The sequence below is a fragment of the Cupressus sempervirens genome, chromosome 1 (assembly GCF_028749045.1).
Source record: "Cupressus sempervirens isolate cs-2001-9-10 chromosome 1, ASM2874904v1, whole genome shotgun sequence".
NCBI lineage: Eukaryota > Viridiplantae > Streptophyta > Pinopsida > Cupressales > Cupressaceae > Cupressus > Cupressus sempervirens.
In genome coordinates this window covers 107,306,999-107,883,714 of record NC_143118.1, presented here as the reverse complement: position 1 = coordinate 107,883,714, position 576,716 = coordinate 107,306,999, and the positions used below count along the sequence as shown (strand labels likewise).

Genomic DNA, 576,716 nt, shown 5'->3' with positions numbered 1-576,716 from the left:
TCAAGTACTTTGAGCAATTACTAAAATCACCAAGGGCTAGTAATGACACTTTAGGACTTGGTTACACCACCACTGAGCAAGGAGAATCATCCAAGACTACAGAAGAGAGGAGTAACAAAGGTAAGAACACTAAACTTATTGTCATTTCTATGGTAAAAAGGGACATACCTCTAATATGTCTAGAAGCAAGAATAATCATTAGCATGATAAGCCTACCAATGCAAGCTTTTGTCACAAGTGCAAAAAACAAGGACATCAAGCACATGAATGTAGAACCAAGACTATGAGGACACCAAGATTTGAAGGACACTATTACAATTGCAAAAAATATGGACATAGAGCATTTGAATGTTGATCAAAGCCTATGTCGACACTTAATCAGCTTGTAAGAGGAAATAACTATGGCCATCATTACAACTGGAATTACAATACAAGGTATAGCTATCACTATTGTTAGGAGTATGGACACATCCCTAAGAATTGCATAAGAACACATTTTAAAGGAAGCTACAGTAGATGGTTAAGCCAAACTACATGTTTCAGTTGCTTGAAGACTGGTCATATTAGCAGGAATTGCCCTACAAAGTCAAAAGCACCCAAGATAGAAGTCAACAAAGGAAAAGAGAAGGTTGATGTTGAACAAATAAGAGGGAAAATGAACAAGACTTGGAAGAAGAAAGGTGAGTGCAACACATCAAATGGAGAGATCACTTCACCCAAAAGGTCAAGTGATTACTCTTCATCCAAATTAGAAAAATAAAGATGTATGGGATTGATATACAAAGCTATATCATACATCAGTCCCAAAGAACAAAGGAGTACTATAGAGAAGAAATTAACATGGGAAAAGATGTCAAGAAAAACTTTGAAGAAGCTACCAAGTTACCCTTAGATGCTGAGTGAAGCTCCAATGGATGCCAAGTTTCCAATAGCTGTCGAGCTGATAGTTGAAGCTGAGTGAAGTAGAAGCCTAGTGAAAGCTGAGTAAATGAATTACAATGGGAGTTGAGTTATACTGAATCCTTCAAGTGCTGAGTTTTACAGCTGTAAGCATGAAGCATTTAATGCTAGGTTCTTGATAGGTATAAGGTCAAATTTTGTTCATTTTCATGTCATTGAAACGCAGAGAAAAGAGGCAATCAAGAAACTACCTTATAGTTATTTGCATTGATTTTAATAGAGATTCAGCATGAACTCATCGATTCAAAGGTATTTATCAAGTGCTAGGCTATGCAGAGTTACAATTTTTAATACATTTTAAAGTCCTAGTTCAATAAAATGGCCTCTAGCTCTAGAAACCCTATGGCTAAGGAATATCATGAGATTCAACTTGTTAGAAATGAAGTCAAATAGCTCGAATTAAGGCCAATCCCTAAAGTTGGCTATAAAAATGAGTCGGCTGGCACATTATTTGTCATTCCACCCAAATCTGTCATGGTCCAAGATGCAAGAAAGTGCTACAATTGCAAAATTTGTGCCATAGGTGACTTAGAAATCTTCAATGCCTATGATAAGTTGTGTGACAATGGAATACTAAAAAAAAAGTTCCAAATTATTGAGAAGAACGGTCTAACCAAAACCCTAGTTTTTCTTACAATGTTCAAAATAGAATGGATTTGCATTATTCTAAGTAGAATTCAAGATGGATGTCTATGGCTAGAGATGAGACCAATCAAGATTACCAAAATAATTGTGCATAGGGTTGCTGGTCTCCCAACCCTAGATTGGCCAAAGACTTTGAGAAGCAACAAGAAGGAGGTAATTGAGAAGAACACAGGTGCAAAATGGAACAATAGGGGAATGACTATTGACACTGTGAATGAACCACTACTTGACTTTGTTGTGAGGACAATTTCACATAAATTCTATCAATCTAGTAGGTTGAAGAACGTACCCTGCATAGTTGTTGATGTGGCATATAATTTGGTAAAGAAAGACCATACCTATGATCTGGTTGAACTCATGTTGCAACAAATCAATGAGAACCTAGGAGCTATAAGGAGATCAAAATGGTGCTCAATACCAATTTGGCTTAGCTCTCATGTGCATATTCTTTTATGTGATGGAAGAATTCCCTTCAATTGGGAAGGCGAACTATAATTCTAACAAGTTAGCAGTCACCCAAATTAATGAATTCATTGATCAAATGGGAGATAATTTTGAAGCCCAGATGACTAGCTATTTTGAACACTTTAAGAAGTCTATGAAGAAAAGAATGAGAATACTAGTCTCACTAGTTGAGGAGCTTGTCAATGACATATGTTTCTTGGTTGATATTGACTATACCTATATCCAAGAAATAATAGCAAGGGTAAGATGGCTAAGGCCATTAGGATATGAATTGGATGTTGATGAAGCCTCAATAGCAATCACAACACTGCTAGCAGAAGAAATTGATAAGGCAGCTCCTCACTTTGGGACATATGACATTGTCAAGTCCAAAGTTGAGACTAAATTGAAAACTACTTCAGTCATTAAGAAGAAAGATAAAATGGTGAAAAAGATAAAGTAGACATTCGGGGAAAATATTGAAGGTGAGGCAAGTGAAGAAGTAGAAGAAGTGGAAGAAGATAGTGAAGAAGAAGGTGAGCAAGGACAAGAGCCAGAAGAGTTGACACAAGGCCAATGAGAAGACAAAGAGGAATTTTTTGAGGGAGAAGAAGTCAAGGAAGTACCTACACCTATTGAGCAAAAAAAGAGAAAGGAAAAAACACAACCTACAGTTCAGCCAAAGCCTAAGAAGGTCACAAAGCAAGCTCAAAAAAAGCTAGCTCCAGCTAAGCTAGCAACAACAAGGGCCACAACAAGAGCATCAACTCAAAAGACCAAAGAGGCAGTAAATGAAAAGAAGAAAGCTACTACATAGCTAGCTGAAGAGTCCAAGAAAATAAGAAGATATGTGGCTCAACTAGATACAGATGATGAAAGGACAGAATCTGAGGATATAAGCCAATTTAAAGTGGTAAGTCATCCTCCTAAATCTGCAATTGACAAACTTTGCAATAAGATTGAAAATTTAGATTTAAATGATTTAAAGTCTTTAAAATTTAATAATATCAATAGGGAAGAGTAGAATAAAATAGAGGAGTCTGTGTATCTCATGATGGCAAAATTTAAGAACACACCTCTAGAGCTTGATAACACTATGCCAAAGGAACTATATGAGATAGTTGAGCATACGTGGCATTATTGCCTAAAGATGGAAAGGGAGATTAGAGAATCTACCCTAGCTCAAGTGAAGCCTAATATGAAAAAGGCTCAAATAACCAAGGAAAATAAGAAACATAATGGGAAATTTGCACACAAATACAGAGCCTTTTGCATTTTTCAAAACAAAGTTGAAGATGTTGTAAATAAATCTACACAGATATGGAAAACAATATACAAGATAATTGATGATAAGGTAGAAGATCCAAATAAGGTAGAAACCAATGCCCAAAAAAAGGATCTCTTAGAGATCCTTCACCAATCTACTCTATAGGCATAGTTGTGTACAAGCCCTATATTGGTGAGTGTACATGAACTACAAAGAGTAGTAGAAACACCACAATGAGAAAAGGTGAAGCCAAAGGAACAACATTTTCCTTACACTGCTACTAGGACTAAAGTTCTAATGCTTCCACCACTACCTCCACCAAGTGCAACCAATGAAAATGATCAGATGCCAAGTGCAAAAGAGAGGAAATTAGATGAAAAAGAAGATGTAGCAAAAGAAAAGGAGCAGGCCACAATTTAGACATTGGTAGAATTACCAAAGACTGGCACTCCTACTAAGACCATTCAGAAGCTAAGCACTGATGCTATCCCCTTGCAATTTTCAATACTAGGCTCAAGTTCAACAAGAGTGGCTAGGGTACTTCATTATGGAGACCTTGAACTAGATGAAGAAATTGTGATACCCTCCTATGATTCCAAAACTATCACAATGACACAAATGACTAAAATGAAAAATGCATTAGATAGAAGGATGGGGCAGGAGATACTGAGAAAGGATTTCAAACATAAGCAAGCACTTCATGACATAAAGGACATCTTCATGGATGCTTTTAGCTTGCAGTTAGTAGATGAAGGAAAGCCAATAATTTAACAATTATTAGACATAGTTGACCAAGTGATAGATGAAGACTAGGACACCAATGTCAAACTCATGGAATAATCAGAGAGAAAGTTTCAAGAAAAGGTTAATGAAAAGATATCAAGTGGAATTGCACTTGAATAAGCAGAGTTGGCCAAGATAATAGATAAGGCCAAAATTGTTCTTCAAACATTTTTTCATTGTATAGGAAGTTGTGTGATTTTTCAAATTTCACACAAGAAACTAATCAAAGAATAATGAGCTTGGAAACGAACTTGAAAATCTCTAGTATGCAATTACCTAGAGATCTAGCTCAAAGTGAGAAGCATTTTGCACAATCGCTTCACACTCAAAGGGAGTTATCTATACATACAATAGATGAGGCTGATATTAAGGCTAAACTATTGCAAATCTAGTCCTCCACAACCCCTCATTTAGAAGTCCTCCACAAGGAGCAAGTGTATGCTGAAACAGTTTTGAAGAAAGATCCAAATCTTTCTACTCTTGATGGACTTGTACACCTTGCTATAGAGACTGCCATCTAACACAAGTCATTGAACATATCTTTGGAGAATTGGGATGCAAATTTAAAAATAATGATGGAGGTAAATAGTAATTTTTTGGCTAAATATGGTATTATTCCTTAGAACCCTTTGACATTAGTGTCAAAAAGAGGGAGATAATAATATAGAGGGAGAAATAATAATAAGGAAAGGGGGAGAATACCATAAATTTTTGATAGCAGAGAAGGGGAGATACAAAACTTTGGCAATCATATGGATAGTAGCTCTGGTACAAAGTGCAAATATTCCATAAGATCTAATAGACCAGATACAAAATAAAGGTACAAGGTAGAAGGATCAGGCACATTCAATACAAAATTTTGATTGCAAAAATGACAAGGCATAAGTCAGCTCAGGGGGAGTTAAGGTATTTTGAACAAACTTTGAAATTTTTTTGAAAATTTGAAAATCAGGTACTCATAAGGACATACTAGTAATGTCTAGTTAAGTGTTTTTGACACTCATGTCAAAGGGGGAGATTGTTAGTCCTTAGATAGTTTTGAAATTTGAGTGTCAACACACTTAATCACTTTTTGTATTGAAGTTGAGTCATAGTGTGTGGTGAGCTAGTATTTCAATAGGTTTCGAGTAGCATTTAAGTGCCAAGTTGTTAGATTGTGGTGATTGATCAGGAAAGTACTGTACATACTTCATAAGCAGTAGCCGACATGGTAGCCGACATATTATGGTTGACATATGGCCGACATGTTATAACCCTAAAGCGGTTTAATACTTGTATAAAAAGGGCTCAGGGTTGGCTATTTTTCATAATGTTGTGATACGAAATTGGTTCTTGTGGCGGTATTGAGCTGTAAGGGATTATGGATTGTAATCAGGTTGTAATCACTGGATTGTAATAAGATCAGACTTGCTATTTGGTGGACGTAGCCCAGGGATTGGGTGAACCATGTTAAATCTTGGTGCCTTGTGTTCATTTTTGTGTGTTCTATTATTTTCTATTATTGGTTATATTTGCATGTAATTTTTATTTCTATCTGTGGTTTATCCTAACAAGTGGTATCAGAGCCTGGTTTTGGCTTGGTCATGGGTTCAAATCTCCCCGGTGCCTTCCCAACCCGCGTAAGCACCTGGTATGCGCATTGAGGGGGAGATTGTTGGGTGATGTGATGCGCTCCCCTGCCCACAGGTGGTTAATTATGTGGTGTTCCATGTTCACTAATAGTCATGGCTTTTGGTGCAACGGCAAATGGGCCCCACAAGTGGTATCAGAGCCTAGTTTTGGCTTGGTCATGGGTTCAAATCTCCTCGGTGCCTTCCTGACTCATGTAAGCACCTGGTATGCGCGTCGAGGGGGAGATTTTTGGGTGATGCGATGCGCTCCCCTGCCCACAGGTGGTTAATTATGTGGTGTTCCATGTTCACTAACAGTCATGACTTTTGGTGCAACGGCAAATGGGCCCTACAAGTGGTTTTATGGGACTTGCTACTATATAAGTAGCCGCAAGGGTAGTTGTTGTAGAGTGAGAGAGAGAGAGTGACAAGGAGAAGACAAAAGGCAAGAGTCAAGCAGGACAAGGCTTGACAGGTTAGCCAAGGGAGCATTTGTGAAGGTTGAAAGCATGGCATGGGATGTGTGGATTCATGCTTGTTCACATAGTTTGCTCGGTTGTGGCTATGGCCATGAAGGCTTCCATGGTTGTATGGCAATGGTATTTTTGCTGAATAATACATGGTGATGGATTCTTTTGGAGGCTGGGTTTTTCCCTCAATGAGGGTTTCCAGGGTATATCTTGTGTCACATTTTATGGGTATGTTGTCTATTCTCTTGCATGTGGATTTTAATTTTGTGTTTATTTCAAATCTATTATGGGTTATGTGGAGATGGTTATATTCTTTATTGCCAAGTAGGTTGTCTTTCAGTTATCCTCTGTAGGAAAGTCTCATGATTAAGTGGGAGTCTCATAGTTGAGTGGGAGCGATGGCAGATGAGGGTAAGTTGAGGGTTGACAGGTTTAATGGGTAGAACTTCCAGTTATGGAAGATGCAAATGGAAGACTATTTATATCAGAAGGATTTATGGAAGCCGTTGGAAGGAAAAGCCAAGAATCAGGGAACTATGTCAGAGGCTGAATGGGATCTTTTGGACAGAAAGGCACTCGGAAGCATTTGGTTATGTTTGGCACCATCGGTGGCATTTAATATTACAAAAGCAAAGTCGACAGAAGATTTGATGAAAACCCTAGCGATATTGTATGAAAAGCCCTCCACTTCAAATAAGGTATTTCTCATGAAGTGTTTATTTAATATGAAAATGGAAGAAGGTGGATCTGTTGCAGATCATTTAAATGAGTGTAATACTATTACTAGTCAATTATCTTCTGTGGGTATCAATTTTGATGAAGAAATTAGGGCTCTCTTGATTTTGTGTTCTTTGCCTGAAAGCTGGAATGGCTTGGTAATGGAGGTGAGTAATTCTGTTCCTGGATCTAGTACCCTAAAATATGATGATGTGATCAGTGTTATTTTAAGTGAGGAAACTCGTAGAAAATCCTCAAGTGGATCTACATCAGGAAGTGCTTTAAATGCACAAAGCAGGGGCAGAATGACTGAAAGAGGAAGTAACTCTGGAAATCGTGGGAAATCAAGAGGAAAGTCAAAGGGGAGGAGGTCTCAATCGAGAGGACCAAATAATTGCTGGTACTGTGGGAAACCAGGGCATAAAAAGAAAGATTGTTGGAATCGAAAGAAAAATGAAGGAGATAAATTAGATGGAGACAAGGAGGCAAATGTGGTAAGTAACAAATCCGAAGAGGATGCTTTGCTTCTGTCTTTAGAGATTGTTGATGATTCATGGGTTTTAGATTCTGGTGCTTCATTTCATGCTACACCTCATAGAGGTTATTTCATTGATTATGTCCAAGGGGATTTTGGGCTTGTTTATTTGGGGGATAATGAACCCTGTCAGATTGTTGGAAAGGGAAAAATTAAGATTAAGTTGCAGAATGGGAATCATTGGCTACTACATGAGGTAAGACATGTTCCAAAACTAAGTAGAAATTTAATTTCAATAGGGCAAGTCAGTGATGAGGGTTGTGTAGTTACTTTTAATGATAAAAATTGGAAGGTTTCAAAAGGTTCCCTTGTAGTAGCAAAAGGTGTGAAAGTAGGCACCTTATATCTTTGTACAAGTCATATTGTTCCTTCTACTTTGATTGTTTTAGAGAAAAATGAATATTCAGGAACAATTACTACAGTTGAGCAGGGAGAACAAATAGCTACTGTAGATTCTGATACAGTGCTGTGGCACAATAGACTTGGGCACATGAGTGAGAAAGGTATGAAAGTACTTCATTCAAGGAAAGTTTTACCAGGTCTAAAATGTGTGAATATGGATTTTTGTGAAAGTTGTGTGTATGAAAAACAAAAGAGAGTGAGTTTTGTAAAGACAGGGAAGGAAAACAAAAAGGAGAAATTAGAGCTTGTGCATACAGATGTATGGGGACCAGCCCAGGTATCTTCCCTTGGTGGCTCTCATTATTATGTTACATTTATTGATGACTCAACTAGAAAAGTATGGGTTTATTTCCTTAGACAGAAATTTGATGTATTTCAAACTTTTAAGAAATGGAAATGCTTGGTTGAAAATGAGACTGGTAAGAAATTAAAATGTCTCAGATCTGATAATGGTGGTGAGTATTGCAGTCATGAATTTGAAGATTATTGCTCCACTAATGGTATTCATAGACAAAAAACTGTTCCAAGGACTCCACAGGAAAATGGAGTGGCTGAACGCATGAACAGGACTATAATGGAGCACACAAGGAGCATGAGGTTGCATGTTGGGTTGCCCTTACACATGTGGGCGGAGGCTATCAATACTGCATTATATTTGATTAATAGAGGTCCCTCTACTACTTTGGGCTGTGGTATTCCAGAGGAAGCATGGACTGGTAAGAAGGTGAGTTATTCTTTTCTCAAGACCTTCGGTTGTGAAGCTTTTGCTCATATAGACTCTAAAAATAGAACCAAGCTAGAAGCTAAATCAAAGAAATGTGTCTTTTTTGGATATGGCATTAATAAATTTGGTTATAGGCTTTGGGATTTTGAAAATCTTAAAATTATTAGAAGTTGGGATGTCATATTCAATGAGAAAGTGTTGTACAAAGATCTGTTGCAGCAACATGAGAAGAAAGAAGATGATTATGTAGTGTTGGATGATACTCCAAAAGCTGATGTTCTAGCCATTCTTCATGATGTGCAACAACTGCAACAACAAATACCACACACACCAGTGAATGTTAGACAGTCAACAAGGAAAATTAGACCTCCACAAAGGTTTTCTCCCTCTTTGTATTCTATTTTACTTACTGATGCTGGTGAACCTGAAAGTTATGATGAAGCTGTGCAGGTGGATACTAAGATTTAGTGGGAGTCTGCAATGAAAGATGAAATGGACTCTTTGCTGAAAAATAAGACATGGGATTTGTGCAAGTTGCCTGCAGGTAAAAAGGCTTTACAGAATAAATGGGTTTACAGGTTGAAAGAAGAGGAAGGAGGTAAGAAAAGATTTAACGCCAGGTTAGTTGTAAAAGGATTTGCACAGAAAAAGGGAATTGATTTTGATGAGATATTTTCTCTTGTTGTTAAAATGACTTCTATTCGTACTATTTTAAGTCTTGTGGCTAATGAAGATTTGCATTTAGAGCAGATGGATGTTAAAACAACCTTTCTTCATGGTGATTTGGATGAAGAAATATATATGGCTCAGCCATAGGGTTTTGAGGTCAAAGGTAAGGAGAACTTAGTGTGCAAATTGAAGAAAAGTTTATATGGCTTGAAGCAAGCACCTCGGCAATGGTATTTGAAATTTGACAGTTTTATGCATGAGCATAGATTTCATAGGTGTCATTCAGATTACTGTGTTTATTTTAAGAGGTTGGATGATGATAGCTACATTATTTTATGTTTATATGTTGATGATATGCTTGTAGCTGGGTCTAACATGGATCATATTAAGGGGCTGAAACGCCAATTAGCACATGCATTTGCTATGAAGGATTTGGGGGCAGCAAAAAAAATCCTTTGTATGAAGATTTGTAGAGATAGGAAGAAAAGAACATTGATGCTATCTCAAGCTGATTATGTTGAGAAGTTGTTGCAACGTTTCTCTATGGAGAATGCTAAAGCTGTCAGCACAACTTTACCTAGTCATTTGAAATTGACTAAGGAGATGTGTCCCAAGACACAGGAAGAGGAGGATAAGATGTCCAAGGTACCCTATGCTTCAGCTGTAGGAAGTTTTATGTATGCTATGGTATGCACTAGGCCAGATATTGCACATGCAGTGGGAGTCGTTAGCAGGTATATGAGTCATCCAGGATTTGAGCATTGGAATGTTGTCAAGTGGATTCTCAGATATTTGAGAGGAACATCCAATAAGTATTTACACTTTGGGGGCTCTACTACTGATTTATAGGGCTATATTGACTCAGATTTGGCTGGGGATATTGATACCAGGTAGAGTACTACAGTTTATGTCTTTATTGTTGGTGGGGCAGCCGTGAGCTGGGTTTCTAGGTTACAGAAGATTAATGCTCTCTCCACTATAGAGGCCGAGTATGTTGCTTCTACAGAGGCAGACAAAGAGATGATATGGCTTCAGTTCTTCTTGGAAGAATTGGGACATCCTCAGAAGGATAATTATTTGTTCACAGATAGTCAGAGTGCCATTCATCTTGTTAAGAATTCAGCTCTGCATTCTAAGACCAAACACATACAGTTGCGGTACCATTTCATTCGGTTAGTTTTGGAGGATGGACAGTTAAAGCTAGAGAAGATACATACCAATGACAATCCATCAAATATGTTGACAAAGGTTGTAACAAGGGAGAAGCTGAACTCCTCTTCAGCTTCGGTTGGTCTTTTAGACTGAACATGAATAAAAGAACAGTAGAGTCCAGGATGGTTTGATCCAGTGGGAGCCCGATGTGGTAGTGGTATTGCTACAGGATCAGTCTCCAAGTGGGAGATTTTTGTTTAGTGTGGAGCCTGATCAGTCCCCAAGTGGGAGATTGTTAGATTGTGGTGACTAATCAGGAAAGTACTGTACATACTTCATAAGCAGTAGCTAACATGGTAGCCGACATATTAAGGCCGACATATGGCCGACATGTTATAACCCTAAAGTGGTTTAATACTTATATAAAAAGGGCTTAGGGTTGGGTATTTTTCATAATGTTGTGATACAAAATTGGTTCTTGCAGCGGTATTGAGCTATAAGGGATTATGGATTGTAATCAGGTTGTAATCACTGGATTATAATAAGATCAAACTTGCTGTTTGGTGGACGTAGCCCAGGGATTGGGTGAACCACATTAAATCTTGGTGCCTTGTGTTCATTTCTGTGTGTTCTATTATTTTCTATTATTGGTTATATTTGCATGTAATTTTTATTTCTTTCTGTGGTTTATCCTAACACAAGTGATATACGATTGCCAAGTCACACTTGATCTCGAGCAAGCCAAAATGTAGTATATGCTGAGTGAGCTAGAATCATAGATGTGTCGAGCAATCTAGAATAGTGTGTGCCAAGCACCAGTAGTCTATTATGTGTCGAGTAACATAGAATCAACATATGAGTTTGTGCCTTCACAAACTTAGATGTAAACCATTTTTGGAGCTAACATAGAGAGATTTTGAAAAGGAAAAAGGATAAGGATGAACCATTTACATTCCCTATGTGATCTGCATGTAGCCAATTAGAAAAATGGAGGAGGCATGCAACCAATGAGAAAAATGCAAGGTATGAGTGGGAATTTAAGATTCAATATGGATCATAGATCTATACCTAACCCTAAGTCTTTGCAATCTTTAAAAGGAGGTCAAATACTCCATTGTATGTGTGGATGAGAATAGTATATGGGAGATTATAGAAAAATTTTAGTGTGAAGAAGAAAAGACTTAGAGGAATAGTGCAACAATTAAATATCTAGTTGATCAGAATAGTATAAGGGACAAGGGACATGACTAGATATCAGATCTTAGAGGATCAAGATCAGAGAGAGCAAATCAAGTGCCTGAAATCCAACAATTAAGATTGTATACTATTAGGTTTACTGTTCTAATACTTTCTTGCCATTGTATTAGAAGTTGGAAATCCTATATTGATAGGTTAGCTTAAAAACTAGGTAGGAGAACCTTTGGAGAAGGTGATGGAAAATACTATGTATTAGGTGGATTTAATAGCTTATTGTAAATCCTTTAACAGGGTGACACTTCATGTAAAGTGTTTGTAAATCCTCTAACCAGGTCACTATTGGCATAGTGTAAAGCCTTTAATAGGGCAGGCCTTTCATAAGGCAGACCATCAGAAGTGGTTGAACATATATTGCTATAGTGATTTTTGTGGGTATCATCCCCACCCTAGTTTTACTTTCTTATTCCTAGAGGGTTTTTGGGTTATCAATTCTGGTGTTATGTGTTATTGCATGTGTTTACTTTATGTTCATGTATATGCTTACTTGCATGCAATTTTCTTTTTAGTTATGTGTCTAAATTGTTCAAAAGAGTTAAAAGTGTGATACTTCTAATTCAACCCCCCCCCCCCCCCCCACCTCAGAAGTAATCTTCCCATTTTGAACATTCCAATAGCCTCGCATGTTATTGGTTGATTGGACATCACCAGATTATATCTTTGCTAGATGATATAATAAGCTTATCAAAAACTACTTTCCATGCACTCTATCTATAAACTAGTATCTTTAAATCACATGTAGAATTCGTACATCTTTGACTTAGACTCTTCACATTTAACCTTGTCATCAGGACACAAGGTACAACATGTCCTTAAATATGCTTCACTTGTGCATCAAAAATCTATTCGTACAAGTATGATCTATGTCTTCTATTGTACCAGTCTTCATAGACTTATTGCTATGTTGATATTAATGAAAAAAATAGTCATGAATGCAACATGTCAATACTCTCCAATGCTTAGGATACTCCCCCAAATGAATACCATCAACATTCATGCTAATAGGACCCATTGTCAAAATAGCTTCTGGGGCAAGACCAATGAACCCACTGTCCAAATGTTCTTTGTATTATTCCTTTCAAAATAATATAATAAATTGTACTTTATTTCCTCTTCCTCTATCCTATCAACTAGAATTTTTCTCTTTCTTATCTTGATACTAGATCACAAACTTTGCATCGAATAGTCCATTTTATTTCTTACTCGCATTTACCAAACACTATGCTCATGTTTGCACATTTTACTCTTGATTCGCATCACAATCACACTTTATAATTTAGGAAAATAATTTCCTTTATACCAAGTCCTCAAAACAATTCCTTGAGTTAGCCTCGAGGGCTTTCCAATTAATTATAATAGGACTATGATAAGATAATTAATTATTTTATAATCACATAACACTGTTGGCTCATAGTCTATACAACTTCTCAAATGTGTGATTTGAGGACTTGCACACTCACTAATGTTATGATTAGACTATCTTCTAGCACTAGATAATTTTACATATAATGATTCTATATATTTTAGAAGGTACAATCTAATCATTAGAAACTTCTTATCAAGTACTCTATCTCTGCACTACTTTCTATAAATCTTGCATATCTTCTCAATGACTTCAAATTATGTTACACACACTTACCCTCATTATCAAGACATAGTGTGGAACATATCCTTAAGTACACATCATATGAACATTAAAAATCTATCCGTATGACCATGATCTCTATTTTCTACTATACTAGTCTTCATAGAGTTATTGCTATATTAACATCAATGATGAACAAGGTCATGAATGTAACATGTCAATACTGCTACATGATAGTTGATGTAGGAGCATCTTGGGTGTAAGAACAATCTTGCATCACCCAAAAATATTTTATTTTTTGTCTTTTCTATTTTAATAAGGACTAGTAAATAAGGTGATTACTATTTATGGGAGCTTTCTATTTTTAGTAAGTTTGTCATTTTAGCTTGGAATGTTCTCATTTTATACAATAAGGTTAATTTTAGAGTTGTAAGCCTACTATAAAAATCTCATTACTCAAGCATAAGTTTCAGAGAAGTTATTGCAGATTTTTGGTGAAAAATTTTGCAAAAAAATCTTTAGGTTGGCTATTGGAGGCCTTAGAGTGCCTGGATGAGGTCTGAAAACTTGAGGGAAGGGCACTGGCAAAATTTTGAGCCTATAGATTAGGAGCTGGCATTTCTAAAAAGTGGTTACAATAGCCAATTAGAGGAATGGTTTGAGAGTTATGGCCTTCCAAAGTTGGGCTATCCAAAATATCTAAAATAATTGTTAAAGATGTATTTGGCTGACTCTATATGTATTGTTATAGTTTATCAACCCTAGGTATTAAGTTTCATTATCTAGAACTTTTTTGAGCGGCATAAAATTGTCTATTTAAGAAAGGCCTGAACATTGTCTACGACAGCTCTGGGTAGAAGTTCGCAGCTTAGTCTTGCAAATTACTTTAATGAAGGCAACCATGTGAGTTAGCATAATTTACTTATGAATTATGTAAATTCGCATTTGTGGCATAAATAAGAAGTCATATTTTGTTCTGGAATTTTCTATTATTTCTTTGTTTCTGTTACGAGTTTATGGTTTTAAGGGGAGCACCCTTCATCACTCTCCAATGCTTAGGATACTCCCCCAAAGGAATACAAACAAAATCCATGCTAATAGATAATTATTGTTTGTTGTGTTCATGGTAGAGTTTTTCATTGATGTCAACATATTGGTTATTTTGTGAAGATTGGCAGAGTAGAAAATATCGATTTTCTTTGTACGATTTTAGGATTAATGATCAACTTATCCACACTAGGGATTATGTTCTAGAGTATGTATAGATATTACAATTAAGATCATGTATGGATATATGAATACTAGACACAACTATGAAGATTTTGGTGAAGGAAGATTTTAGACAATATATCTAGAAAGTGGTAGTGATCTTTGAATTTTATCTCATAACATAGATGGAATCTAGTTGAGCAGGCTAAGATAGATGTTGAAAACATGTTGAATATTCCCTACTTAAATATGAATACTCAAATGATAAAATAGTATGAATTTGTGAAGAATGTGAGCTAACAAGTTACTTGTAATTGTGAAAAGATATAATGTTGTAATGAAATAGGTATTGTAATATCTTAAGTGTGACCATATGTATATAGATATATACATGTGTGTGTGTGTGTGTGCGAGCGCGCGCGTGCGTGTGTGTGTGCGTCTCTCTCTCTCTCTATATATATATATATATCTATATATATATATATATCTATATATATATATATATATATATATATATATATATATATATATATATATATATATATATATATATATAGAGAGAGAGAGAGAGAGAGAGAGAGAGAGAGAGAGAGAGAGAGAGAGTTATGAATATACGGATGATGATTATGATGCAAGAATGCAAGAAATATTGAAATAGACATTTATTGTGCTCTCTTGATGTAGGGAATTTCAGAACAATTTGGCTAATGGCTAAGATCAAAACTCAATGGTTTAATCTCCTACTCTTTAGGACCTACAAAACCTAGGCAGGTGTACCTTCACAATGATGCAAACTTTTTGAATGATACTTTTGAGACGGAAAGTAATTCTTAAGGAGAAATCACAAACATAAATTGAATGGTTATTGGAATGCTTTCATGGATGTTTGGAATATGAATTAGGGTAGATGAATGAAATATAGATGAATCAAGCAAGAACCACATAAATATTAATTATATGTTGACTTTGAATGAACCAAAAAAGACCAATCCTTAATCCAATTTGAAAAATGGAGCAAACCTTGCAAGAACTTATCATCAAACATTTTTTGAGATGGTTGATTTGTTACAAGCTAGGATTTCCATTGCACCAAACAATTGACTTGTCAATTCCTGATACAACTACTAGACTTGTAGAACGTAGGTGGTGGTTAAGCCATGGCATGAATCCCAAAGGGGAATTTTGGAATTTAGTCCAAAAATCTCCCCCTTAGTGTTGTCCAAGGAGATCAAAACCTATGATCAAGCTCTAGTACCACTGTTACAAGCTAGTATTATTGTTGCACCAAAACATCAAAGTGTCAATGCCCAATACAACCACTAGACTTATAGAACACAAGAGAGGGTTATGCCATGCCATGAATTCTAAAGGGGAACATTGGTAGTTAGTCCAACATGATCACACCATAACTACCAAAAAGAGAATTAAAAATATGAACCACTAGTCTAGATGAATTTAACTCCAAATAAAAGAGGCCAATTAGACAAACATCACATTGCCAATAATATTTGATAATCGAGAGTGTTCACAAAGTTCAATCTATTTGACAATAATTCTAGATCCAAGAGGCCAATATAATATGAAAGTATTAAAAAACTAATTGATCTAGATTGAGACAAGAAACAATATCTTTCATTGATTTAGAAAGAAGAAGTACAATTGAGTCGTGTTCAATTCCATTACCTAATCATACTACAATGATCATCATCCAATATCTCATGATATGTATAATATTTTTTATTTTCTATACAACTATATCTACTGCAAATGATCCTAGTATCCATGAAAGGATGCATACAAGCTTTAAATCATTGCAACACTTCCTAACTAAAACCTAAAATGCATATGAATACTTATTAATTATATTATAAAATCTTTAATAAAATAATTAATCAGTGAGCTTTTCTCCATTTTCATCATCTTCTCAATATCTCTTGGTTAAAAGAAAATGATTAATTCTTCACAATGTGTAATATTTCTCTTTAATTTCATTTGACTAATGTTTCCAAGCTCTTGATTTGATAAATTAATCTCTTGCATATCCTACAGAAAAATAATATAATTACTTTTATATTTTTAATCAAAAGGAGTACAATCTTACGTAAACAAGTTTTGTAAAATTTTCTAATAACCCTACACAAAATAAATCATATTTGGGTTTTTTAAAATGTCAAAAGGAGAGACATTAATCCTTTAGGAAAATAATAGTTTAATCCTCAAGATATATAGTAAGTTTTCCCTAATAATACTTTTGAATAATGCTTTATAGCTATTTCTAATAATATTTCAGAATAATGAAAGAGTAATAGTCTTTTGACTATGCACATAGGTATTCCAAGTTTTGTTTTGAAAATAATAAGATTGTATCCTCATTAAACAAAATTTAATATTTTCTCATAAATTGAGACATTTTCCCTTAACATTACATAAAACAAGATTCAATAAATAAGGGAACATATAAATACAAAAGAAATAAAATATCTCGCTAATGTAAGTAAAGGACATACAAAATAATTGGTAAATGTTACCTTTTATTTTGGAGCATTTTCATATAAAAAAATTAAAGCATATCATTTCCACTCATTCTAATAAGGAAATCATATTATAATAATAATTTGAATAATTTCTCTCTCAAGCTCAAAAATTAAAATTATAGGGAAATGAATAATCATCATTATAAAATCTCACTATCCCCTTGAGCCAACTGCCAACCACAAGGACTTTTGGGGTTTTGATGATAAAGACTCTCCCTCGACTGGCACTCCTCTTGCTAAGGACTTTATTTATTCTATTATTGTTTTTGTTTAATGAATAGTTTTCTTATCTAGCTACGTGCCAAGTGAACTTGCATGGTAATCTTGTATCCCTTGCCCCCTTTTTTTTATGGATATTTATCTTTAATATTTAATTAATAGGAAAGGTTTATTCATCAAAAAGTATAAAGTAAATAAGTAATAAAGTACTTCTCACCTATTTATTGTCTCTTAGCAATCTCACAGAGGTAAAAATACCTACCTTGAGATGTTGCAAAGTTTTCAGGACCCCTCTTGAATTAATATGCTCTCCGATTTGGCAAGAGAAGAATTTAGGTTTAGGATTTGTAGAATATAGGTTTGCAAAAGTGTAAAGAATGCCCTTGTAAAATTGATGCCACATCAACAATCTTGATAAAATGTGGAAGTCAAAGAGATTCAAAGTTCTTTGAATATTGACTAGTAAACATTAATTCTCAATTATTATTAAATTTTAAAGAAATACATATACTAGATACAAAGATGGCATGAATAGAATGATCAACCTAAAAGGAGCTCCATAACTTGTCTAGGAAAAAAAGGGCAAAAATATTGTATGAGTTCTTTACCAGCCTACCATGAAGTTGTTAAGCTTTCCTAGAATCTTTCCTGACATGGAAGATACCCAACCCAACATTGAGGAAGTCTAAACAAGAAAAACTAAGATGAGGGCAATGGAGTATCTTCTACATGATACATTCACATTCTATCATCAATATAACATATTGAAGTCTTCAATTACATGTCTTGTAAATCTAAGGTTGTTCCATACATAGAAAAATTAATGCAAAGATTTTCACTCAATGCTTCACTCATCATGATCTAAATTTGGATTCTTCACTTATTTAAAATTGAACAAGATTCTTGATGGACTATCTACACATAGTCATACATTTTATTACATGCTTACTAATATTATGAACATTTATTAGAGACAAATGAATGTATTTAAACAATAGGTATTATTGCATACAAACTTACACATGGACATACACATTATGACTCAGTCGCTAAGAACAATTATATTATTTTCTCTTTGCCATGCTTATATCTTTTTCTAATATGTATACAAATATCAATCTTTGTATCCACAGATGACCAATTAGAAGGCACATGTCTAAAGAAAGAAGTAACTTCTTCATAATTCACCATTCTATTGTTACATAAGCTAAAGCTTTATGTAATCATTATTTCAATTACATTTCATTACAAATTTTGTATAGATAAAATATACTGACTGTATCTACATAACACTTTTGCACATGACACCTTATTCAAGCATAGATTTCCATAGTGGGATAGTAATGATTGGTTATTGTCAACCATTTTCAAAATAAAATTAATCAATTAAACATTAATCACAATTCTTAACAATTTCTTTCATGTAGACACAGTAAAACATCACGCTATAGATACACGACTAATAAAATGATTTGCAATACTAATTGAATCATTGATTCTATTTCAAATTAAAAATTTAAACATAATAAGATCAAAATATCACCAAATCCACAGTACAAGAGTGTAAGAAGAGAATCGTTGAGAGTAGATTGTTTCTCAAAAACAAATTGTTGAGAGTGTAATGAGTCATAATTGTAGATTATACATGACTGGAATGCTCAAACTTCACAACTTCCTAAAGTATAGTAGCATCAAAATATGAAATTTGTACATAACAAAAATGAATTGACAACACAAGATACAAGAATCTTAACAGGATAAGGAACTCCTTTGGCCTAAGCTATTTTTGGACCAAGAAAGCAGAGGATCTCTAAAGTGATTTAATAGATTGCAATGATTCTTTTGTTTGGCTAATAATGCAACAATGTCATCATCTGTTTAGGATATAGGTAAACTATTTATCTCTTACCCTATGATATGGCATTAAATTAGAGGCAAAAGTGTACTCATCTTATAGTGATGATACTTGCCAAGGATCTAGTAAGACTAGAAAGTTGTAATCTCAAGCACCTACACCAATTTTGATTAAACTCATGGCTAATTACTACATGAGATGAATATGACAAGGGAGTAATTTCATATACCCAAATCATAATTTTAGTGTGTAGAGTCATTTAATAGCGCACAAACTTAGGAAGCACCATATAAAGAAAATGGGAATAAGTTGGCAATAAAAAGATGTCATTGGTGTTCACATTCTACCCAACTTACATGGCACACAAGGTACACATGATCAAAGACAAATACCCATACACTTTTAAAGAAAAGTATTTCATAAATTATGTACATTCTGTTCATTTCTACCCCCAATTTGAAGATTTGTTCATGCCCATCAGTAAGTTGGAATAGTTTTTAGAATGCCAGGAACTCAAGAATTCAATCACATGGAAAAGGATTGCAAAAAGATCTTAGATGAATCTTTCTGCTGCCACACGTATTGGTTGAAGATGGAACCTCAACGAAAGACCAATAAAAAAATCAAAGTACAGAATTCTCAAGTTTGAGCAAATGAATTTAGAAAGAGAATATGGAACATGAACTACTTGAAGAGACAACTTTGAGTGAAGATGTGACACAAGTTATGGCCAAGGAAGTTTGTGACAAGAAAGAAGATCAACAACGTAAGCACCCAAGATCTAGGCTTAGTCCACATGGTAGGATGATGATAGAATACAAAGTGGTTAAAGTTTCAATCCTTAGTAAAATAGCAGAGTCATAATGCCTGGCAAACTTCCAATTTGTGAAATGGTTACAAGCATTCTGTTTGAGGCATAATGCATAGAGGAGCTACCATTCATTTAGGTGTGGTTCATAAAGACAAAATAATTGACTTTTAAATTTGCAAATAAGAGTTAACTTTTTATGGTAAAACCTCTTCTAAACTAACACAGCCAAGTAATAGAGAAGTGATGAAACCCACCATAAGGATGATGTTTCCATGTACTTCCAAAGGAGCACATAGATGTCCAAATCTCAGACTCAAACAGTGTGTCTTTGTACCATCTATTTAAGAGCTAATTTTAATAAATAGAACCATTTCAAGATTTTGTTACCCTATACAAGCAATGACATAATCAAGATCCATTAATGCAAGTTTCATAGATTACTTCTACAAATCCACAGAGTTCACAATCATAAAAATCTAGACACATGGTTATGCAAGGCTGCAAAACATAGAAACAACCTTGATGTATAATAGCTCTGTTCTTCCAATTCAGCTTCTCCCTGCTTCCTTCCAGCTACCTCATGATATTTCCTTCTCCTTCCCCCACCCCTTCTCCAAGAATCATTTTATCCAAGGTTTAAAATCTTCCCCTCACGCAGCTGAAATCGTCACTCTTTTAATTTCCTTTCTGGTTTGACCAATTTCTTAGTTGAGTTTGTTATTATTTTCTTTTCAATTTACCAATACCATCTCAAAGATTAAAATATGATTCTCTTTTTGGTGAAATTGACAAAGAGAAATTGTCGATATTCTTCACATTCTAGTTCTATTTGTAAAATCCACAGATTGTATTTAGTTTAATTTATATTTTATTCATCAATTTTAATTAAAACACAAATAAATAATGTGGTTATCGTTCCACGTGGAAAAAAAGTAGGTTTTTCTTTTCAAGTAAAGTAAAGTAGAGTGTGACAAAAATATTACAACATGAAATATCTTGCTTTATCTTTATTTGCATGGGATCATTATCTTCATTCCATCATCTCATGCATATGAATTGTATACCTAATCCTGATTTAAGTCCTCCAATAGTGATCAAAATCTGCGTGATTGTAATGTCAAACTCTATGCTATCTTGACACTTTGTCAATGGCAGTTTTCTTAAAATTCGGAGATCAATTATACAAGAAAAGAAATGGAGCACCTCAGTATGTTGATTTGTGTTGCAATTGAGATCAATCATGAATGCATTCATATTCTTTGTGCGAGTGAAGGATGGTTAAAGATATAGTGAAAAATAACTCTGCTGCATTGTACCCTTGGTTTGGGCATCCAGGAGATAAGAATCAACGTGCCAATGATATCATACGCACTATTGAGAGATCGTCTCATACGAAGAATTCAAAAATTTATCCATATTTTATATACAAATTTATTAGAGTGCTCCTATTGTTTTGCCAATCTCTCATGCTCTTAAGAATCAACCCAACTTTTCCCATGAGTATTTCATATATAACTTATAAACCACTTCCTTTCTCTTAGATTGCTATTTCTCATTCATCTAGGAAATAGCCTTGTAAAGTAGCAATTATCTTTTATCATCTATTTGGTTGCAGGTATATGAATTGAGAATATGAATGCATATTGAGAATAGGAATAAATATTTCAATAACAACTATTATTTGGAATGGACATAAGCTCATTTTAGGGAAAAAATGAGAATATATACCCTATTCCTTATTCCAATTGACACACCAAATAGCAAATGGAAAACATATTCGTAATTTCTTATTCCTATTTCAGCAACTAAACAAGCCCTTTGATTTAGGGTGACACCCTCTAAATATCATTCATTGCCCAAAGATTTGGATTCTAGAAGTGGAATTCATATTTATAGAAATTTATTTTCCTCTAATAATTATTATTATTTAGAAATATTTTGAAAAGAACATATTATTCTAATTCAATTTCTCTGAATTCTCTTAAGGTACAATTATTTACATATTTAGTACATACTGAAAGAGCACTCACAATGCATTATTTAAGAAGATATTATATTCTCAAATGCAGATAGGAGTAAAATGATATATTTATATTAGAATAATATGACTTTGGAGAACATATGAAGACTCAAGAATAAATAATTAAAGAATTAAATGTCCTCGTTTTAAAACACTTCTTCAAACAAAATGAAAAGATTTAAGAATTTTAACTTAACAACTTCATGAAAATGCATTAATAATGTTCTCTTTGTAAAAAGAATCGATATGAATCATGTATTGGAAATACTTGAGTGTAAATCAACTATATATACATACCTAAGGCAATTTTAAGATTTTTGAAATACATACATACCTAGAGATCAACTATCCTTGAATGCATCTAACATTAGTAAATTTGCACTTTTTTTTTTACCAAAATTTTTGACCAAAGATATGATTTCATCTTTTTTTTGTTTTCATCCCTACATTGGTCAACATTTTGACCAAATGAGAGTTTTATACCCGAGTTGGTCGAAATTTTGACCAACTTATACTTTCCCAAGTTGGTTGAAATTTTGACCAACTCAGGTCATAACAAGTAAAGAAAAATGTTTATGAATTATATTATGTCATATGTTATATTTTGAGTGGCAACAACAAAATTGGGGCTTCATTCGCGCGTTGGGTAACATTGACAAATTCACGGGTAATATTGGGGCTTTTCCCATTTTTGCTTTGCACAGATTAGCTAACATACATTGAGTGGAACTCCTTGAACCTGGGCATGGAGCTAGAGGAATTCCATTGTTTTAGGTTCTTCTTCTCTTCATTTGTGCTTTTAGATCTTAAGCTTTGGAGTTTTTCAATTGATTCAAAGTGTTTTGGTTTCATGTAGGTTGGATTGGGAATGAGCAAAGGCAACAGCGAGGGATGACCATGGTGACACCTCCTCTTAATCCAAGCACAACAAGATGATCCAATTTCTCTTTCATCTCAAATTTTTTGAAATTCACCTACCATTTTCAGTAACTTTTCCTAGTTTTATCACTATTGTGAGGAATTGTGTGATAATGTAACTAGCTATTGGTAGTAGTTTTCTTTTAGGTTTTATTCCTGAGGCCCAACCTATTTTGAAGGTTGTGAAATATTAAAACCATTCATGGTGTTGTTTAATTTTCTTCTAAAAACCATGGTGAATTTTTATACCCATGCTTGCTTTAACTTTTCAAATGGCTCTCCATTCATAAGACTTGGATTTTTTCTATTATGGAGAAGACTGGCTTGAACAATGTATATGCAATCTTGACCTTGAATGTGGAGGACACTACTAACAATTTGTCTCATGTAAAAGAATTGATTTCAGAAAGTTGGATAAATGTTCTAAAAGAAAGAGGCAATAAGACTTGTACAAGTAACTAAGAATGGAGAAGTGGTAGATGGAATGGAGGAACAACTAGTTGGAGAGTGCATAATCAACCATGCTAGCCCCACCACTATGAGATCTGCAAGTGAAGTAGTGAGAACCTAGCTAGGAAGTGATGACATTGCAAAGATTGTTTTCCTTACCAATTCTCACTATCTCTACATGCCATAAAAGCATGCCTCTTAGAAGTCATTTTTGTGAAGCTTCTTAATCAATAAATGTTTGAAAACTCCTCACCATCAATTCCTCTCATTTATAAATGAAAAGGATTCAACATTCCTTCCAAATATCTTCTAGAATTGGTCAAACATCATTATTTCTATTTGTTACTGCTCCAATAGTACAATCACATTGCTAATAAATTCATAGCAATGCTATTCCATATTTTTTTAATATTGAGTACTTCATCATAGCATTCCAAAACCATTATTTTCATTTCTCTTTCTCTACTTGAGTGTGCCTTATTCCTCTTATTCATCTAATTCAATCTTGAGGAAACCATCAAATCTTTAATTAAAAGGAAATGTCTTTTCAAGTGTACTTTACCTTCCTTCATTAATGCTTTCAAAGATTCTCTTTGTCCCTTAGCATTCTCTCTTCTCGTCATGTTTCTCACTTCATTTCTTCATCTTTTTCCAACTCCATTTCTTTTCAATAATGCTTTTTACACACTGCCCATCTCTTTTTCTATAGTTGACAATTGACATCTTACTACCCCTCTTATTTCTTGTTAGACGCATTGTGTTGATCTTGATTTTGGAACTCAATTTGATGGGTCAGATTTATTTTAAATTAGGTTTATTGTTCACATTATCAAACTCAACCAAGCCAAAGGCATATTCACATAATATCTCACAGCTTGATTTCCATGTATTCATTGAAGAGCATACATATTATCTACTTGACTATATGTAATACTGATACAAGTAATAGTGGAGATGATACTTGTTTGTTAATACAAAAACTCTCAAACTAGGCTAGGCTTCTTCCAAGCCCACCTAAGCATAACATATGTTATCCCCTTCAATTCTCTAAGGTTAGACACAAGGTGAATGGTGTATTCCTTGTGCCACTTTCACCTATTCCAGTTGTCTCTATCTATACCTTCAAAAAAAATCAAACAACAACCTCTCACACCTCACCACAAAATACCTCCATCACCTTGCACCTCTGGGATCTTGATCAACACCATATCCCTATAAGCTTCCAAAGGAATTAACTCATTGCATATATAGTACCTTCACTATTCATAAGGTTCTAGACACCTTAGATGCTTCAGAACACCAATACAAATTTCCCTCCATTGGAAGGTAGATTAAGAACTCAAATTCTCCAAAAAAACTCTCAACCTAAAGGAAAATTGAGATATCTCTTACTAATATTGACATAATTCAAAGACTATGGATTCCCACTATTTAGTCAAATAAATAATCTATAGGTTGAGTGTAAACAAAGAAGCCTAACAACACATCTATTCTTTCTAACTTTACTTACTCTCCAAAAAAAACAACACAAAAACTTCCAAATAACATTACCTTGTCAAAGTCAATGTCAAGCTTTTGACTTTCAGGCTTTCACTCATTGGTAGATGACAAAATTCACAAACCCATGTAATTGTGAAGATTTATTTATTAAATAAGGTAACTTCCCCCACGACTCCATTTCTTTTCTTCTCTACTCTCCTCAAGGTTCCTCTGTACTCTATGAATGTATAGTAGTCTTCATATGGACAACTCCAACCAACACACTATTACAATTTTTTTTGCAGAATGTTGATTCACAATCTTTTATTGCATATGACAATAATTAATATGTTGATTCATGGCTTAAGGAATCAGTATAAGGTGTCTGCTTAATGGGAGGGAAATCTAAAACATCCACATGCCTTTTAAGTTCTCCCAAACTTTATATAATAAAAGTATGCAACTATTGTGATTAACAATTCTAAAAACTACAAATAATCTATTGCTCAACCCATAAATACAAAGAACCATATTACTAACTCATGATATGTTGCATTCATATTGATCCAAGCCTTCAATAACCTTCACAAGGAAGTTTAAAATCACTAAAACCATGAGAAAGTAAGGAAGAACATAATGTTGTAAACAAATATCAGAATATGCAGATTTCCAAAAAAAAAATGAAGGCTTGTATTATACAAAGTTATCTGTCATAATCTACATGTTTCTACTCCACATATCTTCTTCTTCTCTATACCATTTTTCCAAATGAAATTACATTTCTTTGTATCAAAAAATAAGACCTTTCACCTCCCTAAGAATTTTGAACAAGATGAATGACTATTCACCTTCTAGACTTTGTTAATTTTGCAAAGAAAATGCTGACAACATTTCTTGGCAATTTTTACATATTTTCACATTTTGCATTTTATGTTCTAATATACTTTCCTAGGTACCTTAAAAGGTTTATCATCATCTTATGATGTCTTGACACTATCATATATTCCATTTATGGCTTTGCATGGCATTTTCCCACTTTTTACTCAGAATGACTCATAATACTTAAAACACAAAATTGGTCAACCCATGAGAGATGGTCAGAGTGCCCTACACCAAATATGCTAGACATTACAAGGCTCAATTTTTTCTTTGGTGCATGAATAGTAACATATACTTCTGCAATGAGATCAATCCCTTGATTCTAGTACAATTTAACTTGTCATTTTCTCACTCAAATAAACTTTAAATACAACCACTGAAACTTATATAGCTAAAGCAACATGAAATGAAAGTTCTCATCATGTAGATGGTGTAGACACATCAAACACAATTTCATAGTTACTTACATTGCATTCCATATATGCAATCCATTAATAATACCAAGTTTACTACCAATCCATCCAAGAATTACATAATATATTAATCCTTCAAGATAAGGAACATAAAGTGCACATGTTTCAATCAATAGGCTAAGTATATCCTCCTAATTAAACATTGATGCTATCAACAAGGTTGTACATGGGTGAGTGTTACATTTGGGTAATTTGAGACCCGATCCCAAGTAGAAAGGACTACCTTCAACAAAAGAACCTGAATGGGAATGTAACATGATCCCTACACTACTTGGGAATGAGTTAGCAATTAATCTTCAGATGATTATACTTATTTTTTACTATCCCCTTGATGGGTTTCTTGATTGAATTAGTGATGGTATGAATCAGTTATGTTGACATGGATTACTTTTGTTGGACCAAGGAAACCATCAAGGTCTACAAATCCCAATTAAAAAATGTCTAGTTAGACTACTCAACTCTTGCTAAATATGAATCTAGTTTTTCCATGTTTAAAAGGAATCTAATTCTTCCATGTTAGGATAGCTAAAGCTAAAGCTTTTTTACGACAAAAAATTCTAACATTACATTTTGGATTTGCTATAGGGTATATGCACCGCACACATTAGATTTCAGATTTTCTATAGGGTATATGCAATGCAAACAAGTAATATGTTTCATGATCTAAATATTCTCATACTAATATCTTATAATTTGGTTTTATAGCGTGGCTAAGTAAAAATTTTCAACAATAGTTTATCCTTTGCTCTGTTCTAGGTTATACAAGATAAAAAGAACACTTAATTTAATTTTTTCTTTCATTGCTTATGATTTATTTCTATTGTCACAGAATCCCTCTTTGGTCTTTAGGGCCTATTTGTCCTGGTTCATGTTGCATTGGATCTTTTCTGGTTAAGTACAATTTTTTTATAATCCTTTATCCTTTACTCTATTTTATTATTTAAGTTATGCAAGATAAGAGACCCCTTTATTACTTTTCAATCATATTTTCCAAGCTATCTTATGCATTTTCTTTTATGCATTGCATTGTTTTGGAAGGGATCTTACTTAGTGATTCCTTTTTGCTCTTGAAGCTAATAAATAGTTGATCATTGGGAGGGATCAAGTAGTGAACTAACATGTGAAAAGGAATGATTGCATCGAGCATGGGTGCCATTTTAGGTAAGAAGCAACCATTTTCCATCGAGTTGCCTTTCATGCATTTGTTGTTTATTGTATTTCAAGTTGCCTTAGGTGCCTTTGTTGTTTATGTTTTCATTTCTTGTGTGGTTTACAAGTTGATCAAGTTGCCATCATAGATGTTTGACAAGTTTTAATTTCCATTGCAGATGTTTGATAGGTTTTGAGTTTCCATTATAGATGATTGAAAGGTTTTGAGTTGCCATCGCTAAGTGGTAGAAATCTACAACTTTTCTTATCACATAATGTATTTTCCAAGGGTTTCATCAAATCAATAAGTATTTTTTTTCCAAAGTGTGTATTTGGTAATGGTTTCATCAAAATGATATCATGTTATTTATAATTGGTTGTCTTCTTAATAATTGCACACAATCCAACTAAGTGTAATGCATGAAGCCTATGTCATATCACTATCTACTCAATTTAAAGATTTTTAAGTTATGCATTGTTGAATGTATGCACTATTGGATGTTCTTTTATCGGTAGTAATATAGCCATGACTTCATACATTGACTCCTCTCCTCTCTTCATGGTCATGCTTTTACAACATTGACAATCCTGTTTAATGCATGCACAACATTATTGTAGTTGATTCCAATGTTATAAGAAGCAACTTGAACATGTTTGAATAAAAAGATTAGAAATTGAGTCTACATTGATAATTTTATTTTTTTTAATGGTCATATGCATTTTTCTTTTTCATTTTGTTAATTTCAATTATTTGCTTTGTTTTGTACTTAAAGAAATGCTATGTTGGTTTTGTTTAGAGTCTAGATAAGACAATGTTGCTTGATAAGCATCGAAAAATTTGTCATAATTTGAGTATTCATTGAAAATATATTCTTAAAGAATTGGGGCTCCTATTTTTATATGTAGAAATAGTCCCCCTCCAATTTGACTAAAGCTACAAATCACTAACAGATTTAATAACCCACCTCCTTTAATACAATAACTATTGTGTAATTGAGTCACCTCTCTTCATCTGCATCCTCTAGGATCTTAAGTCACCATACACCTTAACATCTCATTCTCTAACCTTTTGCAAGGTTTATTAGCCAACTAACAGGTCTAGCCCTTCCCAATATTCCAAATTCAAAAGTTGCACTAGGAGGCCTAAAAGGGGCTCATTCCTAGTAGCCCTATTTTTGCCAAATTTACTCTAAACTTCACAAATTTCAACAAAACCACCAAAAATATTTACAAAATCTCTTAGTAGGTGTAAAACCATATCTAAATATATAATGTTGGTTTAAGATCACAAGTTTTCAGCTCTTTTCTACTGAGCCCTAGTTCCTAGGCTTTTTGGGCTTAAAAATGTTGTTTGGCCTTATAGGCTCATTCCCACGAAACCCATGCAGAAAAATCTTCCACAAAAATCATTGGTATGGTATTTCCATTCTTTCCATTTCTTAGAACACCTTTTGTGTTGTGATCCTTAGCAATCAACATGTTAAACTTGCAGTCATAGTCATGAAATTTAGTGTTGCATCTCCATCTAACAAAAAGTCCCAATATCCTCATCCTGCATACTATCTCCACCTTCCAATACAACTATCCATTGGGTATCAACAAGTTTGGATTATGATAATGAAAGAAAACAAAAATTTACCTCTAAACCCTCAATCCAAACTTATGGTAAACAACAAGTATAACATAGTGGAGGTTGATGGTGCTATTTATGGATGGATAAAAGCTCTTAGTCTAAGAATAATCTTCTATCCAAAAGATCTATGTTACAAACTAAATCATGTAGAGGGAAAGGGTTGAATTCTAATGCGAGCACCAATCCATCAAAACATATGAATAGAAGGTTTACAAATTTTGAACAAGTATGAATAAACTAGGACTTTAATGAGAACAATTGAACTCTTGATGGCACCAAAATTTTCTTTCAAAGCCATATGTGTAGATATATAGGGTTCTTAGTTCGGGGTTCTCACAGATGGGAGGTATTAGTACCCCAATCCCTACCCTAACCCACACCTAAATTTTATGGGGTACAAGATGTCCAATTTTTTTGCAGATATACACATTAGTTACACCAAATATTTCTTTTGCACTAGTACATTTAAGCTCTTTTTTTGACCATTATTGGTCAAAATTTTGACTTGGGTTGGTCAAAATTTGGACCGACCAATTGGTTGAAATTTTTTATGTTGAAATTTTGACCAACATACTGGTTGGTCAAAATTTCAACCAATCTATTGGTCAAAAAGCTTCCAGAGCCATTGTGCAAGTTCTATGAGGCAATGGTCAAAATTTTGACCAATGATGGTAGAAAACACCCAGGCATTGGTCAAAATTTTGAGCAAAGAAGGTAGAAATTTTGACCAATGAAGTTTAAAAACACCTAGGCATTATTCAAAATTTTGACCAAAGAAGGTAGAAAATTTTGACTAATGAAGGTAGAAAACACCTAGGCATTATTCAAAATTTTGACCAATGAAGGTAGAAATTTTGACCAATGAAGGTGGAAATTTTGACCAATGAAGGTAGAAAACACCTAGGCGTTGGTCAAAATTTTGACCAATGAAAATTTTGACCAACACCTCGGTGTAATTTTTTTTTAGGAATTCTATAAAATAGTTCACATGCCTTGCATATGAGATCACATTTTGCATGCATCTTGCACTCTCTCATCCGGCTGCTGATGGATTATGGAGAGTGATTTGAAGTGATGATGCTAAAAGACACACACAATCAAATCCAAAATGAACTTGCATTACAAATGGATTGTGGAAATCTGATATTGTTAGTTTTGCATGCATGTCTACCAGGACAATCACAACTTAAACATATATGTATACGTTGTGATTGTCCTGGTAGACATAAATGCAAAACTAACAATATCAGATTTCCACAATCCATTTGTAATGCAAGTTCATTTTGGATTTGATTGCGTGTGTTTTTTAGCATCATCATTTCAGATCACTCTTTGTAATCCATCATTAGCCAGATGAGAGAGTGCAGGATGCATGAAAAATGTCAAATCATACACAAGGCATGTGAACTATTTTATAGAATGCCTAAAAAACATCAACAATAACTAATCAAACTATCTTAAACACTAATAGTAACTAATATGCTTCTTCATTAATATGCCTGATACAATAAGCAAACTTGGTAACTATGCACAACAAGTTATATGCTAAAAGGAAATCATTTAGGAGATATAGAATTTGAACAACCATATGTTAAGATTCTACATTTTGTATCACTTCCTTGAGTCTCACAGTTGAGAATAAGTTTTTCATCCTCCTTGCAGTATGTTCCGATGGCCTGCACATCCACAAAAGTTCCAAGATCTCAAATTTGTAGAATATGAATTGTTTGGTAGTGAATGGACATGATTGACGATAAATCATCGTATAGAAAGACTCCCATGTTGTGACCTAGATGAATAAATTCATTGCAAAAAGTTCATACATCTATGACTTCCCCATCTATCAACCTTCAAACAACACCAAAGTAGGTTAGTATGAATTTTCCTAGACTGTAATAGGAAACTTCAATCATGGTTATTATGACTAAATTAGTCATCTTTCACAAGCATATAAATAACCTTTTAGTTCAATTACAACTTATTAGTATTGTACATTAGATGCTACAATCACATTGAGAAGGGCAAGCCAAATGGCGAGGGACACCAACTGCAACCTCTATGTTTATTGGAAATGCTTGTCCTGCAAATTATTGTCTATGCACTAGATACATCTCCCATGGAAAGTATTTCAAGAGCCTCTTTATGTTGTGACTTTTCAATTAAATGTTGACCTTTTACATGAAGCATTAGTCCCATCATAATAGCCCTGTTCAGGGAAAAGCATCCTTTAATTCAATATGGTTCACAAGAAAAGACTTATACAAGTTTATACAATTAGGATGAAAAACATTAGTAAGGGACATTGATTGCAAGCACAAAAAATATATTTTTCATAGAAATGGCAGTGAAACTAACATTTGTGTTTGTGCCAAGTACAATTAATTATGTTATGTATCACCACATGGGTATCATATGCAAAAGAAACATTAAAAGCCATCATAAAATAGTACCTTTCATTAGTCTTTGAAACAGATGACATCTTTTCCCCATGCTGATTCTCGAGTTTGATGCAAGGCTAGTGATTCAATGCAAGGCAGACACACACTATTGTATCCACAATGCATACAGATACAACAAAATAAACATTAGCATACGTAGATTTGTATCGGTTTCATAGAGGAAAATAATAGGGTAACCAAATCATCTAGTAATTCAGTAAAAGAAAAGTACCAACCTTTTAATTTCATGAAGGGTAAAATTATCCTAACAATTTATCTTGGTGAGCTTCCTAACAATTTGCAAGCAACTAGTTGCCTGTAATATTATGATAGATATTGGTATTCATTCAATTTCAATATGATACAGTATAATCCCTACCTACGTACAATACACATAATAATTCAGAAAGGGTAGAGGGCCTAAGACAATTGGCATCACATCCAACTTAGGCTTGCATTTTCCTTCTTTCTTTATAACAAGGGCACTATGCAAATACATAGTCAATGAACATCCTGATAAACCATATTTGTAAGGACTTAAATGACACTAATTTGCATTCATTTCACCAATTAGGAAATTGAAAAAATAAAAATAAATTACATCAAATGAATATACCATCTTACCTTAGTTGGATCAATAATTCCTGCACGATGATCATAATCAAACATCTATGAAAAAACAACCATCGGTGAAAACATATTAACTCAATGGATTAGATAAGGTAGATATTTGTGATAGGGTTCCTTGGGTAATCATGAAAAGAGAAATATTGATTGGAAGAAATCAAAGAAAAGGAAAATACCATCAATAATAAAAAAGAACTAACCAAAGAAACACCTATCATATCACATGCTTTATATCACAAACTCAAAAATTATAACAAATGAAGGGCAAAGTCCAACTTTACAAGCAGACAAGAGATGCACATAACTAAAGATGAGGATTGTGAAATATGCTAAAAATATATATTAAAAATAGTATTTTAATTGCTACAAGTGATTATAATCAAATAATGCATTTGTGAAGTAGAATCGAGAATTGTTTAGTCATATTAGGGTTCTCAAAAATTATAATCTGACCTGGGTGGTGTTATGGTAGGAAAGTTTTCTAATATTTACCTTGCCGAAGAAAAGTAATAAGAGTTTTTATCACACACTTTGGTATTTAAATAAATCTAGAAGTGCACTATATCCATTTACAAGTGGCTCAACAATAAATATATTGTGTGGCATTTCCTATACTGAGAAAACCACAACAATCAAAGTACACTAGAAAACCATAAGTAAATTAGAAAATTAAGTATTTGTATCACAAATAAATTGTTTGGAGAATAGATCAAAAATAATTTTGGAAATAGGAGAGAGACATTACAATTTATAAGAATTACTAGTCAAGACTTTATCATTGAAAAAATGTATCTATTACTCAGAGAAGTATTTAACAGTGAAACACTATAGAAGACTAGAGACATTTCAATAACTTCACCTGTATAACTACAACTCCTCGAGATAGTTTAGCAATCCTAAATCATTCAATTTTTCTTTCTCATAATCTTGTTTAGAAACTTGGAAATAAAGAAAATATTCAATTGTCAAATACATTCTACAAGCTAGGTTGACAATAGCACAATTCTTTAATGAGTTCTTGTTTGCCAATATATTGATATGCTCAAAAAAAGACAGAGTGTTAACCGTGATGAGATACTAGGGGTAGAAAAAGGAGAAATAACATAAAGAATAAAACTAAAGTGCTCTAATTACAAAGCATAAGACTAATAGTCCATGTTAAGACCCGAAGAAACACACACAGAGACAAGAATGCATACCTCAATCATGCTCCTAATTTGATTAACTCTTCTCTCAACAGGTTCCTAAGTCATTCCAACACTAACTATTGTTGTTGAATCTTTTTTCAACACTATCTTGGCAGCAGTTCCCAGAACCTCACTCCCAATAGTGTCAAGGGCTAGCCCCACTTCATCTCTAATGACAGTGCCTACATTAGAATACATGGTTCAGATGTCTATAGTTGTCTATATTATTGAATAACATATTAGGAGAATGAACTATGAAATGACATAATCCTAAGCTAACAACTTACTTTTTGTACTAAATTTAAACTCTTGTTCAAAATATTAAAAAGACTACTTCATTATGGCCTGTGACAAACTGACTAACATAATTAATATTGGATAGAAAACTGCCATGATAAATGATTAAGAGACAAAAATTCAGGGTTCACTTGATAATCATACTACAAAATAATACCTCTAGTCAACATGGAAATGTCATCCAAATATTGACTTTTTGTTTCTCCAAATCTAGGAGCTTTTAAAGAAGCAATCTTTAGTGCACCTTGAAGCCTATTGATGACAAGGGTAGCCATGGCTTCTTGCTCAATGTCTTCATCAATTATTAAGATAGGATAACCACCATGAATTGCATCTTCCAATATGCAAATCATATCTCTTGTGTTTATTATTTTCTTATCAACCAACAAGAGCTATAGGTTGTAAAGAAAAATAAATTCATTTCTACGTAAAGTTGCTTGATTCCTAATACATGTCCAACCACTCTCTTACAATAGCTAAATGATAAGTGCTCATTTTCAAAATAGGCTAAAAATGGCAAAAATGATTTCGATCCATATATTAGTTACCTTACAATTCTCATACTTTCTTGTCATCTTCTCACTGTCTATCACAAAATATGGGGGAATATATCCACAGTCAAATTGCATTCCCTCTACAATGTATAAATTATTTTTTGCACTTTTTCCTTCTTCAAGGGTTACTATACCCTTCCTACAAACTTTACTCAAGGCCTCTACAATCATATTTCCAGCTTCATAATTGTTCCCAGCACTTTTTATGAAAATACAATTAAGGAAAGATCATTACTGACTAGGCATGCAATGGTAAAAAAAAAAAATCCATTAAAAATGGGAAAAGCATTTTACTTTGGCAAGTTTCAAGAATGGCAAAAAATAAATCTATATCCAAGAATATATCTCAAACATGAAAATACATATCTCACATACAACCATTGCAACCACTGATAAGCAACAAGATCAAAATTATATCTAAGCCAAATCAAAAGGAATAACTAAGGAATGTTTTCTTCCAGAAATGCATAAGATAAAACATATTGGAGCACTCAAATAGCTTGCTCTAATTTTGATGAAATTTATAACATAATTCAATAAAATTTACAAGAAAATAAACATAGGTTTTAAATTCTAACCTTGTTCATAATATGAAGAATCTCTTCATAAATTAACATAGATGTAAATGATCATAGGTAAAGGAAGGCATGTTCTTTTACCTTAATGCCTTTCTTGGCCTTTGGCTCCTTGTCACTTTCTTCTAAGCTCTCATCCTCTACAAAGCTACTCCCCTCAACTTTTTTTGTTGATTGCTGCATTTTAGTGAACTAAAAATATAAAGCACCATAATAATTATCAGGATTATGAAACATACAAGAATATATATAGAGAAAAAAAAAAGCTTTACCTTTCAAATATTTTCCATGTGAGATTATAGTCTATAAATCCAATGATCAGAAATGTGAAATATGCAGTGAGGCAATTACATGTAAGATAAACTAAATTGTAATTAATAGAATAATAGAAGTCCAAATACACAAGAATTTATATACACAAAAGAAAAATCTTTACCTTTCACATTTAATCCTTATGAACTTATTGTTTGGAGAAGCTAGAGCAGTTATAACTACGTGCGGTTCAAAACAGACAACTAATATTATAAAGTTCAATTCAAATTTGAAGGTGATGCATGTGTCTCATATGATATAAATTTCCATTTTTATGATATTGAGTATGTGAGATGAAAATTTGAGAAATAACAGTTTAGTGTTCAAAAAGATTAAAAATTGCAGGCACATGAATGTAGATTTCCAAGAGAACTTGTTACATAATGTTGTGTGTAAAATATAGAAGATCAAAATTCTAAAGAGTGTTTGAGAAATACGATGCATATGTGTTAGGTGTAAGATCAAAAAACAAAAGAATTTTTAAAGGAAAAATAGAGCAATGTTATTATGTCACTGGAATGATTGAATTGAAGGAGAGAATGATCGCAGGTTTTCATAGCCTTTAGCATAGTTAACAAAAATATATAGGTCTAGTGACATTAGTGGTATCAGTCATAGTAATTCTTTCTTTGTTATGTTTTATGAAAAAATTTGATAATTCTGCAATCAAGTTTATGGATTATACAATTCTTTAAATCTTTCAATTTCTCTAAAGATATGTTGCATGACTAATTAACATTATAAAAGATAGTGATTTGATAGTGATGTTATGAAAGGATTGAGTTTGGTTTACAAGGATTAAAATATAAGTTTAAAGTAAGTTATATTTGTTGATGATTCAAAGGAAAATTTAATGAAGAGATAGAAGACTTACATGAGATGGAAGTTGAGCTGTCATATCGTTATATGAGATAGGTGGAATATCACTTGGTTCTAGCATTTAACTTAAAAGATAATACATGGTATTAGCTTGGATAGATGACTTAGGCCATAGGTTGAAACATGATTGCAAACTTGAGGGTGATACCATTTCACATCACGGGATGATTAGTTACTCTCCCAGGACACCACCACTTGTGATATATGCAAATGAAGAGGTAGACTAAGAGTGCATCATGCTTTTTATGGTGCTTTGGAAATTAGTTTCTTCATGTGATGCATTGGTCTTGGGCCGATCAATTTGAGTTGGGTGTCAATGTTGGGATTTCTCAACAAGAAGTAATGGAACTAGTTGGGATTCATTGGAGTGACCTTGGAAGATATAAGGATTAAAGTTTTAGATGTTTAGGTGTTATTCACCATTTTACCAGTCACTTTGTGTCCTCATTTCATCTAGAGATTTATTGGGACAAGATTCTCAATAAGGATTGGAGCATTGATTAAATTGGTACACTTGAGATTGCTGCTTGGAAATCCTTGGAAAAGGAAGGATCATTCCTTTAATTGTGAACTTATTGGTTGGTTTCAGACTAGCCACACCACTCTATGGTTTGCCTAATACTAGAGATTTGGCAAGTTCTTCTTGGCCAAGGTAGGGAGAGTTCATAGTCCCAGACTTGTGCAGGCTTCTTCCAGCCACTTTTGAGGCAATCTGGACTGACACACTACTCAAAATTCATGCTAAGACTATAGGCTACTCCTATGCTTCAAATAGAGTGTTGAAATTGGTGATCTCAGAATGTATTTCAAAAATTCATGTTATGGGCAGCACTAGTCCTAGATCATTTTAGACCTACCACATGCAAAGTGTCCATTTTATGTTAGTTTGAGCTTCACTTGGTTTCAAGAATACTATAATATTATCTACTTAACAAGGCCAACCACATGAAGGTGGAAGCTCACATAGCCTCACCCCCTCCCCCTAGCATCAATATAAATTACCCATTATCATCTAATTAAATACTTCATTCATTCATTCATCCATTTATGAACTATAACATTTAATCAATACAATCACATAACATTCATTAATATGATATAAAATTCATTAATACACAATACTAATTAAGAATTCATTAGCACATAACAATATTCATTAACATAATATAAAAATCAGTATTAATATGCATCATTCATAGATAATTACTTAAAACAAAGTTCTTTCATTATCCAACAGGGTTTATCAAAGAGCATTTTTAAAACATCATTTTTTTTCCCTTAGCTCTCTTAAGGAAAGCGCTCATAGGAGCATCCATATCTGTGTCATTCTCCTCCTCTTTTGGCATGTGTAATGTGAAATTACGATGGCTCCTTCTCTTTGGAGGAGTAGGAGGTTGCTGCACTAAAGGGGGCTCTATTGCAAAAACAAGTAAACAGGATAAATTGGCTTACTCTTTTTCTTTTCTTAACTGTTACAAGTCTATAATTAAGTACTAGTACAATATAACATGCATTTTTATTACCTAAAAATGACACATCATGTACATTAATATTTTGATCCACTGCCATGTCAACATGTTGAACACTTGGAACATGCTCCACTCCTTTAGCATGATGTTCAACATCCTCTAAAATATTCAAAAAAATGATACACATCAAATTGCAATTGAAGATATTAAATTGTATTCATAATTGCATAATAAATTTCCAATAGAAAATTAATACCTCCACCACTATAATGCACATCATGGCCTTCGTCATGAGTAGATTCTATGGTAGGATATGAAGGTTGCAGTAAAATGTTATGCATGTTGTTATGCAGTCAATTTACGTTCAAAACTAATACCAAAAAAGAATTTTATCAACTATTCAATTTTATTTACTTTTCTTCTAACCAAGTTACATGTGAGATATCATTTGGTACACTAGATTCTTGGGCAAGGCTTTCAGATTCTTTGCATAGGCATGCAACCACAACTTTGTAGCCTTCCTTCAAGGAAATTTTTCTATCTTCATCTGTGAGCTCCACATTGAAGTCTGTGCCCTACATTTTTTGCTTAATATCATTGATTTTCCATGTATGGTTTCAATAAATTTTTTTTTTGCAACATTATATAAAAAAAAAATGAAATTTCATTGCTCCTACCTACAAGTTGAGACTGGAGATTCATATAGCCACCAGAGCCAAGTTTGTGTTTGCCAAACTTTTCTAGTCTCGCTTTTGTAGCCACAGATGTGTCCTATAATCTATGAACATTTTCAAAAATCTTATATTATATATTTAAAAATATCAATAATTAGTGTATGATTACAATGTACTTAATACTATCATGACATACCATTTTTTGGTCTGTCTTGCTTCATTTACTCTATTTTCACATAGCCTTTTCTCCTTTGCATCTTCTATTATTTCATTCCACTCCATCGGTGGAATCATAGGAGGATGGTCATACTTTGGGTTATCCTTAAGAGCCCTTCTATATTGATCCCTCATAGTCTTTATATGCTTTGATGATCTTTTGAGAAGTAGGCTAGTGTCAAAAATGTTTTTTCCAAATTTCTCCTCAAAAGATGCAATCAACTAATTTTTTAATTCCATGTCTTGTAAATTTCACCTTTAAAAAAAAAAAAGATTGTTAGATCAATAACTTTAATATATTACAATAAATGGAAGAAAAGAAAAATTGTGTACTATGAAACTATGTACCTTTTACATATGGTGGGTCCAAATAGTCTCAATGTCATATGAAAAAGATGATCAAAGAAAGCATTATTACCTACAAAAACATAAATGGTTTATCAATCCAAAACAAGTAATGTAAAAGTAAAATAAATTTACACTTTAAATAATAACAATTTCTAAGCACCTAGAAGCTTTTGTTCTTTTAATAGAAACATAGTTTTCTTGTTCAGCAACAATATCCCTTCATATGAAATAGTACTAATCACACGGATTACTCTAGGAAATGGATCAGCTTTAGAAGTACTATTCTCTATTGCTCTATCAATTGAAACATCATGACAATTAAAGTAGACACCAAATGAAATGAAAGACAAAGAGATGCCACCAGTAACACTTGTATCAAAATTACAATCTAGATGTACCACATGATGAATTTTATTTTTTATTGTATTCATAGTAGAAAAGAACATCTATTGAGCAATAGAGAACACCTATGTGAAAGAAAGGAAATAACATCACAACAATAATAATCAACATCTATGTCATGGAAAGAATCATAAGTTTAGTACAACAATTAATGTTCAACATTCACAACAATAATGAATACAAGTAAAAACAAACCTATGCAATGAATATCATGAAATTGAATGGGGCTACTAATGTTCATTTTGATTGTGAGGCCTAAGTTTCAAAGTTTTAGGAGACTTTATTTTCAATGTTTTATTCATATAATTTGTTAATCACAACTAGTATAGTTAGGGAATTTTTTAATAAGGAGAGCAATGAAAAAAAGAGCCTCAAGGAGGATATTCATATTCATTTTTCTAAGCAATCCTCCATGCACCCTAATAGTACTCTTGTTCATTTTAACATTGAGGACATCAAGGAATCCACAAAGATTTTTCATAGAGATAATATTATTGGTTTTGGGGGGTATGGGAATGCTTACAAGGGGGTTTTTTCAGATGGATTAGTTGTTGCTGTGAAGAGATTCAAGAATTGTACTCCAACGGGTGATGCAAGTTTTGTGCATGAGGTACAAGTGATTTCTAGTATTTGGCATCATAATTTGGTGGCACTGAAGGGTTTTTACATGGCCCTTGTTTCTCTAGAGGGATACCAAAGAATCATAGTATATGAATACATGTCTAATGGTATAGATATAGTTAACTAGAATTAATCTAAATAGATACAGTCAACTAGCATTAAAATGAAAGTAGATATGGTCAAACTATTGTAGCGATTCATTTTAGATGGAATATTTGGCATAGAGTGGATCAAAACTTGGAAGGGCCATCTTCTATATATTAATTTTCTAGAGTCTGAGTGGAGCAGAAGAGAGAGGGTGACATATGTTGCCTTATGCAGATACAATGAATATTGTGTCCTCTCATTGAGCCTTTTAGGATGTCCTTGGATTGTGAGATCTTCTTCTTTTTATTATTAATTGTCATAGAATTCTCTGCACCATTCTTGCTTTAATCATAAAATTCCTTTGGGGTTATCATTCAAGTTTGAGACTCATAATTCAAAAGGTTTGATTGGTTGGAGTTTAATGGGTATGGCCTGTCTCATTTGTGTCTATTTGTCAAGATATGACTAGGAATAGATGCTTTACATCGATCTTATTTTAATCATAAAATGCCTTTGGGTTATCATTCAAGTTTGAGACTCATAATTCAAAAGGTGTGATTGGTTGGAGTTGAATGGGTATGGCCTATCTCATCTATGTCTCTCTATCAAAATATGACTAGGAATAGATTTTATCATAGCCACCTTGTCTTGAAACTGCTAGTGTCATGTTCATGATTTGGCTAGGAAAATAAATGCCATTTAAGGAAGAGGATAAAGTTAATTATGGAGCTAAAAATAGAGGTGTTAGAAAGGAGTTGTGTCAAAAGGGAGAGTAGCCACCAGTTATCATTTGAAAAGTTGCTAGGAGAGTATCCAATAATCATCTAGAATATTTTGAATCAATAGTTTGCAACCCAAAGAAAGAACAAGGCTCAAATATTCAACATGAGTTTTTTAAACATCTTTCCACATGACCTCTAGGAGAAACATCCAAGAGAAATAGGGTAGGAAAATGGTAAGTCAAGGAACATAAAAGACATACAGGCTAACAAAATCAAGAAGAAATGGAAAATTTGTTAGAAATTTATCTTTAGGTGTAAAATTTTGTAGGAGTCATGGAATGCTTTATGTCAACTCTGTAGGTAGAAGAAAATGTGGCGTAAGTCTTGTAGCACATATTTCAAAAATTTAGGAAATGGAAGTCCATGTTTGGCAACATCTGATATATGCATTCAAGTTGCCTCTATTCCTATGTGTTTGGCATGCATGCTTCTATAAACATCATTTAAGCATTGATATGCTAGTTCATCGTTCATCAACTTGTAGAAATACCTCTCTACCTATCTCTATGTCTCTCTATGTGTGTGTGTGTGTGTGTGTGTACAATGTGTATATGCATGTGTTTGTGTGTATGCAAGCTTCTATAGACATCATTTAAGCACTGATATGCTACTTCAATGTTCATCAGCTTGTAGAAATACATTACAAAATATAGAAAAACAAGGTTTTACTAGTTCTAGTGGGCATAGACGATGATGTTTGCATGGTCCTTGTTGCTGACAATGCATAAGGCAATACTGGACCGCCAACCGAAGGAGGAGTGCACACTTCATCATGAGCTAAAGAATACAATATTGTTAGCAAAGATATTTGCAATGGATAAAGATCAAATGGGATACTAGCTAGAAGCATCCACCAAAGAAAACGTAAGTGTTATAATGTTGATGAAAAAAAACAAAGAAAGTGTTACTTGCACAAAGGTTGTGCACGACAACCCTCACCATATTCACCATGTGATGTTGCAATTGCCACATATGTCTATACAAGAACACATAAAATTAGAGATCATGATCCATAAGATACTATAAAATATTAACATCTATTGAAATTCTATTATTGCTTTAGTTGAATTATTGCTTACCTTCAAAGATTGGATTCTACGGTCCAATTCTTTTCTCAGTGCCTCTTTCTCCTTGCTTCTGTCACCCTCAATGATAATGTTAACAATTTCATTAGTGTATCTTTGCTTAATTTTTTGGGTGATGAACACAAGGTCAACACTAAGGGTGATGTCATGTAGAAATGATGCCCGTATTTTAGATCGCATTTGATGAGCAATCATTCTATCTTTTTCCTATCATTTGTGACATTAAATATTAGTAAAATTTCATCAAAATAAATCCAAATCCATAAAGAAAAGAACATAGTAATATGAAATTTGTTTCTATATTAACATTAAAATTTATAATAATTAATGTTTACCTATGCTGAAGGTGTCTGAGATGGTGCATCCATGTCGCCCTCTGAAAAAAATTAGTAAGTCTTAGAAATCAGCAGCAAAATTAAAGTAATAGACTTACCAAAAAAAATATTAATAATAAAGTAGATTGTATATGTAAATCATTTGTCTTAAGTTAGCCAAAAATTTGGTGTAACTAATGCATATATCTAAAAAAATATTTGACATGTTCTACTTAATGTTTATATCTCCACATATGGTTTGGAAAGAAAAATTTGGTCGTACATGACCCCATCATAGTTGACATTGATCCTACCTAGACATTTCATTGATCATCATGATCTTCATCCATGTCATCATCATCACCATCATCGTACTGGTCACTTTGATCATCACTGTCACTACCACTATCTTCATCGCCATCAGCATTATCTTCATCACCATCATCATCATGAGTATCATCACCATGATCATCACCATCTTCATCACCATGATCATGATCATCATCAGCATCATCATCATCATTATCACCATTATCATTAGCATGATGAAAATCATCACCATCTTCTTCTTCTTCATTAATGGGTAACTATTGTTCTTGATAATCATTTACTTCCTCTTGTGCTTCTTCAATATCTTCTTCTTCCATCACATTATACTTTACCAGCCTTCCTCTTGGGTCATGTCTAACAAAAAATGACCAACATGGTTTGTGTGGAACACCAAAGTAAAAAACTTTCTTGCATTGGCTTGGAAGAACATAGGGCTCATCTCTGACTTGCTCAAATGACCTTGTATTAATCATAGTAAATCCACTATCATGTTCAATAACAGTCCTATCAGGATCATTTTGATTCAGTCATAACCTGAACCATTTGACAATAAATAGAACTATTTTGAATGAATTAAAGTTTCACTCTAGTATATCATCCAAAATGCCATAGTATTGATTTTTAGATTATTGAGGATGTATGTCAGTTCTAGATGAAATATTGGTGACCGCAAAGACAACACTTATCCCAAAATCATACATTTTCTTCGTTTCATCTAACTTTTTTGTGAAAAATTTATAGCCATGGTAGTACATAGCTTTGTGCTGTTTGACTTGCAATTATTCAAACATGTCAAGATTATTTGCATCGATTTGTGAGTTCATAAAAACTTATGTCTCATTATTAGTAATCTTATGTGTACCTTTATATCTCTTAAGCCATATATTAGATCAAGTACCATTGGCATAAGATTGGGACCTCCATTACGATGAGCTTCTTTAATCAATGATGCAACACCATGCGATGTTAATGAGCGACCATTTTCTTGAGACTATTCAATCCATACCGTCATCCAAACAAGATTGTTTGCAATATACAAATGTAGTGAATCCCACTCATGACCAACTGTAAAGAAGACAATTACACTAGTTAGAAACAAATTATATATATTGATGATGGATAATAATTATTAAACTATTAAAAAAATAACTTATAATTACCTCTCACCCTCCTTAATTTACCTTTCCCCCTCAGGTACTCCCCTTCAAATTTGTCATTAGAGTTGGGATCCCAAATGCAATCTACATGGATATCTATTGCAAACTTTGGAAGATATTCACTAATGTACACCATGGTCTAGTATACCATATATCCCTCTATCATAGAACCCTCAAGACGTGCTCTTTGTCTAACCAAGCCCTTCATAAATTTCAAGTTCCTCTCAACCATCCACATTGACCTAGTTTGTATAGGTCCACACAATTCAATCTCCTCAACTTGATGTATGAGGTAGTGTTCTTGAGCATTGAAAAAGGTTGGAGGTAAACACTTTTTCATTTTACACATAAGTTGTGGAATTTTTCTCTTCCAATATTTTATATCTTTTTTTATCAATTTCTTTAGATGATAACCACCTAAAAGAGATTCAACATGCAAAAACACATAAAAAAGATTTTAAATAAAATTATACAATAGATTTCAGATAAAAAGCTACAAATCTAAGAAAAAACACTTTTAACCTCATATATATAACTTCTTTAATATTGTTGTTAAACTGGTGTGGAAGGGATAGAGGTAGGATGTACTGCAATCATTAAACAATGATCATTTCAATATATTATTAAATAATGCAATAGGTAGTACATTCAATTTTACAAATATACTACAAATAGAGAACATGGCTTACCTTGACGAAGGTATGCCAATTATGTATTTTCAACCCTGGCCCAAAATCACCTTTCTTTGATAGAATAGTGCTTATATTTACAGCAAATATAAACACTCTTCTATGAAAGAAAGGTGATTTTGGGCCAGGGAGAAGAGTTCTTATATTTGCAACAAATCCTATTGAAAATTTTTCTTTTTTTATGGCTTCTTTTAATGCATCACTTTGTTGCTCCATTAATCACCAAGGAAGGACACTTGTATTTATGTAGTCTCCATTGGTATTTGATTCAATGAAATCTTTTAGTGCATGATTGGATTCATGAATGTCAGTACAAATTTTGGCAATTTGTTCTCTATCATGCCTTCCATCTAATATTTTCCCTAGTGTCTCTATTACATTCTTTATAATATGCATAGCATCAAAGAAATGCATGACTTGGAGATCCTTGTAGTATAGTAACCTACTAAATTAAGTAGGATAACTTTTCATTCCTCTAGGAAGTTGGTCATTGATATCTTGATGACCTTCACGAGCATCAATTATAGCATTAGTAAATATAAGACAATATCAAAATACAAATTTTAAACTTTGTATGACAAATTAGACATTAACTCAATGATTTAGTTGATCGTATTCCAACTTCCATAGACAAGGTGTCATTCTTCATGGCCTTGATGATGTCACTTCTTTCGCATTGAAAAGATTTTTTTTGGAAATTCAATACCTATGATTATTGTGGAGAAAGTGCCTAAACTCATCGAACACCTGCTTTCCTAAACTTCTTGAATGACAAGATTTCATCTTCGGACCACAAACTAGACATGCTAATTTTCCCTTTGTCTAAACACCTAAAAGATCATGTGTAATTGGATCATGTAAAATTATCATGTGCAACTTAAGAATATGATAGTAATATGTAAGCACTATGACAGACCAAAAATATGTGATCCTAACAATATAACATACTGTAAAAATGAGTTAGCCCAGGGGTATCATGTATTGTCCATACAAGCATTGCATGGAATTGAAATTGTCGATGTCCTATCAATCTAGAGATATCATGCATAGTGACATCATTCCATAATGTCAACAACTCATCAATTAGGGGCTCAATATACATGTTCATATCTTTAACTTGGTACTTACCTAGTAATTGAATGAACATAAATATTACATAATTATTATGACCATTTTCATGCACTATTTATAAATTAATTTAGATAACTATAAAATGACAAAATAATTGGCATAATCATTGACAACATTATGTGCTCCCTCCTTATGGACATCCAAGGAGGAATGTTATTGTTAATAACAAAAGTGTTGTAAATGATTGAAATGATCATAAGAAGAGTTGTTGGAATAATATATGGAACTGGTAAAGAATGTCCTCAATCATTGTTTTGTCATTGATGTCAAACTTGCTACATGTAGGAATGACAATTACTTTAGTGATCCAAATACTATCAATTAGTTGATTGTCAAGGAGGAGGCAATCAATAAGATGTAACTAGAAAACCTAGAGAAAGGTTGACATTATGATGTTGTAATGAAGTACAAGGATCAGCTAAGCCATTGATGAAAAAGTGTATTTGATGGAATACTATAAGATACAAAGAAAGGGCATACTAAAACATATCAAAGATTTAAGGTTTTAGCTAAGTCTTTTGTAAAGCTCAAACTTAGATCATTAGAGAGAAGGAGCTGAGAAAGCTAGTAAGAGCTGAGAAAATTCCTAGTTAATGCCGAGTAAACTTCAGATGCTGAGTGACACAGAGTTAATCAAGTGCTAAGCAGAACTAAGTACCAAGCAGAATCAAGTGCCAAGCAGAATCAAGTGCTGAGTAGAACCAACTACCGAGCAGAACCAAGTGCCAAGCAGAACCAAGTGTCAAGCAGGTATAGGTGCCGAGCAACACAAAGGTGCTGAGCACTAGTGACTCAATATTGCCAAGCTGCTGCATTATTTTGGAAATCGAAGATTTGCTAGATCTAAGCCGACAAGGTTGTTATCTAGAAATTTGTGAATTAAAAGGTAGATAAGAATGATGAGCTGGTGGCACAGAACACCATGTAGAACATTTTTCTTTTAAGGATACAACTGGTGAAGTTTCTAGAAGAGAACGAGATATGGGGTAGATACATTGTATCCTACCTAACCCATTTTGAAGCCCTAAAAATTGGAGAGGGAGAATTGAGCAAAAAAGGAAAATTAGACTCCTATTTAAGAAGACATAAGTTAATGAAGAAAGGGGGGACAGTGAGAAAGAGGTGGTTGAGCATAAAAGCATGAAGTGTTGTAGAATGTGCTAAGGAGAAGAAATCACTGGAATGCAGTTTGAATAGATGACCACAAGGATGATTGCATTGGCAAAATGAGTAAGAAAACTCAAGGAGATGAAGCTTGAGAGGGAGACAAGCAGTCAGAGCTAAAGTGATTGAAGCCAAGCATAAGGATTGAATTGAAAGTGAGATCTAAAATCTTTAAAGTATGTTGTAAGTTATATCAGATCAAAAGACCATTATCATTACTTTCTAGAAATTGTAAGAGTAAGTTTAAATCCTATGGACTTAGGTTGGTTTAATAGCCATTAGATAAATCCTTTAACAGGGTGACATTCTAAGTGAATCTTCTAAAGACCTTTAACCAAGCCCATTCCTAACAGTTTGGTGAATTCCTCTAACAAGGTCACATTTAACAGTGTGTTGTAAGCCTTTAACAGGGCAGGCTTTTAATAGGGCATCATTTTAGAAGAGTGAAAATCAAGTAGCATGTTATTAGTGGTTTTTCCCAAATTGGGTTTCCACGTAAATCATTGTGTCATGTGTTGATTTTGGATATTTTGTCATTGCATATTGATTTACAATAACTTGCTTATATGATTGATTTAAGTATTGGATGGATGAAAAGTATATGGATTCATTAAAAGTAGTAAAAAGGTATTAATAGGGAATTTTGGACCTTGAATAACTAATTCTCCCCCCCCCCCCCTCTCAGTGATTCTAAAGAAATTCTAACAATTGTTATCAGAGCTAACTGCTGATTCAGTTTAAAGGGACTACAAGCAGAAAAGATCAAAATGGCAAAGAGAGAAGTTCCCAAGCTCAACAAAGACAACTTTGTTGCATGGAAAAGTTTGATGAAGCTACATCTTGGATCCATAGGAGATTATGCCCAAAATTCAATTGTTACTAAACATGTAGATCCAATAGGTGCTCCTACTACAGAAGACATGAAAAATAAGCAAGTACATAACCAAACAATGCTAGAAATTGCCTCTGCACTCAACTATGCTGAATTTGATGATATCAAAGGATGTGACATTGCATACAAAATGTGGAAAGCCCTATCAGACATCTATGGAGGAGATCAAAATGTACAAAGAGCAAAAAGAGAAAGTCTCAGAGGAAAGTTTGATGACATGAAAATGGAAGAAAATGAGAATGCTGCTCAGTATGGTGCAAGAATAAAGGAAGTGGTAAGTGTAATACGATGCTTAAGTGGTCAACTGGATGAAGATACTATTAATAGTAATTTCTTAAGAACCTTGCTCCCTATCTATGCTATTAGATTATCAGCAATACAAGAGCTAAGATGTATACCAGGAAATAATCTAAGTTTTGAAGGTATAATAGGTAGACTCACTGCATTTGAATTATCCAACTTTGACAACTACAAACCTAAAAATGTTGAATCTACTTTTAAGGCCAAGTTATCACTGAAAGATGTTGAATAGGTGAAATCAAAGAAAGGAAGAAAAATAAAGTATGTATCTAGTGGCAGTAGCACTGATGAGGAAGATGTGGAACAATTGGAAGCACTTCTTGCTAGAAGATTGCATAGGGGGAAAGGAAAATTCAAAGGTAAGATGCCTATCATTTGTTTCAATTGCAATGAAGTAGGTCATATTGCTGCAAGATGTCCACAGAAAAAGGATTCCAAGGAAGGAAACAAATACAAGAATAGAAGAGATGATGACAGGAGAGATTACAAAAAAAAAGGTAAGAAGTGTTATATTGTTGAAGAAAATTTTGATGATAATGATGATGAAGTTGTTTATGTAGCCATGAAGGACCAATTTGATGAAGAAGAGACCACAACACTAGTAGCATGTATAAACAAGAATGACAGATGGATCATAGATAGTGTATGCTCACATCACATGACAGGAGACAAAAATAAGTTTATTAACTTTACTCAGTATGATGGAAACAGTGTTAGATTTGGTAATGATGCTCCATGTCAAATCAAAGGAAAATATTCCATTAAGATCACAGAAAAAATTTCATTTGACAATGCATACTATGTTGAAGGATTAAACTACAATTTACTAAGTATCTCACAGTTAGGCAATATAGGTTGCAAAGTGAAATTTGGAAACAAAACTGCAGAAAATCTATAATACTAATGGTAAACTGATAGGAAAAGGAGACCAAACAAAGAGTAATTTGTTTTACCTTGATATGGATGATGTTTCTTGTTTATTTGCAAAATTTGATGATGAATGGTTATGGCATAGAAGATTATGTCATGTCAACTTTGACAATCTAGTCAACATTAGTAAAATGAAGAAAGCCAGAGGTTTACCAAAATTGAAGAAGCCTGATAATATCATGTGCAAACAATGTCAGCTAGGAAAGATGACAAAAATCAAGTTTCAAAAGAAAAAACTATACATCTAAAGAGATACTTGAGTTAGTTCACACTGACTTATGTGGTCCAATGGAAATACAAAGCTATAGAGGAGATAAATACATAATGCTATTGGTTGATGACTATTCCAGGATGATGACTATTATGTTCTTAAAAGAAAAATCTGATGCTTTTCAAATGTTTAAGTTGTATGTGGGTAGAGTTGAAAAGGAAATTGGAAAAATCTTGAAATGCCTAAGATCAGATAGAGGTGGTGAATTTACATCAAAGGAATTCGAGATATTCTGTAATGACAAAGGAATCAAAAGAAAAATGTCAGCTCCTAGAACTCCCCCACAGAATGGAATTGCTGAAAGAAAAAATAGATCTATGATTGACTATGCCAGAACATTAATGATGGAAAAGAATGTTGCTCTAAAATATTGGAGAGAAGCAGTAAGTGTAGCTGTTCATACACTGAACCAAGTACAAGTCAAGAAAGGTACAAATACAACATATTTTTAATTATGGTATGGTTACTCACCCAATGTAAAATATTTCAAAGTGTTTGGTTGCAAATGCTTTATCCTTAAAGATGTTAGAAATGGAAAATTTGATGCAAAAAGTGATGAAGGCATATTTCTTGGTTACTCCACTAGAAGTAAGGCATATAAGTGTTTGAATATTAACACTAACAAAATTGTGGAAAGTGCAAATGTAAATTTTGATGAGCACACAGAAGTACAAGCTAAAAAACCAAAGAAAATGGAAGAGTACAGAACCTTTGTGTATTCTTATGAAGGAATGACTATTGATGAAAATGATGTCAATCAAATTGGAAATCAAAAACAGGTATCAATTTTAGCCAATTCACAACCAGTGAATGCCGAGTTGCATTCAGAAGCTGAGTTGCAAAATGAAGAAAATGCACAATCTGATTCTGAAGACAACATACATGATGAAGAACAACCTGACAACGAAGTGCATAGTGATCCTGAATCCAAAAGATCAAATATGGAAACAAGCACAGAGCCAAGATTATCCAAATATGTAAAAAGACATCACCCTACTGAACAGATAATTGGTGACAAAGATTCAAGACCAATGACAAGGAATAGACTAAGATATGAATAATGTCTGATCAAAAAATTTGAACCCAAGATAGTATATGGTGCATTACAAGATGATGACTGGTATAAAGCTATGGAAGAAGAAATTGATCAAATAAGAAAAAAGAAAACTTGGAGTTTGGTTCTCAGACCAACTAACAAGAGTGTGATTGGCACCAAATGGGTATTCAAAAATAAATTGATGAGAATGGTGAGATTACCAGAAATAAAGCTAGAGTGGTATGTAAGGGTTATGCTCAAGAAGAAGGAATAGACTATGGAGAAACATTTGCTCTTGTTGCTAGAATGGAAGGAGTAAGAACTTTATTTGCATATGCTGCTAACAAAGATTTTAAAGTCTATCAGATGGATGTAAAATCTACTTTCTTAAATGGCATACTAGAAGAAGTCATCTACATTGAACAACCAGAAGGATTTGTTGATGAAAACAATAGGGATATGGTGTGTAAGTTACATAAAGCACTCTATGGTTTGAAACAAGCACCTAGAGCATGGTATGAGAGACTTCACAAGTATCTAGTGCAAATTGGATTTGAAAGAACTGATGATAATAACAACATGTACATCAAAGCTAAAGAAGGTAAAGATATTATTGTTTCTAAAATCTTTGTGGATGACATAGTGTTTGGGGGTAAGGAAGTACTTTGCAAAGGCTTTGCTGAAAAAATGAAACATGAATTTGAGATGTCTATGTTTGGAGAAATCAAAATTTTTGTTGGATTGCAAGTACATCAACTCAAACATGGAATATTTGTTACACAATCAAAATACATCAAAGAAATTCTTAAAACATTTGAATTGAAGGAATCCAAACCAGTCAGCACACCAATGGCCATAGGAAATAAGCTGTCCAAAAATGATGAGTCAGTTGAAGTTAGTCAAACAATGTACAGATCCATGATTGGAAAACTACAATATGTTGTACATAGTAGAATAGACATAGCATTAGCAGTTGGAATAGTGGCTAGGTTCTCTGCTAATCCTAAAGAAAATCATCTCATAGCAGTAAAAATAATAATGAGATATCTCAAAGGAACTAATGACTTTGGTCTATACTACAAAAAGAATGGAAAATTTGAGCTCAATGCTTATACAGATGCAAACTGGGGAGGAAACATTGATGACAGAAAAAGCACAAGTGGAGGTGCATTATTTCTAGGCAAAAGGCTGGTTACCTAGACTAGCAAGAAACAAACATGTACATCACAGTCCACTACAGAGTCAAAATATGTGGCAGCTGTAGTCAATTGTACAAACATTGTATGGCTCACATATCTACTGAATGGAATGAAAGAAGAAGTAACAAAACCTATGATATTGTATTGTGATAATAAAAGTGCTATAAAAATATCCAAAAATCCAGTGATGCATGCAAAAACCAAGCATATTGCAATCAAGTATCATTATGTAAGAGAATTGGTAGAAGACAAACAAGTGAAGTTGGAATACATTCACACAAAGGAACAAACTGCAGATATCTTCACCAAACCATTGCCCAAGGATGCCTATGAATATCTTAGAGGCAAGTTGGGGGTCATACCCCTAACTCAAGCTATTTAAGGAAACAAGTAAGCTGCCTTGCATCAATAGGAATAAATCATTGAAATATTAACAGGTTGATGCAAAGGATGACAACAGGAACATAAACTCCAAATCAGTCACAAGCATGGTGACAGAGGGAGAAAAACAAAAAAGAAGCCAAAGCTTATATTTTGCATGATAAAGATGCTACATCTTTGGCATTTATGTCAAAGAGGGAGAAATATGCAGAAAACTGATCAATACAAAGAAAGAGGGAGATATATGAGATCAGTAGTGAAAATGAAGGAAGAAAATGTATACAATCTTGGTGGTAACTGAATTGATTACTTGATCAGTTTGGTTTGCCATCAATGCTAAAGAGGGAGATTGTTGGAAATGATTGAAATGATCATAAGAAGAGTTGGAATAATATATGGAACTGGTAAAGAATGTCCTCAATCATTTTTTTATCATTGATGTCAAACTTGCTACTTGCAGGAATGACAATTGCTTTAGTGATCCAAATACTATCAATTAGTTGATTGTCAAGAAGGAGGCAATCAATAAGATGTAACTAGAACACCTAGAGAAAGGTTAAAGTTATGATGTTTTAATGAAGTACAAGGATCAACTAAGCCATTGATGAAAAAGTGTATTTGATGGAATACTATAAGATACAAAGAAAGGGCACACTAAAACATATCAAAGATTTAAGGTTTTAGCTAAGTCTTTTGTAAAGCTCAAACTTAGATCATTAGAGAGGAGCCGAGAAAGCTAGTAAGAGCTGAGCAAATTCTTAGTTAATGCCGAGTAAACTTTAGATGCCAAGTGACATAGAGTTAATCAAGTGCCGAGCAGAACTAAGTATCGAGCAGAATCAAGTGTTTCTCAGAATCAAGTGTCGAGCAGAACCAAGTATCGAGTAGAATCAAGTGCCGAGCAGAACCAAGTACCGAGCAGAACCAAGTGCTAAGCAGAACCAAGTGCCGAGCAGGTATAGGTGTTGAGCAACACAGAGGTGCCGAGCACCAGTAACTCAATAATGCCAAGCTGCTGCATTATTTTGGAAATCAAAGATTCGCCAAATCTAAGCCGACAAGGTTGTTATCTAAAAATTTGTGAATTAGAAGGTAGATAAGAATGATGAGCTGGTGGCATAGAACACCATGTAGAACATTTTTCTTTTAAAGATACAACTAGCAAAGTTTCTAGAAGAGAACAAGATATGGGGTAGATACATTGTATCCTACCTAACCCATTTTGAATCCCTAAAAATTGGAGAGGGAGAATTGAGCAGCAAAGGCAAATCAAACTCCTATTTAAGAAGACATAAGTTAATGAAGAAAGGGGGGATAGTGAGAAAGAGGTGGTCGAGCATAAAAGCATGAAGTGTTGTAGAATGTGCTAAAGAGAAGAAAGCACTAGAACACAGTTTGAATAGACGACTACAAGGATGATTGCATTGGTAGAATGAGTAAGAAAACTCAAGGAGATGAAGCTTGAGAGGGAGACAAGCAATCAGAGCTGAAATGATTGAAGCCAAGCATAAGGATTGAATTGAAAGTGTGATATGAAATCTGCAAAGTATGTTGTAAGTTATATCAGATCAAAAGACCATTATCATTACTTTCTAGCAATTGTAATAGTAAGTTTAAATCCTATGGACTTAGGTTGGTTTAATAGCCATTAGATAAATCCTTTAACAGGGTGACATTCCAAGTGAATCTTCTAAAGACCTTTAACTAGGGCCATTCCTAATAGTTTGGTGAAATCCTCTAACAAGGTCACATTTAACAGTGTGTTGTAAGCCTTTAACAGGGCAAGCTTTTAACAGGGCATCACTTCAGAAGAGTGAAAATCAAGTAGCATGTTACTAGTGGTTTTTCCCAAATTGGGTTTCCACGTAAATCATTGTGTCATGTGTTGATTTTGGATGTTTTGTCATTGCATATTGATTTATAGTAACTTTCTTATCTGATTGATTTAAGTATTGGATGGATGAAAAGTATATGGATTCATTAAAAGTAGTAAAAAGGTATTAATAGGGAATTTTGGACCTTGAATAACTAATTTATAACCACCCCCCCCTCTCAGTTATTCTAAAGAATTCTAACAAAAATTAGGCCACACTAAGTAAACAAATATCATATCTCCATATGGATTGACACCATCCGCTGCCAATGAAAGCTTCAGATTGTGAGGTTCTTCTTTAAAGTGTGACCATGTTTCTTCTATATCTTTAAATGAAGAACCATTAGTAGGCATTCACATAATGTCATCTTGACTTCTATTGCATGCATGGTAATCCATAAATCATGCCAAGCTAACGCACCTGAATAATCATTGAAGACATGGAATAATGAGAATGTACTGAAGAACCTTGTGAGGAACCTTTTTTGTTATTTGATCTGACTGTTATCTACTAGTATGGCAATTAAGGCATTTTGTTGCAAATTCATGTTGTTTATGATATAGAATGTGATCATTAGGACATGCATGTATTGTCTGAAACTTCATTCCAATCTAATTCATAATGTTAGAAATTCTTGGTATGAATGAGGCAAAATGTTTGATGGTTGTGTTGGTCTGACTTTTTGATTGATAGAAATCTCTTGTCCAATTGTAGGAAAGTCAGATCTTCATTCTAATGGATAGCAGGGTTTCTAAGTAATTCATTCATTTATTGGCCTTTGCAAAAAACTTTGTAAAAACCCTATGCTTCTTTCTATTCGTAAATTGTCAGGCACAAAATATTTGAATTTTCAAATAAGGCAAATATTTTGCTGTCTTTTATCTTTCGTGCCCCCAAGATACCTTTCCTCTCATATTCCCCAACCCTTCGATCTAAGTAGATCCACCATTGTCATTACCTCACTATGAAGACATGGGTATTTTTTATGTATGGCGAGGTAGGGAGTGCTGAAAAGTTTATAAAATGAGACCACAGAATGAAGATACGATGGTCGAAGCTTTGTTTTTTGGCTGATTTATTAGTCAATTACATAGTGTAATTACTATCAAAATGGGAAAGGGAACCTAGCAGAAGCAGTCTGAAGTCGGTGCTAAAATGATGATTTTTTTGACGTTTTTCTACCTCGCTATCGAAAAAATTTAACATCTCGCCATTAGTGAAGTAGCAAGGGCCTGTGCAATTGAAGAGTCGGTAACATTGAAATTCATTAGTACCATGACTAGTCCAGGTGGCATGATAAGTAATAACTGCCTTTGTCAGAAGCAGTTAATAGCAGCAGTAGTAATCTGATGGACCGTTGTATTTAACAGTACCAAAAATCTATTAAAGTTGTTAGAGCTCGCTACCTCACTATCAAAAAAATTTGACATCTCATCGTTCATGAAGTAGCGAGGCCTCGTGAAATCAAGAGCTGGTGGGACCTTTGGTAACGTGGAATGATGACTGAGAGTAAAGTTAGATCTTAAAGGATGCCAACTATGCAGAGTTCCATACTTCATCAATGCCCTTCTAATTAGGTGTGCAAGAGATCCTGAGTGTTAGATTAAAATAGAATCAATAGTCCTCACTACCTCGCATTGAAAAGTTGCATGTTTTTTAAGCTATGCGAAGTAGCGAGTATAAGTCAAAAAACTGTGTGTAGTTTCCTCGCCTTTGATTAGGTCTCTGATCAATGGCTATCATCTTCTCACTATGAAGAGTTGTTAGGGAGATATGTATAGCAACATAGCGAATAAGGGCCCACCGCCATTTTTTGAGCAAGCCTAGTAACATATCATCTGCCAGATTCAAATTAGATCAATGGTTGTCACTACTTCGCTATGGAAAGGTGCTCGTTCTTTATACATAATGAAGTAGCGACCTACTAACACGTGTCTTCAGTTGCCAGTGGGTTCGAACATAAGCGCCATTAAGGAAAGAGTTATGTACGTGTTAAATTTTCATTGGATGAATTGACCAACATGTCAAGTGCAATGCCTAGTTGTTCTCTTTGTATCGCATGATCATAGGATTTTTGAAGATCGACGACGCAGCCTTAAACACAGAATGTGGTGCCACTCTCTGTATTAATTAGACATGAAAGCATTGTTCATGAGAAAAATAGAGTATAATACAGAAAAATTTTGTCAGTTTCATCTTATGCGAGCAAAGATTTTGAGCCATTCTTGTGCAGAAGTAATAACTGAAGGAAAGCATGTTGAAGTCTAGCAAAATTTGTGAAATTGTCTACTCGCAAAAAGTTTGCAAGAATACAGAGGAAAACAAAGATATAATTCAAGTAAGTAGTACTACCATAATCTCTGTAGGCTTTTCAGTTCTGTAAAAAATATTTCAAGATGCCTCCGAAGAAGGGATTTTTAGGTCAAATAAACTATTTGGATAGAAATGTGCATGATGACTTACTTGAGTTGCTCCCAGAGTCTACTATAGAGACAGTGCAAGTTAAAAGGTTAATCTCATTGAATCCTAGGCTAAGGATAGTTGATGGATTGTATGATAAGGGTAATTGGGTCTAGGATGCTCAAACTTCTCAAACTAGTTTGAGTTTGTTCAAGAAATGGTTTGCAAAAAGGAAATTATATGCCCCTCATGCCAATATATGAAATTTTGATCTGGGAAAGCTAGTTGTTCCCAGTGTGTTTATGGATTATGAACTTCTTGAGGCCGTGGTGAAAAGTTATGATCAAGCCACTAGGGTAGTGAGAAGAATGGATGGTGAGGTTTTAATTACCATCAGTCCAGAAGAGATTAGGGAAGTTTTCAGTCTGGGACCTCTCACTAGGTATCATGTGCCCATTGATTTGATAGAGTTAGAAAAAGAATATATGTCAAAAAGGGATGTAGTTAGACAAGGTGCACTGAAGGCCCACATAGGCAAAATTGGGAACCTACCAGCAATAACATCATCTTCTAAAGAACCTTTCAAGAAATCATGCTTTAATGCCAAGGCAGTAGAGATATATAGGACCCTGTGTAGAGTCTTCGAAGAGGGTGAAGAAGATTTTATTCCTATGAGCTTCATGTATATGATCACCCAAATCTCCTCTTTCGGTGTAGAAATAATTTTTGATTTTACATCTTACTTGGCTAATGAGATTCATAGTGGATTGGTGGGGATTGCAAAGGGCAAGGTGGAAAAGGTTTGGGGTTAGTACTCCCTATTTATGCATATGTTTCTATTTAAAGGGGTTACATATTTTGGTAAAGAAATGGTTCTAAATAGGGAACAAGAAGGGGAAGCACTACCAGTTTAGTTATGGAGTGCAGACATGACTGGGGAAGCAGAAAATGCTAGTTTTGTTATATTTGATAGGCACTTTGCTTCTAAACTAAGGTGCCTCATATTGAGTGACAATCTTAGAATTCCTAAGGCACTAATGCACCTTGTTAGGCCTATGGACAAACCCCATAGTCTAAAAGTTTCACATAATTGGGGGGATATCATCTCATATCCAGTCTCAACTATCATTAGAGTTTATGGATTCAAAGGGACACCCCATGTACTACCCTATCAGGTGCCTTTAAAGGTAGGAGTAGCTAAATTTTTATGGCAGTTGGGAGGAGTGGAGGAGACCTTTTTGCACAAAAGGGGAACAAGATCAATTTTTCCTACTTGCACTATAGCTCACCAATTTGTAATAACTAAAGAGGGGTGGATCTTCCTCTACAAATTTTTGGATTAGTATAAGATGGCAGTATCTCACTCTCATTTTTGTGATGCAGAAGATTTCTTTAATTCTTCTCTTAGACATAGGATCAAGCTTCGTCCAAGTCAACATGAATTCTATTTCCCTAAAGATGTAATAAGGAATGAATTTTCTATCTAGGAACAAGAAACAAAGAAAGAGAAATGGAGAGTCTATTCAAAAGTTTTGGAGTTTATTAATTGTTTTGACAAAGATTATAGTCCTCTTAGTAATGTTGCAACTGATGCAACTAGAATAAATAAGCTCATGAGTACTTTCCCTGAAATAATGGAGGTAGTGAATGAGAAGAAACAACATTTTATTGATTCTTTTCCAGATAAAGCCAGGGAAGTAATGAGGAAATTGGGTTTCACCCCTAACATAGGGGTAGGTCCACTAGTTGTGCGAAAGAGGATAGGATATACTATCATTCAGGATCAGATGCCCACTGTAAACAAAGGAAAATAGATAATTGAATCTACTAGTACTATCTTTGAAGAAAGACCCCTTGAACCCTCTCCCAAAAGAAGAAAAATAATTAGGGAAGAGGAATCACATGATGAAGGTTACTCACCTTCCCAAACTCCAATGAGAATTGAGGAGGAGCAGCTCACCAATGAGAAAATTGAACAAATGGGATTACAAGGAGGAGTTTTTGTTACTCAAGCAGAAATTAATGAAGGGAACCCCCAAGAGCCTCCTATGCCAAGTTTTGAATTAACTATAGCAAATTTTAGGGGAAGGGAATTAGACCCTATTTTAGAACAAGCCAGTCAGCAATTTTTGTCTGATAATAGTTTTGTAAAATCTAGGGCTTTCCATTAATTCGCATGGAGGGCAAACATGCACATTTTTGAGAAAAGGTGTAGGAATATGAAAATAAAGCATCTAGAAATGGATGAAGCCTCTATTCAAAATCAAATAAAGGAACAACTGATACAAGAGTTCCAGAATATAACCCCTAAAGAGGGTAGACGGATGGTGAAAGATGCAAATATTTTATTATTGCCCAATTGGGATATTGCTGATGCCTTAATTTTTAATTTTGTGTCAAATAATTTATGATTACAGGATCTAGATAAAGAGGAATTCTTGGGAATAGCATTCAGTAATGACCAAGCTGCTCTTGTTATCTGGTCATTAAGAAGAGGATCTAGGACTACTCCATCATAGCCAGATGATTCAAGACTAATAGGGAGTATCATTGTGAGGAGGGTCACTGATACTTCACATGTACAGGTAGCCCACATGAATGTGGACTATTCTAAATTTTCCTTGCCCACTGCAGAAAAAGAAGAAAAGGAAATGATTAATCTGCAGAGTAAGTATGAAATAGTGGTGGATGCCTACAATAAAGAAGTAAAAAAGAGAATTGAGCTTGAGAACAAGCTATTAGGAAAAACCACTAGGCCAAAAATAACATACCCTCGCCCCCCAATTGAACCTTTTAAATCCACCCCTCTCATAGAAATACCAGATACACCCCAAAGGCCACAATACTACACTACTGAGGACTTTGAAGAAGAAGAAAACAAACTGTGGGCTTTACATGTAGAATTGGAATCCAAATATGAAGATAAATTGAGAAAAGCTCTCACATATTGGGGGACAAGATTGAATGGCCGCTAATTTATGATCAGTTGGCCAGGGTGATCAGTATCTTGGAGGATTTGAAGTCTAATGATGAGGCTCTAATGCCTATTTTGAATAAATGGGTGACAAGGGAGAAAGAGATAACACTTTTGTGTTTCTCTATCATAGATGATTCTTTTGATCAAATTGAAAAAAAATTTGATATTGTTTCTGATCTTACTTATTTTAGTAATAAAAGGATTTGTTTACAAAAAGTAGTAGTAGGCTACTTTAAGAAATCTAAGAGCCAGAAATTCAATTTGTTTCCTCATGCCCTAGACAAAAAGAATAATTTGAAAGGAAAATATGAATGGGCAAAGGAACTTAATGATTTATTCTATTTAAGAATGAATCAAGTCATTAATGAATCAGGGCATGCATGGTGGGCCGCCACAACAGAAGAAATGGTGAAGGCCCAAATATTTTTTGATTCTTTAAAACAAGAATTTGTTACCATTAACAAGGATGCTGAATATGTGCTAAAAAGACAGAGGGATATTTTACAGTTCAATTGGCCAGATGCTACATTATTTGACAAATGGATGGCAGATATGGCTCCCGTTGAGCAGTTTCATGAAGATGAAGATGAAGATGATAGTGATGAAATGCAAGGTGAGGAGATCCAAATCACTAACCCTGTCACTTCTCAGATCCAATCAGAAGAAGAAGACAAGGATAATCTGTTACCTTCAGTTACAGACCTGGGACCATAGGATGTTGATACAACTAAAGAAAGGGAAAAGGTAGAAGTTATTTTCGCCATACAGGATAAAGATGGTGAAAGTGGATGTTGACATGCCATCATCAGAAAAAACTTCATCATTGGATAATTTGGCTATTTCATACGAGGAAGGATCAGAATAACAACCAACTTAGCACACAGGAGCGTGTAACAAGAGGGCCCACAAAAGGAATGTTTGATGTAAAATTTTTGTTGTTACTCACATTTTTGTCATCTTGTTACAAGTATATGTAAGTGTCTTTTAAAGGACACATATCATTTTGTCTTTAGCCTAAAGCTTGTTGCATCTCACATTATTTAAGTGAGATCCCAAGGCTAAAGAATGGTTCGAATTCTATTTCTCTAAGTAATAAGCTTAGTATATTTTTGGTCCAAATTTTGAAAGCAAGTTTATGATGTATTTTCTCTGTCAACTATCTGAGAATACATGAATATAGAATGAGCTCTGTTTCTTTTTGAAGGTCATTCTGAGTCTATTGTAAATGAAATACCATTTCCAAAGAAGATGAATAAAAGATTGTGAACTATCCCCATACTAGTTCTTTCTGAATCTTGTCTCCTTTCAATTACTTGGTTGTCTTGATATTGTATAAGTAAAGGATTGTGAAATTTAATGCAATCTAGTTAGGTTGTATATCTGTTTATCATTGTTGTTAATTCAGTGGATTAAATAAAAGCTTTGGTGAACATGATAAGGCTTCTTTAAGTGGTGGGAAGGATTTTGAATGATGAATTCTGATAAGAATTGCTGATAGCATTTTTTGTAAGGCAACAAACTAGATCTAAGAACTTACTATAGACTCTGAACCCCAATGGATTAGGCACTGATCAAATTGATTCAGCTGAAGGAGAAATATATCATAAATGGTTATCAAAATGCAACATTATTAAATCAAACTTTACTTTTATTTCCTGTAGATCTTCAAAGTTGGCCAGCACTTGTCTGCATGGAATGTTTTAGCTTTAGTTAGCCACTATTGTTAAGAACATTTGCAGATCTATAGAAGAATTCTTGGCCATATCTGTTTTATGGGATGAGTTTACCAAGTTGGTAAGAATTATGTATACATCTAAGGATTTTGAAATGAGAATCAGAATGAAACTAAGAATAATCCTCATACAGTTGCTCCAGTTTTAAATCATCCCTGGGTATACCCACCCTAGTTTTGTAGAGCCAAAATAGTAGAAAACCATCTATGGTTTTGTCGAATTTGGGTCCAAATACTTTGCACATACAATTGTTGATAAGAATTTGCTAGTCTTTAGATTGTGTTTGTACTATTATTTTGGTATTAAGCATTTTGTCGCTTAGTAGTTTTAGTGCATTTTAAAACCCCAACAGGTTGTAAGAAAAACTCACTAATCAACCTACAACAAAAAATATGCATTGTTAATATAATGAATATTAATTGCATGCTAACATTAAAGATGACAAAAATGACATACCTTAGTATACGTGACATTGCTACATTGGATATACCATTCATAACCTTTAATTTCACCAACAACACTATAGCTAAGAGTAGAGTTGTTTGGGAGCCTTTGTATAAAGGGCTTGTGTGCCTTCTCAAGTAAAGGTATATCAGGACCATCTTCATCATCATTATCAGATTCACTAGTACCATCATTGTGAGCCTCTTCATCACTTGACCCAATACCATCTTCTTCAATCATGTCCTCTGGCACATTATCATCTTCTTACATGGGAATGTTATCCTCAGCTTGGATATTCACACCTCCATGTTCCTCCAGTAGGAAATCCACATTCAACAATGGAAAAAAATTGTGGCCCCCTTCAACATGACCATGTTGCCTACAATGACTCTAGGATGTTGTAATTAGAATTCTTTGATTCTTTAAGCCCTTACGCTTTTTGCAAAGACAATAACATTTATCAAGTTTTCTTCAAAACTGAGCCCACAATGCATCCATTGTCTCATTATTTTGTTCTAGGTTCATATTGCAAGGTGTGGTCTTTCTTCACAGGAAAATATATTTGCAAATAAATTGGACATGTTGTAGTTAATGTTTATATCTACACATATGGAAATTATTGATTAATATTTTCAAATGTAACTAAAATGATCCTATAATTTTTAGAAGGCCTAGATGTTTGCAAAATGTGGAGTTATAGACAATGTATCTTAATCCCTCTACAAAAATAGCTGGTGGTTTTGATCATCCCATAGGAATAAAGGACCCAAGATGTCAGTATGTAGAAAAAGTATGAAATAATCCCAATAGCATTTCTTTAGTTCGAAGAAAATTAAATTTGGGTTGAGAAATCTACCTAGCCCTTGTGTCAATATGACAAAACCTGTAGCCATCCTTTGAGAGGCCTTGTGAGGAAAAATACTTTCAACTATCATTCATATGTAAGTGGTAACATATGTGCTCCTCATAGTTGCAAGATCAAGGTCTCTTCGAAACACAATATCTACAACCCTCCTAAAAAGAGATGCTTCAAATCATTGTGTAAGCAACACTTGTAAATAATTAAAATTTAATTTATTTGCTTGGTCATCGTACTTGGGTAAAAGAGACTATGTTCATGACAATGCAGGAAGGACCTCTCAGCTTACACTAAAGTTTTCTTTCAAGAGTTTGGAGATAGAGTGAAACACAGGATCACTTTAAATGAACCTTATGCCTACGTGGCTATGGAAACATTGAAACCATAGGAACCATTGAAACCATTAAAGTTTGATAGTGACTTATACTATTTAAACGATACTATATAAGCATAAATCAATACAAAGTCACATTCAGCAAACATTATTGGTAATAAGTATTAACTCTTGGGAAGGTAAAAGCTAATTTACATAATATATCTTCTATTTAAAAAAAAGAGACAAGAGCATATTTAATGATCCCTAGAGAGGTGTAATAGAAACGGATTAGGTTTAACTAGCTCACTAAAGTTAGGCATAGTTCAAGAGGTAGTTACAATATTCCTCTAGTTTGATTCTTCCTACTTTCAAATGCATTGCATGGGATGAATTTTAGAGACTTGCATTTATATGTTTCAGTTGCTTTGCTATCTGATAGCATACCTATGTAGATGACTAGTATCAATAGGTTAGGAAATTTGGCAGGCTGTAATGATAAATTATAGAACATATGGTAGGTTATAACAATAAAATATATCCATCCCATGACAATTCATGTCAAATGGGATCAATTAAATCACATTTCAAGCTTTGAGTTGACTATATAATAATGCAACACTCAAATATGAAAGAAGAATCTTAGTATTGGACCAACCTACATCACAAATCCACAAATCCACCACCACTATTCCTTGAACAATACAATTATATAGACATGATTCTATGAAAGTTGTGAAACTTAATTGAATAGTATCATAAGTGTACAACAACAAGCCAAAACTAAGCCAAGTAGGCATATATACCTTAGATGTCTTAGGTTTAGCATCACAGGAAAATCCCCTTGTACCCCACCCACCCTCTAGTTGCACAAATTCCTCCTAAATTTTGTTTTAACCATAACCTAAAAAGATCAAAAGGATGATTCACAATCCACAATCTTAACAAAACTAAGATCTTGGGAGAAATAGCCCATATTATCTACATGAATGGTAGTTTTCTTTATCATCCCTGTATACTATGTGAACCCACAACTACCTTAATAACTACAATCTAAATCAATCAAGGATGACCTCCATCAAGCACACTATAAAAATTTCTTCAGTCAAAGCCATACCTTTTGCTATATCAATGGAAAAAATTCTCCAATCATCCACCTTGATTGAATTGGTTCCATAAATAGTTGTGTTCCTACATGTTATTCTTTTGAAATATTAGAGCACTCAAATATAGCAGCTTAAACCCATACATACATCACATAGAACAATTTTGATCAATCAAGGGTGACTCTCAAAATCAAACACATCAAAATTTCATCAAGAGATCCCCCATCTATTTGTTCAACTCATCTTTGTCTAAGTTTCTTGACATTCACTTTATCTTGGGAGCTTAAGTTCCTTTACAAGAAACCTTGTAGAGCGTGTTGCATTAACCTTTAAATAGATATGTGTAGTGTAGCCTTTACCTTCCCACTTTAATCCTTAAATTAACCAATATCCTATTTTCTAAAGAAAGAACTTTCTTCAAAGTAGTGGGTTAAGGATTTTACTGATGATAGTCTAAATGTAACAAAAATCAATTTAGATTAAACCACTTAAGTCCCATAGCAACATGGGCAATACAGTAGAGGATCTGGCATGCCTTTCCCTCAAATCTGAAAAACAATAATTATCTCATAATGGAAACATTTATGCCAACTTGGTTTGTATCTCAATTACAAGGAAACCATCCAACATTCTTTCTAATGGTTGTCTTTGATAGTATCAAGGGCATAATGAAGCACTTTGCAGCAATCACAAAGGAAATCTTCTAGTTTGCCATATACCAGTTCAAACTTAGATATATCTTACTGATTTAAAAACATCCCATCATTAAAAGTGCTAGAAAGAAAAGAATATGCAAACATTTGTAGATCAGTATAAGATCCATAATATCAAAATGTACTTATAATATGCACTTGGGGATGATGCATAGAACCTCTATCTGCAAGAGTCATTCTATGAAAATTCATACAAAAATAACAAAGTTTCAGATACAAACAAAAAATAATGTGCTACTCATCTTCCATCCTATGCCTTCCCACACCTAAGATATTAATATCTTTAATTTATGAAATAGTAAATGTTGCCACTAGAATCTCTTCAAATTCTCAAGCTACCAACAAGCAGTTTCTATAATATTTTTGCACTTCTATTCTCATTCAGCCACCTCAAGCTACAAGAGCCTCTTCTCATATAAAAAGAATGTTACCTTTAAAAAATTAAGTTATGCCTCTCAGAGCTTGATTCTATTCCAGCCTATGGCAGCCTCATGATATTATATCATAGAGATGTGTTAAGGAGACATCATACCAAGGTAGCTCTATAGTCTACTACTCAAACCCTAGTAAGCTCTCAGAAACAAAAGATTAGACTTCACTATCAGAGACTAAAATTTTGTAGTAGAAAATCTGACAATTATACTTATAGTTTAATATTAGGATGAGCCAATGCCACCTAAGTATCCACCACCCATGCCACAACTCAAATACAAAGATGAGTAAGAACCTCCACCAATCTGAATACAATAGGAACTAGTTAATATTGTTACAAAATTAAACAAATCAAAATAGAAAGATATCAAGTTACATACATTAGCACCGCTAGATGACAAATAGTCATTGCTAGAAATGCCTTAATCTTGAGGCATAAAACCCAGCCACACCAAAAAATATCTCTTTTTATTAAATAGAAGAAGTTTGAGTACAATGTTTTCAATTGAATGCATGATTATCACATATACAATGTTATCAAATAAATACATGAGTACCATTTTATTAAAAAGCTTATTCTAGAGCCAAACTCTTTCCTTACCTAATAGTTTGATCTTCATGTTTTCATATTTTTCCTTTTCTTGGCATTATGAAGCCAATGTTCCAAACACATTTGCTTTGTGAGACTCTTATGCCTATAATTGTATGCATTCAAATTATTTGAAATGGTGTAGAATTGGCAACATCAAGCCAACTCTCTAAAAAGCATATAGAAGGATAGCAATATAGAGTCTCCCCATATTACTACTTCTATTGCAACATTTGAAGGATTATATAAAGTTACTCATAAATTTAGTGTATTTTTCAGCTAGTAAACCAAACAAACCTTACTTGTGCAACTGTTTTTGTGACAATAAAGAGATTTTAAATGATAAGCCAACAATGAGTTATGTTTTGTAATAAAGTGTCAACTAGAAGCTCAAGGTCAATGGCATCCTACACACTCCATTTAAGAAACTTGGTATATTAGTGGAAAGGTTATAATATCATATTGCAAACTCAATAATTTGGTCCTTGAAGCATCAATTGCTCATCTATTCGATCACTATGCAGAATATAAACTAGAAGATATTGAGAAGTGCCTCAAAATTATCAGACGATGGGATGATGTTTCATTTGCTTGGAACTATAAAAAAAAATAAAATATCTTAAAAATTATAGGTAGTGTCCAATAGATCAATGAGAAGCTCCATCCAGATGAGCATAAGTCCTTTTCCTTATGTTTCCAGAATATTTGGCCATGATTTCATTATGGACATTGATTTTCAATGTGGTCATGTGCACTATTCAATGAAGTACTATTTCTAGGCATGCATAAGGCATGTATCCTACTTTATGATGGTAGATGCTTCCCTAGGTGTGTCATCTCTTACACTGCATTTCTTGGCATGACAATGCAAAAAAGGCATTGGCATGACCAGGCTCCAGGATCTCTTAGCTTCCCTTCAACACACCTCCACAAGCTTTCCCTTTCACACATACCACTTGATACCTCCCAGTATACTTCACTTTCCCTCACACCCTACCATCTACATGTTTGACCATGGTCAAACACATCACAACCTCTATTTTGACACTCAGAAGATGCAACATAGGAGATGAAAAAATAAAGAAATTAAGTCAATATTTATCTTCATCAAGCAATAGGCATATACATGATAGTTTCTAAACTATAAATTTTGTTGTCTTTAATCAGAGGTTGATGTGGATTTTGTTTATGGATGCATAAAAATCATTACAAATACAACAAGAGGAAAGGAGGAGCTCAAGTAGTTCATATATAGGCTTTCACAGAAAAAGTTCAGCATTAGATCCTTAGAGAGAAATATTAATTGAAAACAAATGGTAAATGATTGAGCTTTTTAAGAAAGAATCCAACTTTGAAATCAAGATCCAATCCTAGACACAATGAAGCAAAAAAAAAGGGACCGAATGAATTTTTTGCAAAAGAAAACCCTTAATTATGGCAACGAAGCCAAGGGTGTGCTACTTTCATGGTCAAAAGAAGATCAATTAAAATTTTAAAAACAAAAGCACAACTTCAAAATATCAATCTCCCGAGCATGATTTTAGGGTTCAAATCCCCAAGTTATTATGGTAGCATCCTCCATGAATAAAGGTTGATTGCATCATGTGATCAAAAGATAAGTACATTTCCAGCTAGTTCATTTTAGCTCTCACGAGATGATTATGTTGCTTTTCTTGTCTATTTTGAAAACCTCATATTTTAGTTCTCTAGAGGCAATTAAATTGATCCTCCCTATTCTAAACTAGTTCACTTTCTCATTCCACTCATTGCTCTGTATCATCTTCTGTTGTAATACTTTGTTTCTTGTTGAAATTATATGAATACAAGCTAGGAAAAATTACCATGTCTTCATTCTTGTAATCTGGTATTTCTTTGAAATGAGTAGCTAAGAGTTACAAGCTTCTTCACACACATTTGTTATGTTTATATTATTATTCTATATTATTTTCTAACAAATAATACTAATCATTTGTGGATAAAAATAGGAAATATAGGTGTTGCAAGTGGATTTTTTAGTAGGATGCAATTTGTGTATGCCATTTACTAGTTGTGTCATTGTAAGTCCAAAAACAAAACCAAAGGCTTAAGACCACTTGAAATATTTTTTTATTATATGAATACTCACCAATTCATCTCTAAAACATTCCCCTCAACCCATACATAGCTTCTATGGAAAATCTTAGTGTTGTAATTTATCCTTAATTATTGTACCTTTTCACCACACATATAAAAGTCACAAGGGGAACCAGTCGTGCTTGTAATTTCACAAGCCTCATCATAACATATGAATATTTCTATTTGTTTTATTCTCTGATTTAAGTACATAAGCACTTTGACCAATGTATCACAATGGGTTACCTGCCTTGGGCTTGTAGATTCTATGATGTCCCCATACTTAAACCAATCATACTAAAGCAATTGTGCACTTTCTGATCAAGGGGTGGTAATTCTTGAACAACAATAGTAGTAGAAGTTAGAATAATTAAAAGAATTTTCACATATATGTTAGTAGAAGAATAAGACGTGGAATGTCATGAAGTCTTAAAAATAAGATAGTTTCCCTAATTTCATTAGGAAGAATGATGGTTAGTTCCATTTGATGATCCCTGAACTACCTTACAATAGGTGTATCATAGTCATGTACTAGGCCTCGCTTAGGAATAATATATTCAAACTAAGGACTATTTTCCCCACCATGAGGTGCATTTAATCTTATCAACCTAGGGATGTATACTTGAAATGGTCGGCACAGTCATGTGCACTAGGTCTCTTAATGAGTCACTAAGCTTATGTTGCAAGAAAGTAAAAATGCAAGGGAAAGAACTTACACTACTGTTGCAGGAAGGTAAAAAACTTAACTCTATGAATACTGGAAATATAATGGAAAAGATAACAGATATCCCAGCTTGGCTCATCCACTAAAATTGTTCTCACATATGTTGCAGGAACATTCACAGAGTGCAATGCTATAGGAAGGAACTTACTACTTCTACTTAAGATACTACTAATTCTTGAAAATAAATCTGTTCTATCCTAATCTAATCCACCTCTCAAGTGGGCCCCCTTGGTTGGCTTCTGTAAACTATTAACATAGGATAGAAGCCAAAGAAAACTATTTCATTCCATTTAGATATTCATTACATAACATAGAACTATAAAACGCATCTGTAAAAGTTAATAGTCTACTCTCAAAACTTTTCTTCTTATTCCTAAAAAAACTTAGCACAATGGGGTTCATTCCTACATATATAGGAGATCAACACTTTACTCCATAACAGAAAAGTAAATGTCCTAGCTTTAAATTTGTAGGAGAGAAAATAGGATGAACAACTGAAGGCGAGAAGAAGAAATAATGGTGTAAGGTGGGAATAATAAAGTCTTAACATCCACTTTCCATAGAGTAAATGCAGAGAAGGCAATGAATATTCATAGCTCCTCCTTACTCGCTGCTGTGTTTTCTAGAACCGTTACAAGTTTCTCCACCATGGTTGCTCCTTAGCACTAGCTTCTCCTTGAATTTTGTTGACACCTAACTTTTGAATCCCTCCAATCATCTTTCAATCTTCATTAACAAGTTGGTTATGACACAAATCATGTTTGCAAATAAACATTTATCAAATTAAATTCAAACATAAGAACACACATTTTGATAACTATATGAAATATTGCATACTAGATATAATATGAGCAAAAGATGACATAGTTTCTACCCCTTAGGTTCATCAAAGGTTTGGTAAACATAGGTCCATAAGTGTTTTAATAAAGACAAATAGAGTATCAACAAATGATGACAGGCCACACCACCCGTGCCAACTCATAACCAAAAATGCAACAATATGGAGACAAAGAGATGACAAAAATGCTTCATAAAGCATCCATTAATATTTGAAATTCATTAGAAGAGATTACATTTGAAGAGCTTACAACTCAAAAACTTCTATTTCTCGAACTTCCTTTAGAAGAGCTTCCATTTCTTGAACTTGATTACAAATGATAATAAGCCTTGCTTAAATAGGCACTTCTAACCCAAGACATTACAAACACAACCAATGTGGGATAAAAGGTAAATACAAATACCTTTAAATAAATATTAAATTCCCACCCAAATACAACTAAGCACCCAACAAATATTAAATACATGATTTAAGGATCTTTCCACAAACTTCTAAAATGCCACCTACACACCTCGATTAATGGAATGACAACTATTTTTATTATTTTCTATTTATGCCACCCATGCACCTTGAAAATAGAAATTCCTCTTTTCTCCATTTTTCCTATTTTTCTATTTTTTATTATTTTCCTTCCATTTTTGTCACTTTCTCTCTCCTCCACAATTTTTTTTTTAAAAAAATTTTTCCTTCTTTTTTTTTTCCTCTTTTTTTTTTTTCCTAATAATTTAATTTTCCCATGCAAGATGCTCCTGCATCAACAAAGTATCTTAAACACCACAAAATAAAGGAAAATTTTAGTCTCATCATCTGCCCCCTGCCAAACTAATGCTTGTCCTCAAACATTACACTTCCTTGTTAGAGACTTGAACTCTCCAATTTCTATCCTCCCCTTTTTGTTGCTCTTAAAAGTGTAGTAAAATCCTCTGGTTCTCTCCCACACTTCTCTCCAATGATCTTCCTGCAACTTATCAAGTCTATCAACATTGATATCATACAAGGGCCATAGGAACATTGGAGGTTACATTGTTAAAGGACACCACAACTCTAGTCTTGGCTGCTTTCCTAGTTCTAAATATTTTGGAAATTTATGTAGTGTGGCTTCCAAGTTAATAGGGTTGTGTGGTTCTAATTTCTTAAGAGATTTAGGTAGTCTTGCCCACCTACTCCTTACACTGCTCATGGCTCTCTAAAATGCAAAGTAGGGAAAATTTTCATATTTAGCATAAACCTTAGTTCTAGCAGAAAATATCTTCTCCCTTACTATTGGATTCTTGATTCCATAGGTCAATGTAAACCAATCCCGAAGCATCTCCTCTAGCTTACTACTTTCTACTCTCAAAGGTTAAGGTTTTGCTCTCTCCTCATCTCTATAGTCATTCAACTGCCTATCATAATTTTCTTCATTGGACATCCATAACATGAGAGATTTTAAATGTACATCTCCTATATAAGGCAAAGGATTCCACTTAGTCTCTATAGGAATAACAAAGTTATGAGCATATAATTCACACAATAAGTTCTACTGCCATGGTGGTAAAGTTTGATACATCCCATAAAATTCTTGTGCTAACTTAAACTTTTCATTCACATTCTTGAGAGTTAACATTAACATAAAAAAAAGAAATTGGTCTTCCAAGGAGAGAGCATGGACTCTAGGTGGAGGCCTACAAGAAAGGGCTTGGTCAGCTAGCTTAAGGGCATGGTCCATGCACTATTTTTGGCTTTCTAGCTATTCTTTCAATTCTACAATTTCCTCATTTTTTGATACTAAAATCTTATTCATCTTCTTCTTTTCTTATTTCCACAATGCTTCAGCAAACAAATACTGTCCATAAAATTGAAAAAGGAGCTTCTATAGGGTGACAACACTATTGTCTTCTCCTTCATGATCCCTTTTCCTCCTTCTTTGTTCTCACCATAGATGCTCTACCAAACTATTGATCCATGTTGATCTATGTATAACCAAGGTAGTATTCAGATCAACATACTCAGGAACTATTTCATCCCTATGGCTAGAAGTGTCTGGTAAATTTGCTGCAGTATCATCTATACTTTCTTTAATTTCTTTTCCACACTCTATAATAAGATTATCAGGAGTATTTTTATCTTAGGATGAGGGGGGATTGATCAGAAACAATTTTCATGAGAGATTCCTTGGTGGATGTTTTGGACAACATAGGATCCTTAGAAACTTGACCTCTCATTCTAGGGCTTCTTCGTATAGGGATCTCTTCTTGTGTTACAACCTTTTGCCTACTTTTGTGCTTTAGTGTCACTGTTATAAGATCAATTTTTGTAGGACCCTTCTTTGTTCTCTTTTATTTTACAATTCTAGGACTTGGTTCTTTCTGAACTAAAGTTTCTTTTGGTAATTTTTTGTTTCCTCTTAGCTTTGCTGGTAGCAGGTTTAGGGATTTCTTGTGCAGGTGGAGGCACATTTTCTTGAATAGGGGTAGTTTCTTGTTCATTTCCTTGAGCCTTTTTAGTTTCAGCTCCTTGAATGTTTTGTTTTGCGGGCTCACTACTGGGAGCTATGTTTTCCTCACTATGCTATTCACTAGGGCCAGCTTGGGGTTGCAGGGTTTTAAGTTGCACAAACTCATCCCATGTTAAAGGGGATACATCCCTAAGAGACTTCTCTATTAACAACTTAATTAAAGCATGGTGAGTAAAAAAATTCTCTTTCCCTTTCTGAGTCTCCTCCGCACTAATGCAAAGCATATTATACAAGAAATTTAGAATATTCATAGCAATATTATGCCTCACTTAGCTAAGTAGCTTGAAATGATGTGCATGCAAGTGAGAAAATCTTCCTTCACAAGTAAAATACCTGATAATGTGCATCACTAATTTCGGGTATGATGTTGGCAATGACAACCTCTTACATCCTTGTTTCATGACATCTAATTGAGGGTCATGTGGTCCAGTAAATTGGGCCCTCGTTGACCTAGTGTCATGTGTGCTTGGGTAGTGCTCTCCAACCATAGGTAACCCTGTTACTTTTGTAATGCGCTCCTCTATTGCAACTACTGTCAAGCCCCAAATAGAATCTTCACCCTTGTTGAATGGTCTAGTAAATTTGATAGCCACCTCTTCATCATATGCCATTAAACTTAAACAATAACCTAGCCACCCATAAGAATTGAATCTTCTCATAGCTTCTACGTCAGATTTGCAAATTCCCACCCATTTCTCAACACTTTCTCTGTTACTTTATTTTCTCCCCTTTTTCTGAATTCAAGTTTCAAACTTTGTGTTATTCCTCAAACTCATCACATTGCTTTACTTTAGGAAGCAATTAATTGCCATAACAAATTGTTATGTACAATAACTATGCTTTGAATGAAGGTAAATCATAAGTTTGTGTGGAAATCATCTAAAAATAGGGTTCAAATGACAAAAAAAAAAAAAAAAGGTCACATAATAGCTTGACACAAAAAATCATTCAAAAATAGGGAGTACAACACCTTACTTTACATACTTATGGCAAAAAAATTTCATTAATAAGGGGTAATGCAAAGATTTAGAAAATCATCAAGGATAATCAGACATGTCATTGGATAGAATGACCTTCCCCTACCCCTTGCTAACAAGTTTCCTCACTTGTTAGATCAGTACAAGTGAGGGACTAGCATATGTCGCCATTATATATTTCATGCAGTATTAACTATAACTGACAAAATCTGTGGACTTATAAATGAAAGATAATTTGAAAATGTTATACCTATTGAGTTAATTGTCACATGTACCAAAAAGGTGTTGGAAATAATCAAGACTAACAAGGTTACTGAGAGGGGAGGGGTGAATCAGTAACTCTAAAACTTTAATTCAATTCTGCATAATAATATTTTTACCATTCATCCATCTAATCTATTGTATGCATGAAAAGATAAACATTTGTAACACATTAACACACAGATTTGGTGACCCAAAAACCTTCCAATTAGAAAGTAAAATTGGGGTCGGGATGATACCCACAAAACTTCAATACTGCAGTATAAATTTGGCTAATTAAGGCTTACAATGATCACTTCTGATGATCTACCTTGTTAGGAGCAAGTAGGATTGCTAGATCCACCGTGTTAAAGGATTTACAAACATACAATAAAGTATGCACTCTATTAGGAGATTTACAAAAGACTGTCAAGTCTACCCTATTAAAGGATTTACAAACTGATTCACCTGTTAGGATGAAATAGTGGATCTAGTTACAACTAATTGTTGATAAGATCCTTTGTGCTCTGATCACCTGATGTGATGGATATAGCTTTTTTGTATCAATGTTGACCTTGCTGTATTCCTCTATTCTGCTGGTGATTTGCTTTCCCTCTTCTCAAAATATTGCAATACAATACAACCAATGATATTCAACATCTCATTATTTCAAATGATATATACCATTCCAATATTTACACTGGCAAGGTCAGCCAATCACAAGTGAACAAACATTACTAAGTCGGCCAGATGGTAGAAAACTTGAGTTCCGCAAATCGACTCGGTGACCTTCTGATACTTGGCATCCACTATAATACTCTGCATTGTCATGCACTTGATAAGAGTAGAGGCATGGTCCATACTAATCATTCTGAGTAGCTTGGAACTTGGTAACCATTGGTGACTCGGTGAATATTGTGTCACTTGGTAAAAATTGAATCCATTGATAACCTTCTTCACTTGGTAAACACTGATTCCTTCATTTACCTTGTTTACTCAGTAAATACTGATTCCTTCATTTACCTTGTTTACACAGTAAACATTGATTCCTTCATTTACCTTGTTTACATGGTAAACACTGATTCCTTCATTTACCTTGTTTACACGGTAAACACTGATTCCTTCATTTATCTTGTTTACATGGTAAACATTGATTCCTTCATTTACCTTGTTTACACGGTAAACACTAAGTTCTTTGATTTCCTTGATCACTCGGTAAACACTAAGTTCTTTGTTTACCTTGATCACTCGGTAAACACTAAGTTCTACTAATGACTCGGTGAGCACTGACTGCTTGGTAAATACTATGAAGCTCGGTAACCACTAACTGCTTGGAGAACATTGTTCTGCTCAGTAACCATTATGAACTCGGTAAATACTACTAAACTGCCCATATGATTGATTTCCAAAGGAATGCTCAGTATCAACTGTTTACCTGCGAAATTTATAAGGTAACTGCTGAATGCTCGGTGTGAACTGTAGACTAGGTGATGAGCTCAATAAGCATTCAGAATCAAATAAGTGTTGTGACTAATGACAAATATATCATAATTCCAACAATCTCCCCCTTTGGCATTAGTGACAAAAACACTTATGAGCCAAAACTTGTATACAATATCTGACATACTGACATATGATTCTGCTAAATATTCATGGCTTCCTTACATATGAATCCCCCATACAATATACACAAGGTATTTATATGAGTTATATGACTTTTATTTATAGTATCTTTTCTTTTGTACATTTATCTCACCAATAACTCTTTATGAGTATCTCTTTCTCCCCCTTTTTGACAATAATGCCAAAGAATAAAAAATAATGTATTTACATAGAAACACCAAAATGTGAGACAAACTCTGAATGTACCTAAAGAATGAGTTGTAGAGTCTTATCCCAATTCTCTTGCAGGATTTTGCATGTGGATAGAGCTATTTGAACTTCTATAGAGAGTTCAATCACATGGTCTGCAACGGAGAAATTGTTGTCATGGATCAATGTTTTTGAATGGGCAATGTGCTTTTGCATTGTGTCCATGATGGGAAGGATCATATTCTGAATATCTAACAATCTAGATTGGATCCTTTACTCTTCTCTCAGCAATTCTGCTTGCTTTTCTGACAAAAATTTGATCCTAAGATGATGAGATGAGGTTGAACTGGGGTCAAGCTTCAGGTTTTGTGCACTTGCCTTCAGATCCTCATCTATCTTATTCAATTGGTCTCTTATTTCCTTAGTATACTCAGTAACATCACAAAGCTTAGCAAAAAGAGATGTTACATTATTAAAAGAATTTTCAATATTGGCCAAAACTGTGGTTAATTCAACCTATTTTATTGCTATGTGCTGAGCAATGTGCTCAAGCACCTTATTATCAAACTTCTTTTCTACCTTCTCCATCAACTTTTCTTGACTGGAGGTATCCTCATTGAATTTATTTACAGCCTCTTCTAACTGGATCAAAATGTGTTGAGTAGAATCTACATAAACACCTATAGCCTCTATAATTATATTCTAGGCATTCTCAATTATTTTATATTCCTTATCCCTTTCAGACCTTAGCTATTTCTGCGTACCCTTCATCTCAATTAGTTGACTAGCATACCTCATTTCTTCAATGGTAGCATTTTCATAGTCAATCTTTGGAATTACTATCTCAGTGTCTAGGTGAATGTCTTCAGGAATTTCCTTTCTAGTGATCATAAGTCTTAATGGTTGCTTTTTTTTGACTTCTGTGATGACTGATTTGACCTTGGGAATAGACAAAATAGTAGAGATGGAAGGGCTAGCAGTGAAAATTGGGATGCTTGGGGGTTGAGTGCCAATATGAATATATACCAGGTCAAAAACTGAAGTACTAGCCAAAAATGGTGATACACTTGGTAATGCAGTATCTGAACTAGCTGGGTTTGAAGTAGATGCAGATAATGCTGACAAAATTGTAGAACAAATTGGAATTGACAAAATTGCGAAACTTATTGCTATTTCGATTGGTGATGATGGAGCTGAGAAGGCTTGCTCGGTAGCTGAAGAAGAGGAATGTAGCTTGGTAGATGAAGTGGTAGACACTTCCATTAATGATACCTAGAGCTGAGATGTGGCAGGTACAGATGATATATCTGATGTAGATGTGACCAAACCTACTGAAGCTGACTCCAACCTTAATGATGTCACAGTTTTAGGTGGAGAGGAAGGGATGCAATAAATGCTATTGCAATTTTCATCGGATCATCTTCCTCCTTATCTGCCTCTTCAACTTCTTCCTCCTTGTCTTCTTCCTCTTTATCTTCCATCAGTGCATGTAGCTCTCCTAGTGAGACTGTGATGTATGGAGTGCTATCAAGCTCATCATCATTGTTGTTGTCATCATCTTTGATTTCTACTAGTGTCATGCCCGAAATTTATGAGATAAAACACAAGAATTTTTTTTTCTTTTTGTTGATTTTCAACAAATAAATTATTAATTAAGATAAACCAATAATTATATATATTTATACTCCAAATAAATTTAACCCCATATATAAATCAATTCTCCTAGTCACCCTCTAATCCCTTAGTACATGATTAAATAAATATAGTTCAATAACCCGATGTAAGTTCCAACAATTAAAAATGTGAACTAATTATAAACTTTTTGTTGACTGTTCCACTCATGTTATGTCTTATCTGAGAGTCATATTGATTTGTTAGATAAGATGATCATAGAGTTTTCCATAGAGAATTACACTACTAGCATCAACTCTGACCAAACACTCTCTTTTCGGAATTCAAGATTATGAATGCCTTCTAATAAGAGGGTAAAACATTATCTCTTCACTGATTCCTCATACAATCGAATGTTGGTTTGACATAAAATAATTAATCTAATCATGCTCACGTAATAATTGGATTATATATATATATATATATATATTAGTAATTTCAAAATTACTTAAAGCATTTGCCAATATCTCCCTTTAATAGTGCTAGTTGTCAGTTTACCAATCTCCCAAGCGAATCCTTTCATTTGTTTGGGTGGTTTTCACTTGTCTTAAGATTGATTACAATTGTGTTATTTTAAAAAAATCAACATTCGATTTTATATGGGTATAATCATTCCCTTAATGATCTTTAATTACTATAATTATCATTTTATTGAAATTTATATCTTTTATTTATTTATTTATTATTATTTTATTAAATTTATGAATTTACCTATAAACAATGATGTATATTAATTTAACTCATGTCCTTAAATTAGGCTAACCTATCATACTAAGAGAAATTTAAATTCTAACATCTTTACCAATAATAAGCATCCTTTAATACTAGTATTCTAACTTATATCTATAATTTTCCCTTAACCACTAGCTATCTACTCCAGCCTAAGATTCACACAATGATTTTACCCTCCTTAACTAAGTTTTCAACCAATTTATATTAATGATATTCTTCCCCACGTATTTACCACTAGGAAACACCATCATGGCTCAAGGACCTAAGGTGGGTATCCACTATCCCATTCTTCAAGGCATGATGGCGATGTGAGGGAAAGGGATGCATTTACTAGTTGTTTCCAAACTTTAAAAAGAAATAGATCTTATCATTTCCCAAGAGATGGCATCTAAGGGGATAGTGGGGCCATGTTTTTGGCAAACATGTTTGACTTCCTTAGCTTCAAAGGATAATAGGTGCCAAACTTAGCCCTTGCAGTATGGCATCAAGTTCTTATAACCATTTCTAGCCATGGACACATCACATATACATCTTGTTTTGGGTGCCATGTAGTCTTAATTTCTTGTCTGAATGCTCCCCTTCTTATATTGGCACCAAGAGTGTTTAAAGGTTGCCTAGGGATTAGTCCCTGACATGGGGCAGTAACATGTCACTTTCAAACAGAAGCATGATTTCCCTCATTTACTTTAAATTTTATTAGCCTTCCCTCTACTCATCGTTCAAGACTCTAGGAGAACACTTTTGTGTTGGCCCAAGGTGAGGCACTTGGGATTTGGGGCTATCTTTTATGTCAGTGATGTATTTTTTTTTTGGTATTTTATATTTGTGTGAGATTTTTCTTTCATAGGTCACCTCTTTGTTTAATTATTAGCTATGTCTAGACTTCTTATTATAGCCTCTAAATTATTATGTGTATTTTATTTTGTCACATTTTCTTAAAGATTAACACAAGGGTCATGGGTATAATGAGAAGCTCTCTTAAATGATTAAGAGCTAGCTAGTGTGGGGATTTCCCCTAAGTCAAGTTATTGATTTGAGCATATGATCTTAGGAATATTCTTTTCATTATAATATTGCTCTATATTTTTGGAAAGGAATTTCTTTCCTTTCCATAAATTTTCTAGAGAACTAAAGTGCATCTACAGCCAACCTTTCTTATAGAATTTTAAGCTAAGTACAAAAAGGAGGTACTTCCTTCTATGTCATCAAGGTGATGAATCAATGAGTTTTCTTTTATCTATGTAGACTAGGGTTTCCTTGTTTTAGATTACTTAAATGCACCCAAAAGTCTATATTCCATTACTAATCTTCCAATGGATAAACACATTCTCAAGATAGGTTAACTTTCTATTAAGCAAGATACATCTCCATCTAAGCATATATATAAACTATTCATAACTTGATACTTCCATTGCATCACAATACCATAAATCGAATGCATTTTAAATCTAATATTCAAAATATAATAATGATTGTTTCTAAACAAGAAACTCTCTCATATATGACTGAGAAGATAATCAAGTATTCTAATTGAAACTAAGAACATAAAGATAGAGATTTATAATGCAAATAGTTATGAGAACCTTCAAATTACTTTCTTTTCTCCCATGAACTCATACCCCATAGTAGTACATACAAAATGGAGATTTTCTTTTATAGCCCAATACAAAAAAAAAAAGAATAGAAACTATACTTTTACAAATACAATATTTGATGCCATGAAAGACAATATCTCCTTCCAGAAAAATTACATATCCCTTCTTCTCTACTATGCAATCATTCATTGCAACCATATGAACAATATGGAGAGTTCTCCATTACAGTTACAAGCAAATTGACAAGTTTTATCTTCATGAAACGTCCATAAGATGATCATACCAAGATTTTTTCCATTGCTCCCTTGAGCACAAAATCTGCATATGTAACACACACAAAAAAAAAAATGACAACGACCATGGGTGCTTTCCACCCAACCATAGGCCTCCAAAGAGACCACCCCTGCGCTAGGGGAACAAGGCTCAAACCGGGTTACATACATCACAAAATTTTGCATGAAGACACAACACAAAACACAATCAACACCCTTCCATGGCTTGCACAATGATTCACCATTGGAATCATAAAATGTTGGGTGAAGGTGGGCTCTTCAAGGAGGAGAAATTCATAAATATCATATTGCCAATACATTTTGCCTCTCAAGGCCACCACAACATAAACAACATATTACCACTGCATTGCCTCTCAACACCTTCAAAACAACCATCTTCTCCTCATCCACCAAACCTCCTTGTACCTCCAAAACAACAAGATTCATGGCCATGAAGGAGCCCATGCTCCATAATAACAACCTCATCATGAGGTAAAAACAAAATTTTCTTTCTCACCTGCAATGTCAAGCCCAACTTATGCCCTTCACCCAAGGCTTCTCTGCCCTCCCCAGGGTGAGTGAAGCCTTCACACCCATAATCACAATCAACACTCACATTCAAACAAGAATAACAGAAAAAAAAATGAAGAACAACAAAACAAAACCAAGAAAGGATCTCCAAAAGCACAAAACACATTCACTTTCCATTCCAACAAAAATAAAACCAAGACGGTGAACCAAGAAATTTACAAGAACATCACACATTCTCACATTTTCACAATACATAATCAATGCTCATAATGCAACAAGAACACAACACTTTCACACAGTATTCAAAAATCCATATCAATAGATTTACAATGCAAATGCATACTCTATTAATGAACTCTCACACTTGCAAATTTGTTTAACCATGCTAAAAGAAAGAAATGAGAAAGAAACAAGCTTTGAGACACCAACCTTGGTCCAAGCTATGGTAAGGATAGTTGTAGTAGAGCTCCCTTAATCTCCCTCCAAAACCTAACAGTCTCTAAAATTAGAGAGTGGGTAGACACCCCACTAGTTTGGCCAAGACCCTCTAATAAATCCTTCTCACTAACTTATTTTAGAAAAAGCACTAAGCCACTACTTCTTACAAACTTGTCTCCTCTAACTTTTCTATTTTTGACTAAGTAGGAACATGGATATGACAACTCCAAATTCGAATTGATGGAAGAATGCATGGGTAAAGGGGCCCTCTAGGCTGTCTAGGCACTCACATGGTCAAAAATAGGTTCATAACTTGATATACTATCACATGGCTATCTTATTCTCACATAAAAGACACTTTGGGACCATCTAATGACCTCCAAAAACCCTAGCCAAGTCCAAATTCGAATTTCCTTTGATTGGGACTCCTCATGGCATTTTTTTCTATGTGAGGTTAACTTGGGTACAACATTGGGGTTAGGTTTGGGTTAGGATACTTCTTGCCAAACCTTGAATGACATGGCATCTCTACATGGACGACACAAGTGTCAAATGACACACACAAAACAACACATTACATTAAAAGTGACTTAACTCCAATAATACATGAACTAAGCTATTATACACATATAAAATTCACATATATGAAATAAAACACATTACAATGAGGTTTGAATCTTTTCCACTGATTCAACCTTGGCTAAGTCATGTTTGTAGTAGTTTGAACCTTAATTCACTTTTAAACCCATGGTCAAATTCCTGCACACTAAACTCAAGCATCAGTAGTCCAAGAAAATCATGTAAATAATAAGTACATAAGTGAAATAATCATTATCTCATTCAACATTAGACTTGCATATATTTCATCATCTCAATTTAACTTTCCCTTTCTCAATCATTTCAAATATAACCTTCAAAATATTAAAATATCAAAACTTACATATCACATTTTGACATTTGAGTTCCATACCTCATTCTTTTTAATTAAATTACTTTTTCTAATAATTTCCATGTAAAATGCTCAAAATACTATAACATCAAACTTTACTTATCAACATAACATGGTCAATTTAATATTTTGAATAACTTCATCATCTTTTTTTTTTATCATTGCAACAAGATGCTAAATTTCACAACTATTGAATCCCTAGGTATGCGGGTTAGGTCTCAATGTATAACAAAATTTATCTTTTAACTCTAATTTCCACTTTAACCATTACATTCTTACATTACAAGCATTTCTAACTTCAATTTCTATTAAAGCAATGCCAATAGCTTAAAACATGAATATAATCATTAAATGCATCAATTAGGTCATAATATGCAGAGGTAATTGCGGATCATCAAAATGAAGATATCTAAATGACATAACCCTACAGTCTCAAAAGTGTATAAATACATAGGATTAAAATCACTGTAATGCAATTATCTCATTGGTACTATGACGGATCGGGTGAGGCTTCACAACTAGGTCTACACTGGGCTTATGTAGATGATAGATGTTTTTCCACATGTTTGTAGCATCATTTACAACATGTTCAATGTATTTAATCAAAATCAAACAAGTGTGGAATCTGATCATCATTTTACCTTCATGGATTTTCATTTCAGCTTTTACTTCTACTCTAGTGAGACTTGGTTGGAGATTCTTCAAAGATTTCTCATAAATATCTTTTACCATTTGGGTGGCTGACTCCCATCTCGATTGCAATCTCTCTAGTAGTTCTTTTGAGATTTGAGGGGTAATCTAGTCTGGGGAGTATTTCCATTTACCCATCTTGCTAGGTACCAGTTCCTGAATCTGCATTTTTTTAGCATTAGTTCTAGTTTCAAATTTCAATGCTTTGAAATTTGTGATGCCAGCTCCTTACTCCAATTGTTTGAGCCTTTTCTCAAATGTGGGTGTAGGCCTAACTAGTATAGGTTCCTGCTTACCTTTCCTGGTTCTTCTGGTAAACACTACAGTAGGCTTCTTCTTAGGTTTGGTGATGATTACATTGCCTTTCTTCTTTGGCTATTCCTCTGTAGATTATTCTTCTCCTTCTTCTTCTTCTCCTCCTCCTTCTTCTTCACCTTCTTCATCTTCACCTTTTCCCTCAGTGAGCATAAGAGGACCGGTAGAAGTTTTCAATTTGGCTATTTTCCTCTTACCCTTACTTATGGCCTGTCGTAGCTTGATTTCAAGCTCAATTCTGGCCTTAGCTTCATCATAGGTTCCAAAAATTTGTTACTTAAGGTCTACTAGCTCATTTACCAGTGCTTCTATAATATCTCTGGCTTCATCAGTATTTACCTCATAAGGAAGAGGTTTCACCCATGCAACTCGAGGTCTAACTGCTTGAATGTATACCTTGTCACAGTCAACCATGAAGCAAACATCATCTTTGTAGTCCTCAACAAGCTTAGGAGGGATTTTGAATCTGTTATTCATCCTTTCTTTAAAGTCTTCAAAAGAATTATCCATAGTACTATCAAAATTTTCACCCATCTCTACTATAAACTCATTTATTTGATACAAAACTGGAATATCTTTTCTCCATACAACTGTACCTTTTGAAGGGAAAAACTTTTGTACATAGAAAAATAAACAAACTAACAAAGAAACAAATTTACAAGAGTTGGTTTTTGAGGCCCTTATACTATCCATTTTTTTATTAAGTTGTTTCAACAGTACATCTGCTAAGTCAAACTCCATATTTTTCTTCACAACCTTATAGGCTAAATCTACAGCCTCACAGGGCACGCTATTCAATCTATTGGAACTATACATCTTATATGAAATTAAATAAATTCTGAATCTTAGCTCTATATTAGATACATTGTTAGGTTTTAATCCTCTGCCATCCCATTAAGCTAGGGTTAACTTCTGAAGTTCATCCTGACTTAGGGTTTTGGTGGTTTTTGATTTGCTTAACATTGGTAAACCTGTGATCTTATGAATCATCTTCTTCGTTATTAGGATGGGTTGCTCTAACCACATTTGACCATTATGCATATAGCTTAAAATGTATCTTATCCATTTCATTTGAAAGTTCCTTGGCAGATATGGGATATGAGTCAAACCTTTGGTTTCCAGATGTTTGAACTCGAGTTTGAGGGTTCCATCCACACATAACTCAGCTAGGGCATTATCCATATCTAGTGCCCCTATCTCTTGAACAGTGCATTTGAAATGAGTACGAATGTCATTTATAAGTAGTACCTTTGGTGGAATTTTTGATTAGGCTCCATGTGGGTAGAGCGATTCAGCTATGGTGAGAACGAGCTTGAAAGAAGGTGCTTTCCATTCTACTCCCTTCACAAGTATTTTAGAGCCTCTGTTTTCCTTGCTACTACTGGTGTTTGCAGATGCCATTGCATTTTGGTGAGTGAATGATTTTTTAAAACAAATTCTTCACTAGAGAATCACTTCAAATCGCTTGAACTCACTTTCGCACTCTTGGAAACTTCTTCGCTCTGTCTATTCTAAATTTGCAGTGAAAAATGAGATCAAATTTTTCCTTTTTGATGAAAAATTTGCCATTAATGCTCAGATATGAAGGTAGCTAAGATGACCTAGGGTTTGTCAAATGGTCACTGACTTACTCAATAAACCTTGCAACTTGGTAAATAAACAATACCTTTCACATTACCGACCTAGCGCAGTTAAGTCTGAAACCAACCTTGCTCGGTAGATGCACAACTATGAACTATGTCTTGTATCTAAAATAATAATTTGTCATTTGCACTTCTACATTTTGGAACTACTTAGGATATTTCTTGAAGATGTAGTCCCTAGTCCTTCTTGATGAGTCTAATTAGAAATTGTGGAGTCACCCATTTCTTGAGTAACATTACCATCATTTGAATTTTTTGGCTCAGTAGACTTAGAAATCCACTGTTGTCTCATCTGTTTTCAAATGTTGTTAGCTTTGGCTTTCTTTTCATCTTCAACTCTTCCTATATTCATGCAATTTTTGGATATATGACCAAGTTCAGAACATGTATAACATCTTATAGTATTATCTTTCTTCCTTAGGTGATGCCTTGCACAGTTTATTCCAATGTGTCCATATTCTCCACAATAGTGACATCTGCACCAAGTATTGTAGTCCCAACCAAATAATGCATTGACAATTTGTTCTACTGGATTGAATGATTTAGATCTACATTCAGATTCCTTGTGACCTTGTTTCTTGCATTTGTGATATTTTCCTTCAAACTTTGGTTTTTCTTTGCATTCATTTTCTTTGTAACCATGTTGATTGCAATTGTAGCATTTACCATTGAATTTTCCTTTATCATTGCTCCAACATTTGTTAGATGTATGTCCTAACTTACCATAGTGATTGCAAGTAGGTTTTTGATTCTTTTGGGTACCTTGTTTGGAATATTCACCTTCTTCATTGTATTTAAGACATGCTTTACCTTTTCTTCTATGAAGATTCTGGTCATTTTGCTGATTCAATTGATCCATATCTGCTTGAGATTTTATCATCTTTTCATTGACTTATTTTGCAACATTTAAGTCAGTTTCCAAACTTTCATTGATTTGTCTTTCAGATCTCATATCACTTTGTAAGCTTGCATTCATTTTTCTTTCAGTTATTAAATCATTTCTCAAACTTTCATTCTTAGATCTTAGATTCATAATTTCTTCATTTGCATCAGATAGTTGACCTACAAGATCTTAATACTGAAGGTATTGATTATTTCTTACCTCTAAGTCTTCATTTGCCTTGTTTATCTATTCCAAAATTTCACATAGCCTAATGGATTGGGTTTCTTGTTCTCTTTTGAGCTTTCTTACTTCTTCCTGTAGAGAACCATTCTTTGCTAAGAGTTCCTTGATTGCTTCATTAGCTTCATTTGAACTGCTTGATGGTAAAAGGTCTTCATTCCTTTCTTCAATATACTGATGATAATTCATTTGTCTTGCAAGTTCCTTCTTCTTTTCAAAGATTGAGAAAGACGCTCCTTTGCTTCTTTGAGTTGATTCATGGCTATTTCTAGATCTAGATTTTCATTCTCAATAGATTTGTCAAGTCTGAATATCTCTATTGTCCTTGATCTTTGCTCAAGCTGTCAAACTTTATCCTGAGAACCACAAAGCTCTGATACCAATTGTTGGAAATAATCAAGACTAACAAGGTTACTGAAATGTCCCTTTTCTAATTTTGCATGATATTTTCAACCTTTAATCAGATCTTTAAGATCAAACAACTAATATCACAAAGATCCTCCAAATTTCTCAAGAAACCCCAAATCGGGTATGCCAGAAATGGTGCCAAAAGCTTCACAGCTTCACCTATTATTAATAAATCTGAAAATGGACATTTTTACAGAAATTTCAGTAGCATAATGGCCTACAAAATGAAATTTCCAGATCTGTATAGCCTTTACACAATAGCTCACAAATGTAGGACAAAAACTATGCTCATCGAGCTCCCGAAATTAACACAAAAATGCCCGAAAACACCACAAAAACACTAATAAACTATCTCAAAAGTTTAATCACATCTCAATACATATATTAAGCTCTATTTTAACATATTAAAGTCTAAAATACAGCAGCAACCCAAACTGATATGAAATACTCAACTGAAAACACCAAACTCATACCAAAAAACAACCCTGAAAACTCACAAATCTGCACTATTCAGCACAAAGGCAAACTCTGTATGAGCATACACATGGAATGGCTTCAAATTCCCATCCTTAGCCTTCCTAGAAACCTAAAAAATCCCATTCTTGGGTCTCCCTAGAAACTTGCAAACTCCCGTTCTTGGGTCTCCTTCTCCACAGGTTTGGCAGCCTCTGAAGAATAACAAAGAAATGAGCAAAATCAAGTTTTGGAATCAGCCCAAAATGCCTCCAAACCTCTTAAAAGAGGGCATAACCATAACTCACATCCAAGAGAGGTTAATGAAACATATTTTAATAATAATTTTTATTTATTAGTCCAACGGTTTCCAAAGATTAACCCCCTTTTTCCAAAACTTCACTTTCTTGGGCCTGTCGGCCTTAGCAAAGATTATTATTTTTTAATTATTTGAAAAGGGGACATGAAAGTTACTGAGAGGGGAGGGGTAAATTAGTAACTCTAAAACTTTAATTCAATTCTACATAATAATATTTTTACCATTCATCCATCTAATCTACTGTATGCATGAAAAGATAAACATTTGTAACACATGAACACACAGATTTGGTGACCCAGAAACCTTCCAATTAGAAAGTAAAACTAGGGTGGGGATGATACCCACAAAACTTCAATACTGTAGTATAAATTTGGCCAGTTAAGGCTTACAATGATCACTTCTGATGATTTTCCCTATTAGGAGCAAGTAGGATTGCTAGATCCACCTTGTTAAAGGATTTACAAACATACAATAAAGTATGCACTCTATTAGGAGATTTACAAAAGACTTTCAAGTCTACCATGTTAAAGGATTTACAAATTGATTCACCTATTAGGATGAAGTAGTGGATCTAGTTACAACTGATTGTTGATAAGATCCTTTTTGCTCTGATCACCTGATGTGATGGGTATAGCTTGTCTGTATCAATGTTGACCTTGATGTATTCCTCTGTTCTACTGGTGATTCACTTTCCCTCTTCTCAAAATATTGCAATACAATACAACCAATGATATTCAACATCTCATTATTTCAAATGATATATACCATTCCAATATTTACACTAGCAAGGTCAGCCAATCACAAGTGAACAAACATTATTGAGTCGGCCAGATGGTAGAAAACTCGGGTTCCACAAATTGAATCGGTGACCTTCTGATACTCGGCATCCACTATAATACTCTGCATCATCATGCACTTGGTAAGAGTAGAGGCATGGTCCATACTAATCATTCTGAGTAGCTTGGAACTCGATAACCATTGGTGACTCGGTGAATATTGTGTCACTTGGTAAAAATTGAATCCATTGATAACCTTCTTCACTTGGTAAACACTAATTCCTTCATTTACCTTGTTTACTCGGTAAACACTGATTCCTTCATTTACCTTGTTTACATGGTAAACACTGATTCCTTCATTTACCTTGTTTACATGGTAAACATTGACTCCTTCATTTACCTTGTTTACATGGTAAACACTAAGTTCTTTGATTGCCTTGATCACTTGATAAACACTAAGTTCTTTGTTTACCTTGATCACTCGATAAACACTAAGTTCTACTAATGACTCGGTGAGCACTAACTACTTGCTAAACACTACGAAGCTCGGTAACCACTAACTACTTGGAGAACACTATTCTACTCAGTAATCATTATGAGCTTGATAAATACTGCTGAATTGCCCATATTCTCAATTTCCAAAGGAATGCTCGGTATCAACTGTTTACCTACAAAATTTATAAGGTAACTATTGAATGCTCGGTGTGAACTGTAGACTAGGTGATGAGCTCGGTAAGCATTCAGAATCAAATAAGTGTTGTGACTAATGAAAAATATATCATAATTCCAACAAAAGCTGGCAGAAATAATGTAAGTGGTAGCATCCATCAACATTTGCAAATTTTATTGAAAACATGGAAAATTTGATGATGTGGAAAGTGGGTGGATGGAAGATTAAGAAATGAGATGAGGTGGATGGGTGGAAGATAAAGATATGAGATGGAAAGAAAAAATGAATAGAAGGTTAACTCTATGCAAACATAAAGTTAGTTATTATTATGAGCATTCAAACTAAAAACTAATGTTGAAGAACAATAGTCAAAAGGTTGACACATTCAGCTACATGAAGAGTTGCTTGAGTCGTATTTGAATCCAATTATTGGAACTACTACAGGAAATTGGATTTTGTTTGTGGCCTTTTGTGTAACTTGAGTTAATGACCATTGACTAACAATTTGGAAGGCACTTGATCAATTGTGGTTTGTTGCACAACTTCGTTCTCAAAGATATGACTGATTTCATATGGTCCTAACCATTGTGTCTACAGCTTCCTTGGCATATCCTTGAAGTGGGAGTCATATAATAATGCCCAATCACCAACTTGAAATTGTTTACTAATAATATGAGAATCATGCCATTGTTTCCTTTGTTTTTGTACCAATTCAGTATGTTCTGAAGCACTTTTACGCATCTCATCCAAAGAGTTAAGATGCAAAAGACATTCTCTGTGTGCTACAGGAAGGTCAATATCCAATTCCAAGGCTGGCCTTAGAGTTTTATGTTCAAATTCAATTGGAAGCATTGCCACCTTTCCATATAGTAGCTCAAATGGTGTGAATCTTGTAGTAGTCTTCTAGGTTGTTCTATAAGCGCAAATAGCTTCTTGTAATCTACTGGTCAATTCTTGACGATGCAAATGGATTGTTTTTGTTAGAATATTTTCCAGCTCATAGTTTGTAACCTTTGCTTGTCCATTAGCTTGTGGATGATAAGGACTAGATTTTCGGTGCCTAATGTTATACTGTTTCATCAATTCTAAGATCAAGTTGGAAGTAAATTGTGCATCTTGGTCAGTAACTAGCTCTTTGGGTACACCATAGCGAGTAAAAATCTTTTCATACAAGAATTTAGCAACTTTTTCATCACAGGCATGCTTCATAGCCTTAACTTCAATCCATTTTGTTAGGTAGTCAGTGCATACCAGAATATAGTACTTCCCATTACATGGAGGATCAATTGGACCAATGAAGTCCATTCGCCATTTGTCAAATGGTGTGAATGCCATTTGAGGATTAAGAGGCATTTCATCCATTCTTGTTGGTCGACCTATCCTTTGACATTGGTTGCACTTCCTTGTATAGTTGACTGCATCCTTATGAATTGTAGGCCAATAATAACCAGTTGTCAGGATTTTGAAAGTTGTCCTTTTGGCTGCAAAATATCCTTTGCATGGTTCATTATGGCATGCATGTAGAATGTCTTATGTCTCATCTTCTCTCACACATCTTCTCATAACTTGATCAGGTCTAGTATAGAATAAAAGATTATCTATCCAAGAGAAATGGAAACTTTTCTCTACAATCAACTTTCTTTCCTTATAAGAAAAATGTGCTGGTATCTTATTGGCTACAATATAGTTAGCAATATTTGCATACCATGGAATTTGAATAGCAATATGAACTCATCCAAAAATGCATCATCTACCAGAGTAGTTTTAGTATCATCATGATGGATTTTTGATAAATAATCAGCTACAACATTGGCTTTCCTAGGCTTATCAACTATGGTTATGTTAAATTCTTATAACAATAGTAATCATCTTGCTAACCTACCTATTATAGCAGGTTTGTTCATGAGATATTTGATTGTTGCATGATCAATATGAACATAGATGGAATAGCCAGTTATGTAATACCAAAATTTGTTCAAAGCATAAACTACTACTAGCAAATTTTTTCAGTCAAATGTAGTTCAGCTCTGGGCCATGAAGACTCTTACTAATACAATAGATGGCATTTTCAAGATTTTGTGTTTTCTGTGCTAGGACTACACCTATGGCATAATCAGAGGCATCTGTATATATGTGAAAAGGTAAATTCCAATCAAGGTCTTGTAAAATTGGTGCTATGGTGAAAAGTTTCTTAAGCTGCAGGAAGGCTTCATCACATTCAGATGTCCAACCAAATTTAGCTTCTTTTGTAAGTAACTTATACAAAGGACTAGCTATTTTACTAAAATCTTTTATAAAATGCCTATAATATCTAGCATGTCCTAGAAAGGATCTTACATATTTTGATTTTGTAGGTATGGACAATGTTTGAATTACCTCTATCTTAGTTGGGTCCGCTTGTATTCCTACAGTAAATATGAAATGACAAAGTACTATGCCCTCATGCATGAGCATGAAACACTTTTCACTGTTTAGTGCCAAATTATGTTCTTGACATCTCATCAAAACCTTTTCAAGATTCATCATTGCTTCTTCAAAAGTAACTCCAAGTGTTATGAAGTCATCCATGTAGATTTCCATATAATCATGTGATATATCAACAAAGATACTGATAACTACTCATTGAAATGTTATAGGAGCATTACATAGACCAAATGGTAAAACATAATATACAAAATTACCCCATGGACATGTAAATGTGGTTTTATCTTAATCTTCAGGATCAATACTGATTTGATTATAACCACTATACCCATCTAGAAAGGACAAATACTTCTTTCTAGCTAGTGTATCTAGAACTTGGTCTATGAAGGGTAAAGGAAAATGATCCTTTTTAGTAGCCTTATTCAATTCTCTATAATCTACACAAATTCTCCATTTCCCTTCTTTCTTAGGCACTATAACCAGAGGTGATACTCATTTACTATCAGATATAGGATAAATGAAACTGACATCAAGTAATTTCTACAATTTAGTTTTAACTATTTCTCTAAGGTTTGGATTTATCCTTCTCTAGGGTTGACAGAGTCGTATACAACCTTCATTAATGTATATTCTATGAGTACACAATGTAGGGCTCAATCCTTTCATATCACCATAGTCACATGCAAAAACCTTCTCATGCCTCTGAAGCAATCCTTTTAACTATTCCATTTGTCTAGATGTTAATTTGGGATTAACACGTAGTTTATGCCTTCACTCAATTCAATAGTAGTAGTGGATTCTATCATAGAAACTTTAGAGATTAGACTTTCTTCTAATTCACAAGGGAGGAGTGAACAAAAAAATTTAGGTTCTTTAAGCATAGTACAATTCTTATGACATTCCTCATATGTGATTAATTCTAACATAGAGCTTTCAGATACATCTTTCTCTACCACACAAATGTTAATGAGGATACTCTAGAGTATTGAATCTTCTTTTTGCAATTTTAGAAAAGACTATCTATGCAACATCATGAGTTGTACTATAGAATTTAACTCTTCTTCTTCATCTCCCAAATCTGGCCAAACAGATCTACTCAAATCTGGTAATGGTTGGGCTGGAGGATATAAATCAAATTGCTTTGTTGCTTGGCCATTTGATATGGTCATGTTCCTTGATTTGCAACTTATATTTTCATTTGCTATGGCTAACCATGGTCTACTTAAGATGATAGGATAACTAGATAGATTGACATTAGGTGACAAAATCATAAAGTCTACAGGATACTCTAGAGAATCTAAGGTTACAACAATATTCTCTATCATCCCATTAGGAGTGATAGTGGAACTATCTACAAGCTACATAATGGTTGGTGTAGGCCTTAATCCTTCTATTTGCAACTTCTTCATAGTATCCTTGGTCATCACATTTATAGTAGCTCTAAGATCTATTAAAGCATTTCTAACAAACTAGCCATTTATACTAACATTCACTACTGGACTTCCTAGATTAGAATATTTTGGTGTAATCATTTTCCCTAGCATGATATTATCCAATTTTCCCACAACATGGACTATGGTGGGGTCCTTTCTCTTGCTTCTAAGTTTCTTTAAGCAGGCTTCCCTGATAGCTTTTCCATAGACTGGAATGTCCTTAATAGCTTGAAATAGTGATATTTGGACATGTATATTTTTCAATTAATCAACAATGTCAAAAGGCTCTTCCTTGGTTTGTTCAGGTTTCTTTTGTATCAATTGTTCTGGAAAAGGAGGTTCTAATGTTGGTTGAACTAGCATTGTCAAGGTAACATTAGTTGAGTCAATAGGTTCAGCAACCAAAGGTTCTGATGCTACAAGAGAGTTTGGTATTTCAATTATAAGAAGTGGTTTAGGTGTTGGTAAAGTCATTCCAGATCTCAAATGTATATCTGCAACACCTAAAGCATAAGCAAGATACTACTGGGTATTAGAACTATACATGGGCTACTGTGGTTGTTGGCTATTTAGATTTGGTTGAGGTTGTGTGGGTAACTGTGTTTGCTTTTGAGGTCCAAGATTTGCAAGTGGTGGCATTAAAGTGGGTTGTTGAACTGGAGGGGGTAATTGTGGAGCACTAGTATTTTGGTTAGGCCATTATTGAGATCCCTTCCATTGGTTCATAGATTGTCAATTCCCTTGGGGTGGTTGCCATTGGTTCTACTAATTTTTCCATTAGTTTTGTTGGTTCTATTGGTTCTGTGGCCATTGGTTTTTTTTTTTATTAGGCCAGGGTTTTTGTGAATTTTGAGGCCATTGGGATTGTTGTGGGTTATTTTTCCCAGCATTGTTCCAATTAGATTGATTTTGTGGAGGACCTTGGGTATTACAGGTTTTCCATTGACTACCATATGAATTTGAACATTGCAAGGGGTCCTAAGGCATACCTTGACATTGGGCCCATGGTTGGTGTTGAGAAACAAAGAATACTTGCTCATCATCTCCATATATCTTGACATATTTAGTTGGAAGATGTTGGTTCTCCATGCTTGCAACTAATTTACATTGGCAATCCTTGTTTTGCTTTCAACAATGAGGATAGTACTCAACTAGTTGTAATTTGGCTTCTACTTGCTTCTTCTTTGTAGTCATCATGTCTAGCTATATGGCGACATCATTAATAATGTCTAGCTTGAAATCTAACAATAGATTGGATATCTCAAGCTTTGAAATGCCTTGACTAATCCCTTTAGTGACTGTAGAACGCGGTCCTCGACCTTTCTTCATAGTTGACCTTGAATAGTTCTAAGAGATCTTTTTGAGGTCATCCCAAGAAGCTTGATATACATCACCACCATCCATCAAGTCCAATGCTTCCAAATAGTCATAATTCACACCTCTCAAAAAGACTAGCTTTTGTGAGTCTTTGGACAACTTGTGCTGACGATTCTTTTGCAATGTATATAGAAAACATGAAACATAGTCTTCCAATGTCTCCTCCTCCTTCTATGATATCCTGAAGATATCATCCCCTCTTGTACTAGATGCTTTGTAATATTCTTTATACTTCTCTAGGAACAAAGCTTGCATTTCATCCCAAGTTGTGGTTGCATTGGCTCCTAAGCCCATGAACCATCATAGAGCTGATTCTTTCAATGTTTATAGAAATAATTTAAGCTTATGGGCATCAGTGTTGAGTCAAAACTATGACAAAGTATGTCAAACTCAAACAAGAAAGTATCAGGGTCTTCGATTGCAAGGCCATAGAACTTTGGAAGAGTAGTGGGAGTTATATTCTTGAGATTAGCATTGGTTACAAGACTTGGAAGTGGAAATGGAAAAGTAGGTTGTGCCATGATTGGTGGTAATGGATTTTGAGGTTACTACTGAAAAGGAACATTGGGCATTAGATGATTAACAACTAGTGGATTCAAGGTAGTGTTATCAAGGAAACTAGCCAATACTTTAGTGAAAGGTTGGAGACCAAATATATCTATGGGTTCAACTCTTGATGATGATGTTGTGGAAAAAATAGGACTTCCATCTTCAAAAGGTAACTCAACTTCTTCTTCTTCAACTTCTTCATTCAAATTAATAGATCCTCATGAAAGAAATCTTCCATGTTCATCTTGTCATCTTCCTCTTTGATGCATGCAATTAAGCTTTTCACACTGCTAAAAAGAACTCAAACTAAAAAATATGACTTAAAAATGCTCCTAGCTTGACACCATCCCCGACAACGGTGCCAAAAATGAACCACCTCACAATAGGTGTATCATAGTCATGCACTAGGACTTTCTTAGGAATAATATATTCAAACTAAGGACTATTTTCCCCACCATGAGGTGCATTTAATCTTATCAACCTAGGGATGTATACTTGAAATGGTCAGCACAGTAAATGCACTAGATCTCTTAATGAGTCACTAAGCTTATGCTGAAGGAAAGCAAAAATGCAAGGAAAAGAACTTACACTACTACTACAGGAAGGTTAAACACTTAACTCTACGAATACTAGAAATACAATGGAAAAGATAATAGCTATTCCAACTTGGCTCATCCACTAAAATTGTTCTCACATATGCTACAGGAACATTCACAGAGTGTGATGCTATAGGAAGGAACTTACTACTTCTACTTAAGATACTACTAATACTTGAAAATAAATCTATTCTATCCTAATCTAATCCACCTCCCAAGTGGGCCCCCTTGGTTGGCTTCTCTAAACTATTAAGATAGGATAGAAGCCAAAGAAAACTATTTCATTCCATTTCGATATTCATTAGATAACATAGAAATATAAAACACAACTATAAAAGTTAACAGTTTTCTCTTAGAACTTTTCTTCTTACTCCTAAAAAAAATTAACACATTGGGGTCAATTCCTACATATATAGGAGATCAACACTTTATTACATAATAGAAAACTAGATGTCCTAGCTTTAAATCTACAGGAGAGAAAATAGGAAGAACAACTGAAGGCAGGAAGAAGAAATAACAACTTAATGTGGGAATAATAAAGTCTTAACATCTTCTTGGCACAAAGTAAATGTAGAGAAGGCAATGAATCTTCATATCTCCTCCTTACTTGCTGCCATGTTTTGTGGAACCGTTACAACTTTTTCCATCGTGGTTGCTCCTTAGCACTCACTTCTCCTTGAATGTTGTTGACGCCTAACTTTTGAATCCCTCCAATCATCTTTTAGTCTTCATTAAGAGTTCAGTTATGACACAAATCATGTTTGCAAATGAACATTTATCAAATTGAATTCAAACATAAGAACACACATTTTGATAACTATATGAAATACTACATACTAGATATAATATGAGCAAAAGATGACATAGTTTCTACCCCATAGGTTCATCAAAGGTTCGATAAACATAGGTCCATAAGTGTTTTAACCAAGATAAAGAGAATATCAACAAAGTATCTTAAACACTAGAAAATAAATTCAAATTTTAGTCTCATCAATCCCGTTCAAGAAGGATGGTGAACATTCTATACATCTTCTTTTCATCAGCATCAGACACTCTATGTTGTATGGGTAAACCATTGAAAAGGACAGTTAGCATGACATCTTCAAACTAGTCATCATGTAAACTATAAAACGATAACCATCACAAGATTATCCATGATCAAATGGCAAAGGATCCTCAGCATGACATCTAGTATTGAGCAATGATTCCTAGATGAAGGAAAGTACTCACATTAGAGAATCACAACTATGGATAAGTTTTCATTTAGAAGTATTTTCACTAGTAGCTAAGATATCAAACTACATCATACATGGAAGAAGTTGAAGAGTGGTCAATCAGGAAACTCTGATATAAAAGTAGGTATATTTGCACCAATCAAGAACTAGAAAAATGGTAGATAATTTTGTTCATGGTCTCAAGGAAAACAAAGACTAGTTGACAATAGCAAGAAACAACACAGATGACTTAGAAATAGTCTATCACAATGAAAAACATATTTTTCCCATCATAACACTAGTAGTGCTCTAGTGTCTCATTTTTTGTAATAGAGACCAGCACAAACATCAATATGAACCCGAGGTTTATAATGAACAAATGCAAGGTATGTAGTGAACTCTAGCCAAAGTGCACTCAAATATTTAGACTTCCTTGGTATGTAATGATTAATTTATTTTTATTTTTTGATTTTTTTTTTATTTGTTAGAGGATTTATGTGTAGGAATATATATAATAAAATATGCAGGTTTCTATGCCAAACTAACTCCAATGTGGACAAATATCTAATAATTGGGATTTAAACTAAGCAAGAAGATAACTGAGATAAAGAAGAAAATATATTGGCCTGACATTTATTTATTGTAGCACAAATAAATTCTTTACAAGCATCCACAAGTCTAAAACTAGCTCAAAGATTCAACAATTACACTGATAAGAATATGAAATATGGAAACATTTTGTGTTGTCCAATTATTGGTTGATGGAAAAGACCACAATACACCTATAGAGGGACCAAAATAGACCAAGCATAGTAGGGAGAGGTCTTATTTCTCCTCTCAATAACTTGGCCAACACAAATAAAGAGGTTCAACCATCATAGAAGTCAAGGTGGCTGATGCAAGGAAGAACCATTGATTATCCTCAAACTCCACATTAATAAAGTAATCTCTAGTAGTTAATCATCCAAATTTGAGTCCCTAGCCTCAAGGCCTATCAAAGAAGTTCTTATGCACTCAAATAAGGATATCATTTTAATCCAAGAGCAATTGGAGTCTTGCCTATTACAGAAAAAGAGAAAGTTCCATCTTTTATGTTATTTGATGGATCTTGTTGAAGTGTAGGTTAGGTCTAAGGATTTTCTTCATTGTGTATGATGAAATCTATTTCTAATTTTTGTTTTAAATTGGTGCAGACATTCCTCATACATAGACTAATGATTCCAAGAAAAAGTCTTAACACAAACTACATTGTTATGGAATTTAGAGAGCCTATTTTCTACATACATTCAGTGGAGTTCTAATAGATACCCATCAAAGTCTGAAAAAAAATACATCTAAACCTGTGGAATTAACATATATGTTGATATTAACATAATTTCCTAACAAATTTGCAAATACTTACATGTGTCACATTTTAATATTACTTGAGAACATAATAATTCCCATCAAAATAATCAATACAATTTTTCACATACACTTGCACAGGCTTAAAGGTGGCAAATGGGTCAAACTCTATGCTCATCCACCACTAATTAATTCCTCTCATGCTTTGATCCTTCTTTCTATTCTTGTCAAAGTCCAAGATCCTATGATACTCTACATTTATCATCACTACACAACCTACCCACTTACAAAAAGCTTCAACCTCTATAATGTTTACATCCACAACTCCTCAACCACTTATGTTTAATGCTTGGTTGACTTAGAGTCATGAGCATAATGCTCAATTTCTACCAAAGATTATGTCTCTAAATAGATAAATCCATTAATAGTGAAGTCTAGGTAATGCTTCATCAAAATAGGACTCAGAACTACAAGAAATGGCTCAAAATACTTTTTTTTTTAAATGTTAGGCTTTCACTATCCCATATGAGAGTAGATAAATCAGATGGATGTTTCCCTAAAGTGACATCTCTAGTTTGAATGGATATGTCTGGTTTGGAAATATTGTGGAAACACTTCTGTTTAACCCTTGTTTTCAAACACTTGGCGTGCACCCTTAAATTCCCCACATTTTGGGTACACGTCAATGAGAGTACTCCCTAAATAATCTTCAAAATCAAACCCATTCTTTACTATGCAATCAAGAACTTTCTTACTATGGAAAAGAAAACCTAGATTTGCAAAAATCTTGAGAACGGGGGTGAATGTAAAAACATTTGGGAAAACCCTTGTCCTATACATTTGGTAATAGATTATAAGGACATAATTGCAAATCACATTAATAATACAAGACCTTATTATAACATTCTATGGCACAATAATAGATGAATGAATTTTTTTAAACAATTCGAGTGTATCCTTGAAACTACCACACTTTGAATACATGCTCAGAAGTTTAGGATCTACAAAGTTTTTATTTACTTGAAAAAAAATTAATTGCATCTCAAAATGTAGAGTCTTACCTCTTTTAATGGATTTGGCTATGTTAGATGCATAAAAGTAACATGAATAAATATTAGATTTCAATGAATTGTCATGCTTATCTAGATCCTGCAAGATTGGCATAGCCTCCTCCAATTGGGTCTCTCTGTAAAGTGTTTCAATACTATAGCTATATATTTTGGTAATTATATTCATTGTGCTTAATTATACCAAAAATATTTTTATCTAAAATAGATGATCTGATTTATTAGATGGACTATCCATGCTGCTCAAAATAGAGTGCTTGATGATTGACATAATAATGTGCATATGTTGTGTTTTGTTTCCTTTTTTTTGTTACCATTAATTGTAAGCTATTGCTCTTATCCCCCTAGCACACCCCATTCCCCTAATTTCTAAGGACTAGATTTATATGTAACATAGGGGAACTCTTATTCATGTATATGTTTAGCATAATCGTAATTTGAAGTGATGTAAACTACAAAATCAAAGAAACCAAAATAGCACACATACATGTAAATGCTTGGCCTTACCAAATGGATTGTCTTAACCTCAACTTAATGTATAATGTTGCCTTTGGCACAGAGTGTAAGAGCATCCATTAATCTTCTTTTGTAGAGACTCTAAGCATAAAAAAGAGGTAAATATAGATACCAAGTAGATAATTATAAAATATGATAAAAAAATGTGTACCAAAAGATAATTTGATGACAATAATTGTAGATTGTTGTATTCAAATTTCATTTTACATTGATATTGAGTGTAGGGCTGTTTTCAATGTTGCTTCTAGTGTGAACCTAAATCCACTTTGTTTGGTTCACAAGACCACGTCTATGACTTGTTTGGTCTATGGTATTTATAATATAAGTTTTCATGAAATTAATTTTCTTAGTGTTGTATTTGTTGATGTTGGACATGCCAACATGCAAGTCTATGCAGTAGCCTTCAAGAAGGGAGAAGTGAAGATCTTAGCTCATGCCTTTAACCACTCTCTATGTGGAAGAGATTTTGATGACATCATTTTCAAGAATTTTGCAAGTTTTTTTTTCAAAATTGATATCAAATTGATGTTCCTAGTAATGTATGTACCATGTGGTTGTGGGCTACATGTGAGAAGCTCAAAAAGGTTTTAACTATCAATCTTGAGGTGTAGGGGGTTGTGTTTGTGCTGCAACTTAGTGCTATCAGGAAACCATCCCAAAAAAATTGGTGCTACTACTCAAATGTGACAAGGGTTACAATATTCTCTATGTGTAATTCATGGTGTTTTTGCACAAGGTTTTTGTGGTTTCAAGATGTACGCATACTATTTCTGCACAGATTTTCTTTCAAGACTGATAAGTAGGGTTTGATTGTGTGAGAAGAAGGAATGAAGCTGAAAAAAGTATAAAAACACTTGAATATCCTTGTGGAGATGTCAAAGCCACGATGATATACTACACACAGAGGTATATTATAATTTAGAGGCAAATATGAAAATAACATTTTTTCCAATTCAGAGACATGCAATTTTATAGCAAGATAAAAACCTACATAATGTTGATTTTTAGAGAAAAAGACATATTTCATCCAAAGGTGATAGAAAATTGAATGCAAGAAGAGAGATTAGAAATCCTTCATTTTGTGCTAATAGATGCCCAACTACATGAAAAATATAGCAAAGTTGGGAGAAAAAGTCTTCTTTTCTTAAATGCCAAGAAACCTACAAAGACAAAAATGACATGAGAAGTGAGAAGCCATGGTGCCCAAACACCAAAGATAGAAGAAAGAGATACCAGTTAAGCTTCCTTCAACCTCACAACCTCCACACTTTCCTCAACTTGTCTATGGGCTTTATATGAAAAAAATAATTAGGGGAAAAGAAATTCTCATACAAAGAAACCCAATTCAGACCATATAAAAATGTGGGAAAAAATAATTCAAAAATCATGAACACCCAGGGTGTAGCTATAGCAAAAAAGAAGGTGTGTAGTGATATCATTTTTTTTTTTAGAGTGGTCTAAATCATGAAATATAGAATACCCATATTAGCCATGGGAAAAGATAGAGCTTAACATTTGAGAAGGTCTAGAACAAATGACTTCAAAGCCATGAAAAAAAACAATTGTTTCACTTCAAACCCTAGCCAAAAAAATGGTTTTAGTACTTACCCTCTATGATCCATTATATTCAAATTGAAGAATCACATGCTTAGCAACCAATCCTCATCTATGACAAGGTCATCACCTACTCTCCCTGCTTGGGGTTCATATCATATCAAGAGGATTTGCAAGACAAAGAAATGCAAAGGAGATTTATCGATAATAGTGTAGTTTTACCAAGAATAGCATAGTTTTATCGAGCTTGTCTTTGATCTATTATTGGTTGATCATTTCCTTGCTCTACAATAGCATGAATTTCATATTTTTACTGAGCTTGTCTTCTACTATTAGTTGATTATTTCCTTGCTCTGCAATAGCATGAATTTCTTTCAGAATTGAGAAAACCCTTGACTCTCCCATGCCTACGTTTTCAAGAATACAATGATAATGGGCTGAAATTGCCCTTTTTACACATTAAGCTCATTTTGGTAAAAATTTTGACCAACACAAGCATGTATTTAAAAAAATAAGATATGTTTCCTTGCATATTTCTAACCAATTTGAGCCCATTTTATTAGATGATCAAAAAAATTGGTCTAAAACTGGGGTCAAATGTACTAGTGTTCAAAACCATATGTGCAGACATAAACATTAAGTACAACATGTCCAATTTTTTTGTAGATATACACATTAGTTACATGAAATATTTCTTTCAAAACCATATGTATAGATATAAACATTAAGTATGACATGCCCAAATTTTTTGCAAATAATATACGCATTAGTTAGATCAAATTTCTCTTTCAAAACTATATGTGCAGATATATTTTCCTATGAAGAAATACCACACTTGAAAATATGAACCTAGAACAAAATAACAAGAAAATGACTACATTTTGGTCTCAGTTCAAAAGAAAAGATGATAAATGTAATTTTCCTTGCAAAAAGTGTAAGGGCTTAAAGAATTGAAGAATTCTAATCACAATAGCCTAGAGTCATTGTAGGAAACATGGTCAGGTTGAAGGGCGGCACGATTCTCATCCATTGCTGAATGTGGATTTCCTATTGGAGAAACATGGAGGTGTGAATATCCAAGCTAAGGATAACACTCCCATGGAAGAAGATGATAATGTGCCAGAGGACATGATTGAAGAAGATGGTATTGGAGCAAGTGATGAAGAGGCTCACAATGATGGTACTGGTGCATCTGATAATGATGATGAAGATGGTCTTGATGTACCTTTACTTGAGAAGGCACACAAGCCCCTATACCAAGGCTCTGAGGGTAAAAGCACAAACCTGTGTCACCCTTTTGTAAAGGAAACAACTAACAAAAGTATAACTATTCACCTTCAATGACATAAAATTTGTACTATTATTTTGAATTTGAAAATGAAATAAAATAATGAAGTGTGTAGAAATGGATGAAGTTTAGGATTATAATTTTTATTAATTATTTAGAATAAGAATTGATATATTTTCCTAATTTTTATAGATAATTTTTTAGCTACTGAAAATTAGGGGTCTTATTCCCACCACATAATTATATGGAAATATAATTATTTCCCTTTGATCCCAGAATGTGTTATAGATAACATATATTGCTAGAAAAATCAAAAATAAAAATTGGCTTTAGACTTATATTTTCTCTTTTATAATGATTCAAATTTCAACTCATCTAAAATCGATAGTTTTCTTTTGCCACCACACTTTTCAAAACAAATCTATTCTAACCATTAGAAAAATTATACATTCTAGAAGAGACTCTCTCCTCTAGAACATCATATAATTTTAAAATTTTTGGATATTATTTAATATTTTTTTCTTTCTCAAAACTAACATATTTTTTAGTGTTAAAATATGTGCTTGTAGAATTTTTTAATTATAATATACTATATTTAATTAAAATACTATAAACTCTATATGAGAATATTGTTGAATTTGAGCTCTATAAAATGGTATTTATATGTTATAAAAAAAAATATCATAAAAAATAGTAACAATTATTTTATTTTATTTTTTAAAGGAAAAGTGGCAAGCCACTATAATATTTTATTAAATTGATTCAAGAGGTCAACTGGGAAAGAATCAGTAAGAAAACCTAGTCTCATCCCTATTATACATAAAGTAAATATTTGGAGAAAATGTTACAAAGGATGAGATTATTATCTCTCACCCGTACATCAGGATCAGGATATGAATCCATATAAAATTTTGACAAGTCATTACATACAAAAGGACTATCATATCCAAGTAATATTTGTAGCTAAAAGGAATAAAAAACAGAGATACATATTCACAAAATTATTCTAAAAAGTCATCAAAACCTCAAAGAAATTTACTATCAAAATCATTAAGTCCCTCCTAAACCTCCAAGTTGCCACCGTCAGAAGAACCATGTCCACCAAGATGCCGCCCCCAACTAGAACATGTGTCTAAAGTGTCGTTGGACCAACCCAAATTAGTATTAGCTTTAAATACTAATTTCCAAATATTCTGGTCATGTGGCTGCAAGTTAATAGTACCTGCATTTAAACCCATGGAGCTTGAAAAATTAGAAATCCTTTGAATATCAATAAGGGCATGTCCCACCTTCTTGATTCTTTCCACTAGTTGGAAACCCATTGATCATGAGGTAGATTGCAATACATTTTTTAGATAAATGAAGTTGTGGTTGTCTATTGACTTCTCAATGGCATCAAAAACAACAAAGAACTTGTGTTTTTGTAGAAGTTGATTATGTGAAAACAAGCTGCCAACTAGTGCCATTCCATTCCATAAATTATACTATTGCATGGCCAATATCAATTTATTACTAGCAAGGAAATGTGGATGAATTGCCTTTTGGGCCAAAGCATGAAGCATCTCCAGAGACTACATGAGATCCATAGCATTTGAGAGAAAAATAGAGATAAGTTGTGATGGGTAGAAAATAAGAGGCACCAAGGGACATAAGAGCTCATCACCAATGATGTGTCAAATAGCTCTTTGAACTGTGGGTGACTGTACTATGAACATTTGATCAAACACTGCATCTGTGATATCTCTAGGCAACATAACTTCCTCCAATGTCAATGGTAACTAGATATGAAATTATTTTGGTACAATGACATGGTGTTGTTTGTGACACAAATCATAAGTTGAAGCAATGTCCCACCCATGATTCATCTTGATTCACAGTCACAAGGCACAAAATTAGATTTTTGCATATGAATGCAATTAGAGGATGGGATAAATATAAGTGTTATTCCATATCTAATAAATTGCAGTGAGAAAAATGTCGTAAGCCATGTGAAAGATCATGTATTAAGTCCTTGCATAAGCTAGAACTAGTACTTTTAACACCACACCTTAATGACTTAGATTTAGCCACATGAAGGGAATCAATACAAAATACAAAAATTGAGTATCGTCAGTACAATAAGAAGGTTTTGAAGTGACCCAATCATACTTCTCAATTCCTATCAACATAAGTTTCATGCGAAATAAATTTTCATGAATAAAGAGTACTCAAAGAATGTACTAAAGCATATCAAATCATAAATGTATATTTAAGCATTTGTGATTGTAATGTCCAATACCAACTCCACCTTTATACTGATAATTGAATCATAATCCAAGTAGATACAAAGTTAATTTAGATGGCAAACAAGTGATGGTTGCCAAGAAAATGGTCGTGTGCTACATAGAAATGTAACATGTACCAAAGAATCATAGGAATGAAACATTTGCTGAGTCATATATGCCAAGAACACCATTTTTACCGAGTCTGAACCATATATGCCAAGAACACTATGTATTTCAAGCAAGTATTAATAATTACCGAGTGAAGTAGAAGGTGCTGAGCCAAATGTGTATTAGTGGTTGCCGAGTCACATACCAAGTGACTAAAGGTTTTGAACAAGTAATGATTACCAAGCACTTATGCTAGTGTCGAGTAGTATAGGACGAACTACTCATTTGCTAACTAGGAAGTTCTGTCATGTGAAAGTAACATGCTCTGAGCAACATAGGAATGAAACATGTGCTGAGCCATATATGCTGAGAACACCATGTTTACCGAGCCCAAACCATATATGCTTGGAACACTATGTATGCTGAGAAAGTATTAATAATTACCAAGTCAAGTAGAAGGTGTCGAGCCAAATGTGTATTAGTGGTTGCTGAGTCACATACCAAGTGACTAGAGGTGTCGAACAAGTAATGATTATCGAGCAATTATGCTGGTGCCAAGCAGTACAGGAAGAACTACTCATTTGCCGAGAAATTGACTAGGAAGTTATGCCCTAACTACTAGTGACTACTGAGTCAGTGTACAACACAGAGTAATTTTTATGATCAAGGTTTAGCTGCCATATCAGTTTGGATAAGAATTTTTAGAACAATATGCTTCTCAATTATGGGTGATGGATGAAGTCATGAAACAACAAGTTTGATAGATAATCTGCAACTTGATTCCCTTCATGATAAGTATGTGAGATACAAACATCCTTACATTCATCAAGAAGTCTCCAAATTTGGTTAAGTATATATTTTAATCTCCAAGATATGATGTGCCTATAGATACAAGCATCGACAATGACAGAAGAATCTCCTTCTATATGCAACCGATGGAAGTTACCTTGCTTTGCTAATATAAGACCAGCCAATAGGGCATGTGGCTCAGCCATGTTATTTGTATTAGAAGGCAAGGGAAATACTATGATTGCCACAACCTCACTAATGGAGTTCCTAATGCACACACCAAAACCCGAAGGACCAAGATTTCCTCTAGATGCTCCATCAAAATTCAACTTCCAAAACCCATGAGCTAGGGGTCTCCAAGTATTTTTATGAGTTAAGGAAGAGGTGGATGATGTACTAATTTTTCACCCATATGGTATGAATAAATATTTCCATTTTTGGACTATTTGAGAATCCTAATGAGTAACTATCGAATTGAATTTAGTCACTTTTAAACTGAAATTAGTCACCTCCAAGATTGATCTTTCAATACCATCCAAAATAGTGTCTAATGGATGAGACTCCTTTCTAAAAATATGTTTATTTTCTTCCCACCAAATAGCCCAAACAACCAAATCTGGGATACATTTCTAGAGGTTTGCAAACAATGAGTTTTGATAAAGAACTGGCCTGGCTTGAAAGAGATCCCAAATATTGTTTTGTAAAGGAGTAGAATAGTTTAGTTTACTGAAAACAAAACACTAGTAGTGATAAGAAAATATGCATGTGACAAAAATATGATCTATAGTCTCTTCATGTTCCTCACAAAGAACACATTTAAAAGGGGGAGCAATATGCAATTTATTTAATCTATCACTAGTTAGAATATTGTGTTTTAGTGCTAACCATGAGAAACAACCTGCTTTAGGGAGTACAACAAAATTCCAATAGAATGAAAATGCCCTAGAAGTAGATTTATTCAAATCATTTTGTTGCAAAATTTTATACCCCTCTTTAATTGAATAGTTGCCATCCTTGGCTGGTGCCCAAAAGATCCTATCTTGGGTTCCAGAAAAGAAGACTTGCCTAGATTTCACAATTTCTTGAAATTGATAGATTTCCTGAGGTGAAAGTGGTAAAATAGTTGGATCCTTCCAAAATACTTTCCTTGAAAATTCAAAAACATATGCCACATATTGATTAAGTTGGGTTCCCCAATGGTGTTTAGATACTTCAATAATATTCAATGAGATCCTAGTATTAGAAAGGGAAATTTGACCATTCCAAGAATCTTTCCAAAAATTAGTGTGAGAGCCATTGTTGACTTGCTAGGAGATGTAGTCTACTATAATTTTATGGGAAGCTATCATGAAATCCCAAATAACCGAACCTTTTGGAAGATTTAAAATAGTGAGAATTCTAGAAGGACCATTATTATCTAGGTATTTTTGCTGCATAATTTTGCACCACATGGACTGAGGTTTACTATACATGTGCCAAATCAATTTCCCACCAAATGCGTCATTTCTTTTGGAAAGGTCATGTACTCCTGCCCCTCCAACTTTTGGAGTCTATGACATATCCTGCAAGGAAATAAGTGGGATCTTACGAGATTCATCCATATTGCCTAACCAAAGGAAACCCTTTGTTGGTGTGATTTTTCATAGTATAGAAAATTTTTGATATTTGAATGGAAAAATCAGTTCTTAGTAAAAATATCAGAAGATGATGAGGAGGAAGATGCAAAGGTAAAAGTTACCCTCATAGTTAGTAATGAAGACATGGAAAATCCCCAAATCAAAGTAAGTTTGTAGGTAGTGGAAGATGATACGTCACTTTTCAACCTTATGACCACTTACTCCAAGGATGAAGAATAAATGAAGAATCAGATCATATTTTCTTGTCTCAACATTTGAGAAGCATAACAGAAAGGGACCCACCAGGAATGTTTGATGTAATAGCCTTTCTGTTATTTTCTTTTTTCTTTTATGACAGATGTATGTCAGTATCTTTTAGAAGACACCTATCACTTTCTTTTATCTTGAAGCTTGTTGCATCTCACACTATTTAAGTGAGATTCCAAGGCAAAAGAATGGTCTGAATTCTAATTTTCTAAGTGATATGCTTAGTCTGTCTTTGGTCGAAATTTTTGAAAGAAAATTCATGATGTATTTTTTCTGTAAATTCTTTGAGGATACATGAATATAGAGTGAGATGTGTTTCTTTTTTAAGGTCATTCTGAGTCTATTGTAAATGGTATACAATTTTCAAAGAAAATAAATACAAATTGTGAACTATCCCTATATCATTCTTTTTTGAATCTTGTCTCCTTTTTATTACTGAGTTATCTTGATATTGTATAAGTAAAGGCTTGTGCAATTGAATGCAATCCTGTTAGGTTGTATATTTGTTTATCATTATTGTTAATTCAATGGATTAAATAAAAGCTTTAGTAAATATGGTAATGTTTCTTCAGTAATGGAAAGGGTTTTGAATGATAAATTTTGATAAGAATTGCTGATAGAATTTTTTGTAAAGCAACAAACTAGATCCGAGAATTTGCTATAGACTCTGAACCCCAATGGATTAGGCACTAATAAAATTGATTCAGCTGAAGGAGAAATATATCATAAATGATCATCAAAATGAAGCATCAAATCAAATTTTACTTTTATTTCCTGTAGATCTTCAAAGCTGGCCAACACTTGTATGCATGGAATGTTTTAGCTTTAGTTAGCCACTATTGTTAAGAACATCTGCAGATCTACAGAAGAATTCTTAGCCATATCTATTTTATGGGATGTGTTTATCAAGTTAGTAAGAATTATGTATATGTTTAAGGATTTTGAAATGAGAATCAGAATGAAACTAAGAATAATCCTTATATAGTTGTTCCAATTTTGAATCATCGCTGGATATACCCACCCTAGTTTTGCAGAGCCAAAAGAGTAGAAAACCACCTTTGGTTTTGTAGAAGTTGGATCCAAATGTTTTATACATGTAATTGTTAACAAGGATTGGCTAAGCTTTAGATTGTATGAGTATTATCATCTTGGTATTAGGCATTTTGTTGCTTAGTAGTTTTAGTCCTTTTTAAAAAAACTCCAACAAAATGGCAACTTCACTGGGGACTTGTCGAACACATCTATGAAAAGTACTGCAATTTCTTTGGTCCTGCTGTGTATGTGTTTGTCATGCCCATGGTTATAATGGAATCTTTTAGTGACAAACCTTGAGAATTTAAAGAAAATAAAGCCCAAGTACCGTAGTTGCACATTGACGTATCCAGCTTATCCAAGTGTCTTATCTAACAAGCAAGAGTTGCAGTCTTACGACATCAGTGATTGGTCTGTGTATGCCAGATATTTTTATTTGTACTTGTGTATTGTTTTCCTTGAATCAAAAATAAGTGTCATTGCATATTTTCTCAAAATAGGGTGGCGACTCAGTCAAGGTTTTGAAGCTAGTGCTTATTGTAACAAAAGGTGAATATGGATGACAAGAGAAAGAACACAAGAGCTTACATAAGAGCCAATCCTGCTATATCAATGTATACTAATCTACCTCAAGGTGGTAGGAAGAACCAAAATAAGAAGAAGAGAGATCCAAATCCCACTTGGAAACCTAGAGGTAATGCATCCATCAATTCCCATTATCAACCAGTAGTAGGAAGAGAGTCTTCTTCACTTAGTTCTGAATCCAAAACTACAAGACTCTTAGGAGGCATTTTCAGTACCCCATTACCAGATGAGAGAGTCTTTCAAGACAAAGACATGTCTACAATAGGAGTTGCTTCATCAAGGCTAGATCTTGTAGCAGATATGAACTATAGGCTAGGATTTAGGAGTTCATTTGATAATCCTTTTAATCCCAGAGAAGCCCCATACTAGAACCAAACCTTATAGATCTGGATGATCCAACTGATTCAAAAGCTACTTCTTCTAATCCTAAAGAAGTGCACTCTGAGATAGAATTTTTGAAGAAATAGATTGTTGAGGAAGAAGCTAAATTAATTCGTCTTGAAAAAGAGAAAGAGCAAGCAGCTTTGGATGCCATAATAGAGAGGGATGCTTTGCTAAGAAGGATGGTCACTTTGAAGGAGCAGAATAAAAAGTTAGAAGAAAATACCACAACTCTCCATATTGATGTATTTGGAGATCTAGAAAATTTGTGAGCTAAAGTTCAAGAACAAGAGAAATGCCTAAATCAAAGGCAAGAACTAGTTATTGCTCAAATCCAAGCCTATAAACCTGTTCAAGTGGATCCTGTAGAGCCCACTACAAAAGCATCAGATAAAGGGAAGGGAAAAGCTGTAGGAATCCAAATAAATGAACCTCAAGCTATACCAAGCAAACCCATACAACCCTCCATGTCAAAATTAGATCTAGATCTAGAGAGGGCTCGAAAAGAGAGGGAAGATATTGCAAAAGAACTTGAGAAGGTTGAGAATGAATCTCAAGCTGCAGAAACTAGGAGAAAAATTCAATTCATAAAATCTAATTCTGCATTGTCTTCATGGCCCAACTTTTCTATCCCACCTGCAATTCCTGCACTAGCTAGTGGTCCAATAATCTCAACTCAATGAGTACCCCAATCTGCTCCTACCTCATCTTCCACTATTGGCACCCAAGTCCCATTTGTCCCACCTCAACAATCCCAAGCTACTCCTCTGAGTCAAGCTAATATAGCTAGAACCTCAAATGTTCCTACTTTCTAGAAGAAGCCTATATGTCTAGAAAAGTATAGACAAATATCATTTGCTTGTATTCCTGGTGCTCCACATCCCATATCGTTTGATTTAAGAGATAAAGTAGTTAAGTTCTCTAGGAATAATGTTGTTACTAGTGAAGAACATTTGAGAATTTTCATTAATATGTTGAATGATTATGAAGTTGAACATGAAGATATGGTAATGAAATTGTTTGTGCATTCACTAATAAAGGATGCAAGGGATTGGTTTAGGAGGTTGCCTGATGATAGTATTACCTCATGGAGTGACTTGGAGAAATTATTCAAAGAGCAATATGGAGACAACACTAATGCAGGATTCATGTTAAATGAATTCAAAAAAATCAAGAAGAATCCCAATGAATCCACATTCAATTTCAATGTAAGATTTCAGAAAGGTATGTACAGACTTTTTCAAGTTATGAGGTTAAATGAGGATGTCTGTCTTACAACGTATTTCATTGCTTTTGATAGAAAAATGGCTTATCAATTGAGGGATAAGGATCCCAAAACTTTAAGGGATGCCTATAAAATTGCAGTAAATATAGAGAATAATAGGAAGGCATCCGGTAAACTAGGTAGGAGGGATGACCCAAAGCTTTTTAATCCTAAGAACAATAATAAAAGGGAGGGTGACAAAACTCCTATAGGAAAGAAGCTCGAAGAACCTACTATAGCCCAGGTTTTGAAATTGCTCAAGAAGATGAATCCCACTAATTTCACTAAGCCAAATGTTGCTGAAAGACCCCCTGTGAATAACAACAATTTCAATAGGCAGCCTAGAATGCAAAATTATCCTTACACCACCCAGTGGAAAGATGGTAAGCTAGTTCCCAACCAGACCAACAATGTGAAGGATAAGGGTACTCCAGATCCCCTACAAAGGAACACTATAAATATGAATGATGATGTAGCATGGTGTATTATATGTCAATCACCTCATTCTACTGATTATTGTGTTGTTGCTCAGTCATTTGCCCATGGTCAAGGAGTTCAACCTGAAGAAGAAAGTGAAGAAAAAATCCATGATGATATAAGTTGCAATATGGTAAGCATGTGTGATGATTTGATAGATTCTGATTCAGAAGAGCCTGAAAATGATATTACCAGTCAGAGAATTGCTTATCATTTACATCATCAACAAGTGCTTTCAGATGATGAAGGGTATGATACAGATAAGGTATGTAGTACATTTTATGATGTAGGTCTCACAAGCTTAAGAATGCCCTCCAAAGAGGAGATTGAGAGAATTACAGTAGAAATGATTTCACAAGTCCATAGTAACTACAATTTGAGAAATAGAGCAGTAAGTAATGATGTAGGAAAGCCATCTAGTGTATTCATCAAAGATATCACTCATAAGATGAATGATCAAAACAAAAAAGTCAATGTAGATGTACCTAAGATCAAGGAAAATAAGGGTAAGAAATGGGAACCAAAAAAGAAGGTTCAATTTCAGATAAGTGAAGCAACAAAACCAGTTGTGCAACCAAAGAAATCAGAACCTGATACTATCAAGAAAATAGTGGTACCTACTGCTCAAAAGATTCCAACTCTAGGTACTCTTGTAAAACCCACTATTGTTGAACCTATTGATATGATATCTATGTTATCTCAAAGTACTATAAAAGTGCCCTTGTTTTATCTTCTTAGAGTTGAAGAACATAAGAACAAGGCTTTGTCATGGTTGGGTGGAATAGGAAACAATAATATTGTTGTAGAGAAAACTGTGTCCCAACAAACCCCATTAGTAATAGAGGATAGTGGTGTCATATCCCAGATTCTTCAAATGTTTTTAGATGATTCATCAGTGGCATTTATAGAAGACATTGATCCTTTCTTCCTCAGTCTAATCATAAAAGGGAAGACCTTAAAAAATTTCATGATAGACTCAGGATCTTCCAACACTATAATGCCTTTCAAAGTAATGGAAGCCTTAGGTTTGAAGGTGGATACCAAGCAGGGCAGATGCTGAGGAATGGATGCTAGGGAAGTCCCAGTCATAGGTACCATAAATGCCTTACCATTCAAATTGGCTACATATCTTGAAGTAGAATTAACCATGTCTGTCCTTATGGTAGATATACCTCCACACTATGGAATGTTACTCTCTAGAAAATGGAGTGCTGCCATGGGGGGAAGCTTGGAATATGATTTTTCTTATGCCACCTTTCACATAGGGGACAAAGCTATCAGGGTAAATAGAGAGCCAAGGGTTAATCACATTTTAGGGGAAGAAATTGACAAAGATGCCACTTGTTTCTTAGATACTGGGATCAATGCTTTCAGGGTTGAATTAATTATTCAAGATGTTAAAAATTTACTTTCTATCATTGAACATGAAGTTGAATGTTGCATGAACTCACCAAAATTATGCACAATGTTCTTTGATGGGGCTGGTTCTAAAGAGGGTGCAGGGGCAGGTGTAGTTTTTCTGTCCCCTGAAAATAACACTTTTAGGTATTCATTCACTTTGAAGTTTTCCTACACAAATAATATTGCATAATATGAAGCATTGTTGCTAGGACTGAAAGTTGCCACACATCATAGAATTAAGAAGTTATGTGTCATAGGGGATTTTGAACTAATTATCTCTTAGATCAAAGGAACCTACTCATTCAAGAATAAGAGATTGAAGCAATATAGAAATGTAGTTTGGGATCATATAGAATTCTTTCATGCATTTAGGATCTCATGGAGAGATAGGACTCAAAATAAGATCGCTGATTTTTTAGTGAATGTAGCAATCAAGCCAAAAGAGATATCATTTGTAGAAATCTCTCAGATTGAGGTACAAAATAGAACTTCCATACCTGATAACATTGAAAATTGGCAGGTCTTTGAAGATGACAAAGATATTAAATTTTTTTTGTTAAATGAAGACAAGTACCACAATCAGGAAATGGATTGCAGTGAACTGATTGAAACCATAAATGGAAAGGAAACCATTTTTGGTCAAGAGATTATGCAATTGAAAACAAATAAGGTGCTGAAGGGGTTAGTAGTCTTGGAAAATATTTTTGATAACTAGGAAAGAGTAAAATTAGGAGTTAATGACCCCAAACCTCAAGAGTTAGAAGAGATAAACTTGGGTACTAATGAAGTTCTCAAAAGGGTTTATATTGGCCAAAATCTGCCTGTCAAAATTAGGAAAACATTGATTGACCTATTTAGAAAATACAGACATATTTTTTCTTGGTCATATGATGACCTTAAGGCTTATAGGGAGGATCTGTTCCAGCATGTCATACCATTAAAAGACAATGTAAAACCTTTCAGGCAAAAACAGAGACTAGTGAATCCTACCCTGGCCCCAAAAATGCAAGAAGAGCTGATGAAACTGAGGGATGGCAGGATAATCAAACCAATCAGGCATTCCACCTAGGTGTCAAACTTGGCTCCTGTCAGGAAGAAGAATGGCGATATTAGGCTATGCATGGATTTTAGAAATTTAAACATTGCATCTCTGAAAGACAATTATGGGTTACCAAATATGGAAGCCATGTTGCAACAAGTGACTGGCTCTGAGTTAATGTCAATGATAGATGGTTTCTCTAGATATAATCAAGTTCTAGTAAAGGAAAGTGAACAGTTCAAGACAGCCTTCACAACCCCATGGGGAACATATGTATATGTGAGGATGCCATTTGGCCTAATTAATGCAGGAGCTACTTTCCAAAGAGCCATGGATGTAGTATTTCATGATTATATTGATAAATTTATGGTTGTGTACCAGGATGATCTTATAGCGTACTCAAATAAGGTTGAGGATCACTGCAAACATTTGGAAAAAATCTTTATCAAAGCTCTGGAATATGGAGTATCTTTAAAACCAAAGAAATGTACATTCGGGGTCACAAAAGGCAAATTACTAGGACATATAGTGTCTAAGGATTGGGTGAAAATAGATCTTGAAAGAGTAGCAACTATAGATAAAGTCCCCGATAAAAAAAATGTAAAAGGAATTCAATCCTTCTTTGGCCAAGTCAATTTTCTTAGGAGGTTTGTTACCAATTTTGCTGAAATTAGTAGACCTATCTCAAAGATGCTCAAGAAGGGAGCCACTATAGATTGGAATGGTGAGCCTTCAAAACAATTCCATGATATTAAAATTGCAAAAAAAAATGCTCCAGTACTGAGAACCCAAGATTATTCGAAACCCATGCATTTCTTTTCTTTTGCATCCTTCCACACTGTAGCTGCAGTCTTATTGCAGAAAAATCAAGAAGGATATGAGCAGCCTATTGCCTTTTTCAGTAAGTCACTATAGCCTACTAAACTGAAGTATGAAATAAATGAAAAGCAAGGATATGCTTTAGTAAATGTTGTAAAATCTTTCAAATGTTACCTGGTAGGTGCTACTATTATTGATTTTGTACCTAGTGCTATAGTCAAGGATATATTTTCTCAATAGGAAGTATCAGACAGAAGGTGTAGATGGATCAATAGAATCCAAGAATTCAACATTGATATATAGATAACTAAGTTAGTAAGGGGTCAAGGTTTGGCCAAACTTATGGTTGAAGCTAATCTAGAGGCTAATTAGATGAATCTAGTAAATGATGATCTTAGAGCTGACTTATGTGACATGGATTAGTGTGATTGGTACACCAATGTCATATATTACTTGCAACACATGGAAGCTCCTCCCCATTTGCCTAAAAATGAAAAGAAGAATACTAAATTGCAAGCCATCAAGTATGTGATTTTCCAAAGCAACCTATGGTAGAGAAATTTTGAGGGAGTATTGTTGAAATGTGTTGATAAAGAAAATGCAAAAGAGGTCTTGAAAGAAATGCATGCTGGAGTGTGTGGGGGACACTATATGGCCAAGACTACTGCACATAAGATAATGAGGGCTAGATTTTGGTGGCCTTCCCTTTTCAAGGATGCCCAAGTTATGGTTAGGAAGTGTGACCCCTGTCAGAGGTTTGCTGGAAAACTAAAGTTCTCAAGAAATACTCGATTGAAGCTAGTGGAGATTCAAGCACCTTTTCAACAATGGGGTCTGGATTTCATAGGAGAGATTTTCCCCAAGTCTAGCACTGGCTATTTTTGGATTCTGGTGGATACTAACTACTTTAAAAAGTGGGTAGAGGCTATCCCCACAAGAAATGCAACAAGTAAAGTTGTCAATAATTTCCTACTAAATAATATTATTTCTAGATTTGGTTGTCCATGAAAAATTGTAACAGACAATGCTATGTGCTTTAGGTCTAAGGAATTTATTAAATTTTGTGATAAATATAAAATAACTAGGTCATCATCTTCTCCATATCATCCACAAGGGAATGGACAAGCTGAGTCCACAAATAAAAGCCTATTGAAGGTCATTAAGAGAACCTTGGATGATAATAAAAAGGCATGGGATTCCAAGTTATAGTTGGCAATATGGGCTGACAGAGTAACTGTAAAGAAAGTCATTGGTGTAGCTCCATTTGATATAGTGTATGGAATTCAAGCCAAAATGCCTCAGAACAACTTGATGGGACTCTAAAATTATATCCAGTTGTATGATGAAGATACTACAGATGAAATGTAAGAAAGAATGGATGAATTGGTAGGACTGACAAAAACCAAAAGAGAATCATCTCTAAAGAACCAAAATTTGCAACTACAAGTTAAGACACTCTATGATAAAAGAACTGTAAGCAAAAAGTTTGAAGATGGAGATTTAGTCTTAATGTGGAATGCTAGAATTGAGGATAAAGGAAAACATGGAAAATTTGATTCTATTTGGTTAGGCCCATATCTAATTGAAAATACTTGGGGTGAGGATTCTTATATGCTCAAAGATGTATTTGGTAGTATTCTTGAATTTCCAGTTCATGGACAGTTCTTGAAGAGGTATTTTTCTTGAAAGATACTTATTTTCTCCATGAACAGTAGTTTTAGGGCTTTCTGGTGGTTTGTACATTCTGTATATTCTGTAAATCTTTGTTAGTATCCTTGTGCAGTCTGGTTCCTTATTTCTGTGTGTTGCTCAGTTCTCTCTGAAGAAGTTGTCATTTTACCAAATATGTGGTCTGCTCTCTCGGAGATTCTAAATTCTTGCATAGACTCAAGTAGTCTATCATCCCCAAACAGAGCCACTTTTGGTGTGATTTTTCACGGCATAGAAAAATTCTAATATTTGAATGGAAAAATTAGTTCTTAGTACAAATATCAGAAGATGATGAGGAGGAAGATGCAAAGGTAAAAGTTACCCTCATAGTTAGTAATGAAGACATGGAAAATCCCCAAATCAAACTAAGTTTGCAGGTAGTGGAAGATGATACATCACTTTTCAACCTTATGGCCACTTACTTTGAGGATGAAGAATAAATGAAGAATCAGATCATATTTTCTTGTCTCAACATTTGAGAAGCATAACAAAAAGGGACCCACCAAGGAATGTTTGATGTAATAGCCTTTATGTTACTTGATTTTGTCTTTTATGATAGATGTATGTCAGTATCTTTTAGAAGACACGTGTCACTTTCTTTTAGCCTAAAGCTTGTTACATCTCACACTATTTAAGTGAGATTCCAAGGCAAAAGAATGGTCCAAATTCTAATTTTCTAAGTGATATGCTTAGTCTGTCTTTGGTCCAAATTTTTGAAAGCAAATTCATGATGTATTTTCTCTGTAAATTCTCTGAAGATTCATGAATATAGAGTGAGCTATGTTTCTTTTTGAAGGTCATTCTGAGTCTATTGTAAATGGTATACAATTTTCAAAGAAAATAAATACAAATTGTGAACTGTCCCCATATCTTTCTTTTCTGAATCTTGTCTCCTTTTTATTATTGAGTTATCTTGATATTGTATAAGTAAAGGCTTGTGCAATTGAATGCAATCTAGTTAGGTTGTATATATGTTTATCATTGTTGTTAATTCAATGGATTAAATAAAAGCTTTGGTAAATATGGCAAGGTTTCTTCAATAATGGAAAGGGTTTTGAATGATAAATTCTGATAAGAATTGCTGATAGAATTTTTTGTAAAGCAACAAACTAGATCTGAGAATTTTCTATAGACTATGAACCCCAATGGATTAGGCACTGATCAAATTGATTTAGCTGAAGGAGAAATATATCATAAATGATTATCAAAATGCAGTATCAAATCAAATTTTACTTGTATTTCATGTAGATCTTCAAAGCTAGCCAGCACTTGTCTACATGGAATGTTTTAGCTTTAGTTAGCCACTATTGTTAAGAACATTTGCAAATCTATAGAAGAATTCTTGGCCATATCTGTTTTATGGGATGTGTTTATCAAGTTAGTAAGAATTATGTATATGTTTGAGGATTTTGAAATGAGTATCAAAATGAAACTAAGAATAATCCTTATACAGTTGTTCCAGTTTTGAATCATCCCTAGGTATACCCACCCTAGTTTTGCAAAGACAAAAGAGTAGAAAACCACCTTTGGTTTTGTAGAAGTTGGATCCAAATGTTTTATACATGCAATTGTTAACAAGGATTGGCTAACCTTTAGATTGTATGAGTATTATCATCTTGGTATTAAGCATTTTGTTGCTTAGTAGTTTTAGTCCTTTTTAAAAAAAACTCCAACACCCTTGATCATTTTTTGAATTGTAGCCAATACTCAAGGTGGGGCTTTAAGGATAGCAATAACATAATTTGGAATTGTAGCTAATACTGATTTGATCAACAATATTCTTCCAGCCGGTGATAGGCATCTAACTTTCAAGGATGGAATTCTACTCTGAATACATTGTATGACTGAAGACCAATATGAACATTTATTTGAACCCATAGAAAAAGGAATGCCCAAGTATACAGAGGCTAAGATTTCTTATGAGGAACCCATAATCTATTTGATTTTATTTGAAACCATTTTCTTAGTATTGAAAAAATAGATCTTGGATTTCTGAGCATTAATGGCTTACCCAAACACTGTTGAGTATAGATTGAGAGTATTGAGTATATGATGAGCCTCCTAAACATTTGAAAAGCCAAACAAAAGTGTATCATCTACAAAAAGAGAATGTGTGATAGATATATTGGTACCTAAAATAAGAGCTCCTTGCCATTTATTTAGCATATTTTGATGCGAAATGGTTTTGCTAAAGGCTTCAGCCATAATAATAAATAAAGTTGGAGATAGAGGATCCCCTTGTCAAATCCATTGTGTATAAGGAAAGAAACCCACAGGTTTACCATTAATAATCATTGAAAACCAAGCTCCTGATATACATGCCTTGATCCATTTACACCAATTTTTAGAAAATCCCATTTTGGAAAGCACTTGAAACAAAAATTTCTAGTTGACTCTATCATATGCTTTCATCATATCCAGCTTAATAACAAAGTTTGAAGAGTGGTTTGTGTTTATAGAGTGGAGAACTTCATGTGCTACTAAAGCCCCTTCCATATTTTTCCTTCCCAAAAAAAATCCACCTTTTTCTTGTGAAATAATACATGGGATAAGATGCTGCATGCAAAGATATATGGCTTTAGTTATAATCTTGTAGGATAAGTTACATAAAGAGATTGCCCTAAAATCTACAAAAGTTTGGGGATCCTTAATTTTAGGGATGATAGAGATATTGGTAGTGTTAAAATACTTAAGCATGCTTTTAGATCTTCTAGATTCTTCAATAGCTACCAATAAATCCCATCCAATAATATTCTACCAACTTTGATAAAACAAAGCAGTAAAACCATCTAGGCCTGGAGCTCTATCTGGTGGGAAAGAAAAAACAACCTTACAAATTTCTTGAATAGTAAAAGGTGCCATCAAAATATCATTTTCCTGAGATGTTATCATTTTTGGAATAGAGACAAGGAGTTCATCAACTTGTGAGGTGGTAGGAGAGGGCAAGATATCAGGTGCAAGAAGACTTTTGAAGAATTTGATGCCTTCATTCTTGATATGATTTTCATTGGTAAAGGGATCGCCTAAGATAGCATCTTTGATATGAAATATTGTGTTATTAACTCTTTTTTGCTTTGCTGAAGCATGGAATTTTTTTGTGTTTCTATCCCCTTCCTGAAGCCATAGTTCTCGAGACTTTTGTCTCCAGTACATTTCTTCTCTAGCACACAATTCCTCCCATTCTAATTGTAGATTTTTCTGATAAGAATATGTTTCTTCATTCATTCCCTTTTGAATTATCTGATTATGTACTTCTTCTAGCTATTATTTGACTACCACCTTTTGATGGAACACATTTTTAAAGACCTGCTGATTCCAAATTCTAATTTGAGATTTGACATATTTTAATTTCATCACAAATTGATGCATTTTAAGCCCCTCCACTGGGGCTCCATTCCACCACTATTGAATATTGTGTAATTTTTTTGGATGCCTTAGCCACATAATTTCAAATTTAAATGATGAATACAAATGCTAATCACTACATTTGTCTTTGAAAATGATGTTTAAGGATATAGGAAAATGATCAGATCCTGGTGATGTGACAATTTCTAAAGAAATATCTGAATAGCTCAGCTTCCAGTCAAGAGATAAAAGAAATCTATCTAGACGAGCAACAATATGTGCAAACCCAGATCTCTTATTTGTCCAAGTAAATAATCCATTAGATGGATGAATATCCATAAGATTATTATTATCCACAAAACAATTAAAGTCTTGTAGAGTTTTAGGGGGGGGGGGAATGATACCTCTATTTTCTTTGATTGTGATAATAAAGCATTAAAATCACCTCCAATAACAACTTGTTGCTGGTCTTGATCCTAAAGAGATTGAGTGATAGATTCCCATAAACATACTTTGTCCAAAGATGAAGTGGACCCATATACATTTATCAGAACAAAAGATATATCAAATGTGATTATATGTATCATCTACCAATTATTATCTTGTCAGAGGAGCTATGAATTAACTATATAACTTGGATTCCAAAGAACTACTAGACCCCCTGAAGCACCCATTCCCTGAACATGATGAGAATTCCATTTTTTTGACTTAGCAACTATTTTATCAAAATTACTTTGGGATAATTTGGTTTCCTACAATAAAATAATATCTGCTTGAAAAAAATCAATAACTTGTTTGATTCTTTTCCTTTTGTTAGAGGCATTGACACCCCTGACATTCCATGAAATGATTTTCATTGTGGACAAGGAGAACACCTTGTTCTCCTTGTCAATATTTTGGTGATAGTAAAACTATTATCCAATGTTGTTTGAATACCTGCTACAATTTTTGTTTTAGTTTTGGTGCCCTTTGGTCTACCTCTCACCTTAGGTGTTTTAGCATTAGGAACTATTATGGATGGAGTTTGTAGGATTGATAAAGTTTGAACCTTCAAATTATATTGCTCTTCAATAGTGACTCCCTCATCCTGCGAAGATTGAATTTGACCAAGTTGAAAATGGGACTCTTGAGTAATTAAATCAGTAGATTTTTGCACTTACTGATATATATTTGTCTCTAACCCCATAGGATCTTCTACCATTAACTCTTCATTTGGTGCACCCATGATTTGAGGAAACTGGTTAAAATATCTCTTACTATCAGATGTCTAATTTGGTATCAAATTATTCCAAAATTGAAACTCTTGAAGCAATTTATCAATCACAAGTGAATTATAGTCTGAATCTTGCATACCTTCTTCTTTTGCAATACCAAAATAATAGAGGTTGCAATTTCAAATACAATTTGATCATAGATAAAAGTCAATACAATAGGAGAAGGTTGTATAGTTAGGCGCCACATAGGCCATTTTGATAATGATAGCGAGAAACTTCTATTTTGGAGAGTGATCAAATTTAATGATTTTGGAATTGCAAGTTGATGAGTATCTTTCAAAGTAGATGATTTTGAAATCACATATATAAAGGAATCCAATGGAGATGAGGAAGCGTCCAACAAAAAAGCTTTATTTGTCAAGCACACCCACTAAAAGAAAGCCACAATCCAAAACATTTGTTGCAGATAAAGCATGTTCATATGATTGAATGTAATCGGATTTTGCATTATTTGGCCAGTATGCATGCATGTATATTCATGCTCATCTAACTTTGTGTGTTCATTGTTCAAGTAAGCTTGTGTATAGTCTTGATCCCTTGTTTTATAGTCTTGATCTCCTGATATGGAGTATAAATTGTTGGATTTGAAAGTGCTACAATACAGAAAATTAATTTTCTAAGAACAAATATTTGGGTCAATACAATGATATAATTTTCTAAGAACAAATATTTGGGTCAATACAATGATCTAGACATACTTGTAAAGCACCCTCTTGACCAGTTTGACACATACTGCTGAAATGACCAAGATTAGCTTGAAATTTATTGACCACAGATGCATCCTAAATCTTGACTGATTGTAACCATTTACCCCATTTAGATATGAGAGATATAGAAGTAGGAAAGTCTTTGTGCATATCAAGTAGTATGCAAACCCTAACTTCCATGTGAGGGAATTCATACATAATCAAATCATGTTTCACGAAAATACCCAACTTGTTAGCTATAATTTTCACTATCTCAGGATAACAACATTCCAGTGGCAGATGAGGAAAAGAAACCCAATACGGAAAAAAATGAATATTAATATCTCTAGGATTGAAATTTGGGATCTACAACATGGTATATAGCCCCACTCCATGAAAAAACCAAAACTTCTTCTTATGAACAACATCTCTTTCTTCTTTGGTGTCAAATATAGCAATAAAGAAATTAGATTCTGAATTAGTGTAAAAAATATCTTTAAGGCTAGGCTAGGAATTGAAAGCCCAGTTCTTAATATCCAAGAATGATAAAGATGAAAGAGAAAAATTACCTATGAGGGCTAATTATCAAATAGTATCAATCAAGTTCTAGAAAATTTGATTAGGAAAGGTGACATGCAACTGATGTTCATGAGTATTGTTTTGAGGAACTTGATCCACATCATTCTAAACTTTGTTCCACCAAGTGACATGCAATTGTTGATCATGTATAAGGTTCTGAGGAACTTGAACTACATTACTCTAAACTTTCTTTCAGAAAATCTTTTTTTGAATGAAGGGGGATCTAGAAGGACCATTTGGAAACACAAGCGGCCACGAATCCTTCTTCTCTTGGATCAAATTATTTTGCATTTGAGTGGGCGAACCAGGAGGAGCTCCCTCATAGATATCAAATGCAAGCTATTTTTTAAAAACCCTATGATTACTCCTTCTATGTGTGAAAGATTTATGGTTTTTTGTAGTTTTGAACCTCATATTTTTAGATTGGTATCCCTTTACCTTAAGATGCAGGTTCTCTCGCGCTATGTTATTTTGAAATAATTTTTCCCACTCAAAAATTTTCAAAGACTGGGGTCATTGATTTTGGTAAGAAGATTCACCCTCTTCAAAATATGGTGAATTAGCCCAAGTCTTTGCATATACAACATCTAAAGCTTGAGATTTCCATCCTGATTATTGATCATGGAAGCAAGGGTTAAGGAAAAAAGGCTTTGTAGGCTGAACAATTGCTTTCCCTTTGAAGATTGATTTATCAATATCACTCTGATTTTGATCATAATTTACATCTCTAAATGTGCACCTCTAAAACAAAAAAGGGTTTGAAGCAAAACCAACTAGTTGAACCACTTGAGTTGAAGAAAAAATCTACATGAAATCATGATCTTGTGTTGGTTGAACAATTGGTGTAGTGGAGAAAATGGAAGAAAAACCTTGAGGGACAGGGTCAAAACTAGATTGCTTGACCTCATTTTGTCGCATACCTCAATGAAAATACCCCCTACATCTTTGTTGCCACTGCTTTGCCATCCTCCTCCTTAAACATTAAAATAGTAATGATTATTGAAATGCCACTTTTCTAATATTTTTAAATTTCTTTAGTAATCAAATACAAAGTAGCATAAAACATGCATTTAATAGACATTTCCAATTGTAAAAGTGTGAGACCATGTATAACTTAGATAGAATGAATTTATATGGATCATATGTTTGAAAAAACTTAATTTTTAGATAGAAATATTCAAATTTAGTCATTCTGATAAGTCAGCCTAAAAGGTGACACAACTTTGTACTTGTACCCCCAAATAACTCTTCTCTTAGCTATAGTGTTGTTGGTGAACTTAAAGGTTATGAATGGTTTATCTAGTTTAGCAATGTCACATATGCTAAGGTATGCCATTTTTTTCATCTTCAATGTTAGAACACAATTACTATTCATCATATTACCAATGCATATTTGTTGTTGTAGGTTGATAGGAAAGTTTTTGTTACCACAATCAAACATTCTACCTCATACATACTAAGAATTATCTACCATTATGAATCAGATTGGAATGAAGTATTAGACAATACATGCATGTCTCAATGATCACATTCTATATTATAAACAACATGAATTTGAAACAAAATGCCCTAATTGTCATATTAGTAGATATCAATTAGATCAAATAACAAAAAAGGTGCCTCACAAGGTTTTTTGGTACATTCTCACTATTCCACATCTTCAACGATTATTCAGGTGCACTAGCTTGTTACTTTTATAGATTACTATGCATGCAACAGAAGTTAAGATGACATTATGTGAATGCCTACAGACAGTTTTGCGTTCAAAGAGATACAAGAAACATGGTCACACTTTTAAAGAAGAACCTCATAATCTAAAGCTTTCATTGGCATCAAATAGTATCAATCCATTTGGAGATATAGATCTGTTTACTTAGTGTGGCCTATTTTTGTTATTAACAATAACATTCCTCCTTAGATGTCTATAAAGAGGGAGCACATAATGTTGTCAATGATTGTGCTAGGTATTTTTTCATTTAATAGTTATGTAAATTAATTTATAAATAGTGCATGGAAATGGTCATAATAATTATGTAATTTTTATGTTCATTCAATTAGTAGGTAATTACCAAGTTAAAGATATGCACGTGTATATTGAACCCCTAATTGATGAGTTGTTGAAGTTATGGAATGGCATCACTGTCTATGACATATCTAGACCAATAGGACATTGAAAATTTCAATTCCATACAATGCTTGTATGAACAATGCATGATGCCCCTGGATTAACTCATTTTTACAGTATGCTAGATTGTTAAGATCACATATTTTTGGTCTATTATAGTGCTTACAAATTACTGTTGCATGCTTAAGTTGCACATGATAATTGTACATGATCCAATTGTACATGATCTTTTAGCTCTTTAGACAAAGGGAAAATTGGTATGTCTAGTTTATGGTCCGAAGATGAAATCTCGTCATTCAAGAAGTTTAAGAAAGTGGGTGTTCAATGAGTTTAGGGAATTTCTCCACAATAATCATAAGTATTGAATTACCAAAAAATATCTTTTTTAATGGGAAAGAAGAGATATCATCAAGGCCATGAAAAATGACACCTCATCTATAGAAGTTGGAATATGATCAACTAAATCATGGAGGTAATGTCTAGTTTGTCGTTTGAAGTTTGAAATTTATATTTTAATATTGTCTTATATTTAGTAATGATGTAATTGATGCTCATGAAGTTTTTCAAGGCATCAATGACCAACTTCCTGGAGGAATGAAAAGTTATCCTAATCAATTTAGTAGGTTACCATACTACAAAGATCTCCCATTTGTCCATTTGTTTCATACTATGCATGTTGGAAAGAATGTAATAGAGACACTATGGAAAATATTAGATGGAAGGCATGATAGAGAAAAAATTGCCAAAATTTTTATTGACAGTCTTGAATACAATCATGCACTAAAATTTTTTATTGAATCAAAGAGCAATGGAGATTGCATAAATATGAGTGTCCTTATTTGGTTATTAATAGAGAAACAAAGTGATTCATTAAAAGAAGTTATTAAAAAAAAAAAAAAATTCCATAGGATTTGCTACAAATATAATCACTCTTCTATCAAAGAAAGGTGATTTTGGGCTAGGTTTGAAAATGCATAATCGGAATACTTTCGTCAATGTAAGTCATGTTCTCTATTTATAATATATTAATAATATTGAATGTACTACCTATTGTATTATTTAATAATATATTGAAACAAACAACTTTTTAATGATTGCAATATGTCCTACCTCTATCCCTCCCACACTAGTTTGACAACAATATTAAACAAGTTATATATGATCTTGAAAAATACACGAGGCTAGAATTGTTTTTCTTAGATTTGTATAATTTTATCTAAAATCTCATTTGAATGTTCTTGCATTTTGAATCTATTTTAGGTGGTTATCAACTAAAGAAATTGATAAAAAAGATATAAAATAGTGGAAGATAAAAATTCCACAACTTATGTGTGAAATGAAAAAGTGTCTACCTTCAACCTTTTTCAATGCTCAAGAATACTACCTCATACGTCAAGTTGAGGAGATTGAATTGTGTGGACCTTTAAAAACTAGGTCAAGGTGGATGGTTGAGAGGCACTTTAAATTTATGAAGGGCTTGGTTCAACAAAGAGCACATCCTAAGGGTTCTATGTTAGAGGGATATATGGTATACTAGACCATGGTGTACATTAGTGAATATCTTCCAAATTTTCTAGTAAATATATATGTAGATTGCATTTGGGATCCCAACTCTATTGACAAATTCAAAGGTAAGTATTGATAGGGAAAGGTAGATTGACAAGAGTGAGAGGTAATTATAAGTTTCTTTTTGTAGTTAATTAATTCTTATCCATCATCAATATAAGTTGTTTCTAACTAGTCTAATTGTTTCCTTTATAGTTGGTTGTGAGTGGGATGCACTACATTTGTATATTGAAAACAATCTTGATTAGATGATAGTATGGATTGAATAGTCTCAAGAAAATGGTCGCTTATTAACATGGGATAGTATTGCATTTTTGGTTAAAGAAGCTCATCGTAATGGAGATCCCAATGTTACGCCAATGGCACTTGATCTAGTATATGAATTAAGAGATACAAAGGTATGTGGAAGATTACTAATCATTAGCCATAATTTTAATATCAACTCATAGATTGATGCAAATAATCTTGACATGTTTGAATAATTGTAGGTCAAACATCAAAAACATATGTACTACCATGGTCGTAAATTTTACATAAAAAAGTTAGACAAAATGAAGAAAACATGTGATTCTAGGATAAGTGCTATCTTCACAATCACCAATAGTTCATCTAGAATTGACATACTTCCTCAACAATCTAAAAATTGATACTATCTAATTTTGGATGATATACTTGAGTGTGACTTTAATTCATTCAAGTTAGTTCTATTTGTCATCAAATGGTATAGGTTACAATTGAATTGAAATGATCCTAATAGGACTATTATTGAATATGATAGTGGATTTACAATGATTAATACAAGGTCATTTGATCAGTTGGAGATGAGCCATATGTTCTTCTAAGCCAATGCAAGCAAGTGTTTTACTTTGGCATTCCACACAAACCAGGTTGGTCATTTTTTATTAGACATGATCCAAGAGGAAGGATAGTAAAGTATAATGTGATGGAAGAAGAAGATATTAAAGAATCAAAAAACAAAGTAAATGATGATCACAAATACTATTACCCAATGATGATGATGAAGAAGAAGAAGAAGATGATGATTCTAGTCATGCTGATGATACTAGTGATCATGATCATGATCATGCTAATAAAGATAGTAATGATCATGGTGATGATGGTCATGATAATGGTGATGAAGCTGATGATAATGATGATAAAGATGGTGGTGGTGATGATGATGATCAAAGTGATAAGTGCGATGATGGTGATGATGAAGACATGGATGAAGATGATGACCAATGACATGATCAATGAAATGTCTATCAAGGTATGATCAATATCAAGTATGATGGGGTCATGATTTTTTATTTATAGAATTTTTTTTATTTTTTATGAATGCATCATGTAACTTTTGTCTTCTATGTAATTTTTAGTTTATAGAGCATTCTAAGTAGACAATTTTTCATTTATAATAATATGGGTGAATTTGATAAGCAAGGTGACCAACTTTTTCTTTCAAAACCATATGTGCAGATATAAACATTAAGTAGAACATGTCAAAAATATTTTTAGATATACACATTAGTTACACCAAATTTTTGGCTAACTTTAGATAAATGATTTACATATGTAGGCTATTCAATGCCTTTGACCAGGATCTTGCATAGTCACATGGATCAACAATTATATTTCAATAGACCCTATAGATACAATTTTTTATTTGCATATCTTCTCTTCACCTTCAACATAAACTTTTGTCCTAGTGTGTCTCTCATTTATGGATTGAAAATATCACTAAAATAGGTATTTGTCTAATTTGTCTTCCTTGAGTGAGGAAAATGTGGAAATAGAAGACAAAAGTGAGACATCTAGTAGGTCTAAAATAGGGAGATCAACTAGAGGTCAAAAGATTAGGAGAAAATTCAAAAAATGAATGTAATTTTTTCTTGCTATGGGGGGGGGGGGGGGGGTCATGTTCTTATGATAATGGGAGTGAAGGTGATTGGGAGGTTCCCTTAAGGTACACACATCTTCAAAACAAATGGCTACCCAAGGAACTACCTCTAGTTAACACTGATTCTTCTATTAATGAAAGGATATATCGTATAGCTCCATCTTCATTACATGGTTTGGACCTATTTTCTATGGATGGTATAAAGGTCTATTACAATAAAGTTGTTGAATGGATCAAGTATGTGGGACCTTGTTACAATTACAATAATTGGATGTGGATTATGCAATATAAAAAAGAGCATGCATAGGTATGCATTGTCACAAAATTATATACAATGCAAAGAAAATGATCAAAGTAAAATGTTCATTATGGATATTGATAGAAGGCCAAAAGCAATAGGGAATACTACAGGATTTATAAATAGTTCTTGACATGTGTCAACTAATAAGTTGGTGAATTGTATATTTGAGGAATGTGAAGGAAATCATGTTTTTGTATGTGTGATAAGATAAATAAGTCCAAAGGAAGAGCTTTTAATAGATTATAATTTGAATCGTGTAGATAAATTTTTTTCCCTATTATGGGACTACTAATTATAACATTTAAACCAATTGCCTCCAATTAATATTGAATCCAATATACAATCTACTTTATTATTAATAAATATTTTTTTGGTAAGTATGTTACTTTCATTTTTTTGTTGATTGCTAAGAATTACTAATCTGTTTCATAGGGCAACATGGATAGACCACCACACATAGGTGGGGATGCACCATCTCACATACCTTCTTCAATGGAGGTAAAGCTTAATTATTGTAATTGTTCAAATTATAAATAAACAAATGTCTTATTATTATGTTCTTTTCATTATGGCTTTGGAGTTATTATGATGGAATTTTATTGATATTGAGCTTTGTAGATAAGAACATTAGTTATGTACACCAAAATTTTATTTGAAAACAATAAGTGCAAATATAAACATTAAGTACTACATGTCAAATGCTAATACTTATTCATCTTTTTCATAGGGTGACATGTATAGACCACCATGTCACATAGGTAGGAATGCACCATATCATGCACTTTTTTTAGTAGAAGTAAACCTTAATTATTATAATTTTTCAAATTATATATAAACAAATATCTTATTATTATGTTCTTTTCATTATGGCTTTGGAGTTATTTTGATAGAATTTTACTAATATTGAATTTTGTAGATATACACATTAGTTACACCAAGATTTTCTTTGGAAGCCATATGTGAAGATATAAACATTAAGTACAACATGTCAAATACTTTTATTTTTCTTTTGATTCCTAAGAATTACTCATCTTTTTCACAAAGCGAAATGGGTAGACCACCACACATAGGCAGGGATGCACCATCTCACACACCTTCAGTAGAGGTAAACCTTAATGATTGTAATTGTTCAAATTATATAGAAACAAATGTCATATTATTAAGTTCTTTTCTTTATTTCTTTGGAGTTCTTTTGATGAAATTTTACTAATATTGATGTCATAGATGATACAGAAAAACTAGAATGACAATAGATCAAATATGATCTAAAATACAAGTGTGATTTCTACATGACATCACCCTTAGTGCTGACCCTATTAATGGCCTAACAACTCAATGATGTAGCAGAAGGTAGGAGAATCCCCAAAGGAGATATTCTAGCCCCAGCAATACAACCATGTTGTAGAAACACAACAAGAAGAAGCAACAATGCAAGATCTAATACCAAATCACAACTCTTTATTCATAGATATAACTGATTACATGCAATGTGCCAGGTTGTAAGGCCTTCCCAGTTATGACCAAATACAATAGCAATTACAATAATAGTTCTGCAAGATCCCTCAACATCTAATCCAAACCCTAGCTAGTCCAAATCTACACTCTAGTAGAAACCCCCAAGGAAGATCTCAACTTTTGTTCGCAAGGCCACCAAACAATCTCCTTGTTTTCCAAGCCACAGCTACTAACTCTTCTCCATATTCGCTCTTCAAGCTCCTCCTCTTCTCCATGATGGATGAATCATGACTAAAGAATTCCCCAAATACTCTAATTATACCAATATAAGCCACAAGTTGTCCCAAAACACAAATTAAATATAAATACATAAATTAAATGCAACAAATCAACCTGCAACAACAATTAAATGCCCAAAATTGATGTCTTAGTAAAATTGTCATATCTCCTAGCTCCAAAAGAATTATAATTCTTGCTTCAAATTATAGGTAGAAATGTAGGCACTCTTACATTATTGAAATTTTCATCCTCTAACTCATTAAAAAATATTAGTTATATAGTCTACAATAGGCACCAAATTCCTAAGCAAGGCTGAGCTCCTCCCAAACCATGTCGAGCAACCCAAAGACCATGTTGATTCCCAAGACCATGCTAAGCAACCATAGAAAATGTTGATCAACCAAAGACCATGCCAAGTTCCCAAACCATGCTAAGCAACTATAGACCATGCCAAGTTCCTAGACCATGTCAAGCAACTATAGACCATGCCGAGTTCCTAGACCATGCCAAGCAACTATAGACCATGTTGAGCAACCAAGACCATGCCGAGTTCCCAAACCATGCCAAGAAACCATAGACCATCTCAAGCTCCTAGTGTATGCCAAACACCCGTATTTTCCAAGCTCCACAACACTTAACAAAAATCCCTCCAAACAAGCAGGATTGCAAGTGAACCCAAGATGCTCCTACAATAGACAACCCAGGTTCAAAAAGATGTTCTAGTAACTAGAAGAACATCTTTTGGGATTCAAAACATAAATCCAAAACTATTTCTTCACATACATGTCCTCTGAGTCTTCAACTTTTACACTCTTTCCCTTGTTTTTTTTCTTATTCACATCCACCACAGGTGTTCCATAGGTCTAATTTCCATGTTGATCCCCAACCTTCTCAAAATCTACCAACTCAACTCAGCTACCAATACTTGGGTTCCTCCTACCGAGATCTTCATTCTATAAAGGAATCAGGAAAAAATTCCTACCACCTTTCTCAATAGTAAACACATTCCTGAAACAAGCATGCATAGTCTTGCAATCATACTACCAAGGTCTACCAAGAAACACATGACAATTGTTCATATCCACAATATCACAGAACACTTGATCCTTATACTACCCAATCTGGAAATCAACAAGGCATTTCTCCCTCACTTCCAAAGCATGCTCACCTTGCAACCAACGAATCCTATAAGGATAAGGATGTCTCATTCTCTTTAAACCAAGTTTCTGAACCATCTCTTCAACAACAAGGTTACTAATACTAGCACCATCCACAATCACTTTGTAGAAATTACCACCAGACTTACAATGAGTTTTGAACCAAAAAAGTCCTCTGACAAGAATCCAATGTCCTCTCACCAACTAGTAGCCATCAAGCCAACAAAATTTCTCCTTGCTCAGCCTGACTATTTTGGACTTCAACCTCATCCACAATAGTAGTTGTCCTACCAATTAGACATTCAAAAGATCTATGCCCCTCTTGACCACACTAGAAGCAATTACCTCTAAACCCACCTCCACTTGTCCTTCTTCTTTGCTCAACAGGTTTTGGTTCACCATATGCTTTTTGTTTAGCTTGTGTTGAACTATCTTACTTTTCCTTCCCTCAAGAACTACCTTGATTCTTCCTCTTTAGCTTCTCCTCTACTCTCAAAGCATACCAATAAGCATCCTCAACTAAATAAATATTTAGCATACCACCCTCATCCTAAATATTTAATCTCAAACCATTAATATATTATGCTACCTTTTGCTTTGACAATTCTCTATGACCAGACTGAATAGTCAACTTGTAGAATTCCTCTATATAATCTTTCACAGTCATATCCTTCTACTATAGATTATGCAACCTCTTAAAAAAATCAAGTTCATAATTAGTAGGAATGAATTTAGCCTTCAACTTAGTCACCATCAACCTCCATCTAGTGATCTTCATTTCACCTTCCTCTTCTCTATCCCTTTGTAGTTCTTTCCACCAAAGAGTAGCATGTCCCTTTAGCTTAGTTTGTGCCAACCTTACTCTGAGTGGATCCTCAATATCCTCAAGCTCAATGTAGTCTTCCAATTCACCAATCTAATCAATTAGGTCTTCAAGATTCAAAGTACCTAAAAAATTAGAAACCTCCATCTTATGCTTTAGCTTCAACTAAGATCTAGGTTGAGCAAACTGACTAGCCAATAGGTTCCTCCACATGATCAAATCTATCCTCACCACTACATCCAACAACTTCAAAGTCTTTAGCAACTTCCTCATAACTACCTTCAGTACCCACATGCCTAGGTACACCACCTAAATCACTCACAATTTCAGCTATCATGTCACTCTTCATTGATGCTATCTAAGATCTAAACTCTACTCTACCATCCTCAAACTCAGATCTAAAATCTACTTTAACCTTCTCTAAAATCAATTCTTCCAAAACATCGGTAAGATCAAAAATTTCCCTAGGGTCCAATATTTTTGGAGGCATCTTCAAAAATTTTAGCAAACCCTAAAATTCATAGACCAAAATATCAATTAGCTACAAGATCAACCTTCAACATGAGTCCTAGTGCAAACTACCTCAACTTCGATGATCTGTCTACACACTTAGGAACAACCTTTGCTCTAATACCACTTGACACAATAGAAGGAAGAAAAATCCCCAAAGGAGATGTGCTAGCCCCAAAAATACAACCATGCAGTGGAAACACAACAAGAAGAAACAACAATGCACGATTTGATACCAAATCACAACTCTTTATTCATAGATATAACTGCTTACATGTAATGTGTTGAGTTGTAAGGCCTTCCCAGTTATGGCCAAATATAATAGAAATTACAAGGATAGTTTTTCAAGATCCCTCAAGATCTAATCCAAACCCTAGTAATTCTAGATCCACACTCTGATAGAAACTCCAAAGGTAGATCTCAACATGTGCTCGCAAGCCCACAAGCAATCTCCTTTTTTTCCAAGCTGCAACTACTAGCTCTTCTCCAAATTTTCTCTTCAAGCTCCTCATCTTCTCCATGATGGATGAATCATGACTAAATACTTTCCCACAACCCCTACTTTTACCAATCTAAGCCACAAGTCAGCCTAGAACAAAAATTAAATACAAATACATAAATTAAATGCCACAAGTCGGCCTACAACAATAATTAAATGCCCAAAATTGATGTCTTAGTAATATTATGATATCTCCTAGATCCTAATGAATTAGAACTCGTGCTTCAAACCATAGTTATATATCTAGACCTTCTTTAATTTGTGAAATTTTTATCCTCTAAATCATTATATAAAATTAGTTATATGGTCTACAACATGAACCAAATTACTAAGCAAGGCCAAGCTCCTCCCAAACCATGTCGAGCAACCCAAAGACCATGCTGAGTCCCAAGACCATGCTAAGAAACCAAGACCATGACAAGTTCCCAGACCATGTCAAGCAACTATAGACCATGCTGAATTCCTAGATCATGCCAAGCAACTATATACCATGTCGAGTTCCCAAACCATGCCAAGCAACTGCAAACCATGCCGAGCAACCAAGACCATGCTGAGTTCCCAAACCATGCTGAGCAACCATAGACCATGTCAAGATCCAAATGTATGTTGAACACCAGTATCTACCAAGCTCCACAACACTTAAACACAAATCCCTCCAAACATGTAGGATTGCAAGTGAACCCAAGATGCTCCAACATCACTCAAACAAAGATACAATGATGAAATTGTTAACATTATCAATGATTGTGACACAAGTGAGGAGAAAGAGGCACTGAAAAAACAATTGGACTGTAGTGTCAAATCTTTGAAGGTAAGAAGTAATTAATCTAAAGAAATAATATAAATTCAATAGATCTTTATATTTTATAGTATCTTATGGATCATGATCTAAAATATTATGTTTTCTTCTACATATTTATGTGACACTTGTGAAACTACATGGTGAACATGGTGAGGGTTGTAGCGCACAACATTCATGTAAGTAACACTTTCTTTGTTTTTTTTCATCAACATTATAACACTTAACTTTTATTTTTGGATGCTTATAGCTAGTATCCCATTTGATCATTATCCATTGCAAATGTCTTTGTTAACAATATTGTATTCTTTAGCTCATGATGAAGTATGGACACCTCCTTTTATTGATGGCATGATATTTCCTTGAGCATTATCAGCAACAAGGAGCATGTAAACATCCTCATCTATCCCCACTACAACTGGTAAAACCTTATTTTTCTATATTTTATAATGTTCTAATGATGCATTTTTTTTTATTGGGTGGATTTTGTACTCATGTACCTATTTTGTACACTAATAGATATACTTTCAATTGATAGAGCAATAGAGACCAATACTACTAAAGCTAATCCATTTCTTGGAGTAGTCTGTGTGACTAGTACTAGTTTTTTTGTAGGCATATTATTGTTAAACAAGAAAACTATGTTTTAGTTAAAATTACAAAAGATTCTAGGTGCTTTAAAATTGTTATTAATTAAAGTGTAATTTTAGTTTACTTATAAATAACTCATTTTGGTCTTAAAGTCCCTTATGTTTTTGTACGTAATAATATTTTCTTTGATCATTTTTTTGATATGGCATTGAGGCTATTTGGACCCATCATACATAAAAGGTATGTAGTTTCATATCATTGCTATAAAAAAATTCTTTTCTTCCATTTATTGTACTATATTAAAGTTATTGATCTAAAAATCTTTTTTTTTTTTTAAGGTGGAATGAACAAGCTTCTGAATTAAAAAATTAGCTAATTACATCTTTTGAGGACCTATCTAGAAAAAAACATTTTTGACACCACCTTACTTCTAAAAAGAGCATCAAGGCATATAAAGATTGTGAAGGATCAATATAGAAGGGGTCTAAAGGAGAACCCAAAGTATGATTGTCCTCCTATGATCCCACCAATGGAGTGAAATGAGATAATAGGAGATGTAAAGGAGAAAATACTATGTGAAAATAGAGGAAATGAACCAGCATAGGGAAAAAGAAGGTATGTCATGATATTATTAAGTAAAATGTAATCATGCACTAATTAGTGATCTTTGTAAATATATAATCTAACATGTTTGAAACTATTCATAGACTACAAGACACATCCGTGCCTACAAAAGCAAGACTAGAAAAGGTTGGCCGACACAAACTTGGCTCTAGTAGCTATATGAATCTCTAGTCTCATCTTGTAAGTAGCAGCAATGGAATTTCATATAATTATTTTATATAATTTTGCAAACAATTTCTTTTAATGAAACCATACATGCAAAATTGACGATATTAAGCAAAAAATATAGAGCACAATATTCAATGTGGAGCTCATAGATGAAGATAAAAAAATTCCCTTGAAGGAAGGCTATAAAGTCATGGTTGCACTCCTATGGCAAGAATCTAAAAGCATTTCCCAAGAATCTAGTGCACTAAATGAGATCTCACAGTTATATTGGTTAGATGAAAAGTAAATCAAATAGAATAGTTGAGAAATTTCTTGTTTGGTGTTAGTTTTGAACATAAATTGACTACATAACAATGTGCATAACATTTCACTATAGCCTTCATATCCTATCATAGAAACTACTTGTAATGAAGGTCTTGATGTGCTTTATAGTGGTGGAGGTATTAATTTTATATTGGAAATTAATTATGCAATTATGAATACAATTTAACATGTTCAATTGAAATTTGATCTGTATCCTTTTTTTGAATATTTTAGAGCATGTTCCAAGTGTTTAGCATGTTGATGTGGTGGCAGATCAAAATATTAATCTACATGATGTGGCATTGTCAAGTAAGAAAAATGCATGGTATTTTTGTACTACTTAATAAAATAGTTGTAACAATTAAAAAAAGAAAAAGAGTATGCCAATTAAACTCATTTACTTGTTCTTGCAACAGAGCCCCCTTTAGTGTAGCAACCTCCTACTCCTCCAAATAGGAGGAGGCATCATAATTTGACATTACATGTGCCACAAGAGGACGATAATGAGGAAGATATCAATGCTCCTATTAGCCTTTTTCTTAATAGAGGTAAGGAAAACAAAAAAAAGAAATGATGTTTCAAAAATTCTCTTTGATAAACCTTGTTGGATAATGAAAGAAATTTGTTTTAAGTAATTATCTATGAATTTTGTGTATTAATATTGAGTTTTATTTTATGTTAATAAATATTGTTATGTGTTAATGAAGTCTTGAATAGTATTGTGTATTAATGAATTTTATATCATATTAATGAATGTTATGTGATTGTATTGATTGAATGTTATAGTTCATAAATGGATGAATAAATGAATGTAGTATGTAATTAGATGATAATGTCTAATTTACATTGATGTTAGTGGGAGGGGGTGAGGCCAAATGAGCTTCCACCTTCACATGGTTAGCTTTGTTAAATATAGAATATTATAATGTTCTTGAAACCAAGTGAAGCTCAAACTAACATAACATGGAATCTTAAATCCAATCCATCTATCTCTCATCTTCTCATCCTATTAAGTCATCTTTTTGCCACTTTTTTCATATTCAATATTCTATTATTCACAATCTCGATAATGGTAGCCTCCATCTAGTCTGTAAGTTGTTCCCATATGACAATAGATGGTGTTACAGTCCACAAGCCACCATACAAATAGTCCTTATTTTGAATAGATGTTTGTCTTTGGTATTAGCTATTTTCTAATTAGGTAATTATAGCCCTCCTTAGTGTTCTAGTTTCTAGTAGTCATTTGACAGTTTCTCTAAACAACCTCAACCCCATAAGAAATCCACAAACCATAGTCAATAAGGACTACTAGAGAAACCTTCATTACTACATCCAAACCAAGGTAACCCATTTACTTTTCATTTGTATACCATGGAAAGACTTGTAAACTTATATCCATATTCCAACTTTATTAAACTAATTTCTTCTATTTCTCTTTTGGAGCTCAGAATTGGTATTACTATTCAAAGATAGTAGCAAAGAAATTAGTGTGTGAGTATGTAATGTTTAAAGGTAGCATTAATTTGATCACATTTTAAGTTGTTTTTAATTTGAATAATGAGCATATTTACCCATAATTGGGTGACAAAATATTTATTAATGTTCTTCACTGCATTTACAAGTCAATGTGTTTGTAAAATGAATGAAAATGAAGATCACATCACATTTTAGCAGTTTATTCATCCTTTACATGTTTGGAAGAGTAGAAAAAGCTCATAATATGTATGGATGGTCTAAATTTAGATCCTTGTCGAACTTAAGATTAATCAATATGCATTCATGTTTCATTGTGTCTAACATGGAAATGAATTAGTGTAGTGTAAAAATATATTCTAATCACACAAGGAAGATCCAACATAGAAGTTCAACGAGTTTAATAGTATTTGATAAAAATGTTTATATATTTCTATTCTCTAAAAAATATATCAATTCATCATAAGCTGATATGATTTTACACCTTTTTCCTTTACAAAAATGGCATTTGATAGAAAATATGAATACTTATTTGATGTAATCATTGGAATGACAATGGTCATGGCAGCTAGAACTAGCATTTCCATTGGTGGAGATCATGTAGATGGTATGCAACCATCTTATTTTGGTTTTTACTTTGCTTATTATTATATTTCACATGTTACCAACACTTTACCTTTGAGCAGAATTTCTACTATGCAATCTATTTGTATGTTGGATAATGTTGAGCTTCTTCTCACACAAAATTTATATTGCTCCTTTTTATTTCATGCTACATTTAAATGTTGAAATCTGTGAAGTTCTCAGTATTATGAAAAAATAGAGGTGTTTGGCATCTGGGTCTTTTCTATTCTCACTTTGCATGTGTAAAGTGGAGTAGGCCAAATGAATTAGTAGCAAGTTGTCAACAATTCAAACAATAAAAATACAATTTCAAACAATACAAGTCGTCCTCCTATTTCTCTTCACACCATCCTCCACCAATAAGCTATATTTTGTTTCAAATACACAATTCAAAATTAAATACATAGTGAATGACTTTTGAATACCATCACATAATAATATATTGCATGAAATATGAACTAGATCACTCATAGCGACTAGAAGATTGCATGAAATATGAACTAGGCCACTTATACCTACTTATGAGTTTAAGTTGAGGTTCCAAATTTGAGATCATTCTTATGCCTCCCCATAATTGAGTGAGATCAATCTAAAGTCACATAGAAGTGTTTTGGAGGAGTAAATAAACAACATAACACAAAGTAGAAACCATACCATATAATGCAAATGAATTGAAGATAAATAAATGACCATTTGTATATGGCATCAAAAAAATTCTAGAACCATGTGTCATAGGAAAATGTTAGAAATGCTTTAGAATAACTAAGATGGGGGGTGAATCAGTTATTCAAGGTCCAAATGTCCAATTAAAACTTTTTCATCAAGTAAAGTGAGCTCATTGAACTATTCATCCATCTAAGCTTAAACTTTCCTACTTAGCAAGTTACTGAAAATCAATATGCAAAAATAACACTTGAAGAATCAACACATAACACAATGATTTATGTGGAAAACCAATTTGGGAAAAACCACCAGTAACATGCTACTCAATTCTCACTCTTTTGAAGTGATGCCCTGTAAAAGGCCTACCTTGTTAAAGGCTACAACATACTGTTATATGTGACCTAGTTAAAGAATTTAACCACCCTAATAGAAGTGGGCCTGGTTAGAGGACTTTAGAACATTTTCTTGGAAAGCTACCCTATTAAAGGATTTACAAATGGCTCTTAAACCAACCTAAGTCCATAGAATTTTTACCCTAGCTGACACAATTATTAGAGAGTAACAACAAGGGCTTCTGACCTGATACAACACACAACTTAACTTGCAGATTTCAGATCTCTATTCAGCTCACAAATTGCCTAGCTTTCAGTCTCTGCACCTTTGATAGCTTGTTCTCCTTTCAAGCTTTGTCTCCTTGAGTCTCCATGTGCTTGATATACCAGTGAAATCTTCTATATGGATGCTTATTGAAGCAAAGCCTTTGTGCTCTATTCTTCCTTCTTCTCAATGTCTTCTCCTTGACACCCTTCAGCCACTTCAACCTAGCAACTCTAACTTCTTGGCCCATAACTCCTTAAATAGAAGTCTAGAATCCTTTTTCCTACTTGATTCTTCCCTCTTTCGATTTTAGTTTGAATGGATTAGGTAGGATTCAATGAATCTATTCCATATCTTGTTACTTCTAGAAACATCATGAAGAATCGTCCTAAATTTTCCGAAAAATGGTTTACCTAAAAATTTTTGCCAGTAGCTCATCATCCTTATCCTCCATCTAGGTCACAAAATTCAAGCTAACAAACTTGTCAACTCAGATTCGGTGAATCTTTGACTTTTCAATAATGCAACAACTCAGTACTATTAAAATTCTAGTGCTCGACACATACCATGTTACTCGGCACCAACTATGTTTCACTGATGCTCGGCACCTACTATGGATTCACTTTGAATCCACCAAGTTTTTTTAATTCTTGGCACCTATTACTTTCTTAGCTCCTTCTGTATCACTTAGCACACACTAGATTTTGCATTTGCTCAGCACTAACTAAAATTCTGCTTGGCAAGAACTAGCTTGCTCAGTACTCACTAATGAACTTAGTCAAGCTTTGCAGATAGCCTTGTTACAACTTATACTTCTAAAGTTTCTAAGCGTGGCCAACCTCTATATCTTCAAGTGTATTATCAATACATCATTTTATCATTGTCTTAACTGATCCTTGTACTTCATTACAAAATCATAACTCGACCTTTGTATTAGGTACTTTTTTTACATCTTGTTGATTAAATCCTCTTCATCAATTAACTAAGTGATGGTACTTGGATCTTATAAGCAATTGTCATTCTAGAAAATAGTAGGTTTTACATCAGTGACAAAACAATGATTGAAAACATTCTTTATCAACAATCTCCCTCTTTGCAAACAATCTTCTTTGTTCTTCAACAATGATCTTTTCAATTAGATTTCCAACAATCTCCCTCTTTGGCATTGATGGCAAACCAAACTGATCAACCAAGTTATCAAATGCCAAAATAAAATTGTGTTACCATCAGTTTTCACATATCCCTCTCTGATCTGCTATCCTAATTTCTTTGTTTTTGCTTCTCCCTCTTAGCTATTGTTTCCTTTTCTTTCCTTTCTACAAACAATCTTCTACATGTCTGATTATTTCCTATGTGACTCCCTCCTTTTTGTAGCTTACTACTTTTCTCTTCTTAACTATGATTTCTCCTTCTTACATTTTGTTCCTTTAAATGTGCTTGTTCCATTTCTCCCTCTGCACAATATTTCTTCCTCTATATGAATTGATCAGTTTCTACTATTTCTCAATTTCTGCTATTTCTCCCTTTTTCTATTTTATTCTATAGATTTGATCAATTTTTTTTATTTCTCCCTCTTTGACAATAATGCAAAATACATACTATTTCAGCATCTTAACTATTGGAATATTCAAATGGGAAGAATGCTTCTAAGGGGCAGGGGGGGTGTGAATCAGGAGTATTACACTTTATCCATTAAAACTTTTAACTGAAAGTAAATTGCATGCATGTAAACATATGAAATAAACATGAAGTAAACACATGCATCAACAACACATAACACTAGATTTTGGTAACCCAGAGAACCTCCAGGAATAAGAAGGTAAAACTGGGGTGGGGATGACACCCACAAAATCACTACAGCTATAATTGTTTTGACCACTTCTGATGGTCTACCCTATTAAAGGCTTTACACTGTATCAATAGTGACCTGGTTAAAGGATTTACAAACACTTTTCATTAAGTGTCACCCTGTTAAAGGATTTAATCACCTCTTTGAAGGATCAATAACCTAGCTATTAAACTAACCTATCAACATAGGATTTCCTTTCTAATACAATTTCTAGAGAGTATTAGGTATAATAAACCTAATAGCTTACAATCCTTGATTTCTGAATTCAAGCACTTGATCTGCTCTCTCTAATCTTAATTCTTTGAAATCTGATATCTATTCATATCCCTTGCTTTGTTCTAATCAACTAAATATCTAATTGCTTCACTCTAAATTTTACTATACTCTCCTCATACACTTCTTTACTCACATGCACAATGAGATTTCATCTTTCTTATAAAGACTTTCGAAGACTTAAGGTTAGGTATGGATCTATGATCCATATTAAATCTTTATTTCCCTCTCTTTCCTTGCACTTTTATTATTGGTTGCATGCCTTCTCCATTTTTATTATTGGCTACATGCAAATTGTATAGGAAGTACAAAATATTTAATCTTATCACTTAGATCCTTCGAGATTCATCATATGTCGGCCATAAAAATGGTTTACATCTGAGTTTGTGCCTTCTCAAATTCATATGTACATTCTGTGTTACTCAACACTTTCTAATTCTTGATGCTCGACACATATAAGAAAACTAGCTCGCTTAGCTCCTGTAGTGATTCTATCCTTCTCGGCATCATCTGTGACTTGACATCATCTGTGACTCAGCACCTATATATTACTCAGCACTTTCATCATGCTTAGTACCTAAATTCACTTAGCACTTGATCTTCACTCAGTACCTAAAGATTTCTTGGCACCTAAAGATCACTCAGCACCTATTGGAATTCTGACTCGGCATACATAGTGTACTCAGCTTCAATGTAGAAAGTGGTTAAGTGTGTTGGCACTCAAATGTCAAAACCATTCTGAGACTAACAATCTCCCCCTTTGACATGAGTGTCAAAAACACTTAACTAAGCATTATTTATCTGACCTTATGAGTACATCATTCATTTTATTTAGCATATGCACAAAATCTCAAAACTTGTTCAAAATTTTGGCAAGGAACAATATACCTTAAAATTCTTATAACTCCCCCTAAGTTGATTGTTTTATCCATTCCTATAACCAAAATTCTAATATATCTGATACTCTTTAGCTATGCCCTATTTTTGTACTCTATATCTATGTTATATAATGTATCTCCCCCTTTGTTATATCTCCCTTATTATATTTCTTCTTATTATATCTCCCCCTTTTTAAATTTATCTCCCGCTTTTTGACACAAAGGGTACTAAGGGTTAAGACCATATTTCACAAAAAATGCACCATTTACCTTCATAATCATCTTGAGAGCTGCATCCAAATTATGCAAAGCAATTTCCAATGACTTCTGCTAGATGACAGTCTCTGCAGCAAGGTGAACAAGCCCATCTAAAGTAGAAAGATTAGGATCTTTCTTCAGAACAGTTTCAGCATAGGCTTGTTCTTTATGGAGTACTTCCAAATGTGGGGTAATGGAGGGTTGTAGCTACATCAATTTGGCCTTGATGGTGGCCTCTTCTATTGCCAACACAATTACTTCCTTTTGGGTGTGAAGTGTTTGATTAAAGTGCTTCTCACTTTGAGTTGGATCTTTTGGTAGTTGCATGCTTGAAATCTTCAGATTCCTCTCCAGGCTCATTATTCTTTGGCTTGTTTCCTATGTGAGGTATGAAAAGTCACATAGCTTTTTGTATAATGAGAATATATTCTCAAGTACCTTTTTCACTTTGTCAATCATCTTTTCCAATTCAACCTAGGAAAGTGCAATTTCACTAGATATTTTCTCATTTACTTTCCCTTGGAATTTCCTTTTAGACCATTCCATAAGTTTTACATTAGTTTCTTGGTCTTCATTTGTCACTTGGTTAACAATATCTGACAATTGTTCCATTATATGCTTTGTCTCATCTAGTGACTGCAAGCTGAAGGAATCCATAAAGATGTCCTTAATGTCGTGTAATACTTGCTTTTGTTTATACTCATTCCTGAGTATTTCTTGCCTCTCTCTTCTATTCAATGCTTCCTGCACCTCAGTGATTTGATCAATGCTTATTGTTTTTGAGTCATAAATAGGTATGACTATCTCCTCATCAAATTTAGGGTCTCCATAGTGAAGCACCCTTGCAAATTTTGTTGTACTTGATCCTAGTGCTAACATTTACAGTGGCATTGCCTTATTGCTTGGCTGTTTCAGAGGAGTCCACAAGGTAGGCAAATTTATCAATGTTTATATTGCCTCTTGCTCTTTAGAGGTTTTATTTGCTTCCTTCTCCACCTATTTGCTACCTTGGTCAATTATAAAAATGTGAGGAGATGCACCTTGTGTTTGTGTTGTAGGATCAGATGCAACAGTCTATCCTATTTGTTTTATACCTTTATCTCCTTCTATACTTAGCTTCTGCACTATGGTGTCAATTGTTCCTGATGTAACAATTGTTTGCATTTGAATTTGACCACTAGTAGCTATAGAGATGATGGAAGGTGGTTCTTATGGATTCACCTTATCTTTAATTGTGTTAGCTACTACCTTTTTTAATTCATCCATATTGACCAATATTGGATTTGTACATAATTTTTCTTGTTGTGTGGATTGGTCAAGAATCTTTTTGAGATCATCAGCAATTAAAGGATTGATGTTCTGATAAAAAGTGTCAGGAACATCCTTTACATTTATAGTGTCTTTAGGTGTGATGGTTAGATGAGGAGGGATAGGAGGTGGCAATTTTGTGTCTTGCACACACTAGTCTTGTTGCTACTCCTACTTAGCTTTTGCTATTTCATTTTGTTTTTGTATCTCCTCCTCCTCACCTTTTTCGTTCTCCTCTTCATCTTTCTTTTCTTCTTCCTTCTTCTCTTCTTCTCCTTTTTCTGTAACCTTTTCTTCTACCTTCTCTTTTTCACTAGGCTCTGCCTTATCTTCTTGTTTATTATTTTGTCCCTTAAGGGGATCTTCTTCTCCATCCTTGATAGTAGTCAAAACATATATCAACTTCCATATTTTTGTTGACTTACTAACAATATCTTCAATCTTGTTTTGTAGGATGCTAAAGGCTCTACACTTTGGTGTGAACTTGCCACTATGTTTCTTATTAGCCTTTATTATTTGACCTCTTGTTAGGCCAGACATCACTTATGCTAAGGTAGATTCTCTTATCTCCTTTTCAATTTTCAGACAATAATGCCATTTTTTTTCAATTATCTCATATAATTCCCTAGGCATGGTATTGTCTAGCTCTAGAGGTGTATACTTAAATTCAACCATCATGGCATATACTGATTCCTCTATTTTGTCTTGCTCTTCTCTACTTAGCTTGTTGAAATCAATACTTTTCAAATCAATAAAATCTGCATTCTTAATATTTTCACAAATTTTATCTATGGCTGATTTGGGAGGATGACTTACCACTCTGAATTGGCTATTATCTTTTGACTCTGTTCTCTCCTTCTCATTGAAATCTGGTTGTGCTACATATTTTCTTCTTTTCTTCTACACTTCACCAATATGTTCAATGGCCTTCTTCTTCTCTTTAATTTGTTCCTTGGCCTTTTGTGAAGATTCCCTTGTGATAGCCCTGGTGACTGGTATTTGTGGCTTGGCTTGGGTTGGCTTAGCAACCTTCGTTGCTTTAGGCTAGGCTGGAGGCTATACTGTTGCCTTTCTTTTCTTTGGCTTAGCTTGGGTTGGTGCTTCCTTAGCTTCTTCTTCCTCAACACCTTCCTCCTTATCTTCACCTAGTCCTTAAGTCAATTCCATTGGGTCTTTCCCTTGTTCATCCTCATCATCATCATCATCATCATCTTCTTCTTCTTCTTCTTCTTCTTCTTCTGTTGCCGCCTCAATTCCTTTACCAAATTTCTTCTTTATTTTGTTCACCAATTTATCTTTCTTCTTAATTATAGAGGCAATCTTCAACTCTGTTTCAACTTTGGATTTAACAATATCATATGTTCCAAAAGGCTTGGCAGACTTGTCTATTTCTTTTGCAAGCAATGTAGTGATTTTTGTTGATGCTTCATCCACATCTAGTTCATAACCCAATGGCCTTAGCCATCTCACCCTTGGAACTGCTACTTGGATATAGGTGAAATCAATATCAACTAAGAAACATATGTCATTGATATGTTTTTCCACTAAGGAAACTAGTATTCTTACCCTTTGCTTCATGGATTTCTTGAAATCCTCAAAATAGCTTGTCATATGTGCTTCAAAGTTGTCACCCATCTGATCAATGAACTCATTGATTTTTGTAATTGTAGTTTTGTTAGGATTCCAATTCACCTTTCCTATAGAAGGAAACTCTTCTATAACTTAAAAGAATATACACATAAGAACTAAACCAAATTTGCATTGAGCACCTTTTGATCTCCTTATTGCTCCTAGGTTTTCATTTATCTACTGCAACAAAAGTTCTGACAGATCATATGTGTGATCTCTCTTTACCAGTTTGTAGGCTACATCAATAGCTATGCATGGCACACTATTCAATATGATTGATAGAATTTGTGGGATATTATTCTCATTGCAAAATCTAGAAGAGGATCAGTGATAGTATCAATAGTCATACCCCTCTTATTCCATTTTGCACATGTATTCTTTTCAATGATCTCTTTGGAATCACTATGCAGGGTCTTAAGCTGATCTAGGGTTGGAAAACTTGTAACCCTATGCACTATCCTTTTTGTAATCTTTACTAGACCTTTCTCTAGCCAAAAACATCCATCGTGAATTCCGCTTAAAACAATCCATATCCATTCCGTTTTGCATCCTATAGAGTAAACTAGGGCATTGGTCAAACCCTTTCTCTTGAGTATCTAGAATTAGTCCTTCACAATCTTGTTCTCACATAGTTTTTCATAGGCTTGGAATATTTCAAGATCACCTATGGCACCAATTTTGCATTTATAACACTTTCTTACATCCTACACCATGACTACTTCGGGTTGGATAATGGATAATGCACCAGTAGGGTCATTTTTGTAGGTGACTTTTGGAATTGGCCTAAATTCAGGTTGTTTAACCTCATTACTGACCAACTGAACCTCATGACCTTCATTTCCCTTGGGGTTCTTGGAACTAGAAACCATTATACCAATCTAGGGTTTTAAAAGATTAAAACTTTAACACTGCATAGCTTGGCACTTGATAAATACTTTTGATCAGTGAAATTTATGTTGAATCACTGTTGAAATCTATGCAAATGGCTTTAATGCAGCTCTTTGATCTCTCCTATGCTCTTCTTATCTTTGCTCTGCATTTGAATGGTAAGAAATGATCAAAAATTGACCTTATACCCTCCAAAACATAGAATTAAATGCTTGGTGCCTATACAAATATAAACTCGTCACTTGAAGGTTTCAACATGAATCGACTTCAATTGACATTTCTCAACTTAGAATCAACCATCAAATCAATCACTATTAGCAACTTAACATGCATTGGAGCTTTACTCTGCATCTGAGGATGACTCGACAATATTTGCAAGAGCTTCAATTTTTGACTTTGAATCTTTGCTTATGCTGATTTCTTCTTTGCAATACTTCTTTGTCTTGGGATTGATGTATGATATAAATTTTTATATCAGTCCCATACACCTATTCATGCTTAGTTTGATGAAGTGTGATCACTTGACCCATTGTGTGAAGTGATCCCTTCACTTGACGTGTTGCACTCATTTTTCTTCTTCCATGTTTTATTCATCTCTCCTCTGATGTGTTCAACACCTGCCTTTGCCTTCTCTTTGTTGAACTCAAAACTTGGTACCTTGGACCTTATTGGGAAATTCCTACTGATATGACCAATCTTCAAGAAACTAAAACATGTGATTTGACTCAACCATCTATTGTAGTTTCCTTTGAAATGTGTCCTTGTGCAATTTTTAGGAACATGTCCATATTCCTAATAGTAATGATAGCTATACGTAGTGTTCTAATCCCAATAGTAATGATTTCCATTTCCTTTTATATTTTCTAGTTGATTTGATGTCCACATGGGCTTTGATCTACATTCAAAGGCTCTATGTCCATACTTCTTGCAATTATAGCAGCGACCTTCAAATCTTGGTGTCTTGATAGTCCTAGTTCTGCATTCATGTGCTTGATGTCCTTGCTTCTTGCACTTATGACAATAGCTTGCACTCTTAGGCTTATTATGCTGATGGGAATTATTTTCCCTAAACACATTAGAAGTGTGTCCTTTCTTACCACAGAAATGATAAGTAGGTTTGGTGTTATTACCTTTTTCGTTCCTTTCTTCTATAGTCTTGGATGACTCTCCTTCTTTAGTGCTAGTATATCCTAATCTTTGAGTGTCATTGCTGGACCTTGGAGATTTTAGTAACTGCTCAAAGTACTTGATGGCTTTGTTGGGTTTGTCAAAACTCTCTAAAATTTCCTTTTCTCTTCTCAAGTCATTTTGCAATTGTTCATTTTGCATCTTCAGTGTAGAGATCTCAATATCTTTCATATTCAGCTCATGATGTGCATTCATCATCTGGCTTAAGGTTTCTAGCTACATGTTTGAGATTCTTTCAAACTCAATTGTCTTTTCCAACAATCTATTTGTAAGATTTCTCTTGTCATCTTCTATCATGGCTTTTTCTTCAATAGCTCTTTTCTTTTGTTCAGTCACTTCACAAAGCATTATGGCTTGTGATTCTTGTTCAATCTTCAAGGTTCTAATTTTTTCTGGTTGAGATCTATTCTTTTCCATCAGTTTTGTTATTGCTGCATCAAACTCTTTAGTATCACCATTGGCAAACACTTTTATGGTATCAATCTCCTTGTAGTTTATACCATTTTCAGCTATGGCTATATCCTTCCTTCTTTTCAAAGATTTTTGTAATTTTTCTCTGGCTTCCTCCAAATTGTGTAGAGTGAGTTGAACATCAATCACTTGATTTTCTATTATCTTTCCAAGTTTGAAGACCTCCATCTTCTAACCTTTTTCTCCAAGCTATTAGGCTTCTCCTTGTGAGAACCTATGGCTCTAATACCAATTGTTAGAATATTCAAATTTGAAGAATTCTTTTGAGAGGGGGGTGAATCAAAAGTATTACACTTTATCCATTAAAACTTTTAACTGAAAGTAAATTGCATGCATGTAAACATATGAAATCAACATGAAGTGAACACATGCATCAATAACACATAACACTAAATTTTGGTAACCCAAAAACCCTCCAAGAATAAGAAGGTAAAACTAAGGTGGGGATGATACCCACAAAATCATTGCAGCAATAATTGTTTTGACCACTTTTGATGGTCTACCCTATGAAAGGCCTACCTTATTAAAGGTTTTACACTGTATCAATAGTGACTTGGTTAAAGGATTTACAAACACTTTTCATTAAGTGTCACCCTATTAAAGGATTTAGTCACCTCTTCAAAGGATCAACAACCTACCTATTAAGCTAACCTATCAACATAGGATTTCCTTTCTAATACAATTGCTAGAGAGTATTAGGTATAATAAACTTGATAGCTTACAATCCTTGATTGCTTAATTTAGGCACTTGATCTACTCTCTCTGATCTTAATTCTATAAAATCTAATATCTATTTATATCCCTTGCTTTGTTTTGATCAACTGAATATCTAATTGCTACTCTCTTCCTCTAAGTCCTTTCACTCTTCACTCTAAATTTTACTATACTTTCCTCATACACTTCTTTTCTCACATGCACAATGAGATTTCATCTTCCTTATAAAGAATTTTGAAGACATAAGGTTAGGTATGGATCTACGATCCAGATTGAATCTTTATTTCTTGCTCTTTCCTTGCACTTTTATTATTGGTTGCATGCCTTCTCCATTTTTCTTATTGGCTACATGCAGATTGCATAGGAAGTACAAAAGATTTGATCTTATCACTTAGATCCTTCGAGATTCATCATATGTCATCCATAAAAATGGTTTACATGTAATTTTGTGCCTTCTCAAATTCATATGTGCTTTCTATGTTACTCAACACTTTCTAATTCTTGATGCTAGACACATATAAGAAAACTAGCTCACTCGACTGTTGTAGTGATTCTATCCTACTTGGCATCATCTGTGACTTAGCATCATCTATGACTTGGCACCTATATATTATTTGACACTTGTATCATGCTCAACACCTGAAGTCACTTGGCACTTGATCTTCACTCAGCACCTAAAGATTGCTTGGCACCTAAAGATCACTCAGCACCTATTGGAATTCTGACTAGACATACATAGTGTACTCAGCTTCAACGTAGAAAGTGATTAAGTGTGTTGGCACTCAAATGTCAAAACCATTATGAGACTAACACTTAACATGAAAGTGTAACATTTGTAGGTACTCCAATTTCTCCCTCTATCACCTTGCTTGTGACTTGTTTGGAATTTTAGTACTTTGATTACTTCAGGAAAAATCCTAAAGTAAGTATCCTCTACATCAATTTGTAATATTTCATCATTCAACTCTTTTGATGTAGGGTAGTCTTGTTGTTTCTCAAACAACCTTGGATAGGGGTATCACCCCTAACTTACCTTTAAGATAATCAAATGCATCTTTAGGTAGTGCTTTTGTGAAGATGTCAAAAATTTGTTCCTTTTAGCTAACATATTCCATCCTCACTTTCTTGTCTTCTGCCAATTCCCTTACATAGTGGTACTTAATCGCAATATGCTTTGTTTTGGAATGCATCATAGGATTCTTTGATATGTTGATGGCAGTTGTGTTATCATAATAGAGTATCACAAGTTTAGTTACTTCTTCCTTCATACCTTGTAGCAAATGTTTGATCCATACAATATTGGTGTAGTTGATAGCAGTAGCAACATACTCAGCTTCTACTATGGACTATGATGTACAACTTTTCTTTTTTCTGGTCCAAGTAACCAATATTTTACCTAAGAAAAGTGCTCCTCCACTAGTGTTCTTTCTATCATCAATATTACCTCTACAGTCTACATCAGTGTTGGCTTTCAACTCAAACTTTTCACTCCTCTTGTAGTATAATCCAAATTCATTTGTTCCTTTTAGGTACCTCAATATTATTTTTACTCCCATCAGATGATTTTCTCTTAGGTTTGCAGAAAATCTAGCCACTATTCCAATAGCTAATGCAATGTTTGGTCTACTATGCACAACATACTATAACTTTCCAATCATTGATCTATACGTTGTCTAATTTAATTCAGCTGACTCATCATTCTTGGATAACTTATGTCCTATTACCATTAGTGTACTAACTAGTTTTGAATCTTCGAAACCAAATGTCTTGAGTATCTCCTTGATATATTTTGATTGGGTCACAAATATGCCATGCTTGAATTGATGCACTTGCAATCCAACAAAGAATTTGATTTCTCCAAACATTGACATCTCAAACTCATGTTTCATTTGATCAGAAAAATCTTTGCATTGAATATCTTTTCCTCCAAATATTATATCATCAACAAAGATTTCAAATATCAAAATGTCTTTACCTTTTTCTGCTTTGATATATAGGTTTCTATTGTCATTTATTCTCTTAAATCCTATCCTCACAAGATATTTGTGCAGTCTCTCATACCATGTGCTATATGCTTTCTCCAAACCACATAGTGCTTTATGTAGTTTAAAAACCATATCCTTGTTGTTGTCATCAAAAAATCCCTTTGGTTGTTCTATGTAGACTTCCTCTTCTAGTATACCATTCAGAAAAGCTAACTTTACATCTATTTGATAGACTTTGAAAATTTTATAAGTAGCATATGCAAGTAGTGTTCTTACTCCTTCCATTCTTGAAATAGGGGAAAATGTTTCCCCATAATACAATCCTTCTTCTTGTGCATAACCTTAGTAGACTAGTCTAACCTTATTTCTTGTGATCTCACCATTCTCATCAAGCTTGTTCCTAAATACCCATTGGGTACCAATCACATTTTTATCAGCTAGTCTTGAAACTAAGGTCCAAGTTTTATTCTTCTCTATTTGGTCTATCTCTTTTTCCATAGCTTTATGCTAATTATCATCTTGCAGTGCATCTTTCACTATTTTGGGCTCTATCTTGTTTAGTACACATTATTCATTCCTTAGTCTATTCCTTTTCATTGGTCTAGCTTCCTTGTCACCAATGATTTTTTTTGTAGGGTGATGTCTTCTCACATACTTGGATAGTCTTGGTTCTATCCTTCTTTCTATGTTTGATCTTTCAGCTTTAGAGTCACTATGCACATCCCTGTCTAGTATTTCATCATCTCTCTCATGTGTACTGATCTCAAAATTAGAATGTGCATTTTCTTCATTCTACAACTTAGCTTCTAAATGCAGCTCAACATTCACTAGTTGTGACTTAACTAATAGTGAAACTTGTTGCTAATTCACAACTTGATTGGCATCTTCATCTTTAGTAGACATTCCTTCATAGAAGTATAAAAAAGATCTATAATCTTTTGGTTTCTTGGATTCATCAACTTAGACTTATGCATGCTCATCAAAATTTACATTTGCACTCTCCACAATCTTGTTTGTTCAAACACTTATATGTTTTACTTCTAGTGGAGTATCAAAGGAATATGTCTTCATTACTTTTTACATCAAACTTGACATTTCTAGAATCTTTGAGAATATAGCATTTACAACCAAATACTTTGAAATGTTTTACATTATTTGAGTGACCATACCATAATTCAAAAGGTGTTGCATTTGTACCTTTCTTGACTTGCACTCGATTCAGGGTGTAGATAGTTGTACTTACAACTTCTCTCTAGTACTTCAAAGCAACATTTTTTTCCATCATTAGTGTTCTGGCACAGTCTATCAATGATCTATTCCTTCTCTTTGCAATGCCATTTTGATGTGGAGTTCTTGGTGCTAATGTTTATCTTTTAATTCCCTTGTCATTACAAAATATCTCAAACTCTTTTGATGTAAACTCTCCTCCTCTATCTAATCTTAGACACTTCAGACTCTTTCCTATTTCTTTCTCAATCCTAACCAAATACCACTTAAACATTTGAAATGCATCAAACTTTTGTTTTAGGAACATGGCAGTCATCATCCTAGAGTAGTCATCCACAAACAACATTATGTATATGTCTCCTTGGTATCTTTGTACTTCTATTGGGCCACATAAGTCTATATGGACTAACTCTACTACTTCTTTCAAAGTGTAGGTTTTGCCTTTGAAACTTGATTTGGTCATCTTTCCTAGCTGACATTGTTTGCACATTGTATTTTTAGGCTTTTTTAGCTTAGGAAAACCTCTAACTTTCTTCATTTTTCTAATGCTAATCAAATTATCAAAGTTAACATGACATAACCTTTTATGTCATAACCACACATCATCAAATCTAACAAGAAGACAAGTTCCATATCTAGGTAAAACAAATTACTCCTAGTTTGTTCTCCTTTTCCTATTAGATTTCCATCAGTGTCATAGATTTTGGTAGTCTTGTTTCCAAATTCTACTTTGAAACCTACATTGCCTAATTGTGATACACTCAGAAAATTGTAGTTCAATCCTTCAACATAGTATGCATTATCACATGAAATTTTCTCTATAAGTTTAATAGAACCATTTCCTTTGATTTGACATGGAGCATCATTTCCAAACCTAATACTATTTCCATCATATTGAGTAAACGTAATAAACTTATTTTTATCTCTTCTCATGTGATGCGAACATCCACTATCTATGATCCATTTGTCATTTTTGTTCACGCAGGTTACTAGTGTTGTTTCCTCATCTTCATCTAACTCATCCTTTATGGCTACATAGACTACCTCATCATCATTTTCATCAAAATCTTCTTCTTCAACAATGTAGCACTTTTTTCCATTGTCTTTGTAATCTCTGCTATCATCCTCTCTTATGTTCTTGTTCTTGTTGCCTTCTCTATAGTTCTTCTTCTATGTGCATCTTGTAGCAATATGTCCTACTTCATTGCAATTAAAAATAATAATAGGAAGCTTACCTTTGAATTTACCTTTCCCTATGTGAAATATTCTAGCCAGTAGTGCTTACAATTATTCCACATCTTCTTCATCTATGTTGCTATCACTAGATGCATACTTTACCTTTTTCTTCTTCTTCTTTGGTTTCACCTCCTTAATGTCTTTCAATGATAGCTTGGCCTTGAAAGAAAATTCAAGTTTCTAAGGTCTATAGTTATCAAAGTTGGACAACTCAGATGCATTGAATCTTCCTACTATACCTTCAAAGGTTAGCTAGTTTCTTGGTACACACCTTAACTCTTGGATGGCTAAAACTCTAATAGCATAGATGGGAAGCAAGGTTCTTAAGTATTTTCTATTAATAGTATTATCTTCTAAATGACAACCCAAACTTCTTATTGCGCTTACTATTTCTTTCATTCTAGAGGCATATTGAGCAACATTCTCACCTTCTTCCATTTTCATGTCATCAAAATTTTCTCTAAGGTTTTCTCTTTTTTCTCTTTGAACATTCTGATCTCCTCCATAGATATCAGTTGGGGCTTTCCACATCTTGAATGCAAAGTTACATCCCTTGATGTCATTAAATTTAGCATAATTAAGAGCAGAGGCAATCTCTAGCATTGGTTGATTGTCCTCCTTTTTCTTCATATCTTCTGCAATGGGTATAGTTGTATCAACATGTTCTACTTCAATTGAGGTTTTTGCATGATCACTTATTGATCCAAGATGCAACTTTCATCAACTTTTTCCATGCAGTGAATTTATCTCTATTGAGCTTGGGAACTTCTCTCTTGAACATCTTTGATCTTCCTACTTCTAGTACGTTTAAACTAAATCAGTAGATGGCTTTGATACCAATTGTTAGAAATACTTTAGAATAACTGAGAGGGGGGGTGAATTAATTATTTAAGGTCCAAATGTCCAATTAAAATTTTTTCATCAAGTAAAGTGAGTTCATTAAACTATTCAACCATCCAAGCTTAAACTTTCCTACTTAGCAAGTTATTGAAAATCAATATGCAAAAAGAACACATGAAGAATCAACACATAACATAGTGATTTATGTGGAAACCTAATTTTGTAAAAACCATCAATAACATGCTACTCAATTCTTACTCTTCTGAAGTGATGCCCTGTGAAAGGCATGTCTTGTTAATGGCCACAACACACTATTAAATGTGACCTAGTTAAAGGATTTAATCGCCCTGTTAGAAGTGGGCCTAGTTGAAGGACTTTAGAACATTCACTTGAAATGCCACACTACTAAAGGATTTAAAAATGGCTGTTAAACCAACCTAAGTCCATAGGATTTTTACCCTAGCTGACACAATTGTAAGAGAGTAACAACAAGGGCTTTTAACCTGATACAAATCACAACTTAACTTGTAGATTTTAGATCTCTATTCAACTCACAATTTTTTTGGCTTTCAGTCTCTATAGCTCTGATAGCTTGTTCTCTTTTTTAGCTTTGTCTCCTTGAATCTCCATGTTTGATGTACTAGTTTAATCTTCTATATGGCCACTTATCAAACTAGATTCTCTGTGCTCTATTCTTCCTTCTTCTTGATGTCTTCTCCTTGACACCCTTCAACCACTTCAACCCAGCAACTCTAACTTCTTGGCCTATGACTCCTTAAATAGAAGTCTAGAATCATTTTTCCCACTTGATTCTTCCCTCTTTCAATTTCAGATTGAATGGATTAGGTAGGATTCAATGAATCTACCCCATATCTTGTTTCTTTTAGAAACATCATAAAGAATCCTCTTGAATTCACCCAAAAATGGTTTACCTCAAATTCTATGCCACCAGCTCATCATCCTTATCCTCCATTTGGTTCATAAAATTTAAGGAAACAAACTTGTTAGCTCAGATTTGGTGAATCTTTGAATTTTCAAATAATGCAATAGCTTGGCACTATTGAAAATATGGTGCTTAGCACATACTGTGTTACTTGGTACCAACTACATTTTACTAATGGTCAACACCTACTATGGATTCACTTGGCATCCACTACATTTTTCTAATGCTTAGCACCTATTACTTGCTTAACTCCTTTTGTATCACTCAGCACACACTAGATTTTGCATTTGCTCATCATTAACTAAAATTCTGCTCGACATGAACTAGCTTGCTTAACACTCACTAATGAACTTAGTCAAGCTTTGCACATAGCCTTGTTACAACTTATACTTCTTAATTTTTTAAGTGTGACCAACCTCTATATCTTCAAGTGTATTATGAATAAATCATTTTATCATTATCTTAACTAATCCCTATACTTCATTACAAAACCATAACTCAACCTTTCCCTTGGGTACTTTTGTAAAATGGGATCAACTTTATGTCCTTTTTGAGGAAATATAAAGAGAATATAAGTGTTCCTAGTAAGGAAGATGGGTAAGGGTTAGGACCTTATAACCGTAGGTTAAGTTCCTAGGAGTCTGGTGAACCCAAAGTGACGAAAAAGCATCTAGGTACCTAGGCAATCATGCATGGCCCAAAAATAGTGACCATTCAACTTTTTATGTTTTTACTCTAATTTAGTATATGTTTTTAGGTTTTATTTTGTCCATTTCTAATTTCTAGCTTATTGGTTGTGATAGTTACTTCTTATGGATCACATGCTAACTTGACCATTAGAATTCTTGTGGAAGTTCACTCTAGACAGTAATTGGTGCTTCATGTGTTAGACTAGGGCCCTTGCCCTTCTCTGAAGTTATCATTTTTTTTCTTTAAATAGTGTTGTCTTGTGTGAAACCACCACTAAGGATGTGACATTTAGTTTTTTGTGTCCTGAGATATCCCTAAGGCTTGCATCATGGATCTTTTGTTCATTACATGCTAGACTAGCTAACCTATTCACATGGAGATTTTAGACATTTCTATAATATTAGCTAAAGCCCACATGACTAACCTTTCTTCTTTTTATGTTGTGTACTTCAAGTGAGAAGCTAGGCTTTTTTGTTTGTGGGTTTGACTAGCAAGTACCCATGAAAGATGTTTACCTTGTTTTCTATTCCTCGTGAGATTATGGGTGGAGCCTTTGATAGCTATTAGTAGATTAGTTTTTTTGGGTGCATGCCCACTATAAAAATAAACATATTAAGATTGCAAGAGGTTAAGGGGGGTCAAGGGAGCAAAGGAAATCAAACACTTTCTTGCCTCAATTGTAATATTTCTTGATCCATTAATTATGATTTGAATGCTATGACCACACTACATTTGTAATCTATTTTCTAAGAAGCTATTATGGTTGGCTACCATGCACTAGAAAGGATGAAAAAGGTTACACATGTTCACTATCCATAAGAAAAAGAGAAGGCTCCTTCTATAGGGTGAAACAAATTTTCTACTTTTAGATGGTTTTGGAAGATGAAAGACATATAGGAGAAAGAAGCTCCAAATATGATAATGTATTTTCAGGTGGAAAAGTTAAGGTAGGCCTTCATATTCATGTAATTTGTTTTTTGCATTCTCTCACAAATCAATGTGATGTACCCTATTCAAACATTAAATCCAGATGCTCTGCTCTCACCATAAGAACCATGTCTATGGCTTGGAAGCATGGGCAGATTGGATGTAGAAATATGAACAATAGATATTTTCTCCCACATAGAAAATGCCATCAAATTTCATTTATGTCAATCATAAAATTAAATTAAATTAAATTATAGAATAACAGATGGAATAAATACTATCATAAAATAAATTTTTAATTAAAGTTTATATCGAGCAAGAGGAATTTGGGTCCTTTGGACAAAAGACCTATTTAAGAGAGGCCAAACAAGGAGAAGGGGGTGAATGAAAAAATAATATAAACCTTTGATTATTGCTCCGTGTGGACCAAGAACTAAATGTCAAATAGCATGAGTATGAATCCCTCTAGGTTAGAAATTAGAGGAGGAAATCCCCCTAAACTTGTTCCAAAATTAGTAGACATAAACCCCTAATTCTATCAGATTTAGAAGGATTTCAAAGGTATTCCATTAAAGATAATGAAGCTAAGGTTTGATGGAATAGGGCTTCATCAATGATAGAACTATAACTGATCAATTTTTTAAGGAATATTTTATAGTTGATAGTCCCATGAATTTTGTACTCTTTGCTAATAATTTAAGCTCAAAATTTTAGGGAAGCTAGTGATCCCATGAGATCATATCTTTGTTTTCTATAATCTGTGCATAATTAAAATATGTTACGAAAAATATAAAGAAAATCTACATTTACATGTTTGACAAGTAGCTCATAACATTCCTAAGCTAGTGGGGCAATTTCTAGCCCCACCCCATTTTCACCTACTTCAATATGCAAGCCTAAAATATAGGAGCTTCTATTTTTGGGGAAAAGATACCAAATAATCCCTTAGCAAACCTTTTTTTCCTCCATGGGACCACCTCTTCATAAAAAATAAATATTAAGCCTCCCTCCATAGGAATCCACCTAATAGAAGAAAGGCACTATTTTACCGACTACTAGAATATAATAATTTAGTTATTTTATTTTATTTGTAGCATAAAATATGATTTTATGAAACAAGATATTAGAAGAGATTTCTCAATCATGGGGATTTTATATCTATACTAGTTGCACAATCGATTAGATTGTGATGACTAATTAGGAAATTACTATACATACTTCATAAAAAATTTTGGGTCCTATTTTATCAAGATTTTGGGTTGACATGTAATTATTAATTATAACCCTAGAGTATTAAAAATAATTGTATAAAAGAGCTTAAGGTTAGGGATTGTTTCATAGTGGTGATGTAAAAATTGATTCCTGTGGTGGTATTGAGTTGTAAGGGATTACAGATTGTAATCATTGGATTGTAATAATATGGGACTTGTTGTTTGGTGGACATAGCCCAAGATTGGGTGAACCACATTAAATCTTGGTGTCTTGTGTTCTTTTCCATGTGATCTATTATTTTCTAATATTGGTTATATTTGCATGTAATTTTTATTTTTTTCTATGGTTTAATGCTAACAAGTGGTATCAGAGCGAGTTTTTTTAATTATTATTATTATTTGCAGAAAAGTCTCACGGTTGAGTGGGAGTCTCATGGTTGAGTGGGAGAAATGGTAGATGAGGGTAAGCTAAGAGTTGATAGGTTTAATGGGTAAAACTTTCAATTATGGAAGATGCAAATGGAAGACTATCTTTATTAGAAGGATTTATGGAAGTCATTGGAAGGCAAAACCAAGAATAAGAGATCTATGTCAAATGATGATTGGGATCTTTTGGACAAAAAGGCACTTGGAAGAATTTGATTATGCCTGGAACCATTGATGGCATTTAACATTACAAAAGTGAAGACAATAGAAGAGTTGATGCAAACCCTAGTGAAACTATATGAAATGCCCTCCACTTCAAACAAGGTATTTCTCATGAAGTGTTTATTTAATATGAAAATGACAGAAGGTGGATCTATTGTAGATCATTTAAATGAGTTTAATACAATTAGTAGTTAGTTATTTTCTGCGGGTATCAATTTTGATGAATAAATTAGGGCTCTCCCGATTTTGTGTTCTTTGCCTGAAAGTTGGAATGACTTAGTAATGGCTATGAATAATTCTATTCTTGGATCTGGTACCCTAAAATACAATGATGTGATTGGTGTTATTTTGAGTGAGGAAACTCATAGGAAATCCTTAGGTGAATCTACATTAGGAAGTGCTTTGAATGCACAAAGTAGAGGTAGAATGACCAACAGAGGAGGTAATTCCTAGAAATTGTGGAAAATCAAGAGGAAAGTGAAAGGGACAGAGGTTTCAATCAAGAGGATTGAATGACTACTGGTACTATGGAAAACTAGGGCATAAAAAGAAAGATTGTTGAAATCGAAAGAAAAATGGAGATAAACTAAATGAAGACAAGGAAGCAAATGTGGTATGTAACAAATCTGAAGAGGATGCTTTGCTTCTATCTTTAGAAAGTGTTGATGATTCATGGATTTTAGATTTTGGTGCTTCATTTCATGCTACACCTCATAGAGGTTATTTTATTGATTATGTTTAAGGGGATTTTGGACTTGTTTATTTGAGGGATAATGAAACCTGTCAGATTATTGGAAAGGGAAAAATTAAGATTAAGTTGCAAAATGGGAATCATTGGCTACTACATGAGGTAAGAAATGTTCCAAGGCTGAGTGGGAATTTAATTTCAGTAGGGCAACTCGGTGATGAGGGTTGTGTAGTCACTTTTAATTATAAAAATTTGAAGGTTTCAAAAGGTTCCCTTGTAGTAGAAAAAGGTGTGAAAATAGGCACCTTATATCTATGTATAGGTCATATTGTTCCTTCTAATTTAATTTTTTTTAGAGAAAAATGAATGTTTAGGAACAGTTATTGCAATTGAGCAGGGAGAACGAATAGCTGATGTAAATTCCTATACAATGTTGTGGCACAAAAAACTTGGGCATATGAGTGAGAAAGGTATGAAATTACTTCATTCAAAGAATGTTTTACCAGGTCTAAAATGTGTTAACATGAATTTATGTGAAAGTTGTGTGTATGAAAAATAAGAGAGAGTGAGTTTTATGAAGACTAGGAAAGAAAACAAAAAGGAAAAATTAGAGCTTGTGCATACTAATGTATGGGGACCGGCTTGGGTATCTTCCCTTGGTGGCTATCATTACTATATTACATTCATTGATGATGCAACTAGAAGAGTATGGGTTTATTTCCTTAGAAAAAAATCTAATGTATTTCAAATTTTTAAGAAATAGAAATGCTTGGTTGAAAATGAGACTGGTAAGAAATTAAAATGTTTTAGATGTGATAATGGTGGTGAGTATTGTAGTCATGAATTTGAAGATTATTTCTCCACTAATGGTATTCGTAGACAAAAAATTGTTCCGAGGACTCCAGAGGAAAATGGAGTGTGCAAGGAGAATTAGGTTGCATGTTGGGTTGCCCTTACACATGTGGGTGGAGGCTATCAATACTATTGTTTATTTGATTAATACAAGTCCCTCTACTCCTTTGGATTATGGTATTCTAGAGGAAGCATGAATTGGTAAGAAGGTGAGTTATTCTTTTCTTAAAACCTTCAGTTGTAAAGCATTTGCTCACATAGATTCTGAAAAAAGAACCAAGTTGGAAGCTAAGTCAAATAAATTTTTATTTACTAGATATTGCATTAATGAATTTGGTTATACGCTTTGGGATTTTGAAAATCATAAAATTGTAAGAAGCAGGGATATCATATTCAATGAGAAAGTGTTGTAAAAAGATCTGTTAAAGTGACATGAGATGAAAGAAGATGATTATGTAGTGCTAGATGATACTCCAAAAGATGATTTTCCAACCATTCCTCATGATGTGCAACAACTACAACAAAAAATACCACACACACCAGTGAATGTTAGATGGTCAACAAGGAAAATTAGACCTCCAAAAAGATTTTCTCACTCTTCATGTTCAATTTTACTTACTGATGTTGGTGAACCTAAATTTAATGATGAAGTTGTGTAGGTGGATACTAAGATTTAGTGGAAATCTGCAATGAAAGATGAAATGGACTCTTTATTGAAGAATAAGACATGGGATTTATGCAAGTTGCCTATAGGTAAAATAGCTTTACAAAATAAGTGGGTTTATAGGTTAAAAGAGAAGGATGGAGGTAAGAAAATATTTAAAGTTAGGTTAGTTGTAAAAGGATTTGCATAGAAAAAGGGCATTGATTTTGATGAGGTATTTTCTCCTATTGTTAAAATGACTTCTATCTATATTGTTTTAAGTATTGTGGCTATTGAAGATTTTCATTTAGAGAAGTTTGATGTTAAAAAATCCTTTCTTCTTGGTGACTTGGATGAAGAGATATATATGGCTCAGCCATGGGGATTTGAGGTAAAAGGTAAGGACAACTTAGTGTGCAAATTGAAGAAAAGTTTATATGGCTTGAAGCAAACACCTTGGCAATGGTATCTAAAATTTGATGGTTTTATGCATGAGCATACATACAATAGGTGTCATTCAAATCATTGTGTTTATTTTTAGAGGTTGGATGATCACAACCACATTATTTTATGTTTATATGTTGATGATATGCTTATAGTTGGGTTTAACATGGATCATCTTAAGGGGCTGAAATTCCAGTTAGCACATGCATTTGCTATGAAGGATTTGGGGGTAGTAAAACAAATCCTTGGTATGAAGATTTGCAGAGATAGGAAGAATAGAAAATTGATGCTATCTCAGGATGATTATGTTGAGAAGGTGTTTCAAAATTTTGTTATGGAGAATGCTAAAGCTATCAACACACCTTTACCTAGTCATTTGAAGTTGACTAAGGAGATGTGTCCCAAGACATAAGAAGAGGACAATAAGATGTCAAAGGTACCCTATGCTTTAGTTGTAGGAAGCTTGATGTATGTTATGGTATATACAAGGCCAGATATTGCACATATAGTGGGAGTCATTAGAAGGTTTATGAGTCATCCAAGAATTGAGCATTGGAATGTAGTCAAATGGATTCTCAAATATTTGAGAGGAACATGCAATAAGTGTTTACACTTTGGGGGCTCTACTACTGATTTACAAGGCTATGTTGATCAAATTTGGTAAGAGATATTGACACCAGGTAGAGTACTATAGGTTATGTCTTTACTATCGGTGGAGAAACTATGAGCTAGGTTTCTGGATTATAGAAGGTTAATTCTTTATCCACTATAGAGGTAGAGTATGTAGCTTCTATAGAAGTAGCCAAGGAGATGATATGGCTTTAGTACTTCTTGGAAGAATTGGAACACCCTCAGAAGGATAATTATTTGTTTATAGATAGTTAGAGTGTCATTCATCTTGCAAAGAATTTAGCTCTACTTTCAAAGACCAAACACATACAGTTACAGTACCATTTCATTCAGTTAGTTTTGGAGGATGGACAATTAAAACTAGACAAGATATATATAGATGGCAATCCAGCAAATATGTTTACAAAGGTAGTAACAAGGGAGAAGTTGAACTCCTCTTTAGCTTCAGTTGGTCTTCTAGACTAAAAATGAATAAAAGAACAGTAGAGTCTAGGATGGTTTGATCTAGTGGGAGCCTCATGGTGTAGTGGCATAGCTACAGGATTAGTCTCCAAGTGGGAGATTGTTGTTTAGTGTGGAGCCTATTCAGTGCCCAAGCGGGAGATTGTTAGATTGTGGTGACTAATCAAAAAAGTATTGTGCATACTTCATAAATTATTTGAAAAAAAAAAATTTGGCCCTATTTTATTGGGATTTTGGGCCGACATTTAATTATTAATTATAACCCTAAAATTGTAAAAATGCTTGTATAAAAGAGCTTAGGGTTAGGGATTATTTCATAATGGTGATGCAAAAATTGGTTCTTGTGGCAGTATTGAGTTGTAAGGGATTATAGATTGTAATCAAGTTATAATCATTGGAATGTAATAATATCGGGCTTGCTATTTGGTGGACATAGCCCAAGGATTAGGTGAACCACATTAAATCTTGGTGTCTTGTTTTCTTTTCTATGTGATCTATTATTTTCTGATATTGGTTATATTGCATGTAATTGTTATTTCTATCTGTGGTTTAATCCTAACACAAGCTATTGTAATTGTGAAGTAGGGTTTATTATACTTAATACTATGATAGAAAAAATAGAAAATAAAATATGCAGACTAATACAGTCATTTTGGGGCTTTGTCAAGATATCCTTATTCTTCTTGTCTTCTTTACTATGATTAAGCTAGTTTTATCTTATATTTTTCTTCAGGATTGTTTTAGCCTAGGGGGCTAGACTACTTTAAAATATAGATTTGATTTGAGATGGAATGTTGATCTCTTGAAAATTGTAACAATTTATCTTGCCTCTATTTTTCTTCAGTTCCTCAATTTTGAATTTCTATGGTTTTACCATTTTGGATTGTATACAAGATAAATTGGGTGTATGGAAGTTGCTTGTGAATTTTATGGTGTTTAATACCCTATTACATTTTCATTCTTGGAAGAAATTATTTGAGAATTGGTTATGAGATGAGTATACATTTCACCATATTGTTTCTCTTGTTAGCCTCATCTTGCTTATGTCTTGTGTCCTTCATTCCTTGTTCTTGTGTGATTCTCATGAGCTTAAAGAAAAGGGTACTCCTCTTCACCCAATTTCTAGAATTAAAGTTGAAGAAAAATCTGTAAATATTGAAGAGAGTGTGAGTAGTATAAATCTAGATGGAATTTCATTCATGATTTATGCTGTGGAAAAAGATCATAGTCTAGGAATTGGGCATGATAATCTTCCTACAACCCCTTAGTGCTCAATATTGTACTATTTTTCATATGTTTCTTCTCAATTACATTATAGTACTTTGTGTTCCTCCTAGTGTTTTTCTATGTATCCAACTAATTTGTGGACATCATGTATTTAATTTAGATATGTCATCTATTACATGCTAATCTAATCCAAAATGTCTCCTTCCACGACACCTTCCATTTGGTGGTTTTAGCCATAGGGACTACATAAATAAATGTTTATTTTGTTTGTAGTGCTTCTTGATTAAATGTTATTCAACATTTAGTTTTTGGATAAATGGAAGGAATTTTTGTTTGATATTTGACAAGTAATATAATTTAGAGTTTATTGGGTAGTTAGAACATTTAACAATTGACAACTTACATTTACTCTTTCAAATATGCCATGATTTTTATATAACCCAAAAGAATATTATATTTTCTATCTATCTATATAGATATAGAGAGATCATTAATCTTTTTCCAATAACTAACTCAATATGTAAAACATTTTAATGTATACAATAATCCCAAGTGAAAAATCTAATATTTTTTTTTTATGTAAATGATGTTCTTCTATAGTTAATATTATTGAAATCCTATGTACTCAATATGGGCAGCCGCGAGAATGGTATTTTTTATGTGAATTTTTCCATTATAATGGTATATAATTTGATTGATTGGAATATTTTCTCTTCAAATATTGATTTGTTCCATTATAATCATTTCCACATTTCTCTGAAACAAGTGACAATTTCTACACTTCATTGATTATAGTATTAGAACCATAATTGGTTTCTTATTAGCTATCACTATTGTTTGAAATATCACCATTCCATATAGAGTTTGCATACTCACACATATCCCCAGAGAGATAATTGGCTATGTAATGATAAGGAATTAATTTTTGTAGAAGGCATCTTTATACTAAAGTTCAATGATTTGGTCTAGTGAGGAATAGACAGTATGTCAATTATATTTATAGCTGAATACTTTGAATAGACCTGATGCTTATTAGATTTTAGTTGATATATTTTTGAAACTATATACATACTTCATCTATTTTATGCTCCATTAATCCTGACTGATACCTGGCAACAAAACTATCACTATTGTTTAATTGTGTCTTTTGTTGCTGAAGGCTCTACTTATATGGCTAAGTTTCTAGATACACTCGTCTTTGAATTCATGCCTTCTTGAGACCATCATGTCTTTTATAATTGATATCAGTCTTCAAGATATCCGTTTTGATAGATCAGACCTATTAGATTAAGAGGCACATAATATCTCATAAAGTCTGCCATGAGAATGCATACTCTCATCTCTATATGGTTGTTTATGTCCTTTCAACATATTAATTCTCTGTATATGTCAATGTTTCATGTAAATTTCACATCTGTGTAGTGTTCAAATAGGAATCCATAAAAAAGCTCTTGTTTGAGTAGTGATCTAAAGAAAAGACATTGATCTCCAACATTTCTTCATAAATGGAGACTCTAAATTTGATGAAAATCCAGGCTTCATCAAGTTGGATTTACTAATTCTAGTTTTCAATCTTAAAGTAATTAAACACATTACTTTTCTATCTCTTGTTAGTTATATACTATGAATATAATTATTAGATGTTTCTAGTACCTACTCACCTTGACTTTCATATAATGCATGTTTGAAGGAAGCATTAGATCCTAATGTCAAGAAAATGGTATGAGGAATTGTCACAACTTCTCTAGCACTGCGTGTGTGGACTACACATCCAACTGTTGTGGTAAGACATTGAATTTCAAACTAGATTTTCTTTTAAGAGCATCCACCCTATATTACACTATTCAAAGATGATTTGAGAAGTATGGAACTCATAACTGAGTACTATGATGCTAGGGGCATCTATCAATATAGGCCAGGGGATCAATACATTAAACTTGGCACTTATATATAAACCAATTTCTTTAAAAAGTAATTAAGAAGTTTATAACATCAAAAAATAAAAATAAATGGTTCAAACCAACTTTAAGATGGAGCAAATTTGAACAAGATTTTAGTATTTTAGTAAATGCAACAGATATGACATCTGCATGTGATGGTCTAATTTTCAATTGAACAATGATTGAACATTTCAAATTGAAAAATTAGATGCAAAAGTTTTCTTGCCTACTAGGTTATTATCTCTCTATAAAATTGTTTTGATGAGTGACTCATAGTTTATGGTTGATAGTGATGGAAAGAGAAGTTCTTTGTCAATGTTGATATAGATTGTGGCCTCACTATTGTAGGATTCTATTATGCATGTGTCTTATGATTGAAGAATATCTAAGAACTCTAGTCTCATGATTTTGGTCAATGTTTGTAGATGGGACTAATGATTGTTCACAGATATTGATATGGGTGGTAAATAACTCATTTTTTATGTGAGAAACATACAAGAATTGGTGGAAGAGTAATGTGAGATGGATGTTGATTGACAAAGGATTGCTAAGTGTATTTGTATTATAGGATAAGGATAGGGTATGGATAATGTGAATATATTTATGTTATGTGTAGGAAAATATGAAAATACTAATACATGAGGATGATGATAAAAGTTTAATTGTTGCTAATAATATGTGTGTATACAAGTAGATCATATTTATTGAATGGATTTTGGTTAAAAATCTAATGAATGGACACTAATTGATATGACATTACCTTAATAGATGTTGATTAATTGTTTTTTGATTATTGAATCCCAAGAAAGATGATTAGCAAGTAGATTTATTGTTGATGAAAATTGCCTCTAATGTATTGTCAATGTGATGAAATGAAACTTGGATCAGATATATCCTAAAAAATTGAAGGATTTTGCTAGACACTATTGGTGTTATGAAACAACATGGTTTCAAATTAACCTGATGACAACAAGATACATCTAGGGGATGCTACTTCCCATCCTTAACATATCCTTTCAGATGTTGGGCCAACTATAAGGCTAGACCCTTCTTCTACTTTGGGCTCTGAAAAACCTAGGTAGGTGTACCTTAAATTCATTTGTATGGTACTAGTGCTAAAACATATTCTTGAATCTTGACAAAGTAGATAATAACCTATAATCTTCTAACACTTATGTAGAGATCTCAGACATGAAATAACTAGTAACATGACCAAAGAAACTGATAAGCTAAGTGAGGGAATCCTTTTTAGTTCTTCAACATTTAAAGGGAAAAACATTTGATTAATGATGTAAATTTTCAGAAAAACCCCAAATATGTAGCAGTAAGAACAAGTTGATCCTATAGCTGATCAATATGTTATCTATTGGGTAATTCTACAAATGAATCACATACATCTATGATACCAATGACATATTTCATACATCACAATATCAAATCTATCTTATCACTTTGTGAATTAGGTATTAGTTTTTATAAAGACCTCATTCTCATGAAATATCCTTCTCAAACTAACTAGCAACCCTATCAAACACATCAAGCATTTACTTGGCCCTTTGTTCCAATAGTGAGATATATTAGACATACAACATTAAGGGGATGTATATGGGCCTTAGTTCTTTGTCCCTAAACACCATAGGATTTGAAATTATAGAGGTAGGAGATGAGAATCATAATGAAACTAATAAATTCCTAATCCTTTATATTCATTTCTTTGAAATTATACATTCAGATGCATGTAAAACAACTCATAAAATCACTAAAAATATTAGAACTAGCTATATTATCTTAACTACTACTATTCATACAAGAGAAATATGTTGAAGAATATGGTTGAATCACAATTATAGAACCAACAATGTGGTCTCACACTAAAAATTTCCAACTAGGTATCATAGCAATGAGAAATTTTCTCCAAAACTGGAACTAATAATGTGGTATCATATTGAAAATTGCCAACTAGGCATCACAATAGTGAGAAATCTTCTCCAAAACTAGAACCCTTGCAATGGATGAGAAAGAGAAAGATATGGAAGAAGAATGGAATCCTAGATATGATCTAGAAATGACATGTATCCACTTGAATATCCATTCCTTACTATTGCAAAACCTCTCTCATCTTTCTACCCATGAAATTTGATTTGGTTTTCATTATTGTTTTTGTAACAAACTTGAAACATCTCTTCTTCAATGATGAAAACTCTTGTATTACCAAAATATCTAAAGTGCATCATAAAATGCTAATGATACCTTGATTCAACTAATTTGGATATAACAAAACTTACCTATAATTGCATTAATGTTTCCTTTTATGTTCATTTAGTTCATCATTTCATTAGAAATCAGATCTGAACTACCTCAACTAAATGAAACTAGAAATCGAGTGCTTGGGACAAAAACTTGAATAGACTTGAACCAGTGGCATCCTATGAAAAAACAAAATCCATAAATGGAAAGTTCATTCTCTCCTAATTTTGGTGATATATAATAATGCCATATTCACTTATCGGGAACTCCCAGAATCTTAATTTGAAAAATAGGCTACAATCAAGACTTTGAAATTGTATATTTGTAAATATTTAAATTTTCCTAAAGTTTTAACTATAGGATATAACAAAATTTATTTAAAACTCTAGATGCACGTTCAGGGAAAATAATAAAATATTATTATTTTTTAATCTTAATTTACCCTCTACCACATGTCATCACTAGATTGGCCCATTTCTTGCTTAGTCACCTAACAACCTCCACCTGGGTGCCATGTGGCATTATCTCATTGGTCTCTCATCTGGCCATGTCATCAAGCCACATCACTGCTACATCATCACCATGTCATCGGTTGTTATGTTTCTATCCCAATTAGCATTTTACCACATCATCATGGCATAGTGACCATGTGACATGTGTCATTTTCCACCATGTTAGCACCGAATCAGTATTGCATGTCACTATTCTATCATCATGCCACCTTAGCTTACCACATCACCACCACATTAGCTAGTCACCATATCACATGGTTATCTTCTTTGCACCTTTCCTTTGGCAACATGATGAACACTGTCTGATCTGCCACGTGTTAATTTTCAATTTATCTAAAGCGTCTAGCCAACTAGCACATTTTGCTGATGTTGGGGCACTTCAAAATTTCTTCTAAGCACCTAGTTGATTGGTATCCACCATAGATCACTTTATGGCTTATAAAAGCCTGTGCCTTTCAAGACACTCACTACCCTAGTGCTGGAGCTTATAAATAGCTAAAGAGCTCATCACCACATGAATGTGGGATAATGGTCTAGATAAGACCTTTAGCTAAATGATTATTGCCTTCTAGCAAAGAAATCCTTATTCTTTAAAATTGTCTCATATCTAGTTTTTATTCACAGCAGAAAGCATATTTCTCCCTTTCCTATTTTGTGTGGGATGTGTGAGCAAATGGTGGGATAAGCATTCAATTTTAACTACTATGTCATCACAGGGTCATTGTAACACTACCACTAATGAAAACAAATAACTTGAAACAAAGAACAAGAACAAAGAATGAACAATGACACAATAATTTTTTTTTTATAAATTCAACTTATTACAAATACAAGTACAAGGATTGAACCATTCTCAATCTAAAAATCTCAAAAGATAAGTACACATCATCCAAATATGATTCCATTAAGATTCTAATACATATTGAGTTTAGTACAATAAGGAAGTACAATTTCATTCTTGAACACCTATGCCCAACATATGGACCCTACAAGTAATTATATGCCGATTCAAGAAGAACTTCAATAAACATCCTTAGCTACTTGAAAACTCGAAGCACCTAAAAAACACACATAAGGCAACACAACACAAAAAGGAGGCTCAATACACACTGAGTTGAAAAAAGCATAATCCACCTGCATACATGTTAAAATAAACATATACCTAACCATAATGCAAATATCTTATCTACTTAACATAGTGCAATTCTGAAATTAATATGCAAGAAGTAAACATTTACTTAACAATGCAAAATTAAACTCGCACTAAGAATAACCCATTAATTAATCATATATATACTGAGGTGTCATCGTTATGGCACTAAGATTATGCATCCATGTATGGTATGCTCATAGTCAACACATAATGGTAATCTCTATTATACTTTTCAATGAAAAAATAGAGATATGCCTTGTTCTCCGTACTTAACCATATAGATTTAAGTCATAGGTAAGGCCAATTATCTTTTAATAAGTAATTAACCCACCCAATTCATTTTAAATTATCACTGAATTAATTAACTAAATAGGACAAATCGATATTCAGCCACCTCGATATATGATCATTATAGATATCCTTAAAATACACATCAAACAGATATTCTAAAAATGCACAAGTAACAAATAACAAATCAATTTACTCATGATAATTACAATCTTCATCTTTTGAAAATCTCATCTTTTACTGACAAAATTCAAAAGTAAACTTAGACTATTTTAACAATAGAAATAAATACTTACAATATTATGTTCTCATAAATATAATTGAAACCGATACAACAATTCAATGATATTTACCAGTCATAGTACTATACTACATATTCCTACCGCTATAATAAACTAAACTTATCTTTCAAAATGACCAAGATAATAAAACAATGCTCATATGATAATCTTTCTTTAATTGATACATTATCAAACATTTATCATAAATCTGCCTCATACACAAAATAACTTTCCTTTTCGATTATGAATTGAAATACATCTTTACAATAAACAAGTTATGTTTCAAACATCTTATGTCAATATGACTCGTAAATGCTATTTAAGCACTTCATAATCAAAATTAAACATAATAGAAACTAAGTATAGCCAATGCTTAACACATGACCATTAACGAGGTTATTAAAAAGTAAGTGTCTATTTAAGTCTTACCTCTATTTGACAATAAGCCATCACTCAACTATAAATATAACAGCATATAAAATCATAATATCTGAAACAATATAAAATGCAATTCATAGAATTAGCATTGTAACTTCATCATGCCAACAACTAAAATAATTAGGATGTAATCTTTCCTATACTATAGGATGTAAACTAGTTGTTCACACTATGACCACATTGACGTTGAAACAATAGCATTTCCCTATATCTTTGTTTATCAAATAATTTCATATATTGTTGAGAACTATTTCTCAAAACATCAGTTAATAATAACTTAATTTCCATCAGATTATAATGGACAAATGATACTATCTCCATGTTATCATTGTAATTACGAGTTTCACATTAAAATTTCTCATAACGCTACCTTTGAAAACTAACAAAAATCTTAACCATCCAACATCTAAATCACAATTAAATATTAACTCATAATTTTCTTAGCAAAACAATTTCCATAAATATTTAAAAAGTGATTTATAACGTTTGCATAGAACTTCTACTTGTTTCCAATTTACCTCCTAACTGTTTGACCAAATGCCACCCTTAGTATAATGTATGTGTTCGATGGTTTACCTATGTTTTAAGTTCATACAATTTCACATACCAAAATAAACTTTGAAAATACTGATGTTTAAAAACAAACACTATGGATCGGACTAAGTCTCATACTCATATGCAACTATAAAATTCAAAAGACAAACTCGGGTTTTTTTATACCCCAATTCTTTGTACAAAATAGAGGTACATCCACTCTAATATTCACAAAGATGACTAAGTATGGCGTTTGCAAAAACTTTCCAAATTAAACTTATACCTTAACTTCCTGCAAACCATATGACAAAATGCCTCGGCTTTTACTATATAGTTCTACAATGTTCAATTTCAAACAACAGTCGAAAGCATGTTTTCAAACACAATACAACCCAATGGAAAACATGAATAGATTTATATACATATATACAAACTATTTGCCCAAAATCAAGTCAACTAAAAACCCAACCTAAATCTTGCTAAAGTTCCAATAGAATAGTCATATCAAGAATGCATGCAAACTGTTTCTATCAAAATGTTCATTAACAAAATGCATCGAAGTTTCAAACACATAGAGCATGACTGAAAGAAAATTGAAAACATCACTATAACACTTATTACCATAACCCATAACAAATACACTACAGCATGGCTATGTTACCATAGCAATCTCACCATACCCACATCCAAATGTGGAAATAAACAGAGTCCAACAAATTAATTGCTGACCCTGCATACTTCCACCCTTGGGTGTCGATATGCGAAACCCTAAACAAACCATTTTAAACCAATCTAGTTAACAATTTTAAATGAAACACACACAACTGATTCCAATCACAATAGACTCCAAAATGCTCGATGCAAAAGCTTCTACAAATAACTCGTTGCCAAAGCCCCAAAACAAAAAAAACACTCCAAAACTGGACACACTGATATGCAAAAGAAGGATAATGATTGATAGGGAGATCCCAAACTAAGCCCAGCTTCATAAACATGAATGCTCTGCCCACTAATTCCTCCATATTGTTGTTTCTTAGAAACCATCAACCCAGATGCATAACAGAACAAAGTTGTGAGGCCAAATTTCTGGCCCATTTCAACAAGAAAATCCCAAATTGCATATAGATAAGGTCGGCCAAACTTCAATGCCATAAAAACTCATAAATATACATTGAATACAATTGTAACACAATCACTATATCAAGTACACATAATAGATATTTGCCACCACCATATATGGCTTTTTAAAACAATAAACATAATACCTTATGCAAAACACTCAACACCCATCTAGGGTTACTTGCCAATAAGATGTAATTAAACCTACTTAGGGTGATGAGCAATAATCCAATACCTTCTTAGTCACACAAATGTGGATATAATAACAGGTTCCAACACATACAACATAAAGCATACAAATTTAAAGCTTTCTTTCCAATATAATTAAAACACAAAATACTGTTTACGTCCAGTCTGAAACATAACAAACATGACCAATACCCAAATAGCATGAAATTATAGTTTTCAAATCATAATATTATAAATAATCTTCAAAACTAAACAATAGTTTTGAACATAAAATACGTTCATCATAAGTCTCAAATTCCAAAAGATACAAAAATATAACCAAGTACTGTAGTGAAATACAAAATATCAACTAAAATGATCACCAAATTGTAAAGTCTAAAAATACTGAAGAACAGAAGTAGTGGTTAGGCATGATAGTCATGCCCACCCCTTTCAATGGAGTGTTCAATAAAAAAACCATCCCATTTTTTGGCTGTAGCTCTTTTGAAAGTGACCAAGCCTTCTTAAATTTTCTCCTACCATTTTAGTTTCCACATATTGCAACATGGGAAGACCAAGGAATGGCAGACAACTCATTTCCTTCTTCATAGAAGTCTTCTCATTCAATACCATGGGCTATTCTATAATTAACCTCAGTGATCTCAACGATGTTACTACCATATCCCTTAGAACATCATAGATTTTCACTTCCTACATGTGAAGCCTACATTACTCTTTCTTCTCAATATGAACCAAACATTAGTTCTCCAAGATCTTAAGACAATGGTGTCCATCTTCTCCACTTTTAACCAATCCCTTTGCCAACCACAATTGATCTGCATTGATTTCCTCATCTTCTCTATAAGCCACCATGTATAGGAAGCAATGCCTAAGATGATATATTTCTAGAGCATCATAGCTGCACTTTAGCAGGCTAAATAAATCCCTTAGAATCTCTTCATGAATGTGATAAAATTTAGGGTCAATCACCTTTAGCTTCTTTAGAATGAATTCCCTTATATTAGACACATGGTAGAATTTTATTGAACTCAAAATGACACCATGCCATTTACTTTTCATTAGGAATCTTAAAATAATGACATTTCAGGACACATGAAGTATAACACTTGTGGGCATTTGAAAACACTAGTTTACTCATGTTATTTGGGTCATTTAGAAAACCTTTAAATGGCTAGGATTCATCTCCCATGCATTTTTCTTTCTATTTGAATGTGTGAAACATTCTCTATATTCTTTTAGCTATGTCATTTGTTTGGCTATTGAGCTTCCACATTGTGTAATGGATAGGGATTGTAATACTTTTTATTTCATGGCCTTGTGCATATGATTTTGATGTCATTCCTCTTTCCTATCAACTTCCATAGCTATGATTCATTGATGCACATTTACTTATATTATTCATTTTGTATCCCAATGTGTGAGTAGTCCCTTTCTTTTAGTGGACTTACAATGCTATATGTATATTGAAAAATATACGATGACTTAAAACATTTAGCATTACCCTTTTTGAAAACTCCTCTAATCCCAGGTCCATATTTCTACAATCAGATGAAATTAGTCAAGCCCCAAACTAGGTCCAAGTAAAAATATTTTCATTTCCAAATGATTGATCTATCAAATTGATCTACTAAATAGATTGGAATCAATCTACGCCATTGCTCCAACTTTTAAAACTCACTTTACCCTTTCTTCCCAACTATCAATTTAGTGCCAAGGGGTCTTTTGACTAGATTTTAAAACTGACAAAAATACTTGACTAGGATCTAAAATAAATAATGTTAATTCTCTTTTCTACATTCTTGTACCATTTCAAATCTCATCTCATGATGAATTCTTAGTCAAATGATATTGAATTTCAAAGTTTCCCTCTTAGAACTGCCTACAAGCAAACAAGTCAGAAAACCATAAAACACATTTGGATTTGGTTTTGAAACTAGGGAAAACTAACACTTGAGGAAATGAAAAATGGGGAGTTGATTAACTACCATGAAGAGAGTATAACTATGTGATTAGGCCTCATGAAAAATAACATGGAAAATTTGGCAAGTGGTCAAAGTGGGCTATTCAGATTTGTAGACTAGAAACACTAGCAGAAAAGCATTTTTCTCAAATGCAATGGACCTAGGAAAGTGTGCAGACGGATTCATCAAGATTTGAAAATTGGAAAACTTAAATTATTTTCAAAGGAGAATACAATGGTACAATCCATTTGACCTCACCTATCATGGAATCAGAGATATAACATCACAAACAGGGGTATCAACCAATCTGCACTTCTTGACACTAGTAAAAGTTCACAAATTGCATTTGGAATCACGTTAAAAAACTAATCAAACAAATTTTTCATAAGCTAAAAATTGAAACATAGCAAGTCACTCACCTCTAGAATGCAATGCAAAAGGAATTTTCTCATTTTTCTCAATTGGCTCAATGTAATAACAAGTCAAATAGGGCCTCCTAGATTTTTGAATAATTTGCGTTAGTATGATAATAATAAATGACCAACTTTGAGGGATTCAAAACCTAATCAAAACATATCAAAACAACTCAAAATATGAAACATAGGTTCTCTAGTATGGATAATAAACACTCTCAAAGCAGTAAGTCATGAAACATTACTACATGCAAGATATTCAATTACAAACAAGGCCTCTTGTCGCTATTTGACACAAGCAGAAATGTAGATTTGGGCATTGCTCAAAATAGAACTTCACATAATGACAAATTATCTTCATGGGACACATAGAGTAATAAATTCAAGGTGTTAGAAACATTAAACACCTATTAGGTCTCAAAAGGATAGCCGAGTACACATGCATCAAAAAGTGCTTATATGGCTTTATTTTTTGGATGGTACTCAAAATCGGGGCTTCAATTTTGAGTCCCAATAGACACTCTACATCGCATGCATTATATGGTATTGATGGCATTGCAAATTCTAGTGGAAAAATTATACAGTTTCGAAAATAAAAATTTTAGTTCTTGAACTATAAGGCATATATATAATTTCCTTAAGTCTTTAGCCTTCGGAAGCTCAACTTGAATGATCCACAAATGGATGTCAACTAGAAATAAGAAAATATATTTGATGATGATTGGAATGATCTTCAATCCACTTTTAATATTATATGATAGGAATGGATGAGTGGAATCACTTTGTAAAGAGAACAACACAATACTTCATGCTTCTCCAAATCGATTCAAAAACATTTTAAAGATATGCATATTATGAAATTTGTAGTAGTTCAGCACCAGCTTTATAGATTTCTCAAAAGCTATTGTGATCATCTAAGGGGGTATTTGTTCTAAGGTATATCCATCCAATCAATGATTACAGTTATCCTTACTACACTAAAAAATGGATAGTAAGCTTGAATCTCGGTTATAGTGTGTTTTAGATTTCAGTTTCATGAGTTCTCACAGCAAGTTTGGGACCCTAATATTATTTGCTCCTACATAAATATGCAATGAAATTCAAGCTTTTACTAAATGAATTTTGTCCCAATTTATAAGAAGACATATGTAAAATATTAATGATATTGAACCTTTTGAAGTCAAAATAGATAATATAAAGAGAAAAACTAGTGTAATTAGTCCAAGAGAGGCATTTTGTAGCCACTCAAAGAGCACTATTTTGTGCATACCTTAATAGAGGGCACATGGTGTAGTGTGTTTTCCTTCTTACATTATCTTCATGCATCATGTTGAGATAGCACCTATAGTTGTATTTCCTCATTTTTCCATAGGATTGTATATGGGTTGCTCCACATTTTTCAAATCTCTCAAATGAGAATGATGGTTATAGACATAATCCATCTAAGGTCTTTACTCTGGATAAAGCTGTAAGTGTAAATCCTTGTCTTTTAGTACTGCCAATGTCAACTATTGCTTTATCAAGGGTTAATCCCTTAGATTTGTGTATGGTAATCGCCCAAGCCATTGTAATTAGTATTTGCCTTCTGCTACCTAAACATGATTGGATTATTGGTACCAATTTAGGGTCTTTCTCATTCAATGGTGGCACTATGTAGTTGTCTATTTGTGTTATTATATATAGTAGTACCTCTAGTGGCTTTGATCCAATACTATAAATTATATCTACTATCTCACCCAATGCACCATTAATAAGTGTTACCTATGTCTAGATGTTTGATGTAAGCATCATCCATTGGCCTTGGCAGAGTAATACTTGAGCATTGAGTTGTTCCTCATCTATTACCATATGTGTACCTCTTGGGGCTATAGATCTAGTTGCTATGCTTAGTTCAATTGGCCTATTAAGGCTTTTAAGCATGTTCATATTATGTAGATTGACTTAGATGTTGGTGGAGAAAAGGTGGGTTGCATTGTCAAACACCTCTTGTTTATCTGGTGTTATGAAGCTGGATGTGCATGTCATTAGTAGCTCCCAGTTTGACTATGTTGGCTCAAAATTATGTTTGTTGTGTAGAGCTTGGTGAAACAATCATTGTGGTGTCAAGTCTCCTTGATGTCAAAACAATGTGTCTAAACTAATTACTATTGTAAACTTCTCCCATAGTAGCTTTGTTATGGTATGCACTATGTAGATAGGTTTATCCATTATTGGTAGTAACTATGTGAGGTGACCAACCAAGATTATAGAGATTCCTCTGAAACATAGGTGTTGGTTGTATAGGAATGCCTAGCAAAGCTTGCTGTCTATTTTAAGTAGCACTTTTGGTCCAATGAAGCTCATTTAATCAATGAGGACATATTTGGTGTTCTTTAATTCCTCTTGAAATTTATTAATTCCTGAGCATGTAATGGTTTCAATTCTTTGATTGGTGGTTGGAATGCTAAGTATATTGTTGTAGCATGGATGTTAAATGTAGCTATGCCTACCAGGGCTAGTGCAAGTAGTTTTGATGTATGTTGTGAATTGTTGTTGTTGAGAGCATCTCAAATGCAATTGATCAGATATGATTTCCCAATGCTTGTTGCTCCTTGGATAATCATGTATAATGGTGAGTAGTTGGTGATTTTACTATGATAGATAACTGTATGTAAAATCAATTCTTTTTGTTCTGATAACATATATTTAGGGCTATTATATAGTGGTTTGTGTTCATCCCATGTAGCTCTTTTCTAAATATCCACAAAACTAGTCACTATTGGGGTATTGTATTTTGGTCCCATGTTGTGTTGTTGTTGAAATCATGTTTTATGAGCATGTTAAGTTCATTTGTACTGGCACTATCTTTTGGTCCCATTTGTGATAAGATCTGCCATTCACTATTTTGTTGTGTGCTTTCACTATCATTAATGTCATCTTCTTCATCACTTTCTAATGTTGAGAGTCTTGGTGTGAAGCGTTCAATGTGCCAAACATTGTATTTTGCAACATTAATTTCTTTCCAATTTGCTTTACTTGTATTCTTTGTCAGACCTATATATTCTTCAATGCTTCAGACTTTAGAGGATTCCTTTGGTATACTAATGAAATGAGGACATACATTGACTATAGCATCCACTAGTCATTGCTTCCACTTGCTTTGTTTTTGCTTTCCAAAGTAGGAATATGATTTGGCTGATTCCAATAATGTAATGATATCAAGTTCCCATGGCTGTTTTGTGTATGTATAAATGCACATGTCCTTTATGTTGCTCTCATAAGTTTCCCTTCCAATTCTTTGTAGTACCTTATGAACTACATTTAGTGATGTGAAAGAGTGACTGCAATCTACAAGAGGCAATTTTAGTAGTAGGTGGCATGTTTCTTGTGCTCCTATTTCATGCTTTGCAATCATCTCTATCATGAATTTTCTATACACTACAATTTTTGGATTACTTGCTTCTTGACTTAAGCATATTCTTTTTATTATATTATTGCATGTCTCTGATTTCATCTCTACTTTAGCTACATATTTTTCTATTTACTTAAGGACATGCATGCATGATATAATAGGTTGGCAATCAATGTTAGCTCTCCAAATCTATAGCATACCATGGTGATGAATGTTTAGTTGGTCATCATTCCTTCTAGTTGCATACTTCTTGTTTCCTTTGTCATTGCATGTTAGCAAAGATTCTTATTGCTCTTTCCATGGTGCTTTGTAATGATATTCCATTTTTCTTCCTTTTCATTGTAGGCATGTTCCTTCTCGGCATTTTTTGTGCCTCTAGATATGATTCACAATTTCTCCATAGTATAAGGAGGGATCTATTGCAAATATTTCATTTGTGTCTAGAAGGCATGGATCATCATTTACTAATCAAAATATAGAGTTGTTGCATTTGTTGGATGCCCTAGGATTCCAAGCAGTGACCAATGTATCATAGAATGCTCTTGCTACTGCAAGCTCATGTATTTTGTCCCAATCAAGTTTGTCAACATTCACTGCATTTGGAAGCCAAAATGACCCCATGTATGTGGTCGATACCCCTGCTCTACCACTTGATTCTGCACTAGTAGTCTTTTGCATTGAGTAGTTTTTTAATGATTTCTTTCTTGAAGATAGTGAACCTTTATTGTAGGTATAGGGTTGTTGTATGTGGTTTTCTGAAAATATTCTATAATCTCTCTCTACTTGTTTGTATCCTACTAGGTACTCCTCTTGTTAGAATGTGTTGTAGGTCTGAACATTTTGTATCTACTGTGATAAGAGTAAAGAATAGCATTGGTGGGCCTAGTTGGATTACCAAATTCTTTAGTTCTAAGAAAAATTTGATCCAATATGGTCTTGTACCTCTAATCATAGCCCCAAAAAGCATGCATTATTCTGCAAGTTGAGCATTTGGAAGATCTTGAAGGTGTGTTCACAGGTTTACAATCATCTTTGGTATGTTGTCCTCTAGATTTTTCTACATGAAAATGGTGGAAAGTTTTTGTGTATGATGTCATAGCATAAGATTATTAACAAAGTACTAGAAGTGAGGGTGCCTTCCAAATCTTTGGTCATGAAACTTTAGCAAGTGTGAGATGTACTCATGAAACTACACATTTCATAGCTATGGTTGCATGTTTTTTGCTTGTCCATTAGGGAATAGTGTAGGAAATGCCATATCTAGTAGCCCCTCTATGTTGTATTCATTGATTGGCAACAATTTCATCCACGACCATTCGATGGTTCCTTTTAGACTAGCATCTAGTTGTAAGGCATCCCTTATCTTTTCAAGTTTGCAAGTTCTATTTGGTAGTTTAGAGATGAATGACAATGTCTAGGGTCCACCATCTTCATCATAGTGTTCGTCATCATCTACCTCATAATCATCTATTTCCATTTTCTCTTTTATCTCCATGGTGTTTAGCATTGCAGAGACATTTGTTCTTTGTTTTGGTAGCTCCTATAAACATGAGTCATCTAAGTACATCTGAATAGTATGGGTCATGTCAAATTTTTTACTCTAGAGCATCTCTTATATGTATTTGGCTTACATAGCAATCATAGTGTTGAAATTGATTATGTACCCATCTTATAATGAGAACATCCAGTTCTATTATCTTATGTGGGAGAGCTTTAGCAACACTTTTGATGTCTTGAGAAAAGCTTATGGTGTGGTTGTGGTATTTATATTGTCCACCAAATACTTGGGTAACTTGGATTATTGGGTTCACCCTAGCAATGATCATTTCCTCAACTTTTTTTAACCAATTTAGAACATGTGGTTGTTCTCCTAGATCTATGTTATTTTTTTTTAGAACTATGGTATGTCTTTTTCATTGGAGCATCTTCTACACTTTTTCTATATGGAAAATTTCAGTAGTAACATACCCTAGAACCATTCTTTACAAATTGTGCATATTTGTGGATTCGACAATTTATCAATCCTTTGTCAAAATCTTCTTGCTACTGCCATGGTAGCCATAGTGCATTCCTTGAGTTGTATTATTGGTACATGTGGAAAATTGTTTTAGGTCAAACCTATTAATTGGGTTTGTTTGTTAGACTCTATTTGATCTTTATGGGATGCATATAGTTCTCAACGTCTCCTTTGTCTTTTGGCAGCTTCTTGTTCTCTTTTTTTTGGATGAGTTTGAAATTGGTTTTCTCTCTTAGTATGTGTTTGAGCCAAGATTTGACCTCTATGATGCACATAGTACTCATGATCGATCCTTTGTTTATTTTCTCATGCAAGGGCATCTTGATTACATGCCTCACCTTGAGCATTCATCACATCGATTTTTTGCAACTACAAGTAAGTAGGCATTTTCTTTATTAGTAATCATAAAATTACAAAGTACACCAATTTGTAAAACTTAAATACAACAATATATTTTCTGCCTAGTGCTGAAATTATATAATACAATAAGCTATGATTCTATTTCTTTTTAGATAGGCTGCAAATGCTCCAATCAATAATTTGAATCTTATTGGTCTATTCCTCAATTTTATATTTGAAATGACTCTCATCTTCTACTTATACTACAAGTGTATATGTATGTTAGTCAAATTCCAATCCTCTTATTGAATTTACTTTTGTTTCAGTGAACCCTAAATTTGTGGGTGTTATAAATATATGAATTTAGAGAAAAAAAAAAAAATAGAGTACAGGATGCATTTCAAACAATTTTTTTTCTAATTATTCAAAATAGACTGGCCTAATGTTTTATATTTTATAAACGATCAAATTTGGTAAACAAGCTATAGTAGGACTAACAAAATCAAAATCAAAATTGGTAACTAGGCTGTAGCAAGTCTAAGAAAATCAAATGGAAAAATTCAAATAGCCATTATAGGCTTAAATAAGCTAGAGACACACCTATAAGCCTACTTGTTTTGTTTCATTTTTTCATGGTAGACAGCTCTAGATGTGACAAGCTACAAAATCACTAGCACCTATAAGCATGCATCACTATAGATTATAAATTTGGATACCATTCTTCACCTTTAAATCATATTGCATCTATTCATACACATACCCAAAGATTGAATTAACATATTTTAACAGAATATAGTTTGGTAGGTGTTGGTGTTTGAAAATGCTATCAGTTTCAAAATACCCTGATGAGAAACAAACACATCTAGGGGTAGCTAACTCCCATCCTTAACACATCTTTTCAGACACCAGGCCAGCTATAAGGCTAGACCCTTCTTATACTTTAGGCTCTACAAAACCTAGGTAGGTGGACCTTAGATTCAATCAATATGGTACAAGTGCAAAAACATACTCTTGAATCTATCAAAATAGATTTAACCCTTATTTCTCCTAATCACTCGTGCAATAACACAACTCTATAGTAGCTAAATGCAAATCTATGAAATTCATAAGTTGAGTGAGGGTTAGACTTTTTAGCTCCTCGACATGAAAGGGGGAAAAGCATTTGATTAATAATGTTGAATTCAACAACACCCAAAATATGTAGCAATATGACCTAATGATCATGTAGTTGATCAATGCCTTATCTATTGGGAAATTCCATGAATCAGTTATACACATACGGATACTTGAGACATATTAGTATCTTCAGATATTTGATCTATCCATTCACCTTGTAAATAGACATGTATGTTCAATCTAAATCTCATTCTTACCTGATATCCTCCTCAATAAACTTGCAACCGTATTGATTTCCCTAAAGCATTTACATAACCCCTTGAGTTATAAGCAACAATAAAATAACATACAACCTTAAGGGGCTGCAACTATGAGCCAGGCTCTTTGTTCAAAGATAACAAAACATTGAAGGTTATTGATAAAGGAGATAAGATTTAAGATGAAACTCAACACCTGCTATTCTTTGTATTGATTTCTTTGAAATAATACATTCATATGCCTAAAATTAAAACATAAAAACATGTAAAAGATCTCAACTATCTATGTTGTCTTCATTACTACTATTCATAAAAGAGAAATTGTTGAAGAAAATGTGGTGTCACAGTATTGGGAATACATCAAAACTAGAACCAAAACATGTTATCACAATAATGAGTGGTTTTTCTCCAAAAATTGGAACCAACCCCTATAATAGATGAGAGAAAGAAAGATATAGGAGAAGAGTGAATTCTCAGATCTATTGTGAAGAAAACATGTGTCCACTTGAAAAACCTCTCTTAACAGTGAAAAGAATATCTCTAATCTTTCTCTGCAATTGCATATCAAATCTTTAATTATTTTGTCATTCCAAATGCAAAAATATCTCAGTTATTTGATTGAACAAATAACTAATTTCAATGCCAAACCTGAACCCAAGGCAACAACAAAAATCAATTAAAATTGAATTCTAAAGGGATGAAAACCTTTCTAGAATTTTCTTAGGCTTCAATAGACTTCAACGTTTGTTCCCCAACTAATTTTGATGCTTCATGATGAATTCTACCCATTCCACTAAGAATGCCTTGAAAAACACAAAATTTCTTATAGAGCAAACTGGTGAAGACCTGCTCAAAATCTGACCCCATATCTAGAAAATTCACTTCTTTCCAGTTCCAACGGTATATTATTCTACCTATTTTGGACAAAAAATGCCCCTCTAGTAGCAGTTTGAAAAATTCAGGCCTGGGCTAAGAACAAAGCATTAAATTTCAAAAATTCAAAAATTTAAAAATTTAAAAAATTACATAGTATAAACTATATAAATCATTTAAATTTATTCATATCCTTCATTTGAAAAAAAAAAAAAAAAATCATTCATTGATTCATCTCTGAATTTGAATTTGATTTTATATTTATTTCAAACAACTCCCAATCCACTAATGCCACATGGCAGATTCCCATTTGTTGTGCAATATTTGAAACATTTTTAATTAATTAATTAATATATTAATTAATCCTTTTAGTTCCATCATCCATCTTATGCTTCTATGCTGGGACTTCATGGGACTTCATCTTTACGTTTATATGCTTGAATTTTTTTTAATTAATTAATTAATACATTAATTAATTCCTCCAAATTTGGCCTCCAGTAGCACTGTGAGCATGCAAATTTTTCAAATTTTTTAGCACCATAATGTCTAAGGCTTTATCTTTACATTATTACATAGAAGACTTCTTTCCTGTAGCATCGTAATGAACAAGCTTCATTACCATGGGCCCCATGTGCATGAGTGCTCAACTTCCAAAAGTCATGTTTCTTTAAGACACCATGCATATTGTGTGTTGTTGTATTTAAATAATGAAAGAGACCCCCATACAGTGAATGTGGGACAAAACCTTTTTACAGTTTTTATACACTTTCCTCTGCTCGAAACTACTTGCTATGCTCTGAAGGAATTTTATGGCCCTCTAAGTGCAAATTTCTTGTCCAAATGAGTTTGGTAGTGATGGTTCCTACTTGCAAAGAAAGGAACAATGATTCATCAAGTGACTAGTAAATAAAGATTAAGACATTGAAAAAGGGGTTTAAAAATGGATGAAAACTTCTCTTCTTAGCCTCATGTCGCTTACATGTTATCGACTTCCCACTCATCCCTTATTACTCAAATATGTTGGAGCTCCTTCATTGGATGTGTGAGTTTTGTTTACATTACTACAATCTCTCCTTCTAGCATGGACTACTCCCTTCTATGCAACAATCTGCTCTCTTACATGGGCATTCTAACACCTTTGTTCATGAATACTCTCCCTCCTTTATTTATTTGCAATTTTTTTCTCTCACTTTGCAAATGTATCAGTTCCCTTACCAATAGTTATATTCTCTTTATGCTTTCTTGTCACATGAGTAGACTCCTCCAACATTAGCAGTGTCGTCCCTTCCTTCCATGTCGAGCTCCTTGCTGCGTTTTATCTCTAGATGTGGGTGGTTCCTTTTATTGCTGCTCATGATGTCTCTACCCTTCCACATGGGCTCCCCTGGGCTCCCTTGCTTCTGCATGAATGCCCTTTATTTCTTACATGTCTTGGCTCCACTTTGATCTTGTCTGCTCGTCTATTCTCCCCATGTGTCATGCCTTCAACTCTCCTATGAATACCTTGCCTCTATCTCTTCACATGCAAGTATATTTCATCTTGGCCCAGCCTTGATAGATTGCTTCAAAGCATTCCATGTATCCATAGTGAAGGCATGGACTTCAGGATCAGTACTAGGAGCAGTGGAAACATCTTGAACATATTTAGACAAGTATGCTACAATATCTTTTCCAAGGGGCATTGTAGAATCACACAAGTACATAAGTTCCCATGCCTTTAACAAATAAAGCCTGCTAGGATTATTGTGGGTTTGTTTTGATATCTAAGAAAAAAGCTCATCTTGAAGCTTAGCATGTTTCAATGTATGCTTATAGAGTTTTGTAACAAGTTCTATCTGATCTTGCATAGTTAAAGGATTTTCCCTATCAGATGCATCAACTTTCGTGTACTTCAAAACAACTTGGAACAATATCACTGCATGACTTATAATGTCACTATTGATTCTCAATAATGATGTTGGAATAGGTTCTTTTTTGGAAGCAAAGCATATCCTCCAATGTGAATTTCTCTCAACCCTATGGCATTATTGTCGTAATCTTTGCCATTTGGAGCAACTGCCACAATAAAAAATGAATTCAAACACAAAATCCACCAAAAGGCTTCTCTTCACTTTTATTTCTCGGTTAAGTCTCTGCCTTCCCCATTTCATTTCTTGAGATTCTTTCTTTGAAAATTCCTTTTGAGCATTGATGTATTACATTTCTTTTTGTTTTTCTTCCCAAAACACTCTCTCTCTCTCTTACCTGGTAATTTCTCCCGAACTCCTAAAAAGTTTATACAGGCCCAAGAGTTCACAGTTCCTCTTGCTTAGAATATTTTATTCTTCAATATATCTTATCAGTCTGATGTAATTAGTCAGGCCCCAAGTGGATCCAACTAAAAAAAAAAATTTGTTTCCGAACAACTGAGCTGACAAATTGATCAACTGAACATTTGATACAAATATGAATCAAAAACCATCACTGAGTTGCCAATTTAAAACTCATTTTATCACTTTAGTACAACTTCTCAACTTTGTGCTAGGAGGTCCTTTGACCAGCTTTTAAAATTGACCTAAACCTCTAATCGGGCTCTGAAATCAAACATACTAATTCTTTGTTCTACAATCTCTTACCCTATCGAATCTCATCTCATGAAAAATTCTCAATCAAAAGATATTGACTATCAAAGTTGCCCTCCCAGAATTACCTGCAAGTAAACATGTCAAAAAACACTAAATCATGTTAGGATTTGGCTTTGAAATAGGGCAAACCAACACTTGGGGAGACAAAAACTAGGGCATTAGTTCACTATCACAAGGAGAGTATAAATCTATGATTTGGGCTCATGAAAAAAAAAGATGCAAATAGCAAGCGGTCAAAGTGGGCTACTCAGAATTTGCTAACTAGAATCAATTCCAGAAAAATGGTTTTTGCAAATGGAAATGACCTGGGAAAGTGTGCAGATGGATTCGTCAACACATGCAAACTGGAAAACTTAAATTATTTTCAAAATACAACATAGTGGTACAATCCATTTGATCTCACCTATCATGGATTTTAAGTTATTACATCCCAAACAAGGGTACTGATCAATCTACTCCTTTTGACACTAGTAAAAAGTTAGAAATTGCATTTGGAATTACATTTGAAAACTAATCAAACGTATTCATCATAAGCTCAAAATTGAAACATAGCAAGTCTATGACCTCTAAAATGAAAAAAAATAGGAATTTTCTCATTTTAGTCAACTGGGTCAAAGTTATAATAGGTCAAATAGGGCTTCCTAGAATTCAAAATAATTCACTTCAGCATGACAATAGCAAATGACCAACTTTGAGGGATTTGAAACCTAGTCAAATGAATTCGAAATGACTTGAAATATGAAACATAGGCTCTTTGGTATGGGCACTAGATATTCCCAAAGTGAAAAGTCATGAAACATTATTGGGTGCAAGATATTTAGTTGTAAACACAACCTCCTGTCATTGTTTGACAATTTAACAATTGACAATTGCTCAAAACAAGACTTCACGAAATGACTTATAATGACAATTTAACTTCATATGACACATAGACATACTAAATGGAAGGTTCTAGAAGCATTAAACACCTCTTAGGCCTCAAATGGATAGCAGGGTACACATGCATCAAAAGCATTTATAAGACTCGATTTTCTCAATGGTACTCAAAATTGGGGCTTCAATTTTGAGTCCCACAATGCTCTATCTGGGGATGCATGTCCCTTGTGGGCATGGAAAGGGTTTAGATCTCTGAAAGAAGTAGACCACACACCTGAGTTCAAAAACTTCTCTCCTGAACTGCTTTATTGAAAGCAAAAACAACTACTCCTACTATGTACAAACGATGGCCATGGGCCACCGAGCTTCAACAAAAACTTTTACCTTTGTCATATACCTGATTCTCATCGACACCTTCTTGAGGTAAACTAAAACTTTCATTTCTATCAATTTCACCACATACATCAGATCTTCTCATCAGCAAATTAGGTGAAACAAAATCATTCTCATAGTAAATATAAAACCTTGAATTACTTTCTTTGTCTTGTTCACTATGAAAATATTGTTACAGTAATTAGTTGTTTTCACTTATTAATTAAATCACTTTGATTTAATTAATTAAGTTTCCTATTACTCTAGTTTGCTTAAGCTTCTTGTAGGTACATATAATTAATATTTTATTAATTATAATGTGTAACCCTAGCTTTTTTAGGCTTTAGGTTACCCTTTTTAGGTTTCAATCTCCTTTTATAAGGATTGATCTCTTTGTATTTTTTTATGAAGAATCTGTTGAATATTATTTTTCTTCATTGTCTGAGTTTTTCAGATCAAACCCTTGCCTCTTCTTGTCTTTTTCTTCTCTATGATAGGTTTTCTGCATGCAGGTTTTCTTGAGCTTCGTGGATTTGTTGTGCGCTTTTGCTCAAATCCTGCATTGTATTGAGCCAGATCTTCTATAGCTTATTCAGTTTTTCAAGAAAAGGGAGAACAAAGGTTTGGTGCATTAGATCTAGTGTTTTTTTGAGTTTTTCTGAGAAAATAGGGGGGTCACTCATTTTTGGAGCACGTTGGGCCCAAACGGATGCTTCCATTGGATCTAGAAGGCCGTTTACAGTCAAGATTCATATATAAAAAAAAAATTTGGCTTCTGTAGTGTCAGGAAAAGCACAAGCATCCTTGGATAGATTAGCATACCTTTCAAAATCATGAGCCAACAAATCAAAAATCTCATCAACACCTAACAAGACTTCATTACTAGTTTCATTTCCTTCGTTGTGATTACTATTTGGATAGCTTGACACATTTATAATAGTAAACTCATTAGTAATACATTCTGAAAAATTAGAACTCTGATCATCACATACATCTTCTTCTTTAGACAACACCTCAACAACTGGTATCTTAGCATATTTACACCCATCACTAGAAGAAAATTTCTTACTATGATTACACTTTTCCTCTTCTTTACAATCATCATAACAAGATGAATCCACATTATCCATGTCATCAAATTGCTGATTACTGTCCTCTAATTCATAAAAATAAGACTCTTCATATTCAATATTACTTTCAATGGACTCATTGCATTCACTATTATTTGCAGCATATTCATTTCTACTATCATTAGATTCATTAGAATTCAAAGCATTTTCAATTTCTATAATTAAATCTTAGAATTCAATAATCTTTTTTGACCTTGACTTGGCTGGCCAATCAACTGAATATGGCACAAAAACTTCTAAGAGTACCACTGGTGATGAAGACTTCTTAGGTCTAAAGGACTCATCAAGATTCATAACTACTAATTTAAATTTCATGTAAGTTTGAAATCCATTAAGACCCTTAATATTACCAATTGTATGTCTTATGCCAATGATAGTCTTATTATGAATTTCTCTTTTTAGCTTAGTAATACTTGCACAAATACTTTCAAAAGTTGGTACTATATTTTCAAACCTAGACTCTGAATCCATCTTTCAAAATTTTAAAACTCCTACCTCTATTTTCTGAGTTCTGAAACCACTAGATGAAGGCAACCATTTTTTTCATTCAATTTTCACGAGAGACAAATATATGAAAATTGAAAATACCTTTATGTGTTGCTATTTGAAACCTCTAATCTACTAATTGGCATAAGTGTAAACATGAAATCCTTCACACCATAGATAGAATCCTTGTAGAGCTTCCACCTCCTTGAAAAGGAAAATGAAATCACAATAGTGATTCACCCTTTGAGATCGACTACTTCAATAGATATGAACAACCACATAAACCATTAACCAACAACTTATACTTCCTTTTTTCAAACAAACTAGATCTTCCCATACATACTGAAAGCCTCTGATATTACAATAAACCATGCACTGGCACAAATATTTAGACTAGAGCCACCACTCACACTTAGTGAGAAAAGATTTGAAATAATTTACCACTAATAAATCTTAGATTCACAACTTGCAGTAGATCTATACAACCTTCTACCAAATAAATCTCTTCAAATACACTTCACAAATCTTATACAACAAGCTAAAACTCAATACTATGAAGTGAATGAAACTTATCAAACTATTCTCCTCCTCTTAGTGCTGAAATCCACTTGATGGAGAATGCTACCTCTTTAACAACCAATTTTCATGAAAAGATAATACATGAAAATAAAAATATCTCAAGATCCAGATGGTTGAAAGTTCTCTATCCACTACTTACAATAGTAGACCCAAAATCTTATCAATTCTTTACTGAACTGTTTGAAAAACACATCACAAATCTTACCAACCTTTTGAATGTTTTGACCTCTTTGAATCTACTCTTCTCCTACATCAACTAGTCACGATTCATGTATATAACTACATTGGTACAAAGATTAACTTCAAGTCACCACTCACATTAAGTGAGACATGAATTGAATTAGCCCTAAAGATACCAAAAAATGATTTGATAAAATTGCAGATAGAAGACACATTTTTAGATTTATCTTGAATTTGAAACCTCTACACAAAGCTAAAACATAACTTTCTCGACTCTGAAATTACAACAGAAAATCACACCAAATTGAACTGATTGAAGGCATACTCATTTCTCAACACAATTTACATCCAATTTAAGAACTACTATTGTAAGAGAATAAAGCTTACTGGGGAACATGAAACTTCAACAAGAATATGAATAGAACACCATAATTCCTCACTTCTATAGCAAATTCTTCCTACTATATTGAATCCTTTTCAAATTCTCAAGGTTTTTCTATCATTTAGATTCAATACAACTCCCCAACAGAGTTACCATTTTGATGGTGTTTGAAAATGCTACCGGTTTCAAAATACCCTGATGAGAAACAAACACATCTAGGGGCAGCTAACTCCCATCCTTAACACATCTTTTTACACACTAGGCCAACTATAAGGCTAGACCCTTCTTCTACTTTAGGCTTTGCAAAACCTAGGCAAGTGGACCTCAGATTCAATCAATATGGTACTAGTGCAAAAACATACTCCTAAATCTATCAAAATAGATTTAACCCTTATTTCTCTTAATAACTCATGCAATAACATAGCTCTATAGTAGCTAAATGAAAATATATGAAATTCATAAGATGAGTGAGGGTTAGAAATTTCAGCTCTTCAACATGAAAGGGGGAAAAACGTTTGATTAATAGCATTTGATTAATAATGTTGAATTCAACAACACCCCAAATATGCAATAGTAAGACCTAATGATCTTGTAGCTTATCAGTGCCTTATATATTGGGCAATTCCATGAATCAATTATACACAAATGGATACCTAAGACATAGTTGTATCTTTAGATATTTGATCTATCCATTCACCTTGTAAATAGACATCTATGTTTAATATAAATCTCATTCTTGCCTGATATCCTCCTTAATAAAATTGCAACCCTATTGATTTCCCTAATGCATTTACATAACCCCTTGAGTTATAAGCAGCAATGAAATAACATAGAACCTTAAGGGACTGCAACTACAACCTAGGCTCTTTGTTCAAATATCATAAAACATTGAAGGTTATTGATAAAGGAGACAAGATTTAAGATGAAACTCAACACCTGTTATTCTTTGTATTGATTTCCTTGAAATAATACATTCATATGCCTAAAATTAAAACATAGAAACACCTAAAAGATCTAAACTATCTATGTTCTCTTCATTACTATTGTTCATACAAGAGAAATTTTTGAAGAAAATGTGGTGTCACAGTATTGGGAATACATCAAAACTGGAACCAAAACATGGTATCATAGAAGTGAGTGGTTTTTCTCCAAAAATTAGAACTGACCCCTAGAATAGATGAGAGAAAGAAAGATATAGGAGAAGAGTGAATTCCAAATTTTTTGTGAAGACAACATGTGTCCACTTGAAAAACCTCTCCTAATAGTGAAAAGGATCTCTCTAATCTCTCTCTGCAATTGCATATCAAATCTTTATTTATTTTGTCATTCCAAATGCAAAAATATCTCAGATATTTGATTGAACAAAAAATTGATTTTAATGTTGGATCTAAACCCAAGGCAAAAACAAAAATTAGTTAAAATTGAATTCTAAAGGGATGGAAACTTTTTCAAATTTTGTTTAGTCTTCAACTGACTTCAATATTTGTTCCCCAACTGATTTTGATGCTCCATGATGAATTATGTCTATTCTACTAAGAATGCCCCAGAAAACACAAAATTTCTTATAGAGCAAACTAATGAAGACCTTCTCAAAATCTGACCCCATATCTAGAAAATTCACTTCTTCCCAGTTCTAACAGTATATTATACTACCTATTTTGGACAAAAATTGCCCCTTTGGTAGCAGTTTGAAAAATTTAGGCCTAGTCTAAGAATAGAGCATTAAAATTCAAAAATTTACATAGTATAAACTATATAAATCATTTAAATTTTTTCATATCCTTCATTTGAAAAAAATAAAAATTTAAATCATTCTTTGATTCATCTCTGAATTTGAAATTGATTTTATATTTATTTCTCCCAACTCCCAGTCCATTGATGCCACATGGCAGATTCCCATTTGTTGTGCAATATTTGAAACATTTTTAATTAATCCTTTTAATTCCATCATCCATCTTATGCTTCTACACTGGGACTTCATGGGACTTCATCTTTACATTCATACACCTAAAATGTTTTTAATTAATTAATTAATACATTAATTAATTCCTTTAATTCCTCCAAATTTGGCCTCCTGTAGCATTGTGAGCATGCAAATTTTTCTTCCCGACCATATAGGGTCTTCAAATTTCATAGCACCATAATGTCTAAGGCTTTATCATTTCATTCTTACATTGAAGAACTCTTTCCCATAGCATCATAATGACCAAGCTTTATCCTTACACTCTTACGCTTCATCGTAAGAGCATAAGGTCTTTACATTCACTTCTTGGGCATACGATGAACTCCTAGAATTTGCCACGTGTCCTCCTTTATGCTCAAGTTTGGTCAAAATTTCCCCACCTTACATGTTGACCATAGGCCCCATGCGCATGAGTGCTCAACTTCTAAAAGTTGTGTGTCTTTAAGACACCATGCACATTGTGTGTAGTTGTATTTAAATAATGAAAGAGACCCCCATACAGTGAATGTGGGACAAAACATTTTTACAATTTTTATACTGTTTCCTCTACCCAAAACTACCTATGGTGCTCTGAAGGAATTTTATGGCCTACTAAGCACATATTTCTTGTCCAAATGAGTTTGCAAATGATGGATCCTAGTTGCGAAGAAAGGAACAACAATTCATCAACTAACTAGTAAATAAAGCTTAAGACATTGAAAAGGAGGTTTCAAAATGGATAAAAATTGGTCTTCTCTTCTCAGCCTACTATTGCTTACATGCTATTGACTTCCCACTCATCCCCTGCTCCTCAAAGATGTTGGAGCTCCTTCATTGGATGCGTGGATTTTTTCTACAATGCTGCAATCTCTCCTTCCAGCATGGACTGCTCCCTTCTACATAGTGATCTGCTCTCTTGCATGGGCATTCTAATGCCTATGCTCGAATACTCTCACTCCTTTATTTATTTGCAATTTTTGCCTCTTGCTTTGCAAATGTATTAGTTCCCTTAACAATAATTATGTTCTTTTTATGCTTGTTTATCATGTGAGTAGACTCCTCCAACATTAGCCAATGTCATCCCTTCCTTCCATGTTGAGCTCCTTACTGCATTTTATCTCTGGACATGGGTGGTTCCTTTTATTGTTTCTCATGATACATCTGCCCTTCCATACAGGCTCCCCTAGGCTTCCCTACTTCTGCATGGATGCCCTTTATTTCTTACATGTCATAGCTCCACTTTGATTTCGTTTGCTCATCCATTATGCCCATGTGTTGTGCCCTCAACTCTCCAGCAAATTCCTTGCTTTTATCTCTTCATGTGAAAGTATATTTCATCTTGGCCCAACCTTGACAAATCACTTCAAAGTGTTCCATGTATCCATAGCTAGGGCATGGATTTTAGGATCAGTACTAGGAGTAGTGGCAACATCATGAACATATTCAAACAAGTATGTTGTAATATCTTTTCCAAGGGGCATTACAGAAGCACACAAGTACATAAGTTCCCATGCCTTTAGCAAATAAAGCCTACTAGGATTATTGCGGGTTTTTTTTGATATCTGAGAAAAAAGCTCATCTTGAAGCTTAGCATGTTTCAATGTATGTTTATAGAGTTTTGTAACAAGTTCTATCTGATCTTGCATAGTTAAAGGATTTTCCCTATTAGATGCATCAACTTCCATGTACTTCAAAACAACCTAGAACAATTTCACTGCATGACTTATAAGGTCATTGTTGATTCTCAATAATGATGTTGGAATAGGTTCTTTTTTGGAAGCAAAGCATATCCTCCAATGTGAATTTCTCTCAACCCTGTGGCATCATTGTCATAATCTTCGCCATTTGGAGCAACTTCCACAATACAAAACAAATTCAAACACAAAATCCACCACAAGGCTTCTCTTCACTTGTATTTCTCAATTAAGTCTCTAGCTTCCCCATTTCATTTCTTGAGATTCTTTCTCTGACAATTCCTTTTGAGCATTGATGTACTGCATTTCTTTTTTTTTTTCTTCCCAAAACACTCTCTCTCTTGCTTGGTAATTTCTCTCTAACTCTTGAAAAGTTTACACAGGCCCAAGAGTTCACAATTCCTCCTACTTAGGATATTTTATTCTCCAATATATCTTATTAGTCTTATGTAATTAGTTTGGCCCCAAGTGGGTCTGACTAAAAAAATTTTTGTTTCTGAACAACTGAACTGGTAAATTGATCAACTGAACATTTGATACAAATTTGAATCAGAAAACATCACTGAATTGTCAATTTAAAACTCATTTTATCACTTTAGTACAACATTTCAACTTTGTGCCAAGAGGTCCTTTGACTGGCTTTTAAAACTAACCCAAACCTCTGATCAGGCTTTGAAATCAAACATATTGGTTCTTTGTTCCACAATCTCTTACCCTATCAAATATGGTCTCATGAAGAATTCTCAGTCAAAAGATATTGACTATCAAAGTTGCCCTCCCAGAATTACTTGCAAGTAAACATGTCAGAAAACACTAAATTGCATTCAGATTTTGTTTTGAAAATAGGGCAAACTGACACTTGGGGAGATGAAAATTGGGGCATTGGTTCACTATCACGAGGAGAGTATAAATATATGATTTGGGCTCATGATTAATAATAGGATTCAAATATCAAGTGGTCAAAGTGGCTACTCATAATTTGCTAACTGGAATCAATGTTAGAAAAATAGTTTTTGCAAATAGAAATGAGCTGGGAAAGTGTGCAGATGGATTCGTCAAGACTTGCAAATTGACATACTTAAACTATTTTCAGATTATAACATAGTGGTATAATCCATTCAATCTCACCTATCATGGATTTCAAGTTATAACATCCTAAACAATGGTATTGATCAATCTACTCCTTTTGACACTAGTAAAAAGTTCAAAATTGCATTTGGAATCATGTTTGAAAACTAATCAAACGAATTAGGCATAAGCTCAAAATTGAAACATAATAAGTCTCTAACCTCTAAAATGAAACAAAATAGGAATTTTATCATTTTCATCAATTGGGTCAATGTTATAACAGGTCAAATAGGGCTTCCCAGAATTCAAAACAATTCACATGTGCACTACAACAGCAAATGGCCAACTTTGAGGGATTTGAAACCTAGTTAAACAGACTTGAAATGACTTGAAATCTAAAACATAGGCTCTCTAGTATGGACACTAGATATTCCCAAAGATGAAGTTTATGAAACATTACTGGGTGCAAGATATTTTGTTGCAAACACAACCTCCTGTCACTATTTGACACTTAGGTAAAAATGTAGAATTAACAATTGATCAAAATGGGACTTCACGAAATGACTCGAAATGGAAATTTAACTTCATGGGACACATAGAAATATTGAATGGAAGGTTCTAGAAGCAGTAAACACCTCTTAGTCCTCAAATGGATAGCCGGCTACTCATGCATCAAAAGCATTTATAGGACTTGATTTTCTCAATGGTACTCAAAATTGGGGCTTCAATTTTGAGTCCCAATAGTAGGTAGACATATGTTCAAACTCCACTCAAGAGCCACCTTATTCGTTATAAATTTATACCAATAAATGAATAGTGTTAGTGGTTTCTAATGACTAATATAATAAATATTTTACTTTTATTTTCACATGTTCTAAGACTCTTTCATATACTACCAAGGCACAACTTCGTATACAAGCATATCCTCTCTGCATGCTTGTATTTATTTTCAAACATCAAACGATTCACTCATACAACAATGATGGTCAAACTAAGTGAACTTCAATATTTTTTCACCCATTCATTTGATTTACAGATACAAAAACCGTTCATTTCCCATATAGGAGAAATTTTGTATCGCAGCCTTAATGTGAAGCTATTCGTTGCACCTATTGTTTGATCAAATAACTAATCTGATTTAGACTTAATTAATGATTAACCATTCTTTACAAAGTGATTTATGATCTAGTCTCTTGCTGATTAAAACCAAATAATCATTATTTTAAAAGTGATGATAATAAATGGATATTATAGTAATTATGATGATTATTCTACCTTAATATATAGTCCACCAAGTATTCTCCATGCTTAAAGTAATCATTAATAATATCTGATACTATTCAAAATTATGTTCACTAATCATCGTTAAAGTAATATTTTAAATCTGCATCATACTTCTTTCAATACCATATTTATCTTTAGAATATTAATGAAAGGAAATTTATGATCAATATGTGGAATTCCATATAATGGACATGTCAAAACATGAAATCTTTGTTTATTATATGAACCTTACTGGTTCAATTTAATCAAGGGAAATATCATGATCTTCATATTGATTAGGTTGGTGACTAATAAGATCATTGAACTTAGATCATACTTTGGATAAGCTTAAGTATAGATTTTTCACTAGCACCACTTGGGGGCCACTTCTTGAGATTTAGGACCTAGTCATCTCAAATTCTAGTAAGCTCTTTGTTCGTTCATTGGCATCATTTCAAAGTTTAATGTGTTTTTTATTCCTATAAAGGAGATGATTGGAGAAGTAGTTTCATAGGTGAAATTACACCCCCCTAGTCTTCTAGTTTCTCCAATAAAATGAAATCACTTTGCAGCTTTATTGGACTAATCAAAATTAATTCCCATCTTGCAGACCCATATCTCTCACATCTGAGGGATATTGTTCTATAAACATAAAAAAAAAATGCAACAACTAATCTTCAATAGTGATATTGAAGGGTCTCAACATTACAAATCATTCTTAGAGAAACATACATTGCAAAAGTTGGAGTATTATGATGTGATTGTGCAAGGCATATGCCCAGCTCTACTATGAATAGGTCATGCATTGTTTAGAATTCAGAAAAATGCTACTTTAACCCACACTTGTTGGCTATTCATGGTCGTACATCAACTCTTGGAAATGTATTGGTAATGTTGATCCTACTTGGAGTTGGCTATACCCAAGGAAAAGGTGGATACATATGTATATGTGTGCATAAGGTGTCTAACAATAATATCAAAGTATCTGATGACATAGAATCACAATAGTGATTTCCTTGCATGCATGACTGCAAGTCAAGTTTAGAATCGACCAAGCAATAATATCTATGATTCAGGGTGATCAATTAAAAATCTGCACACATCAATCACTATCCATAGTAGGATACATAAATTTAGGTGACTATTAAGCTAGGGATATAGTTGTACAACTATAAACATACTTTCAACCACTTTGGCAATTTGAAGGCTTTTTTGATCTACATTATACATATGTTGGACTCAACACCATCATAGTACTTGGAAGCACAATCATATTTGGGAATGGTGGCCTATTGGAGACTACTTAATATATATCTTAGTGTCATCATACAAAGGATCATCCTTGATCATTCTGATAGGATACAAAATACATTATCAAATTGGGTATTATCAATGACATACTATAATAAATTATTGGGGTGATTGTGTATACTATCATATTAGTTCCACAAAAATAACATTATCTCTATTTATTATTTTACATCTAAGCTCATCTGAATATTGCTTGATATCGTCTTTTTCTCTATATTCATAAGGCTATTTACCATTGTGATTTTGTGTCATTTGATGTTTGGTACATTACATTTTGTTATCAAAACATTGCAAGATGAGAAACATAATGAGCAACAATAGCTTCAATATTAATAGGCTTCCTTATTGACCCCACATCAAAACCTATTTATCAAAGATTTGTTTTTCCATCATCACCTTGAAATTCTCCTTGATAGTAACAACATCAATAACCAAAGAATTTTCCTTTGCTTGAACATTTGAACTAATTGACAATCAATCATCTGCATTTCAACCTTTAGCTGATTGTAGCCTTTCTAAAATTTAGTTTTCTCTAAAACATCCTATTTGAGTCCAAGCATCTTCCATACTATACTTGTTTTACCACATGTGGCATATGTTCTCATTGGCATTCAAAAAAACTTTTCAGCAACATGTGTATCATTACTTGTTGTAGTCATTTCTTTGAGGTCTTTATGAACTTTAATTCATATAGACTCCTTTTTATTTGTTCTATTTAATATTGATAATATCAATTTCATTGTATATCTTTTTGCTTCCCCAATAAATTTAAGGCTATTTGTTATTATTTCTTTGATCATTTTGCTAATTTACCATAAGACTATTATTTGTATATATTTCCATTAATATCCTTATTTCTCTTTGAATTGAGGTCAAAACAATTATCTACTATGCTCAATGGTTGATTTGAACTATTTATCATAGATTTGAGAGAAGAAATCAAGACTCTTACATGTTCTTTAAGTTGATCTTTAGTATGTTTATTTTTCTTAATTTGTACTACTAGTTTAGTTGTTGAAACTTGGAAATTGTGAATATCCCCTTCATGTGAAGAAGGATTGAGATCAACTTTGGTGATATTTGAAATGTCTAAGAAGCAATCCCTCCCATTTTCTAAAAGCACAAAAAATGAGGTTAAAGTGAACTCCAACAAACTTTAGAAAATAGTCTATTTTATCTAGCAAAAAATAGTCAAACCCTTTAGTGAGCAGCTGGCATGAAGTTTCAGACAATCAACCCAAAAATTAAACCCCCTATTTTTTGGGCAAAAATTAGATTAAAAAAATTACAGATGCTTCCATGAAAAAAATCTGCCAAAACCATGGTTCCAAAGGGCTTGGGAGATGGGGGGACATAGGGATGGGAGAGCCTAGGGATTTAATTTATTGATGGTGAGAGGACAGTGAGGAGATGGCATAGGAGCAATGATGGATGGGGTTGTACAATATACAAATTGAATTGAACTAAAATTTTCAAAGTACAATCTATAATATGACATCTCTGCAATGCCTAGCAAAAGACAAACTAATTTTCTGATGTTAAAGGCTACCTTTAGTATGTAATGGCATGTTGCATATAGAAATTGACTTTGGGGGTGTTAATGGATGTGGTAGAGGTGGTGATTTTGCACTTATTTATCATTCTAAAATAACCATCTTCACATTTCCATGAGTGTTGGAATGAGAGAGTAGTAATATCTTTTTCTTTAAAAAAAATATAGAAAAAAACTAAAATATATAGATTTGTTAACAAACCTGAAGGATGACCAACACAAGTATGAATATCCAAAGTCCTCTATGTGAATGGACATTAGGATTTAATTTATTGTACAATGCTACTCCAAGAACTACACCTACCACCCCAAAGATGAATCCAAAGACCTAAATACCAACATGCCGATAGTACCAAGTTGGATTCCACTATCAAAAGTAACATGCTATGATTGCACACACAAATAATTCCATTTATGCTAAAACCTTATTTTCATGGAAGTTCTTCATGTGCATCCTCATGTGGTTGATTCTTTGAAGGGCCTCCCTAATAATATCAAACTTGATGTCCCTAATAGTTTGTGGATTCAAACTCTACTCTTAATGATTCATTTGTAGTTGGTGATGGTGCTAATAGCTATACTCTATCTAACTAGGCTCACACAATAGAAGGTCCCCTATTCACTTGTACAAACATCTAAAGTGCTAGATGCAATCTCCACCCTTACCATTTCTTTCTAGATCACCACAATGATACACTGGAACAACAATTACTGTCAAACCACACTCCCAAATTTGTTCCAATGGAGTGAGAAAGAAAAGCATAATTAGGGAGTCATGTATAGCAAACAAGGTACTACTTCATTCAGCTCTTATAGATCTAATGTCATTGATTTCATTTGGAATCTGGCACTACATTCATCCTTTTCTCATTCTTGTAAATGGCTCCCTTGTCACTTGTGATAAGCAACACAATTGCTAAACAATAGCTCACCCTTTAGATTGCTTTCCAAGAAACCATAATGACAACTGTTATCAAACCATTTTGCAAATTGTGTTAATGAAGTTACATAGAGACAAATTTGAGGAGCCCTTGCATAGTAATTGGGATGCTTCATGGCCCTCCAATAGAAAGGATTTTAATTCCAATATTCAAAATCCAGAGAATCTATCTTCCTTGAACACCAACACTGATTCTATTGGAGGGTCACTGGGTGCTTTCATTATCAAATCTCCCATTAGTCATGATAGGTTCATAACAAATTTCTAGAGCACCAGGTATCCACCTAATTCTAGATGAGGGCTCACCATTAGATCAACTTCAAAATTGCTAAACAAATGCACTATAGAATGGCAACCGTTGCCAAGCCCTTCAAAAATTGCACTAGTCCAAGAAGATGATCTAAGAGAGAGTCCATGGGTAGGCATTGGTTGGGGGATTCATCTTCTCTATTTTTTTTTTTAAACCTTATAGTTTGGTTAAAATTTTGACCCTCTCCTCATGTTTTTCCACCAACAATTGGTCAAAATTTCAACCAATCTTTTGGTCATGACCATGGCATTATGGTTGTGGGCTAGGCTAGAATTGGTTGAAATTTCAACCAATTCTTGAAAGTTTTCCACAAGAAATTGGTTGAAATTTTAACCAAACTATTGGTAGTAACCATGGTATCTTGGTCATGGGATGGGCTAGAATTGGTTGAAATTTTGACCAATTCTTGAAAGTTTTTTCCTAAGAATTGGTGGAAATTTTGACCAATTCATGATAGTTTTCTACTAAGAATTGGTCGAAATTTCCACCAATTCTTGAAAGTTTTCAACTGAAAATTGGTGGAAATTTTGACCAATTCTTGAAATTTTTCCACCAAGAATTGGTCGACATTTTGACAAATCCTTGAAAATTTTCTACCAATATTTGATCAAAATTTTGACCAATTTTTGAAAGTTTTCCACCAAGAATTGGTCAAAATTTTGACCAATTCTTAAAAAATTTCTACCAATATTTGGTCAAAAAAATTTCCAATTCTTGAAAGTTTTCCACCAAGAATTGATCAAAATTTTGACCAATTCTTGAAATTTTGTGACCAATATTTGGTCAAATTTTTGACCAAAAATAGAAAATTAGAGTGAGTAGAGACAAAGAATTTTTGACGAATGTATTCATTGAAATTTGAACCAACCTACAAGTTGGATAAAATTTTGATGAGAAAAATATTGACGAACATCTTGGTCAAAATTTGGACCAACCTGGGTCAAAATTTTAACCAAAATTCATCAATAATTGAGTTCAAATTTACTAGTGTAACCTAACATCTGGGAGAGGAACATTGGTCTTTAAAGTTATTAACAACAACATATTAAATGCTAAATGCATTTATCTATTCTTATCTTAGGATGGAAAAATTATTAGGAAATGGGATGATTTACTTTCACCTTTTAGCTCTATTCCTAATAAAAGCCTAAAATCTCCACTAGATCATTCATCAATTAAATGGATTCCCCCTTCTACTAATTTTGTTAAGATTAACTTCAATGGTGCATCCAATGGTAATATGGGTAAATCTAGCATTGGCATTTGCATAAAGGATCATGGTGGTATAGTGTAAGAAATTAAAGTTGATCTAATTCCCTCGACTACTAACAACATCATTAAAGCTCAAGCTTTGTTCATTGGGTTGGTGTTGGCTAAGTGAAGAAAATTTAATAAAATCCATGTTGAAGTTCATTCCATACTTATAATTAATGCATGCATGAAGAGATCACTCTTGAACTGGAAACTAATGTATATTATGAGTCAAATTTGGAATCTTTTAAACTCTTTCGATGATCATTGTATCTCACATACTTACTAAGAAGGTAATAGAGTGACAAATTTTCTTGCTAATTTGGGTTGTGATGACATTAATTTTGAAGATTTAAGACCTTATACTCACTTACTTGAATGGAAGCAATTATAGGAGCATATTGAGAATGAGAAGTCTTGACATTCAAGTCAACATTTTCTCACAAATGTGTTAATCTTAGATTGATTTTGACAAGGTAGTCAGAAAATACTTAGTCATTCTCTGTTAGTATTATAGTGCAAGCCAAGTGATCAAAGAGAGCTAAGCAATTGGTGTGAGCCAAGTGATCAAAGCATGTTGAGCATTAGTTGTTAGCCAATACATGCCGAGCAATATACCTAGTTAGTTCCAAGTACCAGTATGTGCTAAAGTAGAAGGTATATGGTGAGTCACTCATGAGCTAAGTAGTCAATACATACCAAGTGATTTAGGAGCCAAGTAAATAGATAGTGTTGAGCCATTCAAAAGTTGAGTTATAACATAATGAGCATAATGAATGTTGAGCATCAGAGTCTTTAGATGTCAAGTGAACAGTTTTTGACATAGTTGTTTGTAATGGCACAAACTTTTGTGTAAACCATTTTTGGGCTAACATAATCATATTTTACCATTCTATGAGATACATATGGAGGTGTATTATGAATCCCTATGCATTACATGAAACCAATTAGAAAAAGGGAAGCTTTAAGCGGCAATATGGATAAACTACAACCATTGATTCTTACCTAACCCATTTAACCTATGTTTATTTAACAAGGAAAACCCTAAAGTGTTTGTGAGTGTGAAAGGAGACAAATGCTAAGCACAAAGAGATCATTCATGGTGGCTATGGAGGTTATGATAGTTTTCTGAATTGCAAAATTAGTTAGAGAGAATATAGAAAAGAAGAGATAGGATAGAGGAAACATATCTGATCCAAAGAATCAAGGATTTATGAACAAATAGAAGATCCAACATCTAACAAAAATGTGCTAATTGAAGGATCATGGTGTTGAATTATTCTAACAAGTGATACAGAGGAAATCTCCTAACTGAGTAGTCGTAATAGGCCTAAAGTCTTCACAGGATTTTTCCAAATCTCTTAACTAAGTGCTTTCTTTATTGTAAGTTTAAATTCTCTAACAAGATGAGACCTAGTAGTCTTTGTAAGCATTTAATAGGGCATGCCCTTCACAAGGTAGATCATAGTTTATAGTCCAACTCATTGTAATCATAATTGGCTTTACTTTATAGCTGTAGTAGTAAATATTTGTGGGTGTCATCCCCACCCCAATTTTACCTTCTCATTAGAGGGTTTCTAGGTAACCAAATAGATTGTATCATGTGTTATTTGTTTCATGATATGGATACAAATGTGTAGTTAGCTATTTCAGTTTATATGCTAAACCATGAGATGCACATGTGGTGAATGTTTTATGATTAAAGTTTTGAAGTGTTAATTCACCATCCCCCCCACCCTAGTTTAATTTTCCATTATTATTTCCAACAATTGGTATAAGAGCTTTGTTCTCTAGAAAGGAAAGTCTTATAGCTTTGGATGTAAGATCTTGAAGATGGAAGTCTACAAGTTGGGAAGGACTATTGAAAACTAGAAGATTGAAGTACAAATTTCCTTGCATCAACTCAAGGAGGAAAGAGATGAAATGTAACATTCATTGTAGAGAAGAAAGGAAATAGCTATTTAGAAAAATGACACTCAATAACAAGAATAAGATACTATTGGATTGTTTGAGAATGAAAACTCATTTGAATTTGATGCAGTACTTCTAGATCTTATGGAAAAGAGCACTACCCTAATTGAAGAGGTTAGAAATCTTAAGATAATATAAGAAGTCCAATCAATATTTCTATGTGATGTGACTTAACAGGAAAAGAAATTTAAAGAGGAAAAAGTTGTGATTGAAGATGAAAAAAGGATACTAACCAACAGACTTGAAGAGAAGACACCAGATGTGCAAAATCTTACTAACATGCAATTTTATATAATGAATCAATTGATGATTACAAACCATGGATTGAATGGAAATGACATTGAGATCATAACCCAAAATGATTAACTAAGGAATGAATTAAGGGAAAAAAGGTAATTCATTGAAATATTCAACAAAACAAGTGAAACCATCAAATACTTTGATAAATTGATGAAATCTCCAACACCTAATAATGATAATGTTGGATTGGGATACTCCAATACTAAGGAAAGAGAATAATCTAAAAGTGGTCAACTATTGAGGAATGATACTGTTGGAGTGGGATACTCCAATACTGAGGAATGATATTGCTGGATTGGATACTCCAATACTACAAAATCATTTGTCTTAATTCTGGAAAGCTAAGTCATACAACAAATTTTTGTAGGACCAACAATGGAAATCAAAACCCTAAGAAGAAATTCAAGGGTTACTATCATAATTGCAATAAAAAAGGACATCAGGCACATGAATGTAGGACCAAGACCATAAGCACTTAGAGATTTCAAGGATACTACCACAATTTTTAAAAGTATGGATACAAAACATATGAATGCAAATCCAAGACCAAGTGGACATAAAAAAAGTAGACGAAGGTACAACAAAATGGAAAATCCTATGGTTGGGATTACAACACAAAGTATAGTTTTCACTATTTCAAGAATAAAAACATGTTCCTAAGAATTGCTTAAGAACACATTTCAGAGGCAACTAAAATAGATGGTTGAGTGAAACTACATGCTTTAGTTGTCTCAAGACTGGTCATATCAGCATAAACTATCCAACTAGGTCACCAATGTTGAGTAATGAAACTAGAAAAGGAAAAGAAAAGAATAATGTTGAGAAGGTATGTAAATGAACAAGACATGGAAGAAGAAGTAAGATTGTAGCACATAAAGCTTAGATGAGTTCACTTAATCCAATGGGTTAGGTGGTCACATCACCTCCAACTAAGAAATCAAGTGGTATGTAAGGGACTGATATTTGAAAAGTAATATTATGCATCAGTTCCAAGAATCTAAGATCTAAAAAGACCATGTATACATGAATGAAGATGCAATGTAGTGATTAGAACCTATAGGAAATCTATATTTTTGTTATTTTCTATGTTTCTTCCAAGCATGGAAATTTTTATAGTTTCTATCAAGAATGAATGATATTATAGTTACGGTAAAGCATATTGGAGATCATGTGTTAGCCAAGTGAGTTGCAAATCCTATGATAGTTGAGCTTACAACTGTGTAAGCATTGGGCATCTAATGTCAAATATGAATGGTTATTTAGTCAATTTTTGACTCATTTTCATGTACCAATGTTTATTGAGTGCACGAAGAGCATGAAAGAAAGTTTAGAAAGAAGATTGAATTGTTTGTGAGCTGGATCCAACTACTACTTGTCATCAATCATTAGATTCAAAATGTATTATAGCTATTGTCGAGTTACACTATTTCATTTCACACAAACCCTAAGTAGTCAAATAGCATCTAGCTCTTCTATAAATGTTAAGAAAGGGGGGAGGGAAGTTTTCAATGTTCAATTGATAAGTAATGATGTTAGGAAGCCCCCTTTCCAAGCTATTCCTAAGATATCATATAAAGGAGACCTATCTAGTGTGTTATCTATGATAGCACCAAAATAATTGATGATCCAAAATGTTAGATGCTACTATATGGGAAATATTGGAGAAGTGGGAGATATGGAGATAAAAGATGCCTATAGAAAACTATGTGATAATTATAAAGAAACTTGCAACAAAGAATATAACCTTTTTCACATAACCTATAATAGATCTAAAATAAATATGTACTTAAAATCCACATGCAAGAGAATAGACAACATACCCACAAAAATTGTGACAAAAGATATACCCTGGGAAACCCTCATTGATGGAAAAACCTAGCCTCCAAAAGCATCCATCACCATGTATTATTTAGCAAAGAAATCATGTAACCATTATAAGTCATAGCCACTACAAAGAAATCCATGTGACTAAGCATGAATCCACACATCCCATGCCATGCTTCCAACCTTCACAAATGCTCCCTTGGCTAACCTATAAAGCCTTGTCTTGCTTGACTCTTGCCTTTTGCACTTCTATCTTCTCACTCCTCTACAACAACTACCCTTGTGGCTACTTATATAGTATCAAGTCTCACAAAACCACAAAGTGGTATTACATAAACCATGTGCTACCTAACCCATTGATCCCACATTTAATATTGGAAATTTAATTATTTTCCCCAATATTAAATAATTATGTGAAATATTATTACAATGTTATGATACAATTCATCAAGTTTATCTCATGGGAATCTTTACATGTTGCATGTCCATCTAGGTGCAACATTACATACTAAAATAAAATAACATAATATAACAATATTATGCAATGTGTGCAACACCTATTATCTCAATAATCTCTCACTTGTTGTATACATTGCATATGGTCAATATGTAGCCACATAAATGAACAAGGGAACAATCCCTTCTAGCACATCCACCATTATGGATCAAAGTACATGAAGTGCTCCATCTTGGTACCTACAACAAAATAAAAGTATCTAGAATCTCAAACAAAAATGATCTCACCTCCTATTATGCCACTACCATCAAACGTATATAGAAGCCATCAAAAGAGAAAGCCACCCAACCTATCACATTAAAAGATCATAAAATATTGTGCTAACTAAAATGATAATCATAAAAACTTGATCCAAAGGTAATCACATGTATCCATAGTTGTCAAAATATACATATCTGAAATAACACCCACATCAAGTGCCAAACCCATCCAACTATCTAGCCCTCCAAAGGTATACCAAGTGAATCTCACATCATTAAAATATCCATTCTATAACTTGCAATCACAAGCCTCAAGAGTAATACTTTCTACATATATTCCAAGAAGCTCCCACTACAAAAGATAATGTCAAATCTATAACCAATCCAATCACAACATCTCAAAGAAGTGAATCCATGTAGTCTCAAGGACATCCACAATACATAAATCAATAATCTACTAGAACAACTCTTATAACAAGTCTCTAATGCTCTCCCAAATTATCCACAATCAAAAGAGGAAAGAGGTAAATGAATAACCATGTCATCTCTAACATGACATACATGAGCACAAACTAGTGATCACAATCTCTAACCAATCTCAAATCCAATGTAAGTGAAACCGAACATTTGAGAAGATAACCAAGACCAAAGACAAACCATGCAAATCATAACTTGTATTATGTCCTTCTACACACACCTCTAGATGTAAATTGTACAAGTATGATCTCCTCCATAAAACCCCAACAAGAAGCCATAGAAACACCCAAACCATACCATATAACTAATCATGGATGTAAGCCTCTCACAAGAAGATCAAACTCATAAACCATTCCTAATCTAGGGAATATGCCCAATATAATGTTGATCAAATAAATAAGATTGAAAAATGAGTGTCAACACACTTAACCATTTTCACATACATGCCAAGTATACAATGGAAGCCAAGCCAAAACTCTAAGAGATGCCAAGTTATAGATAGTGTCGAGTAGACTAGAAGATAGTATGTGCCGAGTAACTTAGGATCCAATAGGAGCTGAGCATTGCGAAGTTAATAGGAGCCGAGTGATTCAGGAATCAGTAGGAGCCAAGCAATGTGGAAAACTAACAGGTGCTGAGTAACATAGTTATTCTATAGGAGCTGAGTAATGTAGGAAACACAATGGATGCTGAGCAATCTAGAATAGATGGTGTCGAGGATCAGTATTACATCATGTGCTAAGTAATGCAAGATTAGCATGAAAGTTTGCGCAATTGCAAACAAAGATGTAAAATGGTTATGCATGACTCATAGCAGGATAAGGAGATAAGATCAAATCCTCCCATCCACCTATGTCATCCTCATGTAGCCAATCAAAAAATTGGAGATTGCATGTAGCCAATGGGTGAATTTCAAGGGTTTGAGCAGGAATACTTTATCCAAGGATGCATAACGAACCACTAATCTTTATAAGGGAGTCTTGATGCCATTGAACAAGTAGTTGGAGAGAAGAAGGAAAGGTAGAACCTATTATTAAGATCGTTGTAGAACATTGGTGTCAAAAATTTAGTGGAAAGGATGACATTTACACATCTAGTTGATCAGAACAGAATAAGGAACATAATCAGTAGATCAGATCTAGCAGAGATCAGAGATAGAAGAGAAGATCAAGAGCCTGAGATCAACATCAAAGATTGCATTAGATCAAGTATATTATTTTAATACTCTCTCACAATTGTATTAGGAATTTGGAAATCCTATTGAGTTAGGTAGGTCTAATAGCCTTATGTAAATCCTTTAATAGGGTGGCATTCTAAGTTGAATGTTCTTAAGTCCTCTAACAAGGCACACACCTAACAGGGTGTATAAATCCTTTAATAGGGTCACATTTAACAGTGTGTTGTATCCTTTAACAGGGCAGGCCTTTAATAGGGCAAACCATCAAAAGTGGTTGAAATCAATTGCTGCAGTAATTTTGTGGGTATCATCCCCACTCCAGTTTTACCTTCATATTCTTGGAGGGTTTTTGGGTCACCAAAATCTCAAGTGTTATGTGGTGATGCATTTTTTTTTCTCATGATTGTTTAATGTTTATATGCATGCATGTTAATTTGAATTATATGTTATTAAGGATTTAAAAGTGGTTAAAAAGGTCAGTACTTCTGATTCACCCCCCCCTCTCAAAAGCACTCTTCCCATTAAGACATTCCAAAAATTGGTATCAGAGCTCAGTTCTCTCAAGAAGAAGCCTAACAACTTGAGGAAAATATCTAAAGATGGAAGTCTTGAAACTTGGGAAGATCATTAAGAACTAGGTGATAGATGTGCATCTCACTTTACACAAGGGAGAGGAATTAAGAAAATCCTTAAAGAGAAGGAAGGAAATAGCTACTAAAAATGATATTCACTACAAGGAGATTGACATCACACAAGTATTTTCCAAAGGAGATTCCAAAGAATTTGATGCAGCAATAAAAAAACTGATGTACAAAAACATAGTTCAAGCAGAAGAGATAAGAACTCTTAAGATAGAGCATGAATCATAGGCCATGATGCTATGTGAAATCACTAAACAAAAGAAAAGAGTAGTTGAGGATAGACTCATGATGGAAGATGACAAAATAAATCTTGCAAACAGACTTGAAGAAAAATGTACTCAATTAACAAGGTTCTCAAACATGCAGATGGATACACTTGCCGAACTAATGAATCTTCATCATGAACACAATATGAGAGATATTGAGATCTCTACTTTGAGGATGCATAATGAATTGAATAGAGAAAAAGAAACAACAAAAAATCTCAACAAGTTAAGTGAAGCTATCAAGTACTTTGAACAGTTGTTGAAATCCCCAAGATCAACCCATGATACATTAGGACTTGGATACATCAGCATTGAAGTTGGCGAATCATCAAAGAGTGCTGAGCAAAGAAGTGACAAAGGTAAGGATTCTAAACTCACTTTTCATTACTATAATAAAAAGGGGCATATTGCTAATGTTTGCAGGAGTAGAAAGATCAATCATCCAAACACACCCAAAAGCAAGGGTTACTATCACAAGTGTAATAAGCAAGGACATATGACATAAGATTGCAGGTCTAAAGTCACAAGGACACAAAGATTTTATGGACATTGCCACAATTGCAAAAAGTATGGACATAGAGCCTTTGAATGTAGATCAAAGTCTATGTGGACACCAAATCAACATGTAAGGAGGCACAACTATGTACACCATTAAATCGGGGCTAGAATACAAGACAAAGTTGTCACTATTGTCAAGAGTATGGACATATACCCCAGAACTACATAAGAACACACTTCAAGGGGAACTATAAAAGATGGTTGAACCAAACTACTTGTTTCAGTTGCTTGAAAATTGGACATGTCAGTAGGAATTGTCCAATAAAGGCCAAGGCACCCAAGACTAAAGTAAATAAGGGCAAAGAAAAGGTTAATGAGGAGGCACACATTAGAACAGAGGTAAAGAAGACATGACAATAAAAGGATGGACCAAGTACATCCAATGGAAGCATCACTTCACCCAAGAGGTCAAGTGATCATATCTCATCCAACTAATCACAAGATGAGCCTATGGGGCTGATACATATAAGAAAGTATCATAAATCAGCCCTAAACCGTGATGAAGAACTCTTCCCATTAAGACATTCCAACAATTGGTATCAGAGCTACAACAAGGGCCTCCAACACAGAATGCAAAAGAGGATGCCAGAAAGAAGAAGAAGACAACCAAGAAGGCACAGGAAGAGCCAAGGGAAAGGAAAAGATATGTGGCTCAACCTGATATTGATGAGGAAGATCAAATTGAAAAGGTAAGTCATCCTCCTAAGTCTTTAGTTGATACATTATGTGAAAAGATTAGGAATGGAGACTTAAGTGAAATGAAAAAGATTGATTTCAATAAGTTCACCAAAGAGGAACAAAATAGAATAGAAGAATCAGTCTATGCAATGATGGCACAATTCAAGTACACACCTCTTGAACTAGATGGACAATTGCCAAAGGAATTGTCTAAAACTGTAGAAGACAGATGGCATTTCTATTTGAAAATGGAGAAGCAGATGAGGGAATCAACCCTAGCAAGTATACTGCCCAATTTGACAATGGAACAAATAACTCAAGTAGTCAAAAGGCATAAGACTAGGTTTACACCTAAGTATAGGGCATTCTCCATTCTCGAAAACAAAATTGAAGAAGTTGTACAGAGAACCACAAGAGCGTGGAAGAATTTATATAAGAAAACTGAAAATGTCCTTGAAGAGGAATACAAAGAAGAAGCTACTGCTAAACCTAAAGAGAGAAGAAAGAGGAGAGAAGAGAAGACAAAAGTAGAGAAAAAGGTTGAAGAGGAGGAAGGAAAAGATGAAGACAAGGGTACTGATGAGTAGCAAAGTATGCAAGGCACACAACTTCCACCTACTAGTCCTCCTCACTCTACTACCACACCTACAAAAATCATAAAGATTAAGGATGTTGTTGACACTTCAAGTCAAAACATCAATCCTCTAACTATAGAGGATGTCACTAAGATCCTTGACCAAACAACTCTTCAAGCACAATTGTTGCAAATCCTATATTGGTCAATGTAGATGAGCTCCAAAAGTCAGTAGATAACCTCAAAGAAGCCAAGCTATCACCACAAGAACCACCTAATCACTCAAACTACTGGACTTCCATTTCTACCACCACCATCACCACCAAGAATTACCATGCAAGCTCATCAAGAGCCGAGTGCAATAGTAGGGGAAGTCATAGGTACATTAGTATAGATAACAAGTACACCCCCAAAAGTAGTGACACAAGAAGAGGATAAAGAAGAAACACAGGATAAGGAGGAGTCTGTAATACAAACTTTGGTTGAATTGGAAAAACTAGGAACTCCTACTAAACCTGCTCAGTAACTGAGTACTGACAAGTTGACCTTACAAATCAGTACACCAAGCTCAAGTTCTACTAGGGTAGCTAGGACCATTCATTATGGTATTCCTAAGCTTGACGAAGAAATCCAAATACCCTATTATGATTCAAGCACTCTAACTGAGGAAAAGATGAATGAAATATAGAGTGCATTGGATAAAAGAAGGAGGCAAGAGGCAATTAGGAAAGACTTCAAATACAAGTAGGCAATGAATGAGATCAAAGATATATTCATGGATGCCTTCAGTCTACAACCTCCAAATGCAAACAAGCCAATCCTTAAGAAACTAACTAATATAGTTGACCAAGTGAATAATGAAGACCATGATACAAATGTAAAACTAATGGAATGGTTAGAAAAGAAGTTTATAGGCAAGTTCAACCAAAAGATAGCTAATAACATTATTTTGGGATAGGTTGACCTAGCTAAGAAATTAGATAATATAAATATTGTGTTAGGGAACATCTTTTCCCTTTATAGCAAATTGTGTGATTTTTCCAGGTTCACACAAGAAATAAATTCAAAAATTTTGAACCTTGAGAGAAAACTCAAGCTCTGTAGTATGCAACTGCCCTCAAATCCTACACAAAGTGAAAAGAAATTTTCTCAAACACTTACCACTCAGAGGGAATTAGTTGTATTATTATTAGAAGAGGCCACTATTAAAGAAAAGCTAATGCAAATACAAGCCTCTATCACTCCTCACTTGGAGATATTACATAAGGAACAAATGTATGTTGAAACAGTCCTAAAGAAGGATCCAAATATTTCTACATATGAAAAACTTGTTGATCTAGTAGTAGAGCTTGAAATCCAACACAAGTCATTGGATATTTCATTGAATAACTGGGATGGAGCTCTCAAAATTCTCCTTGAGGTAAATAAGACATTTTTGGCCAAGCATGGCATTACCATTTAGAATCCTTTGACATAAGTGCCAAAAAGGGGGAGATAATATTCTATGGGGGAGATAATATTCTAAGGGGAGAGATATATTAAAGGAGGAGAAATGCATATAGCAAGAAGATAAGAAGATAACAGGATCAAAAAACAAGAACATGACAAGAACAAAGAACATTAGGCACAATGGCACAAGATATCAAAATTCATGACATGATAAGGCATAATCAACTCAGGGGGAGTCATAAGGTATATTGTTTTTCACAATATCTTTTTGAAATTTTGTAAGTGAAGAATGGACACATAAGGTTTAGATCATGAATGATCAGTTAAGTGTTTTTGACACTCATGTCAAAGGGGGAGATTTTTGATCAAATAAATAAGATTGACAAATGAGTGTCAACACACTTAACCATTTTCACTATACATGTCGAGTATACAATGGAAGCTGAGCCATAACTCTAACACATGTCAAGTTATAGATAGTGCCAAGTAGACCAGAAGATAGTATGTGTCAAGTAACTTAGGATCCAACAGGAGTTGAGCATTGTGAAGTTAATAGGAGCCAAGTGATTCAAGAATTAGCAGGAGCCGAGCAATGCAAAAAACTAATAGGTGCCAAGTAATGCAATAATTCTAAAGGAGCCAAATAACACAAGAAACATAGTGGATGCCAAGCAATCCAAAATAGATGGTGCTGAGCATCAGTATTACTTCATGTTCTAAGAAATGCAAGATCAGCATGAAAGTTTTTGCAATTGCAAATAAATATGTAAAACGATTATGCATGACTCATAGTAGGATAAGGAGATAGGATCAAATCCTCCCATCCACCTATGCAATCCTCATGCAGCCAATTAGAAAATTGGAGATTGCATGCAACCAATGGGTGAATTTCAAGGGTTTGAGTGGGAACACTTTATCCAAGGATGCATAACGAACCACTAATCTTTATAAGGGAGTCCTGATGCCATTGAACAAGTAGTTGGAGAAAAGAAGGAAAGGCAAAGCCTATTATTAAGATCATTGCAGAACATTGGTGTCAAAGATTTAGTGGAAAGGATGGCATTTACACATCTAGTTGATCATAATAGAACAAGGAACATAATCAGTAGATTAGATCTAGTAGAGATCAGAGATACAAGAGTAGATCAAGAGCCTGAGATTAGCCTTAGAGATTGCATTAGATTAGGCGTATTATTCTAATACTCTCTCACAATTGTATTAGGAATTTGGAAATCCTATTGAGTTAGGTGGGTCTAATAGCCTTATGTAAATCCTTTAATAGGGTGGCATTCTGAGTTGAATGTTCTTAAGTCCTCTAACAAGGCATACTCCTAACAGGGTGTAGAAATCCTTTAACAGGGTCACATTTAAAAGTGTGTTGTAGCCTTTAATAGGGTAGGCCTTTAACAGGGAAAACCATCAGAAGTGGTTGAAATCAATTGATGTAGTAATTTAGTGGGTATCATCCCCACCCTAGTTTTACCTTCTTATTCCTAGAGGGTTTCTGGGTCACCAAAATCTCAAGTGTTATGTGGTGATGCATGTTTGTTTCTCATGATTGTTTAATGTTTATATGCATACATGTTAATTTGAGTTATATGTTATTAAGGATTTAAAATTGGTTAAAAAGGCTCGTACTTCAGATTCATCCCCTATTTCAGAAGGACTCTTCCCATTAAGACATTCCAACATATAAAACCATCTCCTAAACTCAACCAACATAACAACATATGAAAATTGAGATAACCAATGTTAAAACATCTCTCAAATGAACCCTCCAAAACTAACTTATGTACCATAGCTCAAGATCCATATCCATGAAACAAAAGAATAAATAAAATACACCTAAGAGAAACAATGGGCTATACCTCTCAATTACTAAACCATCAAGTAGAAAAAGAGTGGGGAATGAGAATGTACATCAAGTTATCCAAGTTTCCAAGAAAGACTCATCTAAGAACAATCTCCTCTCAAGTCCATATTAGGTGAATGCCCCTCAGACTTCCTGCTAAAACCAAACAAATGTCTCAACAAATAATTTTCTAATCCAAGAGAAATCAGCATCACTGCCATCTCTAAATATCTATGAGAACCTATAACCAATCAATCCATGCCAACTCCAAATGCAACATAGCAATATCAAAAAGTATCCAGCTTATGATCATTTTACTCAATACCAAGAAACTAAACCAAGATCATTGTCAAAGTTCTAAGAATGGCCTCAAGAACATAAACATGACAACATGATCTTACCATTTCAACCAAAGAGATAACATTCTCCATATAAAATTACTATAACATGTCAAAAATCTAAACACGTATCAAGAGTATACCATGACATAATAATGAAACCATCCTCACACCAAGGATAACATGTCAAATGAAATCATAAACCATACCTTTACCAAAAACCTTGTGAGTTCTCAAGATGCAACCATCTCCACACACCATGAAGATAACCAAGAATGTCATGAGTCCTCAAGATCTAACCATCTTCATACACCATGAAGATAATGAAGTGCACTATGCAAATGTTAAAGATGCTTCTATAGCAACAGGATCTAAGACAAACCTCCAACATCGAAAATCACTCAATAAATACATCAATGCCAAAAAACTCTCACTAAATAGTGGTACCAAGTCACCTATGGCATCATAAAATCCATCTCTTACATGAAGATCCCCCAAGTCTATACACAAAACCAAAGTGTCAATACCAAGTGAAACTAATATCTCCAAACCAAGAAGATACAAATGAAACTAGGAACTAATCCTACACTATCACCTCGTCACTATCACAAGCTCCCACTAAAACATCTATCCAAGCTATCAATGACATCATGATGAAAAAATCCTATCATCTAACCATTAGAATCAACAAAGGCATCAAACCATCAAAGAACTCAAAGTGCATGTCATGAGCTCTACAAAGAAAACCAAATAACCATGATCCTCAAATAAGGAGATATACCACCATAACTAAATCAAGAATCCAAACCAATGAACATCAAGGATGTACTTATATATCTAATCATGTCATGCCGAAATCCATGGCACCATGATTACATCCATGAACTGAGCATTTGCCTTGTAAAGTGTCCAACATATCAACATAAAATAGTCAACCACAATCCTCCACCATGACTATACCTAATAGCAATATCTCATCCCTTCTACATAAACAAAAGTTAGCAAATCATGTGACTTAAGGCATAGACAACCCAAATGAAAGCCACCAATCTTAATATGCATCAATAATGAAAGATCAATGGGTAAAGACAACCCATAACCAAGCTATAAATGCAACCTATAAGTATAGACTACTTACAACACTACATAACTTGAAGACCCATCAAGTCAAAATACATATCCAAACTAAATACTAATAACTATATCATCATGAGACTAATATGAAATTTGAACAGAATTATAATGACATCAAATCTTAAATCTCCAAACATATAATGTCATAAGATCACAATGCTACCATAGACAATATATACTATAAACTATTTAGATTGATATATCACCAAATAAATCATGTCAAACCTACACCAAATTTGAACCAATGTGTAGATCTCTCTAAGAAATTTTCATTGACTACTTGAAGTCCAAAATCTAGCTCTGTATGCCAAAGTTATTCCCTAATCTATGTTCAAAATAAATAACATCTAACTTTTGAGCTATTTAAACCTAACAAAATTTAAAAATCATAGAACCAAACCAACACCAAGTTGTAGAGCTCTAAATTAGCTTTCCAATGTCTATAAGAAATTTGAAATTTGATATCCTAAGAGAAAGTTGCGGTCATTTTACTAAGACTGTCTTTTTACCATTTTCACTACAATTTATTTTTTAAAAATTTGTCTAACAAAAATTCTAATGGGATTAAATTTGATAGCCATCATGCGCCAAAACTAAAAAATTCTTTTATTTGCTTTGAACATGACCAAACTAGGGCATATTATATATCAAAATTTATGGAAACATCGACTCAGATCCAATGGTGAGGTATTTTTTTGTCTAGGAGTTCATTACCACAAGCCACCCACTAAAAACCTTATTTAAATGAAACATACAAAAAACTCTTTTGTCCAATAATTTTACATGCCCAAGATCTACCAATATTCCATCATAATAGCAAACCCAAAACCCTCAGATCTTTAATAAGTAAATCATATATTTGGCCCTTTATTTTATCTTCTCGTGCATTCCCATGGATTCAATCTAGGGTTACAATAATAAAACCATAGCTCTGATACCACTTGTACAAACACATCAATGAAGAATATAACTATTTCCACATAACCCACAATAGATCCAAAATAAAGATGTACTTGAAATCCACATGCAAGAGAATAGACAACATACCCACAAAAATTATGACACAAGATATACCCTACGAAACCCTCATTGAGGGAAAAAGTCAGCCTCCAAAAGCATCCATAACCATGTATTATTCAAAAAAAACACCATTGCAATACAACCATGGAAGCCTTCAAAGCCATAGCCACTACCAAGCAATCCATGTGAACAAGCCTAAATCCACACATCCCATGCCATGCTTCCAACCTTTACAAATGCTCCCTTGGCTAACTTGTCAAACCTTGCCTTGCTTGACTCTTGCCTTTTGCCCTACTATCTTCTCAGTCCTCTACAACAACTACCCTCATGGCTACTTATATAGTATCAAGTCCCACAAAACCACCAAGTGGTGTTAGATAAACCATGTGCTACCTGACCAAGTGACCCTATATTTAATATTAAAATTTTAATTCTTTTCTCCAATATTAAATAATTACATGAAATATTATCACAATGTTATAATAAAACTCATCACGTTTATCCCATGGGAATATTTACATGTTGTATGTCAATCTAGGTACAAAATTACATAATAAAATAAAATAATACAATATAACAATATTATGCAATATATGAAACACCTTTTATCTCAACAATAATGGATTCTTGAAGGAAGAATATAAAATTGTTGAAAGAAAATGGTTAAACTATGCCCTAGATTTTCCCCAAGTGTTGAGGATAGAAAGAATATAAATTATTTTGAGCCAAATACATGATAACTATATGTGGTTGGAAGGTAGACCAATTAAGCTCACTATAAGGATTATTAGCTGAGTATTATTGTATTCTACCCTTGATCGATCCAAGAGCATGAGAAGTGATGCGAAGGAAACTATTGAAAAGAATATAGGTGCAGTATGGAACAAAAGAGGGATGTCTATTGACACAATTTCAAATCCCCTAATTGTCTTTTAAGTAAGAGTTATTACTCACAAGTTTTTTTAGTCTAGCTAACTAAACAATGTATCATGTATGATTGTTGATTTTGGATTTAAGATAGTAAAGAGAGACAATTCCTATGACCTTGCTAAGTCACAACTATAGCAACTATTAGAAAACCTAGAGGCCATCAAGAAAGAAAAAAGTACATCATGAAAGTTTGTTTCTTTACTTATTTGAATATTCTTTTATGTGCAAAAGACATTCCCCACCTTTGGTCAAGTTGCCTGGAAGACCAGCAGGCCAATTGCACAATAAATTTTAAAATTTATTGAGAAACTAGGAGATAATTTTGAGTTAGTGATGACTAGCTATTTTGAGGATTTTAATAAATACATGAAATAGAGGTTAAGGATACCTATATCCCTAGTGGAAAAACATTATGATGATTTTTTTTCCTAGTGGATGTAGACCATACATATGTCCAAGTAGCAATACCGAGAATCAAATGGCTAAAACCCTTTCTATATGAGATCAATGTAGATTAGGTCTTTGTAGCTATTACAACTCTAGAAAGAAAAAAAAAAAACTAGTAAAAAATTTGAAGTAGAGATTTGGTGAAGGAGGTGAAGAAGATGAAGAATAAGAATAAGAAGAACAAGAACAACAACAACAACAAGAATAAGGCCATGCCTCACTAGAATTAACTCAAGGCCTAGCTAAGGATCGAGAAGAAGAAGCCAAAGGTTTTGAGGGAGAAGAAGCCTAGGAAGCACCCAAGGTCACTAAGGCCTATGAAAATTGGATAAATGTTGTGATTTAATTGATGTCATTAATGGAAACACATGATCTACATGTTGTAGAAAACCTCAGTAATAAAGATAATTAGCTTTTGGTACTTAGAAAATTGTCTAAGTATGAAACTAGTTTACAACAATGTATTGTTTTGATGTATAAGTTATTTATATGATGTTATCTATAAGAGAGAGGATAGATGGAAATAGTATACATATTGATGATGATTTGTATAACCTTGGACATTAGTATAGATAGTACAAAAAAAAGATATTCACAATTTACCAATGAATAGAACAACATATTTAAAGGTAAAGGAATTATTTTGTTTAAAAAATAATTACTTGACAAATTAGGGTGAACATTCTAGATGTTTACTCTAAGTTGGAAAAGTATATTGTGGTCTTATTTGACGTAAAAGCAATTTTTGATAAAGGTGTTGTATTTATAAAAAGGATATCTTGCAAGATTAAGTGTACATTGTGATGTGAAAAGAGATATGATAACCTTTTGTGATTTGATATATGCAAAGTTTTTGAGAACCATATTTTGTGATCTAAGGTTAGAGATCAATTGAAAAGAAGGTATTTCATCTATATACTTGAAGATTAATTAATTGTTTGGGCAATGAGCTCTTCTTGCATCCATTGTACTACAACTCCTAATAGGGCTAGACTCTCTTAATAAGGATTCAAAGTCTCTTAATAGGGACTCGTTTGTAATGAATGCTTTTATAGACTCCTAACAAGGTCCATCCTATAACAAGGAACATTTATATTAGTACATCATCTATTAGGTATCATCCACACTAGGGTTTTCCCTTGCCTAGGGTTTCCTTAGTTAAGAAAATATGGTGTTATGAGTTCTCTTTATGCATGGTTATTATTACTATTCAACATTACTTGTTTACTTTCTTATGCATGGTTCAAAGCAATAATTAATATCCAGTTGGTGAAAAAAGTTTGTAGAATACTGACTCATCCCCCTTACCTTTTAGTATTCCCTATTTCTAACAATTGGTATTAGAGCATAGTTACTCAAAAGAGGCTTAATAACTTGAGTAAGATCCCTAAGAATATGGAACAATTGATTAAGAACCTTGAAGAGGCACTTGAACAAATTGATCTCCTTACTAAAGAAAGACATAAGTTGAAAGATAGATATGAAGACTCCAAAGCATACATTGGACAATTGAAGAACAATATTGAACATCTCAAATCCAGGACTGAATCTCCTAAATATAAAACTAGTGATGATGAATATTCAAAACTAAAAATAGAGTACAAGATCTTGGAGCATGAATTGATGATTACCAAGCTAAAGTTGAGTTTGAAGAATAATCCTAGCAAAGTTGAATCTAATTTGAAGACTGAAAATTTAGATCTTGGAGTGAATCTAGCAAAGAAGACATCTAAATTTGAAATATTAAAAGAAGAGCATGAAGAACTTCATAAGTACAAAACTATTGTGAAAGGTGAATTAACTCAATGCAAGCTACAACTTGAAAATCTTTATATTAGCAGAGAAAATCTTGATGAATCAATGTCAATAAAAAGACTTACCTATGATAAGATTGGTCTTGGTTATCTATTTAACATTTCTAAAAAGAAACCTAAAAGTATATCACATCTAAAAGAGAAAGATAAATCTGATGATAATATTGAATCTAGTCAATCTTTTGATAAATCCAAAGAAGTTGGACAAGAGAAGGAAATTGAGAAATTGGATGAACCTAAGGAAGTAGACTCTCCTAAGGAAACCAAGTATGAATTTAGAGGTAAGTGTTTTTCATGTAATGAAATAGGTCATATGAAAAGAGACTATGCAAATAAGTCATTTAATCATGTTATAAAAATTTTCTATCATAATTGTCATGGTATTGGTCATAATGCAATTGATTGTAGGAAACCTAAATATGATAAACATAGAAGAAATAGTAGAATATCTAGGAACACAAACCCTATAGATAGAAGAATATCTAGTGAAAGGACATCAAGAGAAAGAAGACCTTATGAAAAAAGAAAGTAGATGATGGGTTATACATGTAACAACTTTGGATACATAACCTAAAATTTCCAAGCAGAGATTGATTAGTAGAATTCTAGGAGCAAAACCCCAATATGTCATTTAAGCAACAACTTCTAGCATACAACAAAGTATCATAGAATAGATAGAAGGAAAAATGGAAGGAACTTTTTAAATGATAGAAGGAATCATGAAAGAAACTTTAGAAACATAAGCAAAAATGGAAGGAACTTTAGAAATGATAGAAGGAATCATGAAATTAACTACAGAGCTAAGAAAGTCAATGAAGATCAAACAAATGTAGTTAGCAAACTTCAAGAAGAACTTAATGAGGCATTTTTAAAGGGATTATATATTTTCGAGGAAAAGTTGGATGATGCTAAGATAGGAAAATTGAAGTTAGCAATCGAGTTTGACTCAACCAAGTTGAATTAAGCTTTTTCACAGTACTAGAATTCGAAACTTCATTTAGAGATCAAGCTATGAGTAGTGAGGTTAAGAGAAGATGTATCTTGATTGAAGCTAATCTTGCTTGCAATTTGGAGCTTATTGAAACAAGGTATGAAGAAAATAAAAGTTACTGGTACAATAGAGAAAGTTCATTATGTGATAGAAGATAAAATCTATGTTTCTATAGAAAATTTTGTGGAGTGAAGTTTAGTGGAGTATTGTCATTATGAAAGGAAGCTATGGTGAATCTTAGATAGTATTTAAATGTTAGACAAGAGATCTTGAGAAGATATTTGATTTTAGAGTGAAATTAATAGCTTTTTTGAGTTAGCAAAATACACAATTAATGCAAGTTCAAGTTGAATAATTAGAGTAAAAACTTCATTTTGATCATCTCAGAAGCTTAGAGAACCTAGAAGAAAATTGGAAAAGTGGTTTTGAGAAAACCCTACTTCAAAAAAAAAGGTATTTTATCATTTTTTGCACATAAATTCTTTGATAAAATTCTATTTGGTGTAATTATGGATAGATCTATAGTTCAGAATGTTGAGAATGTTGAAAGACCCAAATTAAAGGTTGTTCCTATGAAAACCCTAGAGAAAAACCCTAGCTTTATCAATTACTCCAAACAATGTATTTTACTTGGAAGACATAGGAAGCTACTTGTGTAGTAAGTTTGAAACTATTGGAAGTGAGTGTATGAACAAAGATATGGATATTCTTTTAATTCATGATATGACTATTAATCATGGATATGAGCATCTAAAGGATTTAGACTTAGATAGATATCACTTTTACCTTGAACTTGATACTAAAGAGTGGACTCTAATTATATTAAGCAGAATTCATTATGGAAAGATTTTGAAGGGAGAAGATGTAGTTGACATCTCTACCAACCTTATTCATGAGGTCACTAGTCTTTGCAAACAAGGCAATGTACCTACTAGTGAGAAACTAGTTAAGGAAAAGGTTGAAAGTTATACTAAGGTAATTTATAACTATAAGGCAATGGTGATCAGCACCATCAAACAACATGATGTGAGATTCTTGACCAAAATCATTGCATATTCTATTTGTGCAAGTTCTAAGAGTGATGATTTGTTAGCAAGTTTTATCTATGCAACTTATAAGATTTTCATTGAGAAGGAGAAAGTAAATTTAAGTGAGATTATGAGAGTACAACTCCTTGAGAATTTGGAGAAGATTAAGAGAATTAAGAATGGTGTATTGATATTCTAGTCTCAAATTAATCACATTTTCTTTCATATCCTTAAGAAATTTCCATTTTTATCAGTTTCTAACATTATAAGCAGTGAAAGATGCACTATTGACAAGATAACAGATGTGTGTGGAAGGCATCCTATAGATAAAATCTTGGACAATAGAAATTTGATTATGAGGAAATTTTAAAATGAGATGAAATAGAGATTTAGAATTGCCCTTAAAATTGTTGACAGATTTAAGAATGATGTATGTTTTATGGTGGATACAGACCTAACTTATATTGAAGCACTAGAACCTCAAGAAAAAATTCTTGAGCCCTTAGGTTATGAGTTAAGTGATGAAGTAGTCATTGGTTATATTGATTTAATTTTTAAATCCAAAATAGATCGAGCATCATACAAATTTGGAACATATGAGGAAATAATTCACTTAGCTTACTAGGCATCATTAGAGAAAGAATCACATAAGAAGATTGAAACTATAATGAAGAAAGCACTATTTGAGGCCAAAATATCAGAAGAAGAATTAGAGGTAGTTAGACAAACAATATTTGGACTAGAACAAACTAGTGAACAAGATGTAATGTATGTGACACCTCTGTCGGTTGGCCAAGCATCCAATGTATCCATTGTAGAAACTCCTATAGAAAAAAAGCATCCCATATGTTTTTGTATCAGCTGAGTAACCAAGTGGATCTAAAAGGTGGTGAAAAAGAGTTAAGCAACTAGCCACTAGACCAGAGAAAAGAAAGAAGACAATGTTGATAATTGAAGACTCCATTGGAGAAGAAGAAGTGGAGGAACAAGAAACCAAAGACAATTATTGTTTCCAAGTAGCCAGTAGGTTAAACAAGGCAACCCTAGAAACCAAAGTTAGAGAAGATTAACACAACCATTGTTAATAAAGGGAACTTTGTGTAGATGAATAAGTTTTATGATTTGTATAGTAATATTGAGAAAGAAAAAATTGATATATCTACTATGAGATATATAATTCTTAATAACTTGAATTTTCAAGACATTAAAGGTTTTATCAATTAGAAAGTCTATGAAAAATATATAGTAAAGAAGGCACCAGTTTGGAAAGAAGATATGGAACTTTGGAAATCAATGATAAGAACTATTTTGAGTTACATAGGATCCAAGTAAATAGTGTATGTTGAGCATTAGAGACTTTAGATGCTGAATAAGATAGTTTTGAAATATTTGTCTGTAAAGGCACAAACAACTATGTAAACCATTTTTGAGCCAACTTAAGATAGAATTTTGATAATTTGGAGATAAGGACAAATCTCAAGTTGGATTCCCTAAGAAATTACATGCAACCAATCAGAAAATGGGAAGGATTAAGAAGAAAAATGGATGAATCTTAGCCGTAGATTCATACCTAACCCTAAGTCACTAAGTCTTCTTTAGGAGGAAAAACCATGAACTCTTTACAGAGAGAGATCAGTGAGGGTGTAAGGAATTGAAGGAGCAAAGAGAGAAGTTTGCATGCACAAATAGAACATTCATGGTGGCTTAGAAGTTATGAAGTGAATGAACATTGCATAATCAATTAGAGAAAAAAAAAGGATAGAGAAGAGGATATAACAAAGAGACATGTGATAAAGAAGGATCAAGAAGACATTTTTTAGAGGTGATCTGTATCAAGCAAGCAAGTGCTAATTGCATGATCAAAGCTAAGACATTATAATAGGTGATTTTAGTTAGAATCTCTTCAGAGAGTAGTCCTAATAGGCTGTATGAAATCCTTTAATAGGGTCCTTACTTAGTTGTGAGTTAAAGTCCTTTAGCAAGGCACACTTCTAACAAGGTGTTGAAATCCTCTAACAAGGGGAGACCTATTAGTTTTTTTAAGCCTTTAACAAGGTAGACCTTTCACAAGGTAGATCATGTTTCATGGTCAAAACATTGTAACCTTTATTGCATACACTTTATTACTATAGTAGTGAAGACTTGTGGGTGTCATCCCCACCCAATTTTACCTTCTCATTGGAGGGTTTCTAGGTGATCATATCTAGTTTCATATGTGTATAATTTCTTATGTGTTTACATGATTTAGATGTATATGCTTTACATGTTATTTTAGTTTACTTATTGAATGTATGAGATGGATGTATAGTGAAAGTTTTATGGGTCCAAGTTTAAACTACTGATTCACCCCCTCTCAAAAGTTTACTTTTCCTATTGTAATTCCAATAATTGGTATCAGAGCTTTGCTATCGAAAAGAGAAGCTTTGTAGCTTTGAGGAAAATATCTTGAAAAAAAGGTCTACAAATTGGGAAAGACTATTGAGAATCAGGGAATTGAAATACAACTCATTCTACATCAACTAAATGAAGCAAGAGAAGAACTAAAGAAATCTTTGAAGAGAAGGAAGGAAATTGCTATTGCAAAGAGTGACACACAATACAAGGAGATAGACACTACTAAGCTATTTGTGAATGGAGACTCCAATGAATTTGATATAGTAGTTGTAGATCTAATGGAAAAGAATAGAGCCCAAGTTGAGGAAATTAGAAATGTCAAGTTAGAGAAAGAATCACAAGCTATACTTCTATGTGAGGTGATTGACCAAAAGAAGAAATCCATAGAAGAGAAAGCCATGATTGAAGAGGATAACAAAATTTTGGCCAACAAACTGGAAGAGAAGTCAACAGAGCTAACCAATATTTCCAACATGCAATTGGATACTCTAAGTCAAATCAAGAATTCCAACTATGAATTGAACATCAAGGATATTGAGATAACTACATTGAAATTGTAGAATGAACAATTTCAGAGTGACCTAAAGGAATTTGCTAAAAGTTTCAACAAGCCAAATGAATCCATCAAATACTTTGAGAAACTATTGAGATCCCCTAGATCTAATAATGATACATCTAGACTAAGATACACAAGCATTGAAGAAGGAGAGCCATCCAAAAGTGTATATGAAAGAAACAAAAAGGGTAAGAACTTCAAACCTACTTGTCTTAATTGTGGCAATATAGGACATACTACTAATGTGTGTAGGAGGAGGATATTAAATTACAATGTCAAGCCTAAGAACATGGTTCACTATCATAAGTGCAACAAGAAAGGTCATCAAGCACATGAATGCACAACCAAGACCATGCATACAAAAATATTTTAAGGATATTGTTACAAGTATCAGAAGTATGGACATAGAGATTTTTAATGTAGATCTAGACCCATGTGGTCATCAAATAGGCAAGCGAAGGTAAGGAACAATGGCAACTCTTATAACTAGGATTATAATACAAGATATAGCTATCATTATTGTCAAGAATATGGATATGTTCTTGAGAATTGTATTAGAACACACTTTAGTGGTAACTAAAAAAGGTGGTTAAGTCAAACCACATGTTTTAGTTATTTGAAGATTGGTCACATCAATAGATTTTTTCCAACTAGGTCAAAGGCACCAAGTTGTGAATTTGATAAAGGAAAATGCAAGGCAAATGTTGAACACATCAAAGATGAGATGAGCAAGAAATGGAAGAGAAAGGATGATTGTAGTACATCAAATGGAGAATGGATCACTTCACCCAATGGGTCAGGTGATCACACCTCATCAAACTAGGCAATAAAGAGGTATGTTGGATTGATATATAAAGGCTATATCATACATCAGTTCCAAAGGAATCTGGTACTAAATTTATATTACATTAGCATGAATAAAGATGTAAGATTTTATTAGAAATTGAAGATAAATCTTTAAGTTTTTCATGTTTTTGTTGAGCATAAAATATTTCCTATGTGTGCTAAGTGAAATACTAGAAGATGTTGAACTCATAGTGGTTATGGAGTAATTGAAATGTCAATGGATGTTGAGTGAGCCTGAAATTAGTTGTTGCTAAGCTTATAGCTGTGTGAGCACTCAGCATTATTTGCAAGGTTTTTAAAGGGTATTTGATTGATTTTAGCTCATTTTTCATCACTTCAAATTCGAGAAAGAGTGAGTAGAGTAGAAGGTAGTTTTGAAATCCATTCCAAGTAGTTGCAAAAGATTTGAGTATTGATTGTTCACCATTTCATCAGATCACATAAGATATTTATCAAGAGTCGAGCTACATAATTTAAATTTCATAAACCCTAGTTTTACATTATGGTGTCTAGTTTGGAGAATGTAGAAGGGAAGGAAGTTTTGAACATTTAGTTAGTAAGTAATGAGGTCAAGAAACCCATTTTCAAATATATTCCTAATATTGCATACAAGAAGGACGCTTTTGGGGCATTGTCAATGATTCCAACAAATGTGATAATGGTGAAAGATGTAAGAAAATGCTACAACTATAAGATAGGAAGCATTGGTGATACAAAGATCAATGAGGTATACAACAAAATCTATGATAATGGTGTTTTAAGGGAAGAGTTCAAAATCATTTAGAGAGAGGGATTAACACGAGCCCTAGATTTTTTGAATGTATTCAAGGGAGTGTAGTTAAGGATAATGCTTAGCCAAAATCATGATGGTTCATTTTGGATGGACAATGGACCTATCAAAATTACTAAGACAAAAATTCATAGGGTTATTGGTTACCCAACCCTAGATCGGCCTAAGACACTAAGAAGTGATTCTAACAAAGTGATTGAGAAGAATCATGGAGCTATCTGGAACAAGAGAGACATGAAAATTGATACAATTATTGATCCTCTAATAAACTTTGCTATAAGGGTTATTTCACACAAGTTTTACCAATCTAGTAGATTGAATAATGTGTCCTATATAACCATGGATATGGGATACAAAATTATAAAGAAAAATTACACATATGATCTAGCAGACCTACAATTACAACAATTAATAGAGAACCTTGAAGTAATTAGAAAGATAAAGAGTGCACAATGTAAATTTGGTTCCATACTGATTTGTATATTCTTTTATGTGCAAAACACATTCCCCTTATTTGGTACTGTTGGATGGAAAACCAATAGATTAGTAGTAGTACAGATTGGTGAGTAAATTGAGCAATTAGGAGAAAATTTTGAATCTTTGATGACAAGTTATTTTGAAGACTTCTAGAAGTCAATGAAGGAAAGATTGAGAATACCAGTATCCTTAGTTGAGAAACACTATGATGATGTATGTTTTCTTTTGGATGCTAATTATACATTTTTACAAGCTGCTACACAAAGGGTGAGATGTTTGAGAACCTTAGGTTATGAAATTAATGTGGATGAAGCATCTATAGCTATAACAACTTTACTGGCAGAAGAGGTAGATAAAAGTAAAAAAGGTATTTTGAAACTATGAGATGGTAAGGTCCAAAATTACCATGGAATTGAAGACTACCTTTACCATGAAGAAAAAGGAGAAGATAGTGAAGAAACTAAAAGCCAAGTTTGGAGAGGATGTTGAAGAAGAAGAAGAAGAAGAAGAGGATGAAGAGGAAGAAGAAACCCAAACACAAGCACCACTTACATTAACTTAGGGTATGGGAGAAGACCAAGAAGAGGAGGAGACTGAAGGTGCCAAGGGAGTTGAAGCCAAGGAAGCACCTACTCTTGCTAAGCCAAAGAAGAGGAAGGCTAAGTCTCAACCAGTGACTAAAGCTAAGAAGGTAGCTGTTGGTCTGACTTTTTGTGTAGTAGAAGTTTTCTGTTAAATCATAGAAAAGTCAAATGTTCTATTCCTAAGTGAAGCATAGGGTTTTGGATAATCCATCCATAAGAAATAATCATCATGTATGCCCTATATCATCTCTATTCATAAATTGTCGGGCGCAAAATTTTGAATTTTCAAAAGAGACGAATATGCTGTCATATTCCTTTTCCTTTCTCCCGGGTTACCTTTCTTCCTATTTGTCCTAACCGTCAGATCTGACTAGATCTACCATTTTTGTTACCTCGCTATGACAAGTTGCATGCTTATTAAGTATGGTGAGGTAACGAGTGTTGAGTATTTTAAGAGGTGGGACCGTAAAGTGAAGATACCACGATCGAAGATTTGCTTATTAAATGATTTATTGTGCAGGTACACTTTGCAAGTTACCGTCCAAAAAGGATAGGGACCCACTAGAATATCTGACATCAGAGCCAGAATGATGGTTTTTTCGGACGTTCTGCCATCTCGCTATCGGAAAAATCAGGCACTTCACCATTAGCAAAGTAGCGAGGCCACGTGAAAATCTGAAGATGATGAAATTGCATCTTACTTGTATCATAATTACACCAGGTGGCATGACTAGTCATAAATACCGTTGTCAGAATCAGTTTTAATTGACAGAAGTGATTACTGGGTAACCCTTGCATTTTCTGGCACAGAATCCTTTTAAGTGCCGGAGCTCGCTACCTCACTATCAGAAAATTTAGGTGCTTCACCATTAGCGAGTTAGCGAGGCCCCGTAAAATGGTAAAAGATCAGCAAGATCTTTGGTGACGTGGAATGATAAATGACTATGGTAAATTTTGACATGTGCCAACTATGCAGAGATCCGATTCTCATTAATGCCTATCTGACTGAATGTACAAAAAATCTTGAACGTCAGCTTGAAGTGGATCAACGGAGCTCGCTACCTCGCTATGACAAGTTGCATGCTTGTTAAGCCATGCGACATAGCAAATATAAATTAGGAGATCCTGTGCTTTTCCCTCACCTTTGATTTGGTAAGTGATCAACGACTGTCGTCTCCTCACTATGAAGAGTTGCAAGGGAGATAATTATAGTGACATAGCGAGTTGGGCCCGCCACCTTCCTTCTTAAGAAGCCCTGTAGCATATCTTTCGATAATTTCTGGATCAGATCAATGATTTTCGCCGCTTCGCTATGGCAAGGTGCTCGTTCTTTATGCATAACAAAGTAGCGATATGCTGACACATGTTCTCAGTCATCAGTGGGTCCAAATATAAATGCCATCAAAGAAAGAATTCTATACATGGCAAGTTCTCATTGGGTAAAATAACTGACATGGCAAATACAACTCCTAGTTGTTCTCTCTGCGCCACATGATCGTAGGATCTTTGAAGATCGACGAAGCAGTTTTAAATGAAAAATGTAGTGCCACTCTCTGTATTAATTAGACAAGAAAGCTTTGTCTGTGAGGAAAAATAGAGTATAATACAGAGAGATTTCATCAGTTTCATCTCATGCGAGCAAAGATTTGGAGCCATTCTTGTGCAGAAGCCATTACTGAAAGAAAAGCGTGCCAAGGTCTGATAAAAATTGTCAAGTTGTCTGTTCGCGGAAAATTTGTAAGAATACAGAGGAAAAAAGAGATAGAATTCAAGTAAGTAATACTACCATAATCTTTGTAAGCTTTTAAGTTCTAAAAAGATAGCCCAAGATGCCTCCGAAGAAGGGATTTTCAGGTGCAATAAACTACTTGGATAGAAATGTCCATGATGATTTCCTTGAGTTGCTTCCTGAGTCTACTATAGAAACAGTGCAAGTTAAGAGGTTAACCCCACTGAACCCTAGGCTAAGGATAGCTGATGGATTGTATGATAAGGGTAATTGGGTTCAGGATGCTCAAACTTCTCAAACTGGTTTGAGTTTATTCAAAAAATGGTTTGCAGAAAGGAAGTTATATGCCCCTCATGCCAATAAATGGAATTTTGATCTTGGAAAGCTTGTTGTCCCCAGTGTGTTTATGGATTTTGACCTGCTTGAAGCTATAGCAAAAAATTATGACCAAGCCACTAAGGTAGTGAGAAGAATGGATGGTGAGGCTTTAGTTACCATCAGTCCCGAGGAGATTAGGAAGGTTTTCAGTCTGGGACCTCTCACTATGTATCATGTGCCCATTAATTTGATAGAGTTAGAAAAAGAATATATGTCCAAAAGGGATGTAGTTAGGCAAGGTGCACTAAGAGCCCACATAGGCCGGATTGGAGGCCTCCCAACCATAACATCGTCTTCTAAAGAGCCATTCAAGAAATCATGCTTTAATGCCAGGGCAGTAGAGATATATAGGACCCTGTGCAGAGTCTTCGGAGAGGGCGAAGAAGATTTTATTCTTGTGAGCTTCATGTATATGATCACCCAAATCTCCTCTTTTGGTGTGGAAATAATTTTTGATTTTGCATCTTACTTGGCTAATGAGATTCACCAGGGATTGGTGGGGATTGCAAAGGGCAAGGTGGAAAAGGTTTGGGGTCAGTACTCCCTATTGATGCATATGTTTCTTTTTAAAGGGGCCACTTATTTTGGTAAAGAAATGGTTTTAAATAGGGAACAAGAGGGGGAGGCACTGCCAATCCAATTATGGAGTGCAGACATGACTTGGGAAGCAAAAAATTCTAGCTTTGTTAGATTTGATAGGCACTTTGCCTCCAAACAAAGATGCCTCATATTGAGTGATAATCCCTGAATTCCTAAGGCACTAATGCATCTTGTTAGGCCTATGGACAAACCCCATAGTCTAAAAGTTTCACATAATTGGGGAGATATTATCCCATATTCAGTCTCAACTATCATTAGGGTCTATGGATTCAAAGGAGCACCCCATGTAATACCCTATCAGGTACCTTTAAAGGTAGGGATAGCTGAATTTTTTTGGTAGTTGGGAGGAGTGGAGGAGGCCTTTTTGCACAAAAGGGGAACAGGATCAATTTTTCCTACTTGCACTATAGTCCACCAATTTGTGATAACTAAAGAAGGGTGGGTCTTTCTCCACAAAATTTTGGATCAATATAAGATGGCAGTGTCTCATGCTCATTTTTGTGATACAAAAGGTTTCTTTAACTCTGCTCTTAGACTTAGAATCAAGCTTTGTCCAGTTCAACATGAATTCTATTTTCCTGAAGATATAATAAGAAATGAATATTCTCTCCATGAGCAAGAAATAAAGAAAGAAAAATGGAGAGTCTATTCAAAAGTTTTGGAGTTTATTAATTGTTTTGACAAAGATTACAGTCCTCTTAGTAATGTTGCAACCAATGCAGATAAGATAAATAAGCTCATGAGTACTTTCTCTTAGATAATGGAAGTAATGAATGAGAAGAAATATCATTTTATTGATTCTTTTCCAGATAAAGCTAGAGAGGTTATGAGAAAATTGGGTTTCACCCCCAACATTGGAATGGGTCCACTGGTGGTATGAAAGAAGACAGGATATACTATTGTTCGGCAGCAGATGCCCATTGTACACAAAGAAAAATAGGTAGTTGAATCTACTAGTACTGTCCTGGAAGAAAGACCCCCTGAACCTTCTCCCAAAAGAAGAAAAATAATAAGGGAAGAAGAATCCCCTGATGAAGGTTACTCACCTTCTCAAACTCCAATGAGTATTGACAAAGAGCAGCTCACCAATGAGCAATTTGAACAAATGGGGTCACAAGGAGAAATTTTTGTTACACAAGCATAAATTGATGAAGGGAACCCCCAGGAACCTCCTGTGCCAAGTTTTGAATTAACTGTAGCAAATTTCAGAGGAAGGGAATTGGACCCTATTTTGGAACAAGCTAGTCAGCATTTTTTGTCTGATAACAGTTTTGTAAGATCTAGGGCTTTCCATCAATTTGCATGGAGGGTAAACATGCACATTTTTGAGCAAAGGTGTAAGAATATGAAAACAGAGCATCCAGAAATGGATGAGGCCTCCATTCAAAATCAAATAAAGGAAAAAATGATGCAAGAGTTCCAGAATATAACCCCTGATGAGGGTAGACAGATGGTAAAAAATGCAAATATTTTATTATTTCTCAATTGGGATATTGTTGATGCATTAATTTTTAATTCTGTATCAAATAATTTAGGACTACAGGACCCAAATAAAGAGGGATTCTTGGGTACAACATTCAACAATGATCAAGTTGCCCTTGTTATGTGGTCCCTGAGAAGAGGATCCAGGACTACTTCATCACAGCCTGATGATTCAGGACTAACAGGGAGTATCATTGTAAGGAGAGTTGTTGATACTTCAAATGTACAGGCAGCCCACATGAATGTGGATTATTCTAAATTTGCCTCGGCCACTGCAGAAAGAGAAGAGAAGGAAATGATTGATATGCACAGTAAATATGAAATAGTGGTGGATGCTTATAATCAAGAGGTAAAAAGGAGAATTGAGCTGGAAAACAGGGTATCTCAATTGGAGAAGATACTTGGAAAAAGGAAAGTGGGAGAATCTAGTACACTGAGAATTGCATATCCTCCACAGTCATCTATTGGATTAACCCTTATCATTGAAATACCTGACACCCCTGAAAGACCCCAATTCTATACTGTAGAGGAATTTGAAGCAGAAAAAACCAAATTACATGAGTGGCAGATAGAATTTAGAAATCAGCAGGAAGAAAAATGGAAGCAAGGTGTGACATATTTGAGGGATAAAATACAATGGTCAACTTTTTATGATCAGTTGACCAGGATTGTAACCCTCATGGATGAGTTGAATAAAGAAAAGGATGGACTAAATTCTCTTACATAGAAATGGAGACAGAGAAATAATGATATTACAATTATATGTATATCTACAGTCCAAATGCCTTATCATCAAGTTGAAAAGATTTTTGATTTATTGAATAAGTTAGAAAACTTTGAGAATGAAAGAGATTCTTTACACAGAAGATTGATACTCTGTTTTTCAAAATATCTTGCTGAAAAATTCACCCTATTTCCTTGTGCTTTAGAATCTATTGATACAGTAAAGGAAAAAGAAAAATGGAAAAAGGAAATGGATAAATTATTCGATAACAGAATAATAAACATCATCAGTGAGACTAGCCATTGGTTTTGGGCAAAGACAAACGAGGAGCTAGTAAAAGTACAATTGTATTATACTGCTATGAGAAAAGAATTTGATGATTGAAAATGTAAATTCTTTAATAAAGATACAAAGAGAAACTCTAATTTTTGATTGGCCAGATGATGATACTTTTAATAAGTGGAAAAATCAGTTTAGTGAACAGATGTCAGGAGACAATGAGGAAGAAGATGCAAAAGTAATAGTTACCCTTGTAACCAGCAATGATGACATGGAAAATCCCCAGGTTAAAGTGAGTTTGCAGGTAACAAAAGATAATACATCACTTACAAACCTCATGGGTATGTACTCCGAAAGTGAAGAATGATTGTAAGGTCAAATCGTGCTCTTGTCTCAACAATTCAGAAGCATAACAGAAAGGGACCCGCCAAGAAATGTTGTTAATCTTTCTGTTATTTTGTTTTTGTCTTTCTTTTGAAAGGACACCTGTCACCTTCTTTAGCCTGAAGCTTGTTGCATCTCACACTATTTAAGTGAGATCCCAAGGCTAAAGATGGTCCGAATTCTATTTTTACTAAGTATTGTGCTTAGTCCTAGTTTTGGTCCAAACATTTAGAAAGCAAGTTTGTAGTATACTTTTCTGTCAAAATTTCTGAGAATACATGAATGTAGAAAGAACTGTGCTTCTTTTTTGAAGGTCTTTTTGGGTCTATTGTAAAGGATATACCATTTTCAAAGGAATTGAATACAAATTATGAACTGTCCCCATATTAGTTCTTTCTGAATTTTGTCTCCTTTTAAATACTTAGCTACCTTGATGTTGTGTGAGTAAAAGCTTATGCAATTGATTGCAATATAGTAGGGTTGTACATCCATTTGTTATTGCTATTAATTCAATGGATTAAATAAGGGCTTTGATGAATGTGATGAGATTGCTTAGGTATTGAAAAGGATTTTTGAATGATAAATTCTAATAAGAATTGCTAATAAGAATTTGTTGCAAAGCAACAAATTAGATCTAAGAATTTACTATAGACTCTAAACCCCAATGGATTAGGCACTGATCGAAAGTATTTCAGCCAAAAGAGAAGTATATTATGACTGGTTTTTTCAAAATGCATCATAAAATCAAATTTTACTTTTATTTCCTGTAAGATATTCAAAGTTGGCCAGCACTTGCCTGCATGGAATGTTTTAGCTTCATTTAGCCATTGCTGTTGAAAACATCTGCAAATCTATAGAAGATTTATTGGCCATATCTGTTCAAGGGATGTGTTTACCAATTTGGTAAGAGTTATGTATATGTTTGAGGATTTAGAAATGAGAATCAAAATGAAACTAAGAATAATTCTCATACAATTGTTCCATTTTTGAACCATCCCTGGGTACACCCGCCCTAGTTTTTACACAGCCAAAAGAGTAGAAAACCGTCTGAGGTTTTGTTGAAGTTGGGTCCTAGTACTTTGCATATGCAAGTGACAATGAGAATTGGCTATTCTTTAGGTTGTGTATGTACTGATATCTAGGTATTAAGCCTTTTGTTGCTTAGTAGTTTTAGCACTGTTTTAACATCTAAAAAAACACCAATAGTAGCTATGCTAAGTTAGCCCAAGCCTACTGCATCTACTACAAGAGCTAGTACATGTACAATAGCTCAAAAGACTAAGTAACAGACAAAATAGGTAGAGCAATGAGGCCAATAGAAGAAGAGACCAAGAAGAAAGTATGTGGCACAAGTAGATTCCAATGAAGAGAAAATAGAATCAAATGAGAACAAAAAATTTAAGGTGGTGAGTCATAACCCTTTATCAGATTTTAAAATTTATGTGAAAATGTTAAGAAAAGTGTAGACCTATTAGGATTTACACATGAAGGTTTTGATAATTTGGGTAAAGTAGAGAAAAATCAAGTGGAGGAGCCCATTTATGCCATGATGGAAAAATTCAAGACAACTCCACTAGTACTTGCCAATTAATGCCAAAGAGTCTATATGATAGAGTTGAGAAAAAATGACACTATTGTCTAGACTTGGAGAAACAAACTAGAGAAACATCTCTAGCCCAAGTGATGCCTAAAATAACTAATGCATAGTAAAGAAATATGCAGTTACGTTCATACCTAAATATAGACCCTTTAGCATCTTGCAAAAAAATATTGAGGATGTTCTTAAAAGGTCCACACAGATGTGGAAGCTCACTTATGGGTTGACTACAGTTAAAGAAGGAGAACCAACACCCATTGAAGTGAAGAATGATAAAGAAGATGATGACAAAGTTGACACTATTAGAGGAGGAATATAAAAGCAAGAAGATGACAAGGCAATAGCTAAGGAACAGTAGCAAGAAGAACAAAATGTTAAAGACACACAACTATTGAGTGTCAGTCCTCCACATGTAACAAGTGAAACTACTGAAATAGTAATTGTCAAGGATGTTTTTAATCTATCAGCTCAGAACATCAATCCCCTTACTAAAGATAATTTGAAGAAGATATTATATTAGTCTACACTACAAACCAAACTTTGTAATAATCCTATTTTGGTCAATATGGATGAGTTACAAAATTCAATGACTAATGTTACAAGGGAATAGGTGAGTCCACAAAAACCACCTTCTATCATCCCTCTAGTCACTAATGTACAACCTTTGGTCTAAATGCTAGGAGATACATCTAACAAGGTTGATACAATTGCCAAAATTGATACAATAGAGAAGAGCATAGTGGAAACACAAGTTGGTACTATAGAAATAGGCTAGACAAACTTATCTACACCTACAACACAAGGAAAAGGTGCAAGTCAGATCATTGTGGCAAAACAAGGTGAGCCTAAAGAGAGTGAGATGAAACCACAAATAAAGGAGAAGACTTCCATCCAAGCCCTAGTAAACTTACTAGTATCTGGCACTCCATCAAGTCATACTCTTTAGAAGCCAAGCACGAATGCTACACCACTATAGATCTTCGTGTCGAGCCTAAGTTCATCAAAGGTAGAAGAAGTGATCCAAGAATGAGATGTGAGCCTTGATGAAGAGATCATTTTTCCTAAGTATGATTATGATACCATAACTATATAAAAATGGGCATATTACAGCAAGCCCTAGTAAAGAAAAAGCATCAAGAAATTCTTAGAAGAGAGCATAGGAAAAGGCAAGTCCTACAAGATATTAAAGACATCTTTTTAGATGCATTTGGTTTTCCAACTCCAAATGAGACCAAGCCACTAATGGAACAACTTATAGATATAGTGGAGAAGGTTAGCAATGAAGACCTAGATACTAATGCAAAATTGTTAGAATGGTCAGAAAAGAAGTTCCAAAACAAAGTGAAAAAAAAAAATTAGGTGATATAGATCTAACACAAGTTGCATTGGCAACTAAGGTTGAGGATGTGAAGAAAGTACTTGAGAACATATTCTCATTGTACACTAACTTATGCAATCCATGACTCTTCACCCAAGAGACTAGAAGTCACATTCTAAGTCTGGAGAGCCTAATTAATACATTAGGTGCAAAACTACCAATGAATCTAGCTCAAAGTGAGAAGCATTTCAGGAAATTGCTCTAAACAAAAAGTTAGTTAGCTATATTGAAAGCAGATGAGACCAACACAAGGGCCAAATAGACTAACATCCAACCAACTCTCACCCCCCATATGGAAATTTTGCACAAGGAGCTAGGCTATGCCAAAATATTAATGAAGAAAGACCCAAATATTTCTACCTTAGATGGTCTAGTCCACCTTGTTGCCAAGCTAGCAATCCAAATCAAGTCATTGGATGTAGCATGTGAGAAATAGGATGCAGCTCTTAAGATGGCACTAGATTCCATAAATTTTTTATGGACAAACATACAATAAGTGTATAGCCCATTTGACATAAGTGTCAAAAGGGAAGAGAATAAGATAAAGGGGGGGACATATTTTTGGAGAAGAAATGAAATAAAGAAAAAAATTAGAAAGAAAAAAGAATGGGGGAAATATATTACTTTTGGGAGTAATAAAGAATAAGAATTTTGGGCAGATACAAGGAGAGTAAGAAAGAGCAAGCATCAAAACATATCAAAAGTATCAGATGAAAGAGCATCAAAAAATAGTCCATGAAGTCAAAGTGTAGAGACACATTTACTCAGCAAGAGTAAATAATTTTAGTTATAGGAGTAGACATATTAACTCAAGGGGAGTTATCAAATTTTGAGGTATCTAAGTGATTACAAAATTTTGACATTTTAAAGTTTTGTATACAAGCCAAGTTAAGATATGTTATACTCATGAGATCAAGGATATTAATGTATATTCAAGTGTTTTTGACACTCATGTCAAATGGGGAGATTGTTGATCTCAAATTAGTTTGACAAGTGAGGGTCAAACACTTAAGTTATTTACTTAGTTCATGCTGAACTAGTAGTACATGTTGAGCACAACATGTATATATTAGACCATGTTGAGCACAACATGTATATATTAGACCATGTCAAGTCATAGAGAGTGCCAAGCCACTCATATGTCGAGTCACTCAAGTGCCAAGCAAATAGGCCATGTTGAGTGACACAAGAGCCAATTAAATAATGTATGTTGAGCATCAAAGACTTAAATGCTGAGTAAGATAGTTTTTACATATATTTTTATAAAGGCAAAACAACTATGTAAACCATTTTTGAGCAAAATTAAGATTGAATTTTGATAATTTTGAGATAAGGAAAAATCTCAAGTTGGATTCCCTATGCAATTACATGCAACCAATTAGACAACGAGAAGGATTAAGTGGCAAAATGGATGAATCTTAGCAATAGATTCATACCTAACCCTAGGTTACTAAGTCTTCTTATGGAGGAAAAAACCTAAACTCTTTAGAGAGAGATGAGTGAGTGTGTAAGGAATTGAAGGAGTGAAGAGAGAATTTTGCATGTGCAAATAGAGCATTCATGGTGGCTTAGAAGTGAAACAACATTGCAAAACTAGTTAGTGCAGAACAGAGGATAGAGAAAATGATACAACAAAGAGACATATAATCAAGAAGGATCAAGAACACATTTTTTAGAGGTGGTCTATTATCAAACAAGAAATTTCTAACCACATAATCAAAGCTCAAACATTCTAACAAGTGATTTTTGTCAAAATCTCTTAACAGGGTAGTCCTAACAGGCTCTATGAGATCCTTTAATAGGGTTCTTACTTATTTGTGAGTTAAAGTCCTTTAGCAAGGTACACTTCTAGTAGGGTGTTGAAATCCTATAACAAGGTGAAACCTAACAGTCTTTGTAAGCCTTTAATAGGGCAGACCTTTCATAGGGTATATCATATTTCATGGTCAAAACATTATAACCTTCATTGGATATACTTTATTACTATAGTAGTGAAGATTTGTGGGTGTAATCCCCACCCCAGTTTTACCTTCTCATTGGAGGGTTTCTAGGTAATCATATCTGGTGTCATATGTGTATGATTGCTTATGTGTTTACATGATTTAGATATATATTATTTACATGTTATTTCAGTTTACTCATTGAATGTATGAGATGGATGTATGGTGAAAGTTTTATGGGTCCAAGTTTAAACTACTGATTCATCCCCAACCGCCAAACCCCCCCCCCTCTCAGAATTTTACCTTTCCTATTGTAATTCCAACAATAATAAGAAGTGAAACTATTGCAGATATCAATAAAATTATGATTGAGGTAGAGGCAACTCCTAACACTATAGAGAAAACTTTTAAAGTATCAATAAGTGGTGATACAATGAAAATTGATCAATCAAGTGTTATAGTTAAAATTGATGATAATCCTTTCATAAGTTCTGATCATCTTGAGCCCCATTATAAAGATATTCAAGATCAATTGAGGCTAACTAAAGAAGAGAAAAGACAACTAGAAGAAGAAAAGAGAAGAAGAAAATGAAAAGAAATAAAAAGAAAGAAAAGAAAGAGAGGAGAAGGAAGAAGAAGATAGAAGATCAAAGAAGGTAGTAGAGAAGAAACAAGAGGAAGATGAGGTGAAAGCATCTAGCTCATCCACTCTTATATCTCTTGCTAACGTTACAGGTTATGATGATAATAAATCTAACTTGATCTCATCCTTAACAAAATTGATTAAGAAGAATATAAAAGTCAAGAGTCTAGAAAGAGGGTATTAATGGAGCTGATTGACAAATTGTATAGCATCCTCACAACTAAAGATACTAAAGTAGACCTTGAAAAAAGAGCTCAAGCAGTTGTGAAATTATTTGATGATGATTTTTCAAATTTTTTCAATATTGCCTAGTCTAAGGCTCAAATTTCACATGATGCTAATCTTTTTAGCACCATTTGTCAAAACATTTAGAATGATTTACTAAGTCTTGATACTTGTATCAAAGGAACTTTGAGGATATCAACAAGTTGGCAAGGTATTTTACATCAAATGGGCTTTATCTCATAAGTTAACCAAAGATTTGAATAGTAAGATACAAGGGAAGCTAAGTGAGCTAGAAGCTCTAACTGGTCAGATACAACAACCCTCTTGTAGAGTTAATGGTTTTAAAGGACAAGTTGCTAGTGTTCACATAGACATTAGGAAACTACAACTTTAAAAAGAGAAAATTTTGAGAATACTATCAGAATTTAGAGAATCTATTGCTCTAAAGATATCAGCCATTAAGAGATAGTTGGAAGAATGTGTCAAAGCAAAGTAAACTTATGCCAATTTCACCTATTCTAACCTTAAGTAGTTGAGATTGCATCATATCCCTTATGTAAAATGTTCGCTACTACTAAAGCAACAAAGGACACATGGGAGAAAGGTATGAATAGTTTGAAGAAATTTTTTGATGATTGTATGAATATAATAGTAGCTTGAGGTAGCAAGACAAAAAATTTGATAGTTTTTGACCTTCTAACCTTTTTCATTAATGTCAAAGGAGGAGAAGTTGTAAAAGAAAATTGTGGAGTAAGTTATGTATGTAGTAATCATATTGAAAGAGGGAGCATTTTTAATATGAAGCATATGTAATGTAATAGATGATAAGTATTGTAAGTTTTTACAAAGTTTTGTCACTTAGCCAATTTTCTTTACTCTCTTGCCATCAATGCCAAAGGGGGAGATTTTTGACAATTGGATATATGTCATGATGTAATTTTTGTCATTAATTGCAAAAAATTATGTACATGTTGTAGAAAACCCTAGTAATAATGATACTTAGCTTTTGGTACTCAGATAATTGTCTAAGTATGAAACTATTTTACAATAGTGTATTGTTTTGATGTATAACTTGTTTATATGATGTTATCTATGAGAGAGAGGTTAGATGGAAATGGTATACATATTGATGATGATTTTTATAACCTTGGACATCAGTATAGATAGTATAGAAAAGAAATATTCACGATTTACTAGTGAACTGAACAATGAAATTAAAGATAAAGGAATTATTTTGTTTACAAAATAATTACTTGATTAATTAGGGCTGACATCCTAGATGTTTACTCTCAGTTGGAAAGTACATTGTGGTATTATTCGATCTAGCAATAATTTGTGAAAAAAGCATGGTATTTATACAAATGATATCTTGTGAGATTAAGTGTGTGTTGTGATGTGAAAAGTGATATGTGAAGTGATACATGCAAAGTTTTTGAGAACCTGAATTTTTGATCCAAGATTGACCTGAGGTTAGAGATCAGCCAAAAAGAAGGTACAACATTTATATACTTAAGGATTAATTAATTTTTTGGGTAGAGTGCTCTTTTTGTAATTGGAAGTGCATGTTTGGGTAGTGAGCTCTTCTTACATCCATTGTATTACAACTCCTAACATGGATTCAAAGTCTCCTAACAGGGACTCCTATGTACTAAATGCTTTTATAGACTCAAAATAGGTTCCATACTCTAACAAGGAACATCTATATTAGTACATCATCTAGTGGGTATCATCCCCACTAGAGTTTTCCCTAGGTCATGATTTCCCTAGTTAACAAAATATGGTGTTATGAGTTCTCTTTATGCATGATTATTATTACTGCTTAGCATTACTTTTTTACTTCCTTATGGATGGTTCAAAGTAATAAATAATATCCAGTTGGCAATAAAATTTTGTAGAATACTAATTCACCCCCCCCCTCCCCTTCCCCCCGCTCAGTATTTCCTATTTCTTACAAGACCAAGAATAGGAAAGATAAAGAAAAAACTATGGAGAAAATAGAGAAGGTTGTGAAGAAATCACAATAGAAGCCAACTATACCTATTACTAGGTCAAGCACAAGGGCATCCTTAGTTTAGGCTATGGAAGTTGTGAAGCCTATGGGAAAGAGGACACTTGACATAGCAGAGCCAAGTGAGCTTCCTAAGAAAATATACAAAAGAATAACGAAGTCAGTGACTCAACCAAATTTAGATGAGGAGAAGACTAAGTCAAATGACTTGAGTCAATACAAGGTGATAAGCCACAATCCCTCTTCTAACATACATAATTTAGGTGAAAATATTTTTACAAATTTAGATTTATCTGGTTTCACACATGTTGATTTTTATAAGCTAGGGACCATAGATAAGAATAAGGTTGAAGAATCTATATATGAGATGATGGCTACATTTAAATATACTCCATTAGACACTGTCGACTCTTTACCTAAAATTCTATATGACCAAGTTAAGCAAAAGTGGCAATATAGTTTGACCACTGAGAGGCAAATAAGAGAGGTTCAATTAGCCCAAGTTATGCCTACTTTAGACAAGTAGATGATAACTAAATCCATGAACAAGGCCAAGGGGAGATTTTCCCTCAAATATAGAGCTTTTAAGATTTTGAGGAATAAGATAGAAATGGTAACTCAAAGAACATTTCTTTGGAAGGACATTTATGGTCTATCCAACAAGGCCAAAGAAAATGAAGAAGATGAAGAGATAAAGGTACCTAAGAAAGGTGAGAAAGAAAAGGATGAGGTTACATTTAAAGAAGTTGATGTGGAAGGGACTCTAGGAACTACAAAAGAGGCCACAATTAAAGATGAATAGTAAGATATTCAAGATAAACAAGTGCAGAGTGTCAATCCACCACATGCATAATAGGAGAGTCAATAGAAATCAGTGGTTATTATCAAGGATGTTGCTAATAATTCACCATAGAACATAATTCCTTTGACTTGGTATATTTGAATAAAATTATTAAGGACTCCACCATAGCAACACAACTATGCACAAATCCTATATTGGTGAGAGTGAATGAGATTGAGAAGGAAGAACTTGCATCTGTAGGGGAGAAACCACAAGAAACATAAGATCTTCAAGGAGATCAAAGTGTAAACCTGGTACAAACATTTTCTACAACTAATACACCATCTGCAATGCCCATAATTGTATTTTAGATGAAAGAGGTAGAGGTACAAGAAATACAAATGACATTGCCTACCCTGAAATAGTTCAGGTTTGCCAACATTTCTAACTATTGAGGAAGATGGAACTAGAGCCAAAATGGGCTAGGAAACTAGTTTTTTACCTAACACATAATTACAAGGTGAATCTCAAATGGAGGAGGATGACACTAAAGAGTCAAGGTTGGCTACTATACTTGATGAATAGATAGCAATACAAACACTAGTCACATTGCTAGTTTCTACATATCTTATTAGTAGCAAAAATCTTCAAAGGCTGAGTATACAAGAAACCCCACTATGGATATCAAGGTCAAGCACCAACACACCACTTATTGTTGATACTAGATCATATGGTGATGTAATTCTTGGTGAAGTGATTGAGGTACCTAAGTGTGATCTTAATACAATCACTATAAAAGAGATGAGTGTACTACAAGAAGAGGTAGGAAATTCTAAGGAGGTAACACAAGAAAAAGAAAGCATTACATGATATCAAGGATATATTCTATGATTCTATTAGCTTCCTAGATTCAAATGAAAACAAGCCTATCATAGAGAAACTTGTCACCATTGTGGACAAGATCAAAGATGAAGACCTAGAATCAAATATCAAATTAATTGAATGATCTAAAAGGAAGTTCCATACAAAGGTACTGGAATATATATCAAGTGATATTACACTTAGATGGGTTGACTTAGCAACCAAATTAGAAAGGATCAAATAGCATTAGAGAATATCTTCTCTCTATGATGAGGGAGCATACTGGGTTGCCTTTTTATCCTACTCATTTTTGTTCATTCTGCATGTATGTGCTGAGTTACTGTAGCAATTCCTTCATGTGCCAAGTTACTATAGCAATTCTTTCATGAGCCAAGTTACCTAGTGTATGCCAAGTGACTCTTCATGTGCCAAGTTATCCAGTGTATGTTGAGTGACCATTCATGTGTCAAGTTTTCTTGCTTATGCTGAGTGTCAACATTTGGACATGATTTATGCAAGCCTACTTGCGGATTTATTTTGATCATGACATTTATGTTAATATCTTTTCTTGGGATGTGTCTAGACCATTTTTTGGTTGGCCTTCCTCTTATGTAATGTTCTAGAATGATCTGTAAGCCATTTTGGCAAGTATATATAGAGGGTTTAGGCTAAGAGTTAGGGAGTTCAAGAAGTTTTTGGGAAAAGGATTACAAAGCAGAATTGGAAAGTGTGAATTTGATGTTGGATCTTCCAATGTGAATGTATTTTTATTTGGCTATAGCCCAGAAGGCCTTATAATGGGGCATGTATGAAGATATTTTGATGAATCAATAAAATTATTTCACTCTTCTTCCTCCTTTGGTTGTTTTTCTTTGTGTTTTCTTCTTTTGTGTTAACTTTTGCAGGGTGGTTTGAATAGCTAAGTGAGCATTTGGCCCTAGTTATTCCCCCTTACCTGTATCACTCTATACACCAAATTGTGCAATGTGGAGAATTTCACAAAGGAGACACATAGGGATGTTGACCAACTACAAGGAGATCTATAGCACACAGGTAACACTTTAATATTATCTCCTAGTCAAGATCAAGTGCATTTCTAAAGGCTACTATCCACTCAAGGTAGACTTGTCATGCTACAAGAAAAAGATGCTATTATATTATCTACCTTGATCAGTATCTAATACATGTTGACTCCACACATAAAGGTGTTGCATAAGGAACTAGCATATGCAGAGACATTGATGAAGAAAGATTCATATCTTTCAACTCATGATGACTTAGGTGACCTTGTTGCCTAGCTATATATTTAGTATCAATCACTAGAGGTAGCTTGCAAAAATTGGGATGTAGGATTGAAGATAATCATGGAGTTACATAAGCAATTTTTGGACAAACACAAATTAAGTGTACAACCCAAATGACATAAGTGTCAAAAAGAGGGATTATAAAATTTTGAGAAAATATTTTGTCAAGGCAGATATCTACTCATCATGAGTATGAGAAAAAAATTTAGAAATAGAAATGAAGTATTTACTCAGGAGGGGTGATGGAATAAAATGGATGATTGATTAACATTTTATAGAATTTTAAAGTTTTGAAATTTTTTATATGAGATGAGTAACATATTATATATTGTTTGACTTATGCATAAATAAAAATGCATATGCCATGACAAAGTACTTTTTCCACTCATGTCAAAGGGGGGATTGTTAATCTCATATTGGTTTTGACAAGGTAGTGACAAAACACATAGTCATTCTCTATCACTATTATAGTGCAAGCTAAGCAATCAATGCGAGATGAGTGATCAAAGTATGTCAAGCATAAGTTGTCAGCCAATACATGTTGAGAAATATACCTAGTTAGTATTGAGAACTAGTATGTGTCAAGCATATGGTATGTGTTGAGTCACTCATGAGCTAAGTAGTCTATACATACTATGTCATTTAGGAGTTGATTAAATAGATAGTGTCAAGGAATTCAAAAGTCAAATTATAGCATAACAATCAGAGTGAATGCTGAGCATTAGATTCTTTGGATAGTGAGTGAATAGTTTTTGACATAGTTATTTGTAATGAAAAAAACTTCTATGTAAACCATTTTTGGGTTGACATAATCATATTTTATGATTCTAAGAGATAAGTATGGAGGTATATTACAAATCCTTATGCATTACATGCAACCAATTAGAAAAAATGGAAGATTTAAGTGGTAATATGGATCAACCATAGTTGTTAATTCTTGCCTAATCCATTTGACCTATTTTTATTTAACAAGGAAAACCCTAAGGAGTTTTTTAGTGTGAAAGGAAATGAATTCTAAGTGTAGAGAGAGCATTCATGGTGTCTATGGAGGTTGCAACAGTGCTCTAAATAGTAGAATCAAATAAAGAGAATAGACCAAAGAAAAGATTGGAAAGAGGAGACATATTTGATTCAAAAGACCAAGGATTTATCAACAAAGAGAATATCTGACATCTAGAAATAGTGTCCTAACCAAAGGATCATCATGTTGAAATATTTTAATAGGTGATATAGAAAAAATCTCTTAATTGAGTAGTCCTAATAGGCTCAAAGTCTTAACAAGCTTTTGTATATCACTTAACCAAGTGCTCCTCTAACAAGGTGAGACCTAACAATCTTTGTAAGCCTTTAACAAGGCAGATCCCTCATAGGGTAGACCATAGTTTATGGCCAAACTTATTGTAACCATAATTGGCTACACTTAATAGCTATAGTAGTGAATTTTTGTGGGTGTCATCCCCACCCCAATTATACCTTCTCATTGGAGGGTTTTTGGGTAACCTAATTGATTATGTGTTGTGTTATTTGCTTCATGCTATGGATACAAATGTGTAGTCATCTATTTTAGTTTATATTCTAAATTATGATATGAATGTGTGATGAATATTTAATAGTTAAAGTTTTGAAGTGTTGAATCACCCTGCCCCCCTCTCAAAGTTTACTTTCCCATTGTCATTTCCAAAAAAATGCCATTCTATTCTTCTCTTCTCTTCTTTATCTTCTTTTCTACTTTAATTGGGATGGGGTTTAGATTTTTCTTCCTAATACTTTCTCTGATGAGCCCTTGAATCAAGTTTATGTATTAATAAAATATATATTGGTTTGACCACTTTTTATTTTAAAAAAACATATAGGAGAGGAACATGTTTACACAAGAAGAAACTTTCTTCTTGGTCATGATTTGGAAATTAGAGTTTAAAAAAATTTAGAGCTCCATAAAGTCCAATTGTTTTATTGTAATTGTATCAATGAACATGATTGAGGGAAAAATCATTTTTGCATAGGAGCAGTGATATCTAGGGGATAAATTCTTATGCATTACCAAAACTTATATTTTTAAGTTTATCCTTTAACAAGGCACCTACTACTATAGTAGTGACATATCTTTGGCTACCATCCCCTCCAAGGCTTTTCCCATAATTGACTTTTTCTCAAAAATAAATTATGGTGTTATGATTTCTATAACTGGGTTTGTACTAGGTTTTACATTACTTCTCATATGCCTTGTATGGTACTTGTGCAATTTTTTTGAAGTTAGTTAAAGTTCTAGAATATTTATTCACCCCACATCTTAGTATTTTAGTATTAAGAATTGGTGAAGAACTTTGTGCCTCAAAATAAGTATAAATCTTGAGGAGAATCCTAATGCAGTCTAGTAAGATTTGAAAGAAGCTCTTGATTACACTTGACAATGTGGATAATAAAAAATCATATAACACTCAATTGAAAGAAAAACTTAAGGAATTTGATGGATTTATTACAACTGTTAGAGATCACTTGAATAAATCAAGGTTTAAAAGAAAGGAACTTGTGGATCTAATGGAATAATTGTTATAGATGTGTTGGAAATATAAGAGGATTAATTGAGAGGGGATTATATCATTCATATTGTCAAGTTGGCTCATATGCAACTTAGAATAACTAATATTCATCACCTCAGTTGGCTAGAACCAATAGATAAATTAATTAAACTCAATATGCCAAAATAATAAAATCCTTTGTTAGTTGATCCTGCTCAATATACACTAACTTAGAAATGATTTTTCTATGATAACTAGGTGAACTCGGTTAACACTGCATATCTACAAAGATCCTTTGGTAACTAAGTGAGCTTGGTTGACAATAGTTCCATCCAACATTTCCTTCGTTAACTGAGTGAGCTTAGTTAACACTCATCTTCTATAAACTTTCCTTTGATTTTTGAGTGAACTCAGTAGACATTGCCTTCTAAATTAGGAAAACATAGAAATTCTTGGTAGACACAAAAAATTATCTTCATCGCCTAAGTGAGATTGGCATGCACTAGCTAATAGTGATATGACATTTGTGTAATATCAAAGACAATACATAACTAATAAATTTTATCCAACAATCTCCCTCTTTGGCATTGATGAAAAGACAACATGTCATAACACAATGAAATTTTTATCTATGAGAACTTTCTCTATTAGTATGAACTCTTTCTATCTTCAATTTCTCCATTTCTTAGAAAAATTCTATCAACAACTATTACCAAGTTCATTATCCCTTGTAGATATTTCTATGATAGCATACTTCTCCCTCTTATAGAAAACTTCTCCTTCTAATTAAAATTTCTTATGGGATATGATAGTAAACTTCTCCCTCTTTGACAACACATGCCAAAGACAACAACTTTGTTAATATCAATGTACCTTAAGTACTGATTCATTTGCAATATGCCCTTGTCAATTTTGTACTAACTGATTGATCTTCAATATGTTCTAGTTGATGCATAACTAAACTTTATTTAATTATCTTTAGATAGGGGAATGACTTCTAGCTTACCTCTTAGATACATAAATGCATCCTTAGGTAATGGCTTGGTGAATATGTCTACAAACTATTCTTTTATGTTCACATATTCTAATCTAACTTACTTTTCTTGCACTAATTCTCTTACGAAGTGATATTTTATTGCAATGTTATTTGTTTTCATATGCATCATCAAATTCTTTGATATATTGATTGCACTAGTGTTATCACAGTATATGACTACTAGATCTTTGATCTCTATCTTCATTCCTTCCAACAATTGTTTGAACCAAACAATGTTGGAACAATTAATTACTTCTACCACATATTCTACACTATGGATTGAGAGATGTAATTTTGTTTCTTTCTTATCCAAGACATTAGTCTTTTACCAAGAAAGAATGCTCCACCACTAGTGCTCTTCCTACAATCAATACTTCATGCCTAATTAGCTTTAGTGAATACTTTTAATTCCAAATTGCCTCCCAGTTTGTACCATAAGCCATAGTCTTCATTACCTTTTAGATATCTCATGATTCTCTTGATTGCCATCATGTCATTTTCTATTGGATTTGCTAAGAATCTAGCCACCATACCAACTGCTAATGTAATATCAAGCCTTATATGCACTACATACTACAATTTTTCAATCATTGATTTGTATGTGGTCTGATCTATTTCCTTTGAATCATCATTTTTGTAAATCTTATGTCTAGTAGACATAGGGGTTCTAACTAGTCTTGAATCTTCCATTCCAAATTTCTTTAGTATCTCCTTGATATATTTGGAATGAGTAACATATATACTATTTTTGCTCTACTAAATCTATAATCCAACAAAGAATTGTATCTCTCCAAACGTAGACATTTCAAATTATTTACTCATTTCTTCTGAGAATACTTTGCATAAGTCATCAGTTCCTGTGAATAAGGTATCATCAACAAATATTTCTACCAACACAATCTTGTTGTATAGTCATTTTTGATACACAGACTACTATTATGATTTGTTCTTTGAAAGTCAATCTATATCAAGTAATTATGAAGTCTTTCATACCAAGCTCTAGGATCTTTCTTGAGACCATATAATGTTTTGTGTACTTTGTAGACCATGTCTCTTTTGTTAGGATCTAGAAATCCTTCTGGTTGTTCAATATAGACTTCCTCATCAAGAATGCAGATTTAACATCCATTTGATACACTTTAAATCCTTCATGTGTTGCATATACTAATAGAGTTCTGAAACCTTCTAATCTTACAACATAAGAAAAATCTTCACCATAATCAATACCTTCTTCTTGAGAATAGCCTTTGCACACCAATCTTTGTTTGTTTCTAGAAACTTTTCCATCTTCATTCAACTTGTTTCTAAACACCCATTTTGTGCCAGTTACATTTTTCTTCTTGGCTCTAGGAACAAGGGTACAAGTTTTTTTCTTCTCTATTTATTCTATTTCTTCATTTATTTCTTCAACCCACTTTCATCATCTAGAGCATCTTTAACATTTCTAGGTTCAAATTCAGCAAGCAAAAATGTACCTTTTAATTTTCTTCTTGTCATTGTTCCATTAGATTTGTCTTGAATGATTTGATCAGGTGCATGATGCCTTATGAAATATCTTGCTAACACAATTTCTTTGGATTTGGAATGAGTTCCACTATCTTTATCATGAACTTCAATATCTATCTCAGGTTCCACTATTTGCAACTTGGGTCCATTAGACTCAATTTGAACTAGCTTAGTAGCTTCTAATTACAACTTGGGTCCATCAGACTGTGAATCTGGTTGCATTATCTGCAACTTAGTAATAATTGGAGATTTTGAGGACTTAGGGGGGTGAAGTTTCTTTCTCTCAGATAGATTTGGCAAGGTATCAGGTTCATACTATACAAATCTTCTATAATCCTCTGGCTCTTTGTTGTTTTCTTCCTCACTCTTTTCTACAAACTCGTCAATTCTCACATGTGCACTATCTATGATTTTATGAGTAGAAAAATTCAAACATTTGTATGCTTTACTTCTGCAGGAGTATCCAAAGAATATGGCTTCATCACCCTTGACATCAAATTTTCCTTTTCTACATTCTTTCAAGATATAACATTTCCTACCAAATACTTTCAAGTATTTTACATTTGGTTTGTAGCCATACCATAGTTGATAAGGAGTTTGATTTAAATTTTTCTTCAACTATACTCTATTCAAGATATGAACTACAGTGATGATAGCTTCCTTCTAGTATTTAATTGCAACATTCCTTTCAATTATTAGTGTTCTTGCATAGTCCATGATGGATCTGTTTCTTCTTTCAACTATACCATTCTACTATGGAGTACCAAGGGTTGATACTTATCTTTTGATCCATCTTTCAATAAAAAAATTATTCAATTCATTGGAGATGAATTCACCACCTCTATCTAATCTTAAACATTTCAATTTTTTTCTAGTTTCTTTTTCTACTCATGCCAAATACCACTTGAATTTTTGAAAAGCTTCAAATTTTTCTTTTAGATACATTATAATCATCATTCTAGAATAATCATCAACAAAAAAGAATGAAAAACTTTTCTCCAATATAACTCTCTATACCAAAGGTCCATGTAATTTTGTATGCATAAGTTCTAAGACTTCTTCTAGCTAATAGTTCTTGCTTTTAAAGCTAGTCTTTCCCATCTTACCAATTTCACATTTTTTCCACAGACCCATATCAGCCTTCTTCAAACTAGGAATACCTCTTACTATTTTTTTTTTTCTAATCTTAACTAGATTATCAAATTTTGCATGACATAATATTTTTTTCCATAACCATCTTTCTTGTACTTGAGCAATAAAACATGAACTTTCACTGAGATCAAGATAAAATAGATTACCTTTTTTTTTCATACCAGATCCAACTAGATGTCTCTTCTATAAGACATCCTAATCTTTAGCTTAGGTTGTTGAAACCATCTTTGTAGGCACTAAAAGCTCTGATACCAATTGTTGGAAATATAAGAGGAGTAACTAAGAGGGGAGGGGTGAATCAGTTACCACTAAAATAAATCCCAGATCCCTTTTGATGTTAGTACAAAATAAACTCTAAAAACTAAATACTGTTGATGCTCAACAAACACACATAAAATGTTGTAACTTTGTAAATGTTGAATATTCCCGATAAGTACTTAACATGCAAATCTTAGATGTTATTTGTGATTACCATTATTTTACCTTGGATGCAAACAAAAAATAAAATAACATGAATACAATTGACACTAGGATTTAACATGGAAACCCAATTTGGGAAAGCCACCAATTGCAACTAGTTACTATTTTCACTCTTCTAAAGTGAGCCTTATTAGGTGCCAACCCTATTAAAGGTTACAAAACACACTATTAGGTGTGAACCTATTAAAGGATTTAATCACCCTATTAGGAGTGGCCTTGTTAGAGGTCTTTAAATAATTTAATAAAATTGCCACCTTATTAGAGGTTTTACAAATATCCTTTAAGCCATTGCTATAATGGTTAGAGAGTAACAATGAGATGACCTGATTTATGATGCAACTAAATTGCTGATTATAGCTCTTTGTTCTAGCTTTTACTTGATCCTTCCTAATCAAATATATCTTTTTAGCTTCACAAGGATAGTTTTCTTATCCTTTTGATTTTCTTCCTTGTTGCATTATTAGATCTTCAAAATCTTCCATGCATTCACACTCTTACACACTTTCAAATTCTCAACTTGACCTTATAATTATATCATTCATATTGTTAATTTGGCTCATATACAACTTAGAATAACTAATATTCATCACTTTAGTTGGCTAGAACCAATAGATGAATTAATCAAACTCAATATGCCAAAATAAGAAAATCCTTTATTAGCTGATCCTATTCAATAAACCCTAACTCAAAAATGGTTTTCTTGTGTTAACCAAGTGAACTTGGTTAACACTGCATATCTATGAAGATCCTTTGGTAACTAAGCGAGCCATATTGACATTGGTTCCATCCAAAATTTCCTTCATTAATTGAGTGAGCTTAGTTAACACTCATCTTATATAAACTTTCATTTTATGCCCAAGTGAACTTGATAGGCACTGGCTTTTGAACTAGGCAAACATAGGAATGCTTGGTGGACATAGAAAACCATCTTCACTACCTAAATGAGCTCGGAATGCACTAACTAATAATGATATGACATTTGTGTAACATTAAAGAAAATACATAATTAATCAATTGTATCCAATAAGATATTGGTGAATCCTCTTTAGATGTACTTGGAAAGGTATTGAAAAAAAAAAGGCGTACAAAATGAGATGGAAACTATATTTTTTAGGTAGTTAATGTCAATGTCTCTAGAATTAGTAAACATTTTCCATTCTCCATTCTTCTTAAGTTCCAATGCTATATGTATAGCCCAAGGACTCAAAATTTCTCTAATAATACCTTTCCTCAACAACTCTTGTACTTTCCTATTCAATTACTAATTCTTTGAAAGCTTCATTAAGTGTGGTTCTTTGTTTGAAAAACTTTCTCTTAGAACTAGATATCTATAAATTGACTAATATTTCTTATAAGAGAAGATCCATCAGGTAAATTATTTGAAGTGGTGTCATTAAATTATGTTAGTAACTCTTTATTACCTTAGGGTATTCATCTATTATTCCTAAATCATGTTTCTTGGGAATCAAAGCATAGCACATACTCCACTAGTACATTTTGGCAAATACATGACTATGTGACTAAAACTTGTAGTCACACCACTAAAACTTTTAGTCACATGACTAAAACTAATCTCATTCCACTATCTTGTTATAATTTACAACTACATGTGACTAAATAACTGACTATTTTGGTCACCGAGTAAATTAATAGGATCAACCAAATAGAAATGACTATATAAACTACCAAATGAATGACTAAATAAGTCACTAAAATTAGCCATTAATAATTAGTCACGTAAACACAAACTACTAAATATACTACCAAATAAATGACTAAATGAGTGATTCAATAATTAGTCACTGATAATTAGTCATTTATGATTCATCTCTTCACTTTCTTTAAGGTTTATGTATTACTAGATTAAGATGATTTTATTTTTCACAACTCATTCATGACACTTGGGCCTTCTCTTTCTCATATTAATCATGGTTTAACTATATATCTTCTAGGATAAATGACACTTTGTTAAATGTCTCAGGAGACTTATTCACCATTTTGGGCTCTTTGATCAATATTGCAAATTAATTTTACTTTATAAGAGATATACTAATAAATAAGTGAATTAATGATTTTTTTCTTAATTTAGTTCTCTTCTATTTATATTACTCATTTGGATAGTCAAATTTTTATTCCAATATTCATAATTAAATGGATTAATAATTTATAGCTAGTAATTAGAATTATTGTAAAAACTAGTGACAATGTATTACTATTTTAAAAATATTTAACCTACTTTTATGATCATGAATTTCCAAAAAATTATATGGTATAAGTTATTTATAAACTGGTTACATAGTAATTATATATAGACACAAATCAAATTATAATTTAGTATACCTAGAGCTATCAAGAAAATTAAGACCATTTTTTTCATGCCTCTCAACATATATTAACTAATGTAAGAGGGAAAATTAAAAAGGTAATTAAAATAACTTTGTATGAAATAAATTTTGGTAGGTAATGAAACTATTGAAAAATAACATTTTGGAATGTAGTGGTTAGGGCTTTAATGATGAAAGGGGCAAGGTTTTCTCGCATGATTCTAAAAGTGCATTTGTATCCTTCAAACTATACAAAGTTCATCCATACCTTAATTTTGTAATATTGATACAAGAAGGCTTTAGACCTAAGAATCGCATAAAAACTATTAACCTAGTCTTTGGAAGAAGGCAAATAGGACCTTCCATCAAGGTGTTGGTTGTAATTACATTCATGGAGGTAGAATATTGATCAACAACAAGGGCTACATTATTATTCTATTTGCTAATCACGTTGTGTCTAATTGGTCTTTACACTAGGTTTTAATTAATTTTTTCCCTCATAATATTTCATTATGAATTAATTAGTGAAAAATTCTTAGCTAGTTTTTTTAATATGAAATGTATTTTATACATATCATAATTATTCTTATAATGGAAATAATGTTGGACTGTATTGTGAATAATTAATATAAAATGTTCATCAAACAATTTTTGAGGCTCCAAAAGTTTCCAAGAGTTTATACTATTCAAAATCACTACAGATTGCTTTGCAATCACTATCTACTTCAAGTTAGTTGTTATTGAAATCTAAAATAGTATGTTACCCCAAATCATTTTATCTATATTTTATTAAAATACCTTTTTAGGGAAATTAAAAAATAAAAGATACTTTTCAAATGTCTTGATATACTTCATGTAAGTAGTTTATTTTTGTTCCTTTTGTTTTAGGGGAAAATATTGCAATAGACTTGAGTAGTACACAATAAAAAGTATTGGACTAGATAATACACAACAACATTGTGGTAACAATTCACTTGTTGATTAGATCTAGCATCAATAATCACTCATAACAACATTCTTTGCCCTTAATATTCTACATTCTAGACCTTTTTTCCTTTTGGGCTCTATCCATAGCTTAATAAAGATAACCTATTAGGAAACTTTCCCCATGAACCAATTCCAATCTATTTCTAAGGGATATGAAATTTTCATGTATCTTATACACGTCTATGTAAAATGAGTTATCCAAAATAAGGTATCCAATGATGATGCCATCTAGATGATTGGAAAATCTAAGCTCTTCCAAATCTTGATACATACATTTCATGATCATGTTAAGTTTACAATTATATAGTTAAAAATTAAACTTGAGTAACCCCCCAAAAAAAGTGGGAGAAAACTCAAGGCGACCTCAAAAAAATTAGGTCTTATAGATGGGGCCTACATAGATCTATATGGAAAGAGCCAATGTCTCATAAAGAAAGAATCAAATACATTATAAGATTAACTGAAACATTTTCTTAAATAATTAGTATCATAACTTGTTTAAGATTTGAGATAATATATTTACAATGAGAGAAAGTATTTTCCCACTAGATTAATATTTTTCTTGTCACTTATCAATTATCTAACAATTTTAGTTCTTACCAATGATTTCATTTATTATTTTAAATTTATGAATTTTATTTATATTCAAAAAAATCACTACCTTTCAAAAACCCAAGAAATTAAAATATGCATTAAGGTTATTTTTATTTTTTAGAGGGAGATTGTTGCAAAAAAACCTAAATGAGTAAAAATGAAAAATTGGGTTTCAAACCAATTTTGAAGGAGTTACATTAGAAAGTGATATAGGCAATCTTTTCAAGTTTTATCTCAAGCATTCAATGGGCTTCATTTTTCCCAGTGAATTAATGGATCATGTATTCATTAAAAGTTAGTTTCCTTTGTAATTGCTTCTCAGTAGTGCTCTCTCATATCTGACGAGGCAAGGAAAATGCAATAACCAATCTAATTTGATTTTGATCTACTACTTAAACCTAGGATGGAAACACAAATATAGCAAAGAAAAAAAATATTTTCAATAGTAAAGGGATGGTTAACATCAATGATACATAAGCATTTTCTAGGATATGGTGGTAAGTTCTTGATGGGAAAATGTAAATTCATTCAAGGAGAGATACTTTCTTATTTAACAAGACAAAGATACAAGAGATTTATAGAGTAAAAAGGTATGTTTTGAAGCATCCATCATAAACCCTACTCGGTTAAAAGTCTTCCATTATTTCTTGACAAAATGTTTATCAATATACATGATATTGAAATAAAAAAATGTTACAACTGCTAGGGTTTTTTGATTCATTGAGTATGGCCAAGGTTTTATTTCTTTTGATGTTCTTATTTCTTAATTGATGGAATTATATTTAATATTATGTGATAAGGAGGTACACCATAATAAAAATAAAGAATAATCACACATTTGTAGGTTGACTTTTTCCATTTTTGGCAAATAAAAGCTACATTTTGGGAGTTTTTTCCTTTTACCCAAAAAAATCCACAAGTATCACATACCATATGCTGTCACCAAACTTATTTGTGTTCAAATTTGAAGGAAAATAAATCTAGTCTTTGACCCACCCATATAAATGTTATAGTCATCAATAGACTCAATCTCCCTAGATTTCTTTTTACAAGAGAGAAACAAGACAAATAATTGCTTGATTGTGGTAGAAAAGGAATTCATATTTATTGGTTAGAGATTGAAAATGAAATAAAATATTATATGGTAAAAAAAATGCATATAATGTGTGTCTTATATAGACAAGGTGGAGAGATAGAACTAAGACGATAAATATTTTAATCCTAGACACATACAAAATAGGAAATAAAATTGCATATGTATTCTAGATTTATAGGAAGACTCATACCTCTCCAAGTAAATATGTGAGCATGTGTGAATGGCCCTTAGTAATAACTAGTAAAATCATGTCTTATTCATGCCACAAAGAAATTAGATAGGAATCATCCATGTTTACACAAATGCCCCTTAAATGCAACTTAAGGAAAATGATAAACAAACTCAAAGGATGAAAAGATGATGAACTCTTCTCCAAAAGAGAAAAGAGTTGACCTCATTAAAAGGTTGACAAATTAGATGTAAATCTAGTGTGATGGCTTTGGAAGATAAAAATCATGGAGGCTGTAATAATATTAATTGTAGATGTATTCAAGAGAATCTCAAGAAAAATTCACTTTTATTAAAGTTTGAGCTTGTTGAATTAGGTTTAATATGATTGAAAGATTTCAACTTGAAGATGCATTTATAGATCAAAATAGTTTCCAAAATCTTATGGTATAGTTTGGTCTTATGGGAATTGGCAGTCGTTGAACCTATACTTAACTTTTTACTTTCCATATGACCATTCTCTTACTATTCATTTGTTAATTTGTAATGCCCCTTCCCCAGTACCCTATTATAAATCTTAATAACATGAATATGGTTAGAGCTAGAAGTGTGAGGAGACGAGATGTCATAGAATGTGAATTATATATTATTACCATAAGCCCTATGATAGAACAATGGTAAGAATTTTTGGGATCTAGGTATGTAATGATTGGTATTTCCCTTATCAAAAGTGAGCTTGAGGTCTGATTGAGACTCACACACACACACACACACACACACACACACAGATATATATATATAAGTTATTGTTGTGCTAAGTACCCTATTATTCAAAATTACATTAGGTTGATAAGCTGAGACTCTATAAAATATAGGCTCGAGGTGTCATAACTTAGAAACCATGTCAATGGATTCATGCTATTTTATGGCCTATTAGGATAATTAAATTAGATGTTTACTATGGAAAAATGAATCAACACCCATCCTAGTGAATATTCCTTATAGTCACTGATGAAAATTACTATCAAAATTGGATAAGGGTCTATATAGTAGGACTCAATATGATGTAATGTGATAATTCAATTATTGTGAAAGTAGTTTTAGGAGGATATGTTGATATTCATAAGGACAAATCTTATGGCCCACTAAAATGTAATGGATTTATTCTATGATTGATTTGGAACTATGTGATTATGCAAACATCCTAATTAGCTAACATAATTGATACACCTTATAATGTATTATATCATAATAATAGCAAGATACTATTAATAATCAAACTATATTTAATTGAATCAAAGGATATTTGTTGTGATGTTTACATTTGGTGATTTTGACCTAAGATATGCAGTCAGAACTAGTTTTCATGTTGACTGATCTAACAATATAGATTTAGTATTTTATCATTATGATAGGAAATGGATTATGATGTGGTTCAGAATGTTAGTTGGATCATTTGATTAAATATTAATGTTGATAGGAAATTCTGATATTTTAATGTTTTAAATGCTTTATATGGCAATGATTAGAAAATAAAAGTGATTATGACAATTGGGTATGTTAATGTGAATTATTTAATATGAAAATTTTCATGCATCTATATACATGCATTTTATATTTTTTCATTGGGCTACAAATGTTTTATTATAGTGTACAAGAAATTGAACCATGGAATATAATTAGGTAAACAAGGTTCAAACTTATGTGGACATAGTTTAGCCAAGGAAAATCTTTGGAAGATTCAAAATCCTCATTGTGATGTGTTTATTTTGTAAATGTAAGCTTGCATGTGTGTGGTAAATTTAATCTCATAAATACATTAGGGACATGTTGTGGTGATGTGTAATATGTTTTAGATGTGTCACTTGACACTTGTAATTTTTTATGTGTTAATGACATGTCACCTATGGTTTTGATCATGGCAACACTTAATCTTAAAATAATTGCCCTTTAAAACATTTCAAAAAATCCACTTGGAGAAAGGATAGGATGGACCACCATTAAGGGGAATTTCGAATTCAAACTTGACAAGGATTTTAGAGGGTTAATAGGTGGTCCCAAAGTGCCTTTTTTGTGAAAATAAGCTATCCATATACTAGCATAACATGTTAGGGGCCTAAATTTGACCATTTTATTGTTTAACTATCCTAGGAGACCCCTTAACCGATGCATTCTTCAACCAATTCGAAAATTAAGTTGTCTCATCAATTCATCCCCATCTTTCCTCTTAGTCAAAAGTAACAAATTTTGTAGGGACAAAGTTGTAAGAGATAGTTGCTTGATTTTTTTTCCAAAAAGAGATAGTGGGAGAGTATTTTAGGGGACTTGGACAAACTAGTGGGGTTTTCACCCACTCTCTAAGTTTACAAAAAATTAGGGTTTGATAGGAGGAAGGACTAAGGAGAAGGGAGCTCTGCAACAACTTTTATTTTTCCTTTAGCTTTGACCAAGGTTGGTGCCCATTTCATAACTCTCACCTCACATTCTCAATGATAATTGAACTCTTGTTCACATTGTGTTCAAATTCATGTCATGTGATTGTGTTGAGATTGTTGGTATATGCCATTGTGTGATGGATTTCTCTTGAAAATTTATTTCTTATTTTTATGTGTATAAATGTTATGGGTGTGAAGGGTTCACTCACCCTTGGGAGTGAAGAGATACCTTATGTAAAGGGGTTAGTTGGGCTCAATATTGAAATTGAGAGATTTTCCTTGTGGAGAGGGTTATGTTGTTCATGGAGTATGGGCTCCATTGAAGCCATATACCTTGTTTGTTATTGTGGGAGTATAAGCATATTGATGTGATGAGGAGGATGTATTTTGATAACCTTGAAGAGGAATTATGCAATTGAAAATGCATATGTGTATATGGATATGGAATTCTTCGAGCCCACCTTCACCCATTTTTTTCATGATTCGAATAGTGAATCATTGCATTATAACCTTGAAGGAAATTTAGATGTGTTTTAATGTTATGTTTATGCATTGTTATTGCTTGAGTGCAACCTGTTTGAGCATTTTTTCCCTAGCTTAGTGGGTGGCTTCTTAGAAGCCTAGGATGGGAGGTGAACCTCCATGGTTCTTGATTTTGTGTTCTTGTTGTAGGTTCTGTGCTCTTTGGTTCCAAGGAAGAAGTGTCATGTCTTTCCATGTGTTGGTGAAAAATAAAGGGGCCATGTTAGTTGAAAGAATAAAATCTTTATTTATGTTATTGAATATTTCCTTGTAAGGATAAACCCTTCATATATGCCTTGTTGCATTGCATTGTAAAACTAGACTTTTCATTGTGTGAGCATTGTTGTAGAGAATGAATTCATGGGAAGAATTAGAAACTTGGATAGATTAATATTATGCTTAGTTTCATTGAAATGTAACATTAATTATCATAACTAATGGGATTCAAGAAGCTTAAATCATTTAGGTATTCTATTACTCTCAAACTTCATAGAAAGGGATTAGATATTAATTTGCATCATGTTCTTCTTCTTTTTTTCCATGAATTGGTACATATAGATGTAGCTCAATACAATAGATCATATAAAGAAAAGTCTAATTATGTATTAGCTTAGTAAGGAAGTTCATGAAACACTTCATCATTTATATGAGAGATAAATCTAATCGTCTCATATTTGATTTTGATAAAAATATATTTCATGTGTTGAACTATTATTCAAGTGATTTTGGATAGTTTGAAAGTTATTACAAGTATAGAGGAATGTTAAAATAACATCAAATTTAGCACCACACAAATCATCTTAACATCATAGTTGAAATAGAAGGAAATAAATCAAATATATGATGTAGTATAAACTTCATAAGAGGAGGTAGGTTATAGATGCAGATTTCACTTCTCTCGATTTTGTATGGAGAATAGAAAAACACTCCTCTATCTATTATAGTATAATTAAATATTCATCAAGGAACATTCCTCAATATTCTCAACCATTATAGGACTCATAAAGTAGTACAACACTTAAAACCCCATATATATATATGTATGTATGTATGTATATGTAACCTGTGGTGCCATTCCCAAGTAAGAAACTGAACCAATTAGGGGAAAGGATTTTTGTTTAAATAATAAATAAAAAACCAATAAATAGAAACATAATGGGGGGAAAAAGTGGGAGTGGTCCCCACCTCCCCCTTCCCTTAATCATGCCACACTCCTCCTTGGGCGCTTTAGGTGCTGACATGATTGAGAAAGTCAAACTTCCCTTTAATTGATTCCCTATGTGTTTTGACATGTCACCTACCTAGGAGAGAGGGGGTGGGTCAGTTAAGGTGGAAGGGGTAGGTAGGAGAAAAAGAAAAGGGAAGCATGGGTGGCATATAGAGCCACATGCTTTTAGGAATGTAAGTGGTAAGTGGGATGGTGGGGAGTTAATAAGGTAGTTAGGAAATAAGATACTCCATAAGAGTGGTTAGTACTTAAGGTAGGTGAAATTAGTAGTGAGGTTAGTTAAAATATTTATGTTAGTTAGCTAGCATTTAGGTTAAGATTTTAAATGGTGGCACATTTAATAGCAAGTCAAATGGATAAAAGTAGGAAGGCATGTTATAAAATTCAAGTTAGTGTAAATAGTATGATACTAATTAGAGTAAATTAAATAACCCTTTTGATAAGTGGTATAGTGCTTGTGTGTGTGTGTGCGTGCGTGTGTGTGTGTGTGCGTGTGTGTGTTTGTGTGTGCATGTGCATGTGCGTGCATGTGTGTGTGTGTGTGTGTGTGTGTGTGTGTGTGTGTGTGTGTGTGTGTGTGTGTGTGTGTGTGTGTGTGTGTGTGTGTGTGTGTGTGTGTGTGTGTGTGTGTAAGAGTGGAAGCATGATAATTGAAAATTAGAATTATATGTTTTGTTAATGGTATGTAGAATTTTAAATTTTATAGTGGGAAGTTATGGATTCTTGGTTATTAGTCAAGGTGATGTGTTTTAGGATAATGGAATTGATGTAAGAATACTTCATTTAGATTTGTGTTGGAAAATGAATGTTATTAATATACGTAGGAGATTAGTTTGGTAGTAACATGTACTTTAGTATAGCACAAAGATAAAATGATAGCTACTAAGTAATATTACAAAATGTGATATATTTCTATCATAATGTTATAAGTAACATATAAATATACATCGACTACTCGCTAAGTATGATGAACCACAAGCATAGTAGTTGAGAACTATTTATTTGGTATAGTAAATAATGACTTTATGCTTGAGATTGAAAACACACCTATGGCATGTTAATATAAGTATACATATTGATCATTGGTTCGATGTTACAAATTATGAGTTATAAATCATATTATGTAAATTAGTAAGATATCATTCAACATACAAGATTGACTAGGCATACGTGGTCCTAGAAGGGCCCTAAGCTTATAATTAAGTGAATAATATAATACCTTAAAATTATGAGTAAATGTAACATCTTGTATGTGAGAATTATGTGTAATTAGATTAATTGTTTCATAACTTGAGGGAAGGTAAGCTACTCGAGTTACACCAATGAATTTGGTAATGTGGCAATGAAGTGATAATAATCTATCTAACAAATGTGCACTATTACTCAAGTCCAATATCCTAAATTCAGTTAATTAACCATGTTACTCATTCAAGGTGAATAATATGGATATTTGCACATCTTTTGTAAAGGTATTGTACATAGTAACAATACTTTAGATGCAAAATTTTAGGCTATACCTAGTTGAACGCCCTGGCATAATGTTTAGTAAACCTTTTTGAAATCTAACATTGAGGACCTTAATGTTGAGTTCTCCCTATCTAACATATGTTGTTATATCTATTAACCTCTAATGTTGATTTGGGTGGATTCCTCCTACCAACCTAGTTAAGATCTGTTTGGTTAAGGTTTAAGGGTATGTCACAAGTTTATAAACATAATCACTAGCTCCTTGAAATCTTATACATTTGATAACTTGGCTAACAATATATAATCCTTTTTTGTGAGAATCCCTAAGTTTTCTTTTAGAAAAAAAAATTCATGGGTTTTTTGCCCTAAAATTTTGGGCATGAAAAAATTCACTAATAAAATGTTTGGGAAGGTCTTGTTTTGAAATTGTCACTAATGAATGCATTCTACAAGTCTTAAATTGCTAATACTAGTGATTAGGTTGTCAAATATGTCATGTTGATGGATGTACATTCATTCTCCCAAACAACATAGAAAATCTAAAATATTGATAATGAAAGTATTTTTTTATATTGCTATCACTTATATTTATGTAGATTATTTATTAATATAGCAAAATATTTGTGTGAAGTAGACCACCCCAGTCTAATTTGTTGAACTATCCTTGCTATGTATTCATATAAAAGAGATTTCTTGAAACATAATGTTTAGCTAAGAGAATTTTATAGTTTAAACTACAGTTGTACCTATGAGTTTAGTTACATTAATTAGTGAAATAGTGTTATACCTATGCAATTGCATATATTTTATAACAATTCCTTCCAAGACTTGGAAATGAATTAAATTTCTTATGTGTGATAATACAAGGCCATAACATTTGTAATGAAAAAGAGCCAAGATCCAGGCCATCAAATCTAGGATGCATCATTCTTTTCACAAACTTTAGAAGATGTTGCAAGAGCTATTATTGCAGCTACAACAATTGTTTTTCCTCATCCTTCTATTGATATTCAACCAAAAATTAGAATAATAATGACCAATTTCACAAATCATGTTGATAGGTCTCTAAAATATAAAAGGGATGTCCTTTTCTAGATGGTAAAAATTCAACCTATAATCCAAAGGTTCTTACTAGATAGAAATTATAGTTGACCAGACTTCAGTCACAAGGTTTGATAATTACACTTTTTTTTTTAATATGTATAGTACAAGTCTCAATGATTGGTTGCCAATCCATAGTGTATGTTGAAATCTTTTTCAAGGTGTATGCTAAAATTCCAGAGTTGATATCTATCTGAGTAAGGTAGAATTTAAAGTATTATATGGAGAGGTGTAACCTATATTAATTTTCAATAATAAAAAAATACTAGATTACAAAAGAAACTTGGAATATCAAAATGTAATTAGGATGATTGCTAAAATAACAAAAATTATGAGAGAGAGAGAGAGTGCTATAAGTGAACCAAAGCTAAAATTGAAGAGAAAGATAGAAAATTAGTGAGAACAAATTAATATCAATGACAAGATATAGAGGAAGAGAAATTTTTCTCCCATTCATTCTACTATTTTAATCCATCATTCTCACAATTGAAATTTCTTCATGCTCCAAATATAGCTAGATCCAACAAAATTTCAAAACCAATGAATTCAAATATATGAAGTCAATTGTAGTAGTCTAAACATGGCATAATGCTTGGGAAACATTGACCATTCAAATTGGATGACTCAAAAGGTGATGGAGTGTATTGCTAATGGACTAGATCTACCCATTTCCCAATGATGGACCATGAATTTCAAACATATCATAAGAGAAGATGGTGTATAGATGAGAAATGAATTAAAAAACAAGTAAGATAACTAGCATAATCTTTAATAGAACCTCAAGTCAAATAAAATGAAATAAGAACTTCTAGAAAAAAATGCTACCACTATTGAACCAATCAATCACTTTAATTTGAAAAAATTGACATGAAGACATATATATGCAAGCAAAGATTAGAGTAAAATACATTTGATGCTAGTACCTGATTTAGGGCACACAAACACTAATAAGATCATAAATTCCATCTCAAATAAATATAATTAGAGTGATAAAAGTTTTAAATTCCCATAGTTCTGGCATCTATTTAATATTTCACTTACGTGGACATTATTTCTTATTTGGAAACTCAAAACATATTTCTATAAATAATACCTTTTGACAAGAGGGTTGATTTCATCTACTCTTTGCAGATAGTCTAAGCAAGTTGGATCAGTTGATACATGATTGATTCATTTCAAAATCTTTAAAAGAATAGGATATTCAAACTTATTAAGCATTTGAAAAAGGCAAACTAGAAAGCCTAGGATGCACATACTAAGATTGACTATTACATTTTCTTGAGAAAACTCTAGCAACAAGTCTTCTAGTTTCACCAAGTATTTGCTTGAAACCATTTGAGAAGGTATGCCTTATCTATGCTAAATATTTTTGTTGATGGCATTCCCTATTGTTTCCTTACTATTTCAGCATCAAAGTGAGAAAGCTCCTAATGTCCCAATTAAAATTAGTCATGACCCTTAGACAAACCCAACAATGGTTCTTTTCCTATCAAAGACAAAATGGTTTTTGCAGGCTCTAATGAATTAGTAACAACTAAAGGTTCTAATACTCCTAATGTTGAACATAACTTCTCTATTTGACCTAGGTTATTCCTTGAATCAAAATAACTTAAATCTAACCTTTGAGACCATGGTTTTAAAATTTATGAAGGCTCTAGAGCTATTGTTGGCATCTGGTGAGGGTCAAGAGGGCCAAACCTAACCTTTATAGGATCTAGCTGATTATATTTTATCTTAGCTACATCACAATATCCCAAAACATGATGAAAGGAGTAAGTGGACTTGACCATGACTATTTTGTAACACCATATGTTATAAAAGAAGTTACATCAGTAATAGCCATAGATTTAAGTGGTGTTTCTTTATTCAAGTTGTGAAGGGTATTAACAAACCTAATTTTTGGAATTACAATAGGAAAGGTAAAATTTTGAGGGGAGGGGGGTGAATCAGTAGTTTAGACTTGGACCCATAAAACTTTCACCACACATCCATCTCGTGCGTTCAATGAGTAAACTGAAATAACATATATAGCATATACATCTAAACCATATAAACATGTAAGCATTCACACACATAACACCAAATATGATTACCTAGAAACCCTCCAAGTGAGAAGGTAAAATTGGGGTGGGGATGACACCCTCAAATCTTCACTACTATAGAAATAAAGCATATCCAATGAAGGTTACAATATTTTGACCATGAAACATGATCTACCCTATGAAAGGTCTGCCTTGTTAAAGGTTTACAAAGATTGTTAGGTCTTACCTTGTTAGAGGATTTCAACACCCTATTAGAAATGTGACTTGTTAGAAAACTTCAACTAAGTAAGCATCATATTAAAGGATTTTATATAGCCTATTAAGACTACTCTGTTAAGAGATTTTACTAAAATCACCTATTAGAATGTCTTAGCATAGATCCTACAATTGGCACTTGCTTGACTAATGATAGATCACCTCTGAATAATGTCTTCTTGATCCTTCTTAATCAGATGTCTCAATGTTGTATCCTTCTCTCTATCCTCTATTCTGGTCTAATTGATTCTATAATTCACTCTCTTTTCATAACCTCTTAGTCACCTTGAATGCTCTATCTATGCATGCAAACTATCCTCTTCACTCCTTCAACTCTCATAGATAGTTTAGGGTTTTTTCCTCCTTAAGAAGACTTTGGTAGCTTAGGGTAATGTATGAATCTACAGCTAAGATTCATCCATTTTTCCACTTAATCCTTCTTATTTTCTAATTGGTTGCATGTAATTGCATAGGGAATACAACTAGAGATTCATCCTTATCTCCAAAATATCATAATTTACCTTTAAGTTGGCTCAAAAAAGGTTTGCATAGTTGTCTGTGCCATTACAAACAAATATGTTAAAATTATGTTACTCGGCATCTAAAGTCTCTGATGCTCGGCATGCACTAATCTCTTTGTTGTGACTCAGAACCTGCATTGTTCAACATCCACTATGACTTGGCTCTTGAATCACTCGGCATGGTCTATCTTCTTGGCACTTGAGTGACTCAACACATGAGTGGCTTGGAATTTAGTATAGCTTAGCATGGTCTAATATATACATGGTGTGCTCAACATGTACTACTAGTTCAACATGAACTAAGTAAATAACTTAAGTGTGTTGACACTCACTTGTCAAAACCAATCTAAGATCAAAAATCTCCGCCTTTGACATGAGTGTCAAAAAAACTTGAATATACATTAATATCCTTGATCTCTCAAGCATAACATATCCATGACTCAACTTATATACAAAACATCAAAATTTCAAATTTGCAATAACTTGTGTACCTCAAAATTTGATAACCCCCCCTAAGTTGATATATCTATTTTGTAACCAAAATTATGTGCTCCTTCTGAGTAAATGTGTCTCTTCTAATACACTCTGACTTCAATGCATTGTATTATTGATACTCTTTCATCTATTTATCTCATATTTCTTGTATGCTTGCTCTTCCTTAGCTGATATTTCCCCATTTTTCTCTCTCTTTGCTTTATTTCTCTCCCAAAAATATATATCTCCACCTTTTTTCTTATTCTCCTCCAAAATCATTTCTCCCCCTTTTTTGACACTTATGTCAAATGGGCTATACATTGATTTTATGTTTGTCTAGAAATGGTTTTTGGACATCCAGTATTATCTTGAGGGTTACATCCCAATTATCGCATGCAACATCCAGTGACTTGAGTTCGATGACAAGCTTAGTAGCAAGGTGGACTAGACCATCTAAAGTAGAAAGATTGGGGTCTTTCTTCAATAGTGTTTCAACATAGCCTAGCTCCTTCTACAATATTTTCATATGTGGGGTAAGGGTTATTTGTATGCTAGTCATTTTGGCTCTTATGTTAGCCTCTTCTACTATCAATAAAGCTAACTAACTCTATGTTTGAAGCAATTCTTTGAAATGCTTCTCACTCTAAGCTAGATTTGTTGGTAGTCTTATGCCTGATGCAAAAATTTAGCTCTTCAAACTTAGAATGTGACTCCTAGTCTCTTGAGTGAAGAGAGATGGGTTGCATAATTTTGTGTACAATGAGAAGATTTTATCGAGTACCTTCTTCACATCCTCAACCTTATTTTCCAATGCAACTTATGTTAATTCTATCTCACCAGATATTTTCTCATTCACATTGTTTTGAAACTTCTTTTTTGACCATTCTAATAATTTGGCAATAGTATCAAGGTCTTCATTGCTAACCTTTCCATTATATCTCTCAATTGTTTCATTAGTGGCTTGGCCTCTTCAGGAGTTGGCAAACTAAATTCATATATAAAGTTGTCTTTAATATCTTATAGTGCCTACTTCTACCTATGTTCTATCCTAGGCATTTCTTGATGCTTTTTCCTTTCTAGGGCCTGCTATAATATGCCTATTTGGTCTAATGTCATGGTATCATAATTATATTTAGGTATAATAATTTCTTCATCAAGGCTTATATTTTCATAATGAATTACCTTTTCAACCTTTGATGAACTTGGGCTTGGCATTGAGATTTACAATGGAATAGCTTCTGTGCTTGGCTTCTGAAGAGTTTGTGTGGAAGGAGTGTCATATTCTAGTAAAGCTATTAGAGCTTGAATGGCAACTTGTTCCTTCATCTTAGGTGTCTCCTCACTCTCTTTAGGCTTGCCCTATTCTACCACTATGACTTGACTTGCACTCTTTCCTTATGTTGTAGGTGCAAATAAGTCTATCTCACCTATTTCTTATTGTCCTGCAATGGTGGCCTATTCTTCTATTGTTCTCTTCTCAACAATATCTATCTTGATAGTTCTATCAGCCTTGGTAGATGTAGCTTCTAGAATTTGGACTAAAGGTTGTACATTAGTAACTAAAGGGATGATAGAAGGTGGTTCTTGTGGATTCACCTTTTCCCTTCCAACATCAGTCACAAACTTTTGTTGTTCATCTACACTTACTAAAATTGGATTGCCAGAAAGTTTGGCCTGCAATGTAGATTGATCTAATATCTTCTTTAAATCTTCTTCAATAAGAGGATTGACTTTCTAAGCTGATAGATCAAAAACATCTTTGACAATTATTTTTTTAGTTGTCTCAACATGTCATGTGGAGGACTGACATTCGACAATTGTGTGTCATGCACACTCTATTCTTCTTTCTACTGAGGCTCATCTATTGCCTTGTCATTTACTTCCGTTTATGTTCCTTCTCCAATTGTGTTATCTTTGTCATTATCTTCCTCATCATCATCATTGACCTTAGAATGTTCAGGTTCTCCTTTCTTCAATATGGTTAACCTATAAATGAGTTCCCATATCTATGTTGACTTCTAGACAACATCTTCAATATTATTTTGTAAAATGCTAAAAGCTCTATATTTAGGTGAGAACCTAACTGCATATTTCTTTACAGCCTTAGCAATTTTTTCCTTTGTTAATTTAGGTATCACTTGGGCCAGTGTGGTCTCCCTAATTTTTCTTTCCACATTTAGATAGTGATGCCACTTTTTCTCAACTATGTCATATAGACTCTTTGGTATAGAATTGGCAAATTCTAGAGTTGTCTTGAATTTTAACATCATGACATATAGGGCCTCTTCCACTTGGTTTTTCTCCTCTTTACCCAATTTATCAAAATTAGCATGAATAAAACTTGATAGATCTACATTATTTCTAACAATTTCACATAAATTTTCAAGATCTAAGAGAGGGTTGTGACTCACCACCTTGAATTAGTTGTTCTCATCTAACTCTATTTTCTCCTCTTTAGAATCTGGTTGTGCAACATACTTTCTTCTGGGTCTCTTTTTCTCCTGACCTCCTTGTTCTATTTTCTTTGTATTTTCCTTGGTCTTTTGTGTAGTAGCACATGTTGGCTCTTGTTGTAGGTGTAGTAGGCTTTGGCTGACTTGGTTTGACAATTTTTTTAGTCCTTGTCGTAGGTTGTGCCTTGGCCTTCTTTTTCTTTTGCTTAGTAGGAGTAGGTGCTTCCTTACCTTCTTCTCCCTTGGCACCTTTAGTTTCCTCTTCTTCTCCCATGCCTTGTGTTAGTGCTAGAGGTTCTTGTTCTTGAGTTCCTTCTTGCTCTTTGTAGTGCCTACCCTCATTCACATCTTTTTTTGACATATTATTGCTATTATTATCATACTATGATGGACTAGTTTTATGTGATGAATTAGTGGTATTGTTTTGACACAAATAGACATTATGTTATGGATTTAGTGGTTATATGATGAGATCATTTAGACTTTACATTTCATGCATACATGATGATCATTATATTGTTTTTAGTTATTATTGATGATTAGATGGATGGTTTATTATCTTATGTGTTTTATTATGGATACTTACCCCATACTTGCATGTGTATGGTGTGTGTGTTTTCTTATTGTATGGCATTTCTGATGTGGTTAAGGAAGGGAGTCGTAGTCACCTACTTAGTCAGGATCTACACGATGCACCACTTCCTACCATTGTCTGTTTAGCTTAGCATTATATATTGTATGTACATGCATGGTTTTTTTGTAGGTTGTAGGTATTGGGTATCGACTTCCCTAAATTGCCAGAATGAGCGTACCCTATTATACTATCTCAATGATAAGAGAAGGGAGATAAATTCTCAAGTCCAAATCCCAAACCCTTAAGCCAATTTTCCTAGTGAGGTAGGACAAGTATGTGGATATTTTACCCACCAAATGTGTCGGATGACATGATTCGTGATTTTTAACCCTTTAGACTGATTTTGAGTGATTTTCTCTATGATGGGTTTTCATATTTTATCTTGGAGGTCTATGGTGAATTTTCTATTAATTAAGTCTTAATAAATAGATTTAATTAATAAATTAATTATTTGAGAAAATTAATATAAAATATCATGTTATTTGATATTTTGATTATAATTAATTAAATGTGAATTATTGAAGAAAAATGAATTAAATAAAAGAAAATTAGAAATTAAAATTATTAATAATTATAAAATAATAATAAAGTAATAAGTAAATAATAATAATAAAAGATATAAAAATTAAAATAAAAGTTATAAATATTTAAATAGAAATTATATAAAAAGTGAATTGGAGTTATAAGCTTGCATGGGAGTTAATGCACTTTTCTATTTCTCAAGTGTCAACAACACGGGGGTTAGTGCATCAATTAAGCACATGGTGTCTACAACCCTATGGCTCATCTTGAAGGTTGGAAAAGATCCATGCTTAGTTGGTGACACCTTCCAGCTATTTCTAGAAGCATTCTAGATGTTTCCTGAAAGGTCTTTATATTCAGGCATTCATAGAGGCTTAGAGATAGCATTTTGGAGTGCAATTGGAGCATTTGGAGGACTCAAGAACTCTAAAGAAGGGAGGAGCTTGCTCTGCAAATTTTCTGAGGGAGAGTGATTTAGCATCAGAATTCAGGTAGATTCTTGTGATTTTACTTATGCTATTTCTGCATCATGCATTCCCTATCTTCTTCGTGTCTTCCATATGTCTTCTGAAAATTTTTCCTATTTTAATTGTATGTATTCTAAATATGGGTAGTTACATTTATTTGAGAATCTTATATGCATGGATCTGAAAAGATCATGGGGCTAGGGTTTAAATTTATAGCCAAATCCATTAGAAAATTAATTGAGTGAATCTATAGTGCAAATATTTTATAGAAAAATTCTTAAATTGTAGATATAATCTTTGTGGAAAAACATACATGTTTATATATTTAGATTTGCATACATATATGTATATGTATACTTTTATTATGAATCTAATACAAAATTTGAATATATATATATATATATATACATACATACATACATACATACATACATACATACATACATACATACATACATACATACATACATATATATATATATATATACATACATACATACATACATACATACATACATACAGATATATCTATACATATGTATATATATAATACATCGAATGAACGATTGATAAATCGCAGTGGGGAAAACTTAATAAACTGCATCACGATTCATATTGCATGGAAACAATGGTAAAAATATATATATATTAAAATTTTCGTAGGCACGATTTGTACCACAGCAAGGGTGGGGGTGGGGGGTTAACTAATAATATTGTTATGCATTCTTTTTTTAAAAAAAAGTTTCTGTTGCATATTTTAAACAGAAATGTTTATGTTAAAATGTTTAAAACAAACGTTATACATTTTCTATGAAATCGATTCTCATTGTTATTTAATTTTCATGTGATATATGGTGTCAATCGAAATTGTTAATTTGATTTTATGAAACGTAATAATTATTATATATATATATATATATATATATATATATGTAATATGTAATATGTAAATATGTTATTAATAAATTTAAGTTATTATTATTTGATAAAAGATTTATATTGAAGGTTTATTTTCATAATGGTGACTCTTTAATAATTTTCAACTATTAAGATTTAATTGTTTTAAATTATTAAATAAAGAATTGATAGTTTGGTGGGGGATGTATCAAACAAATATTATAATTGGAAAATGGATTTTAGTTCTATTAAGGAAAACTTTTATTTATCCAAAAGAATACATGTGTTAGGGAAACGTACAAAATGTTCCACCATTCATTCTTCAAACTTGGAAACATAAACTGAGATCTCTACATTTAAATTCAAGTTGTAAATTTAGCAAAAATAAAACATGTGTTTGCATTGTGTATTCTTTATGCTATTGTTTTGGGTTTTGGGTTGACTAGTGTTGACCAGTATAGGACGTCTACCAGAGGCTTGGGGGTTATGTGATTGTGATGTCATGATGATGTTTTAATCTCGATCTTTATAAACCCAACCATGGTTATGTGATGGAATGCTCTATGTATTGGATATGATTACTGATTGTTATAGTTGAGGTTCTTATGTGTGAGACATTTGACTTAACCATTATTTTTGGTCATCAATCAGTTAACCTTGGTTATTTTCTAGTCACCATGATGGGACTGAAATGTACATTTATTCTTGATGATGTCATGATGTGACATGTTTGACTCAACCATTTTTGGAGTCTTTGATCAGTATGATTGAGATATATATTTTGGTTATTGAGAACCATTGGATACTTTGATTATCAGTGATACTTCAGTTGCCAATAGAGAGTTGTTGTGTTCATGATTTTCTATGGATGTTAGCTCATGGAGATTTGATGCTTTTATGCATATTTGATGATTTGATTTTTGGATTATCTTTTGTGATTTTGAGATTTATGATTCCATGAGCATTAGGGTAGGATATCTTCATGTAGTGATGGTAAGTGGCTTGCAATGGGGGCCGGGGCCCTAAGAGGTTGCCAGGGTAACTCATTGTAAGTTGGATTAATAAATGATAACATTCACACCTAATACTAACTAAATGAACCTAAAAAGATAAGAATTTTGTTCTCGCCCATGCCTTGAGTGCTTGTATAGGCTAGGTTGGCAGTAGTGAGATGCATGGTTGTGACCTTTCATTTCATAGTATGCCTCATCTGTATGAGAGGATACTAGTGGCCGCATAAAATTAGTATGGACCCATGGAGTTTAGTTAACTGCCAAGGTAACTTGTATGTGATAATTGTGATGACACTTTCCCGCTTGCATAGTAGGTTCCTACATGTCATTGTGTGCCTCTGGAGATTAGATGTCAGATTTTTTGTTAGGAACCTTTGAGTTAGTATACTTTTAGGATTCCTGAACTTATAGAGATTTGTGCTATGTGATTTTGGATAGCCTATTTGGGACTTGAGATTATCTCCTCAGCACGGTGGGAGGGGACCACTTAGGTACCATGCGGTCAGGTGGTAGTGTATTTTCCACTCTTATCATTTTGAGATTCATTGAGACATCATGGTTGATGCATCCTTCATGATGATGGTGGATATGTATCCTTTTTTATTGATGATTAGCATATGTTAGATGATGTTATCTTTTGCTTTTATTTGCATGTTAGATTACTTTCTACATATGATGTTGTATATGTTAGGAGTGACATTCCTACTATGTAATACCGATGATCTTTTTGGTGATTTGGAATGTTACGCACGGAGGGATGGCTAGGATCCATGATGGTCTAATGATGCTATTAACGGTTGGGAGGAACCGTGCACTTAGTTTATTATGTTTGATCTTCTATGATGATGTATCATGTGTACCATGTGATTATCTTTACTTTGATGTATCATGGATTAGAATAGGATGATGTACCTTATTCTATGTATGTGTATTCTTTTGAGCTTGTCATACCTTGTGACATGTACAGTGGATGATTGAGTATTTGAAATGTAATGAATAAACATTAGACTTATCATTATTATTTCATGTGGATGTTGTACCAGATAGATTCATGTATGTTCAATGTTTTTAGATGTAAACCAACGTTAATGGATCTTAAAGAATGTAATCTATTATGTATGTTATGTTTACTTTTAGATGGACATTACTATTGCTTCCGTTATTGTGGATAAGATATATGTGGTATTTAGTTTCATGAAAAAAAAATGCTACTAAACTTAGTGAAATTCTAGGTTAATTCTTTGGATCCCTTGGCGGGGCATTACACTCTTCATCCTCTTCTTCTTCTTCCTCTTCCTCCTTGGCACCCGCTTCAAATTTGGCTTTTAGCTTCTTTACTAGCTTTTCCTTTTTATTCATGGTAGAGGTAGTCTTTAATTCCATGGTAATCTTGGATTTTATCATCTCATAGTTTCCAAAAAATTTTGCACTTTTTTCTACCTCTTCTTCTAGTAGATCTATTATAGCCATTGAGGCCTCATCCACATTTATCTCATAGCCTAAGGGTCTCAACTATCTTACCCTTGGTGTGGTAGCTTGTACAAATGTATAATCAACATCCATAAGAAAATATACATCATTATAATGTTTTTCAACTAAAGATACTAGCGTTCTTAGTCTCTCCATTGAATTTTTGAAATTTTCAAAGTAACTAGTCATTAAGGATTCAAAATTTTCTCCTAGTTGCTCAATGTTCTTACCAATCTATACTACAATGGATCTGTTGGTCTTCCATCCCATAGTACCAAATGAGGGGAATGTATTATATACATAAAAGAATATACAAATCAATATAGAGCCAAATTTTTATCGTGCACTCTTTGTTTTCTTGATTGCTCCAAGGTTCTCCATCAGTTGTTGTAATTGTAGCTCTGCTAGATCATATATATGATATTTCTTGAAAATATTGTATCTAACACCCATAGCTATATAGGGTATACTATTCAATCTACTAGATTGGTAGAACTTGTGTGATATAACCCTTATAGAAAATTTAATAAGAGGATCAGTGATTGTGTCTATTTTCATACCTCTTTTATTCCAAACAACTCCAGTATTCTTCTCAATCACCTCCTTGAAATCACTTCTTAGAGTCTTAGTCTGATCTTAGGTTGGGTAGCAAATAACCCTATGGATTATTCTCTTGGTAATTATAATAGGTCCACTCTCTAGCCATAAGGAACCATCACGAATTTAGCTAAGCACTATTATGATCCACTCTATCTTAAACACATTTGGAAAACCTAGGGCTCGTGTTAATCCCTTTCTTTCAAAAACTTTGACCTCTTCTTTCAAAGAACCATTATCACATAGATTTTTATATGCTTCCTTAATCTCCATGTCACCAATGCTACAAATCTTGCAGTTATAGAATTTTCTCACATTTTGAACCATTATTACTTTCAAAAAAATCATTGATAATGTGCCAAAAGGATCTTGTTTGTAAGCAATATCAGAAATAGATTTGAAAATAGGATGTTTAACTTCATTACTCAATAACTAAACATTTAAAACTTCCTCCCCTTCTATAATATTCAAACTATATGCCATCATGTGAAACTAGGGTTTACAAAAATTAAAACTACATAGCTCAACTCTTGATAAATACCTTGTAAAATCTAACAAACTAATGTCAGATTACTACTAAAATCTTTTGCAAATGTTTTGAATGGATTTCTAGATCACCTTCTACTCTACTCACTCTTTCATGAATTTGAAATAATGAAAAATGAGTTAAAATTGATCAAATACCCTTTAAAACCTTTGCATTTGATGTTAAATGATTAAACAGTTGTAAGCTCAACATCAACCAATTTCAAGCTCACTTGGCATCCATTGATATTTCCATCACTTGGAAACCACCATGAGTTTGGCATTAACTACCTAGTATAATAGCTTGGCATATTCCAGCATTCCACTTAGCACACATAGGAAATATTTCATACTTGGCAACAACATGAAAAACTTAAAGATTTATCTTAAATTCCTATCAATATTTTGCATCTTCATTCATGCTCCTACAATATTTTTAGTACTATCTCCTTTTTGGAACTGATGTATGATATAGCCTTTAAATATTAGTCCCACATTCCTCTTGACTTCCTAGTTTGATGAGGTGTGATCACCTAACCCATTGGGTGAATTGATCCCTTCTCCATTTGATGTGTTTCAATCATCTTTTATCTTCCATGTCTTATTCATCTCATTATTTATTTCTTCAACATATGCCTTGCATTTGTCTTTATCAAATTCACAACTTAGTGCCTTTGACTTTGTTGGAAAATATCTATTGATGTGACCAGTCTTCAAATGGCTAAAACATGTGGTTTGACTCAACCACCTTTGGTAATTACCTTTGAAGTGTGTCCTAATAAAATTCTCAGGAACATGTCCATATTCTTGACAATAATGACATCTATATCCTGTATTATAATCCCAATTAAAAGAGTTTCCATTGTTCCTTACCTTTGTTTGCTTATTTGATGACCACATGGGTTTGGATCTGCATTCAAAAGCTTTATGTCCATACTTCTAATAGTTGTAACAAATCCTTCAAATCTTTGTGTATGCATGGTTCTAATTCTACATTCTTGTGCCTAATGACCTTGTTTGCTGCACTTATGGTAGTGAACCATGTTCTTAGGCTTGACATTCTGATTTGTAGTCTTTCTCTTGCACACATTAGCAACATGTCCTTTCTTACCACAATTATGACAAGTAAGTTTAGAGTTTTTACCTTTTTTTATCCTTTCTTCTACATTTTTGGATGATTTTCCTTCTCTAGTGCTTATATACTTCAGTCTAGATGTATCATTATTAGATCTAGGGGATCTCAATAATTGTTCAAAGTATTTGATGGCTTCATTTGGCTTGTTGAAACTTTCAGCAAATTCCTTTTCTCTCTTTAGTTCATTCTACAATTATTCATTTTGCAACTTCAATGTAGTTATCTCAATGTCCTTGACATTTAACTCATAGTTGGCATTCATCATTTGACTTAGAGTATCCAATTGCATATTGGAAATCTTGTTTAGCTCTATTCACTTTTCTTCCAATTTTTTGGTCAAAATTCTTTTGTCTTCTGCTATTATGGCTTTGTCTTCCATGGCTTTCTTTTTTTGTTCAACCACTTCACATAGCAATATGGCTTGTGATTCTTGCTCTAATTTGGGATTTCTGATTTCCTCAACTTGGACTCTATTTTTTTTCCATTAGATCTATAACGGTTGCATCAAATTCATTGGAGTCTCCATTTGTAAATAGCTTGGTAGTGTTTATCTCTTTATATTGTGTGACATTCTCTACAATAGCAATTTTTTTCCTTCTCTTCAAGGAATTCTTTGGGTCTTCTCTTTCTTGATTCAATTGATGTAGTATGAGATGTATTTCAACCTCCTAGTTCTCAATATTCTTTCCCAACTTTTAGATTTCCATTTCAATATCTTTCCTCAAATCTACAAAGCTTATCTTTTAGAGAACAAAGATTTGATACCAATTGTTGGAATTATAATAGGAAAGTTAAATTTATGGGGGGGGGGTGATTTAGTAGTTTAAACTTGGACCCATAAAAATTTCATCACACATCCATCTCATGCATTCAATGAGTAAACTTAAATAATATATAAAGCATATACATCTAAATCATATGAACATGTAAGCATTCACACACATAACAACAGATATGATTACCCAAAAACCCTCCAAGTGAGAAAGCAAAATTGGGGTGGGATGACACCCACAAATCTTCACTACTATAGCAATAAAGTGTATATAATGAAGGTTACAATGTTTTCACCATGAAACATGATCTGCCCTATGAAAAGTCTACCCTATTAAAGGCTTACAAATACTATTAGGTCTCACCTTGTTAGAGGATTTTAACACCCTATTAGAAGTGCACCTTGTTAGAGGACTTTAACTTACAACTATGTAAGCACCCTATTAAAGGATTTTATAAAACCTATTAGGACTACTTAGGTAAGAGATTTTACTGAAATCGCCTATTAGAATGTCTCATCATAGATCCTATGGTTGGTACTTGCTTACTTGATGACAAATCACCTCTAAACAATGTCTTCTTTATCCTTCTTGATCAGATGTCTCAATGTTGTACCCTTTTCTCTATTCTCTATTCTACTCTAACTAATTTTGCAATTCACTCTCTCTTCATAACTTCTAGGTCACCTTGAATGCTCTGTCTACTCATGTAAACTATCCTCTTTGCTCCTTCAACTCTCATAGATAGTTTAGGGTTTTTTTCTCCTTAAGAAGACATTGGTGGCTTATGGTTAGGTATGAATCTACAACTAATATTCATCCATTTTTTCACTTAATCCTTCTTATTTTTTTTATTGGCTACATGTAATTGCATAGGGAATCCAACTAGAGATTCATCCTTATCTCCAAAATATCATAATTTATCTTTATGTTAGCTTTAAAATGGTTTACATAGTTTTTGGTGTCATTATAAATAAATATGTCAAAGATATGTTACTTAGCATCTGAACTCTATGATGCTTGGCATGCTCTAATCTCTCTATTGTGACTCAACAACTGTATTGCTCGACATCCACTATGACTCAGCTCCTAAATCACTCATGGTCTATCTACTCAGTACTTTAGTGACTCAGCACATGAGTGGTTCGACACTTACTATAGCTTGATGTGGTCTAATATTAACATGTTGTGCTTGAAATGTACTACTAGTTGGGCATGAACTAAGTAAGCAACTTAAGTGTGTTGACACTCACTTGTCAAAACCAATCTGAGATCAACATAATTAGTATGCCATTCTTAGTGAATATTTCATAGAAATCATTCCTGGGAGTATAACTCTGAAGCTTGAATATTTTCCACATGCCATCAATTGCCAGATGTACTATTTCCCTGTACTTTGCATAATCTATTTCTTGAAACCCAACTAACATAAGAAACATCTCACATGTAACAAGCATCTATAAGGTCAATGGACTTGTTTGGCACAACTATTGTACAAAATATGTTTCCTACATATGGATTCCTCTTGAGTTGTTAGGTTGAGAAAACTTCATGATAACTAGAATAAGACCAATAAGGTAGGTATTCTCTTGGAAAGATATATTGTCTTTAATCATTTGATTAAGAATTTGCAGCATAGAAGTTATAACACAAGTGTTAGCCACCTCAAGGATTTTCATTAAAGGTGTTAACCATGCTGACTAAAAAAAAAATTTACGATCAAGACATCCTAAAACATTGCAACAAGTTTCTATCATGCCAACACAAACATATATTTTGATTATTTTGGTTTCAATAGGCTAATTAATCTACTTACTTCTATAGCTTGTATAGGGAAAATCTATGTGTGTTTTCATTTTCTCAAAAATCCAAGTCCATTGATTCTAATGCTATCCTCTTTAACAACATCCATCATCAAAGAAAATAAAGCATTTCTATTTTTATTTTCTCCTTTTCCATCTATTTACTTCTAATCCATCATTTCTCTCAATTTTTCTACTAGATCATTTTTCCCATATTCAAATAAATTTGAACTACCCAAATTCATCTGAGAAGAAAGTGTAGTAGATGAGCTGGATGTTTCTACAATTTTTAATTCTTGATGACTTTCTAGAGGTTTCTCAAATAATTTGAATCCAAGGAGCCATCTATAGGTGTATCACGAAACCTACTTAGTATCGAAGATGATGTTGCATTTTAAGCCTCCTTTGGAAAGTTTGATTATATAGCCTTTTTCTCATAAATTTTAACATTAATGTTACTTATCCATTTTATAAATATGGTCAAATATTCATGGAGAATTATTTGAGTTGTTATCAGATGAGATTACTACTGGGAAATTCACCTCCATTTAACTGAACTATTCAACACGAGTGATATAATTATGTTTGTTGGTCATTGTTACTCAGAGGGCATATGGCGTCTTTTGAATGTGACATTAAAGATTTTTTGGTCTACAAAAAGTAATGCATAACATTATTCTCTAGGAAAGGTGAAAATAAAATTAATGGGAAAAGATGATCTCCTAGAAATTGCAACACAAATAATAATAAAAATCAGCAGTTCTTTTATTAAAGGTAATAATAATTACAATAAAGAAGTTGTAGGTTCTAATTAGTTTGTATTACTCTATATAGACTAATATATTTTGTATCTCATTGCTACATTTGAAAATTTCACATCTATAAGATAATCCATATCCATCAGGGGTTGATTTGAAAAATACAAGGGAGATAATTAAATTACTAAGATTCAAAAGTACCCAAGAAACATTGATCTATTATTACATAGAAAAATAAAACTCTAGGGCCCATGAGTATACAAAAAAACTTAAATAATAGAGTGATATAGAAGCTCATCACACTATAGATGAATAGTTGGCATTGTTTATAATTTTATTATTTGATATTATAGATCATATTTAATGATCTATTGCCAAGAAGAGGAAAGTACATGTAATAGTACCTCACACTCATTGATGAAGGATCACTAAGTGTAATATAAAATTTTAAGAAAAAAAATAATATATGATGCAAACCAAAATCTTTTGTATTTTGTAATACACTTATGAAAAAAAAAAAAGCAATATGATATTGCTGTTAAGATTTAATTATGTATTTTTTGAGTCAAACACATTGATACACACTTCATGAGTATAGTAGGTCACAAGAACTTAGCTTCCATGACAATGAATGATACATAAGATACAATATTTATCAAATTTTTACTTATAAGACTCTATAATGAATAGTTCATAAGGCACAATAGTATCAAGCTAAATAGGATTAACCTTGAAGAAAAACTCTTGGTTAAGCATACTTGAATACTTAAGTTGAATTCAAATTTTAAAATGGTATTTTGAGTTGTTTAGGTGTGTTAGATTTCAAATTTGATCTTTAAAATGGGTTTAGAGCATCCAAATTAGCCAGGGGTAATTTTCATGCCAATCAGAGCACTTTGAAAAATTAGGTGAAAACCTATATAAGGGCTGAAAGGGTCATTTTCAATTCATTTGTGCTTTGTATTTTGTGAAGGAGAGGGCTATGATGAGAAAGATGGTGGTCCCCATGTGTATGCATCAATTCAAGCACTCTATGTCACATAGCCAACTAGTGAACTATGGACCTCTAGTGAGTCATCAATAATCTTCCTTTGTATTGAATTTTTTTCATGTTTTGAGTCATTTTAGCATGTTTTTAGGGTTTTTTGAATTTTTTATTGTCAATTTTTGTGTGAGGATGTCATTCCTCACAATACACCAATCACCCTTCATACAAAGAAGTACCAAGATAGTACTTCTTTGTTGGGTGTTGTGGGTTTCCTCGTGTGAAAGATACGCATCTATTGTGCAAGAAAACCTAAACTGGATTGTTTATTTGTTGACTCTTTTAGACTTTATCATGTGAGAATGTGTTTCATCACCCAAAAATGTGCAAGATTAGGCAAGAATATGAAATCTCGCATGAAAAATTGGTGTAAATTATAAAATTTATTCTTTAAAAATTGATTTTCTCATTGATATTTTGCACTTTCATTCGTCATTTTTACCTATTAGACACTGATCATTTGCCTATTGTTTTTACATGTATAGGTTAGCTTTCTTGATGTTAGATTTAGATTGCATTATCTACCTTATGGAGCCTTGTTATGACCACTAGATGATGTTAATATGGTACACATTGATGCACTTGAATTATCATATCTTTGTGCGATTCTCACATTGCTAGTGAATCATGACCTATTGACTACACTAGTTTAATGTTTCCATTTGGAGATGAACACCTTCTATTTACCCCAAGGAGAGATGATGATCACTCTAGAGGAAATTTGCAAGAACCTACAAATCCCATTCCATGGGTCATAGGTTGTGTATAACATAGTACCACAAACAAGTACAAAGGAACTAAGGGCCATATTTGAGAAGGACCTTATCATGGGTAGATCCATTGCATGGGATGAGCTAGAACATACATACAAACCCACTCACAGGTTTCCATCATTATTGGGCATATTTATCAACTACTATCTAATGTTAGATAAAGTTCATAATGGTTTAGAGAGTGGATGGGGATGGGTATAGTTGATTCTAGAGACACCTAAGTGATGTGAATGGGGTTAGTGCATTTTTTCTCATATGTTCCATGAGATGCATGAGATCATTTATCGTGAGAGGAAGAGCATGGCCACTGGGGTCTATGTGTTATAAATGCTTTAGAATAATTGAGAGGGGGGGTGAATTAGTTATTCAAGGTCCAAAAGTCCTAATAAAACTTTTTCACCAAGTATAGTGAGCTGATATAACTAATCATGCATCCAAGTTAAACTCTTCTACTTAGCAAGTTACTAAAAATCAACATGCAAGAATAAGACATGAAAGATCAACACATAACACAGTGATTTATGTGGAAACCCAATTTGGGAAAAACAACCAATAGCATGCTACTCAATTCTCACTCTTCTAAAATAATGCCATCTGGAAGGCCTGCCCTATTAAAGGCTACAACACACTATTAAATGTGACATGGTTAAAGGATTTCAACCACCTTGTTAGAAGTGGGCTTGGTTAAAGGACTTTAGAACATTCACTTGGAATGCCACCGTATTAAAGGATTTACAAATGGTTGTTAAACGAACCTAAGTCCATAGGATTTTAACCTAGCTGATACAATTGTTAGAGAGTAAAAATAAGGGCTTTTGATCTGATAAAACTCACAACATAACTTGTAGATTTTAGATCTCGAATCAGCTCACAATTTTGCCTAGTTTTTAGTCTCTATAGCTCTAACAACTTGTCCTCCTTTCAAGCTTTGTCTCCTTGAGTCTCCATGCTTGATGTACCAGTGCAATCACCTCTATGGTCACCTATCAAAGCAAAGTCTCTATACTCTATTCCTCCCTCTTGATTTCTTCACCTTGACATCCAACCAACCACTCGACTTGGTAACTCTTGCTTCTTGATCTATAAGTCCTTAAATAGAAGTCTAGAATACTTTTTCCACTCTTAATCTTCCTACTATTAATTTCAGTTCAAATAGGTTAGGTAAGATTCAATGAATTTACCCTTAATCTTGTTTCTTCTAGAAACATCATGAAGAATCCTCTTGTATTTGCCCAAAAATGGTTTATCTAAAATTCTATCCCACTAGCTCATCATCCTTATCTTCCTTCTAGTTCACAAAATTCAAGGTAAAAAACTTGTTAGCTCAGATTTGGAAAGTCTTTGACTTTTCAAATAATGTAGTAGCTCAGCACTATTGAATTTTTTATGCTTGGCACATACTATGTTACTCGACATCAACTATGTTTTACTGATACTCGACACCTACTATGGATTCACTCAGCATCAATACTTATGCTTGACACCTATTACTTGCTCGATACATGAACTTGCTCAGCTCCTTCTATTTCACTTGGAACACACTAGATTTTGCATTTGTTTGGCACTTGCTAATAATCTTCTTGGTTTGAACTAGCTTTCTTGGCACTCACTAATGAACTTACTCATACTTTGAAAATAACTTTGTTACAACTTATTATTCTAGAGTTTCTAAGTGTAGCCAGCCTTTATATCTTCAAGTATATTATCAATACATCATTGTATCATTGTCATAACTGATCCTTGTACTTTATTAAAAAATCATAACTTGACCTTTCCATTAGTTTCTTTTGTTACATCCTATTGATTAAATCCTCTTCATCAATCAACTAAGTGATAGTACTTGGATCTTTAAACAATTTTCATTTCAGAAAATAGTAGGTTTGACATCAGTGACAAAATAATGATTGAAAACATTCTTTATCAACAATCTCCCTATTTGCAAACAATCTCCCTTCCTCAATAATGATCTTTACAATCAGATCTCAAACACTATGTTCTTTAGGTGTGGGCATGGGAGTATTTTCCTATGATAAGACCCATTTTCATAGATGAGAGTTAGCCTCTAGAGCCATATATATGTAGATATCAAGGCCAATTAACCCAAATAACTCTAGCAAAGACTGAGCAGTGGAGAAGTTGGCTAGATAATTTGGTAGTAGTGGTGTAGAGATCATAGAGGGAGATATAGGCTTAGGATGATGCACACATGGAACTAGGATACATGTTTTCAACTCGACCACTAATTGGTCACTCTATGTAGTTCATCACGAGATTCCCACTAACACAAGTTTGGTGGTAGTATGGTTGGCCATATGACATCTCACAAGAGTATTTCTCATATGTGAGGTTCACAATAGATTTAGATCATGGGTGGTCAGCCAAATTAGACCAGGACTGGTTGATGATCAATGTGTGTACACTAGTGGCAACCTAGTGGGACTCTATGCCAACTATAGTAGATAAGCGAATGATGCCATCATACTAGGCACACTATAAGAGTCATCCCTTCACTTGATTCATAGACCTAATGGGGATGTTCATACCCATACAAATAGTGTAGGTACCATAGCCACCACCATAGTAGCCACAATAGGAGAGATCAAGATAAAGGACTTGATAGATTGTTATTCCTCCTCAATAGATGGGGTTAGATCCAAATGTTGGTGGTAGTAGGATAGGTCATAGTCATCCTCAATGTGAGATGGGCTCCCTAAGAGTGATCAAAGGAGACACACAGAGTCCTCACACTAAGGAGAAACTAGCTCAGCAGGCAGAGTAGGGGCTAGCAGATGAGGAGATGTAGGATTAGCTTGCTGCTGAGCCACAGGGTAGAGATATCTTGGCATTGACCCAAGATGCTCTTAAGAGATCTAGAGATTAGGTAAGGATAGCATAGTGACAGTTGGGAGAGATGCATATACAACTTGTAGTGTAAGACACCAAGATAGAAAAGTAGGATTGGGGGATCCATAGATTACAAGAGTAGCTAGACTGAGAGGCTTGCAAATCATAGTAGTAGTAGGATGAGATTTGGTTGTAGTTAGTTAGGGAAGCCTACTATTATGTAGCATATGTTGTGGTAGTGCTTGATGAGGCAAAGAGGGTGCCCTAATTTTCCCAATATGAGTCAGTATGATTGCTTGAACTTTCTCTTGATTGACCTGGATTCCTTCTGTAGTGACAATAGAACTAAGTAGTTTCCTAGACGTTACACCAAATGCACATTTCTTGGGGTTAAGTCTCTAACTAAATTTCTCCAGATGATCTAGGATGGGTCCCAAATCTTAAAGGTGAGTGTTTCATTTTGTGCTCTTAACCAAGGTATCATTGACATAATCCTCCATGGTCTTATGCATCATCTCATGGAAAATTGTAGTAACTAGCCTTTGATATGTGGCACCAACATTTTCAAACCAAATGGCATCATGTTCCAATATAATGTTCCCCATGCACAAGTGAAAGTAGTCTTTTCCTAATCTTCTGGTGCAATTTTGATTTGATTATAACTAGAAAATCCATCCATGAGTGAGTACATTTCATATCCTGCTATCATATCCACTATCATATCAATGTTGGGGAGTGGAAAATCATCCTTCAGACATACTAAGTTCAGATCTTAGAAATTTGTACAAACTCTAATAGATTTTTCATGCTTGGAGATTGGAACAATATTTGATATCCATTCAGTGTAATCAATAGCATGGATGAAACCAGCTTTCAGAAGCTTTTCCAACTTTATTTTTACAAGTAATACAACATAAAGGTGCATTTTTCTAAGTTTTTGTTTGACTAGTTTAACTCCTAATGCAATAGATAAATGATGCATTATGAGATCAAGATGTAAACCTAGAATGTATGATTATGTCGATGCAAAATTTATCTTTTTCTCTTGGAAGAAGGCAATGCATTCCTCTTTTTCTTTTGGAGATAGTGACTATGCAAGATGTATCATGTGAGGTTGTTCCTCTATTCCCAAGTTGATTGACTATGTCAGTTCTATCAACAATAATGGTCTTTCTTGAAAATGATTAGGATGTGCATCAAATATCTCATCTATAGGTGCCTTAGAGAGGTTTTCACCTTTGGATACATCTTTTATTTTTACTATTTTAGGTTTTGATATTGCTACAATTTGGTTTTCACCATCAAACCTTCTATTTCTTTTCTTTTTGATTGTGTGACTGAGATATTTGATGTCAGCTTTAGTCATGTTGATGCTTTGTTCACTAGTGCAAGATGTTATAGGTTTGGTAGTGTTTAAGTAGCAGGTAAGAGCATAGTCATTCTAGAATTTAGGGACTTCACTACATGCATTGGAATTCTAATCTATGAGCTCGAGATAGGTGAGTGAAAGAGATGTGCTGAGTTTGATAGCATTCATTGTATAATCATCAAATATGTAGACAAGAAATTAAAGACCTAGAGTGACTTCATCTACAAGTGTGTTTGAATACCTTTGAGTTCTACCATCATTAATCAAAGACTCGATGACACTAGTTGAATGAAAATTATCTGACCTAGCCCTAGATGATTCACCTACTTCAAGCTGATTTTCATATACATAAACTTGATCTATGTCTTAGTTTTTAGTTTGTTTTGAGAGAGTTGAATTCATACTCTCAAGAATCTATGCCACATGTGGATAGACTATAGAATTTCCCAATAGTGATAGGGACAAATTCTCCTTCATCATCTAGATTTTTACAAAATTTCTCAATGACTAAAGCATGACTAGACTCTCCTTGTTCTTGTTGAATGTAGGGAGAATCAATAGTGTTTCCAAAAGAATCATTATTAGTATTTGCTATGCTGACACGTGGTACAAAATCATCTGGTTTTATAAAGAGTTTAGCAAGATTAGCAAGAATTGGATAAGGATAAGGATCTTTATTGTCAACTGCATCCTCATGGTTAGCTAACTCAACTTGTGACTCATGGTCAGATGAACTTTTAGGTTCTAGTATAAACTTGTTAATCCCTAGATGGAAGGATGCCTATGTTGCTGGTGTATTCCAAGGAATCAATGACATATATGTTGAATAAGCACCCTTGTGGTAGGGGTCAAGCATGTATATCACCTTCCAATGTCTAGGTACATGTCTATGGTGAGTATCTATAGGAGAGATTCTTCCCCCTCCTTGCATAAAGATTATGCCCCATTTTGGAGGTGAACAAAGTAGCAACTAACTGAGAGGTTTTTACTTGAATTCTATTCATATTAACCCCTAGTGGTTTCATAAATGAAGTTGAGGCCAATGGCCCCCACCAACATCTTAAAGTGCACATACTTGACTAGCAAGATTGGGGCCAACACTAGCTGGTGCAATAGATAGAGCCTCTTCTTGATATGTCGTATCAGAATGAGGAAGAGGAACTTAACATGGATTTGGATTCTTTCACTTAACAAATTTTCTTTATTATACTGAGTTGGAATCTTCAGCAAAAGGAGTGTGCTCACTTGGGTCATTTTGAGAGGTTGAATTGCTATGGTAGGCCCTCTAACGGTTGACTTGAACTAGTGGTTTGGATCTAAGTGTCAATGTTTTTGATTCCTCACAAGGGGAAAGAGTGTACACCTCTACCTCATCACCTTACCCAAACATGGAAAACATGTTCATCACCAAGTTAGCTTATCAATCCCAACTTGTCTTTTCTAAAGATTTTGATTTCCTAAAAGGAAGTCATCATCCCCTAATAGAAAAGACTCACATAGGAGAACCATTAACTTTCTTGCCTCCCTTAAGTACTATTTTTCAAAGGCATCTAGGTTTTTTATTTACTCTTCGGCATCACTTCCAAGTAGTAAAGAGCATGCAAAGGTCTAGAACCCTACAAAGTTCACAAGTCCTATTAAACTATGTGTAAGAAAGTAGTAAAGAAAAGAAAACATTTTAGTCAGTTTGAATTAATTCTTTGACATGCATATCTTGGACAAACATCTTGCAATCAAATGGTCAATTTGTGTCAAGTATTTGTGATAAGGTTTCTTTGACAAGTGTCCTACAAACCACTGTTAAACTATTGAAAATTAGGAATCAAAAGTGAAATTTCTTCAAAAACAACTATTAGTTAAATCATCATGATAAATAGAATTTGAAAGCTACATTATGCAATTATTAATGCCAAATTTTGTGTGAAATCCTATACAACCCCACGTGAGAAAATGGTGTGTACCATGCAAGAAACCATGCAATTATATACTTTTTTGAGGGAGAAAAATCTCAGTCTCTTCATGTGGAAATAAGATTTTTTTATGAGAAACTAGAGTATTGTACATTTGATAGTGACAAAACATTAAAATATGCAGAAAAAAGGAATAGATGAGGCCAAAAAACTTGATTTCTTGGCCCCACGGTGGGTGTTAAAGATGTATATGAAAATTGTGGGCCTCAATCTTCACACACACTTCAACATGATCATTATTTGAGAGATCATCCTAAAATAAAAATGGTATTATTAATCCAAGATGTTCAACAGTTCAATCTATTGCCTTCTAACTAGATTGATTATGATATTGCTCTTAGAATGAGAAGCTAGCAACCAAACATCTAGAATGAAGGATTTATTTAAGCTAGATGATATGAAATTTTAAAACTAAATGTATGCAATTAATCTAGAGATAAAAGAGAGAAAATTATACTAAATATATGAATTTTAATGCTAGAATGAGATTATTATGCTAGAAAATGAAAAGCTATGAATATAGGAGAAATGATTATTTCAGCATAAGTTCGATACTATCAATTGTTAACCACTGTATTGAGAAATTGAAGGCTTCTCAAATAGAATTTTAGAATTGATAATGGTTAAAATCAATTTCAATGGATGGTTGAGATTGGAAATGAGATTCAATTGGAATGGAAACTTCCTTATGCAGATGGATTTAACTAATTCAATTTTGAGTGTCATGCAGAGTTAAATGATTCTCTTCTGAGTGTGAGAAAGAGTTAACTGAGTTAATTCCAATTCCAATTCCAATTCACTTAGGGTCCGTTTGGTTCATGGAAGATGACATGAATTGGCTTTTTCAAAATCCAGATTTGAAAATTTGTGTGTTTGTTTCAAAATTTGCAAAACGGAATTAGCATATGCAACTTCCAATTTTTCCTCAAAACCAGGTTTTCCAAATTCCTACTAGCAGGCAGGAATTGAAAATCAAAACCTGGTTTTATTTTTTAAGGACTGGCAAAACAATAGATTGGACTACTCTTTGAAATTTTCCTTCAACTCCAAGCTTACACACTTCACACGCATCTTCTGAGTGAAACAAACAGTTTCAGTAAAATCCCAAAAATTGGAATGAAGATATGCAAAACCTTGATTTGGCTAAACCAAGCTTTGTAGAAATCCGCGTTATTTAAATTCCACAAACCAAATGGACCGTTTAGGTTTTGATTTCTAAATTGAAGAGAAAAAGTTGGAGAATATATTTAATTTAATAAAATAGAATATGACCTCATAAATGCATATTCTTAATTAATTATATGATTAAATTCAATAAATTAAAATGAGGATATATCTTATGAAATCAAAAACATTATTTTCCCTTGTACATTAACTAAAAAGGTAATTTTAATTAAATTAAATTATGAAGACTTATAATTAAATTAAACTTAATTAATAGGTTTAATGTAGCTAATTTGAGTCAATACTTAGGAATTAAATAAAGAGTGTAATTAATATAGATTATGGTTTTCTACATTTGACACTTAGGTCAAGTAGTGAATATCAAAATCAAAATTTCTTAGTAAAATAGGATTTAGGCTGATCAAATAGACCAAAATTGGTTTAGCATTGCAATGTGCCAATTTTTGGGTATTACACTAAGAAAGATTATAGCCTAATGTTTGTTAGTGACCCTTAGGGACTCTTTGATCTAGTGTTCTAGTGAATTTTTGAGCAACTCTATGGGAGAAAGAAAGTTAGATGTAGCATTTTCATGGTCAACTAGAGCTAATGGAGATGAAAATTCAATCTCACAATGAACTATTTGATAGATACCAAATGTTTCTCATTTCAACTAAGCAACATTATAACTTTTGACATAAAACAATATAGGGACTCCAGATTAAAATGAAGAGGAATCTCCTAAAATTGAGATAGGTTATTTTAGGCCTATGTAACATGGTCTTGTAGCACCTAACAATGTATTGATACCTTTCATGAGCTCTAAAATATGTCCCAAGAAATATTACATCTCAATGTTTCGTAGAAACATTTAAGAAACTTTGATCAGGTGTGCTTGCAAATGTTTGAGGTGTTGAGAGATTGTTGGAAGCATGGATATTGTTGATATTCCTATGGGAGGTATTGTAGATATGTAACTATGATGATATGTCACATTCATGACTAAGTTTTTCATTAATGTCAACATGGCAGTCTTCTATGGTGCAAGAGCACCTAATGAATCATGGAAGTCAAACAATCCAATGTGGCATAACATGTGCAATCAAGGGTCGAGGGGACCTAAAATTGAAAAATTTAAGCTAACAATGGCATTCAATTGTAGTAGGAAAATTAAGATGATAGTCAGTCCCAATAGACCAAATAATGGTCATTGAATCTAGTTATGTAATTATAGTAGAAATGATGCATGGTAAGTTCAATATGGTTTTCTCAAGTTTATTTAATGTAATAAGTCAAGTAGAGCCATATATTGTATGATTTCAATATTTTGCAAAATTTTCATTGAGAAAAAATGATGTAAACATGTAATGGGTGATTCAAGGTTGATAAATGGGATTTTTTAATGTTATAAAGGATGTAATATGTGTAGAGAATAAAAAATGCATACATGAAGAGAAAAATAATTTAATTTTTCTTCTATAGATAGATAATGATGTTGCATTTGAACCTCTGAATGAATGCATGTCTCTTGATCTTGTAAGTGTACAACAATCTAGATAGTTTTCATTGCTAGATTTATGTATCAACCAAAACTATCTTGAAACCATAGGCTTACCTACATTACCTAGTCCCATCATAGAGTTACACCATTTCACAATTATTTATACATCTATTAACATTATGTAACCTCTCTACTTCAACTCCTCTATGGTTAGGGATCTTTTCATATATGCTCCCACACTATCATGCTCTCCCTTTCCATGCACTTCCTTGTTCCAAAAATGTTGTACACCACTAGTCACATGCATCCTATTCAACCAATATAATATGTTTGCATTTTTCAATTGTGTGGTGCAATTTTCCAACTATATTATGTTTTTCTTATATCTTCTACATTTTTTCCCTAAAACTACTATAGAAGACTATAAAGTATCCTTGCAAAAAATATAAGGAATTAATACAATCATTTTTTATATATAAGTTATCTCTCTTGTAACCTTTCTATCATCCTCTACTCTATCTTTTACATACATTAATTCTATATGTACACAAATTGTTACTTGTGTAAAGTGGTAATACATAGGTTACATTTTATTTTGAGATTTTAGTGTATAGTTCTTAGAAAGATAAATGAAAGAATAATAGTACCAAGGGGGAAGTGTCTTTACCCAACTTTAATTTCTCATCTAACCACCTATCTCTATCTGTGTGACTTATGTACTCATAAAATTAGCTATGCATATATATTTTTTCACTAATTTGCACCTATTTAGTCCCTTTCCATTGTTAACATCATGTGTGACTTACTTATGTTTTCTAATAGAAACTAGTGTCTTACCAATTACTTATATGTTATCTAGATTTAGACATCTATACATCTATTGCAAACAACATGTAGAAGAAATATATTTTAAACACATCATCTTATAACAAATGCACCCCTCATCTAATCCACACTTCACACTTGAAATAAATTCTCTAGGTGACTTAGGAGATTTTTATAAACCATATACCTGCAAAACATTGTTAGTGTCAAAATTATAACATGCATAATGATAAATATCATAATGTATGAAAAATTCAACATGGACCCTACTACAAGATTTAGTACGTACATGACTAATCTTAACATAAAATGGTTTTTTCATCTCAAAAAGACTTTGGTTGAATTTAATGAGGAAAGATTTGAAAAAACCTTTCAAAAAATTATTTTTTAGTTAATGTCTAAGTACTTTTTAGGATGCGGCTCACCAAATCTGATTTTGATTCACCTTCTAAAAGCATCTCTTTAGTTGGGCAAAACCTTGTTGTTCTTATGACAAGATTTGTCAATTAATATTATTAGTGCATCAAACAACATTTTTCTTGCATGGGAATCTACTCAAGAATTTCCAAAGTGAATTATTCTTAAGATCCTCCATTTTCTCTTACCTCTCCAAGGCATTTCATAATGTTTTTCTACTAATCCTTAATGACTTGATTATTTTTCTTATCAAACAAGGTTTTTTCATTTCCTTTCCCTTTATGGCTAATGTGAGGACATGTCAATTAACATTAGAATCTTATTTATTTTATTTGATACCAATGACTTTGGTATCCATCAAATAGATTTCTCATAATGTTTATTCTACTGCTATTTTTGGTTGTCCTTAACCCAAAGTTATCAATGTCTCTAAATTTCATATTTTAATCATTTCAACAACTAATTATCATATACTACATTGATATAAACATTTGAAAAATAGGCATTCATATTTTTTTAATCATTCTTCTACAAGTTCTTTTATAAATTTATCATCCATTGACCTCATAATATTTTCATCAATGTCAATTAGATACATTGATTTTCTATGAAGATTTCTAAGAGGTGTTAAGATACATAGATGGTCTTGGTTTTCATTAGTTGTGTTAAATGCATTTATCTCATCAAATTGAAGTGGTTTGTTTTCTTCAATTTTACTATGTTTATTCATCACATTTATTTTTAATGAAGCATGTTTGTTCCCTTCATTAGGTGCATTTGTCACATCCATTTGAATTTTTGTATTTTGATCATTTTGATTTGGTGCATTAGATAAATTTGGATTATTTAATGTTCATTATTTTCTACCTTTTTTTGAACTCCTCATAAGCTTACTTTATCTCATCTTTGCTACCACTCATTGTTCATTTATTTCTCTCTTGTTCTTTCTCATTGTTAATATTGGTTATCCTACACATAACATCATGATGAAAATCCACAATCAAATAGAAATAAAATAAAAATTTAGTATCATTTTATTGTCATATAAATTTAAAAATATAAAAATAAAATAAAGCAATCATTTCAAAAAAAATTGTGTAAAAATATTGTAAACCTAATTGAGCACTACTATCACAAAAATTGGTGCCAAATAGAAATGTGGCCTTTAAACAACTTTCACTATTAGTTTCTATGTTATTGGGAATATATTATATTTACCTTTCTCTTAAGGTATACAGGTTATGGATAGAGAATGAGAGAGAGGGATAGGATAAGGTTATTAAAGTGGGTTTGTTACTATCCTGAAAGATTGAGTTGTCAACTCCTAATAAAATCACTCAACTTATAGTACATAGGATGTAGATAAGCCCTAATCACAAATCTAGAGGGGATTACTAAAGATATTTCCAATAAACACCTCCATAGAATTACATGTAGGTTTGAGGATTCAAACCTATATAACCAAGCTCTAATACCACTTGTTATAGTGGGGTTATCATTACACCAAAACATTGGGTTTCCATTGCCTAATGCAATATATTAACTTATAGTACATAGGAGGCAGTTAAGCCCTTTTCACTAATCATGAGGGGAGCATTGAACATTTTTCCAACAAAGGGGGAAAGAGGGGGAGATAGAGAGATAGAGAGAGAACTAGATTGAGAGAGATATAGAGAGAAGGAGAGAGGGAGAAATGGGGATTAGAAAGAAATGTAGCCAAGGGGATTTGGGAAGAGAGGGAGAGGAGAGGGTAGGAATATAGAGAGGGGTATAGGATAAGGAGAGAGAGGGGGTAGGATAAGGAAAGTGGGAGGGACGAGAGGAGGTAGAAATAGAGGGAGCAAGAGAGAGAATGGGAAGAGAGGGTGTGTGTATGTGTGCACACGTGTGTGTGTGTGTGTGTGTGAGAGAGAGAGAGAGGCAGATAGGATAAGGAGAGTAAAAGAAGGAGAGAGGGGGTAAAAACAGAGAGAGAAAGAGAGAGGGGATAGGAAGGGAGGGAGGGAGAAAATGAGGTAGGAAGAGATAGAGAAAGAGATAGGATAAAGAGAGTGAGAGTGAGAGATAAGGAGAATGGGATTGTGAGAGAGGGATGGGGAGGGAGAGAATGGAGAGAATGAGATAGATAGAAAGAAAGAGAAATGGATATGATAATAAGAGTGGAGAGAGAGGTATGGGATAGAGATGGTGATTGAGAGGACAAAGATAGGTATAATTAGATTAAGAGAGAGGGAGGGAGGAAAGAGGTATAGAGGAAGAGGGGAATATTGATAAGGGGAAAGAGGGAGAGGGAGAGCGAGAGAGGAAAGGAGGGTGAAAATAGGATTAAAATATCTCTCTAAGAGGGGGAGAGGGAAAAGGATATGGAGGGGACATAGATATATGAAAACAAATGGAGAGAATAGGGGATAGTGAGAGAGAGAGAGAGAGAGAGAGAGAGAGAGAGAGAGAGAGAGAGAGAGAGAGAGAGAGAGAGACATAAGAGGATGGGGAGAAGGTGATGGAGAGAGAGATAGTAGATAGGGAGAGAGGAAGAGATATAGGGAGAATAGGAGAAGGAAAGAGTGAGAGAGGGGTATAGGAAAGGAGAGAAAATAGAATAGGGATAGAGGAAGGGGGAGAGAATAGTATAAGGATAGAGAAAGAGAGAGAGGAGAGTGGGGGAAGGGGGGGAAGGGAAGGAGTGGGAGAGGGTGAGGGGACAAGGGTGGGGGGGGGGGGGGGGGAGAGGGGAGTAGAGTGAAAGGATTAGATTATGATAAAGAGAGGGAGGGGGGGGGGGGGGAGAGAGAGAGAGTAGGATAAAAAGAGAGGGAAAGAGGGTGAAGAGAGGTAGAGAGAGAATGAGAATGAGAGAGAGGTGGAGTGATAGAGAGGGGAAAATAAAAAGAGGGAAAGAGAGAGGGATAGAGAGAGAGAGAGAGAGAGAGAGAGGTGGGGGAGGAGAAATATAATAGGAGGAGAGGAGGAGTGATAGAGAGAAAGGGAGATAAATAGGAAGGGAAGGGGGAAAGAAGGGGTAGGCTAGATAGACATATATATACAATACGGATAGTGGGAGGAGAGAGAGAAAGAGAGAGAATATGATGGGTAGGAAGAGGGTAGGGGAGAAATATGATAGGGAGAGAGGGAGATGGAGAGAGGGGGAGTGAGAGAGAGAGAGAGAGAGAGAGAGAGAGAGAGAGAGAGAGAGAGAGAGAGATGGAGAGTGAGAGAGAGAGAGAGAGAGAGAGAGAGAGTGATAGAGAGAGAGAGAGAGAGAGAGAGAGAGAGAGAGAGGATGTTATTAAGAGATAGAGGGAGAGTTGAAGAAAGGAAGAGCGATAGAGAGGGAGGGAGGGAGAGAAGGGGAAGGAAGAGAAAGAAGGGAATAGGAAAAGAAGAGAGGGAGGGAGGAAGGGAGAGGGAGAAGGAGATAGGAAGAGAGAGATAAATAAGGTAAGGGGATAAGAAGAGAAAGAGGGGGGAAGAGAGCTAGGAAGAATTAGAGAGGAATACAAAGGAGGAGATAAAGAAAGAGGAGGAAAGAGTGGTAGTAGGATAAAAGATTTCCCTAAGATGGGGTGAGAGATAGAGAGAAATACAGAAGGGGGAGCGGGAGAGATGAAAAAAGAAAGAGAATAAGGGAGAGAGAGAGAGAGAGAGAGAGAGAGAGAGAGGGGGGGGGGGGGGGGGGGGAGAGAGAGAGAGAGAGAGAGAGAGCTAGAGAGAGAGAGAGAGAGAGAGAGATCTAGTTTTTAAATTTCTACAAAATATTAACATAGTGAAATTTATTTATTTTTATTAGTGCCTTGATAGGCCCTAGGACATATGTCAACAAATTTTTAATAAGTTTTGATCCATTTTACCTATTGGAAAAAGTTTACATATTATTGTTCTAAATTTGAATATATATCCTTTTAAAATTAGAATATTACATTCCATATTTTGAGGATGTGATCACTTCAAAATGTCATTTAAAAAAATACTCAATAGGAAATTGTGAAAAAAATGTACAACTACCAAATCTCACTCTTACCTACCATCTTGATAAATAGTTTTCCAAAAAAAATACTAAATCTAACTATGTCTTTATTTTAGCACATGGAAATGGCTATGCTATGTTTTTCTAAAAAAATTAGGAATAATTTTTCACATGCCTAATGGGTTTGACCCTCTTAATCTTGACTATTTTTTTTAAATAAGTACTTTAGAACCTAGTTTCATAGTACTACAATTCTTATTCTTTACACATCTTCTTTTTTTTAGTGCAAGACCCTTGAATTTCTCTTTGGAATTAATGTTTATCTAAGTTTACAAAAAAATGTGGCTACTTATACCCCCCTTTTTGCACACCATCTATGTGCACTAACCCTAAGATCTTCCTCCTCCATTAAATTTCCTACCTCATTGGAATCTACCATCTATTCCTCTTTATCTATGTTCCTACCTCTTGTTTGATTTGTCCTCAGCCTTCAAAAAAAATTGCTAAGCTTCCTCAATGTTTTCCATCTTAACCAAACCAATTTCATCATGAATAGATGCCCTCAAACTATCAATTCATCTTGCAATTCTTTTAATCTCATCACCCATATGCCCAAATCTAATATCCAACCTATTAAATTATTTGGTATAATCTTTTATAGTGGACTTATTATGCTTTATATTTTCCATCTTTCTCAATTTAAACTAACTTAGTAATTACAAGGTAAGATTTTTCCTTTGAATTTATTTAGCATCTTTTCCCATTACTTGATATTTTCATTTCCACTTCTTTGTCTATTAGTTTTTAAAATTAAATTTTCACACATAATAATGCATGTCCTTTCAACTTAGTGGTAAGAATATTTCACCTTCTTATATGCATTAATAATTTCATACTCAAAATACATGTCCATCTCAGTAATCCAATCAAGAAATTCATCTGAATCTAGCTTACCATTAAAATTAGGTATATTGAAATGTCATTTTTCATTATCTATATTCAAGAATCTCAAGAATATTTCATTCCCATTTTCAAGTATAGGTTCAACTTCTCATCCTACAACTGCTTCATCAGTTTAGTCATCACTCACATCTTCAATATATTTCCCTCTTCTTTGGGAAGTTTATCATTCTTGAAGTCTAGTTGTAATTTGTCTCAACATATTCATAGTTGCATGACCCACATCTATTATTCCACAAAGAATTCTTTTGATCTTAAATTTCTTTCACCCCATAAAAGATCAATTGTAGATTTATTTCAATAACTCAATCATCAAGAATATAAACCGAGCTCTAATACCACCTAATGCAACTATAGATGGAGGGATCTCAAATAGATCTATCAAAAAATGCAACAAGAGTAAACAAGTGAAAATAATGACAAGGAAAATAGAAATATGTCAAATCTATCGATATTCAATAAGAAATCAAATTACATTTAGTTGGCTACACACATGTTCTCATACATGTTAGGCTACAATATGAATGTGTGATTATAATCTTTGGTTAGAGATCTTAGATCAAATTCTAATGATACTTATCCTTGACCTCATGAAATCATCCTTAAGAGTTAAATTACATTATGTTATTGTGAAAATGATGGGGTTTAATATTAATGATGTAAACTATGTTGGGTGAATACATTAACAAACCACTTTTCACACATTAAACATTAAATACAAGAGAAAGAGGAGCTTCCAAACATATCTCAATATAAACCAAGTTAGATTAGAAAAACCAATAGATGAATGATATCAATACTAAAACCAAATTATAAAATCCTATTTCATGCAATTTGAATTGATTTGAGATGTGCAGTGTAAATATGAAATTGAACTAGTTTATTTAATGAAAAGTGTAAGACAGGTCTAGGTGCTAAATATATGCAATATATTGGTGTTTTAAAATGCCAGGCAAAAAAATGCTTGCTACCAAGATGGTGAAGAAAAAATTTGTCTAAGGGTTAGCTATTTTCTATGCTCAACTAAAAAGTCCTCAAATCTGGACCCAACTTCAACAAAACCACAAGGATTTTCTACTCTTTAGGTTTTGTAAAACTAAGGTGGGTATACTTGAGGGATAAAAGGATTCAAAACTTGATATTATCTTCACACTTCATTCATTTATTGATATTCTTTTAGAATAGTTATACCCTATAGCATAAATTTGGTCATAATTCTTCTTAGATTTACATATAATTCTAAGTAACGGCAGCTAACCACAACAAAAAATTAAATGGAACCAAGTACTGACCAGCTATTATATTCTTCATACATTAAAGTAAAATTTGATTTTGAATTTTGAATCTATGCTTCATGAAATTCTATGATCCTTTCTCATGCAAACTAACCAAAATGATCAATGTCTCATCCATTGGGAATCTGGATCTATATAGTACACCTTATGATCTAGTCAATTGCATTACAATCAATATTATTAGCAATTTATCCTAAACCTCATTCTTAAGCATATCCTTCTTATTGACTAAAAATCCTAAAACCTTACTAAAGAATTTACTTAATTTTTTTAATTTAAAGCAATAGTAAACTGATAGACAACCTATCCTAGTTACATTAAATTGAATAAGCTTTTCTCACACAACCTCAAGATAACTAGTTAATAACAATGGAGACAAGATTCAAAAAAGATATGATAGTAACTCTCCTTTGTATTAGTTTTCTTTGAAAATCACACAACACTGATGTAAGACTCAAAACAACTCAAGGAAAGACAACATGATCCTTAAATTTTAATGTACTCTCAAATTTGTAGAGAAAAAATACATCACAAAACTAACATCAAGAATACTGGACCAAATGTATGTCTAGAAAAAACTAAAAATTGAATAAGAGTCTAGACCCTTTATCTAGCCTTGGGATCTCATTTATATAGTATGAGATTCAACAAGTTTTAGGGTTAGAGAAGAATGACAACTATTCTTAAGATAGAAAGATATTTAAAAAAAGGTTATTGTCATAAATGACAAAATTTGGTGTAACACAATGATTTATATCATGAATATTCCTTTTATGAGACCACTTTTGTTGCAGCTTCTTATTGTTGAGGATATTTGATTGATGATTAACCTTGATGCAATTGTCATTCCTTGGATTGTGTGACCATTGGATTTACTTGTGATGCACCAGGTTCAGATATTTGAAAGCTAAGTTTAACTCATGGTTCTCCATCCAAGTCATCATGTACTAACAAACCAATAGTTGCACTTGATTCTTTTTTTGTCAAGTCATCAGTTTGAACTTTTATATTTGTTACTGCAATTGATTGTTTATCTTTTTTCCTCTTCTACTTTAACTAATGCATCAATTATTTATAGCTCATCTTGATCCACCTCATCTTCATCAATTTCATCAAATAATAACTATTTTAAATGTACAAAATCTGCCATCCACTTGTTGAAAAGTGTCTCATCTAGCCAATATAAACTCAATATTTCATGCTACATCTTTCAAACATATTCTCCTAGTTTATGTATTTCAACAAACTCCTCCTTAAAAGAATCAAAGAATATTTGAACTTTAACAAATTCCTCAGTTGTTTTTGCCAACCATGCATGCCCCTTTTCATTTATGACCCTATTTAATTTAAGGCATAACAAATAGTACAATTCTTTGGCCCATTCTTCCTTGTCTTTTAATATCTATTTTTTTGGGTGCATGGGGGAAAAGCTCAAAGTTTTTGCCAAGATATTTTGAGAAATAGTTTATAATTTTCTTCTGCAATGCAATTCTTTTAGCATCAAAATTAGAGAGATCATTAGTCATGTGAAAGGTTTTTTCTATTTTCTCACAAGACAGACTAATAACTAAGAAACATAAAAGAGTGATATCGCTATCCTTGTTGTTCAATTTATTCACAATTGGCTTCAAGGAAACCTCACTACTTTTCAGCTCATTCCATATGTTCAATTTCCTTGCCAATTATTCATAAAATGTAGGCCAACCAATCTTATCTACCAGATACATTAAAAAAATTCTTATTTTGTCCTCATACTAGATATCTAATCCCACATGCAATGCCTATAGTTTTCTCTTCTCCTCTTCAAAATCCTAGGTTGTATAAAATGGAGGTCTTTATGGAGTATCTAGTATCTCTATGAGGGGAATTGACTTGAAAGGTTCAATTGGAGGATGAGGAGGATAAGTGATCTTGGGTTGGCTAGATTCTCCCACTATTATTTTTTCAAATTGCTTATCTATTTGAGCAATATAAACCTCTAATTAATGTATCATAGTTCCTCTTTCCTCATAAGCCTTTAGTACCTCTTCAAATCTAGCATTAAGTTCTAGGAACTATTTTTTGTCCTTAGCAGAAACAAAAATCTTGAAGTCCACCATCTCTTTGGTCATTTGGAACACCTTTTTACTATCTACCTCCTCTATCCTATAAACCATGAGGTTGCCTATATGTTCAACATTTGAGACTTCTTACATCCTAGATTTATCCTTTTTCTGGATAGACGATATCACTATAGCTTGATGATCATTACTGTACTTCAATCCCTTATGGTTCTAGAAGATTTTTTCTTTAGTTTTGAATTGAGTTTCTTTCAATTTTCTCACAATGTCAAAAAACATGGCATTTGCAATATCCCATTTAGGTAATATCAAGATTCTTGAATCTTTTAACAATCTTCTTCCCCCATCAAGGGATATCTATGCAAAATCCTCCATGAAACTAGCTTTAACTTCTTTAATTTCAAAGTCCTTTTTTCCAATTTTTCTTCTTTAATTATTTTACACTTGGCCTCAAAATTGTCAATCTTTCTTCTCCACAAAAATTGAGAAAATTCTCTTGACTTGACAAAACTCTCATCATCAATAAATTTCTTAGATTCCTATACTATTACAAGATCTATTTCTATACCTCTATAATCTCCAATAGTAAGAGCTAATGTTGGAATAGGAGGTTCCTTAGGCACTCCTTCTTCTATATATGTTGCTATGACTACAATATTCATCTCCCTCCCATTCGTCTCAACTATTCTCTCAAGGATACTTTTTGGAGTGGAGTCTAGGTAGGGGAGTATTCATCAACCTTAGAAGATGGTCCCTACTCCAATTTCTATTTCTTAGGTACATGTGTAGAAAGTGGGCTTTTAGAGCTTGGTCTTTTGTATTGAGGGACAAGTTGTACAATTTTGGTCACTATATACTTAGCCTTCTTCTGCAATGTGTACTACCCTAGGTTCAAAATCATCTTACTTGCCAATCTATTCTCCACCTCAATGGCCTTATTAAGGTACACTTGGATTAAAATTTCCTTCTTCTCATTCAAATTTTGCATAAACCTAGTAATGTTATCCATCAACATATCTATTTTCACACCCCAATATTTTCTATCAGCAAGGGGATCATAGTCTAGCTCAAAAGAATTTATGAAATCCAAAACCTTGCTATATAATTTCCATTTCTCCTTCCTAACTTCCTACTCTTGTAATGAGAACTTGTTCCTAAGTATATCCTCTAGATATTACACCATGTGTTTATGAGCTTTAGCTTTAGTTCTTTCTCTAAATAATTCATAAAATCCCTCCAAATGTATAAAGTGAGCATGGGATTGGGCCATTTGATATTTATCTAAAAACTTCTCCAATTGCCTCCATGCCTCTTTGACAAAAACTAAATTGTTCACAATAGTAACCTAGGGAAAGAAAGTACCTTTTGATTTTCCCAACAATTCTCTTTCTTCTACTAATCCTATCTACCACAAGAGCTCAACAATTCCTACTTTCAAAGGAACTTGATAGGGTAGCACATGTAGTTTTCCAAGAAAACCATAAACTCTAAATATAGTTGACATTGCATATGGGATGATTTCTCCCCAATTATGACTTACCATTAATTCTTTGTCATGATATTTTAGTCTAATCATTTCTAATAGAGATTGAGGTATCCTAGGGCTATCCCCTACTAACAACATTCTAAGCCTGGAGGAAAAGTACCTATCAAGTTTGACAAAACTTGCATTAGTCACCTCCCATGTCATAATTGTACTCTATAATTGGAAAATGATATTTTCTCCATCTCTTTCCAATTCCAATTTCATTTCTTTAGAGAAAAAGGTAACTCTCTTATACAAACATATGTGCATTAACATGGAGTACTAGTAGAAAGGCTTATCAACTTTAGCCTTTGCAATATCCATTAACATAGTATGAATCTCTTCTACCAAGAGAGTAGAAAAGTCAAAAATATAAATCATACCATACTCAAGGGTTTGAGCAATGATGAAGACAATAGAACTTGGGATGTGGTCTTGCTCATACAAAATATCTTGTAGAGAGAGGAATATAGAACTTGTGCTTTGGGATTGAAATACTTTCTCAACAACAACTTTGGAGTATTTGGAGTAACCAAGGGTAATTATTATGTCCTAACAAAATGCTCATGTCATGGTCCTCCCCTTAAATATACTCTCTTTGTATCATACCTAGCATGGAGGTCCTCCATATCTATCTTCACATGAACTACATTGTTAGGATTTAATTTGAAAACCACTCTAATCAATTATGGTGAAACCCTAAAAAGATTATCATTAGTGTGATTCTTTACTATCCTAGTCATTGGATCATATTTCTTTGACATTATTGCAAGAAAGTCATCATCAAAGAAAAATCCTGGGATAATTAATTTTCCAATGTCAAATTCCCATACATTATTCATAGGAGTATCAAGTCTTCTATCTACAAACCATTTATTGAAAAATTGTAAACCACTGATAGATACTTCAGCATCTCTTAACCAGTTTGCTTTGTCATAAAAACCCTCACTGCCCAATAACCTAGGGTTCTATGGTATGAATTATTTTCCCCTAGAAGGTTCATTCATGGATTGTGGTATTTTCTCTAAAAAAATATCATGCATAGACCTTTTAAAGTAATTTTTTTCCCCTAATAAACCCCTTTGTGGAGGCATGTTTAATAATTTATCTTACTGTGAAAATTCTTTCTCGATTTTCCAAAACTCCAGGTACTTACTTGATTTTCTTGTTTTTCTCCTCTAAAAATCATTAGCAGCAAATCGAAACCCTTGGAAGAATGAGCCTTTAACTCTAAAATTCTTCACTTTGTGATAATTTTGCAACTTTAGCATTTAATAATCAAAAATTGGAATCCTTATTAAAAAATTAACCTCACATGAAATATCATTGATCATAATTAATGCCCCAATAGTCATTTTTCATGTTGTGCCATGAAATTTAAAATTCAATTGTCAATTTTCAAAAATTGAATGACTTAGCTTAAAACCCAAATAATTGCATTACCCTTTTTTGAAACTGGCCACATGTCATAAGGTGCTTCCTTGTATTTTCTAAAGTTAAAGAAATTTCAAATTGGAGGAAAGCATTGATCATCAATCTTAGCAAGATCGATGATCAGGGAAAACCTTTGGAATTACTATACTTGCCTCTAAAATTTTGGGCCCACTTACCTAGTCACCCTCTAACTTATTAAACACATAGACTTCTTAGCAAATTAGAATAAGACATTTGACATGTGTTCAGACTTAGCATTAGCAAGCAACTTTTGAAATGAATGACCCCACATAGCCATGTGTTGTCAAGGTGCTTCCTCACTTTCTTTAAAACTCAAACATCTTCATAAAGTAGGAAAGCACTCATTGTCAATCCTCAAATGATCGATGGTTCTACAAGATTAAATTTTTCTAAACCCAGTTAGCAACAACATCTAATGAAATTGAGTCAACATGACATGTGTTCTAACAATTTTCAAATGTTTTGACACTTTTCCAACCTAGCGACCCATAAGAAAAATGACTTCATCAAATACACATGTCATGTAGGCACTTCACTGCATTCCATAAAGTTTTCACATCTTCAAATTGTGGGAAAGTGCTCACTGTTGATCCTTAGATGATATAGGATGCAATATTATATTGTTTAAAAATAGTCCCAATCATCTAGTTTATCTAATTAAATAGCTCAAGATTTCTAGCATGTCCTAACAATAGTCTAACAACCCTAAATTATTCTGATAGGTCCAACTTTTTTGCAACTCACAAAGGAGTTGACATAATTAGGGGCTACATGTCACCAAGGCACTTCCCTATATTTGCTAAAACTCTAACACTTTTATATTGTGGGAAAGTGCTCATCGTTGATCTTTCTTTGATCAACAGTTTGTAAAAGTAGACCATACCATAGTTAAAACACTTTCAAAGAACACTAGTGAGTCAATATGAGGTTAAAACCATGATTTAAAACAATAGTTAATAGAAAGATTCTTTTTGGAGAAGTATTTTTAAAAAATAAACATGAACAAAATAAAAATAATTTCTAAAGTGAAAAGCTTCCTGCGTATTTTCAAAATAAACCAATACTCTCCTATTTTTTGAAAACTAGGGCATAAACAATAAGAGTTTTATGAGCCTTAAGGTTTTTATCTAGGGCTTTTAATACACATTACCCCTAAATTTTTGAATCCATTGGGTTTTCACCATGAAATGTAACAAATTTATTAAATGTGAAAAACTAGGCCAACACAATAAACTAAATTAAAATATTGAAATAGGTCTATACTAAATGGTATAACAAATTATGAAGGGCTTATCTTGAAATGTGTAAGAGAAGATGCCTTTTTCCTTTAGAAATTGCAAATATAAACCTAAGATTAAATTTCAAATTATGAATTTTCAATCACAATAGAAAACCCAAAAGTCCATAATTTTCTTAGATCTCCAAGAATAGGCTGACTTGGTAGTGAAGTGTTTGAACACTTTACAAGAAGATGGACATGTTCTAGGGACAATGTAGCAAATTTTACCAACTACTTCAGAAAGATCTTGGTAAGTTATACATGTATCCACTAGAAACATTTTGGCTAGCAATTACAAGCACCTTAAGAAGAGAAGTAGCTTTAATGAAAGTCTACATGTATCCACTAGAAATGTTTCCACTAAAAAATGAACCTAAGAGAGAACACTTCAAGGGGAATAAGTACATGAAAAAAAAAGTATGAAAGGGTCTTACTATCTTTGGGGTTAGTATGCTCATATAATAATATGCAATATTATATCAAGTATGAAATATAATTATTCACCAAAATAATTAGAACTACAACACAATGGGTGAAGATCATGTAAGAGATATGAAAGAAAATCCTTTATTAGGATGACAACACAAAGACAAAAAATAATCAGTTATGTAATGTCCTAAGCATCCAAGTAGACTTCATAAGGGCACATGTATCAAAAATAGCACATAAACAACATAGAATGTAACAACATATGGAAGTAGAGATATAAAAATAGAAGAATGGTGTTGTACAAGGTAGGTGTATCCCCAAAGGAGATGATCTAGCCCCCAAAAAATAACTACACAATGGAAGAATAGAAAAAACTTAGAGATTTAGAATAATTGCAACATATATTCTTATAATAAAATCAATAGATTAACATCCAACATGTTCTGTTATAAGGCCATCTAGGTTATAGAAAAATACAAAGAAGTTACAATAATACTTTTTCAAGACCTCAACAGATCCAAACCCTAGCTAGCCCAAATCCACAATCTAGTAGAAACCACAAGAAGAATCTAAACTTGTTCTTGCAAGCCACCAAGAAACCATATTGTTTTCCAAGCTCACAGTTAGCTACAAGCTTTGTTCAACTTCACTCCTCCCATCTACTCCCTCTTCTTTATACTAAACTCCATGCTAAATGAATGACTTTGAAGACACAAGACCCTCTACTTATACTAACCAATCCAAAAATCATCCTAGCAAGTTACATTAAATAAATACTCTCATTAAATACAAACTCAAGCCACAAGTCATCCTAATAGACTAAATTAATAAATGATAAGAACAAGCCCCATGTTTATAATTCATAACTAAGTCATATGAAAACATATAAGTATATGCCCTTAGACATATATCCATGTGTCATATAGCAATCCAAATACAAGATCGTACAATCCAAATTGCATGGATCAAAGCTCATGAAAACAATCTTTAAAGCCTTCTTAGGAAATAGGAACACATTACTAGTAACCATAGAAAAGGATTTAACTCCAACACAATCATTTCAATCCTTGTGCACACATAGGATAAGATCTACCAATATACCTCAAGCATATCCCAAATCATGTGAACCATAAGTTCACAAATCCAAGCTTGATGCTCCTACATACATGATTAATGACTACTCCAAGACACTCCTGCATAAGACACCCCAAGTGCAAATAAAATATGTTCTTAAAAATTGGAAAAACATCTTTTGGGATTCAATACATAAACCCTAAATTGGTTCTTCACATACATTTCCTCTACATTGTCAACTTCTACACTCTTTCTTTTATTCCACTTTCTCAACTCCTTTCCTACAACTATAATCTCCACATCTTTCCTTCGTGTAAAAAAATTCTATTTTCCATGTTGATCTCTAACCCTTCAAGAATCCTTCAATTTAACTACCAAAACTCAAGTTCCTCCTACTAAGCTCTATAATCTGCAATAGAACCAATGGAAACTTCCTACCACCCTTCTCAATAGTAAACACATTCTTTACACAATCATGCACTTCTTTGCAATCGTACTACCAAGGTCTACCAAGTAAATGTGATAACTACTCATGTCCAAAATATCACACAATACTTGATCCACATATTTTCCAATATTAAAATCAATAAGGAAATGCTCCCTCACTTATAAATCATGTTCATCTTACATTTTATTGATCCTATAAGGACAAGGATGTCTTACTCTCTTCAAACCAAGTTTCTAAACCATCTTCTTAGCAAATAGGTTATCAATAATACCACCATCCACAATCACATTCTAGTATTTACCCCCAAACTTACATCAAGTCTTGAAAAAATTTATTATCTAACATGGTTCCATTATTTTCTTACCATGCAATACTTCTCAAACTAGAAAGTTCTCATCCTCCTAATTAGGCTAGTTCACTGATTCAACATTCTCATTCATCACAATAGCTCTTCTATCACCAACCTTATTGGGACACTAAAAATATCTATGTCCTTCTTCCCACATGTGAAACAAGTGCCCTTAAATTAACCTCTTCCTATTTTTTTCCTTTGTCCAACAAGTTTTCATTCATCCTAAACCATTGACTTTTCCTTAACATAGTGTTCCTTCTTTTCCAATCCTCGAGAATCACCTTTATGTCTTCTCCATAATTTATCTTCTTCCCTCAAAACATATTGATAAGCATTCACCCCTAAATCAATATTCATCATACCAATTGATGAGAAAAAAATTTGCCTTTATTTTGTGGTGTTTAAGATACTTTGTTGATATTCTGTTTGTCTTTGTTAAAACACTTATGGACATATGTTTACCAAACCTTTGATGAACCTATGGGGTAGAAACTATGTCATTTTTTGCTCATATTATATCTAGTATGTAGTATTTCATATAGTTATCAAAATATGTGTTCTTATGTTTGAATTTAATTTGATAAATTTTTATTTGCAAACATGATTTGTGTCATAACTAACCTATTAATGAAGACTAAAAGATGATTGGAGGGATTCAAAAGTTAGGCATCGACAACATTCAAGGAGAAGCAAGCACTAAGGAGCAACCATGGTGGAGAAAGTTGTAATGGTTCCAGAAAACACGGCAATGAATAAGGAGCTATGAAGATTCATTGCCTTCTCTACATTTACTCTATGGCAAGCGAATGTTAATACTTTATTATTCCTCCCTTAAGCCATTATTTCTTCTTTTCACCTTCAGTTGTTCTTCCTATTTTCTCTCCTACAGATTTAAAAGCTAGGACATTTACTTTTCTATTATGGAATAAAGTGTTGATCTCCTATATATGTAGGAATTGACCCTAGTGTGTAAAGTTTTTTTAGGAGTAAGAAGAAAAGTTCTAAGAGTAGACTATTATCTTTTACAGTTCTGTGTTATGTAATGAATATCTAAATGGAATGAAATAGTTTTCTTTGGCTTCTATCTTGTGTTAATAGTTTAGAGAAGCCAACCAAGGGGGGCCACTTGGGAGGTGAATTAGATTAAGATATAATAGATTTATTTTCAAGCATTAGTAGTATCTTAAGTAGAAGTAGTAAGTTCCTTCCTCTAACATCACACTCTGTGAATGTTCCTGCAGCATATGTGAGAACAATTTTAGTGGATGAGCCAAGTTGGAATATTTGTTATCTTTTTCATTGTATTTCTAGTATTCATAAAGTTAAGTGTTTTACCTTCCTGTAGCAGTAGTGTAAGTTCCTTTCCTTGCATTTTTACTTTTTTGAAGCATAAGCTTAGTGACTCATTAAGAGACCTAGTGCACATATTGTGCCGACCATTTCAAGTATATGTCCCTGGGTTGATAAGATTAAATGCACCTCATGGTGGGAAAAATAGTCCTTAGTTTGAATATATTATTCCTAAGCAAGGCCTATTGCATGACTATGATACACCTATTGTGAGGTGGTTCATTTTTGGTGCCATTGCCAGGGATGGTGTCAAGCTAGGAGCATTTTTGAGTCATAGTTTTTAGTTTGAGTTCTTTTTACTAGTTTGAAAAGCTTAATTGCATGCATCAAAGAGGAAGACAACGAGATGAACATGGCAGATTTCTTCCATGAGGATCTATTAATTTGAATGAAGAAGTTGAAGAAGAAGAGTTAAATTCTATAGTACAACTCATGATGTTGAATAGACATTCTTTTCTAAAATTACAAGAAGAAGATTCAGTACTCCAAAGTATCCTCACTAAGACTTGTGTGGTAGAGAAAGATGTATCTAAAAGCTCTGTGTTAGAATTAATCACATATGAGGAATGTCATAAGAATTGTACTTTGCTCAAAGAACCTAAAATTCTTTGTTCACTCCTCTCTTGTGAATTATAAGCAAGTCCAATATCTGAAGTTGCTATGATAGAATCCACTACTATTTTTGAATTAAGTAAAGGCCATAAATTGTACGTTAATCCCAAATTAACATCCACACAGATGGAATAGTTAAAAGGATTACTTCAAAGGCATGAGAAGGCTTTTGCATGGGACTATGGTGATATGAAAGGATTGAGCCCTACATTGTGTACTCATATAATATACATTAATGAAGGTTGTCTACCACTCCATCAACCCTAGAGAAGGATAAATCCAAACCTTAGAGAAACAGCCAAAATTGAATTGCATAAATTGCTTGATGTTGGTTTCATTTATCCTATATCTGATAGTAAATAGGTATCACCTTTGGTTATAGTGCCTAAGAAAGGAGGGAAATGGAGAATTTGTGTAGATTATAGAGAATTGAATAAGGCTACTAAAAAGAATCATTTTCATTTACCCTTCATAGACCAAGTTCTCGATACACTAGCTAGAAAAAAGTATTTCTCCTTTCTAGATGGGTATAGTGGTTATAATCAAATCAGTATTGCTCTTGAAGATCAAGATAAAACCACATTTACATGTCCATGGGGTACTTTTGCATATTCTATTTTACCATTTGGTCTATGTAATGCTCCTACAACATTTCAATAAGTAGTTATTAGTATCTTTGCTGATATATCACATATATCACATGATTGTATGGAAATCTACATGGATGACTTCACAACATTTGGAGTTACTTTTGAAGAAGCAATGATGAATCTTGAAAAGGTTTTGGTGAGATTTCAAGAACATAATTTGGCACTAAATAGTGAAAAGTGTTTCATGCTCATGCAGGAGGGCGTGGTACTTGGTCATTTCATATCTACTGTAGGAATACAAGTGGACATAGCTAAGATAGAGGTAATTCAAACATTGCCCATACCTACATAATCAAAAGATGTAAGATCCTTTCTAGGACATGTTGGATATTATAGGGATTTTATAAAACATTTCAGTAAAATAGTTAGTCCTTTGTATAAGTTACTTACAAAAGAAGCTGAATTTAGTTGGACATCTGAATGTGATGAAGCCTTCCTGTAGCTCAAGAAACTTTTTACCACAGCCCCAATTTTACAAGGCCCTAATTGGAATTTACCTTTTCACATATATATAGATACCTCTGATTATGCCATAGGTGTAGTCCTAGCACAGAAATCCAAAAATCTTGAAAATGCCATCTATTATATCAGTAAGAGTCTTCATGGCCCAGAGTTGAACTACACCATGACTAAAAAAGAATTGCTAGTAGTAGTTTATGCCCTGAACAAATTTTGGCATTACATAACTAGTTATTCCATCTATGTTCATACTGATTATGTAGCAATCAAATATCTCATGAAAAAACTTGCTATAGCAGGTAGGTTAGCAAGATGGTTACTATCGTTACAAGAATTTGACATAACCATAGTTGATAAGCCTAGGAAAGCCAATGTTGTAGCTTAATATTTATCAAGAATCCATCATGATGATACTGACACTACTCTGGTAGATGATGCATTTCTAGTTGAGCATTTGTTTCATATTGCTGTTCAAATTCCATGGTATGGAGATATTGCTAACTATATTGCAGCCAATAAAATACCAGCACTTTTTTTTTATAAGGAAAGAAAGCTACTTGTATAGAAAAGTTTCCGTTTCTCTTGGATAGATAATATTTTGTTCTATACTGGACCTGATCAAGTTATGAGAAGATGTGTAAGAGAAGATGAGACATATGAGATTCTACATGCATTTCATAATGAACCATGAGAAGGACATTTTGCAGCCAAAAGGATAGCTTTCAAAATCCTAACAACTAGTTATTATTGGCCTACACTTTATAAGGATGCAGTCAACTATACAAGGAAGTGTGACCAATGTCAAAGGATGTGTTGACAAACAAGAATAGATGAAATGCCTCTTAATCCTTAAATGGAATTCACACCATTTGAAAAATGGGGAATGGACTTCATTGGTCCAATTGATCCTCCATCCAATGGGAAGTCCTATATTCTAGTATGCACTGACTACCTAACAAAATGGGTTGAAGTTAAGGCTATGAAGCATGCCCATGATGAAAAAGTTACTGAATTCTTGTATGAAGATATTTTTACTCACTATGGTGTTCCCAAAGAGCTGATTACTAACCAAGGTGCACAATTTACTTCCAACCTGATCTCAAAATTGATGAAACAGTATAACATCAAGCACCAAAAATCTAGTCCTTATCATCCACAAGCTAATGGACAAGTAGAGGTTACAAATCATGAGATGGAAAATATTCTAACAAAAATAGTCCATTTGCATCATCAGGATTGGACCAATAGATTACAAGAAGCTGTTTGGGCTTATAGAACAACCTGGAAGACTACTATAGGATTCACACCATTTGAGCTACTATATGGAAAGGTGGCAATGCTTCCAATTGAATTTGAACATAAAACTCTATTCCATTAGATATTGACCTTCCTGTAGCACAAAGAGAGTAAAATTTGCCTTTATTTTATGGTGTTTAAGATACTTTGTTGATACTCTATTTGTCTTTATTAAAACACTTATGGACCTATGTTTACCAAACCTTTGATGAACCTATGGAGTAGAAACTATGTCATCTTTTTCTCATATTATATCTAGTATGCAGTATTTCATATAGTTATCAAAATGTGTGTTCTTATGTTTGAATTTAATTTGATAAATGTTTATTTGCAAACATGATTTGTGTCATAACTAACTTGTTAATGAAGATTAAAAGATGATTGGAGGGATTCAAAAGTTAGGCATCAACAACATTCAAGGAGAAGTGAGCGCTAAGGAGCAACTACAGTGGAGAAAATTGTAATGGTTCCAAAAAACATGGCAGTGAGTAAGGAGGAGCTATGAAGATTCATTGCCTTCTCTAAATTTACTCTGTGGTGTGTGGATGTTAAGACTTTATTATTCCCACCTTAAGCCATTATTTCTTCTTCCTGCCTTTAGTTGTTCTTCCTATTTTCTCTCCTGCAGATTTAAAGCTAGGACATTTACTTTTTTGTTATGGAATAAAGTGTTGATCTCCTATATATGTAGGAATCGACCCCAATGTGTTAAGTTCTTTTAGGAGTAAGAACAAAAGTTCTGAGAGTAGACTTTTAACTTTTACAGTTGTTTTTTATAGTTCTGTGTTATGTAATGAATATCTAAATGGAATGAAATAGTTTTCTTTGGTTCCTATCCTATGTTAATAGTATAGAGAAGAAAACCAAGGGGGCCCACTTGGGAGGTGGATTAGATTAGGATAGAATAGATTTATTTTGAAGCATTAGTAGTATCTTAAGTAGAATTAGTAAGTTCCTTCCTGTAACATCACACTTTGTGAATGTTCCTATAGCATATGTGAGAATAATTTTAGTGGATGAGCCAAGTTGGAATTTTTCTTTTCTTTTCCATTGTATTTCCAGTATTCATAGAGTTAAGTGTTTTACCTTCCTGCAGCAGTAGTGTAAGTTCTTTTCCTTGCAATTTTACTTTCCTACAACATAAGCTTAGTGACTCATTAAGAGACCTAGTGCACATACTATGTCGACCATTTCAAGTATATGTCCCTGGGTTGATAAGATTAAATGTACCTCATGGTGGGGAAAATAGTCCTTAGTTTGAATATATTATTCCTAAGCAAGGCCTAGTGCATGACTATGATACACCTATTGTGAGGCAGTTCAGCAATCTCATCCTTTATATTGAATCACAAACTATTGATATATCTAGCCACCTTTTCTTTATAAATTTCTCTATGCCTAGACCAAATTGTCAACTTGTAAAAATCCTTGGTATAATCCTTCATAGTCATATCCTTCTACTTAAAATTTTACAATCCCTTAAACAATTCAAGTTCATAATTAGTGGGAAACAACTTAGGCTTCAATTTTGTCACCATTAATCTCCACCTAGTGATCTCCATTTCACCTTCCTCTTCTCTATCTCTTTGTAATTCTTTCCATCATAAAGTGGCATGTCCTTGCAGCTTAGTTTTTGCCAACCTTTCTTTGAGTGGATATTTGTTATCCTCTACCTCAAAGTATTTTTTCAACTCACCAATCCAATCAATTAGGTCTTTAGGATTCAAACTGCCTAAGAAATGATAACCTCCATTTTGATGCTTCAATTTCATTTCAGCTCTAGATCTATCCAACTGATCAGCTCTATCTTCACCACTAGATCCACCAACCTCAAAGTCTTCATCAATTTCCTTATAACTATCTTCTATACCCATATTCCTTGGTACACCAACTATAGATCGCATGATCTTAGTGACCATATGATTCTTCATCATCTCCATCTTAAATCAAAATTCCTCTTTGACCTTCTCTACAACATCATAGAGATCTGTAATATCTCTAGGATCTAATATTCTCAGAGGGATCTTCCAAGATTTCACAAACCCTCTATAAAAAATCTACATGATCAACTTTCTCTAATGCCACCTAATGTAATACAAGATAGGTGTATCCCCAAAGGAGATGACCTAGCCCCCAAAATAAACCATATAGAAAAAGAAATAAAAAAACATTAGAGATTTAGATCAATTGCAACACATATTTCTATAATACAATCAATATATTATAGTCTAACATGTCTGGTTATAAGGCCTTCTAGATTATGACCAAATACAAAGCAATTACAATAATAATTCTACAAGACCTCACAAGATCCAAACCCTAGCTATCCTAGATCCCCAATCTGGTATAAATTCCAAGAAGAATCTAAATGTATGCTCGCAAGCCACCAATAAACCCTCTTGTTTTCCAATCCCAACTTAGCTACTAGTTCTTCTCAACTTCACTCCTCTCATTTAGTCCCTCTTTGTTATGCTAAACTCCATGTTGAATGAATGACTCTAGACTTCAAAAGGCCCTCTACTTATACCAATCAAGCCACAAGTTAGCCTAGAAAGTTACATTAAATAAAAAATCACATTCAATACACACTTAAGCCACAAGTTAGCCTAGAAAGCTACATTAAATAAACACTTACCTTAAATACACACTTAAGCCACGAGTCAACCTGATAGACTATTTTGATATGGAGCCTAATTAGACTCAGAGGTTTATTTAGCATGGTTTTCTCCCCATATTATTTCTATAGGTATTTGGGGGTAGTTCCTCCAAGATGGGGTCAAGGGGTAGCAATCCTACGGGGTCCTAGGGTAGTGCCAAAGTGTGCTCCCTATCACAATATAGGGTGGGGTTGAGGGGCAACACCCTCATGGGGGTTTTGGGGGGCAGCACCCCCAAAGACAAAAATGCCCTTATATTATAAAAGGCATCTACTACTATTTTTCCTATTTGATGACTTGTTCTAGCTCTAATTTTGTAAGTGGAAAAAGCCTATATAAAAAAGCTTAGGCTTAGGGATTTCATGATGTGATATTGTAGCTTCTTCTAGTGGTATTGAGCTATAAGGTATTATAGATTGTAATTAGGTTGTAATCATTGGATAATAATAATATTGATCTTGTTGTTGGTGGATGTAGCCCAAGGATTGTTCGAACTATGTTAAATCTTGGTATCTTGTGTTCTCTTTTATGCTATCTACTATTTTCTAGTATTGGTTATTGTTGATCTCAGATTGGTTTTGACAATTCAGTGTCAACACACTTAAGTCATTTATTAAGTTCATGCCAAACTTTTAATATATGTCAAGTATAGTATGTAAATATAGACTATGTCAACTTGCACTAAGTGTTGAGGTACTCATGTGCCAAGTCACTTATGTGTTGAGCAGACAATAAATGCCAAGTGATTCAAGTGTTGAGTAAACAATAGATGTCGAGTAGTTTAGAGTGCCTAAATATATGCAATTGTGAAGGCATATAAGGAAAGAATTATGGATGCCACTAACCTTCCAACCTCCTACCCTTCTTTTGCCCCTGTATGAAAGCAATGCTACTAGGTTATATCCATTAGTTGAAGAACACTTGGGTGAGCATTGGAGACGATCCTAATGGTACTTCTACACCTTCAAAAGTAGGAAATAGGGAAAGACAATAATGGGAGATTTTAGAGCAATGGCAAAGAAGTACAATGCTCAAGGATAAGCATTTGCATAGTGGGGGGCAGATGATGAGGCATATTAATGTCTCAAATTTGATATATTTTGTATATAGTCTGAACTTACTCTTTGAGCTATGAGAAAAATATTTCCAAAATACTTGTTTTAAATGTCTTGTGAACTTATGTTGAATTTAGCTAGAACCTATTAAACCTATGGATAGTGGATATGACATATCCTTCTTAATATTATATATAAAGTGCAGTATTTCATATAAATGTTTTAAGCTATGTTTTAATATTTGAATGAGAGTAGAAATGTTGTTGTATGTGCTCGAATGTTTCTAATTTTTAAGAAATGAAGAAGTGGTGCATAGAGTGGAAAGTACTACATTAAAGGAGTAATGAATATTGGTCATAGCATGTGAAGCACAAGTTAGTTCTACGTGATAAGTTGTGTCTGTAAAAGGAGTTATTTTAGAAAGCTTACTTATTACATTATCTACTGACCATTATTCTTTTACTCAATCAATGTTCTAAAAATTCATGGTTGACATCCCACCCTTTTTCTACTAATGATGTTTCTCATGAGTTTTTATGTTATGTTATCTAATAAGTTCCAATCCTCTATGTATTGAAAGTTAGAGTTAGTGAGGGGATTCGAAGATTCTAAAGTTGTTTTCTTTGTTCTTTACGAATTGTTTAGTCATGTAACAAAAAAAAGAATTATAATGAGAAAGTGATTTTGGATTGCTTATTTTGTTCTTAGTTACTTGAAGCCATCCAAGGCGGTCCACATGGGAGGTGGAATAGATTTAGGTAGAGTAGATTCGTTTCTTGCAATTTCTTGTTTAAGATAGATTTACTGTATTAGTCCTGCAACATAGTTACTATGAAAGTTTTTGCAGTACTTGTGGAAAACTATCATAGTGGATGTTTTGAACTGTTAACTAGTTTAGAATTTCCTTTTTTTTAGTTTCTATAGTTCTCTATTGATAATCTAAGTATGTTGACTATTCTATATTAGTAGTATAGATTCCTTTCATACATTTTACTTTCCTACAGCATAGGTGTTAAGAGTCTTAAAGGAACTTGGTACACATATTGTGCTAACCCATTTTAAGTCCTACGTCCTTGGGTTAACAATTCAAATGTATTTTCATAGTGGAATAGATAGTTCTCAAAATGGATAGAGTACCCTTGTTAGAGGAATAGTAGTTTGATTATCTCGATCTATTATGGAAACATGCAATGTACACAGAGCCTTTGAATGCAAATCCAAGTCCACATGGTCATCAAGCAAGCCAAAAAAGACAAGAAGCTATGAAAACTCCTATAATTGGGATAACTATTATGAGGAATATGGTCATATACTTGAGAAATGCATTAGAACACACTTTAGTGGTAATTGCAAGAGATGGTTGAGTCAAACCACATGTTTTAGCTATCATAAGATTGGTCACATCAGCAAGCATTATTCAACTAGGTCAAACGCACCCAATTTTGAATTTGAAAAAGGTAAAGGCAAGACATATGTTGACCACATTAGAAATGAAATTAACAAGACATGGAAGAAGAATGATGATGGTAGCATAGAAGGGATCACTTCACCCAATGGATCAAATGGTCACACTTCATCAAACTAAGAAAATAAGAGGTATGTGGGACTAATACTTAAAATGTTGCATTATACATCATTTCCAAAAGAAATTAGCACTGAAATGATTCCATTAGCATGATTTAAGGTGCAAGAATTCATGGAAAATTCAAGGTTAAAATCTTCAAGTTTCATATTGTTGTCGAGTATGAAAAATATTCTGTGTATGTCAAGTGAAAACTAGTTAATGTTGAGCTACTGATCAAAGTTAGTTGGAGTTGAGTCTGTAGTAGCTACCAAGTGAAGGAAGTCTATATAGATGTCAACTAGAATAGTAATTGTGTTGTTGTTGAGTTTTATAGTTGTACATGACTAAACATTAATTATAGAGTTCTATAGGGTATAAGGTCAATTTTCTCCTATTTTTCATCATTACAAACTCAAAGAAAGAATGATCAAAGAAAAGAAGCAATCTAAAAACTAGTTTGAAGCATTTGTAAGGATTCTCACAATGATCAAGCACCAGTTTATCAAATCTTAAATGTATTCTTCATAAGCTAAGTTGCATAGTTTTAAATTTGATAAAACCCTAGTTTATCAAAATGGATTCTACTTCAAAAACTATGAAAGAGAAAGAGGCATTTGATGTTCAATTAGTTAGCAATGAAGTTAAACAACTAGATTTCAAAGCTATTCAAGAAGTTTCCTATAAACAAGACCTAGTAGGAGCACTATCCATGATCCCACCTAAAGTAATAATGGTTCAAGACATGAGAAAATGCTACAACTACAAAGTAGGAGCCATAGGTGACATGAAAATAAGATAGGCATATAATAAACTGTGTGAAAATGGAGTTTCAAAGGAAGAATTCAAGATTGTAGAGAGAAAGGGTTTGACCCATGCCCTAGATTTCCCCATGATGTTCAAAATTGAATGGATCAAAATAGTTATGATTAGAATTCATGATGTATTTCTATGGTTAGAGGGTTGACTAATCAAGATTTCAAAGATGATTGTTCATAGGGTAACAGGTTTTCCAACCCTAGATCAGCCAAAGACCCTACACAGTGACTCCAAAGAGGCAATAGAGAAAAACACAGGTGCAAAATGGAACAAGTGTGGTATGACCATTGACACCATTATAGATCCTCTACTTGACTTTGCTATCAAAGTTATTTCCCACAAGTTCTACCAATCAAGTAGGTTAAATAGTGTACCCTACATAGCATTTGATGTTGGATACAAAATTATTAAGAAAGATCATACCTATGATCTTGTATAACTTCAACTACAATAGATAAATAAAAATCTAAGTACCATCAAAAAGACAAAAACTGCACAATGTAAGTTTGGATCAATCCTTGTGTGCATATTCTTTTATGCACAAATTGAATTCCCATCTTTTGATAAAATTGGATAGAAGACAAACAGATCTATGGCTATCAAAATCAATGAGTATATTGAGCAGATGGGAGAGAATTTTTAGTCAATTATGACAAGTTACTTTGAAGACTTCAAGAAGTCTATGAAGTAGAGATTAAGGATATTAGTTTCATTAGTAGAACAATACTATAATGACATGTGTTTCCTTATTGATATTGATTGCACATACATTTAGGATATAGTACCTAGGGTTAGATGGCTAAGAGCTCTAGGCTATGAAATCAATATAGATGAAGCCTCAGTTGCCATTACTGCACTCCTAGTAGAGGAGATTGATAAAATAGCCAAGATATTTGTCAACTATGATGCAATGAAATCAAATGTGGAAATGGAGTTAAAAATAGCTTCTACATTGAAGAAGAAAGACAAATTAGTAAGGAAATTGAATGAAAAATTTGGTGATAATGAGGAAAAATAAGGTGATGAAGAGAATGAACATGAAGAAGAGGTACAAGTGCAAGAACCTCTACCTTTGACTCAAGGCATGGGTGAGGATCAAGAAGAAGGAGCTGAGGAGGAAGAGGAAATCAAAGAGGCACCAGCCCAATCAGCACCGAAGCAGAGGAAGGCCAAGGCTCAACCACTGACTAAACCAAAGGCAAAGAAAATTGTCAAGGCTAGCCTGACAAAGCCTATAGCTCCTACCACCAGAGCTAGTACAAGATCAACACCAAAAAAGTCTAAGGATAAAACCAAGTAGGCAAAACAAGGAGGCCAAGAGTAGAAGAAATAGAGAAGAAAATATATTGCTCAGCCTGATTCAGATGAAGATAAGATAGAATTAGATGACATTAGTCAATACAAAGTGGTAAGTCACACACAACTTTTTGATCTTGAAAACTTGTGTGATAATGTCAAGAATAATGCAGATTTATCTAGATTGAAAAATTTAGATTTTGATAAATTGAGTAGAGATGAAAAGAATCTAGTGGAAGAGGCATTGTATGCTATGATGTCCAAATTTAAGAACACTCCACTTGAGTTTTCCAACAATATACCCAAAAGTATATATGATATTGTTGAGGAAAAGTGGAATTACTATTTAAATCTTGAGAAAAAAATTAGAGAGTCAACATTAGCTCAAGTGATGCCAAAGCTAACAAAAGGATAGATTGCTAAGGTAGTGAAGAGTTATGCAGTTAGGTTTACACCTAAATAAATAGACTTTAGCATTTTACAAAGAAATATTGATGATGTGGTTAAGAAATCAACCCAAATATGGAAATTAATCTATGGATTAACCACTATGAAGCAAGGAGAGGTTGATCCCTCTAAAGAAAAATAGGATGATAATAGTGAGGATAAGCAAGATAGCATGGAAGATGACAAAGATGATGATGATATATGGGAAGATGAGAGGATAGAAAATACTATTGGGGAAAAACCTAAAAGAAAAGATGATGACATGGAAATAGTTGATGACCAACAAAAGGAATAGAGTGTGTAGGACATGCAAGTGTTGAGTGTCAGCCCCCCACATGACACAAACAAGTCAATAGAGACAATAATTGTTAAGGATTTTTTTGATGCTTCACCTCAAAACATCAATCCTTTAACATCAAATGACTTGAAGAGGATATTGGATCAGTCTACACTCCATGCAAATTTATGTGAGAATCCATTATCGGTCAGTGTAGATGAGCTCCAAAAGGTAGTAATTGATATCACAAGGGACAAGGTGAATACACAAAAACCACCTTCTCCCATCCCTTCAGTTACTCATGTGAAAAATTTGATGAAAACACTAGTAGATACATCTACTAAGGTTGACACACTTGTAAAATTTGATACTATTGAAAAGAAGTACACTAAAATAGAAGAGAAAAATAAAATAGCATTGATAGATGCATTTATACCTACAACATAGACACAAGGTGCTAGTTAGACAATTGTCATTGATCAAGGGAGATTAGAAGAAAAGGACATACCAAAGGGGAAGGAGCAAGAAGCCATACAAGCATTGGTCATATTACCAACATCTAGCTCTCCTACAAAAGTCCTTTAGGAGCTGAGCACTTATGCTATACCATTACAGATTTTAGCACCAGGCTCCAGTTTGTCCAAGGTTACAAAGGTAATTCACTATGGAGATGTAACTTTAGATGAAGAAATAGTGATACCTAAATATGACTATGCAACCATTACCTTGGAAAAAATAGGCTTAATGCAACAAGCCTTAGAAAAGATGAAAAATCAAAAAATACTCAAAAAGGAGTATAAACAAAGGCAAGAACTTTAGGAAATATAAGACATTTTCTTAGATGCCTTCAGTTTGCCTACACCTGAAGAATCCAAGAAATTATTAGAATAGCTATCAAATATTGTGGATTAGGTGAATGTTGAAGACTAATATTGTAATGCAAAACTTATGGAATGGTCAAAAATAAAATTTCAAGGAAAAATCAATCAGAAAATATCTGGTGATATAGCACTAGTACAGGTACAATGGGCTACAAAAATTGAGACAACAAAGAAGATACTTGAGAATATATTCTCATTGTACACAAAATTGTGTGATCCCTCACTCTTCACACAAGAAACTAGCCATAGAATTTTGAGTCTAGAGATAAATCTCAAAGTATCAGGTATGCAACTACCTCAAAACCTAGCTCAAAGTGAGAAGCATTTCCATTCATTGCTTCAATCACAGAGTCAACTAGCTATGCTAACAATAGAAGAGGCTAATATAAGAGCCAAGTTGACTAAAATTCAAGCCTCCCTAAGCCCTCATATGGAGATTTTCCATAAAGAACTAGCATTTGTAGGAACTTTTTTGAAGAAAGATCCAAATCTTTCCACTTCAGATGGACTAGTTCACCTTATAGCAGAGATAGCCATCGATATCAAGTCACTTGATGATGCAAGTGATAATTTAGATCCTACTCTAAAAATCATAATGGAATTTCACAAGAATTTCTTGGACAAATACACAATTAGTGTAGAAACCCTTTGAAATAAGTGTGAAAAAGGGGGAGATAATTAAGCAAGGGGGAGTAATTAAGAATGAAAAAAAAAGTGCGAAGAGGGAGATAGAAAGAAAGGGGGAGATACAACAACAGGGGGAGAAATCACAAAAAGAGAAAATGGAAGAATGGAAACAAAGCATATTAGATAAAGAGTATCAGCATACTTGAAGACAAAGAGTATCAACAAGAGATAGAATTACTTAGAGTGGAGAACAAAATTTTGCAAAATATAGGCACATTAACTCAAGGGAGTTATAAATTTTAATGTATACAGTCTATTACAGAATTTTGAAAATTTTGAAGTATTGTATATGCCGAGTTGTGAATATATTATACTCGACAACAATAGATTTCTTATGTACAATTAATTGCTTTTGACACTCATCTCAAAGGGGAGATTTTTTATCTTAGATTGATTTTGATAATTGAGTGTCAACACACTTAAGTCATTTATTAAGTTCATGCCGAACTTGTAATATATGTCAAGTATAGTATGTGAATATATTTTATTCCTAGTTGCACTAAGTGTTGATTCACTCATGTGCTGAGTCACTTATGTGCTAAGTAGACAATACATGCCAAGTGATTCAAGTGCTAAGTAAACAATAGATGCTGAGTAGTTTAGGTGCCAAGCCAGAGATAGAATTTTAGTATGTGCCAAGCATCAGTAAGCTTAAGTGTCGAGTAACATAGATTTGACATATGAAATGTCACTTTTCTGATTTTATATGATATTTAAAACCTCTAATAAGATTTTAAAATCAAACAACCAAATATTTCAAAGATCCACCAATTTCTGAATAAAACCCAAATCGGGTATGCCTGAAATAGTGCCAAAAACTTCATAGCTTCACATATTATTAATAAATCTGAAAGTAAAAAATTTTATATAAATTTCACCAGAATAATAGCCTAAAAATGAAATTTCTAGATCTATATAGCATTTACACAACAGCTCCCAAATGTAGGACAAAAACCATGCTCATCAGGCTCCCAAAATTAACACAAAAATGCTCGAAAAAACCACAAAAACACTAATAATCTATCAAAAAAGTATAATCACAAACAAATAAATATATTTAGATCTATTTTAACATCTAAATGTCTAAAATATAGAACCAACCCAAGCTGATATGAAATACTCAACCGGAAACACCAAACTCTTACAAAAACACACCCGAAAACCCACAAATTTGCATTGTTCAGCACAAGGAAAAACTTTGAATGAGCTTGCACATGGAATGGATTTAAACTCCCATCCTTAGCCTTCATAGAAACCTAAAAACTCCCTTATTTAGGTCTCCTTCTCCATAGGTTTGGCAGCCTCTGAAGAACAATAAAGCAATGAGCAAAATCAAGTTCTAGAATAAGCTCAAAATGCCTCCAAATCTCTTAAAAGAGGGCATAACCCTAACTCATGTCCAAGAGGGGTTAATAAAACATATTTTAATAAAAAAATTATTTATTAGTCCATCAGTTTCCAAATATTAGCCCCTTTTTCCGAAACTTCATGTTTTTGAGCCTGCCTGCCTTAGCAAAGATTATTATTTTTAATTATTTGAAAAGGGGACATGACAAGTCCTCCGCTCCCAAATATTGCTTGTCCTCAAGAAATGAAGGTTGGAATTCTCAAGAATATGTGCTCCTTCTCAAGTTGCATCCTCCAGTGGTAATCCTTTCCATTTGACCAAATACTCTATGATGCTCCTATTTCTCAATCTTTTCTCTTTTGTATCCAAAATCTCTTTCGGTATCAAAACTAATTTCCCTTCATCATCAAGAGGTGGTAATTCTATTGATACTATGGTTTGCTGGCTTAGAACCTTCTTCAGGCAAGATACATGAAAAATATTATGTATTTTGTTGTTTGTTGGGAGCTCCAATTCATAAGCTACCTCTCCTACCTTCTTGATGATCTTATAAGGCCCATAGAACCTTGGCTTGAGTTTCTCTGCCCCACTCCTCTTCAAGGTGCTTTGCTTATATGGATGCAACCTAAAAAATACCAAATCTCCCACCTCAAAAGATTTTTTAGTCCTTTTCCTATTAGCATACAACTTCTATTGGTTCTATGCATGTTGTAGATTATCCTTGAGGGACCTTATTATGTCTTGGCTTTGCTTGACAAACTCACTTGCTACAGGTACTCTACTATCTGAAAGTACTAGATCAACAAAGGAAAGGGCATCATAACCATAAAGAGCATGAAAAGGAGGCATACCAATGGACATGTGATGAGATGTATTGTAACAATACCCCCTAGGTGTAACCATTTTACCCAAGCATGTTGTTGATTTGAAACATAGTTTCTCAAATATCCCTCTATCCATTTATTAACTATCTTTGTTTGTCCATCTGTTTAAGGGTGATAGCTAGTACTGGGAGTGAGTTCAATTCCTACTAAATAAAAGAGATCCTTCCAAAAAGAGCTGAAGAATCTACTGTCCTAATCACTGACAATGTTTCTAGGCAAGCCATGTAATCTAAAAAAAAATTTGAAGAACAATTCGGCCACTTGTGATGCCTTGAAATCAGATGTGATAGGAAATAAATGTGCATACTTAGTTGGTCTATCTACCACCACATATATGCAATCCTTACCTTGAACCTTGGGCAACCCAGTGATGAAGTCCATGGAAATACTTTTCCATTTTTGTTCAGGAATAGGAAGTGGCTGCAACAACCCTACAGGAAAATTTTTCTCACTCTTGCTTTGTTGGCATATCATACATTCCTTAATGTGTTTAAGGACATCCTCCTTCATACCCTTCCATAAAAACTACTCTTGAATTTGCCAGTATGTCTTGAAGTATCCATGATGATCAGCCAAAGGTGTGTCATGAAAGGCCCTCAATATCCTCTCCTTAGTTTTTGATGCTGGCACTAAGAAGATCCTATTCTTGTAATAAATCAATTCATCAACAACCTTGTACCTATTATCATCCACTAACTTATCCAAAATATTGGTGGCAAAAGAATCTTTAGCATACTCTAAAATTATGGAGACTTTCCAATCAGTAGAGATAGATGTTAAGGAACACAAAGTGGGCTTTCTTGAGAGAGCATCAGCAACCACATTATTCTTTCCTTTCATGTATTCAATATCAAAATCATAAGCTTGCAATTTTCTTACCCTTTTTTTTTTATGATCATTCAAATCCCTTTGGTTCAAGAAGAACCTAAGGCTATTATGGTCTGTCTTTACAATGAATCTCCACATACCAAATATTGTCTAAACTTATGAAGTGCATGCATGATTATCAACATTTCCTTATCATAAATGGAGTAACCTTTCTTTGATTGATTTAATTTTCTACTCTCAAATTCTATTGGATGTCCCCTTTGAGTTAGGATAGCCCCTATACCTTCTCCAGAAGCATCACATTCAGCAACAAAAGGTAAAGAGAAATCTGAAATTGCAAGAACTCATTACCTCCTTAAGCTTATCAAATGTTTTTTGTACCTCTTCTATCCAAACAAAAGATCCTTTATTTTTCAAATCAGTCAAGGGGGCAGAAAGCTAAGAAAATCCCTTGGAAAATCTCCTATAGTAGCTACACAACCCGAAGAAACCTCTCAACTGTGTAAGATTAGTGGGTGGAGGCCAATCCAAAATTGCCTGGATTTTTTGTTGATCAACCTATACTCCTTTAGAACTTATAATATGTCCCAAATATAGGATCTCTGTCAAACAAAACTCACATTTAGATAGCTTAGCATAGAAGGATTGCTGCTCCAAGATTCCCAAAATAGTGTCTATGTGCTTTAGATGCTCTTCCCATGTTTTACTGTAAATCAAGATATCATCAAAAAATACCAAAACAAATTTTCAAAGATGCTAGCTAAATACCTTATTCATACAAGATTGGAATGTTGCAGGTGCATTAGTGAGGCCAAATTGCATAACAAGAAATTCAAAGTGCCCATAGTGACATCTAAAAGCAATCTTTTCCACATATTCACTCCTCATTCAGATTTGATGGTACCCTGATCTTAAGTCAATTTTTGAGAAGTATACAGCACCATGTAACTCATCAATGAGTTCATCTATGCATGGTATGAGATACCTATTTTTTATTGTCTTCTTGTTTAGAGCCTTGTACTCTATACACATTCTCATTGTACCATCTTTTTTCTTGACAAGTACCATAGATGATGCAAATGGACTAGAGCTAGGCCTTATGAATCCCATGTCCAGGAGTTCTTTAATAGTTTTTTCAATTTCTTCCTTATAACCTCTTGGATGGTGTTATGGGGTTGTTATAACTAGTTTGACACCCTTTTCTAACTCTATAACATGCTCAAAACCTCTATTTGGTGGTAATCCTGGAGGCAAGTCATTGAAAACTATACTATGCTTATCAAGAATATTTTGAATTTCAAAATGGAAATTACCTTGATTCTTTGGAGATCTTGTTGGATGGATTATGACTCCTGCTACCCATGCTACTTTTCCTCTTGTCCTCTTTGAAAAGTCCTCTCCATCCTCTTTGTAGAGACCACCTTAGGTGCTCCATTCAATAAGCCTCTTAATAAGACTTCTTTCCCATTGGAATGAAATTTAAACTCCATAGTTTGATGGTTCATGTAATAGCCTCCAATAGAGTGCAACCATTGAACACCCAATACAAGATATGTCTCCCCAATGCCAACCACATAGAAGTCATCACATAACTCATAATCTCCTAACGTCATCCTGAGTTGTTTCACCACCCATGTGCAACACATAGTGAATCCATCAGCTACAGTAACATTGAATCCCTCAAAATCTTCTGCTTTAAGCCCTCTTTTCATGAAAAATCCCTCATCAATAAAATTATGAGTTGCCCCACTATCAAGAAGAACTATCAACCTTTTCCCTACTAGTACCCCTCGAATTCGAAAGGGATGGTATCTTGGGACTCCTGATAATGTTGCTAAAGTGCCATCCTTGCTGATTTCTTTTTCTTTCTCTTCTTCTTCCTCCTCCTTAGTGTCATGAAATTCCTCATGCTCATCTAAATCAGATTATGAAGCAACTTCAATATAGTGCACTTGACCTTTCCCAAACATTTGTTTCCCAGAACCCATGGTTCTGTACAAGTGAAAAAAAGCTTTTTCCTTCGTAATTCACTCCTAGCCTCTTCATCTACCTTCTTTTTTGCCACATTCATCACATCTTTTGGTGGTGGTGTTGGAAAAGTCTTTTTCTAAAAATTCCCCTTATGTTGCCCAAGATTTGGGGGTTTTTGATTAGTGATTGGTTTCATAGGCATGCAAGTTTCAAGTTGCAAGCTTCTTTTGATAGCTTCCTGTAAGGTTGAGGGTGAGAAAGCCTTAACCAAACCCTTAACAGAATCTTCCAAACCATCAAGAAAAAGATAAACAATCCTCTTTTCACTCATATCAAGTACCATAATAGACACTTTTTGAAACTTTTCTATATAATCATTAACTAATTTGGTTTGCTTCAACTTTGACAATTCTTTAAAGTACTCTTCATCATCCTTGAGGTCAAATCTATCTATCACTCTTTGACTGAAATCATAAAATATAGTTACCTGATCATGACCTTGAGTAGTCATTCCATGATACCACCAATCATAAGCTACATCTTCCAAGTGTAGACTTGCAAATTGAACAGCATCACTCTCCTTCATGGGGTTAAGTGTGAAGAAGGTCTGTAATTTTTGTAGCCATGCTCTAGCTGAAATTTTATTTGTTCCATCAAAAGTAGGTGATATAAACTTGCTTATTTTATTTTTGATCTCTCTTCCACTTATGTCATGCTCTCTCTTGTAGTCTTTCCTGGGAATCAAAGTGTTCATCATATCCATATATTCTCTAAAAGGAACTGAACTACGAAAGTCATCATCTAAGCCATTGTAAGTAGCTCTTAATGGAATCGAGTTACCTGTAACCTCTTCCATGGAATTAAGGGTTGGATTTGGTACTGGTGGCTCATCTATAGGCAAAAAAATAATTTTTGTTGATCTAGAGCATGTGGGTTTCAGATTTCTTAGCTCCTCTGAAGTGCTCCCTTTCTCATTAATAGATGTGACTCCTTGCAGTTTTTCTATCAATATCTGCAAAGCCTCTCTAGTTTCTACCAAACTATCCACTATTTGCTTCTGAGTATTTTGGATGTCTTGAAAAAATTTCTTTTCCATCTCATCTTGATTAGCCATACTTTTTCCTTCCTTGGATTTTGTACTTTTACTTTTAAATGGAGGTTTGATCAAGATTTCTTTATTCTTTTCTCGCTGCAAATATCTCTTTTCTCTTTCACTTGGTTGCATGCAAACTTCTACAAACCCTTGGGCTGGCAAGATCATAGCTCTGATACCACTAAAATTTATCTTTTCTGATTTTATATGACATTTAGAATCTCTAATCAGATTTTAAAATCAAGCAACCAAATATTTCAAAGATCCACCAATTTCTCAATAAAATCCAAATCGGGTATGCCCGAAATAGTGCCAAAAACTTCACAGCTTCACATATTATTAATAAATCTGAAAGTAGACATTTTTACAGAAATTTCACTAGGATAAAGGCCTAAAAATGACATTTCTAGATCTATATAGCATTTACACAACAGCTCCCAAATGTAGGACAAAAACCGTGCTCATCGGGCTCCCAAAATTAACACAAAAATGCTCAAAAACACCACAAAAATACTAATAATCTATCAAAAAAGTATAATCATGAAAAAATAAATATATTCAGCTCTATTTTAACATCTAAATTTCTAAAATACAGCAACAACCCAAACTGATATAAAATACTCAACTAAAAACACCAAACTCTTACAAAAACACACCCGAAAACCCACAAATTTGCACTGTTTAGCACAAGGGAAAACTTTGAATGAGCTAGCTAATGGAATGGCTTTAAACTCCCATCCTTAGCCTTCTTAGAAACTTGCAAACTCCTATCCTTGGTTCTCTTTCTCCAAAGGTTTGGTAGCCTCTGAAAAACAACAAAGCAATGAGCAAAATCAAGTTCTGGAATAAGCCCAAAATGCCTCCAAATCCCTTAAAAGAGAGCATAACCCCAACTCACATCCAAGAGGGGTTAATAAAACATATTTTAATAATAATTTTCATTTATTAGTCCATTTTTTTCCAAATATTAGCCCCTTTTTCCGAAACTTCACCTTTTTGAGCTTGCCTGCCTTAGCAAAGATTATTATTTTTAATTATTTGAAAAGGGGACATGACAACATATTTGTTTGAGATTGCAAAAACAACTATATAAACTATTTTTCAGCCGAACTAAAGACAGAATATGATCTTTTGAAGATAAGGGCAAATCTGTATGTGGATTCCCTATGAAATTGCATGAAGCCAATTAGAAAAAGGGAAGGATTAAGCGGCAAAAATGGATGAATCTCAGTTGTAGATGTTGGAATTTACAAGTGGTAAGATTTACTTCTAAGAGGGGGAGGGTGAATCAGAAGTAACAAACTTTAATCTCTAAAACTTTTTTAATTGAGATCAGTCACATGCATCTGACATATCTAATAAACATTAAAGTAAAGACATGCATGAAAATAGATAACACAAGATTTTGGTCACCCAAAAACCCTCCAAAATGAGAAGGTAAAACTGGGGTGGTGATGACACCCACAAATTATCACTGCAGCAATATGTAACTTGTTAAGGTTGCAAAGTCTAACCACTTCCAATGGTCTGCCCTATGAAAGGCATGCCTTATTAAAGGCTTTAGACCCTATTAAAAATGACCGAGTTAAAGGATTTACAAACACTCACTTGGAATGTTACCTTGTTAAAGTATTTACAACCTTGTTAAGGATCTACAATATGGCTACTAAACCAACCTATCATCATAGGATTTTCATTCTCCTAATACAATGGTTAGAAAGTAAAGTAGAATGTCTTGATTTGATGACTTACAATCTTGAATTGCTGATTCTAGATCCTTGTTCTACTCAATCTATTATGATCCTTCCTAATCTAATATATTTTTGTTCAAAGTGTCAATGCTCTATTATGATCAACTTGATTATGCAGTACTACTCTTCCTCTAAGTCCTTACACCCTTTTGAACTTCAAAACTTTGCTACCATCCTTTCATGTATTCCCACACAACTTCTTTCTCTTCTACTCAACTCTCTCACATACTGAATTATGGGGTATCAACCTCCTTTTAAATATTTTTGGGACTTAAGGTTAGGTATGAATCTATGATCGATATTCATCCATCTTTTCCCACTTAAATCTTTACACTTTTCCTATTGGTTGCATGCTTTCTCCATTTTTCTAATTGATTGCTTGCTGATTGCATAGGGAATGTAATAGATTTGATCTTATTTTTTAGATCCTTCGAGATTCATCTTGAGTCAGCTCAAAAATATTTTACATCTAAGTTTGTGAAGGCACAAACTCATATGTTGATTCTATGTTACTCAACACTTATTGGTTACTGATGCTCAACACATATAGGATTCTATCTTGCTTGACTCCTATAGTAACTCTATCTCGCTCAGCTCTTATACTTTTCTTGGCACCTATAGTAACTCATCATCACTTGTCACTCAGCACTTGAAACTTGCTCAGCACCTAAAGTTCACTTGGCACCTATTAAATTTCTAGCTCGGCACATATTGTAGCTAGACATCTATATTATACTCAGCATCAACCTTGGAATTTTCTTAAGTGTTTTGACACTCAATTGTCAAAACCAATCTAAGACCAACAATCTCCCCCTTGACATGAGTGTCAAAAACACTTAACTAAACATTATGAATCTGATCTTTATGAGTATAATACTTGTTCAAAATTTTGTAGAAGACTATATGCCTCAAAAAATTGTAACTCCCCCTAAGGTGATGTGTCATTTTTGTATCCAAAACTCCTTATGTTGAATTTGTCTCATGCTAATACTCTTTATCTTTTACTTTTCATTCCTTTCCTTATTTTTTTTATTTCTACCTTTTTTTTTCTGCTCCCCCTTTTATACATCTTCCCTTGTATATTTTGTATCCTTTTGGCTTTACCTCCTTATTTCTTCTCAAAATTCAAAATTCTATTAACTCCCCCTTTTGGGTATCTCCGCCTTTGGGTTATTATCTCCCCCAATTTATTAAACTCCAATTCAATTTATTAAATCTCCCCTCAATTTATTTTATATCTCCCTCTTTTTTACACTTATGTCAAAGGGTTCTATGAATGAATTGAATATTTAGCCAAAAAAAAATTATTTACCTCCATAATAATCTTTAGAGAAGCATTCCAATTGTCTAATACAATTTTTAGTACTTTAAGCTAGATGGCTATCTCTACTGCAAAGTGTACCAAGCCTTCCAATGTAGAAATATTGGTATCTTTCTTCAAAACATTCTCTGCATAGGCCATTTCTTTATGCAAAACTTCCATGTGTTGGGTTAATGCAAACTGAATTTCTATTAATTTGGCCTTGGTGTTAGCCTCATTTTCTATGAGTATAGCTAATTCCTTTTAAGTGTAAAGTATTGTAGCATAGTGCTTCTCACTTTGAGTTGGATCTTTTGGTAGCTTCGTACTAGATACCTTGAGGTTTCTTTCCAAGCTAAATATCCTCTGGATTGTTTCATGTGTGAAGTATGAGGTATCACACAATTTGGAGTACAATGAGAATATGTTCTCAAGTACTACTTTCATTTTTTCGACCTTTTTAGCCATTTCTACTTGCGACAGTGCTATCTCACTAGATATTCTCTCATTTACCTTCATCTAGAACTATTTTTTAGACCATTCAAGTAATTTAGCATTAGTATCTAGGTCTTCATTTTGTACCTAGTCCACTATGTTGGATAGTTGCTCCATGATGGGCTTTGTCTCATGAGGAAATTGCAAGCTAAATGAATCTAAAAAGATGTCTTTGATTTCTATCAATTCTTTCCTTTTCCTATACTCATTTTTGAATATCTCTTGCTTCTTCTTTTCTAGTGCCTCTTGCACTTCATTGATCTATGCTATGTTCATTATTTTATAGTCATAGCTTGCCATAAATATCTCCCCATCAAGTGTAGGATCTCCATAGTAAATTACCCTTACTACCTTGGTAGAACTCAAGCCTAGTGTTGATATTTGTAGTGGTACTACATCAGTGCTTGCCTGCTTAGTAGGAGTCCTTGTAGTAGGCAATTTAACCAATGTTTGTATTGCCTCTTGTTCTTTCTCCTTAGGGCTCTTTTCCTCTTCTTTGTCTTCTTCAGTTATAACTTTATCAATTATAGTGATTAGGGGAGGTGCACCTTGACTTTGTGCTATAGGAGCAAACATATCCTTTTGTCCTATTTGCTCCTTTGCTTGCTCCTCAGCAATTGAAGTTACTATAACTATGAAATCAACCTTAGTAAATTCATCTTGTGCTTGTTGCTCTTGTGGTTGTCCACTTATAGCTATTGGATTTTTTGAAGGTGGTTCTTTTAGATTCACCTTCTCCTTGGTTATCTCAACTAATACCTTTTGTAGTTCCTCTACACTCACCAAGATTGGATTAGTACACAATTGTGCTCGTAAGTGCTCTGGTGAAGGATCTTTTTGAGATCCTCTATAGTCAATGGGTTAATGTTCTGACCAAAAGTGTTAGGAACATCATTTACAATTATTGTCTCTACAAATGTAGGTGTTGCATGTAGAGGACTAAGTGGTGGTAGTTGTGTGTCTTGCACAGTCTATTCCTATTGCTACTCTTCAGTTGTTGCCATATCACCTTTATGTGTTTCCTTCTCCACCGCAATTTCTTCCTTTTCTTTTTCTCCTTCTTCTTCCTTTTCATTTTCATCTTCTTCCTCATCATTATTCCTTCCCTCAAAGGGATCTTCTCATCCTTCCTTGACTGTGTAAAGGCCATAAATCACTTTCCACATGAGAGTGGACTTCTTCACAACATCTTCAATCTTATTTTGTAGAATGCTAAAGGCTCTATATTTGGGTGCAAATTTTCTCCCATGTTTCTTGCTTCCCTTGCTTATTTTACCTTTAGTGAGGTTAGGCATTACATGAGCCAAATTTGATTCCCTTATTTCTCTCTCCATGTTTAGGTAATAATGCCATTTATTTTCTATAATGGAGTATAACTCGTTAGGCATTGTATTATCAAGTTCAAGTGGAGTATTTTTGAACTTGGCCATCATAGTGTAGATTGACTCTTCCACTATGTTCTACTCCCCTCTACTTAACTTATTGAAATCAATAGTTTTCAATACAGAAAAATCTACATTGTCTCTTATATTATCACAAATATTTTCTAAATCTGATTTAGTGGTGTGACTTACCACTCTAATTTGTTCATTATCATCAAACTTTTTCCTTTCCTCATCTGTTTCTAGAGGTGCCACATATTTTCTCCTCTTTTTCTATGATGGCTCTTCCTACTCTGTGGCTTTCTTCTTTCATGTTCATTTTCCACCTTAGTTTTTGCCCTTATATCTACCCTTGTGGTAGGTTTGGCTAGGCTTGGTTTAGCTTTCTTTTTCTCTTTAGGCTATTTTGATGGCTATTTCTATGCTTTCCTCTTCTTGGGTTGTGCTTTGGGTGCTTCTTTATCTTACTCTGCACCTTCTTCTTCTTCAGCATCTTCATCCATGCCTTGGGTTAATGCTAGTGGCCCTTGCCCCTATTCCTCTTCATCTTCTTCTTCCTCTACCTCTGTTGTGCCTTCTCAAAAAAATTCTTTGAGCTTCTTCACTAGTTTGTCATTTTTCTTCAATTTGGAAGTAGTCTTTAGCTCCATATCTACTTTGGATCTCACCACATCATATGTGCCAAAATGTGGTACACTCTTATCTACTTCCTGTACTAACAATTTTTTTATGGCTACAGATGCCTCATCAATGTTTATCTCATATCCAAGAGGTCTAAGACATCTTACCCTTGGTATGGCTTCTTGAATGTAAGTATAATCAATGTCAACAAGAAAAAAAATATCATTCATGTGCTTCTCCACAAGTGAGACTAGAATCCTAAGTCTTTGTTTCATTGAATTATTGAAACCTTCAAAATAGCTAGTCATGAGGGTCTCAAAATTTTCCCCCATTTGTTCAATATATTCATTCACCTAGGCTACAATGGACCTGTTTGTCTTCTAGCTAACCTTTCCAAAAGATGAAAATTCATTCTATACATAAAAGAATATACAAATCAGAATTGCACCAAATTTGCATTGGGATCCCTTTTTTCTTCTTATAGCTCCTAAATGCTCATTAATTTGTTGTAATTGTAGTTCTACTAGATCATAGGTATGATCCTTTTTAAAAGGTTTGTAGCCAACATCTACTACAATACATGGTACACTGTTGAGTATGCTTGATTGAAAAAACTTGTGGCATATGACTCTAACAGCAAAATCAACAAGAGGATCCTTAATAATATCTATGGTCATGCCTCTCTTGTTCCATTTGGCTCCTATATTCTTCTCAATAGCTCCCTTGGAGTCACTCCTTAGGGTCTTAGGCCGATCTAGGGTTGGATACCCTATTACCCTATGAACAATCCTTTTTGATATCTTAATTGGGCCATCTTCTAACAAAAAACTTCCATCATTTATCCTACTCAACACAATTCTAATCCATTCTATCTTTAAAATAGTAGGAAATTCTAGGGAACGGTTAAGCTCTTCCTCTCAATGATTTGGAATTCTTCCTCCAAGACTCTATTTTCACACAATCTATCATATGCTTCCCTAATCTCCATATCTTCGATGGATTGTATCTTATAGTTATAGCATCTCCTAACATCTTGCACCATTACTACTTTAGGAGAAATTATGGATAGGGCTCTGGCTGAATTTTTCTTGTAAGAAACTTTATGGTTAGGTCAAAAACTAGGTTGCTTAACTTCATTTGACACTAGTTGAACTTCAAATGGTTCTTTCTCCTGAGGTTTCCTAGAATTGAAGGCCATTTCTTTGAACTAGGGTTTAAACATGAAGAAAATTTGAAACTATGTAACTTGACACTGGTTTAAATACATTGAATTCGAAGAAAATATGTTGAATTTCTATAGAAATCTGCTCAAATGCTTGGAACACTACTTGGAAATTGTTCTGCACTCTTCTTTTTCTTTTCTCTTTTCTCACAATGGTGAAAAATGATTCAAAATGTGAACATATACCCTTATTTCATAGAATTTAATGCCTAGATCATTTACAACTGTCCACTCAGCTCTTTAAGCAACTCTGCTTTACTCGGCTTCCATTGTCTTTCCACCACTTGGTATATACTAGAGTTTCTCTTACTTAGATTCAACTAGAATTTCCATTCACTCAGTATCCTCTACTAACTTGGCTACAACTAACCACTCAGCTTCTATTGACTTTGGCAGACAACTCAGCATGTACTAGATCTTTACTTGGCATCTGAACACAACTCAACAACACTTGTGAAAACTTCAAATTTTAACTTTGCATCTTGATTCATGTTGATCTATCCTTTTTAGTACTTACTTGTCTTGGAACTGATGTATGATAAAACATTAAATAACAATCCCACACACCTTCTTTTTCTTAGTTGGATGAAGTGTGACCACTTGAACTTTTGGGTGAAGTGATCCCTTCATTGGATGTGTTGTTTCCATCTTTCTTCTTCCATATTTTATCCATCTCTCCACTGATGTGTTCAACATCTACCTTCTCTTTTCCTTTTTTGAACTCTTAGTTGGGTGCCTTTGACCTTGATGGACAATTTTTGCTAATATGACCAATCTTCAAACAAGTAAAGCATGTGGTTTGGCTCAACCATCTGTTTTAGTTTCCACTGAAATGTGTTCTTATGCAATTTTTAGGAGTGTGTCCATATTCTTGACAGTAGTGACAGCTATGCCTAGTGTTTTAGTCCTAATTGTAGTGATGTCCATAATTGTTTGACCTTGTTGGTTGATTTGGTGTTCACATAGGCTTTGATGTACATTCAAAAGCTCTATGTCCATACTTCTTGCAATTGTAGTAGTGACCTTCAAATCTTGATGTTCTAATGGTTCTAGTCCTATAGTCATGTGTTTGATGTCCTTTCTTGTTGCACTTATGATAGTGACCCATGTTCTTAAGTTTTTCATACTAATGGGTGTTCTTACTCCTACATACATTAGAGGTATGTCCCTTTTTACCACAAAAAATGACAAGTAGGTTTAGTGTTCTTACCTTTGCCACTTCTTTCTTCTACAATCTTTGATGACTCTCCTTTTTTAGTGCTGGTGTATACTAGTCCTAAAGTATCATTGCTAGCTCTTGGTGATTTTAGTAACTATTCAAAGTACTTGATGGCTTCATTGGGTTTGTTTAAGCTCTCTCCAATCTCCTTTTCTCTTTTCAAGTCATTTTGTTGTTGTTCATTTTGCATCTTTAGTGTGGAGATTTCAATATCCTTGACATTTAGCTCATGATGTGCATTCATCATCTAGCTTAGGGTGTCTAGCTACATGTTGAAAATTCTTGCAAGCTCAACTAACTTTTCCTCTAGCCTATTGGAAATGTTTCAATCATCTTCTTCTATCATAGCCTTTTCTTCAATAGCTATTTTATTCTATTTAGTCACTTCACAAAGCATCATGGCCTGAGATTCTTGTTCAAGCTTGAGAGTTCTTGTTCAATCTTGAGACTTTTGAGGTGCCAATCTCCTTGTATTGTGTATCATTCTTAGCTATGGCAATCTCTCTTCTTCTCTTTAAGGATTTCCTCAATTCTTCCCTAGCTTCTTCCAAATAATGCAGAATGAGATGTATCTTAATTTCCTAGTTCTCTATGATCTTCCTAAGTTTGTGGACTTCCATTTCCAAATCTTTTCTCCAAGCTTCAAGGCATCTCCTTATGAGAACTAGGCTCTGATACCAATTTTTGGAATTTACAAGTGGGAATATTTACTTTTGAGAGGGGGGTGAATCAAAAGTAACAAACTTTAACCTCTAAAACTTTTTTAACTGAGATCAGTCACATGCATCTAACATATCTAATAAACATGAAAGTAAAGACATGCATGAAAATAGATAACACAAAATTTTGGTCACCCAAAAACCCTCCAAAAGGAGAAGGTAAACTGGGGTGGGGATTACACCCACAAATTATCACTATAGAAATATGTAACTAGTTACAGTTACACAGTTTGACCACTTCCAATGGTCTACCCTATGAAAGACCTGCCCTGTTAAAGGCTTTACACTCTATTAAAAGTGACCTAGTTAAAGGATTTACAAACACTCACTTGGAATTTTACCCCATTAAAGGATTTACAACCTTGTTAAGGATCTACAATATGCTGCTAAACCTATTGGTGTTTGAAAACACTGGAGGGTTTTCAATTATCCCACTAAGAAAGTGACACATCTAGGGGTAGCTAACTCCCATTTTTGACATGCCATTTCAGACAATAGGCCAACTATAAGGCATGATCCTTCTTCTACTTTAGGCTATGCTAAACCTAGGCAGGTAGACCTCAGATTCAAATGATACCGTACTAGTGCAAAACATATCCTTGAATCTATTAAGCAGATGAAACCCTTATTTCTCCTAATGGCTTGTGAAATGACATAGATCTACAGTAGCTAAATGAAAGTCTAGAATATTCACAAGTTGAGTGAGGGTTCAACTTTTATGTCCACTTCAAACATGAACAACTGAATTTATTTGAATAAAAGATTTTGTGTGAATGCCATTCATATCAGCTTACATCTGATTTAGTGATCAGTGCCTTATCCATTAAACCATAGAGTCATTACCAATAGGATGACCTAACTTGATTACATTACAATCAAGTTTATCAACTAAAATCCCTAATCCCATTCTTATGCAATATCCCCTTCATACACCCAGAAACCCTATCAGAACTATGAAGTATTTATTTAACTGCTTGAGTCAAAAGCAACAAAGACCTGATACACACTTCATCCAAAATGTCTTAAACCAAATGAACATTATCCATTCAATTACAAAGTTAATGACGCATGAAGAATTAGGAGACAGAATTAGAAACCTTAGATAATTCTTGTAAATCCCCTTTTGTATTTATCCTTGGAAAGACTAAATACAGTAATTGGCAACACAAAATGAAACTCAAGATAATTCACATCATCGAGCATCAATATCTAGTACTTTAGAATAACAATGTATAACATGAAATGATAATTTTCACAAGGCGGATGTGTGGCTTTCACTGCTAGAGCTTAGCTCAAAGTCAAGAAGTAAAACCATCTACAATCCTGGTTTCAACAGTAGAACTAGAACCCTGCTAGTATTACCTAGAGCAAACTGCCAACCACTACAAATGAGAAGAAGAATGAAAGATATAGGAAAGAAGCAATTTCTTGGATTGAATCTAAACATGACACTTGTCTACTCAAAAAACCTTCTTAGTAGGTCAAAACCATGTTTCTTATCTTTTCCCTCTAACTGAAAATCAAATCCCCATCATTTTACCCTTTAAAGGCATCAAAATATCTCATAAATCTGATGATGAAAGGATGTATCTAATTTTGGTGTTGGAATGAACTTGGTAAAAGTAAAAAATTAGTTCAATCTTATGACATTGAAAATTCATTGAGAATTGATTTTTTCCACATTTAGATCCTAACAAGCTTTTAAATCTACCCCCTAACCAGTTTAGGTGCTCAATGGTGAAAACTGCTTGTTCTGTTGCCAATGCCCTAAGTTTAACAAATTGGTCTATAGTGCAAACCGATGAGGACCTACATAAAAACTGACTTTAGATTTGGAAAGCTCAGCTCTTCTCAGTTCTGGTGGTATATTGTAGTGCTAGTTTTCAACAAAAATTGCCCAAGTTATGCTTGTTTGAAGTTTCAAGCTCTGACTCCATGGCTTCCATAATATTTTGCAAAATTTTTAACTCTTATATAGTTTAAACCATAAAAACTTTTAGACTTTATTTAAATGTCTAACCTGTACGTTTGAGAAAAATCTCTAAAAAATAACTTTTTAAAACCTCTTGAAATTTTCCCCATAGGTTTCAATTTGGGTCAAACATGGTTTGACCATCATTGCCACATGTCATCTTTTGATTGGCTCAAACTTGGGTAGTTCCATGTGTCACATTTTGATTGGACATCCTCATCAATTCCATGTTTCATCTTCTCACTACTTCGCCATGCTAACTCTTGTGCATCTTCTACTTGGCGAGATAGTGAGGGTTATTCAATTTGCCAAATGTCACGATCTCAGTGCAACTAGTCTAAATTTTCCATATCACCCCCTGCTCGCTACCACATCAATGAAGTTGCTATCTCACTATGGTAACTTCCTTGCATCTTTTGCATAGTGACTTAGCGAAAGCCGCACGATTTGCCATGTGGTGCAATATCGGTGCACCGTCACCACATCAGCTCAGACATTTCTTTAGTAAAAAATTTTCCTTTTAGTGACCTATAGCTGACATCATCATACAATTGGCTAGGACTCGCATGCATCATGGCTTACAAAAGCCTCTTTCTTTGAGACACTACTCAATCATGTGTAATGCTATTTAAAAACTTTGAAAGGACCTCCCATGGTGAATGTGGGACAATGGCCTTCAATGGCTTTACCCTGCACTCACACGAGTTGCTTGAAATGACTATGGCTTGGTTCCTGTGGCTTGTTTTTTATTAACCTTCAAAACCATCTACCTTGCCTTTATGCGAATTGCTTCAATGTTTAGTGCCATGACTAAGGGAAATTGTGCAATGTGGGAAGATGATTGAACAAAAATAGAAAGCGAAGCAACAAAAATAATAACCAAGATTTGGTTAGGGGTGCATGAAAACAATAGAAGAGGACCCACAAAATACACTTTTGAAGACCTAAGGATCGGCTTCCAACTTTTCTTGACTCAACATCCACATTTCTCCTTTCATCATTGCATCTCACTGAGTAATTTATTTGTTGTGTAGGCTATTGAATTGGCTTCTTTACATTCCTTAATCTCTAGAATGCATAAACAAATCTTATCCTCAAGGTCCCCTGCTACTTAACGTGGGGTTCTTGTTTTAAAATGTGGGCATTTTCTTTAATACGTGTGGTTACTTTGTATTGCCGCTCTACCTTCTTTCAGGATTTGGAGCATCCTTTCATTCTCCCCTACATCTTTTCCATTGTGTGGGTATTTTTTTATGAGACTCCCTCATGTGCATGCTTCCTCTTTTTCCATTCCATGAGGCTATCTTTTGACCAGTGTTGACTCCTAGTAGAGGCAGATTAAATGCATGAACTCCCTTCTTCAATGTGGATGGAGCTTGCTCTTTTACATTCACTGGCATCCTGTCTTAAGACTACAGCTTCCATGCTCTACTAGATGTCTGTTGCTTGATGGTTTTCTATTTTATTGCCTTCGATTTCTTCTTACAAGCTCCCAATGTGAATCTCCTTTTGCGTGGGACTTATGCTCTGCATGGTGGCTTTACATTGCACTCCTCTTTAATTTCGTGTGTCTACTCTATTTGTGCTGTGTGGATGCTTTGTTGATGTTGTTGTGAGTTGCTCCAATGCATTGACTAGCATTTTTTTTAATATTGTGCCATCTTTTTCTTTACATAACCAGCTCCTTGAATAGCATGGGAGGCTCTATTTTAACATGTCAGTGTCCTTTTGAAAATGTCTGCTATAACAATAATTTTTTTAGATGCCAAACCTCATTTTTAATGTCCTCCTTCCACATTAGATGCGCTTTCCTCACTTTACTTGCGTGGAAAACTTCCTGTCTGCATGATTCCATATGCATATGCCTACAACTTATGTTAATGGCATAAATTTCCTTTTCTTTGAATTGCTTGCCAATGGCAAGACCCAACTTGGTAATACCATGGTACTTGTCAGGTGCATGTTCTGCATATGGGAAACTCTGACCTTTCTCCATAACTATATGGATCAACACTGGGCCGGTTGCGTATGTTGCTTTGACTTCTTAGAGAACAGTGATCAGATCATCAATGTTGTGACTATCAACTGGACCTATGTAATAAAAACTCCAGCTCTTCAAATAATGTGGAATGAGAGCCACTTATCATAACTCATGCATACTCATCTATTTTTACTGCCATTTCATGTATGTAGACCATCAAGTTATTTTGTAACACCCTTCGCAACTTCCCTCAATTCAAGAAAAAGTCTACTTGATTGTTGCCTCCTAAGTGCACTACTGAGGGCACCAATTGGGGTTGTAGGACCTTCAAGATTTTCTACTGGGAGAGAAACTTATTTGTTATCATTTAGGATAACTATTATGTTTGAGTTCAAATATCCAGCATTGTTCATATTTCTGAACCCTTATTGCATTCCTAGAATGAAAAGTAGGATGAGCATGCTTGAAAATCATTTTCTCATAATTCATTATTTATCAATTTACTCCTCAACTTATCAATCTAGCAAAATTAGTCTGACCCCAAAGTGGGTCTGACTAAAAAAAAAAATTGTTTCCAAATAACTAAAAAGTTGAACTGATCTACTGCTCATTTCAGACTGATTAGAATCAACTTTTATCACTAACTAACTACTAAAACTTATTTTTCCATTAATCTGCAACTTATCATTTTTGCGTTGAGAGGTTCTTAGACTGGCCTTAAAAATTGACTTGAACCCCTGATCGGGCTCTGAAAACTAGCACACTGACTCTTTGTACCACATTCTTGCACCCTGTCAGATCTCATCTCATGACGAATCTAGGGTCAAAAGATATTGACCATCAAAGTTGCCCCTTCAGACTTAACTACATAAGAACATGTCAGAAAATAATAAATTGGCTTTGGATTTGGCTTGGAAAGCTAGGTAAACGGACACTTGGGTAGATGAAACTTAGGGCGTTCGTTCTTTGTCATGAGGAAATTATTGATCTATGATTTGGGCTCATGACAAATAGCTGGGCGCAAATGGCAGACGTTCAAAGTAAGCTACTTGGATTTGCAGGATAGAGGACAACAGTAAAATATCATTTTTTGTGAATGGAATGACCCTAGTAAAGTGTGAAGACGGATTCTTCAAGTTCTAAAAATTGGTACACTTGTAGTATTTTCAGTGGAAAATACAGGGGAACAAACCATTTAGTCCTACCAATCATAGATACAAAGATATGATATCTTGAACAGGGGTCCCAATCAATCTGCAAATAATGACAACAGTGAAAAGATAGAAATTCCATTTGGAATCACGTTTGAAAACTGATCAAATGGATTCTTCATAGGCTAAAACTTGAAACATAACAAGTCTCTGACATTTACAAGACAACGAAAAAGGAATTCTAGCATTTGGTTCAACTGATCAAAAGTTATAACTTGTCAAAGAAGGCCTCCCAAAAATATGTGTTAATTGTAAAAGAATGAAAACAATAACTGACCAACTTTGAGGGGTTCGAAACCTAATCAGATGAACTCAAAATGACTCAAAATCCAAAACATAGGTTCTCAGCTATGGATATTATACACTTCCAAAGTGGCGGGTCATGAAAAAATTCTCGATAAAAGATATTCAAAGACAAACCGGGCCTCCTGTCACTTTTTGACACTTGGGATAAAATGCAGATTTGATGAATGCTCAAAACGATACTTCACAAAATGGGTTGAAATATCAATTTATCATTATGAAATGCTTAGACATGATGAATGAAAGGTTCTAGAAGCATTGAACACCTCTTAGGCCTCAAATGGGTAGCCGGGTACAAATGCACTTTAAAAGTGTTTAACGGCTTGATTTTTTCAATGGTTCTCAAAATTGACTATGCAATTTTTAGTCCCAACAAAACCAACCTATCATCATAGGATTTTCATTCTCCTAATATAATGGTTAGAAATTATAGTAGAATCTCTTGATCTGATGACTTACAATCTTGAATTGTTCATTCCAGATCCTTGTTCTACTCAATCTACTATGATCCTTCTTGATCTTATATATCTCTGTTCAAAATGTTGATACTCTATTTTGATTGACTCAATTCTGTAGTGTTGCTCTTCCTCTAAGTCCTTACACCCTTTTGAACTTCAAATCTTTGCTACCATTCTTTCATGTATTCCCACATGACTTCTTTCTCTTCTACTCAACTCTCTCACACACTGAATTATGCAGTATTGACCCCCTTTTAAAGATTTTTAGGACTTAGGGTTAGGTATGAATCTACTATCGATATTCATCTATCTTTTCCTACTCAAATATTTACACTTTTCCTACTGGTTGCATGCTTTCTCCATTTTTTTGATTGGTTGCATGCTAATTGCATAGGGAATGTAATAGATTTGATCTTATCATTTAGATCCTTTGAGATTCATCTTGAGTTAGCTCAAAAATGGATTATATCTGAGTTTGTGAAGGCACAAACTCATATGTTGATTCTGTGTCACTCGGCACTTATTAATTACTGATGCTCAGCACATATAGGATTTTGTCTTGCTCGACTCCTATAGCAACTCTATCTTGTTTGGCTCCTATACTTTTCTTGACACCTATAGTGACTCATTATCACTTGTCACTTAGCACTTGAAACTTGCTCAATACCTGAAGTTCACTCAGCACTTGTTGAATTTCTATCTTGGCACATATTGTAGCTCAGCATCTATATTATACTTGGCATCAGCCTTAAAATTTTCTTAAGTATGTTGACACTTGATTGTCAAAACCAATCTGAGACCAACAGTAGATTCATACCTAACCCTAAGTCTTCAAGTCTTCTTAAGAAGGATGAAATGCTAAGCTTCACTAAGAGTGTGTGCAAAAAGAATTGAAGAGAGAGAATAGAAAAGTTTGCATGGAGATTTAGAAGTTGTAAGAGAGTAAATTATTGAATCAGTTTGAGAAGAACAAAAGATAGAGGATATAGCATTGACATATCATATCAGGTAGGATCAAGAAGAACATAGTATGGATTTGATCTTTAATTAGGCTATTGGAGCTAATCACAATATCTATGTCGAAACATCCTAACAAGTGATTTTGGTTAAATCTCCTAGGCAGAGTTATCTTAATAGGTTGTTGTAAATCCTTTAACTGGGTGGCATTCCAAGTGAATGTGTTGAAGTCCTTTAGCCAAGCACACTTCTAACAGGGTGTTGAAATCCTCTAACAAGGTGGGACTTAATAGTCCTTGTAAGCCTTTAACAAGGAAAACCATGTCTCATGGTCAACTCATTGTAACCTCAATCGGTGACACTTTATTACTACAGTAGTGAAGAATTGTGGGTGCCATCCCCACCCCAATTTTACCTTCTCATTTGGAGGGTTTCTGGGTAATCATATATGGTGTCAAATGTGTGATTGCTTATGTGTTTACATGTTTTAGATGTTTATGTTTTGCACGTCATTTCAAGTTCATCTATTGAAAGAATGAGCTGGATGAGTGGTGAAAAGTTTTATGGGTTCATGTTTTAACTGTTGATTCACCCCCCCACCCTCTGTAGTTCACCTTTCCTACTTGTATTCCATCAGTTATATTTGCATGTAACTATTTTTTTTATCTGAGGTTAATCCTAACATAGACTAAATTAATAAATACTTAGGAAATGTCCCAAGTTTATAATGCATAACTAACTCATATGGAAACATAAAAGTGCATACCCTTAGACATGGGTCCATGTGCCACCTAGAAATCCATATCCAAGAGCACACAAGAAAACTTGCATGGATTGAAGCTCGTGTAAATAATCTCCAAAGCTTACCCAATAAATAGGAACATGTTACAAGCTACCACCAAAAAGGCTCTAATTCCAATAGGATCACACCAATCCTTATGCACATATAGGACAAGGTTCAACAATATGCCTTGAACATATCCCTAACCACATGAACCATAATTCCATAGTTTCGAGCTAAATGCTCTAGCATACAAGATTTTTGACTAGCCCAAGATATTCCCACATGAAGAATGTGACAAAATATTCAATTACTTCATACTCTTGTGTCAATAGAGCAACAAGTATCATCTAAAGAAATCTAGAAAAATATATAACAAGCAACACAACATGGGAGAAAACAAAACTTGAGCACACAATGACTACAATGCTAGATAAGTCCACTTAAAGCATGTTACCCTCCCCCTATTAGAATTAGTTAGAGATAAAATAATAGTTACATCTAAACATAACCAATGTTAAAATGAAAGAAGTCACATATAAATGAACTGAAGATACAAATATTTAACATGGATCACCCAATCCTTGGACTACAAAAATATTATCCATTAACTTTAACCTATTACAATCTTCAATCTCCATTATAGCTCAATGTCACTTCAAGAATATATATATTCACTTTAGAAAACCCTAACCCTAAGACAATATTAAATGACTTATGTTGGCTTCACAAGTTAACCCTAAACATACTTTGATAGGTCAAACTTTAGGAATAATTGATGAGTTAACTCAAAAATGCTTAACGATTTGATGCAATGAGAATTTGAGAGTACCCCTATTGAAGGTAATTTAAAGCCCTATAAATAACCACATAGTGGAAACATAAAAACAATGGAAGATCTGATACCAAATTTCAATACTTTATTCATAAAATAACTATTTACATGCAATATGCCCAATTGTAAGGACTTTTGGGTTAGGGCCAAATACAAAAGGAAATTACAAAAATAGTTCTACAAGATCCAACTCAATCCTAATCCTAGTTAGTCCAGATACATACTTTGGTAGAAAACCCAAAGTAAATATCAACTTGTGCTCACAAGTCCACTAACAAATCTCCTAGTTTGCCAAGCCTCAACTACTAGCCATTCTCAAAATTTTCTCCTACACTACATCCTCTTTTCCAAGATGGATGATAATGACTAAAGACTCCACAAGACCCCTTACTTACACCCAAATACACCACAATTCAGCCTAGCCCAATACAAATTGAAATAAACCCTTACATTAAATATTTGCATAAGCCACAAGTCAGTTGCAACACTCATTAACTATCAACAACCAAAATTAAATGCCAAAAGTTAGCTCACAAGAAACTTGAGCACCACACAGACCAAGACCAAACCAAGTATCAGAAACCACCATCGAGCATTAGCATTCCACCAAGCATAACTAAGCTCCATCATTGACTAAGCCAACTCAAGAAACACTATTGTCAAGTCCCAATGTAAACTGAGCCACATTATACGTTGAGTTCCTCCTTCATAGACCAAGTCCCTTTACTAACTAAGCACATTGAGAAACACTACTATTGAGATCTTTTTATAAATTAGGCTTGTTGCATCTTTCAAGTGCCCCAAGTATCATTGAATGCCTTCATTAATTGAGTCACTTAGTTAATACAACAAGCATGAACAACTCAATGTCGATCAAGTACAACCTCTTCAATGATTGGGTCCTCCAACTCTAAAGCCAGAACACCCCAACATGTAGGAGTGTCATCTAATGAAGGATGCTCCTACATCAGAAACCCCAATTTTGAAAAAAAATTCTTAATAGCTAGAAGAACATCTTCTACAATTTAGCACATAAATCCAAAATTGGTTCTCTGCATACATATCCTCCAAGTCCTCAACTTGTATACTCTTTCCTTTGATCTTCTTATGTTTCTTCACATCCAACCTCAATGTTCCACACATTTTCCTTCCATGTTGATCTCTAACCCTCTCAGAATCCTTCATCTCATGAACTTGAATGCCAATACTCAGGTTCCTCCTACCGAGCTCTTCATTCTGCAAAGGAATCATCAAATGTTTCCTGTCACCTTTCAAAATTGCAAACAAATTCTTGACATAATCATGCATAGCCCTACAACCATACTACCAAGATCTACCAAGCAGCAAATGAAAACTGTTCATGTCCACAATATCATAAAACACTTGATCCTTATACTTCCCAATCTAGAAATCAACAAAGCACTACTCCCTCACTTACAAAGCATGCTCGCCTTTCAACCAATCAATCCTATAAGAACAAGGATGTCTCATTCTTTTCAAACTAGGTTTTTGAACCATCTCCTTAGTAACAAGGTTGTCATTACTACCACCATCCACAATCACCTTGTATACTCTACCACTGGACTTACAACAAGTCCTAAATAAACTAGTCCTCTAAAAAGATTCTATTGTCCTTTAACCAGTCAATACTCACCAAGCTAGTAAACTATCTCCTTTCTCAAGTTGATTGTCATGGTCTTCAATCTCATTCACAATAGTAGTTCTTCTATCACTAGCCTTAGGACAGTCATAATATCTATGTCCTACTTCACCACATCTATATCAAGTACCCTTAAACTCACATCTACCTATCCTCCTCTTCTAATCAATAGGTTTTGGTTCATCTTCACCACTTAGTTTAGCTTTTTCCAAGCTATCTAGCTTCTCCTTCCCTCTAGAATTTCCTTGACTTTTTCTCTTCAACTTATCTTCTTCCTTTGAGGCATACTGATAAATATCCTCAACTAAATCAATCTTCAACATGACAACCTCATCTTGGATATTGAATCTCAAACCACTAATGTATTGAGCTATCTTCTCCTTTAAAAATTCTCTATGCCTAGACCAAGTAGTCAACTTGTATAACTCCTTGATATAATCTTTCACAATCATATATTTTTATTTCCAATTCTACAATCTTTTGAAGAACTCAAGTTCATAATTAGTACGAATGAACTTATCCTTCAACTTAGTTATCAGCAACCTCCATCTAGTGATATTTATTTCACCTTCGTCCTCTTTGTATCTTAGTACATCTTTCCACCAATGAGTGGCATGTCCTTTCATTCTAGTTTTTGCCAACCTTACTCTAAGTGGGTCCTCAATATCCTCTAACTCAAAGTAGTCTTCCAATTCACCAATCTAATCAATCAGGTCTTCAATTTAAGGAAACTTGCAATAAAGAATATAACCACTTCCACATAACCCATAATAGATCTAAAATAAATATGCAATTAAAATCCAGATGCAAGAGCATAGACAACATACCCACAAAAATTGTGACATAAGATATATCCTAGGAAAATCTCATTTGAGGGAAAAACCCATCCTCCAAAAGTATCCATCACCATGTATTATTCAGCAAAAATACCATTACAATATAACCATGGAAGCCTTTAAAGTTATAGCCACAACCAATCAATCCATGTGAACAAGCATGAATCCACACATCCCATGCCATATTTTCAACCTTCACAAATGCTCCCTTGGCTAACCTATCAAGCCTTGCCTTGCTCAACTCTTTCCCTTTTTGTCTTATGTCTTGTCTCTAAAACTACTCGTGTGGCTACTTATATAGTAGAAAGTCCCATAAAACCACCAAGTAATATTACATAAGCCATGTGCTACCTAACTCTTTGACCGCACATTTAATATTGAAAATTTAATTATTTTCTCCAATATTAAATAATTACATCAAATATTATCATAGTGTTACAATACAACTCATCAATTATATCTCATGAGAATCTTTATATGTTGCACATATATATAGGTGCAACATTACATAATAAATTAAAGTAATACAATATAACAATATTATGCAATGTGTGAAACACACATAATCTCAACAATCTCCCACTTGTATACATTTCACAGGATCAATCTATAGCCACATAAATGAACAAGGAAACAATCCCTCTTAGCACATCCACCATCATGGATCAAAATTATAACAATTTCTCCATCCTAAAACCTATGACAAAATAAAAGTATCTAGCCTCTCAAACATGAATGAAGTGACCTTCTATTATGCCATTGCCACTAGACATACATAGAAGCAATCCAAAGAGAAATCCATCCAAATTGCTGCATTAGAAGATCATAAAATCATGTACCAACTAAAATTCCAAGTACAAAACCTAATCCAAAGGTAATCACATATATCCATAGTTGTCAAAATATCCATAGCTAAAATAGAACCCACAACAAGTGCCAAACCCATCCAACTATCCATACCTACAAAGGTATACCAAGTGAATCTCACATCATCAACATATCCAATTTGTAACCTACAATCATAAGCCTCAAGATAAATACCTATCACATATATACCAAGAAACTCCCACTAAAAATGATAATGTCAATTCTATAACCAATCCACTCAGAAAATCTCAAAGAAGTGAGTCCATGTAGTCTCAAGGACATCCACAACACATAAACCAATAACCTCCAAGAATAACTTGTTGGAAATATAAGAGGAGTAATTAAGAGGGGAGGGGTGAATTAGTTACCACAAAAAATAAATCTCATATCCCTTAGATGTTAATACAAATCAAAACTCTGTGTAAACTATATTCTAATGTTACTTGGAAAACACATAGGCACTCAATTTACACTAACAAATGTTGTAACTTGGTAAACACTAAAATAACTCAACGAATTCTTATCATGAAAATCTTAAGATATTTTTTGTATTTGATCTTAATTTAACTTAGTTGCATACACATAAAAGAAATAGCATGAACAGAATTGACACCAATATTTCAAGTGGAAACGCAATTTGCAAAAAACCACCAATTGCAACTAGTTACTGATTTTCACTTTTTTGAAATGAGCCCTGTCAAGAGCCAACCCTGTTAAAGTTTACAAAACACACTATTAGGTGTGTTCCTATTAGAGGATTTAATCACCTTATTAGGAGTGGCCTTATTAGAGGTCTTTAGAAAATTCAATCTAGAAATGCCACCTTATTAGAGGATTTATAAATATCCATTAAGCCAATTAAGTTAAGAGATTTAGATCATTTCTACAATGGTTAGAGAGTAACAATGAAATTACCTAATTTCTAATGCAACTAAATTGCTGATTACAAATCTTAATTGTGGCTTTTATACTTGATCGAATTTATCTTTATAGCTTAACAAGGATATTTTTCTTATCCTTCTAATTTTCTCCCTCTAAGCATCATCAAATCTTCAATTTATGTTCCACACATTCAATCGTCAACTTGACCTCATATTTATATTTTACACATTATCAAGTTAGCTTGAATAAAACTTAGAATAATTAATATCCATCTTCTCATTTGGCTAGAACCAACAAACAAATCAATTGAACTCAATATGCCAAAACAAGAAAATCTTTCATTAGTCAACCCTACTCTGTAGATACTAACTCAAAATGATGTTCTTGTGTTAACCAAATAAACTTGGTTAACACTGCATATTTATAAAGTTCCTTTGGTAACCAAGTGAGTTTAGTTAACACTAGTTCCATCCAACATTTCTTTTATTAACTGAGTGAGCTCAATTAACACTGAACTTCTACAAAATTTCTTTTGTCTCCCAAGTGAACTCGGTAGACATTGTCTTCTGAACTAGGAAAGCTTTGGAATGCTCAACAGACATAATAAATTATCTTTATCACTCGAGTGAGCTCAAAATACACTAAGTGGCAATGATATGAAATTTTGTGTAACATCAAAGACAAGACACAATTAATCAATTGTTAGCAACAATCTCCCTCTTTGGCATTGATGGAAACACAACATGTCATAATGCAATAGAACTTTTAGAGAAAGAATAAAATAAGGAACATATCCTTAGTTTCATTCTAATTCTCAACCATGAGAACTCCCTCAATCAATGTGAACTCCTTGTACCTTTAATTTCTCCCTTTGTCAGCAAAACTCTATCAGCAACATCTTCTTCTGATAGCATACTTTCCTTTTTTGATATCATACCAAGTGCATTCTCCCTCTTTTACATCTCTTTCTCTTTATCTTTATAAAATTTCTATGAGATTAATGATAGTAAACTTATCCCTCTTTGACATCTCATGCCAAAGACAATATTTAGTGAATACCAATGTGTCTTATGTATTGATTCATTTGCAATGTGCCCTTGTCAATACTACATCAACTAACTTATTGTCAACATGCTCTAGTTGATGCATAACTAAACTTCATTTAGTGAGCTTCAAATAGGGGAATGACCCCTAACTTACTTTTTAAATATGAAAATGCATCCTTAGGTAATGGCTTAGTGAATATATCTGCAATTTGGTCTTCAGTATTCACATATTCCAATCTTACCTCTTTATCCTATACTAATTCTCTCAAAAATGATATTTTATGCAATATTCTTGGTTTTGGTGTGCATCACATGATTCTTTGATATATTAATTGTACTTGTGTTATGACAAAAGATAACCATTAGATCCTTGATTTCTATCTTCATATCTACGAATAGTTGTTTGAACCAAACAACATTTGAATAATTATAGGTACTACCACATATTCTACATCTGATGTTGATTGAGAAATACAATTTTGTTTCTTACTTGTCCAAGACACTAGTCTTTTACCAAGAAATAATGCTCCACCACTAGTGCTCTTTTTGTCATCAACACCTCCTACCCAATCAACATCTATGAATGCTTTCAAATCCAAATTGCTTCCTTTTCTATACCATAAACCATATTCTTTAGTACCTTTCAGATACCTCAAGATTCTCTTGATTTCAATAATGTGATTTTCTTTAGGATTCACTAATCTAATCTTGCCACCATACCAACTGAAAATCTAATATCAAGCCTTGTGTGCACTAAATACTGCAATTTTTCAATCATTGATCTATATGTGATCTAACCTTCCTCCTTAGAATCATCATTTTTAGAAATCTTATGTACAATAGACATAGGTATTCCAATTGGTCTTGAATCTTCCATTCCAAACTTCTTTAGTATCTCCTTGATAAATTTTGATTGAGTAATGTTGATACCATCTATCTTCTATTGGATCTACAATCCAAAAAATAATTTTATCTCTCCTAACATAAACATCTCAAATTCTTTACTCATCTCTACTAAAAATTTCTTGCATAAGTCATCATTTCTAATGAATAAATTTTCATCCACAAATATTTTTGCCAACACAGTCTTCTTGTCAGGTCCTTCTTTGATGTATAATTTCTTTTTATCATTTGTTCTTTGAAAACCAATCTTTATCAAGTAGTCATGAAGTCTTTCATACCAAGCTCTGGGAGCTTGCTTAACACCATACAATGCTTTATGTTATTTGTAGACCATATCTCTTTTGCTAGGATCTACAAAACTTTCAAGTTTTTCTATGTAGACTTCCTCATCAAGAATTCCATCCAAGATTGTAGATTTTACATCCATTTGATAAACTTTAAATCCTCTATGAGTTTCATATGCTAGTAAAGTTCTAACACCTTCTAATCTTGTAACAAGAGAAAAAAATTCACCATAATCAATACCTTCTTCTTGAGAATAACCTTTACATACTAACCTTGCTTTGTTTTTGGAAACCTCTCCATCTTCATTTAGCTTATTTCTGAATACTCACTTTGTGCCAATTACATTTTTATCTTTGGGTCTTGGAACAAGAGTCCAAGTCTTATTCTTCTCTATCTATTATATTTCTTCATTTATAGCTTCAATCAAACTTTCATTATCCAAAGCATCTTTAACATTTATAGGTTCAAATTTAGCAAGCAAACATGTACCTTTCAATTTTTTTCTTGTCATTGTTCCATGTGACTTGTCTCCAATGATTTGATCAGGTGCATGATGCCTTTTGACATATCTTGAAAACATAGGTATTTTGGATTTGGAGTTTGTTCCACTGACTTCTTCATGATCTTCTATATTAATCTTGAGTCCCACTGTCTATGACTTGGGTCCATCAGACTTGGTTTTCTCTCATAGTAGCTTAGTAGCTTCTAACTATGACTTGGGTCCTTCAGACTGTCCCTCAAGTTGCACAAGATGCAACTCAATAGCTTTTGGAAATTTTGGAGACTCGGGGGGTGAGGCCTTCTAACTACCAATCAGATTTGGCAAAGTATCAGGTTCATAATAAACAAATCTTTTGTAATACTCAAGTTCTTTTTTGCTCTCATCTTTACTCTTTTCTACAAACTCATCAATTCTTACATATCCACTTTCTATGATTTAATGAGTAGACAAATTCAAACATTTGTATGCTTTACTTTTGCAAGAGTATCCTAAAAATATGTCTTCATCACCTTTGACATTAAGTTTACCTTTCCTAAATTCCTTCAAGATATGACAGTTGCTACCAAATACTTTTAAGTAACTTACATTAGGTTTGTAGCCATACCATAGTTCATAAGGAGTTTGATTTGAGTCTTTCTTCAACTATACTCTATTTAAGGTATGCACTATATTACTTATTACTTCCTTCCAGTATTTAATTACAACATTCTTTTCTATCATCAATGTTCTTGCATAATCCATGATGGATCTATTCCTTCTTACACTCTAAAACTTGTCTTTCATATCTTACCAATTTCACTATTTTTGCATAGATCCACATCATGTTTCCTTAGTTTAGGAATACCTCTTGCTATTTTCTTCTTTCTTATCTTGATTAGATTATCAAAGTTTACATGAAATTATATTTTGTGCTATAACCAACTTTCTTCTACTTGAGCAATAAAACTTGAACTTTCATTGAGATCTAGGTAGAATAGATTACCTATTTTTTTGTTTGTCACACCCAACTAGGTTTCCTTTTCCATCCACCAGTTTGGCCTTCCTATTAATGAATTCTACCTTGAATCTAATTTTTTTCAACTATGCTACACTCATTATATTATGCTTTAGTCCTTCAACCCTATAAGCATTGTCACATCTAAGTTCATTGGTTAGTGAGATACAACCTTTTTCCCTTTATGCAACAAAGTTCATTGTTTCCAAATCTCACACTACCACCATCATAATGTTCCATGTGTTCAAACTTTATTTTATCACCAGTCATATGATGTGAGCAGCTACTATCAATAATCCATGTATCATTTTTTATAATATGAGAGATAAATTGTGATATTGTTATGAGGATTTAACTATGTGATTTTGAGCCAAAATCATTGACCCATGTTTCATGAGTAATGATTCAACATGAATCCATATCTCATGAGGATAAATGGAACACTTAGCACTCATTGGATCTAGGTGATGCTCATAGGGGTGAACCACTGGTACTTCTCAAGAGGTGTCCCATCCTAGTACTACTCTAGCCTGAGTATGCTTAAGTATGGAGTATCCTAATTATCAATGAGAGATAAGTGAAATTTTCTCTCCTTCATCATCATATTCATCTTTTACAACAATATATACCATTTCATCATCTTCACTACTATCATAATCTTTACCTATGAAACAATATTCCTGACCTTTGTCCTTGTAGTCTTTGTAGTTTTTGAAATCTTTGAAATCCTTCTTGTCTTTGAACTTGATGTGCTTATTTTCATCTTTTTCTTCTCTATTTGGGCACCTTATAGAAATGTGTCCAACTTCTTCACAAGAGAAATAGATTAAATGAATTTTACCTTTATACTTTCCTTTGTCTTTGGGATACCTTCTTGCAAGTAATGCTTCAATAGATTCAAGATCACTATCAAAAAAATCTTCCTCTTCACTTTGAGATTGTTTGCTTTTAGACTTTTTGTCTTTCTTCTTGACTTATACCTTGGCTTCAAATTTAGACTCAAGATTTCTAGAACTAAGAATATAATTATCATAATTATCTAGTTCAAATGTTGTCAACCTTCTGACTAGTGTATCCAAAGTTATCTTTTTATTTGGATCACATCTCATTTCTACAATAGAAGACACTCTGATTGCATAGATAGGAAGAAGGGTTCTGAGTACCTTGCTTACCACTTTTACATCATCAATCGTTCCTCCAGAGGCTTTTATAGCATTGACATTGGCTTTGATTCTATCAACATATTTTGCAATATTTTCTTCTTCTCTCATTTTCATCTGATCAAACTAACCTTTTAAGCTTTTTGCCTCATCTCTTTTTACATTATCATCACCTCCATAAATTTCCTTCAGTTTGGTCCACATTTCATGAGTATTAGTACATCCTTTGACTTCATCAAATTTAGCATAATTAAGAGATGAGGCTACATCAATCATCATGATATTATGATTTTTCTTTTCAATAATTTCTTTAATAGACATTATCCTAGTAGGAGTTGTGTAAGCAGCGCTTAATAATTAAACTTGAATCACTAATGGTTTGCAAATCTAACTTCATGAGTTCCTTCCATGCTACAAATTTTTATCTATTCAACTTGGGAACCTCTCTTCTGTAAGACATCTTGATCATTATCTTAGCTCCTTGAAACCTTATCTGCAAGCACTAAGAAGTTGTGATACCAATTGTTTGAAATATAAGAGAAGTAATTGAGAGGGGAGAGTTGAATCAATTACCACAAAAAATAAATCATAGATTCCTTAGATGTCAATACAAATCAAAACTCTATGTAAATTATATTATTTTGTTACTCAAAAAATACACAAGCACTCAGTTTACACTAACAAATGTTATAACTCGGTAAACACTAAAATAACTCGGCAAATGCTTATCATGAAAATCTTAAGATATTATCTATTTTTTATCTTGATTTAACTTAGTTAAATACACACAAAAGAAATAGAATGAACACAATTGACACCAAGATTTAGCATGGAAACCCAATTTGGGAAAAACCACCAATTGCAACTCCTTATGGATTTTCACTCTTCTAAAGTGGGCCCTATTAGAATCCAACCCTATTAAAGGTTACAAAACATGATGTTAGGTGTGACCCTATTAGAGGATTTAATTAGCCTATTAATGTGGCCTTTTTGGAGGTCTTTAGACAATTCAATCTAGAAATGCCACCTTGTTAGAGAATTTACAAATAGTTGTTAGGCCAACTCTGTTAAGAGATTTAGATCACTACTACAATGGTTAGAGAGTAACAATGAGATGACCTAATTTCTGATGCAAATGAATTTTTTATTATAGATTTCAATTCTAGCTTGTGTACTTGATCCTTCTTGATTGAATGTATCTTTTTGGCTCACAAAGGATATTCTACTTATCCTTCTAATTCACTTCCTCTAAGCATCATCAAATCTTCAATTTAAAATTCAATCCTCAATTTGACCTTATATTTATATCTTACACATTGTCAAGTCATCTTGAATACAACTTAGAATAATTAATATTTATCTTCTTAGTTGGCTAGAACCAACAAAAAAATCAATTGAACTCAATATGCCAAAACAAGAAAACCCTTCATTAGCTAACCCTCTTTGGTAGATACTAACTAAAAGCAATTTTCCTATGTTAACCAAGTAAACTCTGGTAACACTACATATTCACAAAATTCCCTTGGTAACCAAGCAATATTAGTTAACACTGGTTCCATCCAACATTTTCTTCATGAACTAAGTGAGCTCGATTAACGCTCAACTTCTGCAAACTTTTTCTTTTTCACCTGAGTGAACTTAGTAGACATTGTCTTCTAAATTAGGAAAACTCTAGAATTCTTGGTAGGCATAGGAAACTATCTTTATTTACCAAGTGAGCTTGGCATACATTAATAGGCAATGATATGACATTTTGTGTAACATCAGAGACAATACACAATTAACCAATTGTTACCAACACAACTCTCATAAAAAATCTCCAATAGTCTCCCAAGCTCTCCACAACCAACATAAGAAAGAGATAAAGGAATAACCATGTCATCTTTCACATGGCATACATGAGCACAAACTAGTGATCACAATCTCTAACCGACCTCAAATCCAATGCAAGAAAAATCAAACATCCAGTAAGATAAGCAACACCATGGAGAAACCATGCAAATCATAACTTGTATCATGTCCATCTATAGACACCTCTAGATGTAAATTGTGTAAGTGTGATCTCCTCCATAAAACCCCAACCAAGAAGCCTCAAAAACACCCAAACTATAGTATATAACCAATCAATCCATGAAAACTCCAAATGCAACATAGCAATATCATGAAGAATCCATCTTATGATCAATGTGCTTAATAACAAGAAACTAAACTAAGATCATTGTCAAAGTTCTAACCATGGCCTAAGGAACATAAAAATTACAATATGATCTAACTATCTAAACCAAAGAGATAACATGCTCCATATGAACATACTATAACATGTCAAAACTCTAAACATGTATCAAGAGTATACCATGACATAAAAATAAAATCATACTAGCACTAAGGATAACATGTCAAATGAAAGCATAAACCACACCTTAACCAAGAACCTCATAAGTCCTCTACATGAAACCATCTTCACACACCATGAAGAAATCCATCTCTACATACCATGAAGAACCATCTCCATACACCATGAAGATAGTAAGTGCACCATAGAAATGCTAAAGATGCTTATGCAACAATAGGATCTAAGACAAACCTCCAACATCTACAAACACTCAATAAATATATCAATGCAAAAAATTCACACTCAATCATGGTATTGAGTAACCCATGGCATCATAAAATCCATCTCCTACATGAAGATAGTCTAGGTCTACACATACACAACCAAAGTGTTAGCACCAAGTGAAACCAATATCTCCAAACTAAGAAGATAGAAGCCAAACTAGGAACTAATCTTGCATTGTCAACTCATCACTATCAAAAGCTCCCACTAAACCATGCATCTAAGATATCCATGATAGTATGATGAAAAAACCATCCTCTAACAGTGAGAATCAACCAAGGTATCAAACCATCAAAGAACTCAAAGTGCACATCATAAGCTCCTCAAAAGAAACCAAATAACCATGATCCTCAACTGAGAAGATGTACCATCATAACCAAATCAGGAATCCAAACAAATGAACATCAAGGATGTACCTTTATATCCAATCATGTCATACCAAATTCCATAGCACCATGATCACATCCATGAACTGAGCGTCTGACTCTCAAAATGTCCAACCTATCAGCATATAATAGTCAACCATAATCCTCCACCATGACTATACCTGGTAACAACATATCATCCCTTCTACATGAAGAAAAATTTATAAATAATTTGACTTAGGGAATAGAAAACCCAAAGTTAAGCCACAAATTTGAATATACATCAATAATGAAAGATCAATGGACAAAGACAACCCATAACCAAGCTATAAATGCAACATATAAGTATAGACTGCTTACAATACTACACAACTAGTAGACCCAATAAGTCATCATACATATCCAAACCAAAGATTGGTAACAATATCATCATGAGACCAATCTAAAATATGAAATGAGTATACAGTGACATCAATTCTTAAATCTCCAAGCATACAATGTCATAAACTCACAATGTTACCATAGTTAATATATACTATTAATTGTTTAGCTAAATAGATCACCAAATAAATCAATCCAAACTTGCACCAAATCTAAACCAATGTGTAGAGATTTCCAAGAGCTTTCCGTTGACTACTCGAAGTCCAAAATTTGACTCTATATGCCCAAGTTATGCTCTAACTTGTGCTCAAAATAAACATCTAACTTTTTGGTGGTTAAAGCCTAACAAGATATCAAATCATACAACCAAACCTACACTAAGTTGTAATGCCATGAATTATCTTTCTAACACCTATAAGAAGTTTGAAATCTGTTGGTCTAAGATTGGTTCTGACAATTGAATGTCAATACACTTAACCAATTCTCAAGTTGATGCCTAGTATAATACAAATGTAGAGCTACATTGTGTGTTAAGCTATAAATTTAATAGGTGTCGAGTAAATTTCAAGTGCCAAGAAAGTATTAAGTGTCGAGTGATAAGTGATGTCAGCTCACTATAGGAGCTGAGCAGAGTATTGATGCTGAGTGAAATAGAATTACCATAGATGTCGAGTGAGACAGAATTCCTATATGTCCTGAGCATCAGCAATTAGTAAGTGTTGAGTAACATAGAATCATCATATGAGTTTGTACCTTCACAAACTTATATGTAAACCATTTTTGAGTTGACTCAAGATGAATCTCAAAGGATATTGAAGATAAGATCAAATCTTTTGCATTCCTTATATAATCAGCATGCAACCAATAAGAAAAATGGACAAAGCATGCAACCAATAGGAAAAGTGAAAGAATTGAGCAAGAAAAGAAGGATGAATATTGATCATAGATTCATACCTAACCCTAAGTCTTCAAAAACCTTTAAAAGGAGGATGAAACTCCATAATTTGCATGAGTGTAAGAAAGATATATGAAATGCTAGCAAAGTTCAAAAGGGTGTAAAAAATTAGAGAAAGAGCAGCATTGAAAAATTTAGTTGGTTAGAATAGAGCATCAACACTTCAAATAGAGACATATCAGATCAAGCAAGGATCAAAATTAGATTGAGCAGAACAAGGATCTAGAATCAAAAATTAAAGATTGTAAGTCAATAGCTCATTAGATTCTAATACTTTCTAGCCATTGTATTAGGAATGAAAATCCTATGATGATAGGTTGGTCTAACAGCCATGTTGTAAGCCTTTCAACAAGGTGCTAAATCCTTTAATAGGGTAACATTCTAAGTGAGTGTTAGTAAATCCTTTAACTAGGTCACTTTTAACAAGGTGTAAAGTCTTTAACAAGATAGGCCTTTCATAGGGAAAACCATTGGAAGTGGTCAAACTTTGTAACCTTAAACAGTTACATATTGATGTAGTGATAATTTGTGGGTGCCATCCCCATCCTAGTTTTACCTTCTCATTTTGGAGGGTTTATGGGTGACCAAAATCTTATGTTGTCTATTTTTATGCATGTCTTTATTTTTATGTTAATTAGATATGTTAGATGCATGTGAATGATCTCAACTAAAAATTTCAAAATGTTAAAGTTAGTTACTTTTGATTCACCCTCCCCCCTCTCTCAAAAATAAATATTCCCATTTGTAAATTCCAAAAATTGGTATCAGAGCCAAGTTCTCACAAGGACGAGCTTTATAGCTTGGAGAAAAGATCTAGAAATGGAAGTCTACAAACTTAGGAAGGTCGTAGAAAACTAGGTGATTGATATGCAACTTGCTTTATATAATTTGGAAGAAGCTAGAGAAGAACTGAGAAAATCTTTAAAGAGAAGAAGAGAGATTGCCATAGCTAAGAATGATACACAACACAAAGAGATTGACACTTCAAAATTGTTTACAAATGGAGATTTCAAAGAGTTTGATGTAGCAATAGTAGATCTAATGGAGAAGAATAGAGCTCAAACAAAAGAGATCAGAACTCTCAAGATTGAACAAGAATCATAAGCCATGATGATTTGTGAAGTAACTAAATAGAAGAAAAGAGCCATTGAAGATAAGGCTATGGTAGAAGAAGACAAGAGAAACCTTGCTAATAGATTGGAAGAAAAGTCAATTGAGCTTGCAAGAATTTCAAACATGTAGCTAGATACCCTAAGTCATATGATGAATGCACATCATGAACTGAATATCAAGGATATTGAGATCTATACACTGAAGATGCAAAATGAATAATTGAAAAATGACCTAAAAAGAGAGAAGGAAATTGTAGAGAGCTTCAATAAAGCTAATGAGGCTATCAAGTACTTTGAATAGCTACTGAAATCACCAAGAGCCAGCAATGATACTTCAAGACTAGGATACACCAGCACTAAAAAAGGAGAGTCATCCAAGACTACAAAAGAAAGAAGTAACAAAGGTAAGAACACTAAACCTACTTGTCATTTATGTGGTAAAAAGGGACATACCTCTAATGTGTGTAGGAGAAAAAATGCCCATCAGCATCAAAAACCTAAGAATGTTGGTCATTGTGCAACAAGCAAGGACATCAAGCACATGACTACATGACTAGGACTATCAAAACACCAAGATTTGAAGGTCGCTGCTACAATTGCAAGAAGAATGGACATAGATCTTTTGAATATAGATCAAAGCCTATGTGGACACCCTATCAGCTAGCAAGGGGAAATAATCATGGACATCACTACAATTGAGACTACAACACTAGGTATAGTTGTCATTACTATTATGAATATGGACACATCATTGAGAATTGCATAAGAACACATATTAGTGAAAACTACAATAGATGGCTTAGCCAAAATACATGCTTCAATTTTTTGAAGACTAGACATATTAGCAAGAATTTCCCAACAAGGTCAAAGGTACACAATTCAAAGTTCAACAAAGGAAAAGAGAAGGTAGATGTTGAACACATCAAAGGATAAATAAATAAGACATGGAAGAAGAAAGATGGGAGCAGCACATCAAATGAAGGGATCATTTCACCTAAAAGTTCAAGTGGTCACACTTCATCAAACTAAGCAAAGAAAAGGTATGTGGGACTAATATACAAAGATTTATCATACATCAGTTCCAAGACAAGCAAGTATTGAAAAGAAGAAATTAGCATGAATAGAGATGCAAAGTTAAAATTTCAAGATTTCATAAGTATTGTTGAATTGCCTTTAGGTGAGGGGTAAAAATCCCAATACATGTTGAGTTCATTGCCAAAGTTAGTAGAAGTTTTATGGTTAATTGTAACCAAGTTGGTAGTAGAAACTGAGTAAAAGTAAATTTTAGTTAAAATTGAATAAGGATACTTCAGTGGATGTAGAGTGGTGGAAAGATAATGGAAGCTGAGTAATGTAGAAATGCTTAAGAAGTTGAGTGGATAGTTGTAAACACACTAAGCATTAAATGCTATGAAAATAGGGTATATTATCACATTTGAACTATTTTTCTTCACCATGAATAAAGAGAAAAGAAAAAGAAGAGCGCAGAACAATTTCAAAGTAGAGAATCCAGCATTTGAGTCAATTTCAATAGTGATTCAACTTAGTCTCATTAATCTCAAGGTATTTATACTAGTGTCGAGCTATGTAGTTTCACATTTTCTTTGTATTTAAACCCTAGATCACACAAATGGCCTTTAGTTCTAGGAAACCATAGGAGAAAGAGCCATTTGAGGTCTAACTTGTGTCAAACGAAGTTAAACAACCTAATTTTTGGCCAATCCTTGAAGTCACATACAAAAATGACGCAGTCGGAGCCCTATTTGTTATTCCTCATAAAGTAGTTATAGTCCAAGATGTTAGGAGATGTTATAATTGTAAGATTGGTCCTATTGGAGACATGGAGATGAGAGAAGCATACAATAGGTTTTTTGAAAATGGAGTTTTGAAGGAAGAGTACCAAATCATTAAGAGGAAGGGTTTGACTCGTGCCCTAGAATTCCTCACTATTTTTAAAACTAAATGGATCATAATAGTCTTAACCAGGATTTATGATGGAAGTTTGTGGCTAGAAGATGGCCTAGTGAAAATAACAAAGAGGATTGTACATAGAGTAATAGGGTATCCAACCTTAGATTGGCCAAAGACCATTAGAAGTGACTCGAAGGAAGCTATTAAGAAGAACACAAGTTCCAAATGGAACAAGAGAGGAATAACTATAGATACTATCTAAGACTCTCTTGTTGACTTTGTTGTTAGGTTTATTTCTCACAAGTTTTATCAATCCAGTAGACTCAATAGTGTACCATGCATTGTAGTGGATGTTGAGTACAAACTACTGAAAAGGGATCATACTTATGATCTTGCAGAATTACAATTGCAATAAATCAATGAGAACTTAGCAGCAATAAGGAGAACTAAGGGAGCACAATGCAAATTTGGTGCAATTTTGATTTGCATATTTTTCTATGTACAAAATGAATTTCCATCCTTTGGTAAAGTTAGCTAGAAAACTAATAGGTCCATAATAGCTCATGTGAATGAATATATTGAACAAATGGGAGCTAATTTTGAAACACTCATGACTAGCTATTTTGAAGATTTTAAGAAGTCCATGAAATAGAGGCTAAGGATACCAGTTTCATTCGTAGAACAACATGTAAATGATGTATGTTTTCTTGTAGTTATTGATTATACTTACATACAAGTAGCCATACCAAGGGTTAGATGGCTAAGACCTCTTGGATATGAGATAAATATAGATGAGGCATTTGTAGCTATAACAACATTATTAACAGAAGAAGTGGATAAGAGTACACCACATTTTGGGACTTTTGATGTGGTAAGATAAAAGTTGGACATGGAATTGAAGACTATCTCCACACTAAAGAAAAAGGAAAAACTAGTAAAGAAGTTAAAGGAAAAATTTGGTGAGGGCACTGCTGAAGAAGAAGAAGATGAACAGGCCAAAGGTGATGAAGAATAACAAGGAAAAAAGCCATTAGCACTGACCCAAGACATGGGTGAGGATCCAGAGGAAGAAGAAGATGCCGAGAAAGAAGCACCCAAGGCTGTATCTATGAAAATAAAGGCACAAAAATAGCCTACTAGATAGCCCAAAGGGAAAAAGAAAGTAGTTGAGCTGAGCCTAGCCAAGCCTGCTACAAGGGTAGACACTAAGGAAACATCAAAAGTGGTAAAGGAATGGGGAAAGTAGAAAGCTACACATCAAGGAGGGCCAGAAAAAAAGAAAAGAAGAAAATATGTGGCACCCCTAGAGTTAGATGAAGAAAGGATAGAATCTGACAATGATCAATTCAGAGTGGTAAGTCATACCACCAAATCTGACCTTGAAAATGTTTGTGATAACATTAGGGATAATGTAGATTTAAGTGGATTGAAAACCATTAATTTTAACAAATTTTCAAGGGAAGAGTAGAACATAGTAGAAGAATCTATCTACACTATGATGGCCAAGTTCAAGACTACTCCACTTGAACTTGACAATTCTATGCCTAAGCAGCTAAGCTCCATTGTTAAAAATAAATGGCATTATTGCCTAAATATGGAGAAGGAAATAAGGGAGTCAAAATTGGCTCATTTAATGCTAGACCTTACAAAAGGTCAAATAAATAAGGCTAGCAAAAAACATGGGAGGAAATTTGCACCCAAATATAGAGCTTTTAGCATTCTACAGAATAAAATTGAGTATATTGTAAAGAAGTCCACACAAATGTGGAAATTAATTTATGGGTGAACAATAGTCAAGGGAAAGAAGATCCTTTTGAGGGAAGAAATGATGATGAGGAAGGAAAGGAAAATGAGAAAGAGAAAGAAGAGGTAACAATGGAGGAGAAGACACATAAAGGTAATGAGGCAACAGTTGAGGAGTAGCACCAAGAACAATGTACAACACACACAACTGCCACCACCAAGCCCTCCATGTATAGAACCTACATCTATAGAAACTATAATTGTAAAGGATGTTCCTGACACCTCAGGTTGGAACATTAATCCACTAACTATAGAGGATCTCAAAAAGATCCTTCACCAAACAACTTTACAATGAGATTTGTGTACAAATCCTATTTTGGTGAGTATAGAAGAGTTACAAAAGGCTATAGCTAAAATGACTAAGGAGAATGTGAACACAAATGAACCACCTTCACAACCTCCTATAGCTACAAGTGATGAACCAAAAGAGCAAGTAGCATAAGACACAACTGCTAAGGTTGATTCCACAATGACAATAACTTCAACTATTGAGGAGTCAGTAAAGGAGTAGATAGGAAAAAAGGATCCTACAGCACAAAGCCAAGGTGAGCCTTCTCAAATCATTATAATTGATCAAGGCAGAAGTGAAGAAGATAAGGAAGAGGATAAAACCCCCAAGGAAAGAGAGCAAGAGGCAATATAGAAATTGGTTAATTTGCCAACTATAGGGACTCCTACCAAGCAATTGAGCACTGATGTAGTACCACTAAAAATGTCAGCACCAGGCTCAAGCTCCACCAAGGTAGCAAGGGTACTTCACTATGGAGACCCTGCACTTGATGAAGAGATAGTCATACCAAGTTATGACTACAAGATAATGAACTTAGCATAGATAAATGAAGTGCAAGAGGCACTAGAGAGGAAGAAGAAGCAAGAGATAATTAGAAATGAGTATAGACAAAGGCAAGCATTAGTAGAAATCAAAGACATCTTCCTTGATGCATTCAGCTTGCTAGTACCTGACGAAACAAAGCCCAATATGGAGCAATTTTCTAACATAGTGGACCAGGTACAAAATGAAGACCTTGATACTAATGTTAAATTACTAGAATGGTTTGAAAAGAAATTTCAAATGAAGGTGACTGAGAAGATATCTAGTGAGATAGTACTATAATAGGCAGAATTGGCTAAGAAGGTTGAGAAAGTGAAAATAGTACTTGAGAACATATTCTCATTATACTCCAAACTATGTGACTCTTCATATTTCACACAAGAGACTAGCTAGAGAATATTGAGCTTGGAGCAGAACCTTAAGATATCAAGCACACAGCTACCTAAGGATCCAGCTCAAAGTGAGAAGCATTTTGCCACAATGCTTCACACTCAGAAGGAGTTAGCTATATTAATAGCAGTAGAGACTAATGTTAAGGGTAAATTGATACAGATACAGCCTGGAATAACCTCACATCTAGAAGTATTACATTAGAAGGCCTAGTACATCTTGTAGTAGAGACAATTGTCCAACTCAAAGCATTGGAAATAGCATTGGAAAATTGGGATGCTTCTCTAAAGATAATAATGGAGGTAAATAAAAAAAAATTGGTTACGTATTCCATTCATTCTTAGGACCCTTTGACATAAGTGTCAAAAAGGGGGAGATAATACATTATGTAGATAAAGGGGGAGATATAATAAAGATAGGAGAAAATAAGAATGGGAGATATAATAAATTATCGTAGGATTTGAGCAAAAGCACACAACAAATCCATGAAGCCCAAGAAAACCTGCATGCAGAAAACCTATCACGGAGAAGAAAAAGACAAGAAGAGGCAAGGGTTTGATCTGAAAAACTGAAACGAAGAAAATATTATTCAATGGATCTTCATAATGAAAAATACAAAGAGATCAATCCTTATAAAAGGATATCAAAACTCAAAAAGGGTAACCTAAAGCCTAAAAAAGCTAGGGTTGCACATTATAATTAAGAAAATATTAATTATATGCACCTACAAGATAGCTTAAGAAAACTAGAGTAATAGGAAACTTATTTAATTAAATCAAAGCGATTTAATTAATAAGTGCAAACAAATAATTACTCTAACACCCCCCCTTAAGTGAATCTCAGGAGGTAAGCTAACTTAGCACAGCTAAAAAAGCATAAAAATTGGGTCCTGACAACAAGGCCTGATTAGGTACCCAATAAAACAAAAATCTCTATAAAGAGGATAAATGGAGAAAACCACATTGGAAAAACCCTAATCCAAAAAGAGATAGCAAAGAATGTTCTAGAAGAAGGAAAAAAGAGAGATCATGAAGAGAACCACTGAAGCATGAGAAGCTGCAAAACTCTGTCAAAAATGATAATCTGTAGAACTGCCATGGAAATAGAAGGCATGAACTAAGCATGTCTATATGGTAGATGATCCATCTCACTAAAATGCATAGGTAGCCAGCCACTAGAATCACCTAGTATGTAGGATCAGGTACTAAATACATAGCTCACACTAATGAACCATCAACCAAGGAAGCATAGAACAACAATATAACCCCCCCTTAAGGTAGGTGAGGTGACAGGTGGCTCAAAAGGTGGGCCAAAAAAATCTCCTACAACATAGGAACCAAACACATCGAGAGTGAGGTACAAACACACATAAAGGCACATGTCATCGACACTACATGAGGAAAAAGAGAAAGAGGGCCTATAAGTGGCAAACAACTATCCCCCCCATGGCACTTTATAACATAGTACGAGTATAAAAAATCACAATGATGAAAAGGTTCTTGAAATGCAAGAGTGGCACTTTATCTCAGTGTGTTTGCATAAAGATACTTACAAATTATATCAATAATGACCAGAATATGAAAAAAGCTGATACATTAGAAGGTAGAGCCCAAAACGAAGGAATTGAAGCAACAAAATTGATCCCCAGACCTAAAACAATCAGGATATCCACCAAAATGCTAAAATGAAAAAGACTAAATAGGATGTGCCTGGAATAGAATCTAGAATAAAAAATAGCATCATTGGAAAGAGCACAAAAGGAACTTTCCACCAATATAAAGAAGTCCAAAAATAGAGATCGGATGCTCAAGATATACCTCCTGGAGTGTAAAATAGAATATCTAACTTTAACAACAAAAAAAAGCAATAAAACTATATCAAAACCAAAAAAATCCTACACCACTATCTCTATCTTAGAACCAACTTTCTGACACTTCTTTCAGATACAAAAAAGGCCTCCATATGCTCAAGTTAGGGCCAAAAAGGTGCGAGTAGGTCAAAAAAGGACCCTCAAGAGCCTGCAGGTGTGCTGATGTAGCATTGATGTCATGCTGACATCATCATTTCATGGCAAAAAATTTGATGGCTAGGAGGCTGTCATAGCAAAAAAAAGGCCACCTGGCAGTGCCACATCGATACCATGTGGCAACGGGCTGACTAGGCCAATGAAATGGAAAGGTCCACGTGGCACCCCAAAACCTATGCCAACTCTATAGAAGAGCCATGTGGGCAGAGCATTTTTGGCTGATTGTGTATAGTGCTGGTGGGGTGGTCACCACTGGTGGCAGTGGCCGTAGGGGCAATTTTCACTAGTGGTGCCGCCTGGTGGGTGGAGGGTCGGCAGTGCGGCAGTGGCCACAAGGGCGATTGTCACTAGTGGTGCTGCTTGGTGGGTGGAGGGCCGGCAGTGCGGCAGTGGCCACAGGGGCGCTGGCCAAGCTGCAATGGCATGCCGATGGTGGCTGTGCATAGGCTGAGCATAGGTGGTCCTCCAGTGGCACGCCAGTGGCTGCCAGGTGGTCCCTGGGTGGAACGGTCGAAAAGGCCTTTTTTATTTATTTTTTTCGTGTCTCGATCTATGTGTCGAGGGCTATATGGCCCTACCAGGCAAAAAAAATTTCCTCCCAAATCAATGTTGTCCAAATCGAACAAGCTATATATCAAAATGGGGGTTTTGATGCCTTCTAAATCCATCCGTGAGGTCTGTTTGGCATCAAACTACTTCAAAAATTAGTGACCCCCTATTTTCTTAGAAAAAGCCTAAAAAAATACCAAATCTGATCCACCAAACCCTTGTTCTCCCTTTTCTTGAAACACTAAACAAGCTACAATAGATATGGCTCTAATACCATGGAGGATTTGAGCAAAAGTGCACAAAAAATCCATGAAGCCCAAGAAAACCTGCATGCAAAAAACCTATCATGGAGAAGAAAAAGACAAAAAGAGGCAAGGGTTTGATCTAAAAAACTCAGACAAAGAAAATATTATTCAACAGATCTTCATAATGAAAAATACAAAGAGATCAATCCTTATAAAAGGAGATCAAAACCTAAAAAGGGTAACCTAAAGTCTAAAAAAGCTAGGGTTGCACATTATAATTAATAAAATATTAATTGTATGCACCTACAAGATAGCTTAAGAAAACTAGAGTAATAGGCATCTTATTTAATTAAATCAAAGAAATTTAATTAATAAGTGAAAAAGAATAATTACTCTAAAAATTATTGAAGGAGATATACCCCAAAGGGGGAGATAATGCAATTTTGAGTTTTGAGAAATAAGGAGGATAAGGAGGTATAGCTACAAAAATTGCAAGGAGATGTGTGAAAGGGGGAGTACAAACAAAGGGGGACATAGAGTAGATAAGGCAAAGAGTATCAGAAAAATCAGCATGAGACAAATTTAGCTTAAGGAATTCTAGATACAGAAAATGGCACATCAACTCAAGGGGAGTTACAAATTTTTAAGGTATATAGTCTTCTACAAAATTTTGAATAAGTTTTTGAAGTTTTGTACATATGTTGAATAGGATGTATATTATACTCATAGAGATTAGATTCATAATGATTAGTTAAGTGTTTTTGTCACTCATGTCAAAGGGGGAGATTGTTGGTCTCAGATTGGTTTTGACAATTGAGTGTCAACACACTTAACCAATTCTCAAGTTGATGCTGAGTATAATATAGATGTCGAGTTATAGTGTATACTAAGCCAAAAATTCAATAGGTGTCGAGTAAACTTTAGGTGCCAAGCAAGTATCAAGTGTTGAGTGATAAGTGATCCTAAGTCACTATAGAAGCTGAGAAGAGTATTAATGCCAAGTGAAATAGAATTCCTATAGATATTGAGTGAGACAAAATTCCTATATGTGTTGAGCATCAGTAATTAGTAAGTGTCGAGTAACATAGAATCGGCATATGAGTTTGTACCTTCACAAACTTAGATGTAAACCATTTTTGAGCTGACTCAAGATGAATCTCAAAGGATCTTGAAGATAAGATCAAATCTTTTGCATTCTCTATGTAATCATCATTTAGCCAATAAGAAAAATGGAGAAAGCATGCAACCAATAGGAAAAGTGAAAAAATTGAGTGGGAAAAGAAGGATGAATATTGATCGTAGATTCATACCTAACCCTAAGTCTTTGAAAACCTTTAAAAAGAGGATGAAACTCCATAATTTGCACTAGTGTAAGAGAGATATATGCAATGCTAGCAAAGTTTAGAAGGGTGTAACGACTTAGAGAAAGAGTAGCATTGAAGAATTCAGTTGGTTAGAACAGAGCATCAGCACTTTGAGTAGAGACATATCAGATCAAGGAAGGATTAGAATCAGATTGAGTAGAACAAGGATCTAGAATCAACAATTAAAGATTGTAAGTCAATAGAATACTTTCTAGCCATTGTATTAGGAATGAAAATCCTATGATGATAGGTTGGTCTAACAGCCATGTTGTAAGCCTTTCAACAAGGTGCTAAATCCTTTAATAGGGTAACATTCCAAGTGAGTGTTACTATAATTAAATAATAGCTTTGATACCACTTGTAAGGAAACTTGTAACAAAGAATATAACCACTTCCACATAACCCATAATAGATCTGAAATAAATATGCAACTAAAATCCACATGCAAAAGCATACACAACATATGTACAAAAATTGTCACACAAGATATACCCTAGGAAACTATCATTGAGGGAAAAACCCAACCTCGAAAAGCATCCATCACCATGTATTATTCAGTAAAAATATCATTGCAATACAACCATGGAAGCCCTCAAAGCCATAGCCACAACCAAGCAATCCATCTGAACAAGCATGAATTCACACATCTCATGCCATGCTTTTAACCTTCACAAATGCTCCCTTCGCTAACATGTCAAGCCTTTTCCCACTTGGCTATTTCTCTTTTTGCCTTCTATCTTGTCTCTATAACAACCCTTGTGGCTATTTATATAGTAGCAAGTCCTACAAAACCACCAAATAATATTACATAAACCATGTGCTACCTAACCCATTGACCCCACATTTAATGTTGAAATTTTAACTCTTTTCCCTAATATTAAATAATTACATCAAATATTATCAAAATGTTACAATACAACTAATATAGGGCCATCTTCAAATCCAATGCAAGGGACCATTGAAGGAGTAAGCATTTAAGGATGTAGGATTTGTTTTCAATTTTTTAAGTTCTTTCATGTTCATTTCACATAATAAGTTAACCCCACTTTGTAAGCCAATACCCTAGGTAGGTGTGTTATAAACCACCTTGGGTACATGGTAACTGGGGTCTTATGAGTCTTGGATTCATTTTTGGATGTTTTAAATAGTTTTAAGCATATTTGGAATAATATAAGGTGTAATGATGTTTAGGGACAAAAGCTGTCCAAAAAGTTGTCATAAGTTGTCAAGAAAACATGATAAATTTTGGTTTATAACCATTGGGGAGGCTATATAAGTCGAATGAACACCTTGGAGAGGAGAGGTGGAGGTTGTATCCAAGTTTTGTGCACTCAAATCAATAAAAAACTATAACTTTTCCTATAATTTCATGGTTGTAGTCATTTTTCCATACTGTAAGGACACAAAAAGGTCATAAAAGTACTGAAATAATATAGGAATTTTATTTATCTTTCTAATGCTTCAAGTTTGAGGTCTTAACTTTCTCGGAGGAGAGAGAAATCTACATTTTACTAAAGGTGACTTGTTTGAGCGTTTTTACTAAGGGTTTCAGAAAGAAATGGCTTTATCTTGTTGATCCACCACTGGAATTTCATGGCGTTTAGGTTGAAGCAAGGTAAACCAATGTAAATTAATATTTTCATGTACATTTGTATGGAAATAGCAAGAAAGATCAAGGGTTTGATCATCTAAGCTGGACATTTCTATGTGGCCACCAAGTCTAAAAATTAGAGCATGTTCCATATTTGAAGATAGGCTTGTAACCAAGGTCTATAACTTGGTGATTTGTGTTGTTCCAATTCCCACTCCATGTTCTAATCAGTAATTTTCCAATACAGTAAGTATTTGACCCACTTCCTTTGTTAAAGTGACCTATTTGGGCAATTAGGCCAACTTGATGAATTGGAGTTGTTGACCTTTAGAAGTCAAACTTGATCAAACCCTTTTGACATGTTTTGTGCCTCATTTGAAGGAGTCAAAATCTAAAATATTTTTTAGGGGTTATTTGAATGAATAAGAAGAAAACTTGAAATTTTAGTCTAGCAAGGCTACTAGGCTTAATAAGCCTAATTATAGCAGCAACACTTTGCCTTCAAAATTACTCACACCTAATGGCTGGAATGGGTCATTTATGTCTAGGAAACCATATTTCAATATGTTAGAAGTCACCATTATCTTCATAAGGTGTGTCAAACCTCTTTGGGTAGTGTTCCCATGTGAATATTGAGTGGTCTTAGGAAACATTATAGAATTGGCCAATGCCTAAGTTGTCCAAAATGAAGATCACTGTGGAACTTGTCTAAATCAACCAAAATCACCCCTTGGATTATTTTTCAAGTTTTTAGAGCCCTTTTTTTTAGCCTTATTTAAAGGTTCCATTCTTAGTGGTGACAAGGGCTCTACATCAACAAATCATCAAGTATTTGCCATGGAATCTTTACATGTTGCACATCCATCTAGGTGCAACATTACATAATAAAATAGAATAATATAGTATAAAAGTATTTTGAAATTTGTACAACACACATAATCTCAAAATTTAGGATTCAAAGTACTTGAGAAATTAGAAACCTCCTTCTTATGCTTCAACTTCAACTAAGATCTAGGCCTAGAAAACTAACTGACCTCATTTTCCATAGGTCTCTCCACATGATTAGTTTTGTCCTCACCACTCAATTCAGCAACTTCAAAGTCTTCAAAAACTTCCTCATAACCATCTTCAATACCCACATGTCAAGGTACACCACCTATAGAACTCACAATTTTAGCAATCATATCATTGTTCATCAATGCCATCTTCTCTAAGAACCTTTCTTCCATAGCATCAGAGAGGTCATCAATCACCCTAGGGTCCAATATTTTTGGAGGCATCTTCAAAGATCCTTTACAAACCCAAGTCAATGAATCCAAAAATCTAGAAGATCAATCAGCTCCACAAGATCAACCTTCCCTTCTAGGCTTTACCCAAGTCCTGGTAGAAACTGCCTCAACTTTGATGCTTGGTCTACACACTCAGTAACAACTAAGCTCTAATACCACCTACTGTAGTGAGAATTTAAGGGTTCCCCTACTAGAGGTAATTTGAATCCCTACAAATAACCACACAACAACAATGCAAGATTTGATACTAAATTTCAACATTTTATTCATAGAATAACAATTTAAATGAAATATGCCTAGCTATAAAGCCTTCTAGGGGGCCAAATACAAGAACATATTAAAAAAATAGTTCTGCAAGATCTGTTAAGATCCAACTCAATCCTAATCCCAACGTGTCTAGATCCACACTCTGGTACAAAACCCCAAGTAAATATCAACTTGTGCTCACAAGTCCACCAAGCAATCTTTTGGTTTTCCAAGCCTCAACTAATAGTCCTTCTCAAACTTTTCTCCTACACTTCATGCTCCTTTCCAAGTTGGATGATAATGACTAAAGACTCCACAAGACCCCTTACTTATACCCAACTAAGCCACAAGTTGGTCTAACCCAATACAAATTAAAATAAACCCTTATACTTGTTGCCCCACTTTTCACCATATATAAATTTTGCAAAGTAGAAAGTGAACTAATGTCATGTTCTGTCAAAGTCTAGTCAATAGGTCTTTCCTCTTTAGATGTTGAGTTTCTCCATCGGGTTTTCATCTTTTCCCTTCTCCTGTGTCACATATAACCTGGGTGGGTATTTCTTGATTTTTGTGAGCCTTAAAGGGTAGTTTAGAACAATACTTGATGGGGATTCTCAATTGTGCTAAATCAATTGATTATCTTGCAACTTGTTTGATCTGGAAATAGAGAAATTGAATTGGTGAAAAAGCAGGTTTTGGCTTCTCCGTAGCAGGGTTTTCGCACCCCAAAGGTGAAATTTTGCAAAGACTGGCAAATGCTCTTGGAAAACTTTATTGAAGTAAAATGAACCATGTTATGAAAAGATCACCTAAATGATGTCAAGATTTCACAAAAAGAATCATTTTAAAGTTCGAAAAGTAGCCAAAATAGTGATCGACGAAAAATCAGAAAAGAGCTTCTCTGGGGTGGGTTCCAAAGTCAGAAGTCAATTTTTTGAAGAGATGTATGTTAAAGAATTAAGAGAGCCAATGGGCCCCATCTCTCACTTCCAAAGTCAGTTTTGTGTTTTTTGGAGGCTTAAAATAAAGTGAATGGGGCAGAAGAAGTAAAACAATGGGCATTAGTAGAAAACAAAGTTTCTTCTTCTCCATAGCGAGTTTTCGCACCTAGAAGGTGAAACTTCGCAGCCATCCATAAATGCTATCTGTAGTCTGAAAAAAAAAGGGTAAGCCATATTATGGTCAAATCATTCATAATTATCATGTTTTCATAGCGGGAATTAGTTAGAACCCATTAAGCATCGTCAAAAAACTCAGAAGTAGCTACTCCTCTGGCGGACTTCGACCCAAGAGGTAAATTTTCTGCAAAGGCCTAAATAGAAAGGTAAAGTTACTAGCAAGGACCATTTTTCACTCACGAAGCCTCTTTTATGTTTCTCAAAGGTTTTTAGTAAAGTTCTTAAGGTAGAAAGGTAAAAGCGAAAGCTTAAGAGGAAAATCAGAAATCTACTTCTCTGCTGCGGGTTTTCTACCCTCGAAGGTCATTTTTCACATTTGAAGAAAAATTGTTCCTACAAGCATGGTAAGTGTGTGAATTGATTGCAGATTATTTTAGGCAAGTAAATAGAAGCAAATTAGTGAATTGATAAGGCTTTTGCAAGTAGAATTGAGTTAAGCAGATTTTGCCCTAGGGAGTTCTCCATTCTTGTTTTTTCGAAAGACAGATGAAATGGAAAGTAAACTAGTAATTAATGAGAGTTACCATTGAGCCAACGAAAATAGTGAAAAGACAAAGATAAATCTGTTAGAACCTTTACACCCACCAATCCAATAGATTTACACTTAATTTTTCTCATGTGGCATGATTTATGAAATTCAATGGGAAAATCTAGGGTTATTTTATAAAGAGGGAAGTAACAAATTTTCAAACTACTGTTTCACTGTTATACTATTGTACTGGATAGTGCTTCCAATTAATTTTCAAAGTTATAGAGTTTGCTTCTTGTGTCATCTGCAATTGTTTGAATTTTTTCTATCACACATCAAATAAAATGGCAACAAGATTCACAGGTTTTGATGGATTGGGTGGAATTAAGTCAGCATGGTTGACTATCACAGATACTTCACTCCATTTTTATGATATGCAAGATTTTTAAAGGAGATTAAGAGAAAAGCCAATTCATCCCATAACAAAAAAACTTTGGGGAAGTAGATTAGTGGAAGCAGCAGGGTTCCCTATAGCAGTACAAGCCCCAGAGTTGATTTTGGAATGCATCAATCATTACAACCCAGATACAGAGCAGATTCTATTACCTAACCAAACAGTGCTAATTTCAATTGATTGACAAGTAGTGGTGAATTGCTTATGAATTCTAGAATGGGAGGAGGTCTTTCATTTAATGATGAGTGGAGCCATATCTGAGTACTCTTTGAAGAAGATGGTTTGGAGGAGGGGGATCATGCAGTCTTGGTTTCAAAAGCCAAGGGGAGCTAAGAGTAAAGTCCCTAAAACTCTTTTTGGCATAGACCTCAAACTAGAAATTGTTGACATTTTGGTTTTGTTGCATCAACTCAAAGGTGAGGTAGAAGCTTTTAATTTTGTAGAGTAGTACTTCTTTTTGGTGCAAGTTATTTGCTCAAACACAGTATATTGACTGGGCATATGAGGTCAGTGAGCATCTTTCTAGGGCTCTCAATGTAGCCAAGTTTTATAATTCATTTTATATGTCCTCTTTCTTGATGTACATGTTGGCTTCCCTTCAATTGTGGCCAAGACTCCCTAGAATTGAGAATTGTCCTAATAATGTAAAAAGTTATGAGTTTTATCCATGCTTGCAACTACAGAATAGTTATGTAGAATACATTCGAGTAAATGATGCATTCTCCATGAGGATTTGCAAGAAGCTCCAAGGGTGTCCTCGGCAGAGATTCAGTCCAGAAGTGATGGAAACCATCGATCAATTTGGCAGTTATTTCATTTAGTTCTCATCATTTTCTTATTTGCATCTTGCAACATTTGATGGATTTCCACTAAAGCTGCCCAAGTATCCAGATGATATGATTGTGCTCATGGAGATAGTGAGGCAAGAAATCCAAGTGAACATATTGAGCACCATCTTGAGGAAGAAAGGGTATGAATTCCCTATAAAAGTTGGAGCATACAGTTGTGAAACCAAATCAGATGCAAAGACTATACTCAAAGCATTTGAGAGTAAATACAAATTGGAAGAGTATGAAACAGTACGGCCCCTGTTTGATCCTAATGGATATATCAGAGATGTGCTCCAAATTGGAAGCGTAATCAAACATGTGAAAACCATGGAAGACTATTGGGCAGATTGTAAAAATGAACTAGAGAGTCGAGATCATGCCTTTTCCAAATTTACAATTGATCAAGTAAAGACATATGGTATAAATTTAGATGTGGAGGGATTGGAAGATGATGGTCAAAATATTTACAGTAATACATTTTTGACTAAGTTGAGGAATATTCCCATTAGTTCTGAACCATATGTTGATATAGAAGAAGACTTCGATGTCATGATGGAAAGAATTATCAAAAGGACTGGGAAGTGGGTTGAGTGGATAGCTAAAAAAAGCTAGAGCAAGAGAAAAATTACTCAAGCTTCTCCAGTTGTAGCTAGTCCCACTTCATCTCAAAGTGCCACACCCAGTGCTACTACAGCACTTGCTCAAGGCCTAGCTCAATCTACAGGTGGAGGTGATCAACCCCTAGAGAAGAATGTTCCAATAGCCCCTACCTGTCAAGGTGGATCACTACCAGTCATTGGAGTTCAAACTAAAGCTGAAAAAGAAATAGAAGAACAGAAAGATGGACCTCTTGCCCCAGTCTCACCTCCACATGTCACTCCAACTCCATTTCCTCATGTCGCCCCTATCTTATCCCCTCATCATAGCCCTACTCCATCTATAAGTGTCCCTATTCTTAAGCCCATTGGTTCTCCTATTCAAATAGTAGAGATCGAAGATGATAAAAGTAGTAGTAGTGAATCCACTAAGTCTAATGAAGTTGAAAAGAAAACTCAAGAAGAGAAGAAAGCTCCAAGTTCATCTAGGCTTCTTTCTTGAGATCCAGAGATGCCCTTTTCTGTAACTACAGTGACAATGACTCTAGTGAAGAAGAAAATGTTCAGCATTGAATCACTTGGAACAGCCTCCAAAGTGATTAGTACATAGTCTTGGCTCGAAGATACTTTGGAGAAGAAGAGGAAAAGAAAAGATGAAAGTTTTCCTTCAAAGGATGTTGTATCTCAAGCAGTTCGCTCAGGATATGCCATAGTAAAAGCTAAAAAGCAAAAGACCTTCTTAATATTGAGACAAGATCCAGAAACAAGGCACTTAACTATGGAGGTAGCAAAACCAAACAAGGTAGGGAGAATCGAAGATATGATGCTAGAGGACTTCACTCTACATTCAATTGATCTTGAGGAAGCTAGGCATGATACAAAAGTGGGCCTATGGAGATCAAGTAACGAGGTGATAGAAGAACAATTGGAGAACCTCAAATTGTCAAAAATCAGAATGAAAGCAGAGATTGAAGAATTGAAAAGATTTATCAGGCAACTAGTTGTTCCATTGGCAACCATTACTAGTATACCTTCTATTCAAAACCCTACTATAGAAGAAGTACAAGCCTTCATCTCACAGCTCCAAAAAGATAGACATTTTGGCCAAATCAAAAAAGAATGGATTGAGAAGCTTAGTACAGATGGAGCCATTCTGATTGATCAAATTGGAAATGTTATCCTTTGGTTAGAAATTGAGAAGGATAATATCACTTCTAATCACAACACTTTGGTCATAGAAAAGGCAAGGTATGACAAATGCATTTCTCTCCTAAATATGGTCATCCAAATGAAGGTAAAAGAGGTAGTTGAAGAAAATATTTTGAAGAAGGGGACTGAGCCTTTGTTTGAATGGATTCAAAACATGCAATTCAAGTGAGAGATGATTCAAGAGGCAGAGGAAGGACTCAAAGAAACAAAGAAAAGGGTGAAGAAGATCCAAGACAAAGCATTTGAGCTCATGTGAGGATTACACACTAATCCACAAAATAGTGGGCAAGGAAAGGCTCTCATTGTGGTGGAAGTAATGAAAAATAACTTCTCCACATACTTGAGTAATCTATTTGGGATGACTTCAAGTGGTCCAAACAGAGTGATAGAGTTGAAGACACTTGGTGGATATGTGCATGTGGCATCTAAAGAGTTGACAAGTCAGCTGAATGCAGTAAAGGAGTTGGCTCGAGAGCATTCAAAGTGGCTCTTAAGATTCACCAATGTACATGTGCCTAGTCATGAAGAAAGGATTCCAATTATAGTGGTTGCTAGAATATATAGGGCAAAAATTGAAAAAGGAAAGAAATCTAAGTGATTTATTTATACTCCCTTTCTGTTTCCTGATATAAATTTTGCAAATTTTGTAAATTTTTTTTAATTTGACAAACTAGCATCTTGCCATTTGTCATATTCAGAAGATCAACTAATTGAAATTCCTAGTGTAATGGTCATCTCTCAACCCTATATGTATGAAGTTAAATGATTAATGAATGGTCGACAAAATTTTGGTGTGAAGTACTATTTGTTGCAAAGACAATTGAATGGCACTTTGTTTCAATAATTTTTTGTTCCAGTAGGTATTGTGATTAGTTAGTATTTCCTTTCTATGTTACAGAGAACTGAGGAAGAACAAAGTTTCATTTCCCCTATTTTACAAAACATGAATGAATGTAATAAGAATTGTTACAATCCATTTGATGAAAGGATGTTGTTAGTTTCTCTTTTTCCAATTCATCAATTGTAGTTTAGATTTTATTTTCAACTTATTTTAGTTTTGTGTGAGTGGATTTATGAATTCATAAGAAATGTGGATGCATGAATCTGTTTCAGTATTGTGAAGTATTATTGCCTAAATTAAGTTCTAGTTAGGCTTAATTTGGTTTTCCTCTTCTACTCTTGGGTTAAGAGCATACCCCACATTAGTCTTAGGAATAAAACAAAATTCTTTGAGCATCATTCACATTGGGAGTTGTACCTCAATTTAGAGGGAAACTAGATATTCTTAGAAATGGTTTCCCAACTATTGCATAAAGTTGTTCTTTGTTATAAGTTTGGGCACATAAAAAGAGGAAAAGAAGAAGAAAAAATATGTTTACCAACAATACTAAATAGTTGCATAAGCCAAAAGTTAGCTACAACACTCTTTAAGTACCTACAACCCAAATTAAATGCCAAAATTTGGCTCACAAACAACTTAAGCACCATAGAGACCAAGACCAAACTCAGTGTCAAAAACCACCACTAAGCATTACCATTCCACCAAGCATAACCAAGCTCAATCATTGACTAAGCCAACTTGAGCAACACTACTGTCGAGTCCTAGTGCAAATCAAGCCATAATATATGCCAAGTTCTTCCTTTATAGACTGAGTCCCTTCACTAACTAAGCAACTCAGGAAACACCACTATCAAGCTCCTAGTTTAAACCAAGCTTACAGTATTTTTTGAATGCCCCAAGCATTGTCAAACACCTTCATTAATTGAGTCACTTGGTTAACACATTGTTGGTTAATAGTGTGTCGCTCTTGCTAACTTGTCTTTAGCTTTACTCTAGATGCCCAAAATGTGAAGAAATAAAAGATGTCACCAAAAAATGGGTCAATGTATGTGTTATATCACTTCCCTCTAAATTATAAGGTACAATTCCCTTATATGCAATCTATGCAAAAAAATATTTTTTAATAGATCATTGGGATAGGGGGTAGGCTCTTAACCTAAGGGTAGAAGAGGATAAACTAGGATGCTCATAACTAGGCATGTTTGTGCCTAGGAAGGAACCTAATAATCTCTGGTTTCAAAAAAGTTTGGCAAAAATACACACACAGCAATAGACTACCTACTTCCTTTATTATAGAAAACATCAAATAGAAAAGATTAGTGCCTTAGTCCATTGGGTTACAGAGTCTTAAATAGCATAGGGAGAGTCTATGCATTTGGGTGGTGGGGAAACAAGGTAGCCAACACAAAGGAAAGCAAACAAATAGAAAGCATGAAAGAAAGGAAATATAGCTAAAATAAACACACACCTAACCTATCATATTTATAGAGGTGAGATGAATCTCACCTTATGAAACTAGCTGATGGTGACACAACTCAAGCATAGAATGGACACAACAAGAAAGGGAAAATTTTATTAACTTTGTAAATAAGCTAATACATTCAGTATAGAGAAAATAGACTTAAAAACATGTCCTATGGTCTTACAATAGTATAAATCTAGAGATAATTTCTCCTTTCAGTACCTCCTCTCAAACTCCACTCCGAACTGCCTTTTACAATGCCAAAAATGTTCTTAAATAGACCCCGAAGGATTAGGAATACATTCTAGAAAGTTTTAGTTGGCATCCATTGACCAAATAGAAGGCTCTAGAAGTCGCATTAGAAGTCGACACAAAGTTAGAAGAATCCAAAAATGGTAACCGAACTTTCGGGAGGCATAACTTTTGAACCGTAGCTCCGATTAACAAACCATTTACATTTTTGGAAAGCTCTTGAAGCACTCTATAGCCCTATGGACAAGCTTTGCTTGTCCCCCATATTTTGGCCCTATTAGAGGTCATTTAATGCCCCTAACCTAACTTTGAAGCATTCTTAGGATGTCTCCAAAAATTGAAAAACTGCAATAACTTTCAAACCATGAGGCCTTTTGACTTGATTCTTTTTCTGGAATGCTGTAAATTACAATGACAATCATCTGACAAATTTACACCTTCTAGTTCACCAAAATGATGGCTCAATTACATACTCCTATTTTTCTAGCATTTACACGTATCCCAAGGTGATTAAAAACTCTAACCCAGAACACTAATAGAGGAACTGTGAGAGTTGGAACCTTTATTTGACCCAAATGGGTATCCAAAAATGAAAACACATGAAATAAAAACTAAGTCTAAGTACATTTTTTTGGTTGATACAAGATTGCCCTTATACCTTTGGATGCTCCTGCATCAGACACCCAGGGTAGATTGAAAAGTGACCCTATCACTTTATGAATGGTAGAGGAAATCCCAAATGGGAAACCTTAGCTGCTAAAATCCAAGTTGAGTCCTCTATTGATTGTCCTTTCCACTTGACCAGATACTCTTCGTACTACCTATTTCTAGTACTCCTACCCACACAACTATCCAAAACCTCCTCTATCTCCTCCTTAGAAGTAGGAATTGGACATGGCTCTAACATCGTCTCCTCATCTGCACCATCATCATGATACTCTATTAAGTCTGCAACGTTGAAAATAGGAGAAATGTGAATTCCATCTAGCAACTCCACCTCATATGCATTTTCTGAGCCATGTTACTTCAGAGTTTTGCAAGGACCAAATTTCTTTAGTTTCAGGTTGTTGTAAGTACCGGATGGAAATCTTTCTTTTCGTAAGTGTACCATGACTAGATCCCCTACTTGGAATTCCTTATGTCTTCTCCTTTGATCAGCCCTAGCTTTATACTCTTGATTCATCTTGGTAACGTGTGCCTGAACCTCCTCATGTAGATGCTTGATATGTTCAGCAAATTTTTCAGCTTCAGCACTTGTCCTCTCCCCTTGCTCTATCTTCCTCAACTCTGGTGCAGTCCTTGAGCTACTTCCATATACAATTTTGAATGGTGATCTACCAGTACTCTTGTTTATAGATTTATTGTAAGAAAAAACTTCTTGTGGTAGAATCAAATCCCACCACTTGGGTTTATCCCCAACTAAATATCTCAGCAAATTGCCTAGACTTTTGTTTACCACTTCTGTTTGGTTGTCAGTCTACGGGTGATGTGTGGAACTAAATTTCAAGTTTTTTCTCAACTTCTTCCACAATGTTCTCCAGAAATACCCTACAAATTTAGTATCTCTGTCAAAAACTATACTCTTTGGAAGACCATGTAGTCTTACCACCTCTCTGAAAAAAAAGTCTGCAATATGGACAACATCATGAGTTTTGTGGCATGGAATGAAATGTGCCATTTTGGAGAACCTATCAACCACCACAAATGCTGAGTCATTACCCCTTTGTGTCCTTGGCAATCCAAGAACAAAATCCATACTTATGTCCTCCCATGGCATTGATGGAATAGGCAATGGCTGATATAGTCCAGTATTGTGACTAAATCCCTTGGCAACTTGACAAATCTGACAACTTTGTACAAACTTCTTCACATCCTATGAAATCTGAGGCCAAAAATAATGTTCTCTAAGAATGGCAATGGTCTTATCTTGACCAAAATTTCATGCCATCCATCCACTATGTTTCTCCTTAATCAAATTTCCCCTCATGGAACTCCTTGGAATGCATAATTGACTGCCCTTGAATAAAATATCATCTTGAATCAGATAGTCTAACCACTTAGTTCTGTCTACAACAACAAGCTGCTTACAAGCTTTCCACATTTCAGCAAAATTAGGATCCTCAAGGTATAGATTGTTGAGTTCATCAAACCCAACTACTTCAACATGCATTACTATAAGAAACAACTGTCTCCTACTTAGTGCATCTTCAACCCCATTAGATTTTCCACTTCTATGCTTCAACAGACATGTATAGCTCTGCAAGAACTCTACCCACTTCATATGCCTCTGATTCAATTTACTTTGGCTATTTAAGTACCGTAATGCCTGATGATCAGTATACAAAACAAATTCCTTTGGCAATAAATAATGCCTCCATTTCTTTAAGGTTTGAATTATTGCATAGAACTCTTTATCATAAACAGAATACTTCTTTTTCACATCATTCAATTTTTCACTGAAATATGCAATAGGCTTACCTTCTTGGCTTAATACAGCTCCAATAGCATTGCCACTAGCATCACAATCCATTTGGAACACTTTTCTAAAATTTGGAAGTGCCAACATAGGTTGTTCTGTCACCTTCTTCTTCAGCAATTCAAAACTTCTCACAACTGTCGTAGTCCATTTGAACTCTTTTCTATCCCCTCTTATTGTGTCAGTCAGGGGTGCACATATGCCACTGAAATTCTTAATGAACTTCCTATAAAAACTAACCAGACCATGAAATGATCTTACCTCAGTAGCAAACCTTGGAGTAGGCCATTCCAAGATGGATTTTACCTTCTCTGGATCCATTTTGAGACCTTTAGGTTATATAACAAACCTCAAGTAGACTAACTCCCTTTTTGCAAAGATACACTTCTTCAGATTAATTAACAGTTTCTCTTCCCTTAACCTTTCAAGGACACTACGAATATGCAATAAATGTTTTTCCAAAATCTTGCTGAAAATTAAAATATCATCCAAATAGACAATAACAAATTTTCCCAAGAACTTCTTAAGTACCTCATTCATAAGCTGCATGAAGGTGCTTGGGGCATTCATCAATCCAAAGGGCATGACTAACCACTCATAAAGACCGTCCTTGGTATCGAAGGCTATTTTCCACTCATCTCCTTCTTGAATCCATATTTGGTGATAACCACTCTTTAGATCTATCTTTGTGAAGTATTGAACTCCACTCAAGTAGTCCATAAGATCATCCATTCTTGGCAAAGGAAACCGATACTTGATGGTTATCCTATTTATAGCCCGAGATTCTATACACATCCTCCACTCTCCATCCTTCTTTGGTGCTAGTATTGTAGGTACTACACATGGACTCAGGCTCTCCCAAATCAAGCCCTTCCTCAATAGCTCCTGAACCTGTCTATTTAGCTCCTCAATTTCAGTAGGAGTCATCCTGTGAGCAGCCTTGTTAGGCAAACTAGCTCCTAGAATTAAATCTATCTGATGACTAATTTGCCTTACCGATGGCAATCCTTCTGGAACATTATCAGAGATGATATCTCCAAACTCACCTAGTAAATTTGAAACTTCAAGTGGTATTTCACTACTGCCTTCTTTATCTTTCCCTAGGGATCAAAGCATAGCACATACGTTGATGTTTCATGCCATCTAAAAACTTCCTTCCATCAACAAGACAAATCCGAGCACTGCTACATACCTTTTCACCTTCCTTTTTCATGGGCTTCAATTTGTGGTGAACTCCATCCTTTGTTAGAGAGTATGTGTTTGCATGACCATCATGTACTACATGCCTATCAAACTACCACATTCTTCCCAATAATAGATGGCAAACATCCATTGGAATAACATCACAGAGAACTTCATCATGGTAACTCCCAATTTTGAATTTCACTAAACATTGTTCACTTACCAAGACCTTATGATCATCTTTCATGCAAGCAATTCGATAGGGTTGGGGGTGTTTATCCCTCTTGAGCTTCAGCTTAGAGACCATCTCCTTTGATACCAAGTTATAAGTGCTACCACCATCAATGATCAAATCACAACATTTATCCTCACTCTTGCATCTAGTATGAAACAAACTCCTCCTTTTTCCTAGTTCAATCTCACCACTTAGTAGGAACCTTTCATTTACTAAAGTCTCTCCTCTTTCTGCATCCTCTAAATGTGATGATTATGCATCCTCATCCACATGAGCAACCCTAGCTTGACCCTTAGCTCTCCTACCTGTCATTCCTTGTCATTGAGGGCATTCAAAGGCATGATGACCTTCTTCATTGCAATAGAAACAAGTACCATGGAAGCCTCCTCTTCCTTGTCCACATCCTCTACCTCTTCCTCTCTAATTTCCAAAGTCTTGATCACGAGAGTGATTAAAACCCTCGTTCCTCTGGTTCTTGTTAGTACCCACATCTTCATTTTTCGTTTGGGTTTCATTTCAGCCTCCAAATGACCTACCACTACCCCTTCCTCCTTGACCATGCCCTCTTTGTCTCCCTTCAAACCTTTTATTCAGCTTCTCTTCAACTCACAGGGAAAACTGGTATGCCTCTTCAACACTGGTCATTCTTACCAGACTTAATTCCTCTTGGATGTTTGGTCTCAACCCACTAATATAATGAGAAACCTTCTCCTTATTTGCTTCTGCATGCCCTGCTCTAATCAGAAGTTGGTAAAACTCCTCTATATATTCTTGGACTAATTTTCTTGCTTGCTTTAACCCATGCATCTTCTTAAACAATTCAAGCTCATAATCAATAGGAATGAATTGCTTCTTCAATTTGTCCACCATACGATCCCACCTTGTGATCTTATCCTTTCTTCTTCTATTTCATTCCAATTGAACCTCTTGCCACTAGATTTTGGCATGTCCTTTTAGTTTTGACTTTGCAAACTTAACCCTATCTGGGTCCCTAATATCCTCATACTCAAAGTATTCTTCTAGTTCATTGATCCAATCGATCAACTCATCTGGTTTCAAATATCCTGAAAATACACCCACATCAATTGTAGGTCTTTTCCCAAACTTAGTAATGGACCTAAAAAGCCTTTCGTCTACTTGATTCAAAACTTTCCAGTCAAATTCCCCTTCTGGTCCAATTTCTTCTTCTTCATTGTCATCCTCTCTTTCGTCGCCTATAGCAACATTTGTTCCTCTACGAAGCTCCTCCTACAATGTTTGTACTTGCCTTTGGAGGGCTCTAACCTCCTTAGGATTAATAGCTCCAGCCCTTACACCATGTTCTCTTCATGGAGGCATCTTCTTAACTCAAACCCATAACCACACAGTCCTAGTGCAAACTACCTCACAGTCAACGCTCTGTCTACACACTCAAGAAAACCAACTCTGATACCACTTGATGGTGACACAACCCAAGCATAGAATGGACACAACAGGAAACTGAAAATTTTATTAACTTTGTAAATAAGATAATACATTTAGTATAGAGAAATAGACTTCAAAAAATGCCCTATGGGCTTACAATAGTATAAATTTGGAGATTATTTCTCCTTTCAGTACCTCTTCTCAAACTCCATTCTGAACTGCCTTTTACAATGCTAGAAATGTTCTTAAATAGACCTTAGAGGATTAGAAATACATTCTAGAAAGTGCTAGTTGGCATCCACCAACCAAATAGAAGGCTCTAAAAGTTGCATTAGAAGTCGGCACAAAATTAGAAGAATCTAGAAACAGTAACCGAACTTTGGACAAGCATAACTTTTGAACCATAGCTCCGATTGACGAACCATTTACATTTCTGGAAAGCTCTCGAAGTACTCTATAGCCCTATGGACAAGATTTTCTCATCCCCATTTTTCAGCCCTATTTGAGGTCATTTAATGCCCCTAACCTAACTTTGAAGCATTCTTAGGATGTCTCTAGAAATTGAAAAATTGCAATAACTTTCAAATTGTGGGGCCTTTTGACCTGATTCTTTTTTTGGAATTCTCTAAATTACAATGAAAATCATCCAACCAATTTACACCTTATAGTTCACCAAAATGATGGCTCAATTACATACTCCTATTTTTTTGGCATTTACACGTATCCCAAGGTGATTAAAAACTCTAACCTAGAACACTAATAGAGGAACTGTGAGAGTTGGAACCTTTATTTGACTCAAATGGGTATCCAAAAATGAAAGCACATGAAATAGAAACTAAGTCTAAGTACATTTTTTTGGTTGACACAAGATTGCCCTTATACCTCTAGATTCTCCTGCATCACTAGCAACAATAGATATTCAAGTGAATCCACTTACAAATTCACTGGAGTAGGATCCCTTCCTCCATAATCAATTTTCTCTCTAAGAAATATCCATACTTATAGTAGTAACAACAGAATGGAAACTCCACATGTTTCTTTGATTATATGCACTAGCTGGCCATGTCTCCATTCAAGTCCAAACAACCATGCTTGTTAATATACTTCATTATCTACCTTTTCATTTTTCATGTCATTCTCTTGATGGTCTTCTATTGTGTCAAGGAGGGGAGGAAAGACATGCACTTCTTTTAAGAAAGTGAGCTCATTTTTGTAGTGGTTTGTACTTTCTTCATGAGCCTAAGAATAGGAAGATGTCACCTTCACCATTGAATCCACTAGTTGATGGTGTACCACCTCATTTCTTTGAAAAACCAAGTTAATTTCATCACTTCCCTCTTTCAGGGTATTATCACTCCCTTCACAATTTAAATGCAGATGAAGAGACTCACAAACGAATGACCTTTCTTCAAGTTTTAGTTTTGTAGTTGAGTCATCTTAAGAAGGTTCATTTACTTTGAGGGGTGATAAGAACTCACAGACAATCTCCTCTTTCTCACTATATAAAAAAGTTGCATCTACGAATGAAACTAATTCTTCTACAAACTAACAGTTGGTCTCAAGACTCCTTTCTTCAATCACATCTTTATCAAGTATAAGAGTCTTACCTATGGGCTTTTGAAGTTCCTCCTCATGCTAACATAACCATTCTTTAGGTTGAACTTCATTTCTTCTTTCTTCAACTAGAGTTATATTTGTAACTATTGGCAAATCACAAATGGAATGCTCTAGTGTAGGCAGATGATCATTAGAAGATTCTGCTTTAGAGGGCTCTGATGGAGTATTTTCACCTTGATCTATAGCATCAAGAATATCCTCTTGTCTACCAAAGACTACAATAATATAAGAACTAGAATTAGGTGGCATTACCATGGGAGCTTCATAATCAGGTGTATATGTTATCTTTAGTTGTAGCTCCTTTCTCTTATCCTTTTGATGATCCTTATACTTGTGGAATCGATCGCAAAGGTGACCCCATATCTTCCTTACTTTTGGGTCATCTCCTCTGTTGAGACTCTCTACAAGATTTAACAAGATCTTCTAAAAGACCTTGTCCTTAGTTGTAAGGAGCCCTTCAAGAGTAGGTTCAAGCCTTGGCCTTTCCTTGGTGCTCACATTAGGAATGTCCACCTTCTCTTTAAACATCTAAAAACCATAAGGAATAGAGTTATGGGACCTTACCAATGATGTTTTATGTTCAACTATATGTACTTGTTTCAACTTCCTTCTTACACTTTCTTGTAGATCCTTGAGTTTTCTAAAATGGGCACAGATGTGATTCCAAACCATCTTTGTCATATGATCATCTTCTATGCTGATATTTTCTTGGGCTTCATAAGAGATTTTTTCTCTATACTATTCAAAAAGCTCATGAAGTACCTTGTCATTTATGGTATGAAGTTCTTCAAGAGTAGGAATGAGTTTTATCTTTTCTTGTTTCAAGTTCATCTTTTCCCTTTGCATGTCTTTCAACTTGTAGAATCTAAAGCACGTGCATTTCCATAGGGAGGTAGAAAAATGATCTTCAATGCTAATATTATTTTGGATGGCATGGGAGATGCTTTATTTATATAGAGGCACAAGCTCTTGTAGCAGCTTGTCATTAATCTCATTAAGTTCTTGGAGAGTGGGCTAAGGACTTGGCCTTTTCTGATTCTTTAAATTTTTCATGGCCATTGAATTACATTGGACCTTCTTAGACCAAAGGGAATAGGTCCTTCATACAAAGTCACCATTCTTCATCCTAGGGAAGACGACTTAATATTTCTCAAATGAGAAACCAAATATTGGGCTTAGATTCCAATCCCTAGTGGAGTTGCCAAATCGCTAGTTAACAATTTGTCCCTCTTGGTAACTTGGCTTTACCTTGACTCTAGATGCCCAAAATGTTAGGAAACAAAAGGATATCACCAACAAATGGGTTAGTATATGTATTATATCACTTTCCTCTAAATTATAAGGTGCAGCTCCCTTATATGCAATATATGTAATGAATTATATTTTTAATAAATCATTGGGATACGAGGGTATGCTCTTAACCTTAGAGAAGAAGAGGATAAACCAGGATGCTCATAACTAAAAACACTCTAGGAAGAAATAGATTTGGGCAACCTATAACACCTAGTGGAATGGATATCACAAGCTACCTTGAATTTCTTCTAACATCTAGTCCTAATTCTAAGTGCAGATTAGTCCTACTGAAATGCAATCTAGAGATAGAGAAGAGATGCATGTGAAAGATGAAATGGAATCCACCTTGATTAATAACTCTCCACTAAAATGGAATATAGTAAGATATCATCAACTTCAAATATATCTATCCTACAATCCCATAAAAATTATTCTAAAATGTAAGGTTAGCAAGGCTGAAAGATATAATGAAAGAAACGTAAGCATGCTAGTCCTAAATGGAATCAAAACAATCACATTACCTAACTACAAACATCATACAAATCCTTTATTCCATCCAACTCTTTGATTCTCACTCAACATTTGGAAATGTAGGGGGAAAAATTAGATAGAATTTTCAATTCTTCCTATTAACTTAGAAAATTACATATATAGGCCCCCTCTTAGGGTTCTTGGTCAGTTAAAGATTCATCAGTTACATTAACAAAGCTCTTGAATCACTTAGAAATCCAACAGTCATCAATTACAAATCAATACTTCAAAGGAAGAAAGTGTAAATGATTAGAAATCCTCAAAAATGGTTCATATTCTTCTTTGATCTATTGGCACCAAATTCATATATAATTTAAATCTCAATGATCGCAGCAGGTTTAATATTGGTCATCGATCTTAGATCAATGATTGAGATTAAAACCTAACCATCTTCTTTATTTCTCCCTTGTCACTCCTTCACAACCTTCTTTCATTCAATATCTTTATTCAATGCAATAATGCAATCAACAATTATTATTTCATTTCATAGTTTCATCGCTTAAACTATTTTGAATCCTTTTTAGCCTACAACCTTGTGATCACTATTTACCTTAACTTTTATTAGCTTTCACATTGTCATTGCAATTTATCCTTCAAAATTTTCTCAAATTGTGATCTTGCAAAAAAATTTAACTCTATCATTCACCTTTGTAGTCACTGCTTCATAGCACTAACTTTGGGTTCTACTTAACTACCAGCAACCATGTGATCATGCAATTTCTATGCTTCTGCTATGTCACTGCCCTAACTCTAGGTTTCCTCTAATGACTTTTCACCATTTGATCATTTCTTTTCACCTATTTTCCATGTTAACCCAAGGCTGACTTAAACTATCTATGATTCTAGAAACAAAGGCTTTTTGCTCTGTCCCAACACTAACCTCATATCATCTTTAACCACCCATGACCATGTGATCACTGGCTTTTGCTCTGTCACAACTTTAACTTCAAGTTACCCTTAAATACCCGTGACCTTGTAATCTTTAGTTTTTTTTGCTTTGCAACTTTTACTTGTGGTTAACTTAACCTACCTACGACCCTATGATCATGGGATTTATACACTTTCACTTTGTCATTGCATTGACTTCAAGTAAGATTTAACTATGTGCAAACTTGTGATAACTATTTAGCACTAATTGTTATCACATTCACCAAGTCACAACTTAAAATATATTGAATAATTCTTGGCTAGAGACCTTGTGCACACACTTGATATGATCTTCATCTAATTGCTAAGGATCTATCTTCAAAGGTAATTGACTTTTCAACCTATAATGTAGAGATTCAAATGCATTTTGTGTCATTGATTTCATTTAAACTTTGGTCTTTGCCAACTTTGACATGTAATTTACCATTTCTACATTGATTTCAACTAGTCTTGTTTCTAGCTTGTTCCTCTAATCTATGCCTTGGTCATGAGCTTTGATACAAATTCTCTTAGTCACCATTTGTTCTAAATAATATGTGATCTTCTTTCAGATGTATCATGTCTTCAACGAAATACTTGATCATAGAGTTAGGGTTTTTAAGCAACCTTTTTCTCATCTGGGAAATGCATAAACTTATCCCCCTATCCCAATGATCTATTAAAAACACAATTCATAATATTTATTGCATATAAGGGAGTTGTACTTTATAATTTAGAGTGCAGTGATATAATACATACACTGACCCATTTTTTGGTGACATCCTTTTTTTTCCTCACATTTTAGGCATCTCAAGTCAAGGTAAAGCCAAGTTAGCAAGAGGGACAAACTATTAACCAACACATAGTAACCATGAACAACTTATTATCGACCAAGTACCACCTTTTTTAGAAATAGATAATACTAAGAGGTGGGGGTTGAATCAGCATTTTCAATCATTTTACCCACAACTAAATATTATTATTTAATTTATCATGTGCACAAGAAAATAAACCAATGGTGTAGAATAGTGTAAACAACCATACACAAAGAGAGATCATGACTGCTTTTTTTTTAACTAGGAAAACCCTAGTGGGGATGGAAACCACTAGATGATCCACTATATAAAGAATTTGGTTAAGGATATTGACCTTGTTAGGAGTCTATAAAGCATGTATAATGTCTCAAGCCCCTATTAGGAGACTAGGCCTTGTTAGAAGCCTCAACCCTCTTAGGAGTTGCTTCAACCCTATTAGGAGTTGGTAGATTACATACAAATGTGTTAGAATTCTTTAGAATAACTGAGAGGGGGTGTGAATCAATTATTCAAGGTCCATTAATATCCAATACAACTTTTTCTTCTAATCCTTAATGGAACATAACTAAAATTATCATGCATGCAATTAAACATTAAACAACCATGAAAGATAACATGCATCACACCATAACACTAAGGATTTTGATGACCTAGAAACCCTCTAGGAATAAGAAGGTAAAACTGGAGTGGAGATGATACCCACAAAATAACTGCACAATTGATTTCAACTACTTTTGATGGTTTGTCCTGTTAAAGGCTACAGCACATTATTAAATGTGACCCTATTAAATGATTTCTACACCATGTTAGGAGTGTGCCTTGTTAGAGGACTTAAGAAAATTCAACTTGGAATGTCACCCTGCTAAAGGATTTACATAGAGATTTTAGGCTCACCCAAGTCCATGGGATTTACAGTTACCTTCTCAAAAGAATCTTTCATCCCTCTCTAAAGATCTCCTATCCTCCTCCTAAGGATCTCTTATCCTTCTCCTAAGGATCTCTTTATCTTTCTCTTGGGGATCTCTTTATCCTTTTCCTGAGGCTTATTCACCTAGCTATTAAGCTAACCTAGAAATGTAGGGTTTCAATGTCTAATACAATGGTAAGAAAGTATTAGAAGGGTTTTGACGTGATACAAATTGCAACTTCAACCTTGCAAATTTCATATTGCTCTTCAGTCATTTTCTTTTCTTGGATTTTCTCCCTTCCAGTGCTGACAGCTTGTTCACCCTTCAAGATCTATCTCCTTCAGTTCTTCCACTCATTATGCCAATGCACTCCATGGTCATTTGATCAACTCAGAGTCTTGATGCTATGTTCTTACTCCTCTTGGCTTTTTTGCATGACCACACTTTATGACCAACTTCCTCTCATACATGCGCATTTGATCTCTGACCTGTAACTCCTTATAAAGAAGTTATGTTCTTCATTTCTTGCTCAAATCTTAATTTGATCTTAAGAAAATGGTATTATTTTCCCTCCAAATTGTTTCTTCTAGAAACTTCATGATAAATCCATTAGCATTTGCCTTGAATTGGTTTGCATGGTTTACATAAAATTCTATGACATCTACTCATCATCCTTATCATCCAACTAATTCACAAAATTTGATGTAACAAACTTATCGTTGCTAATCTGGTGAATCTTTGACTTAACAAATAATGCAGCAACTCAGCATCATTGGTTTACTAATGCTCAGCTCCTTCTATGTTACTCATCTTCTATTGTTATTTTACTAGTGCTTGGGACCTATAGAATTTTTGCTTTGCTCGGCACTTGAATATCACTCAGCTCCTGTATCTTGCTCAGCACCTGAAGTCACTCGGCACTTGATCTTCACTCGGCACCTGGAAGGTGCTTGGAACCTGTTGGATTGCTTGGAACACACTAAAGTTGAACTTGCTCGGCTTCAACTAAGAATCTGCTCGGCTCTAACTAGCTTGCTCGACTCTCTCCAATGAACTTAATTAGGCTTTACAAATGACTTAGTTAAACCTTACATCTTTTTTGTGTCTTAGAGTGTCCATCTTCTTAGAGTATGTCATCAATACACTATTTCATCAATGGCTTAGCTGATCCTTATACTTTATTACAACATCATAACTTCAACCTTTCTCTAGGTACTCTAGTTACATCTTATTGATTGCCTCCTCCTTGTCAATCAACCAATTAATAGTATTTGGATCACTCAAGCAATTTTCATTCCTGTAAGTGGCAAGTTTGACATCAATGACAAAACAATGATTGAAAACATTCTTTACTAGTTCTATTATTCTTCATTCATGATCTTTTCAATCATTTCCAAAAAAATGTGTGAAAGAAGAGCCCACTACCCTAACATGCAACTATACAATAAGTTCTTCAAGAAATAGGTATACATACAATACTGAGAAGTTTTCTATACTTAAAAAATCTTTTGATTGATGATTCTTCACTTAAGAGCAACTACACAAATATTAATCTTCATTATATCTTCACATCATGTAGCAAAGTATCACATTCACTTGTTACTCACATTTCACAAGATCATATCGACTTCACATTTACTGATCACTGAATCATCATTCACTTTTGCACTCACTTTTTCACACACACTATCATTTCACAAATAAAGGTTCTTTACTTATACAAAACTTTTTGATAAATTCTTCCTTATTTATCTCATATAACATTATTAGAGTTGGCTTAACAACAATTCATAACTCAAAATAATAAATCAATTTGTTAAACTCATTCTATTGATGTGCTCTATTTTGTGTTGTATCATTACTGCATCACTAATTTCTTCATAACTTGAACTTGGTTGACCATATGTACATGCACACTAGTATACATCATCATTATGATGTCATGCATCTCTGGTCAACTACACAAGAGAATATTCTATTATCATCAAAATTGTCCTATTGCTGTAACACTGTCTGATACTTAGACAATTTTCTTTTGCAACTGAATGAGGCTAATCTGTAAAACAAATATGTTTTCATAAATGACAACCATAACTTACCTTATCTAATTTCTTGGACATATTGCCAACAATCTCCTCCTTTGGCATTGATGGAAACATTTTGGAAAAATTGGGTAAGTCCCGAACATGTTGTCATGCCAATCAAACCAAATAGCCATAACATAAGAACATAAGAAAAAAAAACATTTGTATTTATGTTATGAAAGACTACATTCCTTATTTCTTCCTATTACAACTTATTGCTCCCCCTTACATATTATACATATAATAGTTTGTTAAAATACAATTTTCCATACATCTCCCCCTTTGACATCAATGACAAAGGTATCAAAAACTGTCAAAATCTAGTAGCTGCATATCAAAACTTTGAAAAACAATTGCTGAAATTGGTCTTCAACTGCTCAAATTGTTTCTTCCAACTATCCTTCAATGCATCAAATACATTGATAAGTACACATAAAGCATATGCTGCTTGTAATGCCCTACCCAGAGATCCTTGGAAACAAGGATTCAAATTAAGCCAAGATATTTTTTTTTTTTACAAGTATGAATGCACAAGACAACATCATACAGGGATCACAAAGATCGCAATGGAAGACTTCAACACAATCCCGGCAACCAACGAATCTCTGAACACCACTACCAAACTGACACACACAAACAAAGCCAACAAAGACAACGCACATGATGAGGGCACAAGAAACAACCACTCATCAACAAAACACCAAGCTGGGGTAAAATGCAGAATCCTGAAATTTGGCTAAGCCTGAAATCCTGAAGCCTTGAAAATTGGCTAAGTCTGGATTTCTGAAGCCCAGAAATTTCCTAGAATCCATAACTTATCTCTGAGAGGTCTAAAACCTATCTCAAATGATTTGTCGCATATATTATAATATATCTTAAGTATAAGGAATTAACTTATACTTAAACGATATATTTCAAACCCAGAAGGACTAAGACAGAAACATGAAAACTCTATTTCAAGAGAAACCAACAGAATACAAAATGCAACAACATAGGGTCGAAGAACACCCAAAAGGGTATCCAAAACGACTGTCAAAAAGATCAGATCACGAAGAAAAGTGCCCGCTGATGGCACTCACAGGTTTTTCACAAAAACCATGTGACACTTTTTACTAAGGGAGGGCGACACTTCTCCCTTACTGCGTGCGACACTTCTCAAGAAGGCATGCGATACTGGAAAAGTATCGCGTGACATTTCTCATAAAGCCGTGCGACACTCTTCCAATGTCATACGACACTTCTTCAGTAATGCATGCGACACTTTATAGTATCGTACGACATTCTTTCTATGGGCGTGCGATACTTTATCAGTGTCGCACAATGCTAAACAAATGTCGCCCATAGAAAGTAAAAACACTTCCAGAACTCAAAACGGGGAAAAACCAACAAAAGAACCTCCACACCGAGGAGTACTGGATCCACAAAGGCTCGAGGAATGAACACTCGAGTGCAAGAACAACACAGAATGAAGAACATCAAACCATCTAAACTACAGCAGTAAAGAACACACTGAATTAAACATTACAGAGAACAAAAGCAACATCGCAATGTACCGAAATACATCTCAGGAACAAAACAACCAAACTAAGTACGTGGTTCCTCCCAACCGTCAATAGCATCATAAGACCATCGTGGATCCTAGCCATCCCCCGTGCGTAAAATCCCAAGCCACCGACCAAATCGTCGGTACTGTCGTAATAGGGATATCACTACTAAAACATGCAACAATATAAGCATAAGGAAATCTAACATGCTAGTAGTAAAGCATAAGATAATCCTATAGTAGATAACATCACCTATCACATGCTAAACAACAATAAGCAACAGATATGCTACTAAAATAATTCACAGCATCTAGTCATATGCTAAACATCATAATAAGGGAATGCGCCAAATAAAATAACATCATCTAAACATGATATACAAGCATCCCAATGAAAGCATAAATCACAAGAAAGCATACTCCGGAACCCGAAGTACCAAGTGAAGACATCCAACAACGGTCGCACTAGGACAAAAGATCATCTCTGTACACCGATCCCTAGAAGTGGCGAAGGTAGCTACGCCTCCCAACCACGTGGCACCCATAGGTCCAAACCCGCCATGCTGATGGAGATAATGATCCAACCACAAACACATAAAGCACAACATCCAAGGCTAACACTCACGCCAGACAGTATGATGGCTGAACCAAGAACCCAAGACAATGCAAGGAGTAAAGGTCCTGGTCAGACACTCAATAGGCTACTATGTAGGGGCTGACATCCTGGAGAGTTGCTTGGCATCAAAAAGCCCAAGCTCGGATTGTGTGTCCTCAAACTTAAATGGGTGCTCACACATTGTGTCCTAGAACTTAATCGGGTGCTCACACATTGTGTCCTCGAACTTAATCGGGTGCTCACACATTTTACTTATCTTAAGTTTTATTAACAATCACACATTTTATTTAGTTATCACTTATTTAAAGCTTCCTCTACCAACCCATGATGCCATGATCGTCGAGCTGCGAGATAGAAGCCCCCTCCAGATGCTACCCTACCCTACCCATGCTCATCCTACAACAAGTGCCCGTGGGCATGCATACTCCCATCCCAACCCCAATGATCATAACTTCCGGCAAATCCACGAAAGATCGGGCCTCGCAAGTCACCCAACAAATGTACATGCATGTACTCGTGTGTGGCGCACCACCATCACAAAGATCATAACACAAGGACAAGAATGAGAACACAATGCAAAGAAAACACCCAACTAAAAGCAACACGAGAAGGACGGATTCTACATGAATCCCAAAGCCGATAAAATCATACATCATGAAATCACTCAACCGGCCTCAATCCGAGAGTATGGATTCTACATGAATCCCAATGATGTAACAAGACCAAACATAATGAACTCACTCATCCGGCCTCAATCCGAGAGTATGGATTCTACACGAATCCTAGCGTTCACGAAACAAAAGCAAAGGTCCAAAAGAAACCATAACAGGTGTAAAATCACTCAACCGAACACGACGTCGGGAGTACGGATGCAACACGCATCCCAATGTAACATAAAAGGTGCAAAAGTGGTCTGACTGATATCCAAATGGATCATCTAGGTCCACGACCCACATTGTGCCAAGAAAACCCGCAAAAATAGGGCGGCACACAAAACGAGGTAAAAATTCCAAAAATTTGAAAAATTTTGAAATTAAAACCCATTTGGCCTTTGGGTTCAAAAACTCCAAAAATCCAAAAAATAAATGAAAACGGACACCGTATGCAAAAACGGCCAGCATAACGGTGTAAAATCCCAAACCCTCATCTCAAAAAATAGAGAAATGTTCATACCTGCCCAACCGGGTAGAACTAGCATACAGAAATGGAGGGGAACACTAGTTCTTAGCCTCCAAACAAATGGCTACCAAAAACAGAAGCTGAAATGGAGCAGAAACAATAAAATGGGAAAGCCCTACCTCACAACCAAAAGGGCAAAACGGGAATCTGAACCATAAAATAAATATCCCGCAGAAGTAGCTGAAAATTGCAGCAATCCAAGGTTTCTCCGAGCTGGATCCAACGAGCCCAACCTCGTGACGATCCCACGCCTATAGCTCCCACAACGAACAAAATAGTAAATCCTCATGAAGAGGATTTTGGGTTTTACTCTCCACTTTTCAATTTGAAAGTGAGAAGTGAGGAATTAAATTCCTCTTTGGATACTTATTCACTTTTTGGGTGAATAATCAATTAGGGCATTTAACCAGCCAATCTAGTTAAACCCTGAATCGACCCAAATGAAAATAGGCTATTCTTATAAATAGGAATTCATCTATGGCAAAGCTGCCAGAAATTAAAATAAATCAATTAAAAAGCCCGAAAACCCAAAAACACATAAATCTCCTAAACAACTTTCGCGACAAAGCGAAACTCTAAATGCACAGACATGCTTACTGGTCTAATCACATAATGCAAATGAGTTTGGATTTAATAATCACCGAAAGGTTTAAATTAAACATTTAATTAAGGATACGTTGACCATACAAAGGCAACATTGGTAAAATATGAACAGCTGAATCACTAACTCCAAGTGCCACTGCCAGGGATATAAATCCTGCACACTAAACAACATGATCAAGTGCAATTACATATAATAACATAGCCGAAGCAATAAATGCATTAAATCACCTAATTTTTATTTAATTATATTAAAATAATCTATTTACATCACTCATGTTCACATAAAGCATAACAACGCAGGAATGAAGTAAATAACCATAGCATTAAATCCATCACACAACATAATAAGAGATATGTCCAAATACTAGATAACATCACAAAACACACTGTCATCTCAAAATGGCATCATCATGCAATAAGATTAACTGAACAGCATAGTAGTCTAAAATCCATGATACTAGAAACAAAGTGTAGCATCTGACCCTCGGGTCCTCTCAAATGTAAACATAACATGAGTAACAAATATCTCTCAGATCAAAATAAAACAAGATAAATGTCCGCAACAGATAACAAAATAATCCAACAAGAACAATCCATTCTAATTACTTAAGCATTTAAAAAGGCATTTAAAACACATAAGAAAACACAGTCATAAACATGACTAACCACTGCTACAAGAACCTAGTCCAGTGTAGCATGGTAAAAGAACATAGTGCAATCTCTGCACACATCTCAAGGTAATCACGGAACAACCTCATGATACCACATCAATCCTAGTAACCACTAGCACAAACCTCAGTGAACCAAGAATCACATCATAATCTCAAAGATCAGACAAAAGCATAAACAAAGCAACTGATAAAGAAGCATAAATCCAAACACCTCAATGGTGTAGACCACTCAGGGTCACAATCATGATCCATCACAACAAAAGATCAGGAAGGGTGCATCCATTAGGACGACTTACAAAAGTCAAATGGGAGAGGCACTACACTGCTAATTCTATTACATTCAAATCTATAGCCACAAATTTTTCATATGAAGACTTTGCAGACAAGCATTCTTCCAATTGATTTTCCAATAATGTTATTTGAGGGAATAAGTGTACTCTCAAAAGAGTGAACCTCTTTAGAATTTTCTCCTTCTCCACTTTTATTTCCCTTATATTATCATGAAGTAGCTGAATTTTATGCTCAATGGTGTTCACTTTCTGATTTTGCTTCAAAAAGTTGTCAGTGACTATCTGAAGCTTAGTCACTTTATCCTTGATCTGATCATCATACTCTTTCAGATAAATGTATGCTAAGTTACACTTAGCATATGCTTGTTTTCCTTCTTCTATGCACTGCCTTAGTGCTTTAATACATATGTTTAGAGTTTCTATATCATTTCTCATGTTAGTGCACATGGTGTTTAGAATTTTACCATCATGCTCAGTCTATGCTTGAATGGTAGCTACATTCATGAGTGTAGAAAACTCATCATCAAAAGCCTTGCACAAAATTGTTGTGTGCCATTGAATATCAGTTGGGGTGTCAACAGGGCTCATTACCTTTTCCATCTTGTCCAAAATTGTGGTCAAAGTCTTTTCTATTGACTTGACTAATTTCTTCTTCTCAAGGAGCTTGCTCAAGGAAGATATAAGATTCTACACTTCATCTTCTTCATCAGATTGTGCTAGAGTGATGTAGGGGACTCCCCTTGATATCATAAACTCATAACAAAAACAAAGAAACAACAACAAATGTGAGAAACAAAATATGGACTTCTTATTATCACTACAAATGTAGAATTATAGACTCTCAATTACAATATGCTAACCCAAATGGGCACCTTCATTATAGTAACCTTCAAGATAGTACTGTGAACTATCACCTAGAGGTCTTAGACAATGATCATATCTTTCTTAAATAGGTAGTTTTATGCCACCTAGGAAGGTTCTAAATGGTCAAACTTAATACCTAGGGCTGACAGACCCTAAAAATACACATAGGGTCAGCCAAATACATATTTGACAAATTATTTTAGAAATTTTGGTAGCCCAACTTCTGAAGGCCATAACTCATGAATCGTTGCTCTGATTGGCTATTATAACCACTTTTTGGAAATGCTAGCTTCTGATCTACAGGCTTAGAATTGTGCTAGTGCCCTTTCATTGAGTTTTCAAACCTCATTTGGGCACTCTAAGACCTCCAATGGTGAGCTTGGAGATTTTTCTACAAATTTTTCCATCAAAAATCCATAATAACTTCTCTAATACTTAAGCTGGAGCAATGAGATTTTTATGGTAGGCTTATATATCTAAAATGAACCTTCCTATAGAAAATGAGAACATTCCAAGCTCATATGACAAACTTACTAAAAATAGAAAGTTTCCATAAATAGTAACCACCCTATTAACTATTCCTTATTAAAATAGAAAAGGCTAAAAATAAAATATTTTTGGGTGATGCAAGATTACCCTTACACCCAAGATGCTCCTGCATTAGACACCCTGGGTAGTTTAAGAAGTGACCATGTCACATCTCAGGTGTTCAGAGGAAAACCAAGATGGTTGACCTCCTCCTTTGCTAGCCATGATGAATCTTCAACTAGTCTCCCTTTCCATTTGACCAGATATTCCTCATAAGTTATGTTTCTGGTACTTTTTCCAATATGACTGTCTAGTCTCTCCTCAATCTCCTTGGTAGCCAAACTAGCTATTGGAATGCTCCAGTACACTTCTGCAACTTCATCTCCATCACCTCCTTCATAATACTCTATCAAATCTGAAATATTAAATATGGGTGAAATATTCAATTCATCAAACAACTCCACTTCATACACATTTCCAAAATCATGCCTCTTCACTATCTTGCATGGTCCAAACTTCTTCATTTTCAGCTTATTATATGTACCTACTGGAAAATGCTCCATTCTCAAATGAACCATGCCTTCATCTCCAATCTAAAATTTTGTATATCTCCTTTTCATATATGCCTTAGTCTTATATTGTGTATTCATCTTTATGATGTGCTTCCTCACCTCCTCATGGATGTTCAGCAAAATCTTCTGGTTCAGCACTACATATCTCTCTTTTATCCAATTTACTCAATTCAGAAACATTTCTAGAACTACTCCCATATACAATCTAGAATGGTGATTTACCAGTACTCCTATTGATAGAATTATTATATACAAATTCCACCTATGGTAAAATCATATCCCATCCTTTTGGTTTATCTCCAACCAGGCATCTCAACAAGTTTCCCAAACTGTGATTCACAACTTCTGTTTGTCCATCAGTCTATGGATGATGTGATGAACTGAACTTCAAATATATCTTCAACTTCTTCCACAATGTATGCCAGAAATACCCAAAAAATTTGGTATCTCAATCTGAAACTATACTCTTTGGTAGACCATGTAATCTCATCATTTCTCTAAAAAATAACTCTGCTACATGAATAGCATCACTAGTCTTCTTGCAAGGAATAAAATGTGCCCTCTTTGAAAAGTTCTAAACTACCACAAAAATAGAATCATGCTTACACTGTGTCCTCGGTAATCCAAGAACAAAATTCATGCTAACATTCTTCCATGGCTTCTCTGGTATAGGTAATGCCTGATACAACCCTATATTTTGCTTCACTCCTTTCACCATCTGACATATACTCAACAAATTTGTACAAACATTGTCACATCTTGCTATAACTATGCCCAATAATGATTTTTAGCAACCAAAGCTATAGTTTTATCTCTACTAAAATGTCTAGCCAATCTCCACTATGTTTCTCCTTGATGAGGTTCTCTCTCATTGAACTTCTTGGAATGCACAACTAGGTTCCTTTGAATAACATATTATCTTGAATCATAAAATCCAACCACTTTATCCTATTAAGTGTAATAGGTTCTGTACAAGCCTTCCACACTTCACCAAAATCAGGATCATCTGGATACAATGTACTAAGTTACTTTAACCCAACCACCTCTATCTACATTTCTATCCAAAAAAATTATCGTCTACCAAGAGCATCTACAACTTTGTTAGACTTTCCACTTCTATGTTTCAAAAAAAATGTATAAATCTACAAAAACTCAACCCACTTTAAATGCCTTTGGTTCAATTTTTCTTGACTATTCAAATATTACAAAGCTTGATGATCAATATACAAAACAAACTCCTTGGGAAGAAGATAGTGTCTCCACTTCTTCAATGCTTGAACTATAGCATAAAATTCCTCATCATAAATAGAATATTTTCTTTTTGTATCATTCTACTTCTCACTAAAATAAGCAACTAGTCTACCTTCCTGGCTCAAAACAGCTCCTTTTATAGTACCACTATCATCACAGTCTACTTGAAACACCTTGTTAAAATCAAGAAGTGCTAAAACAGGCTACTCTATAACTTTTTGTTTCAATAGATTTAAACTCTTATCTGCCCCTACAATCCACTTAAACTTTTTCCTATCTCCTCTCATTGTTTTAGTCAAGGGTCCACAAATACTGTTAAAACTTCTTATGAACTTTCTATAAAATGTAGCTAGTCCACGAAAAGATCTTATCTCTATCGCACTCCTTGAAGTAGGCCATTCAAGGATAGCCTTCACTTTCTCTGGGTCCATTTTTAGACTTTCTCCTGAGACTACAAATCCCAAGTACACCAACTCTTTCTTTATAAAACTGCACTTCTTCAGGTTTATCAACAACTTTTCTTCCCTCAACTTTTCAAACACCTTGCAAATATGGATCAAATGCTCCTCCAATGTCTTACTAAAGATTAATATATCATCTAGGTAAACAATAACAAACTTACCTAGAAACTCCTTCAGTACCTCATTCATGAGCCTCATGAAAGTGCTTGGTGCATTGGTTAGCCCAAAAGGCATGAATAACCACTTATACAATCCCTCCCTTGTCTTGAAAGTAGTCTTCCACTCATCACCTTCTTTGATACAAATATGATGGTACCCACTCTTCATATCTATCTTTGTGAAATACTAAGCTCCACTCAAATAGTCCATAATATCATCCATCCTCAGCAAATGAAATCTATACTTGATGGTGATCTTGTTGATAGCATGAGAATTTGTGCACATCCTCCATTCTCCATTCTTCTTTGGTGCTAATACTGCTGGTATAGCACATGGACTTAGACTCTCTCAAATCATTCCCTTTTATAGCAACTCATGAACTTGCCTGTTCAACTCTTCAATTTCTGTTGGTGTCATTCTGTGTGCTACCTTGTTTGGAAAACTGGCTCCTGGAACCAAATCCATATGATGACTGATCTTTATCCTTCAATGGCTTCAACTTATGTTTCACTCCATCCTTAGTTAGAGTGTAGGTATTTTCTCGCCCATCATGTATAGCATGTGTGTCAAACTACCATGACCTACCCAACAACATATGACATATGTCCATAGGTATGATATCACAAAGTACCTCATCCTGGTAGCTCCCAATCTTGAACTTCACTGAGCACTGCTCATTGACCATAACCTTGTGGTCATCTTTCACCCAAGCAATATGGTATGGATGTGGGTTTTTTTGTCTCTTCAACTTCAACTTGGTGACCATCATTTCTAACACCATATTTTCAGTAATTCCACCATCAATGATCACATCAAAAAACCTATCTTCACATCTACACCTTGTGCAAATCAAACTCCTTCTCTGATTAGGTTTATTCTCAGCATTCAATAGGACTCTTCTATTAACTAATACTTCTCCTCTTTTACCATCTTCAAAATGTGAGGATCTGGCATCTTCATCAACATGTGCAACTCATGCTTGGCCTTCTATTCTTCGATATGTTCTTCCTTATCATTAGGTACATTCAAATGCTCTATTCCCTTCTTCTCCACAATGAAAACATTTTCCACAAAAGCCTCCTCTTCTAGATCCTTGTCCTTTGCATCTTCCTCTCTGATCTCTATTAGTCTAATCATGGAAATTATTAGAATTTTTTCCCCTTTGGTTCTAGTTTCTACTTATAGCCTCATCCTTGTTCTTTTGATCATCGTTATGACCTCCATAAGATCATCTACTAGATCTTCCACCATGACCTCTTCCACTATTCTTATTGTTAAACATCTTGCTCAGTTTCTCCTCAACTCTTAGGGAAAACTAGTATGCCTCCTCAATACTATTCATTCAAACCAAACTCAACTCATCTTGAATGTTGGGCCTTAACCCATTAAGATAATGGGTGACTTTCTCCTTATCAGCTTCTGCATGGCTAGTTCTAATGAGAACTTAGTAAAACTCCTCGGTATACTCTTGAACAATTTTTTCTACTTGCTTCATTCCTTGCATCTTCTTTAACAGATCAAGATCATAATCCATCACTTCATTTTAGCTATCATCTTATCCCATCTGGTGATTTTGTCCTTTCCCTTTCTATTTTGTTCCAACTAAACCTCTTTCCACCAAATCTTTGCATGTTCCTTCAGTTTTTCCTTCGCAAACTTGACCCTATCTAGATCCTCAATGTCTTCATACTCAAAGTACTCCTCTAGTTTATTGATCTAATCAATCAGCTCTTCTAGGTTAAGATTTCCTAAAAATGTGAGAACCTCAAACTTAGGTCTTTTTCCAATCTTAGAGATGACCCTAAAAAGCCTCTCTTCCTCTGGGTTTAGAACTATCTTTGCTTCAGCATTTTCTTCTACTTCATCCTCATCCTCACTTTCATCTCTTATGGGAAGATTCATTCCTTTATGCATTTTTTCTTCAATGCTTGCATTTATCTTTAGAGGGCTCAAAAACCATTAGGTGTAACACCTACAGCTCTTCTGCCACACTCTCTTTGTGGAGGCATTTTTGTGCTTCTACTAAAACCCTATTGCAAACTACCTCACAATTGATGATCTATCTACACACTCAACCCAAACCATAGTCCTAGTGCAAACTACGTCATAGTCAATGATCTGTCCACATGCTCAAGAACCCTAGCTATAATACCACTTGATGTAGGGGACTCCCCTTAATACCATAAACTCGTAACAAAAACAAAGAAACAATAGAAAATGTGAGAAAAAAAATATGGACTTCTTATTATCACTGCAAATGTGAAATTACAGAATTCTTATCATTAATAATTTACATATTGTAATTGAGAGTTTTGTAATTTCACATTTGCAGTGATAATAAGAAGTCCATATTTTGCATAATAAGTTTTATAATGATAATAATAATAATTTACATGTAGTAATTGAGAGTTATGTAATTTGCATGTTAAGGTTTTCTACCTTTGGCTTCCATGCTCTGTGTCCTATTGGTGTCTTGGCTTCCTGATTAGCTACTTCAACTGGTCTATCACCAGTCTCTTCCTCAGACTTAGATGAGCTAATCCATTGGGCTTTCCTTCTTTTTCTTGGGGCACTGATGGTCTATTTTACTCTCCTTTTAGGAGGGGCTATTAGCCTCATGGATTTTCTTGATGTATATGTTTCCTCCATATTCACTGGTTTTCTTGGAGGTTGTTGTTGCACAACTGTTGCATAAGGCACAGAAGGAGTCTATGCACTTGTTTGGGCAACTGTGACCTCTTCAATAGGTCCTACCACTACAATAGGTGTAGGGTTAATAGCTCAATTTGGCCATTGGCCTTCATTTCCATAGCTATTCCCTTACCTCATCAAACTCTTTCCTTGTCATTCTAGATTCTTTCAATATAGAATCAATAGCTTTCTCTACCTTTTTCTTGGAGTCCTTCATGACTTGACTAGTTTTTACTTCTCTCATTTTCTCTAAATATGTTCCCCATCTAGGATAGTTAGAATCAACTTTAGAATGAAGGATTATCTATGCATACCCGTCAATTAGATCCTCACTCATCTCATATCCCTTAGGTTCAATAAATTTCCCTTGAGGAACTACTACCTCCATGCATGTAAAATTAGTCTCAACCATGAAACATAACTCATCCTTATATTTTTCCATTAGTGTTGGAGGTATTCTATACCTTTTCTTCATTTATGTTTGGAAATATTTCATGATCCTATCTAGGTCACTGTCTTTGATTACTTTAGGTCTTTACCTATAAGCTCGAGTAATCTGTTACATAGCACACTCATTTTCATTCCAAACTATGATACCAGGAAACTTCTTGATAGCATAGAAGAATATGTGTCAAAAGGGATTCAAATATGAATACTGCACTTCTTGATTTCTTGATTCTTGAGATATTATCCAATAGTTTTATTTTGACAATATCACACATGTTCACTTCTTCACCTCTTACTACCAAGTAAGCTACATGAAGAAATCCTGCAGGGATCGAATCTATTATTGATCCATGATTATACTTGTAACCCAAAATCTTGTAAATAAGTCTCAGTCCATCATCTTGGATTGAATTGACTTTCATGTTCCTTCCACCAAAATATGTGTTGAGATTTGCCTCAACAAGTTTGTGTACATTCTTGATGTTTACTAGATTATTGCCCTAATTGCTCAATCCTATGACCTTGTGAATTAGGTCATTGTCAATGCTAATTATAGAATCTCCTAGCCATAGAAGATCATCATGTACTCTACTAAGGATTATTCTTTTCCAATCATTATTATCGAAATCAATATAGAACATATGCTTAACTAGGTTAATACATTCTAGATATCTATATTTAGATTTCAATGATAAATCATTGTTGCACATCTTCTCCAAATCCTTGTGAATCTTTGAATCACCTATACTTTCAATCTTGTAGTGTATATAACCTCTGATATCTTCCACATGAAGAACATTTTTTGAAATTCATGAAAATGCTCAAATGGGGTCATTGAGCAAAGAAACAAATGGGTATTTCTTGAAATTATACCTGGGCCTATTGCTTACATTATAAACTCCTTGCCTTCCATTCTTGAAGGATTATGTTCAACAATTCAAAAAAATACCTCAATTTGCATTCTAGGGTTTTTGGTGACTTCATGTGCTTGCAGGGCTCTTTAATTCTCCAAATCTCACTTCAATCTCAAATACAAACTTCACACAAGCAAATGATGTATGCAATTCAGTTTGCATCTGTTAAATCATTCACAATTTGTAATATGGAATAAATGCATATCTGCCACTAGTTCAATATACTATCTCTGTGCAACAGAGAGTTTGATCCTTTAATATATCCTCTATCATCAGTTATCAACAACTGATACTATGTTCCACTAAGAATGCTCAATTCTAGTAAGAGAAGTCACAGATAATAAGTGACTTCATTGTCCTGTCAGGTGCATTTTCTATAGTTGCATGAGATCTTTTTGGTTCCTTTTCCTTCACAAATGATTCCTTCAATTCATTTAGCTATTATTTTAATTCATTTCTTCTATTTTTCCTTTTGAAATTTTGATTCATGTTTAGGTCTGTTCTCTCCATTCTACAAAACTTCATTGTGTGTCCAAAGTTGTTACAGATCTAACATATAGGTACATCCCATTTTTGTTCATTTAGCTTGTCATCGGGTGTTTTACAATTCCTTGCAATGTGTCCAAGATTGTTGCATCTATAGCAAACAATCTATCTTCTTTCTCCACTTTCATTATTATGGGATCTTCTTCTATTTCATGCATGGTTAGTGTTCCTATGCATCCTACTATTTACATTATCAATATCAAATTTAGGTCTCTTACAATCTACTACATAATAACCATATCCATGACAATTATGACAATAAAATTTTGAAATAGGTTTGAAATACTTACCTTCACAATTGACTTTAGTGTCTTCAGGTTCATCACACCAAGAAAAATATTTCTTTCTTTTGGTATTCATATCTTGATTAGATTCTTTGTCTTTCTCAGAGTGAGCAACATTCACTTTGTCTTTAGATGTAGCATCCGCCTTGCTTAGGTCCTTGTTGACTTCAAGAGTAATAGGTTCTTTTGTTTTAGTAGATTTCTTGGTGGATTGACCAAGAAAGAATCCAAATCTAGTCTTATCATAACTGGGTCTTTGTGCACATATTTGTTCTTCACTTTTATCACTGCTGCTATATAATTTCTCAAGTTGTTGCTTAGTTTGTACCAACTCACCTTTCACAATGGTGTTGTATTTTTCTAATTTTGCATGTTCTAACTTAATATATTCTAGTTCTAATGTTACCTTGCTTAACTAGGATCTCAGATCTACATTTTCAGCTTTTATTTCAAAGTCAATCTTACCTCCATTTTTCTTTAGACTCAACTTGAGTTCAATTATCTTTAACTCATGTTTTAGGATCTCATTTAATTTCTTTAGATCTTCAATGTCATCATCATTGGTCTAATTAGTAATTCCTTTATATTTTAGGTCATCTATTTTGTCCTTCAATTCACCAATGTAGGCTTTTGCATCCTTGTATCTATCTTTAAGGCCATCTCTTTCATCAGTAAGAAGATCAATTTGTTCAAGTGCTTCTTCAATCTTTTTACCCACAACTGAATATTATAATTTACTTTATCATGTGCATAAGAAAATAAGCCAATAGTACATAACAGTTTAAACAACCATACACAAAGAGAGATCATGATACCATATTTTGTTAACTAGGGAATCCTTGGCTAAGGGAAAACCCTTGTGGGGATGGAACCCGCTAGATGATCCACTATATAAAGAATTTGGTTAGGGATGTTGACCTTGTTAGGAGTCTATATAGCATGTATAGTGTCTCGAGTCCCTGTTAGGAGACTAGGCCTTGTTAGAAGCCTCAACCCTATTAGGAGTTTATTTAACCCTGTTAGGAGTTGGTAGATTACATAAAAATGTGTCCAAGAAGAGCCCACTACCTTAACATCCAACTATACAATAAGTTCTTCAAGAAATAGGTATACATAAAATAATTAGTAGTTTGTTGTACTTCACAAATCTTCCGATTGATGATTCTTCACTTAAGAGAAACTGTTCACATATTAATCTACATCATATATTTTCATCATATAGAAAAGTACCACATTCACTTATTACTCACATTTCACAAGATCATATCAACTTCGCATTTACTGATCACTAAATCATCATTTGCATTCAAACTCACTTTTTCACACACACTATCACTTTGCAATTAAATTTCTTTACTTATACAAAACTTTTTGATAAATTCTTCCTTAGTCATCTCATATAACATTATTAGAGTCGTCTCAACAAAAATTAATAAACTGAAAATAATAAATCAATTTTTTATACTCATTCTGTTGATGTTCTCTATTCTGTGTTATGTCATTACTACATCACTAATTTCTCCATAACTTGAACTCAGTTGACTGTAATTACATGTGCATTGGTATACATCATCATTATTATGTCATGCATCTTTGGTCAACTACGAAAGAGAATATTCCAAGGGAATATTTTTTTATCATCAAAACTGTCCTATTGTTGTAACACTATCTAATACTTAGACAATTTTCTTCTGCAACTGAATGAGGCTAATATGCAAAAAAAAATGTCTCCATAAATGATCACCATAACTTACCATATTTTATTGCGTGTACATATTCCCAACAATCTCTTCACTAACTGAGTTCTCCAACTCCAAAGCTAGAATATCCCAACATGCAAGATTGCCAACTAACCAAAGATGCTCTTGGATCACAATTTAACCCAAAACAAATCATATCTTATGAAAATTATATCATACTTTCCTAATCAATCACCACAAATCAGCCCCCCAATCTTAGTTTGTATCATTAGGGAAAGGTGGCAATGCTAGAAATAGGGATTACTGAGGCGGGGTGAATCAGTAATCTACAAACTTTAGTCACCAACTGAATATTATTTCTTAATTTAAACCATACATAACAAATTAATCATGTAATGTTGAACAGTAATAGTAACTATGCACAAAGATACTCATAAAACCATATTTTGTTAACTAGGGAAACCCTGGCCAAGGGAAAACCCTAGTGGGGATGATACCCTCTAGATAATATACTAATATATAAGTTACTTGTTATAGGATGGACCCTATTAGGATTCAATAAGAAAATTCACTATAAGGAGTTCCTATTAGGAGACTTTGAATCCCTATTAGGAGATTCCAACCTTGTTAGGCATTGTGCCAATCCTATTAGGAGTTGTAGTATAGTAAATGCAAGATGAGCTCACTACCCAAACATTCACTTCCAATCATAAGAAGAGCTTACTACCCAAAAAAGTAATTAGACTTCTAGAATATAAGTACTACAACTTCTTCCTCAATTGATCTCTAATCTTCAACTCAATCTTAGATTACAAAATAGCTTTTACAAAACTTCACATATATCAGTTTCACAAAAAATTTTATACAATTTCTCAACATCGCAATTACATGATAGCACACTTCAATTCTCAAGATGTCCTTTGCATGAATACCATGTCTTTACACAAATTTTTTCTAGGTTGGCTAAGACCACAATACACTTTTCCAACTTAGGGCAAACATCTATGTTGTTAGCCCTAATTGAACAAGTAATTATTTTGTAAACAAAATAATCTTTTCCTTCAATTCCATTGTCCTATTTCATTAAAATATGAATATCTTTGTTTCATACAGTCTATGCTAACTTTCAAGGTTATACACATCATCAACAACATGTATACAATCTCCATCTAACTTTTCTAGTCATAATATGACATCAGCAACAAGTTATAAACAAAACAATGCACTGTTGTATACTAAATTCTATTGTTAGACAACTTTCTAAGTACCAAAAGTTGAGTATCTTTATTTTTGAGGTTTCCCAAAGCATGTACATCATGTTCTTCCATAAATGACAAGAATTACATATCTACATTAGTCAATTTTCAACAATCTCCCCCTTTGGCATTGATGGCAACAAAATAGGGAAAAGTGGCTAAGTATCAAAAACTTAAAATAAACAACACATTCACATTACATCTATTACGATTTTTCCATCTTTACATATGCTCCCCCGTACAATATACTTTACAACATTATTTTCTCCTCTTTACCTATTTTACAATTTTCCTATCATATCTCTCCCCCTTTAATATCAATGAAAAAGGTCAAAATGTCAAAAAAAATTGTTCAAAAATTGTCCATTTGCTATCAAAAATGTTGTCCTTCTACCTTAAGTTGATAGGATCTTCATACAATCATCAAATTTTTCTTTTATACTATCCATACCTTTATTCCATGTCTCCTTGGTAGATTAAGTAGAGGTGAGAATTTCACATAAGGCATATGATGCAATCTCAACTACATTAAGGTTTGAATACAAAAAGTTAGAATAAATGTCCTTGGCCTTGACACATTCCTCAAACTATTTCTCAACAAAAGATACTTTTAGGGCAATAAACTCTTTGAAATCCTATATTCTCTTCAAAAAAATTTACTTCCAAATGTTCCAATGTCCTAATATCATTGTGAATGTTGGCCACTTGTCCTTCAAAATCATCAATCTTACACAATGGAAGTTGAATCCAGCTAGATAGAGCCTCTAGCTCACTCATCTTTCCTCCAATTTGACTATCAATGTCCTTCATTTGTTTATATGATAGAGTACACTTAATTTATAATATCTTACCATCTTGTTGACACTTCCAAAGTTCCTTGGTAAAAGTATCAAGACTTATCAAATCATTTTTAATATTTTGACAAATGTTGTTAAACAAGTTAGCATCATGTGAAATTTGTGTCTTTGCTTCTACAACACTTAGCAAATTGGTAAATTCTTCATCAAATGAATTTAGCACTACCTGTCACCTCTATTCTGGATCTACTTCTATGTTGTGCACTGCCAGATTATTATGTAGTATTTTAATAACCTCCATCAAGGTTTTCTGCAGGCTCTTCACTATTTTATTCTTCTGAATGATTTTTGATAGGGATGAGATCAAATTAGTTTGATCATCATCATCAATTTCTACCTTGGCAAGTGAAAGTAGAGTAGATGAACTAGATGGTTTAGTGTCATCTTTTGTTTGCTTCTTGGCTTCCTCTTTGACTCTTCTCTCTTCTTCTTTCTTTTCTCTTTCCTTCCTTTCATTTTCTCTCTTCTATTCCTCTTCCAATTTCTTCTCCTTTTCTTCCTCTATTTTCTTTCTTATTTCTTCTATTATTCTTTCCTTTTCCTCCTCTTCCTTTCTTTTCTTCTCATCCTCAAGCAATTTCTACTTGGCCTCTTCTACTTTCCTCTTCTCTTCTTCTATTAATCTCTTCTCCTCTTCAATTTGCCTTAGTTTTTCTTCAATATCCTCAGTATTAGGATCATTATGTTTAGAACCTTCAAATGGATTAGTATCATCAATATTAATGGTAACATTGGTCCAATCTATTTGCATAGTGTCATTGCTCATTAACACTTTCGAGGTTTTGGGTGCTGGTGGAGATGTTGCCTTAGATTCTATCAACATTTGACTTATTGTTGTTGTAGTCTCACTTCTTAACTTTTCTTTCTCACCCACCATAAACAAAAATGGTCTTACATTATTTCTCAGATAATGTGCAAGATTATTCAATAATCTCTTAATCTCTTCTTCATCATCAATCTTGCAAATAGTTCTTAGCATAGACCTTTGAGGTTCTAAATCTTTTTCTCTTGCTGGTTCATTCTTATCAACAAGTTTGTCATAGACTTTCTAGTTTACTATGCCCTCAATATCCTTAAATTTTAGATTATTTTTCATAATGTATCTCATAGTAGAGATATCAGTTTGATCTTTTTCAAATTTGTTATACAAATCATAAAATTTGTTTATCTAAAAAAAGTTACCCTCAATAGCAATAGCTAAGTTTTTTTTCCTATCTTTAGCTTCTAGGGTTACCAAGCTTTTCCTATTGATTTCTTTAACTTTGTCACCTTCTCTACTTTCTTAACTTCTTCTTCTTCTTCTTCATCACTAGACTCAAAAATTGTCAATAATGTCTTTTGTCTCTTACCTGGTCTAGTGGCTTGTTGCTTGACCCTCTTAGTCTTTGTGGTCAACATTTCCTCTAATCTCTCAAATTTTCTCTTTGATTCACTAGGTTGCACATCTAATACTACTACATATAGAATGCTTTGTTTTGAAGATGTCTCTATAGTAGATACTGACAAGGGTTGTATATTTAGTATACATTGTTTCATGGTTTTCCTAACTACCTCAAACTCACTCTAAGCTTTCTTCATAATAGTTTATATCTTCTTATAAGAAGCCTTCTCCAAGGATGCCTGATGAGATGACTGGGTAATCTCATCATATGTTTCAAATCTGTATTCAGCTTTGTCCTTCTCTGATTTCAACAATAAATCAATATATCCAACTACAATATCATCACTTAATTCATAACCTAAGGGATCAAGAAATTTTTCTTGAGGTTCTACTACTTTTATATAAGTAAAATTTGTGTCAACCATAACACAAATGTCATCTTTGAATCTATCTACAATTGTAGGTGTAATTCTAAATCTCGGTCTCATTTCATTTTGATGTATCCTCATTATCAAGTTTCCACTATCCAATATCTTATCTGCAAGATGTCTTCTACAATTGTATAATCTTCTCCATTATACATCTATCATTGATCATTATCTCTATGACTGATAAATATGGAAATCTTTTAAGCGCATGAAAGAATATGTGATTGATTAGTGACTGGAATCTAAACACACTATTCTTTGTCCTCTTGATCTTTTTTAGGTTCTCAAGTAGTTGCATTCTTAGAATTTCACTAAGATTTACTTGTTCCTTCTCAATTCATATCTTATAGGCTACATAGATGAATTTGGCTGATAATTAATCAATTTTTAAACTTGAACATATAGAGAAAACAATAATTATACTTAGAAATCTTACATCATCTTTCTTAATGGTGCTAATCACCATGGCATTTCCATTGTACACTACTTTGGTAAAACTTTCAACTTTCTTCTTAGTCATTTTCTCACCTATAGGTACATTTCCTTGTTTACTAAGATCAATTACCACATGAATAAGGTCGGTAGAAACATCAACTACACTATCTTGTAGCTGTAGTTTTCCATCATGTATTCTTCTTAATATAACTTGTCCACTCATCTGTGTCCAATTCTCTATAGAAATGATATTTGAATAGGTCTAATTCCTTCAAGTGTTCAAATCCAAGTTTCATTTTCATATCATGATTGAAAACTAATTCCATATCCTTATTCATGTATTCACTCTGAAGAGATTCAAATTTATTGTTAAGATAACTTCCTATATCTTCCAAATATACTACATTGTTCAGAGTAATGGATAATGTTGAGTTAAAGCTTCCTTCTATGGGTTTTACGAAAACAACTTTCAACTTAGGTTTGTCCTCATTCTCAACATTGTGCACTACTAACATATCCATGATTCTATCAATTATGAGCTTTTATCAAATAAATTTTGTGGAAAAATGATGAAATATCTCTTTTTAGAAATAGGATTTTCTCTGAAATCACCTTGACAAGTCACTTCTGAGTGCTTTCTACTTTGAATATATTCACAATGAAGTAAAAATCAAATTTGTACTCCATCTATTCCATCAACTTGAACTTGCATTAATTGCATACTTTGCAAACACAAAAAAAACTATCAATTACATTCTGTAATCAAATAATTTCCAAGATCATCTATTTGATCTTTAGATGCCACTCGAGATTTTCCATAGCCTCCTTTCATCATGATAAAGCTTCACAAGACTTTGCTTCATGAAATTCTCTACAAGAACATAGTTTTCATCTTCTACTATAGAGTTAACTTTCTCTGTAATACTGGTAACTCTTACTTTCTTCATAGCTTATTTAGATAAGCTCCAAATTACAAGCGATCTTAGGTTCCATCTAAACTTATCTCAATACACCTTTTCCCAACTTTTCTACCTCTGTTTTGATCTCTAAATGAAGTTTTCAGATTTTGTGAACAAGCTTAATTCAACTTAATTGAATCAAACTTGATAACTAACTTTGATCTTCCTATGTCACAATCATCTAACTTATCTTTTGAGATGTCCAATCCTTTTACAAAGGCCTCATTAATTTCTTCTCAAAGTTGACTGACTACATTCCTTTGTTCCTCATTGTCTTTGTTATCTTTGGAGTTCCTTTCATGGTTCCTTTTGTCATTTCTAATGTTTCTTCCATCATTCCTTCTATTTCTGAAGTTTATTCCATTATTCTTTCTATCTCCAAAGTTTCTATCCATTCTACAATACTTTGTTGTATGTCTGAAGTTGTTGTATAATTGACATATAGGTGTTCTTCTTTTAGGATTCTATTGGTCATCAGGTGCATGACAATTTTGAGCTATGTGTCCAAATTTGTTACACTTATAGCACACAATCTATCTTCGGTCTTCATAAGGTCTTCCTTCTCTCAATGTTCTTTCATTAGATCTTCTTCTATCTATAGGGTTAGTATTTCTAGACATACTACTATTTCTTCTATCATTATCACACTTAGGTTTTCTACAATAAATTTCTTTGACCCATACCATGATAATTATGATAATAAAAATCCTTAACATGATTAAATGACTTGTTTGTACAATATCTTTTCATATGACCTATTTCATTACATGAAAAACACTTAGCTCTAGATTCACACCTAGTTTCCTTAGGAGATTCTAATTGCTTTAGCACATCCAAAATTTTAACTTCCTTGTCTTGTGCAACTTCTTTAGGTTTGTTAGAAGATTGACTAGATTCAATCTTATCATCAAATTTTCCTTTTTCTTTTGGTTATAATCTAATCTCAGGTTTCTTCACAAACATTTTAAATTGATAACCAAGACCATTCTAAGTAGGTCTTTGTATTGACATTGAATCATCAAGCTTTTCTCTGGTAGAATATAACTTCTCAAGTTGATGCTTGCACTAAGTTAATTCACCTTTCACAATAGTATTGTATTTATTAAGCTCTTCATGATCTTCTTTTAATGTTTCAAATTCAAATGTCTTCTTTACCAGACTTACTCTTAGATTTGCATTCTCAATTTTCAAATTAGACTCAACTTTGCTAGGATCATTTCTCAAAGTCAACAACAGATTCATAATCTTTAATTCATGGTTCAAGATCTTGTATTTTGTCTTCAGCTTTGAATAGTCATCATTACTAGTTTTAGATTCAGTAGATTCAGACTTGGATTTGAGATGTTCAATCTTTTCCTTCAATTTCCAATGTATACTTTGGGGTCTTCATATCTGTCTTTTAGCTTATCTCTTTCTTCAGTAAGGAGATCAATTTGTTCAAGTGCCTCTTCAAGATTCTTCATCAACTATTCCATTTCCATAGGGATCTTACTCAAGTTGTTAAGCTTCTTCAGAGTAACTAAGCTCTAATACCAATTGTTAGGAATAGGGATTACTGAGAGGGGGCATGAATTAGTAATCTAAAAACTTTAGTCACCAACTAGATATTATTTCTTACTTTAAATCATACATAATAAAGTAATAAATTAATTTTGAACAATAACAATAACCATGCACAAAGATAACTCATAAAACCATATTTTGTTAACTAGGGAAACCCTAGCCAAGGGAAAACCTCAGTGGGGATGATACCCACTAGATAATATATTGATATATAAGCTACTTATTAGAGGATGGACTTTGTTAGGAATCAATGAGAAAATTTAGTATAAGGATTCCCTGTTAGGAGACTTTGAATCCCTATTAGGAGATTCCAAATCTATTAGGAGTTGTGCCAACCCTATTAGGAGTTGTAGTATAGTAGGTGCAAGATGAGCCCACTGCCCAAACATGCACTTCCAATAACAAGAAGATCTCACTTCCCAAACAAGTAATCATACTTCTAGAATATAAGTACTATAACTTATTCCTTGATTAATCTCTAATCTTTAGCTCAATCTTAGATCACAAAATAGATTTTACAAAACTTCACATATATGACTTTCACAAAAGTTCGCATAAAAATGCTCAACATCACAATTACATGGTAGCACACTTGAATTCTTAATATGTCCTTTGGATAGATACCATGACTTTACACAAATTACTACTAGGTCAACTAAGACTATAATACACTTTTCTAACTTAGAGTATACATCTAGGATGTCAGTCCTAATTGGACAAGTAATTATTTTGTAAACAAAATAATATTTTCCTTCAATTCCATTGTCCTATTTCATTAAAACATGAATATCTTTGTTCAATATATTCCGTACTGACTTTTGATGTTATACACATCATCATCAACATGTATACAATCTCCATCTAACTTTTCTAGTCATAATATGACATCAACAACAAGTTATAAACAAAACAATACACTAATGTATACCAAATTCCATAGACAATTTTTTGAGTACCAAAAGCTAAGTATCTTTATTTTTGAAGTTTCCTATGAGCATGTACATCATGTGTTTCCTTAAATGAAAACAATTGCATATCTCGATTAGCCAATTGTCAATAGCAAAACATGCAAGAGGAACAACATCTAACACAATAGGGACTGCAACTAGATCCAAGAAAAGATGTTGGTGGGAGTCATTATGCTCAATATTTTGAGTGAGTGTTAACTATTTAGAAGGCATATTAGAAAAATCAGAATGCTATTGAGATTTTCATATTCATCATAACTAACATGTCATTAGAATCAATATCATCATCAATAGTATCTTCCATATCAAAATTAATATAATCTAAAATACAACTAAAATCATCATGTTTATCCATTAGTATGTTATTAATACTTCCTCCAAGGACTCGAGCATGGGTTTATCAAAAGAAGGAAAAGATTAAGAAGAAGACATAGTGTGAGAATAAAGTGTTGGATACAATTGTTAATTGTGTATTGTCTTTGATGTTACACAAATGTCATATCAGCCATCAGACAGAGTCTACCGAGCTCAAATGGTTAGTAAAGAAATTTATAGTGACTACCAAGCATTCCTAAACATTACACAGTAAGTTAGCTCTTACCGAGCTCACTTGGGCATCAAAATATTTTGTAGCAAAAAGTTAATGTTAACCAAGCTCCCAAGGTTAACAAAGGGAAAGTCAATGTCTACCAAGTTCACTCAGTCATCGAAGAGAAAGTTAGCTTTTATCGAGCTCACTCAGTAAGTGAAGGAAGTTGCAAGGTTTGTAGTGTTTACCGAGCTTCACTTGGTTAACACTAGGGAAACCATTCTGTAGAAGTGGTCATCAAGCTAGGTCGGGCAACGAAGAATTTTATTATTCTAAAAAATTAAGTTTAATTATTTTGTGCAATGTTTGCACCCAACTGATTTAATGTTTTTCAATTGTTGTAACTTGTAATTGAGCCGACTTGATAATCTATAAGGTATATATGAAAGGTCAAGTTGTGAATTCATGAATATGTAAGAATGTGGATGCATAAGAGTGTGAATGTATGGATGTAAATGGAATGAGTGAATATTGAATATATGAACGAATGTTGTGGAAGGATTAGATATCCTTATGGAGCTGCAAAGTTGTATTTGATCAGTGAGGATCTAGTGAAGTAGAATAGAGATCTGTATTCAGCAAAGATAAGTTGCATATATTTTAGATCACTTCATTGTTGCTTTCTAATCATTGTAACAGTGATTCAAAATCTCTTAACAGAGTTGGTTTAACAGCCATTTTGTAAATCCTCTAACAAGGTGACAATTCAGTTGATTTGTTCTTAAGACCTCCAACCATCCTTACAGGGTTATTAAATCCTCTAACAGGGTCACACCTAATAGTGTGTTTTGTAACCTTTAACAGGGTTGGCTCCTAATAGGGCTCACTTCAGAAGAGTGAAAATTGGTGACTAGTTACTTGGTGGTTTTTTCCATATTGGGTTTCCACATTAAATTTGGTGTCTCTTGTGTTCATGTTATTTTCTTTATGCGTGTATGTTAATCACTTTAAATGCTTAATAAGTTAACAGAACATCTATCAAGTTTTAGCATTTATTTGTGTGGTTACCGAGTGTCAGAAGCAACTATATTTTAAGACATCTAAGGATCTGTGGACTTATTTTTGTGGTAACTGATTCAACCCTCCCCTCTCAGTTACTGCATCTCTATTTCCAACAATTGGTATTAGAGCTTTCGGTGCTTACAAGATAAGATTTCAAGGATCTAAGCCAAAGATCAGGATGTCTTATAAAAGGGAAATTCCAAGACTTAACAATAACAACTTCTCAGCATGGCAAGGGTTGATGAGACTTCATCTAGCTTCTATTGGAGACACAGAACTAAAATACCTCGATGAAAAATATGCAAAACTAGCTGGTACACTATCTGTTAATGATATTGCTGAAAAGAAGACCCACAACATGATGATGATAGATATAGCATCTGCTCTGAGTTATGAAGAATTTGATGATATCAAAGACTGCAAATCTGCTTTTGAAATGTGGAAAAAGTTGAAAGAGATCTATGGAGGAGATGATAATGTTAGAAGAGCCAAAGCAGAAAGTCTGAGAGGATAATTTGATCAAATGAGAATGAGAGAGGATGAAAACATTGCAAAATATGTTGAAAGAGTCAAAACATGTGTCAGTGCAATCAAAGCATCTAGAGGAGATATCAAGGAAGAGACAGTTATAATTAAAGTTCTCAGAACTCTACTTCACATTTATGCAATCAGAGTTTCTGCAATTCAAGAAAGAAAATGTGAAGCGAATCATAAGATAAACCTAGAGGCCATAGTTGGAAGATTAATTGCATTTTAACTAGACAACTTTGACAACTATGTTCCAACTTCCAAGAACATTGAATCAACATTTGAAGCCAAGCTTTCACTCTAGGAGAAAGGAAAAAAAAAAGGAATCTCAGTCAAAAAGTGAAGATGAATCAGACCAAAGTTCAGACAGTGATCTTGAAGTAATAGTAGCCCTTCTAGCAAGAAAATATTCTAGAGGTAGAGGAAAATACAAAGGTAAAGTACCTCTAATCTATTTTTCATGTGAAGAAGTTGGTCATATTGCTGCTAGGTGTCCAAACAAGTAGAATAAAGATGAGAAGAAAGGATACAAGTTCAATGGCAAGAAAGACTTTAGATCATTCAAGGATACAGGTAAGAAAATATGTTTTATGGCTAAAGATTCTAATAATTCTAATGATGAAGAAGAAGATGAAATTTTCTACATTGCTATGAAAGATGAGTCTGATAATGATGAGGAAATGGCACTCATTTCTCATATGAGAAAAAATGATACATGGATCATAGATAGTGGTTGTTCTCATCACATGACTGGCGACAAAACTAAGTTTGAATACTTTGAAGACTATGATGGTGGCAGTGTAAGATTTGGTAACAATGAACTTTATTGTATAAAAGGAAGAGGGAGAATCTCTCTAACCAAAGAACTTATATGTGATAATGCCTATTGGGTAGAAGGACTAAAGCATAATTTGTTAAGTGTGGCACAGCTACTCAATAATGGATTCAAAGTAGAATTCATGCATGGTAAAGCAAGACTATTGGATGGCAAAGGAAATTTTATTGGATCAGGTACTCAAACTAAAGGTAACTTGTTCTATCTTGAACTAGGTGAATGTTCATGTTTCATTGCTCAAGTTGAAGAAAGTTGGTTATGGCATAAAAGGTTGTGTCATGTAAATTTTGATAATTTGGTAAAGATAAGAAAATTCAAGAAAGTAAGAGGCATTCCTAACATAAAGAAACCTGAGGTTGGTCTATGCAAAAATTGTCAAATGGGTAGAAAGTAAAAACTATCAGTCTGAAGATATATTAGAAATTATGCATACTGATTTATGTGGACCCATTGAAATTGAAAGCTATACTAGAAAAAAGTTCTTCATTCTTTTTGTTGATGATTACTCAAGAATGATGACAGTCATGTATCTAAGAAAAAAATTCGAAGCATCTAAAAAGTTCAAATGGTATTTGGCCAGAGTAGAAATGTAAATAGGGAAAATATTAAAATGCTTGAGGTTAGACAGAGCTGGAGAATTCATTTCACATGAGTTTAATAACTTTTGCATTGAAAGAGGAATCAAAAGATAGGTATTAGCCCCTGGAAAACCTCAGCAAAATGGAATAGCTAAAAGAAGGAATAGATCCATCATGGATTGTGCAAGAACTTTAATGATTGAAAAGAGCATTGCTATCAAATACTAGAAGGAAGCTATCAGCACTGCAGTTCATACCCTAAACCGAGTACAGCTGAAGAAATACTCATTCAGAACTCCTTATGAGTTATGGTATGGCTATAAACCTAATGTAAGTTACCTTAAAGTATTTGGAAGCAAATGTTACATTTTGAAAGAATCTAGAAAAGACAAATTTGATGTGAAAGGTGATGAAGTTATATTCTTTGGATACTCATACAAAAGTAAGGCATATAGATGTTTGAACTTGTCTACTCACAAAGTCATAGAAAGTGCACATGTGAAAGTTGATGAGTTTGCAGAAAGGACTGAAGAAGAAAGCAAAAGGGAACCAGAAGATTATAAAAGGTTTGTCTTCATTGAACCTGATATAGTATCAGTTACATCAAAGAATCAGGAATTTTCTACTCTCGAGTCATCTGTAATCGAGTTACAAGAAGTTCAAACCGAGCCATAGCAAACTGAGTTAAATTAAGTGACTACCGAGCAAGTGTCTACCGACTCTGAAGGACCCAAGCCAACATCTACTAAGAAAATATCTACCGAGCCAAAACAGACAAAACATGAAGTTGAAATGCAAGAGGATAATAATGAAATTCATTCAAAAGGCAAGGAACCTATATTAGCTAAGTATGTCAGGAGACATCATTCAGCAGATTAGATCATTGGAGATAAATCTGAAAGAACCATGACAAGAAATAAGTTGAAAGGTACTTGTTTACATGCTAATTTTGAACCTAGAAATATCAAAGATGCATTGGGAAATGATAGTTGGATTGAAGCTATGAATGAAGAGATAGAATAGATAGAAAGAAACAAGACATGGACTCTTGTACCTAGACCTAAAGACAAAAATGTGATTGGAACTAAGTGGGTATTTAGAAACAAGTTGGATGAAGATGCTAAGGTATCAAGAAGCAAAGCTAGACTAGTATGCAAAGGATATGCTTAAGAAGAAGGAATAGACTATGGAGAAACTTTTGCTCCTATTGCAAGATTGGAAGGAGTCAAAACCTTACTAGCATATGCTGCTCACAAAAGATTCAAAGTTTATTAGATGGATGTTAAGTCAGCATTCCTCAATGGTATACTGGATGAAGAGGCTTACATTGAACAACCTAAAGGTTTTGTTGATCCAAATAAGAAGAACATGGTCTGCAAATTACACAAGGCATTGTACAGTCTGAAACAAGCCCCTAGAGCATGGTATGAAAGATTGCATAACTATCTTATTCAGATTTTTCAAAGAACTAATGATAACAGTAGCTTGTATATAAAGGAAAGATCAAATGATAAGATTGTTTTAATAGAGATATTTGTAGATGACACTGTGTTCACAAGAAATGATGATCTTTGCAAAGAATTCTTAGAACAAATGAACAAGGAATTTGAAATGTCTATGTTTGGTGAAATCAAATTCTTTGTTGGTCTTCAAATTCAATAGAATAAAAATGGTATCTACATCACTCAATCAAAATACATCAAGGAGATATTGAAAAATTTTGGAATGGAAGATTGTAAACTAGTTTTGACTCCTATGTGTACTGGATTAAAACTTACCAAGGAAGATGAATCAAAAGAAGTAGATCAAACATTGTATAGATCTATGATTGGAAAGTTGCAATATGTAGTTCATACTAGGCCAGATATTGCCCTTACAATTGGTATTGTAGCAAGATTTTCAGAAAAACCAAGAGAAAATCACATAATGGCAATCAAAAGAATAATGAGATATTTGAAAGGAACTAAAGATTATGGTTTATGGTACAAATTTGGAGGTAATCTAGATTTGAAAGTGTTTACTGATGCTGATTGGGCAAGAAACCTTGATGACAGAAAAAATACAAGTGGATGTGCATTCTTTCTTGGAAAGAGGTTGGTTTCTTGGACAAGAAAAAAGTAGAATTGTACATCCCAATCTATAGTAGAGGCAGAGTATGTTGCTGCAGCAGTAAATTGTTCTAATATTGTTTGGTTTAAATAGTTGTTGGAAGGCATAAAGGTGGAAATCAAAGAACCAGTTGTTATGTTCTGTGATAATACAAGTGCAATCAACATATCTAAGAATCTAGTGATGCATTCCAAAACCAAGCACATTGCAATAAAATATCATTTTGTTAGAGAATTGGTGCAAGATAAGGAGATCATATTGGAATATGTTCATACAAAGGAACAAATTGCTGACATATTCACAAAACCATTACCTAAGGATGCATTCTTATATCTAAGAGGTAAGTTAGGGGTCACTCCCCTATCTGAAGTTCACTAAAATGAGGTCTTAGTGATGCATCAACTCATACCAGGTTGAAGATCTATCAGTTGATGTAGCATAATTATGAAATATTGCATATGAATCAGTACTAAAGGTACACTAAAATTCATTTGAGTTGAGTTTTCTTTGGCATGTGTTGTCAAAGAGGGAGAGTTTTACTATCATATCTATCTGAAATTTGTTTAAAATAAAGAGTTTTCTATGTAATTCCTTCATAGAGGGAGATTACTATAAGAGGGAGAGTTTTCTATCTTAGAGGGAGAATTGTTATGTTGACATGTTGTGTTTCCATATAAGAGAAAAGACTTGTTTTCAAATTTCATTCTGCTATGACATGTTGTGTTGCCATCAATGCCAAAGAGGGAGATTGTTGGATATAATTGTTACTTATGTATTGTCTTTGATGTTACACAAATGTCATATCAGCCATCAGACAGAGTCTATCAAGCTCAGATGGTTAGCAAAGCAATTTATAGTGACTACCGAGCATTCCTAAACATTACATAGTAAGTTAGCTCTTACTGAGCTCACTCGGGCATCAAAGGATTTTGTAGCAAAAATTTAATGTTAACTGAACTCCCTAGGTTAATAAAGGGAAAGTCAATGTCTACCAAGTTCACTCGGTCATCGAAGAGAAAGTTAGCTTTTACCGAGCTCACTCGGTAAGTGAAGGAAGGTTAGTGTTTATCAAGTTAACTTGGTCTCCGAAGGAAGTTGCAAGGTTTGCAGTGTTTACTAAGCTTCACTTGGTTAACACTGAGGAAACCATTCTAGAGCAGTGGTCACCGAGCTGGGTCGGGTAGCAAAGAATTTTATTATTCTAAAGAATTAAGTTTAATTGTTTTGTGCAATGTTTTCAGCCGACCGATTTAATGTTTTTCAGTTGTTGTAACTTGTAATTGAGTCGACTTGACAATCTGTAAGGTATATATGAAAGGTCAAGTTATGAATTCATGAATATGTAAGAATGTGGATGCATAAGAGTGTGAATGTATGGATGTAAATGGAATGAGAAAATATTGAATATATGAGCGAATGTTGTGGAAGGATTAGATATCCTTATGGAGCTGCAAAGTTGTATTTGATCAATGAGGATCTAGTGAAGCAGAATAGAGATCTGTATTCAGCAAAGATAAGTTGCATATATTTCAGATCACTTCATTGTTGCTTTCTAATCATTGTAACAGTGATTCAAAATCTCTTAACAGAGTTGGTTTAATAGCCATTTTGTAAATCCTCTAACAAGGTGACAATTCAGTTGAATTGTTCTTAAGACCTCCAACCAGGCCACTCCTTACAGGGTGATTAAATCCTCTAATAGAGTCACACCTAACAGTTTGTTTTGTAACCTTTAACAGGGTTGGCTCCTAACAAGGCTCACTTCAGAAGAGTGAAAATTGGTGACTAGTTACTTGGTAGTTTTTCCCATACTGGGTTTCCACGTTAAATCTGGTGTCTCTTGTGTTCATGTTATTTCCTTTATGCATGCATGTTAATCACTTTAAATGCTTAATAACTTAACAGAACATCTATCAAGTTTTAGCATTTATTTGTGTTGTTACCAAGTGTCAGCAACAACTATATTTTAAGACATCTAAGGATCTGTGGACTTATTTTTGTGGTAACTGATTCACCCCTCCCCTCTCAGTTACTCCATCTCTATTTCCAACATAAAGAGCATGGGATTTGAACTTAGCTTGAAATTTCTTGCAATACTTACAAGAATGTTTTTTTGTAAATAGTTTTACAAGATAAACTTTAAAGATTACAATCAACTAACATAGGTTCCAAAGAGGGAAAACTATGGGTTGAGGAATGTTAGGTGGAGAAATAGTTGGGATAGGAATGATGACTATATGAGGACCAACCTTAGGAAGGATAAGATCAAAAATCTTATCTACCATGCATTCTTGGCAGGATCAATAAAGATGATCAAGATGAGTAGGTGGTGTTTAAAGAAGAGATGGCCAATAAAAGTCTATCTTAACACAATCTCAAGGACATGTAGGTTTATAAAGAGAATGATTAATGGTGACAATTTCTTCATTTTGGGAAAATTTATTGCACTTATGAATAAGAGAAGCTACAACTTGCATGGAAGAGATCCATAAAGTACCAAGAATAATTTGAAATTGATCAAAATTATAAATGATGATAAATGTGTTAGTAAGTAAAGTCCACCAAGATAATTGAGAGTGGGGTAGATTGAATTAGTTATCCAACTAATAAAACATTTATCAACCTTATTAATCATTAAGCATGTGAACAATGTAATTGGAAACAATAAGAAGATACTCAAAAACAATAACACCAAATATGTCAACTAGGGAAATCCTTGGTCAAAGGGAAAGCCTCGATGGGGGTGCTACTCATAAAATGATTTACTAATATAAAATCTCCTTGTTAGAGGATGAAATCTATAAGAATCCAATGAAATACATTCAATATATATCAGTCTCTATTAGGAGACTTTGAATCCCTATTAGGATATCCCAATCTTGTTAGGAGCTGTGCCAACCTTGCTAAGAGTTGTAGAAGGAAGATGGACCCACTATCCAAACAACTCTAGGGGAAATACCATTAAACTCACTATCCAATAGATATCTATATTATTCCTTGCAAAATAATAGAAATGTAAAACTCCTTTGTCTTCTACCCAGACTTATCCTCTTCAAATCTTGATACCACATCACCAACTTCACATCTAATAATCCCTTGGATTGCTTCCTCGCATTTACCAAATATTTTTCATATCACACACTTGAATGCATTAATCAAACTCTTTGCCATAAGGAAAATAACCTTACTTTATGCCATATCCTCAAAATAATTCTTATAATCGACCTTGAGGATTTTCCAATTAATTATAAGAGGACCTTTTTAAGATAAATAATTATTTTACAATTACACAACACTATCAGCTCATAGTATATTTACAAATTCTCACATGTGTGAGATCTATTTTTGCACACTTTATAGCATCATCATTAGGCTATCTACTATCATAATCTAACTATTTGTATCATGATTCTGTCCCATTTAAGAGATACAACTCAATCATTAGAAACCACTTATCAAGTACTATGTATGTTTACTATCTTCTGTAAATAAAGCATATCTTTTGCATGTCTTTGACTCTCTATATGTGCACTTATCCATGTCATTAAGATATGGTGTATAACACATCCTTAACTTTTCTTGACCTAATCATCAATATATAGTTCGTATGACCTCATTCTCTATCTGCTACTTTGCCAATCTTCACAAGAATAATGCTTTGTTGACATCAATGACAAACACAATCATGAATGCCACTTGTCAATACTCTCTAATGCTTAGGATACTCCCCTAAAGGAATATCATCAACATTCATGCTAACAATCTCCCCCTTTTCAATTGATGGCAACATAGATGAAAAACATCTAAGTTCCAAGAATACCAAATCAAACTTTGTTGTTGTTGTTTTTGTTCTCTTCTTTTCAAATCCTCTTCATCAATCAAATCTGAAACTCACAAGAATACTTCTCTATCTACTTCCTTACTCTTAGCATCAACATCAGATGTTCACACTCTAACTCTTAGGAATAATTCTCATTCTTTCATCGATTGTCATCAATTTTGCACTTCCCTTCATTGATATAACTCAATGTTTCTTCCCATTGACAATAATCACTCTCACCCATTGTAACACTTCCCTCCCATTCATGTACTTTCTCTCCCTATTATGCTTAGATTATGTTTTTTATGCAATCTCTCCCTCGTTGACATCAATGACAAAGGCTTCATTATGTCAATCATCTATTCCAAGTTTTCAATCAGCTCAAGTGTCCAAAGACACTATTCTAAACTAACTACCATGAGTCCTTGATGACTCTGCTCATCTCATAAACTCAATAATGCTTTGCCCAAATATCCTTGGAATGTTAAGGATGAAATAGAAGCCAAGATTAAAAAATTTAAAATAATTATGAGCACACATGACAATACATGGATCACAAAGATCACAATAGAAGACTTAACCACTATCTCGGCAACCAATGAATCTCCAAATGCCACTACCCAAATTGACAAACACACAACAAGAAACAAAAGCAATAAACAATAAAAGAAAAAAGAAACTAAGATCTATCAAAGCATGAAAAATTAAGTAAACCCAATGGGTACTAGAATCACCATAAATTGATCCCTGAAATCCAATGGAAATGCCCCCTATTTTTTTCATGAGGACTAATAGAAGACAAAAATCTCGCATGAGGATGTGCAACATGCTATGCAAGGAAATACCTTCCATTGAAGGATATGCACCAAGTGACATGAGAATGTACTTGTCCAAATAGCCAAGACACCCAAAACTGGTGTTGGGTTTTGCATGAGAAGGTACCAAAGGCCACATGACAAAACCCAACACACCATGCAAGATCTTGCATTGTTGTGTGAGAAAGTAAAATTTCACATGAGAGTCCAAGATAGCATGCCAGAAAAAAAAAATGGTAAAAAGCAAAGAGATAAAGTTCCTCCACATCAAGGTGTACAAGACCCACATCTCGAGGCAAGGACACTCAAATAATAACTAAAAGATGAAAAGCTAGAATTTAAATCTAAACATGTAAACATAGCAATGAAGGGAAAGTATAGAAGGAAACATCATAAGGAATTAAAACAATATTACAATAAACTAAAATAACATCACAATGAGCAATACAACCAAACTAAGTACATAGTTCCTCCCAACCATAATGGCATCATAAGGCCATCATGGACCCTAGCCATCCCTCGTGCTTAACATCCCAAAATACCAACCTGATCACTAGTGCTTTCATATGAGGACGTCACTACTAAACTGTGCTACAACATAAGCATAAGGAAATCTAACATGCTAGAAGTAAAGAATAACATAATCCTACAAATCAACTCATCATCAACATATGCCAAACATCATAATAAGGAAATGTGTCAATACTAATATCATCTAAACATGATATACAAGCATTCCAATGAAAGCATAAATTATAAGAGAGCATACTCTGAAACCTGAAGTACCAAGTGAAAGCATCTAGCAACAATCATACTAGGACGATAAATCATCTCTATACACCAATTTCCAGCAATGGTATAGGCAGCTATGTCTCCCAACCATGTGGAACCCATAGGCCCACTCCCACTGTGCTGATGGAGATAATGATCCAACCACAAAAACTCATAAAGAACAATGTCCATGGCTAATAGTCACGCTAGACAGTATGATGACTAAAACCAAGAACATAGATAATGCATAAAATATAGGTCTTTTTTAGACACTCAATGGGCTACTATGTAGGGGTTGACATCATGGAGATTTTCTTGGCATCGACAAGCCCAAGATCAGATTGTGTAGATTCAACTCCCTCGATGCAAGGCTCTAGCACAGAACATTTTTCATTATCTTAAGTTTTATTACCACCTAATACTTTATTTAGTTATCACTTAATTAAAGCTCCCTCTACCAACCTATGGTGCCATGATCACCAAGCTATGAGATAGAAGCCCCCTCAATATGCTACCCTACCCTACCCATGCTCATCCAATGATGAGTGCCTGTAGGCATGCAAATTTCCAACCCAACCTCAATGATCATAACTTTTGAAAGTATCGCAGAATATCAAGCCTTGCAAGTCACCTAAAAAATGTACGCATATGTGTAACGCCCCGCTCGGGAACCCAAGAGAAATAAACCTAATATGTTACAAATTTTACTGAACTATTTTTTAAAGTTTAAACAACATCAAGATAACATTAATGCGAAAGCAATATGAACATACACATCAAATACACATATGCAAATATAGATACAGTTTCAATCCCTCAAGAGTTCCTTTACGTTGAGTCACATTTAATGATTTTAAATTAATTAGTTTAAGTTCCAAGTACAATGTCTCAAGATCATAAAGAAATAACAGATACATAATCGCATAAGTATAAACAATACAATGAAAGTACATCCAATCAATAACATCCACTGCACATGTCACAGGGTATGTGAGAATAGATTCAATACATCAAAATACATGATAACATATATACATCATCTGAAAAGAAGTCTCTAAGATAAGAAATAAGAATGATAAAGGTACATTTCCTACAATGAACATCCAATAGCTGGCAATGTGAAGGGGAACCCAAATGGTAAGCAGACACTACCTCCCGACCACGTGGTTACCTAGTCAGGCTTCCACTCCCACTGTGCAGGGAAGATAATGAATGATCCACATACGGCTATCAAACATAAAACATTCCTAGGCAAGGTACCCCTAATAGCCAAAACTACCTCAAAGGTAACACATACTACTCAAGAAGATAAAATAAACCAAAAGTAAGAACACTCAATCCAATACCGACACCACATAATCATACATCATACATGAACCAAGTATAAACCAAATAACAAGATCATAAGATAAAGTCAACGAAAGATAATCACCTCGAGTCAAAAGCCACATGTCAAAAGTACAACATCATGAATCACCAATCATCATCAATGAAAGTAAATAACCATAATAAACACATCCAATAATAAGTACACCACCAAAGGTACACATAATCTATAGAGATCCACAGAGGATACTCAGGCTACATACTAGGGAGTGTCATCACATGGTTGCTTGAGTTACCCTTGACTGATCTCTTAATAGACCCCAGACCCTCAAGCGTTGAGTTACCCTGGACTGGTTACTCTGAACCTCGGACTCTCAACATCACACATGTGGAAACTAGAAAGCCCTCTCAAGAAGACGAGGCACTCATCTCATTCCCATCCTTAGTCTATACAAGCACTCAAGGCATGGGTAGATGAAAAATCTCTAACTTATCTTTTTAGTGTTTTTTCCCCCCAAAATTTTTAATTACTAGATTATCACTTATTACCTAACTTGCATTAGGTTACCCTGGTACTGACCACTTTGGGTCCTAGACCCCTATGCAAGCCACTCCCAAGTCACGTACCTAGACAACCTCTCCTAAGCACATAAAAACACAGTTGTGTCCCATACCACAACATTCATAAAGATCAAACTCGGTTCCTTAACAGGCAACCCGAAATAAGATGGTTCTCTTATCCAAGAACACATAAATGCTCCACAAAGTAAACTTCATAAGTATAGTTTTCAATTTGAATCACAAGACACATCATGACATCTAGTCACATAAATGGTATAACATAAATCTCACAACCCCTGGTGTACTCCCTAGACTGGTCGACAACTAATAAACACCAACATCTCAAAGCATAGGAAGTACAAGTAAAATAGTCCAACTCATAGTTTAGTTTCATTTGAAAATACACAACTGGGTTAAAGGTAAAGTTTCAATTTACGTTTCAATATACAATTCCAAGTGATAAGTTTTTGCAATTAATCCTTACCATTAACCAATTGCCATATTTAAATAATTACACAGGGAGTAATCATTTATTTAAATTATTAAAATAATAATCATTGATATAATACTACGTTATCAACTTCATTGATAATAATAATGAAGTAACTCTATATTTCTTAAACAACATTAATCATTAATTAATAATAAATTCAGCATTTAATTCCATAACTTCCAATGTTTTTTAATCCAATTAAATTAATTAAATTAATACAATATACATTAATCCTTATTATTCATCTATTAATAATTCTTAATTAAATCCAAATCTAATTAAGTCAATTATTAATTTTACTTAACCATATTTCAATTAGTAATACTTTATATAATTATTATAATAATAATAGATTTAATAAGTAATAATATAAAATTATTAATAATTAATAATATAAATTATAAAAGATTAAAATTATTAATTTAATTTAATTTTAAAACTTAATAAAAATCTTAAATAAAAATTTTAAATGTAACAATCAACATATATTAAAAAAAAAAAAAAAAAAACGTTTGCTTCATTTGCAAGCCGAAGCCTTAATAAAGGCTCTGCCGCGGTAGGCCTGCTGATGCAGGGCCTGCGGCAGCTCGCCCGCGCAGTACCTGTGTCAGCAGGTCTGCCGGCGGTTGTACGCCAAGGGGGGGGGGGGGGGGGGGGGGGGGGGTTGGGGGAGGTCATGGCCCCCACTTCCCAATTAAAATAAAACTTTTAAAATATAATTGCAATTATTTATTAATTCAACTTTATTTTATTTAAAATAAACTTTTAAATATATTTCCAAATATATATATAAATCTTGTTTTATTTTATTTAAAATTTCTATAATAATACTTTAAATAAATATTTTCTTTTTCTTTTACTTTATTTTTTTATTTTTACTATAATCTTAATATAACAAATAAGATCTGATAGAGAAATAATTTTCACAATTCGAATTTCAACCTAAAATCTTCTTTTTATTTCAAACCCTAATCTCGATTTAATGCTAATTTCTTTCACATGTAGAACGATGTTTTCTAAATGGTTGTTTCAATCCAGATTCACAGATGAAATCAAATAGCAAAAGATTCAGAACGAAGGGTGGCAAGATCATACAACAAAATTTGAGAAAGCAATTTTCAACAAGCACGAAGAAGACAGAGATCCGAAAGTGTTTCTAGAATGGTTCACAAACCCTACCTCATACTGATGCTAAAACTCTAACAGCTAGATGAAAATTTCTACTGCAAGCAATATCCTTCAAGCTACAAAAAATTCCTTCTTTTCCAAACCCTCTGAATTGCTCTCCATAAACCTGTGTGTGCCCTTGAAACTTGTGTGTGAAAAACTCTCCCCGAAATCATGACCCAAAACCCTCTAATATAGAATCTAATTACCCTTTAGGGTTTCTGTCCCCACAACTCTAAAATTATAATTATTTTATTTAATTAATTCATTCATGCACAATTAATTTTCTTTTTAATTAAGATATTATTTTATTATTCCTTCATGCACTTTAAGTGAATTATTAAATTTACTTTATTTAATTCCACTTGACTTTGCTTTAAATTAATTTATTAACTTTAATCTCATGTGCACTTTATTAAAATATCTTTATTCCAGTTCACATGTTTTTTTATCTTTTAATTAATTTCTTATATTTAAAACTCATTCATGCAAACTTAAATCTTTTTTCATAATTTAATATCTTTCTCCTTTTTAATATACTTTTGAATGTTTAATTTGATAAATATTTATTAACTTATATAAAAATAATATTTAGCATTTATTTAAAAATGAACTCTAAATATATATTATTATTAAATTAAATAAATATTATCATGTTCTAAATTTAATCTTAAAACTTTTATCTTCTAATTCAATTCTTTATATTTAATTAATTTCTCAATTAATTAAATATAATTAAATATTAAAAAGTCCTAATAATTTCCATTAAATTAAATCATTAATTTAATCTTTTAATTAGACTTAATTAATAGAAATTCATTAAAGACTCACAAAACAACATACGCACAAAATACTCACAGGTTTAAAAAAAAGTAGACAGTCTGTTACGAGTCCTCCTTGTAGGACAAGTATTATAGGCTTATGGCTAGGATTGGACCTGATCATTATCTTCCCATTCTCACCATTTGAGTATTTGTAATAGGGCACGCTCATCTTGGCAATTCAGGGAAGTCGATGCCCGGTACCTACATCCTCCATAAAAGATGAGCATGTACATGTATATAATATATCTAAACTAAATAGACAATGGCGGGGAGTGGTTCATCGTGTAGATCCCGACTAGCAGGTGACTACGACTCCCTCCCCTAACCACATCAAACACGTCAAACAGAAAGATAAAATAAACACGCACACCATACACATGCAAGTATGGGGTAAGTATAAAAATCACAAATCTAAGATCAAATGCATACATATAATAATGCATCTCTATCAATACAACATAATCATCATTAAAGACATCATGTTAACATTTTTATGAAAGAAACCACACTTACTAACTAGGAATCATCATTAACATCATGTGAAATGAAATCAACTAAACAATTATAACCGATATATTTGTAATCAAAGTCATGAAATAATATCATAGTATTGTAAATCCAATACCTCTAAACTAATCAATGCATAAAATCAGCCTAAGAAATTTGACAATGATAACTGAAATGCGATCTAGGGGCAGGCACTACAATATGTATTTGTGTGTGGTGCACCATCATCACAAAGAGCATAACACAAGGACTGGATGAGAACATAAAAGTGGAATAGTGGTCTGATTGACATCCAAATAGATCATCCAGGTCCATGACCAACATCATGCCAAGAAAACTAGAGAAAATAGGGTGGCATGTAAAATGAGGTAAAAACCCCAAAAACTAGAAAACTTTGAAATTAAAACTCATTTGGTCTTTGGGTACAAAACCCTCAAAAATCTACTAATATTTGGGTTTCAACACCATATGCAAAAATAGCTAGTATAATGGTTTGAAACCCCAAACCCCCATCCCAAAAATAGGGAAAATGTTCATACCTAACCAACCAAGTAAAACCAACAAACAAAAATAGGGGGGAACACTAGTTCACAACCTCCTAACAAAATGCTACCTGAAAGAAAAGCTAAAATGAAGCAAAAACAAGAAAATAGGAAAGCCCTAACTGACAACAAAAGGAGTTGAAACTAAAAAACAACACAATCAAATAAATCACCTACTAAAACTACCAGAAATCATGGCAAAGCAAGGTCTACCTAAGCCAAATCCAATAAGACTAATCTCATGAAGATCCCACACTCATAGCTCTCACAACAAACAAAATGTGATCCTCCAGAAGAGGATTCTCAAAAAGGCTCTCAAATTTGTATTTAAAAATTGAGAAGTGAGAAAAAAAATCTATTTTTCAATACTTATTCACTTTCTAAGTGAATAATCAATTAGGAAAAATAGCTAGTTAGATTAGCTAAACTCTGAATTGACCCAAATGAAAATAGGTTATTCCTCATAACTGGAATTCACCTAAGGAAAAGCTGCTAGAAATTAAATTCAGTAAAAATTAAAGCCTAAAACCCAAAATCATAGAAGATCCGTTGACAACTTTCGTGACAATGCAAGCCTCTAAATTCACAAACACATTCACTAGTCTTATCACACAATGCAGATGAGTTTGGATTTTATAATCACTAAATACTTAAATTAAAAAATTAAAATAAGGATACATCGACCATACAGGGGGACGATATTAGTAAAATATGTATAGTTGAATCACTAACTCCATGTGCCACTGCCTAGGATATAAATCTTGCACACTAAAACACATGATCAAGTGCAATTACATATAATAACATAGCCAAAGCAATTAATGCATTATATAACTAATTTAACCATTTATTCAATTATACCTAAATAATCCATTAACATCACTCACATTGGCATAAAGAATAAGGAGACAAGAATGAAGTAGGTAACCATAGCAAAAAATCCATCATATAACATAATTAGAAAACATTTCCAAATACCAAATAATCAAATATCATCATAGACCTATTGTCATCTCAAAATGGCATCAACATGCAAATATGATAAATTGAACAACATAGCAATAAAGCATCTATGATACTGAATCAAGTATAACATCTGACCCTCAGGTCATCTCAAGGTACATATACTAAGAGTATCAAGTATCTCTCAAATCAAAATAGACAAGGTACAGGCTACAAACACGAGAGGCATTACATACTCCCCCATATAGGAAGCATCAACATTCAATCTAGACAACCAATAGTGCTTTATACCATAGGACTGATGCACTTTTTGCATCATCTACTCAAAAGTAGGTAGGGGCATAACCCCAATCATACCTCACAAATACTCAAATGTATCTTTAGGCAAAGGCTTCATAAAGATATATGCAATCTACTCTTTTGTACTTACATGCTCTAATTTGATCTATTTCTCTGCAACATTCTCTCTCAAAATATGATAATAGATATATGCTTAGTCTTAGAATGCAACATAGGATTCTTAGACATACTTATTGTATTTGTGTTATCATAATGTATTATAATAGGTTTTGAAAACTCTATCCCAATATCCTTCAGCATTTGCTTGATCCATGTGATTTGGTTAAAAAATTTTATTGCTACTTCTATTGTACTCTGTGAAATATAATCATATTTTTTACTTAGCCAGGAAACCAATTTTCCTCCAAGAAAAGATATTCCACCACTAGTTCTTTTTCTGTCATCCATATTGCTCAATATAAGCACACAAAGTAAAATCACTTGATCTATTATACCATAGTCCAAAATTAGGTGTACCATTTAAATATCTGAATATTCTTTTTACTACTGTATAATGTGTTTCCTGGGGATCAGCTTGAAATCTTACTACTATTCCAACTACATTTTCATTATCTAGTCTAGTGTGAGTTAAATATTGCAAACCTCCAATCATAGATCTATACTTCTTTTCCTCAATGGTAAGTGTCTCATCTTTTCTAGATAAATTGTGACCAGTTATCATAGGTGTACCAGCAAGCTTACAACTTTCTAAGCTAAGTATTTTCAATAAGTCTTTCAAATACTATGCTTGAGATAAGAAAATACCATCACTATTATGTAAAATCTATAGACACAAGAAAATTTTTATCTAACCAATCATACTCATAACAAACTCATTCTTCATCTCATTAGCAACTCTTTCACTTGCTTCATCATTTTCTCAAAATATTATGTCATCAACAATTATTACAATGATCAACAATCCATTCTCAATTTCTCTTAAATAAAAGTTACTATTTTTTGTACCTTTATAAAATCCCAATTTTTCCAAATATTTGTCTAATCTTGTATACTATGTTCTGAGTGCTTGATTTAGACAATACAATGCTTTCTTCAGTCTACATACCATATCCTTTTCTTTTGTCAAAGGAAATCCTTTAGGCTTATCAATGTAGACTTCTTCTTCAAGTTCTCCATTCAAAAATGTTGACTTTGCATCCATCTAATAAACTTTGAACTTCATACTTGTTGCATAAGCTAAGAAAATTATTATTGCTTCAAGTCTGGAAACAAGGGAAAATGTCTCTTCATAGTCTATGCCTTCTTTCTGTGAATATCCTTTGCACAACTTGACCTTGCTTATTTATCTTATTTCAAAATACCCATTTAGCTCCTATAACATTCTTGTCTTTAGGTCTAGGAACCAATTCCCATGTCTCATTCTTCACAATCTAATCTAATTCTTCCTTCATTGATTGAATCCAATGATCATCCTTGCATGCCTCATTTGCACTTTTTGATTCAACTTGAGGAATCAAACATAATTCTTCATATACTATGTTTTTGTCATCAATCCTCTATCTTTACTTCCAATAATTTGATTCTCAGGGTGGTTCTTCATTAAATTCATGTTTGGTGTGGGAGTTTCTATTTCAACTCTCATTTCTACTCTTAGTTTGGACCTTTGTTCTTCTCTTTGTTTAACAATTTAAACATCATTCCACAAATCATTGTTAGTCTCAAAGAAAACTTTAGTATTTTCTCTAGAACAAGTTTAGGATTGTCTTCTTCTTCATTAGAAATATAATTCAACATTCTTTCTTTAACTCCAAACTTTTCATCCACTTTCACATTTGCACACTCAACAATTGTATTAGTTCTCTGATTAAAACATCTATATGATTTTCTTTTCAATGAATAACCAAGAAACATACCTTCATCATCTCTTGCATCAAACTTACCAATATCGTCAACTCTCTTTATGTAACACTTACTTCCAAAAATTCTAAAATAATTTACTAAAGGTTCATGTCCAAACCATAATTCATAGAATATCTTGTTTGTACCTTTTCTAATCTGCACTATGTTCATGGTGTTGACTACTTCTCTCCAAAATATCTTAGATACATCATTCTCAAACATCATTGCTCTTGCTTCTTCTATTACAAACATATTTTTTCTTTCAGCAATCCCATCTTTCTCAAGAGTCTTAGGTGCTAATAGTTGTCTCTTAATACCATTTTCTTCACAAAAGATGTTAAACTCTCTAGAAGTAAATGCTCAACCTCTATCTGATCTCAAACATTTTATCTTTATACCATACTCATTCTCAACTCTATTCTTGAACAACTTAAAGTTTTCAAATGTGTCAAAATGCCAACCATATCATTCTAGTGAAATCATTAACAAAGATCATAAAGTACCTTTCACCATAGAATCCTCTTGTTCTAGTAGGACCCCTCAAATATGTATGAACAATCTCCAATTTCATTGTGGTAGTGAATTTCTTAGTAGGAAATAAACTTTCTTCTTTTTAGCCATAACACATTATTTGCAAACAACATTAGAAGGTTTCATGATTCTAGGTAGATCTCTAACAATAAATGTACTACTAGCCTTCATAATATTATCAAATTTTATATGAAAAAATATTCTATGCCATAACCAAATGTTATCCATGTTTGCAACCAAAAAAATCATCTATGCAGGGTTCAATTGAAAAAAATTACCTATGGATATTGTAGCTATTCCAATTAATTTACTGTCTTGATCTTTGATAATGCATGTTTTCTCTATGAATTGCAACTTATAACCTTTATCAACCAATTGTCCAACACTCAATAGATCATTCTTTAATCCATCAACAAAATAAAAATGATCAATTTTAGTCTTTCCATCAATAGTAATCGATCATATTCCTATGCTATGATAATATTCATTATTACCAACTCCGAGAATTCCTCCATCATGATTTTTAATCTTGTAAAACTTATTAATATCCCTAGTCTTATGATGTGAACACCCACTATCTATAATCGAATCAAATTTCTTTTCAACCTATAAAACTAGGGCTTTTTCTTCTCTAATTACATTTTTAGGATTTTCTTCTTTTATCGCTACAAATCCTAATTCATCGTCACTTTCACTCTGAACTCTTTCCTAATACTTGTCATCTTCATTTGCATACAAATAGTCTCTAGATCTTCTAGGCTTGAAATTCATCTTATATTTTTTCTCTCTTTTAGGACACTTAGAAGCATAATGACTGAATTCACTACAAGTCCAACATTTATAAATTCTCTTACCATCTAGCTTTCTTCTTACAAGTAGGGAAATTCCTTCTTCAATTCTTCTATCCTTCTCAGATCTAGATCTATTATTGCTAGCATAGTCTCCATTGGTTCTTGGACTTCTTGATAAATAAGGAGAAACACTTAATGAGATAAAGGTTGTTTCCACTTTGGGAAATTCTTTAGATTTATTTAAGCTCACTTATGTTTGTTCCATTCTTCTAAGTAAAGTCTCTCTTGTAAACTTCTTAGTGCAAGGTATCACTTGCTCAATCATCTACATTGTTTGTCTGAATGGGGGTGTCAATATTTTTAAATTTTTCCATATAATCTCATCTTCATCTTTAGATCCTTTATAAGACTTAATTCCTATAATAATTTTTGATATTCTACCAATATAGCTTCTCACAAATTCATCTTCCATCATTTTAGCATCTTGAAATAAACATATCTAGTTTTGTAGTCTAATTCTTTTAGCATGTTTATAACCTTCAATATTAGACTCTAAGGCTATCCAAATTTTATGAAATGTCTTGAAGGATTTTACGTGGTTGTATTCATTTTTTAGGAAGAGCTAACAACAATGCTTCTTTGGTTAGCATATTAGACATAAATAGATCTCTTTCAACTTCACTGCATTCCTCATGTTTGTTTTCTTCCACAATCTCCTTTTCATTCTTTATCATTACCTAATATCCTGACCCATACATAGAAAATGAGTCTTCTTCTTCTTCTTGCAACTATCGTAGTTAACTCTATCAAACTTAGGAGTTTCTTTTCTGAAGTGGCCTGCCATTGATCTCCCAAAGTTGTTAATATTTTTCTTCAAAGATCTAAGGCTCTAAAACAAGTTGTTACAAAGTAAAGTCCACCAAGATAACTGAGAGGGGGGGTGAATCAGTTATCCAACTAATAAAAAATTATCAACCTTATTAGTTCTTAAGCATGTGAATAATATAATTAGAAACCATAAGAAGATAGTCATACACAATAACACCAGATATGTTAACTAGGGAAACCCTTGATCAAAAGGAAAACCTTAATGGGGATGGTACCCACAAAATGATGTACTAATGTAAAAGTTCCTTTTTAGAGGATGGACTCTATTAGGAGCTGATGAGATACATTAAGTACATATCAATCCTTGTTAGGAGACTTTGAATCCCTATTAGGAGATTCCAACCCTATTAGGAGTTATGTCAACCCTATTAGGAGTTGTAGAAGGAAGATGGGCCCACTATCCAAATAGCTTCAGGGGGAAGACCGTTGAACTCATTGTCCATCTAACCTTTGTAGTATTCCTTACACAATAATAGATATGTATACCTCCTTCTCTATCCTTTGATGGGACTTATCATCTTCAGATCTTGATACTAGATCACCAACTCTACATCCAAGAATCCCTTGGATTGCTTACTCACATTTACCAAATACTTTGCATATCACACACTTAAATTTATTTATCAGACTCTTCACCACAAGGAAAATAAAATTCCTTTATACCATGATATCCTCAAAATTATTCCTTAATTGAACCTTGAGGCTTTCCCAATTAATTATAATAGGACCTCTTTCAGATAAATAGATATTTTACAATTATGCAACATTATTGGCTCACAGTCTTTACAAATTCTCACATGTGTGACCTTTGTCTATGTGCACTTGTTCACATCATCATCAGGTTGTCTACAATCATAGTATAACTATGCATATCATGATTCTATCCCATTTAAGAGATACAACTCAATCATCGAAAACCACTTATCAAGTAGACTATTTTCTTATTGTCTTCTATAAATCAAGCATATCTTCTACATGCCTTTGACTCTTTGTATATGCACATATCGATGTCATCAGGATATAGTTTATAACACATACTTAACTATGCTTGACCTGATCATCAATACATAGTATGTACGATCTCATTCTCTCTCGTCTACTCTGCTAGTTTTCATAGAAACAATTCTATGTGGACATCAATGACAAAAAAAATCATGAATACAACATGTAAATACTCTCTAATACTTAGGATACTCCCCCAAAGGAATATCATCAGCATTCATAACAACAAAAAGTAGTATATACACCTTACTAGAAAGGGTTACATGAAGATTGATGGAACCTCGAGGATGATAAAGAAAATTGTCAAAAGCTTGAATCCAAATATTTGATGTTGATGTAGTGCAAGGTGGGAGAATATCCAAAGGAGTTGTCGTAGCCCCCAGAAAATGACCACGCATAAATAATAACATAGAGATTTAGATGCAAACAATTCCAATTCTCATAAGATTTTAATCCAATATGAGTGTTTGTAAGGCCTTCTAAATTATGGACAAATACATCAATGACTACAATAAAAGTTCAGCAAGATCTTGCAAGATCTAAACCACTAGCTAGCCCAAATCCACAACCTGATAGAGAACTTCAAGAAGAATCTAAACTTGTGGTCACAAGCCACCAAGAAACCTCCTTGTTTCCCAAGTCACAACTACTAGCTCTACTCAAACTTTTCTCCTTTTAGGTACTCATATTCTCCATGTTGGATGACAATAATTCTAGACTCCACAAGACCCTCTACTTACACTAAACCAAACCATAGGTTGGCCTTGTCAAATTACATTAATTAAATCCACCCATATTAATTATACCCATCAAGCCACAAATCAGCTTGGCTACAAATATTAAATACATAACATGAATTGAATACTTAGGATAGGCCCCAAGTTTACAATGCATAACTAACTCATATGACAACGTAAGAGTAAACACACTTAGAAATTGATCCACATGCCAACCAACTATCAAAATCCAAGACTACATAGACCAAGTCCCTCAAATCAAAGCTCACGAATACAATCTCCACAGCTATGCCAGTAAATAGGAACACATTACCAGCAACCACTAAAATGTCTCTAACTCCAAGACAATGACTCCAAACATCACATGCACTTAAGGAAAGGTTCTCCAATATGGCTCAAACATATCCCCAACCATGCAAATCATAACTTTATAAACTTGAGCACGAAGACCCTACATACAAGATTTTTGACTTCTCTAGGATGCTCCTACATCAGATGTGTCATAAGTATACATATGCAATCATTTATGAAAAATATGATCTTCAATGATTAAATTTACAAAGGAGGAGGGATCAATAAAAGCACCATGAGAAGGGATGTAAGTAACTTTAGCAATAATATACAGAGGACCAATGTGTTAGTTAAATGTGTCAAAATTATCAAAGACGATAGGAAGTGAAGACTTAGGGTCACACAAAGATAAAACTAAAGGTTGAGGTTGAGACTCAACATGATTAACCACATGATTATCTTCTTCGACCTTATCATTGAAAATGATATTAGTAACAAGAGAAGAAGGTTGATTAATGATATTTGTTGAATGTGAAGGCAAAGGGTTGGTGCAAATTTGCAAAACCTAATTAGGATGTACTACAAATTTATTCATACTATTAACGTTGACATCAATAGATATAGCATTGGAATCAATAAGATCTTGAATAATGTTCTTCAAAGCATAACACCTTTGAGTATCATGACTAGGATGATGGTACTAAAGAAAAAATGATTAAAGGGCATTAATTTTGTAACATCAATAGGAGGAATAGGAGGAAGCTTAATAATGTTATCATTAATCAACTTAGACATCACCACATACAAAGGTTCAAATGAAGAGGTATGTTAAAAATTAGGATGATACATAGAGAAAAAAATAGGTGTGCCCTTAGATGTAGTACTCACTTGATCATCTATTGTGTTTATTAACTGTTTTATTTTGATGTAGTTTTTAGGCTTAGAAAAAATATTTTCATGAATGGAAGTGTCACTCTTATCAATAATAATAAGAGTCATTGGAGTGATGATCTCAAATTGGCTCACTTGTAGATGATAATGGTGAACCACTAGATAGAGATGTGGCAAAGAAGTATACTCAATAAGAAGAATCTTATCTCTACTGTCTTTTTGAAAATTAGAAATAAAGATATGTTGATTTCATGATTAGGCACAAGATAAGATATTTAAGTATACAAATGTTTGAATCTACCAATAAAGTCACTAACCTCTTCTTTAACATTATGTTTGGAATACATAAAAGTAATCAAGTAAATTTGAGGACCAGTTTTATTGGAAAATATTGAATGAAATCATTGCAAAGAGTTTGAAAGGAATTAATAGAATAAGGGGGTAAAGAGAATACAATGTCAAATCTTTATCCCTAAGTGTACACATGAACAACTTAGCCATAAGCCTATAGTCATGGGAAAAATTGCTACATATTATTTGGAAATTCCTAACATGGATCACAAGATCACCCTTACCATTACAAGTCTCAAGATGAGGTATCTCAATGTATTGTGTAATAACAACATGAAGGATTTTGAAGGAAAGGGGATTAGAATATCACATGTAGGGGTGGTGTACTTAGATTGAGTAAATTGAGTCACTTGTTGTTGCAAAGTGGTGATGGTTTGAAATAAGCTACTAATGGTAGGATTAGAAGACATGATAGTAGGCATAGACACATTAGATGTCTTAGAAAAATTGTTGCAGGAAGTAGAAGGAATGTGCAAAGATTTTGGTGGAGGATTGGAAACTATGGAAAGATGATTTGAATATGTGAAAGTAACAATATTATGTGAAGGCCATGAAGAGGGTATAGAAGCATGGGAAAAAATTGAGGGAAGTGTAGGGTTAGGAATATTGACACTTACATGATTAGAGAATTTTGTAAAAGTTTTCATGAGAGGTTGTGCATAAGTGAGAATGCTAGGACTAGAAGTTGGAATAGGAATAGAAGGTTCAATGGTTGTGGAAGGAGTGTATCCTAACTCTTTAGCATATTCTATCAAAGGTTTGGCATGAGTTTTAATAAGGTGATAAATATTGCACAAAATAGAAATTTCATTATCATCATGAGTAATAAGCTTATTAATAGCCCCAACAACGGCAACACTATCAAAATTTTGGTTCTCTTGTACAAGTCAATTTTCCAACTTATCAAACTTATGAGAGAGCTTATCAACTTGGGAAGAGGAACTCCTAAGGCATCACCTTCATCATGGGAAGACTGAGAATACTTATTCTCCATCATAGGATTGAGATCTTGATGAAAAAGTTTGGCATCATCATGGGTCCTAGGAAGGAAAGAGAAATCATGATCAAAAGAGCCCATAAGTCTACAGCTTCTCCTAAAGGGACCTATCAAAAAAAGAGACTCCAATGAAATCCAACCACATGAATATCACTATAACAAGGAGAACAAAAAGAGAGATCTGGCCTCACAAGATGGCCAAAAATAGCCATACAATGCATACAAAGAGGAGAGCAACTAACTCCAAAAGGGAAAAAGGCACAAGTTTGGCTCACCAAAATATCATGTGGTGAAAAGTGGTGGTATTAATGTTAATGATGTAAACTATGTGAGAATAATTAATGAACAAGCCACATTCCACATATTAAACATTAAATACAAGAGAAAGAGGGTCTTTCAAGCATAACTCTCAATATAATCCAAGTTACATTGGTAAAACCTAAACAAACTAAACCCAAATTATATCAAGGAAGTATGCAAGAAAGTCCTCTTTTATACAATGTAAATTGTTTTAAGATGTAAAATGTAAATATAAAATTGAACTAATTGATTTAATAACAAGTATGAGATAGGTCTAGGTGTTAAATATATGCAATCAACCCAAGTTAAATATGGAAATAGGTCTATGCTAAAAGTTAAAAAAAATGAAAAAAGGAATTACCTTTAAATGTGTGAGAGATCATTCATTTTCTCTCTAAATATCATGGATTTGAAATTGTAGTTGAATTGATTGAAAATCTATGATCACAAGAGAAAACCCTATTTTTCTTAGACCTCCAAGAATAGGTTGACTTGGTGGTAATGTGTTCAGATAGTTTATAGGAAGATAAACATGTTTTAAAGATACTATAGCAAAGTCAACCCAACTTCTTTGGAAAGGTCTTAGCAAGTAGTTTTTGGATTTGTAACTATAATAGGATATCTTCCTCCTACAAATAGTAAAACTTGATTTTTTTTGTTTTGATGAGAGATCTCCTTGTTCACACACTAGATTAAGGAATTGACTTTAAATTGGCACTTAAAATATGAAAGAAATCAAGACAAACATAAATATTCACCTTTCTTGATGAAACTCTTGTCAATAAGGATTTTGCAATGCTTGTGTGTTGTCAATGTTGGATTGGCAATAAAGGATGCAAGAAATATCCACAAATGCAATGGATCTACCAAAAACACACCATGTATCCATGGATGTAAATGTGCATCAATGAATAAGATGATGAACGCCACAATATAGATCATCTCCCTTGATGGCTAGATAAACATGGTATCTTGGAGAGGAAATGTTCAAAAAGGATCCTTAAGTCTTGAACACCTTGAATTCCTTAGTAAAGTCTTCTTGTTTGAGTGCTTGAATTCCTTGAAATGCTTTGATTTCTAGTGGATGTCCTTATATTTCTAGTAATGTAAAAACGAGATGTCAAGGCTTCCGTTTATACTAGTTTTTGGGTGCAAAAATAAAGCAAGATGATAGGACCACTCAATTTCCAAATTTATAATCATGAGATTGAACTGGCCCTAGACCTGAATTCCTTAGGGATTAGACCCTATTCTAGTATTGGTTGATCTAGGTTGACCTATTCTAGGGTTGGCTCAAAAGGAGCTCATCCTGAGATCTTAAAAACTATGCAGATAAAATGCAAGAAGAGGGATAGAATAGGAGAAAGAATTGATTAAACATGAATCCATCAATGGTCCATAAGGTCATTAAAGAACATTAGCTAAAATGTCTTAATAACAGTTTCTTCTATTTTAAGATGGTACACATTAAAATATATAGGTATCATGACAAGTAGGTTGTCTTGAAGATAGTAACATTCCCCAACAATAGAAAATATATTCGAACAAATGGCTTTGGTCCCAAATCATAAAGAAATCAAAACATAAATTGTTTGAAAGATTGTATTTCTATATTTAGGTCCTCACATAATCCAAAAATATAGATATAAGCACCACTTAAGATCACAAGTTGTAGGTTACCATCCCAAATCCAAATTTCAAGATCATGTCCAAGAATAGAGAAGAACATGTTATCTGATGCAGGAACATCGATATTGGATTTTGGTGGAGTTATGATTTTCATGGTTAGGGATGTGTTGGAGACACATTGGGGAACCTCTCCTCATTATTCCATAGAGATTGGAGTTGTCGTGTTAAAATTTGAGTTGTTTTTACCTTGCTGTTGGAACTATGTTTTCTGGTTTATGGGTGCCTATTGCGAGCCATGTAACTAATTTTTCACAATGAATGAGAGGATGATATTTGCAAGGATTTAAGAGGGCCTATATTACTTCCTTTTTTCAAAGGTAAAAGTTCTAAATCCTGATAAGTTGGGAGATATGACAAGTCTCCTATAGTATCGATTTCTACTAGTTCTACACAACAGTTTTATGTGCTTGACTTTCGAGATGGATGCGCACTTATCCTTGGTGAATAAGCCTTTTTGCACTTAAGGGTTTGTAGAGGACATAAATTAATACACACAATTCAAAGCATGAGTTCTAATTCAATCAGAGGTAGGAGATATCATGATTTTTATTGAACATCAATTTTTGGACATTTAATTGTTGTTATAGGCCGACTTGTGGCTCTTCAAGTATTTAGTTTTAGTTTTTAGAATTTTGGGCTGACTTGTGGCTTAGATTAGTATAATTAGGGGTCTTGGGTAGAGTCTTAATCATTAATTTAGGGATAAGAGTCCTAGGTGGAGCAGCTTGGAGGTAGAAGTTTGTATTTGAGTTTGGAGATCTCTTCTTCTATGGAAGATGTATTCTTCTTTGTAATGGTCGTAACCTGGAAGGCCATACAGCCAGGCATGTTTGGTTTAATCTTCTTCAATGGAATATATTAAATCTCTTGTCCTTGGATCTAAATCTTGCTCCTCTTGTTCATCTTCTGTTGTGTGTTTGTTTGCTAGTTTCTGGATCACCACATTTTGGGGTACATCTGGATTAGCATTGCATTACTACCCAAGAGAGAGAAATTCATAACTCAAGAAATATTAATCCAAGAAAGTTGTGATCCTAGGAACATGATCTAAGATAGGTATTGAATATACTTTGATCACTATAATATCCAACTTGACCATATGTAGAATTGTTGGATTGATCATCTAGACTATACAAACTCAAAAAACTAGTAAAAGTAGAAACAAAATTCTTTTTCTTGATGCAAGATTGCTCCAAACCCAAGATTATTCTATATCAGCTCTTCGGGATTTAGACTTCCATAAAATGTTGAAAGCTCTATTCTAGGCTCTTTCCAATCCTTGTAAATTCAATGATCAAATTATCTTCATTTCTTCATCACTTGTTGACCAATGGATCTAGAAGATTCACCTTAATTTTCTTATGATGTCTTCTTTGAGTGTCACCTCTTCTATTTTATTCTTGAAAGAATTAGAGATGTCTTCTCGATTCTATTATTTCATCACCATGAGCATCTCCACCTCTTTGCCTCTTTTTGGGGGCATTCCTATAACACCCCACAACAAACAAATCTTAGAGAAAATTACCCCACCTTCAGTGATCTATTTACACACTTAGGATAACCATCTCTAATGCCACTAATGTAGAGGGATTCTTCCCTTTAAAGAATTAAAACAAAATTGATTTGCAATAACAAATGAAGTACTAAAAAATGTATGAGAGTGTACAAGATATTCTTAGATATTTCTATTGACAATTAAGTACATAAATTGAATACAAGAAACAAGTCTAATACCATTCATCCTAGTTGTTCAAACTTGATTCCCAATTTTAAATAGACTTGGAAAAATGTGAATACACAAGTACAATAGCTACAAAAATTCTCAAAACTTTCACATAACCAACTCTCCAAAAACCGCTTAAATAAAATGAAAAACTCACTGTAAATGTCCTTTTTGCAAAAAGAAATGCAAATAAATTTGTATTTTTCTTTCCCTCAAATAAATTAAGACCATGAGGATTTTTTCCCAAATGTTCCCTCCTAAAATATATCAAATTGATTCTTTGGAACTCTCTTAGGATTTGTGGGTTAGGTGCCTTTATTTTGTCTTCTATCTTTTCTAATTATTTTTCATGATTAAAATTGCAAGATTCTTGATTTTTTGTTCTCAAATTAAAATAATGATTTTTCATGTCATTAAAATTAAAATATGCTTTCTAAACCACTTTTGGACCCTTCTTTAAGTAGTAAGTGGTCCCATAAAGTACAACACGTGGGCAAAAAAATTAGAATTCTATATTGTCAAATATCATGAATTGGTAGGAAAATTATATTTTTGAGTTTATTGCAAAGGTGCCCAATTATTTTGAAAAATATTTGGCACTTATTAAATACTAATAACCACCTTAGACTTGAGGTGGCTAAGGCCTAAGCTGACTAGGTGTGAAGGAGTGGTAAGAAATAAAAATGTTACATGTTTAGTTGCAATAGGGCTTCCATTGGGACTTTATAACAACCACTTTGTAGAGGCCATGGGCACTTTACAAACTATTAAAATCTTAAGTTTCCTAAATTGAAAAAAGATGTGGATAGAGGGAGACTCTGACAATACTATCAATTGTTTGAAGGAAAAATCCAAAGATTCTTGGATAATAGGTCATATTATAAAAGAAGCAAATGATATCATTAAAAACTTGGATAAGTTTTATATTGCACAATACTACTGTTACACTAATAAGGTGGTCAATGGACGTGTTAATATAGAGGTCCAAACTAATGAAAAAACTATATGGGAATGAGAGATAAATTTGATTGATTACATCAAAACTCTGCTTAGATTATACCAATATAGTGGTAAAGTTAGAAACATGTTCGTTAATGATGGGTATGACACTGAGGCTCTTAGATTTCAATTTTGTTGATGCAAATCATTCCATCAAATAAAGAGATTTAATTATTAATGATGTCTCACACATTTTGTGGGTAATTTTTAACATTTTATGAGTTGTAAGTTAATTTGGAACCTCGTATAATTCACATTTGCTTGCATCTTGCTCTAAGAAAATGGGAGGATATCTTAACAAAATTGAACCAACGACATGCAAAAATAGAAAAATAAGCCAATGGGTTGGAGGAGATTCCAAAAAGGTGGGGTTACTAGTTATTTAGAAAAGCTTCATGGTTATGGAATTAAAATTACTAATATTTTTACTGAGGGATAGAATTATGGAACTCTCAGTTTTATTGGAAGAGAGGTTGTTATTGATGAGAATTCCATTGCCGAGGTCACTAATCTTTCAACTAAGGGGGTACAATTCTACAAGGAGAAGAAGACTTCAGATAATGTTAAGGTCAAGTTTCCAAATTTTGAAGAAGAGAAGGAATATTTGGAAAAAGGTAACAATTCTTTCTATGAACTTGAAAAAATTGAGTTAATATGGAGAGAAGTTTTAAAACCCATAATGGAGTATTTACTTTGTAGGGAAGGTACACCAGAATTCGTGGGCACAATTTTGTAATGGTCAACCATTTCTTCCATATGGATTTAATTTCCTTGCCTTACTATCTAATTTTAGTGTTGAGCTCTAGCTTAAGATTAAAAAAACACCCTAGGAAGTAAGTTTTACAAAAAGTTCTTAATTTTTTAATCTAATACCACATGTGTGTTGGTACTCCCCAATCACCCCTATAATTTTCTTTAGAGAAAGACAAAGTTAGAGAGGAGAGATCTGTAGAGGGAAACAAGGGGTGGGACACAAAGGAAGAGGGAGTGAAACCAACCCTTGAAAAAGCATAATCTTTCCCTTCATCAAGTAAGGTTGGTCTTTCCAAATCCATGATTGAGTGGGAAGAATAGGGGATCAAAATGGAGGTTGAAGGAGATGAGAATCCCCCCTCAGTACTAAGAAATATTATATTGCTAGGAACCTGAAGCTACAAGAACCTAAAAGAAAACCTAGGAGATTTGACCCCCTTCTATTTTCATTTCTAAGAGAAATTTACAAGATAGAGCTAAGATGGATAGGGGATCTCTTGTCGCTAGATCTTCTATTAACAAAAAAGATGTTGAAAAAGGTAAAGTTCCTATATTTGTTGATCATGAAATTTTTGTAGATCACGATGTGCCCATATCATAATCTACTTTGGAGGAAACCCTATTTGAGCCTTAGTAGAAGAGTACCCTTAATTTGTTGTATGTGGAAGTTCTTCTTGAAGATTTGGAAGATAAAAAAGAAGAATTGACTTCAGGGGTTTTACAGATAGCTAAAGTTGGTTCTATGTATTTGTTCTAGCTAATGAAGTCAGTTTTTCACGAAATCAAAAATCTAACCTAAAATGTTATTCCCTCTCTGCAAAAGTGGAGGATTTGCATAAGAAAGATAATTATGGTATTGTCCCCACTTAAAATGCCTCTAGTGATGCTCAGTAGATCCTATAGGAGAAGAAATTATCGATGGACTTTGTGGAAGTGAATGAAGAGGCCAAGGAAATTTATGAGGTTAAGTTGGACAAGATAAATCAAAGTGCAAACAAAACTAACATCACTCTTAAGAAAATCATGTAGGATTGTCGCAAAGTCCTTATGACATCTTTGGAAAACATGAAAACTATGGTGGCTAGACTGGAGGGAGTTCATCAAGAAAAAACCATAGTTAATGTAGATACAAAAGCTAAGGCAAGTATTGGAACTATGGAAGCCTAGGGAAGAGAACCTTATCCAGTACGAAAAATAAGAAAACCCCAATTCGAAAGGAGATTATGGAATGTAATGGTGCATTTTAGAAAATGGGTCAATTGGAAGAAGAGTTTGTTGTGACCTTAAAATCACTAGGCTAGTTCTATTTGTTTCTCTGGATTTTGTCTTTTGTAGTGCTAGCCTCTAGCTAGATTTTTCCTAGTTTTTTGGGGTGATAGGTTTTGCCTTTTCTTTGATTGTTAGTTCTTCCTCTAGTCTATTTCATGATGGGGGCTTTCATCAAATTATCTTCTATAATCGGATTCCAAAAAGGGTTTTGTGTCACTTCAAAACCTTCTTTTTCTTAATTTAAAAACAATCACCTTAGACTAAAATCTACCAAACTAGAAGAAGAAAGATATTTTTTATTGATGTTAGATAGTGTATAGACCCTAGGCACTCTTGCATCAAGAAACTGTCATATGGTTGGTGCAAAATTATTTAGTCCTCTAATCTCAAAAATAGTCACTAGACCACCCAACCATGTGACATCCATAGGTCCACCCTACCATGCTAGGAGATAGTCACATGGCCCAAAACACACATACTACTAGTGTAGGAGAGCCCCTCCAACCATGTAATCTAGGTGTTATGTTGGCCTAAGATGTCTTGAGGATCACTTGATCCATTGGATGTAACAATGAACCAATTTGCAAGGTCAACTACCACAAGGTGTCCTTATGAACCTTGGGGTCAAACCTAGTCAAAGGGTTCAAAATTGGATGATTTTTTGGATTTTAGGTGTCTAAGGTTGTTTGGAATAAAAATAAACTCAATTGAAATCATAATGAGTCATAGATAATAAGAAAGCAATAAAGTTGCAAAATGTTGTCAAGTTACAAAAAGTTGCAAAACTTCTCCCAATGGTCCAAAGGGTTTGAAAATTAGTTATGGAAATTGGATTGGGTTTATTTAACATCAAGAAAGTTAGATCGATGGAGAGCAATTGATGAACAAACATTTTTGTAATGCCCCGCCGAGAGATCCTTGGAACAAGGATTCAATTCAAGCCAAGATAAAAAAAAAATTACAAGTATGAATGCACATGCCAACATCATATAGGGATCACACAGATCGCAATGGAAGACTTCACCAACAATCCAAGCAACCAATGAATCTCCAAATGCCACTACCGAACAAAACGATCGAAGATAAAGAACGCATAACTGCATTCGAATTGAACACATTTCAAATTCAAAATGCGACACCAAAGGACTAATGAACGCCTAAGAGGGTACCCCAAACAACTCCCAAAAAGTTTGGATCAAACCGAGAAGTGTCTGTTGCCCGCCAACACAGGTCTTGCAAAAATTCATGCGATACTTTAATACAGCACTAGAAAGTATCACGTGACATTCCTAAAGGAGGGTGATACTTTCAAGGACTGGGCAATACTTCTCTCGAAGGTGTGTGATACTTTAAGGGTATCATACAAAAATTCTTACAAGGAGGTGCAATACAGAAAGTATCACACGATACTTCTCCAAGAGGCATGCAATAGAATTAGGGGATGCACGATACAATTTCAATAGGTGTGCGATACAATATTGTATCACACCATGCTGATAAATGGTCACCCAGGAAACACAAGAAACACTTAAAGACAAACAATAGACTAAAATTGAGTTTAGAACCTCCACACCAGGGAGTATCGGATCCACAAAGATCAAGGAGCGAACACTCAAGTGCATAAACAACAAGATGCCAAGAAATAGGAAAGAGGAACATCTATCCCTCCAAACCCAAGTAGTAAGGAATGTACTGAAAGCAACATCATAGTGAACATAAGCAACATCACAATGTACAGAAATAACATCACAATAGCCGAACAACCAAACTAAGTAAGCAGTTCCTCCCAACCGTCAATAGCATCATAAGACCATCATGGATCCTAGCCATCCCCTGCATGTAACATCCCAAGCCACCGATTAGATCGTTGGTACTGTTGTAATAGGGACATCACTACTAAAACATGCTACAATAAAAGCATAAGGAAATCTAACATGCTAGTAGTGAAGCATAAGATAATCCTACCAGTAGATAACATCACCTATCACATGCTAATCATCATAATAAAGAAATATAACATGCTAACCAATAAGCAATAGATAATCCAATACAACAATTCAATCATCTAGTCATATGCTAAACATCATAATATGAGAATGCGTCAAATAAACTAACATCATCTAAACATGATATCCAAGCATTCCAATGAAAGCATAAATCACAAGAAAGCCTACTCTGAAACCTGAAGTATCAAGAGAAAACATCCAGCAATAGCTGCACTAGGGTAAAAGACTGTCTCTGTAAACCGATCCCTAGCAGTGGTAGAGGTAGCTACTCCTCCCAATCACATGGCACCCATAGGTCCACACCCATTGTGTTGATGGAGATAATGATCCAACCACAAACACACCAAAAACAACATCCATGGCTTACACTCACGCCAGACAGTATGATGGTTGTAACCAAGAACCTAAGACAATGCAAGGAGTACAGGTCCTGGTTAGACACTCAATAGGCTACTAAGTAGGGGCTGACATCATGGAAAGTTGCTTGGAATCCAAAAGCCCAAGCTCAGATCGTGTGGATTCATCATCCCTCAACAAAATGGCTCGACACAACATTTTATTATCTTAATTTTTATTACCACTCACACATTTTATTTAATTATCACTTATTTAAAAACTTCTTCAGTCAAATGGGAAATGGACACCAAAATGCACATAGAAGCCCCCTCCATATGCTACCCCACCCTACACATGATCATCCTATGACAAGTGCCCGTGGGCATGCATACTCCCATCCCAACCCCAATGATCATAACTTTCGAAAGTACCATAGAAGGTCGAGACCTACAAGTCCTCCAACAAATGTATGTGCACGTACTCATGTGTGGTGCACCACCATCACAAAGATCATAACACAAGGACTGGATGAGAACACAATGCAAAATAAAACACCCAACCAAAAGCAACTCAGGAGGATGGATTCTACATGAATCCCAAAGCCAAATAAAACCATACATCATGAAATCATTCTACTGGCCTCAATCTGGGAGTATGGATTCTACACGAATCCCAATGATGCAACAAGACCAAACATCATGAACTCACTCAACCGGCCTCAATCCAGGAGTATGGATTCTACACGAATCCTAGTGTCCATAAAACAATAACAAGGGTCAAAAAGAAACCATAACAACAAGTTCAAAATCACTCAACCGAACAAAAAGTCGAGAGTACGAATGTGATACGCATCCCAATGCAAATAAAAAAGTGTAATAAAGGTCTAATTAATATCCAAATAGATAATCTAGGTCCATGACCCAACTTGTGCCAAAAAAATTTGAGAAAATAGGGTGGCATGCAAAACGAGGTAAAAACTCCAAAATTTTGAAAAACTTTGAAATTAAAACGCATTTGGCCTTTGGGTACAAAAACTCCAAAAATAAAAAATAAACAAGTTCATACACCATACACAAAAACGGCCAACATAACGGTGCAAAACCCCAAACCCTCATCTCAAAAAATAGAGAAATGTTCGTACCCACCTAACCGAGTAGAACTAACATACAGAAATGGAGGGGAACACTAGTTCTCAACATCCAAACAAATGGCTACCAAAAATAGAAGCAGAAACGGAGCCGAAACCATAAAATAGGAAAGCCCTACCTCACAACCAAAAGGGCAAAATAGGAATCTGAACCATAAAATAAATAGCTCGCATAAGTAGTTAAAAATTGCGGCAATCCAAGGTTTCCCTACACTGGATCCAACGAGCTCAACCTTGCAATGATCCCACGCTCATAGCTCCCACAACAAACAAAACAATAAATCTTCATGAAGAGGATTTTGGGTTTTACTCTCCAACTTTCTAATTCAAAAAGTGAGAAGTGAGGAATTAAATTCCTTTTTGGATATTTATTCACTTTTCGAGTGAATAATCAATTAGGATAAATAACTAGCCAACCTAGTTAAACCCCAAATTGATCCAAACAAAAATAAGCTATTCCTATAAATAGGAATTCATCTATGGCAAAGCTGCCAGAAATTAAAATAAATCAATTAAATAGCCCAAAAACCCAAAAACACATAAATCTCTTTAACAACTTTCGTGACAATACGAAACTCTAAATGTATAGACATGCTCACTCGTCTAATCACATAATGCAAATGAGTTCAGATCTAACAATCGCCAAAAGGTTTAATTAAACAATTAAAATAAGGATACATCAACCATACAAGGACGACATTGGTAAAATATGAATAGTTAAATCACTAACTCCATGTGCCACTGTCAGGGATATAAATCTTGCACACTAAACAACATGATCAAGTGCAATTGTATATAATAACATAGCCAAAGCAATAAATGCATTAAATCACCTAATTTTACCATTTATTTAATTATATTAAAATAATCTATTTACATCACTCACGTTCGCATAAAGCATAACAACACAGGAATGAAGTAAATAACCATAGCATTAAATCCATCACATAACATAATTAGTGATATGTCCAAATACCGGATAACCAGATATCATCATAAAAACACACTGTCATCTCAAATGTAAAACATAACATAAGTAGCAAATATCTATCAGATCAAAATATAACAAAGTAAATGTCCGCAACACATAACCAAAGAATCCAACATGGACAACCCATTTCTAATTACTTAAGCATTTAATAATGGTTGTTTAAACAACAACAAAGGTCACATAAAACACATAGGTGAACACAGTCATAAACATGACTAACCACTGCTATAGGAACCTAGTCCAGTGTAGCATGGTAATAGTACACAGTGCAATCTCTGCACACATCTCAGGGTAATCATGGAACAACATCATGATACCACATCGATCTTGGTAACCACTAGCACAAACCTCAGTGAACCATAAATCACATCATAATCTCATAAATCAACCATAAGCATAATCAAAGCAACTGATACAGAAACATAAATCAAATCACCTCAATGGTGTAGACCACTCATGGTCACAATCATGATCCATCACAACAAAAGATCAACAAGGTTGCATCCCTTAGGATGACTTACAGAAGTCAAATGGGAGAGGCACTACAATTTTAGTGGTGCTTTCCAACAATTAAAAAAACATTTATCAAGCAAATGTCTATTTTCGTATTGTACAACCCTTTCTTGATTTAAACATGAAATCTCTTTCCATGATAGCATAGAGGATTAAATTGGCTTTATGTTACATTTGGTTTTATTAAATAAAGCTTTGCATTAAGGGAGATATTAGTAATTTTAAGGGTTACACCAACTCCTTGCAAAAAAAAAGGCTTTCATCTAAATGGACCCCTAACTTGTTGTGCCACCATGGAAATCTCATAGCTCTTGGGATAAAGTAAGTAGGGGATGTGTGCCTTGAGATTCCTAAGTTTTAGGCTTGGGAAGTGGTCTAAAGGTATTTACCACCAAGCCCAAGTTGAGCATGTTGCATGTGCTTGGTAATCGATTAATGCAAATTGAAGCACAATGAGGGTTAAGAGATTGGGTGATTCAATCTAAGTGTGGATTTGGTATATTTGAAGGAAATGGAGTCTATTCATGCCAATGGTAGAATCAAGACAACCCTTGACATAGTAGTTTCTTTTAAATTTAGACCTATTGAGTCTCTGGTCATTGCATCAATGTGTGGGTATTCCTTTGGAGTACCAAGTCTCTCAACTAAGAGAGAACTTCCAAGTGGGTGTTAGAATCTACAATTTGTTTGTGGGGTTGTTTGAGAAGAATTTGAATTGAGCCCCAAAAATTATCTTGACAAACCTCATTCTAATTAGGCTTACTTGTTAAGACAAGTTGAGAAACTTGTGGAACAAAATTTTGGGGTTTGAAATTATGATCTAGTTTGAGTCCATAGGACCAAAGAGACTTGCTAGAGCCAATTTCCTAACCCTTGATTAATTATGGAGTCCATTTTTCTATAAGCGTGGGTTTAGGGAAATGATCCCTAAAGGAAAATTTGATGTCAACTTGAGTTGTTGTCCTATCAGTCATTTGAGGCCCTAATGGTTGTCACAGGCATTAGAAATTTTTTATTGCCCCTCTAGAATAGATTGAACATACTTGTTGCTTCTCAAGTTAACCAACTAGAGTTAGGAAGGGTTTTGGGTCATTAGCCCTTTTCTTGTTGTCCACTCTACATCAAATACATAAGTAGAAAAGACATACACTAACAATAATAATGAAGGATAAACATTGGTGAAACTAAACAATGCCAACACTAAAGGGCATCGCATTGCTTGAGTACAACTGAAGAGCAAGAGAGAGTGTTGTCATGTAACTTAAATGTATGGCTTATGCAAAACCAAGTGATTTCAAGGAGACTTGATTACACCAAATTAGTGCCTCACAAATGACTAGGTCTTCTCAAGTCATCTTGTGCCTATACAAGCATTTGAGAGAGAGAGAGAGAGAGAGAGAGATCATTTGGCTTTGTTAACTCATTGCCTATATTACTTAGTTTTTTGCTATTATCACAATATCCTAGCAATCATGTGTCTCAACATACATTGGAAGCCACTCCCACAACCCTTTCCAATACCTACACCACAAGGCTATCACGTTCTCCAATGGACATGGTGAAGTCAATGCAATGCACAAATTCCCAAAAAATAATATAATGTACCTTTTCCTTAATTTATCACATTTTTACTACAAAATTCAAATGTATTCTATTTCAAATCCATCTTTATTGTAAATTTCTATTTTCTCAACTTTTTGTATTAAAATAGAGAAAAAAGTTGAATAACAACATTAAACACTTCTGAGTTACAATAATACAACTCTTAGAAGAACTAGTGCCTCAGAAGAGTTCAAAATCTTAGCTAGCCTTAAGTTTCAAAAAGGAACTACTATAAACACCACCTACACATATGCAAAAGCTAGTAATCATTACACCCATACATTTGGAGTATTCAGCATTCATATACAGTCTAGTTAATACAAAAAAGTGATTCTAATACCAAGAAAGTGATCTAAAAGAAGTGCCCAATAGTGTCTTATCTGTCTCCATGTCTTGGTAATGCTTGCTCATGATGCACCTTATATTCACCATTGGATTTGTCTTCAATGCTAAGTTTCTCGATGAACTAGTTTAGGTTGTCCATTTCTCTTTGATTGAGCATATCCTTGTGAATGGAGAAATACTGGTACGAAACAATGTCTTTTTTTGTGGATCATGATTTTCCCCCCTCTCATCAGCACCATGAACTTGTCTCTAGTAATCTCTAAGGCGATAGCAACTTATGACATAATATTGAAATGAATAAGTTTACATTAAACTCAGTAAGTCACCTCCTTCTCTTTTGAAAAATCTCTCCATTTCTCTCCTTCCAAATAAACCACGAAACCTCACAAGTAAGAATAGACCAAAAAGTTTTAGGACTTGAGATCAAAGGACTCTACAAACCTAGTTAAGAATTCACTCCATGACAGACCAAGATTGACATTCCACACAATGGGAGATCCAAAGAAAATAGCCCACACACCTCGGGCAAAAGGACAATAATAAAAAGGTGTTCAAAAGATTCAAGAATAGAACAAACACCACAAACAATAGGACAATCCAACTCATGAGGAAAAGCATCACAACAACAAGTTTCCTCATAAAAAGCAACCACCTAAAGCAAGACTTTTTAGGTTCACAAGGAAAGTGCCAGACAAGGTTAAAGATAAACTATCATCTAGAGATCAAAAGCTTCAGTCCTCAATCAAGGTTCACCCTGTCAAAGATAGAACAATCATCTTTAAGCATATTATAGAACTGCTTAGTAGAAATATAGTATTGAAACAAGCACCATATTTCCACTTGATCCATCTCAAATATTGTTCACTATTCATAGTTTAATTAGGAAAAAAATTTCCCACAACTTTTCTAATGATAGAGAAAAAAGAAATTCTGAGTGTTAGGAATGTGATGTTTACTAGAGATCTCCTCCCATTTCCCTAACCAATTGCCAACCATAATGTCTGTAACAAGAGAAATGGCATGTTTAGACCAATTCCTAGTAGAACAACTTTGAGTGAGAGCCAAAGGTTTGCAATTAGTCTCCACCACCAGCCCCCCCACCACCATAAAGATATATCCACAACTGAGTATGTACGGTGACCCCCCGCATGTACCCCTACTTAAGATAAGAGTTCTAATTTGGATCCATGCCTTCCAGATACATTGAAATTGTTTGGAACCAAACACTATCAACTAAGAGTTACCAAACACTGTCACATAGAGGAATATCAATCCAACTCTTACCTTTTTTTATTCCTTATCTATCTGTATTATTCCTAACCAAAACTTTCCATGGTTCATCTCCTAACAAGGCATTTAATCCATTTGGAAGTCATTGCCATACCATGTGCCTTGAGGTCTTTGATACCCAGACTGCCTTTATTCTTGGGAAGGCAACACCATTCACACTTTACACAGTGCCTTTTGTTGTTCCCAATGCCATCTGACCCCAAAAAATCCCTCGTAGGCTAGCATTTTGATAGTTGGAAAATAACCAAGTAGGTGAGAAATAAATGTGATGTGCAAAAAGAACTTTTTGAACCACCTGAACTCTACCAACTAGAGAGAGCATATGAGTTTGCCATTTTAGGTATTTTTTTATCAATTTTAGAAAAGATCCAATTCCACATGTCTTTTAGAGAGAGATCAATAGAGAAAGGTATGCCCAAATATCTCGGTCCTAACCATTGCCATCCTTTGTTTACTACCCAATCCGAGGGAGAGAGGGACCATGCTATGATGGATGGTTTATGAGGAGCAATTTTGGCCCCAGAGACCTCACAAAAATATAAAAGTTTGTTAACCATGTTGTCAAAGTTACCTTCCTCTAACTTAATGAACAATGTTGTATCATCTGCAAACTGGGCATTAAGCAAAACCTCTTGATTAGGATGAGTGATACCTTTAACTGGAGAACCTAGGTTTGTAGCCCTGAGAATGTAATACAAAGCATGAACAACTATCACAAAGAAAGAAGGTGCAATTGGACACCCTTGTCTAATGGACCTTTGTAGAGTAATACTATCAGTGGTATCACCATTAACATCAATGATAGTAGACAAGTCTTTTAGCAAAATACCAAACCAATTGCAAAAATAAGAAGGAAAGCCAAAGGCTTTAAGCATACCCTTCACAAATGGCCATTCAATTCGGTCATATGCTTTTTCAAAATCAAGTAACACCATCATTGCATTTTGGTCATTGTTTCTAACCCAGTGCATAACTTCCCAACTTGCAATCAAATTCTCAAGAATAAACCTTCCCTTAATAAACCATGTTTGAGTTGGGCATATGAATTCAATTAAAAGATTCCTAATTCTTTTAGCCAAAGCTTTAGCCACAATCTTATAAGAAAGATTTAATAATGTGATTGGCCTCCAATTCTTGACTTGGGACTTATCTCCCCCTTTAGGTAGCAATTTGATAACCCCTCTATTGATATTAGTACCTAGAGACCCAACCTTGGAAGCATCTTCATGGACTTCTAAGACTTCAGAGGCAATCCATTCCACATTATGCTTATAAAATTCAGCGAGAAGGCCGTTAGGGCCAAGAGATTTGTCATTGTCAAGAGAAAGAATAGCAACTTTAATTTCTTCAAGAGATAAGGGCATATCTAGCCTTCTAGCTTCTGTATCAAAAATTTTCTTAGGAATCAACTTGAGGCACTGTTCAAGCCTAGAGTTCTCTTTGGTAATTTTGTAGTACTCCTTATAAAATGTAAGAAAAAGCATCTTTAATACTTTTAGGATCATTAGTGACATCACCATTAATCGAAATTTCCTCAATCACCTCTCTCTTGTGTTTGGCTCTAATGATGTTAAAGATTTGGTCCCACTGTCTCCATCCTTCATCCAATTCATTATGGTCCTAATCTTCTACCTTTGAATTTTGTGTTGGTGCTTTCTCAGATGGCATTTGGTTTTTGCTGATCTCTCTTCTAGTTGTGGATCGCACCCCCTCCGTTGAAGATTTTCTCAACTTTTCACAAAAACTAAAAAACAAAATAAACTACTAAACTCTATTAAATTAGATTTAAATTTCACTAAAAAACTAATATTTACAAAATCAAAATTCAATAAATGACATTTTTGAAAGTGCCCAACACCCACTTGTCTGACATAAAATACACATTCTGACCATATTCTGAAAATTTAAGCATTAGAACTCCATATTTTGGGTTTTTTTCAAAGTTTTGACACAAATATAAATATATATATATATAATAAAAAATGATGTACAAGGAATGCTAGCATTCCACTAATGCCAATTCAACTTTTCCAAACATTTAAAACGAGGCATAAATGAAAAATCAACAAAAATCCCTCAAATGCAATCAATAATTTCCAAGGAAGAGATCTTTGGGAGGAGTCAATAGAGATGAACATACAAACACAGGATTCCTCTCCCAATTTCTAACCCAATCCCACCGATCTTGTGCAATTTGGAATCCAAATAAACTGCCAACCCACAAATCAATTTTCTAACCAAAAAGGTTTTTTACTCTTTTCAATTTTGCTCTCCAAGATGCGAGCCCAAAATGAAATCTCTATTGCCCGTTTTAACTCAAACTAACTTTCACTCTTAGAAAATAAAACAATAAAACATTTCTTTTAATTCCCAAATTGCTTTCATTTACCCTTATTTCCCAAAACATCTAATTAACAAGTACTCAAAAAGCCATAAATTTCAGAGGTTGCAATTTAAAACCATAAATGCTCAAATTTCATACTTAGATTTATGGAAAAGATGAATCAACATAAACCGTCAAATACTCATTTATTGGGTGTAGAGGTTAGAGTTCGAAAATACTACCAACCACAATATCCAAGGTAAATCACTGAACAAAATGACAATAAACTGTACCAGTTGAAAAAATTAGTATGGTCAATGTTACAACCACTGTCAAGGAATAACTTAGACCTGTGAAACAAAGTAGAAACTTTCTCAGTACTAGCGTATGTATCATAGCCGAAGTGCCTACAATCTCCCTAAATGGGGTTCAACATCGTAGTGATAAAAACAGTGGCAATGGCATACATGTGCATGATCAACGGGAAAATAACAGCATATTCATCATTATATAATAATACAACAAATGTCTCCTAAAATGCATCCATTATTGATGCCAATATAAAAAGAATGGTGTACAAAGATTAAAATACACAAGAACGGCTATACAGATCAGGTCAGGTCTCAAAATATGAAAGCAACAATGAGGTACATTACAAGTGAATTGGGGTGCATTACTTCCACTTGGGACAATAAATTCACTAGTAATTTTACCCAAGCCAGAAAAATGGACTTCTGAATCTTTCAGTGGCTTGATCCTAGGTTCATCGTATGTCCCCTCTAAGGGAAGTCTCAATGTGATTCTTGATATCAAGTCGGAAGGATGAGTATGCTTCTTCCTTCCACGCATATAAGTAATAATCCAATTATATAAGAGGATCGTTGATCAAGTGAGACCTGAGGTTCATACCTATAGTTTTAACAAGAGAACTTCAGACATGCAGGACTTACAGCTAACTATTCCTACTTAAGCAGGCATTCACAATAAGCACAATAGTGTCAGGCTCTAATGTTTTCGCACATGAGAAAAAATGTTATCCAAGAGTCAAGCAATCACCAGGCGAATGAACAGGACTGGTACATTCTATAGTTTCAGAACTCTTCAAGAAAGATCCCAAAAACTGCTTCTCTCAATCTGTAGTCTCAAACCTTAAATTAACTTTGGATAAAGAATACAGAATGTTTAAGCCCAAAAACTAAAATCTACTCGCTTGCAAGAGGTCACGCATCCTATATATATCAACCCATTTCAGAATAATATTACGTGTTCCAGCTATTGGGCTTCAAAGAACAGTTATAGTAGCTGAGAATTCTGAAACCAAACTAGCAATGCAACTTATGAAAGTCATGTGCTGCCAATCTCTGGGAACAATGGTGCATTGCTTAAGATTATAAATGAAAGGCCATGACAAGAGGAATAGTCATATTCTGCTTCTTAACTGAACTATTAAAAGAAGTTTTTGATTTGTGTGTGCCATCTACAGTTTTGGCTTGCGAGAAAGCAACTGAACTCTGTTTCTTCCATTGATGATACTCTTTATTGCTGCCTCTTGAACTGGACAAGTCATTATGTACACTCTCTGGGGAGGATTGCTCAGATGCTTTCGGCTCCCTCTGGCTTGGCCTTGGTTTATCCTTGCGAGAGAATCCATTCCTATAGGCTTTTATCAATGACTCAGATCTCCCAGGTTTTTCGATGCCGTTGGAAACATTTGCTGAAGTTGGAACAGGTTCTTCATTCACCAGCTTAGATTGCAGTCCATCTGTATCCTGCTTAATACTTTTCCCAGCAGTAGATGCATCCTGCTTCTGAACTTTTTTTTCCATCTTAAACAAACTTGCCAGAGATGAGGGCTCCAAAGGTCCACTTTTTACAATAGAATGGTGTTTTCTCTCTTTGACAGAATTCTTCTTCTTTGACGATGACACACTCTCATCGTCACTAGTGAAGCCTAATCCTAACCCATTTGTTACAGATTGCCTATCAGGATCTTTGCAATCAGTTCTACTTTTTATTTCTTTAACTGCAATTGTTTCTGGATTGTTGTGTGTCTTAAGTGATGCTTTCTTGGAGAAGATGCCACCAATACCTTGTCTTTTTGATTGGGACTTTGGTGATGCCTTATTTTCTTCTTGTGCTTTCCAATCCTCCTTTCTCATGTCCGGAGCAATGCTCTTACTCATTTCAACCCTATTGGGACTGTTCTCTAGGGCATTAGCATTGCTTCCAAATATGGAAAAATGGACTGATTCAAACCTTGAAGACAAACCTTGTGCACCAAACTTACTATTTGAAATACAGCTGTCACCTGAACTACTCCGATGATGCATTTGTAGACAACTTGATGAATTGATTGTTGCAGTAGCAGCAGTAATTTCTGCCAAAGAAAGTCTTTGTGATGTATTTTCATCATAAAGAGTTGATCTGTCAATCGAAAGCTTCTGCTGCAAGTCAGAAGCTTCAGAAAAGCAATTCCTTCCTGTGCCACCTCTCTGGCGCAATTGAGTTCTCAAAACTTGAAGTGCTTCTTCATGTCTGTCCTTCAATGCTTTTAATTCATTTTCTTGCTTCACGGTCAATTTCTTTAGCTCATGGGCTATCCTATTATCTTCTTCTAATAGAGGACCTCTTGCAGAGTCTTGCAATGTTTCCCCAATATTGGAGTCAACCTGCAATCTGTGTAGTTGATCTTTAGATTCAGCTACACTTGTGCTATTTACACTCTTGGCTAGAGAATGGTCTCTGTCCGAATCGATTCCTTTTATTATTCCATTGCAATCAGTTATTTCTGCATGTACTGGATACTCAATGCGATCTCTTCTATCTATATTATTTGTAGCCAACCCCTGCCAATCATTTTCAATGGGAAAGTTGGCTTTGTCCGATATATCCTGAACCTCACTTGAACTGAGATCATGGAAACTTACGCCCTTAATTCCAGTATGCATAGAAGGTGGCAGTTTAACAGGAGCTTTCCTTGCCGCAGCCTTAGTAGCAGAGTTTCCCGCAGGTTGCTGCGGAGACTGTAACCAATACCTGCGACCAGATGGCAAGCGTTCAAGCACAAATCCACTTGAAGCCTTATCATCATCGCTTATTGAATCAGAAAAGTTGTCTTCATTGATGACACGTGAGTAATCCTCAGCAGAATCATCAAAAGACACTCCAGGCTTCCATTCTGGCACAAGAGACACAATTTCTACATCTATTGCATCAGCTATTTTTGTAACATCTTGATCTGACAGATCCAGCTCTGCCACCATTTCACTTGCAACAATCATTGCTGTGTCAGCCTCAATATCAAATGGAAAATGAATATTGCGAACATAGCCTGCATATCATAAAAAAGGGAAAAAGGGCATCAACATTTATTACACATAAACATATATAGTATGGTAAAATGAAGACAACTTCTGTTTAAGATGTGTGCCCTTAAGGAGAAAATTATATAGGTTAGCAAAAGCACCTTCAGAATCTGCAACACAAAGTTTCAAAAAAATTGTGTTGTCATCTTTCCGTTTGCCCTTCACTCGAATATCTACATTTCTGTGAGAAACCTCCTCAGCAATTGAAGTGTCACCTCCATTATCCATGAAGCTATCCAAACTAGAGTTTACTACTTCTGCTGATTCTTGATGCAAATTCAGTCCCGTGATAGGATTTGAGTCTTCCAACGTTTTGAAGCTTCCCCTGTCTGTGAGCCCTTGCTCTAAAGTTGTACACAACTTGTGAAAGCTTCCATCTCTGTATGATTCCTTTGATATTGCTTTCCCCTCAATTTCATTTCCAAGAGAAAGAAGCCAGCTATGGTCCATAACTTTACATGCTCCATCATTTTGAAGAAAGGGGTCCATCAACAACTCCCTTGCGGAAAGCCTTTCAGAGGCTGTTGCCAAGCATTTTTCAATAAATTGTCTAACACAAGGATCCTTGATTTTGTCCAAGGCAGCTGGTTTTACACCCTTTGTAAAAGAAAGAAGCAAGAAGGATTGAGTTTGTAAATATCAAAGGCCCAATTCAAAACGTTGAACAGCACTACAAAAGGAAAATAAAGGAAATCCTAGTATCTCTGATTTTAACAATGAAACCATTTTCCATCTCATTGTGACAACAATTTCTTTCCCATGAAGTGCAACCTAATCCTATTTTCTCATGATCGAAGAGGTATAAAAAATATTCTTACCGAGCTAACTTTCTTATATATATGTATTGCATTCTCACACTCAATGTATGGATACTCAAAAGTCATCATCTCCAACAAGCACATGCCGAAAGAGTAAATATCGATCAGTTCATTATATTTTTCTTCATAGAGTTCTGGGGCCATGAATTCGGGCGTTCCTACATCATAAGAATAGCACTGTGTAAGATATCTGTGAGCGCTAATGTTGATATCCTGAATAGTATGAGTATTAAAAGATTACCAATAATGGTATCTGCATGTGCCTGATGGAGAATTTTCGCCATGCCAAGATCACCAATTTTCACCTCACCTTGCCCTCCATTCACAAAAATGTTGTCACACTTTAAGTCACGATGGATAATTGGAGGATTGTGACAATGCAAGTATAAAAGACCCTCCAATATTTGTCGTGACCAATTTTTGATAGCTCTCACATCTACTTGCTTATGCCTCTTCCGGTATCTATAAATTATTTGAAAAACGAACTTGTTAACAACATGAAACAATAGATGAAGAATCTCCTAGATGAATCCAAATCTAAATCCGTGTTAGCACATACCCTACAAGCATTAGGGATGATATCATATGTGAATGTAGCCATCAACCATCAAGCAAAATTGTCCATATAGCATCACTTCAAATAAAGAAACTAGAAAATATGACTGACTTAAAAAGGGATGCTCATTATCACAAAACATGAAATCACTTACTGCCTGAGGGTTCCAGATGTGAATATCTCTGTTATAATATTTATGTGGTGGTTCTCTTCATCCACCCAGTAGTTGTAGAACTTGATAATATTTTTGTGTTTGAGAGTCTTCAGGAGATGGACCTCAGAATATAGGCGTTCCAAGTCTCCAGAACCTTGGGAGACCTCTCTGACTTTCACTTGGTTCCAAGCAACCTCCATACCCTCTAATCTATCAAAGGCCCAGTAGCTGAAAGATGAATTAAGAATAGAAACCATTGAAAGTTTTGGATTTTATTGAAATTAAGAAAAGTCTATCTTTGATGAATCTAAGGATACACTGTCTTAAAAGCTCCCTTTCCGAGAATCTTCTTATACTGCAAAATTTTCCATAGAAAATAATCAGCATTTTTAAAAAACACAAACAAATTATTACTAAAATTGTGGCTCATCAATCATATGACATACCCACGCAGGGTATTTCACAATCAAGTTTGTTAGAAACAGTAGTTTCTGGCTAATGGAAATCATCTACAGTTCATGGATACACCAAATCACCAAATCATCAATAATCTATTTATGAATTTCTTTTTCAAACCATTTGTGAAATTCCATCCTTTCGATAGATTTTTTTGTAAGAAGGAGAATCTCTACCAACCATCAAATTTTGTTGTAAATGACAGTAAATTATTCAATGTGATAACTGATAAACAATATAGCCAACACTGTAAAGACTCATTTGACCCTGCAAACCAAACAATCTGTCAACATAAGAGATCAGCAAAATAAGTAATGAAATTGCGCAATCCCCGCAAGGCACAGACTAAAGCACCATATAAAGATCATTTGTACAAAAGAGAAAAAGAAGCCATAGACCAAAAACACCTGCATCGGAAGCCAAAGACCCAAGACACCTACATCTAACCAATGGGATAGCTTTCCAGTGCAATGAATATCTAAAAGGCTCGAGGAACACGGCAAGCTAAATGACACAGGTTCCATACTGTAGGACCTTAACATACAACAATCAGGATATTACCTATAGCTGGAAACTGTAATTTTTAAGGGCCGTTGTTCAAAGCTCTCTAATTTAAGGTGAAACTAGGTTTATTTTAATTTGAATCAGAAACGCAATTGCACATCGAACTAAAACCGTTTCCCCTATTTACAGAGCATGGCTTTCCCTTATGTGTCTCACAATCTGAATCAAAAAGAAAAAGAAATTTTAACTTTGTTTTTTGGGATGGTGTAAACTAATTTAGCATTCCCTATTGATATCCCTTACTACCTACGAACACCAATCAGAACCAAATAGACGTTGTGTAGTCTCTGGATTCGATTGTGTAAGATTCTTTTATCTCAATGTTTCAGAACACATTCAGTGATCCATCATCAGGATGCAAGAGAGTAGCAGAAGAGAAAGATGGATCACAGAGTCCTGCTACTCTCTTACATTCTGATATGATGGATTACAGGTCACAGAGTATGATCTGAAATCTTGATGTAAAAAAATCTTACACAATCAAATCCAGAAACTACACAACATTCTTATGGAGTATGGAAATCTAATAGGTTTCATAATTAGACGTTAATTTCATTTGCACACGTCCGCTTCAATACTTCTCAATTTCTCTAAATACGAAACTGACCTCTTTTATAGTTAAACTCAAAACCATTTTGACGTAAATATATAGTTCGACCATTTCCCAATTTGGTCCACACTTTCCGTGAAGGTAAACCTGGTTCTCCTTATTGATATTTGTCCCGTCAAAACTAAATTCATCATAATATTTCTAAACAGAAGCCACCGGCTCATACTAATCGATAAGAAGGAAAATATTAAATTTGTCACATTAAGCCAAAGAATCCCTAACTAGTTACAAGCACCAGAGATGTTCTCCAAAGAAGCCCACAATTAAAGATTTTATGACGTCAAAATTATCTGCACTTGAATAGTGATGTCTACTCTATCCCTGCCTCATACTAAATAGTCCGATTTTCTTCCCACCTGGAATCTATCTGTAAACCTCTGTCTATTGTTATATATGTTTCCTCCTAATCAAAGTGTTTAGGTCCCAAGCTAATTCAGAAACTGAAGTGGGCATATCAGACGGTCTTATATATAAATATATGGGTTTCAACTTTCAACCTTGAAAGTATGCATATGCCTTGCCAATCCAGCAAAACAATAGAGATATGACACGTATGTAGCCAGTTGAAAGTTAATTTTCAGATTCCAAACTCAACCAACAGCCCCAATCTGAATATGAGACCCCTTCTTGAGAGAAGCCGTCCTTAATACAGTTGTACAAATTTTGTACCAGTAAACTTTGCAAGCTACAAAACTGGGCCTTCCCTGTTCAAATAAACCAAAACCTACATATAAAACACAAGGCAAACGTGTTATTGTTTTTGGGTTACAGCGATTGCAGCTGCCAATTTCGAGTACCAAACCTCCGGAGGATTTCATTCCATTTTTCCTAACTTGTTGTGTGAGCTCAATATGCAGAACCCAAACAATAAATTTATTTTACTTTCACCAATTGGATGTACGAGATTAGAAACGAAAAAGATAATATGTTTCTAAAAGTCCCAATTCAGTATGTGAGACGCCAATCTGATGAGAGTGTGTGTTTACGAGAGATTACCTTACAGAAACCCTCAAGAAGATTTCTTTCCATTATCAAAAAAGTTACAACATAAGAGACCGCCCTCTCCGAAACTAAATTTCAAAGATCTTAAAAATGGGTGCTGCAGAAATTCAAAGTATAAAACAGAAAGCCACTAACCCGGCCATAACGCCCAGTAGGATCCACTTCAACAAAATTTGTATCGGCCTCGTCGGGCTCCTGCTCAGCAGATGAATCCATATCCATATCCATATTCATTTTAACACCCACAACTTGAAAATTTCATCAAACAGAATTGTAGATGCACTGGTGCATTCTTTGCGGCCTAATACATCAACAGATCGAAAGGGGGAAAAACTGAAAATGGTAATCTCCCAGATAATCGATCTGCAATCTCCAGAGTTTTGATCAACTAAAAACAGACGTAACTAACGACAACGTGAACTCATGGCACTCTCCGTTGTTTCAACAAATACACCATTAATTTCGCCGATGCAGAAACCCCATTTAAAAACAAATTATTGCCTAAAGCAACACAGATTTCCTGTTACAAATATCGTACGGTAAATAAAATTCGTTTCCTCTCAATTTCACGCGGCCGTCGACATATTTGACCGGATTAGCACTGTCAAAAAACAGCACGAATTGGCCCGACCCCTTCCTATTCACTCAATTTTAAACTCTTGTTTTATATTACAACTCCGTCCTCGTCGAGGTTGTGAATACATCGTCCGGTCTGCATTTTACATAGGGATGACTTCATCTCTATTTTATATTTACAGGACAAATGTCTCAAATATTTTTTTCAAAAATCAATAGTTCATTGGTATGAATGGATTTCGAATGAGAGAATTTTAATGACATCAACCAGATCCAGGTATTTCAAGAGGTTCAGAGATAACGAGTTAATGTACTTTGAAAGAAGAAATTATGATATGAGTTTTGATTGAGAATTTCTTATTTTCTGAAGTCATGCCTTTTCAAAGGGTTCATTCTATCTATCTCTTTCAAATGGTACATTGCTCTATGAAATGTCATTCTAAATCTTCCTTCAATACTATTTATCTATTTATTTGGCATGGCAATGGTAATCATATATATATATATATATATATAAAAGAAATATCGAGTAGTCAAGGTAATTTCATGCATCTACAGTTCTTAATTTGTATGTCAAAATTTGTTGACTTTTTGCAGTGAACTTCTGTAGGTGAATGAAAAGCTTAAAGCTAAGATTTTGGCTTTCTGGCATTTATAGAGCTCTTTGCAGAACTCATACAATGTGAGGTGGTCTAAAAGTGCCATTTTAAAACGTTCGCCCAATACTTGCCACTAAGACCCCCCAATAACCCTTATAGTACTTTTTGCACGAATGGACCAAACAACAATCAAGAAAACTTAACTAGCAATTGCACCTGAAGGAGCAAGTGGTATGTCGATGGCCTCTCCTTATGTTTTTACCAAATATTTGATACGACATGAAAGAAATATAAACAATGAAAAACAAATTAAAGATTATTAAATTGGCATAGCCAATCATCAATTAGGTTCTTTAGGGAGTTTTTGCTCAGTTTTGTGAAATATTACAAATATTTTAATTTGTCTACAATTAATATAATTCTAATTCAAGTTGTGTAGACAAAGCATGCTACCAATTGTTTCTCCACAAAATACATATCTAATAATTAGTTTTGTTCAATATAAACACAATATAATACACATCAGATACAACATAAATATGGTAAACACCATCAGTAATAACTAACATTGGATATATGCAAATATGCATCAATCAACAAACTACATCGCATCGCCATAAGGGGCATCTTTTCACCATACCTATTACACAACTACTTTATACATTAGAGAAAGATGATATTGAATTGCTTAAATGTAGCCAATTTAAAAATTGATCAAGTAGACACACATAGAGTTATATATAGTAAGTGAAAGTACAATAATTTGTACCTCTCCACTCTATAGTGAGAGTTATTGCAATCAAGAATCTTTTTTTTTATGATAATAGCATATGGATTGTTTTTCAATTTTGAATATTAGTCAAAGGAAAATGGTGGCTCTATATAAAAGGTTGTATAGTGATTGAACTCTTGATATAGTTGTAAAACTCAAACTTTGTTGTTCTATTGTACCAATATCAGTTGTTGGAAATATGGTAAACACCATCATTAATAGCTAACATTGGATATATGCAAATATACATCAATCAACAAATTGCATCGCATTGCCACACAAGGCATCTTTTCACTATACCTATTACACAACAACTATATAAATTAGGGAAAGATGATATTGAATTGCTTAAATGTGGCCAATTTAAAAATTGACAAACATACATAGAGTTATATCTATTAAGAGAAAGTACAATACTTTGTACCTCTCTGCTCTATAGTGGGAGTTGTTGCAATCAAGACTTCCTCTTTTTTAATAATGGTATATGGATTATTTTTCATTCTTGAATATCATTCAAATAAGAATGGTGGCTCTATACAAAGGTTGTGTAGTGATTTAACTCTTGATATAGTTGTAAAAGTCAAACCTTATTGTTTTGTTATACCAATATCAATTGTTGTTTTTTGAAGTGCCAGTCCTTAGGATTTATGTATGGTGAGTGCCCATGACATGGATAGTGGTATTTTTCTATGATTACCCAAGGCTATATGTGTTATAGGTAAACTTTGTGGATCATCTTGGTCCCAAGGTGGGCCACTGTAAATATCAAATCAAACAACCACATATAGAGGTAGTTTTGGGGGTTTACAACCTGATGTGTACATAATATTTACCACCTCCCCAAGTGTTCCATTTGCAAGACTTTTTTGAATCCAAAGGTTTGTCATTAACATTGTTCATTGGCCTTTACATAGAAAGAGGTCTTTTAAAATTCGATCGACATCAATATCAAAGTTTGGTTGTAGGTGTGTTTTTACTACAAAGTTTGGTTGATACTAAGTGCAACGAAAAGATTGAGTAGTTTAAGCATTTTTGATGCAGTGCAAGGTGGGAGAATTCTCAAAAGAGATGTCCTAGCCCCCAACGAATAACCACACAGTAGAAATACAACACAAGATACACAATATGATACCAAATGCAACTCTTTATTCATAAAATAATTGTTTACATGTAATGTGTCAGGTTGTAAGGCCTTCCCGGTTATGGCCAAATACAAAGAAATTACAATAGTTCTCCAAGATCCCTCAAGATCCAACTCAATTCCTAGCTAGCCCAGATCTATAACACAACAACAATCTGGTAGAAACCTCCAAGATCTCAACTTGTGCTTGTAAGCCACCAAGCAACCTCCTTATTTCTAAACCATAGCCACTAGCTATTCTTACAAACTCTCACTCCATATTCCAACTCGAATATTTTCTTTCCAGCTCGCACATTGAACTAGATTGCCTTCTCCCTTCTTCTTATTATTCTTAAGACACTACCCAAGCCCTCCTTATATAGCTAGCTAAGCCACAAGTTGACTAGTTAAGTATTTAATTATAATATAGGTCCACCTTGGAAGAGTACACCAAAACTCTTAAAAACATGAACAAAACTAAATGACGAGTTATATTTATGTCCACACATGATCCAATAACATGTCTCTCTCTTAACAAGATCTCATTCCTCATACAAAATTGTGTAAGACAAAAACTCCACATGTTTCTATGAAAATTGCCCGAATATCAATGTCCGAGGAAAACAATGATATTTCCTAGCTCTGATTGAATTAGAACTTGTGCTTTGAACTAAAGGTATTAATTTAGGTCCTCTACAATCTCCTAAGTGCGCAAAGGTTGATTCACCAAAGATAAGTGTGCATCCATCCCAAAAGTCACACACAAAAACCCGTCACAAAAACTGACAGAAATCGATACTCCATGAGAATTGCCATATCTCCCAACTCATAATTAATTAATACTTTGACTCTTAACCAGAGATGTGAATCTAGGCCCTCTTCAATCCTTGAAATTTTTTAGCCTCTGAATCATTGTGCATAATTAGTTATGTCGCTCACAACATAGTAACCAAAAAATGTAGCTCCAACATCAAGGTAAAATAACTCTAACTTCAACACCATAACTCCAATCTCTATGCGCACATAGGAAAAAGTTCCCCAATGTGTCTCCAATACATCCCTAACCATGAAAAGCATAACTCCACTAAAACTCAAGCTTGATGCTCCTGCATTAGACTCCCCAAGTAAATAGAAAAGTATGTCCCATACTTTGATGTCCAAAGAAAGATCCACAACCAACTCCATTTTTACTAAAGGCTTACACTCCATCAAATTCAATTGAACAAATCTAGAAATAAACCATCTATGCTCCATCCACTAAAACATCAGAATGAAATGAATCTTAGCAACCCAATCAACATGTTCACTCCGATGAACAAACTAAACATAATGCTTCACCAAGAATCTCTACAACTGATCACAAGTAGTAACAACAATATCCTCAAACATGTACTCCATGTTAGAAATGTCATATAACTCCAAAAACAAGTCAAAAACATGTAAGTTCAAATCCCCAATAAGAAAAACATGTAAATCCTCAGCCATGTCAACCACAAGCAATCAGGAACATACATATGTGCAACATCATGCAGATCTAAAACCAAATTAGTAACTAGTGAATCCACACCAACAACATCAAACTCCACATCAACAAAAACATACATATCCTCAATCATCTTAGCAACAACATATGATTTCAAATCCATATCAACAAACATATGCAAATCCTCATAATCAACAATCTCAACAATCTCATTGCTCACAACAAGATACTCTACAACATGTAACTCATCACTAACAACAACTTGATTATACATGACCAAGTGCTCTATAATTTCTATATTAGACTCAACCAACTAATCATGAAAACCAATCTCCATCCCAACATCAACAAGGTTAGGAATATCCTCAACAACAACTGCAAGTTGCTCTGCAGGTTTCACATCAGACTCCATAAATTGATCAATAAAACCAACTTCTTCCTCCTCGACCTTGCTATGCCATCTTCTCTCTCGAACAAGTCTTCTAATCAGCCAGATAACTTTCTCCTAGATTGGTAAACTCCAACTCCAATAGCATACAACTTTTGTCTTCTATTTCTCAACTCTTTTAGAAAAAGAAGCATCCACAAAAATGTCCACCCAAGCTATTATATCATTAATCCTTCTCTCCGCTATATTACAAATATTCACAATCATCTCAACGTCCAATCTTCTTAGAGCCATCTTCCAAGATCTTCACAAACCCTCTGCAACAAATCCTTCCCATGATCCTTGTGACAAGCTCAAATTGTTTTGCAAGTCGGATCACAACCCACCACCTCACACAAACAATCAGGAACCAAATCACAAGTCCAAAAACATAGATCTATAATACACAAACTCTCTATGATCAACCTTCCATATTCACATCCATCAATCCATCTGCAAGTCCTCTACAAGTGTACATTAGATCACAATCTACCACCCCACACCAATAATTACAAACTAGGACTCCAAAGCAATTGATCCTCAACACAATTGCCACTAGATCAAGAACTTCTTAGAGCAACTTCTTGTAACCCAAGGTCTTGGTGCAAAGTGCCTAAACTTTAATGATCTATCTACACAATCAAGAACAACTATGCTCTAATAAGATCAACCAACTAGATCAAACCTTCACTCTAATAATCTTCACTCAGATCAAACCTTTTCTCTGATAAGATCAACAAACCAGATCAAACCTTCACTCTGATAAATTTACCAACTAGATCAATCCTTTCTCTAATACCACCTGATGTAGTGCAAGGTAGGAGAATCCCCAAAGGAGATATCCTAACCCCTAGAAAATAACCACACAGTGGAAATACAACACAAGATACACAATTCGATACCAAATGCAACTCTTTATTCATAAAATAATTGTTTACATGCAATGTGATGGGTTGTAAGGCCTTCTCAATTATGGCCAAATATAAGGAAATTAAAATAGTTCTCCAAGATCACTCAAGATCCAACTCAATTCCTAGCTAGCCCAGATCTGTAACACAACAACAATCTTGAAGAAACCTCCAAGATCTCAACTTGTGCTTGCAAGCTACCAAGCAAACTCCTTGTTTCTAAACCACAACCACTAGCTCTTCTCACAAACTCTCATTCTAGATTCCAACTCAAATATTTTCTCTCTAGCTTCCACAATGAATTTAATTTCCTTCTCCCTTATTCTTATTATTCTTAAGACACTACCCAAGCCCTCCTTAAATAGCAAGCTAAACCACAAGTCAGCTAGTCAAGCATTTAATTACAATATAGGTCCACCTTAGAAGAGTAAACCAAAACTCTAACAAACATGAAAAAAACTAAATTAAAAGTTATATTTAAGTTCACACATGACCTAATAGCATTTCCCTCCCTTAACAAGATCTCATTCCTCATAAGAAATTGTGCAAGATAAAAACTCCACACGTTTTCATGAAAACTGCCCAAAATTTGATGTTTGAGGAAAATGACAATATCTCCTAGCTCTGATTAAATTAGAACTTGTTCTTTGAAACTAAAGGTAGTAATTTAGGTCCTTTACAACTCCTTAAGTCCTCAAAGGTTGATTCACCAAGGATAAGTGCACACCCATCCCAAAAGTTACACACAAAAACTTATTGCAAAAACTAATAGAAATCGATACTCCAGGAGAATTGCCATATCTCCCAACTCATAATTAATTAAGACTTTTGCTCTTAAATATAGATATTACTATAGGCCCTATCCAATCCCTAATATTTTTAGCCTTTGAATCATTGCACATAATTAGTTACGTCACTCGCAACAAGAATGCAGAAACCAAACAATACAACTCTAGTAGCAAGGTAAAACAACTCTAACTTCAACACCATTACTCCAATCTCTGTGTGCATATAGGAAAAGGTTCCCCAATATATCTCCAACACATCCCTAACCATGAAAATCATAACTCCACCAAAATCCAAGCTCGATGCTTCTGCATCAATTTTTCTATTGTGTAGCCCAACTAAATTGCTTATAGAGTAAAGGTGAATTGACTGGTCAAATGCAATTTGTTTAGAAACACATAGTGTTTTGTTTGTAAGTTGCATTATTAATTCCCAATCTTGTTCAATCAATTTTGCATTGCACATTTTTTGCAACATGTGATGAAAGTTAATTTGAATTTGAGTCTCACTTTGTTGATGAAATATGGTTGCGAATGTGATAACTATTTTGAATTGCTCCCAAAGGCATTTGGCATTTGAATGTGATGCATAGATTGGTTTATCCATGATAGGGGGTAGTTGGGCTAAGTCTCCAACAAGAATTATAGATGTACCTACAAATAAATTTTTTTTTAATGGGGGAAAGCTTCACACAATCTACTATCTATTTTAAAAAGAAATTTTGGTACTATGAAGCTAAATTCATCAATAAGGAGGTATTTCATATCTTCATCTCTTCCTGAAAGACTAATAGAGATTGTCCATGTAGTGGGTACATTTCTCTTATTTGTATTCTAAGGGTAGCATGCATGGTTGAGGCATGTATGTTGAATGCTACAATTCTTGTAGGAGCAATACTAAGGAGTGGATTATTATTTTTAGATGCTAACACCCAAAGTGTATATTTGATCCAATGTATCAAGTATGATTTCCATGTTCTTGTTGTTCCTTGTATAACCATGTGGAGGGGTTTATTAGAGGAAATGTCATTATAATGCTCTTTAATAATGATACATGCTAGTTCTTGTTTGGGAGATAATGGATATAGTGAAGCATGCTCTTGTAATGTGGAGTGGTCATCTACTTGGGATGTCCTGTTTGTACTTATGAAATGTTCTACAGTGTTCTACAAATGGGAAGATATAGAGTATTCATCCCATTTTTTGATACTATCAAAGTCACGTCGACCAAGCATTTCAAGGGTATTCAATTTATCACGACCAACAGGCCCCATTTGTGACACCAACTCCCACTCATTCATTTCATTTGTATGTCTCATGTCCACTTCACTTGTATCATCAAAATTCTCAGCAAGGTTAACCTATACATCTATTAGGAGGCCCACATGCCAAACATGGTAGCCATTTAATTTCATTTATTTTCAATTTGCAACAATGTCATCTTTAGTGAGACCAATATCTATAGGGATGCTACAATAATGCTTGTATAAAAGAAGCCCACTCCAAAAAAATGTCTTGAATTGTTCAAATTCCTCATAAAAAAATACAATAGAAATGAGGTAAAACATTGACAATTGCCTTATGTTTCCTAGATTTCCACTTGCAACCTTTATGAGCAGTCAAGAATGAAAACAATTTAGTAGTTTCAATTAATGACATTAGTTCCATCTTAATCAGCAGTTTTATGTAGGAGTAGAGATAATTTACTAGTAGTGCATTATCATGTGTATTTTTGTTAATCTGACAAAAACTTTATGTCCAACATTTAGTGTTGTAAAAGAGACTACAAAAAACAAGTGGTTATTTTTGCATCATATGGCATGTCTCATGTGCACCAATATCATGATCTACAATAATCTGAGACATAAATTTACAATATGCTAATAGTGTGTGATCTTCACCTAATTGTTTTTGCATATGCATGTTAGCATATTGATACAACTCTTTAATTTTCTTTCTTCCTTTGATGCATATTTTGTTATATATTTAAGAACAAGCATTTTTGATACAACTAGTTGGTAATTCATATTGGCTCGCCATATTGAAATCATATCTGAATTGTGTATATTTAACCTATCATCATTTTGAGTTGGAACATACATTTTTTCCAGCCTTATCATAGACCAAGGATGAGCTAGCACTTTTATACCAAGGGGATTTGTAACAACACTCTAAAATGGTACCTCATTTGTGTAAGCACATTTCTTTAGCACATTGTGTGTGTCATTGGACATGATTGATTAATTCCTCATAGTCAGTACACATATCTCTAGAGAAGATAATAGTTGTTTCCAACAAACAAGGATCTTCTTGCAAAGATCGATGTTGTGTGTTGTTTCTACAAGTTGGAGTGCGAGGACTCCATGCATTCACATATTTGTCAAATAATGATCTCGCTTTCTCTACTTCCTCATGATTCTACTAGTCAATTTTGTCCATATCAAGTGCACCAAGAATCCAAATGAATCCATGTATATGTCCTGATCCACAATGTTGTCATTCATATATACACTAGTAGTCTATCATGTGAACAAATTTTTCTATTATTTCTTCTTGGAATATGGTGAACGTTTTATGCAAGAATAGGGAAGTGGTATGTGGATTATTAATAATGTTGTTTGTGTGTTCTTTTTTGGTTCAAAGGATAAATGAAAGGCCATTTGGAATGAGTCATTATAATTTAGGCCATTTAATATCTACAACACTAAACATGAAGAAAAGAGTAGGAGTGTATATTTGGTTGATAGTAGTTGAAAGTTCACTGCGATGTTTACTCCAAAATGCATGAGCTCCTCTCAAGGAAGAGCCAAAGAGCATCGATTCTTCAGCCAATTGAGTGTTGGGCAATTATTGTATGTGTAGGTAAAGGTTTTCAATGGTGGTTGTGATGTAGTCATCTAGTTTTTTCTTGACAAAAATAGAAGAGAGTCCCTAATTTTGATGTCTCATCATTAGATTCAATACAGAATAGTAGAACTTGGGTGGCTCCCAAATCTACTATCATGGTATCTCATTAAGTGCATTGCATATTCATGCATCTTAAATTGTCGATAGCAAGACTATATTAATAATGAAATACCATTTGGAAAGAGTGAGGGAAAAGCCATATCCAGAAGTGCCTCAGTAATGTATTCATTTATTGGAGAAGAATCAAGCTCTGGCCAATGAATATGGGTGTCATTTGCATCTGAAATTTGCAATATTTCTTTAATGATATTCATCCAATGTTTTCTATTTGGTAAGTTAGCCATAAATGATGATGAGTATGTTATGTCATTTTCATTTTCATCCTCACCACATGTACGTTCAAATTTAGTTGAGAGGTAATGTTCAGGGTATATGCCAATAGTATGAAGCATGATTGAAATGTCTATACTTATATCTAGGAGATGTTGTAGATAGTCAACATTAATTAGAACATCCTTATAGTATAGGTCATATTTTATCTTATATTGTAATGCAGCCCAAACATGACCCCTACTTACATAGAAATCATAGTAAGTTCCATGGGTGTGGAGTCTTCAAACTGTTAAGATATCCCAATCTATAATTTTTTGTGGGAGGTATTTTTCTATTGATTTATTGTCTTATGGAAAGCTAATTATGTGACCACAATATGTGTATTGTCCACCATGAGCATGAGTTACTTGCATTATGGGATTTACTCGTGCTATGAGCATCTCTTCAACTTGGGTTAGATTTTTTAATTCTTTTGGTTGTTTTCCTGGGTCCATATTATTGGACATTGTGAATCAATGTCTCCCTTTTTCATGAGAACATCTAGTGCAAATTAGGACTTAATTTTTTGAAGAGGTGTGGATGCCAGGGTAACATTCATTGCATACCTTTCATGTTCACATGTTTGCCAATGCATCTATCCTAGTGTAAAATTTCTTAGAAGCTATTGCAAAGTCTATATCCCTTTGGGGTATGAGATGGCTTAAATGAATAATTAGTATCTCAATATTCATATCTATATCTATGACACAATTTTTTCTTTTTGGTTGTGTTGCACAAGATGTTGAATACTGATTTCTTCTTTGTGGTTAGCATGATACTCACAATCTCTTTTATGACATTGATTTCTTCTATTTTTAATTGTTGAGAGTGATATTTGACAATTTTGAGGGGAGGAACTCATTATCTGCAAACAATATTATACACTTCATGGTCAGCCTTATATTGAAAATACTTCATACAATAAGATGAGAATAATATAAATGTCAAAACAATAAAATAATAACCTATTAAAAAATTTAGTGTAAAAAGTGTGTGTTGGAAGGTAGTATAAATATCATTTCTAGATTCAATCACAAATTTTTTAATTCACTAAAAATATATCATAAAGAACTAAGTTCATGCTAAAGATCCTAACTAGAATTAACTAAATGCAATCATAAACATTTATATTTACCAAAATATACTATTTTTAATATGCATTTAACTTAATGCAATCATAAGAAGTTAAATTAAAGCACCAATTTTTTAATTCGTTAAAGATATGTCATGAAGGACTAATTTTTTACTAAAGATCCTCATTGGATTTAACTAAATGCAATAAAAAACATTTAAATTTACCAAATATATAGTACTTTTTAATATGTGTATACATAGCAGCAATGATAGAAGTACAATTATGTACTTGTATTATTAGAGAAGAAGCAATATAGGTGTATTTAAGCACTCTTGTTTTTTATAACATCAATTTTCTTGAGCAAGGAAGTATTTTCTCTAAATGCAAGCATAAACATTTAAATTCACCAAATATATAGTATTTTTTGTATGCTTGTACATAGCATTGACATTGGAAGTACAATTACATACTTATATTATTAGAGAAGAAGCAACATAGGTATATTTAAGCACTCTTGTTTTCCATAGCATTGATTTTCTCAAGCAAAGAAGTATTTTGTCCATCAAGATTCAATGCATCAACTTTAGTGATCGTCAACTTTAAGTAACCTTGACCAACTCTTGAATCATATACAACTGAGATAATGAAGAGAAACTGTTTCAAATATCCTTGCTTGATGACCATTTTTGCATCAATCTTTGCTTCTTGATTGATTTGGAGCATATATAATTCTTGTGCAGACATATCCAAAAGGTGGGTGGCAAGTTCATCAAAAGAAACAACCTAGAGTGTACCTATATGATCTGCTAGCCTTAGGTGAAGTATTTACTTATAAATACAATATACAAATGTGCCTTTTCACTTTGCACAAGTCCATATTTCATCAACATTTTGAACAACCTCCTTTTTACATTGTTTACCATTCAAGTGAAGGGGCAAAGATGGATAGTAAATTGAATTTGTTTTTATGAAATGAATTTTTTCCTTTACAATGTAGTGAAAAGGTTGGGAGACATTCATAGTTTTTTCCTCAATTTCATTTATTATTTTCATTGGGATTTGTAGGGGCACATATATAGCTTGAGTTGATGATGATAAAATATCCTTCTCATTTTGATCAAACTGTAACCTTAGTTTTGTTGCTGCCTCTATGTGTGGATTTATGAAGAGTTGAGTACTAGCTAAAGTGCTTATGACCTTTCAATTGTATTCGGTGGCTTTTCCAGATTCTACTACAAGAACAATAACATCATGTAAATGGTACATTTCTTGGATTTTTGTCCCCTCTTTTTGAGTGGGTGATCCCCACTAAGTTACATTTATAGTAGATGAAGACATATCCATCAATTTGACACTCTTTCTAAGAACTTTTGTCTCTTCAAACCTCTCGATTGTAGTACATGAATCCACACAGATGACTATGCCAATAACATCAACAAGGGACTCATTTTCTCTATGCATAATTTCATCAAGAGGTGTGAAATAAAATTGATGTCTTCGAATTGAAAGGTCATCATCTAAGAGAGAAACCCTTGAATCGTCTTCCAAAAAAAATTCAAGCTGGCTATTAAGTTTTTTGTAGAGCCTATTAACTATCTTGAAAGTGCCACCTTATATTTTACATATAGATCCCACTTGGATATTCAGGTAATGAAGATCTTATTGATCTTAGATTGGTTTTGACAAGTGAATGTCAACACACTTAAGCTATTTACTCAATTCATGTTGAACTAGTAATACATGCCGAGCACAACATGTAAATATTAGACCATGCCAAGTTGCAATGAGTGTCGAGTCACTCATGTGCAAGTCACTCAAGTGCCGAGTAGATAGACCATGTTGAGTGATTCAAGTGTTGAGTAAATAGTGGATTCTGAGTAATGTAGGTGCTAAGTCAGAAGTAAAAATATAGTGCATACCGAGCACCAATGACTTCATATGTCGAGTGACACAGTTTTGACATATTTGTTTGTAATGGCACAAAAAACTATGTAAACCATTTTTAAGTCGACTTAAGGATAGATTATGATCTTTTGGAGATAAGGACGAATCTATATTTGGATTCCCTATGTAATTACATGTAGCCAATTAGAAAAATAGGAAGGTTTAAGTGGCAAAATGGATGAATCTCAGCCATAGATTCATAACTAACCCTAAGCCACTAGAGTCTTCTTAAGGAGGATGAAGCCCTAAACTCTTAATAGTGTATGATGGGTGAATGATCAAATTGGAAGAGTGAACAAGACAATTTATAGAATATTCAAGGTGACTTAGAAGTAAGAGTGAATTGTAGAATCAGTTAGAGAAGAATAGAGAATATAGAGAAGGATACAACATTGAGACATCAGATCATGAAGGATCAATTAGAGATTGTGTACAGGTGATATGTTATTAGGCAAGCAAGTGCCAATCACAGGATCTATGTTGAGACATTTTAATAGGTGATTTTTGTTAAATTTCTTAAAAGAGTAGTCCTAACAGGCTATATGAAATCCTTTAACAAGGTGCTTACTTAATTGTTAGTTGAAGTCCTTTAACTAGGTACACTTCTAATAGGGTGTTGAAATCCTCTAACAAGGTGGGATTTAATAGTCTTTGTAAGCCTTTAATAGGTTAGGCCTTTTATAGGGCAGACCATGATTCATGATCAAATCATTGTAACCTTCATTGGATACACTTTATTATTGCAGTAGTGAAGATTTGTGGGTGTCATCCCCACCTTAATTTTATCTTCTCATTTGGAGGGTTTGTAGGTAATCATATATGGTGCCATGTGTGTGATTGATTACATGTTTACATAATTTAGATGCATATTATTTACATGTTATTTTAGCTTATTAGTTAATGCATGTGATGAATGAATGGTGAAATTTTTATGAGTCCAAGTCTAAACTCCTGATTCACCCCCCCTTAAAAAGTTTACTCTCTTCCCACTTGCAATTCCAACAATTGGTATCAAAGCCAATTTCTTGGAAAGAGACGCTTTACAACTTTGAGGAAAGATCTTGAAATGGAAGTATACAAGCTAGGAAAGACTATTGACAACCAAGAGATTGAAATACATCTCATACTACATCAACTGAATGAGGCAAGAGAGGAACTAAAGAAATCCTTGAAGAGAAGGAAAGAGATTGCTATTGTAGAGACTGACACACTATACCAAAAGATAGACACTAGCAAGCTATTTACAGATGGTGAATCCAATGAATTTGATGTAGCAGTTGCAAATCTAATAGAAAAGAACAAAATCCAAGCTGAAGAAATTAGAAAACTCAAGCTAGAGCAAGAATCACAAGCTATACTACCATGTGAAGTGACTGAATATAAGAAGAAAGCCCTGGAAGACAAAGCCATGATTGAAGAAGACAAAAGAATTCTAGCAAAAAGATTGGAAGAGAAGTCAATAGAGCTAACCAAGATCTCCAACATGCAATTGGATATTCTAAGTCAAATGATGAATGCCAACTATGAACTGAATTTCAAGGACATTGAGATAACTACATTGAAGTTGCAAAATGAACAATTACAAAGTGACTTGAAAAGAGAAAAGGAATTTATTGAAAGTCTCAAAAAGCCAAATGAAGCCATCAAATACTTTGAGGAATTACTAAGATCCCCTAGATCCAACAAAGATACATCAAGATTGGGTTATACAAGCACTAAAGAAGGAGAATCATCCAAAGTTGCTAAAGAAAGGAACATCAAAGGTAAGAACTCCAAACCTACTTGTCATAATTGTGGTAAGAAAGGATATACTGCTAATTTGTGCAGGAGCAAGAATACAAATTAGAATTTCAAGCCTAAGAGAATGACTCATTGTCATAAGTGCAAGAAGCAAGGTCATCAAGCACATGAATGCAGAGCTAGGACCATGCATAAACAAAGATTTGAAGGATGTTGCTACAACTATCAAAAGTATGGACGTAGAGCCTTTGAATGTAGATCCAAATCCATGTGGTCATCAAACAAGCTAATAGGGGTAAAAAACAATGGAAACTTTTATAATTGGGATTAAAATACAAGATATAGCTATCACTATTGTCAAGAATATGGACATATTCTTTAGAATTGGATTAGGAAACACTTTAGTGGTAATTACAAAATGTGGTTGAGTTAGATACATGTTTTCGTTGTTTGAAGACTAATCACATCAATAAGCATTGTCCAACTAGGTCAAAGGAACCAAATTGTTAATTAGATAAGGGCAAAGGCAAGGCAAATATTGAACACATCAAAGATGAGATGAAAAAGACATGGAAAAAGAAAGGTGCTTATAGTACATCAAATGAAGAAGGGATTACTTCATCCAATGGGTCAAGTGATCACAATTCATTGAACTAGGCAATCAAGAGGTATGTGTGACTAATATTCAAGTGTTATATCATACATCATTTCCAAAGAAGATAGTACTGAAAAGACTACATTAGCATGAATAATGATGCAAGATGTTGTTGAAAATTCAAGTTAAATCTTCAAATTTTTTTATGTTGTTGTCGAGCATGAAAAGTCTCATATGTATGCTGAGTGGAATACTAGTTGATGTCAAAATGCCAAACTATCTTATTGATGTTGAACTCATAATAGCTACCAAGTGATGGAAATATCAATAGATGTCGAGTGATTCTGAAAATGGTTAATGTCGAGCTTACAACTGTGTAAGCACTAAGCATTAAATGTGAGGTTTTTGAAGCATATATGATTGATTTCTACTCATTATTCATCATTTCAAATTCAAGCAAGAGTATAAGGAGATTTAGAAATCTATCCAAAGCATTTGCAAAAAATCCAGCAATGATCTCACGCCGGTTTAATAGATTTCACAAGGTATTTATCATAAGCCAAGCTATGCAGTTTACTTTTGCATAAACCCTAGTTTGACAAAATGGTGTCTAGGTCAAAAAATGTAGAAGGGAAGGAGGTTTTGCATGTCCATCTTGTCAATAATGAAGTGAAACAACCAATATTTAAAGCCATTCCTAACATAGCTTATAAATAAGATCCTTCTGGCACTATTTTAATGATCTTGCCAAATGTTACCATGTGCAAGATGTTAGGAAGTGTTATAATTGAAAAATAGGAGGAATAGGAGATATGGAAATTAGAGATGCATATAACAGATTGTGTGAGAATGGTTTTTTGAAGGAGGAATACAAAATCATGGAGAAAAAGGGTTTGACACGAGCCCTAGAATTTTTGAATGTGTTTAAAACTGAGTGGATAAGAATTGTGCTAAGTAGAATTCATGATGGTTCTTTATGGCTGGAAGGAGGACTGATCAAAATCACCAAAAGAATAATTCATAGGGTTATTGGCTATCCAACCCTAGATTGGCCAAAGACATTCATAAGTAACTCCAAGGAAGTAATTGAGAAGAACACTGGAGCAATTTGGAATAAAAGAGGTATGACTATATATACCATCACTGATCCACTGCTAAACTTTGTTGTAAAGGTAATCTCTCATAAATTCTATCAATCTAGTAGATTGAATAGTGTACCCTGCATAGCTATGGATGTTGGCTACAAAATTGTAAAGAAAGATCATACTTATGATTTGGCAGAGCTACAATTACAACAATTAATGGAAAATCTTGGAGCTATCAGGAAAACAAAGAGTGGACAATGTAAATTTGGTTCAATTCTAGTTTGCATATTCTTTTATGTATAGAATACATTTCCCTCTTTTGGTACTATAGGATGGAAGACCAATAGGTCAATTGCAGTGCAGATCAATGAGTACATTAAACAGATGGGAGAAAATTTTGAAACATTGATGACAAGTTATTTTGAAGACTTTAAGAAATCATTGAAGAAAAGAATGAGGATACCAGTTTCTTTGGTTGAACAACATTACAATGACATATGTTTTCCTTTTGATATTGATTACACTTTTGTTCAAGTTGCCACACCAAGGGTGAGATAGTTAAGGCCATTTGGGTATGAAATCAATGTTGATGAAGCTTCAATAGCTATCACAACACTACTAGTAGAAGAAATAGATAAAAGTGCAAAGACATTTGGCAACTATGAAATGGTAAAGTCAAATATTACCATGGAGTTGAAAACTACACCTCCACACTAAAAAAGAAAGGAAAGCTAGTGAAGAAACTAAAGGCCAAATTTGGAGAAGGTGTAGAAGAAGAAGAGGAAGAAGAAGAAGAGGATGAAGAGAAAGAACAAGCACAAGTACAAGACCCTCTTGCATTTACTCAAGGCATGGGAGAAGATAAGGAAGAGGAGGAAACTAAAGGTACCAAGGGAGAAGAAGTCGAGGAAGCACCTACTCATCCCAAGCCAAAGAAGAGAAAGGCTAAAGCATAGTTAGTGGCAAAGGCAATGAAAATTGTCAAACCAAGTCTAGCCAAGCCAACAGCTCCTACCACTAGAGAAAACACACATGCTACAACTAAGAAGGCCAAGGAAAAGACTAAGAAAACATAGCAAGGTGGCTAAGAAAATATGTGGCACAACTAGATTTAGATGAGGAAAGGACAAAATTAGATGAAAACAACCAATTTAAAGTGGTAAGTCACAATCCCCTGTCTGATCTTGAAAATTTATGTAAAGATATCAAAAGCAATGCAAATTTATCTGGTTTGAAACATATTGATTTTGATAAACTGGGAAAAGAAGAGAAGAATCAAGTGGGAGAGGCATTATATGCCATGATGTCTAAGTTTAAGAATACTGCACTAGAATTTTCCAACACAATACCAAAAGGTTTTTATGATATTGTTAAGAAAAAGTGGCATTATTGTTTAAATTTGGAGAAATAGATCAGAGAAACAACATTAGCTTAGGTGATGGTAGAGCTAACAAAGGGACAGATTGCCAAGGTTGTCAAAAGATATGCTGTTAGGTTTACACCTAAATATAAAGCCTTCAATATTCTTCAAAATAATATTGAAGATGTGGTCAAGAAATCAACCCAAAAATGGAAACTTATCTATGGGTTGACCATTGTGAAACAAGGAGAAGTTGACCCTTTAGAGGGTAAAATTAATGATAAGGATGAGGACAATGATGATGACAAATAAAATATGATAAGAAAGATAATACAACTGGTGGAGAAACTGAAAAGAAAGATAGTGACAAGGAAACAACTAAGCAGCAACAAGATGAACAGAGTGTGTAGGACACACATATGCCTAATGTCAGTCCCCCTCATGTCACAAGCATAACAATTGAGACCATAACTATCAAGGATGTTTCTGATGCTCCAACTTAGAACATCAATCCACTTACTATAGAAGATCTAAAAAAGATTCTAGACCAATCTACACTCCAAGCAAAACTCTATGAAAATCCAGTTTTGGTTAGTGTAGAAGAATTACAAAAGGTAGTAACCAAGGTCACAAGGGAAAAGGTGAATACACAAGCACCACCTTTTGTCATCCCTTTAGTTACTAGTGTACAACCTCTAATTCAAACATTAGTAGATACATCTACTAAGGTTGACACAAGTGTCAAAGTTGATACTATTGAGAAGAAGCAACCAGAAGAAAAGGATACAACTATAGAACAACACAAAACAAGACAGATAGATTCATCTATACCTAAAGCATAGGAACAAGGTGCTAATTAAGTCATAGTGATAGATCAGGGTATGCCTGAATAACATGAGCAAACACCTAAGGTGAAGGAACAAGAAGCCATCCAAGCATTGGTAACTCTACTAGCATTTGACAGTCCTTCTACACAAGTTCTTCAAAAGCTGATTATGGAAGCCATACCATTGCAAATCTCAGTGCCAAGCCCTAGATCATCAGAGGTTGATAAGGTAATTCACTATGGAGACATAAGTCATGATGAAGAAATTGTGATTCCAAAGTTTGAATATGACACTATGACATTGGAACAAATAGGCATATTACAACTAGCCTTAGAGAAGAAAAAGCATCAAGAAATGCTTAGGAGAGAATGTAGGCAGAAACAAGCACTCCAAGATATAAAGGAAATCTTTTTAGATGCATTCAGCCTACCAACTCTTGAAGAGACCAAGCCATTGATAGAAAAACTGACATATAGAGTGGAAAAGGTCAGTAATGAAGACCTTGATACAACTTAAAAACTTTTAGAATGGTCTGAGAAGAAGTTCCAAGGAAAGATGAATGAGAAAATATCAAGTGAAATAACAATAACTCAAGTTGCATTGGAAACTAAGTTTGAAGAGGTGAAGAAGGTACTTGAGAATATATTCTTATTGTACACAAAGCTATGTGATCCTACACTCTTCACTCAAGAGACCAAGAGCCATATTTTGAGTCTAGAGAGAAACCTTAACATATCACATACTAAGCTACCTCAAAACCCAGCTCAAAGTGAGAAGCATTTCAAAACATTTCTTTAAACACAAAGTTAATTAGTTGTACTGATAGTAGATGAGGCTAGAACAAGAGCCAAACTAACATGTATATAGGCATCCCTTACCCCACACATGGAGATTTTGCACAAGGAACTAGGTTATGCTTAGACTCTACTGAAGAAAGACCCTAATCTTTCTACCTTAGATGGTCTAGTGCACCTTGTTGCTGAGCTTGCAATCCAAATCAAGTCATTGGATGTTACATGCGACAACTGGGATGCAACCCTCAAAATCATAATGGAAGTCCATAAATCCTTTTTGGAAAAACACACTACAAGTGTATAACTCATTTGACATAAATGTCAAAAAGGGGGAGAATAAAGAGAAAGGGGGAGAAATATAAAATGGGAGAAATATAACATGGGAGAGATATAATATAGGGGGAGAATAAAAGAAAGGAAGAGATATAACATGAGAAACATATTTGAGGAGTATGAACAAAAAGGGAGAGAAATAACAAAGGGGGAGTAGAGTTATTAGAGTTATATCATTGGGGTGATACACATCTTTGGAGAGTAAAGCAATAAACGAATATAGATATCAGCCAAGATAGAGAATATCAGATGAAAGAGTATCAGATACAATGCACTGAAGTAAAAAAGGAGCATATATTTTTGGATACTAATCAGACACATTAACTTAGGGGTACCTATCAATCTTGAGGTATATAGGCTATTGCATAATTTATTGTAGAATTTTGAAATTTTGAAATTTTGTAAATAAGTCGAGTCATGGATATGTTATGCTCAAGAAGATTAAGGTTGATTATTGTATATTTAAGTGTTTTTGACACTCATGTCAACGGGGGAGATTGTTGATCTCAGATTGGTTTTGACAAGTGAGTGTCAACACACTTAAGCTATTTACTCAGTTCATGCCAAACTAGTAATACATGTCGAGCACATCATGTAAATATTAGACCATGCCGAGTTGCAATGAGTACTGATTCACTCATGTACTGAGTCACTCAAGTGCCAAGCATATTGACCATGCCGAGTGATTCAAATGCTAAGTAAATAGTGGATGCCAAGTAATGCAGGTGTCTAGTTAGAAGTAGAAATACAGTGAATGCCGAGCACCAATGACTTCATATTTTGAGTGAGGCAATTTTCACATATTTATTTGTAATGGCACAAACAACTATGTAAACCATTTTAAAGTTGACTTAAGGATAGATTATGATCTTTTGGAGATAAGGACAAGTCTATATTTGGATTTTTTATGTAATTACATGCAGCCAATAAGAAAAATGGGAAGGTTTATGTGACAAAATGGATGAATCTTAGATGTAGATTCAAACCTAACCCTAAGCCACTAGAGTCTTCTTAAGGAGGATGAAGCACTAAACTCTTAATAGTGTATGATGGGTGAATGATCAAATTGGAAGAGTGAACAAGATAATTTATAGAGCATTCAAGGTGACTTAGAAGTAAGAGTGAATTGCAGAATCAGTTAGAGAAGAACATAGACTATAGAGAAGGATACAACATTGAGACATTAGATCATGAAGGATCAATAATAGACTGTGTAGAGGTGATTTTTTATTAGGAAAGCAAGTGCCAACCGTAGGATCTATGCTATGACATTTTAACAAGTGATTTCAATTTTTTTCTTAATAGAATAGTCCTAATAGGCTACATGAAATCCTTTAATAGGGTGCTTAATTGTAAGTTGAAATCCTTTAACAAGGTGGTACTTAAGAGTCTTTGTAAGCCTTTAATAGGGCAAACCATGATTCATGGTCAAATCATTGTAACCTTCATTGGATACACTTTATTATTGTAGTAGTAAAGATTTGTGGGTGTCATCCCCACCCTAGTTTTACCTTCTCATTTGGAGGGTTTCTAGGTAATCATATCTAGTGTCATGTGTGTGATTGATTACATGTTATTTTAGCTTATTAGTTAATGCATGTGATGAATGAATGGTGAAATTTTTATGGGTCCAAGTCTAAACTCCTAATCCACCCCTCCCCACTCAGAAGTTTACTCTCTTCCCATTTGTAATTCCAATAGATGAATAATTTTGTTGAAGCAAGTGTTGAGTACCTCAATTTTATCACAATCTATAATATCTAAGGAGAAGACTTTTTCCTTCTCCATTTTGGGTCTTGAATCAGTGAATCTCATTTTTCACTATAACACACCCTTTTATAATCCACCTTGTTTAATATGTTTCTAATTAGAGTAATAGTAGGGTTGATTTCTTTATTCTTTAAAGATGATGATATCCTAGGCCTTACTTTTTGGGATGTGAGTTGTGAAGTGTAAGGAAACTTAGGTGCAAAAACAACTTCCTACACTAATCTTTTAAGAAAAGTATTGTGCAATTTCTTTTCAAATCCTTACAATTTTAGATTCAATATTAAGCAAACAATAATATTGTAGTCAACCATGAATACAAAAAAAGATAGAGAAATAATTATTGGAAATAATCAAGACTAGCTAGGTTTCTAAGAGGGGAGGGGTGAATCAATAACCTTGAAAATTTTAAATTAATTCAGCACTTAATCCATTCATCATTAATTCATCTAATCTACTGCATGCATGAGAAAAGATAAACATTCATAACATATGAACACAAAATTTTGGTGACCTAGAAACCTTCCAAATAGAAAGTAAAACTAAGGTGGGGATGATACCCACAAAACTTTACTACTTTAGTATAAAGTTGGCCTATTAGGGCTTACATTGACCACTTCTAATGATTTTCCTAGTTAAGAGCAATTTGGATTGCTAGATCCACCTTGTTAGAGGTTTTACAAACATACAATGAAGTATGCATTTTGTTAAGAGATTTAAACAAAGATTGTTAAGTCTACCTTGTTAAAGGATTTAGAAAACCGATTCACCTATTAGGATGAAATAGTAGATCTCACTTACAACTTGATTGCTGATTAGATCCTTAAAGTACAAATCACCTCTTTTGATTGATATAACCTTAGTGCTCCTTGTAGACCTTGTTGAATACTCTGCTCTGCTGCTGATTCACATTCACTCTTCTCAAAACATTATATATCCATTCCTTGATACACTCATGCATTCATACATTGAAAATGATACAATACATTACATATATACCATTCCAATATTTACAATTACAAGGTTGGCTAAAACAAAAGTAAACAAAATATTACTAAGTCAACCAAATAGTAGAAACTTGGATTCTATAAGCTGACTTGGTGAACTTCTGATACTTGGCATCCACTGCATTACTCGACATTATCTTGCACTAGGTGGAAGTAGAAGCTTGATCCATACTAATCACACAATGTAGCTTTGAACTCGGTAACCATTGGAGACTCAGTAGATATAGTGTCACTCGGTAGATACTAAATCCTTTGTTTACCTTGCTTTCACTCGGTAAACACTACACATCCATCACTTGGTAGACATTGGCGTCTCATCACACAAACTAATGACTCGGTAGACACTATGAAGCTCAGTGACCACTATATGCTCGGTAAATACTGCTAGACTGCACACTCACTTGGTAGCTTTAGGAATGATCTATATAAATTACTTAAATGATGATCTTACTTGGCAACCACTAAATGCTCAGTATAAACTATAGACTGAATGATGAGCTTGATAACCATATAGAATTGAATAAGTGTTGTCACTAATGAAAAATATAACATAATACCAATGATCTCCGCCTTTGGCATTAGTGACAAAAACACCTATAAACCAAGACTTATGTACACTGACATACTGATTTTTGATTTTTTAAAATTGATCTTTGTAAAGTTGTTGTATATACATTTGTAGATATCTGCCCCATACATAAGTCATAATATATACATAGTCTTTCATCCTTTTTTATTCTGTACATAAATCAATCTATTTTCTCCCTTATTGTCTCCACAAGTCTCTTATCATCTCTTACTCCCCCCTTTTGACAATAATGCCAAAGAGTTATGCAATATATTCAAATAGAGACATCAAAATGTGAAAGAAACTCAAAGTGTACCTTGAGAATAAGAGCTAATGTCTTATCCCAGTTGTCTTGCAAAATTTTGCAGGTGGAGAGAACCACTTGAACTTCTGTTGAAAGTTCAATCATATGATCTACAATAGAAAAATTGTTATCCTGGACTAATGTTTTTGAATATACAACATGTCTCTACATTGAGTCCATAACTGGAAGGATCATGTTTTGTATATCTATCAATGTGGACCTGATCCTGGCTTCCTCTCTTAGCAATTCTGCCTGCATATCTGACAAAAGTCTCACCTTAATGCAATGTGCTAAGCTTGAGTTGGGGTCAAGCTGTAGCTTTTGAGCACTAGCCTTCATATCTACATCAATCTTATTGAGTTTCTCTTTGATCTCCTTAGTATACTCAGTAACATCACAAAGCTTAGAAAAAGTGATGTCACATTGGAAAAAGAATGTTCAAGGTTGCCCAAAATTGAGGATAGTTCTACCTAGTTTATGGCAATGTGCTCAAGCACCTTATCATCAAACTTTTTCTCTACCTTCTTAATTAACTTTTCTTGGCTAGATGTATCCTCATTGAACTTATTGACTGCTTCTTCTAATTGTAGCAAAATGTGTTGAGATGAATCCACATCAACACCTATAGCTTCTATTATTATATTCTTACCATTTTCAATTATTCTAAACTCTCTATCTCTTTCAGCTTTGAGCTATTTCTGCCTTACCTTCTGTTCCAAAAGCTGACTAACCAGTCTCATTTCATCAACTATAGCAGCATCTAGATCCAACTTGGGAACTACAATTTCCTTGTCCAAATCAACATCTTCATCAATTTCCTTACTAGTAAGTAGAAGTTTTAGGGGTATCCTTGGTTCTACTTTTGACCTTACTTCCTTGGATTAGAAATAGAAACAATTGTAGAGATAATTGGGCTTGTAGTAAAAACTTGAATATGAAAAACTAAAGAAAAATTGAAAGAAGTGTTAACTGAATCCAAAACTAATGTGCTACCCAAAATTGAAGTAACAATAGGTGGAGCACAAACTGGAGTACTTACAATAGAAGAACTAACTGGAACAAAATTTGGTGCTAACAAAGTTGTAATAGTCAAGACTATAGAACATGATGGTGAGCTTACTATACATGCTGCTAATGAAGTTGACAAAATTATGGAACTGGATGCTTCACATATTGCTGATGTAGTTGACTTAGGAGCTAATGAAGAGAGTTTAGCTTGGTAGATGAAGTGGTAGACACTTCCATTATTGATACCTGGAGCTGAGAGCTAGCATATAGTGACTGAATAGATGATGTGTCTATTGTAGTTGCTATCACATTTGTTGAGGCTATCTCCAACCTTGATGATGTAGCAGTCTTAGGTGGAGAATGATGAAGGGAGGCCATGACTTGTGCTGCTATTCTCACTAGATTAATATCTTCATCTCCTTCCTTGTCTTCCTTTTTAGCTTCTTCCTCTTTGTCTTCTTCATCATTCTTTAATGCCTAATAGTCCTCAACATCAAAAGTGACACATGGAGTGTTATCTTCTTCATCATTGTCACTATCATCATCATCATTCTTGATCTCTATTGGATCTTCACTAGGCTTGTGTTGATGATAGATTTTTTCCCACATAGATGTGGCATCCTTGACCACATGCTCAATTTCTTTTACCAAAATTAGACAAGTATGAAATCTCATCAACATTTTCTCTTCATTCTTTTTCATTGCTACCTTAACCTCTGTATTTGAAAGATTTGGTAGTAGTTTTCTCAAGGATTGCTCAAATATGTCTTTAGCTATTTGTTCAGCTGATTGCCACCTAACCCTGACTTTGTCTAATAAGACTTCAGGGATTTGTGAAGCAAACTAATCAGGAGAGAATTTCCATCTTCCTATCTTTTCCATGATTAAATCTTCAACTTCCTTTTGTTCTACTGGAGTCCTGGATTCATACTTGAGTGCTTTGAAGTTATTGATTCTAGCACCTACTCTTAATTGATTGAGTCTTTCTTGAAATGTGGGAGGAGGCTTAACAAGCACAACTTCACTATCTCATTTTCTTTTAGATCTCCTTGTGAATATAGCTATAGAAGCCTTGGATGGCTTGGTAATGATTACCTTGCCCTTCTTTTTCATTGGCTCTTCCTCCTTCTTAGATTCTTGCTCTTCTTCTTCTAATTCTTCTTCATTCTCTCCTTTTCTCATGGTAAGCATAAGAGGGGTACTTGTAGTTTTCAACTTGGCTACTTCCTCTTGCCTTTGATTATAGCTTGGGGTAGCTTGATTTCAAGCTCAATTCTGGCTTTGGCTTCTTCATAAGTTCCAAAAATAGGTTTCTTAGGATCTATTGGCTCATTCACCAGGGCTTCAATAATATCTTTGGTTTCATCAATGTTAACCTCATATGGAAGAGGTTTCACCCATGCAATTCTAGGCCTGACTGCCTAGATATACACTCTATCACAATCAACCATAAAACATACATCATCTTTATAGTCTTCAACAAGCTTGGGAGGAATCCTGAAACTATTCTTCTCCTTGAAAACTTCAAAATAATTATCCATAATGCTATCAAAATTTTCACCCATTTCTGCACTGAAATCATTAATGTGATACAAAATTGGAGTATCTTTCTTCCATACTACTAAATCTTTTGGTGGGAAAAACTTTTGAACATAAAAGAAAAGACATGTTAACAAAGAACCAAATTTACAAGGGTTGTTCTTTGATGTCCTGATGCTATCCATATTTTTGTTCAACTGCTTCAACAATAAATCTGATAGATCAAATTCCAAATTCTACTTTACAACCTTATATGCCAAATCAATTGCCTCACATGACACATTGTTCAAATGACTGGAGCTATAAATCTTGTGAGAAATGACGTGAATACAAAACCTTAATTCTACATTAGATACTATGCTAATCTTCAAACCTCTATCATCCCACTTTGTTAGGGTTTTCTTTTGAAGCTCTTCTCAACCTAGGGTTTTGGTAGTTTTGGCTTTGCTCAACATAGGGAGACTTGTGATCTTATGTATCATTTTCTTGGTGATCCACATAGGCTATTCTAACAATAACTAACCATTGTGCACATGACTAAGAATATACCTAATCCACTTTATTTGAAAGCTCCTTGGCATATACAGGATATGGGTTAACCCTTTTGACTTCTAAATGCTTATACTCGAGTTTCAGCGAACCATCAACACACATTTCTCCTAGGGCACTATCCATCTCTAGGGTTCCAATCTCTTGAACATAACACTTAAAATGAGTGTGGATATCATTAATGAGGAGTACCTTGGGAGGAATTTGTAATTGAGCTCCATTAGGGTCTAGTGACTCTGCAACTATTGGAACTAACTTGAAATTTCGTGCTTTCCACTCCATGCCTTTTACCAACATCTTAGATCCTCTTTTTACCTTACTGTTGCTGAGCCTTTTGGATTCCATGGCTGCTTAGTAAATGAGAAAATTTCTTCGAACAATTCTTTGCTACAAATTTGCTTGTGATTGCTTGGATGCACCTGAAATCACTCTACTCTGTGTATTTTGAAGTCACGATGAAAAATGAAGTCAATTTTTTCCCTTTTTGATGAAAATTCTCCATTAATGCTTGGTACCATAATGATGTAGTGCATGATAGACTATCATCCACTCACTTACTTGGTAGAAGCTTGTGACTCGTCGTCTAAACCAAACTTTTATTACTCCTGACCTAGCTTGGTTGAGTCTATGACCAATCTTGCTTGGTGAATGCTAATTTCTTGTGATCCCTCTATATCTAAAATAGTAATTTGGATCTTTTACTTTCTTTCATTGGAATTGCTCAAGATTTGACTTCAAGATACAGTTCCAGTTCTTCCTTTAAGAATCTAGTTGGAAATGGTGGAGTCACCCACTTCTTGAGTGACATGACCATCATTTGAACTGTTCTACTCAGTAGATTTGGGAATCCACTACTTTCTCATCTGCTTCCTGATATTATCAGCTTTAGCTTTCTTTTCATCTTCAATCTTTCCTATGTTCATGTAGTTCTTAGCTATATGACCAAGTTCAGTGCATGCATAACATCTTACTGTTGTATCCTTCTTTCTCAAGTGATGCCTTGCATAGCTTATGCCAATGTGTCCATATTCTCCACAATAGTGACAGCTACACCAAGTATTGTAGTCCAAGGTATATTTTAGTGGCTAATATTCGTAAATTGGCTAATTTTATAATTTCTTGGCTAGGAATTTGGTTAATAACTTAAGATTGGATACAACCTAAATTGCCATAGTTTTATAAAATTTAGTTCTAGAATATTTAAAATCGCTCAATAATTTATTTTAGTAAAAAATATAAATTCAAATATTCGCCACAATTTTCATTACAGGATTAGATTTGAGTCACCTAAATATAATATATTATTAGAGAAATTAAATTGAATTGATTAATAGTTATCATAGTTATTAGTTACTTTAGGGATATATCACTAATATTTAGTTTTCACTATTGATTTAAAGTATATGTAACGATCCTCATAATATTCCACGAGGTAAAAAAATGTTCAATTTTGATTTGTAATATTCCATGGTGATTAATGAAATTCCTATTATTATTGAGATTCGTCAATATTTTAAACAAAAAAAAATGATTCAAAAATAATCACCAATATTAATCATATTTAGAATAAAAATTTGAGAAATTTGCCAATAGAAATAATTTTATTTTTTCAAACTAATGAAAGGTTTGCCAATATTTTATATCCTTTTTTGGAGGCAACTTTCTTAAAGTTTACCCTATTGTAGTCCCAACCAAATATTACCTTTACAAGTTGTTCAGCTAGATTGAATGGTTTAGATCTACATTCAGATGCCTTGTGACCTTGTTTCTTGCATTTGTGACATTTACATTCAAATTTTGGTTTCTCCTTGCATTCATTGGCTTTATGACCATGTTGACTGCAATTGTAGCATTTTCCATTAAATTTTGCCTTTCCATTGCTCCAACATTTGTTTGATGTGTGACCTAACTTACCATAGTGATTGCAAGTAGGTCTTTGATTCCTTTGGGCACCTTGTTTGGAAGATTCACCTTCTTCTTTGTATCCAAGTCCTGCTTTACCTTTTTTCCTATAAAGATTTTGCTCACTTTTCTAATTTAATTGATCCATGTCTGCTTGAGATTTCATCATCCTTTCATTGAGTTGTTTTTGAAAAATTAGATCAGCTTTCAATCTTTCATTGATTTGTCTTCGAAAGCTGATTGATAAGACTTTCTTGCTGAAGGGATTGACTTTGAGTTTCATTATTTCTTGTCTCCAAGTCTTCACTTGCCTTATTCATTTTTTCCAAGATTTCACACATTCTTATTGACTGAATTTCCTATTCTCTTTTCGATTTTCTTACCTCTTGTTGCAGAGAGCCATTCTTTTCTAGGAGTTCTTTGATTGCCTCATTTGCTTCATCTAAATTGTTTGAGGGGAAAAAGTCTTCAATCTTTTCTTCAACATACTGGTGGTCATTTATTTATTTTGCAAGTTCCTTTCTTCTTTTCAGGGATTGGGAAAGATGCTCTTTTGCTTCCTTGAGTTGAGCTATGGCCATCTCCAGATCTAGCTTCTCATTGTCAATGGCTTTGTCAAGTCTGAATATCTCCATTTTCCTTGATCTTTGTTCAAGTTGTCAAACTTTATCATGAGAATCACAAAGCTCTTATACCAATTATTGGAAATAATCAAGACTAGCTATGTTACTGAGATGGGAGGGGTGAATCAGTAACCTCAAAAATGTTAAATTAATTTAGCACTTAATCCATTCATCATTAATTCATCTAATCTACTGCATGCATGAGAAAAGATAAACATTCATAACATATGAACACAGAATTTTGGTGACCCAAAAACCTTCCAAATAGAAAGTAAAATTGGGGTGGGGATGATACCCACAAAACTTCACTACTGAAGTATAATGTTGGCTTGTTAGGGCTTACATTGACCACTTCTGATGATCTGCCTAGTTAAGAGCAATTTGGATTGCTAGATCCACCTTGTTAGAGGTTTTACAAACATACAATGAAGTATGCACTCTATTAAGAGATTTAAACAACGACTGTTAAGTCTACTTTGTTAAAGGATTTAGAAAACTGATTCACCTGTTAGGATGAAATAGTAGATCTAACTTATAACTTGATTGCTGATTAGCTCCTTGAAGTATAGATCACCTCTTGTGACTGATATAACCTTACTACTCCTTGTAGACCTTGCTAAATACTCTGCTCTGCTACTAATTCACATTCACTCTTCTCAAAACATTACATATCCATTCCTTGATACACTCGTGCATTCATACATTGCAAATGATACAATACATTACATATATACCATTCCAATATTTACAATTACAAGGTTGGCTAAAACACAAGTAAACAAAATATTACTGAGAACTCCAAATAGCAGAAACTCGAGTTCTATAAGTTGACTTGGTGAACTTTTGATACTCGACGTCCACTACATTACTCAACATCATCATGCACTAGGTAGAAGTAGAAGCTTGGTCCATACTAATCACACAATGTAGCTTCAAACTTAGTAACCATTGGAGACTCAATAGATATAGTGTCACTTAGTAGATATTGAATCCTTTGTTTAGCTTGCTTTCACTTAGTAAACACTACACATCCATCACTCGGTAGACGCTGGCTTCTCATCACACAAACTAATGACTCGATAGACAGTGTGAATCTTGATGACCACTATCTGCTTGGTAAATACTACTGGACTGCACATTCACTTGGTAGCTTTAGGAATGCTTAGTATAAACTGCTTAATTGATGATCTTACTTGGTAACCACTGAATGCTTGGTATAAACTATAGATTGAATGATGAGCTTGGTAACCATATAGAATTGAATAAGTGTTATCACTAATGAAAAAATAATATAATGCCAACAATAATAACACATAAACACAAAGATATGCTAGTGGGAAAAAACCTTTCAGTAAAACAAGCCCACCCCTCCAAAACTTGCACAATGTATTATCTTCAACTCAAAGGTTACAACACATTTGCAGTGCAAGCTCTTTCAAGACATGGAAAACTTATCCAGTATCAATGAACAATACACTACTCACACTCTCTCCTTCTCCACTATCTACAATCCTCAAAGTGCTTATATAATGCACTTAGGGCATCTTCCAAAGATAGCTTTTACGCATCATAGGAATCTGTCATAACTATTTTAGTCATGATTTCCTTACACACAATTAAATCTTTCAAAAATAGTTCTTACGTGTCATAGGAATCTATCATAGCCATTTCAGTCATGATTTCCTTACACACAATTAAATATTCCAAAGATAGCTCTTATGCATCATAGGAATCCGTCATAGGAATCTATCATAAAAATTTATCATAACTCAAGATGCTGACACATGTAAGTGGAGTGACACATCAACATGCCAAATAGACATGTACACTCACACTTAATTACATTATTTACAAAAAATACATTTACAAAATAATTAATAAGAATAGGAATTATCCAAGGTTGAGACACCTTATTCCTAACTTTCTCCCACTTGTCAAACACTTTGTAAGAGCAACATGAACATAAGAAGAACTAACCACAATAGGATGAAAGGCCCATAGACTTCGAACACCATCTGAACTTCTCTATGCCTGCTTGTTTTGTCAATGCATCTACAACATTCTTTATAGTATCTACCTTCTCCAAATTTACCTTTCCATCTTCCACCATCTATCACAAAATGAAACTGCATGTTAATGTGCTTCATTCTGGCATGGAAAGTTGGATTCTTTTCAAGGCAAATAGCACTATGACTATAGCAACAAATAATAATTTGTCCTACATCAGCACCAATATTAGAACATAATCTTCTAAGCCAAATGGATTCCTTACAAACATGAGCAACAGCCATGTACTTAGCTTCTATAGTGGACAAAGAAACTACAAGTTGTCACTTACTCATCCAATTGATGGCACCACCAAACATAGTGAACACATAAGCATTGGTGGATCTCCTACTGTCAATATCACCTGCCCAATTTGAATCCACAAACCCATGAATACAAACTAAATGTGGTGCTCTAGAAGAGTTACCATGATAACAAATGGAGTAATTTCATGTACCCCTCAAATATCTGAATACTCACTTAACTGCATCCCAATGTAACCATCCATGATTAGCCATAAATTGACTCAGAACTCCCACTACTTGTGCAATGTCTAGTCTAGTATAGATCATAACATATAAGGTACTCTACTCATGTCCTCCACCTCACTAGGAGATTTTGGACAATCATCTATAGATAACTTTGTTCCCATAGAAACAAGAACACACAATGGTCTACAATGTGCTATGTTGAACCTATCCAACACAAACTTCACATACTTATTTTGACTCAACCAAAATTTTTTGTTAGACCTATCTCTACTGATTTCCATACCCAAGATGTACCTTGCTGCCCCAAGATCTTTCATCTCAAGCTATGATAACAATTGAGATTTAAAATCAGAAATCATACCCTTACCCTTCCCAAATAGCAACATATCATCAACATATAATGCAATAATAAGAAGGCAATAATTTTCAACTCTGAAGTAAACACAATGATCTGATTTCAATCTTAAAAATCCAATTGACAACACAAAAGAATCAAACTTAAGGTACCACATCATAGTAGATTGTTTCAAACCATACAGAGACTTCTTTAATTTGCAAACCAAAGATTCTTTACCTTTAACAATGTAGTACTCAGCTCGTGACATATAAATCTCTTCCTCCAGATCACCATGGAGGAAAGTTGTCTTCACATCCATCTATTCTATCTCTAAATCATATGATGCAGCAAGAGATAACAAAAATCTAATGGATGTCAACTTTACAATAGGAGAGAATATTTCACCATAATCTATTCCCTCTACTTGTGAATACCCCTTCACAACCAATCTAGCTTTGTACCTTTCAACACTGCCATCTGTGTATAATTTCTTCTTGAGCACCCATTTGCTACCAATAGGTTTTCATCCTTTAGGAAAAGATACAAGGTCCCAAGTTTTGTTTTTATCCAATGAAGCCATCTCATCATCCATGGCCTCAATCCAAGAACCTGCATCTTCCATATCGAAAGCCTCTTTCATAGATCTGGGCTCATTAGTGTTAGTAATCAAAGCAAAGGCACAACTAGAATCTAACATAGAACAACCAAACCTTTCTCACTACTTCCTTACTCTCATGGATCTCCTCAAGGGTTGAGGTTGATGACGTGAACTTCCTCTTCTTATAAACTATTAGAGCTACTAGAGCTATCCTCATCATTAGACCCAACTCAGGGGTAGGAGGCAATTGAACAATATCTTCCTTTTCTTTTTCATCTAGTTTTAGCACAATAGGAGAAGATGGTAGCTCTCTAAAAATAATAGTTCTACCATACAACACCTTACTAGTCACAAGGTCCCAAAGCTTGTACACTTTCATACCAACACCATATCTGATGAAAATACATTTGATAGCTTTGTCTTCCAACTTAGATCTTATCTCCTTTAGAACATGTGCATGAGCTTCACAACCAAAAACATGAAGATGCCTAATTGAAGGCTTCTTACCAAACCACACCTCCATGGGTGTCTTACCAACAAGAGCTGATGTAGGAGATCTATTACCAGATAGCAAGCAGTGGCCATAGCTTCAGCCCAAAACTTTTTTTCAAGACTAGCTCCACTAAGCATACTCCTAGCCTTCTCCATAAGTGTCTTATTCATTCTTTTTCACAACTCCATTTTTCTGTGGGGTATAAGGAGTTGTCTTATGCCTCTTGATACCTTGTTTTTTGTAGAACTATTCAAAATCTACTGAGAAAAATTCACCACCATTTTCAATTCTCACACACTTAATCTTCTTACTAGTTTGATTCTCTACAAGGGCTTTAAATTCCTTGAACTGACTAAAGTCTTGTGTCTTACTTTTCAACAAATACGTCCATGTCCTTCTACTATAATCATCTATGAAAAATACAAAAAATACAGACTTGGAGATTGAAGGAACTTTTATAGGACCAAATACATCAAAATGAATAAGATCCAAAACATCAAAAGATTTGTGAGAACTAGAGTAAAATTGAACACAATTTTTTTTACTGTAGACATAATTTTTGCAAAATTCAAACTTGAGATTACAATATTTAACCCCTCAATGAAGTTCTTGTTCTTTAGGGTTTTGAGACCCTTCTCACCAATGTGGCCAAATCTCATGTGCCACAACATTATCTTTTCTATAGGAAGCTTTCCTTCCAATGTGTTTGCACCCTTAGGTACACATGCTACACTGCCATCAAAACTAATAACCACAATCTTATTCACTGCTCATTTAGATGGTGGGGATGATGTGATAGCCACTCTCTTCTTTGAAACATAAGAACTATTGCACTAAGAAATGCAAGCGTTAGGCTAAAATAGAGTACCTCTCCTAGTACCCTTAGGAAGCACCATAGCTCCTCTCATCATCTTACATCCATCTTTAGAAAAAACAACTTGCGAACCTACATCATTCAAGATACTTATAGATAATAGGTTTTGTGCCAAACTAGGGATGTGCATTACTCGATTGATCCCCTTTACTCATCCATTAGGGAATCTGATAGTGACCCGTCCTTGTACAACTATCTTTAGGTGAGAATCATCACTCAAGTGTACCTTTCCACCATTGAAAACTTCATATTTTGAGGACCAGCTTTGATGAGAGGTCATGTGGAAAGAAGTACTCAAGTCTATTAACCACACATCATCAGATGCATGTGCTACCAAGGCTACAATGAAAGCGTTGCCATTTTATTAAGATTTTTCTAAACCTAAATTTGAGGCCTTCTTCTTCTTCTTTAGCTCTTTATAGTCTTTATGGTAGTGCCCAATTTTATCACAGTTCTATCATTTTGCCTTGGACTTTCTAGGAGTCTTTGATTTTCCATGGGGTTTGGATATATCCTTTCAAGACTTGTCATTTTTCTTGCCTATGTTGTTGGATCTACCACAAATAGTCAGACCTTCCTTAGCTAAATTTGATGACTTTATCCTCATCTCCTTAGATAATATTTAAGACACCACATCATCCATTCTAAAAGTGACTAAAGTACTTCCAAGAGCCATCATAAGATGGTCCCATGAATCCTACAAGGAACATAATAGGGTCATACATCAATCCTCCTCCTTTATCTTGACACCAAATGATGTCAATTGTGCAATCAACAAATTAAAAGAATTTAGATGATCTATAATAGATCCTCCTTCCTCCATTCTTAGAGAATATAACTTCTTCCTCAAGAGAAACTTGTTCAACACGTATTTTTCTTGATACATAGACCCAAGCCATGTCCACAAACTATTTGCGGTCTTCTCATCAAAAACATTCAAGAGAACTAAATTAGCTAGATAGAGTCTAATAAGATCCTTAGCTTTCCAATCCTTGAGATCCCAATCTGCTTGAGATATTATTGCAGGTCTCACATCAAGTGAAGTCACCTCCCATAGATCACAACCTTCAAGCAAGTTTTCCATCTTGAGCTTCCACAACTAAAAATTACTACCATTAAATTTATCCACCTCCATTTTTTCATATGATGAACTAGCCATCTCAATCTACAAATAAGATTTAGAATACTCTACACAAAACTCTTACTCAAACTTGAGATTAGCTTAAAAAACCCTACCCAACAACTAGGATCAAAAGTTGATCAAGCTCTGATACCACTTATAAGGAAACTTAGGTATAGAAACAAATTCCTACACTAATCTCTTAAGGAAAGTATTGAGCAAATTCTTTTTAAATCCTTACAATTTTAGATTCAATATTATGCAAACAATAATATTGTAGTCAACTATGAATACAAAAATAGATATATAAATAATAACACATAAACACAAAGATATGCCAGTGGGGAAAAAACCTTTTAGTAAAACAACCCCACCCCTCAAAAACTTGCACAATATATTATCTTCAACTCAAAGGTTACAACACACTTGCAGTGCAAGCTCTTTCAGGACATGGAAGACTTATCCAGTAGCAACCAACAATACAGTACTCCTTCTCCACTATCTATAGCCCTCAAAGTGCTTATATGATGTGCTTAGGGCATCTGCCAAAGACAACTCTTACGTGTCATAGGAATCCATCATAACTATTTTAGTCATGATTTCCTTACACATAATTAAATCTTCCAAACATATTTCTTATGTGTCATAGGAATCTATCATAATCGTTTTAGTCATGATTTCCTTATACATAATTAAATATTCCAAAGATAGCTCTTACATGTCATAGGAATCCATCATAACTCAATTTGTTGACACATGCAAGTGGAGTGACACATCAACATGCCAACTAAACATGTACACTCACACTTAATTACATTATTTACAAAAACTACATTTACAAAAAAGAAAGAAAGAATAGGAATTGTCCAAGGTTGAGACACCTTATTCCTAACATGAATCATCATCTTTTTAAAGCACATTTGTCAATGGAGAATCAAAGTCTATTGTATGGAATTCTAGGCCTTGTTCCTTGCATACATAGATGGGTTCACCAATAATATCATGATGCAAGAAAGTGATGTCTATTTCAGAAACAACAATCCACTTGCAAGAGCATATTTAGTTCAAGTATTATATATTGTAACATATCACAAAAGTTGGAGTAAAAAATGATTTTTTTTCTAGAAGTAGACATTATTGGATAAGTTTATAGAACCTACCTAGATTTGCAAATAGTAAGATAACTATACCACTTAAGTAACACTATGGACCCCTTTATGATTTCTCTGAAGCCCATGTAATCATTATACTTCTTTGGAATTGTTTCTTTTTGTTTAAAAACTCAATTAGAGAGGTTCATTCTATATTGAGGTGTCACTTTGTAGTTTGGCCCCAACTCAACAATGTCTACAACTCGGAGGTGTGGTTGTAACTGTAGGTTCCCATCATTAATCATTGTAATTGTAGGTTCCCATCATTAATCATTGTAATTACAGATTTACTTAAGGGGGGCATTTTAAGTGGAAGAAGGTAATTAAATCTATAAATGAGACATCATATGCATCAAAATTATCTTCTTGCAAATGTAAGATATTACTTTGTATCATTCATTTTAAATTCTATACATCATATTATGTTTATTATTATGTTTGTATATGTAGGATTTGAGCAATAAAAATCCACAAAACCCAAAGAATACCTGCATGCAAGGACCTGTCATAGAGAAGAAAATACAAAGAGGAGGCAAAGGTTTTTCTTTGAAAACATGGAAATAATATTATTAGATTGAAAAGATGAATACACTTTACAATTGATTAATTCTTACAGATGGAGATCAAAAACCTAAAAGGGAAACCCTAAGAGGTAAATGTTATTTAATTATTAAATGGAAATGCAAGTGCATAAAGGGAAATATTAAGAAGGGAGTAAACGTAATTTAATAAATGAAATGAAATTAAGTTTTTACTCTAACACCCCCCCCTTAAGATGAACCACAATGCATCTACAAACAATGCATGAAAAGGAAAGGAACTACAATGCTGAACACAAATCTTGGATCCTGGCAATAAGGCCTACTAAGGTACCCAATCACAACCAAATCTCTACGAAATGAAGAAATAGAGAAAACCCAGTGGGAAGAATCCTACTCCAAAAAGAGATAGAAAAGGACGCATAAATGAAATATCTCAAGAGATTCTCTCAAGACCATAAGTACAATGAAACCCCCCATGATAGAGGTTTGAAACTCCATAGCCCATTCTAGAATGACAAAACTCCTATCTCAATGAACATACCAATGTGGTTCTAATATGAAAGAAATAAAAAAAGTGGGTAAGGAGGGTGGAACCCCTAAATGTAAGGTGAAGCTAGAAGTCCTAGCTGATGCTCAAAGGAGAATGCATGAGAATCCTAAAATGGAATCTCCAATAGAGGTGAGATAATAGGTGTGTTGAATTTTTCATCTTAGAGGAGATGCATGTCCTTTGATATATCCTTAATAACTATAGTAGGTGGCTCAATGACTAGACCTACAATGGTAGGCAATGTTGAAGAGTAATCTTATGCAATGGATGAAATTTGAATAGGTGGTGGAGGTGTAGAAGTCACAATGCTAGTCTTGGGAACAACACATTTGTTCAACTAACCCAACTTCACCTCAGTAGTCTCTCATGAAGACGGAGAGTGAGTCTTTGATAGTGGAGATGGTGGAACAAAATGAGAGAAAGAGTATAGGTGGGAAGAGTGATCAATAGTCCCTGTAGCAATAATATTTCCTGTCTCCCTATCTCTGATGTGCACTAAATCTTATGCAAACTCAACTGTCTTCCCTATCCTATTGTGTGTAATCTGATAGATAGAGAAGGTTAGAGGACAAAGATGGAACACAAAGTACATCATGAAATGTACCATCATCGATACCAATAGAACCTTTCCCACATATAATAATACTAGTGTTGTTCCCCATCAAAATGTGTGGAGTAGCATAAAACCTCAAAAGAAGAGAACAAATCCTGAGAAGATGCAATATGGTGTGAAGCACTTGAATCCAACAACCATCTAGAAGAATGTGGAGTAGTAGTTACACATAGTGTATGACCCTTTCTTATATCTTTACCATCTGTCATGTCCCCATTTTAACAAGAGCTTAATAAATATTATAATAAATATTAATAATATAATTATAATTATAATCAATTATAGATAATTAATATATACTATTCTATATAAGTCCCATAATACATATGATAATAAATATAAATAATAAATAACTATATATATCTCAACTATTTTAATACTATAATGTATTAAATAAATAAAATAAATAATATTTATATCACTATTAAGAATGATAATATCATTAATATAGATATAATGAATGTAATGTATAATTAAACTTATATAATATAATCTATATATTGATACAATATATATTATTGTTAATTTAAGTATATAATTAATATAAATTTTTATATTATGAAAAGACATGCCTCTTACTATTGAATATATATAGAGAGAATAAAAGCTTGATAAGGGACTATTCGAAAAAAAGAGGAAAAAATGTATATACTTGAAGTTAGGTTTATAAACTAATGTCTAGAGAAGGGACATTACGGTGGTATCAGAGCTTCGAACTTGCCATCCTGTTGGTTATTATTAGAGATTATATCATGTAATTTTGTGAAAGATTATGTAGAAAATAGAATAAAAAATTTCAAAAGATTTAATAAGAAACAAACAATAAAAGAAAAAGAAATATAAACCTAGGAGATGACATTAAGGCTTTCCAAATATGGAGATTCAATGGACACATCAAGAACAATGACATATCAAGGGTGATGACATTAAAGTCTCTTTGAATCATGTATAGTAGCTATTCATTCTAAAGGTGTGAAATAGAAGTAGTGAAGGAAGCAAATATATGTCAGTTCTATCACATGGAAGTAATGGATTTGAATGGTTCTAATGGAGAACAAAATAGTAATAAAAAGGATCAGTATGAATAGAGATAATATCGTGGAGTATTGTTGTATATAAAATATGAATCGTTGAGAGATATATATTTCCAATGTCATTGAACAATGATATGTAATGATATCAATTGATATATAAAAAGAAATGTTGAAAACAAAAAAATTATAAGACAATCAAAGCAGTGACTAAAGATAATGTATGTAATGATACATAAAAACCATAAGTTCCATTAATTTCATGATGTGAGGATCTTGATGGTATCATGAGAGCACTCAACATTAAATCAATTCAATAAACTATTATTCATATATCTATTGTTATTGTTATTATCAAAGTAGAAACTCTTTAGCAATCTAATTTATATCAATGATTTAGAGACATTGAGATGGTCCACTGACATCTAGATGATATCAATAGATTTTTATGTGCATTCCCTTAGAAGCTAGTGGACATGCAAGGAAATTGGTATAGAAATACAACCATATGAATATATAAATATAATTTTTCTATGTCATTCACCATGCTGCATGAGGGAATTACACATATCTAGTGTATATATAAGACAATGGTAGTATACACACCTCTGAAAAGAGACATCTTAAACAGAGCACATCAAACACACCAATATAAACCAGTCAAACCATTCATGTGGATACCATGATTTGTACACAATTTGTGGCCCCCACTGCAATGTGATTCATAGATATGTAAATTAGGACCGCCATAGCATCTTTGGACCTTGAGCCTTAATAATATTAGGAAGCTAGTATGGAGTAAAGAGGCAATATTGACATAGATACCTATGAATCATAGACCACATGCAATACAACAATGCATTCTTAGCATTGTAATGAAAGGAGAAGATATAAGGGAATCTCAATTGCCATTACATACAAATGAGATGGAAGTCTAGAATGGGTGACCAATCAATATTCTTTATCAAATAATATATTTTCTTGCTTGACATATAGTGACATAGTGGATTGATGGATATTGTGGCAATGAAAACTACACTGTCATTAATAAAACCATGAACATTATCATACATAATATTTTTCATGATCTACCACAAATGAATAGTCTTGGTGAATGACAAAAGTTACAACATAGACATACAACGAACAATGACAAAGAGATTAATCATATATCACAAGAATGAGCTAATTATCAATGATAAATGATCAATGTTATATCGATTCACTAAATATGGAAAGAAATTAATGAATAAGTCAGGGTCATTACAAGTGGTATTGCATTCCATCCAACTCATGCCTCACGTAAATAAAAGGACCCACCACACACATTAAGAAAGAGGATGTAAGGATACCACGTTGGATGGATTGTATCACCATCAAAGTACAAAAGGATCAATCACTAATATAAAGTGATTTTATCATGGGAATACGAAGAGGTATATCCAAGTATGATCATATTTTAATTACTATATTGTATTATGTTATCTCACTTTTATTTATAACATGAAGTGAAGAGTTATCTTATAGTTGCTTATGATATATATAGTTAGAAGATATGTACATATTTGTGTGATAAGATTGATTATATTTATATTTCTTGATTCACAATTCAAATGATAATAAAATTGGGTATGATTGGAAGAACACTTATTTCTTATGCATAAAAATTAAATTTTGAGAAATCTATAACAAACAAATTTGGAGTCATAAAGAAAGGTCTCAAAAAGGGACATATTCAAAATCATTGTTCTTAAATTCATGATGGATAGGGAGTGTGCATAGGGGAGGAGTAAATTAGTTGCGTTGGGGCAAGAAAATCCCAATATGGATAAAGATCAAGGGAGCCCCAAACTGAGCATGTCTAACCTTGAGAAGTAGTAAACCTAACATCCACATCAAAATTAAGCATGTTCTTAGTGGGTAGGGAGTGTGCAGGGGAGAGGAGTAAACTAGTTGTGTTGGGGCAAGAGAATCCCAATATGGATTAAAATCTGAGGGAGCTCTAAGCTGAGCATGTCCAAACTCGAGCAATAATAAATCTACCACACACTATGGAATTATACATCCTATTATAGAACAGGCTATAGAAAAGTTGTTAACAATATTTATCTTTAAGAACTTTTGATTTCAAGATAGGAGAAAGGAGCATGACATTCATGATCAAAGTGGTAAAACATTTCCTTACCTTTTTCTTATTTCCAATTGTAAGTAGGAATATATAACATGTATACTATGTGTCTACATCGTGTCTTCATACATTAATATGTTTTCTTCATGTCTTCTTTGTGTCTTCATGCATTTATGTGTCTACCTCATGTTTGCATCACATCTTCATGCATTAATGTGTCTACCTTGTGTATTCATTCATTGCTTGAGAACAAGCAAAATTGAGAAGGGCGGACTTTTCATGTCCCCATTTTAACAAGAGCTTAATAAATATTATAATAAATATTAATAATATAATTATAATTATAATCAATTATAGATAATTAATATATACTACTCTATATAAGTCCCATAATACATATGATAATAAATAATAATAAAAAATAACTATATATATCTCAACTATTTTAATACTATAATTTATTAAATTAATAAAATAAATAATATTTATATCACTATTAAGAATGATAATATCATTAATGTATATATAATATATGTAATGTATAATTAAACTTATATAATATAATCTATAAATTGATATAATCTATATTATTATTAATTTAATTATATAATTAATATAATTTTTTATATTATGAAAAGACATGACTCTTACTATTGAATATATATAGAGAGAATAAAAGCTTGATAAGGGACTATCCAAAAAAAGAAGGCAAAAATACATACAAAGTTAGGTTTATCAACTAATGTCCAAATAAGGAACATTACACCATCTGACTAAAATGATGATGATGATGAAGATATATGAGAAGTAGAAGGAATGCCATTAATGTTTCTCTTTTGAAGGAGAGCTATCAAATTTGAAACCTATTTGGCATAGCCATCTAACTTCTTCTCATAGCAACATGACTTGCCATGATTGGGCTTATTACAATAAGCACACTTTGGTCTTTTTGGCTTTGGTTTATCTCCCTTAGGAGGAGGTGGGCCTAATGTGATGCGAGGGCTAGAATTAATCTAAGAATCTGTTGGATGTGACTTCTATTTCTTCTCTTTTGTCCCAAAAGTTGGTTGAGCTAGCAATGCATAAGTTTGTTAGCTTGTGAGAGAATCCAACTGAGAGATCAGAGCTTGCTTTCAAGTCAAAAGATCACAAAAAACCTCAAAGGATGGTATGGTAAATCTAGTACCCAAAGCATCCTTGGTGGAATAGAAGGTAGAAGAAAATATCTGAAAGTTTCTCCGAAGCTTAGAAAGAATTAGGTAAATGCACTTAGAGTCAGTCTTGGTTTTCCCACAACTCTGCAATAAAGATCTATGTTGTTTAAACTTCATCAAGAAGTCCTTAATGGAAGGAAAAGAATCTAGTACAAGAGAGGTAAGCTTTTCCTCAATAGGAGGTGCCTGAACTCATTCACTACACCAAACAAGCCTTCAAGCTTGGTCCACATAGCTAGAGGGGTATTGCACCTATCAAGATAAAATTTTATACTGTCAGATACCTATAAATAAATCAACCCCATTGCCTCATACATCTTGTTCCCATGCTGCATGACCTCAAAAGACCTTTGTAAAACTAGCTATACTACAACTGAACAAGACCAAAAACCTTTTGGCAGAAGAAGCCATGTCATCAGGGACTTCCATGTGTGATAGTTATGAGGGGTTAGAAGTTCTAGATGAGAAGAGGTCTCAACCATTATTTTAGAAGGTGTTGGATTATTTTTAGAATTTTTTTTGGTTTACTAATGTAAATAATAGAAACAATAATACAAAACACCACCCATAATGCAAAAACTAAACCCCTGGTACTAGAAGGAATGTGTATACAAGAAAAGAGAAAAAAAGATTTAGTTTGAGAATCACATGTACATTTGAAAAATACTGATGAAAATTAGAGAATATGGCTAATTCTTGAGAAGAGCTTTTTGATGCTTCTTTTAGATAAAAAAATGGAGCTAAAATGAGCAAGCTACACTCCCCGAAGGATAGAAAGTATCATCTAACTTCAAGAAAAAGATCAGGTACAAAAATGGAAAATTTTCCAAGTTAAGCCTATACCAAAGTCTTTGTCTTAGAATCAGCTTTTTGATACTTCTTTTAGATCCAAAAAATGCCTTTGTTTTCTCAAGTTTGAGCCAAAAACTGACAAGTCCTCTAGAAGGGAAAACAAATTTGAAACCCCCAAGAAACTTGCCAAGGGGCTAAAATCTTGGCCCTTGGGCCCCCAACATGACTGCAAGTGGGCTAAGTGTAGGTTGATAGCCCATGAGTGATAGAACCAGGTGTAGGTATCATGATTAGGTGGAGACATCGACGGAGGTGGCTAGAGGGTGGAGGTGAATTGGTGCTAGAAAAAGATAAACATGGTGCCAAAAACTAAAGTGTGACTGCTGTAAAGAACATCACTGATGGTAGTTTGTAGTAGTTGTAGTAGTGTATTAAAAATGTTGCATGGTTAGAGAAAATCATGGTTAGTAAGTTAACTGCTTGCGTTAAAAAATTGGCATTATTTTAATTTTTAATTTTTTTAAAAATTGCATTGAAATATGCGCTAGAGGTCGTACGACCCTAGTATGCAAATTGTTTTGCCTCCCTAGTAAATGTTGTCCAAAATCAATAAATTTTATATGAAAATGAGCATTTTGACATCTTCTGAATCCAACCATGATGTCTTTTTTTCCTCAAAGTGTTAGAAATTTTTATAAAAACTAAGAGGGGAGGGTGAATCAATTACTCAAGGTCTAAAATTTAAACAATTAAACATAAAACACTCACTATTTTTCTTATCTTATTGTTGCTCTATCTCTATTATACTAACCAAATTATTGTCTCAAACATAACATACTTTGCTAAATATAAATTTTAAAACATATAAAATATTCAACACAAGTTTAACACTAAGTTTTTACATGGAAACTCAATTTGGGAAAAACCACCAGCAAAATGTCACCACTTTTTCGCTCTTTCAAAGTGAGCTTTGTTAGGAGCCAATCATGTTAAAGGTTTACAATACAAACTGCTAAATGTGACCTATTCAGAGGATTTAATCACCCTATTAGGAGTGGCCTTGTCAAAGGACTTTGATCATTCCATTTAGAATGTCACCTTGTTAAAGTATTTACATAGACTGCTAAGTCCTTCAAATGGCTATTAGGTAAACCCCTGTTAAAAGGGTTTCAATAGAAACTATTTACAATTATTAGAAAGAAAATAGTAGGGTTTTAATTTGTATGATTACAACTCACTTGCAAGTTTAGACCACAATCTAGTTCATGTGATGATCCATTGATAAGCTCTCCACTATCATCTATGTTCTCGATTTGGTTGGCAACCCTTCAAGGAACCAATTTTCTCCTCCCAACAAAACTTAAGCCACCTGCTCAAATTTCACTTATCAATATCAGCAACATTTGCCCAAGTAATCTCCTTTATCTTTTCATTCCAACTTGTGTGTCTCTAATCAATTTTCTTCTGTGTGTGTCTAACACTCACACTCTTCCCCTATTGAGTTTATCTTAGTATCTCTTTAAATAGGAAATTCTTGCTTTTCCATTTTTTGCAATCACTGTAGATTTTAGGTTTAAGATTAGGTTCAACATTATTCATTGTATTTGTTCACCTTCTTGATCATCCTTGAAAAAATTCTTTGGAATCCATCTATTAGATCTTTACCTAATCCTCAACTTGAATTTAATGATCCAACTTATCAATCTTATCTTCAACATGATTTACATCACCCAAGAAATCAACTAAGTCAGCTAAGAATTATGATTTCCTCAAATTTATTCTCAATACTATTACTCAACAATCACTAAATTTTGACACTTAGTCATCACTTAAGTTCTTGATCACTATAAAACTTTTGGCTCGATATGATGCTTGGTCAACACTAGATTTTCTCGACACATACTGTGGCTCAGTTAACACTAGAATCACTTGGCATTCCTTATCCTTTTACTCTATTGCTTGACTTAGCTTAACTTTCTTGATATAAAAAATCACTATGACTTATCAAGGTTTAACTAATCAAATGTCCATTTTAGCTCCCTTTTCATAACTCAACCTTTCCTCTAGGTGCTATTGTTATGAGCAATTTATCAAACCCTGTTCATCAATCAAATAGGTATGATATTTAGATTAGGTAGCAATATGTCTTATTAGTAGATTTGACATCAATGACAAAATAATAATTGTTCCAATTGTAAGTTTCCAACAATCTTCCTATTTGACATTGATGGAAACATCTCAATATTAGGAATAACGTAATATCTCAATGTATCTAACTTGGTTACTGATTTTCTCCCTTTGAAATAATAGATCTCACTCTTGGATACATCTCTCCTTCTATTGATAGATCTTCTACTTTGATTGTTGTATATCTCTCCTCCTTTTTATATTCACCCTTTTTGGTACATCTCTCCCTCTTTGAAAATAATGCCAAAGACCCTTATCTTTTTATGCTTCAAATACATCTGATTTATGTAGATTTTGCATGTTTGGTTGATTTTTGTCATTTGTCCATGACTAACTTGCTATGTTGTTCATGACTATCTACCTCAGGCATTTCCCAAAGTAGAGTTTTGTTGCATCAATATGTAAGATATTCTAATTAACACATTTGATACAATGCATGTTGTCTCCTTAAGTAGCTTTGTTTAGATAAATCACCCCTAATTTACCTCTAATATATTCATGAGCATCTTTAGGTAAGGCTTTAATTAATATGTCAACAATTTGTTGTTTGGTGTGAACATATTCTAACATCACTTCTTTGTCTTGAACTAGTTCCCTCAAGTAGTGATACTTGATAGAAATGTGTTTTTATCTTAGTGTGCATCATTGGATTCTTTGAATTGTTAATAAAAATTGTGTTATCACAATAAATAACTACCTAATCTATAATTTCTTCTTCCATACCTTTTAGTAAATTCCTTACCCATATAATGTTTGAATAGTTCACTGCAACTACCACATACTTAGCTTCATCTATTGATTGGGAAATACAATTTTGTTTCTTCCTTTTCAATGACATCAATATCTTTCTTAGAAAGAATGCAACTCCACTAGTTCTTTTTCTATCATCAATATCTCTCTCCCAATCTGAGTTAGTGAATACCTTCAGTTCAAATATATCACTTCTCTTGTAGTAATCCATAGTCTTTTGTACCTTTTGAATATCTCATTATCCTTTTCATAGCCATCATGTGAATCTCCTTAAGATTTTTTGAAAATCTAGCAACTATCCCAACTACCAATGTAATACCAAGTATGTTGTGAACAACATATTACAATTTTCCAATCTTGGATTTGTATAATGTTTGGTTCACATAAGTAGATTCATCATTCTTAGATAGATTATGTCTTGTAGACATAGGTGTTCTCATTGGCCTTGAATCTTCCATTCCAGAAGTCTTTATTATTTTCTTGATGTATGTGGATTGTGTAATGAAAATACCAAACTACATTTGACATACTTGCAATCCAAAAAAGAATTTGATTCTACCAAACATAGACATTTTAAATTCCTTCTTCATTTCATCAACAAATGATTTTCATAATGTTTCTCTTTCTCCAAGTATAATGTCATCAATAAATATTTTAGATAGCAATACTTCATTGCTCTTACCATTCTCGATCTACAAATCCTTTAGATTTTTCAATGTATACTTCTTCCTCAGGTATATCATACAAAAATATGGATTTGACATCCATTTGGTATAACTTGGAATTCTTATAGGTTGAATATGCAAGCAGATTTTTGACTCCTTCAAGTCTTTCCACAGGAGAAAAAGTTTCTCCATTATCAACTCCTTCTTGAGCATATCCTTTGCATTCTAGTCTTACTTTATTTCTTGTTACTTCACCATTTTCATTGAGTTTTTTTTTCTAAAAACCCACTTTGTTCCAATGACATTTTTGTCCTTAGGTCTTGGCATTAGAGTCCAAGTATTGTTCTTCTGCTCAATTTCCTCATTCATTTTTTGAATCCAATATTCATTGTCTAAAGCATATTTTACTATTTTGGGCTCAAATTCACAAAGTAAGCATGTGCCATCTTTGAGTCTTTTTCTTGTTGTAGCACTTGATTCAACATAACCAATGTTTTGTTCAAGTTTGTGATGTCTTCTTACAAACTTTGCTAGCACAGGTGATTTCCTTCTCTGTTCTTCTATAGGTTCATCTTGAAAAATAATCTCAAGCTCATTTTCTCTTTCTTGTTCAGGTACTAGTCCATGTTCTATATGCTTAGAATTCTCTATCTGATGGTCACTATTGCATGTCTATGACTCAACATCTTCAGTTTGTTTCTCAGCACCCACTCTTTGTTGCTTGACAATTTATTGCACTACATCATTTCCTATCTGGTACGAAACTGTAGCTTGATTTTATTGTTATTTTGGAGTGTTGGGAGCACCATCATCCATACATATGAATATACTGTAGTCTTTAGTGTCTTCTTTGCATGTAGTGTCACTTCTTTTTGTAAACTCATCAATTTTCATGGTTGCACTTTCTAGAAATTTTTTAGTGTTAGAGTTCAAACACTTGTAAGCTTTACCCTTGGTGGAATATCCTAAGAATATACCTTCATCACTCTTTGCATCAAGTTTTTCATTCCTATTATCTTTAAGTATATAACATCTTCTTCTAAAGTGCTAGAATCTGAAAAGATTGATAACCTAGAAAACTAGTGCAAAGAATAGATATCTGAACTATGAATGCAAATGATACAAAATCAAAATAGCAACATAGAGTTAGTATCCAAGAGAGTAATGCAAATGCTAGAAGAAAAATAGCATTAAGAGGATGCAAAAGAAATCCATCACAAATACAAGCTAGGTAGCATGCTTATATAGACTAGGAAGAGGGAAGAGGTGGCAACACTGACCAATGAGGAGCAACCATCTACTAGACTAAAGATAGAAAAGTATCTTCCTAAGATAGCTAATGGATGCTCACATGTAGGAAGATGACACCTTGTAACCACTTTCTAAATAAGACATGCTTTATTAACCTAAGCAAGATTATTAAAAGTGTAGGAAAAAATTAGCATTATAGGGAAAAATAAATAACCCACTAGGAAATAAAAAAACTACACTAACACCCCCCCATAAGTGAAGCTTAGGTGGATGTAGAAATGGATCCCAACAAGTTAGGCCTGATGAGGTACCCATGTACATAAAATTTCCCCAAAAGAGAGAGAAAAGAGACTCCCTAAAAAAAATTGGACTCCAAGTGAGAGGAAGAGGCCCCCCCAAAAGATGAAGCATCCCACACCCCTAGCAAAGCTTGCAAATTTTGTCCAATAGATCCACTTACATAAAACAAGTTTTCTTCCCTTAGGAAGAGGGACAAGATCCCAAGTGTGGTTCCTCATCAAGGAACTATACTCTTCCTGCATAGTTGTATCCCACTTAGGAATATTAGAAGCCTCATGAAAGGACTATGGATCTTAGGTAGTAGCAATGAAGATAGGTGGAGAATCTTGGAATTCTGAAAGAGTCTGCCTGGTGTCTGATGGATCCCCAACCCAATCTTCTGCAGATTGCAAGGTCTTTCTAGCCCAAAGTGGACCAGAAGATGGAGAATTTGGAGGAGAATTATCAACCTGTGAATGATGTCTAGGAGAGGAAGGAGGTGAGTCCTTTGAATCACTCTCTACATCAAAAGTAGAGGTAGAAGACTACTCAAGTGAATCTGACTCATTAGAAGATCTATCATGTATTCCAAGTGACTCCAATGTCAAAGTCGAAGACAACCCTGTGACCATGCTTTGTTGGTTAAGCTGATGCAAGTAGCAGAAGTTAAGATGACCAAACTACTGATGCCATAATTTACTCACATCATTAGAGTGAGTGAGAAAAATAGTTGAAGGAGGATCAGGAACAAAGTGAGAAAATAGAAAGAGTCATGATTAATGATCTACTCTCCCAACTGCAACTATAGAATCATTGTGCAACTCACGTATCTCCACTGAATCAGGAGTGAACTCAACTTGCTTGCCTAAACCTATGTGAGTGATCTAATATACCGATAGGAGATTAGTTGAAAATGAGGGTACACAAAGAACATCATGAAATGTGCCATCCCCCACATCAATAGACCCTCTCCCACACACCTTAATAAGAGTGTCATCACCCATCAAAATAGAAGGCATAGTACACGACTCCAAGGATGCAAGTTCTTCCTTAGATGAAGCCATGTGGTGCAAAGCACCTAAATCAAGAACCCAAGTGGATGGTGAGGAAGCAACTACAACAAGGGCCTTGCCCTTTCCTTTCCCCTTTTTGTTTCTTTTTCCTTGTTAGACCCTTCATTTGAACTTTGTTTGATGGATTGAGGAACATTGATATTATTCTTCTCAAGAATGTGTTTCAAGTGATCAATTTGTTTCTTCAAACATTTATGTTTACCATGACCAGGTCTTTTACAATAGGCACATTTTACCTTTTCTTTCTTAGGCTTATTGCCCTTAGAAGATGGTGTATCAATAGTTTCTTTTGAAGCAACTGGTATCTAATCCTTCTTCTCCTTGCTATTCTTTTGTTTCTTGTCCTTACTATTGTTGTTACTAATTTTTCCTTTTTGTTCTTTTGTGCCTTGGTTGGTAGCCAAGGCATGTGGGACTTAAGAGTGCCCATCTAGATTAGCTTGTCTTGTTCTCAAGTGAGATTGACAACAAAATCATCTAAAGATCACATGGTGAATTGAGTACCAAGTGCACCCTTAGTTGCATATAAGGTAGAGACAAACACAGAATATTTTGAACTCAACTTAGAGAGAATACTAAGAATCAATTGTTCATCTTGCTTTTCATTTCCACATTGTTTTAATTGCAGCCTTAGTGACTTCAATTTAGTGAAGAAATCCTGGATTGTGTCGAAATTGCTTGGACTTAAACTAATTAGTTCATTTCCCAACATATGACCCCTCATTGAAACTTGTGTGCCAAAAAGTGTTTCTAGCTTTGTCCATATTTCATTTGGTGTATCCAAAGATTCAATGTGAAATAGAAAATTAGGAGAAATAGACAAACACAATATTCCATATGCCTCATCACATTTGTTAAACCACTTAGGCTTATCTTCATATTTATTAGGTTTAGTTTCAAGTCCCATTGTTATCCTATTTAATCTAGCTTTCCTTAAGTGTATTGTCATGCATGATTTCCACTCAAAGTAATTGTATGGAATTAGGATGGGCATATTTGTTTGATCCATGATGAAGATATGCCAAAAAAAAAAAAGAGAACCCAACCATGACAATGGCCCCCCCCTCTCTTACTCAATCAAAGAACCCCCCCACACCCCCCCCCCAAAGAAATATGATTTGGCACTTTATTTTAGTGCGTTTACAACTACCACCAGAAAGATATACTTAGTGGTCTTGATTTCAATGCATTACAAACCCTCATGTAGAGAATATGCTGAAAGTGAAACTTGGGCACAATAATCAAGGAAAAAATAGCACCACTATGATATACTCAAAAAATATGCACTTTCAAAAAAAGAATTTCCTCGATATGAGGTCATATGAGAAAGTTATGATCCTCTAAAGTTTCCAAAATGAGAACTGTGCATAGTCACAACCAAGAATATGCAATTTTTGAAAAATTTATGTATGAAAATAAAAAAACAACTCCACTACTGGATGGAGCACAAAAAAATAGCCAAGGTCATAATAAGAATTATCAAAATTAGAGTCTGTATGAGCAAGAACGAGGGATTTGAAAACTGCGTTCAAATCTAGAACTGCTAACAGAGAGGGGTATGACTGTAGCTTTTCGTGCTCGAGTCTACAAAATATATAGATTGCATAAAAAAAAAAAATATACCTAGATGGTTTTTTGGTGTTGTGAACAAAACCCATAAAAATTTTCTTGTTGATGTATAGAAGATGTAGCTATAGTGTAAATTAGATGCCTTTAACAATAAAAAATGGCCCCAACAACCAAGAAATGACCCCAGAAACCAAAAGATGACATGAAAATGTTGAATCATCTTCCTAAGTCCATCAATGGCATGTTGGGACCTACAATATTGATTGAGAACTTCAAATATGCACGTTGGTTGTCAGATTTGAGATTTAAACCCCAGAGATTAAACTATTTTTGTCAAAACTTTTCTGATTCTCAAGATCATCCAAAGATGAAAGAGAAGAGAATACTTCATGTTTCAAAAAACTACAATAAGATTTATTAGCCCCCCCCCACCCCCCCAAATCTCTCAAATAAGGAAACCAAAATCTACTCTTGTACATAAAAAAGCTTTGATACCATGTTAGAATTTGAAAACATTAACAACCTAAAAAACTATTGCAAAGAATAGATATCTAAACTAAGAATGCAAATGATACAAAATCAAAATAGCAACATAGAGTTAGTCTCCAAGAGAGTAAAGAAAATGCTAAAAACAAAATAGTAATAAGAGGATGCAAAAGAAATCGATCACAAGTACAAGCCAAGTAGCATGCTTATATAGACTAGGAAAAGGAAGGAGGTGGCAACACTAACTAATGAGAAGCAACACTCTATCAGACTAAAGATAGCAAAGTATCTTCCTAAGATAGCTAATGGATGCTCACATGTAGGAAGGTGACACATTGCAACCACTTTCTAAATAAGACATTCTTTATTAACCTAAGCAAGATTATTAAAAGTGTAGAAAAAAAACTAGCAAAATAGGGAAAAAAAAAAAAATCCACTAGGAAATAAAAAACTACACTAACATAAAGATTTTGAAATATTTCACATTATGAGCATATCCATACCAAAGTTCAAAAGGTGTAGCAGTTGTACCTTTCTTGACTTCTACTTTATTCAAGGTATAGAAAACAATACTAAAAACTTCTCTCCAGTACTTCTTTGATTCACTCTTCTCCATCAACCATGCTCTTTCATAGTCCATTATTGATCTATTTCTCCTTTCAACTATCCCATTCTAAGGGGGGGTCCTTGGTGTTGACGTCTATCTTTTAATTCCTTTGTCATTGTAGAATGTATTGAACTCATTTGAAATGAATTCACCACCATTGTTAAATCTCAAGCACTTCAAACTCTTCCCTATTTGTTTTTCAACTTTGGCTAAATACCACTTGAATAACTGAAAAGCATTAGATTTAGCTTTAAGGAATATCATAGTTATCATCCTAGAGTAATTAATCAACAAATAGAATGAAATAATTATCTCCACAATATCTTTGAACATCAATAGGTCCACATAGGTTAGTATGAATCAATTCCAAAATATCACTAGAAGTATATGTTTTCTCTTAAAACTAGACTTGGCCAATTTTCCCAATTAACATTATTTATACATAATATTTTTAGGCTTCTCTAGTTTAGACAACCTTCTTTCTTTCTTCATTTTATTGATAGTCACCAAATTGTCAAAGTTCACATGACATAGCCTCTTGTGCCATAACCAAACATCTTCTTGTTGTGCAAATAAAAATGTCTCATTAGATAAATCTAGATAGAAAAAGTAGCCTCTTGTCTGATCACCACTCCCAATCAACTTACCATTGACATCATGTATCTTGGTCTTTCCATTATGGAATTCAACTTTGTGACCTAATTTGTTTAGCTATGAAACACTCAACATTAAGTCCTTCAACCCAGTAGAGATTGTCACATTTTATCTTTTTAGTTAGTTGAATAGTACCTTTACCTTTTATAATACATGGAATATGATTACCAAATTTGACACATTCACCATTGTATGGACCAATATCCTCAAATTCATCTTTATCACTAGTCATATGATTTGAACATCCACTATCAATTATATATCTATCACTTTTGTTTACATAAGAGATCAATGTTTTTTTCTCATCGTCATTAGAATCTTCTTTCATAGAAACATAGATAACTTCATTAGATCATTACTTTATGATTCATTATAAGTTTCCTTTTCCAAAATATAACAACATTTCTTAGCTTTTTCATCCTTGTTTCTCTTTTACTCTCAATCATCTCTTCTTCCTTTATACTTTCTTTCCTTTCTTTAATCCGTATCCTCTCTCTTAGGACACCTAGTAGCAATATGACCAACCTTGTTCCATGAAAAATAAATGATGTAGGAGCATCCTAGGTTTCTTACAAATATTGCCCTTTTGTTCATTTTTTTCGCTGTTGGTGCCAAGTCATTCCTTTGCTTTTTGAGTTCCTATGGTTTCCAAGTGAACTCTTTGGATGCCGAGTCATTCTTAGTTGCTACAAAGTTCTTTTGGGTGTTGAGTTCCCATTGGTGCCAAGTGATTTCCTTTAGGTGCCGAGTGATTTCCTTTGGGCACCACATTCCTATCGGTGCCTAGTAATTTTCTTTGGGTGCCAAGTTCCTGTTGGTGCTGTGTGCTAGTTTTCATTTGCCAAGTTGTTTGAGTTTGGTTTTAGTTTGGGCCGACTCTACTTGTATTTAATTTCTATTAGGTAGTTAATATTTGTAAAGAGCCGGCTTGTGGTCTTCCTACATTCTAGAATCTTCTGTAAGCTATTTTGGCTAGTATTTAAGGAAGTCTAATGTTAGGTTTTATGGAGAGAGGTCTGAGAGAGAAATTTTTGGGGGAGTAGATGGGAGAATAGAATTGAAAGTGTGAATTTACAGTTGGATCTTTGAATGTGAATGTATTTTGTAATCGGCTATAACCTAGAAGGCCTTATAGCTAGGCATGTATGTTGAATATTTGAAGAATCAATAGAAGTATTTCATTCTTCTTCCTTCTGTGGTTGCTATTCATTGTGTTTGCTTCCATTTTGTTATCTCTTGCAGGGTGGTTTGGATAGCTAGGTGAGCCTTTAGCCCTAGTTATTCACCCTTTACTTGCATCAACAAATAATAGGTAGTTTACCTTTGTATTTACCTTTTCCTCTTCCAAATCATTTTGCAATAAGGCCTTCAAGTTTATCAATCTCATCATCAAAACTATCACCATTGTTGGAATATTCAAATGGGAAGAATGCTTCTGGGAGGGGAGGGGGGGGGGGGGGGGGGTGGGGTGGGGTGAATTAGAAGTATTACACTTTATCCATTAAAACTTTTAACTAGAAGTAAATTGCATGCATGTAAACATATTGAATAAACATGAAGTAAACACATACATCAACAACACATAACACTAAAATTGGACCAAACCCCTACCCATGATCATCTCAGCGATAACGCTGATTTTCCCCCCAGCCCCACTGCGCCCACCTCCCCCCTGGAGATCCCCATTTCATCCCCAGAAGAGATGATAGAAATTATGGTTGAAAAGGGAGGGGAGGCCATCAGGAAAAATAAGAGAAGAGCTTGGAAAAATTTCAATATGGATAGTGTTAGTTTGGGCATTGTTAGAGAACCTGCTAAAATCTAGGTGCTGAGGGATCTCGACTGTAACACACACTATGACGAGCTCCTTGACCTAACTCTCCTGGTTCTCTCCGACAATGCCCATGAAATAGGTTTCAACTTCCTCAACAATGCAAAGAACAACCTAATTGACAATTTTTGCTCAATAAAGTGGCTTTTTCAAGAAATTGAGACTCTGAAGGATAGGTCCAACTAGACCAACAACAGGGGAGAAGCGAAGGATCATGAGGCCAGAGGTAGTAAAGACCAGGTGGGCAACCAAGAAAAAGACAAAAGCAAGGACCCCAGTGACAATCAGGAGGACAGAATCACCCAGCTCGAGCAGAAGGTTCAAAGGATGGAATTCGTTCACCAGGTTGTGACTAAATAGATTGTGGACACCCTCCATACCTTGAATGAAAATATTTTCAATCTAGGGGACTATCTGACCAATGCTGGTCTTGTGGGGAACATGGAGCAGAGTACAAATAACGAAACCAACTGGGAGGATCCTCAGAAAGAGGTTGAAATCCAAGAAAGCCAAGGGGACCAGAAGCATTTCCCCCCCCACAACCCAGGAGGAGGAAGCCATCCAGAAGGAAAGCGATGCTGCAAAAATCTTGTAGGCAATGGAGAAGAAGGGGCACTAGTCTGCCCGCTTGGATCTGTTCCTGGCCTTTGCTTCCTTGGTTTCGGGCCTTTTTGTTTCTAGCCTTTTGTGGCTGTTTTTGTTTTTTCTAACTTTTATGCTTTTAAGTTGTTTATTGCTGTAAAACTTTGGGTTTCAGGATCCCTGTAAAACTTGTTTTCCAAATCAAAAACACTAGATTTTGGTAACCTAAAAACCCTCCAGGAATAAGAAGGTAAAACTAGGGTGGGAATGATACCCACAAAATCACTGTAGCAATAATTGTTTTAACCACTTTTGATGGTTTGCCCTATGAAAGGCCTGCCTTGTTAAAAGCTTTACACTATATCAATAGTGACCTAGTTAAAGGATTTACAAACACTTTTCATTAAGTGTCACCCTGTTAAAGGATTTAATCACCTCTTCAAAGGATCTACAACCTAGCTATTAAGCTAACCTATCAACATAGGATTTCCTTTCTAATACAATTGCTAGAGAGTATTAGGTATAATAAACCTGATAGCTTACAATCTTTGATTGCTAAATTCAGGCACTTGATCTACTCTCTCTGATCTTGATTCTCTAAAATTTGATATCTATTTGTATCCCTTGCTTTGTTCTAATCAACTTAATATCTAATTGTTGCTCTCTTCCTCTAAGTCCTTTCACTCTTCACTCTGAATTTTACTATATTTTCCTCATACACTTCTCTTCTCATATGCACAATGAGATTTTATCTTCCTTATAAAGACTTTCAAAGTTTTAAGGTTAGGTATGGATCTACGATCCATATTGAATCTTTATTTCTTGCTCATTCCTTGCACTTTCATTATTGGTTGCATGCCTTCTCCATTTTTCTTATTGGCTACATGTATATTGCATAGGAAATACAAAAGATTATTCTTATCACTTAGATCCTTTGAGATTCATCATATGTCAACCATAAAAGTAGTTTGCATCTGAGTTTGTGCCTTTTCAAACTCATATGCACATTCTGTATTACTCAGCACTTTCCAATTCCTGATGCTCGACACATATAAGAAACTAGCTCACTCGACTCTTGTAGTGATTCTATCCTGCTTAGTATTATCTGTGACTTAGAACCTATATATTACTCAGCACTTGTATCATGCTCAGCACCTGAAGTCACTTGGCCACTTGATCTTCACTTAGCACCTAAAGATCACTCAGCACTTGAAGATCACTTGGCCCCTATGGAATTTTGACTTGGCATACATAGTGTGCTCAACTTCAATGTAGAGGGTGGTTATGTGTGTTGGCACTCAAATGTCAAAACCATTATGAGACTAACAACCATCACTCTTCACATGTTTTCCTTTTCTTTTTCTAAGAACCAATTGTGACTTAAAGGAAAATTCAATAGTAGTAGGAGGTGTAGTTATCAAAGTTAGACATCTCAAAAGAAATTTTTCTACTAATTATATCTTCCAAGATCAAAGTGTTACTTGGTGTGCATCTCAATTCTTGAATTGTAGACACTTTAATGACCTATATAGGGAGTAGATTCCTTGGTACCTTTCTTATCACAATTTCATCTTTGATTTCTCAATTTGCACCATGAATAACATTGATACCTTCTTTAACTCTTGTATAATATTGCACAATATTCTCATCTTCCATCATTCTCATGTCATCAAATTTACCTATTAGGATCTCTAATTTGGCTCTCAAGATATTGTCATCACCTCCATATATAGTTTTGAATTTGTCCCACATTTTCTTTGCACTATCACAACCTTTTAAGTCACCAAACTTGGCATAGCTTAGGGCTATTGCAATCTCCAACTTTGTTTGATTGTGTTCTTGCTTCTACTTTAGTTGTTCAGTTGTCAAAGGAGTAGTTATTACCTTTACATACTCACTATCTACAAATTTGATAGCAACATCACTAATACTAGATATATACAACCTCATCAAGGTTCTCCATGTAGGAAAGTTATCCTTGTTCAACTTTGGTACATATCTTTTGTGAGTCATGATCTTTGGTTTTAAGTATCTTCAAAATTTTCTTTGTAAGAACTAGACTTTGATACCAATTGTTAGAATTTTTTAGAATAATTGAGATGGGGAGGGACATGAATCAGTTACTCAAGGTCCATAAGTACCATTTGAACAATTAAACATGAAACATTCACTATTATGCTTATCTCACTATTGCTTGGTCTCTACTAATTGATAAAATTATTGTCTCAAACATAACATACTTTGATGAATATAAACTATAAAACATATAAAACATTCAACACAAGTTTGAAAAATTGAGATGGAGAGGGGCATGAATCAGTTACTCAAGGTCCATAAGTACCATTTGAACAATTAAACATGAAACATTCACTATTATGCTTATCTCGCTATTGCTTGGTCTCTACTAATTGATAAAATTATTGTCTCAAACATAACATACTTTGATGAATATAAACTATAAAACATATAAAACATTCAAGACAAGTTTGACACTAGGATTTTACATGGAAACCTAATTTGGGAAAAACCGCCAACAACATGTCACCACTTTTTCACTCTTTCAAAGTGAGCTCTATTAGGAGCCAACCCTATTAAAATTTTACAATACACACTATTAAATTTGACCTAGTTGGAGGATTTAATCACCCTATTAGGAGTGGCCTTGTTAGAGGGCTTTGCTTATTCTATTTAGAATGTCACTTTTTAAAAGGATTTACATAGACTATTAAGTCTTCAAATGACAATTAGGTCAACCTTTGTTAAAAGGATTTCAATACAAATTGTTTACAATGATTAGAAAGAAAATAGTAGGGTTTTGATATGTATGATTATAACTCACTTAACAAGTTTAGATCACTGTTCGATTCATGTGTTGATTCACTAATACTCTCTCCACTATCATTGCTATTCTTGATTCACTTGGCAACCCTTAAAGCAATCAATCTTCTCCTTCCAAGAAAACTTAAGCTATCTACTTATATTTCACTTATCAATATTAGTAGCATCTTTGTAAGTAATCTCCTTTAGTTTTGAATTCACACTTGTGCATCTCTAATCAACCTTCTTAAGTATGCATCTCACATTCACACTCTTCCCCTATTGATTTTGGCTCAATATTTCTTTCAATAGGCAATTCTTATTTTGTCATTTTCCACGATCACCATAAATCTTAGGGTTTATGATCAGGTTCAACATGATTCATTGTATTTGTCCACCTTTTTGATCATCCTCTAAAAAATTCTCTAGAATCCATCTGTTAGATCTTTACCTAGTCCTCACCTTGAATTTTTTAATCCAAATTATTAATCTTATCTTCAACATGGTTTACTTCTCCCAAGAAATTAACTGGGTCAGCTAGGAATTATGATTTCCTCAAATTCATTCTGAACATTATTACACAACAATCACTAAGTTCTAACACTCAATCATCCCTGAAGCACTCAACCACTATAAAACTTCTAGCTTGACATTAAATATCTTCCTCAGACAATACTGATGCTCGATCAACACTAGATTTTCTCAACACATACTATGGGTCGGTTGACACTAGCATCACTGGATATTCCTTACCCTTTTACTCTATTGCTTGACTTAGCTTAACTTTCTTGATATAAAAAATCATTATGTCTTAACAAAGTCTAACTAATCAAATATCCATTGTAGGTCCCTTTTCATAACTCAACCTTTGCTTTAGGTGCTATTATTATGAGCAATTTCTCAAATCCTCTTCATCAATTAAATAAATATTAAATTTAGATTAGGTAACAATATGTTTTATTAGTTGATTTGAAATCAATGAAAAAACAAAAATTGTTCCAATTGTAAGTTTCCAACACAAAGTATTCCAAAAATTAGAGACCCTAATATTTTCATAGAAAATACTTGAAAATAACTAGATCTATTCTATCAAATCCTCGTTCTTCTTTTCCTCCAAATAAGAACAAACTAGACTATGTTAGGCTATTATACCATGTAGGATTTGAGCAATACAAATCCACAAAATCTAAAGAATATTTTCATGCAAAAACTTGTTATAGAGAAGAAAAGACAAAGAAGAGGCAAGGGTTTGCTATGAAAACAGGGAAAGTTGTATTATCAGACTAAAAAGATGAATAAAATTTACAATTGATCAATCCTTATAGAAGGAGATCAAATACCTAAAAGGGAAACCCTAAGAGGTAAATGACATTTAATAATTACTAATTAACTATTAAATGAAAATGAAAGTGCATAAAGGGAAATCTTAAGAAGAGAGAAAAGGTAATGTAATAAATGAAATTAAATTAACCTTTTACTCTAACAATATATGTGCACTACATATACGTCTTTATATCTCATTACGAATGCCAAAGCTTTTTCTTGGTGAGTCAATGAGATTGTAGATCTAGACATCCAAAAATAATAATATTGTGTAAGAAATACCTGATTGTGCAATTATTTTATAGGATTTAACAATAGTTATTTTTCTTTGGAAAGCACTTGTGCATGCAAAAAAACATATGACATTAACCAATATATTTTTCAAGATAATAAAAATAATTGTATTGAAGAAATAGACTACATTGTGGAACAGAAACATGGTTAATATCAAGGTAAATTTCAAGATGATGAAAACAATGACATTGATAAAACAAATCAAATTGTGTTGAAAAAATATGAAGAAAAGACAATCAAAGGTTAGAATGGTAATGAAAATGAAAATATAAGATCTTTTACACCATCAATAATGCTATAAATAAGGAAGAAAAAAGAATCAAAACACAAATTTTATGTTTCTTTGAATGGTCCTATAGCTTAAACATAGCTTGCAGCAATGACTAGAGATATGAAGTATATTTTAAATTATCAATGTAGCATTACAACTACATTCTCTAAAATATCCTACATTCAATTCTCAATTCATGTTTTTCTAGTAATATGAAGATACTAATAAACTAATATTAAATATATATAATATTTATTATGAATAATATATAAATTAATGTAGTATTACAATGATATTTTATAAAATATCTTACATTCAATTCTCAATTCATGTTTTATAGTAATATGAAGATACTAATAAATTATTATTAGAGACAAATATATAAAATATTTTTTATGAATAAAATAGAAACTTTATGTAAACGATAATTAGAAAAAAAATATAGAGAAGTTTCTATATTTTTAAATTGTCAAATGACAAAAACCCTTCTCATTTTTAATCTCATGCACATCACTTCTGAAGTATTGTTGGAAATCAACAATAAATTCTTAGATAAATCAAAACCTATTCATTTTTCAATCGCATTGATGTGAATGTTGATGTGGCCAATAGCTCAGATCAGAATTACTTTTTTATGATAATATGGAGCTTCCTTAAATTTTTGTGGCTTAAATAGTGAGACTAAAATAAGTGAATGACTTCTTATAAAAGGTGAGGAGATTCTGCATTGTGCTATGTATACTCCATTGACTCTAGCCATAGCTTGCAATTGTTTGTATCTCTTTTGACTACTTGCAACCATGATGGTCTTGTGTATGAAGGCATGCATTACTTCAAAGTCATGAGGAAGAAGTATTGTATTGAATCCAATGTAGAGAAATATAGTTTTATTGTGGACCTCCTTGGCCAACTTGGTTAATTGGTTGAGGCACATGACTTGGTAAAAGGGATGCCATTTGAAGCCAATCCTAATGGTTGAGGAGCATTTCTTGGTGCTTGCATAATCCATAGTGATGTAGAATTAGCTGAACAAGTGGAAAGGCACCTTTTTAAACTTGAACCTAAAAATGTTGGACCTTATGTTCTCCTTTCAAATTTATATGTAGTAGCTGGAAAATGGGGAGATGTAGGAAGAATGAAGAAAATGATGAAAGACAAGGGATTAAAAAAGACTCCATGCTATAGCTTGATCTGATTCAGAACAAAGTGCACAAATTTGTTGTAGGAGACATATCACATCCACAATTGGAGAGAAATGGAGACATTTCATAGAACTTTTCAAAGTGCTAGATGTACTTCAGCAAGTGGGTAGTGATAGGCAAGAAATAGGTACTTGATACAAATTGTGTTATGCATCCTATGGATGAAGATTAGGAAGAAAATATTTGTTGAGGTTATATTGAGGAACTTGCTATTACTAGGGACATCTATCTAGATTAGCAAAAACCTATGTGTAAAATGACTTACTCTGATTCCTAGATGATGATTAGAAATAATTCTTTGAGGGACTATTTAGAAACATTTCCTTAGTAGAAGCATCTATTTGTATAATCAAGAAAGACCCATTAACAAGAGAAGCCCCTATTTTTTCATCAAACTTTGACTAAGCACCCAGTTTAGTACAAAAATAGAAATAGCAAAAATGAAAAGCTCATGCAACAGGTTGTAATACTAATGAAAAATGTATTCTCTAATGTGGACAATATCCATCCATTACGATGTTCAACAATTTCTAGAGGGATGTATTGAACATTAGTTAATACCTTTTTCCCTATTTTAAGGAACTTGATGAGATGAATTTTCAATCATACTTGTAATATGAAGTTGCTACCTAGATGAGATAAAATACAAAGCACAAATAAAATCATTTTATTAATAATCCAATGTTACATTTTCAGAAGCAGACTGATGATATTTGTCATATAAATACTTGAAAATTTAAAGGCTTAAAATTTCATGCTGAATCTATTAGAATTCTTCACTTGAACAAAAATAGTATTTCTCTTAAGTAGTCAAAAATATAATTTAACCAACAATTTTCAATTAAAGAAGATTGAATACTACATAAGTTGTGTGGGTGTAGGAGTGGTAGAAATAAAGAGAGGTGTACAGAATTCATTAGATGCCAAGTTTCCATTCCTAAAATAATGTAAAAAATTTAAAAATGAAAAACTACAAAATCTAATTAAATATTTGACATTTTGAGGGTGTATGTTTTGTAAACAAAAGAGTCAATTTGAAATGTACATAAAAAGTAAGAATATTTTTCAGAAAGATATCTAAAATATTTAATTTAGCAATAATATAAGAATAAAAAAGTGGAGTTCCATCCACTAATTTTCTTGTGCTTTGATGTAGTGTTAGCTATGTGGAAGCCGAATGTAATTAAATATTTTGTAGGCTGCAACTACTAGAGTGTTGTCAACAAAATTTATTTGGTAAAGATCAACCATGTTATGTAGTGATAATTGAAACACCATGTCTAAAATTCCTCATGTGGAGAACAATATTTTTCATTTTTATGCCTTACTTTCTTATTTGTTATGTCATCAATAGGAGATTAATCAACTGCAACATTTCCTATTTATATTCATGATATTTTTGTAAGTATTAAAAATTTGTGAAGGGATTATATCTGACTCTCTAGTCATTAGATTCAACAAAGTGTTGTTGTTGTATTAGGATAATAAGATGCAATACAATGTGAAGGAAATCATCATATAGTAGATATTCAAAGTGTACAATCTCTAAAATCTCTTAGACACTAGTTTTGATTTGATTTGTTTAAAGATATTTTAATACAACTTAGTTGACAAATTCCAAAAAGCAAATCTAAAAAATTGGGTCTCTAGAGTTAACAAAATACCATATGCATGTCACAAAGATTTGGAAATATTAATTTTAAGTGCATAACTAGAAATTTGTCATGAACTTGGTATAATTCAGTGCTTGCATCCACATATTCAATTGGAGTCTAATTGAGTCCATCTTAAAGACATATGTGGCAATAAAGAGAGTTAGAAGTATTTAATAATAATTTCTATTCAACATAAACATTATAGATGCCCAAAGCATAATACACAATATTGTGATTTCATCACCATTGTATTAAACAATATACAAAAAGTACAACATTTTGGTAGACCTATTTTTAACATAGCTCCTAAATTATCCACAAACTAAGCCTCATTTCAACACACTTGTTTGACCAGGTGTATCTGTAGATGGCCAATTCTTCAAAAAAACTGAAAAAAGGTATACACTCAATCATAGTTCTAAAGTTGTCTACAAAACAAGCCTCATTTCAAAAATATCTACTTTTCCAGAAGTATGTGTAGGTGGGAAAATCTTTAGAAAAGTAGAAAAAGGTGTACATTAGATCAAGTATACTATTTTATAATATCAAATATATTACATTCATGGGTATAGAATGTTGGAAACTTACAATTGGAATAAATTTTTTTTTTTCATTGATGCCAAATCTATGGATGAGACATATTGCTACCTAATCTAAATGTCATATCTATTTGATTGATGAAGAGGATTTGAGAGTTACTCATAACTATGACACTTAGAGAAAATGTTTAGGTTATGAAAAAAGTTACAATGGATATTTTATTAGATATAATTTGATAAAGAAAAGAAATTTTTTATGTCAAGGAAGCTAAGACAAGCCAAGAAAAAGAGTACAATAATGAGTGCCAAGTAATGCTAGTGTCAACCGAGCCACATTTAGTGCCAAGAAAATCTAGTGTTGACCAAGTATTAGCATCGATCGAGAAAGTTAGTTGATGTTGAGCTAGAAATAGTGATCGAGTGTTTTAGTATTGGCCAAGTGTTAGAATTTAGTGATTTTTGAGTGATAGTAAAAGATCAAATTCAAAAAAATTGTAAGATCAAGCTGACTAGTTGATTTCTTGGGAGATACAAATTGTGTTGAAGATAAGATTAATGATTTGGATTATTAAATTTAAGGTGCTGATTAGGTAAAAACCTAACCAAAGGACTCTAGAGAAGTTTCTAGAGGATGATCAAGAAGATGTTCAAATACATTGAATAGAGTTGAATCTAATCATAAATCCTAAGAGCTACGGTGGATGTAGAAAATGGTAAAGCATAGATTATCTATTTAAGGTGATACAGAACCAAACATTTGGTGCCTATTCTAACCCCAACTAGTGTGTGCATGTGAGTTTGTATGTGAAGGAAGTCATAAAAAGCAAGGTTGACTAGAAAGACACAAGTGAGTGGATGTGAAGCTAAAAGAGAAAAGCTTGTAGATGCAATGTTGTTGTTGATATGTGAATTTGAGTAGAAGGCTTAAGTGTTGATGAGAAGAGTGGATTGATTGCTTGAAGGGTGTCCAAGTAGATCAAGATTAGAGATGACAATGTAAGGCTTATCAATGAACCAAAATAAGGATTGACCAAAGATTCGAACAAGAAAAAGTGAGTTGTAATCACACAGATCAAAACCTACTATTTCTTTCTTATTATTGTAACTAGTTTCTATTGAAATCCTTTTAACAAAGGTTGACCTTAAAGTCATTTGAAGAATTGATAGTTTGTATAAATTCTTTAACTAGGTGACATTATAAATGGAATGATCAAAGTCCTCTTGTAAGACCACTCCTAATAGGGTGATTAAATACTTTAATCAGGTCACATTTAACAATGTGTATTGTAACCTTTAATAGGGTTGGATCCTAACAGAGATCACTTTGAAAAAGTGAAAAAAACTAACATATTGCTAGTGGTTTTTCCCAAATTGGGTTTCCACATAAAATCCTAGTGCCAAACTGTGATGAATGTTTTACATGTGATAATGCTTTTATTATGCAATGCAATTTAAAGTTTATGACATTTTTATAGTAGAGATCGAGTAATAGCAGGATATGCAAGATAAGCATAATAGTGATGTGTTTAATGTTTAATTGTTCAAGTGGTACATATTGACCTTGACTAACTTATTCACCCCCCTTCTTAGTTATTTTGAATATTTCTAACAATTAGTATCAGAGCTCAGTGCTTATAGAGAAAATTCTTGAGGTACTTAAAGTGAAAGATTATGATAAACAAGAGACATGTACCCAAGCTGAATAAGGATAACTTTCCTGCATGGAAGACCCTGATGAAGTTTCACATATCTAGTATTAGTGATGTTGTTGTCAATTTTCCAAGCAATGAATATGTAGAGGTAACAACTATTCCTCTGACTACTAAAGAATTGAGACAAAAGTTAGATCAACACCAAACAATGTTGGAGATTGCCTCAACCCTAAGCTATGTTGAGTTTGATGACCTAAAAGATTGCAATACTACAAAGAAGATGTGGGATATATTGACCATATATGGAGGTGATGACAATGTACTAAGAGCCAAAGAAGAAAGCCTAAGAGGTAAATTTGATGATATGAGAATGGTGGAAGGTGAAAACATAGTACAATATCACACAAGAGTTAAAGAGGTTTTTAATGCTATTCAATGATCAAATGGAAAAATTGAAGATGAAATAGTGATAAGAAAGGTATTGATGACTCTATTCCCTATCTATTCCTTAGAGTCTCTACAATACAAGAACTAAGGTGCACACTAGGTAACAATTTTACCTTAGAAGGTGTAGTTGGTTGTAGTGCCTCTCCCATTTGACTTTTGTAAGTCATCCTAATGGATGCAACCTAGTTGATCTTTTGTTGTGATGGATCATGATTATGACCATGAGTGGTCTTCACCGTTGAGGTGATTAGATTTATGTTTCTATATCAGTTGCTTTGATTATGATTATGGCTAATTTTTGAGGTTATGATGTAATTTTGGTGCATTGAGGTTTGTGCTAGTGGTTACAAGGATTGATGTGGTATCACGAGGTTGTTCCATGATTACCTTGAGATGTGTGCAGAGATTGCATTGTGTACTATTACCATGCTATATTAGACTAGGTTCCTGTAGCAGTGGTTAGTCATGTTTATGACAATGTTTGCTTATGTGTTTTAAGTTCCTACTTGTTGTTTAAACAACCATTATTAAATGCTTAAATAATTATAAATGGATTGTACATGTTGGATTCTTTGGTTATGTGCTACAGATAATTACCTTGTTATATTTTGATTTGAGAGATATTTGTTACTCATGTTATGTTTACATTTGAGATGACCTAAGGGTTGAATGTTATACCTTGATTTCAATATCATAGATGTTAAATTACTATACTATTTAGTTAATCATATTGCATGATGATGCCATTTTGAGATGACAGTGTGTTTTATGATGATATCTGGTTCTTTGGTATTTGGACATATCTTTGATTATGTTATGAGATGGATTTAATGCTATGGTTAGTTACTTCATGCCTATGTTGTTATGCTTTATGTGAACATGAGTGATGTAAATAGATTATTTTAATATAATTAAATAAATGGTTAAATTAGGGGATTTAATGCATTTATTGCTTCAGTGATGTTATTATATGCAATTGCACTTGATTGTGTTGTTAGTGTGTAGGATTTATATACTTGGCAATGGCACATGGAGTTAATGATTCAACTATTCATATTTTACCAATGTCATCCCTATATGGTCGACGTATCCTTATTTTATTTATTTAATTAAACCTTTTGATGATTATTAATTCAAACTCATTTGCATTATGTGATTAGACCAGTGAGCATGTCTGTGCATTTAGAGTTTAGCATTGTTGTGAAAGTTGTTAAAGAAATTTTTGTGTTTTTGTGTTTTTGGGCTTTTAATTGATTTATTTTAATTTTTGGTAGATTTTCCATAGATGAATTCCTATTTATGGGAATAGCCTATTTTCGTTTGGGTCAATTTGGGGTTTAACTAGGTTGGCTGGTTATTTGTCCTAATCGATTATTCACTTGAAAAGTGAATAAATATCCAAAAAGGAATTTAATTCCTCACTTCTCACTTTTGAATTAGAAAGTTGAAGAGTAAAACCCAAAATCCTCTTCATGAGGATTTTTTTTTTTGTTCGTTGTGGGAGCTACGTCCATGGGATCGTCGTGAGGTTGAGTTCATTGGATTTAGCTCGAGGAAACTTTGGATTGTTGCAATTTTCAACTACTTTTACGTGCTATTTATTTTATGGTTTAGATTCTCATTTTTCCCTTTTGGCTATGAGGTAGGGCTTTCTTGTTTTATTGTTTCAGCTCTGTTTTTGCTTCTATTTTTGGTAGCCATTTGTTTGGAGGCTGAGAACTAGTGTTCCCCTCCATTTCTGTATGTTATTTCTACCTGGTTGGGAAGGTACAAACATTTCCCTATTTTTTGGGATGAGGGTTTGGGGTTTTGCACTTTTATACTGGCCATTTTTTCATATAGTTTTTAGACTTGTTTATTTTTGGATTTTTGGGATTTTTGTACCCAAAGGTCAAATGGGTTTTAATTTCAAAGTTTTCCTAGATTTTGGAATTTTTACCTTGTTTTGCGTGTCACCCTATTTTCTTGGGTTTTCTTGGCATGAGTTGGGTCATGGACCTAGATTATCCATTTGGATGTTAGTTAGACCTTTATTGCACTTTTGTGTTTACATTGGGATGCATGTTGCATCCATACTCTTGACACTATGGTCGGTTGAGTGATTTTATACTTGGTGTTATTGTTTCTTTTGGACCTTTGCTTTTGTTTCATGAACACTAAGATTTGTGTAGAATCCATACTCCCGAATTGAGGGCAGCTAAGTGAGTTCATGATGTTTGGTCTTGTTGCATCATTGGGATTTATGTAGAATCCATACTTCTAGATTGAGGCCAGTTGAGTGATTTCATGATGTATGGTTTTATTGGTTCTTGGGATTCATGTAGAATCCATCCTCCTGAGTTGCTTTTAGTTGGGTGTTATATTTTTACATTGTGTTATGATCTTCATGATGGTGGTGTGCCACACATGAGTATGTGTGCATACATTTTTCAGGTGACTTGCGAAGCCCGATCTTCTATGGTACTTCCAGAAGTTATGATCATTGGGGTTGGGTTGGGAATATGCATGCCCATGGCCACTTGTTGTAGGATTAGCATGGGTAGGGTAAGGTAGCATATGGAGGGGGCTTCTTTTTTGAAACTTGATGCCTATTTCCTAAGGGTTGGTGTGCATAAGTTTTAAGTAATTGATAACTAAATAAAAATGTGTGAATGGTAATAAAATTTAAGATAATAAAATGTGTGTGCACCCGATTAAGTTCGAGGACACAATGTGTGAGCACCCATTTAAGTTTAAGGACACATGATCCGAGCTTGGGATTTTTGATGCCAAGCAACTGTCCATGATGTCAGCCCCTACTTAGTAGCCTATTGAGTGTCTGACCAAGACCTTTACTCCTTGCATTGTCTCAGGTTTTTGGTTACAACCATCATACTATCTGGTGTGAGTGTTAGCCATGGATATTATTTTTGTGTATTTTTGGTTGGATCATTATCTCAATCAGCATGATAGGTGTGGACCTACAGGTGCCACGTGGTTGGGAGGCATAGCTACCTTCACTATTGCTAGGGATTGGTGTATAAAGATGGTCTTTTATCCTAGTGCGACCATTGCTAGATGTTTTCACTTGATACTTCGGATTTCAGAGTATGCTTTCTTGTGATTTATGCTTCCATTGGAATGCTTGGATATCATGTTTAGATGATTTTAGTTTATTTGATGCATTTCCATATTATGATGTTTAGCATATGACTAGATGATGTGAATTGTGGTATTGGTTTATCTATTGCTTATTGATGTTTAGCATGTGATGGGTGATCTTATCTACTTGTAGGATTATCTTATGCTTTACTACTAGCATGTTAGATTTCCTTATGCTTTTATTGTAGCATGTTTTTGTAGTGACATCCCTATTATGATAGTAATAATGATTCAATCGGTGGCTTGGGATGTTATGTACAGGGGATGGCTAGGACCCACGATGGTCTTATGATGCTATTGATGGTTGGGAGGAACCACATACTTAGTTTGGTTGTTCAGTTATTGTGATGTTATTTCTATACATTGCGATGTTAGTTTTGTTCACTATGATGTTGCATTTAGTATGTTCTTTACTGCTATGGTTTAGATGGATAGATGTTCCTCTTTCCTTGTTTTTTATGCACTCGAGTGTCCATTCCTTGATTTACATGGATTCGATACTTCCCAGTATGGAGGTTTTCATGTTTTTATGCTTTTTATTCTTATTTTTTTGTCACGTTTATGTGTTTTCTTGCATGGAAAGGAAGTTCCTTGCATGAGAATGTACTTCCTCATGCAAGAATGCATTTCCTCGTGTAGGGATGCAAATCCTCGCATGAAGCCATGCACTTTCTCACACACAGTGATGAATGATCTCGCGCAAAATTTGAGACCAGTGCACTTTCTCGCACAAGAAATAGGGAGTAGTTAGGATGGGTTGAGGAAGTTTTGAAAGTGGGTTTTGGACACCTTATTGGATTTCACACCTTTCCAGTCCAAAACATTCCTTCTAAGGGTTCTAAAGTATAAGTTGATGTATATCTAATTTCTTATACTTAAGATATATTTTAATATATGTGACAAATCTTTTGAGATAGGTTTCAGACCTCTTCAAGATAAGATAAAGATTCTAGGAAATTTTAGGGCTTCAAAAATTTAGACTTAGCCAAATTTCAGGGCTTTAGGATTTTAGACTTAGCCAAATTTTAGGATTTTGCATTTACCCTAGCTTGGTGTTTTGTTGATGAGTGGTTGTTTCTTTGAGCCCTCATCATGTGCATGGTCATTGTTGGCTTTTGTTTGTGTGTGTTAGTTTGGTAGTGGCATTCAGAGATTCATTGGTTCCTGGGATTGTGGTGAAGTCTTCTGTTGCAATCTTTGTGATCCCTATATGATGTTGTCATGTGCATTCATACTTGTAAAAATATAAAAATCTTGGCTTGTATTGAATCCTTATTCCAGGGATCTCCGAGCAGGGCATTACATTGGTAGACTTACTACTTTTGAGATGTCTAATTTGATAACTATACACCTACTACCATTGAATCTACTTTCAAGTCACAACTGATTCTTAGTAAGAAGAAAGGAAAACATGTGAAGAGTGAAAGTGGTAGTTCTGATGATGAGATTGATGAACTTGAATCCCTCATTACAAAAAGGTTTCGAAGAGGAAGAGGTAAATAAAAAGGTAAATTACCTATTATTTATTTTTCATGCAACAAACTTGGTCATATTGCTGCTAGATGTCTTGATAGAGAAGATAAAGATGAAAAGAAGGAAAGAAAGTACAAAGGAAGAAGAGATGAAAAAGCCTACAGAAGAAGCAAGGATGGTAAAGGCAAGAAATATTGTTATATTTCTAAAGAAAAGATTGATAATGAGTCTGATAGTAATGATGATAAAATTATCTATATTGCTATGAAAGAAGAGTCCAATGAAGATGAGAAAAATGCATTAATTTATTCTTTGAACAAAAGTGAGACATGGATAATTGATGGTGGATGTTCTAATCATATGGCTAGTGATAAAGTCAAATTTAAAGATATTGTTCCATATAATTAATGTGTTAAAACTCTAAACATGTATCAAGAGTATATCATGACATCCTCACACCAAGGATAACATGTCAAATGAAAGCATAAACCACACCTTTACCAAGAACCTTGTTAGTCCTCAAGATGCAACCATCTCCACACACCATGAAGATAACCAAGAACCCCACAAGTCCTCAAGATCTAACCATCTTCATACACCATGAAGATAACAAGTACACCCTACAAATGTCAAGGATGCTTTTGTAATAATAGGATCTAAGAAAAACCTCCAAAACACAATAAAAATATCAATGCCAAAAAAAATCCCACTCAAACATGGTATCAAGTAACCCATGGCATCATAAAATCCATCTCCTACATGAAGATCATCCAGGTCTACACTCACACAACCAAAGTGTCAGTACCAAGTGAAACCAAGATCTCCAAACCCAAGAAGATACAAACCAAACTAGGAACTAATCTTGCATTATCAACTCATCACTATCACAAGCTCCTAGTAAACTTAGTATCAAATCTATCCATGACATCATGATGAAAAACCATCCTCTAACCATGAGAATCAACCAAGGCATCAAACCATCAAAGAACTCAAAGTGCACATCATGACCTCCTCAAAAGAAATCAAATAACCATGATCCTCAACCAAGAAGATATAACACCATAACCAAATAAGGAATCAAAACTATTGAACATCAAGGATGTACCTATATATCCAATCATGTCATGCCAAAATCCATGGCACCATTATCACATCCATGTACTAAGCAACTAATTCTCAAAGTGTCCAACCTGTTAGCATAAAATAGTCAACCACAATCATCCACCATGACTATACCTGGTAACAACATCTCATCCCTTTTACATGAAGAAAAATTAGCAAATCATGTGACATAGGGTATAGACAACCCAAATCTAAACCACCAATCTGAATATACATCACTAATGAAAGATCAATGGGCAAAGACAACCCATAACTAAGCCATAAATGAAACATGTAAGTATAGACTACTTACAAAACTACACAACTTGTAGACCCTATTGACATTGTTGGAATTACTTTAGGGGGGGGAGGGGTGAATCAATTATTCAAGGTAATTCCAACAATTGGTATCAGAGCCAAGTTCTTAGAAGGAGAATCTTTGTAGCTTAGAGGAAAGATCTTGAAATGGAAGTCTATAAATTGGGGAAGACTATTGAGAACCAAGAGATTAAGATACATCCCATACTACATCAATTGAATGAACCTAGAGATGCTTTGAAGAGTTCCTTGAAGAAAAGGAAAGAAATTTCCATTGCAGAAAATGACACACAATACAAAGAAATCGACACCACAAAGCTATTTGCAGATAGTAACTCTAGTGAATTTGATGCAGTAGTTACAAATCTAATGGAGAAGAATAGAATCCAAGCTGAAGAAATTAGAAATCTCAACTTGGAGCAAGAATCACAAGCTATACTACTATGTGAGGTGACTAAACAAAAGAAGAAAGCCATGAAAGACAAAGCCATGATTGAAGAAGAAAAAAGAACTCTGGTAAACAAACTGAAAGAGAAGTCAATAGAGCTAACCAAGATCTCAAACATGCAACTAGATACTTTGAGCCAAATGATGAATGTTCATCATGAGTTGAATATCAAGGATATTGAGATAACTACATTGAAGTTGCAGAATGAACAATTGTAGAATGACCTAAAAAGAGAAAAAGAATTTGATAAAAGTTTCAACAAGCCAAATGAAGCCATCAAATACTTTGAGCAATTATTGAGATCCCCTAGATCCAATAGAGATACATCAGGATTGGGCTACACAAGTACTAAAGAAGGAGAATCATCCAAAGTTGCTGAAGAAAGGAATAATAGAGGTAAGAATTCCAAACCTACCTGTCATAGTTGTGGAAAGAAAGGACATACTGCTAATGTGTGCAAAAGCAAAAATACAAATTAGAATATCAAGTCTAAGAATATGATCCACTATCATAAGTGCAAATAAATAAGGTCATCAGGCACATGAATATAGAAGCAGAATCATGTATGCACCAACATTTGAAGGATATTGCTACAACTGTCAGAAGTATGGACATAGAGCCTTTGAGTGAAGATCCAAGTCCATGTGGTTATCAAACAAGCCAAAAAAGGTAAGAATCTATGGAAACTCTTATAATTGGGATTGCAATACAAGATATAGCTACCACTATTGTCAAGAATATGGAAATGTTCCTGAGAATTATATTAGGACTCACTTTAGTGGTAACTACAAAAAGTGGTTGAGTCAAACCACATGATTTAGCTATTTGAAAAATGGTCATATTAGTAAGTATTGTCCAACTAGGTCTAAGGCACCAAGTTGTGAATTTGATAAAGGCAAAGACGAGGTAGATGTTGAACACATTAGGAATGAGATGAATAAGACATGGAAGAAGAAAGATGGTTGTAGTACATCAAATGGAGAAGGGACCACTTCACCTAATGGGTCAGGTGGTCACACCTCATCAAACTAAGCAAAAAAGAGGTATGTGGGACTGATATTTAAAGTATTATATCATACATTAGTTCCAAAAGAAGTTAGTACTAAAAGGACTACTTTAGCATGAACTAAGATGCAAGATTAAATTTTTAAGTTTTCATGTTGTTGCCGAGCATGAAAAGTTTTCAATGGATGCCAAGTGGAATACTAGTTAGTGCTCAACTACTAGATTAGCTATTTGATGCTGAGTTTGTAGTAGCTACCAAATGATGGTAATATTAATGGATGTTGAATGATTTTGAAATCAAGTTGATGCTGAGTTTATAGCTATACAAGCACTAAGCATTAATTGCAAGGTTTTTTGAAGGGTATATGGTCATTTTTTACTCATTTCTTGTCATTTCAAATTCAAGAAAGAGAAAATAGAGTAGAAGATGATTCATAAATATGTTTGAAGCATTTGCAAAGATTACAATGATGATCTGACTCCAGTTCTATAAGATTTTAAAGGTATTTATCATAAACCAAGCTACACAGTTTGCATTTATAAAAACCCTAGTTTGTCACAATGGTGTCTAGCTCAAGAAATTTAGAAGGGAAAGAGGTATTGAATGTCCAATTATTTAGTAATGAGGTAAAATAGCTAGGTTACAAAGCAATTCTAAATGTTGCTTATAAACAAGGTCATTCAGGTGCATTGTCCATGATTCCCTCAAAAGTCATTATGGTCCAAGATGTCAAAAAATGTTATAATTGTAAGATAGGAGGAATAGCTGACATGGAGATAAGAGAAGCGTATGATAGATTATATAAAAATGATGCCTTGAAAGAAGAATTCAAAATTGTTGAAAAGGAAGGGTTTGACGCGTGCCCTAGAATTTTCTACTATATTCAAAATTGAATAGATAAGAATAGTATTGAGCCAAGTTCACGATGCATCCCTATGGTTGGAAGGTGGACCAATAAAGATATCAAAGATAACAATCCATAGGGTTACTAGTTTCCCAATCCTAGATCAGCCAAAGACTTTGCAAAGTGATTCTATAGAGGCAATAGAGAAGAATATAGGAGCAAAGTGGAACAAACGAGGAATGACAATAGACACTATCACAGAGCCACTAATAAACTTTGTAGTAAGGGCTATTCCTCACAAGTTTTATTAATCTAGTAGATTAAATAATGTACCCTGCATTATAGTGGATGCTAGATACAAAATTGTGAAGAAAGATCATACCTATGATCTAGCTGAGCTTTAATTGGAACAAATAATGGAAAGCCTTGACACAGTAAGGAGAACCAAGAGTGCACAATTCAAAATTGGATCAATTCTAGTTTGCATATTTTTCTATGGATAAAATACATTCCCATCTTTTGGTAAAATAGGATGGAAGACAAATAGGTTAGTTGCTGCTTAGATAAATAAGTACATTGATTAGATGGGTGAAAGTTTTGAAACTATCATGACTAGTTATTTTGAAGACTTTAAGAAGTCTATGAAGTAAAGGATGAGGATACCTATTTGTTTGGTTGAAAAATATTACAATGATATATTTTTTCTTGTAGACATTGATTACACATATGTATAGGCTGCCACACCTAGGGCAATATTGCTAAGACCCCTAGGTTATTAGATCAATGTTGATGAAGCCTCAATAGCCATCACTACACTTCTAGTTGAGGAAGTTGATAAAACAACAAAAATATTTGGTAACTATGATGTAATGAAGTCAAAGGTGGAAATGAAATTGAAGACAACCTCTACACTGAAGAAGAAGGACAAACTAGTGAAGAAACTTAAAGCTAAATTTGGTGAAGGTGTTGAAGAGGAAGAAGAGGAAGGAGATGAAGAGGATGAAGAGGAAGAACAAGAAAAAAATCAAGAACCTCTTGCATTAAATCAAGGCATGGGTGAGGAAAAGGAAGAAGAGGAAATAAAGGGTGCCAAGGAAGAATAAGTCAAGGAAGCACCAACACATGCCAAACCAAAGAAGAGAAAGGCCAAGGCACAGCCTATGACCAAAGCAAAAAAAGTTGCTAAACTAAGCTGAGCAAAGCCAACAACACCTACAACCAAAGCTAGCACACAATCCACCACATAAAAGGCCAAGGAGAAAACTAAGTAGATAGAACAAGGAGGCCAAGAGTAGAAGAAGCACATAAGGAAATATATTGCTCAACCTAACTCAGATAAGGAGAGAATTGAATTAGATGATGAAAGACAATTTAAAGTGGTAAGTCATACACCACTTTCTAATCTTGAAAATTTGTGTAAAAATGTCAAAAATAATGAAGATCTATTTGGCCTTAAAAATGTAAATTTTGATGATTTGGAAAAAGAGGAGAAAAAGTTAGTAGAAGAAGCCCTATATGCAATGATGTCCAAATTTAAGAATATGCCATTAGAATTTACTAATTCAATACCCAAGCCATTATATGATTTAGTTGAGCAAAAATGGCATTATTGTTTAAATTTGGAAAAGAAAATAAGGGAAACTACTTTGGCCTAAGTAATGCCAAAACTAACAAAAGGACAGATTGCTAAGGCAAACAAGAAATATGGAGGAAGGTTCACACCAAAGTATAGAGCCTTCAACATTCTCCAAAATGACTTTGAAGATGTTGTCAAGAAATCCACTCAAATGTGGAAATTAATCTATGGTTTAACTACTGTGAAACAAGGAGAAAAGGACCCCTTTGAGGGTAAAAATGATGATAAAGAAGAAGATGACAAAGAGGATAGCAAGGAAGAAAGAAATATGGAGGAGGAGACTGAGAAGATGGATACTGACATGGCAACAACTAAACAAAAACATGAGGAATAGAGTGTTCAAGACACACAAATGCCAAGTGCTAGTCCTCCTCATGATACAAATGTACTTGTAGAAACTATCATTTTCAAGGATGTCTTTGATGCATCAGCTCAAAACATCAACCCATTGATTGTAGAAGATTTGAAAAAGATTCTAGATCAATCTACACTACAAGCACAATGATGTACAAATGCAATTTTGATCAGTGTAGAAGAACTTCAAAAGGCAATAACTAAAGTTACAAGGGATAACTTGAATACATAAGAACCACCTTCTATCATCCCTTCAATTACTAGTGATCAACCTTTGATTAAAAAAACTATAGACACATCTATTAAGGTTGACACAAGTGTTAAAGTGGACATAGTTGAGTAGAGGCAAATTGTCAACAAAGAAGAAAAAGAGACAACAATAGAGCAAACATGACAAATAGATACATCTTTACCTGAAGCACAAACACAAGGTGCAAGTCATGTCATTTTCATAGATCTAGATAAGTCTAAAGAAGGTGAACAAACACCTAAGGTAAAAGAGCAAGAGGCTATCCAAGCATTGGTAATTTTGTTGACATTTGGCTCTTCATCTACATAACTTCTTTAGAAGCCAAGAAAAAAAGATATACCCTTGCAAATCTCAATGCCAACCTCAAGCTCTTCTAAGGTTGAGAAGGTAATTCACTATGATGATATCACTTTAGATGAAGAGGAAATGATTCCTAAAATTGACTATGACATAATGACAATAGATCAAATAAGCATTTTAAAACAAGATTTAGAGAAGAAGAAGCATCAAGAAATGCTTAGGAAGGAGTATAGGCAAAAGAAAGCACTGCAAGAAATTAAAGGCATCTTTTTAGATGCATTTAGCTTGCCCACTCCTAAAGAAACAAGACCACTACTGGAACAATTGTCAGATATTGTGGAAAAGGTTAATAATGAAGACCTAGATACAAATGCCAAACTTTTAGAATGGTTTGAAAGAAAGTTTCAAGGGAAAGTAAATGAAAAGATATTTGGTGACATAACACCAACTCAAGTTGCATTGGCAACAAGGGTTGAGGATGTAAAGAAGGTACTTGAGAATATCTTCTCATTGTTCACCACATTGTGTGATCCCACACTCTTCACCCAAGACACCAAACATAGAATTCTAAGCCTAGAGAGTAATCTAAACATTTTAGGTATACAACTAACTCAAAACCTAGCTCAGAGTTAGAAACATTTCCATACATTACTTCAATCATAGAGTCAATTAGCTATGTTAATAGTAGAAGAGGCTAACATAAGAGCCAAATTGACACAAACTTAGGCCTCTCTCACATGGAAATCCTCCAAAAAGAATTAGGCTATGTAGAAAATTTGTTAAAGAAGGATCCCAATATTTCTACACTAGATGGCCCAATACACCTTGTAGCTAAGCTCACAAATCAAGTCATTGGATGTTGTATGTGACAATTGGGATGTAGCTCTTAGAATAATAATGGAAGTGCATAAATCCTTTTTGGAAAAATACACTATAAGTGTATAGCCCATTTGACATAAGTGTCAAAAAGGGGGAGACTAATTAAAGGGGGAGTGATACAAATGAAAATATAGGAACAAAGAAAAAGAATAAAGAAAAAGGGGAAGCATCAATAAAGGGGGAGTTAGTGATATACATTTTTGAGAAATACAATATAGGGATAGAAATTGAGCAGAGTAGATATCAACTAAGGTAGAGCATAAAGAGTATAAGTGCATTGAAGTAAAAGAGTATTAGTTAGCAAAGACAAATCTACTTAGAATGGAGAATATATTTTGGATATAGGACAAACATATTGACTCAGGGGGAGTTATAAATTTTGACGTGTATAGGTTATTACAAAATTTTTGAAAATTTTGAAGTTGTGTATATAAGACAAGTCATGGATATGTTATACTTGAGAAGACTAGATTGATTATGTATATTCAAGTGTTTTTGACACTCATGTCAAAGGGGGAGGTTATTTGAATGTCAACACACTTAAGACATTTACTTAGTTCATGTTGAAGTAGTAATGCATGCTGAGTACAACATGTAAATATTAGACCATGCTAAGTTGCAATGAGTGCTAAGTCACTCAAGTGTTGAGCAGATGGACCATGCTGAGTGATTCAAGTGCTAAATGAATAGTAGATGCCAAGTAGCTCAGGTGCCGAGTTAGAAGCACAATTACTGTATATGCCGAGCATCAATAACTACATATGTTGAGTAACACAGATTGGACATATTTTTTTGTTATGGCACAAAAAACTATGTAAACCATTTTCAGCTGACCTAAGGATAGATTTTGATTCTTTAGAGATAAGGACAAATCTACATGCAGATTCCCTATGCAATTATATGTAGCCAATCAAAACATTGGAAGGTTTAAGTGGCAAAATGGATGAATCTCAGCTATAGATTCATACTTATCCCTAAGCCACCTCAATCTTCTTAAGGAGGATGAAGTGCTGAATTTTTACGAGAGTTGAGAGCATTGTGAAGGGGTGAATGATCAAATTGGAGGAGCAAACAAGATAGTTTATAGAGCATTCGAGGTGGCTTTGCAATAAGAGTGAATTGCAGAATTAGTTAAGTGAAGAACAAATGATAGAGGATATAGCATTGATACATTAGATCATGAAGGATTAATCAGAGATTGGATAGAGGTGATCTATTATCACACAAGAAATTACCAATCACAAGATCTATGCTAAGACATTTTAATAGGTGATTTCAGTTAAATCTCCTAGGCAGAGTAGTCCTAACAGGCTTTATCAAATCCTTTAATAGGGTGGCATTCCAAGTGAATGACCTAAAGTTCTTTAACTAGACACACTTCTAACAGGGTGTTGAAATCCTCTAACAAGGTGGGACTTAACAGTCTTTATAAGCCTTTATCAGGGCAGACCTTTCACAGGGCAGATCATGTTTCATGGTCAAATCATTATAACCTTAATTGGCTGCACTTTATTGCTGCAGTAGTGAAGATTTTTTAGTGTCATCCACACCCTAGTTTTACCTTCTCATTTGGAGGGTTTCTAGATAATCATATCTAGTTTCAAGTGTGTGTATTTGATTACTTACATGTTTTAGATGATTTACTTTACATGTTATTTCAGTATGTTAATGCATGTGATGTATGAATGGTGAAAGTTTTATGAGTCCAAGTTTAAACTCTTGATTCACCCCCCCTAAGAAGTTTACCTTTCCCACTTGTAATTTCAACAGACCTAACAAGTCACCATACATATCCAAACCTAATATTGATAACCATATCATCATGAGACCCATCTAAAATATGAACTGAGTATACAATGACATCAAATCTTAAATCTTCAAATATAAAATGTCATAAACTCACAATGGTACCATAGTCAATATATACCATATAATGTTTAGATCAACATATCATCAAATAAATCATGCCAAACCTACACCAAATCTAAACCAATACATAGATCTCTCCAAGAGCTTTTTGTTAACTACTTGAAGTCCAAAATCTGACTTTGTATGCCCAAGTTATGCACTAATTTGTGCTCAAAATAATTAATATTTGACTTTTAGGCTCTTAAAACCTAACAAAATTTCAAAATCATAGAATTAGACCTACACCAAGTTGTAGTGCTCTGAATTATTTTTCCAATGCCTATAAGAAGCTTGAAATCTAGTATCCTAAGAGAAAGTTATGGCTATTTTACTAAGACAGTCTTTTTACCATTTTCATTACGATTTTTTTTGATGAAAATTATGACGAGATTAAATTTGATGGCCATCATAGGCTGAAACTAAAAAAACTCTCTCATTTCCTCTAAACATGGCCAAATTAGGGCATATTATATATCAAAATTTATGGAAACATCGACCCAGATTCAATGGTGAGGTTTATTTTTACCCAACAGGTCATTTTTTCAAGCTCCCCCTAAAACCCTCATTTAAATGAAACATCCAAAAAACTCTTTTGTTCAACAATTTCACATGCCCAAAAATCTACCAATATCTCATCATAACAAAAAATCCAAAAGCCTCAGATCTACAATAAAAACTCATATATCTTGCTGTTTCTTTTGTCCTCTCATGCATTCCCATGGATTTAATCTAGGGCTACAATAATAAAACTATAGCTCTGATACCACTTGTAAGGAAACATGCAACAAAGAATATAACCATTTCTATAAAACCTATAATAGATCTAAAATAAACATACAAATAAAATCCACATGCAAGAGAATAGACAACATATCCACAAAAACTATGACATTAGATATACCCTAGGAAACCCTTATTGAGAGAGAAAAAACTTAGCCTCCAAAAGCATCCATCACCATATATTATTCAACAAAAATACCATTGCAATACAACCATGGAAGCCTTCAAAGCCATAGCCACTTCCAAGCAATTTATGTAAACAAGTATAAATCCACACATCCCATGCCATGCTTCTAACCTTCACAAATGCTCCCTTGGCTAACCTATCAAGCCTTGTCTCCCTCGACTCTTTCCCTTTTTTCCTTTTTTCTTCTTGTCCCTACAACTACCCTTGTGGTTTCTTATTAGTAGCAAGTCCCACAAAACCACAAAGTGGTATTACATAAACCATATGCTACCTAACCCATTGACACCTCAGTTAATATTGAAAATTTAATTATTTCTCCAATATTAAATAATCACATAAAATATTATCACAACGGTACAATACAACTCATCAAGTATATTCCATGGGAATCTTTACATGTTGCACATCCATCTAGGTGCAACATTACATAATAAAATAAAGTAATACAATATAACAATATTATGCAATGTGTGCAACACCCATTATCTTAACAGTGAATAGTTTTTATGATGAATTTGTCAAACCACCCCTTTCAAGAAATTGTTATGGCAATATTTTAGAGAAGGTTGTTGTTGGTGTAAATAAGTATTTACTTATTAAACTTTACTTAAGTTTACTTATGTCAATGTATTATTTTATTATTTCTTAGGTGAGACACTTAGGAATTTGCATACTTCTATGTGTTGTCATGTTGACAACATAGAAGTAGGAAACTCTAATTCAGTAAATGGTGTCTACAACATTGGAGTTTGCATAATTAACTGAGTTTTCATATAGACTACATAGTTATTCACACTCTTAATTAAGCACATGGAGTCTACAACATAATTTTACATGCTACACCTTTGCAGGCTTATCCTTTCATCATTGCACTTACTCCTATACTTAAGGGAGGATAATCCACTCCTGGTTGACATGTGCCTTATTGTAAGACTTATCAGTGTGCTGACTCCTAGACATTCTAGAGGTCTCTATATTCAGGCACTCCTAGTGTATATGTACATGACATAATAGTGAATGACAATAAATCAATTTTGGATATTGTTATTTTGATCATACCTTGTTGGTCTACTGCTTGTGCTTAAGTTCCCTGATCTTGGGTAAATTTTCCCTAAGGAAAATTCTTATTTGGTATCATAGCTATAGCAAATTCTTACATGGTATCAGAGTTGAGCGAATTTCTTTTCAAATAGCCATTTGAGACCATTCTTGCTTTAGAACCTTGACCCAAATCTAGAGTATCACAATCATTGGGAGCATCTAGAGCCAAAGCAGACCTCGCCATTGTATCCAAAATTTTGATTTGGTGAAATTTGACTATAAATTCACCTACCCCAGGCCATAGTCAAATTTATTTTGCAAATTGACATCCAAAGGACCGATTTGTAGAATTGGTATGATCATTTTAGATCTCTAAATTTAATTTTTAGATCTCTATATTTTATTATTTCAGTCTCTACAATTTCTCTGCATTATTTTTTAGATCTACATATTTTGTTGGAATTTTTTTGGCCATCAGGCCAGTAGGAGAGATTTTTGCATGTGAATATTGGAGCTTGCTAGGGCTAATCAGATATTGGCATCATATTTAGAAGGTCAAAAAGCCCCCAAATTGACTTTTGTTTCACCAAAATTGGACATCTGAGGTGAAATCTAGAGTCAATTGATTTTTGGAAGTTTGATGATGGTGATTTAGGAAAAATAATTGGAGAGGTGATTTTCAAACAATGATATCTCCCTCATATAGACTCCTTTTTGTGAGCAATTTTTTTTGTTTGTTTTGGGGTAGAATTTCACGATCCACACATTGGTGCAGGATGTTTGATACCTCTATTCCTAAATTTTTTTGCAAGTCACAAATCTCAATTTTTCCAACCTCAAACGCTCTATACAAGCTCATCTGGACAAATTTTCAGGTTTCATTTTTTTTGAAAGTGTGTAATTTTTCATCTACTCTCTAGATATACAATCAAATTATAGGGTTGTGTAGATGGAAATATCACTTTTATACTTAGGGCCTTTTCTCCATTATATTGCCTTGATTACTTTTCAAAATTGTTGTATATCTGAGCTACAATGCTTAGTGCCAGATTCGAGTCTCAAAGGCAATTGTAAATAGCAAAATTAGAAATTCACTTTGTACATTTTGACAAGTGGCCTATTTTACATGCATTGCATATTAAGCACCAAATCATTCATTAGGGGTGGTTTCTTATTTTTTTAACATTTTGGGGATCCATTGATTAGTACATCATGGATGGGGAAGATTTAATTACCTTGACAACACAAAATTATAATTAGTGGATTCAATTGGTTCTCACTTATCTTAGTCAACATAATGCATTGCCATATGCGAAAGGAATTTCATACAATGGTGACACTGGTTCCATCATTTTCCATGCCTTCTTTCTACATATGGATATGGAGGTTATGGATTCACTTGATGACATGAATCTAACTAATATGATATTTGGATCTATCTTTGGGAGATGTATGGAGATCCACACATTCCTCCATTCCCAAACGATCTTTTACCTCTAGCCATAGCTGCATCCTCTCTAGATGGGATCACACCTCTTGATGCTCTTTTTGCTACTATTGATCCAATTCTAGCTATAGATTCTTCTAAAGTGCAATAGGATTTACCATGTCTTCCTACTTCAGCTTCATGGGACAACTTCCTTCCAAAAATTGCAAGGATATTTGTGGAGTCTCACATTGAAGATGTGGGACACAACATCGATGATATTCATCTTCTCTTTGTTGAGGAAAATACTTCATCCATTGCCATAGTGATAGGTTCATGTACTTCAGCACAACAGGGTAGACCTTGTTTTTCACCTCTAGTATTAGTGGATGACTTCTTGACAGATATTTTACGTTTGTTCATGGAGTCACACATAGGAGATTTGAGAAACATCTTTGATGATCTACATCTTCTCTTTGATGAAAAAGATACTTCTTCAGTTGTCACGAGCGCTCACTCTGACCCTCTTGTCCATTCTCTATATGATTAGTCTTCACAGGTTGATATGATTATGGATCCTTATGTACAATAGTTGCAGGAGATCTCTTTATCATTTGAGGAGACAATTTGTTCTTTGAGGCATGTTCTGCATCCATCCTTGCTAGATCTACACTTCTTCTTTTTAGTAGTATTGGAAGGGGTGACTATCAACATCGACACAGGGATAGTTGAGAAGGTTTCAGAGGCACCATTCATCTTTAGGATTCTTTCTACACACAGGAAAGGCATCTCACCTGTACCTCTGCCATTGTTTCTTCCAAAGGGGAGGAACATTATTCAACAGTCATGGATTAGCTTCTACATTGGAGCATCTCTCATTGATCAACACTCTACATTTAGGGGGGACTACCTTATCTCCTTCTTCTTCTCTTTTATGTGGGGTAATTTTTCCTCTTATGGGGTTTTGTCCTTCTACTTCTCTTTTGAATATACTTGATGCATTTTGTAATGGGGGGTCTTGATTACTCCATCCATCCATGCATCTTGATTTTTTACATCTCTCTTTTTGGGGGAGGGTTTTTCGCATGAAGTTTTCTCTCTTTCTCTACTTTATGAGATATTTCATTGCATTTTTGCACATGGGTACCTAACATGGCCTAGTAGCTAGGACCCATCATGCATTTTCATCTACCTTTTATGAGCTTAAGTGCATTCTCCTAAGTTGCACTTAAGGGGGAGTTTTGGTGTAAATAAGTATTTACTTATTACACTTTACTTAAGTTTACTTAGGTCAATGAATTATTTTATTATTTCTTAGGTGAGACACTTAGGAGTTTGCATACTTCTCTGAGTTGTCATGTTGACAACACAAAAGTAAGCAACTATAATTCAGCACATGCTGTCTACAACACTGGAGTTTTCATAGTTAAGTAAGTTGTCATATAGACAACATAGTTATTCACACTCTTAATTAAGCACATGGTGTCTACACATAATTTTATGTGCTACACCTTTGTAGGCTTATCCTCTCACCATTACACTTAATTCTATACTTAATGGAGGATAATCTAGTCTTGGTGGACATGTGCCTTGTTGTAAGACTTATCAATGTGTTGACTCCTAGATATTCTAGAAGCATTCTAGAGGCCTTTATATTCAAGCATTCCTAGTCTATATGTACATGATAGAATAGTGAATGAAAATAAATCAATTTTGGATATTGTTATTCTGATCATACCTTGTTGGTCTACTGTTGTGCTTATGCTTGAGTTCCTTGATCTTGGGTGATTTTTCCCTCAGGAAAATTCTTATTTGGTATCATAGCTATACCAAATTATTACATGGTATCAAAGCTATACCAAATTCTTACAATTGTCATAGGATGAGAGGTGAAAAGAGGAGGCAAAACTTGGATGATGGTCTTGATGACATTGGAAAAGTCTTAGAGCAAGAAATGATGATCAAGTTTGATGCCATGAACCTAAAGGAAGGGAGAAGGATAGTGAAGGAATCCAAAGACCAATTGTTGCCAGTCCTCAATATTTTAGATATTTTAGATACAATTGCTTTTGATTCTATCATGACGGATAAGGAGTTTAAAAAAACCCAAAAGAGAGGAACAAATATCCACATCTAGGATGTACTAAAATAAAAACCTAGTTGTCTTGGCTACTTGGTCTATCTCTCCTTCCCATTCAAGTTAGGAAACATGTGAAGATAATGGAGTTAGAGGTATTGCCAGATGTTATTGAAAAATTAAATGATGGAACTAAAATACCAGATAGAGGGATTTAAGGATACCTTGGTGCCATCACTTCTAAATACGAACAAGATTATTAAATATTTTGGTAGTTGGATAATAAAATATATAAAAATAATGAATGATTTGGTTAGAAAGATAGCTGAAAATATGGACATAACCCTTTTTCAAGAATGTATGTCCAAGCTAATCAATTCATAGATATTCTATGAGAGTTTCAAGAAATAAGTTAAGCATGCCATAATTAAGTATATTTTCTATAGGTAGGTGGAAAATCACATCTTAGAACATACATGGCCATCTTATTATGAGTTTGAAGAGTGGGTGAAGAAGTGCATGTAATCACCTAAAAATTGTCACTTAGTCTACTAGCTCCCTTCTCATCATTTTGGCTAAATTATTTGAAAATTTTTCTAGGCCAAATCTCTAAAAATTGATTTATTTGATTTTAACCTATAGTTTGGCTATAATACCCTAAGTCCACATTTGATTAAAAGAAAATGTCCCCTTTTAATTGAAATTAATGACCCCATTATTCTAACACACTCTAATGTGCATATGTAAAGTCTTTTTCCTATTTATTATTGATCTTTAAGCCTATAGTGTCCAAACACTTAGTCATTTACTAAGCAAGAATGAATGGTCATCACTATGATCAGGTAATGTAGTAAAGGTCAAGCATAATAAAGGACTTTTTTATTTTGCATTACATGCCAAAAAAGTTAGTGATTGTCGCACACCCTAGTTGAGACCGAGTACATATGTAAGCCACACTACTTTAGTAGAGACCGAGTAAATTGAAATGATAGTTTTTACCAAGAAAATAAAGAAGCCTATGCTAATAGAAGTCAAGTGCCAATATGAATGTTAATGATGACCAAGTGTCAAGACATTCAAATGCCGAGTAGTTTAGTTTTTTCATATGAGTTTGTTATTGGACAAAAAACTATGTAAATCATTTTGGCCAACTTCTATATGAAATTTAATTTTTTTAAAGAAAGTTAAAATGGAGATTACACAACATTATAGAAGGTAATGATCTTGAGGAATAAAAATCAACCAATTAGAAAATAAAAAATAAATGACAAAAGATGATGATTGTATACCATCGATTGAGATCTAGAACTATCAATGAACACCTATTTAAGGAGGATTCTAACCCTAGAATCTGTGTGTGTGTGTGTGTGTGAGAGAGAGAGAGAGAGAGAGAGAGAGAGAGAGAGAGAGAGAGAGAGAGAAGAATCTAAACAAAGAGAGATGATATGCATGTGTGAATGAATGTACAATTGAAGAAGTGAACAAGGACATAACAAAGGATCAAAGGCTAAGTCTAGAATCAATTCAGACAAGGAAAATTGAAGTAGTGAAGGACTAAAAGGAGATATCAGATTGAGAGATTAGATTATACATTATCTAGAGGAGATCTAAAATCATCTTGTAGATAAAACCAAGGGTTAGGTACTAAATCAATTTTGAATTAATGAAAATCTCTTAACCGAGTGAGTCTAATAGGTCTATGTAGATCTCCTAAAAAATTCCTTACTTAATTGTAAGTGTGAAATAATTTAACGAGGTAGCACTTAAAAGACTCAAAGCTTTTACTAGGAAAGACCCCTCATAGGGTAGATCATATGTTATGATCAAATATTGTAACCCTAATAGATTAACTTTGTTGTTGCAACAGTAAAGATTTGTGGGTTTCATCTCCACCCCAGTTTTACCTTCACATTGAAATGTTTCTAGGTTACCAAATCATTTTTTTTATGAGTGGAATCTTTCATGGATGAGATGTATTTAATTTACTATCTAGCATTATATCTATAATGTTAGATCTAAGATATGAGATGAATTAGGTGTGAATTTAGCAATTTGGTTTTATAAATTAAAGTTTAAGATACTGATTCACCCCCACCCCCCCTTAGTATATTGTTTCCCAATAATCCTTCTAAAATTTATAAATTAAAATAAAAGAGTTTTTCCCACATGAAAGGTAAAATATTTCTCATTGGTGTAAATGATCTTGCACATGGTTCATGTAAGGATTCAACCCCCACTCTTGATCACTCATTTCTAGATCTTGATATCAACCATCTATACACCTTTAAAAGAAAGAGCTCTCTCCTTCTCTAATGATCCCATTTTTGAGCTATTGTTATGCTACAAGTTTATTTATATATTTTATTAGAGCATTCATGGAGAACATCTATCTTCTTGTCTCATTCTTTGCATACTTAGACTAGCATAGAAAATTTTCAATAGCTTAGTTTCCATTTTTAATAGCATAGATCACTTAGCTTAATTAACATGGTTGTAAATCTCTCATTTTCTTAGCTTAGTTACATTGTACATCTCACTTTAGCATAATTTTTATCTTTGCACTACATACGCAAGAGTTAGTTGTCACTAGCACTCTTTTTCTTGTCTAAATAATCTCCCATTTCATGGTTTAGTAGCAAGGATTGCATCTCTAAGGCTTAGTTGAGAGATATTCCTATGCTTATGCACACACCTTTGCACTCAATGACTAGGAAGCTCTAAGCCAAAATTAAAGCTTTGCAACTCATGGAATACCTTGGATAGAATGGTTTAGAAAAGTGCACAATTCTAGTGTGCATTTATGGTAACTACCATGGGGTACAACAATTCTATTTTGCCTCTCTAGATGCATTTAGTTGTCCATTTTTGCTTTCTATTTTTGTACTTTTTTCTTTGTAGACAAAATTATCATGTAATACTTTATCAATATCATACAATATTTTTGAGTAATACAATGTCATATTTTACCAGTGAAAGTATAGTACGACTATGTAGAAAACTATCACACTAGTATTACAAGTTTTATCTTATGGGTATAGTGACAAGTATTGTGCACTGAGGAAAAATATCACCACTATATACTAAAAGTTATTGTACAAGGAACTGATTGTTATTTTGGTTATTTGGTCAATTTTGAGTATTTAGCATTGTATTTTCAGATTTCTTAGGTTTATTCATTGTCTACCAAAGGTATTTTGCATGTTTGTATCTCATTTTGTAATAACCCTTTGATGAACTAATGCATTGTTCTATAGGGTTGCTCTAAAATTGCTTAAAAATTGCTATAAAAGAATGCATGCCAAATAACTTATGCTAAAAGGCTACTAACTCTTGTTTGTAGGGCTGCCTAAAACTAAAAAAAAAAACAAAAAACCAAGTGTGGTTGTATTTCTTTCATTTCATGTGTGAAAATATATTGGTTGTTCATTTCTTGCATAAGTACATGATTACTTGCTCTACTAGAGCTTGTCACTTGGTAGGAAAGTATGCTCTTCTATTGATATATGATTGAAAAGACCACTTGAGTAAGAAAATGTTGAAAGAAGACTATGTGTTTTCAATCATTTTTTTGTCACTGATGTCAAACCTACTCTATGTTGGTAAGGTAATTTCTTATATGTTTCAAACACTATCACGTAGTTGATTGATGAAGAGGATTCGATCAACAAGATGTAACAATAGTACCTAGAGGAATGGTTGAGTTATGATTATGTATTGAAGTGTAAGAATCAATTAAGATAGTGATAACATAATGTATTGATGATCTACTTAAGGTTACAAAATGATTGGCTAGACTTAGAAAGTTTTGAAGAAAAAGCTTGGACATAGTTCATTTGCTAAGCTTGACCAAGTTGATAGAAGGTGCCAAGAAAAGTTAGTGCAAGCCAAGAAAAAAGTTAGTTGGAGCCAAGTGAAAGCAATTTCTAGTAGATGCCGAGAAAAATAATAGGTGTCGAGCAAGTTAGTAGGTGCTGAGTGATTTTTAGTTGATGTTGAGCACTAGTAAAATCTAGTTGACACTGAGTAATTTTATAGTAGATGCCAAGTAACATAGTATGTGTTGAGCATCAATACATTGATAATGCCGAGCTACTGCATTATGAAGAATATTGAAGATTTTCCAAATTAAAGCCGACATGTTTGTTTTCTTGGAACTTGTAAATCAGAAGGAAGATAAGATTGATGAGATGGAGGCACATAATCTTATGTAAACCATTTTGGAGGAAAATTCAAATGGATTTTAGGAGAAGTTTCTAGAGAAGACAAGATATGGGGTAGATACATTGTATCCTACCTAATTCATCAAAAATCCTAATTTTTGAGATGGATAATGAGCGGGAAAAAGAGTTTTAATTCTCTATATGTACGGATGTCTAGTCATGAAGAAAAATAGGATGGAGGTTAGAGAGTTTTTGGATGCAAAAATTCGACAAGGAGAAGGAAGAGGGTTTGCTTCATCAAGTGACACAAGTGAAGAAGTCTACAATGGTGAGCTAATCAAGAAGGTTAGAAGAGGATGAATGCGTGAAGGGTGAACAAGTTGTTACAACTAAAAAGATAGGAAGCCAAGTAGAGTTGAGGACTAAATAGTGATTTGTAATATGAAAGTTTGTAAGTTGTATCAGATCAAACTCTACTATTACTCTCTAACAATTGTATTAGATTAAGATAAATCCTTTGGAGAAAGGTTGACTTAACAGTCATTGAAAAATCCTTTAACTTGGTGGCATTCAAAGTGAATGAACTAAAGTCCTCTAACAAGGCTCACTTTTAATAGGGTGATTGAAATACCTTAACTGGGTCACATTTAAAAGTGTGTGTTGTAACCTTTAACAAGGTTGGCCTTTAATAGGGCATCACTTTAGAAGAGTGAAAAATGAGTAGCCTGTTACTTGTGGTTTTTCCCAAATTAGGTTTCCACATTAAATCATTGTGTCAAGTGTACTGATGGATGAGTTGTGTTCTAAGCTTTACATTTCTACATGTTAGTTTAATAGTAACATATCATTTTTGGTTAATAGACAATGAATGCATGCATGGTTAAGAATGTTAGATGGGTTCACTAAATTGTGAAAAATTTTATTTAGACATCTGGACCTTGAATAACTAACTCGGCCACCTCTTAATTATTCTAAAAGAATTCCAACAATTGGTATTAGAGCACAGTTGCTTGAGAGGATTTTTTAAGGTACTAGAAGCAAAAAGATCAGGATGTCAAAAAGAGAGGTACCCAAGCTAAATAGAGATAAATTTTCTGCATGAAAAAGTTTGATGAAGCTACATCTTGGAGGACTTGGAGATTGTGCACAAACATGCATTACAATAGAGCATGTTGATCCAATAGGAGTCCTAACTTTTGAAGACTTGAAGAAAAAGAAAGAACATAATCAAGTGATGTATGAGATTGCCTTTGCCCTAAGCTATGCTAATTTTGATAAGATTAAAGAACTTAAAAGTGCAAAGAAGATGTGGGATGCCCTAATCACTATCTATGGAGGAGATAATTTTTTTCAAAGAGCCAAGTTAGAGAGCCTAAGAGGTAAGTTTCATGACATGAGAATAGAAGAAGGTGAAAACATTTCTCAATATGTTGCTAGAATAAAAGAACTTAGTGCAAAAAAATGTGCTACTAGTAAGATAGATGATGATACTATGTTAAGTAAAGTTTTGAGAACATTATTTCCTATATATGCCATTAGAGTGTCTACAATTCAAGAGTTAAGACATATGCCAGGGAATGATCTAAGCCTTGAAGGTTTGGTAGGAAGACTCACTACCTTTGAGTTATCAAATTTTGACAACTACAGACTAGAAAGTATTGAATCAGCTTTCAAAGAAAAACTATTACTGAAGGACTGTGAGGAGGTAAAGCCAAAGAAGAAGAAAAGAAATATAAAGTATGCATCTAGTGAAGTAGTATAGATGAGGAAGATATTGAACAATTGGAAGAATTGTTGGCCATAAGATTTCACAAAGGAAAAGGTAAATTTAAAGGCAAATTGCCTATCATTTGTTTAAATTGCAATGAAGTGGGACATATTGCAGCAAGATGTGCACAAAAGAAAAACTTTAGAGAAGAGAATGAGTAGAAAAATAGAAGAGAAGATGATGGAAGAGACTATAGAGACAAAGGCAAGAAGTCATGCTACATTGCTAATGAAAATAATTCTGATGAAAATGATGATGAAGTGGTATATGTTGCAATGAAGGATGAAGCTATTGCACTTATGACTTGTGTTAACAAGAATGACAAATGGATCATTGAAAGTGGATGCTCACATCACATGACTGGAGACAAAAGTAAGTTCATTGCCTTAACTTGTTATGATGGAAGTAGTGTAAGATTTGGTAATGATGCACCATGTTCAATAAAAGGAAAAGGGTCTATTAAGCTTATAGACAAGATCTCATGTGACAATGCTTACTATGTTGAAGGATAAATTATAACATAACAAGTGTGTCATAATTGAATAATTTGGGATACAAAGTTGAATTTAAAAAAAAGTCAGCCAAGATATATGATACAAATGGAAATCTAATTGGAAGAGGTGATCACACTAGGAGTAATCTATTCTATTTGGATATAGAAGATGCTACTTGTCTTATTGCAAAATTTGATGATGTATGACTTTGGCACAAGAGATTATGTCATGTTAACTTTGATAATCTGATTAGTATCAGTAACATGAAAAGAGTTAGAGGTTTGCCTAAGTTGAAGAAACTAGAAAATGTAATGTGTAAACAATGTTAGCTAGGCAAGATGACAAAGTCAAGCTTTAAAAGTAAAGCTTACACCTCTAAGAAAATACTTGAAATTGTTCATACTAATTTGTGTGGACCTATTGAGGTACAAAGCTACAAAGGAGATAGGTATATAATGCTACTTGTTGATGATTACTCTAGGATGATGACTATTATGTTTCTAAAACAAAAATAAGATACTTTTCAAATGTTTAAATGGTACTTGACAAGAGTTGAGAAAGAAATAGGTAAGAGCTTGAAATGCTTGAGATCAGACAAAGGAGGTGAGTTCACTTCACATGAGTTTAACATGTTCTGCAATGATAGAGGAATCAAGAGACAAACATTAGTACCTAGGACCCCTCCACAAAATGGAATTGCTGAAAGAAGAAATAGATTTGTAATGGACTATGCCAGAACACCAATGATGTAGAAAAATGTTGCTTTAAAATATTGGAGAGAAGCTATAAGTACTATAGTATAAACTTTGAACCATATGCAAGTAAAGAAAGGTACTTACTCAACACCTTTTGAACTATGGTATGGTCATCCACCTAATGTGAAATATTTTAAGGTATTTGGAAGAAAATGCTATATTCTTCAAGATGCTAGGAGTGGAAAGTTTGATGCTAAGAGAAAAGAAGGTATATTCCTTAGTTTCTCCATCAGAAGTAAAGCTTATAAGTGTTTAATTACTAACACTAACAAAATTATGGAAAGTGCAAATATGAATTTTGATGAGTTTACAGAAGCACATGAGGCTGAAACTACAAAAGGACTAGAAGACAAGAATGTGATTGGTGCAAAATGGGTATTCAAGAACAAGTTAGATGAGAATGGAAGTAACAAGAAACAAAGCAAGACTAGTTTGCAAAGGGTATGCACAAGAAGAAGGTTTTTATTATGGTGAAACATTTTCCCTTATTGCAAGAATGGAAGGAGTAAGAATTCTTCTTGCTTATGCTACATACAAAGGTTTCAAAGTTTATTAGATGGATGTTAAGTTTGCATTTCTAAATGGAATATTAGAAGAAGACGTCTACATAGATCAGCCAGAAGGATTTGTGGAAAAAAATAATAAAAACATGGTATGTAAATTGCACAAAGCCCTATATGGATTGAAACAAGCATCGAGAGTATGGTATGAGAGACTTCACACCTATCTTGTTAAGATTGGATTTGAAAGGACAAATGATAACAACAATTTGTACATGAAGATAGATGAAGAAAAAGATATACTATTATCTAAAATATTTTTTGATGACATTATATTTGGAGGACAAGATGTTTTGTGTAAAGATATTGCAAGAATGGAAGGAGTAAGAATTCTGCTTGCTTATGCTACATACAAAGGTTTCAAAGTTTATTAGATGGATGTTAAGTTTGCATTTCTAAATGGAATATTAGAAGAAGACGTCTACATAGATCAGCCAGAAGGATTTGTGAAAAATAAAATAAAAACATGGTATGTAAATTGCACAAAGCCCTATATGGATTGAAATAAGCACCGAGAGCATGGTATGAGAGACTTCACACCTATCTTGTTAAGATTGGATTTGAAAGAAAATATGATAAAAAAAATTTGTACATGAAGACAGATGAAGAAAAAGGTATACTATTATCTAAAATATTTGTTGATGACATTATATTTGGAGGACAAGATGTTTTGTGTAAAGATTTTGCAAATCAGATGAAAAAAGAATTTGAAATGTCAATGTTTGGAGAGATCAAATTCTTTGTGGGATTACAAGTATATAAAATGAAGTATGGTGTATATATCATTCAGTCAAAATATGTCAAGGAGATATTGAAAGACCTTTGGACTTGAGGACTCAAAACCAATAAGTACACCTATGGTAACATCACTCAAACTATCAAAGAATGATGAATCAGCTGAGGTCAATCAAACATTATACAGATCCATGATTAGAAAATCACAATATGTAGTGCATAGAAGACTTGATATTACATTAGCTATGGGGATAGTAGCTAGATTCTCTGCTAACCCTAGAGAGAATCACATAATGGCTATGAAAAGGATAATGAGATAATTGAAAGGAATAGAAGAGTATGGCTTATACTATAAGAAGAATGAAAAGTTTGAACTCAAAGTCTACACTAATACTAATTGGGTTGGAAATATTGATGATAGAAAGAGCACTAGTGGAGGAACATTTTTCTTAGGTAGAAGACTTGTTACATGGACAAGAAAAAAGTAGAGTTGTACTTCCCAATCTATTGCTGAAGTAAAGTATGTTGCTGCTGCCATTAACTACACAAACATTGTATGGATCAAACAATTACTAAAGGGAATGAAGGAAGAAATTATTGAACCTGTTACACTTTATTGTAATTATACAAGTGCTATAAATATATCAAAGAATCATGTTATGCATACAAAGACAAAACACACTGCAATAAAGTATAATTATTTAAGGGAGTTGGTTCAAGACAAAGAGGTGAAAATGGAATATATTAATACAAATGAGCAAATTGTTGATATCTTCACTGAACCATTATCCAAAGATACTTATAAGTATCTGAGAGGTAAATTAGGGGTGATACCCCTATTAAAGGCTATGTAAAAGATAGAGGGAGTACCCTGCATCAAACAAGCTGACATTCATTTCATACAAATTGATGCAATGGATCTTATTTTAGGAAGTTTCCTAAAGTAATTATAGAGTTGGAATTAAAAATTAGCCACAAGCAAGGTGACATAGGAAGAAAATTGAAGAGCCTGAAAAAGTTTATATCTACATATGTCAAAGATGTTAAGTGTTGTGTATATATCTTTGGCATTGTTATCAAAGAGGGAGAGTGTTCAGTAAACTAATCAAGATCATAGATGATCAAGGGAGAAGTACGAGAAATTGATCAAGTGCATATTGATCAAGAGGAAGATGATCAAAGCAAAAAATCAAGTCAGAGGGAAAAAAGTACATTGGCAAAAAGAATAGTGCAAAAGAGGAACAATGAAGTGAAGGTACATCATTAGAAGATCAGAGACTATAAGCAATAAAGAGGGAGAAAGTAGAAAGAAAAAGAGAGAGATATTGTGATATCTTGCTGATCCATGGAAGAAGAGAATATTATATTTTGTAACCTAGGAAGGAGTTACTGATAGAGGGAGAAGTGTTATTCACAAGATTTCTTTTTGGTATTGCCCTACTATTTTAACCTAGTTAGTTTAATAGAACAAGATGTTCATCATTTGTTTGATTGGTTGACCAGTTTGGTTTGCCATCAATGCCAAAGAGGGAGGTTGTTGATATATGATTGAAAAGATCACTTGAGTAAGAAAATGTTGAAAGAAGATTATGTGTTTTCAATCATATTTTTGTCACTGATGTCAAACCTGTTATATGTTGGTAAGACAATTGCTTATATGTTTTAAGCACTATCACTTAGTTGATTGATGAAGAGGATTTGATCAACAAGATGTAACAAAAGTACCTAGAGGAAAGGTTGAGTTATGATTATGTATTGAAGTGCAAGAATTAGTTAAGACAATGATAACATAATGTATTGATGATCTACTTGAGGTTAAAAAATGATTGGATACACTTAGAAAATTTAGAAGAAAAAGGTTGGAAAAAGTTCATTTGCAAAGCTTGACCAAGTTGATAGTATAATACCCCAAAATTGGCTCATTTTCCATGATACCAATTTTGGTCTATTCTAACCAATCCTAAGACCTATTTTAATAGGCAATTCTTATTTTGGTACTCGCTACTTGACCTAATTGTCAAATGTTTGAAACCCTAATTTGCATTAATCAGACTCTTTATTTAATTCCTATAGTATTAACTCATATTAGTCACATTAAACCTATTGATTAAGATTTAATTTAATTATTAAGTATTTATACTTTAATTAAATTAAATCATCACCTAAGGCTATTGTACTAAGGAATTAAATTTATTTAATATAATAAATATGCCTATCTCAATTAATTAAAAGGAATTATTTAATTAAATGGGGAAGGTATTTCTAATTAATTAAACGAAATTATTTAATTAAATGGAGAAGCTACTTCTAATTAATTAAGCAAAGTTATTTAATTAAATAGGAAGTTATTCCTAATTAATTAAATAAAGTTATTTGATTAAATAGAAAAGTGTCTCTAATTAATTAAATCAAATTATTTAATTAAATAGAAAATATATTTATGAGAGCATATCTCATTTTATTAAATTAAATATCTCTCATAATTTTCTCTTCAATTCAAAAATGGAAATTCCTAGTTCACTGCTGATCAAATTAGAAGTGACCCAGGTCACTTACTCTCACACTAAAGTTTATCTCAGCTGACTGACTCTTACACTCAGATCTGAGCCAGTTAACTCCCTCTAATTTGGGAATCTTCCACCTTAACTGAACCTCATCTTCAATCCTAACCGTTGAATGAAATTGATCTTAACCATTGGAGTATTTCAGGAAAATCTATTTAAGAGACCCTCATTTCTTCATTTGGGTGGATGAATTGAATTGCTATCGAAGTGCTGTTGAAATTCATACTCACATTTTCTCACATTTTGCATACACTTGCATCCTTAGTTTAATTTCATTTAGCTTAACTATGTATATGTTAATCTAGTTTGCTTTATTTTGTTCTTGGATTACATTGTATATCTCATTTAAAATAATTTACACATTCATCTAGACTAGCTGCATTCATCAAATCCTTCATTCTTAGAGGGTCTGGTTGCTTGCATCTCGATTCTGAGGATATTAATAGGAAAAATCCTTCTAGATAGAAGGCAATTGGTCGTCTTGTAGGATTTATCTCGGATGAACAATCTCATGTTCATTCTGGGATGAATTTGCACATAATGACCATGTTGAAGTGTGTGTGTTAGTATAGGCCACAATTCACACATACATTTTTGGCACACACTATGGGGCCAAGAAAATCAATTTCTCAGGTTTTCTCTGCATTTTTTTACTAATTTTCAAGCTCTTTATCTATACAATTCCTTGCAGATTCAAGAATCTTTGTGCGAGATAATCCATTTTCGCATGAAGATTCTTTTTGGTTCGCTTGAGAAAGTGCCTCAGTGTGCAAACATTTGCATGTCACCTTATTTATTTGCATGGACCGTAAAAAGATTTCTCACAACTTTGCTAGTGATCTCGTGCAAGATCTTGTAATAGCAACATCTATTTCAAGCATTTTTACTTTGTAATTTACTCAATTTTCTTAATGTACTTAGAATCTGTGTTGCTCTATTTCTTTACTTTTTTGCAGCTTAACTATTATTTGTAGGATGATTTGTCAAAGATTCCTTATACAACCCACTCAAACATGGACTAACGGTTTGCTTGTAGGACGATTGCCAAAGATACGTTTGACGAAGACCATTTTTAAAACCCACAAAACAACATGTCTTATTTATTGCTTTCCAAACATAGATTAATTAGGGGCTTGTGAACTTCCTAGGGTGCATGACAAAAGAATAGGGGATTATGCTCCTTACCACTTGGAGGTCATGACCAAGGGTGAATAAAAAACTTAGACACTTCTAAAAGATGACATTTCGAAGAAGGCAAGCAACTTAGTGGTTCTCTAGTATGGATCCTTTTCTATGAAGAGATGAAGATTTCCTTTTAGGGAATTAGAATCTTGAGAAAGGACAAGTCTGGATTGATTAAGCTAATTTAGTAAATCAACTTGTTTCATCTATTTGGGCGAGAAAGTAAGGTAGAGGAGTATGGTCTTTCCCCTTAGAGGAAATCAAAAACTTTGACCCTTGCAATATAGAGTGAATCTTTTAGAGAGCCTGCCAGAGTGATCCAACCTTTGAGAATGACCCAAGGGAGCACACTCCTTTCACCAGAGATTCCAACTCACTATAATCAAGATGCTTTATAGAGTTAAAGACTCCAACACTGGATTAATTTCTTCCCCTTGATTCTTGATATTATATATCAAGGGGAAGCTCTATTTGTGCACTGGTTGGCATCGACCCCTATCTTGCTAAGCAAGTAGTGTGCACATTCATATGCTGGTGTTGGCTATTGGTCTCAACTCTACTTGCAGAGTCACTAAGAATTAATACGAACAGAAGCCAAGTAAAAACCTTTAGTTAAAAGCCACCTGGTTCACCTCTAAACGGAGGCATAATCTTTGTGCAAAGAGGGGGAATAATATCTCCTATAAAACTCACCATAGGCATGATATTGGATGTTTAAAGGTGGTATACATGCTTGTCCCCTACCACAAGGGTGCTTGTTTAGCGTATACTATTGAGTCCTTTGAATATACCAAAAACACGGGTGCCCTCTAGGGGGTGACATGACTATGTGAGGTACACATATGTGCATAAGATGTGGGACAAAGGTTTTTCCTTCTTTACCAATTTTTGTTTTTAGGGATAAAAGTGTGTTTGTTCTTGAGTCATAAACAAGTCCAAAACTATCTACAACAAACAAGGGTCAAGACTCCCCTATCCTGTCGAGTTGCTTTGTCCTCAGTGGGACTATTTTCGACTACTGCTTGCTTCCCACTATCTTGTTCAAACACATTGCCTTGATTGAATCCTAAAACATTGTCCAAATGTCTTACTGAGTTAACCTCACTATTTTTCCAATCAAATTTGTCTAATAAATTTGTCCAATCTATCTGAACAGTCTAAAAATATCTTCAAAATCTAACATTGTTGTTAATTTGGTCTTGATTTTTACGCAGACTTGTACTTTTTTGCATGAGAGTTCATCTTTTTGCGTGAGCCCATTCAGGTCTCATGTGAGATCTTGCATATACCCTTGTGAAATCTTGCCTTTGTCTTAGCTATCCTATCATTTCTTTGTGCGAGATAGAAAAAGTCCTTACGTGAAATTAAACTACTATCATAAGTCTTCGTGCGATCTTGTGAACTTCCTTGTGTGGCTTGCAGAGAATCTTCATGCAAAATCCTACTCTAAAACTATCAAATTAGTCAGTTTGACCAATCTGTGATCTTTGTCCAATTAGTTTCCTACACTGAGTTGTCCTTTTCTGTCTGTGCACAGTCTTGAATAGTGGCATTTAGCTGTACCAAAGATTTGTGATCCACATTTTGACAAGTCTTATCTTTTACTTCTTTGGATTCTTGTTTCTTAATGCTTGTCATACTCCATGTTATGATAGTCATAACCTTTGGCTATTCTAGCCTTCAAATTAGACTACTCATGCCTTAGTATACAACATTCTTGTCTTACCCTATTGAGACTTAGTCTTAGTGTAGTTCTTTTCTAGGTTCTTGCTTCTTATCCTTGTCTATGAATGCTCTTAGATTTAGGTGGAGTCATGTTAGGGATCATAATCACTGTAGAGGTTTCTTACCTTTCGTTACACAATCTGTATCTAGTTTTACGAGTGAGATATCTTCATGATCCACCTCACCTATTAGGTCACCTCAAATTCAACAAACATTTTCCATAAACCTGCAACAAATTAGGAATCCTTTGTATCAAGAGGATACTAGGATAGGTAGAGGTCATGTATCACCAAACACAATGTCTGACTCCTTTTTCAAAGGACCTTTCGAAACACAACACAATGAAACTGAACACGTTCCTACAATGACTAATTGTGAACCTAAACATGGTAGTTATAGTTGACATCAAGAACCACCCAAGAATGACAAAGTGAAAGAAAAAGACCACAACACCAATGAGGAATAGGAAGAGGTGGAAATACTCCCTAAACACATAGCAAAATGTTGAAGAGACAAAAACTTTCAAAAGGTCATGGGAATCCTACTCAATGAAGAAAAAGAAAAATATTTTCTCAAACTTGCCCAAGAGGGAGCTAAGCTACCCTCTCATTTCAATGTGGAAACCATTATCATGCCTAAAGAAGAAACTAGACTTCTAAACTCCAAAAATAATTGAAAATTATGCAAGACCAGTTGGCTCAAATGATGCATGAGAAGAAGAAACCCACAAAAACATACACATTGGATGCTCTTTGTCCATTTCCATTTGACAAAAGCATAAACATGCCACCTTTCCCATGAGGCGTAGAGCTACCCAAGTACAACAAATACTTTGGTATCACTGATCCCCAAGATCACCTGAGGGAGTTTGGCACTTTGTGTATGGAGTTTATACACGATCAAACATACCTCATGCACTTATTCCCTAGAAGCCTAGGTGGTCAGGCTTTGGAGTGGTTCTCACATTTACCTCCTTGTATCAAGACGTTTGATGAAATTGCCAATCTACATGTTCAATAGTATTCTCATAACATACAAAACCTTGTCAATATTCGAGATCTATTCAACCTTAAACAGAAAGTTGGAGAACCTTTTCTCACATTCCTCCAACAGTGGAGACAACTGTACACTAAGTATTCTTGCAAAATTCTAGAAATGGAGAAGCTTGACATTTCCACTGATAACCTCCTACCTAATTTTAGATATAGAGTCCAACTTCAAGATCCATGTACCTTTGAAGACACGATCACACAGGCTATTTGCATCAAGGAATTTATGGTCAAGAAAGGTGAACTTACTCTTCAAGAGGATGCAAAACAAGGTTCTACTTCCAACAGGGATAAAAAAAAATATGTCAACAAGAATCAAGAAATTGTACATGATGGAGTCATTGAAAATGTCACTCCCAAACCTACTAAAGTAGTATTTAATCTCATAGATGGCCTCAAAGTGCCCAAAAATGCAGAGAAATCTCCTCCTGACAACAAGACATCTGGGAACAAACCAAGAAATTCCTAGGCCACATGCCCTAAGCGAGAATACACACCCTTGGGTGAACCTTTGGATGTGGTTTACAAAACATTGCTACAACACAAGCTTATTTCACCAATGGATAATCCTCATCCCTATGATCCACAACTACATCCACCATGGTGGAATGAAACTTCATTTTGTGAGTATCACCAAAATAAGGGACACAAAACTAGAAATTGCATAAACTTGTGCCATAAAGTCCAAGACATGATTGATGTTGGTGATCTTGTGGTAGATGGACATAATAAAAACTCGGACCACAAGGCATTTAAAGAACCTTTCCTAGCTTATGAAAAAGGAGAGACTTTGAAAGCACAATCCAACAACAAGGTCAATTATGCATATTCCAATGATGACATGTCATTCACATGGCTGAACTTGTGGATTTTGAATACTGTGACATTATTACCATTAAGGGAAAACAAGATATGACAAACCCAAGACACCATTTGTCTTGAGGGGCTCCATTTTCAATGCAATGGATAATACACCCTCGCAACATTGTGCTAATGCTGTCACTCACTCTTGTGCCAAGTTGGTGCTCAAAGGCCTTGCACCTCCTACTTTAGATCTTTAACAACACAAAGACAAAGCCCTTGCTGGTCCATCTAGCAAAGGTGCAAAACCTAAAACAAAATTGACAACAACCAGTTATAGCGTTCTCGATCAATTGAAACAAACTAAGGCTCAGATTTCCATCTTTGTGCTACTTAAAATATCACTTGCTCACCGACAGATTCTGGACAAAGCCCTCATTAAGGAAAATGTTTCTCAATATCTTGATCTTGAGCAATTTCAATCCATGATAGGTCACCTAATCTCACCTTATCTTATGACCTTCTCCAAGGAGGATGATAACTAGCTAAGTCACCCACACAATCAACCTCTATACATCGAGGTTATGATCCATCAGACACGTGTTCGTAGAGTACTTATTAATAACTACACTGGCCTAAATATTGTCTCTGGTACTCTTCTTAGACAATTGAATTATTCTGAGGACTCTATTGATCCTCAACAAAAGATCACTATCAAAGCATATGATGAAGTGGAATGAAAGTCTCTAGGTCTTGTGGTTTTACCCATTCGCATTGGTCCTATAGAAAGGGATGTCACCTGTCAGGTGCTTGACATTCCCTTGGCTTACAATATTTTGTTAGGATGGCCATGGATACACGAGATGTGTGCTATACCATCCACATACCACCAATGCATCAAGTTACTATTTCATGGCTCAAAAGTTACTATTCCTACCACTACTAGCTATACCTGCAATATGCTCAAGGCTGCTGAAACTTTTGTCCTTGCTAACCATGAATCTACTAATTATCATGACAATAAGCTGAAACAAATTGAATAGTCATTCAAATTGAAAGAAATTGGCATGGGAGAGTACCACATTGAACCAGTGCTATCATTAACATCTCTCCCAGAGTCTCCTTGACATTATGGGAGACCTTCATAGGCAAATAAGCTGTTTGTGCTGACACCCCAGATCAAGTACAATGGAACTTTTGTCAAGGCTATAGTTCCCTTAGAAGATGAAAGTGAAAATAGAGCCATTGCTACATGGCTTTATAGAGAAGAGGCTACAGTGGACCTAACAGAGCAAGCTCAAGAAATCACTCTTGAGAAATATGGGCTTGGTCTTAGGCTTATGAAGCATTTTGGTTACAAGGGAACTGGCCCTATTGGATGCAATAATAATGGCCTAATTGATCCCATCAAAGAACCAACTGGAAGCAATAGTGATACAACTGGCCTAGGATTTAAGAAGGTCCCTTTCCATTCAGGACCAAATAAATTCTTACCAAAACCTAAGAGTTCATCTGAAAATGAGTCACAAGCTGAGTCAAATAATCAAGAGGAAGAATCTGATGGTGTGGATTCCTATCCTCATCCTATTCCTCATGATCTTGCTAAATTCTTTGCTAAGCAACATGACTTTGTGCCAAGTGTTAGCACTGTGGATGATACTAGTGACTCTTCTGAGGACAATACCAAGAAACTCAAATATCATTCAGAAAATAGAGAATCTAGTCAATCATTCCATATTGAGTATTTGTGTAAGAACCTAGAGGATGAAGCTGAGTATGTCCTATCATTGTTGGGGAGTTCTATAATCTCTCGCCATGTAGCACTGATTTTAAGGAATATGAGTTTGACTCTCTTTCAAAAGTGACTACTGATAAAGACATTGACCAAGTGCATGTCTATGAAAACCAAATCGAAGTGGGTGAAATGTCTAGGGTTAGGTCACATGGGTCTGATCCAACTAGTGTCCTAGAGTCATCAATTACTAACATTTGTTCTTTGAGGTGTTTGAACACACCTATGGATGAGGTCGCCATAGGTCTCAAATTTCTTGTCCAAACACTTAATGACTATACTATGAACACAATTGAACTAGCCACTACTCTCTCACTCACACATCCCAATCTTATAAACTAGAACCCTAATGCATTTAGTGAAGTCCCCATGTTCCAAAATGACTATGCTCTTGCCTGTTAACTAAATGCTATCAAACCTGTAACATCTTCCACCAATGGGCAGAGTGTCAAAAGGACTGAGGCTGACATCAAATATCTTAGTCATACAATTAAAAAGAAAAAATAAAAAAGGTCTGATGGTGAAAACCACATTGTGGCGGTGTCAGAACCCAAAAAAGTAAAAACAAAAGATGTATCCAAGGGTGAAAAACTCTTTGAGGTGCCCACAGATGAGATATTTGATTCGCTTCCCAGTCACTTTCAAGAGAGATCATCAGTGTTAATGGAGCCAACATATTCAATTAATCTAGGCACAAAAGAACATCCTCATATGATATATTTGGCACAATCGCTATCATTTGAAGAGAAGGAAGAATTCATTTCCTTTTTCAAAGAAAAGAAAATAAATTTTTCTTGGACATACTTTGACATTCCAAGATTGGATCTTGATCTTATCATGCATCACTTGTCAATAGCACCAGGCATCAAACTAGTTAAACATAAGCTTCAGAAAATGCATCCTCATGTTGCATTGCTCGTAAAATAAAAATACGAGAAACTTCTAAAAGCTGGTTTCATCCATGCAATTGATTATGCTGAATGGATATCCAATATTGTTATAGTTTCCAAGCATGATAAATCTATTAGGGTTTGTATAGAATTCCATGATCTTAAGTTGGTATATCCTAAAGATGACTTTCCACTACCTAATATTGATATGATAGTGGACATGATAGCTGGCTATGAGATGTACTCACTTATGGATGGTTTTTCTGGATACAATAAGATAAAAATTGCACCAGAAGACAAAGAGAAAATGACTTTCACATGTGCATGGGGAACCTTTTGTTGGAATGTGATACCATTTGGTTTGAATAATGTTGGTGCTACGTATCAGTGGGTTGTTACTACAAATTTCCATGACATGATGCATAGAGCCATGGAGGACTACGTTGATGATACTTTGGTCAAAAGTGCTAAACGTAATACTCATCTACAAGATTTGGGGCCCATCCTAGATCGTATGGAAAAATTCAGTCTTTCACTGAATCCTAAGAAATGTGCATTTGGAGTCACATCAGGGAAGTTGCTGGGATACATTTTTTTTGCAAAAGGAATTAAGGTAGATCTAGAGAAAGTACACGCAATAATGGACATGCCACCATCTCGAAACATCATCTAGATGAGAGGACTACAGGGAAGGCTCCAATCTATTCGCAGGTTTATCTCACAATTAGCAGATAGATCACAACCCTTCACAAAGACCTTACATAAAGGTGTAAAATTTAGTTGGAGCTAGCATTGTGAGAAAAGATTAACATAGATCAAACAATAGCTTGTCAATCCACCAATCCTGATGCCTCCCATCCATGGGAAGCGTTTTCTTTTATACATCTTGACAACTAAAACATCTCTAGGAATCCTTTTGGCTCAGGAAGATGATGATAACAAAGAAAGGGCTATTTATTACTTGAGCTAAAAACTGATCTCTTATGATAAAAACTATAGCATTATTGAGAAAGCTTGCTTGGTAGTTCTCTTTTCTTACCAGAAGTTGAGACACTGCATGCTTGCCCACACTATGCAGCTCATGGCTAAAATAGATCCACTAAAGTACTTGCTCAGTAAGGTAGCTCTTACTAGAAGATTGGCTAAATGGGTTATGATACTCAGTGAGTTTGACATTCAATACATTGAACGCAAGGCTATAAATGAATAGGCAATCACAAACCAGCTAGTCAATGCACCCATACAGAGTCTTCTACCAATGAACATTGATTTCCCAGATGAGTCAATTCTAATACTAACACACTGCACATGGGTTATGTTCTTTGATGGGTCCTTCACACAACAAGGATTAGGTGCTAGATTTCTCTTTATTACACCACAAAGATACTCATTGCCCAAAGCGTACAAGATTCTATTTCCTTGTACAAACAACTTTGCTGAATACAAGGCTTTGATCAATGACATGAAAATTGTAGCTAAATGGAGAGTGGATTAGTTATATATCTTTGGTGACTCTCAGCTTGTCATTAACCAAGTTAATGATGTGTACAAAACAAAGGATGAGAAACTAATTCCTTACAAGCACATGGTTGATGACTTAAAGAAGTATTTTGCACACATCGCCTTCTAGCAAGTTCCATGAGTAGATAATAAAGTAGCTAATGCCATGTCCACTCTAGCCTCCCTACTACAAATGCCTGAAAATGATCTTTGACATGATTTCTTGGTGGAAGCGTTACACTACCCAACCTATGACACCCCTGATTCTAAGATGATCTGTTCTGTTATAGGACAAGAATCATCCTGCTACCATCACATTTATTCGTACCTCCACAATCAAATCTTTCCAGAAGGTCTAACCCTAAATGAGAAACATTATCTAATTAGTAATGCTTCACACTATGTCATTATTGCTAACGATCTATATAGGAGAGGTCTCGGTGGAACACTCCTTAGGTGTTTAGAACTTGAAGAGTCCAAACGTGCACTAATTGATGTTCATGAGGGAATTTTCGGAGCTCATTCCAATGGCCTGACACTATCTTGCAAACTCCTTAGAGCTGGTTACTACTGGCCCAAAATGGAGCATGAAGCTATCAAGTATGCTAGGTCCTGCAAGCAGTGTCAACTACATGGGAATCTCGTCCATGCTCTAGCTAGAGAGTTGATTCCCTCTACTACAACATGGCCATTTCAACAATGGGCCTTCAACTTGGTGGGATAGATCCACCCAACCTCTTCTAATGGGCATAAGCTCATCATCACAGCTACAAATTACTTCATGAAGTGGGTAGAGGCAGTACCTCTCGTAGTTGCCAATGGAAAAACTGTAGCACTTTTCATCACAAATTACATCATCTACAGATATGGTGTTCCATCCTCAATCATTACTGACAATGAAGGAAAATTCAAGAACAAAGACCTCAAGGAACTATGCAAGAAATTCAAAATCAAACAACATTGGTCTTCCATTTATTACCCCCAGGGTAATGGCTAGGCTGAAGCATCCAATAAGATGATCCTCAAAATCCTCCATTGCACAGTCAGCAAATTAGGGAGAGACTGACATCTCCAGATCAATCCAGCCTTGTGGGCATATAGGACAAGCATCAAGACCCCAACAAGCATGACTCCCTTTGCTTTGGTGTATGGTGTGGATGCTATGCTTCTAATAGAGGTCAAGATTCCTACCTTGAGAATCTCTATGAAAGGCATTATCACTGATGATGACTATAGGATAGCTTGGCTTCAAGAGCTTTTGTTACTGGATGAACATTGAAAAGTGACATGTGATCATTTGTGAGCATATCAACAACGAATGACAAGAAGTTACAATTGGAGGGTCAAGCCATGTGATTCCAGTTGGGTGATCTTGTCTGCGAGAGAACCCTAAGAATCAACAACAATGAGTACAAAAAGGAAAGTTTGAACCAAACTGGCTTGGTCCTTACATTATTACTATAGTATATGGATCTGGCACCTATCAGCTTTCCACAACTAAAGGAGAAGTGCTAAAAGAACTTGTTAACATTCTTCACCTAAAGCAATTTTACAGTTGATCTAATATCAATAAGCTCTTTGTACATATCTATATGTCTTGAAAAAAATCATAAAAATAAAAAAAAGTCCTAAAAAAAATTAAAAATGTTACCTTGGTGAAGACCTAGCATTAGGTGCCTTGGTAACACCAAAAAAAGTGAAAAATCTCAAAACTAAAAAAAAATAAAAAAAAAAGAAAAATACCAAAAAAATTGAAAAATAAGAAAAGTGCCATTGGTGAAAACTATGTAAATAGGTGCCTCTTGTTCCCAATGCTTCATCTGGTAGCACATCTTCTGGCTCTTGATACAGTTACTTCACTGCTTTTCCTAGTTTTCGCTCATGTATCCATGGATTGAGTCTTGTCACAGCTCAAGGGCATTCCCCTTCAGTGTCACTATTTTTGAGATTCTCCTCATAGAATCTCCTTCACGACAGTCACCAGTAGTCCTCACTACATCTGCCTACTATCACTAGTGTCACTATTTTTGAGATTCTCCTCATAGAATCTCCTTCGCAATAGTCACCAGTGGTCCTCACTGCATCTACCTACTATCGCTAGTGTCACTATTTTTGAGATTCTCCTCATATAATCTCCTTCGTGACAGTCACCAGTGGTCCTTACTACATTTGCCTACTATCGCTAGTGTCACTATTTTTGAGATTCTCCTCATAAAATCTCCTTTGTGATAGTCACTAGTGGTCCTCACTGCATCTGCCTACTATCACCACTATACCTCATTTTCAAGATTCTCCTCATAGAATCTCTTTTGCAATAGTCACCAATTGCTTCAGCTGTGTCTTCCCACTATTGCTTGGGTCATGTCTCTAGATTCCTTTATGGAAGATCTCTCTTGCATTAGTCACTAGTCATTCTAGCTATGTATGTCTACTATTTCTTAGTCCTCTTTAGGTTCTTCATCATGAAGATTTCACTTTGACCTTAGTCACCAGTCATTCTGACTACATCTGCCTGCTATTGTCACCCTACTGAAGAGATTTCTTTCAAACATGTTCTAGACACTGACACCTGACATCAATCCCATGAAAAATAATGATTTCAAAATGACATACTTGTTTGGATATACTGAGCTCTTTCTTTGTTTGATTTGTTTTCACTTTATCATGTCTCCTCGAGCAACTCGATGATGTCATTTCTAACTAGAGAAGTGATGACTAGGGGCATGATCTTTTCTTTGCTTTCTGTTTGTGGTTTAGTTCCAATTAGTTGACATATTCCTATAAGAGGGGTGTCCACTATAAGAGCCTCCATCTTGCATTGGATGGCTAGGTGTACCTCGACTCCTTTTATATGAATAAGTCAATAACGTTGGTTCTTCTCCTTGTTTGTTGGAGTGAACTCTTCATGCTATAGTAAATATTGATACTCATCCTACTAAGTGAATGTATGGGTCACTGTGAGTATTGTTAGGAATAAGGTGTCTCAACCTTTCATAATTCCTATTCTTATTATTTGTTTTGTAAAATGTATTTCTTGCAAATAATGTTGATGTGTCGACATCTTGAATTGTGTGTAAAGAGATCATGACTAAAATGGTTATGACAGATTCCTATGACACGTAAGAGGTATATTAGGAAGATTCAATGATAGGTGAAGACATGTGGCAACTAAGATATTTGAAATTTTTTTGGGGTTCCTATTTTCTCAGAGAATGGTAAAACCCTAATATGGTTTACCTTTTGGGAGTAGCCCTAAAGTGAAGCGCATGTTATAAGCATTTTTAGGGTTGTGAAAGAGATGTGATGCAAAAAAGGTGTATTGTTGGTACTGCGAGTAGCTACTAGAGTCTTTTGTTGTTGATGTTGAACTTGCATTGCAAGTTTATTATAACCTCGTGTTGAAGATAATACATTGTGCAGGTTCTGAAGGGGTGAGGTTGTTTTACCGAAAGGTTTTTCCCCACCGGAAAATCCTTGTGTTATGTGTTCCTTTCTCTATCTATTTTCTGTATACATGGTTGGCTGCAATATTGTTGTTTACATGATATTGAATCTATAAGTGTAGAATATTTTAATAGGATTTGCATCATACTTTCCTTATGAGATTAGTGTAGGAATCTGTTTTCGCACCTAAGTTTCCTTACAAGTATATCTAGCACACTTTTGTCTCAGGTTACGAACGTAAGGCTCCTTGTAGATAGAATAAATATTGAATACTTAGAATAAGATGGATCTCTCATGTGTTTGGTGTGTCTATCATGTAAGCAACATTCTGGTCATCCTAGCATTTGTGATTTGATGCTTATGTTAACTTGCTATATTAATAGGGACAAATGTTTTGGTCATTTTGGCTTCTTGTGCCTCAAATGCTTACATTTAATCCTAAAAAACCTATTATGTATGGTCTATTCATATTCCCATGATTGCAATGTTAGCGGGAATTATATAACATAAAATATTTGTTCTATATCCAGTGATGATAAAATGTCGAGGCTTGGTAACCAGACCTAGGGTTGCATTTAACATAGTCTTGCATTGCATACTTCACTTGCATAAGCATACAATTCAATTGCAAATCTACTTTCACCTTCTGTGATGAGGGATTGCTGATCTCTTCAAAGTATCACATTTCTTAATGACTGCACAAATAATTGATCAATCACCCTCTTGGCTATTTTGGCTACTTTGAATCCATTTTTGGGATCGAATTCAAAATCTGACACACCTAAGTGCCTCAAAAATGCGTTAAATTTTTTTGGGTCCGACGCAATTGAACACTTTTATAGTCCAAATTTTTCTGATACTTTTTGATTATTAGAATTTTTTTCAACTCAAAGTTCTTCATGTTTTCAAAATTTATTTTTGAAAAAGTCAATTGTGGTCAAAATTGGTCAACTTTTGGTCAAACTTGGTCTTTGAAACCTCAAAATCATTGCAAATTAACTCCAAATCTTCTTTTGATTTCTTCAAACATTCTGTTGCATCTCACATTTCTGGTGTGTCATCTTTCGATTTCACTCCCGAGGGGGTAGGATGACTACATCATTGAATATTTATTGCTCAAGGCATCTTGTTTCCATCTTATGTCCTCATCATTCGGTGCATCTCACCACTAGGGGCATCTTGTTTCCCTCTTTATATCATGTTTTTTCATCTTGTCATCATTCAATTTTAGGTATCTAGGTGTTCTATCTGGATCCTTAAAGATTAAGCTCTGTTCTAGAGATGATCTTTTAAATGCTTATCAAATTTAGGTATCTAGGTGTTCTATCTGGATCCTTAAAGATTAAGCTCTGTTTTGGAGATGATCTTTTAAATGCTATCAATCTCAGGTATCTAGATGTTTTGTTTGGATCCTTAAAAATTAAGCTCTATTTTGGAAATGATCTTTTAAATGCTATCAATCTCGAGTATCTAGATGTTTTGTTTGGATCCTTAAAGATTAAGCTCTATTCTGGAGATGATCTTTTAGATGCTATCAATCTCAGCTATCTAGACATTTTGTTTGGATCCTTAAATATTAAGCTCTATTCTAGAGATGATCTTTTAAATGCTTATCACTCTTAGGTATCTAGGTGTTCTATCTAGATCCTTAAAGTTTAAGCTCCATTCTGGAGATGATCTTTTAAATGCTATCAATCTCAGGTATCCAGATGTTCTATTTGGATCCTTAAAGGTTAAATGTTGTTTTGAAGGAAACCTTTAGAATGCTTATCAATTTTGGGTATCTAGGTATTCTGTTTGGATTCCTTGGGATTAAGCTATGTTCTAGAGACAGTCCTTAAAAGCTTATCAATTGGTCTTCGTATAATCAACTTCAAAACCAATCTTATCTCTTGATCTTCGCATCATGCTTTCTGATTTTCTTTGAATCAAACGTGCTGCTCACACATTCATTCAAAGAGGGGCAAAATGTAATACCCCAAAATTGGCTCATTTTCCATGATACCAATTTTGGTCTATTCTAACCAATCCTAAGACCTATTCTAATAGGCAATTCTTATTCTGCTACTTGCTACTTGACTTAATTGTCAAATGCATGAAACCCTAATCTGCACTATTTAGACTTTTTATTTAATCCTATAGTATTGACTCATATTAGTCACATTAAATCTATTGATTAAGATTTAATTTAATTATTAAGTAGTTATACTTTAATTAAATTAAATCGTCACCTAAGGCTAATGTACTAAGGAATTAAATTTATTTAATTTAATAAATACGCCTATCTCAATTAATTAAAAGGAATTATTTAATTAAATGGGGAAGGTATTTCTAATTAATTAAACAGAATTATTTAATTAAATGGAGAAGCTACTTCTAATTAATTAAGCAAAGTTATTTAATTAAATAGGAAGTTATTCCTAATTAATTAAATAAAGTTATTTGATTAAATAAAAAAGTGTCTCTAATTAATTAAATTAAATTATTTAATTGAATAAAAAATATATTTATGAGAGCTATCTCATTTTATTAAATTAAATATCTCTCCTAATTTTCTCTTTAGTTCAAAAATGGAAATTCCTAGTTCACTACTAATCAAATTAGAAGTGACCCATATCACTTACTCTCACACTAAAGTTTATCTTAGTTCATTGACTCTTACACTCAGATTTGAGCTAGTTAATTCCCTCTAATTTGGAAATCTTTCACCTTAACTGAACCTCATCTTCAATCCTGACCATTGATTGAAATCGATCTCAACCGTTGGAGTATTTCAGGAAAATCTATTTAAGAGACCCTCATTTCTTCATTTGGGGGGATGAATTGAATTGCTATCAAAGTGCTATTGAAATTCATACTCACATTTGCTCACATTTTCTCACATTTTCATACACTTGCATCCTTAGTTTAATTTCATTTAGCTTAACTATGCATATGTTAATCTAGTTTTCTTTATTCTTTTATTGGATTACATTGCATATCTCATTTAAAATAATTTACACATTCATCTAGACTAGCTGCATTCATCAAATCCTTCTTTCTTAGAGGGTCTAGTTTCCTGCACCTTGATTATTAGGATATTAATAGGCAAAATCCTTCTAGATAGAAGGCAACAGGTCATCTTGCATGATTTCTCTCAGATGAACAATCTCATGTTCATTCCAGGATGAATCCACACATAATGACCTTGTTGAAGTGTGTGTGTTAGTATAGGCCACAATTCATGCATACAGATAGAAGGTGCCAAGAAAAATTAGTGCAAGCTGAGTAAAAAGTTAGTTGGAGTTGAGTGAAAGCAATTTCTAATGGATGCCAAGTAAAATAATAGGTGCCGAGGAAGTTAGTAGGTGCCAAGTGATTTTCAGTTGATGTTGAGCACTAGCAAAATCTAGTTGATGTTGAGTGATTTTATAGTAGATGCCAACTAACACAATATGTGTTGAGCATTAGTAAATTGATAATACCGAGCTACTACATTATGAAGAAGATCAAAGATTTTCCAAATCAAAGCTGACAAGTTTGTTTTCTTTGAACTTGTAAATCAAAAGGAAGATAAGATTGATGAGTTAGAGGCACAAAATCTTATGTAAACTATTTTGGAGGTGAATTCAAATGGATTTTAGGAGAAGTTTCTAGAGAAGACAAGATATGGGGTAGATACATTGTATCCTACCTAATCCATCTAAAATCCTAATTTTTGAGATGGATAATGAGTGGAAAAAAGAGTTCTAATTCCCTATATGTAGGGATATCTATTCATGAAGTAAAATTGGATGGTGGTTAGAGAGTTTTTGGATTCGAAAATCTAACAAGGAGAAGGAAGAGGGTTTGCTTCATCAAGTGACCCAAGTGAAGAAGTTTGCAATGGCAGGCTAAGAAAGAAGGCTAGAATAGGATGAATGCTTGAAGGGTGAACAAGTTGTTAGAATTGCAAAGATAGGAAGCCAAGAAAAGTTGAGGACTAAATAGTGATCTATAATCTACAAGTAAGGTTGTAAGTTGTATTAGATCAAACTCTATTGTTACTCTCTAACAATTGTATCAGATTAGGGTAAATCCTTTGGAGAAAGGTTGACTTAACATTTATTGGAAAATCCTTTAATAGGGTGGAATTCCAAGTGAATGGCCTAAAGTCCTCTAACAAGGCTCACTTTTAATAGGGTGATTGAAATCCCTTAATTAGGTCACATTTAATAGTGTGTGTTGTAACCTTTAGCAGGGTTGACCTTTAATAGGACATCACTCCAAAAGAGTGAAAAAGGAGTAGCATGTTACTGGTGGTTTTTTCCAAATTGGGTTTCCATGTTAAATCATTGTGTCAAGTGTACTGATGGATGAATTGTGTTCTATGCTTTACATATTTGCATGTTAGTTTCACAGTAACATATCAGTTTTGGTTAACACACAATGAATGCATGCATGGTTAACAATGTTATATGGGTTCACTAAATTGTGAAAAGTTTTATTTGGACATCTAGAGGTTGAATAACTGATTCACCCCCCCTCTTAGTTATTCTAAAATAATTCCAACATCTTCACCTTTAGGTGAATCAAAAAGCTTGACTCATTTGATATGCCAAGGTGGAGTAAGGGGTACAAGAACTTTCTTGGTGTGTTTAGGGGAAGTGATTGGAATAAAAGAGTATGCTTTTCACCCTTGAGGTGAATCAAAAATCTTGACATCTAGAAGTGGATCCATTTTGTTACTGGGGTGATATTACCTTTAGTGGGCCTTCTCTTGAGAGATCAAGAGGAATGATCCAAGTGAAGACAAGTTAACCTAACTCTTCTGACCCACTATAAACTCAAGGCTATCAATCACAAAAACTTATTAAAAGTAGCAATTTTCTTCATCTAGTGGAGGTACTTATGGGATTGTCACCATGAGGAAACCACTAGACGAGAATTCTTAAGGTACACTTATGGCTACAATATTCTTTACTTTCTATAAGGTAAGGTGTCTCGTATTAGGAGAAAGAGGAGTGTTATGAACGAAATCCCTTTCTAAAGACCATAGAATAGAAGCTACATTATTTATCCACTCAAAATCTTGGTGCAAGGACCAATCCTAGTGGGCTACCTAGATCACCCCAAGATTTTACACTCACCATTGATGTCCCCCTAGTTGTGCCAATGGAACCTCCATGAAAAAGCCAATATGTATCATGGGAAACCACTTTGTGTGAGGTGAAAGGGCATCAAGCATGGACCAAGGTGTTGAATATTGAATTGTGACCTTATATAGTTTTTCTTGGAATGTATCCTTGAATGTTAAAAGACTTGTGTAAACATTCTCAAAACATCAAACATTTCATTAACATTTGTAGAATTTTTATTTTGATATCTCAATTGCTTGTGTTGGCAATATTTCTTTGTCCCTTGTCTAACTGATTGAGGCATGATCATAACCCTTACTATTTTCAAACCATGGTATTTTTTTCTATAAATTAAAGTCCTATACTGTAAATACTATATTTTGGTCTGAGACATTCAAGAAGTCAAACTGAAAGATAGGCTTTTTAATATTTATGTTGTATTTTACATAGTTTATTAGCCCTTTATTGTACAAGCTTTTGAGAAATATCATGTGATATTTTGCACCTACCAAATTATTGCATGTTAGTTTGAAACTTAATCATAGGATAATTATAACATCTATCACATGAACCAAAATTATCTCTCAACTGTAGAAAGGTCTATCGTACAATAATTACTATTGATCTTATATTGCTTAGTTTTCTGAGAAGTATCGCTCAACTTCTATCTCATGAAAAATTGAGTCAGAATTGTGTCAGAACAAATTTTGGGGTGTCATCACTTTGTTCTACCCAATTATGTTTTAAAATATTCATGTTAAGTGTTGTTCTAAGCTGAATAGATGGATATGGTTTTCTAGATATAAGCTAAAATGTCACTAATGATTACTTGTCAAAATTTGGTTACCTTCATATTCTAGCTATCTACTATCAAGCTTCCTTCTTGCCTTCTTGGCTCGAGTCATTGGTGTTGTAAGTTCTTGAGTACTCTTGACAAGATAATTGCTTATTTTATCTTTGACAAGTGATCATTCTTGACCATACAAACTCTAAATCTAGAAATTTTTATTTCATCCCATTAGATGAAGACATATCCTTATATGTTAGTTGTGACTAGGCTCCAAGTTGCTCAAGGAAGTCATCCTTCATTCACCTTTAAATAGTTGGTAATTCTAGCTCATAGACAACCTTGCAAGGAGGAACCCATCTTTGATAATATGGATGAGGCAAAAACTTAGCATAATCCACTCTACAACTTTGAGAACCCTTTTGATATGCCCTTTGATACTCCTAGGGTTGAAGAAATCATTTCACTCACCATGAATTTTGAAGAGAGGAATCACTGCCTAAAAGAACAAGCATGCTTGGAAAAAGAAAGACTACAAGAGGCTATAAACATGATCACTATGAAGAGATATTATTATCAAGCCAAGGCTAATTATCATGCAAAAAACACTGAGAATAGACATGGTTACTAAAGAAATCCTTTGGAGAATCACCATGCTAGTGGAAATGATGAAAATAATACACCACCTAGGTCTGCAACAATACACACAGAAGCATTCCCAACACCACCTAGGCACTCACAATCACATCATGAAAATGAGGTAAATGATGAGATCACTAGTAAAGATCTTATACAATTTCAAAAAGATTAGGTTGCCCAAAGGCTAATGCTAAAAGCCCTAGAACAAAATGGCAAGTAATATTTACAATATATGACATATAGGGGATGAAAACTCCCCCATGACTTTGTGCAAAGAATCATTCAAAAATGAGAACCCATTGAGGATGAAATTGTGAGAGAAGAAATGCAAGAGGTCAAAAACCAACTTTCTCAATTACAAGTATCCAAAGAACAACCTAAAACTTCTTTTGTAGAATCTATATGTGTTCTTCCATTTGATATAAGTCAATACATGGTCCCATTTCCTAGGGATATAGAGGTTCCCAAATATGAAAAATATGATGGAAATGGAAATCCCCATGATCATGTATGATACTTCAATGCTCTTAGAATGGATTTTATGCATGAAGACACCTATCTTATGAGGTTGTTTCCTAGGAGCTTAAGGGGCCAAGCTTTGGAATGGTTCACAAAATTGTCACCTCCCCTTAAGTCATTTGATGAGCTTGTACAATGATTCATTTACAAATATTATTTTAATATTCAACATCCTATCACTATGATAAAATTATGAAATATCAAGCAAAAATAAGGTGATCCTTTTGCTACATACTTCCAACATTTGAGATACTTACACTCAAGATATCCTTGACTGATTATTGAAAATGAGAAGATTGACATCTTTGTCAACACACTTATACCTAAGCTATACTATGACCTTAGAAAACAATTGTTCACATCCTTCAATGATATGATCAAAAGTTCTAACCATATTAAAGATGTTGTCATTAAGGAGGGTGACATTGTGCTAAATAAAGACAAAAATGGAAATGGAAATGGAAAAGACAAGAATAGACCATGGAAAAAAGAAAAAATATGTCATCAACGATGGGGTAGTGGACACTCCTAAGACTAAGGAATCAGCCTTCAACCTCTCTAATTCCATTTATTCCACCAAACAATAAGAGACCTCAAAATCTTAATCTTTTGACAAAACCAAGAGATCTTGTAAATCTAAACGTGTCTACACACTAATGGTAGAATCATATGAGGTGGTCCTAAAGACCTTTCTTGCTAACACAATTATCTCCCTACCTAATAACTCCCAACCCTATGACCCACCCATTAAGCCTACTTGGTGGGGGGATGACCACTTTTGCAACTATCATAGGAATATGAGACATAACACTGAAAAATTTTTCAAGCTTAAAGGTGTCATCCAAGACCTCATTGATGGAGGAAAGGTTGTTATAGATGGCTTAGTTAAAAATTATGATAATAACGCATTTAAGAAATGGAAATATGTAGTAGTCTTAATGGATATCCCCTATCACTGCCCAAAGTACCTCCATAATTTGTAGATCAAAAAATGCTCTATAATATTGGAATACCTCCTAATGAGTGGTATGTTGTAGCACATATACTCTAGCTTCCATGCATCATCCCATCTCACATACTACCTATATGGTCTCCACACGAATGATATTAGCTCATCAAAGAACCTCTTGTAGTACATGACATCTCTGTTGCATGACTATGGGATGAACCTTGTATATCTATAGATGAACAAATGACTCTACTCTCATGGCTCTACTTGGGGTCACATCACATCTATGTGCTTCTACACCCAAATTTGGGCCAAAATTGCAAAGTAGGCCTATGTCCGCCCCTCTTAGTATGCTATCTCATGCAACTTGTGGTACATATCTGGAAGGATAATAGGTCCCCATGTCATCCTTTGGGGTGTGGCCCCTTTCTATGACTAGGGCCTGAGGTACCAATTAATTAACAAGGAAGGCTAAGGGATATTAATCCCCATACTCATCTATCTACCTCTCTCAACTAAGATGGTATTCCAGGATAGTCACATCCTCAAACAACTATTAAATTGTAGCTCTCCCCTATGCTAGGGTCTAATCATAGTAAACTTGTGACATGAAAATGCTCTTATTAGTATGCTTCATATGGAAATTAGAAACAAAAAGCATAAATATCAAAACATATCTATCATACTCACTAGATCACCATGGTAGGGTATGTGGAGAATGTGATATACATCCTTGAGCATAATCATGGCCTCACCAATGGGAAAATGGAAGGTGTTATGCTCACTATGCCACCTCTTAGGCAATGATGTAAATAGCCCATGGTTCACCTAGATATGGGGCATGTGTAGATAACAACCAAAATCCATACTCTCTATTACGGCTATCTCATCATCATCTAAGTGTTGAATGACACATAACCCCACCACCTTAGGGGATTTGACTAGTAATGCTAGAAAAACTATGTACATAATCAAAATGAGAAATATAAAAACATAAGTACTGATGGTAGTGGATCAAGAAGAACTCCAAAAAAACCAAGCACAAAAGAAAACAATATTCACGTGCTTAAATTCTACCTCTAAACGTGAAAAAATGTCCAAAAATAAGTTGTGCGATACTTTTTATAATATCTCTATGATAATTTTTGTTGATATAGTATTGTGTAATCCTTCTTATAGTAGGCATGCAA

At 33.9% G+C, this 576,716-nt stretch overlaps 1 protein-coding gene across 1 annotated transcript; it reads right to left on the bottom strand.

The window, feature by feature from the left end:
* Nucleotides 1-453,464: 453,464 nt before the first annotated feature.
* Nucleotides 453,465-460,323, bottom strand: LOC149576445 (uncharacterized). Its single transcript, XM_089817285.1, has 7 exons — nucleotides 460,001-460,323; nucleotides 457,551-457,588; nucleotides 457,234-457,461; nucleotides 456,765-456,985; nucleotides 456,524-456,681; nucleotides 455,807-456,302; nucleotides 453,465-455,671 (listed from the first exon to the last, which is right to left on the bottom strand). Exons 1-7 carry the CDS (start codon nucleotides 460,097-460,099, stop codon nucleotides 453,729-453,731), a joined length of 3,183 nt encoding a protein of 1,060 aa, XP_089673411.1. The 5' UTR covers nucleotides 460,100-460,323; the 3' UTR covers nucleotides 453,465-453,728.
* Between the last annotated feature and the right edge of the window lie 116,393 nt (nucleotides 460,324-576,716).

What these genes read in the sequence shown, in the direction of transcription:
- LOC149576445 (XM_089817285.1), bottom strand. Translation starts at nt 460,099, where the DNA reads ATGAATATGGATATGGATATGGATTCATCTGCTGAGCAGGAGCCCGAC. An exon ending in AAGGGAGCTTTTAAGACAGT is followed by an intron (nt 457,462 to 457,550) that starts GTATCCTTAGAT and finishes TTCATCTTTCAG; the next exon opens with CTACTGGGCCTTTGATAGAT. An exon ending in ACATGCAGATACCATTATTG is followed by an intron (nt 456,682 to 456,764) that starts GTAATCTTTTAA and finishes CTTATGATGTAG; the next exon opens with GAACGCCCGAATTCATGGCC.